The sequence below is a fragment of the Peromyscus maniculatus genome, chromosome 22 (genome assembly GCF_049852395.1).
Source record: "Peromyscus maniculatus bairdii isolate BWxNUB_F1_BW_parent chromosome 22, HU_Pman_BW_mat_3.1, whole genome shotgun sequence".
NCBI classification, from domain to species: Eukaryota; Metazoa; Chordata; class Mammalia; order Rodentia; family Cricetidae; genus Peromyscus; species Peromyscus maniculatus.
This window is the reverse complement of record NC_134873.1, coordinates 19361628-19769870: the sequence shown is the minus strand read 5'-3', so window position 1 is coordinate 19769870 and position 408243 is coordinate 19361628. Positions and strand designations below refer to the sequence as shown.

The 408243-nt window shown below is 44.9% G+C and overlaps 6 protein-coding genes and 1 long non-coding RNA gene across 21 annotated transcripts; 3 read left to right on the top strand and 4 right to left on the bottom strand.

The window, feature by feature from the left end:
- Positions 1-36206: 36206 nt before the first annotated feature.
- LOC143270062 (uncharacterized) lies at positions 36207-39604 on the bottom strand. 3 transcript variants are annotated; one of them, XR_013046942.1, is made up of 3 exons: positions 38942-39604; positions 37704-38131; positions 36207-37413 (listed from the first exon to the last, which is right to left on the bottom strand). XR_013046942.1 is itself a non-coding variant. In XM_076558669.1 (2 exons), exons 1-2 carry the CDS (start codon positions 39570-39572, stop codon positions 37385-37387), a joined length of 660 nt encoding a protein of 219 aa, XP_076414784.1. In that variant the 5' UTR covers positions 39573-39604; the 3' UTR covers positions 36207-37384. The 3 variants fall into 3 exon arrangements, 1 of the variants encoding a protein (XP_076414784.1); XR_013046941.1 differs by having other exon boundaries at positions 37759-38131; XM_076558669.1 differs by lacking the exon at positions 37704-38131.
- Positions 39605-45266: 5662 nt separating this feature from the next.
- Positions 45267-246958, top strand: Ncoa1 (nuclear receptor coactivator 1). 5 transcript variants are annotated; one of them, XM_076559108.1, is made up of 24 exons: positions 45267-45405; positions 105983-106117; positions 133733-133818; positions 158244-158401; positions 162953-163058; positions 168620-168786; positions 170173-170270; positions 175474-175651; positions 182692-182871; positions 184288-184383; positions 189630-189770; positions 198522-198669; positions 199914-201246; positions 204746-204926; positions 214517-214634; positions 216885-217053; positions 217263-217577; positions 221398-221499; positions 225064-225466; positions 231878-232052; positions 236259-236442; positions 241018-241107; positions 244472-244528; positions 244616-246958. In XM_076559108.1, the coding sequence occupies exons 5-23, from the start codon at positions 162970-162972 to the stop codon at positions 244514-244516; spliced, it is 4212 nt and encodes a 1403-aa protein (XP_076415223.1). In that variant the 5' UTR covers positions 45267-45405; positions 105983-106117; positions 133733-133818; positions 158244-158401; positions 162953-162969; the 3' UTR covers positions 244517-244528; positions 244616-246958. The 5 variants fall into 5 exon arrangements, with proteins under 5 accessions (XP_076415223.1, XP_076415220.1, XP_076415221.1 ...); XM_076559105.1 differs by lacking the exon at positions 244472-244528 and having other exon boundaries at positions 244613-246958; XM_076559106.1 differs by lacking the exons at positions 133733-133818; positions 244472-244528 and having other exon boundaries at positions 244613-246958.
- Positions 204934-206499, top strand: LOC143270174 (uncharacterized). Its single transcript, XR_013047165.1, has 2 exons — positions 204934-205648; positions 205771-206499. It is a non-coding gene; the product is annotated as an uncharacterized LOC143270174 (long non-coding RNA).
- Positions 246959-262011: 15053 nt separating the features above from the next.
- Ptrhd1 (peptidyl-tRNA hydrolase domain containing 1) lies at positions 262012-264372 on the bottom strand. The gene is made up of 2 exons (XM_006981419.4): positions 264121-264372; positions 262012-262346 (listed from the first exon to the last, which is right to left on the bottom strand). The coding sequence occupies exons 1-2, from the start codon at positions 264370-264372 to the stop codon at positions 262176-262178; spliced, it is 423 nt and encodes a 140-aa protein (XP_006981481.3). The 3' UTR covers positions 262012-262175.
- A 65-nt stretch (positions 264373-264437) lies between these two features.
- Cenpo (centromere protein O) lies at positions 264438-280917 on the top strand. 2 transcript variants are annotated; one of them, XM_015999972.3, is made up of 7 exons: positions 264438-264621; positions 264736-264863; positions 267056-267222; positions 271720-271837; positions 272838-273097; positions 274625-274796; positions 275613-280917. In XM_015999972.3, exons 2-7 carry the CDS (start codon positions 264818-264820, stop codon positions 275747-275749), a joined length of 900 nt encoding a protein of 299 aa, XP_015855458.1. In that variant the 5' UTR covers positions 264438-264621; positions 264736-264817; the 3' UTR covers positions 275750-280917. The 2 variants fall into 2 exon arrangements, with proteins under 2 accessions (XP_015855458.1, XP_042122683.1); XM_042266749.2 differs by having other exon boundaries at positions 264438-264616; positions 275613-276228.
- Positions 276727-357222, bottom strand: Adcy3 (adenylate cyclase 3). 6 transcript variants are annotated; one of them, XM_015999969.3, is made up of 22 exons: positions 357127-357222; positions 355328-356179; positions 317027-317176; positions 296607-296737; positions 295980-296091; positions 295696-295823; positions 293755-293913; positions 292196-292370; positions 290297-290425; positions 288555-288697; positions 288209-288370; positions 285776-285863; positions 284964-285080; positions 283567-283826; positions 283225-283290; positions 281757-281841; positions 280973-281131; positions 280045-280191; positions 279456-279575; positions 278708-278831; positions 278177-278301; positions 276727-277716 (listed from the first exon to the last, which is right to left on the bottom strand). In XM_015999969.3, exons 2-22 carry the CDS (start codon positions 356000-356002, stop codon positions 277534-277536), a joined length of 3438 nt encoding a protein of 1145 aa, XP_015855455.1. In that variant the 5' UTR covers positions 356003-356179; positions 357127-357222; the 3' UTR covers positions 276727-277533. The 6 variants fall into 6 exon arrangements, with proteins under 6 accessions (XP_015855455.1, XP_076415217.1, XP_015855454.1 ...); XM_076559102.1 differs by having other exon boundaries at positions 281757-281838; positions 357127-357220; XM_015999968.3 differs by lacking the exon at positions 357127-357222 and adding an exon at positions 356612-356730.
- Positions 357223-367388: 10166 nt separating this feature from the next.
- Dnajc27 (DnaJ heat shock protein family (Hsp40) member C27) lies at positions 367389-407655 on the bottom strand. Of its 3 annotated transcripts, XR_013047164.1 has the most exons (12): positions 404667-407655; positions 401337-401419; positions 398464-398533; positions 396405-396569; positions 395617-395739; positions 388795-388955; positions 385806-385984; positions 374887-374994; positions 373711-373781; positions 370851-372739; positions 370105-370527; positions 367389-367601 (listed from the first exon to the last, which is right to left on the bottom strand). XR_013047164.1 is itself a non-coding variant. In XM_042266750.2 (8 exons), exons 1-7 carry the CDS (start codon positions 404754-404756, stop codon positions 385852-385854), a joined length of 825 nt encoding a protein of 274 aa, XP_042122684.1. In that variant the 5' UTR covers positions 404757-407655; the 3' UTR covers positions 382320-382368; positions 385806-385851. The 3 variants fall into 3 exon arrangements, 2 of the variants coding, with proteins under 2 accessions (XP_042122684.1, XP_006981477.1); XM_042266750.2 differs by lacking the exons at positions 367389-367601; positions 370105-370527; positions 370851-372739; positions 373711-373781; positions 374887-374994 and adding an exon at positions 382320-382368; XM_006981415.4 differs by lacking the exons at positions 367389-367601; positions 370105-370527; positions 370851-372739; positions 373711-373781; positions 374887-374994 and having other exon boundaries at positions 385290-385984.
- Between the last annotated feature and the right edge of the window lie 588 nt (positions 407656-408243).

Genomic DNA, 408243 nt, shown 5'->3' with positions numbered 1-408243 from the left:
ACTCACAGAGATCCGCCTGCCTCTGCCTCCCGAGTGCTGGGATTAAAGGCGAGTGCCACCACCGCCCGGCAACCCTCTCTTTGGAGTCAACTCCGCACAACTGGATTTCACTGCCTTCCTTTGAGCTCACTCTTTTCTTTTGGCTTTTGGGATCTCCCTTCTCCCCCTCCCCGGCCCTTTTCTTTTCTTCTCTAATCTGTCATCAAATTTCATTTAGCATTTGTGGTCCATGTTAATTCACTTTAGCACAGTATCTCATGTTGTCAGAACCAAAACACTCTGTGTAAGTATTTAATATTGTGGGAGATTATGGAGACTCAGAGAGTAAAATATATATATATGTAAATAAAATAAAAACCTGAAAGAAGAGATAAGGTCAGTAGTGGTTCTCAACCTGTGGGTCGCGACCCCTTTGGGGGTGGGGGTCAAACAACCTTTCCGCAGGGGTCACCTAAGACCATCGGAAAACACATATACTGACATTACGATTCGCAACAGTAGCAAAATCGCAGTTATGAAGTAGCGATGAAATAATTTTATGGTGGGGGGGTCACCACGGTATGAGGAACGGTATGAGAGGGTCGCAGCATCAGGAAGGTTGAGAACCACTAGGGTAAACAATGATAATACAAATCACTAAGGTCTGCCGGGGAAGGCCCCCCCAACCCCCCACCCCCCGGTTAAAGCATGGGTTTGGATGGAAAGCACCAGGTCTTTCCGGATCTTTCTGATGGCGTCTTTCCCTCTGCTCCCATTCATCCAAGTCGGGTATAAGAAGCCCGAGTCCCCGAGGTGTGCCGACTGCAGGAGCTTTAGCTTTCCCTGAATATGCTTCATATCTTCCATCCTGGGCTGTCATCTTAGACCCTTCCTCCTGACCCCACAGGCCTTGTGCTCTCCTGACTGCTTCCCAGGCCTGCCTCCGGGCCCATGAACCAGGTTTCTCTCAACGACGCCATGGCTAACTTTCATATCCGTAGTGCCCGAATTCTGCGCTTTTCTTAGTCAACACGAATCCTCGCGCCACAAAGCTTGCCGGTCTCTTTATGGGTAGAGTTTTGATAAGCAGAAGGAAAACCAGGTCCCGCACCGGAGGGAATGTGAGTGGAAGCAGATAGGCAAGGCCTCACACTAGGAAGCCAACATTTCTGGTGCGTGCGTGCGTGCGTGCGTGCGTGTGTGTGCATACGTGCATGGGAGGTCATGAGACAACTCACAGGGGTCGGTTCTCTTCTTCAACCATATGGAGTCTAGAGATAGAACTCAGGTGACCGGGCTTACCTGTTGGCCGGTATCCAGCTGGCCCAAGTCTACACATATTTCTATTCTATTTTGTGTAAACAGTGGCGCTTCTGATTGAAACTATCCAAAGGACTCCTTTATTCATTTAGGGTAAAATTTAAACTTCTTCTAGAGGCCAATGAGTACCAATCTAGTCTGTGGTTAGTCTTCCAGTTTAGCTCTTTATCTTCCTTTCAATATGAAGTCGTAGGATACCCTTTATTTCTAGACCATCTTCTGAGTTATTATAACGAACAAGTATAAATACGTGTGTGGTATAAACACGTGTGTGTGTGTGTGTGTGCACGCGCGCGCACTTTAATCCTCACAACTGTGTGATGGAGGTGACAGTATTACTTCCCACTTAATCGTTGGCCTTGAACTACACAGCCAATATAAAAAGAACAAGAAAAGAACAATATTTATAAAATCCAGCCTCTGAGGTAGAAATCTTTTTTTTTTTTTTTTTTTTTTTTTTTTTTTTTTTTTTTTTTTTTTTTTTTTTGCTTCTTAATAAATAAGGTTTCTCTGTGCAGCCCTGACTGTCCTAGAAGTCACTCTGTAGACCGGGTTGGCCTTGAATTCAGAGATCCGCCTGCCTCTGCCTCCCGAATGCTGGGACTAAAGGCGTGCGCCGTCCCCGCTTGGCTCTCTTGATTTGTTGTAGTGCTGGATTCCAACCCAGAGCCTTGCATGGGCAAGGCAAGACTCTGCCCCTGAGCTACATCCCCGCTCTTATCTTTATACTGCTGAGTGTGGTAGGATGGTTGCGAATCCCTCGAATTCATATATTGCAGCCCAATACTCAATGCATTTGGACTTAGACTTTGTGGAGTTATTAGGTTACTCCAGAGCCCTTGAAGGCAAGAACAGTAACCCTATAAAAAAAAAAAAAGGCCACTGTGAGATTACTTGTCCCTTCCCTTGGGAAGTTACAGTGAGAAGACAGCTTCCTAAGAGAGAAGCATGGATTCTCTTCACACCTTGGGTTTCCCTCACAGCCTCCAGAACCGTGAGAACTAAGTTTCTGTTGTTTTAAAGCCACCCAGTGTGATCCTTGGTTGTAGCAGCTGGCACAAGGATGCTACCAGCTTTCTCCTGGTAGACGTTCAGACCGTCGTCCCGTGCTCCCTGGGATTCAGAACAAACGTCTACTGCAGCACCCGTTGCTTCAGTTACAGCTTTTAGTTCGTTCACCTTCCCAGATCAAGGGCTCTAGATTCAGATTCACCTGGTGAGGATTCTCAGCCCCCCTCCCAACCCCCTACCTCCCGCCACTTGCTAGCCTTGCGACCTCAAACAAATGGCCTAGCCTATAAGCTTTTCTCCTTTCATCTGTCAGATGAAGAGAAAAGTATCTTGCTAGAAATGCTAACCTATATAATCCTACACACAGAAATGTCAGCTGCCATGTCGGTCATCTTTCTGTCTACCTACTGCATTATGGTGGCAATGTGAAACCCAAAAACAGTTCTCACCTCATAGGGACTAAAAGACAGATCTTTCTGGAGCCAAAAATGAGTGACTATGGCATGAGAACGTGGGTTCATCATCCCAACTACCATGTTCTTACCTGGCGACAGTTAGTTCCATGAAGATTTCTAGATACAGAACAAAGAGGTTTATAAGTGGAGACACTTTCAAAATACATTGCAGGGTGGGAGAGCGGGCTCAGCAGTTAAGAAGAGCGCTTGTTGCTCTTGCCGAGGACCCCAGTTCAGTTCCCAGAATCCACACAGTGGCTCATAACTACCTCCCAGCTGGAGGGTTCCAGTTCCTTCCGGCCTTCATGGGCACCTGGCATGCATGTTGTGCACAGACATACATGCAGGCAAGACACTCATACACAATAAATTAATACTTATTGAAAAAGGGATGGAAATTATTAAACAAACTATGACATGTTCTTGCTACAGAGTATCAAATAATGGAGAAAATGAATTCACTAGAATCACATTACTGATGAATTGCAACATACTGCTAAACCAAAGGAACAATTCAAATAGTATGGTATGGGGCTAGAGAGATGGCTCAGAGGTTAAGAGCACTGGCTTCTCTTCCAGAGATCCTGAGTTCAATTCCCAGCAACCACATGGTGGCTCACAAATAGTATGGTATGTTCAGAAGCAAAGCTACCACATTGTTTGGCCCCTGACTAGTAGAACCAGATGAAGAACAAGGGTATGAGAAAAATCAGAATTTAAGGGTGGTTATCACCGATGCTGATTGGTGAGTGGCACAGGGAGACCCAAATGGGCCAACGCAGGTTATGGAGAACTTTTAGCTCTTGAGAGGTCCAGTCTCTGAATGGTTTATCATATCGTTATAAGCGTGACTCAAGTAGACGAGGTTTTATGGAAGCATCAAATGACCGCTCCACCCCGTTGATTCACAGCACACTATTAATAGCAATCAGGACTCGGATGAGTCCGCTTTTGTCCTTCCGAAGCTCACGGAGCAACCACGCCGCTCGTGGAGCTGCCTGTTATACAGACCTGGTCTTGCTTTCTACAAAGCAGGCAACAAGGATGGGTGTGTTTCTATTTGTATACCCAACCGCTTCCCTAACCAGATTTTAAAAATAAACTTTTAATTTTAGAAGAGGTGTAGATTTATAGAATAGTTGCAAAGCTGCTCTGGAGAGTCGCAAGGCGTCTTCCTGTTTCCTGTACCTACCTTTGGCTTTTTTTTTTTTTTTTTTTTTTTGAGACAGGGTCTTTCTATGTAGCCCAGGCTGTCCTGGAACTCACTATCTAGGCCAGACTGGTCTTGAACTCACAGAGATCTGCCTGCCTCTGCCTCCCTCTACCCACTCTTACTACTTTGTATCGCCCAATGCCTTTGTTCCTAAGGATGGGCTGATACTTTATTGACGTGAGTGGGATTGGAGGCTCCCACAGTGCACAGCTTTGAACCACTCCCCTGTACCTACTCAGTGCTCCAAATGTGTTTGAACTACTTAGGAAAATAAACTTTCCAAATGACTACATTTTCTGCAAAAATGAGAACACTCATCATTTTCTCTAAGCAGCTTTGGTTGCTTTGAGCGAGAATCCTGAGCTAAGTTGAGTTTAACGTTCTTGAAAGTCATTGTTTCTGAATTATTTACCAGTGTTCTCATTAGAGCAAGCACAGGAAGCCAAGTGCTGAACTGTTTTTTTTTTTTTTTCCCCTTCCTTCCCTGGGTTTCTTTTCTAAATCAGGTCACAGAAAATGGATGCTATTTCTTTAAATAATATAACCAAGCTGATCCCTGGATTACAATTAGGTTACGTCACTTGCTTATGAGCTGCTTTTCATTAAGACTTGCAGTGGGCAATGGCGCTTTACCTCTCCGAGCAAAGCTACAGAGAACAGCCCCGCTCAAAGCCAGAACACATGGGGCGGCCGCGGCAGGGACCGCAATAATTTCGGCAGGGACTGAGTTCAGTGTAGGAGGCTCCTTTTCTCTTTGAATCCTCTAAGCAGCCTCTGTCCTGCCAAACCCTCTGGTTCTAAATACATTGGAAACACACACACGCTGAGGGCCCACACTGAGAGGGAAGATTGGGGTGGCCAGTTCGCAGGAAGCTGAGCAACAAGAAGCTCCCCAGGGAGGACACTATCAAGTTTCTGCAGAACTATGGCTCCGCTTCTTTCCCTGCAGAACACAAATTACTAGGAAACATTTAAAAGTTGTGGCCAAGGGAGGTAACAAGAATCCTAGCTGCTCAGCGTAGCTCGGTCTCCGTAAATAAGCATCTTTGTAGCTATACAAGCAAAGCGTCGACGACTATCAGGTCAAGTACAAAACAAGGAGTTTCAGCACATGAAATCTAAAGATTCTCGATCCCGATTCATCACAACACACAGACATGTGTTCTTAAAAAACGGAGACAGGGGCTGGGCAGTGGTGGTGCCCGGAAGCAGAGGCAGGCAGATCTCTTGAGTTCTAGGCCAGCCTGGTCTACAAAGTGACTTCCAGGATAGCCAGGGCTACACAGAGAAAGCCTGTCTAAACAAGGGGGGGGGGGCAGGGAGCTGAGGGAGATGCTCTGTGTATTCAACGCTTTCTGCTCAAGCGTGAGGAGCTGAGTTGGGTCCCTATCGCCCGTAGAAAAATCCTGGCAAACTTCAGGTGTAGTGCTGGGAGCTTGCTGAGTGTGGGAGTCTAGCGGAGACTGCCAGCTCCAGGCTCAGCGAGAGACCCTGTCTCAGAACAAAGCAAAAACTCTGGACAGTTATGGAGGAAGACAGTGGATATCCACTTATCCGGTACAAACACACACACACGCGTACATCACCCATACATGCACGTAAAACAAAAACAGAGAGAAAACCCATGTCCCCATGTTGTCCATGGCTACTGGGCAGAATATTCACTCTAGGATTAGGCCATTTTCCTTAAAACCACCTCAGGCCAGAGGTGAATGACACACGTCTGTCACCCCGGCCCTTGAGAGGGTAAGGCAGGAGGATTGCTGTGAGTTTGATGCTAGACTAGGTTACACATCGGAAACCCTTCTTCAAACAAACACAAAACAAACGAAACGCCACGCAAACACATACAAAATAAATAATAAATAAACAAATAAAAAAATAACACCTCATAGAAAATTTTAAGGACCAGATATTGAAGGTGTCTCAGAGCGTGATCCAGCTGGCCAGAAGAAGGACAGGGTAGGCTCCACTCACAGTAAACAGTGGAGGAAGGCTCATGAGCCAACAGTGAGAAGCAACATTCTACCAGACGCAAAAGGCTTCCTTGAAATGGGATTGCTATATTGTGTGGCACTTAAAATGGGAGTCGGGAGCAGTTAAATGAACTTGGGCCATTTACCGTCCTTGAAGGAACATCTAGAATTTATTAGGAGAACAGCTACAAGAATTATTCCTCTAAGTAGCAAAATTCATTGCCTGTTTTTTTTTTAATTTTTGACAAATGCAAAATTTTAAAAATCCTAAAGCAGAGATGGATATTGTTGTATACAGTTACATAAAATGTTGGTGAAAGTAACACCATGGCTAAGTTTAAAACTTACACCCATCATTTAACTCCCCAATAAGCTTCTTAATTTAAGAAACAGACTTTAACCATCGGTACAACCGATGTAAATGTGAACTGAATGCCTGAATGCAAAGTAGTTCATTAATTCTAATGGTGTTTGCACATTAATCTTGGCCTCAACACTCCAAAACTTGCCTAAGCCCTGTTGGTTGCTGGGGAGTCTTTGATTCTTGTGTGTGTGTCCAATTTACTAATGAATCTTGGTGTCGTTTTGGGGCTGAACCAAGTACATCTGAACGGGTCTGGGCAGCTGGGGAAGGGCACCCACAGTATGCTGATTGGGGTTGGAAGGACACCAGCACTGAGGTGAGTCAGAGGAGCTCAAAGTGTGTAGAAAGTCAGAACAAATGTCCCCCACCCTACCCCAGCAGCAGGACAGAAAGGGAAGGAGTGGGGGGAATTTTCAAAGGGAAGGCGTTAACTTACCACAAACCCCCTCCTTGGGGCCCCTGGGGCCATGAGTGCTGTGGTCAAAACCTGTTCCTAAAGAGGCCCAGTCCGGAGGCCACGGTCTAATTGAGGGCCAGAGGAAAATCCAGAGAAAGTTAGCACCAGTTCTAACTTTAACATGAAAATCAAGAAAATGAGGGGCCAGAACTTGACGCTGTTGTGTGTAATCACCCCCAACGCAGGGGGATCTTGGGAGCTCCAGGATGCATTGTGGAAAGAGCATGGGGGGGGGGGTGTCTAACATCCCAGTAACTTGAATTTAAATTTAAACCCTTCCTCTGTCCCTTGAGTGAGTGCTATCACGGTAAGGATGCTGAAGCATCCTTCCTTTATGTGGAGGGAAGAATGCCCTCCATAGTCAGTGGTGGTTTAGGCAGTTGGGGTGGGTGGGTGGCGTAGTGAAGGCTGCTAAACCAGATTTCACGGTACACAGTAGCACAGTAGTCCCTCTTTTTTTTTTTTTTTTTTTTTTTTTTTTTTTTTTTTTGGTTTTTCGAGACAGGGTTTCTCTGTGTAGCTTTGCGCCTTTCCTGGAGCTCACTTGGTAGCCCAGGCTGGCCTCGAACTCACAGAGATCCACCTGGCTCTGCCTCCCGAGTGCTGGGATTAAAGGCACAGTAGTCCCTCTTTATCGGCAGCTCTACTGTCTGTGGTTTCAGGTACCTAAGGTCAACCCCAGACCAAAAATATTAAGTAGAAAATTCCAGAAATCAATTCATAAGTTTTAAGTTGCACGCCGTTCTGGGTAGCATGGTGAAATTAGTACTGTGCCATTCTGTTGCACGTGGATGTGAATTAGTCCTTTGTCAAGTTGTATCCACATTGTACATGTTACCTGCCTGTTGACTGGTCAATAGCTTAGCTACTCCTGTGATCAGATTGACCGTGGCAGTGTCAAGAAATTGCTTATATTCAAGAAACCCTTATTTAACTTAATAATGAATGAAGAGCAAACAGGAGATGCTAGCATTTGAATAGGCCAGGAGAAGCTGTAAAGTGCTTCCTTTAAGGAAAGGTTCAAGGGTTGGGGATTTAGCTCAGTGGTAGAGCGCTTGCCTAGCAAGCACAAGGCCCTGGGTTTGGTCCTCAGCTCTTAAAAAAAAAAAAAAAAAAAAAAGGAAAGGGTCAATGTTCTCAACCTTATTGTATGAGAGAGAGAGAGAGACATAGAGAGAGAAAGAGAGAGAGATTACCATCTGGGGTTTCAGATATTCACTGGGGGTCTTGGGACATACTTATTACTAATAATAGGGCACCACTGTGCTTGTCCACTCAACAGTGGACCTGATATCAAATTGGTAATTAATAATAAAAAAAAAGCTGGGTAAATATGAATGACAATCCCACTAGACCATCCAGCAGGGGTTTCTCTGGGGGCCTGGTTGACATGTTTTCCAGGCACACTTTCTTTAGACCCCTCCCCATCTTCCAGTGATCAAGAGAGTCTGTTTCTTAATCTGGGAAGGTTTTATATCCAATGAAGAGAGTTTATGACAGCTCACACTGGTAATTCCAGCATTTGGGAGGATAAGCAGAAAAATCTGGAATTCAAAGCCAGGCCCAGCTATATAGTGAATTTGAGGTTGTCCTGGGCTACATAAAAACCCTATAAAATAAAATAAAACCGCCAAAGGAGATCAGACCTAGTGTCACACATCTTTAATCCCAGCACTCATGTGGCTGAGGCAGGAAGATCTCTCTGAGTTTGAGGCCAGCCTGATCACACAGAGCGAGTTCCAGGCCAGTCACGATTACAGAGTGAAATCATGTCCCCAGAGGGGGGGAGAAACATCAAAGGAGGAAGAGGAACAACAAGAGCAGAAATATCTAAGCGTTCAAAGGTCTGTTCAAGGGCAGGGATGTGGCTCAGTGGTAGCGGGCTTAGCTAGCACAGACCGAATCCCAGGTTCAATCCTTAGTACCGCCAACAAGCTCACTCCAATACATACAACCTTCCCAAAACTGCCTCTCCCAGCCAACACTCCACCACTGAAGATTAATATCTTGGTGACGAGAGTGCCTAAGGCCTCTGAGTTCTATTTTTGTATGAGTTCCTTTTTTATGGAGAGAGGAAAAAAAAAAAAACCCACTCAGCATTCTTTTGACCAGCTTCTGCTGAAAACCCATCTTCGGCAACGTTTTATTCTGGCTGACTCACTAGGAAGACGATACAGATAAGACCCAGATGCCCGTCTCAAGCCTACAATCACGTAGAAGGAAATGACTACAGGCAATGGTGGCCAGTAGGAAGAAAATTGAGACGACAGTGTCACGAGGCCATCTCGCTCATTTTTGCAATTCTCACAGGGCCTATTGTTCTGTCACGCAAGAATAATGATAATAATAACGATAATGATGGCGATGATAATGTAATTGCAACATCCTGAGTGCTCACGGTGTCCCCAGCACTGTGGCTAAAGAGCTTCGTGCATTCATACACTGCTTCATTTAACTTTTACAACAGCTCTGTCTGGTAGCTTCTTTTATGAAACTAGATTGCAGACAGGGGAATGGAGGTGGAATTTTTCTCGGGTAGAGACTGAAAGCCCTTATTTGCTTGACTGTCTGAACCTCAGCATCATATAAAAATTGGAGCAACCAAAACAGAAGGAGGGCTGGAGAGATGGCTCAGCCGTTAAAGGCTAGGCTCCCAATCAAAAAACAGAAGGAAAAGTTTTGGTCCCAGATGTTGCTAGCCCCAGTTCAAATGGGAAGGACAGGAAGACTTGGGTATCTGACACACGCCGAACACCTTAGCAAACAGAATCTCGTTTGATCTCTTATCATTTCCCAGGTGAAGAGAGGCAAGACTGGAGAGCTCCCACAACTGGGTCTCAAATAGGCCTAACTCTAAAGTCTTCCCATCCCACCGAGGCAGTACTGGCTCGGCTACCCAAATCATTTACAAACTTCAGGGTTCCTGACAGTAAAAAAAAAGGGACTGAGATGCCACTTTGGCCTCGGAGTCATTGAGAAATCATGGGAAATAACTGAGGTGGTCTGCAGAAATGAAACAGGCATGTTAAAGCAATGAATCCAATTCAGTTCTAGGCAGCGACAGTTCAAAATCTTGGTTGTCATTACATCTGTTTGAGCAAAATGCTGGGGGCGGGGGGCGCAGAAAAAAGTTCGGTTATTGCCTGGTGATCCGTGGAAGAGTCTGTAGAGAAAATAACATTTCAGCTAACTCTTTAGAACAAAGAGGATTGCGTTAGGCTAAGAAAAAAAGGAGAGAGGAGTACTAGGGAGGAGGGAGTTTTCGTGAGAAGAAAGAGTAGAGGCTAAAGCTCAGAGACATGAAGCCTTATGATAAATTAGTCCAAGGTAATAGAAGGAGAAAAGGACCAGAGACCCATAGGCCCTGGGACTGGAGACCACAAGTCTCCCCGGGGTTACTGGTCCAGACTGAGAAGGATCTTGAATGCGGTGCTAAGTCCTTTGGACTCAATTCTGTGGGCACTTGGTAGCCACCAAGGGTTTCGACCCTAAGAATCCATAAGGACAAAGAGTCTGAAAAGGGCCCTTTGCCATTCTGTTCTTGTGATGATCACAAAGTCCCATGTTCAGAACATCACAGTCTGTTGCCATGGCAATAGTAATGGGCCTCACTATGGGAATAAATTAGCCTCATCATTATACCTTTCTTCCAAGGAGCTCAGAGTGTTTGGTATATGTGTTTTCTTTTTCTCCTTCTTTTTCTTCTTCTTCTTTTTTTTAATAGAAGCACCAGATGGTGGTAAAGGGAAAAAAAGAAAGCCTAAAGACTCTCGATTAAAGGAGATTTCAGAGGAATGGAAGGAAAAACACAAGTTGAATTTTGAAAGGTTTAATCAAAACAGATGGCAGAATATCTCAGCCTGAGGGAAGGGGAAAAGTGTCTCAGAATCCATCTGATTCAGGAGCTTCCTTGTCCTGGCTTCCTGAGTCCCTGGCTGCTCCTCTCTGCAGGCTGAGTGACACTCAGGCTGATTAATGAGGAAGGAAAAGCTGTGTGTGTGTGTGTGTGTGTGTGTGTGTGTGTGTGTGTGTGTGTGTGTGAGATATATGTTTATATATATATATATGTGCCAGACATAAGAATTAACACTGTTGAAATACCTTTTAAATTAAAATTGCTGTAAATATTGATTTGTTATGCATATTATTTTTACTTTCAAATTAACTTTAATTAAGAGTAATCAGGGGCTGGAGAAGTGGCTCAGCAGTTAAGGGCACTGCCTATCTTTACAGAGGATCCTGGTTCTATTCCCAGCACCCACATGGTGGCCAACAACCGTTTGTAACTCTAGTTCCGGGAGTTCTGATACCCTCTCCTGGCCCCCAGGCATACTGCATCATGTGATGCAGAGACATACATGCAGACAGAACACCCATCCTCATAAAAATAAATTTTGAAAATCTCTGTAAAAATTAAGAAAGAAAAATAACCAATAGAAAGTTTTATCATTGTCATGTAATTATCTCAGCTGTGTCCACGCAGGGGGATAGGAAACTATTATGTTTATCTACTGTGTGTGTATATATATATATATATATATATATTTCCTTTGCCAAAATATTGCCGTTCAGTCCTAGAATAGAATAACCCTGTAAGGAAGTCATCATTATTCATTGTTACAGAGGAAGATGAGGTCTGCAGAGATCTCATACATTGTCCAAGTGATGTGCACGTGGCAGAGCCCTGACTGAACTCTGGCTCACTCAGCATCTTTCTAAAACTCCTGAAGACTTCTCACTCTACCATTGCAAAACAGAGAGAAGCCGGGTGAATAGCTCTGCCTCCCTAGGCCCCATAGGTTGGGAAAAAGCAGCATCTTCTCTATTCGTTGTCCTTCCAAAGCGTGGGCATGTGTGGGAAAGGAATACGACGACTAATGATAAGCTCTCTGCAGGGCTAACATTCCACGTGTCTTATTCGAGGCCCCAGTCTTGCCAGACTATCTGTATTATTTTGAGGGGCCAAAGACAAAACGAGCTGGCTCATAAGAAAACGATCATAAAATATAAAATGCAGGGAGAAGTTAGGGCACTGAGATGCCAGTGTGATCACATTTATATAACAAAGATTTAATGAGCAGCTCCTAAGTGCTATGCACCGTACCAAGTGGTAGAGACCTCAACATAAACAAAACAGGGCTCGGCTATTCCATAGACGATGTATAGTCAGGCAAGGATTTCTGTCTGGAAGTGACATCTGAAATGAGGTTTTAGCTGTCATCCTCCTTGAAGCCTGCTTCCTAATTTTACATCTTATTTTTTGCTTTGAAGAAGTTAGGACATTATATTGCTTTTAACCTGCTCCGACAAATATATCTTAAGCATCTGTCCCTATTCTCAAGTCTCCTCCCTGCAGACTGTCCTTTCCATATCCTGCCTCTCAGCTTCCTGAAGATTTCTGAGGTTCAGCTATGAACCCCAAAGTAGATTGCTCGGGGTGGGAGGGGGCAGGGAGAAAAAAAACTGCTTGAGTTTGAATCTTTTATCATTCTGCTTTTTATGGGCTGCACTACTTCATGGAAACGCGCTGTTGGCTGATAACCCAACTGTCTGCTGCAGATGGTGGTGCCACTGTGAGTGGGAAGGGAGAGGGAGAGGGCGAGCGAGGCAGCTGCGAAGCAAGAGAGGAGCAGGAGAAGCCGCTGCAGAGAGCCCAGCTCCCCGGCTGTCTCTGTACCTTCGGGATGCTGAATTCTTCCAACCTGTCTCCGCATAAAAGGTCATTTTTCCTCCATACAAAATCTGTACCCTTAGATTTATATGCACACACACACACACACACACACACACACACACACACACACACACACAGAGAGAGAGAGAGAGAGAGAGAGAGAGAGAGAGAGAGAGAGAGAGAGAGAGAGAGAGAGAGAGAGATTCTCTCTCTTAAAATACTGATTTAATTGGCTCACTGATTTGCCTTCCGAAGTTCTGGGCAAAACTAAATTCTACTAAAGCATAAGTGACTCAGAAATCTGTTAGCCAGGGTCCTCGGGTGAGGGGCTTGGGAGGATGGAAGCTAAAAATGAACTGGAGAGACACATCCCCCCATAGGGGATAAGGTCAGGGGGTTATAAAACTGGATAAAAATAAAGACGGACCCGTAATCAAACAGGGCCGTGAAAACCTGGACAAAGCCAGGAGGAGTTGAGGGCAGGGAAGAAGACGGTGGCCAGACAGGAGAGACGGAGATGGCTTCTGGAGTTTTAGGGAGAGCCTAGATTTATTCCAAGGTGCGGCTAGAACTTAAGAAAGGTTAGCAGGGGCAATGGAAAGAACGTATTCGGATCTGATGTTGGGTATTGCCGGAGATTTGTTCGCTCTGTCCCCGGAAACTGTCAATAAACTGAACCTTGATTCAGAGGATGGAGTCCACGCTCAGCTGACCAGAATAAACCATGGAGTTTTTTGGCGGACTCAGATGGGGAGAGAGGGACGCAGGGAGATAGGAGGTAGGGTTTAGGAGTTTCGGCAGCCTTTTTGGATCTTGGAAAAGCAGAGAGGAGGGTCAGCTTGGCTGTTCTTTGTCGCTTTTTGCGTCTAACAGGTTTGTACCATACTATCTGACTTCTGAGATTTTTAATAGTAATAGAATAATTTAGATAAAAGTTACAGTTGGGGGGGAGGGAGTCGAGGAAAAGGCAGGACCCAGAATGCCAATGTATTCAGTAGATGTGATGCTCAGACAAGGCCAGAGTCAAGTGGAACTAAAGAATTTCATTTTGCCTTTGTTAGGTTTGACTGCAGAAGTCTGAAAGTCAGAGGAGAGGTTTGGATGGAGTGATGAACTAGGGAGCTAGCAAACCTTTTCTTTTCTTTATTTTTTTTAAGGTCTGTTTTTTGTTGTTGTTTTGTTTTTTCCAGAGACAGGGTTTCTCTGTGTAGTTTTGGAGCCTGTCCTGGAACTCACTCTTGGACCAGGCTGGCCTCGAACTCGCAGAGATCCGCCTGCCTCTGCCTCCTGAGTGCTGGGATTAAAGGCGTGCGCCGCCGCTGCCTGGCCTGTTTTGGTTTGAAATTGTGTGTGTGTGTGTGTGTGTGTGTGTGTTAGGATCATGCTGTGTAGGCCAGGCTGGTCTCAAACTTCAGATCCTTTGGGCTCAGCCCTGCAGAATGCTGAGGTTACAGTGGTATTACCTATACGCCTAGCTGCTATCATTATTCGTTCTTGTTACGGTTGTTGCTATTACTTCTTGCTGAAGTTACAGGCTTGCTTCCATCCATTTATACTTGATCCAAGGAGTGATTGCTCCATTCATTTATGTAAAACCAGCTTAGCATCCTAAACAGCCTCATAAAAATCCCCTGTGATGATACTCCAGGGCCCTGGGAAAGCCCAGGGCACCACCTCCCACCTGTTGCTGGAAACGGCTCGATCTGTCCTAGAAGCTCCAGTTCCTGTTTCTTTGCCCAGCACCTGCCTATTTCTGCTCTCTGCCCAGATCCTCTGGCCCCATTCTTCCGTGGGACTCTCTGTTTGTCACACTCCCAGCTTTGCTCATGGATGCTGTCTTTCCCTTGGCTCTATCAATTACACCCACAGGCCAATCTTGCCTCATCTCTGAGATTAGTTTTGGCTCCCGGATCTCTAAAACAAGTATGAGTCCCGGGATACTCGCCTGTCTAAGAGCAGAGTTCCTGTCCATGTATGTATGTATGTATGTATGTATGTATGTATATGTATGTATGTGTATGTGTATATGTATATGTATATGTATATGTATGTATGTATACCTCTTTGCATTAAGTATCCTTTTGTCCCCTCTCCTTCTTCCACACTTGGGCTGACCCAAATACTACAGGATTTTCATTCCACTGACTTGTAGCCGCTACGCTTTCCTTTTGGCTCTCTCTTCGAACTTTTCCTGTAGACTTCAATGCTAAAGAGACAGTTCGGTGGTTAAGAGCGCTGGCCGCTCTTCCCCGGAGGACCTGGGCTTGGTTTCCAGCACCCACATGGTGGTTCACAACTGTCCCTCCAGTCCCAGGAAATCTGAAGACACACATGCAGACCAAACGCCCTCACATACAAAAGTAATCATGTTAAAACCCCACATTATCTCTTTCCTGTTTGTGGCTGTCCCTTTCCTCAAAGACTCTTGGCATTTACTTCTAGGTATTTATTGCCTTCTCCCACACCTTATCTAAATTATTCCTAGTTTCAATGTTAAAAAAAAAAAAAGTTTAAGCCTCACCATTATCTTTTGACATTGAGGCGTCTTCTCAAAATTCATAAATTCCAGGTGTGACATGTCTCCTCAAATCTCGCAAATATTGCGGGCAGGAATCCTTCTGTCCCTCTCTGGTCAGGAACACGTGACCTTCAGAAGGAAGGCACCTATTGGGTGCATTTTGTTTGCTTGCTTCTTTTTGTGTTTTGTTTTGCTTTTAGACTTTCTGTAGCCCTGGTTGGTTTGAAATCCCCCTATGAGTCTAGTATGTCCTCAAACTAGGACGCCTCCTGCCTCAGTTTTCCAGTTGCTGGGATTACAGAGTTCACCACCACACCCAGTTACCTACTGGTTGTGGGTGGTCAACCTTCATTCATAGTCCCCAGTAACCATGCTGACCAGATAGTTAATATTTTAAGAAACCTTCACTCTGGCTAAAATATTAACATTTTTTTGGGGTGGGTGGGTTTGAGACAGGGTTTCTCTGTGTAGTTTTGGTGCCTGTCCTGGAACTCACTCTGTAGCCCAGGCTGGCCTTGAACTCACAGAGATCCACCTGCCTCTGCCTCCCAAGTGCTGGGACTAAAGGCGTGTGCCACCACCGCCCAACGGGCCTAAATATTGACAATTTTATAGCAGAACCACATTGAGAATGACTTTTTTTATTAAGAAAAATTTTTATTCATTTTTACATACCAATCAAAGATCCCCCTCTTCCCTCCTCCCACCCCTCCAGCCTCCCCCTCTCAACCTACCCCCCCCCATTCCCTCCTACAAGAAGGTAAGGCCTCCCATGGGGAGGTACATTTAGTAAAGGCAAGTCCAAGCCCCTCCCCCTGCCTCAAGGCTGTGTGAGGTGTCCTATCTTAGGTAGTAGGCTCCAAAAAGCCTGCTCATGCACCAGGGATGGATGTTAACTCCAGTAACCTGCCTGAAAATTCGTAGACACTAAACATTGGTGTCTAAGACTGTCGGTGGCCCACTGATCCCTATAGTCCACCTAGAAACAGTGAAATGAAGGCTGGGCGGTGGTGGCGCACGCCTTTAATCCCAGCACTCCGGAGGCAGAGCCAGGCGGATCTCTGTGAGTTCCAGGCCAGCCTGGGCTACCAAGTGAGTTCCAGGAAAGGCGCAAAGCTACACAGAGAAACCCTGTCTCGAAAAACAAAAAACAAAAAACAAAACAAAACAAACAAACAAACAAAAAAAAGAAACAGTGAAATGAGATTTAGATCATCGGTGTGTGTGTGTGTGTGTGTGTGTGTGTGTGTGTGTGTGTGTGTGTAGGGAATCCCAAACAGTATCCAGATGGGTCTTCCTTGTTGAAGAGTTATGTACCTTCTAACCGTTCAGGAGCTGGAGTTCTCTGTAACTATGACCAGTGATTTTTTTTTCAGCCAGGAAAACCTTGGACCTTGGCCAAAATAAGACTCAGGGTCAGGGGAATGGGCACTTTGAAAAAACGCATTCACTACTAGAATATATTTGAAAAATAATGAGGCTTTTTGTCTTCACGGTGTGAAATACAGAAAGTAAAACTGGCCAGGTGCAGAAAATAAGCTCCAGAAGAGAAAAACTCCCAAGAAGAGGGACATAGTTTCAGTTAAAGGGGGGGAGGGCAGGGTGGCGCACGCCTTTAATCCCAGCACTAGAGAGGCAGAGGCAGGTAGATCTCTGTGAGTTCGAGGCCAGCCTGGGCTACAGAGCGAGATCCAGGACCGGCTCCAAAGCTACACAGAGAAACCCTGTCTCGAAACAACAACAACAACAAAAAAAACAAAACCCAAAAACAAACAAACAAAAAATACAGTTTTCCTTCAGCATACATGTATGCATGGCTATAATTAAGACAACAGCCTAACCTAGGAAGTAATCTTATTTTTAAAAATGTTTTATCACCGTTTAAACTTATTTGATTGGAAGCATTTCCCTGAGGTAATGCCTGATAATGTTAGGGAGTTAAGTTTATCAAAAAACAAAAAACAGCCGGGCGGTGGTGGCACATGCCTTTAATCGCAGCACTTGGGAGGCAGAGCCAGGTGGATTTCTGTGAGTTCGAGGCCAGCCTGGGCTACCAAGTGAGTCCCAGGAAAGGCACAAAGCTACACAGAGAAACCCTGTCTTGAAAAACCAAAAAAAAAAAAAAAAAACCCTTTCTAAAAAACAAACAAACAAACAAACAAACAAACTGTTGGTCGTGTCTTTGAGATTGAGATCCACGGCTCTCTAAGGACCCCACCACTTTGTTTCTTGTATTTTAGTTTGCAGTTAGCTGTATTTAGTTGCATGAGGAAACGTGTGCCACCATTTACTGTCGTGTGTGGGGACATTAGCTTATGGACTACCCACAGCAAATGGGAGGGGCATGGTTCCAGCGCTGGGCTTCTCTTATTTATTTACTTATCTGGTTTTAGTCAATTGTCTATTCGTTTGTTTTAGTTATCAGCTAGTCTAGACACCCTGTTGCTCACCTGACTCAAAGAGAAGCTCAGTCTGATTTCCCCACCATTGGGACCTCACCCTCCGGATTCAGGATGGGTCACATTCCAGTCGGCCTTTGGAAATTCCAAGTTGCTGCTCTGGACCCTCCGCCCATCAGCATCCCCTGCAGCTGTCCTCTCTGGCTGGCCTTCTTCTTAACCTCCTTTTAAAGTAAACTCCCTTCGAAGAGCACCTTTCTGATCTTTTCTTCTATGTCCATATCCCACCGTTCCTTTATTCTTCTGGTCCTTTTCTTCCTAGGAGGGAAGGAGCCCTGGCCAGGCAAGTCCGCTAAATCCATTAAACAATTATACAAGTCAAATTTTAATCTGATACGTGACTCCCACCCCACTCCGGTACAAACCAATAAGATTCATTTTGATGTTTCAAACTGTTGGGCCGAAGCAAGGTGTATCTTCTGGCCTCTGGGCACAGTTGCTCAGACTGTATATTCTAATTATTGGGGAAGGAAAGACAGAACGATAGTGTTCAGAACATGGATTGCTTGTGACCTTGAGCCAGCTCCTACCTCGTTAGGTCTTAGATTCTCAACAGCCAATAACGCTGGCTTCACAGACACGGTGCGAATAAAAAAAAAGAAATAGTGCAGGTAGTAGACAACATGGATCACAGGAAGTGCTTAGTAAGTAGTCGCCATTGCTGGATACCATACCTCTGGGGAAGATGTGCATCATGATAAGTATGACCACACACTGAAGCTGAAATTGGAAGGCTGTCTCCTTGGCACCAAAACGCACTTTTTTTTTTTTTTTTTGGTTTTTTGAGACAGAGTTTCTCTGTGTAGCTTTAGAGCCTGTCCTGAAACTCACTCTGTAGACCAGGCTGGCCTCGAACTCACAGAGATCTGCCTGGCTCTGCAGAAAAAACATCAAGTCCAACTTGTGCTGCTCAAATATTATTAGATACACGGCCTTACACCCGAGTGTGGCCCACTTACCGAGGGCTGTAACCTTAGAGAAAACTGACCTCCCTCTTCCAGCAGCTCTCAATAGCTCCTCAGCTAAGGGTGGGACTTCATGCCCACCTCTGTTACAGTTCCTAGCCACGCCCCCATGACTGCACATGAGCTGGCAACGGTAAGATGCTTAGTCATCCCAGGGCCTCACGTCCTACATAACCCGTGTGTTGCATGATCACATAACTTGAGCGCATCATGATCACATAAGCTATGTGTACACGTGGCGTAGCTACGTAAGCCTATACGCGCATGTGTGGAGGAATCTATAAAAGGGGGTTCCACATATCCTTCCTCCTCTTCCTGCACAATCTTTCCATAAGCCTAAGCACCCCCTTCTATTCCCACCCATTAATAAACTCTTATAGTGGGCTTTGTTGTACCTCGTGGCTTTTCTCACACGGTGAACAGAGCCACTTAATGAATAACAACCTTCCCTCTCCATGCTGGAATTTGGTCTGGGTTGAGTTTGCACTGGTCTTGTGCATCCACATTGCTTCTTAATTTCCCTTTTTATTCTTGTTTTTTGAGACACGGTTTTTCTGTGTAGCCCTGGCTGCCCCGGAACTCACTCTGTAGACCAGGCTGGCCTTGAACTCAGAGATCGACCCGCCTCTGCTGGGATTAAAGGCGTGCGCCACAACCTCCTGGCCGCTTTATCTTTTTCTATTGTTGCCCATGCCATTATTACCATCAATTCAGTCTCCCTTCCTTGGGCTGTTTTATGGGTGTGTCGCACCACCAAACACACAAAGATCTAGATGTGTGAGACCCTAGCTGGACCTAGGTTTTCCTTGCATAGAAATGTCCCTAACACGGTTCCTCCAGTGTCTTTGAATACTTACTCTACCCTGCATGTGTGTGTAAGCTTTGGTTCCTGTGGAGCCACATCCCAGATCATTATCAAGAAACTGATGACCTGGCTCCTTAAAAATGTTTTCTTTAGCCGGGCGGTTGTGGTGCACACCTTTAATCCCAGCACTAAGGAGACAGAGGCAGGTTGGATCTCCGAGAGTTTGAGGCTAACCTGGTCTACACAGTGGGTTCCAGGACAGGCTCCAAAGAAATCCTGTCTCAGAAAGAAGTTTTCTTTCTTTCTTTTCTTTTTCTTTTTTGTTTTTTTTGAGACAGGGTTTCTCTGTGTAGCTTTGCGTCTTTCCTGGAATTCACTCTGTAGCCCAGGCTGGCCTCGAACTTACAGAGATCTGCCTGCCTCTGCCTCCCGAGTGCTGGGATTAAGCGCGTGCGCCGCCACTGCCCGGCAAAAAGTTTTCTTTATATATATCATGGCTCTGACTCCTCCAGTCCTTGTTTCCTTCCCCAACAGGTCTGTTATCTTGACACTCTCTGTTATCTCCACATGCTGGTAGGCCAGCTCGGTGTATTTACCATTGATTTTCCTGGATTCCTGTGCAAATTGAATTCCATCCTCAGATTCCTTACTGACACTGATGGCCCTCATGAGATGCACTGTACTTTTTTGCACAGCATCTTTCTTATGTGTGCTTGATGAGCACACTAAGGAGTTAAGTTGCGGTACTTTACAAAAGAGGAGACTGTATCAGAGGACAAATGACTTATCGTGATGGGGACTGGCTTTCTTGCTGTGGGATGATCCTTCTGTATGCTGTGAATGTGTGTTGCTCTCATTGGTGGATAACAAAGCTGTTTTGGCCTATGGCAAAGCAGGATAAGGTTCCGCAGTACCATCAAGCTAGGAACCGAGATGAAGAAGGGTGGAGTCAGGGGGTGGAGGATGGGAGCCAGCCGCCCTAGAAGCAAGCCGCTAAAGGGCTGGTAAGCCACAGGCCACAGGCGATGAATAGAAATGGGTTAGTTTAAATATAAGAGCCATCGTCCAAGCGTACCTAATTAATATAAGCCTCTGTGTGGTAATTTGGAAAGTGGCTGATGGGTATTCGAGAACAGGCTGGCAGGAGAAAAGCCTCTGCTTATACCTTCTAAACCCTAATTCCGGTGCTTTAAACTGGAGATCGGAGATCAGGACCCTGGATCTCAAGTTTAGAACATCACGGCTGTTTCTGTCTCCTTTCTCCATCGTGTTCCGTATCTCACCCATCCAAAGGTTCTCCAGAGTTTTCTTCTACCAGATCTCACATTTGCCATTATCAAAGCAGCTACAGAATGACCTTCCTGGTCCAGCTCCTCATTTTCTCATTCGTAGTCACTTGAGTTCCTTCTGTTTCCCATGTTTCTGTTCTGTTCTGCTATAATTCATTCAGGAGGCATGTGTTGCTGTGTTTTGTCTATTTTTCTCTTTTATGCTTCCTTCCCTCTTCCCCACGTACATTTTGAGGTATGACATTACCTTCCTATCAGGACACCCCTGGGGCTCATACAGCTCTAGGGACAGCTGGTACTGCCAGCTTCCCAGTGAATAGTAAATATCAAGAATAATTGGAGAAATGATGTGTAAATATGTTTCTTTTGTGATATCACTCCTTGGTGGCCTATATCAGCTTCCTTTTGTGAAAAATTCTAGTTCCCCAGGTCCTGTATCCAAGACTGTCTATTAACTGAAAATGTTGACACTGCCCTACTTATCAAGGTAGTCCAGCATGTAAGCTGCCCCCAAGGCTGCAGAATGCAGGGGTGTATGTAGCCAGGGCACTCTTTTGAGGAGAATAGATGATGTATCGACCAGCTTGGGTAACGGCAGAAGTAGCCCAGAAGTGTGAAAGGAACAAACACTTACTGGACACCTTAATGCCACCAACAATTCTGGCATTTTTGGCAAAGCACAGAAGAGTAGACATGGGATTCAGGCAATCTTGGCAATCTTGATTTATCTCAGGGTTCTGAAAGATCTAGAAGACTCGGAGAGAATCTCTTTGCTAGAAGAATCAAACACCCCCTGGAAAGAACTCATTCTAAGAACAATGGGGCAAACTTGTGTAAAAGTGGCAAGGCTGTGATGGATACTGGGAGCTGCATATCACTACAGTGTTCCTACATTTCTTCTTTAGTTTGGGGAGATTAAACAAAGAGCATATACAGACATAAACAAAGCTAGTGAAGAAAGTAATATGACCTGAGACACCCTTGTTGGGGTAGCTTATGTGGCTGAGAGTAGCCTGGGGAGCCCTGGAGGGTCCATGAAAATAGAAAGCACTCAGTGATCCCAAAGCACAAAGCAGTCTCAGCTTAGTCCTTGACCATCGGGCTGCAGACTTCACCCCAGGGTGCCAAAGCCAAAAAACAGGGAAATGGCAGATCCCAGCTGCTAGAGTCTGGCAGCTACTTGGATGAGTGTAGTTATGTAGGAATTTATAAAGTTTTTAAGGTGCCAAGGCTCAAACCCAGGACCTCACACAGGATAAGCAAATGCTCTATATCACTCAGCTGCAGCATTCAGTGTCAAGAAAACAATATAAAAACACCAGAGAGAGAGAGAGAGAGAAAGAGAGAGAGAGAGAGAGACAGAGAGACAGAGAGACAGAGAGACAGAGAGATGGAAGAGAACACAAACCGCTGTTTTCCAGGTTGCTAGAACCCATTCTCAGAGACGTTTGGGAAGAGACCAAAGAGATGCATTTCACAAACACAGCAGAAGAGAGAAACAGGACCAGAGAAACGATAACTGTTGTTATTTTGGTTGGTACATTTTCAGCTGTTACCCATCCTTGAATTCGGCACGGCCAGGGAAGCAGCTCACAACCATTTTCATCTTCTGTATATGCTGAGCGACAGGCTCCAGAAATATCAAGTAACTTGTCTAAATGTATGCAATTAATAAATGGTAGGGCTGTAATTAAGATTTAGTTATGGTAGTGCATTCAACAAGTGTGTGTGTGTGTGTGTGTGTGTGTGTGTGTGTGTGTGTGCATGTGTGTGCATGTGTGTGCATGTGTGTGCATGCATGTGGAAGCCAGAGGTTGACAGCAGTGTTTTCCTCAGTTGCTCTCCACCGTCTTTTTTGAGGCAGGGTCTCTCACTGAACACAAAACTCATTTGACTAGACAAGATGGCCAACTAGCTCCATGCCTATTTCTCAGTCCCCAGTATTAGGATTACAGACACATGCTGCTATACTTCGAATTTTGTATGGGTGCCAGACATCCAAACTCAGGTCTTCTTCACTTTCCTGACTTATGGTGATATTTTATTTGTGCAACCCAATGAAGTTTATCTGATGATCGGAGGAAAAAGTCAGTCACTATAGTAAACATAGAAGTCAGGCTATGGTAGCACACACCTTTAATCCTATCACTCAGGAGGCAGAGATCTGTCTGGATCTCTGTGAGTTCAAGATCACACTGTGAACAGAGCCAGGCGTGGAGGCACATGTCTTAAATTCCAACGCTAGTTAACCATAAAGGTTTGGAGGTCTGTACAGACAGACAGGAAGTGGCAGAGCTGGACAGGAAAAGGAAGTGATGTAGCTGGACAGAGAGAGCAAATGAGATAGCAGAACAGGAAGGCATATAGGCGTGGGTATACAGGAAGGAGGTCTCTTTGGAAGCTGAAGTGTCAGTGAGGTGAGGTTGGCTTGTGGCTTTTCCTATTCCTCTGATCTTTCAGGTTTTCACCCCGATCTCTGGCTCTGGGTTTTTTATTTAATAAGACCATTTAGCAACTCCTCTACATTGACTGAGCCACCTTCCCAGCCCCAACAAACATCTTTGGAGTTCCTGCTACATGTCTAGTGTAAGAGGCAGGATGAATAGAAAAAGTCCCTCCCCAAATGAACTTACCCCCATGGTAACTGTTCACCAAAATTCACTGTCTCCTAGACTACATTTCCCAGCTTCCCTTGCAGTTCTATCCCCAGTCTGGAAATGATGACTGTGTGATGAGATTACCAATACAACCTTGGAAGCCACATGTGGAAACAGCGGGGTTGCTTCCTCTGATGAGAAGCACATGGGTCTGGCTGTTCCATGATCAAGAATCACACGAAATTGTGTTTGAGAATTTTCACATTCAGGCATTTATGTTTTTTTTTTTTTTTTTTTTTTTTGTTTTTTGTTTTTGCACAGCTAACGAGAGCTTCAAAGTTTGTACCATGTGAATGCCCACCTGGCATAATTTTGTTCTAACCAAAAGAATTAAAGGTAAAGTTTGCTTCTGTTTAAACTGCTTTTTGGTTAATGATAAAAGCTGAGTAGCTTTGGATGAAGAGCAGTCCTCTGCTGGCCTGAATGGGCTCCTGCTGACTGAACGGAATGGGCCACGAAAGCAGCTTTGCCACTTGGCAAAAATTGTCTACACCAGGGGTCATTCTACCCAAATCCAATTCCATGTTAACCGTCCCATTTCGCAAAGGCTTGATTCACTAACAGAGGCTCTAGCAATTATTGTGAGGTAACATTTTAAACTTTCTCCATCACTTTTTTTTTAATTTTTAATTTTTTCAGACATTTCAGAAGGTAGTTGCTAGTCACTGGGCTGACCTCAGAGACCTCAAAAGTTATTGTGACTCTTGGGCAGCTAATATGTGCTTTTTCTTTTTGGTTTTTCAAGACAGGGTTTCTCTGTGTAGCTTTGTGCCTTTCCTGGATCTCACTCTGTAGACCAGGCTGGCCTCAAACTCACAGAGATCCGCCTGCCTCTGCCTCCCGAGTGCTGGGATTAAAGGCATGCACCGCCGCCGCCGCCGCAGCCGCCGCCCGGCAATATGTGCTTTTTCATGGGCTTTTCAATAACAAAATTCTACTGTCCACCTCCAACGTAAAGGTTGACATTTGTTCATGTATTGGGTGGCCAATAACATTTACAACTCAATATGCCTATGGAGCTGTAAAGAACAGATACAAAACATGAAGGCAGGGCCAAAGAGTTTACATGTTGCTATGACTACGATCCTTGAAGTCACTTGGGTGCTGGCCCACAGAAGCTAAACGATCCACCAGATCTTCTTATTCTCTCATCCACTCTGTGTCCTTCCAATGAGTTATGTATGCATGTGCATATTCATGTGAGTGGGCATACAAGCATGTGCAGCCATGCATGTGCACATATGTGTATACACGTGTCGATCAGAGGATATCATTCCTCAAGTGCCTTCTAGCCCTTGTTGGAGGTGGGGTCTCTCACTGGCCTGGAGCTTCACCAAGCAGGCTAGGCTAGCTGGCCAGCAAGCTTCCGGGAACTGCATATCTCCACCTCCCATCTTGCCATCTGGGGATTTCATGTGCATACCACTGTGTCTGGCTTTTTATGTAGGTTTTGGGGATCTGAACTCAGATCTTCACACTTTCTAGGCAAATAATTAACAACGAAGCCATCTCCCCAGCCTTTATTTGTTTGTTTGTTTTTAGGCCGGGTTTCACCATGTATCCCAGGCTGGCTTTGAACTTATGTAGCTAAGGATGACTTCGAATGCCTGATCCTCCTGCTGCCAACATGTCTGGGTTGTATGTAAGACTAGGGGCATATCTCAGGACTTTGTACATGCTAGGCAAGCACTCCTCGAACTGACCTACAGCTCAGTAATCCCCCTGCCTTAGTCCTCCTAATGCTGGGATTTCAGGTGTGTGCTACCATGCCTAGACAATAAATTAATTTTTTAATTTCATTAACAAATCTGTTTTTATTGGTTTTCACCAAAGAATTCCACAACAGATCTTATGCTTTCAAGATCAAGAAATCCCGTTCTGTTAGTTCATCGGGCACCACTGGGCTGTGTAAACATGACCTGCATTGCATGGGCCATACTCAGAGGAATTTGATATATGAACCATGATATTCATTTGTTCCTTTATTCCAGGAGACAGTTGAAGGACAAAAGCACTTGTTTTTCAGAGGACACTTGCTTCATCCTTACCATTTATTGAATAAACACACTGCTTGTTAGACATTATTGTGAACAAAGATAAATCAAAGTGGCTATTTTCAAAACCATCTTTCTGATTTCCAGACCATGTCTCGATAGGCGAGTCCTATGGTGCCACTTAATTCACTTTTCCAAAAGACCGTTTTGTTGGCCTGCGGTCAACAACCTTCACAGTGACCCTTCACTATCAATGCATTATCCAAAACGCTTTCTTTCTCCCATGCCATCCTCCTTGTCCCTAGCCAAGACATTTATGGAGGCTTTGTGCTATATTCTGGGGGGCCAGGAGTGGCTCCGTGTGTGGTCGAGTGTCAGTAAGGTGGTCCCCACTTTCCTGTTCCGTACCAGAGCCTCTGGGTCTGCCTGGTTGCCCCATCTCTACTTCTGCCCCTGGTTCCTTTTCCCTGATCCCAGCCTTGCCCCAGTTAGCTCTCTCTGTTATCCTCTACCCTCCATTTTGCAAATCCACAAGGCTTTTCTTACCTCTCACGCTGTCTCAGCTGCCAGGTCCAGCTGGATAAATTAGCCAAGGTTCCCTAGCTGTAGGGAGAAGTAAAGCCTTTCCTGTATAACACGGAGCCTTTTCACCCCCAAATTTCTTCTCGTTACAGAGACTTCCAGTAGATCGAAAAGGGGTTTATGCTTAGGGCAATCATCCTTTTAGAGGTCTATTTATCAGACTGTAGTCACATGCTCACATGCTGGAAGCTAGGGCTTCCATATGTCAATCTGGGGGAGGGACTCATTTCCTTCTCTAATGGTATGGAATGCTGGTCAGCTGTAGTCCAACAGGATAGGCCCACATTCTTTGTGAGTCAAGATGGTTCCAGAATTACCCGTGAATTTCTGAGAAACCCATTTCTGGATTTTCACAGGCCTACCTTAGAGATACTTTAAGTTTTTATAATACAAAATATAATGGAGGGCCCAGAGAGGTTCTTAATCTCACAAGCCATTAACAGAAATGTATTCTCTTTGTAGTTGGTTTCAGTCTTTCAAAAATAGAAATGGGGTCTCTTTATATGACCCACAGAAAACTCAAGAGATTATACTCTTAGCTCCTAATGTTACTGTCAGTGTGCCATTTCTTTTTTATTTCAAAAAATTGGCCGGGCGGTGGTGGCACACGCCTTTAATCCCAGCGCTCGGGAGGCAGAGCCCGGTGGATCTCTCTGTGAGTTCGAGGCCAGCCTGGTCTACAGAGCAAGATCCAGGAAAGGCACAAAGCTACACAGAGAAACCCTATCTCAAAAAAAAAAAATGTTTGGGTTTATGTGTATGAGTGTTTGGCTTGCACGGATGTGTGTGCAGCATGTGCATGTCTGGTGCCCTTGGAGGTCAGAAGACAGTGTTGGATCCCCTGGAACTGGAATTAGGGATGGTTGTGAACCACCATGTAGGTGTTGGGAACTGAACCAGGACCTCTGCGAGAGCAACAGGTGCTTTTAACCTCCGAGTCGTCTCTCCAGCCCCAGTCCATTGTTTCTTAAAGCTTAGTTTTCCCTCCAGTGTTCCTCCACGCCATGAGTGTTTCTGACCTATGGTTAAGTCTTGCTAAGAACCTGGTCCTTTAGGTACTTGTTTGGCCGATTGTGAGAATACTTGCAGGCTAGTGAAAATAACTGGCATTAATGAAGGTCAGACCTCATATGGGTGCTGCTGGCTTATGAGCCAGATGAGTCAAGGAAGACAGAGATTGGGCAAGTGGCCAGTTTGGGGGGCTGCCAGTGCCTGGAGGACAAAGTCGAAGGAACAGTGAGTCTCTTCTCTAATAGATAGGGAAGCATTGGGCTAAGATTTTGTGGGGAAGAAGTTCCTCAGAAGGCATGCAAGGTTGTTTTAGACATTCTCTCTTTCTCTGTTAAAAACAAAACAAAACATGTACTGGGTTTGCTGAGATAGATAATGTTGGATGACATTAGTTTGATCACCAGAACCTACCTGAGAAAAGCTGTACATGGTGGAGCATATTTGTAATCCTAATCCTGGGGAGATGGAGATGCTGAAGCTGATGGAGAAGGAGATGGGAAGGTTCCTGGGTTTGCTGGCCAGCCAGCCAACTTAGTCTAGTTCCAGGCCAGTGAGAGACCCTGTCTCAAAATAAAACCCAAGGTTGTCCTCTGGCTTCTACAAGCACATGTGCAGGCACACACACACACACACACACACACACACACACACACACACACACACACACACACACAAGCACGCGTGACAAGCCTTCACGTAAGTCCCTGAGCCTTAGCGTAAGTAGCAGCCATGGCCTGACACCTTGGGCAGATGAAGCACCTACACTGGTCACTTCAGAGCTGCTTTGCTGCCAGGGTTCTGGATCGCATTAGTTATTAAATAATTTGAATATCATCCCTGTATCAAACACACACACACACACACACACACACACACACACACACACACACACACAAATTCAGGGGGGGGGTGGGCAACCTTTCCATCAAGGGCACCAGCTACTGTTATACACATAAAGATTTGCCTGATAAATTTCACTTCGCATTTAGAACTCAGGATGATGGATAGCATTATGCTGTAATGTACAGTTCCAATTAACATCAGCACTGATGTCACCAGAACTGTCAGTTTCTCTGTATGGCAGCCACCACTGACAATTTGTCTTGGTTTCCTGGATGCCGTCCAGGACATTGGCCAAGGAGGCCAAAGTAGGCATCTGTGCCATAGCTCAGTCTCCTTTTCCTCTCGCCCCTTCCTCTGCCTCTCCTTTAATTTGGGTCTAAATTTTTGCTCCTGAGTGCATACATATACCACTGGAAAATTCCTTTATTATGTCTTCAGTTATTTATTCATCCAAGAAATAGGACAGAGTTCCTACTGTGTGTCGGGGACCAAATGCCGTGTCAGGCAGACCCTGAAATGGTCCTTATCCTTAGGGAGTTTTTAGTCAAAGGCATTGCTCATGGTAGTACGATCTAAGAGGTCATGTTCCCACTTACAGCTTCTGTCTTATCTTTTTCCATTTCCTGAAACTTTTCCTCCGTGAATTCTCTCTCTTGCCATTTGAGTCTTTTTGAGAAAAGAAATCTTTCCACTGCCCTCCAACCTGCTTCTGTTTTACGTGTACTACATGATAATCCTCTTACCTCTATTTAACTTTTGAAAGGATTTATTTTATTTTATGTAATGAGTGTTTTTGCCTGCATGTATGTATGTATACCACATGTGTCCTGGGGCCTGCAGGGGTCAGAAGAGGGCATTAGATTCCCTGGAAGTGGAGTTTGTCTTTTTTTTTTTTTCAAGACAGGGTTTCTCTGTGTAGCTTTGCGCCTTTCCTGGATCTCGCTCTGTAGACCAGGCTGGCCTCGAACTCATAGAGATCCGCCTGTCTCTGCCTCCTGAGTGCTGGGATTAAAGGTGTGCGCCACCGCTGCCCAGCTTGCAGATTCACTTTTTTCACTTGAAATCTTGCTTCCATGCCTCTATCTCTGGTTGGCTGGTGATATTTTGAGTGCATACACGTTTGTGTTGATCTCAGGTATTTTCCGCAGTCACTCTCCACCTTAGGCTTTGAGACAGGCTCTCTCACTAAACCTGAAGCTTGCTGCTTTGCCTTGGCTGGCTGGTGAACAAACTCCAGGGATTTGCCTGTCTCAGTCTCCCCATTCCCAGGGTTACAGGCGTGCACCACGGTGCTTGGCTGTTAACATGGATGCTGGGGATCCAAACTCAGGTCTCTACGCTTATGTTGCCATCGCTTAGCCTCTGGCCTGGTGATTTTATTGCACTTGGACTTGCCTTTATTTAGTTAACCGAAGGTTCTGGCTTTGCATTTTGGTAGGGAGCAGCAGGTAAGCCTGAAACATTGTCCTTGAAAGCCTTTCCCTAGAGTCACCTTTAGGGCTGTTTCTATAGGGCTCCTGTAGAAAACAGCTAGCTAGCCCGGTGGTGGTGGCGGCGGCGGCGGCGGCGGCGGCGGCGGCGGCGGCGGCGGCAGCGGCGGCGGCACACACCTTTAATCCTAGCACTTGGGACGCAGAGCCAGGCGGATCTCTGTGAGTTCGAGGCCAGTCTGGTCTACAGAGCAAGCTCCAGGACAGGCTCCAAAACTACACAGAGAAACCCTGTCTTGGCAAAACAAAACAAAACAAAAAGGAAAAGAAAAGAAAAGAAAACAGCTGACTAACTATCCATTTGACACTGGATAACTTACTTCAGTCCTCTTAACATGAGTGAGTAACACTCATGTAAGTTTTAACAGGAGGTCCTTCCAGGCTTAAGCTTAGGCATTTTTGTGAATGTAGGAAGTCCAATCCAATCAGATGAGGAGAGAACTAAGGAAGCATGTGCCCCAGTACCTTGAGATTCTGGAAATAGTAGAAAAGCAAGCAGCTGGAAAACTGGCTTAACTCACAGAGAAATGATAACCAGGGGAGAAGAGGCAGAGAGAACCAGAATAGGCAGCGTGAAAGGGCAGGAGGGCGAAACTAACTCTTCTTGGAATCATCGCTACACCTCCTCATCGGATGAGAAGTCCGACGCAGGCTCTGGGATGGTGAACCCAGGACACACTGAGCTTGAGGCCGTATCCTTGACAGGTGCCTTGACGGAAACACAGACATCGTTCTCCTCCCTTCTTACAAGCAGTTTAGTGATTATTAACATCACAGAATGGCTAGGGCATCTGTCCATAGCAACACCACTTGGCATTAAAAATATGACTCACTTACGTTTAATTAATATACAGTGTCAGGAGCTGTGCATCAGTACAAATAAGATGAGGGCAGAGAGAAGGGGGGGAGGGGAGGTAACAACAGCCTCATCACCTAAGTGTCTGGAGCGGAGAACCCCAAATATTAGAAGCAAGGTAAGGCTGGAGGAGGCAGGCTGGGTCAGGGGACAGTAAGCGGTGAGGCTCTCTCCTCAAAGAGCTAAGTATTCCCAACCTGCTTCTCAGGCTGTATTTTTATTCAACTGTGGCTCAGACTTCCAGATATGGATTAGCCTGAGTGGCTGCAATATGAGCACTTGGAATTCCCTCGCCCTGCTGCCATCCCCAGCACCGAGGACGGTGAACAGGAGTGCTTATAACGTGAGAAGTCGAGGTGATGGGCAATGGGTGTCCCTGGAGAGAATACAAAGACAAAACACCGTGTACATGGTACAGCCACCGACCATTTGGTTAGTTGGCCATATCTAGCTTCCTCACTTAGAGAAGAGTGCCCCTAGGGCAGACAGCCTCTCTTTTCAGTCTCCTCATTTTTTTTTTTTTTTTCAACTTTTGTTTTTATTTTATGTGTATGAGTGTTTTGCCTGCCTGGCGTGTGTGCAGTGCCTGCAGAGGCCAGAAGAGGGCATCATAACGTCTGGGATTGGATTACAGAAGGCTGTGAGCATTCATGTGGGTGCTAGGAATCGAGCCCAGGTCCTCTGGAAGAGCGGCCAGGACTCGTAACCACGATGCTATCTCTCCCGCCCTCTCTTTTCACTTTTTAATCACAGGACTCAGGCATTTAGTCTTGTGAAGACGAACTCAATAATATTCTTAGATCTTATTCAGCTTGGGACTGGTGGGGAGTTCTCAGAGCAGTTAACACATTGAATTTCATTAGCACTAATGGTTTGTGCTTTACACATCCTAGTTTTTTTAAATGAATGTTCCTTGTGTATTTACTTTTTTTTTTTTGTTTGTTTACCTGTTTCTCCTGCAGTATAAATTATTAAGGACAGAGATCTCGTCTATTGCATTTAACACTAATTACTTGGAGTAATTTTAAGATTACGTTTGAATAATGTTGTTTGAATGGTCACGTGACAGCATCTCTGGGTGAACTACCTACTTACAGTTCTTAGGTTTCAAGACTTGGTGCCAGCCGGTGCCTTAGGGATTGAGGAATTAAAGCTGGCACAGCCAAGCTTCTCCGGTGTCTCATGCCTTGCCTTTCCCTAAGCAGCACAGTTTGGGGAGCTCTGGTATCGGGGAGAGAAAAGTATGCCTTCTGGTCTGTCACATAGCCACCCACAGGGCCCCACTGCTGCCTGCTTGAATCTCAGGAGAAGTGTGGCCAGCCCCACGTGAGCCGTCTTCGGGCTCTGGTAACAAGCACTAACACGGGGTACTCTTGGGCATCGCTACTAGATCTCACACGTTCCAGCAGCTGTAAGGTAGGCCCATCTTGTTGGAAAGCTCACAGTCATCACCGATATGCAGAAACGCAAGAGCATATTCGCTTATCAGCACCGCTTCGTAGCTCAAGTGTGGCTTCTACGAAGAGCCACGTCTCAAGGGGCCGTTGTCCGCTTTATGTTGGACACAGCATGCCCTGCCCTCTAAAAATCTGCAGGCTGTGGTGGAAGGGGATTGTCAGCCACCACACCTGTTGTTCTCAGGCAGGCTGGCTGACCTTCCCTGGTGGCCTCTGCATTTGTCTTGCGACATAATCACCTTCAGCTATCCCCACCTCCACGAATTGGGAAGAAAACCATCCGCTTGATTAAATCCATGAGGAACGTAAGGCGGATAATTTGCTTCACCTTGCTCAGATGAGTGATCATTATCTGTCCTTTGACTTCACAACTTCTTTGAGGAACAAGTCCCAAGAGAAGAATTCAGAAGCAAGAAGGGAGGAGAAAATATCTAAAAATCAGCAAACGGAGACGTTTGAGGCACATGTATATAATATGTGTGTGAAATGATAACTGAAAAAGGAAGGTAGATCATAAAATAGTCAATGCACGGACTACACGTTTGATCACGGACTTGTAAAATATATGCATATTTGTGTACTGATAAAGGGTTCTGTAGTTCTAATCAGTGTTTATCTCAAGAACACCACTTTTGTGTAATAGGTACTTTAGTAATCTTTGCTGAACAAAAGAAGGAGCTGGAAGTAAATTTAGAAAAACGCTTGGAATTTGCACTCATCAGATTTCTTTCACCATAGATCTGTTAAAATGCATAACAAATAACTTTCATAGAAAAGATTAACTTCTTGATTTCAGGTTGAGGAAAGAGAAAACCAAAAACATTAGCATAGTGGTGTTTTGAGCCGTACAGGTATTTTTCACCTATCAACTTAATGAATTAAGTTGTTCCCAATTTTCTGTAGTATCCAGGGAGGAACGATTTGTCTCAAAGATTACCCCAAGATAGCAGGTTACAAACCTAAGGGAATGAATCTTGTTGTTGTAATCCCAGGCACTATGGTAAGCTGGGGGCTGGGGGAGGATATGCCTGGCATTTCCCAAAGCCCACAACACAGGCTGCTGCCAATCCTCCCCTCCCGCTTGTACAACTGACTTTGGCATCCAGACTTCACATTTGAGCTGGAGCCACTACGGCAAGTCTGATTGAAGGCTACATATGTTAAGGAGGCATGCTTGTGTTTCACATCATTAATACCCCGAAACACATGATTTTATCATCTCAGTCGAGTGCAAGGAAACCATTCATTGAAGTGTGCTTTGAGCAATTAAAAATAAAAAATAAATAACCAAAATGTCTACCACACAGAGAGAAGAAGATAATCTCCACAAACCACATGGAAAACCCCAAAGACGTTGGGGTGGTAGGGCATGCCTGTGATGTTAAGGCAAGAACGTGGCCAGGTCAAAGCCAACCTGTGCTACATAGAGAAAGATCTGTCTCATAATACCAGCGAGGCATGGTGGTACATGCTTGAAATCCCAGCATTCAAGAGGTGGAGGCGGGAGGATGGCCGCAGGTTTGTAGCTTGGTTACACAGGAAGAGCCTGTCTCAAAAAACTAAAAAGGAACAAACCCAAAACAAACAAATAACAGCAAGCCAAGAGCTGAGGACTTGGCTCAGTGGCAGGGCACACACCTATCAAAGCCTGAACAGCAGCGATGACAACCCCCAATGAATTCGATGGTCTCACAGTCTTCTAAATTAAGATTTGTACACATGGATAATGCCCATCTTAGGAGAAACAAGGCAGTTATTTAGACTGGAGAGGTGAAGAAGCCATTCAGTCGGCAAAGGAAGACTGTCATTTAGATGTGTTTCTGCCTACACTGGCACTATGTTCAAGATATTTGGGGCCGGTCGGTGGTGGCACACACCTTAATTCCAGCACTCTGTGAGTTCGAGGCCAGCCTGGGCTACAGAGTGAGATCCAGGACAGGCACCAAAGCTACACAGAGAAACCCTGTCTCAAAAAACCAAACCAAAACAAACTAAAACAAAAGATATTTGAGAGCTGCACATCCTGGGGGAGAATTCACTACACAGAGCAAGATAATGTTGCTAATCACATACCCCAGGAAGTGAATGGACTACCACAGAATCCAAGAACATTAAAAAACAAACAAACAAAAACCTACAGGATAACATACAGAAGTTGTAATAACTAATCATCAAGATTGGTGGGGCGGTCAGTGATTCCAGTTTTTGATAATAAGCATTGACAGAGCCAGCTGTTTATCTGTCTTTAAAAAAAAATTCAGCCTTGTGGGCAAATAACTTTACTGAATATGATTAAGGTCATTCTAGAACTGAGAGAAACTTTAGGAAATTTAATACAAAATCAGTTTCGTGTGAGGACTAACCCATTTGATTTACTAATAGTTAACAAGTCGTCCATTCAAGTGGTTAAGCCTTCATAAGGCTCCAAATGAAACGCTACACAAACGTACTATCTAATTCTACTTAACAACATTAGATATATAGCCCTTGGCAAAGTTTAGAAGCAGCCTAAATAAAGCCGAATATTGACAGGCTTAAAGTTAAGCATAGCAGTTTGTAAAAGGGTCAAACTGTCCCGTCCCTGCCCGCCCCTCCCCCATTTGACTGCAAAGTGGATTCAGGGTCCTGTTGTTTGGAAATAATAAAGTTAAGATAGATGTATCTCAACATCCTATTTCTAAAGTGCTGCACCTGGGCTGTACATTGAGGCTTTATCCTTGTCCGGGGGATACTGCTATAATTACAAACACCACGGTTTTTGATATCTATGATTTTCGAGAACAATGTTTTTGAGTGAATAGGAAAGCAGCCGCCACTCGGAGAAGGGAGTGATTATGACATATACAGCTGCAGGATGTCCTCAGAAGACACCACATCCTGCTAACTCCGCAGCTGGCTCTATCTGCGCCCATTATCCCAGCCTGATGAGTAGCTGGGTAGATTTGCACCTTCTCAGTTGGAGCTAAATTTTCCTTTCCCATGGCAATCCTAAATGCCAAACGCTGTATGAAGTATCTGGCAGGCATTTTATTTAATCTTCGCCACAACCCTTTGAAGCGAGAGCTGGCCTCCTATTTTACAGGTAGGGACAACGAGGCTGGGAGATGTTGAAATGGTTAGCCCAAGGTCACAAACTAGTGACCGCCAGAGCCCTCTCCAAGCTGGGTCTGTCTAAGTTTAACCAGAGTCAGTGTCCTCCCTTCTTCCTCCTGCTTCTCCTCCTACTCTTTAAAACTTTTCCCCCTTCTTTCTGTTTTTATTTCAGACAGGGCCTTACCTTGTAGCTTAGGCTGGCCTAAACTTTGCTATGTAGCCCAGGCTGACCTCAAACTTGGGATAGTCCTCCTGTGTCAGCACCTCAAGTGATGGATTTACAGGTATTAGCTACCACACTTACCTCTAAACCCATTCTTCTTAACATCTATACTTCAATCCAAGGTAGAAATTACAGTCCATTTGATATAAAATAGATAAAATCCAGAGCAGGTTGCCTATAGGGAAGTAGAAGGCTCTTGTACTGTAGAATCATAGTTTCGGATAATTTTTGTGGAAGTCAGTTTGGCAAATAATGCACATTTTAACTTAGCAATTTACCTATGAATTTAAGAAAATAATTTCCAAACTGTATAGAGGCATATAATTATAGAATTATTAAAACAATAAGCACACAAAACCCTGAAACATTGTAAACAAACTTTTGTAACACTGTGTAAATGCATCCAACCATTAATGATGAAATTATATTGTACAGCAAAAGATACCAGAGTACCAATAAACATTTACAGTGTGATTTTATTTTTGTACATAAAATCGAATAATAAGAGCTGGGATCTAGCTCAGTTGGTAGATTGCTTGTCTTAGATGCATGAGGCTCTGGCTCCATTCCCAGCATGGGGAGGGGGAGCAGGGCATGCAAAATCACTACAACAAAATTGAATATATACACTGTATTTATTTCTGCAAATACACATATATATACAATGTGTGGAAATGTATTCACTATAATTTTATCTGGATCACCAGTATTTTTTTTCTTTATTTCATTTATTTACTTTTGTGTGTGGTGTATGCATGGATATAAGTATGCAGGCATGCCTGTGCATGCAATGTGGAGGCCAGAACAAGAGTCAGGTAATTTCATATATAACTGTCTTATTGCCTTGAGAGAGGGTCTCTCATTGAACCAGACACTCACCCTTTTGGCTAGACTGATTAGTCAGCAAGCTTCTGGGATCTGCTGGTCTCTGTCCCCCAGTGCTGAAGCTACAGGCACACTTGTGGTTTTTTGTTTGTTTGTTTTTGGGTTTTTTTGGGGGTTGTTTTTTTGGAATGGGGATTAGGGATTCACTCAGGTTCTTACTTAGCAAAGCAAATGCTCTTACCTATTAGACCATCTCTCCAGTCCTCTCTGTTTCTTTAAAAACTTTCCTTATTGTTTACACACAAGTCGGTATCATTATTAGAAAACAAAGTCTACTTGAAAAAGAGAACAGTCAAGTCAGTTCTTGTCTTAACAACTAGACTGCTTTCATGTATGCTAGCCATGTGTTTTCTGGAACTGGAAATGATTAGGTTTTGAAGAAATCCAATAGGTAATGTTACAAATCCTACTCACAGAGCTAGTTTATATATATATGTACCACCAAATGATTATTACTAATGTGTGGGGTCGGTAGTGCCTGGACTAACATCACACCTATCTGGGCCATAAAAGTTAAACGCTGTGTTAGATTTTACTTTCCAATCTCCCCTTAATTCCTTTGAAAGACCCCCGGCTGAGATCTTTCTCCGGGAGAGACCCCAACCCCAAGGAACACACCGAAACCACAGATCAGATGCAAAAGCAAGAGGGTTTATTTAGACCAGGTACCTGGGGCGAAGTCTCTTGGAGGACTTGCGCGCTTCCCTAGGGCAAGGGGGACTTTTTTTATGGGATCCCAGGGGCAGAGGCGCGGTTACAGAAGCGAGAAGCATAGTTACAGGGTCCCTATTGGTTGTTTCAAAGAAGGCCAGGGTGAACTTGGGGTCGTATGTGTGTGGCTGATTTGGCCTTGTCCAGGCCAGCTGCTTATTTCTCAAGGCCAGGGGCCCGCCATAAAATATCAACTGTCTTACTCCCAAGGCTGCTGACCACAGTTATCTCTCTCAAGGCTGGCCATAGCTATCTTTGTCAAGGCCGGGTAGCTGGCTATGGCTGTGAACTCCTGTTTTTCTGATTCCTGCAGAATGGCGTTTCTAAGGCCAAGTTATTGGGGGGGCATAACATCGGCCCAACGCCCCATATCCTCATAATGGAGCGGGGGTCTTTCATTCCCCCATTTTCTTTTGTACCAAATGAAATCTTTCATTTTAGGATGGAGAATAAGGGGTTAGCTCTATCTCTGACTGTCTGAGCCTCTGATATTGTTTGGTTAGGATCAAAGCCTGGGCAACAGAAACCTTATCCTTGATGAATTGCACCAATCTGTTGAGGATGTATGACCCAAACAATAAAATGAGCAGGAGGACGATTAGGGGGCCCATAATGGTGGAGACAAGGGTCGTAAACCATGGTGACCTTTGGAATTATCCTTTAAATCATTTTTGTTGAGCATGGCTACTTGGAGCTGTCTGAATTGGCCGGTCTCTATAAGGGCTGCAGTCCTGTATCTACCCAGCAGCTATTTTGTTTATGGTAATTTTTCCCAGTAACAGGGCCAGCGTCAGGGAAACAGGCTCTCTGGTGATGTCCCTCCTTATGTCAGGAGGACTATTAGGGGGATCAAGGGGACCCCCGGGTGAGTCTTATTTTTAGTGGGTTTGGAGAGCGTTGAACTAGATGTCTCGGTGCCCTCAGCTTCGTCGGGTTCCTTGGCAGTCTTTACATGTGACGTGTGGACCCAAGCCGCTGTCCCGTCAACCTCGGCTCTAGGTTCCTGGATTGATGGCGTCGGACCCAGACAGAGTCCCCAATCTTGAATGGGTGAGGCACCACCGGGCGATTCAGTTGCTCCCGGCAGGCAGGGGTTTTTACACCGTCTTTTGCATCAGTTGGAGGGCTAGTGGCAAAAGAGGAGATATCAGAGTAAAGGAAATTTACAATTGGTGGGGGAGCCCCATACATGATCTCGAACGGGGTTAGGCCATGAGGCCCAGGAGTGTTCCGGGCTCGGTAAAGGGCTAGGGGGAGTAGGAGCACCCAATCTCTAGTGCCAGTTGCAAGCGTTAATTTGGTTAAAGTCTCCTTAATGGTTTTATTTGCACGTTCTACCTGTCCTGAGCTCTGGGGGCGGTATGCACAATGAAGTTTCCAATCAATCCCCAGTAGCCTGGCCACCTCCTGACTTACCTGGGAGACAAAGGTGGGCCCATTGTCTGACCCCAATATCTGGGGCATTCCATACCTGGGAAAAATTTCTTGGTTACCACGTTAGCGGTCTTTTTCTTGGTAGGCAAGGCCTCTGTCCATCTATGATGTAAGCTTGTCGCTCGGGGCTCCATTCCGCCCCCATTTTCTTTTGTTAGTTCCTGGTCCTCCGGGCTTCCGCCATCCGGAGGGCCTGGGTCAGCGCGATCAGCTCTGCCTTTTGGGCCGATGTTCCAGGTGGCAGTGGTGAGGTCCAAACTATCTCCGATTCGGTGGTGACGGCTGCTCCAGTCCTCCGTTCTCTTTCTTGGAGGAAGCTGTTCCCATCCATGAACCAGGCAGCAGGGTTGCGGGGTGGAGGGAGACAACTGGTCTGCACACCATTCGATCTGGGGGCTGCTGGACCAGAGCTTTTACCGCATGGGAGGATAACACAGTTAATGGCTGTCCCAAAGTCAGTTTCCCTGCATCCTTGAGCAAAACAGCAATGGCTACCACACGCAGACAGGGGGGCGGGCCATCCTGCAGCTACCGGGCTTTTATGGCCCCAGTCTCTGTACCAACATTTCTTTTGCAAAGCCTGAGTTCTCGTCCACGAACAGTTTAAAGGGCTAGGACTTGTAGGGGGGTCCCTTTGGGTCCTGTCCAGATGTCAGCTGAACCTTTTTCTCGGTGGTCCTTCGATATCTCCTGTTACCTGTGGCCCCCTGGACCAAAGCTGTGCGGTCATTGAGAGGGCCTCCGGTATGGGTCAGGACTGAATGTTGAGCCCCGGTGTCCATTAGGAAGGTCACTGGCTGCCCCCCCATCTTGAGAGTTATCCTAGGTCGGGGGGAGGGGGTCTCCTGGCCTTGACCTCCCCAATCTTCCAGATTGAGGACCCTTGGTTTAGGTCTCTGTGACCCTTGAGGCTTTTTTTTGATCAGTCACGAGCCCAATGTCCTCTCTGTTTACAGTAAGCACTTTGTCTTTGTCAAGCAGTGTCCTTTTTTTGATCTCTCGTCCTAACTTTTTAACTCCCTCTCTGACCTGTCCCTGAGACATTACAGCGGCCAGGACTTTTTTGTTTGTTTTTTCTCTCCCTCTGTGTCTCTCTAAGTTTTTTTTTTAAAAACGCGCTGCCGGCGTCTCTTTCTGGTAACCTGAGCCCAATCGGTAGGGGGTTAGAGCCCCTGGAGACCCGCTAAGAGCAACTGGCCAGAGATGTAGGTGTTCCCTACCTTCGCTGCTTTGTCCCGCCTTCCTCGTAGGCGACCGGCAATTGGGGAGGAAGCAGGAACTCATCCTCCGCTGTTTGGGGGCCGCTGCAGGAGCCGCCGGTCCCTCCGGCGCTGTCGGGGGGGTTGTAACACTTGGGGCGGGGTGACTCGGCGTCCATGGGTGACGCCGCCCCCTAGCCACCTTCCCCATATTGGGCCGGAGCCGGTCGTGGCACATCGCTGCGGGTCGCCGGCCAGGGGGCGGTCCCTCGCCGACCCCATCCCCGGCCCCGCCTGCGTGCCCCTGCCACATCCCGTGTCTGCCTGCGCCGCCGCAGGCTCCCCGCCACCCGGGTCCGGCTGGTCGCCGGCCCCGCCCCTGGCCCCGCCTGTGCCGCCGCGGGCCTCCGCCGCCCGGGTCCCGGCCAGCCGCGCCGGGGGCCGCCGCGCGCGCCGCCGGAGGGAGGGGAGCCCCCCCAGCGCCGCCCCGGACCCCCGCGACCGCACCGCGGCCGCGCGGACGGGAGGAGGCGCGGGGAGCTCCGGCACCCGCCGCCGCCACCGCCATCACCGCTGACGGCCTGCGGGGACTGGGCAGGGGGCGTCCCGGCGCCCTAGCTTCCCGGCGGCCCCGCCTGCGCGTCGGCGCCATAACCTGCTGCCACCTGCGCACCCGCCTGCGAGTTCTCTTTTCCCGCCCCCGCCTGCAAGCCTGCCCGCGCGCCCGCCTGTGCGTTCTCTTTTCCCGCCCCCGCCTGCAAGCCTGCCCGCGCGCCCGCCTGCGCGTTCTCTTTTCCCGCCCCCGCCTGCAAGCCTGCCCGCGCGCCCGCCTGCGCCGGAGCAGCGGCCCGCGGGGAGAGGAAAAGACTTGCTGGTGTGGGGTTAGGGAGGAACAGGGAGTGGGAGGGATCCGCCGATCTGGCTTCCTCGGCTCCGGGATTCGGCGAGCGCTGCTGCCGCCGGGGGGCTGAGGGGAAGAGAAACGGCTTAACCCATGGGGGAGGTTCTGTTGTCAGGAGTCTCCTCATGGCAATGTATGGGACCTGGTCCGGGTGGCCATGGGGACTGGAAGCAAAAACTTTTTTCTCCACCTGTGAAATAAGACTGAGGTTAAAGGTTCCCTGATGAGGCCATCTTATATCCATTTTAACCCAATCGGCCTCGCAAAGAGTGATCTATTTTTTTTTTTTTTTGATTACGACTCCTTTGTTGTTGGCTCGTGTCTTTCTTTACGTCTGACCAGTGTTTAAGCATGAGGCTCAAGGGGGTGATGACAGTCTGTCCTATGGCTGTTTTTAAGAGGAGAACGGTTAAACAGAAAACAAAAAAAAACGACAGACCAATATAAATAAGACTAACACTCGCTGCGCGGCTTCGGTTCCAAACCGAAAGCAAAACCAGAAAAACCGTGCCCCCAGAGGGGTCTTCAGACCGTGCCACAGAGGGCACTTCAGATGAACCGTGGAACGTCTTCCAGGTTCCCAGATTCCCCTAGGACGTCTCCCAGGGTTCAGCGGCGAAGTCCAGACCCGTCGGTCCCCCCTTTCAGATCCACTGACACAGACAGATTATCAGACGCAGGCGCGGAGACAAACAAACAACATTTAACACTCAGACAAACAGACAACCCTCAGACTGGACAGGGATGACATAAATCAAGGCCGGCCGGCTTACCTCCTGATGGTGGGTCGGTGGTTTCAGGGAGGGGTCTCAATCCCCGTACGGGCCACCAAATGAAAGACCCCCGGCTGAGATCTTTCTCCGGGAGAGACCCCAACCCCAAGGAACACACCGAAACCACAGATCAGATGCAAAAGCAAGAGGGTTTATTTAGACCAGGTACCTGGGGCGAAGTCTCTTGGAGGACTTGCGCGCTTCCCTAGGGCAAGGGGGACTTTTTTTATGGGATCCCAGGGGCAGAGGCGCGGTTACAGAAGCGAGAAGCATAGTTACAGGGTCCCTATTGGTTGTTTCAAAGAAGGCCAGGGTGAACTTGGGGTCGTATGTGTGTGGCTGATTTGGCCTTGTCCAGGCCAGCTGCTTATTTCTCAAGGCCAGGGGCCCGCCATAAAATATCAACTGTCTTACTCCCAAGGCTGCTGACCACAGTTATCTCTCTCAAGGCTGGCCATAGCTATCTTTGTCAAGGCCGGGTAGCTGGCTATGGCTGTGAACTCCTGTTTTTCTGATTCCTGCAGAATGGCGTTTCTAAGGCCAAGTTATTGGGGGGGCATAACATCGGCCCAACGCCCCATATCCTCATAATGGAGCGGGGGTCTTTCACCTTCATTTAATAGGTTAAGTTCTGCTTGCTAATCGGCACTGAAATTTATAAGTAAAGAAATTTTCTCGTAGCTGGCTAAAGTAACTAGAGTTTAGAGAGGCTAGTGTGAGGTTCAAGAAGTAATTCTAACTAATGAATCTTTGGCTCTCGAGTTTGGGATTCTGGGGGAGGGCAGGGTTAGTGGGTCTTAAGGAAGTAGGCTCGCTTGGTGAGAGCAGATGGAGCCAGAGAGAAGCTGACTCGGACAAGAGAAAAGTCAGACATTCACAAAAGATGAGAGAGTGACTGCTCTAGCAAGTGATTATGAAGGGGGAAGTCAGAGGATTTACTTAGTAATCTCACTCCAGAGAAAGAGTTTTCTTTAGCATCTGTGTATAGCTACAGCAATATCAAGATTACTTAAGTTACATTAATAATTCAGCAAATCCTCAGCACTTGTGTTTACAGAACTTGGGAGGTAGAGGCCAGAGGAGCCAGACTTTGAGACCAGTCTGTACTATGTAGCAAGGTACTGTCTAAATAAATGAACAAGTAAATAACTGTAAAACAAAACAAAACAAAATCTCAGTACTGAGTAGCCTGAGAATGTTTTAAAGATAGATAGATATAGATATACAGATATATATTTTAAAATTTTTAATTTGCTTTATGTGTATGGGTGTTTTGCCTGCATCTGTGCCTGTGTACCACATTTGAGTCTGGTGCCCAAAGAGGCCAGAAGAGGGTGTCAGATACCCAGGGAATGGTGTTATAGACTGCTGTGAGCCATCATGGGGGTGCTGGGAATTGAATCTGGGTCCTGCTGTGGAACAATCTTTTTGTACACTGTGAATATGTATTACTCTCATTGGTTAATAAAGAGGTGACTGGTCAATAGCTAGGTAGGAAAAGGTTAGGTGGGACTTTCAGACAAAAAGAGAGCAGAGGTAGAAGAGGGCAGAGTCACCAGCCAGATCAAGAGAGAAGCAAGATGAACATGCCATGTTGAAAAAAGGTACCGCCATGTGGTAGAGCATAGATAAGTAATATGGGTTAATTTAAGTTGTAAGAGCCAGTTAGTAACAAGCCTAAGCTATTGGCCGAGCATTTATAATTAATATTAAACCTCTGTGTGGTTGTTTGGGAGCTGGCTGGTGGTCCCCCCAAAAAACTCCACCTCTAGGGTCCTTTGGAAGAGCAACCAGTGTTCTTAACCACTGATTCATCTCTCCAGCCTGAGACACAAACCAAATCAACTTATATGAGAGAAGAGGAAGGAAAAACAATTAAAAAAGTTGAAGACAACAAGATTTATAATACTTTATGCCCTTGTAAAAAAGGAACAGCTACCTAGGCGTGGTGGCACACACCTTTAATCCCAGCACCTGGGAGGCAGCGGCAGATGGATCTCTGTGAGTTCGAGGCCAGCCTGGTTTACAGATTGAGTTCCAGGACAGCCAGGGCTACACAGAGAAACCCTGTCTGGAAAAAGGGAGGGGGGGGGGAGGAATAGCTAGGGGTTGGGAAGATGGATGAAAATACCTAACACATAAGCATGACAAGGACCCGAGTTCCAATCTCCAGGACCCATCTAAAAGCTGGTTTCAATCTGTAAGCCTGCCGCTGTCAGGACTGAAGATTGAAGGCACAAACTGGTGGATTTGGGGAGCCAGCCTAGCCAATTGGTGAGCTCCAGGTCCAGTGAAAAACATCCTCAAAAATTAAGGTGGACCCACAAGAGGGATCAGTGAGAAAGAGAGCTTACTGCCAAGAAAGCCTGATGGATCTCAGTTTGACCCCTGGGGCCAACATGATAGAAGGGAGAGAATCGACTCCAGCAAGTTGTCCTCTGATCTCCACAGGCACAAGTGTGAGCATGCATTTTCACCCTCGAGAGCATGGGCTGCATGCGCATGCGCTAAATAAATGTAATTTAAAATAAAAAAAACCCACTAAGGTGAAGCACTATAGAGAAACAACCCAGAAAGTTGACACACAGGTGCACACACCAGCACGAACAATACATAACCCATTCCCCACCCCCCACCTCCACAGGAGGAAACAAGAAAAGTGCTAGTGAATCAAAGTTCAGAGGACGTGTAGAAAGAAGAACGATGCACAAGACAGGAGGAGCGGAGCAGAGGGTAAAGGAGGGGCTAGAAGCATCCCGTAGACTAACACAAGAAGGCTGGTGTATTCACGACATCTGTCAGCCAGCAGTTACCGAAGGACAGTGGAGATCGGGGTATCGCACACAGTTGGCTCATTTGTAAGCATCAGAGGCTGGGACCAGGCACTTTGCACAGTCCGGGTTGGTACTAAACCAGGAACCAGGCCCCACAGAAGTAGACTAAACTGACAGAGACCTTCAGGCATTTCAGCAACTATTGAGAATCTAGATCGTGCAGGTGGCTAGAGGTCACGTTAGGAGGGCGAGGGCAAGGCGCTCATCAAATGCACTAGGGCACCGTCTTTGATAAAGAATCAACGGAATGAATTCATGGAAGGACGACTGTGTAAATGAAGGCGGAGAGTGATCTAGTGTCTGTTTGATGAGCATGACCACGACAGGAAGATGAAAGCAGCATATGGCACCGAACAGTAGTCGGATGGCGGCACCTGCTTTACGTAAGAAGTCACAGGCTGTCTCGGGTGCCAGGGAGGTAGGTGTGTTTAAAATGCTGTCAGGTTTGAGCCAGGAGAAGGGACGTGGAGGACTTAAGGATTTACAACGGGCTGCTTTGGGGTGTCAGATGCAGGATGAGGAACAGCCGAAGACAGTAGCTTAGGAGGTCAAGACAGCCAAAGGAGGACAAGAACTCTGGAAAGAAGAGCGCACCTTTCACACCGCACTTCCGCTGCCCGCCCAGGAGAGAGGTGTTACCCTGCCAGTCTTGGGGTAAGGGCTGCTTTCCCTATAAAGCGATCCAGGCGCAAGGAGCTGGCTGTTCTGTGGCTGCTTGATTCCCCTGGTGACAAGGCACATTACTTTTGAAAGTAGCACTTCCACCATAGAATAAGATAGGGAGGCAGAAAAGAAGAAAGATGTGGGGCCCCCTCGAGGGGAAAGATCTGTGAATGACAGGCATTTTAGTCAATTCATGGAATTGCAGAGCCAGACATTGTCAGTCAGATCTTTTCATCTGAAAGAGGAAAAAAAAAAAAGAGGGTAGATGATCTTTCTTTCCCCTTGTCTAATAGTCTGTGAAATCATCCCAGCAAACCACCTCTCAATTTTACAGAAAAGGGGGGGGGGGGTGCCCGAGGGCTATCTCTCACTCAAAGTAATAGAACCCACGAGTGGAGACAGGCCCAGGTCAGACTCCTCCCGGATCCACAGGGCCTCAGATCGCCCCGGTAAACGATAAAGAACAGCGGGGCGGCTGCAGGTCCCGCGGCCCGCCCGGGGTGAGCACTCTGGGGTTCGAGGCTTCCTGGCAGCGGGGCAGAGGACCGCCCCGAGGGGAGGGTCCGTGCGGGAAGAGTTCGGGGCCTCCTTTCTCACACTTCCTTCAGGACACCGGCCCCCGGTGCGCCTGTGGCCGGCAGAGGGCGCGGGGCGGCTCCACGCTGAGCGGGGGGCCAGCGGGGTCGCGCTGCCCCCCGGGGGCGCGCCGTCGGAGCTGGAGGGCAGCGGGGCTCCGGGGCCGGACTCGCGGAGGGGGGGCAGGGGCGAGGGGCGGGGCCGCGAGTGGTGGGTGGGGCGGGGCCGCGAGGGCGGGGCGCTGAGGGCGGGGCCCAGGGGGCGGGGCCGGGAGCGGGGGGCGGTGGCGGCGGCGGCGGCAGCGGCGGCGGCGGCGGCGGCCGTGGAGGAGGAGAACATGGCGGCCGCGGAGAGCGGCTGAAATGCCTGTTCTGCAGGCCGGGCGGGCGGGAGACTGACGCGATTCACCTCGTCCCGTCGTCCGTCGGTTGGAGCGCGGCCTCAAGCGCCTCGGCTGCAGTCGGCTGCCGTCAGCCTGCGCCGCCGGGGTGGTTCTGCATCTCCCCCACCACCGCCACCGCCGCCACCACCACCTCCCTGAAGTGGGGGAGACTCCTGCTCCGGAGGAGGGGGCCCGAGAGCCCGCGGCGGCGGCGGCGGGCGGGCGGGCGGGCCGCCTGCCTGGGCCCCGGGGAAGGGCGCCCGGCCGGAGGAGCGGCGGAGTCCACGGCGGCGGCGCCACAGTCGCGAGCGAGCGCGGCGCCAGGGAGCGCGGCCCTGAGGCGGCGGCAGAGGCAGGTGAGTGGCAGCGGCGGCGGCGGCGGTGGTGGCGGCGGCGGCGGGAGCCTCGCGGTGGGTGCAGCTGTCACGAGCCGCGCGGCCGCCGCGGCCCTAGGGGGCGGGGAGCAGCTGGCGCCCTCCGCCCGGGCTCTCCTTTCTCTGGGACCCGGCTCCCGCGGCCACTTTTTTTTTTCCACCCCCCCCCCACCCCGAGTTCCCTGGCCGGCCCTGGCGCGGCTGCAGGGGGGCGGAGGTCGCAGCTGTCACGGCACCAGCTGGGGGTGGTGGTGGTGGTGGTGGTGGTGGTGGTGGTGGGGGTTTGCTCCGGGGCGAGCGCCGCGCTGCAGAGCGCCGTCCCTGCGGCGCACTCCAGTTGCCCTAGTTAGCGGAGTGCGAGCATCCGCGGAGGGCGCGCGGCCGCGGGCCGGGTGGGGAGCGGGCGCCCCGAGCCGCTGCCGAAAGGGGGAGCCGGAAGTAGGCGCGGGCGCCCCTCGGCCCCGACGAGCAAGCACGGTGACCTTGGCCAGCCCGTCAGCCTCTCTTGAGTCCTGTTTCGCCGGGACAGCGAAAATGGGGGCGACCTAGGCATGGTTTTCTGGGCGTGCAGCTTTCGACGGCCCCTTTGCCTAGCCCGGCTGCACTTGCCTTTTCTCTCCCCGGGACTAGGGCTTCGGAGGTAGGCATGGGCGGATAAAGGAGATTTTCCTCTGGCGGCTGGGGTTTGGTCCCCTGGCAGGGTTCTGCTGAAAAGACCTAGGAGGGGAAGCAACACACGGTGGCCAAACGATTGGGAGGCAGATCTGGTTAGTGGCCAGTGATGGAACTCTCCATAGTCGCTTGGAAGAGAAACTGGACACCGGGGTCCTCAGTCCTTACCACTCCTCTGCGGCGGCTGGTTTTTATTTTATTTTTATAGGCACTCTTTTTCTTTTCTTTCTTTCTTTTTTTTTTTAAGCAGTCACTCCCATGGGCCAGACACCCTCACGATGTTAGAGGGAGACAGAGGGACTGGCAATACATCCTGTGTGTGACAAGGGGAAGCAGAGGTGCTGTGGCCGAAGAGTTGGATGGGGATGAAAACTTTAAGCTGGGGAGTATCTGTTAACCCCTCTGGCTCGGCTGTGGTCGTTCTCGTAGTGACACTCTAGAGGCCAGGCAGGTGTCCTTGCGGAAAAGGTGACTTTTTTTTTTTTTTGTCTTTGGAAACATTAAGTTTTTTTTTTTTTTTTTTTTGGTTTTTCGAGACAGGGTTTCTCTGTGTAGCTTTGCGCCTTTCCTAGAGCTCACTTGGTAGCCCAGGCTGGCCTCGAACTCACAGAGATCCGCCTGGCTCTGCCTCCCGAGTGCTGGGATTAAAGGCGTGCGCCACCACCGCCCGGCTGGAAACATTAAGTTTTTAATGTGAAATACGATGTTGGCCAGTAAGGAGTTCGTGGGCGAATCACAGCCCCAGCCCCCTGTGTGATTGACAAGAGGAATCTCGGGTGATGATTTGTGAGGCATGATGCTTTCACTTCAGCCATGAAGAAATCTTTTTCAGTGTCTGTGCAAGACCGGACTGCAGTGAAGCCTGGATTAGCTTGTAGATTCCTGGGAGTGGATATCAAGGGTTAAATTTGTTTGAGGTTTGCTTCCTCTTCTGGAATTGGTTGGAGGTTAGTCTTGAAAAAAAAAAAAAAAAGTTGGCCAAAGGGGCCTCTCGTGGAGCGCCACAGAAGCTGTGATGTAGTAGGAAGGGGTCGGATTTCTTCATGTTGGGAATAAGGTGAAAAGAAAGGATTTGCGTATTTGCTTAGGTCTTTGGCTCTCAAGCTAGAACTAGTTTTGGGTTAAAGGTAGCTGTGGGATTTGATTCGGTTTCATAAATGGGCATTCCTCGAGTAATTTGTCATAAAGTAGGTAAAATGGAAGTGTTTCTGCTTAATCTCCTGTACTTTGTGGAAAGGTCCCAAGTTGGTTCTGTGACCTAAAGTCCGCAGTGTTTTCTCTCCATTTCTTACTCAGACTTCAGGAGCTTGGAGAGAAAAGAGAGGCCTGTGGCTTGTCAGAGTCGGTATTTGGTTTGATTTTTGCAGGCATTTTACGTTAATCTATTACACGTATTTAATCCACACTGAACTTTGGTTTATAGATGCAAAGCTTGAATTTTACATAATTTACAGTTAATCTCTTCCTTATTTCTGAGAAAATTTATAGGGTTGTGCCTATAAGATTGCTTTTGTGTGTGTGGTTTAAGCCAAGGGAATGTTTTTAGATCTACAATTTTGGGTAAGCGGTTTTATTGAAAGAAAAAAAAAAGCACTATGGAACTAATGATTGTTCACTTAAACTGGGATTATATAGACAATGCATTTTTTCTCCTTTCTGCCAACATGTTTGCTTTTTTTTTTTTTTTTTTAATTTCTCCCTCAATTCCAGGATTTCATTTCTAGAAATCTGGGCTGGAAACACAGAAGCAGCAGTTTGTATAATCCCAAGAACTTGCTTATGCCAGGAAGCTGTAAGGGCAACATGAAGTGGGTGTGATATAAAGACACTGCTGCTACTGAAGACATTTAATTGACTGCTTCAGGAGTGTAGGGCTGCTCTGTATTTTTGCTGAATTCCCCGTTTTCTTCGTATGTGTTGATCTCTTGGTGGGCAGAGGATTAGGTTGCTATGGTGCTGACTGGTGTATACTGTGCAAATGTTGGCAAGGTTGCGTGCTTCCAACTCTATAGTGAGGGGGTAGTAAACAGGTCTAAATAACTTAAATATGTTGTTCCCAGGATGGAATGTTCTCTGCATGTCCTCTTGATCCTGCTAATCCAGTGAGGCGATCTTCACCAGGACTAAATGTTGAGTAAGTGATGAGGGTGGTGGAGAGGTGCTGAAAGGTGGAGTGAGAGAGAGAAGAGATCAGACATCCCTGGAAAACTCTTTTTTCTCCAATCAGACTGTACACCGGGTTGGTCTTCTGATAGCGTCTCAAGGACATTTGGCTCCTCTTGTTCAGCTGTCCTCAGGCTCACACGCCTTCTCTTGGGGCAACGCTGCCTCTGTTTCTTGTTTCAATTTGCTCCAGTTTTTAAGGAGTCCAAGTTGTTGGATGTTGTGTGGCATGTTTTACAGAGCTGGTTGGCCCTAAGCTATGGCCGGTCTTAGGTTTCATTTTAGGGTGAATATGGAAGGTCAGTCTGAGCACAGAAGACTCAGTAGAATTTCTAAGTTGTGGATAGAGGAGACCCCTAGGATGCTTATTATTATTGTCTTGGCATTGATAACCACAGTAATTCTCAGGGGGCCAGCTATTACTTTTCTGGCAGAGGTCCACAATCATCGTGGTGGGTGCTTTTCTACATTACCTGCAAACACTAGCTGCTAAGATGGCCGTGCGATTGAATAAAATACTTGAGTTTCAGGAGTCGACCGACAGAACCCTGTATCTGGTCTGGGTTACAGAACAGTACAGAATTGCCTTCACTTTCATAACTCTCCTCATTCGTATAGACTAGACCATAGGAATGGATTTTATTATTGCTTCTTCACATTAGCCCATCGTTCACCTTTTGTCATTGGCCATTGAGGATAGGTCTTGTGGTCTCGTGATTTTTTTTTTCCCTTACCATTGGAAGTGATGTTTAGGCATTTTAAACTTTCTCTTTATTTTAGTTAGACTGTGTGCCCATTCCTTATTATATGGTGTTGGGTCATAAAATGGCCTGGTGGCAGCTGGGTACTATTCTTAGTTACTTCATTTAAGGATATGCACCCCCCCCCCCATAACTTAGTATAGTTTTGGAAACAGTTTGTGAGTGGTATTTGAGTTACTACAGAGCATAGAAATTATTATTTTATATTTTCTCTGGACATATAGCTTAATATAGGAAGCCGTTATCAAACACTGATGTCAGTGTGTAAGTCTTGCTCCACTAGTAGAGAGTAAAGGAGGTGGCATCTCCATTTCCTCCCTGAACCCACCCATAGCTGAGTGTTTTTATCTACTTTGTTATTTGTTTTGTGATAGGGAGTGGTGAGCCCAGGCCTTTCCGAACGCCCGGCAAGCCAGCCCCCACTCAGCTGAGCCCCCAATTCTTTCTCACCTCAACTTTGAGGCATTTGTGCTGAGTTGCCCAGGCCGGTCTCAAACTTGGAATCCTCCTGCCTCAGCCTCCTAGTATCTGGGATTATAGAGGTGTATCACTGTGCTCAGCTCACAGGATAGTACTTTTGAGATGCTTTGAAGTGACAGGCTTTCTTAGTGTGGTCATTGTAGTTAATGGTAAGTAGCTTATACCAAAATAGATGCTGTCGTTCTTTAAAGTGTTTGGAAAGAAGACTTGAAATGAATCCATCTAGTTATGCTCACCTTAGATGTATTTTGTTCTCTTACCCCGCACATGTCGTATTTCAGTGAGGAGGGGAGGGGAGGAGTATTGATATTATTGAGTGGCCCCGAGTCCTACTGCTAGGAACAGAGATCAAACTGATAAAAACAGGTGCAAGAATAGGAGCTGTAATCCCACCAGCAGAGTCAGAATCCTATTAACAGCAGATTATCCAATGTTCCACAGTGATGCCTTAAAAAACATTTATTTATTTGCCTATGTGTGTGTGTGTGTGTGTGTGTGTGTGTGTGTCACACTCATGCCGTGGCACACGTGTCTAAGTCAGAGAACAATTGTTGGGAGTCAGGTCTCTCCTACCATGTGAGTTTTGGAGATTGGACACAGGTCACCAGGGTTTTCAGCAAGCACCTTTACCGACCAAAAGGGTCTCACCCACATCCCAGCTGCTCTATTTTTATCCCTTTCATTTGTAGCTTTTTACCCATTGGTTTGTAACTTTGAGGCAATTTTAAAGGTTGTTTTAGAAGTCGAACTTACACTTTAGTCAGAGGCGGGCTTGGGTCATGGCTCTTCCAGATTCTTAGTTCATGTAACCTTAGGTATTTAACTAAACTAAACCTTAGGTTTTCCTATCTAAAGTTAGAATGATGCACTTACTCATGTCATTGTGCTTTTAAAAGTTAAGCTAAGTAACATTGTTTAGCTGTGGTCTGGCATGTAGTAAAGCATTAACACCAGCTAGCAAATGGACATTCCACTCCGAACCCATCACCATGTCTCTGATTCTTTTCTTTGTACTTTCTTGGCTATTCTCCTTTTTTTTCTTGTTGAATAATCTGGTCCCTGGTCATTTGAGTGTGGCATCATAGGAGTCACCGTGAGAGTCTGAGTTTCTTTGCCGTCAGGTAAACTGTTGGTCAGATTTCACTCTTCTTTTTGTGCTGCGGTCCTAATTTGTAGATTTAGAGCTTTTTGCCTGCATGCATTTGCCTCTCTAATTTATTCTACACATACCCACTGAAAAAGAATCCTTCCAAAATGTCATTTGATCTTTTTAGTGAAGATTCTACAAATTTATCAAACCCTAAGCCATTTAAATGGAGTCTCTTGTTCCCCATTCCAGAAAATTTGCTGTAGATGACATTCAGAATTGCTTTATAGGGGCTGGAGAGATGGCTCAGAGGATAAGAGCACTGATTGCTCTTCCAGAGGTCCTGAGTTCAATTCCCAGCAACCACATGGTGGCTCACAACCATCTGTAATGAGATCTGGTGCCATCTTTTGACATGCAGGCATACATGCTTTATACATAATAAATAAGTCTTAAAAAAAAAAGCACCACATAAGTGAAGAAAGTATTATAATCTCCCAGAGTCTGGTCCAGGGTTATAGTAAGACCCTGTCTTTAAAATTAGTCACCCATTTTCTTTACCTAAATTGTATTTCCTTTTCTTTTATGTTCTCTCTCTCTCTCTCTCTCTCTCTCTCTCTCTCTCTCTCTCTCTCTCTCTCTCTCTCTCTCTCTCTCTTGTGGAGCTGAGGATCGAACCCAGGGCTTTGTGCTTGCTAGGCAAGCACTCTACTACTGAGCTAAATCCCCAACCCTGTTCTCTTGATCTTCAAAGCTGGTGTGTTCTACAGTTCATTCCCACTCCCTTAGTTAGCATCAGTGACTGCTCTGTATAACCCAGCCTTCTTTCTTTCCCTCCCTCTCCACCTCTTCACTCCCTCCTGAACTGGTCTGGAAAATCCTTGAGTTGAATGAACCCCAGCATTCAGAGGAGAAGAGCTTTAAGGGTACTTTAGAATAACCTCCTTGATATTATAGAGGAGATGACTAAGTCCAGGCCAGAGCTTTTGGCTACTGAGATTTAAAATTTTAGGAAATCTAGTAAACTTGGAAGTAATCGATGAGCTAAGGAAGGAAGGAATATAGTTTGCCCACTGTTATTCTTGGACCAACCAGCCATTATAGAGACTATCCAAAAGGGCTGGTGATGTAGCCCAGTGGCAGAGTGCTGGCCTAGCTTACATGGGGCCTATGTCCAGTCCCCATTACTGGTGGGGATGAAGAGAGAAAATACTGAAAAAGATTATTTCTGTATTGATTGTGTGCAGAGTTTTTCTTATCCAAGTCTTGATATTGTGTTAGGTTCTATAAGTAATCCAGTCGTGCTTTGAAGAGGACAGGGTTAAGAACAGAGGTGACATGGTGGTATTATGACATTTTATGTATGGCACTTGAACACCCATAGATTTTGGTATCTCCACAGGTTTCTGGAATCAGTCTCACAAATACTGAGAGTCAAATTCATTTTAACCAGGAAGTAATTAAGACCATTTCCCCTCAAAAATTTCAAGAACAAAATATTTGGTGAGGAATATCTGCTTTTCTTGTATTGCTCTCATTCAGAATCAGCAAATATTTATTGAGTATTGTCTCTAAGCCAGGTATTTTGCTAGCTCTACAAACTTCATTTTATAAACGAGGAAATAAGGTTCAGGGAAGTTAAGTGGCTGGTGTAAGATCACACAGCTTATAGGTGTTAGGAATGGCGTTTGGGCCTAGGACAGCCAACTGGAAGTCACAGTCATACCTTTCAACTGGCGTCTGACCAAAAGTATTTGCCACACTTGGCTACATTATATCCCTCTTTCTGGACTTTCTTTGGGTTCCGAACAGATGCTGTGGAGGCTTCTGCCACTTTCTTTCTCTCTGGTAACCATGCATACACCAGGCACTTAGCGAAAGTGTCGCTTTATTCTCGAGCCTTCTGCTTTCACCTTTGGACTTCAGTGATGTTGGTTCTTTTGTGCTTCTGTCCAGGGAAGCTTATCTTTGAATGGCTGGTTTTGGAGTCTTAGCAATAAAATTCTGCCTCTTAAGTTTTGATAGTGTTTAAATAAAGCTCAAGGTATTTTCTTTCATTTGGAACAAATTGTTTGATCATTCTCTGTTTGCATTGTGTTTTGAATGGTCACTCTTACTCTGACTGCTTTAATGTATTGTTTCTTAAAATTTTGGTTTGCCTATATAGTTGAAATATTTATATATTTCTATTATCAATCATAGATTTCGTTGTTTGTGTATTTATATTTAAATATATCACACTGTATTTATCAGATAGTTGAAGGATCAAATGCCCTTGATTTTTGTAATGTATAATACTGGCTTTACTTTGGCAAGTTTGATTGGAGGAAATCAGGGAAAAGGTATTTGTTCTACAAATTTCCAGTTATACCTCCCTTTCTACTTTAGATGGTACAGGAAGTCTGTAATTGATTCTAAGTAGCTACTTGGCTGTCCACTGAAGCTATAGTTACATGAGTACATTGTTCAAGGTGCTGTGCTGTTAAAAGATAAGGAAGGGAGACGATAAGATAGAGATTCTATTCTTAAGGCGATTATGACCTAAGAGAAGTGATAAGACAAAACAAATACCTGTAATATTAATTAAATGTGATGAGTGCTGGGAGAAGTCTGTTGGGATGGTAGTGTACTTGAGGATCCAGGAAGAGAGAGTGGTTACCTCATTAGAGAGGGAGGGAGATCAAGGCAGGTTTCATGGTGGGCTTGGTGGTACGTGATCACTGAAACCCGGGCGTGATTCTGGAAGGGTGGGATGAGAAGAGCAGGGTGCCCAGAAAGATTGAATGAACTAGAAGCAAGGGCAGGAAAGCGTGGGTCTCTTAGGATGTAACGAATGGGACTGTGTGAAGACAAGGAGAGTGTCAGCCTAAGTGGGAGCGGGAAGTAGACATTCAGGTCATGTGATGCTGAAGGGCTTCTAATGGGAGGAGACAGTGGGAAGAGTATGTAGTAAGTATGTAAGATCTGGATGAGAATGAGAAATGTCAACTTCCAAATTTATGTGGATCTTTTCCTGGCAGGTTTCTATAACCCAAATTTTAGATTTTCATAATTTTTGAAATGTTTCCATATGTAAGGCTTACCACACTGGGAACTTACTCACTAATTTTTATGTATATTTAAAAAAATCATGTGGTTTTGGAGTAGAAGTTAGTATAAAATCTTTTTCACTGCCTTATGCTGTTTACTTTTTAAAGCAGCAGCTATTCTTTCAGACAGTGCATTATCATTTGACATTTTAAAAAGTATTATTCTTTAATTTTTTGTGTACAGCCTGAATGTATGCCTGTGTGTAGTCACTCACCACATGCATGCCTGGTGCACTCAGAGGCCAGAAGGGGCTTGAAACTGGAGTCACAGTTAGTTTTTACCTGTCATGTAGGTGCTGGGAATTGAACCAGGGTCCCTCTTAGCCTCTCCAGCTCTTAGTTTACTCGTGTGTGTGTGTGTGTGTGTGTGTGTGTGTGTGTGTGTGTGTGTGTGTGTGTGTGTTTTGAGACAGGGTCTCAGTGTGTAGCCCTGGCCAGCCTGGAACTCGCTTTGTAGACCAGGCTGGCTTGAACTCAAGAGATTCTGATGTTCCTGCCTCCTGAGAACTAGGACTAAAGGCATGTGCTGCTATGCCCCGGCTTCATTTGACATTTTTAAACTGATGCAGCAGAGGTGTGTTTTTTTTTAATGCAAAAACGTCCTCTTCTTGTATAAATACACCTGACTGTATAAGTGAGATTGGTCATACAAGTTGCATTCCCCGGCTCTCAGTATTTCATGATTTATTTATGCCCTACTGTGTTCCAAAAATGATTTAAGGGTTAGGGTATATCATTTTCAGAGGCCATCTTGGGCAGTTGAGATAGTTCATTTTGGTTCAATTTAGTTCAGTTTGCTTGCTGTCAAACCTAACAACCTGAGTTCATTCCCTGGGACCCACACAGGAGAAGAAGAGAACTATTCCCCCAAATTATCTTCTGACCTTCACTTGATCCTGTGACATGGACACATACACACATACATAAGTACATGTCCTTTGAAATAAAAGAGTCTTGGACCTTGTTACAGCTCTATGTATTCAGTTGATGCCCTTAGCCAGGTGTACGTCGAGAGAATGGGTTAAGACAGCTGTGCTCACAGAATGCGCTGTGGTCTGTGTCTTTTGCCAAATTGGCAGTATTTTGGTTATGGTAATAATATAGTTGGAGTACCTTTAAAGGCAGCTGTACAAGGGTATTCGGTTGTAAGGCACTGATGTGGGACAGTGTCTCTAAAGTCAGATCTCCAACATACTGTTCGGGAAATGCAAGAACTATTAGAGGTCTTTCACTTTCAGTCTTTTGTGATGTTGTGCAGTTTCGGGAGGCTTGGGGAAAGAGACTCTTAGATTTATTATTTTACATGGTGGGTAGACTCCTGACACCACTTTGTACTGCAGTAGAGAGTCATCATGCAGCTCTCTGTTTCATAGAGATTGGCTGGTTATCTTACGGCAAAAGGTTTAAGAATTGTCTAGCTTGAGGATGACTTTGTCCCCAAGAAGACAGCTATGATTTGCTGACATTTTGTATGATACATGGTTGTGCGTGGTATGCAGTCCATCAAATAAGCACACTTGATCTACTCCTTTTTGATAATGGCACTTTCTTAACACTGACTCAACAACTAATTACCTTTTGGAAGAAAACAGAGTTCAGTGCTGTGGAGAGAGGATTTTGAAAATGCTGTTTGGAAGCATTTCCGTTCTATTGGATTTAATTGCTGGTAATGATGAGTGTTAATTTGAAGAATTTTTTTACATGAACACTTGAATTCATGAACGAAGTTTTCTAACCTGTATAAAAACCTTGTAAAAGAGACATTTTAGTGGTTTTGAGCCCATCTGCTGGAAATATAAAAAGGTAATTTCATCTGATTAGCTTGTAAGAACAACTGATTGCCATCAGGAAATATGGAAATGCAGTAGCTGATTTTTAGCAAAAAGCCTTTGCATAAATGGTGAGTGGAATTGCAATTGAATATCATGTTTTATTCAGTGCAGCCAGTAATGGAGTTCTTCTTTGGGTGTTATTCATCTTAGCAAAGTATGTTTTTCAGCTGTGCTAACTATTAAAACCAAGCAAAATAGTTATTTATTATAAAAAATGAGCTGAATTTAGGGCTAGAGCTTCAAGCTGTAGTATTAAAGAAAGTATGAAAGCAAGATTAAAAACAGAAAAAAAGCATGTTTAGTTGTACACTGTCAAAAGAGTAGTGCAATTGATAGTAGCATTTATTAGAAATGGCACGTAGCTTTTATGAATCAATGAGTAAAATAATTGTTAAAAATTGTTAGTTTGTTGTACTTTAAGATTCTTAAATTTATATTTCGTATATGTTTTATAAAGCACTTAATTTATCAGTTTGGTGTACAATGTGTATATATCATAAATAGACGTGTGATTTACTATTAAAAACTTTAAAGCCGTGGGATATATGATAAAAATAGTTACTACTATTCCACACCAAAGGTTCTTAACTTGGAGTTCATGGGCTAATACCTCTGGGTTGGCTTTAGTCTGTAAACACTTTATATGTAAAATTTTGTGAGTCTACAGTTTCTCTGGGAGAGGGTCAACAGATTTCACCACGTTCCAGAAAGGATCCGTCATCTCCTCTTTTGTTGAGGACAGGGACCTCAGTAACACCATTCATCCAGTTTTACCCTCTTGCCAAGTTTAATGGATATATCTGATGTCATTATTCAAGCCCGCAGTATGACTGGTTTTGCAGTTTTTCCATTTTGCAATAGATGTGATTGCAAATGCCTTTGGCCTTTACAGGTGTTTGAGCTCTGTTTGTTACACAACTGCCTGGCTCTACATTATTTGGTTTCTTTTATATATAATTTCTCCCTCAAGTCCTCCTTCTCCAATTTTACAAAAGCATGGAATGAGGATATGAGGGTGTGTATGTATCTAGGAGGTTATGCTGAATGGGTTGGGATTCAGAATTGCTTGCTTAAACACCCATTAACATCTGAATCTCAGCCATATTAGAATTCTTAGACTCTGATTTGACATACTAAAAGCTTTCTGAGTTCTGTGGGCTCCTTATCTGATTCCTTCTTTCCCACTATAATTTTACTTCAGGCTTAATTACTAAAGTAGTATTAAAGTGGTCCTGTAATCCATAGTGAGTTCCTTCTTTGATTGTTTATTTTATTTTCAGAATATTTATTTAGGTGCAGAGAGATGCTCAGCAGTTAAGAGCACTGGCTGCACTTACAGAGGATCCGGGTTTGGTTCCCAGCACTTTCATGGTAGTTCACATGTGTAGCTGCTGTTCAGGAGAATCGGTGCCTTTTCCTGGCCTCCATCATGCACCAAGCATGCACACAGTACACTTTCATAGAGGCAAAACACTCATACACAGAAAATGAAGCTAAATCTTAAATAAAAAATTATTGATGTATGTTGTGTGCCATATGTGTACATATGACACAGGTGGCCCATGTGTGCCTGTGCTTACATGTGGTGGTCAGAGGACCACATCCAGGAGTTGGTTTTCTCTTTCCACCATGTGGGTCCCAGGAATGGAACTCAGGTCGTCAGACTCGGCAACAAGTGCTTTTACCTGACGGGCCATCTTGTAGTCCCCTCCTTTAGTTTTTGCTTAATTTTATTGTAAAATCATCATCCTGATATTTTGGGGGAGTATGCATAGTGTTCCTGTATGTGAGTGCATGTATGTATGTACACATGCATCTGTGTATGTGTGTGAGTGCAGGGTGTGCATGTAGAGGCCAGAAGCCAGAAGTTGATGTCTGGTGCTTTCCCTGATCAGTCTCCACCTCCTTATAAACCGAGACAGGGTTTCTCAGAGCTCTTGGCCAGCCTCGCTTTCTTCCACAGGCCTCCGTGCCAACCTGGTGTTTACATGGGTGCTGAGGGTTTTGGCGTGGATGCTTGTGCTTTTCCCCGTTGAGCTACCTCCCTAACCCCTATCCTGCTAATTTTTGCTTGTGTTTTCTTTGCTAAAAAGCCTTCCATGGTCCTTATTACTATCAAAATAAAGTTGTTCCACAGCCTAGCATTTAAAGCTTTCCAGTGTGTGGCACCAATCTGTTCTCTGGCTTAGCCTTCCTCAGTAGATTGTACGAAACGAAATTGTTGGCTTATTATCCCCTAAATATCCTATTTCTTTTTTTTTTGTAATATTCTCCCTTATTCTAATGTGTACTCCTGGAATTACACCTGTTCTTTAAAACTTCACCCAGATCTCTCACTTCTTGTTAATTTAAAACATAAAGGTAGCATATTCCTTCTGTGAACTCTTTTTACTCTTCTTACTCATTTGATTGTGTGTGTGTGTGTGTGTGTGTGTGTGTGTGTGTGTGTATGTGTGTGTGTATGTGTGTTTTTCAGGAATACTTATAGATAATATATTCTATGGATTCTTTTTATTGGTTTCAAGATATTTAGTAAATTGAAAATTGAATGTTATATGGAGAACATATTTACAGCATAAGACATAGAGTATAAAGGTGATGCTGAAATGTTTGGAATATCTGTGTGTGGTAATACATGCTGCTGTTTAGGAGGCTGAGACAGGAGGATTGTAAGTTTGAGGCTAGCCTGGGCAACTATGCAAAGCCTTGTTTCAGTAGTTTGTAAAAGGTGCAGCGGCTAGGGAGACAGCTCATTGGCAGAGTGCCTGCCTAAGCATGTACTGGGCCTTGGGTTCAGTTGCTGGAACTGCTGCTCAGAACTTGAAAACCAGAGAAAAAGAAATCTGAGCTAGCCTGGTAAGCTAATATCCTTAGTACAGAGCTCCCCTGTTACGGACGGAACAAACAAACCCATGTTCCCTTCTGCCTCTGTCCTTAGAGGTGTGGGAGTAAGAGGTCCTAAGATCTTGGTCCTTACTGCTTTTCAGTTTGTTTGTTTTTAAAAACATATTCCCTACATAGAAGGTATTTTCTCAGTGAATAACCATTGTTTGAGTGGTAATGTGAGGCACCGTGAAGTTCTTCTTCAAGTTCTTGTCCATCAAGAAGGCACGGCCTGTGGCTGAGAGTGCTAGTTTCTCTTCCAGATGACTTGGATTCAGTGTCCAGCACCCATGTGGTGGATCACAACCATCTGTGACTCCAGTTCCAGTGGCTCTAATGTCCTTTTCGGGCCACCATGGGCACCAGGCACACTCATGGTACACAGACATAGATGCAGATAAAACACCCATATGCATAAAATAAAAATAAATAAATCTTTAAAAATAAAAAGATTATAATCTGTATAAGGCAGTCTCTTTTAAGTTTTACGTAAATTGAAAATAATATAAAACATTACAAAAGTGTCACATGGGAGAATATATTTCAGCTTGCATTTTTACCACTTGCTTGAAGGTGATTATTGTTGGCTTGTTTCTGTTTTTACCTGTTTCCTTTCCTTCTAACCCAATTGTAAATTACACAGGGAAGAGATGGTTATTACACTAGTTTGTACTTAGTGCTTTCATAGTTCTCTACTCAAAGGTATGTTTATAAAGCTGGTACTGATGGTGCTTAGAGCCCAGCATGGTTTGGGTAGACTTCCTGGAGGAAGTGGATTTGAGTTAGAATATGTAGCATCTGGAATGATGCTTATGGCATAGTTCCATGGTATGTGAAAAAGGGGGTTGGGAGTTAAGCAGATAATGGAGGTTTGATGTATTTTCTGGAACATGAAATAGCTTCTTTGGTTATTGTGGCTTTCCCCAAAGTGACACGTGCTACTTCCCAAAGTAGTCATAGAGACTGCATAAGGGGCTAGAAAATAAGGACAGAACATGGCTTTGCCTCACCATAGGAAAACTAAGTTTCTTTATTGAGGCGAATATCAAAATGGGGAGGCTCTGTCTGAGAGTTTATTGAACAGTAAACCCTTTATATCTGGCTAAATAGAACTTCAAAAGAAGATTTATTTAATTTCATGTGTATGAGTGTTTTGCATGTATGTATATGTGTGTACCATGTTTATATACTTTAATTTCATGTGTATGAGTATTTTGCATGTATGTATGTGTGTGTACCATGTGATTGCCTGGTGCCTGCAGAGGCTAGGAGAGGGCATTGGATCCCCTGAAACTGGAGTTCTTGATAGTTGTGAGCCATAATGTGGGTGCTGGGAATGCAGTCTGAGTACTTTGTTATCCTCTGATCTCTTTCTACAGCTTCTAAACACAATTTTTTATTGTTAAATTAATCTGTAAAAGGAACTTGTAAGTGCTGAATGATAACCTTCCGGTCAATTAAAGGACAAATTTACTGTCTCTACTATAGTGGTATATAAAATAATAAGCTTTAGTTTGGTATTGTAGAGTGAATATTTGAAACTTGCAGAAAGTGAATATTTGCTTTGGTATAAACGTTTCAGAACTTTCCTACTTACAGGACTTGGTTAGTAAGGCTATAGGATGAAAAAAGAAAGAGAAAGGACTTTGGGATGCTAGACAAGACTTTCTGATGTCTGAAAAGTTTTTTGTAGTATCTTTTGAGGCCTTTACTTACCTCTTATCAGCATTGGTAATTAATTTAAGGCTGTGTTTCTTGTTATTTGCCTCTCTAATGATTGCTTTGATAAGGAATATTGGGGAGTTATTAAAATTCAGCCCAGTTTTGCAGAACTAGGTCACTATATCAGTTACTGTTCCATTGCTGTGAAGAAACATTATGACCAAGACAAGTTATAAAAGAAAACATCTGTTGGGGCCCACAGTTCCAGAGGGTTAGTCCATGACCATCATGGGGGGAGTATGGTGGCAGGCAGGCAGGTGGGGCACTGGAGCAGTAGCTGAGAGCTACATCTTTTCCCAAAGTTGGAGGCAGAGAGAAAGCTAACTATAATGGTATGGGCTTTTGAAACCTCAAAGCCCACCCTCAGTGATTGATACACTTCCTCTAACAAGACCACACCTCCTAATCCTTGTCAAACAGTTCCACCAACTGGGGACCAAGTATTCAAGCATGAATGTATGGGGGCCATCCTCATTCAAACCACCACAGACACGTGGATCTTTATTGTAGGTGAGGAAACTATAAATATATTTTTCATCACTTGGATTTATAAAGTTATCAGTCCTGCACTTTTTGGAACTTGGGCTTTATTTTTTTTTTTGACCACATTATAATATTTTTCCCTTTTGAATTAAAAAGTAAATCATATGTATGACACCTGACTGCATTCTAATAATAAATTCAAATAAGTGAAGTATATAGAGGTAAGTATAGCTGGAACATTTCCTGTGTCCCGCCCGGCCCTGAGGTCCCATAGCCACTTATAAAATAGTCATTCAGAGGCTTATATTAATTACCAACTGTGTGGCCTGTGGCAGGATTTTTGCTACTAGCTGTTATACCTTAACTCAAACCATTTCTGTTAATCTGTATCTTGCCACGTAGCCATGGCGTTACTGGTCTGCAGACATCTTGTTGCTCCTTGGGTGATAGGTTGGCATCTCCCCAACTCCGCCTTTCTCCTCCCTGTATCTGTTTGCATTTTCCCTGCCTGCCTCTAAGCTGCTTTGCCATAGGCTAAAGCAGCTTATTTATTAGCCAATGGGAGCAACACGTATTCACAACATACAGAAAGACATCCCACAGCAGTTAAGAAGTGAAATTCTAGTAGAATTACATAGCATGTGTTAATTTAGTCTATCTGATAGTACCTGCTCTCTATTTTTTTATTGTAGGTGATAGCATGATTTTTCAGAATGCCCCATACCCTTGGACATATTGATTGTTGCAAAATGGATGCTGTATGACCAAAGCACCGTGAAATTCAAAAACACATAGGATGAGGGAGCCAGGTGCATCCTGTTCGAGGTGCTGGATTGAATGAAGATAAAAGAGTACCACGAGTCGTACATCTGCTGTGCAAAAGAACGAGGCTGTTAGTTTTCCATCACTTTGACAAAATATGGGAGGATATCACCTCAAAGGAGGAAATATTTAGTTTGGCTTGTGGTGTTAGACCTCAGTCTCTTGTCTGTTCTTTCTGTGAGGCAGAAGGTCGTGACAGGGGTCATATAGTAGAGCAAAGCTGGACATTGAATGGCACCTAGAAAGCAGAAAAGGAGGAATGGTCATGGAACAAAGGCGTGCCTCCTAGTGACCTGTCTCTTCCAACTAGGTTCTGCCTGACATTTCTACCGTCTCTCAATAGCACCACTCTCTGGGAGTGCCAAGCCTTTAACACACGAATCTTTGGAGGAACATTCCAGATATGTACACTACAAGAGATCAGAACACAGACTGACTGAGCCAGAGACTCCCTCATACATATTCACCCTTTCACATACTCGTATGTGCATGAGCACAGAGAATCTTTGGAGCTTTTGGAGCCTGTTGACACTGAAGTAAGACCTACCCATCATTTCTCAGTTAAAGGAGCTAGTCAGATGCTTAACTTGCATGTGCTCTTGTGAATTGGTTTCTGGCTTTTGGAAGGGAAAGGTTTTTGACTGCTTTAGATCCCTCTTGTTACATCTGTTGCTCACATATTCACAAACACAGGAATTCACTCAGACACAAAGAGAAGATACCTTATAAGTTATTATTTGCCTTATTTTTTTTATACTCATGAGTATTTTTGAATGCTAGAATATGGAGGAGCCATTTTATCTTTTCAATGGCTTCCTAACTTGACAATTGAATGTATATTATGTCATTTATGTGACATTTAAAGTGCCCTTTTGGTGAACAGTAAGATAAAGTTTTGGTTTGGACACCTGCTTTTAAGATTTATTTGTGTGCATTTGTTTATATGTGTGTGTGGGCACACATGTGTGCTGGCATGCTTATGGAAGTCAGAGGACAGCTTGTGGGAGTCAGTTCTCTCCTTGTCAGACTCCATGGGATCTCAGGTCCTCAGTCTTGGCAACAGTCACCTTTACCAGCTCAGCCATGTTGCTAGCCCAAGATAAACAAGTTTTCTGTTGCAAAATATGTTTTGGTAAATATCTTGTATTTCTTTCATATGTATGAGAATGTGCCCATAGGATTATTGGATATACACATATAAAACCTGATGTTCATTCAGTTGTCACTTTAAAGGCTACATAATTTATATTTCCACTTCCAGTCTATAATAGCAGCTGCTTTCCTCACCTTTGTTAGCTCTGTGGATTATCAGTCAGCTCTAGTTGGACGTATCTGTTGGTTGAAAATGATAACTTTATAGTTTGTAGTGCCTTGACTATTAGGAAAGCTGATAATCTTATCAAATATTTATTGTATTTTGTATTTCCCATACTAAAAGTCTACTATTCGTATTTGTTCACCATCCTCTTTACCTGTTTACCCTTTTTTATTAATTACTTCTTTCACAGCCTTAATATACCAATGTTGTAGCTGTGTTTACACCTACTAGGGATGGCTTTGGAAGACTGCTAATTAGTTCTTTCAGAGGTATATGAAATCTCCAGAGCTCTTGAATTTTTACATACATCTCTGGATATTTAGTTACCATGTAGCCAAGCATGGTAGTCCTAGAATTTAGGAGGCTAAAACAGGGGAGTTGCCAGTTGGAGGCTAGCCTGAGCTATACCGTGAGTTCAAGGCCAGTCTACATAACTAGTGAGAGTCTGTCTTAAACATAAACCAAGGGTTAAGGATATAGCCTAGTGGTAGAACACTTGTCTAGTATGGACAAGATCCTGTGTTCAGTTCCTAGCGCGCGCGCGCATGCGCGCGCGCGCACACACACACACACACACACACACACACACACACACACACACACACACACACACACACGAGTTATGACCACATTGTGTTGTTGAATGTTGTGAATGAACTGACTGCTAGTTAATTGGTAACTACTCAGAACTATTTTGAGAGACAAGTTGTTGCCCTTTACCTTCTTGGCTAGCAGCCATGAAAAGGTGGGTTGGCTGCCTACTTTGATATTATTGATTCCTTAATTTTTTAAGAAAATATTATTCTGAATTTGACTAGGAAATATGCATATATATACATATGCACATGTTATCAGTTAGCTTTACTCAGCAAGTGTGTATATACTTTCAGTGCTGTTGCTTAATTTTTTAAAATACACCTAGTAATCAGAATTATCATTTCCTGGAGAGTTACTGAAAACGTAGCCAATACATTGCTTTAAAGCCAATCAGTTTTTACCTGGGTCAAATTAGAATATCTGAGAACTGTGCATGCTGCCTACATTGTTTTAGAGGGGGTAAAATTGCTCTCACAGAACCTTTCTTTAGTATAGTGCAATCGACATTTATTGAGAGTCATTAAAACAAGCAGCATTGGGGAATTTACTGCCCTCTTACTGTGGCGTTCTGGTTGAGGCATTATCTATCTCCTTTATCACAGTGCCCCTGTCAGTGTCACTACTGCTACTACGGGAACTATTAACAGCTGATCTGGAAGACTGATGTTCAACCCAAGGGAGCTAATATTTGGTAGACAAATCCTATTTTTAGCTGAAGGCAGAAACTTATGTCCTCGCCTTATTGGTGAGGATGATGATTGAAGGGTTAGGTGGTGGGCTCTGGACCTGGAGTTCCTGAACGTGACTTCTGGCTCTGCTGATTCCTGGTTACATGTAGCTTCACCTGCTGGTGCTTTAGCTTTTCATCTATAAAATGGTAATAGTAATTGTAACTGCTTCCGCAAAGATGAGAGCATTTCCTGAGTTTCCATAGGAAAAGGCCTAACACATGCCTGACCTGGGGGCGGGGTGGTGGTGGTGGTGGTGGTGTCCAGTGAAGACGAGCTGTTATTATTTCCTTTCCCTCTTCTGTTTCTCAGCATTGCCATCGGGAGAGCCCTTGTAGTAAACTGCCCCTGGTCTTGGTGTCAGTCACCAAAAGCTGTCTTTCCTTTCACCAGCTTGTACATGTTACATAGTCATCACACCTCTAGAAACCGACGGAGCCCAGGGGCTAACAGTGGTGTAGGAATTTGGATAAATATGGTTTATATGGTAAATTTACTTTGTATTTAATCTTAACATTCTTCCTTCATTTTCTTCCTCTTTCCTCAGTTTATTTTCTCTCTTTTTGTTTATTAGTTACCTTTGTGTAGATGTGACCAAATATCTGACAGAAGCAATTTCGATAAAAAAAGATTTATTCTGGCTTGTGATTTTGTAGGCCCCATCCATGGTTGTTTGGCCATTGTGGCAATGGGTGTATGTGGCAGAGGAGAGTTACTTATCTCATGGCAGACAGGCAGCAGAGAGAGGAGAAAGCCTGGGGACCCAATGTAACTTTCAAGTCACACCCCAGTAACCTGCTCCCTCCATCTGTATCCACCCACAAAGTTTCCACAGCCTCACAAAGCAGTACCACCAGCTGAAGACCAGTCATTTCCAACACGAGTCTGGCACACACTTCATATTGAAACCATCACAGATTGTAATGCACCCTGTGAGCTGTCTCAAGTACCTGGGGCGATAGTATGGAAGTGAGTCATTTTTATTATAATGCATGCCCATATTGAAACATCACATTAATTTTCATTAAATTCTCCTTAAGATGACTACTTCTGGATAAGTGGATACTAAAATTTCTGTCTCCCATCACAGTAAATAGGCTGCTTCTAGATGAGTTCTTGTTAGAGCTAACCCTGTTGAAGGTGTGGAGTTTCTTAAGCTTCAGTTACGTACTTGTTCCTTTGTGGCTTCTCTTGTATTTTATTGTTTTATCCTTTGATCTTTGTTTTGGCCATCTCTTATGGATTTGGGGGTGGGACTCATTTTAAAAATTTGGAAATCAACAGGTAGCGGTGGCCCTTAATCCCCAGCTCTCGGGAGGCAGAGGCAGGCAGATATCTCTGAGTTCGAGGCCAGCCTGGTCTACAGAGTGAGTTCCAGGACAGCCAGAGCTACATAGAGAAACACTGTCTTGAAAAAACAAAAACAAACAGACAAACAAAAACAAAAACAACTTGTAAATCTGCGGTCTTTGGAAGTACTCTCTAGTATAAGACTTTTGTATTAGGTCACAGCATAAGGCAGTATGAAGGTTACATGCTGTTACTCTATTTCTTTTTTTTCTAATCTGTTTTTAAAAATGCCAATTTATTGATTTACAAAGGAATGTTCCAAAGTCTAAATATTCCTAAATGTTCTGGTTATGTTGCTAGTGTATTTGTTTTCTTAGAAGATGCACGTGAGGTTGCACTACTGCCCTGTTTTGTGGGAGAATTGAGAAAGTGAAATCCCCGGCCCCCTCCCTGCCCCCCTCCCTACCCCTCTCTCAGTCCCCCTCCCCCTTTGTAATTTTATCTTTTGAAGAACTTGGGTGGTTTGCCCTAAAGAGTTTTCTGCGGTCTGGATTTTGATTTAGTTTGCCATGCCGCCATGCCCCCTGAGTATCTGATTAGTTGTTATTATTTTTATTTATTTATTTTTTTTGAGACAGGGTTTCTCTGTGTAGCTTTGGAGCCTATCCTGAAACTCGCTTTGTAAACCAGGCTGGCCTCGAACTCACAGGCCTGCCTCTGCCTCCCGAGTGCTGGGATTAAAGGTGTGTGCCATCACTGCCTGGCTTGTTTTAATTCTTAATTAAAAAATTAGATTTATTTATTTTATTTTATATGTATGAGTTCTTGCCTGCATGCATGTATGTGCATCATGTGGATGCTTAGTGCCTACAGAGGCCAGTAGAGGGCATTGGATCACCTGGAATTGGAGTTACAAATGGTGTGAGCCACCATGTAGGTGCTAGGAATTGAATCCCTGTCTTCTGCTAGAGCAGCAAGTGCTCTAAACTGCTGAACCAGCCTTCTAGCCCATTTTCTGTGTTTTGTTTGGTTGTTTGTTGAGATAGGGTCTGACTTTGTAGCTCTGATTGGCAGGAGATATACCTGCCTCTAAGTGCTTGAACTAACCATGTGCTCCACCAAGCTTGGCTCCTCTTTATTTTTGTTGAGATATAATTCATATACTGTAAGTCACTCTTTGAAAGTCTATACTTTGGTGGCCATTGGTGTTTTCTCAGCATCGTACAATTATTACCACTACCTAATAATACTAGATTATTTCATTATCTCAGAAGTTCTATGCCTAGGAGCGATCACTCCTTGTTCCCCATTTCTGAGTCCTTGGTAGCCACTAATATACCTCATATCCCTGTGGATTTCCCTATGGGGATGTTTTATATAGTTGGCACTGTACAGTGCATGACCTTTTCTGTCAGTTTCTTTTGACTTCATACTTTCAGGGTTCATCCATATTAAAGCAGGCATCTGTTCTTTGTTTTATGGCCAAATGATATTTTATTACATTCCAGTTAAAAATATTTAAAATTTTTATCTGTTTTATGTATAAAAATGTTTCATCTGTATGTATGTCTGTGTATAGTATGCATAGCTGGTGCCCATGGAGGCCAGAAAAGGGTGTGGCTCCCAGGAACTACAGTTACAGATGCTGGTGAGCCTCCACGGCACCCTCTCCACTATTGCTAGTAGTCTCATCTGGGGTTGGCCTTGTGGATTCCTGGGAATCTCTCTAGCACCAGGTTTCTCCCTCTAGTAAGATATCTCTTTCATTGCTCTTCCACTCTGTCCCTCCCTGAGCTCAACCATCCCATTCCCTCATGTTCTCATCCCCTCTCCTCTAATTGCCCCCCTCCTTGTCCCCACTTTACTCATGGAGATCTCATTTATTTTGGTGAATACCCTAACTGTCATCATAGAGTCTTTATCCAGTAACTGATGGAAGCAGATGCAGAGATCCACAGCCAAGCACCAGGCTGAGCTCCAGGAACCCAGACAAAGAGAGGGAAGAGGGATTATATGAGCAAGGGGGTTCAAGATCATGATAGGGAAATCTACAGAGACAACTGAACCAAGCTCAAAGGAACTCGCGGACTTTAGACTGACAGCTGTGGAACCTGCATTGGACCAGACTAGGCCCTCTGCACATGGGAGACAGTTGTGTAGCTTGGTATGTTTGAGGGGCCTCTGACAGTGAGATCAGGATCTATCCCTGGTGCATGAGCTGGCTTTCTGGAGCCCATTACCTATGGTCGGACACCTTGCTCACCCTTGAGGCAGGGAGGAGGGGCTTGGTCCTGCCTCAGCTGAATGTACCAGGCTTTGCTGTCCCCCATGGGAAACCTTACCCTTTAGGAGGAGGGGAGGAGGGGAATGGGGGGGGGCAAAGGCTGGGGGGTGGAGTGGGAGGAGGGATGAGAGGGGGATCTGTGGTTGGTATGTAAAATGAATATTTTTTTTTAAATAAAAAGTGAAATGTGAAAAAAAATGGTCCAGATAATGGTAACACAGTAGTCCCTGTCAGGACGTGGCCTGGCTGATGATTGTCTCAGTTCTGCTTCCTCAGCGTGGTCCATAGAAGTACTAGAGCTGTCTTGTTCGTGAGGACTAGTCTGGGTCCCACAAGATCATTTCTAACCCATGGTACAGCCTTGCCTTTGTGGATAATTCACCTGCTTTTAGAGACAGAGAGAGACAGAGAGAGAAAGGATACTCAAGTCTACTAAGAGGTTGTCCTGTTTCTAGAATCTTAAGGTGGCCCAAAAGAAAGGGTTAAGGACAATGACTGATCTCTGAGTCTTCAGCCCAAGTAAGGAAAGTGACCACACTTTCATTTGCTTTTAGTTTCCTTCTGGGCCCAAGTGGGAGCCAGTGCTTCTCAGTGAAAGCAGCTGCTACATGGCCGTTCGATTATGAATAATGCTTCTGTGATATTCTTGTACAAGCTTTTACACGGGCATTTGACTTTGCTTTTATTGACTGTACCAGAACTAGAATTACAGATCATATGGAAACACTATGCTGAACGTTTTTGAGAACTGTGAAGGTGTTTTCTAAAATGGCTAAAACATCTTACACCCCACTAGGGCTTCTGATTCCCCATATACTCAGAAGTTCATATTTGACTTTTTGGTTGCATTCATCTTGGTGACATGGTAGTGTAAGTCTGATTTTGACTTCTGAATTGAAGTTGAACAGCTTTTCAGATGCCTCTTAACCACTTGTACATCTTTCATGTACAGTTCAGATTTTTTTTGCCTATTTTTTTTAAGTTGAGCTGTCCTTTTATTACTGAATTATATATATTCTTCATGTATTCTGGTTGCACGTCTCACATCAGATACACGATTTTCAAATATCTTCTCTCTTCTGTGTGTTTTGAAATTTTTCTTAGTTGTATCCCTTGCTGTACAAAAGATTTAAGTTTTGATAAAATCAAATTGATTTTATTTCTTCTTGGGTTTTGCATGTCATGTCTAAGAAACCATTGCCTAGAGTCAGTGTTTACATTTATGTCTTTGTGTGAGCTCAAGTTATTTTTGCTATGCAGTATGAGATAGATCTCAATTATTTTTGTAGTAAAATAAAACCCATTTTCCAAATATACATATCAACAGCACTTTGTGAATCACCTTGCTTGGCAACATTTTAATTGCTTTATGATTCTGCCACTTCATTAGTTTCTCCTCTGATTCCCTCCTAATGAGTATCTTGGTGTTCTTAAGTGGAGTTTTTTTTTTTTTTAAACCAAGACCATATTAACCTTTGCACTTACAGAATGTGGGAATTATGAGTAAGTATTGATGATGTAGCCTGTCATCAAAGTAGACCCCTTCCATGTCTAATAGATGATGGCCTTTAAGCTTCTTAGACACTTGCTCATGAATATGTATGGTACTATATGCAATACTGAGGCTAAGAGACCTCACCTATTCAAATATTATTTTATTAATAGTTTTTCAGAAAGAACAGAGGGTTAGGAGTTCATGTGTCCATAGTTGCAATCAGTTACTTTTTCCTCTATAGCATTTTAAATGAAAAGGAGTTGATGAGTGCATCATAACTCACAGTGTCTTAAATTTAAAAAGAACCATATATTGGTCAGTATAGTAGGAGAAATTGAATTCTTAAAGCAGTTGGGTTTAATTCTAAGAATTCAAACAGTTGGAACATTCCTTCTCTTTTTCAGCTGGAATCTGCCCTTGATCCCGAGTACTCACTTCAGCCCCAGATTAAACTCCGAACTCCCCTTAGGCCAGAGTAGCACAAAGTACTGCCAGCTAATATCGCCTTTGTTTTCCTTTTTATAGAACTTGGATTAAGCTGTTTTGAGGAGCCATTGTTTGGGGGCTTTTTGGAGTTTTTTTAAATCAGTGAAATCCTTTTCTAAACTAAGAATTTACATGCTCTGTTCATTTGAAATACCAGAGTTATTGTGAAAGTTGCTCTGTATGTGTTTTCTGGACCTTCTCTGTTACTAACTGGCTACAGCTAGTTATAGCCCACACCCCCCCACAAACCCCTCCGACCCCAGCCCTGCTGAGTTTGGTACCTCTGTTTTTCAGAGCTGTTGGGTGATTAAATGAGGTGATTTGTATCTATGTGCGTATCTTTAGCACAAACAAATGGGATTAAGACTGGCCACAGGTGGTTCTTGCTGGCTTTACTTATTCTTGGTCAGGCCTTAACTGTTTATTAGATAGCACCCACCCACTTCATATATTTTAAACATGTAGCAAAAACCAAGGGATAGTATATTGATTATCCCATGTGCCTTTCACCCAATTTATGTGAATCCTGAACACTTTGCCCTAATTTGGGGAACTGTGGGGGAGGTATCAGTCCCATTTCTTGGAGAAAAACAGTATCATGAATGTCTTTGTCTCCATGAGTAGTATAATTGTTTTGCATGTTTTAAGCTTTAGATATATACTGTAATATACTGTTGTAATGTTTTTCCTCATCATTTCCCCCCTGTGATTTGTTTCATGGTTATACCACAATTTACTTATCTATTCTCTGATTATATTTTGTAGGTAGTCTTCAATGTTGTTTTATTGGACAGAGGTACAGAGAACATTCAGTTGGAGACATTTTCAGTTAAATATGCATTCCTTTCTTAAGAGAGTATGTGAGAGAGAGCAAGAGAGAGGGAATGAGTGAGAGAAATTGAGTGTATTTGTAAAGATTAGGAATCACTGAGCCAGGTGGTGGTGGCACACACCTTTAATCCCAGTACTCGAGAGGTAGAGGCAGGCAGATCTGGTCTACAGAGTGAGTGCCAGGACAGCCAGGGCTACACAGAGAAACCCTGTCTAGAAAAAAAAAAAAATCATTGTCTGACGGGAAAAAATATAGTAGATACCTCTTAAGCTTTAGGAAGTAATTTGACATTATTTTAATGTTTTAGGTTTTTATTATTTTTAATTATATGTACGGGATTGTGTCTGAGGATATGTTTATCCACAAAGTTCAGAAGAAGGCCTCAGATCCCTTGGAGCTGGAATTATAAGCAGTTGTGAGCTACCCATTGTGGGTTTTAGGAATGAATTTGTGTCCTCTGCAACAACAGTACATGCTGTTAGCCACTGAGCCATCTCTCCAGCCCCTCATTATTTTAATAAAGTATACCAACTCACACTGCTAGTGTGAATTTTTCTCTCCTCACATTTTCACCACAAATTTACATTAAAAAATAAGATTCTAGATGATAGTAAGTTTTTAGGTTCAGCAGTTTCTTTGGCTAGCTCTAGAAGAACTTGGTATAGTGAGGAAATCTTCATACTAACAAATGCACAGGCTTCTGGAGCTGTGTTGCTCATGGCCTATGACTGATGCATTCGGGTATGAGGCCAATTGTATTTATTTAACTAGTTTAGCTGAAAGTAACACATTTTTATTTCTTGACAACAGTCCAGTCTTCTACATATTGCTAATAGTTTACATTGCTTGCAATTTATTTGATTAAGCTTTATGTAGCGCAAACAAGAGAACAAGATTCTAGCCCCTGGCAGATATGTCTTCAAATGAGTATTACTCATATCATTAAATATGATACTTGGTAATAAAATTTATATATATGTAAATAGAATGTTAAGTTTATATGGCTTCAGTTTTAAACATTGAAAGATACTTAAGGTGATTTCTTGACAATTAAATATGGTTAAATGTAGTAGTATGAGTGTCGAGTAGATCTGCAGAATTATTACAATTAAGAATTGTAATCTGTAAGAATTATTACAAAAAAAATGATAGTTACCATCTGTAATTTAAAGATAGGGATGTTCATAGGGTCCTGACAGATTTAGAAGCATGTCTTTGAATGGAAGCAAGGGTGCTTAGCACATTTTGACCTTTGAACTCCTGGCAAAAGATGAAAGCAAAAGGAGTGAATTAGAAATGGTTCAAGTCTTAACACTCTCAAAGCCACCTCCACTGACACCTCCTCCAACAAGGACATACCTCCCAAGCATTCCAAACAGTGCCACCAACTGGGGACCAAGCATTCAACTATCTGAGCCTGTGGGGTCCATTCTCATTCCAGTGACCACTCTAAGTTGGTGACTTCATTCATAGTACTTTCCCTAGACTAAAGCTGTTAATTTGGTGACTTTCTAAAAGTTTCAGTGTAGCAAACTCTCCCCCTTTTTTTTTTTTGATTTTTTGAGACAGGGTTTCTCTATGTAGCTTTGTGCCTTTCCTGGAACTCACTTGGTAACCCAGGCTGACCTCAAACTCACAAAGATCCGCCTGTCTCTGCCTCCGGAGTGCTGGGATTAAAGGCGTGTGCCACCACCGCCCAGCCAAACTCTCCCTCTTTAAAGGCAAAGTCTCATATGTTCCAGGCTGGGCTTGAGTTATGTAGTTGAGGATGACCTTGAACTTCTGATCCACCTGCCTCTATTCCCAGTGCTAGGATATCAAACATGCTTCACCGAAACTGGTTTATGTGGTTCTAGGGATCAAAACCTTGTGTATGCTAGGGAAACATTCTACTGTCTGGATTCCATTCCCAGCCCTTTTTTTTTTTTTTGCTTTCTTTTCTTTCTTTTTTTTCTACAGTACATTGGATCAATTTTTTAAAAACAAAACCAAAACCCAGAAACTCTTGGTGAAGCTTTTACAAGAAAGAAGATGCTAGAAATTGATCATGTACTTCTGCCTCTGCCCTTTTCTCAAGGGAGTCATAGCTGCTCAGATGGTAGCCCACCACTTGGTGCTATTTGAGTGTGATGCTTATCCTGCTGGGTAGGGGTGTGGCAGGCTTTCTTTTGGGCCATCAGCCACCTCCCAAATCATGACACAGAGAATTATTATTAGTTATGAATGCTTGACCTTATCTTATGCTTGCCCTGCTAGCTCTTATAACTTAATTTAACCTGTTTCTCTTCATCTATGTTTTGCCTTGGGGCTTTTTTTTTTTAACCTTTCTTTCATTCTGTATGTCCTACTTTTCCTGCTCCCTCACTTTCTCCCTTGTTCTTTCTCCTCTCTCAAACCTAGATTCCTCCTCCTCCTTATTCTCTCTGCTCACCAGCCCCACCTATCCCTCTACTGCCTAACTATTGGCCATTCAGCTTTTTATTAGACCAATCGGATGCCTTAGGCAGGCAAAGCAACACATCTTTACATCGTTAAACAAAAGCAGCATAAACAAACGTAATCCATCTTTACATAGTTAAAGTAATATTCCACAACATAGGGGCAGTATGCTGAGCCTTGATTTGAGTGTTGTAAAGATTCTGGACCCTGGTCCAGAACATTAAGATGTGACTTTTTTTCTCTCATTATTACTAGTGGGTTGTTGTTGTTTTAACTGAGAAAAGGAACAGAGACAAAAGATCATTAAATTGTCACTGCTGTTAACTAATGCAAACAAATGCCTACCCTTATGAAGAGTTATTAGATATGTACATTTTAAAATCTTGTCTTGACTCACTTCAATTCTCATTCAAATACTTGGCCTTTTTTTTTCTTTCCTACTTGTTAGTGTCACTTTTCTACCTTTTTTTCTTCCTAACTCCAATTTACTCATTGCTCTAAAATTGCTTCTCTAATTGTATCTCATTGTAATATCCTCTTCCTGTCCAGATGCCTTTTTTCATTTAAAAAAGTGTGTGTGTGTGTGTGTGTGTATGCACTACTGTTTTTTCCTACACACCTCTCTTAACCATATATGTGTCACACACCTCACACACACCATTTTGTTGGTTATACAGTGCTTTAGCATCTGCTGAATTTGAATGATGTAAGTCTAGTGTGTACTCTGTTCATTTGATACAGGCCCTGTGCTTTCCCATTGGCTTAAACTCATGTCATTTACATATTAAATTTTTTGCTGTTGTTGTTGTTTTCTTTTTACTTAGATTTTTGTAAGAATTTCCGTTTGTGAACTTCAGCGATTCAGGGTCTCTCCTCTGTGCTATGCTGTGGGATCCCTTCTGCGTATCACTCTTGTCTTTGCTCACTCCCCACCATCTTCTAGACCTAGTGTGTACCAGTTTTCCCCGAGCCTGTGCATTCATTTTGTATTCAAAGCTACACTTTGCATCTTTTCTTAGCCAGGTTCTCCTTGGACTTCCTTCATTTGGAGCTCAGGTCTTTCTCATATCTGTGAGATATGTTGAGAAACTGGTGATAATACTCAGAGATCAAAGATGGACCCAAGTAAATACAGGAAGAATTTTGTGTTTATGCATCAGAATACTAACTATTGGTGAAATGTCACTACTCCATAGACTGTTCTATATGCAAATATGTGTAGGGTAATCCCAATCATATTCAAAATGTTTTATGATTGGTAAGCTAACTAAATTCGGATAGAAATGCAAAGGAACTAGACTAGTCAAAACTGTTTCGAACAGGAAGGAAAAGCTGTAGGCCTTATGCTATCTATTCCCATCAAGCTTTTCCAACAGTTGGTATTGGGAATCTACATGCAAATACTGAACCTTGAACCATACCATATACCATGTTAAAAACAACAACAAAAGCCCAAAGCTCTAAATGAATCATAGAACTAAATATATTCCTTAAAACTATAGCATTTATAGAAAAAATACCATAAAATCTTTGTTTTTTACTTTGTGATTAGGTAAAGATTTTTTACATCAAAGGCATAGTCTGTAAAGGAAGACACTGAAGCACTGTCAGTTAAGGACCTCTGCCGTGGAAGGTGCTAGGAAGATATCCAGATTCAGAAGAATGAAGCTAGATCACTCTCTCACTCTGTCAAATATATCTTAAATACCTTAATGTAAGAACCAAGACTCTGAAACTATTAGAGAAAAAAGTAGAAAAAATATTTGGAGATATAAAGATTTTCTGATCAGGATTCTGGTCACTCAGGAAAATGGGATCTCATGAAACTCAAAAAGCTCTGTACAGCAAAGGTAAACAGTTAATTGAGCAAAGATAGCCTACAGTGTGTGTGTGTGTGGGCTCTGTTTACTTATGTAACAAGTCTACAAGAAAACAAATAGCACTGCTGATGAAGATGTGACAGGAGCCCTCCTGCACTGCTGGCAGCCCCCTATGTATGTAACATAGCTAGCTACTGTGTAACTCCGCCATGGAATTTTCTCAAAAAGCTATGACAGGTGGACCAGATGACCCAGCTACACCATTTGAAGATACTAACCCAAAGGACAGTAATTAGCATATCAATGTTTATTGTAGCTATGAAACCAACCTGGGTGTTGGACAGCAGGGCCTAGGTTAAAAAAAAAAATGTGCCTAGGCAGTGGTGGCACGTGCCTTTAATCCCAGCATTGGGGGTGGGTGGGGGAGGGGGGAGGTGAGCCAGACGCATCTCTATGAGTTTTTAGACCAACCTGGGCTACCAAGTGAGTTCCAGGAAAGGTGCAAAGCTACACAGAGAAACCCTGTCTCAAAAAACAAAAACAAACAAACAAACAAAAAAAATGTAATATGCACAGTGGAAAATTTTTCAGCCATAAGAAAGAAGTTATCTTGTTTGTAGGACAATAGATGCAGCTGGGGATAATCATATTAAGCGAATGAAGCCAGTCTCAGACAAATATGCTCTCTCTCATTCGTGGTTCCTAGGTTGTACAATCATATATGTGTACATGGCATGAAAGGAGAAGCGAAACTGTGAAAGAGAACAAAGAGGACTAATGAGATGGAGGGACCGAGGAGGAGGGGATGGGATCAGTGTATAGTATATACTTGGGTGGAAATGTCCTTATGTATCACAGTACTGGACTAATGAGATGGAGGGACCGAGGAGGAGGAGGGGATGGGGTCAGTGTATAGTATATACTTGGGTGGAAATGTCCGTATGTATCACAGTACTGGACTAATGAGATGGAGGGACCGAGGAGGAGGAGGGGATGGGGTCAGTGTATAGTATATACTTGGGTGGAAATGTCCTTATGTATCACAGTACTGGACTAATGAGATGGAGGGACCGAGGAGGAGGAGGGGATGGGATCAGTGTATAGTATATACTTGGGTGGAAATGTCCGTATGTATCACAGTACTGGACTAATGAGATGGAGGGACCGAGGAGGAGGAGGGGATGGGGTCAGTGTATAGTATATACTTGGGTGGAAATGTCCTTATGTATCACAGTACTGGACTAATGAGATGGAGGGACCGAGGAGGAGGAGGGGATGGGGTCAGTGTATAGTATATACTTGGGTGGAAATGTCCTTATGTATCACAGTACTGGACTAATGAGATGGAGGGACCGAGGAGGAGGAGGAGGAGGAGGAGGAGGAGGAGGAGGAGGAGGAGGGGAATGGGATCAGTGTATAGTATATACTTGGGTGGAAATGTCCTTTTGTATCACAGTACTGGACTAAAGAGATGGAGGGACCGAGGAGGAGGAGGGGATGGGGTCAGTGTATAGTATATACTTGGGTGGAAATGTCCTTTTGTATCACAGTACTGGACTAAAGAGATGGAGGGACCGAGGAGGAGGAGGGGATGGGGTCAGTGTATAGTATATACTTGGGTGGAAATGTCCTTTTGTATCACAGTACTGGACTAAAGAGATGGAGGGACTGAGGAGGAGGAGGGGATGGGGTCAGTGTATAGTATATACTTGGGTGGAAATGTCCGTATGTATCACAGTACTGGACTAATGAGATGGAGGGACTGAGGAGGAGGAGGAGGGGAATGGGATCAGTGTATAGTATATACTTGGATGGAAATGTCCGTATGTATCACAGTACCATGTAAATGAATATACACAATGAAAACTGCTCTTTAACATTTGAGTAGTCTAGTCAAGGTTCTTATCAAATGCAGTATAATCACCTGTACCGGGACCATTGGAAGCCATTTTCTGCAGGTGTACTTACCTTTGGAGACTCTCTACCCCATACCCAAGACTGCCAGTGTTAGAAACCAGACTTCTCAAAGGATTTGAAATCTCAGTATTAGAGGGAGGAGAAAAGTTTATAAAACAGTTGATTTCTGAGAACTGATTCCACACAGCTTAAGCTTAAGGTAGACTTTCATAAAAATATTTTCACTCAGTGGTGATTTAAAATTTTTACTTTATGTTGCCTGAAATTCAGTACATTAAGCATTATCTTGGAAATGCCTCTGAGGGGCTATCATTAGAGTGCTTGTTTAACATGTATGAAATCCTAGATTTTATTCCCAGTAATACACCTCCTCCCATCCACACACAGTAAACATATGTTCCTTTAGTTAGGCTGTTTATAATTTTTTAATTGTTCAAATTCTCCTATTTTACTTAAAAGTGTGTGTGTGTGTGTGTGTGTGTGTGTGTGTGTGTGTGTGTTGTCAACATGTATGTCTGTTCACCATATGCATGTAGTGCCCTCAGAAGTCAGAAGAAGGGGTTGGACCCTCTGGGTCTGGAGTTAGAAACAGTTGTGAGCCACCATATGGGTGCTGGGAATTGAACCTGGGTCCTTTGGAAGCGCAGCCAGTGCTCTTAACCATTGAGCCATCTCTCCAGTCCCCCTCCCTTCTTTTTTTAAGTTTCACAGTGTAGCTGTAATTAGAAGTGAGAAATGTCATTTTGGAAATTTACCACAGAATACAGGGCAGATTGGCAGCAAGAGTAAGGTTAGAGTTAGTCCTGTGGTCAAGGTTAGAGTTAGTCCTGAGGTTAAGGTTAGAGTTTAGTCCTGTGGTCAAGGTTAGATTTAGTCCTGTGGTCAAGGTTAGATTTAGTCCTGTGGTCAAGGTTAGAGTTAGTCCTGTGGTCAAGGTTAGAGTTAGTCCTGTGGTCAAGGTTAGAGTTAGTCCTGTGGTCAAGGTTGGAGTTAGTCCTGTGGTCAAGGTTAGAGTTTAGTCCTGTGGTTAAGGTTAGATTTAGTCTGTGGTCAAGGTTAGAGTTAGTCCTGAGGTTAAGGTTAGAGTTTAGTCCTGAGGGTAAGGTTAGAGTTTAGTCCTGAGGTTAAGGTTAGAGTTTAGTCCTGTGGTCAAGGTTAGATTTAGTCCTGTGGTCAAGGTTAGAGTTAGTCCTGAGGTTAAGGTTAGAGTTTAGTCCTGAGGTATAGGGAGCCCCGGTTTTCTGGGGAAGTGGGGAGTGGGAATGCTGTCCACAGGAGTGGAATAGGAAAGGCCTGCTGTTTTATAAGAAAAAAAATGACTAGGATTGTACTTTGGGGAGCAACAATTTAGGGGAAGAAAAGACTTTTTTTTTTTGGTTTTTCGAGACAGGGTTTCTCTGCGTAGCTTTGCACCTTTCCTGGAGCTCACTTGGTAGCCCAGGCTGGCCTCGAACTCACAGAGATCCTCCTGGCTCTGCCTCCCGAGTGCTAGGATTAAAGGCGTGCGCCACCACCGCCCGGCAAGACTTTTTTTTTTTTTTTTTATCAAGTCCTTGTTTAATGATTCTTTCTCATTTGCTCAGACCTCAGGTTTCTTGAGTGTAATCTCTCTCTCTCTCTCTCTCTCTCTCTCTCTCTCTCTCTCTCTCTCTCTCTCTCTCTCTCTCTGTCTTTCTCTCAACTTTGGGAGACCAGTTGTAAGAATGAAGATTAGGCTGAATCTGAAAAAGATAAAAGCAAATAAAACAGACTCAGATTAATGTTGTAGTAAACTTTGTAAAGAAAGCTTTTGTGGACTTGCCTGCCAAGTGAACTATGACGTATGACATTTGTTTTATGGGTAGATGCTCATAAAATGCTAATAAATGACTAAGATGCAGTTAAAATAGGATATAATTTGTCCTGGAGGACAGGGATTTCAGAGTAAGGATAGGAATTAAGGGAACAGTCTGAGATGTGGAAGATACTTTGTTGTTTAATTTATCTCACTTTGGTTTGATTAGCTCTAGTCAGATGAAAATAGCTGCCTCAAGGTGTGGTCTTCCTGGTCTTAGAAAATTCTGATAACCACCCATGCCTCACGTTCTCATCTGCTCACAGGTCTGAGGCTGTGTGGGGAAAGTCTGGGTACATTTATGTAGGTCAAGACTTGGCTGCTTGATGATGACTTTGAGGTCATTTTTGAAGAGAGCTATTCTGTTTCCTCTGATACTTCTTGTACGCAGCTGCATTTCACTAGGCTAATTGCTTTTCCTGTATCATTGTTTTCAGATGCCTGGAAACCCTTTTGAATATTCTCTAATTTGTAACTCTTTTAAATTGTGTTATTTAAAACCTTACAAAATGGTTCAGATCAAATCTGATAGTTCGTATTAGAATAATTATTTAATCAGTGTGATTAAAATTGTCTAAATTTGTAATTCATTTTTTCCCTAATGGCTCTGCTCCTTGTTTTGTTTGCATTAATCAACTCTTTGATCATATAAATACCTGTAGATAAATCAATCAGCCAATTAACCTACCTACCTGCTCTCATAATCGGCTACTAAGTTAGGTAGTTAGTTCTTCCTGTCTTCATTTTGAAGCAAGAATAGAAGACAAGTGGCTGTCCTCAATGAGCCTTGGGGTTTGGGGGCAGCAGGATTGGGGCTCTGCCTCTTATCAATAGAGTATCCTTGGGCTAGTGACTGTTTAAGACTCTTCATCCCTCATTGCTGATATTGTGAGTCTTCCATGAAAAAATCATTAGAAAAAACTTTACATTGTGCTTTATTGATAGTAATGTTGTATTGACCTTTAATCTTTTGACCTCTATTTCCTCATCCATAACCAGATTTTATTCTTTCTCTCTGTATATTTGGCTTTCTAAAATTATAAATGAAGTTATACAGTATTTTTTTTTCTATGTTTGGCTTATTTCACTTAGTACAATGCCCTTTGGGTTTTTCCATGTGTGGCAAATGGTAAAAATGTCTACCCTTTTGAAGACTGAATCATGTTTCACCATACAGAGGTATAGATTATCTATTGTCTGTTGATGGATACTTAGATTGTTTCCATATCTTGTCTACTATGTTAATGTTGTAGTGAGCATTGAGAATGCAGATATCTTCTGAGATAATTTCATTTCCTCTGGGTATTTACACAGAGGAAGAGGGATTACTGAATCATGTACAGTAGTACCCACTTGTTTTCAGTGTATATTGTCTGTGGCACCCTCACCCATGGATACCTGAAGCCTTCATATACTGTTTCACTTTTCTTATACATGGAGATGTAATGAGAAAACAATTTGTGATGTGCACACACAGTAAGAGACTATGAGTTGAAACTAATAATAAAATAGAAAATTATATTAGAAGCACAAATATAGTTTGTCTCTTTTGAAAGAGTCAAGACAAATGCCTGTATTTCTGGATTCTAGTTTCTATATGTAACTGAAACTATGGTAAGTAAAATGAATAGGGGAGACTGCCATAGTTCTGTTCTGGATGTCCTTCCTTAGGCATCTCTGCACTGTTTTCCTTAATGGTTGTACCAGTTCTACCCAGCAGAGTACAAGGGTTCCCTTTTCTTTATACCCTCAAAAGCATTTATCTCTGGGGTTTCAATAATTCTTACCTCTTGTTTTGGGATGCTGTCTCAAGGAGTACACAGTCATGATATCTCCATGGTTTTTATTTGCATTTTCTGATGGGTACTGATGTTCGACATCTTTTCAAAAATTCAGGTCCTTTGCCCATTTTAAAAATTGAATTACATTTTTTTGCCTTTGAGTTATGTGAATTTATAAAACCATATTATTATGCTTTTAAAGAAAGTTCCATGCATTTATGCAATGTATACTGATTTTATACAGCATGAGGACTTCCCTCCAATTCCCCCTATTGCTTCTCCCAGTAAGCTTCATGTCTTCTTTTTCTGTTAATAATAACCCCGTGAGTCCAGTCAGTTTGACCATATGCACATGAGTGTTTGGCCATCCGCTGGCACGTGAGGAACCTATCAGCAGCCACTCATAGCAACTGTGCTTACCTGTAGAAGACCTGCACAAGTTACCAGACTGTTTTTAATGCCGGCTCCTTGTGTATCCAGATGCATGGTTTGAGAAGAGTCTCAGTGCGTCGATAGGTTAGCTCTTCATTGTGTTGACAGCTTCTTTGCTTTTGTAGCCTGAGTGTTGGTGTGATAATCAAAGTCATTTCCAAAGCCAAAGATTTTCTCTCCATGTTTTAATCGCAGAGTTTTATGGTTTCAGGTCTTATGTTTCTTTAGTCCTTTAATCCATTTTGAGTTGATTTTTGTGTATAATTTAACATTTGAATTAAATTCCTTTTACAGGTGATAATTCTAAATTTATTTGTTTGTTTATTTATTTTTAAATATTTATTTATTTATTATGTGTACAACATTCTGCCTCCATGTAAACTTGCACGCCAGAAGAGGACACCAGATCTCATTATAAATGCCTGTGAGCCTCCATGTGGGTGCCGGGAATTGAACTCAGGACCTCTGGAAGAGCAGTCAGTGCTCTTAACTGCTGAGCCATCTCTCCAGCCCTAAATTTATTTATTTATTATCATTATTTTAGGGTAGGATCTTACTACGTAACCTGTGCTGGCCTCCAACTCTCACCTCTTCTGTCTCTGTTTACAAGTACTGAGATATAGGCCCATGCCATCATGTCAGCTAAAAGGGTTGCTACAAATGAACATTAACTAGATATAATTAACTAGAGAAACTACAGCAACCTTATGTACTGTTCTTAATTTTGATCTAACTTGTTTTTAACCCAGTGACCTACCTTTCAATGATTTGCCATATATCATCTGACTTACTTAGCTTTGTGTTGTCAACGGGTATAGTGAATAAGTTTTTACAGTATTACAGTAAGTCACTGAAAGACACTTCACAATGTAGCCTGGGATGGAGCTGGAGCAGAGCATATGGTCCTTCCTGTTCACTGGTTGGTTCTGAGTCTCCATCTAGGACTTCTTGGGGCACAGTTTTCTAATCTTTAGGGTCTATCCTACTGTACCTCCATATAAAGACCTCTGAAGGGTGGATGTCAGATGTGTATTCTCTTTGGTATTTTTTGATTATTCTTTTTACAGATATTACAGATTTACAGATATTAATTTACAGATATTAGTCTTATGAAAAACCACCCAGATTTAGCATAATGAACCTGAACTCAGATATTTTTTCTAGTGGCAAAGTATAGACACGTTTTAATTTTAGTGTATTTAAGATTTTAAAAATGATTTTAAATTCCTCATAGACATTATTTTTAGTTCTCTGTGCAACACACCATGAATTATTCTTTCTTAGAAAATAATTTTATTAACTGAGAGCCATTTATTATAAAATACATCAGGTACAACCCAGTATTTCCAGTTTTAGAATTAACAACAGCTCCCACTCTGGCTTATTTCTAAATCTTTCAGCTATAAAACAGCAGAATATCTGAGTGACTGTTGGGCAGTTGACTTAAATTTTAAAAAAATTTCATCAGTTTGCTTATCATTAAGACCTAGAGGTGAATCACTGAAAAATAATTGTATTCTTTCTTATTTATTTATTTATTTATTTATTTATTTATTTATTTACTTACTTACTTACTTACTTACTTACTTAGGGATGTACTAGTGAGATACCTCTGTTGGGACCAATCCTATGAACTTTTTAGCTAATTCAAAGGTGTTTCTTTTGGGACATGAAGGTGTGTATCTTGTATTCCATCCTTTCACATACCTGGGTACCTGTTTCAGGTTTATGACTTTTGCCCCTCTTGCCTCATGCGTTGTTTATAGGTTACTTTATCCTGTGGAGTGCCATTATTTTAAGTCTAGTTTGGGGTTTGTTTATTTCTTCATTCTGTGGTCTAGGAATTGAACCCAGGGCCTCTGGGAGGGTTTACTAGGTGAGTATTCCTTTGAGCCACATCCATAGTCCTTTCTTGTTTTTCACAGCCAACTCTCTACCACTTCATCGACGTGCAGATTAAATGCAGTACTCTGTGGTGACATTCCAGTCACTGTCACAAGCTCAGGCTTCAGCTTCTACTTCCTTAAAGATGGCAAAGTCCAGGGTCCATGTTTATTTGGACTTAGGTGTGTAGCACCTTTAAAAAACTCTCCAGAGTGGCTAGGAAGGGGGAAGACTGAGTGAGATATGTGATTTCAGTGGGAATAGTAAAGAGAACAAGTGCTTATGATTATTTAATAGATTGGAGAGGTTTCAGGTTCAAGGGGGACTCCTTTTTGGGTAAGGAGTTTATTTAGAAGAGATATTAATGTCATAGACATCATGCTGTGAGCTCTAAGGACCGTTCAGGATCTTGTGGACATTTCAGCTTTATTGATTCTTTTGGCTTGTGAACTTGGGGTGTCTATCTTGAGTGCACATGTGTCCTCTCCAGTTTCTTATCAGTGCTTTTTACTTTTCTTTGTAGAGGTTATTTACTTCCGTGGTTAAGTGTTTTTGTTTTGTTGTTGTTGTTTTCGAGACAGCTTCTCTGTGTAGCCCTGGCTGTCCTGGAACTCTCTCTGTACACCAGGCTAGCCTCAAACTCACAGAGATCCACCCGCCTTTGCCTTCCAAGTGCTGGGATTAAAGGTGTGCGCTACCATGCCTGACTGGTTAAGTGTTTTTTTTGTATGTATGTCATTTTACTTTATGTTTCTATGGCTATTGTGAATAGTATTGCTTTCTTTATTTTTATTTTCTATTTATTGTTTTGTGTAAGTGGTGTATGCATGTCTACACAGTGATGTTTGTCTGTGCCTGTGTTTGTGGAGGCCAGAGGTCAGTGTTGAGTGGTTTTTTTTCCATTGCTCTCCACCTTATTTTTTGAGACAGAATCTCACGGACCTTGGAACTTGCTATTTAGGTGGACTGGCTGGCAGACGGCCAGGGATCTGGCTGTCTCTGTGCTGCATCCCCACACCTTCCCCAGAGTTGGGGTTACAGACAGACATCACACACCTGCCTTTCCCATGCTTGCTGTGGATCCCAATTCTCGTTCTCATACCTGCACAATAAGCACTTTACCTTTTGAACCATCTCCTCAGCCCCAAGATTGCTTGCTTGACTTATTTCTCAGCAATTTTGTTATTGCTGTATTTTTAAAAACTACAGGCCAGACGGTTGTGCGCTTGCCTTTAATCCCAGCACTCAGGAGGCAAAAGCAAGTGGATCTCTGTGAGTTCGAGGCCAGTCTGGTCTGCAGAGTGAGATCCAGGACAGGCTCCAAAACTACACAGAGAAACTCTGTCTTGGATCCCCCCAACCCTACGCAAAAAAATTACAAAACTACAGATACTTTAGGTTGATTTTGTATCTTGCAGTTTTACTGAATTTGTTTGTTAGATTTTGGTGGCATTTTTAGAATTTTAAAATATAAAACTATGTCATCTGAAAATGGCTAATATGTCTTCCTTCTTTCCCCTTTGATACCACTGATTTCCTGTTTTCCTGCTCGGGCTAGCATCTCCAGCCTTGCACTGAATACAAATGTGGAACAGTATAGTATTAAATAGTAATGGTGGACAGCATCCTTTTCTTGTTAGCATCAGACTGGAAAGGCTTCCGGTTTCCACTCACTTGAATGTTGGCTGTGGGGTCATCGTCTCCAGCCTTTATCATGTTGTAGCACCTTCCTTCTGCACCCTTTTTTCTTCTTATTTTTTTGTAATGCTAAGATAGTGGATTTTCCTGTTGTTTTTTTACGTATGTTGAGCCGGTCATGTGGTTTTGTCTCTCTGTTGATGTGATGCATTACTGTATTTACTGACTTGCACATGTTGACTCAACCCAGTTGACCTTGATGCATAATCTTTTTTTTTGTGCTGTTGATTTAGTTATGTTCATCAAGCGCATTAGCCTGTAGTTTCCTTTTTGTTGTGCTCGTACCTGGTTTAGGTATCAGGAGAATGCTGGCCTTGTAGGGTGAGTTTTGAAGAGTTTCCTCCCATTTAATTTTTTTGTTAGTTTGTTTTTTGAGACAGGGTTTCTCTGTGTAGCCCTGTCTGCCCTGGAACTTGCTTTGTAGACCAGGCTGTCTTCGAACTCACAGAGATCCGCCTGCCTCTGCTTCCTGAGTGCTGAGATTATAAGCGTACACCACCTCTGCCTGGCCTCCTATTTAATTTTTGTGACATAGTTATAGCATTGTTGTTTATTTAAAAATTTGTTGAAAACATACCTGTGTTTTTCTTTCCAAATACTTACAAATAATACAAATATTATTGATTTGGTCTCATTACTCAATTCATCAAGTTTTCTATGTCCATATCATTCAGTTTTGTTAAGTTATCTGTCTAGAAACTTTTCAGATTTTCTATTTGTTGTCATATACTTGTTTATAGTACTTTCTAATGTCTTTCGTGTTTCTGTGGTAGAGGTCAGAATGTCTCCTTTTTAGTTCTGATTTTATTTATGTGCCTCCCTTTTCTCTTAGTGAGTGTAGCTAAAGATTCACCAATTTAATCTTTTCAAAAGTCTAATTCTTAGCTAGGTGGTGGTGGTGCACGCTTTTAACCCCAGCACTTGAGAGGCAGAGCCAGGCGGATCTCTGTGAGTTTGAGGCCAGCCTGGTCTACAGGGAGAGATCCAGGACAGGCACCAAAACTACACAGAGAAACCTTGTCTCGTAAAAAACAAACAAATAAACAAACAAGTCTAATTTTTGAATTTTTCCAACTTGTTCTGTCTTCTGTATTATTTTAAGCTGCATTTGTTTCTTTCTGATCTTTGTTGTTCCTTTTCTCTATAATTCCAGGTTTGTTTTGTGCTTGCTTTCTAGTCCTTCAGTTGTGTCATCTGATAGTTTATGTGAGATTTTTTTTTAATGTAGGTACTTACTGTTACAAACTTCCATTAAAAAAAACTGAAAAATTTCAATTATGTGTGTGTATATGTGCTTCTTTATGTGAGTATATACATGTGAGTACAGGTACCTATAGAGGCCAGAGGCCACAGATCCTCCTGGAGATGGGTCACAGGTGGTCGTCAGCTGCCTTGCATGGGTCCTGGGAACTGAAATTGTATCCCCTGCATAGCAGCAGTGCATGCTCTTAACCGCCGAACCATATCTGCAACCTCATAATGTGCAATGTAATAGTGATTTCGCTGTATCTTGTTAGTTTTGGTTTCTATTTTCATTTCTTTCAAGAACATTTTCATTTCCCTTTTGGTTTCTTTATTGACTCAATGGTTAGTAAAGAATATGTTGTCTAATTCCCATGTTTTTATACACTTCTAAAGTTCCCTTTGTTTTTCAGTTGGAGTCCACTGTGGTCTGAGACAAGACATGTAATGGTTTCTGAGTTTTGTTGTTGTTATTTTGTTTTTGTCTATTGTGACTTGTTTTGTGGCTTAACACATGTTCCCTCTAGGGCATATGCCATGTGCTGGTGAGAAGAATGCTTATGCTGCAGCCGTGGGGTGAAATGTCCTGTTAGTGTCTGTTACATCAGTTTGTTCCACAGCATAGTCTAAAGTGTTTCATTGTTGACTTTTCTTTTTGACTTTGTTGAATTCTTGAATGATCTCTGTCTCTTGGTGAGAGTGGAGTGCCACTACTCTTTTGTAGTCGACCCCTTTATGTCTCATAGGTTTGCTGTACATAATTGGGGGTTCAAGCATTGGATGTATATGTATGTATAGTTATTACTTCATGTTGTCGAAGTTCTTGCTGGAGGACAGTGTCTTCTACTTGAAATCTGGTTTATCTGATAGAAGTATAACTTTATTTTTACATTTGATTTCTGTTTGCATGGACTATTCCCCCCAGTCATTCACTTTAAATCTCTTAGGTGTCTTGACTGGTGAAGCCTCTTAAGGTGGAAATCACATCACTGGGTCTAGGTGCTTTTGTGTATTCAGCTAGTCTAAATATTTTAGTAAGTTTAACCTGTCCAGATTCAGGGTTATTGCTACAGTAAGAGAGTACTGCTACAATTTAGATTTTTTTTCCATATTTGTTTTATCTGCCATTGTTCCTTCTCTTGCTGTCCATTTTTGTGCTTTGGTGGTTTTCTGGGTTGATGTGGTTTGTTTTCCCTTTGTCTTCTCTGTGCCTGTTCTACTGGTGGGTTACACATATTTTTGTGTTTTCATGATGGTAGTTCCAATCCTTTGGCTTCTGAGTTTAGGATTGCCTCAGTTGTCTGTTGTAAACCGGTGTGGTAGTGATGCCCTTCCACACTTGCTGGAAAGTGTTCATTCATTGCTGGAGGATGACTTTTCTGAATATAGTTTCCTTTGTTTTCAGTTTTTTCTTTCCAGATTATTTCAGCTCCTTTTCCCTGGCCTACAAGGTTTCTCTTGAGATGTTCATCTAATGGATGCTCTCTTATATTTGAAGTGTTATTTATTTTAGACTTCCTGGTACTGTACTTTTTATAGTTTGAATACAATAAGTCATCGAGGGGATCTTTCTTGGCCATGTCCAATTGAAGATCTCTGAGCATCTTCTATCTGGATGTCTGTATTTTCGTCAAGATTTGGAACATTTGTGTTGTTATCTCATTAAAATTTTTTTTCATGTCTTTACCTTATCTTCTCCTTTGAAGTATCCATAGTTCGAATACTCGTCTACATAATTATAGTTTATAAGTCTCATAGGATATAGTATTTTTTTCTTCCTTGAAAAAAACAAAAAAAGTAACTCTGGACCGGTCCTCTGAATCTTACAGAGGACCTGGATTAAATTCCAAGTACCTACAGCTCACAACCGCCTATACCTCTAGCTCCAGGGGATCCAGTACCTCTGGCTTCTGTGGGTACTTGCACTCACACACATACATACCCACACACTGACACATAATTAAATACAAAATAAATCTTTAAAAGAAATATGAATCTGACTGGATCTTTAGAAAAGTCTAAATTCAAGCTCATAAATCTGCTTTCTGCTTTATCTGGACTGTTGTTGAGATTTGTACATGAGCACACATGTTTATGCATGCATGTGGGGACACACACACACACACACACACACACACACACACAATTGTTATTGCTCATATCACTTCTCCTCCTAACCTTTCTGTCTTTCTCTTCACTCTGCTCCTCATCCCATGTTGTACTTCAAATAGTCTCTGCTTTTATGTCAAAATCTAGATTCCATTTATAAGAGAAACTATCTGATGTTTTAGTCCTGCCCCTATTACCTCTTTATCGCCAAGATTTTTGTTTGGTTCCTTTTCATGACCTGTTGGATCCTGTTTATGAATCTTTGTCTCTGCCGAGGTTTTCTGTTCTCACCGAATTATCTGTAATCTCTTTATATCTTGTTGAATTGTTGAAACTATTATTTTAAATTCTTTTTCAGGTGCTCTGCGTCTTTTCGTTGAGAGGCTGCTGCTGGAGTTAGGACGTTCTTTTGGAGCCGTTTTTTACCTTCCTTTTGCATTCTTCTTGTGTCCCCACACTTGTGTCCCCACAACTGCACATCAGGTGGGTCTGTTGCATCACCTTGCCCACTTTTATCAAGTGGCTTTTGTAGTTCTGGCCTGGCTCCTGGCTGTTAGTCTTGGTTGTCTTTCAGTAGGTGCTGTGTGTGTGTGTGTGTGTGTGTGTGTGTGTGTGTGTGTGTGTGTGTGTTTGTTTTCAGGTGAATACAGTGGTGCAATCTCCTCATAGTTCTTCAACTGTAATCACATTGGGGATCCTATTGGGTGTGGCAGTATGGGTCAGTGGCCTAGGCTGCAGAGTATGTGGGATTGTTCTGTCAGTTGTCATGCGGCTCTTTAGGTGGGAGTGTTTGTTAGCCATTTTGATATGGTACGACTGTAGTGTTTGTGGGGGTACCTTTTCAATTTCTGAGGGGGCCAGGCCATTCTGGCAGGCCTAGATTGGCCTGGTGGTCCCCAGAGTGGCTGTGGGGAATTATTGATGTCTGAGGAGTACAAAGGAACTGTAACACTGGTGGACTTAGATGTGGTGCATACCAGTGTCCACAACATCTAACTGCCTTTGCAGGCTTCAGCCAGTGATTGCTCAGAGTGGGTCACACAGCTGCTTCTAGGCTACCAGTGGGTGGGCTAGACCACTTTGCTGGGTTTTAGGAGTGATGTTTCTAACCTCATAATAACAAATGATCTCAGAGCATCCTGATAATAGTACAAGACTAGTTAAAGTAGCTGGGGTGTGATTCTCAGTTGAAAACTATCATGCTGTAAGTTCTATTTTAATTGAAATTCTGTATCTTTGCTAGTTTGTTTCTAAGAGGGGAAAGATGGTAATCTATTACTAAAAACAAATAGGCCAAAATGGATTTTCCTTTTTTGCAAGCTAACAATATGCAAGTTTAGGAACTTCATATTGCTTTTATTGTTAGGAGATGCCTTCTTATGCTTGTTTTTACATTGTGTTTTTTAGACAGGGCCCCACTATATATCCCTGGCTGTCCTGGAACTCACTATGTAGACCAGGCTGGCCTTAAATTTACAGAGATCCACTCACCTATACCTCCCAAGCACTGAGATTAAAGGTGTATGCAATGATACCTGGCTCTTTAAAGATACCTAATGAAATTGTAGAATTTATCCATAAAACTAGTAGGCCATATCTTTGTATGTTATTTGGGTTTTGGTGAAATCAGTAGCCATTGAAGAGTGTCTGGGAAAGGTAAGATTCATTCTGGCCGATTTTAAAAGACAGTTGGAACTCTCAGCACCCCCCCCCCCTTTTTTTCTCTTCTTTACCAAGCCTATAGAAATAATACAACAACAACAAAACACAACACAACCAAAAAAAAAAAACCCACCCATGTTTAGCTATATTGGTCCAAGAAGGGGAACTTTTGGTAATTCAGAACCTGGTGCCTTTCTGAAAATAGGCTATTCTGTGGGTGATACTCAAGTCCAGAGAGGTGGGATATGAGTGGGAGAAGAAAAGTTTCCAGATAATCAATAGGGTGATAACTTTAGCATTGCTGCAACACTGACAATCCAGCAGCTCTGACCACTGTACATTTTAACAACCATTAGATCCAAACAGATGGTCTGCTCCATGGGCAAGATGTGTGCAGCAGCCTGGGTCTGCCCTTCTGGGAAGCACCCAGGGTGACTAACTGTGCTTATGAGGCCAGACAATAACCCTGCCTCATGGCATGCTGTGTTCCTCCTCCTTCCTACTGTAACCAGTACAGCTGAGTGTTAACTTCCAGAGTAAGTGCTATCGTATGCAGCAGAATGTAACAGGATCCTGAGTACAGAAACAAGCGTTTCCAAATGTTTCACTAACGCCAGTACCATAAAGGAGAGCCCACAAACAGGGACCTTAGGGTAAAGTAATAAGTTACAGCAGAATTCTAAAGAAAATGTAGCTAGTCATTTGATGTTTATAAAATTCCTGATAGCCTTTAAGGAGACAAGAGTTTCAAAACAAGAGTAGGCTTTTCTTAAAAAGAGGCAATTAGAGATCTGGGGAATGAAAACAGTTGTTGAAATAGACCGCTTTATTGGTGGCAGGGATCTTTTTGGGATCCAGTGATGTAATAAGATCCTGAACTAAGGTATTAATAGTAGGGATAGAGATAGGGGAACCAAATAATAGAGATGTTCAAAATTAAGTTATGAAGATTGAATGTGGGATTGCGAAAGAGAACGGAGAATCCTGAAACATTCCTTAGTCCCTTCATTTTGGTTGTGTGGAGGGATTATGTTATGTGTAGCCTGGTGTTAGAGCAAATTCAAGGTTCTAAGCAATTTCCGAGGCAAGAATGGAAGATACTATTATAGTCCTTTGGATTTATCGAGATTGAGGTGCTTGTTAGCTGGCCGTGCAGAAAGCAGGGTCTGCTCAAATGGCAAGTGTGTGGATTTGAACGCAAGTGTTTGGACTTAGTTGAGATTGAGAAGTCACATGAATGGTAGTGGTGGTTTGATCTCCTGTTCATGAGTGGTAAAGCTCAGGAAGTATGGACAGACTGTGGAACAGCATGGCTGCCTCCATGTGGGGGATTTGTGGGAAAACAGCTGCTAGCACAGGCAGGAGAGGGAAGAAAAGCTGTAGCAGTGAGAGGTGCACCGGGGGTGGTTTCGTGGAAACCAGAGAAGGTAAGGAGTGGTCAGTAGTGCCTGATTACCAGCGGGTGAATATGCATTCACCAGTGCGTTTGGCGTTGAGAGGTGACCAAACAGGAATAGCTTCATGGAGTGGTGAGGAGTGGTGTACCTCTAAAAGCGGGTTGATTACAGGGCATCGGGCAGGTGGACGTTCAGATGGAGGTGACTGTGAGCACATGCTGAGGCACGCAGTGTCTGTGAGAGTTGGGGTAGCAGCAGTGGGATGCAGAGCTGAAGGGAGACTGAACTAGTATCGGTCAGTCCCCTAGTGGTGGTTTGATCTCCTGTTCATGAGCCTTTCTCTGCTAGCTTCTCTTTTTACTCGATGTTTTACCTGCTCCTGTTTCAATCAAATATGTGGCTTGGACAAAAGCTACATTTTTAGTATCTTATACACCTGTTATGTGCTCCAGGTCTGTCATGGCCCAGGAGAGTCAGTCCCCTTTCTGTCTTCCAATTAACCACAGTGTCAAAAGGTAATCAATTAAGAGTCCTTGAGTCCTTGAGGCCAGGCATAGTGGCACACATCTGTAACCAGTACTAAAGCTCTCAGGAAGTTTAAGGCAGGAAGATTGTGAGTTTGAATCTAGACTGCCTTGAAAACAAAAAACAAAAAACAAACAAACAAAAAAAAAAACAAGCCAGCATAGTGGCACACATCGCAAATCCCAGCAATCAGTGGCAGAGGCAGGTGGATTTCTGTGATTTCAAGGCCAGTCTGCTCTACATAGCTAATTCCAGGCCAACAAGGGCCACATAGACCTTGCCTTGCCTTAAAAAAAAAAAAAAAGTTTTTAAAACCAATTATGCAAACAAAGTATGAAGGAATTCTGTTTTGTCAGAGTATTTGGGAAAAAACTGTATTTTAAAGAGGTAGTAGTTTGATTTGACTTAAGGGAACATTTAGGCAGCCTTAAATGCATGTGGTTCTGTCCTAGTAACAGGAAAAATGAACTGCCTGAGGGAGAGCTTGCATTCCATCTGTTTGGTTTTAATGTGTACTATCATAATTAAGGAGCACTGAAAAACTTGAACCTTGTTTGAGATGGGAAACAATGATGGGTGGAGCCTGCTGGTTACCTACCTAATGTCTATTCTCTTTTTCTTTCTTAGCAACATAGCTGCCATATTGTGGGCACATTACTGAGCGCAGCTATAAAATGACACTTCCTGGTGCCTGTAAACAGAAGTCTTTGGACAGGGCCTCTAGGAAAGTTCTTTAAGGGGAATGGATTCATCTAGAAAACCTCAGAGGAGTTCTTATCATTTCTTCTTATCTTCTGCTAGGACATGGATGTACTTACTGCAGCTTTGGTGATAGTTGTTGTTTGTTTATTGTTTTGTTTGCCTTAAGATGATGTGGAACAGTGCATACCATGGAGCAAGGCTAGGAGGAAGAAAAAGTAGAACAACCCAGGGTTCTGCTATTGAGCTGCCGGACTATCCCAAATGACATTTTTCCAGACCTCCTATCAGAGAAAAATAAACCTCTCTTCCAACCACAGGTATCGGTTCATGTGCAACTGGAGCTAATCCTGCATGACTCAGGGTGTCTGTAGTGACTGCAGCAAGGCTGCTTACCAGGGCCAGCCTCGGCAGCCTCTCGCAGGTGTTGTGGGAGGCCAGCCTCAGTCCCATCTTCCATGCAAATGGAGAGGAAGTTGTAGAACCAGCTGATTTGGTACAAATGAACAATTAAAAAGAAGTTTAAACGTATGTCCAACTAATCCTTGAGAGAGCCTTCACAGCTTCCAGTTCTGAAAGAATGTAAGCCATCCCCTGTGTAGATGTGAGCAGACAGGAAACTAATAGGAGGGGAGATGACTCAGTAGCTCAAAAGGACTGATTTGAGTTTTCATAGCAGATGGCTACCTGCTAAATAGTTATAGCACTGTAACATGTTAAAAAAAATCAAAAACCCAGTTCGTAGATTTAAAGGGAATGTGTTATGATGAGGAGTATTTTGAATGCAGGTAAAAGCTTTTGGAAAACGACACCATTAATTCTGAACTAAAATTATAGTGAAAAGAAGCTTGGACACTCCAGAAAATGATTCTAGTGGACTAGGATATTAGTTCAAATGATTTTCAGCATTATGGTAAGAGTCTGAGACTCTGACAAAAAGGATGGCATACACAGTAGGCAGACCCAGGGGATCTGCTATATATAAATTGGTGTTTCTTGACAGGAATAATGTATTAGTAATAAGCAAAATGCTCAAGGAAAGCAATGAAAATGTTGCTAAACTGGAGTCTCTCCTTTAAAAGAACTCACCAAGTAAACAAGATTAGGAATATGTTAGTCATACTGCTATTATTTAAAGATAAGAGAAAATTCTACAGTTATTGGTGGGGGTAAAGAGTTGGGGAATGATTTTCAAAAGATAATCAGATTGGTTGGAATCAAATCTTTAATGAAAAAGTGCTACACCTTTGGATTCAAGGACTAGCAAGATTCTAGTTGAAAATTTCAGCTTCATGTGGTGGTACATGACTGTGATCGTAATCAGGAGGCTAGAGTAGGAGGAAATTGAGATTTTTAGATTCTTACTTGCAAAGGTATGAAGTGAAAGACCTGGGTGATCGTGCAGAGGTAATCAGGGTGGGTGTCATGCAGAACCTGGAAAGCAATGTCAGGTTAGTTGGGCTTTATCTTAATGGGAAAGGAGAGCATTCAAAGGATTTTTAATGATGCAGAAGTGATATTGATAGGATCTAGTGTATTTTTATAAAAGATTTAAGCTAGAGTGTGAATGTATTAGAGGTAGGTGAAATTGGAGGCAGGGAGATTAACTAATTCTTACTAATTCTTTTGTTCTGGTACTAAATATTTTTAGGTCTGAGGTGATCATAGACTGGCTATAGTAGGATCAGAGGGATGGAGATCATAAGTAGGTGTAGGTTTTGGTGGTTGGGTGTTAGATTGATGCAGACTTTTGCAGGTAAATAGATGATGATGATGTCATTTAGTAGGTGAGCCCTGGAGAAGACAGGGAAGGATGAGAAATTTAGTAAGAGTTGCTAATCAGGGTACCTGAGTTGAGATCTAGTGGATAGTTATTCAGATTTAAAGTTTAGAAGAGAAACTCAGGATGGAAAACAATTTGGAAAGTGTCATACTTTTCTATTGTGATGCTGAAACATTATGACCAAGGCAATGTATAAAAGAAAGCTTTTATGGCTTATTGATTCAGAGGTGAGAGTTCATGGTGGCAGAGTGAAGGAACAGCTGAGAGCTCACATCTTGATCCACATCCACGAGGGAGAGAGAGCTAACTGGGAATCACATGAGTCCTGTAAAACTTCAGAGCCCAACCTCAGTGACACATCTTCTCCGATGAGGCCATACTTTCCAATCCTTCCCTAACAGTTCCCTCAACTGGGTACCAATTATTCAAATTGATGAGCCTATGGAGGCCAAACTCATCCAAGCCATCACAGTGTCTGAAGTTATGTTTGTGAAAAAAATCAACCTGGGAGAGTATACAGACAATTTCTAGGTCATATCATTGGATAGTACATCTAAAATGAGGATTCTGTTAGTTCAGCAAAGTGTGGCTATTAGAAATATGAAAAAAAAAAAACTGGCAAGTGGTGGAAGAAAGGTGTCTTACTTAGGGAGTGAAGTTTGAAGTGAGAAGAAGACTAGAATGTACATCTAGTCATGCACATGAGCAGGAGTGTTTATTTAATATAGTTAACAGCTACAGGAGTGATTGTGGATATACATGAACAGATGGCTCGTCACCCTCATTCTTTTCTAGCTCGCTCAGGAGGGCCTGGAGACAGTGACACCAAGTAGCACACACACACCGCATGCAGACTTTGGGGGTTAGAACCATTCTTTAATAGAATGAATAAGGGTCTTTGGAGAATGGCTGATTTTAGGCTAGGGCTTGGCAGAAGAATGGGGAAGCTGACCTGAAGAAAAGTACCCAGTGACCAAGGCTGCAACAATTTGAGCAACAAACAAACCGAACCCATAATATTATATTATAACTCAATCAAAAACGAAATATTTTTGAATTCATAGGATAAAAATTAACGATTAAATAAATGATCCAATTTACTTATCTTACAATGAAGAATCCCTCTTTCCCCCAAGGGGCTGGAGTTTAAGTTGGTGCTGCACTTTGTGACTGAGGAGGACTGACTCTTTGAGCAGATGCTATTGAACATTAAATATGCCAAAATCAAGGTCCTTCCATGGAATATGTTAAAGAAAATAAGATGTTCATCATGGGGGCAATTCAAGAAGAGATCCAGGGGAGACTTTGGGGCCCTAAATGTAAACGCCTTTAACTTTAACCAATATTGCAGAATATTTATTATAAATAAATTTAATCAGAAACTGGCAGTCATTTTGTGTCTATCAAAAGCCCCCTTAAGCCAGGCCATGGTGGTGCACGCCTTTATCCCAGCACTCGGAAGGCAGAGGCAGGCGGATCTCTGTGAGGATCTCTGTGAGTTCGAGGCCAGCCTGGTCTCCAAAGCGAGTTCCAGGAAAGGCACAAAGCTACACAGAGAAACCCTGTCTTGAAAAACCAAAAAAAAAAAAAAAAAAAAAAAAAAAAAAAAAAAAAAAGAAAGAAAGAAAGAAAAAAAAAAGAAAGAAAGAAAGAAAAGAAAAAGAAAAAAGAAAGCCCCCTTAAAACATCAGCTATGCAGAAGACAGTCTAGCGACTCTCTTAATTATGCATTCATCCAGTTTCTTGTATTAAGCCTTCAGAGAACAAAACTATCAAGATCATGTCATCTTGGTCTCCCATGACATGCAGATGTCTGTGTGCTCAGTTCTGATTTAATATGTCATCTGTCTGTACAGAACCTCTCTGCAAGAAACATCATTTAAATAATGTGCATTTTCTAAAATTACCTTTGAAACTTAAGTCCACTAGGTTCATTGTTACTTGAGTAACTTCAGATAGTTCAGATAGAAATTTCACATTTTCTTCTTGTCAACAAATGTAAACTTAGAGCCTGGAATAGATAGATTGAATTTTGACACTTAATATTTGCAATTTGCTGCTACTATAAGCATGATAGTATCTGTTTCAGTTGCTTAATGGCACACAACAAAAATTACCCCAAACTTGATATCTTAAATAGCTTTTTTTGTTTTTTTGAACAGTTATATGGGATCAGAGTATGTGGACAGCATTTAGCTGGAGGTTCTGCTCTTATGTGCCTCAGCTGGGATCACACTCCCTCAGTTGCTTGTTCCTCTGGACTGGTCTGTCTGTAACTTAACTCATATGACTGACACTTCCAGTATCTATGCGTGGTTTCTCCACAGCATTGTGATGTTAGATGTTCAGACTGGTTACATTGTCTTCTGGCTTCCAAGAAGCAGAAAGGGGAAGCTGCTGGTCCTGTCCATTTCTGGAGTTTAAGAACAGCATTTCCATCATATCCCCTGGTCAGAGTAAGATGCAGGGACAGCCAGGTTCAAGGGGCTGGGAAGTGAAGTCTCATCTTTGGATAGGTCATCTGATGTGCACTTGAAGGAATCCATGACAGTCATCTTTGGAGGAGATCATGTGGCCATATCATTTATCATATTATCTAATCTTTTAATTGTATTTACAGGGTTTTGATTGATCTTATGCTTTAATTTGTAATCCTGTTAAAAATTGGATGTTATAAATGTTAAATAAAAATTTTTTTAATGTAAAGGATTTTAAAATCGGGGGAAGCCCTGCTACAAGTTTTTTAGCCTGGTGTGGTAGCTTGCACCTGTAATCTCTGTGTGTGGGAAATGAAGACTTTAAGATTGCAAGTTTAATGCCAGCCTGGGCGACATGGCCAGTTCTAGGCCAGACTAGGCTATAGAATGAGACTTTGTTTCAAAAAACCAAATGAAATAAAAAAAAAAATAAAGAACTCTTATTGTTTTGACTCTGTACAAATTTATCCTGGATTAGAACTCTATAGCACCTTCACTTAGTAATTGGAGGTGCACTATCAGAATTTATCCTGGTGTGGAAAGTTTGTGACACATTCTCTAACTTTCTAAAGCCCCAGTAAACTTTGTGAAACACAGCTTATCAAAAATGACCATAATTAAGCTGGGTGTGGTGGCTCATGCCTTTAGTCCTAGCTTTTGGAAGGTGGAGGCAGGAGGATTTCTGTGAGTTCAAAGTCAGCCTGGTCTATATAGTGAGCTCTAGGGCAGCCAAGTCTATGTAGAGAAACCCTGTCTCAGAAAACAAAACAAAACAAAAAAATTATCATAATTAAAAATGTGGATACTTTAGCCAAGTAATTTTGCTTCCTGAGTAACATAGCATGATATTAGTGTCAAAATATTGGAAGCAGTGTCAGTGAGAGACTAATTAAATTGCATATATAGTATATTTTGAAATTGTTTAAAGGGATATATATATATATATATATATATATATATATATATATATGGAGATTATATAAAAATGACATGAGATGAGCTGTAATACACAGGAAAAGTCTGAGAATGTGCTTTCATGGTAAAGGGCTTGCCTCGTGTTCCCAAGGCTCTGGTTGGATCCCCAGCATGAAGGTGGAATAGAAGACTAAAACATGTCTTATTCTACTGTGAGAATATGGTACGTGCCCTTCTTGTAATGATATGAGATGTTATAGTGCCTATGTGATCAGCTGAAGTAGGGTGAATGACATGGGCAGTGTGACATAACCCCAGGCTACTGTTGGTGTTCTGAGAACACCTCAAGAAAAGTATCTGTCGTCTGCATTCCAGAATGGGATAGCACAGAATTTGCTGTATTACTCGGAGTACCATACAGTTTAAAATTATCAATTACTTTTTGGAATTTTCTGTTTAATATTTTGGACTACCATTGACCACAACAGGTAATTCAGGCTGGAAAACCAAACCACAGCTAAGGAGAGAGTACTACATTTCATTATGGATATTTCTTTGTTTGAGGCAGAATACTGAATGTTCCATTTAGACAGCAGTGGGCAAAGGAGGAGGCAAGAATTAGTGGGAAAGATTAAACACATGGATCGGAGACCTAGGTTGTGTGTTGAGAGTTGTCTTTGCACTGTTCAGATAGTTCCCTATTATTTTATGGGTATTTGTTTTCTTGCTGTATTAAACAATTCATTATATTCTAGAAACAGGTTCTTTATCAGATAGTTTATGGCTTAACATTATGTTTTCTATGTTTGAGTTAATTTGAGCACATGAATCTTTCATTTATTTTGTTTTAATCTAAGTATTTCTTTGTCTTTTTTTTTTTGCATGCATGTATGTGTGTGGTATGCATGTGTGTCTGTAGGCTTTGTTAAAAGTTCTTTGTGTGTGTAGGGTTATGTTGGGAGAATATTTGTTTCTGGTGAGATCTATTACTCCCAGATTTTAAAAGATGTATATCTTAGCCACCTTTCATCTCAGCACTCAGGAGGCAGGAGCTGGTGGATCTCTGAGAGTTTGAATTAGTTCCAGAACAGCCAAAACTATATACTAAGACCCTGTCTCAAAAACAAAACAAAACAAATTTAAAAAGATACATGTCTTCAACATTTCACATCTTGCTTAAAATAATGTCACTCCATATGTCATATGATAGACTTATGGCAAGTTGTTCTCATTTTTAATCTTCCATTTTATGCTATAGTACATTTGTAAAATTTCTGTATGTGTTTTGTATCCTATAGTATATTATACTATTCTTTGTCTAATCAGTAAATAACCTCAAGTGAACAAAAATAAGAGGAGAGCTGAAAAGATGGCTTAGTGGTTAGTTACTTGCTCTACAAGTGTTAGGACCAGAAGTCTAATCTCCAGAACCCATGTAAATCTTGGCTGTTCATGGCAGCTGCCTGGGGCTTCAGCTTTGGAAGGTGAAGACCCGGGAGATCCTCAGAGCAGGCTGGCTAACAAGTCTAGCTGTATTGGTAAGCTCTGGGTTTGATTGAGGTGCCTACCTCATTGAATAAGATGGAAGATTGATGAAGAGTGTTTCCCAACATCAGCCTCAGGCCTCCAAATGCATGACTAACAATGTACTTACACACACATGCCTACATACATGTAAACATGTACACATACATGCCCATCACACAGAAATACAAAAATGGAAAACAAAAAAATAAGAGGAAAACATTTTTATATTTATTTTCCTTTTCCAGCACTACTCATTTGTGGGTTTTTTTGGTTTTGGTTTTTTTTTTTTTTGTAGATACAGGTTTTCACCTGGCCTTATGCTCTTGCCTGGAGAACTTCCTTTAATGTTTCTCATACTTGCTGGTCCACTTTTAAAAAAAAAAAAAAAAAAAAAAAAAAAAAAAACTAGATTGTCTAATATTATGGTTACAGTAAAGTTTTCTATGGTTTCAACACTTATCATTTCTGATTCTGTTGGTCATTTTATCTCTTAGTAGAAGGTTTTCTTTTATTATTATTTAATGTGTGTGCGCCTGTGTGTGTGTGTGTGTGTGTGTGTGTGTGTGTGTGTGTACACGCATGTATACGGCTGCCCATGGAGGCCAGAAAAGGGTTTTGGATCCCTTGAGCTAGAGTTGTAGGTTGAGAGCAGCCTAATGTGGATGCTAGCACTGCATATTGGACTTCTGCAAGAGCGACAAGCACTTTGAACCGCTGAGCCATGTCTCCTTCGTGACCTTCTGTTTTCTTGCTGCTGTGCCTGCTTCCTAAGTGTTTACTTATGTTGGGTCCTTGCAGAGGGACAGAGGTGACTCAGGTGACCTCTTCTGCAGCTCTCTCTGGCCCTCTGTGCTGCAGCTTGAGTCCGAGTCAGGAACTGAGCTGGGTTTGGGTTTGCAGTCATTATGTATAGTTTACACCTGGCTTCAAACTTCCTAAGCGCTCAGCCCCTGCTCACTGTGTAGAGCACTGCACATGGCGTCATGTGCTGTCTTCCTCCTGTGGGCTGCACTGCTCACCTTCCAGCAGCCCACAGGAGGTCTGTGTGTGCCACAGAGGATTCTGCCTTGTGTGGCGGTCCCTCTCCTGACGATCGATTCTCTTCTCCTTCGTTCTGATCTAGACTGAGGCAACCAGGCATTGAGGTTGGGGCTTGGTCAGCGTGTTGCTCTCGCTCCCTTATGGAAGTCATATTCTACTATTTATTTGTGGTCAGTCCTGGGCAGGAATCCCCTTCCCTTCCCCTGGGTGGATTAGATGTCTCCTTGTGATTGGTGCAGCATCCCTTGCCCATTACCTTCTCCTGTTCCTCAACCCTAGCAACAATGTTCTTTGTTTCTCACACTGAGTGTTTTCCAAACCACATCGCCTCCCCAGAGACTGAAGCATTTTGATTTTACTCTCTCTTTAAGCAATGGATTTTGCCTGGACACGGAAGTGAAAGGGTTTTCTATTGTTTCTCTAGGTTTTAGGCTTTTTTTCCCCTCCTGGTGGAGAACAAGTGAGCTTTTAGACCCATTCCTAGATCTCTCCTGCATACTGTTGTGATAATTGAGGGCCCCTCTGGCCTCCTGTCCTACTGTACCTGTGGGGTGGGGGTGGGGTGGGTCTGTGCACTTGTGTATATATATACATATTTATGTATATATATATACATATAAATACATACACACACACACCCGTGTGCACATGCACATGGAAGTCAGAGATTGACGTGGCTTATCTGTCAGGATTGTTCTCCACTTTCAATTTTTGAGACAGGTTTCACTAGACCCGAAGCTCATTGGTCTTGCTAGACTTGCTCTACAATGAGCTTCAGGTATGTGCCAGTCTCCCCAACCCCCAGTGTGAGATTATAGACACATGCCACCATGAAAATTACCTGCTTGTTTCCTAAGTTCTGGGGACCAGAGCTCAGCCTTGATTTTGTGTGCCGTGGGTACCTTACTGATTGAAGGCAGCCTTTCCCATAATATTTCTAATCTTTCTCAGGATGCCTGTTTGAGGCATGTGGATTGTCTTCCAGTCAAGTCTTTGTGTCTGGGGATCCTCAGCTAGTCCAAAATGACATGCTGATTTATACTAGATTTTGAAGAATTGATTAAAATTTCAGCTTGGTTCTTATTAAACTGTTGTATATTGGCCACTTCTTTTTCTGTGATTTACCAAACAGTTTGCAGTCTTTTCTTGGAGGAAAAAATATTACTAGGAATTTTACTAGACTTACTTGGTAAGTAATAAGTTTGCTTGGTTGCTCTATTCTGCAGCATTCTTTGTTAGAATAAGAGAAGGTGTGTGTGTGTGTGTGTGTGTGTGTGTGTGTGTGTGTGTGTGTGTGTGTCTGTGTCTATCTGTATCCTTGTGTCCGTGTGATTCCCCCCATCCCCAATCAGGGGTGGCATGTTTTTGTGGCTTTCTGCATCTATGTAAAAGTGGGATAGAGTGTGCATTGGCCACTTTTCTGCTGTTGTGATAGAACACACTGACAAAAGCACCTTGTGGAGGAAGTGGTTTATTTTAACGGATGGTTCCAGAGAGATAGAGTCCGTCATCCTCGGGGAAGCATGGCATGGTGGCAGGAGCAAGAGAATGGCTGGTCATGTTTTTGTCCACACACAGGAAGCAGAAAGAACAGACTCATGGCCAACTCCTAATGCAAAATACATTTAGTCTAACGTCTTCAAAATCCTCCCTAATCATGTATTGGTCTTCACACTGTTCAAAAGGCCAAAAAGTTTGAAGTGTCTTCTGAGACACAAGGCAATCTCTTAACTGTGACCCCTATAAATTAAAAGAAAAAACAAAAAAATCACATAGTTCCAACACATGATGACACAGATACACATTAGTATTCAGAAAGGAATAGAGGACACAGTGAGAGAAAAGGGACCAAAGCCAGACTGAAACCCAGCAGGGCAGACACTAAATCCTGTCTTATGTCTACGTCTTAAGTTCTAAAGGGCTGGTTACTCTGCCCCTCCAGCTTTGCTGTCTGATAATTTTTATTTATTTATTTTTATTTGCCCTTCTGGGCTGGATCAACTTCCAGTATGCTGTTCACCTTGGTGGATTTCTCACAGTTCTGGTATCTTCAACATCTTAGTGTCTACATGTAATCTAGGCTTCACATTAACTGCTTTACCAATGGCCTTTTAAGGCCTCCTCACAGGGACTCCAATCCTGCCACACCTTGTCTAGTCTCAGTGGCTCTCAGAAACTGTGGGGAAAGAATCCATGATTCCTTCAATCTTGTTTCTTTCTTGTCTCTAAAACCATACCACATAGATGAGACTACCATGCTCAGCTGCCAGCTTAGGATGTCTCCTGGCCCCCTTGAACCACAGCTACAGCAGCTTCTGAAACCGATGAAAACTTCATTAGGCAGGTGCTTGCTAGGAGCAAGTCGCCCCCTGGGTTCTCTTCACAAGTTAGAGGCTTAACTGGTGGGTCTGGCCCTGAGGGCACCGTTCCTGTTTTTCCAGTGTAGAGCAGTAGGCTCTCTCTAGTGATTAATCTCTTTAACCATCACTGCCTCTTTTCAACACACGACTTAACTACCACCTTTAGCTTCCTCACCAAACTGTACATCTTTCATTTCTTTCCTTCCCATTTGTTGCTGCATAAGAGTAATCAGTGATAACCATACCACAGAGTCAATAGTATGCTGTCTTGAAGTTTTCTCAGCCAAAGAAATTAGCTTTCTATGTTTTAATTTAGCTGATGCAAATTCTTGGGACATGGGCATAATACAGCCAGATTCTTTGCCAAGGTGTCATATGAAAGGCTTCTAGCCCAGTTGCTGATAGAGTCCTTTTTCACCTCAGAAAGCTCATGAGCCGGGCCTCCACAGTCTTCACTACCTTCAGCAGTACTGTCTTCAAGGCTTCCATTAGAATGGCCCACTAAGCTGTTTACAACATTCAATGTCTTCTCTAGTCCAGAGTTCCAAAGTCTTTCACATTCCTATGAAAACCAACACAGGCAAGTTCTTCACAGCAACAAACCCAGCTTCCTGGTACCAGTTTACGTAGTAGTGACTTTGCTGCTGCTGTGATAAAACACACTGACCAAAGCAGCTTAAGTGAAGAGAGGGTTTACTTTAGCGCATGGTTCCCGAGGGATGAAGTCCATCATGGTAGAAAAAGCATGGCAGGGTGGCAGAGGCAGGGCGTTGGCTGATCACATTTCATCTACACACAGGAAGCAGAGGGAGAAAACAGGATTAGGGTATAAATCCTCAAAGCCCAGCTCTGGTGATGTGCTTCCTCCCGCAAGGCTCCACCTCCTAAAGGTTCCATAGCCTTCCCAATCAGTACCACCGCCTGGGAGCTAAGTGTTCAAACACATGAGCCTGTTGGGGACTGTTCTCACTTAAACCAGCAGAGTGCTTGACAAGGCATATGCCGTTCCAAATGTTGTTCTTGTTGATCCTCTATAATGGTTTTCATTTTCCTTTATTTGCCTCATTTATGGAAATTCAGCCAGGGACTACTTCTTTAGTATTGCTCTCTCCAAGTAGAGTAGAACATCCCTTGGCCTTTATCTCTGGTACAGCATGTTTCCTTTTTCTCTAACCCATTAAAACCACCCCTTAGTGAGTGTTGGCTGATTGTAGATTCTGAGGCCCATCACTTTAAGGATTATCCCTCTATTTTTCAGCATTTATAACAGTTAATAAGTTTCAGATAGGATCAGGGAGTCAACTTGAAAGAAAAAACAGTATAGAAGAGAAATCATCAATAGAATAAACATTTTAAGATTTTAACATTTACATGTGTTTGGTGTATATGTGCATGTACTTCTGTGTATGTACCCATATGTGAACACACATACAAATGTGTGTGTGCATGTGGAGGCCAGAGGTCAATGCTGGGTATTTTTCACATGATTGTTTTTCTGAGACATGGTCTTTTCACCAACCCTGGAGCTAATCAGTTCAGTTGGATGGGCTAGCCTATCAGCTCTGGAGAACTCTAGCATCAGCCCTGGTCATTCGGGTTGCAGATGCTCACCACCACACCCGGGCTTTTACATGGGTGCCGGGGATCCGAACTCAGGTCCCCAGTGCTTGTGCAACTGTGTTGCCTACCGACCCACTCCCCTAAACCCAATTTAAAATTATTATACATGTATTTTTAAATGTATACATTAACCATACAATCGTATTATTATTATTAATATTGTTTTTTTTCAAGACAGTGTTTGTGTAGCTTTGACACTTTTCCTGGATCTCACTCTGTAGCCCAGGCTGGCCTCGAACTCACAGAGATCCACCTGCCTCTGCCTCCCGAGTGCTGGGATTAAAGGTGTATGCCACTACCACCAAGCTTTGGGGTAGAATTTTTAAATATATCTTTTTAACTGATGTATGAAAACATAAAAATTGTACTTATTTGTTGGATATCATGTGATTCCCCCCCCCCCGTGCGTGCGTGCGTGCGTGCGTGCGTGCGTGCGTGTGTGTGTGTGTGTGTGTGTGTGTGTGTGTGTATGCACATGTACATGTGTGCATATGCATGTGAAGCTCAGAGTACAATCTCACTATTGATCCTCAGGTACCATCCACCTTGTTTTTTGAGATAGGATCTCTCATTGGCCTGAAACTTGCCAGGTAACATAGGCTGTCCAGCCAGGAAACTTCAGGAATCCACTTGCCTTTACCACCCTAGCATGTGATGGTGTTGATACATGTATATGTTCATTATGTAATGTTTTTATCAAGTTAAACATTTGTTTCTCCAAACATCATTTCTTTTTGGTAAAAACACTATTTCTTTCTCCTAGCTTTTTGAAGTATATACTACAATGCTGTACAATAATACACTGTACAATAGACCGCCAGAATTTCTCATTTCTATCTAGGTTAGTACCTATTGCTCAGCCTCTTCCCATCCCTCCCTGCTCCTAATCTCCACAGCCTCTGGTAATGACCATTTTATTCTTAACATCTACAAGACCAACTTTTCTAGTCCACATGTGAGTGACATTATGCAGTACTCATCCTTTAGTTACAGGCTTATTTCAATTAATGTAATTATCTTCAGTTCCATCCATTTTGTCACAAATGACAGGATTTCAATCTGTTTTATGGCTGAATATATTCCATCGGGTATGTATACCACATTATCTTCATCCATTCATCAGTTGATGGGCACTTCAGTTGTTCTCATTTCTTGGCTATTATGAATAGTGCTGCAATGAACATTGGAGTGCAGATGTCTCTTTGATGTACTGATTTCATTTCCTTTGGATATATATCCAGAAATGGAATTTCTGGATAATATGGTAGTTCTATTTTTAATTTTTGAGGAATCTCCATACCGTTTTCCATAATGGAGGTAGTAATTTGCATTCCCAACCACAGTGTACAAGGGTTCCCTTTCTTCCACATCCTCATCAGCACTTGCCATCTTTTGTCTTTTGATAGTGCCCATTCTTAGTGAAGTGAGATGATATCTCATTGTGGTTTTGATTTGCATTTCCCTGTTTATTAGTGATGCTGAACACTTTTTTCATACACTTGGCCGTTTGTGTGGAATAAAAGACAGCAGTTGTGGAATAAATGGGGTGGGTGAAAAAGCAGAGAACACTGTGGGCATGAAAATAGGAGAGAAGGTAGTTGTCAAGATGTTAGTGTTTGAATACAGCTAGTTGAACATCAGTCCCGGGAACCGCAGAAGGAATTAAGTACCCCAAGGTTCCAAATTGACCTGATAGAGTGATCATCTCTGGAGCTTGGTTATCTGTTTTGTGATTTAGAGGGATGTGAATGAAGAGTTAGTTCTTAGGGCTGGGATACAGCTCAGTTAGTTGGTAGGGTTAGTTTCCTAGCATGGTTAGTTTAACCTGACTGGTTAAACTAAAGCCATTAGGACTCATACTTCTTAAGAAGGCCCTCCCTGTAAAGTTCCTACTGTTTGGTAATTCTGAGGTGGAGAAGGGGCAGTCAGCCTCACCAGTGGCCCAGATATGAACACTGGCCATGATACTGTGTTCAAAAAGCCCAGACTTTTTTTTTTTTAGTCTGGAACTCCTGTTTCTTCTCATTGTTTGGTTTTCCCTGGGGCAGGGTGTAGGGGATGCTGCTGGGACGACTTCAGCAGCTCTGTGTGAGCGTCGTCTGAGGCCCTTTGCATCTTCGGGGCATCGGAGCTAACTCAGTTTGCTGCAGAGGACCACAAGGGACTGCAGTCAACTTCTCACCCATTATATATATTTCTCTGTTATACCTTTAATCCTTGATTTAATTTCTTTTCCACCTGCAGCAGTGACACAATGAGAAGTGGCATTTCTTACCCAATTAGAGCATCTAAGAACCTTGGTGTGCTTACAGGGAAACAGTGAATCCATCATGATTTCTGTGGCCTAAATGTGCCTTCTTTCTTCTGCTTTAGATCTGTCCATACTAATGGAAATGTAACTGGAACTCATCTGATGCTAAAACCGAGGACCATTAGACAAGATCACATAGGAGGAAACCTTGCTTCCTAATGAAGACCCCAACATTCAGAATTTTGGCCTATTCAAAGGTATTTGAGGCACAATTTTACTTAGCTTGATTTGCTGGTAGTGATTTCATAATGTTATTCTGTATGTAAGTTTTATAAATGTTCTGAGATGTTAGAGGGTGTAGCTTTTAAAGAACAGTCCACTGCTCCCCATGTCCTGCCTTATTCCACTGTCCACGAAAATCAGCAGGGAAAAAAAAAATCTAGATTTTAGAAGATATGTTTCTTCTAATTAACAAAGTGTGTCAATGATAAGAAATAGATTAAAGATTAATACAGTAAATCATACTAATATTGGAGTAGATGTTACTGAGAGTCCTATGCACACCTGCTTTCCCAGCCCTTAGGAGGCTGGGAGAGGGAATCATCATGAATTTGAGGTCATCTTGGCCACACAGTGAGACCCTGTTTCCACAAAACAAAACTAAAAAGAAAAGCCAATTTACTGGTTATTTGATTATGTCATGATTCTTGACATTAACTGCCAAATCCAGTGTCCTAACAGCATACTCATTCATAGTGAGACCTTCAGTAATGGTCGGTCCATGGTTCAGTTAGAAACTTTTTCCTTTTCTCTTAAACTAACTGTTCAGGATTTTCTATCCATCAGAAGTGTCACTGTTATTCCTGTGGGAGCTTTGGATCTGGTGGACTAGTTTCTCTTAGAGGAGAAAGGCAAGATATATAATTAGAGAGCCAAGTGACTTCCACAACAGGAGGTGGATCTCCACTTTAGAGAATACATAAGACAACTAAAATAAAAAGGAAATGTAATATCAAAGGAAACAAACACAGCAGTAGTTATCTAGTTTTTTAGAACACACACAAATTTAAACAGGAGAGAGTTGTGTTTTTTGTTTAAAAGATAAATTTTTTTCTTTACTTTTTTTCATAGATGGAAAGAATGTATGTTGGCGTAGGCAAAGTTGATTTCTAGGCCTTTTTTAAAACAGAAATTAAAAAATAGTATTTTGTTGGAATGTAAAGGTAAAAAACTGAGAATAATGCTTCACCTATTAGTAGGATTAAGTCCGTATTTTCCCGTTTTGCTAGGAAAATATGGAAAGCAGTATATTAAAAAGAATACAAATTCATGCTGTGGTAATCCAAAGTTTGCCTCAGTTGTAAAAGAATTCCCTCCCAGAAGAGAATAGTGCAATTGATCATTCTGCTAAGGAAAAGCTAGCTCATGTCAGGTAGAAGTGTGTTGTTGTCTTAGTAACAAGTTTAAAAATGTACTGACATCTAGTAGATAGGTGCATTAACTTTCCAAGGGTATTTGTGTGTGTCTTTTTGAATCAAAAGCAAGCATATGATTTGTCTTATCATTAGAACCATTGGACTTAATTTTTTTTCAGATAATGTTTCATCTTTATTTAATATCATTTGAATGCCTAAGCTTTACAAAACAAACAAACAAACAAAAACCAACACCACAAATGGTTTTTAGATTTGTAGAAAGATGTAAATTACTCTAGAACTTGATTATAAATGATATTGAAGACATAGGTTAGTCAGCTTTTTGTTTACTCTGGGGCCAGCAAGACTAAATACAACATCTGAAACTAATTTTATGTAGAATCATAAAATCATAATTTAGATTCCCTTTCTAAATAATAGTTAAATTCTATTTTGGGACCTTATCAGTAGAAAAGATTTGGGTGTAGGAAATTACGATCAGTTGAATTTGCTTGCTAATTGGTTGTGGATGCTATGATTTAAAAAGTTCTCTGTAGTTTAAAATAAGTTGCTTAAATTCTTGTTCAAAAGTTTGAATTAACCAGTTTCACATATCTCTCTAGTATTGCAAGGTGCTGAGGGTAATGTCCCTATTCATATTTATTTTCCCCTTGGAAAACAAAGAGAATTGAAAGTTTCACAATACCTTTGAACTGTATGTACACCTTAACAAGTTTTTAGAGAAGTTTAGATTGTGAGATTGTGTTGCATGGTGGGTTCCAGTAACGTGAAATCAGTAAAACATGATAGAATGAGTTAGGGCCCTAGAAAATTATCCAGATTATATGTTCTTTATTACAGTTTACACAACTACAATTTTACTCTTTAAAATGATTTTGTCTGGACTGAGTAGAGAATTGGAAACGAGTTTTAGTCAAGTAGGAAAGGGAAGGTCTAGGCCTGTGCTGGGCTGCTGGGCTCTACAGCGAAGGGCACCCTGGGAAACTGAATTCATGTTTCTTTAGTTTCTTTATAATAATTAGTGTTTAGACTTGTGATAAAAAATAAAATATGTGTATAAAACAATATAAATGGGTTTCAGAGTGATATTAATGAATGTTATTATTAAAACCAGAATGCCCTACTACTAAAGTATCTAGAAATTTCTTTTTCATAGCACAAAACATCTCAGAACACAGTATGACTGAGAAGCTTGTAAAACCAGTTTCAAAGTTAATGATAAATATTATCCTTGGAGAGAAAGTAGAATGAGCTTTCGGCAAAAAATGTCTTATCAAAGGCATCGCATCTGGAAAAGCCATTACTGCCTTACGCATGCTAGCGGGTATTTTTTTTTTTTTTTTTTTTTTTTTGTAGAAGGAAAGCTCTGATATTCAGAGAACATACCAACACTCCACTTAGGTGTTACTGGTTAGCACTGCAGATACAAACAGGAGCTTTTTTATTTTAATCTCGTTTGGGACAGTTGATTGGTTGATTTATTTTAAAGCCACTTGTAGCCTGGAGAAGTTGCCTTTGTACCTTCAGTTCAAAGCATAAGCAACTACAAAAAGCTACAAGAAAGGGTGTCTTGGATTTTTGAGTAAGAGATTGCACCAAGGTATCAATTCATATCCTGCTTTTTTTCCAGGGGAAGGAATTAGTGTTCAGTAATGTATTTCCTATCTTGATTTAATATTGAACAGAGTAAAAATTGTAAGCACTGTCTGGCCACTAAACCCATATCTTTTCAGAAATTGTAAAGAAATAAGTGGTCAGCAGCTATAGCATTGCGTTTGCCACAGTATTGTCTGCTCTCCACACAGGTGAAAGTGCTTATGTGTTTGTGAACTTGTGTTTTGGTAAAATTGGGTAAATATTTATTTACAAGTGATAATTTTATTTTTCTTATTTCAAAGGGCTTGATTTAGTATTTCAAATAGTTGCAATTTATAGCTTTATTAATATCACAAGTCTTGATGTTAAAGAAGAGACAGCTGGACTTTGTAAAAATCTGATTTATACCACAGAATAACTCAACCTCTAAGAGTTTAACTATTTCCCTGTATTTGATTATTTTACTAAGTTATCAAAACAAATGAGGGAGTTAAAAATTTTCTAGAGTCAAGTAACAGTAGGAAAGTCCACTTATCTGAACCTTTGGCGTATAGCTAAGGCATTTCTAGAAGGGGAGTTCTAGCCGGTTATATAGCCGGTTATATTTAGCTGGCAACGGGAGGATCCCTGAGGCTTGCTCACCAGTCAGCCTACAAAAGTCTAGTTCAGTGAGACTCTGTCTTGTATCCCCAAGTTTACTGTCCAGCCGGCCTAGCTGAAGCTCAGAAATCCAAACTTGAAGTTCAGTGGGAAGCCCGTCTCAAGGCTGCAGATCAGAGAGTGATAGAGGGAGACTTGGTGCCTTGCTTTGGCCTCCACATTCATGTACATGAGCATGTACACCTACACACTCATGTGCATGCACATAAAAAAGAGAGCCTATCTTAAAAAATATGGTGCAGAGATTGAGTAAGATCCTCGCCTTTAACTTTTGACCTCTGTGCATACAAACATGCATATATCCACACAGATATAAGTAAAAACTCTAAAAAAGAAGTCAGAACTCAAATAGCTTAATGATTGTACCACAAGACCTTAAAAAAAGAACAAGGCAAAATCCAAATTAGTAGACAAACAAAAATAAAAACCATGCTGAAACTAATGAATGTAGACTAACAGAACAATATGAGAATCAATAACAAAGTATTCGAAAAATAATGATTAACAAATCTGTAGTCAAAATAAGCAGAGAGAAGACCCAAATTTATAAAATTAGAGATGAAATGGGGCTGTTGGAACATATTCTACTGAAATTCAGAGGTCAACTAGAGACCTCTTTGAAAGCCTGTATTCCTAAAAACCAGAAAATCTAGACACATATGACTTACTAAAATTAACTCAAGAGGACATATACATACACCTTGTAATCATATCCATAGCAAGCAGCAAAATTGAAGCAGTAATAAAGGAATCTCTCAACAAAGAAAAGCACAGGCCCAGGTGTATTCACTATGGCAGTCTATCAAGCCTTTAAAGCACTAACAGCAGTTGTCTTCACATGCCTATCGGAGAGACAGTAGCAAACCTACTGTGTGAAGCCAGAGTCATCTGGACCCGGAAGCGGGACAGAGAAACCAGCAACAAAAAGAGAGTCTTGTGGAGCAGTTTTACTAATGAGTGTGAGTGCAAAAGCTCTCAATAAAATACTTACAAACTGAATTCAGGAACACATCAAGAAGATCAACACCATAACCAAGTTGTCTTTACTTAAGAGATGCAAGAATAAATGGTTCAACATATACAAATCAGCAAGTATAACAACAAGAAGAAGAACAACAAAACCAAATAAAACATAAATAAATTTAAGGACAGAAGTCACAAGATGTTCTCAGTAGACGGAGGAAAGGCATTTAACAAAATTTAACATCCCTCATGATAAAAGTCCTGATGAAACTAGGAGTAGAAGGACTATATCTCAACTTGATAAAGGTTCTATATGGCAAACCTTATACTAAATGTGGAGAACACAGGAAGCATTTCCTTTAAAGTGGGCAATGAGACAAGGGTACCCAACTCTCTATGTCCTTATTTACTACAAGGTACTCACAGTCTTTGCAAGAGCACTAAGTCAAGCCAAAGAAATGAAAGAGATACAAATAGAAAAGAGAAAAGTCAGATTATCCCCATTTGTAAATACTATAATGCTATACATAAAAGACTGTAACAACACTACCATAGAACTCTTAGATCTGATAAACACTGTCAGTTAAGTGTCAGGATACATTGACAAAGGGAAATCAGCAGCTTTTCTCTATACCAGTAACAGGCAGGCCAAGAAAGAAGACAGAACAGTGCTGATCACAGAAAACTGGGGATGAGGGAACAGGAGGAAAGGGAGAAATTGAAGAAGATACCAGGAGATCCAAAGAAAGACTTCCCAACTTCTTGGATTAGCAGAAATAATATTGTGGAAATGGCTATATTATTTAAAATGATATAAGATTCAGTACAATCAAAATCCCAATGACATTCTTCCCAGTAGAAAAAAACTATCTTAAGATTCATATAGCAGCACAAAAGAGCATTAATAGCTAAAGCAGGCCTTTGCTGAAAGAGCCGTTCTGGGTGTATCACAATACCTAATCTCAAATTATACTACAGAGCCATCATAGCAAAACCAGCATGGTAATGGCACAAAACCAGACATGTAGACCAGTGTACTAAAACAAAAACCCCAGGAATAGACCCACACAGCTACAACCACAAGGGTTCCCAGACCATCCATTGGAGAAAGATAGCTTCTTTAGCTTCTTTAACACACTGTGCTGGAAGATCTGGTAGATCTGCAGGTGAAAGAATGGAGCCATATTCCCATCTTTGGCCCTGTATACCAGTCAACTCAACATGGATCTAGGCTTTTGTTTAAAACTTAAGACTGAACTTGATAAGGAAAAATAGTTGTAGACATAGGTGCAGACAATGACTTTCCGATTAGGACAATCAGAGAGTTCACAACATTGTAGCAAGAATGGACAAATGAGATTACATCAGAACACCACCAAAACATGCTGCTGCACTGCAGAGGAAAGAGCCATCGTGAAGACTCGGCCACAGAACGGGGGAGAAAAGTTCCATCTGTACATCTGATAAGAGATTAGTATCTAGAAAGCCTAAAGAATTAAAAAATTAAAGGAAATAATCTAACTAATAAATGGTTGACTTAACTGAACAGAAAGTTCCCAAAAGAAGTACAAATGGCCAAATAAATATATAAGGGGATGTTCACCATAGTGAACCACCAAGAGAATGCAAATCAAAATGATATAGAGATTCGATCTTCCAATAAGAATGACTGTCATCAAGAAAACAAACAACTATTGATGAGGATGTGGGAGCAGGGGTTGTGGAGGGAAACTGCTGGTGGGAATGTAAATTATTAGTGTAGCCACCATGGAAATCAATAGGGAAGTTCCTCAAAAATTTAAATTAGAAGTACATCCAGCTATACCACTCCTGGGTGTATACAAAAGGGAATCCAGTAAGCAGACAGCAAAGAGACTTGCATATCTGTGTTTGCTATGGCTCTGTTCACAGTAGCCTCATGATGGAGTCAGCCTACATGCTCATCAACAGGTGAATGACATGATGTCATTAGCAGGAAAGTAGATGGCTGTGGAGATCATCATAGGAAGTGAAATAAGCCAGGGTCGAAATGACAAATGGCATGTGTTTCCTGATATGCAGAATCTAGGTTAAAGTGTGTGCACGTAAGGCAGAGAAGCAGAAGGGAGACCATTTAAGAAGAGGAGAAGGACCATGGGAGCATGAGGAGGAAGTGAGCAAAGAGCATGATGTTCAGGGATGAAAATGTCATAATGCGCCCCACATTTTTATACACTGAATATACTCAAAAGAAAAACAGTAAACTTTTTTTTTGCATGAAGAAGTACTTCCTATAATCAAAGGCAAACAGAAGAGTAGGAATTTTTTTCTTCCAGTCACTCAGATTAAAACATTTAATTTTCAGCTTTGATATAATATGCTTTTTTAAAAAATAAAAAATTCAACAGAATACAGGAAGTAGATATAAGTAAAAAACCTTGCTTAATGACTCATTTTACGTTCCATCACAATAGCTAATCTATTGACACAGGTGATTTTTAATTAGAAGTTTTTACTTTGGTAAAAATAAAGAATAAAAAAGAAACAGGCTAAATAAGATTGGTTTGCATCTCAAACTGATTCTAAATCTGTGGTCATAAATATTTTGCAATGAGACTATGAAAAACAAAACAAAAAAAAAAACAATTAGAGCTTTGGCAAAACCATCCAGATGCAGTCAATGGGCTCTGGTTGGTCAAAGATGAGACTCTTTGTGATCGCTGGTGAGCGTAACAGCAATAGAATGAATCACATCGGATAGGTTTACAAGTGAGTCCTAAGACGCTGACAAACTGCCATGCCTAGTTTTGTTGGAAGCATACTTAGGAACCAGCTGTAGTTCAGGGTAGCCAAATAGTTAGTGGCTAAGAGGAAGTTTCTTTTCTCAGGAGCATTCCAGTTAATAACAGAAGAAAGGGTGACAGAGCAGAACCTCCCCATTTTGAACAAATTCCTGATCTAAGCATAGGTCACCAGTGGCTACTAGCATCCCAGGAAGCGTTAGTGGGTGTTTACAGTGCAACCTACCTGTGAAGTAATCCTGCCCCCAAATTAAATTTAAACCCAAATCTGATCAAATCTATATTTCTAACTGCTAGTTTATGGGAATAGTATAACATATGAAATGATACACTGGATATTGTCAGCAAAACACAAGCAGTGGGGAAATCCTTGGGACATAGGCTTTTCCCCCCAACCAATAAAGTATGAGTAAAAGGAGGACTAGAAGAGAAAACTTGAGGTTGCGCACAATGTTTGAACTTTCGGATGGTTCAAATTTTGTCCATAAGTGTCTATGACACAATTATGGAAATTTGAATACTGATTGGATATTTGATATTCAAGAATTATCCTTAGCTCTAAATATGATAATATTGTACCGTTATGTTTTCACAGTCCTGATATTTGGGGGACACATTGTAATATTCATGAGTACAAGGTATGCCTTGAATCTGATTCATTATTTCCCAGAGTACAGGGGAGTCTGTCGTGGAGAGAAATGAAGTTTGCTGTAAGACGGTTTAAGTTAGGTGCTGGTGACTGGGACAGTGTACTGATGGAAGGCAGGAAGGGTATGAGAAAGAGGTCCAAACACTGCTCTTTGTTCAGTTCTGTTCATTTAGTAATACGCTGAATTCTTAATTCAAATAATTTCTTGAGTATTCAGCAAAAAAGATATTTCTCACAAAGGACAGATTGACTGTGTAGTATTTATTATTTAAGGCTCTATTCTAAGCACTTTATGCATATTAACTCACTAGACTCTCACGAGTACTCTGATGAAGAGATGCTAACTGCCAAAAGTTAATTAACTGCTGTATGTGGGGCCGGGTTTACTTCCAGGGCTTCCAGCCTTGCAGTCTGGTGCTTCTCTAGTCTTACGACTTTCTTTGGAACTTTTAATTCTGATCACTTATTTTTAATTATTACATTTAATTATTTTTATATTTGGTGTTTCAGTATGCTAGTTGATAAGTCCAATTTTAAAAGACCAGTTCTCATTTGTAATTTTGATTTTGGAATTTATCTTAATATTTAGAGTATACAGAAATCTGTTGACCTTCTTCTTTTATTAATACAAGGAGTTTATTAAGAGACTAAAGATTAGTTTAGTATGTAGCAGAAAATCAAAGAGTCAAGTGTGCTGTAACAGCATCTATAGTTACAAAAATATGTATTTCTATTGATCTGTAAGCAGCTTATTTGTGGTGCATTTTTTTCAATTACTTGTTGGTTTTATTGGTCCTGCTTGGTGAATTTCTTTGTGACTCTATATAACATTACACCTCCTCCCCATAACTCCCACACCTATTACATAATTGCATCCTACTTGACTTTTTTATAAGCTACTTGAGATAAAATAAGGCAATCTACTTACTACACTGTTTAGCACATACAGTATGCATTTAGTAAATATATCTTTCCATTTGAGAAACAGCTACTTCATACCACTGTTTAAAAATTGTTCTTTATCCTTTAATATTTAAAATTGTAAGAGAAAAATATGTCTTGGTGAGTTAGGAAGTCCTAGGCCTGGGGAAACTATGGAGATGTGTAATCGTGATTTTAACGCATAAATCTGTGTTCTTTATAAAGAACTTGAAAAAATCATCTGAGTTTGAGAAAGGTTAACTAATAATACTAATAAAATGGGATGTCTGTTAGGTAGTTGGGTGGGATCACTTCAGGAGAAAATCTAACTTTTCCAAGCCCAGTTACAAAAGCAACCAACATGAGATGGTGATGTGATAGCTAAGCTCTATGACTAGAGACTGAGAAAGAAGAATTTTGATTTCACCCCCAAGACAAAGAGATGGGTCACAGTTATAGATAGCCCTTTCCTGAAGTTTCTGGAAAGTGACTCTTTGATGACCTGGCATAGCTAAGTAAAAGTTGTGTTGTTTTTCTGTGAACTATCACCCTCCTCCCTGCAACTCAACTGCACCTGTTTGTTCTTTTATAGTTACAAATCAAAGAGATTGTGAATGTATCTTTAATGGTATTTTTGAGAAATGACATTAAGCACCTGAAAACTGCAAATTGTAAAGGAGAGTTTCTTTCATATTCCAAAGCATACAATTATAATTCTTGAGTGGAAGAGACTTTGCTCCCAGAGGCCATAGGCTATTGGTAAGATAAAACATGGTTGTGAAGGACAAAACTAATGTTTATGACAGGAGCTTATTCTCTCTCTTCTTTTTAACAAAAATGTTTAGAGAAAAGATGAAAAGCTCTCTGACAGAGTCTGAACTCTATGAAGCCAAAGCCTAATATACGAGAATAGGCATATTTAGGAGGTGTTTAGCTTACCTTCTGTTAGCTGTTAGTTAATGAAGATATTGAAACAGTTATTAACTTCGAAGATGACCCTAAGTGAAGAAATGCGGTTGTGTGATATAGAGTGTGGGCTGGAGTGAACGCAACAGGAAAGAAAGCCATTATGAGTGAAACTGAAATATGAGAGCTGATAATAATTGCTATATGTCAAGCATTGTGGTAAGATACTTGGTTTTGATATGGAGTTTCTGTATACCACCCAGGCTGACTCAGAACTCTTGGGCTTAAGTGATGCTCCTGTCTCAGCCTTCTGAATGGTTGGGACCACAGACATGCTCCATGCCACCATGCTTGACAGACATGTTTTAAGATACTGTCCCAATTCCCTTATGAGGTGTAAGTTCTGTCTCTGTTTTATGTAAGAGGAAACAACCGCACAAAGGCTGACTTAGAAATTAAACATCTCAGAGTAGACCAGGATATAGCCATCTCTGCCTTTGGATGAAACAGGGTGTAAAATGAGGATTTGATTCTCTATCAGAATGTTAAATATTAGTGATTTTTTAAGTAAACAGACTACAAATAATTTATATTTTAAAAAACAAAGGACTTGGTTCACTGGTTCAATTTAAGGTCATTACATAGTAGGGCTGCTAGAAAATTATTACAGTCACAAATACATTAGTTGTATGGTATCTTATGCAAGAAAGGTCATATTTTTAGCATGCTACTCGCTAGTCAAACTACACCTTTCAGCTTTAAAAACATTTTATAAATTATATTAATTGGACAGAATAATTTTGACATTTCATACATTAATATAATTATCCTCTGGTTAAAAGAAGGATGCTTTATTGGTTTGCCAAAACTGGTCTTATTTCTTTTGTTATTTGTGCATTTGTGTGTCTGGTACTGTGGATCAAACCCAAGGCCTTTTATGTGGAGTTAAGTTCTATACCACTGAACTACACACCGCTAGCCCATAGGATTTGATATGGGATGACTTTGTTGTTTTTCTCGAGACAGGGTTTCTCTGTGTAGCTTTGCACCTTTCCTGGATCTCACTTGGTAGCCCAGGCTGGCCCTGAACTCACAGAGATCCACCTGCCTCTGCCTCCTGGGTGCTGGGATTAAAGGCGTATGCCACCCCTGCCTGGCTACATTTATTTATTTTTGAGGCAAGGTCTCTCACTGAACTCAGAGCTTTTTGATTTGCTTACACTGGCTAGCGAGCAAGCTCTAGTGGTCAACAGGTTTCCCCTCAGCTTTTCTCCGGGACTGGGGTTACAGCTTCTCTTACAGATGTGAAAGCAAGTGCCACTGCTTTTACAGAGTGCTGAGGATCCAAATTCAGGTCTCCATAGTAGTGCAGCAGACACTTCACTGATCGAGTGAGCCGTCTTTGCCAGCCTTGGTTGCTTAATTGCTTGATGATTGATTTGAAATCAGAGCTTTCTTCTATTAAGAAATACTTTTTTGCCCATTGCACATCTAATGAAGTAGACATAAAAATTTGGTACAAAATTGAGAATTGCTTTTCTTACTCTTCATACTAAATAGATTTTGTAAAGATGTATTTTTTTTATTTGTGTGTATGTGTATGTGCATGCCTGCATGTGTTTATGTGTTCCATGTGAATTCAGATCCCTTGGAGGCCAGAAGAGGGCGTCAGATCCCCTGGAACTGGGGTTAAAGGCACTTGTCCGTTGCCTGCTGTGGAGGCTGGGACCAAACCCCCAGGCCTCTGCAAGAGCAGTGAGTGCTTCAGTTGCTGAGCTGTCTCTGCAGCCCTTTAGAGGTGGGTTTAGTACTGGGAAGAACCATGAGAGCCTTACTGAGTAGAACTGATCGAGGAGTTTTCATTGCGTAGGAAGTTTCCATTTTAATTGGAGATTAGAGATGCTTTCCACTTGACTGTGGAACAGAAAACAAACAAACAAGCAAGGACAACTAAGTAAATTCTAGAAAATGAACAAAACTGAAAATACATATTCCTTTTGTAACAACAAAAGTTAAAAAGCGTTTACTCTAACAATTTGGAAAAATCAATTTTTTTAAAAAAAAATAACTACTTAATAGTAGATAAATTGTTATTTAGTGAGCTGGAATAGAACTCTTGTTAAGACCAATACTATGCTTAAAATCAAATTCATAATCCCAATTGAATTTGCTGTTGGTAAAGAAGAAAGTAATATGCTCAACATTCAGTTATAGAATTCAGTAAAACAAACAAAACTCAACAAAATACAGAAATCTGAGTGAAAAAGATGCTGATAACAAGGCAAACTGAGACAAAGGAGTGGCAATACAGAAGCCACAGAAGTAAGTAGGATTTGAGGTAAAAAAGAAAAATAGACAAATATATCACAGATAATACCAGGGGAAATATTGAAAAATTAAAGAGATTATAAAAATAAAGATTTTTATAAGAAATTGTGAGACGGAAAACTATTAATGTTGTGTCAATTTATGTGAAGTCTCCTTAAAGTTATTAGGAAATACTCAAATTGATTAAAAGAAAGAAAGAGAGAGAGAGAAAGAAAGGAAGGAAGGAAGGAAGGAAGGAAGGAAGGAAGGAAGGAAGGAAGGAAGGAAGGAAGAAAGAAAGAGAAAGAAAGAAAGAGAAAGAAAGAAAGAAAGAAAGAAAGAAAGAAAGAAAGAAAGAAAGAAAGAAAGAAAGAAAGAAAGAAGATCTGGGAAAACTAAAATCATGGTAGGAAGTTTAAAGGGATTTTCTTCATAAGTTGATTCTAGGGCTAGATTGTTTTGCTGGTGAATTCTTTTACACTTTCAAGTACTATATAATGTCTATGGTGAGAAATATATTACTGATTATAAAAAGCTGAAAATATACCCAATTAATGCTATAAAATTCTGAAAAGTCCAGAGAAGGGTTGTTTTTATTTCATTTTTGTTTGTTTTTTTTTTTTAGACAGGACCTCATGTAGCACAGGCCGTCCTTCAATTGACTGTGTAGCAGAGGCTGGCCTTAAATTTCTGATTTTCCTGCCTCCCCCTCCCAAGCTCTTCGATTGTAGGTGTGCTCCAGTATACCTGGCTCAGCAAGTGATTTTCTTTTTCTAGGGAGCTATGTTTTTCCTGTTAGTTCATTCAAGAAGTCAAGGAAAGTCAGCTCTGTATCATGCTGGTATACCAACATCACAGGGACAGAGAAGCTTCTGGTGGATCTGATAAGGAATAACAGACAAGCAAATAAACAAGTTTAGTAATTCTGGAAAGTGCTCTGAAGACAGTGTGGTATGGCATGGTTTTTGAGATAAAATGCCAAGGCAAAAAACCTGTAATGAGAGAGGAAAAGAAAAGGAAGTAGGACTATTCTCTCCTACAAAGGCCCTAATGGCATGTGAGATGTTGGCTAATGTACATGAGGGATTTTCTTTGTGTGTGTATATGTATGTGTGCAACATATGCTCAAGTGTGTGTATAGGTCAGAAGTTGTCAGATATCGTCCTCAGTAGCTCTCTACCTTATTTTTTTGAGACAGTGCCTCTCAATGAACCTCTAGTTTACCAATTCTGCTAGACTAGAGAACCAACAAGACCCAGAGACCCTCTTGTCTCTGCCTCTCCAGCATTGGGATTACAGACGTACACTGCCACAGCTGGGCATTTGTGTGAGTTTGGGGATCTGAATTCAGTTCCTCATGCTTGCTTGGCAAGCACCTTACTGGGCAGGCCATCTGCTAGCCTCCTTGATGAGTATTAATAAGTGAGAGTTGAAAGGATGATAAACGGCACTGGTTGTGACACGCGGCTCTGGTTACCACGTGGAAAGGTCAAAGTCAAGACAGAACCCAGTGTTAGTTTTCAGAGCTTTATTAGGAGGAAAAAGGGAGGGAGAGGGAAAAGAGGAGAGCCAGGCCTGGAGAGAGATAGATGGTGGGGGGAGGGTAGGAGGGAGCAGGGCAGAGCAGAGAGAGAGAGAGAGAGAGAGAGAGAGAGAGAGAGAGAGAGAGAGAGAGAGAGAGAGAGAGAGAGAGAGAGAGAGCAGAGAGCAGAGATAAAGGGTAGGGACTGTGTCCGGCTTTTAAGGCGCATACGTAGTCACCAATACACACTGATGATGTAAGACGCCAGACCCTGAACTGGAGTGAGGGCAGAATCCTAACAAGAGTGACTTATCTGGTCTACATAGTGAGTTCCAGGGCAGTTGGAGCTACATAGAGAGAGCCTGCCTCAAAACAACAGCAGCAGCAACAGCAATACCAATAACAGCAACAGCCAGACAAAAACCAAATGTTGTTCATTTGTCTTACTCAGTTTTCTGGTGGTCTAATCTGAGAAGATACATTGGGTCCCTGTCACTCCATCATGGCAGTTTGTGGAAATTCATGATCATCTTTTCCAGTTTCTTCTACTGTGGGCTAAGATGTGGACCTAATCAAGAAGCAGAAAATAAGTGACCAGTGGACACCCAGCCTCGAGCAAGTCAATTATACTACCCCCTCTAAGTCTCAGGGATCACTGTGTTATAGAATAGGAAGTATGTAAGAACCAGAATATGGGGTGAAAGACTACAAAATGCCACAGACTCAACACAGCTACTGTAATCATTAGCTCCCATCATCTAGAGTTACTGTACTGGGCCCATGGAAGACCAGCTGTATCAACAGTCAGTCAAGGAAGCAGGAGGGGCTTGTAGGCCCTACCTACCCTCCGAACTATTGGTTAGTTGATAGATTCTGGGACAGGAGGAGTCACCGTCTTTAGTTGTCTGCTCTCTGCAGATCCCACCATGGTTCATAGCTCCAAACTCAGTCACTGGGCCTGGTTGATCTTGGTAGGTCATAAGATCAAATAAATAGGCGTGAGTGCTCTAGAGAGACTGGCAAAGAGAGACTGGTGGACAAGGGTGCTAAGGAGGTAAGAAGAGAGAATGGTCAGTATACAAAGCATACATATGTAAAATTGTAATAAAAAATTAAAATATAAAAATATGTGGACCTAAGAAAGAGAAGTCAGAAGAGCAGTTGGCAAGTTCTCAGTACTTCCGGTATTGACTTACCTGTAACTGAGTAATAGAAATCCCTGGTTTCCTGTGCCTCAGGCCTTGGAATCTTAATGAACAAAGGATCCAGGACTGGGGCAGGGTGTAACTCAGTGATAAGCTTTTGATTAACTTGTGCAATACTCTGGTTCAGTCCCCAGAATGGACACATATGCAAACACACAAATAGGACATTTTGACCTTGGTCAAGTACTACATGATGTTTGAAAGTTCTTATTACTTTTATTTTTTGGTGAATTAAGACCCTTATTTATTAGCTTTTTTCTCAGATGTTTTTTATTCAATGTTATGAGATTTTTCTTGACTGTGTTTTTTTGCTACTTAGTTACTTCACTGGTGGTCAGTAATTTTTCAGTTGGGTTGAATTTTCTTCACTCCTCATGTATTTTATTTTATTTTATTTTATTTTATTTTATTTTATTTTATTTTATTTTATTTTATTTATTTATTTATTTATTTTGGAATCACAACAATTTGTTTTGTTTTGTTTTTAGTTTTCGAGACAGGGTTTCTCTGTGTAGCTTTGTGCCTTTCCTGGAGCTCACTCTGTAGACCAGGCTGGCCTCGAATTCACAGAGATCCGCCTGGCTCTGCCTCCCAAGTGCTGGGATTAAAGACACCTGGCAAACAATTTGATCTTTATGCATTGTGTCTTACATTTTGTGAGCTGCTTCTTTGGTCATGGTATTCTCAAACCAGAAATGAATGGACAAACGAGTAACTGAATAATGTAGATTCATATAGTCATAAATGCAAGTCAGTTTTCAATCCCACTGGTCATCATAGATGACACAGATTTGAAATTGTGGCAATTAGTGCTAACTGTCAACTCGACAGAATCTGTAACCGCCTGGGAGACCGACCTCTGAGCATGCTTGTTAGTGGGTGTCTTGATTTTGTTAAGTGATGTTGGAAAACTCATCTAAATTGTGGGTGGAACATTCCCTGGACAGGGGATTCTAGACTGTATAAAATGGAGAAAACTAGCTGAGCACACATTTGCATTTCCTCCTCTGTTTCCTGATAATGGATGCAGTGTGACCAGCTGCCTCAGGCTCCTGCGGCCTTACCTTTTCTACCATAACTGTACATGGATCTGTGAGCTACAAGAACCCCTTTCTTCCTGAAGCTGTTTGGGTCAGAGTATTTTCTCACAGCAACAGGAAAGGAAACTGGTTCTAAGTGAGGCAGGGTTGTGATAAACCTGGTGATGTGCTTCTTAGGCCTTGGAAACTGGTTTGAGAGGCATGTGAAGGAGTTTGGAACTCTGGGTTAGAAAAGTCATTGGATGCTGTAATCAGTTTGCTCGCACATTCTGATGAGAGCTTGGAAGATAAGAATGCCGAGGCAAACACAGACAGCAGAGGCCTGCCTCTTGAGGTTTTGGAGGAGAACAAGGACTCTATCAGGAACCAGGGTCACATGCATGATAGTTTGGCCAAGAATCTGGTTTCTATGAGCACCGCAGGAGGAAGGGTAAGATTTTAGCTCTGAGCTCTGACCTCTTGGCTTTCTCTTTAAAAAAAAGAATCTGGTTTCATTCTGCCCATGTCCTGAGAACATGAGTAAAATTGAACTTAATAGATTGTGCCCTAAAATTTGACAGGAAATTTCAGGACAGATAAGCATTCAGGTTGATTCTGAGAGAGCAGCTGTAACATCTAAACTCATGTGAAGGAAGAAAGCCCAAACTGAAGGGGTCCCCGCTTCCCAACAGCAGCTGCCTAGATGGCAGGGTGAGCACTCAGAAGCTGTGGCACATCCCACCCCTCCAAGTCCAACGCCTGGGGCTTGTGACAGAAGAGCCCCAGTTCTGCCTCCTGCAGTAGCACACGGAGTCTCTCTCACACACTCTGTCTTCAGCTCTTCTTGGTGGAGAGCTCATGGTTCTGACATCTCTACCATCCTGGAGTCTCTACTGCAACTTGGTCCACACATCTAGCTGGTTGCAGAACTAAGCGTTGTTGGTGTGGCGCTGTTTTGTGAGGCACGAATGGTACAAGATCCTAAGGGTCATGGAGTCTTGCTTGTGCCATGGTTTCAGAAAGCAGCTGAGGCCAGGTGATAAGTAGCAGGACCGGAGTCCCTTCAGAAACGGTCTTTGAGAGAGCATTGTGAACGTGAAGTCCAAGTTGCAGTAGAGACTCCAGGATGGTAGAGATGTCAGAACCATGAGCTCTCCACCAGGAAGAGCCGAAGACAGAGTGTGTAAGAGAGACTCCGTGTGCTACTGCAGGAGGCTCTTCTGGGGCTCTTCTGTCACAAGCCCCAGGTGTTGGACTTGGAGGGGTGGGATGTGCTGCCTGCCTGCCTGCTGTATTTTGGACTCGCTTTCTGATCATTCTGTGTTGTGCTCTGGTCTCTTCCTGGCTGCTTCAAACTCCTGCTGCCGTGACGGACCACACCTGGGATCATCTGCCACGACGACTCCTTTCTCCTTTGAATTGCTTTGTCAGAGTAGTGTGTCACACTAGCGGGAAAAGAGACTAAGATGCCTATGTATTTTTTTCTTAATTTTTAAAATTCATTTTACATACCAACCACAGATCCCCCTCTCATCCCTCCTCCCACTCCCCCCCTCCCCATCCCCTCCTCCAACAGGGTAAGTTCTCCCCTGGGGGGACAGCTGAGCCTGGTACATTCAGTTGATTTTTTTTACAGGCTTAAAAACTGTTCAAAAGCTTTGCTGACAGCAGTGTATGCTCATCCATAGCCATCTTCTCTGGAACCCTAAGACTGAGTTCAGTTCTTTTCCACATTCTGACAAACTGCCTTCCCTCACCTGTGTTTGCTTTACTAATCTCTTCACACATTATAATTTTCTGGATAAATCTCAGCAATTCGGGAAATTCTTGGAATTTAACTGCTTTTCTTTTTTGGCTAAAATCACAGTTTCAGTTTTCTATAGAGAAACCATGAATTAAATAGCTTCCTTTTTCAGTCAGCTGGAGACTTCTAACAGATTGATATCCAGCACTTGGGTGATAGTATTTGATAAAATGCAGATTGGTGACATCAATATCGCGCAGCACTGATAATTCTGTGGTCTATTTTGAGAGACTGCACAATTTCTAGTGCCTTTAATTGCCCTTGCTTGGCTTGCAACAGACAACTTTTGCATCACAATAGCTTTTTATTTTAGTGCTCTATCATGATTCAGTCTTTCTGAAAACTATTTCAAATAAATCAGGCTTTCAAATTAAGTTAAAATCCAACTGCATGTGAGTTTACCTAAGCTCTCGGCATCCATGGTCCTAGATGGATGTAACAAAGGGTAGGGAGTCCCATCGGCTTACACACAGGAGACAGTGGCATTTTTACAGTGTCCTCTTTCACCTTTTTAATTTGATTATCCTTTCTGAGATTCAGCATCTTCCTATGTTAAGAAAAGTAATTCTCTTTAAAACTGAGGAAATGTCATTTAGGGGCTTAATAACAATAATCATAAAATCTGTCAGTGGTGTAATTGCTTGTATTTTAGAATAATCAAATAGCAGTTAGAAAATGTAGTGTTGAGCCTGTCCAGATACAGATGTTATGGTTAACTTTTTAAAATTGAAAAGCTAGTATAACCATATAAAAAATAGGCATCTAAAATAAGAAAACTGTAAAGCAGTGATTGTATACAGTGAAGCACATTTTTAATAAAGAAATTTGTATAATTAAAACTTTTTAAAAGTCTTTCCAAATGTGACCTTAAATGGTTACTGTTGTATAAAAAGATTTTAGCAAGTATAGGACATTCCCATTGGAATATAGACAACATAGAATAAATAGACATAAGGAAAAGAGTTGAACCTCATTGGAAATTAAAACAATAATAATTTTTTCTTATTGAACAACAATAAGAGGTCTATGGGGAACCAAATAGGCACACATTACTTTTTGAATTGGGACAACTCATTTGAAGCAATATGGTTGTACATGTCATAAAAGCCATACACATATCCAAGGCTATTGATTTGATGATAGTACTTTTGGGAACTGGCTCTAAGTAAACAATCCCAGGGAGAACAAAGCTGTGTTATAACTATATTCACAATAGTATTACTATAATAGTAAAAGCTAAAGATGACCTAATTGGTTAGCAGTGGGAAATTTGATGCCTAATAGTTCATTTTGCTTACATGGAAGTGTAAGCACTGTTGCAGTAGAGATGATATCATTTTTGTTCTGTGCTGTAAACCAATGCCAAGAGTAGCATGGATTTTATAGTGGTTACTCAACAGTTACTTAGTATTGATTTTTAAGATGAACAAATCCATGGAATAATATGTTTTTAAAAACTAAAACATATATGATGAAGCTTTCTTTGCTTGTTTTGTTTTTAAAACAAGGTCTCATGTAGCCCAGGCTGGCTTCAAACTCAATATGTAGCCAAGGATAGCCTGAACTCCTGATTTTCCTTCCTCCATCTTTCAAGTGCTGGAATTGTAGGCATGTACTACCTACCACACCTGGTCAGAACCTCTATTCAGGAAACTTGCCAAGAGAGACAGGGAACAAACATGTAGTTTGGAGTTTTTTGGTTTTTTTTTTTTTTTTTTTTTTTTAGGAATTTTCAGTAGGACTTAAAAGTTTAGAAGGATCTGGATTCTCTTGTGAGCCTGGAGGTAGGGAAGACATTCTGGGGAGACCAGGGCCAGCCTGCCAGCAGGGACTGACTGGAGGACAGGTAGGAGTAGACAGGGAAGGGCAGGCTTCTGAGTGTGTTGGCAATGCAGTCTGCTCAGTAGGACTTCATTCTTCAGCATAGGGAGCCACTGATGGGTTTGTTTTCCAAAACAGTATTAAGAGCTGTATAATTCCGAAGGTTCCTCTGGCTTTGACAGGGACACCAGACTCACAGACTAAGTGTTGTGTGTTAGGAATAGACTACTGCTTCATGTGAGCTGTTTCGGTGGCTGTAAAGCTGGGGTCCTTGTTTGAAACTGTGAATAGAATTCTGGCCATCTATGTTTTTGAACAAATACTATCTTTCTTAATTCTGAAAGATGCATTTTGTTGTGGGAAAAGATAGTGCTATTACAGTAAATTAAAAAATGATAGCGGAATTTTACTGATAATATACAGAATGTTTAATGATAAAATAGAACTGTTTTTAGAAGTGTCTGTTGACTTTAACCAACCAGTGTGAGTCTTTTCATTTGCTTCTTACAATCTTCTCTCTCTCCACTGAGGACAGAAGAACACTAGCAACTGTCATTGTTTTGTCAAATAAATTGCTTAGATATGTTTATAAAATTATAACACTCTAGTAAGGAATTCAGTTTGAAATGTTTTTTTACATTATAAATTGAAGATCAGGTTTTCTCTTTAGGGCTTTTGAAAAAGTAGGCTTGTTTCCCTAGCATTTAACACGTTAGCAGCAGTTGGGGAGTGAAAGTTGACATTTATGAAGCAGGCTGTTGTGCTGGATTAGGATCCTGAAATCTATTTGAAAAGAACTAAGAAGAAATTTTAAAGAAAAACCAACTTGTTTCCAATTATTGTGTAAAACTAATTCTTCATTGTTTATGCAGTGGAAAACCATCACAAATTTATCTTTAGATAAACATATGCAGACTTTTAAAAATGGCATTCTAATAAGCAGTTACCCAGTGTTTCTAGCACCCTTGTTAAAATTCAGTATTTTAAAAATTAAATAAAAGCTTTGTACTTTCTACCAAATGGTGACTTTTTAATTGAATTGACTATTCAGTTAAATTGTTTGAAGAGTAGTTTACAAGAATATGCCCAAATGCCTAACAAAACTATTTTATTTCAGAGTTAGGTGCTGAGCTGTGGTGTTCAGGGTAGGCTGTGTCTTACCAGAGTCATGAGATTGAGTGATTTCCTCATCTAGCATGACTGTTTGCTGTGCATGCCAGATACTGGGTTTGCACAAATGTGTAGGGTTGTCTGCTCGTCCTTATGGACTCACGATTGTTTATAAACTGTGCAACAGATCTTGAGATGAAAGTGGTTGTAATATGTCATGGGACCACAGGGATCATTTGGAGGGGACAAGGGCAGAGAAGAGTCGGAGCTGTGCAGAGATGCTGGAGCCAGAACTTGAGTAATGAACAGGAACACACTCCCTGGACTGGGGAGATGGCTCTGGTAGCAAAGCGCCTGTCTGCCACAGGGGCACCGTGGCACACATCTGTAACCGCTCAGCACTGGGGGCGCCAGTGAAGGAGACAGGAGAATGCTTGGAGCTAGCTCATTGGCCAGCCACCCTAAGCAAATATCCAGTGTTGAGGCAAAGACAATGCTGAAGGCATCCAATATTGACTTCTGGCCTGAATGCGTATGCACACACGGGGCATGTGCACTGCCCCCCAACACATACACATGCACACTCACGTACACACACACACACACACACACACACACACACACACACACACACACACACACACACACACAAGAACACACTCCCTGGAGAAGAGGGAAGAAAGATGTTGGCATTTAGAGTGTGTCAGGAAGACATAGAGAAAGATGTTCTTTCTTCTGTCTCACTAAACCCAACTACATATGTATTTTGATTTAATTGGTACATATAGAATAAAACTTCTGCTATCAGCCAAACTACTTCTCACTGAAGTCATTTAGGAGCTTTTCTATATTGAAGCTGAAATTACCTGGATTGTAAAGCATCGTGAAGTCTCATTTTGGTGAGATGATAGGAATGTTTATGGTAGTGATTACACTGGTGCTTATTTTGATTAAAACTCTTTGTTCTATATATTTAAGTCTGGCATATTTTATTGTGTATTAACTTTATCTCGATAATATTAAAATAGTGTATGAAATCACACTTGTTTCAAATTAGCATTTTAAGAACTGAGTTCCCAAGGAAGTTTTCAGTTATCCATCACCAAATACAAAATTAAGCATAAGTTATTTTTTAATTATTATTATTTTTGGTTATTTTTCAAGACATGTTTCTCTGTGTAGTTTTGGTGTCTATCCTAGCTCTTGCTCTGTAGACCAGGCTGGCCTTGAACTCACAGAGATCTGCCTGGCTCTGCCTCCTGAGTGCTGGAATTAAAGGCATGCACCACCACTGCCCGGCTAAGCATAAATTGTGTATCAGAGACCAGAATATGTAAGTCCAGGCTTTCATGGAACTGACACTTTAGTGGAGGAGACAGATATTAAAGAGAAAAATATTTAACTTCAGGTAAATAAATGTTACAAAAAATGAAATAGATTATTGTGACACCTAGCCATTTGTAGAAGGGAAGAATTGTCATTTTAGTTAAGGAAACCAATTAAAGCCTCAGTGGGTCAACATTGGTTATGTTCCTTTAATCTGATGGACACTGAACTCACTGTGGCTAGAAGTTTGAAGAGCTGTGGAACTTGCATTCATGGTTATTACACAGGATATAATGCTGGAAATGAAGAGAATGAAACCACAGAGTGGAGTGTGGGAGGTGAGAATATAGCTCAGTTCTGTAAAGGGATCAGTCAGTAAATGCAGTCCAGTCCTTCTCTCCTTTCAGAACTTTGAAGACAAAAATGTTACATTTTCTCAGATTGTTCCTCATTTCCCTAAGGCTCCAGTGATGATTTTATATTCAGATTTGATTGTTTCTATTGATCTGTCTTCAAGTGCACTCTTCATTCTTCATATATCCTCATTTGCTTTTAACTTAATCCTGTGAGTTTAATTTTGGATATTGTATTTTTACTTCTAACATATCCATTTGTTAATATATTCTTTTTCTTTGCTGAAACTTTGTGTTTTTCCATCTGTTTCAGTTGTTTTCAGAATTGTGTTTGGAACATTTTACTGATGCTGCTCTAAAGTCCTTGCCAGATAATTCCGATATCTGCATCATCTTAGTATTGGTATCTGTTAATTTTCTCACTTAAGTGGAGATTTTCCAGAAATGGTTTCATTTGTCATAATGAGAATATTATAAAGACAAATTAGGAAAATATGACTAAAGAAGAAAATAAAACCCATCGAGCTGTTTAAGCTCAATGTTTTTCTCTATAAAGCAGAAATAATACCTACTTTTTAGACTTATTGTAACGATTTTTACATAAGAACATATCCGAAAACATTCACTTTGCTTTTCTTTTTTCTCATCATAGTATTTTGAAATCATTACCTTAACAACATAGCACTTCACACACACCCCAGTTCTCTAAGTCCTGTTTTTAATATAGAGATGAGTCTGTTCCTTGACACAGGCTTGGCTTTTCCAGGGGATAAGCCCCTCTGTTCTTAAACCTAGCGTGCCTTCCCTGTCACAGACCTAGGGAGCCCTCCACCTTCTTCTGTCCTTCAGCAACCCCCCCCATGCTAATGCTCATCTATGAGAGAAGGCGGATGAGGTGTGGAGGTATCTTTCCCTTCCACCCTGAGGATATAGCACATGGGGAAGGTAGAAGATGGGAGAGGAAGGAAACCAGAGGGAGTGAGGACAAGTTAGCATGGCAAAGTGACAAACTTAGGAAGTCTTTACAGCTCCTAAAATCCTCTGGAGCCATGGGGTCTTCCCGATTGGTCATTAGAAGCCCCCACCCCCACATTCCCTTATGAGGTGTAAGTTTTGCCTCTGTTTTAGACAACTAAACAACTGCACAAAGGCTGGCTTAGAAATTAAACATCGCAGAGTAGACCAGGTTATAGCCTGTATAGTTGTAATTTTTAAACTATATGCACACATTTATATTCATGGACGTATACTCAAAAAGTGGTTTACTGCATGATCACTTACAAAAGACTGTTTAGAAGTAGAGCTAAAGTGAGAAAATTTGAAATAACTGAAACAGACTAGCAAAAATGATATGAGGTAAAACTAAAAAGAGAGGAACTCTGTCTTGTAAGATTTGTGGATTTTAAGAGTTTGGAGGAGTTATTGAATGGTCTGAAATAGGTGAATGACCTTCTTAGGTCAAATCTTTTAAAAATAAGGTCTGTATTCATTAATTCAGAAAAGGAATTAGTGAGGGGAAGTTAAAGCTATATTAAAAGGATAAGCTTATAAGGTATTTATTTCTTGGGTCTTTCAGAAATTTTGGGAGAAATCATGGTCCTAAAGTCTTTTTTAGTATTATGACCATTGTGATGACAAATAAAATTATTATTATAGACAGTTCTGTTTCTTGTGTGCGTGTGTGTGTGTGTGTGTGTGTGTGTGTGTGTGTGTGTGTGTGTGTGTGTGTGTAGGCAGGCCAGAGTAACCTCAGGAGTTGTTCCTTAGTAGTCATCCACCTCTGAAAAAAATTCATTAGCAGGTGTGTGGACACATGTGCAAGTGTGTGTGCATGATGAGGGGTGCATGCCTCAGTGTGAAGGTCAGGACAACTTTGTGAAGTTAGTTTTCTCTTTCCCCTTGTGGATTTCAGGACCGAACTCAGGGCTGTGGCAACAAGTGCCTCTATCCATTGAACCATCTCGGCAGCCCCTGTTTTCCTGTTTTTGACTTTAAAAATCACAACCTATTCTTTCTTGTTTGTTTATTATTTATTTATTTTTCTTAGTTTAAAAGTGTGTGTTACCAGGCCGTGGTGGTGCATGCCTTTAATCCCAGCACTCAGGAGGCCGAGGCAGGAGGATCTCTGTGAGTTCAAGGCCAGCCTGGTCTACGGAGCAAGTTCCAGGTTAGCCAGAGCTACACAGAGAAACTTTGTCTCAAAACAACAACAATAAAGTTTATGTGTATGATATTTTGTAAGTGTACTGTGTGCATGCCTGGTACCCAAGGAGGCCAGTAGAGTATGCCGGAGCCTGTGGGGCTGGAGTTACAGGTGGTTGAAAGCAGCCTTGTGGGTGAAGGAACTGAACATCTCCCCACGTGCTGCTGAGCCCTCTCCTCAGCCCTAGATTACCTGCTGTCTTTTAAGATACTGTGGCCCAGGCTGCCCTTGAACTCATAATACTCATCTGCTTTCTAATGCCAGGAATACAGATGTGTGTTATCACTCCTCCATTTTTCTGTATTGTATGCTCCACTTATTATTTTTAAATAAATAAATGGGGTTTAGTAACCAGTCTTCTATCTGGAGTGTCTAGTGAATATTTTGGTTTCAACAGTATTGCCATCCTTGGGGTGTGTATGTGTGAGTCTTTTTAAGCACTACCACACTGTGCTGGCTTGTTTTTGGAAGCAGGCTCTATGTAGCCCAGACTAGCTGAATATGACCCTGAACTTATCATTCTCTTGCCTCCACCTCCCACATTCTGGGGTTGTCAGCATGTATCAGGATGCCTGGTTTTATGTGGTGCTGGTGTTTACCTGGGCTTGGTAAGCATTCTACCAACTGAGCTGCATTCTCATCCCCTGGCTTGGCAACTTTTAAAAATATCTATGCAGTTCTTGAAATGTTATTACACTGGCCCTGATTTTGAAAATAGCCAAAAATAGAATAATGAACTCTTGCCCGTCTTAAACAATTAACGAATACTCAGAGTTAAAAATAATAAAAGTAAATTTTAAAAAACTCCTGGTTTGTGATATAAGTCATTTTCATTGGACATTGAACATTGTGGGTACTATGTTCTGAGATTTTGTAATCTAGTTAAACGTCCTGATTTAGCTGGGTATGGCGGCAAAATCCCTGTACTCCCAGCACTTGGAAGGCTGAAGTAGGGAGATTTTGAGCTTGAGACTAGACTGTGCTATGTAAAGTACCCTGCCTCAAAAAACAAAACTTGGCGCCGGGCGTTGGTGGCGCACGCCTTTAATCCCAGCACTCGGGAGGCGGAGGCAGGCGGATCTCTGTGAGTTCGAGGCCAGCCTGGGCTACCAAGTGAGCTCCAGGAAAGGCGCAAAGCTACACAGAGAAACCCTGTCTTGAAAAACCAAAAAAAAAAAAAAAAAAAAAAAAACAAAACTTGACTAACCCCTCATTTAGCTAGCCTCTGCTATTGCTGCTCCAGCATGGGAAGGTGGCAGTTACCTCATTATTAACCCATGGGTAGGATTTCAAGTCCCCACTTTGCCTCTCTTAGTACTCAAGTTGGGGGTTACTTCTCCATATTCTCTGTTTGAGAGAGGTAAGAGTACCTCATTGCCTCATTAATATTAATATTCCCCATGTGACCTCTACAGAGGCATGTTCCCTGTAGTGTGTATTGGTAAAAGGCCTAACTCAATGCTAGCTTGCCTCTGGCAGAGAGGGTAATGTCAAGTGAGTTTCCAAGCATTCTGCATGGCTTTTATTGACAGCATAGAGAAAGGCCTTGTTATCAGCTAGGAGGCACTGATTAACTGCTGGTCTCTGATACTACTTTGGCAGGGAGAACTCGGCTTCCTGTTGTAGCCTGAGGAGTGTCACTCAGACAGGCTTCCCTTTGACCTGTGCTGGTAATGGTGGAATGGGGACTATGGAGCCCCAACTCCTACCCCACCCCCACCCAGTGTTTTTGTGTTTGGCTAAGTAAAATAGCCTTCATCTGCGTTGTCTTGTTCCTGATTGTTTGGCAAGGGCAAGCGGAATTTTGTTTAGGTTGGTTACTTGGTTGGTTGATGTTTTTAGGGAGGTCTTGGCTTCTGGGTGTTTCCAGGCTGCCAAGTTCCTTGGGTCCAATTCTATCATATACAAGGTACAAAAGAAAACTCATAAATGTTTCACATGATTTTTCTTGGGTTCTGAGATCCATACATGGTCTGTTTTCTCTCTATCTTCAGATTTCATATGTATGTGATAAATATGTCCAGGGCTTTTAGTTTTACTTAGAGGGAGAAATAGGGAATGGTCCCTCCTTCCCAGAGGTGGAATTCAGCAAGTACTTTTAAGTTTTTTCTTTCTTTTTGTATCTGTGGTGTGTGTGTGTGTGTGTGTGTCTGTCTGTCTGTCTGTCTGTGACTGTGTTGTGTGGTGATGGGGAGCAAACCTAGGACATCATAGAGGCTAGGCAAGTATTTTACTACAGAACTCTACTGCCAAGTATTTTAAATTTTCAATTGCTTTGTTTTCATTTTAATTATAACTAAAAATCCTTTTTCTCTCTGCATGTTGCTTGATTGGGTAGAATTTTGTTTCTGTGGCTCACTTTTAGGACTTTACTTTTTAAAATGAAAATGTAGCTCATTATCTCAAAATTTAAGTTTTCAAATTAATCTTTTACTCTTAAGAATTGTTTTGAAATGAACAATCAGACCACAACCCATAGAACCATAGAGGCTATATATATAGCATGGAGGTCCCTAGGACGACTGTGGCATATAATAAATTTCAGTTTTACTCAATTATTGAAAAAAAAAATAGCCAAATGAATGGAAACACATGAACTATGAACCAAAGACTGAGGGGCTCCCAGCTGGATCAGGCCCTCTGAATAGGTGAGACAGTTGATTGGCTTGATCAGTTTGGGAGGCATCTAGGCAGTGGGACCAAGTCCTGTGCTCATTCCATGAGTTGGCTGTTTGAAACCAGGAACTTATGCAGGGACACTTGGCTCAGTCTGGGAGGAAGGGACTGGACCTCCCTGGACTGAGTCTACCAAGTCGATCACAGTCCTCGGGGGAGGACTTGTCCTGGAGGAGATGGGAATGGAGGGTGGGCTGGGGGTAAGGGGAGGGCGTGGGAGGGGGGAGAATAGGGGAACCCATGGCTGATATGTAGAACTGAATGGTATTGTAAAATAAAAAATATATATCACAAAAAAAAAAAGAATAAAAGTTAAAAAAAAAAAAGAATTGTTTTGAATTAAGAATGATAATTTCTTTATTCCATTTCATTAAAATATATACATAAGTTCTCTAGTTTTGTTTGCTTCAAAAATAATGTAACTTATATGTTAGTTACACTTTTTTTGTATGATGCTGGGAGGTCCAACCAGTTACAAATACCTTATCAAATCAAGAATGACACTTTATATTATGCTTACTTACTATTTTCTTTATTTCCTAAATTAGATTGCATTAATTTTACATGACTGATCCAAGAAGATCCAACTGACTATCATTGTTTTCCTAATTTCAGGTTCCCTTTATGGCTGTGTCAGAGAACTAATTAACCTCCTAGAAAAATCACTGTATACTTCCATAACAGATTTAGAAATAAACAGGGTAAGTATAATGTCATCTCAAATAGTACCTGGATTTTAGCCTGTACTTGACTATGTGACAAGGTAGACACCAAGAGGAGTTCTTCTGCTGTTACTTTTCTGGCTGACTGCAGTAGTTTTCAATTTTCTGTCTGACCAGGGACCTCTTTGATGGTATTCTTAAAGCTGTAGATCTTTTTACAAGTATTCACATATGCCCAGTCAGATTTGGACCTTCTCAGCACACACATACATGCATGCACGCACACACAGACAACCGTCAATATTAAGTAAAAAGTAAATCTATTTTAAAAATAGTATGCAACTTATTTAGTTATGAAATGTGAGAATAAAATTAAAGATTTTCCTAAATTGTAAAAATTCCCCTAAAGACATCAACATTTCTTGAGGTTCTCACCACTTAATGTAAAATTGTTCCCTAATATGAAAAGTTGCAGCTTTTTCTCACTGTTGGCAGGTGACCAGTCCCGTTTCACCACACTATCCCATCGAATGCCCTGCCACCACGGGCACTCAAATATCAAGTGATTGAATTATTTAATAACTCAAAAGGAGTCTTAATGTTGGAAAAGAGGAAACTTTGATAGAACTCTTTTTCAAAACACTGAACAAGAATGACATAAGTTAGGTGTGGTGGTGCATGCAGTGCTAGCACTGAGGGGCAGAGGCAGGGCATCTCTGAGTGCAGGGCCCTGGTCTACTTAGCAAGTTCCAGCCAACCCCAGGGTTACATAGTGAGACCCAGGACATGGTCAACTTAAAAAAATAATACTTTGATCATGTTTTTTCTCTTTCCTAACTCCTCCCTGATCCTTCCCTACACACCCAACTTTATGTTCTTCCTCTCTTTGAAAACAAAAACAAAACAAAAAAGCAAAGAAACAAAAAAGCCCACAAAAAATAAAAAAATCAAAGCAAACAGGTAAAAGACCATTATAATTTTTAAAAAAGGCCCAAACAAAGCAGAATGATGAAAATTTCACAAAGATATGTAACATGAATTGCTAAATGGTCTTATTAATAAAAAACCTGGAGCCAGACATTGGGGTGAAAGCTGAAAGAACAGAGCAGAACAAGCCAGCCACAAGCCCTTACCTCTAGGAAATCCTCAGTCTCAAGACAGCGAGTTTCTGTTTTCTCACATCTTCTATACCTTTTTCTGCCCTGCCATCTTACTTCCTGGAATTAAAGGCGTGTATGCTTCCCAAGCAAAAGGATGAGATCTCAGCTGTTGGGATTAAAGGTGTGTGCCACCACTGCCTGCCTGGCTCTGTTCCCAGTGTAGCCTTGAACTCACAGAGATCCAGACAGGATCTCTGTCTCTCGAGTGATAGGATTAACAGTGTGTGCCACCACTGTCTGGCCTCTATGTCTAATCAAGCTGGCTCTGTCCTCTGATCCCCAGATAAGTTTTATTGGGGTACACAATGTATCACCACAAAGATACACTTGAGTTCATTTTGTGTTGGCCAACTACTACTAGGCATGGGGCCTGCCTTGAAGTGTGATTGATACACCCAGTGACACTCATTGGAAAAAGCTGATTTTCCCTTTGTTGATGAGTATTACCTGTAGGGTAGCTTCTTGGTTAGGGGTAGGAGTCCGGGTCTCCTTACCTGCTCAGCACTGAGACCCCATCTGGCTCACCCTGAGGTATTGTGTGTTCAGGCAACTTCCTTCTAATCCTATAGGTCCCATCTCAGACCATGGCTCATGGAGCTCTTAGGAAGCAGCCTTGTGCTCTTAGTTTCTTTTTACCAGTAAGCTTCTCTGTTACAAATAAAAATCAGCAGTTCCCTCATGGGGTTATTAGTTGGATTCCTAAGGTGTTGTCCACTGTCAGAGAATGCATCACCACTGGAGGATTACCCACCACTGGAGGATTACTCCTTGCTGAGGCACATGCACTAAGACTGTGGGCTCAGAGATGAAGAACTCGGATGGCTCCTCTGAAAATCACATCTTTCTGTCTTGTTACTATTAGCTTCATTTTCTGAAATTTCAAGAAACCTCTTCTCAAATTTCTGTTCCCTCCTACTTTGTAATTTTATATTGTTTTGAAGTGGTAACCATAGTTACCAACTAGCAGAGGCTCATCAGGAACTTCAGTAACAGTCAGTTTCATAGCTGGGAGCAGTGCGATCGAGATAAGAGTATAAGAATAAAGCTAACCCATAACTTAGTTCTTCACAAGTGAGCGTCTCACATCAAGTAAAATGTCCTCTGTTCTAACTAAAGTTTTCACTGAAATTAAGTCTTTTCTCAAGGGGGGTACCTGCTACCTGCTCTTTATCTAAGCCTGCTCTGTCTCTAGCCTTCCTTCCCCTCCCCTCCCCTCTCTTCTTTGTTGATATTCCTTGCCATCTTTTTCTAAGTAAGTGATAGAAATACTTGGCATTTGGGGCTCAGGATAGGAGGCCATGCCTTTGGATTAGTGGGAAAGAAAAGAATGAAGTAGCCTTGAAAGCTTGATACAGGGTATCTGTTTGCCAAGATCAAAAGTCAAGGACTTGAGCTCTTAGCAGAAGGCCAGAGTAAGTGATTTCTAGAAAGCTTGGCAGTCAGCATTGCCTTAACGGATGGCCCTGTTGACAAAGGAAAGGAAGCCTATTTGTCCTAAGCACATAATATAAGTTGAAATCCTATCTGAACTTAAGGCTCTAACACATTCCTATTTATATTAGACTTTTATTTCTCACAATTCTGAGAACTTTAAGGAAACCAATCCTCTTTTAAATTTTTTTAAAACTCTTTTAAAAAGAGTTTTCTATTTTGAAACTATGCCTCCTTAGTAGATAACTGATTTTTTACACATCTTGTTTTGCTTTATATGATCTAGAGCAGTAGTTGGCAAACTAGTTTATGGAACAAAACCGGCTTTTGCAGCCTGTGTCTTATAAGAAAAGTTTTATTGGCACAGAGCCACAGTGCCATTCCTTTGTATACAGACTGTAGCTGCTTTCACATTTGGATGGCAGAGCTGAGCTGTTGTACTCTGTAACCTATAACACTTAAAGTATTTCCTGATTGGCTCTACAGAAGAGATCGGCATCTGCTCTCTATGGACTAGACTGGGGATAGTGACATTGAAGAAAGCGTAGCATCTGCTCTACATGGACTAGATCAGGGATAGTACACTGAGGATGCATAGCCTTAGTGTGACAGCTGCTTTGAATTGCTGTGACAATTGCCTGGGGAAAAGAACTGTGATGGAGGCATTATTTACTTGCTTCACTGTTTCACAAGATTCAATCCATGGTTGCTTGGGCAGAACCTCATGGCAAACAGTAGACAGGAAGGACCAAGGGCATGATCTTCCCTTCAGAGACAGGTCCCCAGTGCCCCCTTCTTCCAACAAGGCCTACCTTCCACAGTTTCTACCACCTCCCAGGAGTCTGTTTCCCTGTGTCCGAGCCTTCACGATTTAGTGGTCTCTGGAAACCTCCTTGCAGACACACCCAGAACTGTGCTTTATCTCCTAGGCTTTTCTCACTTCAATCATGTTGACAATCAAGGTTAGCTATCACACTTAGATTATAGTCCTGTGAGCATTAGAATAGTAGAATTACAAAAGGAGAGTACTGAGAAGTTGACTGAGACAATAGGTCTTCTTGGTCTGTCTTTATCCTGTCTAAACTCAGATTGTGAAAAGAAACTCTTAAGTGCAAACTTTGCATGTTTTAAAACACTGTCATTTTCTATTTCTACACGTGTTTAAGTTCATGTTCTCGTATGGACTTACTCTAACCCTGTTACTCGCTCATCTACTAACATAAATAAGGCTTGCGTGAGTGTTTTATTTGGAAGTGAGCTTGGAGTTAGTTGTGCTGCAACAGCCTCATTTTATAGATGGCAAAAATTGAGTCCCTAAAAACTGCCATGTACCTGGTGTCACAGAAGCAGGCTAGTGGCAATTCCTGGGAGTAAAGTGCTGGGCTTATTTGGTTGTTTTCTTGTTTTAAATTTTTCTCCTGCGATGCATACAAGCATTTACATATGAAGTTGTGCCCAGTCTATCTTTAGCTCTAAGTACTACTTAGAAAAGGAAGGAAACAGCTGAAGAGAAGAAAAGCAGTGAATCTAGACTGTACTGGAGCTCCGCTGCTAATACCGCTGCAAGGGGTAGGAAGCGCAAACAGGAGTGCGATGAAAATACACACTTATAAGGTTCCTTAACCTAAGATCTGGAGATACGTTTTTCCTTCCCTGAGCCCTTCACACGGTGTACTTCACGTGAAGGAAATGTACTGTTGTTCAGAGAAACAAAGCACTGTCTTCATGGAGCACTGTCTTCATGGAGTACTGTCTTCTTGGAGCACTGTCTTCATGCCTCCTAAGTAATAACTGCTTTCCTCTTGTGAATAGAACGAAATGTAATTTGTATTTTATAACAAAAAGTAATTGATTTCTGATTTCATAACTTAATAAAACTCCACTAGGAAAATTTTAACTAAAAAAGAAAAAAGATATATACCAGAAATTAGAGCCCGTTTCCTCTTATGTTCCTGGCAAAGTTATTGCTATCACAATTGGGGGAAAAGCTGGGTTTTTTTCCCCCTCAAAATTTAGTATTAGAAAGGCCTCTCTTTTTATTGCATCAGAAAATAATTACAGAATTTCTCCTTGCCGCTTCCCTGGGGACCCGTTTTAGACAAGAGAAATCCTAAGAGAAGCTTGCGCAAAAGATGCGCACTGGAACGAGACTGCACAAGCAGATATTGGTACCTTTCGGGCCTGTTCTACACGGAATCAGAACAACCTCAGCACCGGTGGTTTTGTTTTTAATTAGCCTCTAAAGAATTGTGTAATTAATCCTTCTTTCCCTCTGCAGTAACTCAGATTGCTTGATTTTCTTTCCTTGTATATTTGAAAAGTATCTTAATTTTTCATAGACCTATAATGAAAATTCACATTCTAGCTCAACATACTTAACTAATCTTAATTATCAATTAGGATGCAATAAGACTATTCTAATTTTAATGTGCATGGTTGGTATTTAATCTTTCAGAAGTGTAAACCATTGCCATAATTTAATTATTCTGGTTAGTTTTGTGTTTTTATTCAGGTTCTGTCTCCAAATAGATTGTCCACATGAAAATAATAGAATTGATCTAATGTTTGCTTAAATGTAGAATTCTAAAATGTTTTCACCATTATTGGCTGATTAGAGTAGAAAATTACATTATCTAATCATAATGACTTGGTTATCACCCATCTGCACCTTTGATTTACTAGCATAGTTTAACTAGCTAAGTTGCAAGTTGATTAAATCTCTGTTCTGAAATGCTCAAGACAAGAAATATTAGAAGCTGGGCGGTGGTGGTGCACGCCTGTAATCCCAGCACTCGGGAGGCAGAGGCAGGTGGATCTCTGTGAGTTCAAGGCCAGCCTGGTCTACAGAGCTAGTCCAGGACAGGCTCCAAAGCTACAGCGAAACCCTGTCTCGTAAAACCAAAAAAATATATATATACATATACATATACATATACATATACATATACATATACATATACATATACATATATATATTAGAAATTTAGACTTTCCAGGCTAATATTTAAATATATACAGTAAGATGTGAATATATACACTATGAATTAAAACACAAAATTCATTTATATTTCATATATTACCTTACCCTAAAGTCTGAAGATAATGTTGTACAATAATCTTTAGAGCACCTGCATTTGACTAAGACTTATCATGGGGCCAAGTGTAGAATTTCCTACTTGTGGTGTTCTATGATTGCTCAGAGCCTGAGGTTTGAAGCATTATATTTCAGATTTATGAGTTAGAGATACTCAACTTATAACATGTTTTAGTTCTTGTAAATCACGATTTTCTTCCATGCTTGTAAAAAAAAAAAAATCTAACTTTCCAGTAGTATATGGTGCCACATGCCTGCAAATCCTAACTTTGGAGGTGGAAGCAGGAGGATCGTTGCAAGTTTGTGTCCAGCCTGGGTAATTTAGGGAGTCCTTGTATCAAAATAACAGTTTTTAAAAGGGGAGGGTACAGCTTAGTGTTGGGGAGCTTTTCTTGCATGCATAAGGCAGTGGGTTCGGTCCCTAGTGCTGCTTTGTTTCAAGACTTATTAATACACTTCCAACTTGCTGAAGTCTATTAAATGTACAGATCACAAATCCTTAGATTCTGGGACCCACTTCAGATAATCATCAAACCCTCTGGTGATTTTCACAAGAAGTTTGTCCCTATGGGAATTATTTTTGAGGTAAAATGTCTTTATTGGAGTTTCATAGATAATCATCGCTAAAGTTAAAAGCTGTTTTTATGGACCTCTGAAGCATCATATCCTTTCAGAAAGAATATACAGAATAAATTTGTTTTCTTTTCTAAAATCATGTAATCCTAGAATTTAGTGTGATCAACCTCCGTTTTTACAGATGAGGAGATAGAAACTCCTATAAGTTAAAGATATTGAGACAATCATTGCTAAATTATTAATTAGTAGTGAACCCACTGGCAACAGTAATCTGTGACATACTGGTTGATTATATTAGTGTCTTTTTAGCCTTCCAGACTGTGCAGAGAGATTATTGGACTTGTAACATCATAAGAAGTTGTTGATATTTGAATACAGAGTTTTGATGGGCACAGTAGAGATCTCTAATCTTGCCCCAATTATTTTAAAGTGACAACATGATATGATGTATCTTAGAGACAGCATGTATGGAGGCCCCTGTGTGGTGCAGAGGGCAATCTTAATCTTTGAGTTTTTAAAGAATGTTTTGGCAGTATCCATGTTGAAGCAAGTTTTTATGGACAAGATTATGAGATTTCATTCAGACTTAAGGAATTCAGACGTGTGAGCATTTAATTTATTCTCTTAAAAATTTATTATGTGCATACAATTACTATGCCTATTTCACTGACTGATAAGACTTGTGGTCCTGGGGATGTAGCTTAATAGTGGAGCATGTGCACAGTACATTCTGCCTCCTGTGTTTGTTCTCAGAACAGTGCACACTGTGCTCTCATACACAAGGAATACTTGTAGAAATGTGTATTTATTTATTTTTTTACTCTTTAGGAGCCCACCACCTAGCTTCCGAAATAAATACATGGAGATTTATTCTAACTTTTAATTGCCTGGCCTTAGCTTGGCTTATTTCTAGCTAGCTTTTCCAACTTAAATTATCCCATTTCTTTTTAACTACATTTTGCCTCTGGACTTTTTACCCTTCTTTATTCTATATATCTTTCTTTCCTTCTTACTCCATGGTTGGCTGGGTGGCTGTGTGGCTGGCCCCTGGCATCCTCCTCTCCTCTTTTTCTCACTTCTCACCTGCTTCCCTAGAATTCTCCTCTTATTTATTCTCTCTGCATGCCAGCCCTGCCTATCCTTTCTCCTGCCTTGCTATTGGCCATTCAGCTCTTTATTAGACCATCAGTGTTTTAGACAGGCACAGTAACACAGCTTCACGGAGTTAAACAAATGCAACATTAAGAGAATGTAACACATCTTTGCACTGTTAAAACAAATATTCCACAGCATAAATGAATGTAACATATCTTAAATTAATATGCCACAACAGAAATGGTAAAAGAACTCTGTAATTTCTATAGCAATTTTTATAAAATAGTCCTCGTGGAGTTATAAATACTGTAAACTCACAGACTGTCAGGAGTCAAGAATCTTTAATGAAATACAAGGCCAGTGTCTCCTAAATGTTCTGTTTTTGTTGCCATTGACTACTTTCTGATTGAGGCTTAACTCTTTGGTTTAACCCAGTAGTCTTTTAATGTTTCAATTTAGAGATTGTATTTTATATTGTGATTATATTACCTCCTGGATTTTTTTACATTTGGTGATATATGAGAATATAGTTGTAAGTATAAAAGTATAGTAAATTAACTCAAAGTAATCTTAAATGAACTTGAATTTTAATCATTTTTCATACTTAGAATGATTTCAAAATAAGAATTTTATGTTGAATGTGATATTTCACAGAACTAAATGCTGTTGCCATTTTACAATCTTCAGTTCTCATGGCATGCTAGAAACGTTAGCTGAGAGATTGTGTGTATTTTCCAATCTCAGTTAATCTGTTAGTTTTTCTAGCTGGAACAAGATTCTTTAATCCTAAGTCCTACTTCATGATTCTTTAGCCAACACGACTCATGCAAAGAAATAACCCAAAAGGAATATTCACAATATGATACTTATAGTTTTTACATCCTTTGCTTTCATTTGTTTTTTGCTTTAAACATTCAGGGTATACAGGTTGTTTCCAAGGGCCAGTATATGATGAACAATGTTTCAGAAAGAACTATGAGAAATTGGATGCCACTGGTGTGAATTCTCAATTGTATGTCTCTGTTCCATGAATAGAATCCTAAGTAGTTATCTCTGCTTTCCCAAGTCCTTAAAGAATAGTAATGTTGAAATCAAATTGAATCCTCAAATATTTTTTAAAGAGCAAGCCAGTTGAAGTCTAAAAGACTTTAAACTTGGCAGTACTATAGAAAATGAAAATCAGCTTCTCTCTCTCTCTCTCTCTCTCTCTCTCTCTCTCTCTCTCTCTCTCTCTCTCTCTCTCTCTCTCTCTTCCTCTCTCTCTCCCTTCCTCCCTCCCTCCCTCCCTCCCTCCCTCCCTCCCTCTTCCCCCCCATAGGCCACTGTGGGCAGTGCCACCCCTGGGCAGGTGGTCCTGGGAAGTATAAGGAAGGTAACTGATAAGTATGAGCCATGGCCTCTGCTTCAGTTCCTGCCTCCAGTTTAGTTCCCGCCTTGCCTTCTCCCAATGGTGTCTAACCTGTAAGCTAAAATAAATCATTAGTTTGGGTCAGGGTTTTAATAGCAACCGAAAGCAAACTAAAGCAGGTAGCACATATGAGAAGTATGCATTAGTCCTAGCTATTAGTATTGCTAATACTAGTACTTAAAACTTGATTCTAAGTTCTTCATGTACATTTCTTACAGCAACTCTATAGCTCTACTACTCCCACTTTATAAACTAGCACACAGGAAATGAATTATCCAAGATTACCTAGCTAGTAGGTAGCAACGCTGTATTTGAACAGTCTCCAGAGCAAGTAGTCTTACCTCTTATCTCTGTGTGTCTAGATATTTCACAAATTCATTTTATTGCTTTCTAACATTGTAAAATGGAGCGAAGAAAAGAAACCCGAGTCCTTACGTACATGTTCATGTGGATTCAGTATGGATAATGGGTAAGCAGAATAACAATGGAGAGATGGTGTCAACTCCTAGGTTGGTTTAGGTATAAATTTGTCTTTTCTGAACAGATCCTCTCATTAGTAAAGGAATTGTTTTTACTTATAGGGTTTTGAAGAAATGAAATTAAATAGAGCCTAAATACATGGCTGGGTATAGAGTAGATAGTATCTTGACTTCCATGTACACAGTGTAATGTTTGCGGAGCAGTAACAATGCTGGAGTGGCCATCACGGGGCTGGCTGGCATGTCGCTGGAAGCAGATACTGGTACTTCTGAGAATCTGCTTCGTGCCAAGCACTGTTCTGAGCTTCAGCCATGAGACAGCAAAGGCTTATCCGTAATCTTAAGAAGGAAGCATTTGAGATGCTCCCCCCCCCCCATGGGACTTTATAATGCTATCCCACAAACCTACCATGCTAGACAGGATAGACTGGAGTCTTTATGGCATGGTTGAGGAGGGTGGCAGGAACATTAACGTGACAGCGTATTGTAGTGGCTCTGGGGGGCACTGACTTCCAGGTACCTTTTAGTATAAACATTCAGACCTAATTGTGGTTTTAAATGTTGTGATTGTTTGGGCAGGCCCCAAAAAATAGTTTTTGAGCCTGCAAATCATGATGTGTCCCATTTTTTATGTCCACCGGTTTTCTTTTTACCTTTTACTCCTATCCTGTCTTTTCACTTCTTCTTCCAGTGTTCATCGCCCCTCCTCCACAGGGCTGCGGTGTTTCTAGAGGATGGGAAGTGCATCCTCCTTTCTCTACATTCCCCCTTGGTCATCTCATGTGCCACACTACAGCGTCAATGCTAGTGATCCCAAGAGCTGTAAATCCCCGTCCTTATAAGTCAGCGGCACATATCCACTTAGATGTCCTGTTGCCACCTCATAATTAATGTGTACATAATTGAATTTATTAGCCTTCCCTCAGACATCTGTTATCTACCATATGCCCAGGCTTGGCTAACTGACATTAATGAGCCTCCCATGCCAGGATCCTTGGTATTTCCAGGAGTGTAAACAAAGTTTCAGCCAGGAGATAGATGCCTCATTGCAATTTTGTTGTTGGTTTGCTTAAAAAATAAAAAGGATTGATTTTTTTTGTGTGTGGATGAGTGTTTTGCCTGGAAGGATGTGCACCACTTGTATGCTGGTGCCTGCAGAGGTCAGAAGAGGGTGTCGGATCCCCTGGCACTGGAGTTATGGATGTTTGTGCGCCACCAGATGGCTTTTGGAAGATGAAATGTGGGTCCTCTGAGAGAATAACAAGTGCTCTTAACTGCCGAGCCAACTCTCTATCTTGTTCCATAATGTTGTTTTTAATAGGAAAAAATGGAACAAATCTAAGTCCTATACATAATTTCATTAATATGTGCATCATGGTTTTATAGTCATTAAAATTAAAGTATGTATTTGTCTATATTTGTAAACAGTGCATATACAGGTAGTTGATTCTAGGTTGTACAGTTATAGATGATTTGTTCATTCTCTCCATTTACCTGTATGCTCTGAAGTTATACAGCAAAAGTAAATAACTCTCATGATTCGCACTCGCTGATAGACAGCTTGTCTTTGTCACTCCCAGCCCTTGCTGTCCAATGTCTTGTTTACCCAACTGTTGCTGCTCATTCAGCTGGGTGATTTTGCGATCACAGCTCTCCCTTGCTCAGCTGCCAGTGCCATGTTTAAGAATTGTGGCTGGTAGAGTTCTTCCTTTGCTTAACCTTTATACTTAAGTTACTTCATATTTAATCACCAAAGCCATCAAGAGGAAACATAATGTTTGTCCTTGCTGTCCAGACTTTCAGCCAGATGGACTTTAGCCAACTCAAGAGTTCATGTATGCCAGTCTTAACAAATTGGTTTTCTCTTCTGTGGTACTTGTATTGGCATCTTACTTAAAGCATCACACGTGGTCGGCAAGTGTGATATGATTGAGCTGCACCCCCAGTCCTGAAGTCAGTGTTTACTGGAACACAGAATCAGGCCAGATGTGGGGAGGGGTGGAAGACAGCGAGCAAAGGGAGAGAGAGGGAGGAAATAGGCCTCAGACCCGGCCTTTGCATTTCCGTTCTGCTCTGCAGTGGGCCGTAACTGTGCCCTTAGTGGCTGTTTGTGGGGATGTTTGTTTGCTTGCTCTTCTATTCCGTGGATAATTTCTTGGTTTTAAGAGTTTGGTGAGAACAAATAGCCAAGTAATGAAAGTCCATTTTCGTGTCCGTTCTTTTATCAGTAGATCTTGTCAAGAGTCTATTTATTGAAGCATGCTAGTAGTCCCAGAATATAATTATACTTGCAATTTTTTTTTTCTTTCAGGGAGTTTGTGGCATATTCCAGATGGTCAGATAGGAAAACATATATGTTTTGCACTGTCTTCTCATTTATGACTAAGAATTTGATATTACTTGCCTCTTACATTCCCTTTATTGTTTTAGTGAATTTAAACCTGAGAAGAATTTAAACATGTGATTAAACCCTTCTATGGTCAGCATTTAACAAGGGTCTTTCATAAATTCTTTGCCCCTGTTAATTGCTTAATTGTGTCAACTTAAGCATCATTCCAATAAGCCAATTGCATCCTAAGTGGCAGTCCTTTATGAACGGTGGTCTAAATTTATTCTTGCATTCATTTGAATGCGTTTTTAGACTTAAAATTAGATGGTAAACCTTCTTGAAAAACACGTATGTGAAATTGAAAAAGAATGATTTTCCAAACTGTTGAAAGTTCTTTGACTTTTTCAAGTACTAAAATGGCCTTAGACTCAAAGTCAGTGAAATAGTGTGCTTTCAAATTTAATACTAGTGGTGATGACTTTTCATTGATCCATGCACACTGTCTTTACTACCTATCTCATCTTCTACCTGCTCGCATCTGAAAAGTCACTTTACCCAGATCTAGCCCATGAACTCAGCACAATGAATCCCAGAGGCCCAGATCCAGAACTCATGGCTCCCTAAACCATTATGTGCTTTTTAGAATTTTTTTAAAATTTATTTTTATTATTTTAAACTGTGTATTGTGTACACACACCTGAGTGAAGGTGTTGGATTCCCTAGAAGCTAGAGTTATAAATGGTTGTCAGCTACCTGGTGTGGGTGCTAGGATCCCAACTTGGGTCCTCTGGAAGCGCAGTACATGCTCTTAACTGCTGAGCCATCTCTCCAGGCCTCCTTGCCTTTCCTAGTAGGTTGTTTTACAGTGATTCAACTTCACCACTGTATGCATCTGTGCCTGTGTTTGTGTATGTGTGTGTATGTATAGCAAATTTGATATAATTAAGTTTAACTCATACAACAAGTAACCACATTCAAGGTTTTAATAAGGAATGTGTTTGAGAATATCAAAAACCACTATGGACAAATTTAGTTCTTGTCTTAATTGTGTGTTTTTATTTTTATTTTTTAAAGTTTTTAAATATTTATTTTGATTTTTTTTTGTGTATGGATGTTTGCCTGAATTTATGTGCACCATGTGCATGTGGAAGCCAGAAGAGGGTGTTAGGATCCTTTGGACCTGGAAATGCAGATGACTTTGAGCCACCAGGTGGGTGTGAGGTTTGCACCCGAGGCCTCTGCAGGAGCAGCAAGTGCTTTTGACTGCTGGACCACCTCTCCAGCACTTGTGTATATGAGAGGCTTCTGTTCACTTACTTGTCTTGCATAATGAAATTTGGTTTTTATACAAAAGGTAAGCTAAGACGGGCTTCATTTTAAAATAATCATTATACGAGGATCCCACTGAAGGAAATGTCTTTAATACATTTACAGGATGACATTTGGAGAAAAGAGAATAAGATTTGATATATAAACGTTCAGATATTAAAAAAAAAGTTTCAGGTATCATTATGTATGACTTTTCTACTCCAGTCTGTTAAGAGGTATCTGTATGCAATGAAACTTAGTGGGAAGTGTCCCTATGGTTTGTAGGAAGAAATAATTACATGATACTTAAGAAGAAATGCTAGTTTTGACACACAATATCTTTCTTCTGGCTAACTAAACTATACTTTGTAGCGCCCCAGTTCCTACCTACCCAACCTAAATAATGAATTGGAAAGAATTATTAACCATGGTGTAAGAAAGTCTGCTTGTCCAGCTGGAATACTGCATTGAACCCCAGATTTTGATACATTTATAAAATTGTTCTTTACAGGAGAGGAGATGGTGTCCTTAGCTTTCACCCACTCAGTCATCTAAACTCTTGGTATTTTGTTGATGAATGATAGGTTCCTTTTTTTAGGAAATGTACTGCTAAACGAAGGAAATACACACACACACACACACACACACAGAGAGAGAGAGAGAGAGAGAGAGAGAGAGAGAGAGAGAGAGAGAGAGAGAGAGAGAGAGAGAGAGGAGAGAGAGAGAGAAAATACTTAACTCTCTACAGATCAACATTAGAAGATTTTGTTTAAGGTATTTTCCAGGAAGTAGAGGGATACCGCTGAGGTTTTGGACTGACTCTTAGATTGGATATATAATTGACGGAGTGAAAGAGGAGCAGGAAGACTATGTATAGAGCAGGGGTCAGCGAACTTTGTCTATCAGTGACCAGATGGTAAAGATGTAGACATTGCTGACCATGCAGCAACTACTCAGCCCAGCTGGTGGAGTACAAAATTAGCCAGGGAGTGTAGCAGATGAACACGGCTGTACCCAGCAAACTCAGCTCACCGCAGTAAAACAGCTTTATTTATTTATTGATTTATTTATTTATTTATTGTGCCGTGAAACACTGATCTTTATTTCTCTAGCCATTTAAAAAAAAAAACGTAAAAGACATCAACGAGCCCTGCTTAGCCCAGGAACAGTAGCGCAGTTGTTTGCTGAGCCCTGGTTTAGACTAGGGACCCGACAGTGGAGGATGGACAGCGTTAGTGTCTGCCTGCCCTGCTCATTTCAGGCATGCCAAAGGAAAAGTTGCCCACGCTAACTGCAGATAGTAAGTCTTGTTAATCTTTTTAACCACTGCTGCGCTAAAATCTGTTGTTTTATTCTTTTGATTGATTTCTCATTTGAGTTGATCCTTTCATCTTTTTTGCTTTTGTTTTTTAGCTTTTTAAGAGCAAAACTCAAAAATTAAGGCAATAGCATCCTCTCTGTTAATTTTTAACATGTGTTACTGTTTGTATTTTTCATTATTATTTTTCATTATCTGTTTTAATTTTCCAAATTCTGTTTTTGTTAATTATTTAGAATGTATTAATGTTAAATATTTGGAGCTTTGGAATTTTTCTAAATGTTATGTATTGCTTTTTAATTTATTTCAGTTATATTTACCATATTCCAGTGAGTTTAATACTTTTAAAAACAAAAACAAAAACTGTCAGGTGTAAGTGGTATGTAATATGGGTCAGACTTCCTGAGTTGTTACTGTTTTTGTTTCTGAGGCATCTCTCCTCCTATCAATTGCTGAGAGAAAAGCTTGAAATTCTCCAGTTACAGACGGCAAGATGCCTCAGCAGGTCGAGTTCTTGTGAGCACAAGCCTGCATACCTGAGTTCAGTCCCCTGTCTCATACAGGGGCAGGAGAGAACCAACTCCCAAAAGTGATTCTCTGATCTCCACATGTGCACTTTGACAAAGCAAGCACCTGTGCTCGCTCACACACACACACACACACACACACACACACACACACACACACACACATTATTATACTTCTTTTTCTTCATTTATTTAGTTTACTTTTTGTCATATTTTTGAGTCCTGTCATTATAGGCTATGTTAATGAGAAGGCTTAAATTATAGTTATGTGAATGCAGGATGTGAATTCTTTGTGGATGACTGCTAAAGGTGTGGATGACTGCTAAAACTGTGATTAATTAGTGATTAGGAATATAACATTGTGAGGCAGACTAAGGACAGGGGTCAGACCTATTGTTGAAGTGCTCAGAGTTGGATTGCTAACAATGTGGAATGTAATTAACATGATGTTGGTCTGATATACACCGGACAGAAATAGTCAGTAGGAGTCATGTATGTTGGCACCTGCCCATAACCTCCACATTCAAGTGGATGAGGCAGAAAGATAGCCTTAAGTTCAAGGCTAGAGATACAGGGAAATAGTAAGGGTGTAATAATGACTTTGAGCAATAGATATGAGGATTTTTTTGGTCCAATAAACATTTATTTATTCTAAAGTTTTTGAGACAGGGTTTTTGAGACTAGGCTAGCCTCAGTTCATTAAGTAGCTGAGGTTGACCTTGAACTTCTTGGGAAGCTGCCTCTACCTCCCAACTGTTAGAGTTCCAAGCACGTGCTACCACAGTCAGTGTTGGCTGTGCTGAGGGTGAAGCCCGGGACTTCCTGCACGTGCAGAAGCTCGAACTGAGCTACACCCCGGGCCCCATGGCACATCAAACTTTGAATGTTACCTGGATGTCCAAATGGTGGCATATATAAATAATAAGTTCAAGATTGGTGGAAGAGGATTAGAACCACTGAAATAATTTTGGAGTTAAGATTTTTGTATAGGATCAGGAGAGCACGCGCCCAGTGTGTATGATGACATGGGTCTGATCCCCAATACAGAAGAGGAAAAACACAGCTTTTATATGTGGTCTTGACTGAGATGTCACTTTTACTTATAAACTCTGTTTATTCACCCAATCTAAAGTTACAGGACATTGCCTCTCTTGTTCACTGCTGTATTCCAGTGTTTGATACAGTGCCTTCCACATACTGAGTTCTTACATATTATTTTATGATTGAAATACTATTACCAAAAAATGAAGTATACTTAGTAAATTAAATATATAATTTGTTTTAAAAATACCTCACTAATGTTTACCACACATTTCTTAAAGCCCCTGTTTAGCACTCCTCCTCCTACCCACAAGGGACTGTGCATGTTAGTGTGGAGAACAGACAGTTAAGTGTGACCATATGTTTACACACCTTGTTATGTGACTGGAACTTTTCATTCCATAAAGAATAGAGTTAATTACTAAAGCCTCTATGTTTGTATGGTGATCATGCCTTTTGTTCATGTATGTATGTGAACAGGCCATTTGTAATTTAGCTGTATGAGAAAATGAAATACAAATACCTACATACAAATAATTTTATGTTTAATTTTAATGAGTATTATCTGCTCCCTTTAAAGGTAAAAAGAGCTTTGCATATAAGACTAGATCTGTTAATTAACAATATGGTAGAATAGATTCAAGCTTCATAACAAAAATAATCAACAATATAAGCACACATCTGATAAATATATGCTGATTTTAACTGTTAGCTAAGGTGATTTAATCTTGGGTTTTTTTTTAAGCATTTAATAAAATTACTTCTAATAAATATCAAACCTATATTGATAATTGAGATACTTGAACAATGTTTTGGGTGTTTTCATTTTTGTTTGAAATTGGGTCTCATTATGTAGTCTTGTGTAGCTTGTAACTTACTGTGTACACCAAGGTGACCTCAAAGTCATAGAGATCCACCTGCCTCTGTTTCCCCAGTGCTAGGATTAAAGGCGAGCACCACCAGGGCTAGCCCTGTGATAGTGTTCTAGAAAACGAGAATATCTTGATCTGGGTGGTCCTTGCCAGATGCTTTCTAATTTGGCAAAGCTATTCTTTAGCCAAGAACTAAATCTTTGCAGTTTAGGTGTTAGGTTTAGTGTTCAGCTAATTGAATATGGACTGTTAACACCAGGTGTTTCTCTTCCCCTGCCAGAAAAGGAGGGGCGTGGAGAGGAGGAGGGAGTTTGCGCTGCACAGTGAAGCCGCAGAAGTGGGCTTTTCCTAAGCTGTCGAGACCCACCAGCAGCTTCACCAACTTCTTAGTGTCCCTTCTTCTCTGTGTTCTCAGATTTAAAATATCCACACGGGAGTGTTGGTTTAGTGGGGGAGACAACAGTAAATACAGTCACACAGCGAATATGTAAATTAAAAATGTGGTAAATTAAAAAAAGTCTGAGGGAACATTCACAGCAGAGACTATGTTGGAATGGAGGCCTCGCAGTGGGGAAGAAAAGCTGGGGAGGACCAAGTGGCTAATGCGGAGGATGCTTTGAGAACATGGACTGGGGTGAGTTTAGGATTTTATAGGAAGGCAGAAAAACCACATGGGAGAGAATGAGCAGAAGTGGGTATCAGATCTTATGTGTGCATTTGTGGTTTCTTTTTTGACAAACTACACGATTTGTTTAAATGGATGTGGTCTGAGAACGGAAGATAATTCAAGGGTAATATTGTGTGCAGTTTGGTTTCAACAGTTCCAGGGGTGTAAGGATCCTTTCTGTGAAGGGATGGAGGGAGAAAGGTCCTACGAAAAGGAGAATGGAAGGGTTTAATGGAAAGCTAGTTTTGAAATAAGTTTTAAACTTAATAATAACAAAAAGCCAGAGAGGGTGGGGAGATGGCTTAGCAGGTAGAGGGCATGCCTCTGAGCCGGACAACTTGAGTTTTATCCCTGGGCTCCACATGGTAGGAGAGGGTCTCTAGCTGTGAGCTGGGGAATGCGTGCATGGTTGTATGCACATAAACACACAAAATAAATGTAAAAAATTAAGGCAGAGGGGTGCAGATGTGGAGTTAAAATGGAGCAAAAAATAGTTAAGAGTAGTTTTTTGAGAATAATCTCCAAGGATAAATGTACTTATGTCCAGATTAATAATGCTAGAATTTACTAGTCTGAGATTTTTCTGTATTTTGTTCCCACATAAATGTTATAGTAGCTGAATTAGTCATTAATCTTTTAGCCTTAGTAGTTGATATGCAGACTGTTGAATACACAATTTTGACTGTAAATTTATAATCTGTCTTCTTAAAGAGGAAATGAGAAATGAAATTCAAGATAAAAAAAGTACTCTGGATTGGCTTCTTAATATACATTTTTTAAAACTTATCTTTAAAACTTAGAGTTTAAGCACCGGTATCTCTCTTGAAGCAGAATGAGAGTGAAAAACAAAATACAAAGGCATGTAGGTCTTCTGAAACAGGAAATATGTGGGCAATTAAAGTGATGTACAAGTCAGGGGAGAACTATGGGAGGAAGTGAGGAGATGGCTTAGTGGGTGGGAGCGCCAAAGCAAGTGAGGATCTGGGTTTGAATCTCTGGGACCTATGTCGAAAGAAAGGGAGGGGAGGGGAGGGGAGGGGAGGGGAGGGGAGGGGAGGAAGGAGAAGGAAAGGAAAAAGGGGAGGAAAGGAAAGGAAAGGAAGCCAGCTGGCATGCTGCCAGTATCTGTGACCTCTAGCATTGGGGGGACAGAGATAGGTGGATCCTAAGAACTCACCGACTACACTAAGAAAAGCTTCTGGTTCGGTACAGTTATCAAGCTCAAGCAATAAAGTAGGAAGTACCTGACGTACTCTGGTCCCCTGTGCACACAGCCTTGCATTCATTTGCATAGGCCAGACACATAAACAACATAGAGCGCGTGCGTGCGTGCGTGCGTGCGTGCGTGTGCTTACACACACACACACACACACACACACACACACACACACACACACAGTCTTCTTGGAAATACGATGCTTTACATTATTTATTGGAAAGGTGTCTGTCGAGTAGGAGGGTTAAATGTAGTTGGTTAAGGTCTACAAAACTGTTCTAAGTCATTTAAAAATACTGTGTTTTCTCAGCTAACAAGCTTGGCTTAGAACAAGTATTACCCAAAACTAAAAGTATGAAGTGGGAAAATATATAGCAGTTGGACCCCAGAATCCATATTTTTAATCATATTCCTATACACCCTCAGTCATAAGAAAGGAGTTTGGGTGCCCACAGGCAGATGTTAAGAGTTGAGATTCTATTCATTTATATTACAGTTGTGAGGTTTTATTGTAACAGTATTCCAAATTAACTAATCTTTTTTTATTGCTGGTGGACATTTGGGCTATTCCCATTTTTCCCATTATAAAAATTTCTGAATGAAAATTCTTCACTATTCTTATTTTTTTTTTTTTTTTTTTGGCTTTTCAAGACAGAGTTTCTCTGTATAACCCTGGCTGTCCTGGAGCTCTCTTTGTTAGACCAAGGTTGGCCTTGAACTCACAGAGATCTGCCTGCCTCTGCCTTCCAAGTGCTGGGAGTAAAGGCGTGCGCCATCGCTGCCCAGCATGCCAGAGACTTTCATTGCTGGCTCACTATAGAGGTCATACAACTTCCTGAGCATGCTTAGATCAAGTTTTCAACAAGATTCCCCTTGGAACTTTTTCTTTGGCCACAAAACAGCAGTTTGCATAAATTCAAACACAATCCAATTGTATTTTTCTAAAAGTCCCCTTAGGTTTACTTAGATCTTTAAAAGCTACTTGAAAATATGTATGAAGCCATAAGTCATTTTTCTGGAAAAAGATGGCAATATTTTTATAAATGAATTTTGTAATCATAAAATTAAATGAGCCTTTAAAATAAGTAAAAAAGAAAAATAAGAAAATGTTACTATTCTATTATAAAAAAAACTTTACTTTTAAAATCTTCATTTTTACCAAGTTTCTTCTCTACAGTGGTACCAATAAGGCAAGTGAATACATACTATAGCAAAATCAAACTTGACTTACTTCTGAATTGTAAATTTTAATATTAATATGAATGGCTTTAATTCCATTTTATTTATATCATTTTCAACTTAAATTTAGGGAACACAACCCTTGTGTCATTATTAGAAGAAAAATTGGTAGCATCATGTCTCATGAATTTTACAGTCTCTTCCAAGAAAAATCTTTCTTTACACTATTTTCATGCATTAAAATTTATTTGGTATAAAATTAATAAGAATCATTCTACAATTATGAAAAATGTTACAATTGTCACAGAGTGTTAATGGCTTGTTTGTGACAGCTCACTAATGGACGTCAGCATTGTTCATCTGGCTATTAATTTTACTCACTGGGAGTTTTTACTTGCTTTATTCATTTCTACCCTGTGTTAGTTTTCTGTGGCTGTGGTAAAATACTGTGACAAAAAGCAACTTTAGAAGAGAAAGGGTTTCTTTTGGTGTATGGCCCAGAGTGATAGAGTCCAACCTAGCTGGAAAGGCGTGGTACATGGGAGGCAACGCGTGGAGGACTGCAGGAGCAGGAAGCTGACTGGTCACATTGTATTCAAGGCACAGGAAGCAGAAAGAAAGAACAACAAATGGGATCAGGCTGTAGATCCTCAAAGCCCGGCCCAGTGCCATACTTCCTGTAGCAGGGCTCCACCTGCCTGAGGTTCCATAACCTTCCCCAGTGAGGACCTGAAGGAGGCGTATCTTATTCAAGCCGTAACATACTGTATCAGAAAGCATATCCTAAGGAAGATGAAAATCGTCTTACAACAAAGTTAGCCATGAATCTGCACTAATCTTAAAATAATGTGAAAGAGAACATATTTTAAATGTTATTAGTAACAAATGACTTCTGGAGTGTCCAACAGTTAATATACCTAGAGAAGAGACTCCACTGTTCTTAGAGACTGGAGTTTCTTTTAATTCCTTACAGAAAGAACATTAGGCTATGATTCCTTTTGATAACCCTCTGATAAATCAGCTGTTGCTGATGGAAAAGAGTCATTTCTGCTGCTCTCTCTAAAAGTCACAATTCCTAGTGCTACCTGTATGTACAGAGAGCATTGCTTTGATCTGTGTCACTTGCTTTCCAGTGAAACTACTGCCCAGACTTTGCTGCACATCATAGCTATTTAAAAATTTCATTTAGCCAATAATTTCACTTATTGGTTGTTTTTTAAAGACTGTCAAAATGGTGGGGTTTTTTTGCAAAGCTAAAATGTTTAAGAACATATGAAATAAGGTTGTTTGGGTTTGGTTTGGTTTGGTTTTTTGAGACAGGGTTTCTCTGCGTAGCTTTGGAGCCTGTCCTGGATCTCACTCTGTAGCCCAGGCTGGGCTCGAACTCAGAGATCTGCTTGCCTCTGCCTCCCAAGTCCTGGCGCCGCTGCCACCACCACCACCCGGCTTATGAAATAAGGTTTTAAATGTTACAAAATAAAATAACAGTAATACTAAAAAAATAAATAAATAAAGGTACAAATAGCATTGAATATTTAATCCAGGTAGACATGATAGTTTGAGCAGGCATTGAGTTTTGGTCCCTCTCCAAACCACAGTTAAGACAACAGAAGTAAAAGTAAAATCAGTGAGGAGTTTTTAAAGTCATGAATTAGAGAAAGAGGAAAATGGGAGCAACTATCAATGAAAATTTTAAGATAGGAAACAGTCTGAATACTAATAACTGTCATATTAAACCTGAGAATGCCCAGTATTATGTGGAAAAGGCTAAGAACCAGTTAAACCTGTACTGGTTATTCTTCAGAGCACTCAGTATAGGAATTTTATTCCTCTGGGGGCTGGACAAAGGACTCAGTGGTCAAGAGGACTGGCTAATCTTCCCAGCACCCACATGGCTGCTCACAACCATCTGTAGCACCAGTCCTTGGGGAGCTAATGCCCTCTCCTGGCCTCTATGGGCATTGCATGCAAGTGGTGCACATATGTACAAACAAAAATATCCATTCACATAAAATAAAAATAAATTCAAAAACCTAAAGACTTGTGTTCCTCTGAAAGTGAAAGCAAACGAAAAGAGGGTGCGGTAGCAATTGATGGCCAGGAGTCCTTCACTCTGCCACTGTGCTAACCCTTCTCTTGCCCAGTTCTCTAGTCCTGGTTTCCTAAACTGTTTCCACTGGGGGCTCCTTTTTGTCTGAGAAAATTTTACATGATCTCAGGAATAAAATAGATAAACAAATCAAACATTTATTGATAATAAGTCATATTTTTTCTAAGACAATTTTCTGTATAATCAATGACATACCACTTGTCAAAGACCAAAGTAGTTTTATTTATATATGTATATATATAAATATATATAGTTTTATATATATATGTATGTATTTATATATGTATTTATTTTTTGTGAAGAACTAAATTTTGGGCTGGAGGAATGGCTTAGTAGTTAAGAACAAAGAACAGAGAACTGGGTTCTGCTGTGGGATGGTCTGTATGTCAAATGCTCTGATTGGTCAAAAAATAAAACACTGATTGGCCAGTGGCCAGGCAGGAAGTATAGGCGGGACTAACAGAGAGGAGAACTGAGAGAACAGGAAGGTGGGAAGAGACACTGCCAGCCACCGCCATGACAAGCAGCATGTGAAGACACCAGTAAGCCACGAGCCACGTGGCAAGGTATAGATTTATAGAAATGGATTAATTTAAGCTATAAGAACAGTTAGCAAGAAGCCTGCCACGGCCATACAGTTTGTAAGCAATATTAGTCTCTGTGTTTACTTGGTTGGGTCTGAGCGGCTGTGGGACTTGCGGGTGACAAAGATTTGTCCTGACTGTGGGCAAGGCAGGAAAACTCCAGCTACAGGGTTCAATTCCCAGCACCCATATGGCAGCTTATAATTGTCTGTAACTCCAGTTCCAGGTGATCCAAAACCCTCTTCTAACCTCCACAGGCACCAGGCAACATGTATTGTACATATATACTTACAAGCAAAACACACACATAAAATAAATCAATCTTTAAGAAAAGATTAAATAAAGAATGAAATCCTGGTTGAAAGTTTGGTACTACAGGATGCAGAGCATCTTTGGCGTTTTTCAGAATTGATCAATATTTTGATTTTTTTTTAAGTTGTCAGTGCTGAGAAAGTTGCTCCACATAAATATGTAGTACAAAATGGCAAAAGCACATTTAGGACCATTTCAGAAATTACCGGAAATTTTAACCCAGTCCCAAGCCATATTCATTTAATTATCTTTTAAAACATAAAAGGAGCTAGAAAGGGGAGTCAGCAGTCCAGAGCATATGCTGCTCTCTCAGAAGACTCCAGTTTGGTTGTCAGTACCCACAGCAAGTGGTTCACAAATGCCTGTAACTCCAGATTGGACACTGTCTTCTGGCCTCTCTGGGTACACACAGACACAGAGACAGAAGGGGGGGGGGATAAAATAAAAAATCTAAAAAATCTCAAGCCACAAACAGCCATTTTCAAATCAATTTTTAATACTAGTAATTTGATTTTAATAATAGTAATTTTAATAATAGTAATTTGAGACTTAAATGCTGAAGAATGACAGTCAGAAAATACTGTCTTCATTTTTCATAATTAAACAATTATATTCTCTCAGGGTAGAAAAGTTTGTGTGGTCAGTCCAACACCATGATTCATGGCATGTGATGGTCTGACATCTGAGCTGAGGTGTTTCAGACATCACTGTTAGCATTTTGTGGTGAGCAAGCTCATGTAGTGCAGTGTGCATATTGTGTGTTTAGAACCAAAGCTACAGAGATGTCCTGAGATACAACATGAATGAGCACTGCCAGAAACATTTCAGACATGATATATGTTTAATTTCAAATTAATTTTTGGTCCTTGAATATACAGAAACCTTTTACTGTTGCCAAAATTTCTGTGGTTCCCACATTCAGTTATATGAGCCCAGATGGAGTTGCTAGCTGAAGTTTAAGAATTTGGAGGGTAGATAATTGTGTCAACCAATTTCAAGTTTTCTGTTAGCTCTGATCTGCATCCACTACTGCCTAACACCTATTAGATGTGATTTTTCATCTTTAGGTTCAGCCTCCAAGCACTTCAGGGAAGTCTTGAAAATGTTCCCTACAGAGAAAGTCTTCCAAGCATGTGTTCCACCCAGTGTGGCTCCCTTCTTTGAACAACAGTCAGATCTACAATTTGAGTCTGTTTTGATCACTTTCCAATGTCTTCAAACAGTTATTTTTCTATTTTGTCCACAGTTTATAATTCTTATCTGTGAGCAGAATAGTAGAGTACAAGAGGATCCATTATTGCTGGAACCAGAGCTCAACTAACTTTAAATATAAAAGCATATAAACTTTTCCAATAAAAATTTTGAAAGTTAAATGTCATAATTTTAATACATAGCAAGAATATTATTTATATAAATTGAAAGAATGAAATGACTGAAAATGCGAAAAATCATAATTTATGGGTAATGAAAAGGATAAGCATGTAAATGCTGCCAGAAATGATTTTTTAAAGGCTTCTCAGTGGGTCTGTCAGAAGTTGAGCAGAATGTAATTATGCATTACCTTAGTGGCAAGCTGTCTCAAATAACATTACCAGGAAGGTCTTTGCCTGTAAATTCAGATCATCCATTGTGTTTTGGAAATATTTTTCCATTTGACTTGAGAGTTTGCATTTCTCTCATATTGCTGACCTTTGTTATTTCTTATAGAATAAAAGGGCGATCTAACCTCCCATTTGCTCTTTTCTTCTCTTATTTTAGTTGTTTGTGTAACTGACCTTCCGTGAGGCGAGAACAAACGGACTGGAGCCATCTCTGGACAACATTGTACTACTCCATTCCCCTGAAGCTGCCCGCTGGAGCACTTGATTTGACCATATCTGCTTTGAGGATTCATTATGAACAAAGAAGTCTCCCAGGTAGGGAAGATTTTAAGAACTTCGTCACTATAAACGTGTGGAGAGAAAACAATTACTTACCGAGCATTATTTTTTTATGGAAGTATATTCTTGGTCTGGGAAGCTTCAAGGTTATTGTAAAGTAAGTGCTAATATTCCTAAGTGGAAGTGTTGGCAGTGTGTTTAGAATAAACAATTAATTTACAAGATAAAGGTAAGACTATCAACTGAGCAAACAAGTCTAAAGATCTTCTATAGCAAGCAATATAGTTAACAGCAGCATATTGTACTTAGGACTTGAGGTGATAACTGCTCTTGGAGCAGTGAAAGTAATGTTTATGTGAGATTATGGGTGTTAATCTGCTTCACAGCAGTAACCAGTTCACCATATGTTTGTTTCTGATAACATCATGACTTATATGTACACAGTAAATATTTAAATTCAGTAAAATTTACTATCAAAAAGTAAATAAAGGCTCTGAATGAGCTATGTTTCCAATGAAGATATAAGGAGACCAGGAATTATGTGAGAAGATGCTCAGAATCATTAGCAATTAAGGAAACATAGATCAAAGCCGTAATGAGAAGCCATTTTTCTACCCACTGTGATGGATTTTTACAGAGGAGAACTGCTTTTGACAAGAATATAGAATTGGAATCCTCATGTATTTTCACCTTAAACTTAGGGTTTTCCAAGAAAGTTAGAGTTACTATATGACATAGCAATTCCATTCCCAGTTTTACACTCAAGATAATTAAAACTTAAATACACAAAAGTTTATGCATAAGCATTCATAAAAATGTTATTGAAAATACCCCAAAGTGGAAATGGCTTAAATGTTCACCAACTGATGAATAGATAAGAAGAATACAGTATCTCCAAACAATGGGATTTCATTCAGCCATGAAAGGGCAGTGAATAGTCTAAGTCCCTGTCCTTTGTTGCCACATGAGAAGTGTTTCAGTGGTTGTGGAGAATGCGAGGTGTCTGAGGACTCTAGTTTGGGAAACATTTCTTTATAGAAGCTGGCCAGTGTAGGAGTGAGTTCCCTATCATGATGGTTCTTCATATGGAGGAGGATCAGGTTGGGGACCTTGGGCTCTTGGCCTGTCGCCCAATTCTTGTGTGTTCTTTCTATGCTCCTTGTCTGCTGGGCACTCTAAAGCATGTTCCTGGAGTTGTTAGCTAATTGGTACGAGTTTTTAAAATGATCAGCTCTATGCTCAATCTGAGAGACAATTGACAGATGTCTCGTGTAGAAAGATTTAAGAGTATGGTCCTCTTTCCTGTGCCTTCGCCTATTTAGTTTAGTTGGGCACATTTGACCAGAGATACATGCAGTTTCTAGTTATGGAAATGACTCTCTAGAAATTGCATGAGGCTAGGTATAATTCAGCAACTCTTAAAAAGAACAGAGTACTTTTACTTAGACATGCTGTCTTCTTAAAAATGATATGCAAGTTGGCTTTGTTAACTAGTTATATTCCCTAACAACCAGTATAAAGTCAGTCCACACACAACAGCTCTGACAGCTTGTCCCCATTGGAGGTTTCGTATTGCACTGTGTGTTGTGTTTTATAAAAGTTAATATAGGAATCATACCATTAACAAATTATTGGAGAGTCTCCTGTGACTCTTTGAATACTGGTTCTTATTTTTGTAGGGCATCTATTTGGATGCTGCTGAATTGTCTACCACCCCCACTCCAGAATTTCAGAACAGTTCAGCAAATATTTAACTTGGGAATCTTGTCTTAGGCCCATTTTAATAAATACATTTATTTGCTGGGCGGTGGTGGTGCATGCCTTTAATCCCAGCACTCAGGAGGCAGAGCCAGGCAGATCTCTGTGAGTTTGAGGCCAGCATGGTCTACAGAGGGAGATCCAGGACAGGCACCAAAACTACACAGAGAAACCCTATCTTGAAAAACAAAAAACAACAACAACTATATATATATAGTTCTTGTTCTTGTGTGAAAACGAAGTGACATCTTTACTTCTGTGATACTGGGTTAACCTTACTTATGCTTCTTTGAATCTCCATGGTAAAAAAAAAATTTTTTTAAGGTTATTGTTTTATTAGTTATGATAACACCTGTCTGAGCTGATAATCTCCATCTAAGTACCAGCTAGGCCCAACCCTTGGTTAGCTTCTGATAGCCTATGAGATGGGGCATGTTGAGGGTGGTGTGGCTGTCCACATAACAGGTACTCTTATTTGGGGATTCAGTTACAGAAGCACGTTAAGGCTCTTGTAGGAGGCCTTCCCTGGTTTTGCCTCCTGGTGTCCTCTGACTTCATACCCCATTCTTCCATCCCCAGTCCCAGCCCCAGTTCATTACTGTTGTATTCTGCCTTGTCTTTTCTGTTTGTCATTGGCATGCTTCCCCCACTGCCCTCCAGCTCACCTTCACACCCACAGGGTCAAACCTCGATTTTTGCCTCATTTTTCTCTCAGAGCACTTACTAGCTTCTTAAACATGCCATGTAAATTACTTTTAAAATTTATCATTTACATCCCCCTAAATGAAAAGAAACTGTCAAAATAATGGATATCCAGGGCCCAAAAGAGAGGCTATTGTATGCACAGAGCTAAGTGAACATTAGATGCTCACTTAAATCGTGCTGTTCCCTACACTAAGGTCAATTTAAAATTTTTTGCCTAAAGTTACCTTTGCTAGGAACATAGCATGTGGCCAAGAACTTAATTTTGATTTTTATTGAGGCTAAAACTAAAATTAACATCTATAATGCATTTTTGCATATGCAGATTGTATTTATGGCTTAATTTGTTTCTATGTAGACTTTATCTTGTCTTAGGGTTCTTATTGCTGTGAAGAGACACCATGATCACATCAACTCTTATAAAGAAAACATTTAATTGGAGTGGCTCGCTTACAGTTTCAGAGGTTCAGTCTATTATCATCATGATGGGGAGCATAGCAGCGTGCAGGCAGGCATGGTGCTGGAGAAATAGCTGAGAGTCTTACATCTTGCACTAAACAGGAAGTTGACTGAGACACTGGCCAGTATCCTGAGCATAGGAAACCTCAAATCCCGCCCCCACAGAGACACACTTCCTCCTACATTAATCTAGAATCTTTGAGATATTTGGTTCCAAGCTAGGATCATCATTATTTCTGAGACTGAAGAAGGGGACAGTATAAAATCTCTTAATTAAGAATTGGCAGGAAATGGACAGCAATTATAACTGACAAATAAACAAGAAAAAAAGAATTAAAAGTAATTGCAAGATTGTAATCCTAGCCCGGTGTGGTGAGGCACACCTGTCGTCCCAGCACTTTAGATGGGGAGGTAGGATGGTTGGGACTTTGAGGCAAGTCTGGGCTGCATCATTAATCCCAGGCCATCCTGGACTGCATCATAACAAAACCCTATCTAAAGAACAAAGAATACTTGGAGTGTTGGATAATTTTAAAAACTAGACTTCTAATATGGAGAAATTAGAAATGTTCCCTTTTGTCTTCATGAAGTAATCTCACGATTGAGATTTTAGGGGTTGTTTATATAGTGGGAAGATGGCAACCGTCTTTGGTCTTTAGAAGAGAGCGAGAAAGAGTGAGTTTTAGAATTAGGAAAGGGTTAAGTCTGGGAGAGGTTGCCAGGGTTTTCACCAGCTCTTGAAGTGTTCCCAGCTTGACTGCTGTTGCTCAGTGCTCTGGTGTTTAATGACTTCAACTTAAGGAAGAGTTCCAAGTTTTCCCATTTCAGGAGCTTCCCCTCCTTTTTTGAGGGTCAGTGGAGTAAAAGATAAGAGGAGTATTTGGCACTCTGAAATCCAAAAGGAAGTGATGAGTCTAAGGTCAAGGATAGGGTTCTGAGTGGCCTGAGGGATTCTGCCGAGCAGTGATGGATGCTGCGGACCGATCGGTAACTGGCACTTGGGAAAACCTGGCTGACACTCGAGGGGAATGACTCTGTGTTCTCTGGCGTCCATACCAAGATCCTAACATAGACTAAACACTTGATCTTGCTTTCTGAGAGGATGATATAAACACAAGGTTAGGAGTATGGAATTCAGAGTGGAAAAGTGCAGTTCAAAATCCAAATGGAGCTTATCACTTTAGCTCTAATCATAGGTATAGTGTTTGGTTTTCTACCAGTAAAATCTCCAGCTTCATGAGGAAAGTTGGTTTTAAGCCTTTTTGCAAAGTAAGGTCTGAATAATAATTCTGAATCTGAACAATAATAATAAATATTTTTCAGAGTCTAGTTTTTTTTTTACAATTACACATGGAAGTGATTTTTTTCTCTTGGTAAAAAGATATTTCTACTTAATTATCCTCGGAAAATGTTCATCTTGATCGATTCCAACAGTTTCATAGGCGTTGTGAATTTTCTCTCATGGATTTAGAAAAGTAAGTATAGCAACGAGTGGCTAGAGTCAGTCCCCGGTGATGTTAGCTGCTGGTGCTTGTGGTGGCTGTCATCACCTAGTCCCTGCCAGGTCTGTGCTCTGGTTCTTTTGTTTAGAAGTCACAGGGGCTTCCCCTGCCCATATTTGGTTAGAGAGGTCATGAGAGGTTTATTTTTCTTACCCTTCTTATTTAGGTGTGAAGTTTGTCAACATGAGTGGCCTCGGGGACAGTTCATCCGACCCTGCGAACCCAGACTCACATAAGAGAAAAGGATCGCCATGTGACACACTGGCATCAAGGTAGGCGTGCACTTGTGTCTCTGGCAGAGCTTTTGTGCCCTTGTTCCCCCAACACTTGGGAGCTTTGTCCCGTCCACTCCACATTGAGTGGCCGCCCGCCTTCTGCTAACGGAGACATTCTGTGCCCTCCCCCGTCTTAAATGTGCTTCTCCCATCCCACTGTGTCCTCTTTATTTCCACGGATAATCTGTAGGTATATTGCAGATGCTGTGTTACTCTTTACTTCCTTAAAGGGAGGCTGCTCTTCCTCCCACAACTACTAGATCGACGCCCCCCAACACACAAACTTTATTGTTAGGTTGGTTGATTTTGTGTGCCCTCCTCCCAGGGTTTCTCTGTAGAGCCCTGATTGTCCTGGAACTTGCTCTGTAGACCAGGCTGGCCTTGAACTCAGAGATCCGCCTGCCTCTGCCTCCTGAGTGCTGGGATTAAAGGTGTGCGGCACCACCGCCTGGCTCCCCTTTTCATATATCTGTTTTGTACCTTTTTATGGCTTTGATTCATAACTACAGGCTGTTGCTAGAGTGTGTGCTCATTGCATGAATTCTTAGTCTCTTTGTTAGACTGTAGGTCATATAGCATATGGTAAGAGATATTATTTGTTCATTCACCATTGTATCCCTAGTTCACAGTGCAATATGTCGCATGTCGCTTTTAACTAGTAAGGACAATAAATCCTGTCAAATGAATAAATAAGTCTATTGAACATCTTTAAGTGCTATATTAGGAGCTAAGAAGTACATTGTTACAATGTTTATTGTAAAAATAATTATTTGTGGCATTAACTACTTGCTGTGTTTTTTAAAATGTGACTACATTAATGAGGCAAAAAGAAAATTAGTGCTAAGGGAGCCCTAACAAGTGCCAGGTGAAGATGGAACTTCACTCTGAGTAAAAGCATTTTCTCAGCTGACAAGAGAAAAGTGCAGATTTTACTCCATTTGACTTCTTGGAGCTAGAGTAAGTTTTTTTCTACACTACTGGCATTTTGAACCAGAAAGTCTTTTGCTGTGGAGGCTTCCCTGTGTGTTGTAGGCTGGTTAGCACTGTTACCTAAATGCCAATGGTGTCCTAGTTGTAACAGAGATTGTCTGTAAACATTCCCGGATATTTCCCCAGGGGCAAGGAAAGCAGAATCACCCCAACTGATGGCACTCTCTCAGAGGAGAGCTGCAGCAGCTCTTCAGCTACTCTTTCCTGGGCGGGGGCGGGGATTGCAATCGGGATGTAAAATAAATGAATGCATTTAATTAATAAATAAAAAAGAATGCTAGGGCTAGAGGCTGGAAAAAGAAAAGTGGCCATTCCTCACAGGAGAACAATCACTTTAATTACTCAAGCACACATGTCCAGATGCTAGGATAAAAGTCCATGCCAAGATATGAAGCAGATGTGTGTTCTCAAAGTTAGTGCATTGTTTATTTCTACATATAAACTCAGTCTTTCTTAAAGGAAAACTTAAGAATAAATAAAACTGCCGTTTTTTATGTTTGCTTTCTCATTCGAGGAAAATTTGAATATATAAGAACAGAGACTAAAAAGCTACATATAATAACCATATAAGATTGATACTATGTTCCTATATGAATATTTTCTTAGTTATATTTGTATTTTTTTCCTTTTTTGTAATTTCTTTTTTGTTGTTTTATACAGGGTTTCATTCTATAGTCCATACTAGCCTGGAACTTGTACCTGTCCTCCTACATCAACTTAGGGGAGCTGGGGTCCTAAGCATGCACCATCATGCCTGTGTTGTATTTTCCAATTGATAGTTATTAATGTAAATGAGTTCTAACAGGTGTGGGCATCAATAACATTTCTGCCTATTGTGCTGAACAATCTTCTTTTTTGTCATAGTTTATCTATAAATTACCTTTTTTTTGTATGTGTATGTGTGTCTGTACATGATAACATTATTACAAATACCAAAATTTTTATTTATTCTTTTTCTCCTCTTTGGATGTTTTGAGATAATTATCTTGATGTTTGCTTGAAAGATATTTGAAAGCACTTATTCCTTCAGGTTTATATGTATGGGCTTCAGTTTTAATAAAGCAGTATCCTTGATATGGAAAATCAGAAATGTATTAGTTTGAAACTGCTTGTGTATTAATGCCACCTTACAATGCTTCCTTTGGTCTCATTATTATATGCTGTCTCCCCAAACAGACTGCAAACTCATTAATCATAAAGAGCATCTGTTAGGCCTCACAAGGTACTGCCAGCCCCGTGGCAGAGCCAAATATTACTGTCTAAAGAGCCCTAGGCAGAGCAACTTCTCGGTTACAGTTTCCTGTGGGGAGGTAGCCTGTATCTCTCCAATCCCTCGTTTGTTCTAAGAAAATGCAGATTAAAAGGCTAATTTTAAATGGTGGTTAGCTATGCTTTATCCTTCTTTAGCACTTCCAGCTTAACTCAACAAGTGCTTATTTAATGCTAACTGTTCAGTCAGCACCATCTGTGTGCTGTTGTAAGGATATAAATGAAGTGAGAGACAGGTCTCCTATCTTCAAGGAGCTTTCAGATCTGCCCATGCCATTAATTCTTCTTAAATCCTTTTGGGTTCCCTATTTTCTAAAAAAAATAAATCATTGTAATTAAAGGCATACTAGATGCCATTTATTGAGCTGATAGGACATGCCAAGAACTTAGCAACACATTTTACATGCCTTATTTTTTAATCCTCACAAACCCTAGACGTTCATTCATGTCATTATTCCAGTGGTCAGATGAGGAGATTGAAGCAGGGAGGTTTAACTGTTGTTCCCGTGTCTGGGCTTGATAGCTGGTCAGTGACTGGCAGTGGCAGGCTGTGCTCCTGAGCAGTCTCCCACACTGCACCAGGACAGGTGACATCGCTGTCATCTGGCCCACACTTCCTCCCGGCCATACACTTCTGTGCTTCGGGCCGCACTCACCTACTGCGTACAGGTTTTGAACTTCATATTTACACTCTCACTTTACACAGTTGAGAAAGCCAAGTTAGCTTTCTAGAAAATAAGCTCTCTCTACCTAATTTGTGCTGTTCGTTCTCTGGGTTTCGATACCATCACTGTGTGTTTCTCTAGTATTGTGGTTTTTGTCACAAAATGTAACAAAGGCCTGTTTCCTTTTTACTTCCTTTCAAGTGGGGGCTACATCTGATTTACTCCAGGGTACTTAGGAAATATCACATGATTATCTGTCATATGATAAATTTAGGAATGTTTATTGAGTTTGCTAATACATTAATTGAGGAAAGATATAGCAGTCCTTCCATATCCATAGGAACAAAAGTATTCTGGGGGAAAAAATGGCATGCATACCAAACGTGTTGGTATTTTGCATGGTGTTATTGCCTAAATATAGGATGTGACAACTACTTATGTAGTGTTTGCATGGTATTAGGTATTGTAAGTATACAAAGATAATTTTAAGCATGGGGAACAATTTCCATAGGGTATGCAACTAATACGCCATTTTATAAAGGGTTTCCAAGTGCTCAGCTTCTGGTATCCACTGGGATCCTGGAACTGGTACCATATAAGATCGTGAGACCAACTGTATTCAAGAGAATTTAGCTCAGCATAGCACTAACTAGTATGTCTGCCACATACAAGGTAATAAAGGGTTTCACAAATGAAGAAAGTTGCTCGAAAGCAGTAAGGGAAGCCTTTTCCCTTTAAGATGGAGGTGTTGTACTCTCTGTTCCTTCAGTTTTGATTGTGAGCATGTCTGCTGTCTTTTTTTCCCATGTAGTTATTGACTGCTTCATTTAAAGGTGGTTTCTATTACCCTACTCTAAAACTTGTCATCTTAATGACATCTGCTGCTCATCACTATGTATAGCTTCTTGTTCCATCTCCTCTCTGTACTGGGACACTTTTCTTTTACTCTGTAATGGTTTCAGGCATTTCAATATTACTCAGAACTTAATGGCAAAAACATGTTTCGTGGCTGAGTATGGAAGCACACACCTGTAATCCCAGCATTCTCAAGGTAGATGGAGGTTGATTGCCAGTTCAAGAATAGCTTGGACTATAGGGTGAGACTTTTTCTCAGAACAAACAAACAAACAAAAAAATATTTAGGGGCTCCTATCGAAGTAAATCTAAATTGATTACTCCTCTTGAAATTTAGACCTGTAAGTTTAAACAGCTCCTGCTCCATACTGAATCTACTAAATGTGTCTGTCATCTGCGGCGAGGTTCCCTAAGGTAAAATCATATGTCCTCAAATACTATCGTGTTTCAGATAAACCCTCGTGAATATGAAAATATGTTCCTCATTTTATTCATGCTTTGCTTCAGTGCCTCAGTGAAGTTTGTCAGGATGCCTTGCTGTGTTCTGTTTAACTTATTAAGATAGAGTTTTACTAAGCAAAGTGGAAATAATTCCTCAGTAATGAGAGATTTAACAGATAAAGACAGAATGTGTGGTTGTTAGAGTTTCACATTGGATTATGTTTGGGGATATGTACCATTTGTAGTGCTTTGTTTAGAGCAAATGTAGGAAGTTAGCTGCCTGGGTTCTTCCAGCTCACTGTTGAGTAAGTGCTTTTGTTTTTAAAGTCGTTCAAATCCTTAAGAAAAGTAAAGGATGTTTGACTGTTGTTTATCGTAAGGTTTTTAGCAACTGACTTCTCTCTCTTCTCACCTTTTTTCTACCACTTTCATGTGCAGCCAAATGATTTTAACTGCTGTTTGGGAAACAAAGCTTGTCATGAGCAGGCTTTCCTATTTTATTTGGCTAATGGAAAGTTTCAGAGTAACATTTTACCATCTTTGAATGCATTACAGAAAGCAAGTTGCTGCTGATGGTGAAATAAACAAGGGGTAAAGACTGAAAAGCAAAAATGAACAGTTATCTTTCCATGCATTCCGCGGACTAGTTTTAAAGTGCTGTCGTCTGACATCACCCCTGTTCTCTCGGTTTGTTTTAAGGGGGTCATGTTTGATGTTGTTAAAAGGTGACAAGAACTACGTGTAGCTTTTGTTTGCTGTTAGATCTGGAAGAAGCTATGTACCATTGTTCTCTGCTGTTTGCTTTTTAGACTGTACTCTTGACCAGCTTCCTTTGCATAAGGAGCAGCTAGTGTTCGTACGAGAGTAGGAACAAAGCACTGTCACGCTCCTCCTTACAATTCATCTGAGCTGGAGTCATTAGTGCTACTTAAACTGAAGTAGCGAAATTACTTGAAAAGTCAGATTTTATTTCAAACATACAGTAGTCCCAATGTAAGAAGTAGAATTGCTGTCTGTCTGGTTCCTTTAATATCCGGTAGCCGTTTCTTATTTGAAAATATTTGAGGTATATACAAAATTGACAAAACCCATCTGTCGTAAGTCCTTCTCTTTATATATTTTAGCCAGAGTTATTTTGTGTACTTGAGTATTTTGTAGTGTCTGAGTTTTAGATGCGATTTTAATTTGATTTTTAAATCTGGTTTTATATTTTAAGTAAAAATAAGATTTCCTTCAAATGTGTAAACAATAATATGTTTGGTCAGGGAAAATAACATGTTATAAACATGGACTAACCAAATTGTTGTTGGTGTTTTTTTTCTGTGTGTGTGATAATAGTACTGAGAAGAGGCGCAGGGAGCAAGAAAATAAGTATTTAGAAGAACTAGCCGAATTACTGTCTGCCAACATTAGTGACATCGACAGCCTGAGTGTGAAGCCAGATAAATGCAAGATTTTGAAGAAAACAGTAGATCAGATACAGCTAATGAAGAGAATGGAGCAAGGTAAAAATAAAGGCTATGTTCTCAGTTGTTATGGTATTCATGACTTATCATCCTACTCTTCCATTAGTAAGAGTCTTCATTGGTTCCTGATTTTATTAAAGAAATGTTTTTGTTTAGATAGTTTTTATTTTATTGAGTCAAAGAGCCTTTCTTGGTATTATAAAGTGGCTTCCTAAATTAACTTGAAAACTAGTGGAGTAGTTAGCCCACGTAGTTTTGGAGCCCAGTGTCCTAGGGCCTTGAAGCAGGAGACTCAAGTTGTGGGGTGGGACCTGAGGCCCTGGCATAGAGCTGAGGTATGGTAATTCCTTGATGAAAATCTCTGTGGCCTGTCAGAGGAAGCTTGCCTCTGCCTGAACTCACAATGGGGAAAATAATCCTCTGAGGAGGGTGGGTAGGGAATCCTATTATATTTTTTGAGGTTCATATTTATAGCACCCATACTTACTGGGAACCCTACACCACTAATCCCCTGGGCTGCCTACCAGAAACAAAGGTAAACACTTCTCCTCATGGAGTGCTATAGAGTTTTCAGATGAGTGTGCTGACACTTCACATTGTGTATGAAGAAATCATCTGGGGTGAGTCGGAGCACAAACCTCTGTTAGAACAGGCTGACTTCAAACTCATAGAGATCTGCCTGCCACTGTCTTCCCAGTGCTAGGACCAAAGGTGTATGCCATTATGCCTGGCCAGAGAAGATTTTAAGCTCAGGAGGAGTGTTTATGAATGAGTTAAATGGCATGAAAACTTGAAACTATACACAAAATATAATATATAAGAATATACAATAAAATAGACAATATGCAAAACATAACATACACCTGGGTTTACTTATAAAATATATTTGTAACCATTGTTATGGAGATATTAGATGTTGACTGATATAAGAATGTAAATACATATACTGAGAGGATTACAGGAAGCATAGATGTAATGACTTGAACAAAATCCAATGGCTTGAACAGGATAATCTACTCCCCCTGTGGATTTGGCTGCCACTCCTAGGCCATTTTCATCACAACGTGTGACAAATATGGCCAACCTGTCTGCATCCCAGATTAGGGTAAAGGAAGGCAGACAGGCATACCTCTTCCCTCTATAGACAGGACCCAGAACTGCCTATCACTTCTGTTCCCATTCCTTGGGCCGTCACCTGACACATAATTTTTCCTACCTTAAGTTTTCCTTAAAAGTTTAAATGCTTTGCTTTCACATACAGTAATATAATCTATATGAACTTAATGAGTCTTTAAATTTTTTATAATTTGCTTAAAAAATAAAAAATCTTCCTTGTATCAGTGGTATAAATCTATGTCTTCATAAACTGCTGTAATAAAATGAGCTCTCCTTGGATGTATAGTTTTTCAAGTTTCATTGTTGCAGAGAAATCAACAACTGACGATGATGTGCAGAAGTCCGACATCTCATCAAGTAGCCAGGGGGTGATAGAAAAGGAGTCATTAGGACCTCTGCTTTTGGAGGTAAGTGTTCTCACTGGCCCCCAGATGCAAGTCTTTGTCCTTACCCACTTCATTTTTCCTCACCTTTATTTGATGTCATGTATCCAATTAATAAATTATGAAATAAAGTAGTTCTTTAAACTTTAAAATAGGATTTTATTATAAAGATTGCTAAAATTTTTTCATATAGGCATTCTAAGGAGTCTGATGCAAACCAAAACCTACACAAAGGCTTTGCCTTTTATTTCTGGAGTGATTAGAATTATTTGGAAAAAGAAAACAATTATTAAGCTAACTGATACAATGTATGTATACTATAGAATTCCATCTTTAAGTGAAAAAACTTCATTGGACTAAATATTGTCCAAAATATTTTCTGAATAAAAAGTTTGAAGTGGTTTTACACACATACTGTAAATGAGAATTACATCACTATCAAGCTTTATAAAGTGAAGAACATTGAATTACTTCGTAACTACTGTATTACTTCACCTCTGTGGCCTCTCTCCAGCTCCTGTTGCTGGATGTTGAATATAGACACTTTGTTTCCAAGCCAGTTCATCACCTTAAACATTTTCTCTCATGTATGTTAAAAAGCACTTATCTGTGTGTACATGCACATGCTTTTCTGTCTGGAAAACAGATTGTCTATTTATTTGCCAACTATACATGCAAACTAATTTTTCCTTGTCCTTTCTCAAGCCCTTCTTTCTGGAGAAAGCGGGTCTCCCTGACAGACTTGCACACACCTCTCTCTATTTCTGATTCTTGCATACTTTTATTCTATTATCATAGATTGCATGTTTTTTATATGAAACGTAGTCCCCTCTACCTGGTCAGGAGTGGTGCTGCCTTCTTAAAGAGACTTTACTCAAGAACTCTTTACCCCCACTGCAGGACTCTTACTGTGACTTTAACCTTTGTAAATTCTCCTGTCGTCTGTTCTGCTTGGGTACTGAAAAAATACTGGGAATTATGTGTTTTATTCTGAAACCTTTGTCCAGTGACCTTAAGTGGCAATCTCATTTAAAGCCAAGGCTCTACAAGAAATCTTGCCCAATATGAGCCCTGCTGTGAGACCAAGGTGATTCTCCTTAAAAGGTGACATCCTGGACAGATGGGAAAGCTCTCAGATTGATTGTGTTGTACCTAATGGACCAGCATTTGTTATCATCTCTGTATGCAGCACATCATAAGGCCAGCTGTCAGGAAGACTCCTCCCCAGGAGCACATGTGAGGAAAACTTGTAGAAGAATAATGATAGCAAATTGTCTTCATCAGGCACAGTTTAGAAAATAGGGATGTTTGTATATTCATATTCATAACACCAGTCCCAAAAGCATTCCCCAAATTATTATCATTTTTTAAGGTTGGGATTGTGGCACAGCTTTTACTACTGACCTTATTTTTATATTTTAAGATGTTTATAAGCATATATCTCATTTATAATAAAAAGCAAAAATTGGAAACATTAAATGGTATGCAACAGTGATTCCATTATTATCTAAGAATATCCCAAAAGAAATTTTAGATCTATTTTTAATGTATATTTTTAATTCTTATTTTTATATAAACTGCATGATAGATAAATATATACTAATTACCCACAATGAGATTTATAACTAACCTGACATCTTAAAAGTTAGTTGAATATGGGTATGCCTTTGTGTGCCCATCAAACTCAAGATAGTTTACAAAGTGTTTGTCCAGTTGTTGAGGTTTGCATAACATCACACCCTCTCTCCTTTGCATTTTAGATTAAGTAAGCAACAGCCATTGCAATCAGTTTAAATACAAATATCTTTCTCTTTTTTTACTAAATAAAATGTTACTGGAGTCACAGTGACTGAATGGTTAAGGTGTTATACTTGAAATGTTACAATAATTACTAAAAATGGATTGTGTTCTTTTTTAAGAGAAAAAAATCTTGGTTATAGGCTTTGTGGCAGAGTTATCTAAAAATGTAGTTCTAAATTAAATGTAATATTTTAAGCAGTAATTCCATCCCTTCATCCATTGATGGACACATAGGCTAGTGTATGTCTTGGCCATTTTGAGTAATTCTGCACTGATGGGGTGCTGATACCTCTTCAAGAGACAGATTTCGGTTTCTTTGGCTGTCTATACTCAGGTGTAAGATTGCTAGATTATCTGGTATTTCTTTTTTTTCCCCCTTTGAGGATCTTCCATGCTGCGCTCCATATTGACTCTACCAGTTTATATTATTACCCAAAGTCCAATTAGACAGCTGTTGTTACCACGATTATGTAAATGCCATTGTGCTTTTAAAGGTATCTTGACCATGCTGACTGTTGTGGTTCATAGCCATCCCAGCTGGGGAGGGCTACTGACTGCTTCCCTCCCTTAGGAGCTTACATAGGGCCTTTGGGAGGAGGCTTCTGGTTCAGATTCAGAAATCCTCTGAGGCCTGTGTTTGAAATGCATGGTGTCTTCAGCAATAGGTCTTTATCTTCAACTTCTAGGAGGCAACATCAGTAGCCTAGATTGTTAGGAGTCTCTTCAACTCCCCTGACCCAGAACTCGAAAAGAGTTTTTTCATGCCTAGTTTTTGTTAGATGGTTCTTGGGAGGAGGCATCTCCCAAGTGCCTTAACTTCATTTAAACTACATGCACATTCTCGGTCTCTGTCTCTATCTCTTGCTCTCTCTCTTTCTCTCTCTCCCCGTCTCCCTCTCCCTCTTTCCCTTTCTCTCTTTCTTTGACTCACTCATTCTTTCTTGCTCTCTCACACAAATATATATTATATGTAATTTTAAGTGAATATGAAATAATTCTCCCCCTCTCCTTCTTTGGTATAGTCCTCCTCTCCCCTCCCCATTTTCTCCCATTTTCTCCCTGTGTCCTGCTCCTCTCTAGAACTCCTTCCCCACTCCCACGGTCCCTCTCTGGGTTCTGTAATTACTCCAGATTATATGCTCATCTTCTGAAGATTTGGAGGTAGGATCCACAAATGAGAGAGAACACAAAGCTTTGCATTTCTAGGTCTACATTACCTCACTGAATATAATATTATCTAGTTCTTTCCATTTATATGCAAATTTCCATGATTTTGTCTTTATTTACTATTGGAGAAATTATTTTGGCCACTCCACGTAGTTAAAAGGATATTTATTAAATGGCGTAACTCACAAATTAAGTAATGGGTAGGTCGCAGGGTCTGGGGAAGGTGTAATGCAGTCTAGCGGTGTTCTCCGGAGCTCTGCACAGTCAATCTGCACCGGTCAGCGTTCTGGCACCGAGAGAGCGCCCAGAGCGAGCGCTGGCCCATCCAGCTCTCGGGTCCCCAGGCGCCTCCCCTCGCCCCGCCTCGTAGGCATGACAGTTGCCAGAGTCTCAATGGGGGTTGGAACTTCCAGAACCAAGCTGGAATGGCTACCCACTACAATTTACAGCTGAGTAGTATTCCACTGTATATATGGACCATACTCCATTATCAGTTCATCAGTTGAAGGACATTTAGATTGTTTCCATTTCTTGATTTTTTTTTTTTCAGAGCTGAGGACCGAACCCACTCTACCACTGAACTAAATCCCCAACCCCCAAAAATACATTTTTTAAAATTTGGTTTTTCGAGACAGGGTTTCTCTGTGTAGTTTTGGTGCCTGTCCTGGATCTCGCTCTGTAGCCCAGGCCGGCCTCGAACTCACAGAGATCCACCTGGCTCTTCCTCCCGAGTGCTGGGATTAAAGGCGTGCGCCACCGCTGCCCGGCTTCCCTTTCTTAACTATTGTGAATAGAGCAGCAGTGAACAGGCTGAGTCCTTTGGGCAGATGCCGAGGAGCAGTAGAGCTGGGTCATATGGTAGATCTGGTTTTAGCTTTTTGAGACTTTCCCACACTGGTTTCCACAGTGGCTGTACCACTTCGCAATCCCAGCAGGACTGTGCAGCCGTTTCCCTTCTCCCATGCCCTCGCCAGCATTTGTTGTCAATTCTTTCTTTACTCTTAGCCATTCTGATGGGGTAAGGTGAAACCTCCAAGTTGTTTTAATTTGCATTTCCCTAATTTTATTTCTTCTCTTGAGAACTCTGAATCTATAGCCCATTTTTAATTGGGTTGTTTGGTTTGTATATTCTGTAACAAATTAATTACATAATTTTTCAAATAGCTAGGAAGATTCCAAATAAGTGAGATGACACTTTTCAGATCTTCCCTAAAAATTTGGACCTGGCTGGACTTCATGAAGGACCATCGTGTTGTATGTTTATTAGGCGTGATTTCCACCATATGTTTTAGATTGTAATCTAAAGGGTCTAACAATTTCTCTGCCACTGGAAATATTTTGTGCCCCTAGGGGTACATATATCTCCTTTTGGAGAAGCCTGGCTCCATCTCTGCACATAGGAGGCTCCTGGAACCTGGCTCCTGTCCATTTCACTAACATCTTTGCTACCCACAGGCCTCACTGCATTGCGTACTCCTCAGCTCCACACTCCTTATGCCTTGTCATGTGCCATGAGCTTCTTTCTTCCTGCAGTGACTTTCCCAAGCTCTCTTCCCCTTTGCGTAGGGCTTTGTAAGGTGCTTCTCATCACCCCACCACTCTCAAATCAGGCCTCCTGGTCTGTGCTCAGTGTTTCATGTATGTGAAACACCACATTGATCACTAGTACTTTATTATCCATGTTCTCCCATTCTTCCACAAATTCCTCAAAGGCAAAGGCCAGGTAACGTAATGTAGAGATTTTCAAGACTGAATAAGTCACTTATTTCACATTTACTACTATAAAAATGATCTCTGGCACTGCAGGGACTGTTTAGTGCTTAGGAGCACATAACTGCTTTTACGAGAGACCCAGGTTTGATTCCCAGCACCCATGTCAGGCAGCTCACAACCACCCGTAACTTTAGCTCCCAGGGCAGCTGACATCTCCAGCCTCCAAGGGTATCTGCACTCATCTGCACAAACCCATACACATTATTAAAAATAATAAAAAGAGATATTTAAATGAAATTATTTCTAAGAAAGAAGGTTGATGTTATTTCATTCACACCTGCTGGAAACTTTAGTGTGAAGTCCATTTGAAAATCATGACCTCCCTCCACAGAGAAACAGTCCCCTTTTTAACTTGACATGTATTTATTTCTAATATCTCTTTAATAGAAAAAAATGAGTTACCTTTCATCTTTTAACCTCCCAATGATTTTTTAACAGTGTCTTCATGTCTTAATCTTTTTTTTTTCTTCTTTTTCTGGCTTTGCAGGCTTTAGATGGATTTTTCTTTGTTGTGAACTGTGAAGGAAGAATTGTATTTGTGTCAGAAAATGTGACCAGCTACTTGGGGTACAATCAGGAGGAATTAATGAATACCAGCGTCTACAGCATACTGCACGTAGGAGATCATGCAGAATTTGTCAAGAACCTGCTACCAAAATCACTAGGTACAAAGAAGTTAACTTTTTATTTGTAATACTTAGAGTATTATAACACATACAAGTTAATAGTGTAAAATAATATACTTAACATATTTTTAATGTGGCTACAGCTTCAGATACATCCATAGCTCACAAGAGCCTCCATCATCAATGTGCTGCCATGTCATGTGACTGCAAGAAGATTCTATTAAAGTTCCCTTTGTTTTCAGTTTTGGTTATATGCAGGAAAGGAGGGCCCTTCTCACTGCCCTACTCACAGAAAAAAGAACATTAGGGAGGAAGAGAAGGGCCAGGAGGGGTATGCTGCTGTATTTTATACTTCCGAAGTGTAACCATTTGGAGTGTAAGCGTTTTCAACTCCTTAGTCCAGCTGTGATTGGACGACTTGCCCACTGGGGAGACGCCCAGCTGTGAGGATGAACTGCGTCATCTCCAGCTGCTGCTCCACCCACTAAACTGTGTGCCTGATGGCCAGGCTGGAACCTTCTGCTGGTCCTAAGGGACGTGACTGGACTAACAGCTGCCCCTTTGGTCGTTCCTCCTGCTAGAGGAGGTTTTCAGGACTCCAGGTCCAATTGTTCCTACTGATTGCATTCCTAGTCTCTACAGTAGATATGTTTTGGGTGGTCAGTGTACATCATTTAGTAGAAAAATGGAAAGCTTTACATATTGAATTTCAGATTCCATCCATTTCAGATTTTTTTGTTCCTGTTTTTCCCATCATTTCTTTGTTCAACCAGCTCTGTGTGGTAAGACCAACTTACCACACAGATAAATTGATCAAGCACGAGTTTTTCTCAGAGGTACTGTGTGGCAGCAGTTCAGAGGGGCCTCACCAATATTTAGTGTGAGAACTGAGGCAGGAGCTCAGGGAAGAGACTGAGATCCCTTAGGGTCACTGCAGGTAACCCCCGAGTTTCTTTCTCTGGTCTTACACTCGGATTTCTTTTGTTCTGATGTTCTGCAGATCTTGCATCAGATTTAATCAAGCTATTTCATGTTGTTGTTGCCTTATAAAGTTCATATTCCCATCTGTATTAACAAAGTGTCTGTTGAGTTTAGCAGCTTGCCTGGTTGCGAAGAGAACTGAGGTCACAGAAAACAAAGCTGAGCTATCTTCTGCCCCCTGAAGAAGGCGCTTATTGTACAAAAGCCACAACATTACTCATCCCAACATGGTTACTGTAGATATGTTACTATTCAGTTTGTCCCATCACTGCCAGGAGATACATAAGACTGGAGTGTTATTCTGTATCTGATGTTGGTGGTACTGCTCCTGGCCCCTGTGGGTCCTTGACCGGCCTTTTCCAACTAGTCTCCACCACAGCTGGGAGAGAGATGACAGTTCTTCTTCTTCTGCAGCAGCAGCAGCAGCAGCAGCAGCATTTCCTCGTTCCCCCCAAAGATGGAAAGAACAGAGACACAGGAACAACATAGCCTAACGGCACTGCAGAGTACAATAGAGTAGACCCACAAACACAGGGCATGCTTGGTAGTCACAGATCACATCATCTAGTTCTACAGTGGCACCTGGTCACCTGTTAGAAACCACTGAGAAGAATAAAGCCCAACTGTACCAACTTAGAAAAGATGCTTTTCTAAGAAACATTGAATATATATTACAGCATCTATACTTAAAATCTCCATTATCAAAACTAGAAAATCTGAAAGGGAAACAAGGTAGAATTGTTGTGAATGTATATAAGTTTTAGACCGTGAAGAAATTTGAAGAGTTAAGATCATTATTTACAAATCTGAATATTTACATATATATTCACCTTACATACACATAAATCACTGACATGAATCAAAAACTATATTCTTGTTTTCATTTACATCAAGAAATTTCAAAGTCTAGCGTAAAAAGCTTGTTTCAAAATTGCTTTGCAATTTATTGATATAGAAGGTTTCAGTGTCTTAAATCTCTACTTGTAAGCATAATATTTTACTTAGAAAAGGTAAGATTACATTGGCACACTGAAAAGCTGATGTAACGAGAGGTTTTGTCCAAGAAGATGGACAAAGCTGGAGAGCGGCTCAGAAGGTAAAGTGCTTGCCACACAGACCTGAGTTCAGCCCTCCAGTGCCCATGTAAAGATATGGGCACTGTGGAGCATGTCTGTTAAACTAAGGCTGGAAAGGCAGAGGCAGAGAGATTCCTGGGACTTGCTGGTTAGCCAGTCTAGCCACATGGGGGAGGTCTACGTTTAATAAGAGACCCTGTGTCAAAAGAAAAAGACAAGGTGGGAGGCTAATTGAGGAAGACACCCATTGTGAACCTCTGGTTTCCACATGCACACACATGCATATACCCACACAGGTGTGCGTGCACCACACACACATACACATACCCAAAAGCCTATATTGTGAAAGTTTCAGATTTATTTGTGAAATTCTAATAAGCTGTAACTTGAAGTTTGAAAAAATGGGAATAAATTCTCACAAGTCATAGCATTTATGTCTCTGATGATGCAGACACTGTAGAAGGTCAGATCACTGACATCTTGATATCAAACAGACACAGGTAATGCATTCTTCCTCTACTGCCTACTAGCACTGTAACCTTGGGACACATTGAATCCCTCTTTAGGCCTCATCTTTCATGGGAAGTTTGGGAGGCATTCAAATGACACTCAGCCTATCACCTAGCTGAATTTCCTTTACATTTAGTTAATATTACTAGTCTTGACTTTATCTAAATATTTGGAATTTTTAATTTAATAAGAGATGGATCTATAATTTTGTATCATTCACAACTACTTGATATTTTACGTATCTTATCTTAGAAATTGATGTCATGGAATAGTCTTGTCCTTTCATAATATACTCCTTCATCTGCTCTCCACAAAGTTGAGGCAGATTATTTTTTTCCTTTTATTTTATTTTATTTTACTTTATTTTATTTTATTTTATTTTATTTTATTTTATTTTACAATACCATTCAGTTCTACATAACAGCCACAGATTCCCTTGTTCTCCCCCTTCCTGTCCCCCTCCCCTTACCCCCAGCCCACCCCCCATTCCCATCTCCTCCAGGACAAGTCCTCCCCCGAGGACTGAGATCGACCTGGTAGACTCAGTCCAGGCAGGTCCAGTCCCCTCCTCCCAGACTGAGCCAAGCGTCCCTGCATAAGCCCCAGGCTTCAAACAGCCAACTCATGCAATGAGCACAGGACCCGGTCCCACTGCCTGGATGCCTCCCAAACAGATCAAGCCAATCAACTGTCTCACCTATTCAGAGGGCCTGATCCAGTTGGGGGCCCCTCAGAGGCAGATTATTTTTACAGAACTTGTCAATAAGAAAGTTCAGTTTTCTTTAGCTCTTTTTAAAATTGAGCTTAGAAAAAAGAAAGAAATTTAAAATAAAATAAATAAAATTGAACTGAATATTTTTTCTTAAAAGGGGCTCTGAGCTGAGCATACAGCTCAGTGCTAGAGCACTTGCCTTGAATGCACCTAGCAAGCAAGTAGGCCCTGAGTTTAATTCCCAATACAGAAACAACAAAAAACTTTTGTTGTTTGTTCTGCACTGTTTCGATTGGGTTTTTGTTGGTAGCATTTTTAAACACTTGTCAAGAGTTATGGTGAGTAAAGAAAGAACAAGTAGTGCCAATTAGACAGCCCTCCCTCCCCACTCCAAACTAAACCCTGGGGTTCATCAGCGCTTTCTATCTCTAGTCTACACCTAGCCTTTCCATGTTCCGAGAACACAGAGCCTGTGTTTGTCTTTTTGTGGAAAGGCAGTCATTATAAGTAAAGACTTAGTGTTTAAAAGATTTGGGTTCAGAAAAAGCCTTGAGCTCTGTTGTAATAATTTAGATAAGCCAAAAGAAATCTAATGAATATTATGAAAATATAGAGGCTCTAGAAATACCATCTGAAATATCTACCTATATGTATTGGAAGAGTCAGTATCTTACTATTATTTATTTATTAAGAAGTTATGATAGCTAAAATGTAATTTGTTGCCAGAATTACTTCAGTGGCTTTATTTATTAGTTATCAATATTTTTTACTAACCAAAAAGTTTTTCTTAAAATCTTTCTGCCCCCTCTTCCTCTATGATCCCTGAGTCTAAGGAGGAGGGGATATGATACAGATGCCTCATTTAGGGCTGAGCACTCCAAGGTCTCTTATTTTCTGTATATTGCCAATTTGTGGTTCTATATGTTAATTGCCCTCTACTGCAAAAAGAGCTTTCTCTGATGAGAATTGAGAGATGCACTAATCTGTGGGTATAATGATTTAATACCATGTAGCAGAATAAATAGTAGATTTTCCTCTGGGACCTATGACCTACCTAACTAGATTCTTGGCTCCATTAACAGTGCCAGGAATTAGTTCTGTCAATGGAATGGGCCTTACATCTGATCAGAAAGTGCTTTGTTACTCCCATAACGTATTTGCCACTATTACACCAGTAGACATATCTTGCCAGGTTGGTTGATATTGTGTCTACAGGATTCATAGCTGAGAAAGACTGATGATTACTTTTCTTCCCTGGTAACATGCATAGTACCATCCAGCACCATGTAAGCTAAGCAATAGGGATGAAGCTTCCAGGTTGGTACCAACTTGATTAAAAACCAGAGGATTGCTACAGCAAAACAAGAAAGGGTGGTTGAGGAACATGAACTCACAATGGCTGTGACTGCACAAGCCACATACACAGACCTGCACAAGCCAAGCCAGAGAAATTCCCAGTTTGGAGATGGAGGTAGTTATAAAGTCTCACGGCTGGCTGAGGAGCTGATAGAAATTGATGGTTGCTGGGGAAGAGAGAGTCAGATTTCTTCAGAGATGTGGTCCCTGAGAGGGATACCTGTGCTTCAGGAGATGGCCATATGCCCATACACATACTGGCAACACCAAGTGGACTCAATGGAGTTTTATAACACAAACAAAAGGGGCTGGAGAGATGGTTCGGCGTTAAAAGCACTGTCTGCTCTTCTGCACATGGCAGCTCTCAGTTGTCTGTAACTCCATTTCCAGTGGCTCCAACACCCTCTTCAGATTCTGTATGCACTGCGCACAGGTGGTACACAGGCATCCATGTAAGCAAAACAGCCATATACATAAAATAATAAAACTACAAACACATACATAAAAGGTACATTCATGTTTATATATAAACAAAACCCAGGAAATCGGGAGGGAATAGTGGTGGGGAATAGAGGGAATGGGGGTGGGCTTGATCAAAACACATTATATGCATGTATGAAATTCTCAAACAATAAAAAAAAACTTGCTTAAACTTGAGGCATAACAAGTTATGAAATTAAACTTGAAGGAAGTCCCTTCGCCCCACTGCGGCCTCTTCTCCTTGTGGCCTTTTATGCCGTCCGATTCCAGCCCTTCCCTGCCTGTTTCTCTTTTTCCTCTCCTGTCTCTCATTATCGGAACTGAGTGAAGCATGTTGTTAGCTGAACCTCCTCTGGCAACACTCAGCAAGCAGGTTTCCTTTGCAAGAGCGTTCAGCATGCTAAGGTCATCCCTGAGAGTGACTTGATAAATATCATGCAAAACAGCTGGCCAACAAGACTTAAAGAAAAACTGTTTTTAATCCTAGGATCTTAATGACTCTAGCTGGAGAAGAAAGCTCTAGAATGAATAAGTGGGTAATAAGTAGGTTAATGTCTACATTAATTTTATTCTGTCTGCTTGATTCCACTGTTTAGCCTATATGTGTTTCAAAAGTAAGAAAAAGGCCATCACTGTAAATCCACAAGTACATTAGACATATGTATAAACTACTACCTGTGGTTCACTATTTCCTACATTGTTCCTCAATGGAATAGAAACCTTGTATCTTCTTTGAAGGGTGGTAACTGGGGCCTGAAATGATGGCCTCTATAAAATCTCTAGTTTGATGTTAGAATTAGAGTCTCAAGGTTTTGGGATGTTTTACTGTGGACTGTAGAGTACACCCATCTTTAGAGATTATCCAGTGGATCCCTTAATTGTAAGATGAAGCAACTGGAAATCAAATACTAAGTGACTGAAACCCAACAACTTATAAAGAACAGAACTTAGGAGCCGGGCGTGGTGGCGCACGCCTTTAATCCCAGCACTTGGGAGGCAGAGGCAGGCGGATCTTTGTGAGTTCGAGGCCAGCCTGGGCTACCAAGTGAGCTCCAGGAAAGGCGCAAAGCTACACAGAGAAACCCTGTCTCGAAAAAAAAACCAAAAAAAAAAAAAAAAAAAAAAGAACAGAACTTAGTGCAAGAGAAGTGAGTTTCCATACTTTCTCTTGTCCTTATAGAATGATGGGATGTAGAAAATGAAAGTGGGTCAACAGTGGGCGGGTGGATTTACAACCTCTCTGACCGCCTGGGAACCCATAATCTGTTAGGACATTGTGTGTAGAACTATGACTCACAACACAGTGATTTTGACTTGAAATATACAGGCTCTTTTCTAAAACTAAATTTAATCTTCTTATACTAAAGGAGATGATGTTTGTTTGCTAGCAATCTTTTGGTATTACTTACTGTTTACCCATCATATTCAAAGCATTGTAACATATAAACTATGCTAGTTAAGTTAATGCAGTACAGAGAATGGCTGTAAGACACCAGTATTTCTCATTTCTAGTCTAAGTCACAGACTCCTTGAACAGACTTTTAGTCTTCTGCCCCATACACAGAGCCTGCCCTTAGGATTGGCCTTTGATGAGTCCTGCTTAACACTGTAGCTGTAGCCTTAAATTTTCTCACCTTAAAATATATAGCTGCAAATAAAAAGAGTTAACTACAACACTAGTCATTTTGAATTTTGTCTTTATTTCTAAATGCTGTTAGTGAAGTGGTCTATTTGCTGTATGACTCATATATTTTCTTGGAAATGTTACAATTTCTAACTGGTAGATGTACCTTATTGACTTACTATATTAGATCTGAGGATGTGTGCCAGTCTTTTAATATGGATATCTAATTAGCCAGATGCTTTGAAGTATGATTTGTTTTTTGTTTTTGTTTTTTGTACCTTCAGAATTTATGCTTTTATCACTTTATTCACAAGCATATAAATCAATTTTGTCTCCCTAGTAAATGGAGTCCCTTGGCCTCAAGAGGCAACACGCCGAAATAGCCATACATTTAACTGCAGGATGCTAATTCACCCTCCAGACGAGCCAGGTACCGAGAACCAAGAAGCTTGCCAGCGCTATGAAGTAATGCAATGCTTCACAGTGTCACAGCCAAAATCAATCCAAGAAGATGGTGAAGGTAAAGGGCATCTTAAAGTGATTGTTTTATCTTTTGCTTGAAGGAACAGGGGAAATTGATTACACACTACCTTCTTGAGATAATGTTTTTGGTTACTCTATTATATGTCATAACCACAGTTCAATTTCCTACATTTTTTTTCTTGAGACAGGGTCTCACTGTGTAGCTCTGACTTGCTGTGTAGACAAGGTAGCCTCAAACTCACACAGAGATTCACCTGCTTCTTCCTCCCAAGTACTGGTATAAAAGTGTGTGCCACCAGGCACAACCCATTTGGCTTTTTGAGATAAAGTTTCACTGTGTTTCCTCAAATGGCCTTCAACTCACTACATAGCCTAAGCTAGACTCGAACTTAGAAACAGTCTCCTGCCTCAACTTTATGAGTGCCGGGATTGCAGGAGCATATCACCATGGCAAGAGCTGATGCCATGGAGGAGTGCTGCTTTTCTCTCGTATAGTACCCAGCGCCACCTGCCTAGGGTGGCCCCACCCACAATGACTGGGCCCTCCCTCAATAATCACTAATTAAAGATAGCTTGATCTTACTGAGGCATTTTCGCCATTGAGGCTCCCTCCTCTCCAGTGACCCTAGCTTGTATCAAGAAGACACAAAGCTTGCCAGTACAGGGGGCTCAAGAGATAGCTCAAAAGTTATGAGTACTGGCTACTCTTCTAGAGGACTCAGGTTCAATTCCCGGCACCACATGGCTCCTCACAACTGTCAGTCACTCCGGTTCCAGTGGCTCTGATGCCTCCTGGCCTCTGTAGGCACTGCATGCCCATAGTACACAGACATGCATACAGGCAAAGCACTCATACACATTTTTTTTTTATTTAAAAATAGTATTGGGAGCTAGTGGCAGAGCATGTGCTTAGCAAATCTGAGTCCCTTGAGCTTAGTTGATAGCATTGGAAACAACGGAAATAAAATTGCAAACTGGTGCTGCGTCACTCCAACCAGACAATTCCCCTGCTGTGAGTGTCTGTCTCTACAGTTTATGTGCAGTAGTAGATGGGAAGAGGCTTTCCCTGACAAACTTTCTTAGAGCTACTGGGTTCATGTTGCCAGGAATTTTAGTTCTTCTATGCTCTAAAGTTAGCAGTGGTTCTCAGCCCAGGAGTCTTAACCCCTTTGGCCAGCCTCAGTCTCCAAAAATATTACACCATGATTCATAACAGTAGCAAAATTACAGTTATGAAGTAGTAATGAAATAATTTTATGTTGGGAGTCACCACAACATGAGGGACAGTATTAAAGGGTCCCAGCATTAGGAAGGTTGAACTACTGTGTTAGAGTGATTCTAATATTATGGTAAATCCTGAAACATGCAATTTTAAAATCAAAGCTACTAAGTAATTGGTGTAAACATTTTCTCTATACTTTGTTCTTCAATTTTCTCTTCTTGTTTTGGGCAGATTTCCAGTCATGTTTGATTTGTATTGCTCGGCGATTACCTCGGCCTCCAGCTATTACAGGTGTAGAATCCTTTATGACCAAGCAAGATACTACAGGTATTCACAAAATTAAAAATGCTCCTGGATATTAATAATGTGGACTTAGCACTGACAATATCCAAATGTAACATCCTCTGTTTCCCAATCTCTTATAGAAAGCATTTTAAATAGTCATCCTGATATTGATCTTTAGATGCCGTAATTAATGTCGCGAGCATCATGCTGTAGAGACCAATTTTTATAAATATTCACATGCATGTATCCGTTTGATCATGAACCATTTTTATAATCAAGGAAGAAATTCAAACTTGTTGATATATGTATCTATACATTTACAAATGGATATAAATTGGTAGGTTTAATAATATGTTTAAAAGTATTTGGCTGGGCCATCCAGAGTGCTCAGTGGGTAAAGGCATTTGCTACAAGTCTAATGACCTGAATTTGATCCCTGAACCCACATGTAAGAAAAGGAGAACCAGCTCCTGTCATGGACAAAGCATACAACTCAAATAGCTATCAAATAGTGGAGAGAAATAAAATGTGGCTTATTCATACAATAGAATATTATTAAGACATAAAAATGAAGGAGAAACTGACAGATTAAATGACTTTGGTGAACCTTCATAATTTCATTTGTAGATCTTTCCATTTCTAATTTATAAATACATTTGGGGTTATAAATTATAAATGTACTGCCTCCTGTCAACATTGTATACTTCTATTTGATGATTTCTGTGTCAAACATTATATGGAAATGTTTCCAAGTATTTTCTGTATTAACTGTGAATGAATAGAACAAAATAAATTGCCTGTGATGGAAAAAAAAAAAAAAAAAAAAAAAAAGAAAAAAAAAAAAAGCATACACATGCATGTATGCATAGACACACAGATAAACACAGGTAAAATGTGTAATGTGTTTGGCAAGTGAAAACCAATGATGGGAGGTCAGCACACCGGTAGGTGCATTCCTGCAGTCCCAGCTCCCAGGTGGGCTGAAGCGATAACATCACTCGAGCCAACACGTTAGGACAAGCCTGAGCAGCATAGTGAGGCCTTCTTTGAAGCAAATAGAGAGTGAGTGCTGTAGTTCCATATCATGGCGGATCTTTGAGGATCATTTTTGAAATTCAGTGGTTGTTCTAAAAGGTCTTACTGAGGACTGAGCTAATATTGAGCCCGTGGACCACCAAGTATGAAGAAGTGCCACATGTCCAAAGTGTCAGTGTTGGAAATGGTCAGTGTGGAAGGGCCTTGTTTACAGGGAGTACTCCTGACTCAAGAAACAGATGGAGCAGCTCGAACATTAGTAGGACCAAGAAGCAGGCAGTAGGGCTGCATGGTGTAACAAGAGAGTGCCTGAAAATAATCCTTTCTTCGTAAAAGCCCCTAAGATCTGATTCCCGTCCAGAACAAATTGCAGCTGTTGTTTACAATTCCTCGAGGCTTTTTGCTAGTTAATTTATCTTCATACTGACATGCAGCTTTTCATGTTTTTACATACTCAGTTACACCTCCCAGTCACCTCCCTAATTTTAAAAAAGATAGATGATAGATAGATAGATAGATAGATAGATAGATAGATAGATAGATAGATAGATAGATAGATAGAAGGAATATTTTTTAGAAGAACTTTTAAATATGACTTCAACTGAATTTATTCTTTCTTTGTCCATTTTAATTGTACTTTTTTTTTTTTTACAATTCTTACTTTGTTTTTGAGACAGAGTTTCTCTGTGTAACCCTGGCCATCCTGGAATTCACTCTATAGACCAGAGATCCACCTGTGCCTCTGCCTCTGAGTGCTGGGATTAAGTTAGCAAGCCACCACGCCAGCTTCAGTCTTTAAAGATTCTATTTAGCTCTCAGAAATCTGGTATTCTTGTGTTATATGCTTTATTCTTTGTTTTTAAAGATAAAGTTCCAAGTGTTCTTCCTAAAAAGAAAGTGGGAAGTAAGTTAGCACAGATAGGAAAAAACAGTGGCGAGAGGCCTGGGAGTGGGCTGCCGTGGAGCATGTTCATATGAAGGGACTGTGCACCTCTTCAGCCCTTTCCCAGTCTAGCATGTATTGTATTCACCCCCATTTTTGTTCAGAGCAACACTGGAAAAATTCAATGAGCCCTTATTGAAAGCCAGAAATATTTTATATAGAAGAAAGTAGGTGTCATTGACAATGAACACTGGTCTTTTTTTCAGTAACTGATTAATATAAAAAGAAGCCAGATAAAGGCTTTATGAGACCCAGAATGAAACCTGTTGGGAAGGCTGTTTGTCAGGCTGTATAGTAAGTGTCAGCCATGAGAGGCTTAGTTAGTGCATGAGCCAGTAGTATGGCTCGGTGGGGTGTGGGACCTGGCCCAGCATAGCAGCCTGAGTTCCATGCCCAGATCCCACCTAAGGCGGAATGAGAGCACTGATTCCAGGGACTTGTCCCTGACCTTCATGTCCCAGGGCACATGAACCTACACACACAAACACGTGGACACACAGTGGTAATAAGAGAGTTCAAGAACAGTACTTTTCAACTTATTCTGTAAGTTCAATACTACATTAAATCGGAGAAGAACTTAAATTAAAATTTCAGCTGCATCTGACTATTATAAATAAATAAAAGTAATCATGACTATTCACAACAATTGTTCAACTAAAAGGGACCTCAAAAATAACAGATTCCAGGATCTAGAGAGATGGCTCAGCAATTAAGAATACTGGCTGATCTTGGAGAAGACCCACATAGCAACTTAAAACTGTCTGTAACTCCAGTCCCAGGAGATCTGATACCCTCTTATGGCCTCAGAGAACACCAGGCACACACATGGTACACTGTCATACATCTAGACAAAATGCACATACACATAAAATAAATCTTAAAGTAATTTAAAATAAGACTTATTTTTGAAAATAACTCATACCAGCTTACTTGTTTTATAAGTGGGAAATGATAACTGATTGCTGAGAATGAAAATATTTATCCCTAATGAAGTATTATTCTTTTATATTACATTACCTTCCACCACAGTACTGCACTTCACTTCTCATACCAAGTTACCAGAAAAATAGAAAGTAGACTTAAAATTTAAAGCTAGTATTTTATTATATCATAGAGTAGAATTCATAGAGTATGGTGAGATAAGGTAAATACTAAATACTTTTTTTTTGGTTTTTCGAGACAGGGTTTCTCTGTGTAGCTTTGCGCCTTTCCTGGATCTCGCCCTGTAGACCAGGCTGGCCTTGAACTCACAGAGATCTGCCTGCCTCTGCCTCCCGAGTGCTGGGATTAAAGGCATGCACCACCACCGCCTGGCTAAATACTTCATTTTAATGTTACTTTTAAACTATATGTGGAGTGATTTGTGTCTTTTTGTTTTGTTTTGGTTTTTGGTTTTTTGAGACAGGGTTTCTCTGTGTAGCCCTGGATGTCCTGGAACTTTATCTGTAGACCAGGCTGGCCTTGAACTCACAGAGATCTGCCTGCCTCTGCCTCCTGAGTTTTGGGATTAAAGGCATAGGCCACCACGCCCAGCTTTGTGCCCCCGCCCCCCCTGCTTTTTTTAAGTCCTCCATCAAGAAACATTGGATGGTGGGGCTTTTGTTGTCTGTTGTTTTCTGTTTGGTTAGTTAGTGGTTGGTTCAACTTCCATTTGGTCGGCAGAGATATTCTAAACCAAACTCTTTATGACTCTCTTCTAAGCAGAATCATTTAGTACCATTGCTGAAAACGTAACTGCTTTCTCTTCCACAGCTCCACAATCCCAAACTCACACACACCCTCCCTTATCCATTGCCTATGAGGAGCATTATTGTATATGAAGATTATGTAACAGTTGAGTTGCTCCTATAATAAACGTTTATGTATGACATAGTAAGAGACAAAAATTAAATTGTCAAAAATCCAAGATTGTTTATGCTTTCAATTTCATGTTCACCAGACTCTCTTCAAACTGTTCTAAGTAACAAAGTTCTCCTGTTTGATTTTCAACTGGTGTTCCAAGAGTTGAGTGATGAGATCCCCAAGTAGAGTGGGCTACCTTAGATCCCAGACCCTAACAGGTTAAAGAAAAGCTCATCAATATTTTAATACTAAGAAAACCAAATTGAGGGAGGAGAAGAGAATGTATAATTCTAGTTAAATGAAGAAGCATACACATTATGATAGGCTTGGCTTGATTATATCAAAAGGAGGAAATACAATCAGGCATTCATAGAAAAAGAAACATGAATAGTGAAGAAACATGAAAAGTACTCAGCCTTATTAGGAACTAAGGAAATTCAAATCTGGAAAGCAATGAGATACCAGTTTTCCACTAATGGACACCTGACAAGAACAGGTGGCAGAGAAGATGGTGGATTAGCAGTGCCTTTGGGGTAGGGAAGTGCTGGGGACTGAACTCAGGCTCTCGTGGGTGTATATAATAAAAACCGGGCCTGAAAACTCAGACTCTGTCAGTTGGCCCTATTAACAGAAAAATAACCTGCCATCATTCTCTCATAGCCAATTTGGCCAAATATAATAACTATAGCAAATTACTGCTGGATTTTATAAAGCATTATTTCAATAGTATGATGCCTCATAAATCTTAGGGTTTTGATTTGATGCTGTTTCTGAGTCCACTTTTGTTGCCTCCAGTCTTTGTTGTAAAATTGTCTATAAAAATTAACCAGAGATAAAAATGGAAAGCCAGCTTCTTACTCATATTCTCTTCACTTAGCCATTGGGAAATAGCTTCAACTAGAATACTATGTTTCATTTTTACTTCTGTTCTCTAATAAATAATGCAGTTAGTTGTAGAGAGGAGCAGTATACAGAGCGTGGAATCAAAGAACAGGCCTGAGGATTTTGAACTGATATGCCTCAGCAGCTTCAGATGATTTTGCTGATTTCGTATCTGGGGAGATCACAGGCTCTCACGTAGCCCAGGCTGACTCTGCCTCCCAAGTGCTCACAGACATGTGCCACCATGCCCTGTTTAGCAGTGCCAGGAATTGAATTCAGACCTGCATGCCTTGTAGACAAGCACTGGACCAACTGAGTTACACTCTTAGCCTTGATATGATTTTAATACCTGACTAGAACTGAATCTAACATGCTAATGCATAGCAATCCAAGACCAAACAATCCTTATCATGTCTCTAACATACTCCTTTACTATATGTAATAAGTATAAATGGCCCTCTTTAATGATTTTGTTAACAAATATTCAGAAAGAGAGAATATTAATTGGATGTAGTTGGTAATTTTGAAATATGGATGGTTTATATCAAGACTCTGTCATAAATGTCAACTTTCATTCTTTGCATAGGTAAAATCATCTCTATTGATACTAGTTCCCTGAGAGCTGCTGGCAGAACTGGCTGGGAAGATTTAGTAAGGAAATGCATTTATGCTTTTTTCCAACCTCAGGGCAGAGAGCCATCTTATGCCCGACAGCTATTTCAAGAAGGTAATAATACTCTTGTCTCAATTTTTTTTCGTTAACCTGTGTGTGTTACTATTGAGTAACTTTTCTTAGAACTCATAGCTTGATAAGTATTTTCTCCAAATTACAGCTTCTGTAATAAGTTTTAGGAAAGGAAGAAATGGGTAAGCAAAGTAATTCATGAGTGGATCCTGAAACCCAGGATGCACATCCTAAAGACTAGGATGTCATGTGGCAGTCACTCATTCATTCATTCATTCATTCAGCAGATGTGTCCAGTTCCTTACATGCATAGAACACTATGTATGTAAGGTGCCAGGGATACAGTGGTGGCTAGGAAGCAGGGGTTTGCTCAGAATATATTAGGAGAATGTAGAATAGTTCTAAAATCAATGTGACCCTGATGATAATAGAAGTGTAACTATTAAAAAAGTAAATTCAGATTTGATAGTAATTTGTGAGAGCATGGGATTTTGGGTTGTTGGGGTTTTTTTTTGTTTGTTTGTTTGTTTTTGTTTTTGATTTGTCTCTTAAAGATTTTCCCCAGGAAAACAAATGTGTAAGAGGGCATCTGGATGACAGATCTCCTACTATTCATTTAACTTCATGACTGTTGAAGTATGTGTCTTCTGACTTAGCTTAGAGTTCTGAGTTTAAAGCTCTGCCCTGTGACATTAACTGCCGAATATCTACCATATCTAGGAGGTCTGTGGGAACATAAACAAGTATGTCCCATGCCCTGGAGAAACCAAGAAATGTTATAGGATAAGTAGGGGACCTTGTCTGTGAATCAAGGTCTGGAAGTTCACAGAGATTCAGAATGAAGGGATTGCTTACGTACTTTAAAATCTTGTCATGGATGGTAGCCCAGGACTCCTTTTTCAATGTAAGCTTTATTTTGATAGCTTCTATCTATTGATAGATAGTCCTAAAATACAATGGAATTTTTTCATTATTCTCACACCCTTTTTAATTTTAACATTTTCCCCATAACATCATGTCCTCAGTTTTCTGATGGTGTATCATTCATTACATTATAGGTTAGTTGCTTCCTAATAGGAAAAATTTCTTTTTCCTGAAAGCCATCTGTATAAATCTCAAAGTTGTAGGTTTTCTGGAACAGAGTAGTAAGCAGTTCTTCAGAGGGCTCCTGACTAAACTCCATGCCACTCCTCAAGACTACTTGATTACAAAGAGCCAAAAATCTATGTTATTTGTAACTTTCCCAGGCAGTCCCAGTGTGCATCCTGACTTGGAAGCCATCATGGTAATGATGGATTCCCTCTACTAAGTGTGAACTTTTGACTTCCTCTACATAGCAGTGCCTGACTTTTGAACAGGTTTGGAACTTGCAGCACAGCCTCCACTCGTTACTTAATGTGTGAAGTAGTATATGGGTCTCCTTGATTTTTGTAATCATTTCCAAAGTGGGCTTTCCATAGCATAGCTGAAAAACTTAATTTTATTTACCCATTACTGGTATACATTTCCACTAAGGTGAAACAGGTATTTATTGTCCAAATGATTAAGCTCCACACAGACACAAAAGAGTCATATTTTATAAACCATCAGTAGTCTCTCTAAAGTACATTAACTAAAATCTAATAAATAGCTAATCTTTCAGCATACAAAATAAAGTTATTTAGAGGACAGTGTAAAGAAAAGGAATTGTAATCCAGCTCCTTTTCCTCATTAGGCATTTCTTAATATCATGCCTTCCACTTTTTTAGAAAAAAGAATTCCTTGATAGAAATGACTGATTTTTTTTTTCTCCTTGAAACTAAGATAGCCAAAGTTCATCTGAGTGGTTCTAGGGTTTTGGAGATTAAAGACAATTTATCAAACAGAATGCCATGGATAAAGTATACCTTCTAGTATTTTGTATTCAATAGATCCAGCCTGGTAAGAGAGATGTAGTCTTTGAAAACATGTGCAAATCACGTGTTAAAAATCCCTACTGAATTAAAATCTCAGATGAGGGACCAGATGTCTTAACAGGCCTTAAAGACAGTGCTTAAGTTTAAGAGCCATTCACCTATCAAGGGTGGAGAGAGTAATCATTTACATGTGCAGTTTCTCTGCTGCCTCTGTCACTTAAGGGCAGTGCAAAGCCAGCGAGACATGTTCATGTTAGAAGGACTGCATCACACAGATGAGTGTGTATGTACGTGGAATTGTAAATTAGTATAGCCATTATAAAGAAAAGAGTGTGATTCCTCAAAAAATATTAAAAACAGAACTGTCATTCAATTTAGGGATCCCACTTCTGGGTATATAACCAAAGGGAACAAAATCAGTATAATAGATACCTGTATTCCATTAGCCAAGATATGGGGTCAACTTACATGCTTATCAATGGGTATATGGAAATGAAGAAAATGTTCATACACACACACACACACACACACACACACACACACACACACACACACACAAAATGAAATGCTATTAAGCCATAAAAAGGTGGTGCTCCTGTGGCACATTTAGAGATCATTACAATAAGTGAGATAAGCTAGGCACAGAAATACAAGTACCATATGATCTTATACACATACAGCGTAGAAACAGTAGAATGGTGGCTATGAGAGGCTTAGGCAGTTTATAGGGATGGTAGGAGCTATTGAGATGATGTGTTCAAACCACTACAGTTAGATATGAGGGATAAGTCTTGACAGATCTATTGTGTGCATGATGATTACAGCTAATGACAATATATTACATTCTTGAGGAATGCAGGAAGGAGACTAGATATTAAGTCTTCTCGCCATAAAAGTGATGATTGTGATATAGCATATGTTAATTAGCTAGGTTAAACCACCCACAATGAATAAGTACTTCAAGGCATCATAATGCATAGGAAAAATGAATAGGATTTTATTTGTCCACCTAAATAAATTTAAATTTAGAAGAAAAAAGAGACAAATTTTGCTGCTTTATCCTTGATTTTGTGTAAATTTTTATAGTGCTTGATATTTAGACAAGAGAAAATTGTCTTCCATCTGTCATCTTTCCTCCCTTTTCAGTAATTTACTGTTTGAAGGTAGTAATTGCTATAAAATCCTACTATTCGGTAACATTTTTGTTCTTAGCTTAGTTTTTTGTTCCTTTTGTTTTTGGCTGCTTTCAGTCAAGACAATGTAAGAAATATTTGTTTTGTTTAGGGTTTTTTTTTGGGGGGGGGTATTTAGTGCTGGGAACTGAACCTAAAGCCTCATCCATTCTAGGCTAGTGCTTCAGCAATAAGACGTACCCCAGCCTTTTGTTGTTATTTTGGCAGCCTCACCTGTAGCCCAGGTTGGTCTCAAACCAGTTATGTGCCTGAGAAAGCCCTTGAATTCCTGATCTTCTTGCCTCTACCTCTCAAGTGCTGGGATTACAACAGTAGACTGCCACTCCCAGCTCATGAAATACTTTCAAAGGATGCTTACCACTTCATCTTCCAGGGTCACATTTGTAACCACAGTCCAGTCCAAGGACACAGGGGAGCACTGGCTTGAACCAGGCTGAAGCCATGGTTCTGCACTGAGACTGGAGGAAGTGGGTATCAAACCACTTGAGGAACTTTGAACTAGGAGAAGGGTGATGTGAGTAGAAAGAGTCTGGAGAAGATGCATAGGTTCTATTTAGTCCAGACCAGTACTCTAAAGGGAAGTTGAAGTGAAGATGTTTCCGGTATCCTGAACAAGATGGATGCAGGAGGCAGTTGTCAAGTCAGATGTCCTGGCCCTTACAGACTACTAAATGAGTCTGTAGCCTACAATGTTTTCTTACAGAGAAATTTGGAAAATATAATACTAGGTTTCACAATCTTTTAATATTTGTAACCAGGAAATGTGGTTTTGTTCTTAATTGAGTTTGATACAGACTTTATTCTCCCATTTTAGGAGATTCATGACATGTTTAGGGGACTTTGAGTTGTTTCATTACTCAGAGTACTTATTTTCCACAGAGTGTTTTTTCCATCAGCACATCCATCAGCAGGGCACCAATGATGGGAAGTGCTGAAGTATCTATGTGTGTATGTATGTATAGTCTACAGAGCAGTTTGTGAAAACTTTATCTACTTACAGTTCTATAATAGATCTTAATTTCTTACCTTTTAAATGTCCCTGATGTATTGTAACATGAAAAAATATTGACCAAGAAAACACAGTGTATATACTGTAATCTCGCTCTTATTTGTCTCTCCAATTCTATATTAATAAAATGTTAATTTTACCTCAGTGATAGAATTACAAATAACTTTATTTATTCCTTATTCATCATTTTGTTACCTTAACTTTATACTCATAAAGTACGAGGCATGCCAAATAATGCTTGTAATCCTAGCATATAAGAGACTAAGAAGAGAGGATTGTTACAAGTTTGAGGCCAACCTGGGCTACATAGTGAATTCCAGGCTTGCCTGGGCTACACAGTGACGTCCTGTCTCAAAAAAGAAAAAAAATCCCAACTGTGTGTGTGTGTGTGTAATAACACATCTACATACATATACCACAAGTGGAGTTGGTGGGGATTTAGAGAATCAAGAAGTTTGGAAGTATTGCCATAATACCCCATAATAATAATCCACATTAATGATTATCCAAAATGTTATTTGAGGTTTATATAGTTAATAACAAGGTTCAGATGACAAAAAATCTTTTTATTTCAAACTTTATTGAAAATATTTAAAATATTAGCTTACTTGCCTCCTGTAGAAATATTGATGAACCGAACAGATGTTATTCATTGGTAATTTTAGAATCTTAGAATATCCAGGAGGAGGAAAGAAAATGAACATCCATTTAGGACTAATTTTTTTTTCTTTACCTAATAGCAGTTTTTTTTAATTATCTTTCTGTCTAGGGAAACACTAAATAGGTCATGTGCTGCACACATTTCCTACCTGCTCAGTTAGTTGGTGTCGAGAAAGCAAGGCTGGTGCAGGTTGCTTCGGTGCCAAGTTAGGAAAGATCACGTTCTGAAATAGCTGCACTTCCGCAGCTGCTGTGGCCAGGGAAGTGTATGTCTATGTATTTCCTCCCCTGGTTGAGGCCTCTTCTAAGATGAAAGACAGGAAGAAAGCAAAGACAGTTGTCAAGTTGTCTGGGGGCCTTCCCCGACATTAGTGGTACCCTCCAGTTAGACCCCTTCTTGCAACTGTTCTAAAGGGTTAGAAATTAACAAAGTTAGAAATTTGGCTGGGTTTGCCTGTTTGCCTCACTCGGGAGGCTGAGACAGGAGGATAGTGAATTTGAAGCCAGCTTGAGCAAAGTAGTAAGATCCTGTCTCAGAACAAAATTTTTTTTAAAAAGGGAGGCAGAGATCAAAATGTTTGCAGAATAGCTGGCAAAACTGTGATCAGTAACAAGGCCAGGAGACCTGGGATAAAAATGGAATTCCAAACCTAACCTTGAAACCCACTTAAAGGGATGTTTTAGTATACAGAATAGATGTTTATGCAACCAAATCTGTAATGAGTTATGGCTACCTTACCCTTAATTCAAAGTATCAGTAGTGTAACATACACACTGGAAGATATTAGTGTAAACGTTGTTTAAGAATTGACTAAATGACAGCCGGGCGTGGTGGCGCACGCCTTTAATCCCAGCACTTGGGAGGCAGAGGCAGGCGGATCTCTGTGAGTTCGAGGCCAGCCTGGGCTACCAAGTGAGCTCCAGGAAAGGCGCAAAGCTACACAAGAGAAACCCTGTCTCGAAAAAACCAAAAAAAAAAAAAAAAAAAAAAAAGAATTGACTAAATGTCTGTGATTTGGACCATTTGTGCCCTGGAAACTGCTTGGTTTTCTTTGTTGGTTATGCAGGAATTAGCCGTTGAAACCCTATTATGTGCTAGCATCCATGCTAGATATTGCCACATAGTGTCACTGGCTCCATTCTAGTGGTGAATAAAGGAAAACGGGCTGTGGTTCATTTTCATTAAATTGTAGACTTGGAAGGAACAAAGTCAGAAGGTCATGTGGGAATCTGACGCCTAGTCTCCTTCCTCTCTTTGTCCATGGTGACTTCCTATTTACTGTCTGCGCATGGGAACAAGCAAGCATCAGAATTCCAGTTAACTAGAGAGTCAGAGTAAGTTTTAGTAAGTTCAAGTCTTAACAACTAGCCCACAACACACCTTTAATCCCAGCCCTCAGGAGGCAGAGGCAGGTGATCTCTGAGTTCAAGGCCAGCCTAGACTATAAATTGAGTTCCAGGATAGCCAAGGCTGTTACACAGAGAAATGTTGTCTTGAAAACAAACAGACAAACAAAAACTAAGGGTTTTAGTGCAAAGGTAGAGTGCTTGCCTAACATGTTTGAGGTCTGAACTGGATTCCTATAACTGGAGGGTAAAGAAAGAAAGTTTTGCTATATCAAAGAGTTACCTTTTCTTCTCATTTTAAAGAATAGTTCTCAATGAATTGTAATCTATACATTATCATCTATAATAATCTAACTTCAAAACTTTAAGTATGATACTTAAAATTATTTCCCAAATTTCAAATTTTTTACAAGTTTATATAGAATAATTAACCAAAGACTTTGTTTCTTTAATCCATATTAAACACCCTAAGGTTCCCATGTTATTCCAAGTGTCTGGCTGTTTCTCATTTACGATTGATAATCAATAAGGAATTTTCTCATAATCCATTTCCATTATAAAATTAAGTCTTTATTCCTATAAAAGTAAAGACATAAATTGAGATAGAAGTGTTTGAAAACATACCTAAGATTAAAAATCTGTTCTTTGGAAAGAGTTATGGCATCCAATCACATGCCAATGCCAGTCTAGTTACGTAAGCGTCAGACAGAAGGTCAGTCAGCTAGCACTTACCTGCTGGGTGACTCGATGGCAGAGCCTACTGTAAAGGGCAGTAGAGAGGTGAAAACAGGAGCGGGCTAGAGCATCAGCCCTTACACTAGCTAATGACAAATGGTTCGGAAAGGGCCCTTGGGAGAAACGTTCAGGAAGTAGGAAGAAATCACATTGAAAATGAAAGAAGTCAGTTTGGCAGCCACTAGCTCCGTGCGGACGTCAAGGACTAAAATCGTGGGCAGTGTGACTAAGGAAGTGAATTTTATGTTATATTTCATTTCAAATGGCCACATGTAGGCTCATGCTGCTGTGTTGAGCAGCTCTGTAAAGTAACCAGTGTTTCCCTATGTAATAAGGAGATCTGAAAAATGAATAAGATCAAGAAATGGATAAAATGGAGTAAGTGAAAAATATGGGATGTGTTATCTGTTTTCTCTGGCCCTTTAAAACCTTGTGTAAACAATTTATTGTATAATGCCACTTTTCTGCTGAAGTTGTGTTTTTCTAAATATATTAGTTAAAAGATATAAACAGTTGGGACTGTTAACATAATTTTAGGACTGACTGTAGCAAACATTTGCTTATACCCTTCCACAGAAATTGTCAGTGTCCGTGAGAGATTCTTCTCATCCTTTATTACCTTATTGATTACTGAGTTTCTCTATGCACTGTGTTTGGCAAGCAGGGCAGTGATGTGGCTGAAAGTGCACCAAGTTTACGTCCTCATTTCTGTACGTAGGCAGATGTAGCATACCGCTGATTTACAACAGACTCTCCCTCCTCAGTCAGTACCAGACACCGAGATAAAAGAGAATCTGTCTTCTCTTCTCTTGAGTCGTCTGTAGCGTGAAAAATATTAATTGATCATTTTAAATCTCTCCTATGTGATATTTAAAGTATAATTGAGCAGCCATACTGGCACAGGTTTTTAATCTTAGTACTTAGCAGGCTGAGGCAAGAAGAGAAGAAGTTTGAGGCCAACTTGGGCTATATGGAAAGTTCTGGGCTAGACTGGCCTATGTATACAGACTTTATCTCAAAAAGTAAAATATCTTCAAAACATTTCTTACAGGCTTAATTTTAACAGTCATTTGTGATAGTAGTTCTTGTATTTCAGTGGGTATTGCCTTTTTAATCTTTATATTGCCAAATCTATTAAGCATCAATAGATAGATAAGATAGAATTCTGTGGTGTTACTAAAACATCAGTGACGTTTCAGTCCTTCAGTCTTGGAGAGTCTCTACGTATTTCACAAGCACTTACCTCAGAGCTTAGATTCTTGCCTGCTGATAGGAAAGGCTTGAGACAGAACTTATGTGATATTGTGTATAAAGTAATTTAACTGACAACCGGGTCTTGTTCCTTACTAGTAATCATTGATTTTATCTTAATTTGCTTATTAAACTTCAAAAATTATAACATCAAAAATAATATAGATATGTGTTATAATTTGTCAGATGGGACCTGAAGGGCTTTCCTCAGTAAATAAAGAATTCTTCAAACATCTTAAAATAGAGGGAATGAACTTTATGATATATGAATTATATCTCAGCAGAGTTATAATTTAAACCATCAGCCAGCCAAAGATAATAAAAGAAAACTTGTTAAAGATCACACTGAAGGCAAAAGGCAAAGAAGCACCTCCCAGTGTTTGGAGTGGAGACTTAATAAATTCGAATAACTTTCCCATTGTAGAGAAAGATTTAAGATCTTACTAGGTTGGGGTTTGTCGCAGTCCTAATTTATGTCAGGAGGCAGCCATTCAAATTAGACTAACTTGTCGTCAAGTGGTATATTTTAACTGGGACGCCCCTACACACACCCAAATATCTGAACTCTTCTTTGAATCAGAGCAGGCAGCATTGGGAAGGCATTTTCAATGAGGTTGTTGGTAGAAATAAGACCTGGTAACTCTCCTTTGCCCAGCGTTCAAGTGTCAGAATTTTAACTAGGTTTTTCTTTTGTTTGAAACAGTGATGACTCGTGGCACTGCCTCCAGCCCATCCTATAGATTCATATTGAATGATGGGACAATGCTTAGCGCCCACACCAAGTGTAAACTTTGCTACCCTCAAAGTCCTGACATGCAACCTTTCATCATGGGAATTCATATCATCGACAGGTACTACTTATTTGGAGAGAAATTATAAGTTAGGCATAAGAATAGTACGATGAGTATATCCATAATTAATATTAATTATCTATTAGTATATCCACAATGGGTCTAAGGGTTTTGTTACCAAATAGCTTTGTTGTTCATAAAGGGAGAGAGGAAAGGTGGGACTGAAAAATCATTTTTTAAAGGGTCAAACAAAATGGTGCCTAAAAACTTACAGCATTCTACATAGGCACTTACAGTCTTAGAAGAGATCTCAGTGTTAATAACATTGTTATTTCATTTTCAAGGGTACTTTATTAGGACAACATTTATGGCTCTGGAGTTTAAGTTGACAGTTTGCCATAGGAACCTTACTCATTAATTAAACTCTCAACTTGAAGTCTTTCGATATTGCTTCTAATTTGTTCCCTCCCTCTAAGTGAAATTTATACTGATCCACATAGTAAGTTCATGGAATTATTCTTTTATGCTGTTATTTATTAAAAAGACCTAAATTGTAACTGCATAAAATTTAGCATTAAAAACAAAGACATTCCCCTCACTTCATCTTTTTTCCATCTGATGTTTTGCGTATTAGAACATGGTAATGCCAGTCACAAATCTGTTGTCATAGTTACACATTTGAGTAAAGAGCTCGGTAAAGCCTGAGGTCAGTATTCTGACTTTTTCTAGTTTTGGTTGAAAATTTTCTTGTGAGTGGAATTAGCACAGTTCTTTTTTCACATTGTGATTTCTCTTTCAAAACATCTGCTATGTCTGCATATCACCCTCTTTAATTTTTGCATCAGTGGCACAGTATTTTCCTTACCCAGTCTTCCTCTTTGGAGTTGAAATACTTAAAAGCTGTAACAGGGGACTCATAAAGAAAATACTTTCTAAATAAAGGCGTGGGAAGTTTCTCTTTCAAATGAAGTTATTATTACAATAATAATTGTTTATACTAATTTTAGAAAAGCTTATTAGTATATCTATTGCATATTTTCACAACACCAAGAAAGGTTTATTTTTCACACAACTGAATCTGTCAGTGATTTAAGTCCGTAGGTGCCGTTTCCTAGGAAATGATGCTGCCCTTCACAGTGGGAATGGCAGTTCCCTGGTTTTCCTTAATTTAGGGTGATACAGAAGCTCTCTACTTGATAGCTTGGAACATTAACGAGGCTAATGGCCTTTTTTATAAAGTCGTCATGAAAAAATAATAAAAACAAATTAAAACGATTGAATAATAATGTATCTTTCTTCCCTAGGGAGCACAGTGGGCTTTCTCCTCAAGATGACACTAATTCTGGAATGTCAATTCCCCGAATAAACCCCTCAGTCAATCCTGGTATCTCTCCAGCTCATGGTGTGACCCGTTCATCTACGTTGCCACCATCCAACAACAACATGGTCTCTGCCAGAGTAAACCGCCAACAGAGCTCAGACCTTACTAGCGGCAGCAGTCATAGTAACTCTAGTAACAGCCAAGGGAGTTTTGGATGTTCACCTGGAAATCAGATTGTAGCCAATGTTGCCTTAAACCAGGGACAGGCAGGTTCCCAGAGCAGTAATCCCTCTTTGAACCTCAATAATTCTCCTATGGAAGGTACAGGAATTTCCCTCTCGCAGTTCATGTCTCCGAGGAGACAGGCTAATTCTGGCTTGGCAACAAGGGCCAGGATGCCAAACAATTCATTTCCTCCAAATATTCCAACATTAAGCTCCCCAGTTGGCATTACTAGTGGTGCCTGTAATAATAATAATAACCGATCCTATTCAAATCTCCCAGTAACATCTTTACAAGGTATGAATGAAGGACCCAATAACTCTGTTGGCTTCTCTGCCGGTTCTCCAGGCCTTAGGCAGATGAGCTCACAGAGTTCACCTAGCAGATTAAGTATGCAACCAGCAAAAGCTGAGTCCAAAGATAACAAAGAGATTGCATCCATTTTAAATGAAATGATCCAATCTGACAACAGTGCTAATGAGAGCAAACCTCTGGACTCGGGACTTCTGCATAACAATGACAGACTCTCCGATGGAGACAGCAAATACTCTCAAACTAGTCACAAGCTAGTCCAGCTGTTGACAACAACTGCAGAACAGCAGCTCCGGCATGCCGACATAGACACGAGCTGCAAAGACGTGCTGTCCTGCACTGGCACTTCCGGCTCTGCCTCCACTAACCCTTCGGGAGGTACCTGCCCCTCTTCCCACAGCTCTCTGACGGAGCGGCATAAAATTCTGCACCGGCTTTTACAGGAGGGCAGCCCCTCAGACATCACCACTTTGTCTGTGGAACCCGAGAAAAAGGACAGCGCATCGACTTCTGCAGCTGGGCCAGTGCCGGGACAAGCCCCGGGGAACGCCAGCATAAAACTAGAACTGGATGCTTCAAAGAAAAAGGAGTCGAAAGACCATCAGCTCCTGCGCTACCTTCTAGACAAAGATGAGAAAGACTTAAGATCAACGCCGAACCTGAGCCTGGATGACGTGAAAGTCAAGGTGGAGAAGAAAGAACAGATGGATCCTTGTAACACAAACCCAACCCCGATGACCAAACCTGCTCCCGAGGAAGTTAAACTGGAGGCCCAGAGCCAGGTGGGTGACTCCTGCCTCCATAGAATGGGCAGCATTTCTTATTTCTTCTCTGTTTTGCCTTTTCTGTTCCCACTGTAGACCAGATCTGGATGGATTCTATTTTGTCTTCTCTTTTCAGCATTAAAGAGTTAGTTCAGAGGTTGAGACCATGGAGTACCCTCAGACATTCCTTCTAAAATTCTAGAGCAGTGGTGGTTCTCAACCTTCCTAATGCCGTGACCCTTTAATACAGTTCTTCATGTTGTGCTGACCCCCCAACCATAAAATTATTGTGTTGCTCCTTCATAACGGTAATTCTGTTGCCGTTATGAATTGTAATGTAAGTATCTGACATGCAGGGTGTCTGATATGTGACAGCAAAGGGGACTTGACCCACACGTTGAGAAGCGCTGCTCCAGAGGCTGTCATAGTCCTATAGTGTTTCTAAATGATGACCTTTTCCCTCCCTTCCTCTCTCTTTCTGCCATCTTTCTGTAGAATCAGAGTTCACGTCTTGGGACCGAAAGCTCTTAAGAGGGCAGGTTCATCTCTTCCTAAAATTCTTTCAGTTTATAAGCAACTACACAATAGATGAATCTACCTATTAATTTTCACACCCGCTCCACAACATCCTAAACACAGATGTTCCTAACACTTATGAACAGGCTTCTTTTCATTCTCTTCTGTCTCGGGACATGGTATTGTCAGTCTTTTAAATTAAGCCGTTCTAGGATATATGTGTAGTAGCTACAGGGTCTCACAGAGATCCCCCTACCTCGGCCTCCCAAGTGCTGGGGTTAAAGGCATGTGCCACCACACCTGGCATCTTAGGACATTTTTAAAATATACCATTCCTCATCCCTTCCTCCCAACCTCATATATTAAATCCCATTGTGGGACAGAATCTAGGACCGCATGCATTTTAAAAGAAGTTCTCCAAAGGACTCTAGGTAACAGCTAATTTGGGGAACCTCTGATATGTACGAAATAAGGGAGAAATATGAGGACATAGGTAAGGCGACCTGGTTAAGGCATTTTCTAAGGCTGCTTCCGCTGTGTTCTGCTTCTGAGCATCCTCAACAGAGGACAGGAACTTAGAGATTCTAGGTAGCGGGTCGCTGCCTTGACACAGCAAGTCCTGAGACAGAAGTGTATGAAAAGAAGCCTGTTCATAAGTGTCAGGAACATCTGTGTTTAGGATGTTGTGGAGCGGGTGTGAAATTTAATGGGCAGATTCATCTATTGTGTAGTTGCCTGTAAACTGAAAGAATTTCAGGAAAAGATGAACCTGCCCTCGTAAGAGCTTGCATGTTATGTAGAGGTAGCTAACCCTTCACAACTGAATGACGCTGCATTCACGGTGCAGTTTATTAAGACTCTCCACTGGGAGACAAGAATCACACTTAGTATGGCCAGGCCCTTGAGTTTCTGGAAGCAGCTTGGATTTCTGCCCTGTCTCTTAGAGACTTTCTCTTCCTCAACACATTCTACTCCTGTGAAGGTCCTTAAGTTCTCTGAGCTAAGCCATGTCCCTCTCCCTCTTTTGACTGTTTCTTTACATGTGTGCTCTTTGAAGATAAGGTCTCATGTTTTAGTTACAATAAAACTAATATTTTTTAAGCAGAAAAATAGCTTTAAATATTAAATTATATTATATTATATTAAATATCAGGCTTTAAAATTAAATTTAAAAATATCTTTACAAAATAATGTCACAGTCAGATAATGCTGGTACCCATTATCTGTCTTGGTGCCCATATGCCCACATCTCTGCTGAGTTTATGTATACAAGTGAAATTGCACATCCTAAATTATGCATAAACTCATTGTTAGTGGGTGTGTGGTTTTCCTAATGTACAAGAATTCCTTGTACTTGTTCTGTATCCTTGGTGATGGTTGGTATCGTCAGTCTTTTAAACTAAGCCATTCTGGGATATATGTGTAGTAGCTCAAGGTCGTACTTGACATTCTCTGATAAATGCCCCTTGATCGTTTGGATATTTTTCTTTTGTGAATTTCCTAGTCTAGTCATACCCGTTTGTAATGTGCTTTCCTCTGTCTGTGGACGTTTTTTCAGTGCCCCTCGTGTTTTTAAGGGTGGTCCTCCACTGGTTATGTATTTGCAGATGTCCTTTCCCTGCTGTGCCTTGTATTCTCATTAATGGGTTGGTGGGGCTTTTGTTACTATTATTTTGTTTTGTCTTGGTTTTTATGACGTAAAATCTTTATTTTAATATAGTTGAATTTGTCCATTTTTCCCTGATGGCTAATGTTTCTGGTACATGTATAATAAAAGACATGCTTAAAACTATTCATAAAGCATTACTTTTATTAGTCAAAAACTGGAAATAGCTCAAAACTCCATCCCAGAAGAGTGGAGAATTATATTGTGATGTGTTCATACAAAGGGATATTATTCAGCAGTACAAAATAAGGAATTACTGCTGCATGTGACAGCATGTGAAATACAAAGACTCAGGCTTTTAAAACACATACGTGTAATTCTGCTTATATAATCCAAGAGGAAAATTTAATTCAGTTAAGTAATGAAACTGAAACAGGGTAAACACTTTATGCTAATGAATTATCTCACAGTACTCATAGTATACTACTACTCTGAAATAAAGGCCAACTTTCTTTTAAATATATCCTCAGACAGAGACTCTCGATTCTGTTAAATTCTTGGGTTTTCTGAGATCTTTGAAGTTCACACACTTTTTAAATTTTTTTCTACAAACTTCTTGTTATATTTTAAAAAGATATAATTGTATAAATTTAAAGTATTACAGAATTTTGGAAACTTGGACAGAAAATCAAAACACTGCAGTGCCTCACAGCACAACCATCTTCCTCTCTTTCCAGCCCAGTTTTTCTCTAATAGTCACACTTTTACCAAGCTGTATTAAATAAACAATTTGTTACATTCTACATTCTGTTTATATTAATATTATTTCATAGTCTAAATTTTCCCCAGTAGAATAGATAGATCATGTGATTTCTTTTTATTATTGTGTTTTTTGGGGTTTTGTTTTGGTTTTTCTTTTTTTTTTTTTTTTTTGGTTTTTCGAGACAGGGTTTCAGGGTTTCTCTTGTGTAGCTTTGCGCCTTTCCTGGAACTCACTTGGTAGCCCAGGCTGGCCTCGAACTCACAGAGATCCGTCTGCCTCTGCCTCCCGAGTGCTGGTATTAAAGGCGTGCGCCACCACCGCCCGGCCTTGTTTTGTTTTGTTTTTCAAGACAGGGTTTCTCTGTGTAGTCCTGGCTGTCCTGGAACTCACTGTGTAGACCAGGCCGGCCTCAAACTCAGGGATCCACCTGCCTCTGCCTCTGGAGTGCTGGGATTGAAGGCATACTCCACCGCACCAGGCCAGATCATGTGGTTTCTATAAAGCTCCGTTCCTCTGTCTTCTTAGTTCAGTCTCTGTCACATTTGATTTCTAGGACTGAAGAAAACACCTTTTCTTTCCACCTATGGAGGAACACGAAACTCGTCCCCGGTAACCTTTGTTTCTCTTCTCAGTTTGCAGCTGACCTGGACCAGTTTGATCAGTTACTGCCCACGCTGGAGAAGGCCGCACAGTTGCCCAGCTTGTGTGAGACAGACGGGATGGATGGTGGGGTCACTGGTGTCAACATCAAGTCAGAGATGCTGCCAGCTTCCCTTCAGCCCACCACCGCCAGATCTGCTCCCAGGCTGAACAGTATGTGCCGGGGCGACAGCTCGTGTTAAGTGTTGGGTGGAACTGTGGGGTGGCGCCTGGTCCATGATTTCAGAACCCTTTGGTCTGTTAAGAATGAGGCGTCTTTCCCTTATGCCACTCTACACATTAACCACGTGAGGACTTAGCTCATCACTCATTTCCATTAGACTGGTTCTGATGTGTCCCAGAGTAGCCTCAAATTCACTTTGTAGGGGAGGATGACCTTGAACTCCTAACCCTCCTGCCCTATCTCCCAAGTACTAGGATTATAGCATGCACTGATCTTGTTTATTTCCAATGTAGTAAAACCCCTATCTTTTTGTAATTTATGTTATAATGATTAGTTGATGGTAAGGAGAGTGATTTTTATCTGGAGCATCCAATAATAATAATAATAATAATAATAATAATACTCAGAAATACAGGATGGGGTCAGATCATATTTTTCAAATATAAGTCTCTGTGTCATAATGTGGGGGCTGGTGGCCCAAAAAAACTGCTATCTACAGTTCCTGATGAAATTGTATTTGTCTATTAAAGTTTCCAGCTGGTCTTAAATTAGAGAAACCAATTCATATTTCTTTAACCATCATTTCCCAAATTTTCTAGATCACAGAAGAGCTTTTCTTAAGTAATACACTTTACCCCACAGAATGAGTTTTCCATGGACTCTTATGTAGGAGACCATGGTGTTAAAATGTGTCACTGCTGTTCTAACCCAGGTTAGCGTTCTCCTAGTTAAAATAGACCGGTTGATAGTCTGTCACTGCTGTTCTAACCCAGGTTAGCATTCTCCTAGTTAAAATAGACTGGTTGATAGTCTGTCACTGCTGTTCTAACCCAGGTTAGCATTCTCCTAGTTAAAATAGACTGGTTGATAGTCTAGTACTTGAACTTCATGACGTTGGGACAGTCAATCTTTTTTCATATATCAGATTTCAAAATTGGAAAAAATCATTGATGATAATTACACCATGACCTTGAAACTAAAGGACACTAATCAGTTAACTTGTTGACTGTGTCTGGGTTCCTACCTCAGTCCTGTCCATCTTCCAAGGGTCTCCAGTTTGGATCTTCATTTACTTTTTCTTACTGGAGCTTTTAGGGGTCAGGACCCAATTCCTGGAAATTGACCAAGATTCCAAGCAGCTGCCAAGAAGACTCTGAGTCGTCTCACTGACAGGTTTGGAAGCAAGATTTCAGTTGGCTAGAGCACTAGAGGAGGAGTCAGGAGCCTAGATTCAAGCTTCACATTCTCCATTTATTAACAAAGAAATGAATTTTCTGAGTCTTACACTCGTAATTTACAAAGTAGAATTGAGACTACCAAGCCAAGCCCTCTACTTCATGCCTCTAATTCTAGCAATTGGGGGTACAGATTAGGAATTCAAGGTCATCCTCACTTGCCTGGTTGGGTGGAGACCATCTTGGGTTATATGAGACCCTGATTCAAAAGAAAAAAAAATGATCAAAAGTTCCTTTTAATTGAAACAGAAAGCCTCCAGAGGCTGGCCCTTCTGGGATACAGTAAAATGAAGGACTGAAAGAAATAAAATAAAAATCTGTGTATTGATTGATTAGGGTTCCTGTCCCCTTCCCTATCAAGTGTGAGAGAATGGAGGGGTTTTCTCAGGAGACATGAATGCCCAGGAAGAAGACATAGGATATGGATATATAAAAGAAGACCCCTTTACCATCTGGCCAACGGCAGCGAAGGCTGCTAGAGCTGAGAGGCCTTGTGCTGAACCTGCCCAGTGAACAGGACAGGAGCACTTGGGGGGGGGGGCGGATCTCTGAGTTTGAGGCCAGCCTGGGCTACAGAGCAAGTTCCAAGACAGCCCGGGCTACACAGAGAAACCCTGTCTTGAAAAGTCGAAAGGAAAACAAAAGAGGAAGAGGAGGAGGAGGAAGCAAAGGAAGAAATCAGAAGAAACAAATGTGCACTAAAAGCGTACAATGAGTGTGCACCAGCGCATGAACTAGAGCAGCTGGGAAGATAAAGCTAACTCTCATGGGAAGGAGAAAAACGACAAGAAATGGCTCTCGGAAATGATATGTACAAATTAAAAACTTAGAAGGCAGAGGCAGGGAGAGCACCACCAGTTCAAGGCCAGCCTGGCATGTAGTGAGTCCAGGCCAGCAGGATGGCTATGGCACAGCTGGACTCTGCTGTGCATCCTCTTCGCCCCTGCTGCACAGAGTGCCCCTTCTTTGCACTGCTGGGACCCACCACTGGCCCCTGGTGCTTTGGGACCTGGTGAGATTCTCCCTGGCTCCAGAGCCTCCTTTGTCTACCCAGGAGAGTCACTGCCCAGGCCAGGGGTGTCTCTCCCAAGTGTGTCAGAAATTGGGGAAAACAAAGTACTGAGTCCACGCTGGAGGGGCCTGGGCACTCTGCCCACCAGCCTTGGCTCTTTCAGACCTCACTCAGAACAATAGGCTACCCTAAGGGATGGAGGAAGATGTGAGAACCCAGAGTCTGAATAAGGATCACTTATTGCAACTACGCCATGGTCCATCCTTTCCATCCTAGTGCTTTTTTTGTTTGTTTGTTTCTTTCTTTCAGTATTAGATGGGCTTGCTCTCACTTTGCTGCTATTGACTTGCCTGAGTAGTGAATGTTCACTGTCTCTCAGCACATACTGGAAGACTTGGAATTTGAACGTTCTGGTAGCTAGCATGTTTCTTGAGCTAAAGAAGCCTCTTTTCCTGGCAGGGAACATAGATTCTGATTGTAGAGGCCTCATTTCTCAGTTGCTAAGAGGGAAAGAGATCAGCAATCGGGAAACTCCTCGTGGCAGCCTTGGCACCCACTTTGGGAGACTCCCTGGGCTGAACTTGTACCATGAGTCACAGACTCGCCATTTTAATCCATGGGCACATTCCAAAGTCAGCTGCATCAGAGCAGAGGTCTGGTGCAGCTGTTCATTGTCCTTTAATTGTCCCAGCAATAGCCCATGGCCTGTTCCTGAGCTGTTCTAGTGCTCTTCTGAGAAAACCCATTTAGGAGAACCTTCCCCGGGTCTCACTTTAGCTGAGTTACAGCATCAGTTTGTTTCCATTTGCGATTTCGCCTTCAGACTTCAGAATTCTGCTGATACTACTTTCTTCCTTTTACTGTGGATTGCTTCCCTTTTCTTTTTCTTATTTCACTGATTTTGGTGGTGTTCTTTTGGTTGTCTCTTTGGGGCTTTTGCTGTTGTTGTTTTGAGATGGGTTCTTGCAAAGTAGTCCAGGTTGGCCTCATGCTCTCAGTCCTACGGTATCCTTTTGAACTGTTCCAGATCCTGTCTTTGAGAGTCAGTTGAATGTTTGATAATTTGTAAAGTTATTTTTAACCAAGCTCGTTGATCAAAGAAGTAATACCGAGGCTGAAGAGGTGGCTTAGTTGGGACTGTGTTTGCCATGCAAGTATAGGGACCAGGGTCAATCCCCAGCACCCACATAAAAATAAGAAGCTCGACATGACAGCACATGCCTACAGCCCTAGCCAGAGACAGGAGGTTCCCTGGAGCATGCTGGCCAAGTGCAGCAGGAGCCTCTGGGAGCCTCTGGGAGCCTCTGCGTTTTAGATCTCTGGTCATGAGGGAAGCTCCTCATCCTTTCTCCATCAGTTCATGGCCTTGTTGATGTGTCTGCTATAACCTGCGGCACAGCCTTCCTCCAGGTCAGAGTGAAATGAGTACCCAGAGTGGGTCACAGGGCATCTCAGCCAAAGGCACCCTTCCTGGGATGTGCCGTCCCCTTCGCTGAGCAGGCCTGTTTGAGTTCCCTTAGTCTAACTTGTATGGCGTCGGGGTTAATGAATACTCATTAGCTATTCTCATTGAAAGGTCAACTGCAGATAACCAGTAAAGTTAGATGTCACTGGCCACATCTCAGAAACACTTCGGCATTTAAAGAAGTTTTCATTTGTGATGAAAAGGAAAGAGGCAATGAACATGACTTTAAAAGCACAGTGGGACAAAAATGCTTGCTGTCATCTAAACTTGAATATGCAAGGGATCAGCTAGGGGTGGTACTGAGAGATAGTTTACCCCGGCTGGACCACGAACGTGCTCTTCCTTCCTGTGCAGTGTGGGAATTACACTTTCCACACTGGACGGTGCAGTGACCTTACAAATCCAGCCAGCTGGTGGGGGGTGTCACCCCCTCGGGAGTGGAACAAGCCTAGGAATGCCATGTTTGACTATTTTCAATAGGATCTTTTCAGAGAACAGCTTGCCATCCTGTCCATGGTCATTAATGCTTTCAGTAGGATCAGGGGTTTGCCCAGATCTTAAATTTGTAATTAAGTTTTGCAGTATTAAAATAAATGAGTAAATAGATGGAGAGTGCATGCAAGTAGTAGTAAATGGGGTGGAGCTCAGCTGGCAGAGTGCTTGTGTAGCGCTGGGTTCTGTCTCTACACCACATAAAACTGAGCATGGTGGTATCATGCTTGCAATCCCCAGGCATTCAGAGGCAGGAGGATCACAGGTACAAGGTAAAGACGGGTCGGCCTTGATCTTGATAGCAAGTGCCTTTTTCCTGCTGAGCCATACTGCTGTGCAATAACACTTGTTTTATTCAAAATTATAATCAAGTTTACCGATAAAGAGCCTTTTTTAAAGACTTGTAGACTAGTTAAATAGTTCCAAGGGAATTCCAGAAGTATCTGAGTGAACAAATGTGCTCCTCTTACAGATGCTTTTATATTTCCTCAATATATACATTCCTTGATGATTATTTTTAAATCCTATTAACTTGTAGATCATTAAAATATATAACTATAAAGTACTAAGTTCCACATGGAATAAGGTTTTAGTACTTAAGATTCATTTAACTTTCTTGTTTTGAAGGTTACATACAGTGTGGTTTTTAAATTTATTTTAGTAATTAAAATGTTCACATACTTATAAATGTAAAACAATACCAATATTAACTTTTTATTTTAGAAGTAATGTCATATCTTTAATATGTGACAGACTTTTCTTTATCTCCTATGTCTATACTCTTAAATGTATGTATGTACACACACACACACACACACACACACACACACACACACACACACACACACCAGGAGGATAACCAGTTAAAAGCCAGCCTGGGCTACATAAGCAAATTCAAGGCCAGCCTGAGCTACACATTGAGAAAAAGGAATCATACTGTGCACATTGACTGTTTTGTATTTTGATCTTTTCCTTGGATGGCATGCTTTTCATAACTCACACATTCTTGTATCTACATGAGGACTGGGATTACTTAGAGTTGATTGGTGACTGGTTTCTCCTACTGTTACAGAGAACTGTAATGAGCAACCTTTATAGAGGTGATCATCACTTACATGGGTATATCTGAAGTATAAAGTCTAAATATAAAGATCTGGATCAAAAGATAGATATATAGGTAGTACTAAATGGCCCTTCTCACAAATTATACCACCGATGTTCCTATTTCTGTGTATCTCTCTCAGTATTTTGAATTATGCATTTTCTTATCTTTGTAAATATTCTTTTTTTCCCACAATGTAATTTCAAACTGTATTTCTTTTACTCTGAGTTAAGTTGACCATTTTCAATGATCTTAGGCAATCTCCTCATAGTCTCTGACCATTTATCTACCTGGTTAGTGTGCTCTAACTTATGGACGTTTTTATTTACTGAAGAAATCGATCCTTTCTCTACTGACTGTTTAAAAGACAACAGTGAAACTCTAACTGCCGTGCACAGTTACTGCCAGATACAACACAGACAGCCAGAAGTTTCCTTTTCAACAGCTGAGGAAGATTAGCTGTGAATGTGAGAACGGGAAGTTGTTGGATCAACCATTGGAGGTTGTAACTTGGGCAAAACCAGCCTCCTAAAAGACGATGCCTTCTCCTTGCTGTGCAGAATTTTTTTTTAATTATTTAATAGCCTTTTTCTGGATTCATTGTAGCTAATGGGGATACAGAGTTTCTCTTTGCCTAGATTTAAGTTGATGTAATGTTGAGCTGTTTGCAGAGTCATGTCTGGATGTTTTGAGCCCAGGAGTCCCAGGACAATGTAGCAAACCTTCATCTGAAAGAATAACATTATATATGTGTATGTAAATGTTCTACTAGCAGTCTCTGGGGGTTCCATTTTTAAATTTCACTTTAGCTACCTCTCTCCAAAAACTGACCTTTTGTCATGTTTTACACAAACACACACACACACACACACACACACACACACACACTCATTCATGTTTGTGCTAAGAAAACAAACATAACTAAAATCAACCCCCCCATGAAACAAAAGAGAAAACTTATGTATTTCCTAGATTCTAACACATAACTCAGATTTTCTATAAAAGGTAGTTTCTGAAAGAAGTCTGAATATTGAAGTGGTCCTAAGATAAAACCAAGTTCCTTAAGCATAAAACCTATATAAACAAAACTTTTAAGTTAATCAAAGTGGTTTGTTGTAGGTTTTTTGTTGTTTTTGTTTACTAATGTTTGCCTGGACATCAAATTCAACACATGAATCTTACTCTCTTTTTTTGGAGGGGTGGTTAGTTTTGTCTTCTAATATGAGACAAGGCAGGCTGGCCTCCAACTCTAGAATTTCCTGCCTTAGCTTCTCAGTACTAAGATTATAGGTGTATGCCACCATGTCTGCTATGTTTTGAAGATATTTTAACTTATTCTCTTACCATTTTCCATCAAGACTACTAAAATAAGATGCTGTGTCCTGATATTAAGTTAACTATCTAACTGCAGTGTTTGGCATTGATAGTACACAGCTATGCACGTTTTCTCAAAACGAAACATAATTAACTTTTTCTAGGCTATATTTCTTAAGGGGTTAGTACTGAAGATCTCCTGTTAAAGTAGAGTAATGGGACAACTTTAGGAAACCTGTGGCCACCATCCTGATTTAGATAGTAATAGAAATCAAGTGATTGCTTTCCCATCATTGTTTTAGTTTTATTGTTTATTGTGTCTTTCAGAATCCTACAGAATTTGATTTTTATATCCTTTGTCACAGTTATACTTAGGTTTAATTAAAAGTTGTAGTTACATGCATTGACATGAAGGAAATGTCAGCTGGAGAGTTGGTTCAGCAGTTAAGAGCACTTGTTGCTCTTGCAGAGGACCCAGACTCAATTCCCAGCACCTACATATCAGCACAACCATGAGTAACTCTAGTTCCTGAAGATCTGGTGACCTTTTCTGACCTCCAAAGGCACCAAGCACATAGACAGTATATCTTAATTACTGTCCTATTGCTGTAAAGAGACATCATAACCAAGGCAAATCTGTTTTTTTTTTATTTCTTTATTGTGTATTATGTATACAGTGTTCTGCCTGCGTGCCAGATCTCATTACAGATGGTTATGAGCCACCATGTGGTTGCTGGGAATTGAACTCAGGACCTCTGGAAGAGCAGCCAGCGCCCTTAACCGCTGAGCCATCTCTCCAGCCAGCAAATCTTACAAAAGCATTTAATTGGGGGTTGCTTACAGTTTTAGAGGGTGAGTTCATGACCATCATGGCAGGAAGCAGACAGATATAGCACTGGAGCAATAGATGAGAGCTTTACATCCTGATATGCAGGCAGCAGGCAGAAAGAAAAGAAGGGAGTGGAGGCTGGGTCTGGTGTGAGCTTTTGAAACCTCAAAATCCACCCCATTGACACACCTCCTCTGACAAGGCCACACCTCCTAACCCTTCACAGACAGTTCCACTAATTGGGGACCAGACATTTAAACATATGAGCCTCTGTGGGCCATTCTCATTCAAACCACCACCCAGTGCACATACATATATGCAGACAACACTCATAAATATAAAAATAAATAAATCTTTTTTTAAAGTCCTCGTCAGACTGCTAAGGTGGTTCAGTAGATAAAGATCTTGCTGTGTAAACAAGATAACATGGTAATATGGTAGTGTACGTCTGTAACCCCAGAACTGGGGCCAGTGAGATGGTAAGAGAATCCCAGGAGGTTACGGGCTAGCCAGTCTAGCCAAAGTGATAAGATCCAGGTCCTGTGAGAAATACTATCTTTAAAAATATAAGGTGGTGACCAGGCAATGGTGGCGCATGCCTTTAATCCCAGCACTCGGGAGGCAGAGGCAGGTGAATCTGTGTGAGTTCAAGGCCAGCCTGATCAACAGAATGAGTTCTAGGAGAGCCAAGACTGTTTCACAGAGAAACCCTGTCTTGGGGGGAAGAATGTGGTTAAGAGCCACTGGCTGTTCCCAGAGTTTTGATTCTCAGCACCCACATGGCAGCTCATAGCTGTCCGTAACTCCCATCCCAGGGGATCTGGGATTTTAGAAAATCTCTTTCCTTCTCTGGGGAATGGCCACCTTTCCTCTGTGATGTCGATGCCCTGATCTTTGCTATGAAGACTTAGTTACATTGAATTAGGAGTCACAATAATGACCTGTTTGCCATGAATTACCTCTTCAAAGGTCCTGTCTCCAGATTGTCATGTTTTGAAGTCCTGAATGTTAGAATTTCCACATAATGAATTTTGGGGAGGGTAATACAATTTAGCTCATAACAATGGATTAGAGTGTATACATTTTAGAAATTATAAATAACTGTATAAAGAGGGAAAAAAATCTCACTCTCACTGCCTAAAGTAAACCAAAAAGATATACAAGGAGAGCCTCCTAGAACTTTCTATCAGTATTTATGACTTTATAAGGGAATCTAGGTGACTATAGCATCTCAGAACACACTTTTTTCTCTTTTACATTATCAGTATCTCTAGCTTAATTCATCGATCCCCGAGTTTCTGGAGTTTAGATTATTTTTAGTTTTCCCTAGTGTAAGTAATTCAGAGATAGCCATAAAACTTCCAGAAAGCTGTTACTTTCTGGGGGCAGAGAGATGAGATGGTTTAGTCATCAAGAGCACTGACTGCCCTTCAAGAGGACCTGAATTCAGTTCCCAGCACCCACATCGTGGCTCACACCATCTGTCACTCCAGTTCCAGAAGCTTTGATGTCCTCATCTGGCCTCCTTGGGCACTAAATGCATGTAGTGCATAGACACATATGCAGGCAAAGCATCCATACACATAAAATAACGTTTAAAAGCTGCTATAGATAGTTTTTCTAAAGTGCATGTATTATTTTCTTCAGCTACGGAGCATAATCCAGCCTGTTGTCATCAGTGTCAGAAGCATGAGCTTTGTTGCAGTTCTGCAGCGTCCTCTCAGAGCCCTGCCCTCTTGCTGAAGAGCCTCAAGCTGCAGGGTGTCTCCTCCCGCCTTTTGTGGATGGAGTTTGTCTTCCGATGGTTGCACTCATTCCGTGGTATAAGCTGAAAAAGCAGCTAACCAAAGTGATGTCATCTTTAAAGCAGTACCTACCCTCTGACATCCTGGATTTCCTATAGTGAAATTTCCTGTGTACAGAAAACACTAAATTTTGTTTTGATTCAGATACCGTTCTCATTTACTTTTTATTATATGTGGATACCCTGCAGTTTAAGTTTCTGAATACATCCTCTCTGGATCATCAGAATAATATTTTATGGGGAAATCCCACTCTCCTGCATAATGTGTTGTTTCTGAAATGTTGTCTTATCCCCCTTTGTGACAGTGAACTCTTTCTCTTCAATCAGGATTGCCTGAACTAGAATTAGAAGCAATCGATAACCAGTTTGGACAACCAGGAGCAGGCGATCAGATTCCATGGGCAAATAATACTGTGACGACAATAAATCAGAATAAACCAGACGAGTAAGTGAGACACTTCGTATTTCGTACACTAGCAGATATCAGCTTCTAAGCCAGGAACTACCCTCCCCAAACTGGAGTCCAGTCTGTGCTAGTATTTTTGAACTATAAATTGATATGACTGTTTAATTAAAGGGGGGTACCAGAGGACACAGTCAAGCAGATCAGGCAGATAGACTTTGTAATCACCACGAGATTGATATGGAGCGCAGGTCTCATGTACACTTCATCTCTCGCATTTCTTTGTTTTCCATGTATTTCTGGGGTCTGTGGATTAAACCGGCCTTAATATACCAATGATGCTGCCTTTAAACTTTTATCTGTCCATTATTTTGTTCATCCTTTGTCTTTGTTTGGAGCAATAATACATAAGGAAAGAAAATATATCTGTTCAGTGTTCTGTTCTCATTGGAGTTTAATTTCTCAGTTCACACAGGCATCTGTGTCTCTCAACATAGACTACATCACATACATGGCAATCAAAGGAAGAATAAATACATTTAGAACATTATCTGAAGTGTTTTCCCTTACATTTTCCTAAAATAATAATTCTTTGTCATATTGCTCATGTAATTATATTTCTATTATTTTCTATATATGCCTAAGTTTTATTCATCAATTAATGTCAGTTTGGACTAGACTGCAGGTTGTCTTCATGAGTCAATGAACAGTTCGGTTTTTGAGCTACTAGTGACTAGCTCATCTGAGCTACTAGCTTGTTAACAACTGTCAACTTAATTTCTTTTGTATATAATAGTTACTTAATAGTATCAAGATAATTTAGTCATCTTTGAAAGCACAAAATAAGTTCACTGTTTTGGCTATGATTCAGTCATAGTAATTAATGGTATCCACACCATAGAATAAGAATAAATCTGAAGGTTTAGCGAGATGGTTCCCTGCATAAAGTGCTGCCACACAAGCGTGAAAACCCAATGTGGATCCCAGAACCCACATTTTAAAAAAGAAAGGAGACAGTGGTTGGGGATTGAGCTCAGTGGAAGGCCCTGGGTTCGGTCCTCAGCACGGGTGTGTGTGTGTGTGTGTGTGTGTGTGTGTGTGTGTGTGTGTGTGTGTGTGTGTGTGTTATGAAGCAAGACAGAGAGAGGGGAAAAAGAAAGCTAGGAAGGAAGCAGTAATCCAAGCCTAGCTTTGCCTGTGATCCTAGCACAGGGAAGCCAAGATAGAAGGGTGGGCACCTCAGGCTTGCTGGCTGGCCAGGCTAGCCAGGCTTCAGGTTCAAAGAGAGAGCCTGTCTCAAAAAAATAAGATGAAGTGATGATTGAGGGAGATACCCAGTGTCAACCTGCGGCCTACACACACACACACACACACACACACACACACACACACACACACACACACACAAGAATATATCTGAAAACAAGTTAACTGATTTTTTTTTACTTTTATTAAGAACTCTTTGTGAGAGATAGTTCAGCAGTTAAGAGCACTGTCTGCTCTTTCAGAGAACCCAGGTTTGGTTCCCAGCACCAATATCAGGTGGCTTCCAACCACCTGTGACTCAATTCCTAATGACCCACCACCCTTTCCTGGCCTCTCCAGATATCTGCACAATCATGGTTCACATACATACTCATGCACAGACACATAAATAAATAAATAAATCTTTTAAAAAGTATTTCCCCTTTCTTAATTATATTTGATTGTTTTCCAGGATATTTCTTTAAGCTAACATGAAGAATATGGAAACTTTAAGTTCAGTAGTTGACAAAAGAATGGAAATTGCAGTCAAGCTATATACTAAATATTGTTTTGTGCCTAGAAAGATGACTCAGTGGATAAGACACTTTCTTATATAAGCGTGAGGATCTGAGTTCAGATTCCCAGAACCCATTAAAACCTGGGTGTGCTGGCACAGATCTATAATTCCACTCTGGGAGGCAGAGACAAGATGCACTCGGAGGTTTACTGGCCAGTTTAGCCAATTAGTGAGCTCCAGGTTCAGTGAGACCGTTTCTTAGAAACCAAAGTGAAGGGCAGTAGAGGAAGACCTCTAACATCAACCTCTGGCTTCCACATGTGCACATGTGGGGTTATCCACCCATACCCACACACTTGCACATATATCCAAGAACATGTTCTCTGAATTTCTGCACACTAATTAGAGAGTATTTCATTGCCAACATAACAAATCCTAAAACCAGATTAGTGCATGTATGTATGTGTATGTGTTTGCATTCTTAAAACTGAATCATTTTTTCTTGCCTTTATCATCTTCTGCTCCCATAGTCAATGCATTAGCTCACAATTAGATGAGCTTCTCTGTCCACCAACAACAGTAGAAGGAAGAAACGATGAGAAAGCCCTCCTGGAACAACTGGTATCCTTCCTCAGTGGCAAAGATGAAACCGAGCTGGCTGAGCTAGACAGAGCGCTGGGGATTGACAAGCTTGTCCAGGTATATGTTCAGACTTGGCCTGAGTGACCAGAGTGATCTTAAAGGGATGGTCCCCTTGGGTGATAAGCTTCCAAAGAGCATTAATTCAGAATGAACATGGTCTAAGACTCTCTAGAGATAACTTGCACCCAGATGCAAATTTATGTAGACATACATCCCATTCACTGCCAGACTTTGTTTATAAAATATTTTGGCTTCTTTTCCAACAGGGAGGTGGGTTAGATGTATTGTCCGAGAGATTTCCACCGCAGCAAGCAACGCCACCTCTGATGATGGAAGAGAGACCTGCCCTCTACCCTCAGCCATACTCATCTCCTTCTCCTACCACCAATCTCCCTGGCCCTTTCCAAGGCATGGTCAGGCAGAAGCCTTCCCTGGGGACTATGCCAGTTCAAGTAACACCTCCCCGAGGCACCTTTTCACCCAACATGGGCATGCAGCCCAGGCAGACTCTAAACAGACCTCCAGCTGCACCCAACCAGCTGCGGCTTCAGCTACAGCAGCGGTTACAGGGACAGCAACAGGTGAGTGCTGTCCTCTGCAGTTGATCCTTCCCCAAGTTCTATGCCAAAGCTCTGTGTGACAACCCAGTCGCTACAGTGAAAGAGCCCGGTCCACTCCCAGATGGTGGTGAAAGACTCAAAAAACCACCCTCGGACAGCTAGGATAGCAGTAAGAGACCTTTTATTAAAGAATGCTAATTGTAGCAAAGTACTTTGAAACCTACAGCTTAAAAGCAATATAATTTTTTAAGATAGAAACTAGTTTTAGATTAGATATCATATAATTACTAAATTAATAAAGAGAACTGTAGCTTAGTTTATAAGGTAGAATAAGAAATACCATTGGATTGCTGAGACAAAGTAAAATTTATGTTATTTAAAGTTAGTAAGATTGAAATCTAGTGATATTATGAATGAAAGAAAAGATACATTTGAGGGCCTGGGATTTGTGCATGATTTAAATGTCTTGTGTGACAGGAAATGAATTGATGCAGTGCTGTAAATATTAAAGATTGTATTAGCTGAGGCTGGAGAGATGGCTCAGAGGTTAAGAGCACTGGCTGTTCTTCCAGAGGTCCTGAGTTCAGTTCCCAGCAACCACATGGTGGCTCACAACCATCTGTAATGAGATCTGGCTCCCTCTTCTGGCCTGAAGGGATACATGCAAGCAGAACACTGTATACATAATAAAGAAATCTTTTTAAAAAAATTGTATTAGCAACAGGCAGGGAGGTCATCATCAAGGACCACAGAGGCAAATGGTATAAAATGCCATCTTTAAGAATCATGACTGAGCTTGTAGGTCGTTGCTGCTTGTTATTAATTTTTCAACCATACGTGTATATTTCCTTGAGTTTCTAGAAAAGTATTTGAAGACATTGCTTAGAGCTGTACTAACTCAGGAAGGAAAATAAATAATAAGCTATGTTGGAAAGCTAGGACATGGTAGAAGACCTTTCCAGCATACTCCAGGCCCTGTGTTCAACCCGTACATCCTAGTAAAAGGAAGGGCAGTGTGGCGTAGTGGCTACACGAGTAACCAGTTCTGAATGCAGAAACAGTCAGATAATTCCTTTGCCTCATAGAGAAACATATGGATCAAATAAGAGAGTGTGACGCTCTCAGCACAATGCCTGGCATATTGTAGCATTTAATGAGGACTAGCTTTGTACAGTTAAATTCAGCAAGTATAATAAACCATGTAAATGCATTTCTGTTCTATAAACAGAGGGAGATGATGAAAGAGAGGACAGGGAGAGATGAAATGGAAAAACTAAATGAAGTAATAAAAAAGAAAGGAATGTGTTTAAGATGCTAGGACAAAATAAAGCACTCAATGCTGAGTTAAGAAATGAGAGAAAGAGAAATAAAAGTCATATTCCTAAGGAACTAGTAAAGATAAAGGACTTCTTGTTGGACTTGCTGCTTCCTTGGGTCTTGTTGTGGATGTGGGGTTCTCTGTATTTTTGTAGCTTCTGTTTTGTTTTGTTAGCTTTCCAGACAAGGTCCGTATTGCCCAGGCTGTCCTCAAACTCAGAACATCAGATGGGAACATCATCACACCCAGATCTGTCGTTCACTTTCAGAAAAGGAAATAATCATAGAAATATTGGTCATCTTAACTAAACACACTTGGGGTGCCACTCTAAGCACCCTAAAAGATGCAAATAGTGAATCATACAAGGAACTTAAGTAGTCAAAACTGCCTATGTTTGTGTCTGCCAGAAACTTTGAATCACCTGGACGCAGTGTACGAAGGGCTAAGTCAGAAGAGTAGAGATATGCTTATGTTCTCAGTTTACAAGCTGAAGTTAAGAAAATAGGGTCTGAAGTTCAAGGTTCAGTAAGCAAGGCCCAGCGAGGAATGAGGTCAGGTTCCTGAATTAATGAAGCAAGTTTCATATTCAGTTCAGGGGAAAAGGCTGGGTTTGCGTCCATTTGTTCCAAAAGTGGCAGGTGGCTAATGAGCAGAGAACTGCAAAGAATATCCATGAGGTAAGGATGCAGCAGAGGAGAATGCCGGTGTTCTCCTCGAAAGCCTGTTCAAAGTGGCAAGTGTTTTCCAACTCAAAGAAACACAATTGCGCTTTCTGTATACTTAGAGCCATGGTCTCTTAAGTGTAGTAAGTGCACAGGTTGGGTACCAAGAGTCTTTTTGACTTCTTTTTAAAAGCATCTTTAATTTTAAACAATTGTGAATATTTTCTCTTATTCCTTAAGGCTTGAAATTTGTATTTTAACATTTGTATATTGTATTAACTATACCTCGAAGTTTTTTTTTTCCCCTGATCTAATGTGAGTCAGCAAATAAATGAATCCAGAATTAAGAGGTAAGCTGTTAGGCAATAAGAAACTTAATCACTGCTCATAGGGCTCTTTGGGTCTTTATTTATTTCTATTGTTTGTTCGTTTTTTTTTGTTTTTTGAGACAGGGTCTCTCTGTGTAACAGCCTTGACTGTCCTGGAACTAGCTCTGTAGATAAGGCTGGCCTTGAACTCACAGAGATCCACCTGCCTCTGCCTCCCAAGTGCTGGGATTAAAGGCATGCGTCACCACTGCCTGGCTGATTTTTTATTTGTATAAAACTCTAATAGGCTTTCTCCTTACATATAGTTTAGTAAAACATATCCATAATTATCCATTTATATAATTTACAAGTTATGAAGTATTAAGTAAACATCAAGTAACATATTGCTGAATTTCATGTCATATGCCTATCTTACCAGCTAGCTACTCAGTAAACCAATGCAAGAGGATCAGTGGGGCCCAGCAGTTTAAAACCACTCTGGGTAACAGTGAGAACTCAGGGTAGCTCAGAAGTAGAGTGCTTACATAGCATGTGCAAGGTTCAGTCCCCATCACTTCAACAACGATAATAAAATAACAGCATGATGTAGTAGTAATGTGATTCTTACCAGCCCTTCGAAGGGGTTATTCTTACCAAATTACATTGAGGAAGACAGTTTTAATCTATAGATTACTTACAATGAAATAGTCCAGATGTACGTTATTATTGCTGATAAAGTAAAGGGATGCCTAGACTTGTGACACCAGCCTGATCTAGACTGAACTTCCAAACCAGTGCCCTACAGATTATTCTGGGAGATAAATATTGATAGTTACAAATCAGGAAAAAAGGTTTGTGATGAACAAATTGCAGTCTACCCCATCTTGGAGATGCACAGTGTGCTTTGGCCAATTAAAGGCGCATTAAATTACTGCAGTAAATAAATCTGCTTCACCTTATGTAACCCTCATTTCCAATACGTCCTACAGCACAGTATGCTATTTTCCTGGCACATCTATTAATATCCTGCAGAACAATGTTCTTTAGAACACCAATTTGGGAAATGTGGGTCTAAAGTGATTACTTCTTCTAGTTAAATAAATAATCCATTTTCTCAGCGCATTTGTTTCTTATGTAATTCTCTCTGGCTAATGATATCGTGTTGGATTTTCCCCAAGTATATATAAAGATCCAAGTGGGGGCCTTGACTTTCCATTTATCTCCCAGACCTTCGCAGGGCTGTCCTAGCTTCATACCTGCTTTTCACTTACGATATGTGAAGATCTAAAGTGTTTCTTTTGGTCCTACTTCCCCGAAGTAACTATTCACACGCTTTCAGAAGCACACTAATGCTGCATGTGTGTATATGTATGTGTATGTCCTGCCTCTCAGTGTTCTGAAAGGAGCAGTTGTCTGATAGATGGTGGGAGTGACCGGTGTTTTGGCAAATAGAACGGGAGATGTTGCTAAAGCCACGCTTCTCACTGATCGGCAGGATTTGTGCCGTGTGTGCCTGTAGAGGTGTCATCCTCCCTTGTCTTCATTCTCCTCAGTTGGTGCACCAGAACCGGCAAGCCATCTTGAACCAGTTTGCAGCCACTGCCCCTGTTGGCATGAACATGCGGTCAGGCATGCAGCAGCAGATCACGCCTCAGGTAAACTTCTCCAGCTCAGGCTGTGCTGCTTGGCGTCGGCTCCAGTGCTGCTGCGGCCTGGGAGCGCAGCTTGACGTGATGCTTGTGCTGTGAACCGCTGCAGCAGGAATAGTAGCCTGCTTGTCCTGCTCTTTCTGGAACCTCTTCTAACGGCCAAGGCTCTGTGTTTCGTTTTACTGTGTTTGTTACTGTTTCGTGATACTGGATGGTCAGGTAGAACACTGCACCATGACCAGCCTCAACATCAGCATTTTCTAGGTTGATTTAGTTTAAAGGTCCTGGTTTATCGACCTAAAGTCATAAATTTTACATTTAAAAATAACTGGATGGTGGCCAGTGAGATGGCACAGTGGGCAAAGACACCTGCCTCATAGCCTGGCAACCCGAATTCTCCAGAAGGAAAGAGTCCACTCCACAGAGTTGTCTTCTGGCCACTACAAATGCACATGGCACACATGCACACACACATGAACAATAATACAGTGAACACTTTTAGAAGAACTGGGTAGATCCAGGTAGGGTAATCTCAGGCACTTAAGAAGCTGAAGCAAAAGGATCCCAAGTTTAAGACCAATCTGGGATAATTGTCAAAACCATACTATCCCTAGGGCTTCACTCTTAAAAAAAAAAAACCTGGATGGCCTTCTGAATGGGATCTAGTATTCACTTCCATATATGTTTTAATAGTTTTACTTCAGCGACTTAAGTTTTCTTAAGCCCAGGTGATGTAAATATTGAGAGACAAGAACTATAAAGAAGAATCATAATCAATCAAAACTCTTCATGGGCTGGAGAGAATCATGGCTCAGCAGATAAGAGCACTGGCTGTTCTTCCAGAGGACCCACGTTCAGTTCCCAGCATATAGGTCAGGTGTCTCAAAACATCTGTAACTCCAGTTCCAGGGGATCTGACATTTCTGGCCTCCAGGAGTACCTACACTCGTGCACATACCCATGTGCAGATATGCACACCTTTACATAATCAAAAGCAGTAAAAAAAAAAATGGGGCTGGAGAGATGACTTAATGGTTAAGAGTACTACCAGAAGTCCTGAGTTTAATTCCCAACAACCACATGGTGGCTCACACCTGTCTGATCTATAATGAGATCCAATGCCCTCTTATGTATGCAGGCATACATAAAGGCAAAGTACACCCATATACATAAAATAAATAAATAAATCTTTAAAACAAAACAAAAACAGTAAGGGGCTGGAGAAATAGCTTTGTAGGTAAGAGCACTGGCTGCTCTTCTAGCGGACCCAGGTTCAATTCCCAGTACCCACATGGCAGCTCACAACTGCCTGTAACTCCAGTTCCAGGGGAATCTGACACCCTCTTCTGGCCCATGGTACACAGACATACATGAAGGCGGAACACCCGTATACATAAAATTAAAAAAAAAATCTTAAAAATAAAATAAAACAATAAAAATAAATCTTTAAAATCTCATCATGAAATGGACCTTGATAAACTTGGGACAAATATAGGAAGTCTCCACTAATCAAAGGATGGTGCTAATGAGGCTGCTTCTAAAACAGATATGAGCATCTTTATGAGTCCAAATTCGAGTTTCTTGGTATTTTAAGTTGTAAACCTCAGTGTTGGATCCCATGTAAGAATAATTAGGTTGTAAGGAAACAAGACCCCACTTTAGCAATTCACATGATTTCTCTCTTTTCCGGTTTTTCCAAAGTGGACGACATCTAGTTGGCAGATTTCATTTTAAGGAAGGAAGATATATATGCTTCAGTCAGATCCTCAGTCTAAAATGACACCTTCTGAAGAAGGCTTTATTGATATGCTATGTTGCTTTTCATGTGAAAACTGAAAAGTGATTTCAGCCTAATTCACCACCTCTTTCCTCATCCATAATCATGTAGCTATTAAGCCACTTATGATAATGCCTAGAGTATTATTATGCTGCATAATGATATAAAATAGCTGTTTCCATTTACTTCTGCTGATGATCTTATTTCTAGTTAATTATTTTCTTTTTAAATGATAATTTGTTAGGCACTGAATCTCCCAATTTGTAGTTTTCCACATTTTAATGGCATTTATAAGTTTTCCTAACCATAAAGGTAATATCTATTTATTACAGATAATTTGAGAAACACAGAAAAGAATAATGAAGAAAATCAACATCACTTTCAATCATACTTTTTTCATTTAAACAGAGTGCAGCAGTAAAGACAATGAGGAAAGGGAAGACTGCATCTCTATAGAGAAACAGACAAGTGCATTAGAAATGGAAGTCTCACTACGTTAGGGTGTACCCATGGTCTCACTGCATTAGGGTGTACCCATGGTCTCACTGCATTAGGGTGAACCCATGGTCTCACTGCGTTAGGGTGAACTCATGGTCTCACTACGTTAGGGTGTACCCATGGTCTCACTGCATTAGGGTGTACCCATGGTCTCACTGCATTAGGGTGAACCCATGGTCTCACTGCATTAGGGTGAACTCATGGTCTCACTGCATTAGGGTGAACTCATGGTCTCACTGCATTAGGGTGAACTCATGGTCTCACTGCACCCATGGTCTCACTGCACTCATGGTCTCACTGCACTCATGGTCTCACTGCATTAGGGTGAACCCATGGTCTCACTGCACTCATGGTCTCACTGGTTAGGGTGAACTCATGGCTTGACAGTTTGTCTCACCTCCTTGAAGTGTTTATGAATCTCAGTGGTTTTCTTGTTCAGTATCCCAAAACTAGTTAACATTTACTTAGAGTTTTTGTATGTAGTTCCTTTTGATACTCATTTTTGAATTTGTGTTTAAACAGCTAATAGATATTATCTTAGTGTTTATTAGCTACTTGTGGCCTCTAAAATGTACTTAGGGGTTGGAGAGATGCTCAACACTTAAGGGAACTGGCTGCTCTTGCGGAGGATGCTGGTTTGGTTCCAGCACCCACATGGTAGCTCACAACCACCTGTAACTCCAGTTCAAGGGGCTCTGACACCCTCTTCTGACATCAGCAGGCTCCTGCATGCATGTGGTCATAAAATAACACATGTACACATAAAATAAATAAAATATTTTTTAAAATTAGAATATACTTGATTTAATTTTTCCTGTGATTTTACTTAACGAATCCTTTTCCATTTTAGTTCCCTTGAAGCCTAATGGTTGCTACATTTTATTTTGCTCCAAGCTATCAAGCTTTATCCTATAAGTCTTTTCAAATAGGTAGATGATTATAATAATTTTAGTAAGTAAGATATTTTTCCTTGATGTGAGAAAGACGGGGGAGCAGAATGGTACATGCACAGAACACTGCAGTTGATAGAGGAGCAGACCATTGCCCAGAGGGTTCGATGAGACGCTTTTGTTTAGTTTTCCTTTTTCCTTCCTTTTCTTTTCTAATTTTTAGTTTAGTTTAGTTTTTATTTACTTTGTGGGGGGAGGCTACAGGAGTGGAGGGCAGATATGAACAACTTTTAAATGAGTGGGATTGGAGTGCATGATGTGAAATACCCAAAGAGTCAATAAAAAATTGTTTTAAAAAACAAAAATAAATCAACATTTAAAAAAGGTATTTTTCCTTCTATGTAGCCACCTCTGAATGCTCAGATGTTGGCACAGCGTCAACGGGAATTGTACAGTCAGCAGCATCGACAGAGGCAGATTATACAGCAGCAAAGAGCCATGCTCATGAGGCACCAAAGTTTTGGGAACAACATCCCTCCTTCATCTGGACTGCCAGTTCAAATGGGGAACCCCCGTCTTCCTCAGGGTGCTCCACAGCAGTTCCCCTACCCACCAAACTATGGTACAAATCCAGGAACCCCACCTGCTTCGACCAGCCCTTTTTCTCAACTGGCAGCAAATCCTGAGGCGTCCTTGGCCACCCGCAGCGGCATGGTGAACAGAGGCATGGCAGGAAGCATGGGAGGGCAGTTTGGCGCTGGCATCAATCCTCAGATGCAGCAGAACGTCTTCCAGTATCCAGGGTCAGGTACGCCGCCGTGCTCAGGTCGCTTTCTAATTCCCCTGGAGATACTTGTGCTGCTCTGCACGTGCCCTGACTTTGGGACATGTGCTCCAGAGGAAGGGTTAAGTGGTCAAGTCAGGAGAGGCAGGCTCCAGGCTCAGTTACCACTGTATGGTTATGTGCTTTCAGACTTTTCTCAGTGTGGTTGCTGACATTCATAAATTTAGGGACTATAAAACTTCTAACATTTTATGTACAAAGCCAATTCACTTACTTTTCTCTCCTGGATCCTGTGAAATCTACTCAAAGTCCTTCTCAGCTGGCTGTTTTAGTGTATTAACTCAGAGTCATTGGATGATTTTGTTTTGATAGTTTATATAAGGATAGTCAATATTTAACAAGTATCTCAGACTTCTTATTGATGATACCACTTTTAGCTAAATAAAAAGTCACTTTTAGTTATGACTTCCTTCACAGTGAATATTCTGATTTATAGAAGTTTTTATTTTTTAATCTTTTGTTTTCATTGTTTTCCACTGTCTTTATCCTAGACAATGATCCTTTTTATTTTATTTTATTTTTTTTTTTTTTTTTTTTTTTTTTTTTTTTTTTGGTTTTTTCGAGACAGGGTTTCTCTGTGTAGCTTTGCGCCTTTCCTGGAGCTCACTTGGTAGCCCAGGCTGGCCTCGAACTCACAGAGATCCGCCTGCCTCTGCCTCCCAAGTGCTGGGATTAAAGGCGTGCGCCACCACACCCGGCTCCCTTTTTATTTTTTTTATTACTTGAGATTCTAAAAGGCAGTAGTGATGATGCATACTTGATTAATCTATCATGTTTTAACCATATTTGTGCAAAATTAATGACCAGTCCCTGAAAAAAGAAACCCCTTGGTTATCTAAATGAACTAAACATGAATTTTAAAGCTGCTTAGGAAAGTATCCCATGAAAAGGTAACCAGTGGACATGTGCAGGCAGCATGTGCCCCCAACATCTGAATCCAGACCAGCTTCTGTTAACAACAACAAAAAAACCTTTTACAAAAAGTAACTTTTCTTTGTAAAGTCAATATTCATAATATAAGCAAAACCCAGAAGATAGCTACAGCAAAGAGCGTAGCTTTATTTGCTTGCAAACTGAAATGAAATGGAAATGGCGATGAGCAGCTTCAAAAGAGTACTGTAAATGTGTTACTCTTCATTGAATAACAGTGCTTCAAGATGCAAGTGTTTCATCTCTCCTCTGGACTGTAGAAGTCCTCTGCATGACAGCAGTCAGCTCACCGGGCTCTGACAGCAGGTTTTAAGTTGGTGGAATCCAAGTTCCAGAAAAGCTCAACCTTTTTCAGATCCCTCAAGAAAAGAAAAATGGGAGGGAGGGATTGCAGGCCAGTACAGGAAAGGGCAGGAGGAGGGCAGGGAGAGAGGGCTGGGAGGGGAGGGGAGGAAGTTAGTTTATTGCGTCCCAAGGAAACACAGATGCAAGGACTTTCCAACTGTGTTTGTTTTATGCTTCTGTTTCTGTTGCCAGTAAATTTGACACAACTGAGACCAGAGCTTCAGCTCTCCCTCAGAGTCCTTGTTGGCCAAGTCTCCTTTCTCCTGGGCTCTGGATAGTAACAATGTCAGTGCAGGTTAGCAGCTGTAAGCAGTGGCCCAGGCTGGTAAGAGAAGTTGAGGGCTGGGAAGCTGTACATGTAGATGGCAGAGAGTGCAGGGCTTCTGTACCTCCCACTCAGTTTTGTTTTCCACTTACAAACTACTTTTAAAGGTCCCCTTTCAATGTTACTTTAAAACTGGGGGCGGGGGCCTAGAGAGATGGCTCAGTGGTTAAGAGCACTGGCTGCTCTTGCAGAGGGACCCGGGTTTGGTTCCCAGCACTACATGCTGGTTTATAAATACCTGTTACTCCAGTTCCAGGGGAGCCAGTGCCCTCTTCTGGATTCCACTGGCACCAGGAACACACATGGTACATATGCATACATGCAGGCAAACACTCATAAACATATAAGAAACTTGTTTAAAACATTTAGGTGATAAAATTAAAAGGTAAACACAAAAACAAAGGCAACCATTCTAACATACATGTTGTGTAGAACAGGAAGAAACGTCAAAAAGCGTGGCAATGGGGGCTGAGGATTTAGCACAGTTGGTAATAGTATACATGAGGCCCTAGTACTACGTAAACCAGCATGGTGGTATATACCTATAGTCCTAGCACGTGGGAGGTAGAAGCATGATCAGAAGGTCAAGGTCATCCTGAGCCACATGTCCCTTACAGTACCAGTCTGGGTTAAGACCCTGTCTTAAAAAAAAGTATTGCAGTGTGCTTGGATTCTCTAATTTGCTCATTTTAACTCTGTAGCATAATATCTAGAATATTGTATCTTTTCTCCTCTGGGATATGCCTTTTTTTTCTCAAAGAAATTGTTTCATCACATATATAATTAACAATACATCAAACACAAACATTTTAAGACTGCAAGCAAAGAAAATGTAAATGTAGAATTCATAAAAAAAACCCATCCACATAAAAGTGAAAATAATGTCAAATACAACAATGTACCCTAAAGAACCATAAATGAAAGGAACATTTCTCCACACAATCTAAGTCCAAGCTTTTTTCCAGCGTTTGCATTAAATGTAGATAAAGACTACATAGCTTTATTTATATCAGGTTTTTAAAAAATAGTTAAGCATTGAGTGAAAGAAAGTTTAGAGACTATACAAATGACAACTTTCACAGAAAATCTAAAGTATGTTTTAAGTTCCAGCCTGTGAAGAATATGAAGTGAGTAAATTAAGTATGTCTCTGGAGAGACTAACCACACAGGAAGACAGACGTCACAGTACAGAACACAGCAGACTCTTCTGTACCGTATTGGTGAAATTATTAAGGCCACTCCACGTAATTAAAAGGAGATTTATTTAATGGCATAACTTACAAATGAAGGAATAGGTAGGTTGAGGGTTCTGGGAAAGACTCAGCAGTAGTCCCGCCATGTTCTCTGGAGAACTCTCCTCGGTCCACCTCTAGTGTCCGGGCTCCCAGCAGCAAGAGCGGGCACGAGTTCAGGCCCTCCCTTGGCCCCGCCTTGTGGGCGTGATAGTTACCAAAACCTCAATGGGGGTTGGAACTTCCAGACCAAAGCTGGAATGGCTACCCACTACAGTACCGGGATCTGCAGTTATGTCTACAAGACTCAGAACCCAGCAGGATGCTCGTAGGGTAACGACAGGGCACGCAGCAGGCCAGCATCCTGTGTGAAGGGCTGGACATGTACCGCTCTTACAGAGGACCTGTGTTCAGTTCCCATTCCCCCACCACCACCACCACGGCAGCTCACACTGCCTGTGACTCCAGCTCCAGGGGTCTGACGCTCTCTTCTGCCCTCTGCAGGCACCAGGCATGCATATGGTGCCATATACATATGTCCAGACACTACTCACATAGACACATAAAAACGAACCTTTAAAAAAACACACTTGGGGTTCTTGAAAGAATTATACTAAATTATTATGAGCTGCTCATGGCATCCTCTTCTTGTAGGCTTTTATAACTTTGTCTTAAAAGCTTTCAGCTGTGAGATACATTTTCTTAGGGAAACAATTGTAAAAGCATAATAAAAACATGAAAATAAAACACTTCTTAAGGGGCTCCTACCTTAGCCTGAGGTAGAGTAACAGGGGCCATATTTATTCTTCCATGTGAAAGAAACAGCATCAGACAAAGAGCAGGAAAGAGCAGTTCTAGAGATTGACAGACTGTGCTGTAGAGCAGAGTCCAGCTCAGGAGGCCGGGAAGGCTGGGTCTGCACAGAGGGTTCCTACAGGCCTCAGCGTGCATGCATGCACACACACACACACACACACACACACACACACACACACACACACACCAACACACACACAAAGCAAGACCAGAGCAGCAAACCCGAAGATTAGAAGGACAGTATTTAAGCTCACACGGGGCCACTTTCTCTTCTGACTAGCCTGGAATCCTCATAATGCATGGGTATCAAGTACAGTATTGTTTTGCCTCAGTAGTGGGGCAAAGTAAGTCCTAGCCCAAGCCTTGTTCTTGATTTCTCTAAGTACAAGACCCTAAAAGAGCTGAGGTTTCCATATAACCTGACCATGGCCCAAATAGTGAGCTCAGGAACACTTAAATATTTGACTTTTAAAAAATCCAGCTCTTAAAAGGGTAAAATTCAGAGAATCTGAAGTTTGGCTTTTAAAACCATCAGACATGCAAAGAAGCAGGAAAACATAGCCTGTAATAATGAGAAAAAATAGCCCTCAAACGCAGCCCAAACTCTTTGAGAAGACAAGGGGACCAGAGGGAGAGGGATCAAGAGAGGACAATGACAGAGGTGAATATAATCAAAGTATATTATAGACATATGTAAAAATGTCACAGTGAGACCCACTATTGATACAACTCACACACTAATAACAAACTGTACAGATGATAGAATGATTAGGAACTTTAGTGTTCAAAAATAGGAACTTTAAGGACTATGAATGTGTTCTGTGTGTTCTTTAAGTTAGAAGGAAACTTGAGCATATTAAATAGATGTGTAGATAATATCAGTAAACTAGAAATCAAACTTACAGAGGGGGATAGGTGAGAAATACAGTAGGTGGGGTGAACAGCTGAATAAAACTTATGTAAGAAGAGAATTACAGCGGAAACTATTCAAGATGAAAGATGAGTAAATGTGCAGGGCACGGTGCCCACACCTTTAGCCCCAGCACTCGGGAGGCAGAGACAGGTGGATCTCAGTGATTTGGATCAGCCTGGTCTATTGGTGAATTCCAGCACAGCCAGGACTACACAGAGAGGCCTTGTCTCAAAAGTCCAATTGTGATACGGGATGGAGAGATAGCTCAGCAGTTAAGAGCACCTGGCTGTACTTCCAGAGGACCTGGGTTTGAATCCCAGCATGCACAACTGTCTGTAGCTCCAGTCCCTGGAGATCAGACACCCTCTTCTGGCCTCCATGGGCACTGCATGCATGTGGTGCATGGACACACATGCAGGCAAAACATCCATGCACATAAAAATAATAAATAAAGTGCTCAAAATTTTTAAGAAAAGCAGAGTAAAAAAAAATCCTTATAATTCATTTGAAATTGGTCCTATAATCCATTGTAATCAAAAAATTTAACATGATTTTTAACAAAATAGATAACTTATCCTATATTATACAGTCTAATGTATATAGAAACTTAGAGGAACTAGAGTAACCAAAACAGTTTTGTATAGGAAAGACAAAATGAGACAACTACATAATTTCAAAGTTGTTACACACACACACACACACACACACACAGATACATACCACTAGAACAGAGTAAGAAGCCTATACATAAACTCCTGTTTTTATGTCAATTGCTTTTTAAGATAGTCATATTGATGTCTGTTAATAAGCGTGTTTCTATGTTTAAAAAGGAGTGAACCCTGGGCTGACAAATGGTACCGAATGGTTGATTCCCAAAAGTACTGTGCTAAGTGAAAGAAGACAGACATGAAAGACCAGATATGACCTACATGATGATAGCCCTATGAAGTCTGCAGATTTAGCTCCATCAGAAGAATGCTGGTCTAGCTTGCACCAGCCCTGGGTTTCAGCTTTACATGGTTGCATACACACTTAAAATCTCTGAAATTCAGGAGGTAGAAACTAGAAGGCCAGAAGTCCAAGGTCATTCTTGACTCAATAACAAGTTCAAGGCCAGCCTGGAGTTCTTCAAACCCTGTCTCAAAAACAAACAAAAACCATTTTATATAGAGACACGATACAGAGAGTGTTTGCATGAGAAGGGGAATTAGCTATTACAAACAGGCCCAGGGAAATCAGGTCTGATGCAGATGCCTAAACTGCACTGTGTTAATAGCCGCACAACTCTGTGCATTCACTAAAGTCATTGAGTTTTATGGATCCCATGGGTGACATTCATGTTTATAAATAAAGCTTTTTTAAAGAGGAGAGTGGAGGCAGAACACATGAAGAAGCTTAGGAAGGAGTGGCCAGCAACTTTCTGATGATTTTGCATTTCACAAGTGGTTTTCCTTGCCTAATTATTTTCCTTTCTTAAGCTATTTTTATTAGACAAGTAATCTACTATGTATGTTCATTCTTTTTGCACTTGAAAATTTTTATTAGCAAAAAAAGAACAGAAAGGGATCAAATATAGTCCTGCTATACAAATCAATATCCAAGCAACTAAAAGCCCTTTTTCCAAATTTCATGCTTATTTATCTACTTGTTCTAGGATTTCCTGCCATATTTAAGAGACCACTTTTCCTTAATTTTTCCTCTGTTAAAGAAGTCATTTCTAAATAAATTATAGCAGGTGCTTTTGATTGTTATTATTTTATGATGTTGATACATTTATAGTGTCTTTCCATCCATTAATGTGTGTCAATTTTCAGGACTGGTTCCCCAAGGTGAGGCCAACTTTGCCCCATCTCTAAGCCCCGGGAGCTCCATGGTGCCGATGCCAATCCCTCCTCCTCAGAGCTCTCTGCTCCAACAAACGCCACCCGCCTCTGGGTACCAGTCACCAGACATGAAGGCCTGGCAGCAGGGGACAATGGCCAACAACAAGTAAGGGATAGTTTTTCTGTGTGCGCATCCCTGACACTCTGCAGCTCCTAAGAGAAGCCATACTTCCTTAAGTGACTGTCATTCACAATCCACCCGTGTGCCAGAAGGAACTGAGTTCTGTCATCAGCAAAGGAAAATGGGATTGTCAAATGTTGAAGTATCAACTCATCATTTAGGCCAGCTTGTGTACTTACAGTAGAAGAGTCTAAGCCGGGCAGTGGTGGCGCATGCCTTTAATCCCAGCACTGGGGAGGCAGAGGCAGGCGGATCTCTGTGAGTTCAAGGCCAGCCTGGGCTACCAAGTGAGTTCCAGGAAAGGTGCAAAGCTACACAGAGAAACCCTGTCTCGAAAAACCAAAAAAAAAAAAAAAAAAGAAGAAGAAGAGTCTGGTAGCCTCTGGCCTTTGTACCTAGTCCTCACACACCTGAGGGATGCAGTCCATGCTCATCAGTAACAGCTCTTCTAGGACAGATGTGCAAGTAGATATATTTTTTTTAAGAGAAAATATTTTATTATATCAGTAGGTACAGAAAAAAGATCAAACTTGATATCCACAATCAGTTCTCCATAAACTATGATTATAAGAAAATCTTTTTATTGAAAAAAAGTAGATAATCTCTTAAAGTCATACTAGTAACATGCTGGAGTTCATTTGAGCAGAGGGGATCCTTGCCTCGTTCTGCTCAGTGTGTCTGAAAGAACTCATACAACAACCAACACTCTCCAGGCTTCCTAAGTCACTCTGCCTCACTCCCTGTGCATGTCTGGATTTTTAGTGGCCTCATCTTACCCGTTTCGCTTATAAAATTACCTCACTGAAGTTTTTTTTTTTATTTTTTGAATTCTGAATGCTGAACTTTTCACACATCACTTGATTTTATAAGGATTTTAATTTGGTTGTGTCTTGGTTCTGATGACAGGGAAGCCATTTAGTCTGACAACATAATAAGTAAGGCAGTTAGAGCTGAAAACATAAAACCATGTTCTCTTAAAGTTCACTGAAAGGTGAGAGAGGAAATCTTTTGTAAGAGAACTGTGTGGCTCGCAGTAAGGACTGTGTGTAAATTGGATGGGAGTGGAGCCGTCTGAAATATGCAAGAAGAATTTAGTCTCCTGATGTGTGCTAATCCCAGCCTCCTAAACTCACTTGTGATGCCACTGTCCATCATTCTAATCGCTCCCTCCATGCACGCAGCTCCTTTGCCCAGCTCTCTCTCTCTGCTGCACTTAGACTCGGCAGCTCTCTAATGCCCCCGAGGATGGCTGCTCCACACCGGAGGCACCTGTGTATTTCATTTCAGCATGACGGCGGCTAGCAGTCCAGCTCAGCGGCGGGGTTCTTGTTTAGCACAGACCAGCCAGGAGGTAGATTCCCAAGAAGCAGGAGGAAAGGACAGAGAACGGGGAGGAAGTAAAGAAGAAAGAAAAGAGAAGAGAGGGAGGGATGGAATGGCAAAGAAGGCCTGGGGAAAGTCGTGCTGACAGGTTCTAACCTGCTTCTCTGTTCCCCCTTACAGTTTAATTCTCTAAGACTGCTCTGTTCACCTCTTCCCCTCCCACGCCCTGTCGAGCCAGTCAGGCGCATCTTTACCACCACCCCGAAAATGTTCCTGCCAAGGTGCTTAGTGTCCTCTGTACAGCCAGGTGCAATCCTTGTCAGCAGCGTCTTTTTTTGAAGTTCTTTTCTTCTTCTGTATTTTGGAAAGTCTCTCTTTCATGCTCTCTCGCTCGTGGTGACTTTCCTCCCACTCATTCCCTTTTGCTGGAGGCCATCATTTGCTAGGAGATCATCTCCTTGGCCTCCATGCAAGGCCAGGAACTCATCATAGGACCTCTTTCTTATAATTACCTGGTCCCTCGTTTGTAATATCCAATCTTAAGGCAGGCATTGTGGAAAATCTGTAATCTCAGCACTTGGGGAGAGGTAGGAGGATTGGAGTTCAGGGTTGTCTTTCATTACCTAGTGAGTACCAGGCCACCAACATGAGCTGCATGATACTCTGTCACCAAAAAAAAAAAAAAAAAAAAAAGTGAAGTCCTTACCTTGCAAACACAAGGACCCACGGTTGAACTCCAGAAACCTCATAAAAATGCCAGGCATGGGGGCTCATTCTTCTAATCCAAGACTGGAGGATCCCTGGAGCTCCCTGGCCATGCTAGTCTAATTGGTGAGCTTCAGGCCAATGAGAGATCCCACTCCAAAGGAAGTAGATGATAATCCTGAAGAGGACACCTAGCTGACCCCATCATGCACCTGTAACACATGCGTATTTGTTTTCTCATTCATCCCATCTCTCTCTCCTTCTAGACTTCCTGTGGCAAATGTCTATATGCTTATGCTTATTACAGTCATTTTAATCTCTAGCCTACACATCTCCCCTGAATACCATACTGTCTATCCAACTGCCTAATTGACTCTACACTTAGATGTCTAAAGACATCACAAACCTAACATGACAAAACTAAACCAATACTCTTCCTAAAATCTGCTCTTCTCTTACTTTTCTCTGTCTTAAGACACAACTCCATTCTTCTAGTTGTTCAGAAGAAAAACTTTTCTGTTTTCCCCACCTCACATCAAGCAAACCAACAAATGATGTCATTGCCCCACTTACCTATTGCATTTAACACACTGGAAGGCAAAATACCATCACTTTTGTCCTGGACTATCACAAATGCCTCCTGTCTCAGCTATCACCAGAGTTCCGAGGCAGGATGTCAGAACTCTTAATAGTTACAGCAAACCTGTGTCCTGGAACAGGGCTGTGTCTCTCTATACAAAGCTTTTCTGTGTGGAAAGTTCCAGTGCTCAGGACCATGTAAAAGCCACATCCAATTGTTGTTTCTTAGTCTTACTCAAACAAGGACCTCTTTAGTTGTTACTAACCTGTGGTGTCTATGGAAACCACTCAGGACCAGTGTCTTTATCTCTGTCTTTTTTTCCCTGTGTTTAGGAGTTGACAGATAAGGTAGTTCTCCTTAAGAAAACAGTGATCATTGCCATGAGGTAGATGGGAATACAAGGTGCATGAGAACTGGACTTAAGGTGCCAGTGAGCCTAGCTGGCCTAAAAACAGAGATTAAGGGCACAGAGGGTCCTATCTTCTTCTTTTGATGGAAGAAAGTAAAATGGAATTAAGAACACCTGAAGGAATGTAAGCTAAAATATAGTTCCAAGTATAAATCGAAAGAAAATTAAGCCCTAAGCTTTCTTCAATATGACGTCACTGCAGTGCTTCGAACTTCCGAGTGTGTGAACTTACAGAGCTCTGTTCCCCACAGAGATGATTTGTGTACCAATTGACAAATGAACACTGTCTAAGGCGAAATGTTCTCATTAGAAAGTGAACATAGATTAATAGATGTGTTTAGTACTTTTAGTTGTGGGAACACTGCCTAACAAGCATACGTACTGTATGGACATTAAAGGTCCATAGATGCATTATTGACCGATTCTGAGGCATATAATTCTCAGTGTTTTATAATTAACTGGGGGAGGAAATTGCTACTTTTCTTCAGACATGATGAATAGACTTTTTTTGGCTTGTTGATTTCAGTGTGATTACCTTAATGGACTGAAGCTATAAATGTCATGGTGTCCTACTTACCACTGGAGAGCTAAGGAATAAATAAGTAACAATGGGGGAAATTGTTTTGGGAATCAGTTTCACCAGAAATAACAACTGAGTAATAATCAAAATAGTTGGTATTTTCAGATCTTATAAAAGACAATTTTTACATTATTTTCTTTTAGAAGTATGTATTTGTGTCATTGAGAATTTTCTAATATAAAGTTCCAATTTGAATTTACTTGTAATTTATTCCGAATTATTTTAACTACTAAAACTTAGTTTACATTTGAAATCTTTGGAGTAGCAACAATCCAGAACCTGACCATGAAGCAGGGAGAAAGTCAGTAAAGCAAGCCCTTGGAAAACATAGCTACCCTGCTGTGCAGCTTCCTGAAAAGATGTGAAATTGATCTGTGTTCATCCCTGAGGAGAGAACTCGACATGAGCCCTTTTTATTATTAAGCCCATTGGACAGAATTCAGAATATGCCTGAATTACGGTCTGCTCTAATATACAAGATATAGCTTTACATGTATTTAAAAATACAAAATATTTTACTTGGAATTCTGTGTAATGAAAAAAATCCGTGTTCATGAACAGTGCATGTAATCTGGGTTGTTTTTGAGTTAACAGTGTGTTCAGTCAAGCTGTCCAGAACCAGCCCGCCCCCGCACAGCCCGGAGTGTACAACAACATGAGCATCACCGTGTCCATGGCAGGCGGAAACGCAAACGTTCAGAACATGAGTCCAATGATGGGCCAGATGCAGATGAGCTCTTTGCAGATGCCAGGGATGAATACTGTGTGCTCTGAGCAGGTAAGCAGCATGCCTGGCACACTTGTTACACACCACAACAGTTATTACCCCAGGACAGCATGCCTGGCACACTTGTTACACACACCACACCACAACAGTTATTACCCCCAGGAGAATCAGGTACGTTGGCTATTACCAGCAAGAACCATGCTTCTTTATTCCTTCTCACTATCTTCTGATCATTACTCATCCTTAATAGATAGAAAGGGGGCTCAGTGGTTAGAGCACTGGCTGCTCTGCCAGAGGACCAGGACTTGATTCCCAGCACCCACATGGTGGCTCAGAACCATCTGTAACTCCAGTCCTAAGGGATCCAGCACCCTCTTCTGGCCTCTGCATGATGTGGTGCACAGACATACATATATGCAGAACACCTATACACATTAAAATAAAAAAGATAGAATGCACAGAGGAGTGGCTCCGTGGGTAAAGATGTTTGCTAGCCAGGTCCGCTACCTGAGTTCAACCCCCGGGACCCTTAGGGCCCACGTAGGAGAAGGAGAGGACTAATCCCTGCAGGTTGTCCTCTGACCCCTCCCCCTCCACACACGCACAAACTTTGCTAAACTTTGTAAGTTAGCATTTAGTCTCACAAAATCCTAGTATTTTCACTTATTGCAAAGTGGTACACTTTGTATATTCTGAATACATTTTCTTTTTTCAATGCAACATTTGTATTAATTTCTTAAGAATTTCATATAATGTACTTTGATTATATTCACCCTCCGCCTCCCCACCTCTCTCAACTTTGTGACATCCGTCCCTTTCTTAAATAATTGACTAAGCCCAGTTTGTACTGACCACATACTCCTCCTAGATGCGGGGCCGTCTAGGGGAGTTTAGTCCACCTACCAGAGGTCACACCCCTGAAAAACTGTTTCTCCCTCCCTGTGGGGCATCAGCTGTCAACGGGTCTTCAGTTAGAGGTGGGGCTAATGGGCTGGAACGCTAGAATGCTGACTGCCTTCATCTTGTGAGGAGACCACAACTGCTGTGGCCTCCTGAGTACAGCAGCCACGTCCTGTCCAGAAGACACGGCTTCTTCCCAGCCCTCCCAGCTTCTGGCCCGTACAGTCTTTCCTCCTCTTCGGAGCCTCGAGGCCAAGGAGGTGACCTCCACTGGCCCTTCTCTGGACACCTTCTCTTTGTCAGACACAAAGATAGCTCCCTGGGACATACACATTGACTTGTTGAGCAGACACATGGGCAATGAATCCATCAAATCCTAGAACAGACAGCTGCATGAGAGGTGAACCTCCAGAGCTGAGTATGGTACAGGCCTTTAATCCCAGCGTTCATCAGACAGAGGTTGGTGGATCTCTGTGAGTTTAACACCAGCCTGGTCTACATAGCAAGTTCTTCAGAGCTCTGTCTCAGGAAAAAAATAAATAATAAACTCCTATAGGACAATAGTATATGTCACCTAATTATTAAGTATTTAAAATGAAAGGGGCCTGGCCTCGTCAGGAAAAAATGTTGTAGAGAAGTTGTCCTCAAAACAAAAACAAAAACAAGAAACTGAAGCTAGCCTGTTTCCATAAGGATACCCTGGTCAGCAGGGGAGAATGAATATGAACATTGAAAAGCCAGATGTGCTGACACACACCTGTAATCCCAGGACTCAGGAGACAGAGGCAGGAGGATTGCCATGAACTCAAGCCCAGCCTGGTCTACATAGCAAGTACCAGGCTACATAGCAAGCAAAAAAAAAAAAAAAAAAACCAACAATAAAAATCAAGAAAGAATAAGAATTGAAGGCTAGGGTAGAATATGTGCCTAACATATGAGGGCCTGGATTCAGTCCCCAGCAAAGCCAGATCAAAACAGAAAGAGGTAATGTGGACTGAAAAGAACATTCAGGATTGGTTAATAAAGTAAAGCCTAGGCAGAAACAAGAGGGTGAATGGCTAATGAGTGTCACTGGGATATTTTTATTATGGTTAGGGCAGGATTGATGTGATAGGCCTGCTGTGGGATAATGCATGCTAGCCACCGTTTGGAGTTTACCCTTGAGCCTCCTGCACGTTTTTAGGTGACAATGATTAAAATGAAAATGATTTTAAAAGACTATTAGAACAACTGCCTAAAGTGAGTACTTACATCATTCATATTAGCCACCACAACGTACATTATGAACTAGATTGTTGGCAGGTAGCCATGACTTACAGAAAGTTAGTATATGTATATGTTTATGTACTATCTTTTGTATAGATTTCCTTTTTTACATCCCTCTTTCCTAGGAATTACATAGTAAACCTAAGGAAACAGAATCCAATAACTTAATGATTTGTATCATTTTATCTGTTCATTTTGAGATAAGGTCTCAGGCTGGCCTACAACTGACTATGTGAATAAGGATGACTTTGAACTCCTGCTCTCCTGCCTGTACTCCCAAGTACTGGGTGCTTCCATGCCCATCTTGTGATCTGTATTTTGTAGCAAAATAAAGGCACAAAACTGAATTATTTTTATATTTGTTATTATTCAGTTATTAGGATTATTCACTATCTCTATTAGATTAAAACAAAATATAATGATTTTTTTTGATGTTTTCGTTTTTGTTATTTAAAACAGGGTTTGTCTGTGTAGTCCTGGCTGTCCTGCAACTCTCTCTGTAGACCAGGCCAGCCTTGAACTGACAGAAATCTGCCTGCCTCTGCTTTCTGAGTGCTGATATTAAAGGCAATGTCACCACTGCCCAACCAAAATATAATGAATTGGGTAAAAATATTATATTTAACAGGTGTTCCTTATATAGTTGGGTCTTGCCTTTTTGCTCAATTCAACAGTCCTTGCCTTTTAATAAGACTGGTTAGTCCATGTATATTTAATGTGGTTGTTGGTATGATTGGAATTTTTTTTTTTTTCAAGTCAGGGTTTCTCCATGTAGTTTTGGTGCCTGTCCTGGATCTCGCTCTGTAGACCAGGCTGGCCTCGAACTCACAGAGATCCTCCTGGCTCTGCCTCCCAAGTGCTGGGATTAAAGACATGCAATACCACTACCTGACCGATTACAGCTATTTTAAATCAGTCTATCTCCTAATCAATGAATCACCTGCCAGTCCTATCACCTGAACTGTTTGGGGATTGATTTCAGTTCATTGGTTTTTGTTTTCATTATGGCTCATAACTGTCTGTTCTACTGAACACAGAACTATGAAATTTACCATTTATATTCTTTTTAAGACCTACCTATTATTTATGCATACAGTGTTCTGCCTGCATGCCAGAAGAGGGCATCAGATCTCACTATAGATGGTTGTGAGCCACCGTGTGGTTGCTCGGAATTGAGCTCCGGACCTCTGGAAGAGCAGCCAGTGCTCTTACCTCTGAGCCACCTCTCCAGCCCCTACCATTTATATTCTTATAAGTATTTTTTATCTTTGCTATGAGAAATGATTTGGTTCCCTGGAAGTAATTTGATCCTTTCACGTCTTTTTTGATGGGACAAAAGCAGTATTCATTCTATCCAATTGTGCCTTCATACTTCATAGTAAGGATGTATTGTGTTTCCTGCTACCTCCTGAATCTGACATTTTTCCACTCTGGCTGTTGAGATGGAGACCTGGCCCCAGCCCTGTGTGCTTTTTTGGAATTATCCCATGTCATTTACTCAGGCAGCTCTTTCCTCTGCATTGGGAGCACAGGCTAGAGGACTTTGCATGTTTCCAGACCTGTCTCTTTGGACTCTTCTTCTTTGATATTCTGCCCTGTGGGTTCTAGCAGCCTCTTAACTCAAAGGATGCACTCAGCTGTAGACTAGGAAACTGCTACAGGAGTGAGTTCCCAGTGGTTTCCCAGATCTCAGGGATCAGTGCCCTGCATTGTCTTTGTCTGGTATCTTAACTGCCTTTGTTTCTTACTCTGTCTGCGTTTTTAGTGGATTCAGACAGTGGTGTAAATATGATCTTTGCTACTGATCCTTCCTTAAGATTTATTTTTTTAAGTGTGTATGTTTATTCATGTGCATGTGTGCCAATGCATGTCCCCCATATAAATGCAGTTGCCCGCAGAAGCCAGAGGCATTGGGTTCTCCTGAAGCTGCTGTTACAGTTGGGTTGAACCACCTGATATGGGTGCTAAGAACCAAAGTCAGATCCTCTGCAGGAGTAGCACATCATTTCTCCAGGCACTTGTTACTGATTCTCAGCTGAGGTGGTGAGTCAGCTTGAGTGTGTGCCTGTATGTAAGAGGAGAGAGAGAGAGAGAGAGAGAGAGAGAGAGAGAGAGAGAGAGAGAGAGAGAGAAGGGAATTAAGACAGACTGAGTCAAGGAGACAGAGAAAAGAATTTACTTTTTATTCACATGTCAAATATTAGAATATTCAGAAAAGTATACAACTCAGTGACAGGTTTCACAAGGTGGACACTCCAAGTAAGCAGCTAGGTCAGAACAGCAGCACCAGCATCCATCCTCATAATCTCCACCCACAAGGGCGCCTGTCTGACTGATGAATGACAGCCTGATAAACCGCTGTTAGGTTAGCAGTCCTCCAAATACTTCTCTGTCAGTCTTCTCGTGGTTTCCAGCTTAAACAACTAGCTTACGATTTGATCTTTTATTTACTTCTAATAGATGAATGATCCAGCACTGAGACACACAGGCCTCTACTGCAACCAGCTCTCCTCCGCTGACCTTCTCAAAACAGAAGCAGATGGAAACCAGGTCAGTAAGAAAGAAAGTCCTAGTGCAGAGCTGGCAGAGGCACTCTGGATACACGGAGGACATCACATAGCATGTGGGTGTGGTCCCTGTCTCTACCCTTGTCAGCTGCGTCACTGGGGGGATTTGACAGGCTCTCCTGAGCCTCTGTCTGACTACGGAACTACTGGGATGCTTGCTTACAGGGTGTTGAGAGGGTTAAATGAGATAAGTTTTCAAGGATTTAACCAGCTCTTTGGTCAGATAGTGGAGTCACATGTGACTAAACAGTGCTATAAAGTCTACACGTCAAAGCTCTAAAACGCTGTCACCAAAGATCTCAACGGATCCACTAAGTTGAGGCAGAGCAGCGTCTGCTGGGTACTGCACCTCCTTAGCAGGGCATTTCTGAGCAGCACAAATAACAAGATGGTTTCTTCTGTATTAGCAGAAATTGGGGGATGGGGTTAATTCACTTTGGCAACTGATTTAGTCTTCAGTCTCTTAATATCAACATAGGCATCATGGTACAGAGGCAGATGGAACTACGTGGTCTTCACTGTCACATTCATGGTTGCAGGGCACTGTGCTCCCACTGTGAGCTTTATCTCATTTAACCCTCCATGGTAACTCTGTGGAGGCTGCAGGCCTTTCCTTCACAGATGAAGAGACGGAACCTGAGGATCTTTCTCTGTGTGCGTTATTCACAAAGCTGGGGAGGTTCTGACCCAGATCTCCCCAGAACCAAAGTCCTCCTAGGGCCTGTTAAAAATGCAGCACACAGATACAGGCACATGAATTGTCATGCCACCAAAGAAGGCAGGCGACCAAGTACATGCTATAAATAACAGAAACCAAGCATGCACAGAAAGGAGAAACAGGGATGGCATACAGCTCAGTAGCGGGACCCTGTCTTCCTCATGGAAGGCTCTGGGCTCCATCCCAGTACTGAAAAAGATAGATGAGTAAAGCTGAGATGGTCAGAGAACATCCACACAGGAGATGGACTAAACCAGTTGAACAGTTCTCAGCCACGTGAAAGAGAAAAGAATGACAGTTGTTGGGAGCCAGAGACAGGGAAATAGTAGTATTTTCACATAGTTACAGGAAGCCAAATCTATTGGGAATTAAAAGGTTTATGATAAGAAATCACAGGAATCGAAAGAATTATAGTAGATAGCATCGAATCTCAAGATGGCTTGAATAGTGAGTGAAGGAATCAGGCTCCGTCCTGAAGACAACGTCTCCTGAAGACCACCGATAACACACTAGTCTGGCTGGAAGAGGTGAAGAAAGGCTTGCTGGGGGCTATGAATGGAAAAGGGGAGTCAGGAGGCTGTGTCCAGATGCTGAGCTATAGGAAGTACATCTGAGTGCTGTGGGATAAGGAATGGGCATTTTGTGACAGAGATATGGAAGACAGTCTTCATTCGATGGAAATTAAAAGTCACCTCGTGGAGACATGCCCCAGGAGGTATGACAAACTGCTTAACACAGACAGGCAAGTTGTAAGGTTTCGGAGTCATCAGACAATGCCTGAGTTAAAGTCAGACGTGTGCTGGGAACTCAGAGAGCCTGGTGCTGAGTTCTCCAGTCCTCTCCAGACACCCTCAGCTCCTCCTGGGTCGTGTGCCTGACCGTGCAGAGGCAGCAGTTCCAAAGTCCCTTGAGACCTGGTCTCAGGCATCCTCATTTTAGGTAGCAGTTCTAAGTGGCTAACATGAGTTTTGGAATCTGACTTAATCTTTATAGTTTTTTAAAATATTCTCTCTTAAAATATCCTTTTTAAAGAAGCAGACTTTTCTCTCTAGTTTGTTTTATAGTTCTTTTCTTTATCCAGATTGTTTTAAAATACTTAGGGAAGAAAAACCACCTTAGGTACTCTGACCCAACATTTCATACTTAGAAATGGGTAAACATAAAATTTTCTGTGTTGATTTTGAAATCTCAGTGCCTGAAAAGCATCATTGTTTGTACTCACGTGAAGGGCCAGTGATGTGATCTTCTTTCCATTGTGGTCCATCACGATGTCTTGTTATTCACCCCATTTCTGTGTTTGCCAGACAAAAACTGGAACGTGAGTTAGCTAGACCTGTAGAGACTGGTGTACAGGGAAGGAGGACAGCAATGGAGTCCCAGGGTCCAGCTGTGGAGGCCAGACAGGAAGGAGAAAAGGAACACAGAGTGAAGAAGCAGGAAGTGGGCCCCTGAGTCTTAAGAACAAGAATAGGATACTGTGAGAAGGACCTGGAACCAAAGATGGTGTGTGGTAGATTCAGAGAAAAACCTCAAACAAGGGCATTGGGAGGGCAGCAGAGCCGGGAGCAGTCCCTGAGGAGCTGGAGAAGGAGAAATGCTAGCCTAACTACCTCAGCAGACACTGGAGCCTCCAGGCTGTCTTCTTCCCAGAGAGGGGACTGAATGGGCATGCAAAGGGATTAAGAAGAGACCACAGGCTAGCCTGATACAGAAACTTGATGATCGGGACATTGGCCATTTGGCCAATGAAGGTAATAGAAAACAACTTGTATTCCATTGAGGATAGAAATTTTTTCAAAAAAGCTGAATGTAAATGGCATGCATTAGAGATAAATGACAAAAAAAAAAAGATATCACTAATTTAAAATCCTTTACAACCTGTTAAACATGAAGCACATTTGCCAAAAGTCTTAGTCACTGAGCTACTGTAGAAAGCATCTCTGTTCCTCATCTGGAGCATTCAGAAGTGTGCCTTCTAGTCAGTTCTATAGACAACTTTTAATAAGGCTGTGAGGAGGACTACGACCTGGCTTAGGTTTCCAGTAGGAGATGCCAGAACTATGCAGCTTTAGACCTTGTTAAGGAATGCATTTATTACTACTGAAGGTAAAGGGAAAATTCACACTGTTCTCGCTGATGTTTGTTGTTATTTTTAGCTCGTGTGTTTAGTTGTCTATGAGGGGAAAACCAAATACAAAATTTCTCTGCTAATGTTTGTTGTAAATCTGAAGTCAGTGTGTGCAGGAGCTGTATACACTTGGCTACACTGTCATCTGGATGTGAGTCTCAGGAGTCAGTGTTGGTGCACAGTGTGGTGGTTTTATTTTGCCAATATTAGGTTGAAGCCCTTGTTTCTCAGTGACATAAAAAAGACTTTTTTTTTTCCTACTAAAGTCATCCATAGAATGATTTTGAACTAGTTTTCCAATTTGCATGTTATTTTTAACGACCATCACTGTATCCCCAAACTCTGAAACTGGGCTTTCCCCAGCCTTAGTAATATTAGGGACACACACTGAGTGTAGATGGCAACTCTGTAGGAGGCGTGACCATTCCAGTTTTGGTTTTATTTAAGTGTGAACTTTCCAGAACCCTGAGCAAAATGAGTGCAGCGATTTTCTTTTTGTAGGACAAGAAGACAGAAGAGTTCTTCTCTGTGGTGGCTACAGACTAGAGGAATGCTCTAGTGAGTTTCCACTTCACGTAGTACCCACTCATAAGCCGGGGGGGCAGGCCCTTCTGTCTAAACACATCTTCATTTGTGTTCCAGCAGGTGCAACAGGTTCAGGTGTTTGCTGACGTCCAGTGTACAGTGAATCTGGTAGGCGGGGACCCTTACCTGAACCAGCCTGGTCCACTGGGAACTCAAAAACCCACATCAGGACCACAGACCCCCCAGGCCCAGCAGAAGAGCCTCCTTCAGCAGCTACTGACTGAATAACCACTTTTAAAGGAATGTGAAGTTTAAATAATAGACATGCAGAGTTATACAAATATATTATATATTTTTCTGAGATTTTTGATATCTCAATCTGCAGCCATTCTTCAGGTCGTAGCATTTGGAGCAAAAAAACAAAAAAACAAAAAAAAAAAAGAGTTCATTTTTGTTGGGAGATTGAGAGATGGTTTTGTTTCTTTCTCTGTAAAGGCCTTGGATATTGAAAAGAATAACAAGGCAGAACAGTTGGACAATCTCATTTCTTGAGCCAAAAGTTAATTATTCTTATTTTTATAATCAGTCATTGGCTTCTTTTCTGGATGAAGGCTTTTGAAGGGAAACCAAAATAAGAAGTTCCAAGGGAAGATGAAGCCCTGCCTCACCGGCTGGCTCAGCCCTGCCCCTGCCCTGGAAGAAGAGCCCATGGGGCTTTGCCTGTCTGTCCCCAGAGACCATCAAGTTCCTCCCACCAACAGCCACCCCTCCCCAACCCCAGGCAGCTCGTGTGCACAATCAGCTTCTCCAAGCAACTCCGTCTGTTGGCATCAAGAGAATATTTTGCTTCTACATATGCACCCCTTCTCCTTTTTATAACGATGGATTGAAACCAAGATGCCTCCAGGAAAGAGGATGAAATGAGTATATTCACTGAGGAATCCAAAAAATGCAGTTTGGGGGAAAATGCAATAATTTTTTGATGAAATGGGTGAAGGACAAGAACCGAGTTCTATCAATTATTGTAGATAAAATTTTCTGATTAAGTCTACGGGGGAAAGCAGCCTGTTCTTTCTGCTTTTACTATGTTAACAGCGAGGTAGCTAAAGTTATTTAAAATAAAATTAAATTTATGATCCGAGTAGCTTATTTTTTCCTTAAATCTCACTGTAAATATATTTTGATTTCTTGTAGAAATTGATTTTGTTCTGTTTAATTTTATGCTTTTATCATCCTCTTGGTTTTTCTAAACTTATGTGTGAAATATAATGTTGATTGAACTGCAATTACATTTGGCTAGTAATTTCATTATCCCAGTAACTGTGAAGCCATGTATGGATTTCCTTTGGGACTCATCAATGTGGTACTGCCAGGAAGAGCTTTTCTAGCTGAGCTAGGGCAGACCACCCCAGAGTGCCGCAGGCCGCTTGTAGAAAGGGAAATCAGTGCTCGCTCAGAGAAAATCTGCTTTTTCTGTCTCACGATGACTTTGGGAATTTGAATTTCCATCAGTGCAAATATAAGTTTCTCTGTTCTGCTCCGAGGCTAATTGGTACCATGTGTTCCGCTTGTCTTGTTACTCTGCCGCATCCCGTCTCATCCTGGCCCCAAGAAGGGAGCCAGTGTGAACTGACTCTAGTGCTAGAAGCCCTGCCACAGGCAGGAGAGCTTGAGCAAGGCATCGCGAGAGAGGCCAAGGGAGCCCTCCAATGCTAACCTTGATCTGCATCCCCCGGGCCTGCGGACAACACTGACCTTCTGCACCAGCTCCCTCTGCTCACACAGCAGAGAAAAGGCCATAAGAACCAATGCAGATGAGGAGCATGGACTCAAGACTTCAAGGAAGAAGCCATTTCCCCAGGTCCTTCCTTCTGCATCTCACCACCCCTACTGTCGGATGACTCCACTGAACAGCATCTATTCAGAAACTACAGCATTTTGAGAACAGCGGAAGGGCTCACGTGGTAGCAGCTATGACACAGAAATAGGACCCTCAGTTACAGACATTACCTTTTCTCGTTTTTTCAGAAAATGCATCCTTGATCTCAGTCATTTCCAGCTTGAAAAGCCCAGCCATATTACTCTAGTTCCTACCAAACTGCTCTAGGAGGTCGTTTCCATTCTGTTTGTGATAATAAGCGTGCAGACTTCAGGAAGTTCACCTTTCACCTCAGCATCATTCCAGATGAAGGCTCCTGACTCAGTGCTTTTGCATAAGGACCTAGAAGAGAAAAGCAGTAAGGAAAATCGGAGATACCAATGTCCGCCCCCATCCCCACTGCACCTTAAAGTATGCATGTCACCTTCGAGGTTCTATAATTGCACTGTTTGTTTTATGTATGTACAGATTAAAATTATTGCTACATTTGAGGAAAATAAAATTGCTTGCTTCTATGTAATTCCTGTCATTCCACAGGAAATTGACTTTTCCAGCTACTGAATAGAATTTGTTTAACAACCTCATGAGCCGCCTCTTCATTTACATGGGGGTGGAGACGGGTGGTTTGGGGGAGACGACTCTAGAAAAATTGCCAAAGCCCAGATGACTTCACATACTGAAGGTTAATAAAAAGCAAGGATCCCTATAGCCAAAAATCCTTAAAGTCACTCTGATGTGAACCTTTCCTGCAAAGCTGTGATTAGGGGCTTTGAGGAAATGCCAACTTAGCTGGACCAGGCTGGGGTCCTGTTCAGGCAACACTAAAGAACCACAGAGTGTCATGCACTGATGCAGGTGTGGAATTTTACCTGAGGATGCTGTTTCAGTGTGATAATGCATTTTATAAACTTCAGGTCCTGGCCAGTGAGATGGCTCAGCAGCCAAGCCTAACATCCTGAGTTCTGTTCCTAGAACCCATAGTGGAAGGAGAGGACTCCTGAAAGTTGTCCTCTGGCCTCCACAGCGGTGCAATACACACACACACACACACACACACACACACACACACACACACACCAACAATAATTTTTGTTTAAACTTAGACCTGAAGTAAAGACAATTCCAAAGGAATTGGGAGGAGCAGGAGCAGGGCCTGAATGTCACATACATTCCCACACATAACTACAGACTTGGAATCTGTTATTTAAAAATCATATTTTGCCCCATAGTTGGGATAAGAGAAACTCGATGCTTCTTTTAGATGAGGCTGCCCGCTGATGGAAAGTTATCCTGAGTAGCAGAAGAGAGAGAAGAGCAAATAAAAAGAAAGAATGAGGGAACTACCTCCTTTGTGGTCTTGTCTGGGGAAGAGTCCATTCATAAAATTCTTAGGTGCTGTCTCTTGGGCTGACCGGGTAAAAGAGGATAGTTGTCTGTTTACATAGCAGTTGTGCTGATCCTATGCTGACATTAAGTGCTCTTGCCAGAAAAGCACCTGCACTTGAAGACAGTAAACGACCCAGGACCATCCATCCCCCTGTCTCCAAATTTCACTGATTTAATTGAACCCATATGTTCCTTTTGTTGGAGGTTGAGCCTGGTCTGCCAGCAACGTTGGTTTTCTTTGCATATTTTATTTTCATTGCTCCCATAACTCTTAAGAACACCAAAAAAAAAAACTAAAAGTTCTGTCATCATTCACTTGCTCAACACGTTTTATTCCTTATCCAAGGCTCCAGGAATAAGAAAGGATGAAGACGGAAATGGACCCTGCCCTGTGTGACTTATATTCACAGGCCGGGGATGGAGAGCAGTTAGAAGCAGGATTGAGGGAAGTGGTACAGAGGAGTTCTGAGGGGCTGTGCCTGGAGGTCAGTGCAGGTTTCCCTGCAGAAGAGATGGCATTTGAGTGTGGTGAGGTGTTTGAACAGCAGGAGTCATGCTGTGAAGAGTGATGGGAAGGCGGAGGGGAAGAAACCCTAGATAGCTCGCTTCTGAGAAGGTTGGCCAGTGTGTGGAGCGACACTAAACAAGCCCGGAGAGTTCTGTCAGCTGGCAGGCCAGAAGGGAGCTGAAGGGGCCGACTCCAATAGGACCGTGTGCTAGGCTTGGGGGTCTCGTTTGAAAATTGTTAACAACTGATAGCTATGGTCCCTTCCACAACTGGCCCTACCCAGCCAGAAACATTGCCTTCTCTTCTTTCTGTCCACCCATCTGGAGCTGGTAATGATATTAAAGACACTCAGAGAAGGTCTGTGTGTGCTCTGACAAGTTCTAAAGTGCTGTTAGGTCAGTGATCATGGTCTCACCCTCTGCAGACCCTTGGGAGAGTTGTAAACAGGAAAGAAGCAGGCCCCACCAGGGTATGACACGAACAACTGTTTACCAGTGTGGACCCTTGAAATCCCAGCTTTAAAGATGTATTGTATGTGCGTGAGTGTGTTGTCTGTATGTATATATGTGTGCCATATGAGTGCCTGTTTGCTTGCAGAGGTCAGAAGGAGGTGTTGGATCTCCAGGGGAACTGGAGTTAAGAGATGGTTGTAAGCCACCAAGGGGATGCTGGGAACTGACCTCAGGTCCTCTGCAAAAGCAACAGGTGCTCTTAACCACTGAGGCTTCTCTCCAGCCCCCAAACCTCCATCTTTTAATTCCAGATTCTGGCGTACAGTTCTGAACTAAATGAAGAGTCTACAAGACTTTCATCTCATGTGTGGCCTTAAGCCTGGCTTTCTTCTGTGAAGTATGCTAAATCCAGCCTTGAAAAGAAGGGCAAGAGGTCAAAGGTAAAGAGAGAACCCGGCCCCCTTTCTGGAGACCCATGAGAATTTGTCCTTTGGGTCCTCAAGTAGATGGGGGGAGGGCCTATAGTTAGCAGAGTGTCCCAATGTAGTATGTCTCTGCACATCTAAACAGGAAGTGAAGGGTGGATTCCATGAAACAGTGTCAACACTTTAGCTTTAAACAATTTTAGAAGGTGAGGATTAGTTATAGGCAGCTATACTGGGACTGACAGCAGTTGAGATGCAGCTCAGTTGTAGAGCATTTGCCAAGCATGGATGAGACGCTGGTTAGGTCCCCAGCAGTGGGTGTGGCTATCAGGATCCTTTCTATAAAACAGAATATCTGTAGTCTGTAGTTCTAGGACAGTAGGTTTCTTGGGTCACAGTGGGAAGCACTTGCTCTTCTGGGCTCTTGATCTTTTAGATGGTGAAGGCTTTCCCAGAAGCTGCAGATTTGGCTGTAATCACTTGTGTGTGTTTCAACATTCTACATCCAGTGTAAACAAGTATCCATAGCAAGCGGAGACCAAAAGATTAAAATGTTCAAAGGGGCAACTTCTTTCTAATCAGATACTCCTCCCACCCCAGTGTCCAGAGGTCCTAAGATTTAAAGCAAAACCAAAAGAATTTAAACCCTGGGCCACAAAAATGACTTCTGTTTTTGATGAGCTGATGTGTGATAAGCATTGTGGACAGCACCAGAGATAACTGCCTGAGCTGCCCATTTCCCATGGTAGAGACTGACTTCACAACCCTTAGACCAGTGGTTCTCAACCTTCCTGCAGCTGTGGACCCTTAATACAGCTCCTCATGCTGTGGTGACCCCAACCACAAAGTTATTTTCGCTACTACTTCATAACTAATTTTGCTACCGTTAGGAATCTTAATATAAATATCTGATATGCAGTATATCTGATACACAGTCCCCGTGAAAGGGTCAGTCAACCCCAAAGGGTCACAACTCACAGACTGAGAACCATTGAATGTTTCTCTTTCCATTCTGCCAGGAAGTTTACTCTAGTGCCAATAAATATGCCAACCCTTTCGACCTGCATCTGATCTTTCAGGCCCCCCGTACTGCAATGTAGAGCAGGCCTGTTCACAGATGTTGGAATTGAAACCCCACTTTGTGGTGCGGGACCCGGAAATTCGGGCCTCAAAAGTTAGTTGTTGGGCTTTGGGATGAAACCCATTTGTACTACACAGAACCACCACTACAGATGAGGCCATCAGGCATTGACACCGAGGCTGGGAACCATTGCCACAGTTGTTTTAGACAAGGTCTCAATTTGTTATGTAGACCAGGCTGGCCTCAAATTCACAGAGATCTGTCTGGCTCGGTTTCTGTGCCAGTTTGGAGGTATGTACACCATACCTACTTAAGGCTGGTAATTTTTTTTTTTAAGATTTATTTTACTTTTACGTATGTGCCAGGGTGTGTGTGTGTGTGTGTGTGTGTGTGTGTGTGTGTGTGTGTGTGTGTGTGTAGGTTCACATGGAGGTCAGCAGAGGGCATCACAGGGCATCAGATTCCCTAAGGCTGGAGTTACAAGTGGCTGTGAGCCATCCATTGTGTGTGCAAGGAAAGGAACTCTGCTCTGGTCCTCTGAGAAAGCAGCAAGCATTTCTAACCCTTTAATGCTTACTCATTTCTCCAGCCCCAACACTGGGAATCCTAATGAATTCAAAACTATTCTTGAGAATTCAAGCATCATCAAGGCTTTTGAAGGTTTCCATTTTGAAAATAAAACAGTACTGGTGTTAAATATACATGTTTTTAATTTGTGTGAAATCAATATTTACAATGCATTCATCTTGAGTACACACAGCCAGGATATTTTGCAAGACCCACTCCTAAATTTACCACTGATGAACATGGACGCATGGAGTCCATGCCCCTACCATCTCAAAATTAAGCCTCAAACCAGGTGATTTACTTCCTGCCATATAGTTTTGTGTTGTTTATCTGAGCTAGTTGGCCAGTCATCCTTCTAGTGGTCATTGGTAGCAACTTCCTTTTTCCACCAGATTACAAGGAGTCGTGATTATAAATGCCTTACAGCCTCGCTTCTCCTTTCTATTCATCCCAGGCCAAACGGAAAGCATTTCTTTGTTCAGTAACCACCTTCTCCCTCTTGCACGCCCCTTCATACCATCACCAAAGAGACCTTTCCAAACAGCCTTTCAGAAGCTATTAGTGGGACTACTTGCCTAGAGCGAGTCTCAAGTCAGCCTACCTTTTGAGTGTGGCAACCTCTGCTCTCTAGAAAACAAATAAATGCTCCCAGCCACACACTACCCTGGTCTTCATTCTTTGCCGTGAAGGCGGGAGCTCAATACATAGACCTGGCTGACCTTGAACTTAAAATCATCCTGCTTCAGCCTCAAGTGCTGAATACAGGCCTGAGGCACCACACTCGGGTTACTAACAACTCTCATACTTGAATTAACTTTGTTCTTGCTGTCATTCCTGCCTTGTCTGGAATGCTTTCTTCTTTCTGGCTCTCATCCTCCAGGCCCTTTTCCAGACTCTCTCCCTGCTTACACCATCCCCTTTGCACTCACAGCAATGCTGGCCTCGTTAGCAACTGGCTGTCTGGTCACTGGTCTCTCTTCTCCACTAAGGTGTTAAGTCTCTTACAGAAGAGATATGCATCCTTTTCCCTCCTCACAATCTTCTCCACAGGAGGCTCTTAGATGCTGATTGGAGCAATAAGCCTGCAGGAGGCAGTGTTTCAACTGGCAAGGGACAGGTAAGCCCTAGTTGACCCCCTGGAGTCAGGATCATTGCATTCTAGAATGTTAAAAATCTATGCACAACTTGTACGGCTTGATTCTATTTCTATGATGGTTTCTATTTTCCCTTTTTCATGAGCTGTGAGGGAATGCATTTTCATTGCATTCTGGTCTTTGGAAGTCTTCAAGTGCAGGAGCTGAGCATTGAAACACTTCCAGGCTTCCTTCCCAAATGAGCAAAAAGGCCTGCCCTATCTCCTTCTGATCTGCAGTACCTCTGGAAAGCAATGCCCAGTGTTAAGATTAAGCAATAATGAGATCGCCTTTAAAGCCAGTGCCTTTGAAAGCTGTCCAGTCAGAATACAGGGCAGATGGATCGAGTCAGCCAGCAAACAGGGAGATGTCAGATGTCTTACCTGGGAATTCTGTCCTTAAAACAGTTCAGCCCTGCTTAGCTCTGTCTTGTTCTCAGATCTAAAATGACTGGCATATAACTGCCTGTCCCAAATCTTAGACTTCACACTGCCTGCTCATTTTCCATTTTAACCTGTAAATTTGTATAAACACAGACTTGTTTAAATTGGTTCTCACCTGAACATTCTTCTGACGTTAGTGATTACATTTGAAATGATAATTACTCAGTAAGTTAGAATTTAAAGTAGAAATTAAACTGGGAGAATGCTGCCTATTGAATGAACGTGCTCTAGTTAAAGACTCATGTACCTCTCTGCTTGGGCTTCAGATTGTCCTATCTGCTCCTGAAAGCTTTTTATTAAGGATGTATATATAAAAGTAGAGTTTATATGGAGTAGAGTATATATGAAAATAAAGTTTATATGGAGTAGAGTATATATGGAAGTACAGTATATATAAAAGTAGAGTATATATGGAGTGGAGTATAAATGGAGTAGAGTATATATAAAACTAGAGTAAATATGGAAGTAGAGTATATATGGAAGTAGAGTATATATAGAGTATATATAGAGTAGAGTATATATAGAAGTAGAGTATATATGGAGTAGAGTATATATGGAGGAGAGTATATAGAAGTAGAGTATATATGGAGTAGAGTATATATGGAGTAGAGTATATATGGAGTAGAGTATATATGGAGTAGAGTATATATGGAGTAGAGTATATATAGAGTAGAGTATATATGAGTAGAGTATATATGGAGTAGAGTATATATGGAGTAGAGTTTATATGGAGTAGAGTATGGAGTAGAGTATATATGGAGTAGAGTATATATGGAGTAGAGTTTATATGGAGTAGAGTATATATGGAGTAGAGTATATATGGAGTAGAGTATATATAGAAGTAGAGTATATGTGGAGTAGAGTATATATGGAGTAGAGTATATATAGAAGTAGAGTATATACGGAGTAGAGTATATATGGAGTAGAGTATATATAGAAGTAGAGTATATATGGAGTAGAGTATATATGGAGTAGAGTATATATGGAGTAGAGTATATATGGAGTAGAGTATATATGCAGTAGAGTATATATGCAGTAGAGTATATATGGAGTAGAGTTTATATGGAGTAGAGGATATATGGAGTAGAGTTTATATGGAGTAGAGGATATATGGAGTAGAGGATATATGGAGTAGAGTATATATGGAGTAGAGTATATATGGAGTAGAGTATATATAGAAGTAGAGTATATACGGAGTAGAGTATATACGGAGTAGAGTATATACGGAGTAGAGTATATAAGGAGTAGAGTATATACGGAGTAGAGTATATACGGAGTAGAGTATATACGGAGTAGAGTATATATGGAGGAGAGTATATATGGAGGAGAGTATATATGGAGTAGAGTTTATATGGAGTAGAGTATATATGGAGTAGAGGATATATGGAGTAGAGTTTATATGGAGTAGAGTTTATATGGAGTAGAGTATATATGGAGTAGAGTATATATGGAGTAGAGTATATATGGAGTAGAGTATATATAGAAGTAGAGTATATACGGAGTAGAGTATATACGGAGTAGAGTATATACGGAGTAGAGTATATACGGAGTAGAGTATATATGGAGTAGAGTATATAGAAGTAGAGTATATATGGAGGAGAGTATATATGGAGTAGAGTATATATGGAGCAGAGTATATATAGAGTTTATATGGAGTAGAGTTTATATGGAAGTAGAAGCGCTAATGTAAACAGCTAGTTCTCATTTGTGACTTTATGATCCTAGGTGCTCTGTCTTCTTGTGTGATCTTATGATTGATCCAAAGTGATCTATCTTGTGTGATCTTAATGATCCTAAGTGAAAGTAGCTAGTCTTGTTTTCCAAGTTTGACCTCAAAGAAGTTAGGATTCTATAAGGATTTGTCTTATAAAAACTACAATACCTATTTTAAGTAATGAATTTTTTTAATATTTTAATAGTTGGTCAGCAAGATGGCTCAGCAGGTAAAAACATTTGTCACACAAGCCTGACAATCAGTTTAGTCCCCAAAACCTGTATCAAAGTAGATGGAGGAAACTGACTCCGCAAAGTTGTCCTCTGCTGTGCAGGTGACATGCACACCCATACACAGACTGTGTGCACACTTCACAATAAATGATTGTGTAAAAGTGCCAGGAGATAGTACCTGCATACCCACTATTTACCTGCAAACTCTGGGCATTGGGATTACATAAAATTCTGGCCCTCCGGGAGCTTGTCAGATAAATTAGTAAAATACATGTATCAGATGGGAAGTGCTGGAGGGAAAGTTTAAGAGAGTGGGGAGAGGTAGGAGCACCAGAAGGGAGTGGCCACCATTAAAAACAGCAAATGGGGCTGGAGAGATGGCTCAGAGGTTAAGAGTGCTGGCTGCTCTTCCAGAGGTCCTGAGTTCAATTCCCAGCACCTACATGGTTCACAACAATCTATAGTGGTATCTGATGCCCTCTTCTGGCATAAAGTCAATAGAGCTCTCATATACATGAAATAACTAAATAAATCTTTTGAAAAATGGGTGAGAAGGAGAGGTGAAAAAGATAGAGAAGGAACAAGGCGTTTTTAGTTGTTGTTTTGTTCTTGTTTTTTGTTTGTTTGCTGCTTGTATGTTTTAATTTTCTTTGGGGGCACTGCAGGAGTGAGGCTAGGATATGGGGGGACTAGGAGGTGAGTGGAATTGGGGTACATGATGTGAAATTCCCAAAGAATCAATACAGAGATTGTGTGTGTGTGTGTGTGTGTGTGTGTGTGTGTGTGTGTGTGTGTGTGTGTGTTTTAATGGGTAAATCAGAACAGGCCTTTAGGAGAGGTGACCTTTGAGTGACAAGCTGGAGGAGATGAGACAGTGAGCACAGGGTTATGGAGAATACAGAGGGACAAAGTTTTGGCATGCTGGAGGAACAAGGGAAGAGGCGACAATGGGTCAGAGGGGTTCTGAGGACACAGGCACTGTGCTGTTTGGTTTTTATCAGTTGGACACAAACCTAGACAGATCTAGGAAGAAGGAAATTGAGCAAATGCCTCTGTAAGGAGCCTGTAGGCAAGTCTGTGGGGGTACTGCCTTGATTGGTGATTGATGGATATGGGAAGGCCCAGCTCTCTGCAGGTGGTGCTACCCCTGGGCAAGTGGTCCTGGGTTGTAGCTAGAGTTTTCCTGCCTTGCCCACAGTCAGGACAAATCTCTGTCACCCGCCAGTCCCACAGCCGCTCAGACCCAACCAAGTAAACACAGAGACTTATATTGCTTACAAACTGTATGGCCGTGACAGGCTTCTTGCTAACTGTTCTTATAGCTTAAATTAATCCATTTCCATAAGACTATACCTTGCCAAGTGACTGGTCTGCCTACAAAAACAGCTGCAAAGAGAGCAAATGCAGACTGGAGGAGACCTGCTGGGAGATGCTGCAGCAGCAGCAAGAGATGATAACCCGAACCAAGAGTGATCAGATTCTGGATACAGTCCTCAGATACAGTATCTGCTGGCATATCTAATGAGAAAAATCCACGGATGTCTGCGAAGAAGACTTATTTATTAAGGGATGAAATGGGGATCACACACTCATGAATACAAAATGAAGTGATGCCATTGTCTCCCAGGGAAAGATGGGGAAGACTCTAGACCAGGTCCCTGAACCATGTGCCAGGAAGCCTGCCACATCCAAGAGAGCTCGACCCTTTTAAAGAGGTCACATAGGCAGACAAGGAGCACTGCCTCTATTGGTCATTGGCTGAGTGATTACCCACTAAACATATCTGATGCAGCGTGTGAGAAAATGAATAAAGGTGATTCCCAGGTGTTAGGCCTGAGCAATTGGAAGGATGGAAGGGCCCTTCACAGAGGCGGGGTGGAGATGCATATTTGCTTCTTTTTCTGTCAATGTTTGAGATTCCCATCAGGCATCCAATGAACTCAGAGCAGCAGCTGTCCAGATCTGTATGGGTCTGAAACTTAGGGGAGAAGTTGGAGTTGAAGATACAGTCAGGAAATCATCAGTAGTCTTTAAAGGGACTGGAAGATGACTCCAAGCTAGGTTCAAAACTAAGCCATCTCCCTCTGGGGCAGATTATTCCAAGAATAAAGATGATTTGATATTTGAAGTTTAGCACTGTAATTCACCACAGCAACAGCAGAGAAAAGCCATATAGTTGCCTCCATAGATGCAAAAAAAAAAAGGTATTTAATTTTTAAAATGTTTATGTTGTTTTAATTTTGGAAAACATGGCCCTCCCCCCTTAATCTGATTCAGTAAAAATCTAAAAGCATTCCCATTAAGCTGCTAGTAAATTATGGGTTCCAGTTAGCACCACTGCTATTCTACGAGAGGTCCTAGCCAATGCAATGAGATAAGAAAACGAAGAAAAGTGAAGATGCATCAAAGAAATAAAGACTGAGATAGCTCAGGGCTAGTAGAGTCAGCACACATGTCCAGGCCAAGAAGACAGAGGGGCATAGAGAACCAGGTTGTGATATAGGCAATCAATGCTTAATTTGATCTCACAATTGTCCTGTCGGGAATTTGAGTCACAGTTGCACAGCCACTGCATCGCTGAGCCGAGCCTTTATTTCAAATCCTCTGGAGTTGTCAGCTGCCTTGATCTCTCCATTTATGCTGTGAAGAAGTAATGTCCTATTCCCTTTGGGTCAGTTTCCATTCCAGCTGCTGCGTCATTGTGGTCTGATGCCTTGATTATTTCAATCTTCCTACCAATGTCCCAGATTTCCTCCCATTCCCAGAGAGTATATCTTGTATACTTATCAATGTTATCAGATGGATCCGTTACCATGTGTACTTGTAGAGAACTTCCTGTAGCCAGGGTAAAGGAGAGGGTTGGTGGCTTCGTCCACACTCTTGGCAGTTCCCTTGCAAATGAAATGTAATTAACCCGACACCTCTAGCCTGATGCTCCTCTTGACTCTCCCTCACGGCATTGGAGGGATCATCTATCTGTGATGATCATTTTTGGTTCACTGGTTTGGATTTCTTAGTTGCAAGGAACCACTCTACCAAAGCTTGCTAGTTTGAAAGTAGGGATTTGGTCTCTTTATCACTTCAAATGATAGCAGAAAGCCACAACTTTAATATAGTACTGACTCTGTAGACTCATGTTGTCTTGGTTTGCATTTTTCTCTTGCCTCCCAAGAACCTAGGTTCTGAACTTGACATTTTTTTTTTAACACTGCGATCTCCACCCCTCCCCTCAAAGGCTGATTTCCACTGTAGGCCACTTTCAAAGCCCATCTGTGTAGATCTTAGAAAAGAGGCTGGAGCTGTTCTGAGCTTGACCTTAGAACACGGCTATAACCGGTGAAGTAATTGGCGCCCTATGCTTATTCCAAGATCCAGGAGGCAGGAAGAAGTAGATGTCCCAGGACAGCAAAATCTATGAGGACACCTCCCTATGCTTATGCCAAGACCTGGGAGGGAGGAGGAAGTAGATGTCCCAGGACATCTACTTGTTGGAAGTTTTGCTCCTTTGGGGGGGGGGGCCACCACCCAGCTCCCAATAAATCACACATGGAGACTTATCATTACTTACGAATGCCCAGCCTTAGCTTGGTTTAGTTTTTAGCCAGCTTTCCTTAACTTAACCCATCTATCTTTTGCTTTTCTCTTTCTCTTACTTCTGTAAATCTTTTTTTTTTCGTAGTATACACTTGTTTTTGTTTTTTTGTTTTTTTTTTTGTTTTTTTTTTTTAATTTATTATATATACAGTGTTCTGTCTGCATGTATGCCTCCAGGCCAGAAGAGGGCACCAAATCTCATTACAGATGGCTGTGAGCCACCATGTGGTTGCTGGGAATTGAACTCAGGACCTCTGGAAGAGCAGCCAGTGCTCTTAACCTCTGAGCCATCTCTCCAGCTCCTTCTGTAAATCTTACTTTTACTCCATGGCTTGCTGAATAGCTGGGTGGCTGGCCCCTGGAGTCATCCTCCTCCTCTGGCTGCTAGATTTTAGCTCCCTCCTCCCAATTTCTCCTTTTATTCATATTCTCTGCCTGCCAGCCCTGCCTATTTCTTTCCTGCCTTGATACTGGCCAGTTCTTTATTAGACCATCAGGTGTTTTACATAGGCACAGTAACACAGCTTCACAGAGTTAAACAAATGCGACGTAAACAAAAGAACATACCTTAAAATAGTCTACTACACAGAAACTCTATGAGGAAGTTGTACCAGACTTAAACGTAAAAGTTATTTCTGACATTCCCCACGAAGGGAGCCTTCTTCATTTCCAGTGCCACAAAGAGCTTTGATCCCCACTTTGCAGGTTCAGAAATTCAGTTCTGTCAACTCATCTGGTGGTAACTGAGCTCTAGGTACTAATTTATATGATCTTTGAGAGAGCCAGGCAAATATCATGACAGCCTGTCCTGTGACTCAATTAAGAACCAAGCCTTGGTCCCTGCTTCTTGGAACTGAGCAGGCAGTTTCTGAGGAAGCCACGAACAAAGATTAATCACTGGTGCCCCTGGCAACAGGGACAAGGAGAACTGCATGTACTAGGCCTGAGCTCCCCTCCAAAACAGCTTATTTGGTTATTGATAGCCAAATAAGGACAAAGCCTGGCACTTGTCCGGGCTTACCCTAAAATGGAAAAGCTGTAGCCTTAACCAGCCCCTGACTAGCCCTAACCAATTAGTGTACTAATATGATTGCCACTTGTGTAAGCCAATCATATCTGAGATGATCTAATTGTCCCTGAAACTCCCCTAGCTATACTTAAAAGGAGCCTGTGAGCTTCTCTCAAGGTTGTTGCCATTTTGCCTTTATGTAGGCTGGTTGGCCCCAGCATGCTGGAATAATAAACACTCTTGTTGATTGTATACATGGATGGTGGTCTTTTGCAGGACTTCTCCAGGACCTTAACAACCTTGAGAATGTGAATTAAATGTGAACGTGATTTAAACAATTTCCCAGGCAGCTACAACATTCCTGAGCTCAAATGACCTGTGGTCCCTTTCTAAACCACCTCTAACTGGTATCTAAATAGTAGAGACCAAATTAGTAGATGGCAATGAGAAATTACGAAAACAGAACTTACAAAAGACCTCTGCTTCAATCCCAGCTCCTGCCACAGGCTTTGGTCTTAAGCAAGTCAAATCTGTTGGGTCTGTGAGTTGCAGAATATTGAGCACAAGGCCACCAAAGTTAGATGAGCAGAGGCAACTTTATTCCATCACTGAGGGGTACCAGGACTTCTAACTAGTTAGGGCCACAGGCAGGTATCTGGCTCTGTGACCCCAAGAAGGGGCCATAAGGGACATAGGGGGCATATGGACTTTTATAGCAAAAGTCCTTACGCAGGATGAAGAGCGCATTCCTGGGGTCGGATTTACAGCCTCTGGGGAGTGTACCCCCAGAGTCAGGATTTACAGCCTGGGATTGCAGGGTATTAGTTCAAGATGTTTACACAGCCATTGGTCTATATCTGGGGAGAATGTAGGGCAAAGAGTCAGGTACTTTGTTTAAAGCGGCTTTCAGCTCCAATACCCTTAGAATATGCATATAGGCTATTTTTCATATTCCAACGTTCTTCAAAATCCTTTCTGTAAATGCTGGGGCAAGACTACCTGCACCACAGACTTGCCGGGATAAGCAGTTCTCTCTCTTTCCCTCTTTGTCTCTCTCTCCCCACCGGGCCACTCTGTACCCCCTTTCCCTCTCCCCCCCACTAATAAAACTCTCCACTTGAGTGCGGTCTGCATGACATGTCTCTCCCTCACCAGCCATGGGGCCCCTCAACTCCAGCCCACCAAGGTCTGTCTCCTTCCCACCATTTTAAAAAACAACACACTTAGTAATTTGAATTCCTCTTCTCCTTACCTTTCTCCACACCCATTGTGTTCTCTGACTTTTCCCCCTCTCTGGGGCTGGAGAGACGGCTCAGCAGTTACGATCACTGGCTGCTCTTCCAGAGGACCTGAGCTTGATTCCCAGCACCCACATGGTGGCTCACAACCATCTGTAATTCCAGGGGATCAAAAGCCCCTTTCTGTGGGCACAAGGCACACACATACATGCAGGCAATACCCATATACATAAAATAAATATATTAATTAAATTGAAAGTTTTTAAATTCATTTTACATGTGTGTTTGCCTGCATATATATTGATGCACCATGTGTGTGCTGTGTCCACGGAGGCCAGCAGGTGGCGTCAGAGACTCTGCCACTGGCCGTGAGCACTGTGTCCTTACCATTATCTTGCTCAGACATGTAAAACAGTTTCCCATATGGGACCCGGAATTTACCCTTCCAGCCTCCCATCAATCATTACTTCTCTCCTTCCTTTTGAATCTCCTGAAAGAGTCTCCAGGGCTTACCTCCCCTCCCCTCCTTGTCTCAATAAACTGTGGTCGGATTTCCACCCTTGTGCTCTGTAAACTGTTCTCACTGAGTGTGCAGTGCACTCCCAACCACGAAAGCCTTTTCCGCTATTGATGTTGCTCTGGGTGTCTTCTTACCCTGAGCTTCATTTGGCATCCTGGGCCCGGGGCTGCCCTCAGCACTCAACCAGTTAGTTCTTCCTGGCACTCTACCCACTCAGAGAAATATGCCCCAAAGGACACATGCTAAGTGCTTGCTCCCTAGAGTGCCCCTAATGGAAGGCAGAACAGCCTTTAGGAGACAGGGTCTAGCGGGAAGTCTTTAGGTAGCTGACAATACGTCCTTGAGGAATTTTGCGACACCAGCCTCTTTGTTTTCTTTCTGCTTTCTGGCTATGAGGGGAGAAGTAGTTTGCCACAGCCCACCTTTGCCCTCCAGAGTGGCCACCTAATGCCAGTCTGCCTGGTCTTCTCCTGGGACCTCCAAAACAGCCAGCCAAAGCAAGTCTTTTCTCTTTATAAGTTAATCACCACGTTTCATTATAGGGATAGGGCATTGACTAACTCACTCACCTTCATCTTTTCAGCTTTTGGAGACAGGGTCTTGCTCAGTAGCACAGCATGGCCTTGAACTCAAGACAATTCCCCTGCCCCAGCCTCCCAAGTGCAGGGATTATAGGCATGAGTCACCACTCATGGCTTTCATCTCTCATGTAAGAGCTTTCTACTGAACAAATCACTCCATAAACTTTGCTTCACGAGTGTTCACTCAATTTTGTTGTCATGCACGAATGTGTACAGAAGTATTTTGAACAGCGTACTGTCATGTTCACATGTTTAGAGAAGGGAACAATTTGGGGCTGGTAAGACTGTGAAGGTAGGCTGGGTGGTGGTGGCACACACCTTTGATCCCAGCACTCAGGAGGCAGAGCCAGGTGGATCTCTGTGAGTTCGAGGCCAGCCTGGTCTACAGGTGCGAGATGCAGGACAGGCACCAGAACGACACAGAGAAACCCTGTCTCGGAAAAGAACCAAAATTTTTTTTTTTAAAAGACTGTGAAGGCGTGTGTGTTTAACTGAATTTATGAGGCAGCAAAGAGGGGAAGAATAGGAACATTCTGTTACTGCACTAAAGACTGGCGGCCAGCGATTGGGAAGCAGGAGGGGATGGGATAGGTAACATGTTAAACCTGGGTGATTAGAAGAGGTCTATTATTCCAAATCATACATACCTACATATATATCTATCTTCTGTTTAAGCAATGCCCCACAGATAATATTGCTGCTTACCAGCTTCTCTTGCTTGACCTTGGTGGCAATAATTAAGATAATAGGAAGTACTTGTTAATGATGGCTTTAATCTGAATTTGGGCTAGCTCTTAAGAAACCATCATAACTGGAGGGGAAGAGCACATCAACATTGAAAGGAGTCCACAGCGCTTCAGGATAGGGAGCATTTGGCTCCCGGACCCAGCTGGCATCCAGTTCTACCGGAACAGTAGTCACTTGAACAATCGGAACTTCTTCAAGTACTGGCTCACTTCTTCCTTGGGGTACGGCCTGAGGGCGATGCATGTGGCAATGTTCTCTGGCTGCTCCAGCCACAGCATGTGGTCGATGTCCTTCTGCTGCAGGGTCTCGGCCAGCTCCTTCAAGGTGGTCTCATCAGCAGCCTACAAGTTGTAGAACACAAAACCCTGACTGAATGACCCAGTTAGGAAGTGTCAGAGGGTCGCAAAAGGGTGGAGGGTCTCTGAAACTAGAGATGTGGTTCCACTGAAGAATTATATAGCATCAGTTTCATCCCCTAGTTTGCTATCCCCACTCCTCTTTAGGATCCTGTTTTTTGTTTGCTTGCTTGCTTGCTTGTTTGTTTTTTGAGACAGGGTTTCTTTGTGTACTCTTGGCTGTCCTAGGACTAACTCTGTAAACCAGGCTGGCCTCGAACTCACAGAGATCCGCCTGGCTCTGCCTCCCGAGTGCTGAGATAAAGGTGTGCACCATCACCAGCCTGGTCTACAGAGAGAGATCCAGGAAAGGCACAAAGCTACACAGAGAAACCCTGTCTCAAAAAAACAAACAAACAAACAAATAAATAAATAATTAAAGGAAAGCTGGGTGGTGGTGGTGGTGGCGGCGGCGGCGGCGGCGGCGGCGGCGGCGCACGCCTTTGATCCCAGCACTCGGGAGGCAGAGCCAGGCAGATCTCTGTGAGTTCGAGGCCAGCCTGGTTTAGAGTTAGTCCTAGGACAGCCAAGCGTACACAAAGAAACCCTGTCTCAAAAAAAAAAAAAAAAAAAAAATTACACCTGCAAGGTCATTTGCTACTGTTTTTTCCCACTGGAATTAGAAAGTGGCCACTTTACCTTTTCTTCCCTACTTAAGGGCTCTCTCTGTGAAAACAGATGTTTGGGTGTAGTTTGTGCCTAATCCAGAGTAAGAAGTCTCCACTGTGTGGGGCTGGTTGGGGAGTGTGTGTGTGTGTGTGGGGGGGGTGGTCTCCTTGATCTAGCAGGAGGGTTTCTGGTAAATATACTCCTTAAGAGTTAGCCCAGGAGCTGAAGAGAAGGCTCAGTCTCCAGGGACTACTGCTCTAACAGAGGTCCAGAGTTTGCTCCTCAGTACCCACGATGGGTTGCTCTCCCAGCCTGTAACTACAGCTCCAGAAGATCCTACACCCTCTTCTGTCTTCCAAGCATACCTGCACTCATGTGCATATACCCACACACAGACACACACACAATTTTAATTATCTTTTTAATAATATTTCAAGTTGACCCAATAGGCGTGTAGGGCACCTGGATGGGAAAGCACCCCTCAGAAAGCTGAGTGCAGATCTACGCAGGCAGGTTGGCACAGTGGTCCCTTGGGCCATTGTTCCTCCATTCTCACGCCCCGACAAGTGTTTTCTTGCACACTTGTCTCTCTAGAGAAGCGGGTGCTATGTAAATGGCAGGGTCATAAGACGGGAGGCTCAGAGTTTCTGAAAAATAGAGGCCTCTTCCCAGCTCACTGAGCGTCTCTCTCCTTCTTAACAAGCGGCCTCTAATGCCCTGACCAACCATATTTATTAAGGCAGTGGTACTTTTAGGCGCAGCTTTAAAAGGCATGGCTGGTGCACAGGTTGAAGAAAGGACCGCGCTTGCCCAGCTCCGCCCTCGCAGGGAATCTAAGGGACGCGGGAACAACCCGTTTCTGGCGGAACCAGCAGTGCTGAGACGCCTGCGACGGCGGGGTTTATGTCCGCTCTTCGCGGTCACGCCCTTCCCGGGAAGGTTCACTGCGCAGCCGCTCAAGACGCAGACCATTCCCCAAACTCCTAAAGATCCCTCCAACCACTTTGCCGTACCTACTCCCGGAAGCCAAGGTTTGGGCCCCAGTAGACCTACTTCCGGCCTCTGCACGCCCCTCCCTTAACTTCCTTCCGGGTACGCGCCGCCGACTCACCTCGAGAACCACCTTGCGCATGCGCCCCAGCTCCCGGAGGTACGCTACCGTGTGCGGATGGTCTCGGTGAAGGTGCAAGGCCGCGGTGGCGGCGTGACAGGCCTGCGCCACCAGTGCGCCCGTGGGCCAGGAGAAAGGCGCCTGCGCTAGGTCCTTTCGTAACACTAAGTACTGCACAAGGATCTGCGGCTCCGCCCCGGAGCCTGCCATCCTCCCGACCATCTGAATGGCCGTGCTTACTCTGCGGTGCATGCTGGGACGTGGGTGGAGCCGTGGGCGCCGCCATGTCTTTGTACGGCGGAAAGCGCAAAGCATGCTGGGGTCGGTGGGGGGGGTGCGGTTTTTTTGAAGACGCCCGGGGCGGGAATCCTTAAACTGGATCCCGAAGGAGGATGCCCCGAAGAGAAAGCAAGACTCGGCGGTAGACGGAGTGGCCGTCCTGCACAGCGCCTTCGGTGTTCGGGGGAAGCCCGGCTGCATCGCAGTGGCCGCGGCGGTGAGGTCGGCGTGGATGGACGCATCTGACAAGGACCGGGCAAGGGAGGCGGGCGGGGACACCTTGTTGATCCCCGAGTGGCCATAGAGAGATGATCGTTTGTCCCTTCCTGTTTACAGGGAAGGGCGTCTGGGTCCAGGTTAAACTTGCCCTGCCCGGCCCGCTTCGTAGGAAACAAGCACTTGAGACGCGGAAGAGGAGATGGAGTCTGCGAATTCTGTGTGTCAAGGCGGAGAGGGCAAAGGAGGTATTGAGAGGGTTGGCCTTCCCTGTTCCGCAGTAAGATCTCTTTCCAGACCTTATTTCAGAGTTGTTGCCGCAGTGGGCCTTTACCTCTGTTGATTAGATGGTATGGGTTTGAGTCAGGGCTCTGCCTTTATAAATACTGTGATTTGGGCGCATTACTTAATAGTTCTGCTTCAGTTTCTTCCTCCCTCTTTCCCTCCTTTCTTTTATTTTTAAATTTTTAATGTGAGGTAATAAGCGACGCGTGGGTTGAAATTGTTACTTAGAAACTTGAAAGTGAGTTTGATGACATAATGTGTTAAAACTGTGCTGCGCACTCGGGAGGCAGAGGCAGGCGGATCTCTCTGAGTTCGAGGCCAGCCTGGTCTACAGAGCGAGATCCAGGAAAAGCGCAAAGCTACACCGAGAAACCCTGTCTCGGAAAAAAAAAAAAAAAAAAAAAAACCCTGCTGCGGTCGCATGGGATCCATACTCTGGATGATGGTTCTCAACCTGTGGGTCACGACTCCCTCAACAGACCTCCGTCTCCAAAATTATTTACATTCCGATTCATAACGGTAGCAAAATTACTTATGATGGGGGGGGGGGTCACCCCAACATGAGGAACTGTATTAAAAGGTCGAAGCACCAGGAGGGTTGAAAAGCACTGGTCTAGAACTAAATAACTGTATCCCAAGTTGGCCTGGAACGCTACAGTGATCCCTCCACCTCACTTCTGTCTACCTGTCTCAGACAAGTCACATGTGAGAAAGTCTGTGAACGCTGAGCAGACCCAGCCTGGTCAGCAGTTCTAACAGTCTGCTTGTCAACTCTGACATCCAAAAGATGGAAACATTTGGCTAGTGCCATGTGGCTTTTCTCCCTCTGCCTGGTCATTGCAGCTGTTGGTTGTATGAGCCTGGAGAGGAATGGGATACAGCAGAGAAAAGTGGAAATACCTGTGCTGAGTGAGGCGCCTGGGGAACTAAGACAGGAGTCAGTGAGTAACCATAAGAAAAGCAGGTGAAATGTGATGGTGCTGCACAGTGTGGGTCTTTTGAGCTTGTGCAAGTTTGTTTTTTTTAATGAGATAGACTAGTAATTGATGTCTAGCCTTGACTTAGCTCATAGGTGAATGACCTAAGTGTGGGCTGTCCCAAGGCAAGTGAACAGATGTCTGTGTCTGTATGTTCGTTCTTGTGAACCCTGCAAAGTGGATACTGGATCTGCTTTAGGAACCTAGTTACACGGTCTTAATGTCAGAAGCATAGGACGTCTGTAGGGAGATTTCGTGTGCCTGTGGTAACGCTGTGGAGGCTCGTCCTTTTCCACCCTGAACGTGTGCTTCTGTGATAAACAGGCTTGGAGGGAGTGCAGTTGCTGCCCACAAAGCAAGGAGCACCCAGACCAGAGTCTCCTGTTCTCCTTTAGTGTCCTGATTCGGGAGTGCTTTTCCACCAGTGTTCAACAGAGCGGTTGGTGGTCTCTGGTTTGCTTGTCTGGTCCTCTGGTTTTACAAATTTATGGCAGGTGGGTGGCCCACACCTTTAATCCCAGCACTCTGGTAGAGGCAGGTGGATCTCTGTGAGTTCAAGGCCAGCCATATAGGAGAGGTCCTGTCTCAATCAATTTCTTTATTTAACAATTTAGCTGGCTCTCAGAGCCTAGTTAAAGGAGACATCTATTGTGGTGACTGTTTATTGTTGTCAACTTGATACGCCTGTGAAGAGGGAACCTCAGCTGAGGGATTACCTCATCAGATTGGTCTGTGGGCATTTCTTTAGGACTTTTTTTTTTTTAATTGCTAATAGATGGAGGAGGGCCCACCCCACTGTAGGTGGAAGGGCCCCTGGGCAGGTGGTCCTGGGTGTGTGTCTGACGGCTAGCTGAGCAGGAGAAAGCGGGTCAGGAAGTGTGTTCCTCCACGGTCTCTGCTTTAGATCCCACCCTGAGTTCCTGTCTCCCCCGGGCAGATGGTTCTGGTGGTCAAAGAAAGCAAACTGTGTTTGCTCCAGCAGTTCCTGCCGTCGGTTTCTGTGACTCCTCCCCAGGATGGGTGTGACCTGTAAGATGAAGTAGTGCTTTCCTCCCGAAGTGGCTGGTTTGGAACAGTGTGTGGCCCAGCAGACCGTTACTTCTTGGTGTGTGCGCTTTGCCCGTTAAACCCTTGTCTAATGGTGAAGTTTTTTTTTTTTTTTCTTTTCATTTTCTTAGGTGTTTTAGCTCACTTGGAAAGACTAGAGGCTCAAATGAAGAGATCGGATAGAAAGTCTGAAGAGCCGGCAGCTCACACAAAGGAACGTTCTCTTAGAGCCAAGATTCAGGAGCTGCGGAGACAGCGAGATCAGCTGAGGGCTGAAGTGAAGCGACGGCAAACCAGAGTGAGTAGAAAGCCTCTCCAGGGGTGTGAGGATCAGCTACAATCTGGGAATCGGTAAACCGGGATCACGTGCTTTATTCGGGATCATGCCGGCATGAGTTCAAGTCTTTTATTCTCTTCAAGTAGTCAGACCTGCGGAGATACAGCCAGGCCTGTTGACTAATAATGGTCAGGTGGCGATGAAGAGGCAGGCGAGCTCTCTGTGACAATCCCCTCTGCCTTTTCTCACAGACACCTGACCTGGTGCCTCAGCCTCAGCAGATCTAAGTCATTTATCATTTTCCCGTGGGTGCCAATGTTCCGTCACCCGGTCTCAGAATTTCGCAGTGAACACCGGCCATCTCTTCTTTCTGGTGTCCACTCTAGCTGAGGTCCGGTCAGCAGATCTGTCCAGTGGTCCTTTCTGCTGTCTGTACTTCTCGGCCGTACATTAAATATTATCAACACACGTGGTAAACCACCTACCAGGCGGGTTGGATCCTAGGATAATTACAGTAGTTTGGGGGTCTCTTAATAGTTCCATTTTCCCACTAAATCCTGCAGGGCCAAGAAAATGTTACAAAATGTCACATTCGTCCCCTGCCCAAATCCGGGCAGCAACCACTCACTCGATGCCCATCCTTACCCAAGGCCAGCCTTCCCTCCGGTTCCCTCTCTTCTTCCCTTCCCACTCTTCCTCCTTTTCTTTAGTTTGCTTTTTATTGAATGTAATGTGGAGAGGCCAGTGAGCATCTTAAGGGAATCCAGCCAGCTCTCTGCCAGAAGTGAAAACTTAGGATAGTACCAGTACCCCAGAATTAGCCTCTTGCCTCCTGTTGTTAATCATGCCTTTTGGTGTAACCACCGATCCAGTTTCTGGTAAGAATGGTTTTACCAGGGGGCAGGAGAGATGGCTCAGAGGTGAAGAGCACTGGCTGCTCTTCCAGAGGTCCTGAGTTCAATTCTCAGCAACCACGTGTTGGCTCACAACCATCTGTAATGAGATCTGGTGCCCTCTTCTGGCATGCAGGAATGCATGCAAGGCAGAACACTGTATACATAATAAATATATAAACCTTTAAGAAAAGAAAGGTTTTACCTGATTTTGAACAGTGTTTTGGATCTTGCTACTTAACCAGGTTTGAATTCACTCTGACCCAGGCCACACTAGACCATGCAGTCTTCCTGGCTCAGGCTCACAGGGCCACTACACTTGAACTCCATACAGCTATAGACCATAAACTCTCCTGTCTTGCTTGTTTTGCTGAGCGGTACAGTCTTTGAGACTGGCTCAGACCATCACCGCTGTGAGGCAGTTTTGTTTCCTGACTGTTACGGTTTACCTGAAGAGGTTTAACAGAAGAGGGCGCCAGATCTCATTACACATGGTCATGAGCCACCTTGTGGTTGCTGGGAATTGAACCCAGGTCCTCTGGAAGAGCAGCCAGTGCTCTTAACCACTGAGCCATCTCTCCAGCCCTAAACCTAGTTTTTAAAAAGCACCCTGCTGGTCATGGTGGCACAGGCCTTGTAATGCCAACACTTGGGAGATCAAGAGAGAAAGATCCAGAGTTCAGGACCAGCCTGGCTATCATGACCCAAGCTGTTTGTAGTTTGGTAACCCCTGAAGTGTGTGGTTTTGTCTTTTAGATGTTTTCCTGAGTGTGTTGTTGTATACATTTGAAGGCCAGGTATGGCACACACCTTTAAACCCAGCACTCTTGAGGCAGAGGCAGGTGGATCTCTGTGAGTTTGAAGCCAGCCTGCTTTACATAGTGAGTTCCTGGACAACCAGAGCCACGTGATAGACCCTATCTCAAAAAAGAAAAAAAAAAAATACTTTTGACCTTATTTGGAGTCTAAATTAAGTTGGACATCATTTTTGTTCATGCTTTAAGGATGTCATCTATATCTCCAGGCCCACATTTTCAAGATTAAGCATTAATCTTATTAGGTGATATTCTTGTTTGTGTGTGGTTTCTTTTTCTTTTTTCTTTTCTTTTTTTTTTCTTTCAGCTTTATATTCTCTGTCTTTGGTGTTTGAGAGTTTTATGTCATAATGAGGTCAGGTATGATGTTCTTTATTTGGTTTGGTGATGCTTAAATTCATACTTGAAGTTTTTCATTTATTGAAAAATGTGACCATATTATCATTTCAAGTAATGCATCAGTGGCATTCTTTGCCATGTTTCTGGGATTCCCAGGGATTGTGGGGTTTTTGTTTTGTTTTAGTTTGTATGTTTTCCTGTAACAGATCTATACTGATTTTCTAATCTTATTTTTGCTTTCATGCTTGTTTTAATAAATATTTAAAAAATACCCGTTTCATTTAACCACCCTTTCTTTCTCTCTCTCTCTCTCTCTCTCTCTTTCTCTCTCTCTCTCTCTCTCTCTCTCTCTCTCTCTCTCTCTCTCTCTCTCTCTCTTTCTTTCTTTTTTTTCAAGACAGGATTTCTCTGTAGTTTTGGTGCCTGTCCTGGATCTCACTCTGTAGACAAGGCTGGCTTCGAACTCACAGAGATCCACCTAGCTCTGCCTCCCGAGTGCTGGGATTAAAAGTGTGCACCACCACTGCCAGACTTAATCACCTTTTCTTAATATTATTTCTTTTTTGGTGTTTTTTTCCAGCATCTGTTAATTACACATGATGGGCTTCATCTGACATTTTCATGTGTCTGTGTAGTACTCCCTTACCCTTTGTCCCCACCCCCACCCCCTTTTCCCAACCTGTCCCCTTCTACTTTCATGGTTTTTTGTTTTTTTGTTTTTCAAGGCAGTGACCCAGTGGCTTTCACTGGGTTGCTTCTAAGGGTATGGGTAAGGGTTTGTTTCCAAAAGTATGTGCACCGTACCGGTGGCTTTGTCACTGAAGAAAACGTCTCTCCATCCCCCATCAATCGCTGTGTATAATCCTTAGGAAGGTGTGGGAGCCCATGAGCCCTTTCCCTTCCGTTATAGCCGTGGCTCTCAACCTTCCCAAAGCTGCGACCCTTTCATACCGTTCCTCATGCTGTGCTGACTCCAACCATAAAACTATTTTGTTGCTGCTTCATAACTGTAATTTTGCTACTGTTGTGAATCATAATGAAAATATCTGTTTTCTGATGGTTTTAGGTGACCCCTGTGAGAGGGTCATTTGACCCCCAGCCCCACCCCCCTATCACAACCCACAGGTTGAGAACTGGTGCTCTAGACTGTCAAGTGGACAGAACCACCCATCAGTGTAGTGTGCTTGCTAATTTTTCCTATGATGAGTATGAGAAAAACATTAGAAGGGTTCTGAGTTAGGTTGCCCTCCTCCAGAGACTTGAGTTCTGGCTTCCCAGCAGGCGGCTAGCGCACGGCTGCTGAGGTGGTCTGGCTCTCCTTTGTCCTTAGTCCTAGGGTGCAGCCCTTCCCCAGTCACCAGTTTGAAAGTGTGCTGGGGACAGGTCTGTCTTCGGCTGCGCCTTATAACCATGAGCAGGTTCTCTTTGTGACGGTCCTTAGACCCCAGCCACACAGTGCCGGTCTGGACTTAGCAAGTGCCAGGACAGATGGTGTGTGCGGACGTGGGTTCCCTTCCCGGTGGGATCTTGGCTACCCCGGCAGCGTTGGTCTTCCGTGGTCCCCCACACAGTGAAAGTACACCTTGAAATGCAGACGGGCGCATGCTCTGAGTGAAGGGGGACTGCAGGAGAGCCAGCTTCTTCAAAAGCACTTGGTCGAGGTGGTTTATCTTCTCAATCCTGTTTGGGTTTCAATAATGCCTTCAGACCGTTTTCTGTTTGCTGGTGTAGCTCACCCGCTTGCACGCTTACCTCTGAGGAAAAGGTAGCTGCTCACCCGCTTGCACACTTACCTCTGAGGAAAAGGTAGCTGCTCACCCGCTTGCACACCTACCTCTCAGGAAAAGGTAGCTGCTCACCTGCTTGCACACTTACCTCTCAGGAAAAGGTAGCTGCTCACCCGCTTGCACACTTACCTCTGAGGAAAAGGTAGCTGCTCACCTGCTTGCACACTTACCTCTCAGGAAAAGGTAGCTGCTCACCTGCTTGCACACTTACCTCTCAGGAAAAGGTAGCTGCTCACCCGCTTGCACACCTACCTCTCAGGAAAAGGTAGCTGCTCACCTGCTTGCACACCTACCTCTCAGGAAAAGGTAGCGGCCAGTGCGAGTCTGCGTCCTGGCCCCGAAACCCTCCAGTCTGGCCCGGACCAGCTCTCCCAGCTTTGCCTTGCCGTCTGTCTGTCTGTCTTGTCCACCCATGCTCACCCTAGACGTCGTTCACACCCTTTTCTCGCTCCCCTGCGGTCCTCTCCACTGCCGTCAGAAGCCTGGTTCATTAGCTGGCAGTTTCCACTCCGATTCCTCCCATCCTGACCTCCATCCTCTCCCTCTGCTGTCGGTCACAGCACCATCTGAGCGGTCACAGATGCCTTACAGGATAGAGAAGCTGCCCTGTTTTCATACAGTCCAACGGTGGCCCAGACCTGTGGTACCCTGTGGTAACAGTCAGCTTTGCTGCATATCCCGCAGGTTAAAGCATCTTCAGCCAATGAAGACTTAAACCAAACCGTGGAGATCAGTGAGCAGGAGGTTCTGGAAAGGCAGTGGGGAAACGTGAAAGCCATCCTGCAGGCCTATCGGTTTACAGGTAGGCCTTTGTTCTGATCTGCTCATTAGGTTTTTTTTTTGAGACAGGGTTTCTCCGTGTTGTTTTGGTGCCTGTCCTGGAACTCGTTCTGTAGCCCAGGCTGGCCTCGAACTCACAGAGATCGGCCTGCCTCTGCCTCCCGAGTGCTGGGATTAAAGGCGTGTGCCACCGCCGCCCGGCTAGACTGTTTTTTGTTGGCTAGCTGTATGTATTATTAGGCCAGACTTGGTTCCTGAGAACTTACTGGCACACCCCGCCATGCACGCACAAGCTGGCCTGCTGCCTTGTGGGCCTGTCTACCTGAAGATCGGCCTCCTTAGACAGTACAAGATTGGTGGCCGCCGAAACTATTTCTTTTCTTGATACTCGTTTGTTAGACCTTCTCCTGCAGTAGTTGTCAACCTGTGAGGCGTGACCCCCTTTAGGGGGAGGGGTTGAACAACCCTTTCGCAGGGGTCGCATGTCCGATATTTACATTATGATGCAAAATCGCAGCTATGAAGTAGCAGTGAAAATAATGTCGTGGCAGGGGTGACCTCACATGAGGGTCCGTCCTAAAGGGCTGCAGCGTTAGGAAGGTTTCCCGCTTGCCCGTGTTAGGGGAGTGGTTTGAGCTTCAGATCTGTTACATCATCAATAGGAGTTTGTTCTTCATCTGTGCCACAGAGGACTGTGGGAAGAATAGAGTAAGGACTATCATAAACTAGAAGCCAGGGACTATAAAGAATACACCGAATAAAATCCTCTCATTTTTCCCTCAGTATTTGATATTAGGGTGTCTCCTCACTTCCCCATCTTTCCGTAATTTTAACCACTTGGGCTCATGTGAACACTCACGGCAGGGCGTGGGGTGGAGTGTCTGATACCTTTCATTTGGCTGGCACTGTGCACATTGTGTGTCGATATCCCAGGCCGTCTGCAGGCTGCTAGAGTGCCCAGACAGCAGCCTACGGCCTGTGATGGGCATCTGAGAGGTGGTGTTGTCTCACTGTCTGCCCAGGGCTCAGCGGGAAGCTGACCAGCCGCGGAGTCTGTGTGTGCATTAGCACTGCCTTCGAAGGGAACCTCCTGGAGTCCTACTTTGTCGACCTCGTCATAGGGAAGCCACTCCGGATACACCACCATTCCATCCCAGCCTTCATCCCTCTAGAAAAGATAGCCAGGGCATACCTACAGACTGATATCCAGCGCTTCCTGTTCAGTCTCTGCGAGCACCTGAATGCCTACGCAGGGAGGAAGTACCAGACAGACCAACTGGAGGTATTTGTGTCCGATTTTATTGTCCGTGACAGACTTCAAAGGAAGAAAGAATATGCTTTCTTTTTCTTTTTCTTTCTTTCTTTTTTTTCTTTTTTTTTTTTTTTTTTTTTTTTTTTTTTTTTTTTTTGGTTTTTTCGAGACAGGGTTTCTCTGTGTAGCTTTGCGCCTTTCCTGGAGCTCACTTGGTAGCCCAGGCTGGCCTCGAACTCACAAAGATCCGCCTGGCTCTGCCTCCCGAGTGCTGGGATTAAAGGCGTGCGCCACCACGCCCGGCTTTCTTTTTTTTCTTTTAAGACAGGTTTCTCTGTATAACAGCTCAGGCTGTCCTGGAGCTCACCTTGTAGACAGGCTGACCTGGAACTCAGAGATCCTCCGCCTCTGCCTCCTGATTACTGGGATTAAAGGCATGCGCCACCACTACTTGGCTAAGAGCGTGGCTTTTTGTTTTTTTGTTTTGTTTTTATTTATTTATTTATTTTTTTAAGAGCGTGCTTTCTTAAAGATTTATTTTTGAGACAAGAGATTTTTTCAATCCTAGCTGGTCTTGAACTTGGGCCAATATACTGGTCTCTGCCTCCTAAATGCTGGGATTACAAGTGTGTGCCAGCATAGCTGATTTTGTTTTTATTATTTATATATAAATTTATTTTTTGCAAGGCTGGAGGCCTTGTGCCTGATGGAAAGTACTCTGCCACTAAGCCACACCCCAGCCCTTACATTTCCTAACGCTGAGCCAGAAGTTTGTCCATTCCCTTTACTCTGTATTTGGTTGGTTGGTTGGTTTGAAATAGGGATTCACTGTGTAGTCCAGGCTGGTCTGGAACTTACTATGAAGGCCGGGCCACCCTCATACTCAAGAGCAATCCCCCCGCCTCAGCTTCAGTGTCGATTACAGGCATGTGCCACACCGGCTTGTGTACTGGCTTTCTTATACTTGTTTCTTCCCCTCAAACAAGTTCCCTCTTTATTTCACACCCTTTTGCAACTCTCAAAGATGTTGAAAGACAGGTCTGGTTACAGGATCCCATTCCTAATGGTGACCCTCACATGTTCATCACAAGATGGAGTTGCCATGCTGTTAATTCAGCAAGGATTTTGAGCTCTGATGTTCTGTGCTCAATGTTGTGCCGACCCTAAGTGCAGGTGTTCAGTACCATAGAGGACGGACTGCTGATTTTCTTCTCCTGAACGCTAGCCCGACTTCTAAGGGTGGGAACCAGAGGCAGGAAGGAAATACAAAAGAAGGAAGTGACCTCCGTAGCTGGCAGTTCCACCTCTGCCCAGGTATCAATTAAAGAAAATGTCTTTCCGTAGAAGAGAATCTCAGTGAAACTTGGCAGAAATAGCATCTCCTCCTCCCTCTGTTCCCTCATCATTTACTGAGGTGCTTCCCACCAGACTCTCGATAGCCCTTTTGTCCCTTTGAGACAAGATTTTGTGTCGTCGGGCTGGAGAGGCCGCCCCACACCACACGGTGCCTCTGGAGCACTCATGGTCACATCCTCCCTTTATGCCTTACCCCGCCAGGCTGACTTCAGCGCCTTCCTCACTGGACCTTTGCAGAGAAACGCCCTGTGCAACTTGCTGTCCTTTACCTATAAAGTGGATCAGGGGCGCGAGACCTCCTCCTTCAGTGCCAGATTGCTGTATGAGGACCTCACAGCAACTCTCCCCACAGACGTCGCCGTGACGTGTGCAGGTACGAGGAGAAACTGCGTCCTCCAGTTTAAGCAAATGGAGGGAACCGTGTAGAGTAACATCAAGTGGACCACTTACAGCCCCTTCTCCTCACATGCTAGGAATGTTCTAAGATACAAAGAGAATTTGTTCCACAGTTTTCCTTTGTAAATGCCAAGCATCATCATCTTAGTTTTCCACGTTCCTTGCCTTTCCCAGAGTAGCCAGAATTCTTGTTTTCATGGACGTGTGTCCCCCACCCCCCCAAGATAGACAACTCAGGCAGAGTCCTGGGGTTGTCTGTGATGAAGTCAGCAGACACTTAGCCCTCTAGCGTATATTCTGTAAGGGGTGGGTTTCAGGGTTAGCCAGTAGACTTGTTTTCACTCGTGTAGAGGTACCGTAATAATCTGACATGGGCAGTAACCTTTTTAGTTTGTTATTTTTTTGGTTTTTTGAGACAGGGTTTCTCTATGTAGCTTTGCGCCTTTCCTGGAACTCACTTGGTAGCCCAGGCTGGCCTCGAACTCACAGAGATCCGCCTGGCTCTGCCTCCAGAGTGCTGGGATTAAAGGCATGCGCCGCCACCACCTGGTTTAACTTTTTTTAAAAAGCAGTAATCTGATGATGCTACAAGTTTCACACCCACACGTTTTAGATTGTTCTAGTCTCTGTTTTTTCTAAGTTCCTGTTCTCAAAATGACCTTGGTCTGTCTGGTAAGGAGCAACCTCTCCAGAGCTAGACAAAACTAAAAAGTCACATGGGTCGGGAAGAGTGGTGACCTGGTTCTGATTCCTCTGGTTGGATTAATGAGCTTGAGAGAACCTTTTCCTTTAGCGGCAGAAGCTTCGTCCGCTCGTTGGGAAGAGCACAGGACATCCCATGAAATGCTCTTCCGAGCCAAGCCCCTGCACCAGGTGTTCGCTTCATTTTCCAAGCAAGTTGAAAGGCTGGATTTGAGCCTCGTCTCCTGAACAACTCGCTATTGGGGACAACACCCGAAGTGAATCCGTCCATGCTGTCTGCAGTCCAGGACCTGTCGGCAAAGCTGTGGAGAGAGTGAGTGCTTGCCTGGACACCACCCTTGCCGTGAGACTAGACCCCCACTTGGTCGTTTGTTGAGTTCCTGTCTGTGGACACTGGGCGATCTGGACGGTCTCCTTGATTGCCTGGTCACTCGGTACAGTACTCCAGAGCATCTCTTCCTCTCTAAGTACCGGTTGATTGGCTCATATGTGTATATTCTTGCTGAGAATCAGCTCAATGGGGGGTAACTGAAGACCTTTTGTGGGCATCTCTAGCTTCTATGATTGGGCATTTAGTTCAGAAGGGAAAGTGTTTAACCCCTGCTTTGGAGTAGCATGTTCTAGGTCACTGTTTGATGGGAGAAGTACTTTTGGTAATTAGGGGTTCTTTGTATTTAATATTGTTTCCTAAATTACCTTGGTCGAGAGCTGAAGGCCTGAAGTCACTTTGAGAAATCTGCACCTCAGTCAGTGGACCTCCCCTGTCGTCTCCTCCTGCACGCTCCAGGCCTGGCTGGCTGTCCCCTCCTCTTTCCGTTCCTAAATGCTCTTAACGCCCCTTTTCCTTCCAACCATGGCTGCCGCGTGTGCAGCATGCACTGTTCCTTGGTAGACCTTCTTAACATCTGTCTAGACCTATCTGCTGCTCACGCTCTCCTGTTACAATTCCTGTTTCTCCCCTGCTAGTCCCAAGTAAGACCTTGATCCTCCACGGGCCCAGCCTTTGGGTCTCCCGGGAACTAGCTGCTTCCTGGAAATCTCCATGTATGGGAGCTCCAGCAAACTCCAGGAAGACCATAGGAGGGGTGAGCCCGCATGGGTCGCCCTACCGAGGCTTAGAATATAAGGTTCAGTCCCGTTTCCGCCCTCTAGGCACGTGGTGGGGGAGGAGGTGTCGCGGGAACAGAATTGCCACACGGGTGCCATCAAGTTGAGTAAAGCTTTTAATAAAACAGTCCTGTTCTTGGTCAACACCTGCAGACTCTCTGTTGAAGCAGTGGCGAAGGCGGCTGTAGCAAGAGCTCAGAAGACAAGGCAATATCGGAAGGCTGTCTTTAAACAGGTTAAAAATATAAATGTAGAAGATCTGTTTATATATTTTTCTTTCAGAAATCGCCCCCCCCTCCCCCTCCCAGGTGACAGGAAATATTGCACTTTTCTGCTCTCGAGACTAAGGTGACATGGGTTCCAGAAGAACCATTCAAGATTATCAGGAACGTCGGGGTAAGGGCCACTGACCTAACCGGACCGGAGGAGGCAGCCCGCCCACCCGCCCGCCTGTGGAGCTCTCCTCATCCCATGAAAAGCCCTGCTGCAGATGCCAGCCGGGCAGGGAGCCTTCTCCACACTGAGCGCTCCTCAGCAGCGCCCACCGCCCAGGCGGCTTCATCTAGCCTCTGCCGCCGCCGTCCGTCTGTCCTCCTCACAGTGGCCATGGCCTCTCGGGCTGGAGGGCTGAGCTGGAACGAAGGCTGTCCCTACGTACTATGCCTAAGACCCCTACTCTGGGGAAGCTACAGGCACAGCGAGGAGGAGGAGGAGCGGCCACCCTCAGAGCTCACGTCCACCCAGGAAGGCAGGCCGAGGAAATCGGAAACCTAAAGTCTATGGGAATGTGCACTTCGACGGTTCGGGGACACCGGGACTCGGTCAGTGGCCCTCTCCCAGAAGCCTTTCTTCACTTGTGAGACAGATCTCCCTGCCGCTGTGGACCACGGTGGGGCCGGGGCCGCTCAGGGGTTGTCCACCACTTGGTGAGGCAGTGTAACGGAGGAGCCGTTGGGGAAGGCGGCCGGCCTGTCCCGGCCCTTCAGGAAGAAGGTCAGGAGCTCCCCTTTCCCTTTGACGAAGATGGGGCCTCGCCTCACAAAGCGGAAGCCGTACTCGCGAAGGATGACCTGCGTCTCTTCCACCACCTGCACGGGGAGAACAGACAAGTTTGGAGAAGACCGGGGGGTACAGTGGTTAGGGCTCACGGGTCCAGGTGGTCCCGCTGCCTCAGTAGTGTACAGAGACGGAGTGTAGAGCGCTACCCCAGCCCACATGGGTAGATGGGAGCCGTGGACCAGCCCCAAGACATTCAGACGTCAGACGACTCTTCAAGGTCAAAGGTGCTTCAGTTGCTGTTAGCACAGGATGTCAACTCTGTACCCAAGGGCAGGCTTTTATTCACTCACAACTACTCATCTTAAGTGTTGGAAATGGACCAAAGCCCATTCTCCCTTCTGTTCAGGCTCTAGAGGCCGCAGCACACTTAACGCTTGGTCCTGTGGCCCCCAGGCCAGGGCAGTAAGGTATGGCAAAGCACCCAGGCTTCCCCTTTTATTGTAGTACTTCCTGCATTCAGCGCATGCCCAGTCCTGGTGCAGAACATACCTGGATGTTGCCCATGACCCCTGTGGATTCCATCCTGCTGGCCACATTGACTGTGTTGCCCCAGATGTCATAGTGCGGTTTCCGGGCTCCGATGACTCCAGCCAGAACCCCTCCTTTGTTCATGCCTGGGGGAGAGAGTGGAGCGTGGCCACAAGCCAAGCTTGCGTTAGCCTCTCAGAAGCTACAATTGCTCTTTCGTAGGTGCTCACGTGACCCTCCCTGGGCTCCTGATCATATAACACCTCTCTACTTGTTAAAAGTTGCTAAGTCCTGCACAGCTGGCCGTTGTGACGTACTCAGGACTATAGTGGCCAGCTTCTCTGTCACCTCCCAAAAGCAGTAGAGCCGCTCCTAACAGCCTTCTGGCAATGCCTGACTGAGGGGAGGCTGGACTGCCCTTGCACACATAGGAATTTTCCTATAGAGTGCAGAAGTAAAGGTCATCTGGGTCCCCTCCAGTTCTGTTAGTGGGCCCTTCCCTACCCATCTGTCTTGGCCCGCTGAGTGCCCCAGCACCGACGGCGCCTTTACCTATCCGCAGCATGAAGTTGTTGAATGACTGGTTGTTGATGTTGGTGAGCGTATCCTTCATGGCTAATGCAAAGTCGGCCAGGTCGGCCAAGTGCTGCCAGCGCTCCTTGTCTGACTTCTCCTCCTGTGTGGAAAAGCGATGTGACTGAGAACCATCCCGGCCGTGACCGTAGCAGCTAGGCACAGCTGCTGACGCCCTTCTTCCTTTCCTTTCCCCGAAAGGAATCCACAGCTCCTTAGGGCCAGCGTGTCACCACTGCAGAATTCATGCATCTGTGTGAGGCAGAGGCTGGGCCGAGAAGGTGGGAAGGATGCCCCGTCTCGGTGGTTTCCTCTGTGCCGGGTGACGGACTGGTTACAAGGCAGAGCTCTGTCCCCTCTCGGTGCCTCAAGATCGGAAGCCCTTGCTGGGCCACCTTCCGCTGGCTTTACTCAGCTCGTTCAGGAAGTGGAGGTGGGAAGGAAAACCAGGTGATTTAGGAACAGTGCGTGGCCCCGAGTTCCCCGTAGTTCCTTTTCTGGCCTGGAGATGACGGCAGGCTCCGTAGATTACTGGAGCTTGGTAAAGGCCATTCATTCATTCACCGGCAGCCAGGAGGATACAGTTCTCACACAGTGTGGGGGCACTGTGGGAATGAGCCCTTTGCACAAGAGTGTTCACTAACTTCATTTTCCTCGTGTCCCATGGGCTAAGGCTGGCTGCCTCTCTCTCTCCTACGCGGCTGCGTCGCCGCCTTGCTGGACTCACCTTGCTGGAGCTCGTGAAGCCATTGGTGTTGACGTCGGGGGTGACGCCCGAAGCTGCCATGTAGGTGCTGCCGATGGTTTTGATCTTGGTGATGACCCGGAATTTGGGATTGTCCAGGAGCTGAGGACAGAGTTAGAACCAAGGGAAGATGAGCGAGTTCCTATCAACTCGCCTGTTTACGAGGACCAACTAAAATGACGAAAAGACGCTTTCCCATAATGACTTTAGTCATTCCATGATCCCTTGTCACGTGATGCTCAGCCCCATTTCCCTTAACACTGAGATGGTAATCTTAGTGTTCGTGGCTAGTCCCCTCAGGTGGTGGAGCAACTAAGGAAAGATACTCAGTCTGTGTTTAATATGGGTCTGAGAGTAGGAGGAATGGGAAGTCCTTAATCCCATGAACGTGCCAGGGCAGCCCCCGGATCCCACCTCAGACCCATCAGTTCTGGACGGCTGCACAAGTCCGCTCACTATAGAACTCTCACGGGAAATGAGGCCAGCCTAGCGTACCCTGCTGCTCTGGCTTGTGCAGAAGGTCATGGGGTGTGATATAAAAGGTGTTAGCTCCATGATGGAGGCCACTCACCGAGTCAAAATCAGAGATGATCTCATTGAGGAAGCGGAGACACTCGATGCCACCGTTATTGATGCTCTCCTCGGTATAGAAGTCCGCAAAGTTGGGCAGGGAGGCAAACATGACTCCAATCTCATCGTAAGACTGGCTGTACAGCTCCTAAAAAGAGGCAAGGCCAGGCTAGGGTAAGGCGCTTGCTGTACAACTGTGAGGAACCAGAGTTGGGGCAAGCGGGCAAATCAGGACAGTGAGCCTTGGTTCAGCAAGAGCCCCTCCGTCCATATGTAGAAGGCAAAACAGTAGAGGAAAACAGCCACTGCGGAGGCCTCCATCTGAACACATGCATACGTACCACACACACACAAATAAAGACAGGGCCTGCGCATGCACTCAACTTTTTGGATTGAAAAAGCTCATTCCCACTATGAATAAAAAGATTTCCTGCTGGGCGGTGGTGGCGCACGCCTTTAGTCCCAGCACTCGCAAGGCAGAGGCATGTGGGTCTCTGAGTCTGAGGCCAGCCTGGTCTACAGAGTGAGTTCCAGGAAAGGCTCCAAAGCTACAGAGAAACCCTGTCTTTAAAAAAAAAAAAAAAAAAAAAAATCCCAGCCTTTGTAACAGCCCAGTGTGCTGGCTAGTTTGATCTCAGCTTGAGTCACTTGAGAAACAGGAACGTCAATTGAAAAAAAAAAAAAAATGCCCCTCACCCGATTGGCCTGTGGGTCAATTAGGACGTCCCAGCTCCCTATGGACTGGGCCGCCCCCAGGTAGGTGGTCTTGGGGGCTATAAGAAAGCAGGCTGAGCAAGAGGATCACCCCTCCATGGCCTCCTCCATGGGCTGCTTGCCTGGAAGTGTAAGGTGAAATAAATCCTTTCCTCCCCAAGTTGCTTATGGTGTTTCATCCCAATAACAGAAACCTCCACACGGCACCCTCTTACCTCGTCTCTCTTCTTGGACCCCAGGAAGTGGCGCGCGACATGCTCAGGCAGCATGTTGGTGACCAAGGCCTCGTTCCATCGCCGCATCTCGTAGACACGTTCTTTCTGGTCATGGACCTCAATCTTCCACAAGAAGAGTGTCCGCGCCAGTTTCTCCACCTGCAGACACGGGTTAGGTGAAGTGGACTCGGGAGCCAGACATCCAACGTAAAGACTTAGAACAGGGGTTTGAGTGTTGCAGGTGGTCAAATGGGAAGAAGACAGCTATCTGAGAGGAGTCACCTCATCCAAATGGCACCCCACAGCTGCCGTGAGGACCAGGGCCTCTTGGTACAGTGGAGACCCAAGAGGCCTTCCATATGTGCAGGGTTCTCCTGAGACTAACTTAGTTGCAGAACTGGGGGAGGGTCAGGGAGGGCTCTCGCAGAACAAAAATTCCCTGCTCTAGCAGCTCTGTTTATGATGTGGCTTGGGGAAGCTGTAGTTCCCCCAGTAAACCACTGGGGGGCACCCAAGCTAACCATCTTTGTGCGGCTCCTTCATCTTTACTAAACAAAAGCTCATTAGCGCCTTTCCCTTTCTCTTCAGACCCCGAGGTTAGTGCATCAGTGACCCCCCCCTTGCCCAGGTGAGTGCAGAGGCCATGAGCCCCGCCTGGGGAACATCTCCCCATCCTGCGGGAGGGTGAGGAAGAAGCCGTGGTAGATGAAGGAACTGCTTCTGAGTCCTGGGACAGCTTGTTGGGAGGCCTTGAGCGCAGGGGCAGAGGGGGTGTGGCACTCACGTGACGCGAGAAATAGTAGAAGCTCAGCATCATGACGAACATCATCACAGTCATCGAGTACTTGGAAGGCACCAGGGGTGGCCTGCTGGACAGACAGGAACACGTGAAGAGGGCCTCGGCCAGCCTCCACCAGGCTTGTGCTGTCACTGTGGGCGTCAGAATCTTCCACCCCCACCTCAGCTCCTCTCAGTCCAGGACCCTCCCCAGCACGTGGTCGGGCTACTGGACTTGGGATCGGCAGCAGCCCCCGCTTGCCTGGCCACAGGCCGCTCCCATTAGGCTGTGTGTGTGTGTGTGTGTGTGTGTGTGTGTGTGTGTGTGTGTGTGTGTGTGTGTGTGTGTTTTTCTAGATGGATGTAGAAGTGGAGTTTCTGGGCCATAGGTTTTGGGGTGGTTTTGTTTGAGATAGGATCTCCTGTGTCCCAGGATGGCGCTGAACTCCTGATGTCCTGCCTTTACTAAGATTACAAGTCTTGGGGTTGGGGATTGAGCTCAGTGGTAGAGCGCTTGCCTAGCAAGCGCAAGGCCCTGGGTTCGGTCCTCAGCTCCAGAATAAATAACAACAAAAAAAAAAGATTACAAATCTGCACCACCACTTCCAATTTATGCAGAACCCAAGGCTCACAACCATCTGTAATGAGATCTGGCGCCCTCTTCTGGCCTGCAGGCAGAACACTATACATAATCTTTAAAAAAAAAAAAAATCTCACCTTAGGATCTATTCAACTCACTGAACCGTAAAAGCCTAAAACTTTAAGATGCATCTTCGGTGATTGGCTTGATCAGTTTGGGAGGCATCTAGGCAGTGGGACCAAGTCCTGTGCTCATTGCATGAGTTGGCTGTTTGAAACCTGGAGCTTATGCAGGGACACTTGGCTCAGTCTGGGAGGAAGGGACTGGACCTGCCTGGACTGAGTCTACCAGGTTGATCGCAGTCCTCGGGGGAGGATTTGCCCTGGAGGAGGTGGGAATGGGGGGGGTGGGCTGGGGGTAAAGGGAGGGGGTGGGAGGGGGGGTGGGCTGGGGGTAAAGGGAGGGGATGGGAGTGGGGAGAATAGGGGAACCCGTGGCTGATATGTAGAACTGAATGGTATTGTAAAATAAAATATAAAAAAATAAAAGATGCGTCTTCGGGAAAGTCCATGTTCTCAGAAGGTAAGGCAGACTCAGGAAAGCTGGTCTGCGCCTGACGTCTGAATTCCACCTGAGCCCTCTTTCCTCATCTCCCTGCCAGCCGCCAACCACTCCGCTGTCTTCCTCAGCTCCGCCCTCTGTGCCCTGCCCTGCATCCGCACGGCTCTGTTCTCCAGACCTGTCTCCCATGCAAGAGACCCCGATGGCCAACTCCCCTGACTACCCGAGACCACGTGCCTCCAGAAGAGTGGGGTGCTGGGGTGCCATCCTGTTCTGTCCGCTGTCTATTAAGGGGGGCCTCATGCAGACGAGGAGGAGAGGCAGGGAGCCTTACCTGTCAGTGCCATTGAGTCCCGGGGTGGACAATACCTGCATCTTCTCTAAGGCCACCACAGGAGAGCTGTTGAGCAGATGACAACATTCAGGCCACATCTGGATGTGGGAGGCCGATACCCCAGACACCTAGTGTCCCAAATCTGCTCACTGAGGTGGAAAGGACCACTCCCCACTCCCCGCACGTGTCTGTGAGGAGCCCTGAACCCCCGATGGAGCCGAGGCAGAAAAGCCACCTCAACACAGGCACGTGACCTCGAGCCGGGTGGGGCGGGGGCGGGGAGAGGGAGGAGACCGCGCAGACACGCCCCCCCCCCCCCCCCCCCGGGAGGCTCCATCTTACTCCTGTTCCCGAAAGCGCTTGCGGTCGTATTCATCGAAGACCGGACACCAGGCGTACAGGTTGATGGCGGTCACGGCGCCCGTGACGAGCAGCATGAGGGTGAGCTTCACCATGTGGCTGACCTGCACCAGCATGATGGTGGCGATGAGGGACAGCACAGCCACGTAGTTGTAGTACTTGGGGTTCTCCATGCAGCCGCCGTCCAGCTCCGTCCCGGCGGTCATGTTGTAAGGTCCCATGTAGTACTGGAGACAGCTAAGCTGGAGGCCAGGTGGGAGGGAAGGGCCGTGGCGAAGGGTCAGAGGGCTCCGCCATGGCAGTGCCGGAGAGTAAGCACGTACGTGTTAGTGACCGCTTCGAAGAGCCTCACCATGATCTCACCCGATGTGCAGGAAAACTCACCGTGTATTATGAGCGCTTGAACGCTGCACCTACCGTATAGAAATCCCTCGGACTATCAGCAAGGGGTGAAAGGACGAGGCCCCAGGAGCCAGCTCTCCAGGCTCCTGGCCCAGCCTGCTTTTCCCATCACGGCTGCTGCGAGAGGGGACTATGTGGCCATCGGAATCTCCCTGGTGACGGCTATTCCACCACAGGGTAGCCTGTTCACTCATTACCCGACTGGTCCACCATAGTCAAAAGAAAATGTTCCCACAAGCTAGCTTAGCCTCTGTGTAGGCTGCACCTCACTGGACTCTGGGTAAGGACCTGGCATGTAGTGCTTTGGAGGTGCAGGATCCCTGTGCACCCCTCCACGGGACCTCAGACCTGGAGGTCTATGTCATGTGTCTCCTCATAAGAGGGATCAGGGGCTTCATCCATGCAACCCAGAGACTTGCTGTCCTCGACCAGGTAGGTGTCTGGTGGCAGACCTCCAGCTTTTCACTTCTGTTACTTCCAGCGGAAGTCTCTGGGCCGACTTCACTCCCATGTGTTACTCCTGCTTACGTTGTTAAGTTATAGCAAGTACTATACAACGTTCTTAAGAACTTTCGAGAGTACATGTGGTATTACCCAGATGAGAGCAATCCATAACGACCGTGCAAACAGTGACAGCTGCTGGCCCCGTCCCTCACAAGGCATCTGGCTCCCCTCTCACAGGACCCTAGCTCTCCGCGAACTGAGGAGGACAGATGATCTGGTCTCCCCAGAGCCACATGGGCTCTGTGAGGCTGTGTTCCTGTCAGCCACCTCGAGGAATGTAAGAGGGCTGCCTGATGACGTCCGCTCACCTCCTCAGCCCAGTGGGTACCCAACGCTGGCTATACGTCAAGGAACACACCCCAGGAGTGTACCCCTCAATCCCTGTGGCGATGGAAGACATCTCCGGCCTCGTGTGTGTGTGTGCCCCTCTCCCCTGGGTTTAGGCCCCCTTCGACAAGGACGCAAAAGCTCACCATGTCCACAACATTGGCCATGACCAGGATGAAGATGGCTAGCATGGCCCAGGTGTTCCTGGCCCAGCGGGTCCGGTCGATCCAAGACGAGAAGGCCACGAGCTTCTTAGGAAAGGCCTAGAAGAAATGGGATTTCAAGGGCTTGAGCCTCCACCTGTATGTCCTGAAGACATGGCTGGCTGCTCCTCTGGCCCTAGTCCCAGAAACCTAAAAGGCCGTGCTTTGCTTGCGAGTCCCCAAAACTGAGAGGGAGAGAATTTAAGGGTGCAAATCCTTGAGGTATGTGTAGAGCCCTGGGCCTCCAACCCTAGGCTCCTGGCTAGGCAGACACAGCCAGAATGTGTGGGCTGCACCAGAGGCAAGGCCAGGGCAGGCGACAGCATGTCGGGCTAGCCACCTGCCTACCACCTCCCTCTTGCTTTTCCGGTTACCTGACAAGCAGCCCGTTAGACTGATTTTCCCACAACATTGCTTTCCCTTGTCATTCTGACCAAAAACTGCCTGACACCTGTGTGCCTGCAGAAGTCTCAGTCTCTTTAGCTGGATTTTAAGGTCCTTCATAGTTGAAGCCAACCCCGCTTCCGCCTGGGCTTCCCTTCACTGCTAATCATGGCCCACAAGATCCCAGGCTACAGAATGGGTGGTGGAGGTATTGGGGGGGGGTGTGGATTGATGAATGGATAAATGCCTGAATGACCCCCCACAAATCTGTCCGGATTGGACCAGAAGCCCAACTCCATCATTGACACAGAGCGCCACTCTATTAAAGCGACTAGAAGGTTCTGAACTCAACTGCAGAGCGCGTCTCTTACCCTGGGAAAGATGGCGGCCAGTGAGCAGATGGTCAGGATCAAAAGCAGAACCTCCCCAACCACGAAGGTCACGTAGTTTGTCATCAGCCTGGGGCAGAGAGAAGGTGACCGGGGAGGACAGGGGCCAGCTGAGTACACGCCTGGGCCTGGAAGCTTCTGTGTGGCACCAGGGAGTAACTAAACCAGCCACGAGAGGAGAAACCCTAGCAGAGAGGGAGGGCAGGGCCTGGGAACGTGCCACCCTTCCGCTGCTAACGGTCCACTGGGACTTTTCCGGAGGTGAGGAGGGTCATGGATGCCCCGGAAATAGCCCAGCAATAGCCTGGGAAGGGAGTCTTAGAAATGAGCATCGGCCCGGTAGCCGGGGTGAAAACAGTCAAGAATAGACCACAGGAGTGAGGCTGAGGCTGCCGACGTGACCTCTGACTGCACGGAGCCCAGAGAACGAGATCTTTCCACATCCATCCTCCCTCTCCTCGGGGAAATCTGCCCGCTCCAGAGCCTTCTCAGATCCATTCTCTTTTCGCTCCTCCATGGAGAACAAGAGCGCCCAGACACTCGGGTTGCTAATCCAGGATCCAACTCAGGGTCACCTCTTAGGTTTCCTCACTTGGTTTGGGGATCTCTTCAGTGCCTGTGATCTCTGTCCCTCCCCCTGGGCCCTGAACTGGCTTTTCCATGCCACTCACTCGTCTGTGTGCTCTGTGTGGGTAGCGCTCAGGTCTGAACCACCAGCTTCTCCCTGAGCCCCAGACTACGTAACCCAGCTGCCTGGTGGGCAGTACCACACAGGCAACTCAGACTCCAGGTCTCTGCTCCAGTGTTCCTCCTCCTCTAGTCTCAACCTGGATTAATGAAAACTGCATCCTGCCCATTGCTCAAATTTTAAAAAAGCCCTGGAGATGCCCTTCACTCTGCCCATTCATACTTCACAACCAATCTGCCAGCGACTCCAGAATCCAGCCATCCATCAATAAAATCCCTCATCCTCACCCTTCTCTAACCCCGCCTGGCCCAAGCCACCGTTGGTATCTCAGTCACCATTATCTCCTAGCCTGGTCTCAGGCTCCACTTTTGCAGGCTAGCCTGTTCTGACTCAGCCAGGAGGTCCCCTTCTTCTGGGCCCACGTGGATCTTTTCCACCAGCCTCTGCGTCCAAGAGTATGAACTGCGCCTAGCTCTCTACCCTAACCCCTAACTCCCATCACTGTCCTGCAGCGCCCCTGCTACCAGCACGGTGCCCTCATGGTGCCTGGAGAGCCCTGGCCCCACTTCTGCCTCTGCCTGCCTGAGTATCCCCAGATAGCACGAGGCTCACTACACAGCCCTTCAGGACGCCGCTGAAATACCACCTTGTCAGTGAGGTCTGCTGCGACCACCCTACAAAAGCCTACGAACCGCCGGGCGGCGGCGGCGCACACCTTTAATCCCAGCACTGGGGAGGCAGAGGCAGGTGGATCTCTATGAGTTCGAGGCCAGCCTGGGCTACAGAGCGAGATCCAGGACAGGCACCAAAGCTACACAGAGAAACCCTGTCTTGAAAAACCAGAGGGAAAAATAAAAGCCTACGAACCAAGCTCCCCACCAGACCCTATCTCCTTTCCTCGCTTTACTCACACTCATCACTACTGCACATGTAACTTTCACATTTAAGTGTTTATGCCGGTTCCCATCCACTCCCCGTGAGCCGTAAGCTTCCCAGGACCTCGTTCTTTCTCCTTCCCCAGGCACACATGGCATTTTCTAAACCGAATGGCTCTAACCCCACAACAGTCTCGCGAGCCGTTCAGGGTGGGTCTCCCCACTCGGCAGAGGAGCAAACGGGTGCTCGGCGGGCCTTCGGGGATCTGCCGCCGCCGTCCTGCCTACAGAACCCTGGATGTGGCAGCCAAGTCCCTAGGGCTTTGACAGCTCCTCACACTAATCCAGGCAGGGCCCCACCCACAGGCTGCTGCTGGAGGACTCGGTGCTGGAGGGAGCCGCTCACTTGTCCCCGGAGGCCAGGAAGGTGATAATGAACTTCAGGCCGGGCTTCCACAGCAGCGGAGGAGCTGACTTTGGAATACCCTGCCTCCCCCCAGAGGACCGGCCGCTGACGTCAGTTTGCGTCTAGAGCCTAAAATCTAGTTTTACGGAGATGAGCCCCGAAAGGAAAGTCAGTGTGGGCTGTGACTAACGTGGAGGTGACATCCACACTCTTGTCCCTAGAAACTCTCTAGTAGCCATCTAGCCATGTTCTCCATCCTCCTGGAGGGGCCTGTCACCAGCTTTCCTGGTCCTGCTGAGATCCCATCCTGGGGGTGGCTGCTGCTATAGGATCTGGGGGAGGGGGGTCACGGAAAGGGAGCAGACACAGGTAGCTGCCTCTTACAGGGCTCCCACCCCTTGCGCAGCCCCCTCTCCCGGCCCGTCAACCTCAGCCGGGGTCCTCACCACGGGTCAATGAGGATCTCCACCATGGCCGTGCAGAAAAGGACCACGCAGGAGCAGCTGAAGGCGGCCCCGCTCTGCTTCTCCTTCTCCACCGAGTAGCGCGTTTCCATCTCGGGGTCCATGAACCGCATGGTTAGGAGGAACGTGTTTCTCTTCTTCACCCTACAGGGCGGAAACAAGCCCTGTGACCCGCACGTCCCACCTGCCATGATTGCTCGGGTCCCGCCCCCCCCCCCCCCCCCCCGTTTCGGATGGCCCGTCCCCTGCACTGAGGAAGGGCCGGCGCGGGGGTGGGGTGGGGGGTGGGGGGTGGGGGGCAGTGGGCCCCTCAGCAGTGCCCACTTACACCTGGGCGGACTCCCGCTCCAGCAGGGCCTCGTTGAGCAGCTGGTTCAGTTCGTGCTCATCCTCGGAGGCATCCACCACGCGGTCGGCCAGGTCCTGGAGGCGCAGCCTGCGGCGGGGATTGGGGAACGAGGGGTTGTCGGCCTGAAAGCCAGGGAGGCAGAGTCAGTGGGACCGAAGGGGCACATCGGAGGAGGGTGTGAGAAAGAGGAGGGGCCACACTCCCGAGGACCAAACCCTCCCAGGTTCCACCCTGCCGTCGTCTCCTTGGGCCCCTGATAGAAGGTCTACAGTCGTGATCCGCTGATGGCCGTGACTCTGGGGCCAGCTCCGAATTTAAGGCAGGGCCTGGGCTGGGACATCTTGCTGTTGGACGGGGCTGTGTCTCCACAAGAATCCTTACCTATGGCCGAGTTTGGGGTCATGTATAACCCCAGCCCTAGGACTCTGGGGGTCAGTCACTAGTGATCTAATGAGGCAGCCACTGCCGCTTGACTGCCCCTCAGAAAGAGCGGGACACTTCCAAAACGGAAGCCAGGGTTGAGTCCCACAGCCACCAGCCTGAGTGGTCACTGCCCAGACCTCTCAGAGCTGGGAGAGACTGAAAATACATTTGGAGCCAGGGCCGAGACTCCTGGTTTGAAACTCAGCACTCCTCCGGCGGCTGCCTGGTCCAGGCCATTTTCCTGCCCTGTAAAATGCTGTGGGTGGCCTGCTCTGGCACCGAGAGTCTCTTTCCATGGAGCATAAGCTAGATATGAGTGACACCCACTAATGGTTAGGGCCTAAGAGTCACGGGCTTCTTAAGTCATGTCAGAGCCAAGCTACATAAAGTTTGAGTCTTCTTCCTATCAAGAAAATTGTTCATATATATATACACATATATATAATATATATATACATATAATATATATACATATTCATATATACATATTCATATATATTCATGCATATATAAATGAGCTTCTTTTTTTAAATATATAATTTATTTTTATTTTATGTGCACTGGTGTTTTGCCTGCATGTATGTCTGTGTGAGGGTGTCAGATCCCCTGGAACTGGAGTTACAGACAGGTGTGAGCTGCCATGTGGGCACTGGGAAGCGAACCCAGGGCCCCTGGAAGAGTAGCCAGTGCTCTTAACCACTGAGCCATCTCTCCAGCCCCAAGAAAGTTATCCTAAGGAGAAGCGGCAGGATGGATGCTTAAGGAAACGCCAGCTTGTCTGAAACTCTGTCTACCTTCTACAGCATCAGAAACCTTGGGGACAACTCCTGTCTCTTTTCACGGGGACACTGGCAGTGGGGCCACCAGCTTCCAGCCCCCAGACCTTGAAGGCAGAGATCACCTTCGTCAGTGGGCATGTCTGACAGGTTTCTCGGTAAGGAGAGATTTGGAGTTGTCTTCTCGTCCTTTGGAGCAACATGCCAGCCCATCCAGGGTTTCGGGACATAGAATTCCTGGGGTATGACTGACTGGGGGGGGGGGGCTGTCTAGATACAAACTCCCACTCCCAAACAGGCTCCCACTCTGCAGAATCTTCACAGACCCTAAATCTACAAGACAGCCACTCCAGCTAGACCGTACTTGGGGGGAGTGCCTTCCGGTCCATTATTCCCCCTTCTCTCTATTTACACCGCTGAGAAGGACCAGAACCTGGACTCGTGGCCAAGACCCTCCTCCCAGCACAGCCCCCCACTCCAGCAGCCTACTGCTCCCCACCCCTGCCCCGCCCCCACACCCACCTGGGCCTCCTGCTCTTCAGCCTCCTCGGACGTGGAGCCGCTGGCATGGGCGCTCCCGTTGGGTTCCTTGGTCTCAATGAGGGCAGGGGAGCTGGGTTTGGACGACGCCGGGGCTCCATTCGGCAGGGCCTGTCACAGAAAAGAGCGCTCATCGGGGCTGTGAAACACTGCCTGCTACCTACCCCTGCCCGTGGCTGTTCTATTATTGTTCCAGAAACTTCCTCCTACGTTTATAGAAGTCTTGCTGACCTAGAAATTTCACCACTGATTTCGTCCTGCACACCATTCATTTTTTTTAAAATGCTGTCACTTTCTAATATCCACGGCTATGAATAGTTTTCTAAACAAAGAAAAGACCCGATTGTTGCAACTCCTATTTCTAAGACACTAACTCCGTGGCAGCGCCCTCCGAGGTCTCTTGGTGGGGGCCACGTCAAGTCCAAATAACCTCCGCAAACTTTGGATGAGTGTTTGTCCTCGACAGAGTGAGTCAAACGCTGTACAGCGAGGGCAGAGTGCTCGCCCAATTAATAAGTATTTGTTGAGTCCTGACTTCTTGGAAGCCACATCCTCGGGAGGAAAAGCGGATAATAGCAAACTAGGTAAGAGAAATGAGCAGTCATAAGGAAATGGAAGCGAGCTGGGTGGAGGTGGCGCACGCCTTTAATCCCAGCACTCAGGAGGCAGAGGCAGGCGGATCTCTGTGAGTTCGAGGTCAGCCTGGTCTACAGAGCAAGATCCAGGACAGGCACCAAAACTACACGGAGAAACATTGTCTTGAAAAAAAAAAAAAAAAGGAAGGAAGGAAGGAAGGAAGGAAGGAAGGAAGGAAGGAAGGAAGGAAGGAAGGAAGGAAGGAAGGATGGATATGGAAGAGAGTATGAAAGAGGGAGTGGGATGTGGGGGTTGCAGGGAAGTCCAGCCATAAAGAGGGTCATGGGGAGGGGGTGTCACTATGAAGATGCCATTTCAGAATTGACCTAAAGGAACATCAAAAGAGTGGGGGGTGCCGGGCAGCAGTGGCACACGCCTTTAATCCCAGCACTCAGGAGGCAGAGCCAGGAGGATCTCTGTGAGTTCGAGGCCAGCATGGGCTACAGAGTGAGCTCCAGGACAGGCACCAAAACTATGCAGAGAAACCCTGTCTCAAAAAACAAAACAAAAGAGTCGGGGGAATTACAGGAAAACGGATGGCTAGCAGCAGGCTGTGCCCAAGGATGTGAGACAGCCAACCGGCCATCACTGCTGGAGCAGGGTAAGCAGAAGGGAGAATGCAGCAGACACCATGCTGGGACCAGACCCAGGACAGGCCCCCAAGGCCGGCTCCACTCTTTCTGTCCTGTGCCTTCTTCCTTTCCACTGGAACGGCTTCCCTGGCCTTGGTCCCCGCTTCCTTTGTGACCAGCCACACTCACTCTCCCCTGGTGCCCCCGTCCCTACTGTAGCTTTAACCATTTCCACACTTCCAGTGGCCTCTCCCTTCTGGACACTGTCATGGGACATACTACACGGGATGTATTCTTAACTCCAACTTGCCACACATGGCTTTTTCCCCTCAGAACGGGTTTCTGAAAGAAGCTACCACCAGGTCTAGTGACATGGGGCCCAGATTTCATGTCACTCTACCTCCTGCTATGGTCAACCACCAACCAACCTTTCTATAGCCACTGTTTTAATATCATTTTATTTTTGAGATGGGATCTTGCTATTCAGCCCGGGCTGGCCTTGAACTTATTTAGCCCAAGCAGGTCCTGAACTTGCTGTGTAGCCCAAGCTGGCTTTGAACTGCTGCCTCAGCATGTTGGGATTGCAGGTGCATGACACCATACCTGACTAATTGTTCTCTTCCAAATCTCTTTCTTTCTTACTCTCTGCTCTTAGGATGTGGCGGGGACTCACCGAGCCATTGAGGCCATTTTGAGCTGTTTTCTTCACCTCTGGCTTGGAGGCGATGATGAGGTAGGTTTCGATGCCCTTCTCATCTAGGTAGTCACAGCGACTGCCCCCATCACCAGGCTCTACATCAAACTCCCCCTTCAGGCAGTCCATGGTGCTCTGGGAGATGTGCACACGCCTGCAGTACAGTGAGAGAGACCCTGCGCATGCACCAATTGCCTGTCTCCCTCCCGCCCCCCCCCCCCACCCAGAGACAGACAGCAGACCATAGAGCACTGACTGGGACCAGTGACTCCCGGGTACATGTGCCAGGGACCAGGGAGCAGACCTGCTGCTAACCAGCTGTGTGGGCAGCATAGCGCCCACTGCTCTGAGCTTCCGTCCCAGAGGCGGCTGAATTCTTAGAACAGGAATGTAATTTTCTTTCCTGGTTGTTTAGAGTATCAGATAAGGGGCCAGAGAGATGGCTCTGCCGTTAAGAGCACTTTCTGCTCTTCCAGAGGACCCAACTTTGGTTCCCAGCACCTACATCAGGCAGATCACAACGGTCTCAAACTCCAGCTCCAGAGGATCCAATACCTCTGGTCTCTGCAGGTCTCTGCATATCATACATGCACACCCACAGACACATACACCTACATATAAATAAAAATGATAAAAATAAATCTTTTAAGTGTCAAATTATATACCAAATTTCTATACCAGCTCCGAACTCTAACTTCAAGAACTGGATTCTTGCCAGGCAGTGGTGACACACGCCTTTAATCCCAGCACTTGGGAGCCAGATGGATCTCTGTGAGTTCAAGGCCAGCCCGGTCTACAGAGCGAGATCCAGGACAGGCACCAAAACTACACAGAGAAGCCCTGTCTTGAAAAACCAAAAAAAAAAAAAAAAAAATTGGATTCTCTCTACCTTGCTCCCCTGCTGCCAAGGGGGCTAAAAGCCACATAGTCACTGAGGAAAGAACAGAAACTGCCTCCACTGAGGCCCCAAGGGCAGGCAGGTGGGCCAGGCCCTCCTGAAGCCTGCCCGGAGACAGGCACCTGAGGGTAGTGTCCCAGCCAGAGGAGCAGAGGCTGGCTGTGTGGTTAGATACTTTTGGTCAGCTTCACACAACCTAGAGTCACCTAGGGATTCCCTAGGTGATAGGGAATCTCAACTGAGGAGTTGCCCGGATCAGACTGACCTGTGACTATGTCTGAAAGAAATGCTCTTGCCTGATGACTGATGTGGAAGGGTCCAGCCCACTGCGGGCAGCACCATCCCTAGGCAGCTGAGAGCGAGGCAGAGATTGACTCCGTAAACTTCCCGGTTTCTGCTTCACTTCCTACTCAGATTTCCCTTAATGATAAACTGGAAGTATAAGCCAAGTAAATCCTTTCTTCCGCAGGTGGCTTTTGGGCAGAGAGTTTTGTCACCGGAACAGAAGGTACGAACACTACTCCTGGGAGGGAGGGGAGTTTGGGCCCCTTGTCCCTCACGAGGGCCACAGCCCTGGGAGTAGAGAGGATGGTTCCTCTCCCTTGGTCCTTACATCCACCCCCTTGAAAGGAACACTCACCCTGGGATGCCACCAGCCTCCATCTTGTTAGCCACAGTGACATCGGTCGACCACACATCATACTGCCAACGCTTCTGCCCGAGGACACCACCTAGCACGGTGCCCGTGTGCACCCCCACACGCATGTCCACACCAGTCTTGGTCTTCTCCCGCACATACCTGCCAGGCACAGAGAGGTGGCGCTGGGTAGGGCATAGCATCATGAGGTGCCCAGCAGCCTTTGCCCTGGCAGGCGATCGATCGTCTGGGCTGAGAGGACCTAGCATGTCCCCTCTGGCTTTCTGCCTGAGCTAAGTGGCCTGCACTGGGGTTAACACAGGCCAGAGCCCAGATTCAGTGATGACAGGCTGGAGGATACAGCGACTTCCCCCAGGGGACCTCCCATTATTTCTCTCTTCCATCCCTTATTTACTCATGCAGTTCGTGCTTCATTGAGTGCGTGTCTGGGGCATTCTGCACGCTGCCGAGGCAGAGATGAGTGGAAACTGAGGCTAGCTCCTTGCCCGAGAACTCCAGGAACAACAAACACAAAATTCAGATATCTGTTGTTTGTTGTCAGGACCAAAAGAAACTCGGGAAAAATGGCTAACTGTGGTGCGTATTAACATACCAAAGCACATGCTGGCTTGTGTGTTCTCTCAGCCCTGAGAATGTCTGTTACAGAGTCCGTGCTGGCATCCGAAACGCCTCCAGCTCACGGGCTTCCCTCCCCCAGTTTCTCATTCCTATAGACCCAGGCGTTTTGACCATGAGCTCTCTTGGCCCTTCTCTCCCTCCCTCCCTCCCCCCCATCTCCCCCCACCCATGGCTAAGTCCAGTCTGCTGGCCATGTACCATACACTTCTTTCTCCCCCTGCCCTGGACTCTTCCAGATGCCTCTGGCTGTTCTGTCCCTCATGTCTACAATACAAACCTTGTCCTCAACCATCCTTGGAGGAACCATGTCCTCACTTTGTATTTCCTTGCTGGATTGGGGTTGTCTAGGGAGGCTGAACTTTCTTATTTATTTATTTATTTATTTATTTATTTATTTATTTATTTATTTATTTATTTAGTATACAGAAGAGGGCACCAGATCTCATTACAGATGGTTGTGAGCCACCATGTGGTTGCTGGGAATTGAACTCAGGACCTCTGGAAGAGCAGCCAGTGCTCTTAACCTCTGAGCCATCTCTCCAGCCCGAGGCTGAACTTTCTAATCTTAGTCTACTGACCATTGAGGAAGGCAGGGGACACTGAGGGGCTCCCACCTGGGACACGGTAAGAATTCACAGCTGCCCAGAGACAGCATGCGTGGCTGTCCCAGGCTCCAACCCTGAGGGGAGAAGCCGCCGGATGCCTCCTTTCTTACCATGTGCTTGGTGGGTGCCCCCAACCACCACACATCCAAGTCTACCTGAGGGCTGCCCTTCCAGGCCTCTCTGGGACCATGTGGAGCAGCGACAAGGTACAGGAATGAGAGGGAAGAGCGGTCACCGGCTCCCAAGCCCACAGGTGGAAGCAGAGCCTGGGCTGGAGCAGAGGCTAGGTTCCCACAGCACCATAGCATGGGACCTCAGAAGTCCCTTAATTGCAACATGGAGGACAAACTCTGTGCTCATCTGTCTGGGGGTAGGTGTGGGGGGGTCATAAAGATAAAATGGAAGCAAAAAGATGGGAGACGAGCACCAGAGAAGGTTCTCCTCCAGCACTGGGGGAGGCGCCATGATGAATTTCCCAACTCCAGCTCCCAGCAGGGGGGGAAAAAAGCCAGAAGCAAAGGCTGAAGAAACATGTCTCAGAGGCTGTGCAGTCTGGCTGTTTCCCTCCGCTCTGAAGAAGGGAAGCCACAGCTGGAAAGCAGCAGGACCAGGACTCAGCCTTATTCCATATCTCAAGTAGATCCGCCGTGGTGCCGGACGTCTGGCCACCCCGCCCGCCCGCCCAGAGGCGCCCACTTACGAGATGGCCTCCACCATGGCGAGCCCCATGAGGATGGAGCACACAGCATGGTCCTCCCGGTAGTCAGGCAGGCCGCAGATGCAGTAGTAACAGTCCCCCAGGATCTTGATCCTCAGCTGGTGGTATTTCTGAAAGGACAGAGCAGGGCCTGGGCTCCGGGCCCCCGGCCATGGAGGAAAGGCCCAGCGGGTGGAGGATGGCCAGGTAAGGACGGGCTAGGGGCCGCGGGCAGGGCTGAGGGTTGAAGACCACGGTGATGGGGAGGGGCCACGGTGGGCACTTACGGCCGCCAGCTTGTCGAAGCGGGCAAAGAGCTCGTTGAGAAGCTTCACGAGCTCCTGGGCGCTGCAGGCGGAGGACAGCTGGGTAAAGCCTACAATATCTGCAAAGAGGATGCTGCAAAAAAAGGGAGGGGCAGGGGGCGGGGCGTAGGCGGTAAGGCTCCCGACAGTGACTGCACCACCCACTCCTGCCCGCTCAAGACCCTGGCACGGCTTGGACACCAAAGCTTAGCTTCTGCAAGGCCCCCTCCTGGGGCCGGCCTGGTGACCACCACCACACCTCCCTCCTGGCCCTGGCCGCAGATCTTTCTAGAATCAGAGGTCCTGGTTCTAGCCTCAGAGCTGGTCCTGGGTGGGTAGGTGACCGACCTCCCAGGAGCCCCTTTTCTGGGTGACGTTTACTCAGTGACAGGTTAGAGCAGGTGGGGCCAACGCGCATCTTTCCCTCCACTGTCCACTGGTAGGGCCCCTCCCATGGGGCTGAGTTTAGGGGAGCCAAGACGCACACTGTGGGTGTGGCCTTGCCGCTAGTCCTTGGGAAAACCAGACCCCATAGACCTCCGTCGAGCCCGCGAGGCGGTGCGGCTCCCTGGCCCATCCTGCCGTCGGGGGGACTCCACGCCACCCTACCTGACGTTCTCATGACGGTACATGTACATGGTGTTGAACTGCTGCTGGTCCTTCTGGCTCTCGCCCTTCTTCATGTCTTTCAACATCTCGTCGGCCACGTGCTTCGGCAGGATGGAAAGCATGAGGTTCTCCTGTCAGGAGAGGCACGGGGTTGGAAGGGAAGAACCCCGATGCTGGGGAGGGGGATGTCAGCCAGGAACTACACAGCCCTGCCCAGAGGCCCCGACGCCCATTCGGCGGCAGCCAAAGGCCAGGCTGGGCAGTTTCTGGCCCTGACGAGGCTCAGCATCATGACGGCCCTGCAGATCACTGAGAGGATGATCACAGGAAACGGCGCAGGGGAACTCCAGCTCATCGTGTTCCTCTTTCCATAAGAACGGGGACCGGCCGGGCGGTGGTGGCGCACGCCTTTAATCCCAGCACTCGGGAGGCAGAGGCAGGCGGATCTCTGTGAGTTCGAGGCCAGCCTAGTCTCCAAAGTGAGTTCCAGGAAAGGCGCAAAGCTACACAGAGAAACCATGTCTCAAAAAAAAAAAAAAAAAAAAAAAAAAGGAACGGGGACCGTTCCTGCGTCCGCCACTGCCCCAATCCCGCCCAGCTGAGTCCTCTCCATGTCACCGGCGGCACCGTCACAAAACGATCACCAACCTGACCGAAGACCTACGCCCCATCGGATACCGATGATCCCAGAGCCGGCGAGAATTCTGCCTGAGCCTGGGGTCTCCTGAGGACACAGGTCAGAACGTCCACCGCAATGCAGTGTGACACGTGTACGGCCCACCAGCTTGAGAATGGAGACAGTGGAGCCCCCTGAAGCAGGGAGCAGAGCACCCCGTGAGGAAGGGGTCAAAACCCACCAAGTGAGGCAGGGGTACCGAGGGGGCCTTCCCAGAACGGAGACAGAACTACGTGGGGGTAAACCAAGGCCTTCCTGAGAGAGAGTCACAAATCCAAAGCAGGCCCACAGGGGAAGTCCTCCAGGGCTCAAGGACCGGAAGGGGTACTTAAGTAACAGTAGAATCAGTACTGCTGCTCAAGTACTAGGTGGAGACAGGAGTCAGCACACTGGCCTGCGGGCCAAATGTGTTTGCTGTCTGCTTGCATAAAGTTTTATTGGCACCCAGCCAGGCTCACTTGTTTACACATTGTTCCTGACTGTTTTCACACTCCAACAAGGGTTGAGTAGTTGTGACAAAGACCATATGCCTGGCAAAGCTAGAAATATTTGCACTCTCTTTCCAGAAAGGGGAAAAAAAAAATCTGCGGCTTGGACTTCTGAGGGGATGGCGCCAGCGCTCAGAACACAGAACCATAGAGGAAAACCAGATGTCAGGGGAAAGTCAGGAGCATGGCCATACACGTGGTGTGGGGCTGAGGAGCCCCGAAAGGCCTCCACGAGGGAGCGCTCTGGAGGCGGAGCTGAGGAGAGGCCCAGGGGCCACACCAGAAGCTCTGGAAATCGCGGCCAGGGAATCGGCGGCGTGGCGAGACATGGGTCCGAAAAGAAGGAAAAGAGGAGGAGGAGGAGGAGGAGGAGGAGGACACAGTAGACAGAATGGGGCGGGGGAGGGGGTGGTCAGAGGAATGCAAACCAACCAACCACACTGTCCCATGGTCATCCCCGAGGGAAGAGGGGATGGCAGTGTCTGATGTCGGATGGTGGGGAAGAGCCACACGCCAGGATGGAGGCTGTGGAGGTCAAGGGCAAGAGAACCATGGAGGATGGAGAGGGGCCGAGGAGGAGGAGGAGGAGGAGGAGGAGGAGGAGGAGGAGGAGGAGGAGGAGGCGAAGTGGGCCAGGCCGGGCCGGGAGCAGTGGGGGCCACAGAAAAGGGCGGAGCTGTGACAGAGCTGCAGGACCCCAGTGACAGAGCAGATCCTGGGGGCGGGGCCAGGAGGACACCAGGAGCTCAGCTGCTCAAAGGCAGGAGGGTGGCTCAGGCCATGTCCCGTGCGCCACCTAGTTCCAGGATGGCCCGTGCCTGGCTCCAGCCTCAAGCGCTCACGGTGTTTTCCATTTCCACGGCAGCCGTTCCCAGTGTTGAGAACCCCGTGACGGCATCATTACTGTGCAGGAATGAGAAGCCAAAATAACCCCAGTGCGGCGCCCTGCCCTAAGCTCCCCCAGAGCCCGTGGAGCGGCAGAGTCCCCCAGGGCCCCTCGGCCCAGCCAGCAAGTAAGACTCAGGTGACCCTGGCACCTGGCAGCCCCAACCTCCTGCCGGTGGGGCGGAGTCAGAGGAAGTCTGATGCAAAGATGATGATGAGGGAGGGTGGCAACTGGTGGGACCTGGGGACCTGTCCCAGGACCTGTTCCACACCTAGAAAACAAGAGAAGCGCGTGGGGGTGGGGTGGGGAGGGGGTGGCGGCGCACGCCTTTAATCCCGGCACTGGGGAGGCAGAGGCAGGTGGATCTCTGTGAGTTCAAGGCCAGCCTGGTCTACAGAGTGAGTTCCAGGACCGGCTCCAAAAGCAGAGCCAGGGTCCTGGTAGCCACTAGGGGCAGCCCTGAGAAAGTCGCTGGAGTCCTGAGTGGCAGAAGCAGAATTGTGAAGTTGGTGGGTGGTAGGCAGCAGTGGGGGGGGGGGGGGGCCTGGGACTTTGGACGGGTCATCTCAAGGTCCCTGTCTACCCCAAGTGGGATATATGTGTACATTGCTTTCATAAACCAAAATCTGCAGGGGTGGGAGCAGGCAGGGCGAAGAACATGCCTCCATATTCCCAATGCGCTATCAGACATGTCACCATGTTGCCAAAACTCCCCGGAGCCCTGTTTCCTAGGTGGTGAACCGGGACTAGGTGGCTCATTAGCGCAAAGCACTTAGGACAATGCCTGGCCCCCAGGAAGTGCTCAGTGCATCCTAAGTCTGCAGAGTGTGCCCGAGGGAGACCTCAACAAGGTGTGCCCTGGTCTTCCCGTAGGCTTCCGGGGTGGCCACAGAGTTATACGCTGAGTTCCCCCGGACAGCCTACCCGTCAGCGGAACACCTTCAGGTCCCCCAGCCAGGCTGCAGGAGCTCTCTTGCGCAGGTGGGACATGAACAGAAGACTCCTATTCAAGTCACATCGCCCAGGACTCTCCTGACCCCCTCCCCCACCTCGCCCTGACATAAATGCTCACAGGGGGCCAAGTGAAGACGGTCCCGGGTCCTGACAGCCTGTCCACTGTGCAAGCAGGTACACAGAACCCAGCACCGAGGTAATCACGCTAGCCTGGTGCTGCAACCCCAGCTGCCTCAGTCCACTCACTTAAACCATCTGTCCTTCTCCGGCCACCTCCCAGCTCTGGGGACACAGCAAAAGCCCCCTTAGATTCCCACGGACGCCGGAGTCCAACCCAGCCCTGGGAAGAGCTGTATGTCCCTGATCACATCGTGACTCCCCCCCCCACACACACACACACTTTAAACACTGCCTCCTCCTAGCTGGGTCTGGACCCTCAGCGGTCAGCGGGACTATGGCAGCAGGGACACAAGACGACGGTGGCTCTGGAGACCAAAACACAAGAGCCTCAGAAGTCCCTTCTCAGTGGAGGCAGCTGGTTTCTTCTGGGATGGGATGGTTGGGGATGTTTGTTTGTCCTTTCTTTTCTTCCTTTTCCTTTTGTAGTGTGTATTTCTATAACAGTGTTGAAGAATGACAGAAGGTCCGAAGGCAGAAGGCCATAAATAAATACCCATCTTTTGTTTCTGGTTTTTGGAGACAGGGTTTCTCTGTGTAGCTCTGGCTGTCCTGGAACTCTGTAGACCAGGCTGGCCTCGAACTCACAGAGATCCACCTGCCTCTGCCTCCCGAGTGCTGAGATCAAAGGCGTGCACCACCACTGACCATCCTATGAATACCAATCTTAAAGGTAAGAAAAGGGCTGTGGCTGAAAATGAAGGCCATTAATTTACTGGTGTGTATGTGAAGATCTCAGCCTCAAAAGGCTTGCTGCCCCTGGCCTGCTCAGCCATGGGTCTTATACAGCCAGGCAGGGCCCATCTGCCCAGGACAGCACCACCCAGAGTGGGCTGGGCCCTCCCATGTCAATCAGCATTCAAGAATGCCCTGCGTACCCCACAGCTGGGCGTGGTACGGTACGCCTTTGAACCCAGAACTCAGGGACAGAGGCAGGCAGATCTCTGTGAGTTTGAGACCAGCTTGGTCTTCATAGTTAGTTCCAGAACAGCCAAGGCTATATAGAGAAGAGACCTGTCTTTAAAAAAAGAAGAGGGGGCTCGAGAGATGGCTCAGAGGTTAAGAGCACTGGCTGCTCTTCCAGAGGTCCTGAGTTCAATTCCCAGCAACCACATGGTGGCTCACAACCATCTGGAATGAGATCTGGTGCCCTCTTCTGGCCTGCAGGCATGCAGACAGAACACTGTATACATAAGAAATAAATAAATCTTTAATAACAACAACAACAAAAAATGCTACTTTAAAAGAAAAAGAAGAGGAGGAAGAAGAAGAAGAGGAAGAAGAGGAGGAGGAGGAGGAGAAAGAAAGGAATAAAGAGAAAAACAAAACAAAAAAACACGGACATGCCCACAAACCAATGTTGAAAGCAATTCCTCAATTGAGATCCCTCTTCTCGGGTATGACCAGGTTTGTATCGAGCTGAGAAAAACCATGACACAGAGTCTCTGTAATTGTGAACTGTGATTGTCAGGAACCCCCCGGGGGGAGGGGGAGACTCTGCAACAATTCACTGTTAGTTATTCCTTCGTTTCCACGAATCTCTTCATTTTCAAAATGGTTTCTTAATATGATCTTCAAGACTCCATAAAAATGATCCCCTCATTTCATTAAACTGGGTATTTTGAATTCTAATGCTATGAGTCACAACCACTGAACATCACCATTGACAGACACTGATCTTATACCCCGATTCATGAATTGGATCTATGCCGCAAACACATATCAACTGAATAATGGAATATAGAACTGAATAATAATCCTCGTCATTACATCAATTTTTATGAACAGCTTCAGACTCTGGGTCCCTTCTGTCTCTCCTCTCGAGGCACCTGTGGGCACTGAGCAGCCATACTTCCCGGGATGGCTTTCTCACACTCCCGTGTCCCGATGTGGCATATGGTATTTCAACTTTAGTTGGCCAGCAGAGAATGTCTCTGGAGGACAGGACTGAGGAAATGTTACTTCTTTAATAATTTATTTATTTCACGTGCACTTGTGTTTTGGCTGTATGTGTGGAGGTGTCAGGTCCCCTGGAACTGGAGTTACAGGCAGTGGTGAGCTGCCATGGGGGTGCTGGGAATTGAACCCTGGTCCCCTAGAAGAGCAGCCAGTGCGCTCTTAACCACTGAGCCGTCTCTCCAGCTCCCTGAAGCTACTTTTTAATCTGATGGTGTGAACCAGAGAAGCTGTGTCTGCTGGAGGCTGAGGAGAAAAGAGAACTGACTAGGGCATCTTTGCTGAAGAGAGGATGCATTTTAAAAACAAAAATAATCTTGCTTGGGCTGGGGAGATGGTTCCATAAAGTGCTGAGTTCAGTCCCTGCAGCTACATAAAAACGCTGAGTGCGGCGGCGGCGCACACTTGTAGGCCCAGCATGACAGAGGTCCCTGGCGGCCTACTCGGGAAGTGTCAGCTAATAAGGGACCCTGCATCGAAAGAGATGAAGAGAGAGAGACAGACAGACAGACAGACAGAGACAAAGAGACAGACAGACACACACACACACACACACACACACACACACACACACACACACACACACACAGATGATTCAAGAGGTCAGAGTTCCCTGACGAGGGGTTAGGCTGCCATGGCCTCTCGCCTCGGGCAGGCACCTCCTCTTAGCCTTCCATCTATACCCTGGGAGCCCTCTTAGGCTCTTTCCATTGTTCAAAGTATAAAACCTTCCAAAGGAAAACTTCCCAAAAGTCACAAAAGGCTTAGCTATGTCACCAGGACTGTGGTTGATACAGATTTTACAGGTCCAGCGTGGCCTGGCGAAAGGGACGGAGTGCCATTCAGACAGCATCAACGTCAGAAGGTCCATTTGGACCCCCAAACCAATTGTGGAGGAGCGAAAAAGGCGAGAGGCAGCACACTGATCTTGGAGGGGAAATGTCTGACGTCCACCATGCTGGCAGATTTGGGATGACTTTCCAGCATGGAGTGGCCACCAAAACATGCACCTTGGGCCTGGGCCTGCTCCCTAGCCCGCCCTCACTGCCCTTAGCCCACACGCCTCCCACAGCGGGAGGAAAGAGTCGGCATGCCAAGTTTCCAGCAGGAAGTGAACAGGAGTGGAAGGAGCTTGAGCTGGGGCTCAGGGGCTGCGATTCAGCCAGGAAGGGAGGGGGCTTTGCAGAATGGGGATCACAGAGCACCCCCTCTTCAAGTCAGAGCAAAGGTGCTGTGTGGAGAAGAGAGTTGCTTTGGGGTTGATAAAGAAACAGATGCTCTCTGAGAGGGGAAGGATGTTTTTGTCACAGTGCAAAAAAAAAATGGGCTGGCCCGCCAGGGGGTGAACTCTCAGTCCTGAAGTCTGGTGTCATGCTGGAGGTGGGAGGCTAGCCCCAAGGGACGGGGACTAACCAGCCCCTGTGAGTGAGGCCTGGGGCGCTGAGACTGCTCGGCACTGACAAGACAACAGGTCATTTGTTTTAACATTTCTCCTCAGCTCTGCCCTGAGGGTCATGTGTGAGGGGAAAAAAGTCAAGGGCCTGGCCATATCTGGGGGAAAGACCAAAGTGTGCAGAGAGAAAGACTTGGAAGTCTGGTAGGCCTTCGGGGCAGAACAGTAAAACCTCACAGATTTACAGGAGAGGTGCCCTCCCAGGCTCGGCCTGGGCAGTGAGCAAACACACTGGAGAGTAGAGGGCTGTCAAGGGTGGAGGAGGCGGCGAAGGGCCCTGGGTGAAAAGGCAGAGTCCTCACCTCCTGACACTGGCCAGGATTATTTCTGTAAGCAGGTGCCAGGCTACTCCTAGGGGATGTCTGTCTGTCAGGACGACCGACCTCCAGCAGGCTCCAAAGGAACCAGTCAGATCCTCCTCCTCGGCAGTGCGTCAGTGTGCTGGCTCAGGACTGAGATGGGGAAGGAGGCCAGCATTGTCCCGGGGGGCGAGGGCAAGTTGTTAGAGTTGACGCTCTGATGAGGCATTCAGGAGTTAATTACAGCAAGAGAGCCAGGAGGGATTTGGATAAATGAACTCTGGTGGTGAGAGGCTGGGTACCTTACAACAGCCTTGCAAGAGAAGAGAGACCGAGTAAGAAAAGAGAGCAAAGGTGGTGTGTGTGTGTGTGTGTGTGTGTGTGTGTGTGTGTGTGTGTGTGTGTGCATGTGGTACTGTATGTTGAGTATACAGTGTCTCTGTGAGATGGGTGAAGTCTACTTGTCTGAAGGATGGGTATGACCACACTTATGCCCATGTATCCCACCTACGTGCTCTGGACTTTTATACCGGCCTACCCACATACATTTCACTATAAGCAAGCCTGCAACTACTTAGCAAACATATCCTGGTCCTGTCTCCAACCCACCCAAATACCCAAATTCTTAGAGCTTCTGGGCTGTTCAGAAGCTAGGAGGACACTGATCCTCTATGTACCCATTCTGACCCGGCCCTCTGGGCAGAGGAGGCTGTGGAAGACAGGAAGTGAGGTCAGAGCACAGCTCCTCCCAAGAGGAGGTCCAAGGCCCATATCGAAAAATCTGGAAAAATCTGCCGGCCATTGTTCACTCCAAATGACGTGGTCCCAAACTCAGCCATTCAGTGACTCGTCACTGGTCATCCTTGGGCATGCAGGAAGGTGAGCATCACGCCCAGGGAGGACTGGTACCTCGGGGCAGGAATGTGTTCCTTTCTTCATGGTTGACCATGCAGGACTTGTGGTCACTAGCGTGAGCCCCTAACAGTCTCTAAGGACAAGGAAGCTGTACAGGCCAAGATGACTGCAGTCTCAGGAGACGGCCCATTGAGTCCAAAGATGGCCTCGTGTGTGGCATCTGGAGTCCTCACCGAGCCAAACTGGCACAGAGCAGGTGTTCCTCGGAGGTTTGATGAGTTAATGAGCCATATCAAGTAGGAGACATGGCCCAAGGGGCAATCTGTCACCCTCTAGAACATCTCTAACAGAACTCGCTGAGTCACAAAAGTGCTCTGAATCGGCGTATTCAGCCAATGTGGCAGCCACTAGCCATGTGCAGGTACTGAGCCCATGGACAATGAGCAATGAAACTGAGTAACTGGGGTAGGGGACATGGACAGTTGGCAGAGGGCTTGCCTAGCATGCATAAAACTCTGAGTTCAAGCCTGAGCACCACATAAGCGGGTATGGCAAGTCTGAGGTCTCTACATGAGACCCTGATGATTTTAAAAATCCAACTTGAGGGACTGACTTTTAGTTGAAATTAATAACAGTTTAAATAGCGACCCGCCGTGGCTAGTGGCTTCTGTACTAGACAGATAGCTTTAAAACACTATGGAAAACTGAGCCCAGCCTGGACCCTGTGGTGACAGGAATGTGGTGGCCGCATCTACGCGTGGTTGGGGAGAGTGCTGACCGAGTCTGACCTGGCAGGCTCACGTCACCTGCTCTGTCACGGTGTCACTGGCCTAAGAAGGCTAGCTCAACACCATGCTGGGAATGATGGCCCCAAGCAAATGACGCAGATATAATTCCACTTGGACAGGGTGACCCACGGCTTCACTCCCTCCCCGGGCCACCTCCTCAAGAAGGAGTTAACCTCACCGCGTGCCTTCCAAACGATTTCCTTTACGGAGAGTGAGCATCCACCCCTTCACCTCTGTGCCCAAGTTAGTTTCTGGCTGAACTGACACCAACATCTTTCACACTGAGAACAAAGAATATTCCTCCAATGAAGACTGTCCATCACAGCACAGTTCCCCATCACCCACCACCCATGCGTGCACCCGCACACACTCATGCGCGCGCACACACACACACACACACACACACACACACACACATGCATAGGCACATAAATACACATGGAAACAGAAACAAACACGCATATACATATACATTTGTGCACACACTCGGAGAGAAGCACATGTGTACCCACACCCGCACGTACACAGAGAAAACACATGCCCACATACACCACTGCTCTATGACCCAGATGGACTCCTTTCTGCCACACTTATTCACCAGCCTCTTGCTCCTTGAAAAGCTCCAGCAGAATCATGTTCTTTATAAATGTTTAATATGTATGCATGTCTTGCCTGTAGGTATGTGCACCACATGTGTGCAGTACCCATGCAGGCCAGAAGAGGGCACCAGAGCCCTTGTAACTATAGTGCTGGGATAGGTGCTGGGAAGGGAACCCAGCCCTTTTCCTAACTGCTGAGCCACCTCTCCAGCCCTAAGAATCGTGTTTAATGACCGATTTCGAACACTTCTGAGTGTTTCCCTAGTCACTTGCTGATTCCCTCATCTCTCCCACCCTTCCTGGACCCTCCACCTTTACCCTGAGCCACGCACCTCTTATTATTATTATTATTATTATTATTATTATTATTTTTGGTGTGTATCTGACCAAATCATAGGACCATGTTTATCCCGGGCGTGACCCCATCCTGATCTGAGTTCTTTATACCACAGGCCCTTTCATTAATTTGAATCCATCACAACATGTACCAAGCCAGGCAGGCCAGGACACAATGGGACCCCTGACTAGAATGGTAAGGCCACGGCTACATCCTTTTGGCTAGCTTCTGCTAAGCCCCAGGGACCCTGGGCCAGGGAGATGACTGGAGGCAGACCTAGAGCTCACATATGGTCCTTCTGAGGGGAAACTGTCTGTGCTAAGATCCTGGGAGAAGCAATGGAAGGCTTCCCAGGAGCTTCATGGTCAACAGCTTCCGCTGAACCCACTAGCACACTGGGAGACCGTGTCCTACCCTCTTAGCCCAGCAGGGCCCATGTGAACGTGGGTTCCGGCCCTCAGCCCTGCTGGTTGGGCGGTTAATTCACAGAGTGAGCTCTCCTCACCGAAGGTGCCTGTATGAGTTCTCCACTCCTCCATGATGATCGTCCAGAGGCCCCTCAAACTCAACCACAGCCTACCCCATCCCAGCATGCCCCTCTCTAGCCTCAATGCCGCCACACCCTCTGTTCCATCTAGCCATAAAGCCTGCTAGTTCTGCCTTCTACCCAGACTCCTCCTGGCACTCGGCACTCTACCTCAACCGCCATCCTGAGCTGGACCGCCATGTCTGGCTCATCTCCCAGCTTGCCCATCACCAGCCTCACTTACCTGTTTGAATTCCAAGACCCAGGGATGGCTAACCCTAGCTCCCTTCAGCACAAAGTCAAGGCCCTCAAGAGCACTGCAGGATCCAGGCTGTGGCTCACAGGACCCCTCTGCCTCTCTTCCCCTTCCTCTCTTCACAGTACTGTGTCCCTCAGGCCCCGTGGACACACCTCCAGGTCTTTCCCAGGCTGCCTCCCCTCCAGGGCTCGCTGCTCACCGCCCTTCGGGGCTCCACTCCAATCGACCTTGAGAAAGTGTTCCCTGGCCCCAGATATTGAATGCCAGCCTCCCTCTCCCCATGGCTCTCGGTCAGTTCCTTCCCCTGCTCTATTACATATACCCAGGTCTTTTCTGCCAGCCACCCCCACAGAATCTATTATGCTCAGGACCATCTCTTCATGGAAGGCGGCCCTGAATGCTTGTCATCTGAATGTACCCTTACTGACTTCTATTTTTAAGATAAATTTAATTTTTACTTTTAAGTGTGTGTGTGTGTGTGTGTTGGTGTGTGTGTGTGTATGTGTGTGTGTGTTGGTGTGTGTGTGTGTGTGTGTGTTGGTGTGTGTGTGTGTGTGTGTGTGTGTGTGTGTGTGTGTGTGTGTTGGTGTGTGTGTGGGTATGTGCATACAGGAGCCTGCAGAGACCAGAAGAGGGCCTTGGATCCCCTGGATCTGGAGTTATAGGCAGTTGTGGGCCACCTGACACGGGCACTGAGAACATGAACTCAGGTCTGCAACAGTAACACGTGCTCTTGGCCTTTCTCCAGCCTCTCTTACAGACATCACCATCCCCTTCTCTGCTCCCACTTGACAGACAAGCCGGGGCTCGGAGGGCGTGAGTACCTACCCAAGGCCAAGTGACAAGTGGTTCCGCTAGAATGGGAATGGAAGTCTCACTCTACAGCCCAGCACGGTGGCTCCTTCACACCTGTGATGCCAAGACTTGGAAGGCTGAGGGAGGAAGGCCTTGGCCATGAGTTCAAGGCCAGGCTGGCCGGCAGAGTGAGACTGTCTCAGAAACAAAAGCAATGTACAGAGACGCTGCAAGGCAGTTAAAAGCCCAGATTGCGGTAGAGGATGGGGACATTTCTTCAATAGTAAGTAGGCATTTAATAAACCACCTGTACTTCTAGCCACGGCTTCATTCCCTCAGCCAGAGAGGGGATGCTCCCCTCCCTGGCCGCAGGCCACAGATGCCCAGCGGCTGAGGAAGACTATGCTGCCAGCAGCGGTGGAGAAGGCTGGAGACCTGCAGAATCAGCAGAAGCTCGGAAGGTACTCAGTAGTCTGGGGGAAGGGGGGCGCGGGGGGGGGGGGGGGGCTGGGAGGTCTTGGGTTGGGGGAGGGGGGCTCAGCTCTGCTGACCTCACCACTGCTGCTTGGAGATCTCTCAACACAGCAGAGTCCCTACCCCGTCCCCAGAGGCCCCCTCGCCCGAAACGCCTGGAGTAGGGACGTGATTTGCTAAGTTCCGTAACACTGGCATGAAGAACGTTCTGCAAAGTCCAAATGGCGGAAACTGGAAGCAACAGGGAGACGGATATTTTACCTCACCACATAGGGAAGGCTCCTTCTGGCTTTGCTCACATTAACTGTCTTTCAAAGCGAAAACAAACACTAAGGATATTGGATGTACTCAAGAGTGTTTCTGTTTAGAAGCTGGAAGGGAAGGGCATTTTTAGATTAATGCTGGGGGAGGGGTGTCTGTGGTCCTATCCGGTGACGCACCCACTTTCCATACTGGGGACACCTAGAGGAAGAGGCCACGCCCCTGTGGAGAGGGGAGGTGCCCTGCTCTCTGCTGGCACCAACCTCTTCTTTCCCCAGTGAGTAGCTTCCCAAGGAAGCAGGTCCATCACCCACCCCCCACTGTTGCCAGGACAGCTTCAGGGATGGGCACTAGAAACCTGATTCTCCCCTCCCCCATGGCCCTCCAAGAGACCTGGACTCAAGGTCAAAGTGACTCACAGCCAAAGGACTTGGGACAAGCAGTAAAGCAGGTCTGAGGAGAGGTCAGAGGTCGGAGCACAAGGTGACATTCAGACACTGAGCTTATAAAACAGTGCCATTCACAGCTCCAGGAGAGAAACCCACTCACATGGCCGCCCCCACCCCCCCCAAAGGTAAAGGCCTCGCTCGGTAACAGTACACCTCAGAGGGAGGGCCATGACCCAGGCAGAGGCAGGAGAGGAAGCAGGTTACAAGCACCTATTCACCTGAATATAGTTCACCACAGATGTAGTGTCCCCTAAGCCATGCTTCCCAGGGTGCTGTGGAGTAATCCTCCTGTACACTGTGAAAATGTGTTGCTCTCATTGGTAATAAAATGCTGATTGGCTGATAGCTAGGCAGGATTTTGGGGGCAGAGAGAATGCTGGGAAGAAGAAAGGCGGAGTCTGAGGGGTTGTGAGCCAGACTTGGAAGAAGCAACGTGGAAGTTCATAGATGAGGTAAACGAGCCCCAGGGCAGCTCACAGATGACTAGAAATGGGTTAATGTAAGTTGTAAGAGCTGGCTGGAGACAAGCCTAAGCTAGTGGCCAAGCATTTATAATTAATAATAAGTCTCTGTGTGGTTATTTGGGAGTGACTGCCGGGACACAGAGAAACCCCACCTATACTAGGGCACACACATCAACATTGGTGACTCTCTTAACAGCCCTGTACACTTAGCATCCCCCATTGGGGCCTGGCTTCAGCTTCCTCAGTGGTGGAAGGTATGGCCTGAGGGAGTGCAAGCCTGTGTTGGCCACTTCCCCTGTCACCTCTCCATCCCCCTCACTCTTCCTTCACATCATCTCGCTGCCTGGGAAGTGCTTCTGGAGGGGGGGGGGTGACTCAGACACCTTGCAATTCTGAAGTTTGTACCTGGCAACAGGTGTGATGTTCTGGGTGCCCTCATGTTCTGGGTGCCTGCCGTTGCTAGGTGCCATTTGGGGTGCTTAGCAACTCTCAAGGTCCCAAACTAATCCCCAAAGCAAGGTCACACGGGACTCACAACAAGCAATCGGGCTCCACACTAACATGCCCATGGAGCTGTGGGGAGGCTGGATGAGGACCCAAGCTCACTCAGGTAGCTCTACTGGACCGCCTGTGTCCTGGAGGACAAGGATGCTAGGCCAGCAGTTCTCAACCTGTGGGTTTGTCTCCTTTTCATGCCAGGATTGAGCTCAGACACATCAATAAGGCTTTGGTGTCGGCCAGACACACTTGTGCTCTGCAAGGAGGCAGGGGATGGTGGGGCCGAACCCTTTCGTTCCTGACCCTCTTGAGCATACCTTCGGTCTCCACCCATCTGTCACCTAAGCCACGCCTCCCTTGAGAAAACGTGGGAGGGAATCTCTGTGTGGGGAAAGGACTGGGCTACCTCACCCCTTTCTGGGAGCCGGAACTCTCAGTCCCATCTTTATCCCAAGTAAGAAGCCAGTCACCTCCATGAAGACAGAAGCCAAGGGTCACGGGAACTAGAGAAGCCTGGGCAGGGTTCCCGTGGTGTCGAAGGAGGAAGATGAGGGCAAGAGGAGACCGGCTGAGGGGCCGAGCAACTTCAGCAGCAGGGCACATCGTCTGCCTCGAAAGCGGTTCAGAAAACACTTAACGCGTGCTGACGCCATAAAGCGAGGAGGCGCCGGGCCTGAGCGCTGCATTCTGGGAAGAGCCTCGCCTGGCTTCAGCACTGGTACTGCAAATGCTGGAGCATTTACCCAAGGACTGCACAGACCGTTTAGCGTGGCAGGGACTTCGAGTGGCACCTGAAAGGGGGACAGGCGTCCAGACCACGCTCTGTCTGCTCCCACGGGGGCTTCTGCAGCCCTCTGTCCCAAGGGTCCCTGTCCGTCCTCTCATTGCCATCCGTACCGGCTTTGACAGAGGAGAGCACACGGAGACCTGTGCGTCCCCACAGGCTGAGGCTCCTGTGTCCAGTCAGCCCTGAGGTCCAGGGAGGGAATGACCTCTGTCCTGACTGGAACAGAGGAGAGAAGGGTGTTCTCTCAACCAGCTGCCACCTTCCTCCTCAGCCTCCCTTCGGCCAGTGTGTCCCCAGGGGCTGAAGCCATGTCCTAGTAGCAAAGGCACCAAAGGACTTCATAGTTTGGAAGTTCAACTCTCCCTTCCGCCTGTGCGTACTTCCCAAACAATCCATGACAAGGATATATATATATTTTATTTAAGCCCAGTTTTTCAAAAGGCTAAACAAAGACAGCGAAACACATCCCCAATGTCACATAGGGGAGTGCCAGACCCTGCTGTGCCCGAGAAAGCTGGCGCAATACTGGATACAGATCTGACGTCACCAACACAGGGACAGGGGTGGGGCTGGTCCCCTGCGACACAGACTCTGCTGTCAGTCGCAGGAGGAGGTGACATGGGCATGGAGCGTGCAAGGACCTGGGTCTGCTGACCTCACGAGCAAGGACAGTCCCTAGGGCATCAGGGTTCCACGGGCAGAGAGGTATTTTCTAGATAAACAAGGGCATAAGTGCCTAAGTACACTCTCGTTCATCACGAAGGGGAGATAAATTGTTTGAGCCTGCATATGAGTCAATGTGGCAATATTTATCAACATTAGGAAGGCACAAGGCTGGTGCCTCCAAAAGCTAAACACAGTGGTACCTGGCAATTCCACTTCCGGGTGGGTATCCAAAAGGCGTGAAGCAAAGACTGGAATAGACACTCGGACCCCAGTGCTCATGGTGACATTATTCACCGCAGACAGAAAGAAAAGCCAGAGGATGCTCAACAGTATGCCAGTGAAGGTCCTGATGATTTATTTATTTTTTTTTTTCGAGACAGGGTTTCTCTGTGTAGCTTTGCACCTTTTCTAGAACTCACTCTGTAGCCCTGGCTGGCCTTGAACGCACAGAGATCTGCCTGCCTCTGCCTCTGCTAAGATTAAAGCGTGTGCCCCCATCACCGGGCAGGTCTTGAAGATTTAACTGTGGTCTACGGCAGCATCATGCTGCCCGGGAAAGAAGGAAGTTCTGCACATGCTACACAAAGCTGCTCCTTGAAGACTTTATGCTAATTCATGAAACAAGCCAAATGCAAGAAGACAGTTACTCCGTGATTCTACTTCTGCGATACCTACACTAGGCAGCTTCAGAGCCGCCAGAGGCTGGGAGGGGGGCGAGGATGAGGAGTCAGTGTTGACGGGCTGAGTTCCTTTCTGTTTGGGGGGATACAATTCGCAACAACGTCAATGGACTCGGTGCCACTGAACCGCACCCTTGAAAATGACCAGAAGTGGGGTGGGGCTGAAAAGACGGCTCACCTTGCCAGCATGATGGCCTGAGTTCTACCCACAAAGCCCACAGGAAAAAGCCACATATGGTGGGACATGCTTGTAAGCCCAACATGAGGAGGCTGAGACAGGCAGATCCCTGAGGCTTCCTGACCAACTGGCCTAACCTGGCCTAGCCTGGCCTAGTCCAGCCTAGCTCAGCCTGGCCAAATTTCAAGCTCTGGGCCAGTAAGAGACCCTGTTTTTAAAAAGTATGGGGAGAGGGCATGATGATGACAGACAATACTTGAGGTTTTTCTCCAACACACACACTGCACACACTGCATACATACACTGCACACACATAAATTCTAGCTCTCTAGAAGCAATAAGAAACACCGAAGTTGCAAAGACGTGAGGGACCAAAGCCTCAGAGGGAAGCGATACACATTTAGAGGAAGCTAGTACCCTCTGCCATCTTTCCCTTGAGGACAGGAACAGAGGGCAGTGGTGAGAACATCCCAAGGGTTGGAGATAACAAAGACCCTAGACAGAGCCAAGGGGCTGAGATGCTGGAGAGCGGAGAGCTAGAGCACAAGCCTGACTTCCGGTATTCTGTTCCGGAAGCGGGGGTTGGGGAGGAACCACAATGTCCAAACAGAAGCTGCTAGAAAAGAGGATACAGACAGAAGACCATGTCTGCAGCAGCAGTTTCTCCAGCTAGGGAGCTCAAGCCCCGCCCCCTAAGAGGAGGACCCGCCTCCTAAGAGCTATATGCACATGTACAGGTACCCATACATACATACATACATACATACATACAACACACACACACACACACACACATATTCACTAAAAGTCCAGCTCTTACACAAAATATCTTCATGAAAAATTTAGAGGTGGGGGGAAGCAAAGATACCAGGACCCGAGCAAAAAGACATGAGCACTTAACAAATTCCCAGCCGGATCCCAGATGACGTCAACGACGGGGTGAGGTTTCTGGGGACTGCCAGGAACTTAGCTAGTGTTAAGAGAGAGTGATACAGTGAAAAACGTCTTCAAGAAAGACCAGTACCAAAAGAGGATGACAGCGCACGCCTATAAAACCACCACTTGGGAGGCAAAGGCAGGAGGATCAGAAGTTCAAGGTCATCCTTGGCTACGTCACAAGTTCAAGGCTAGCCTGGGCTATGAGAGACTCTATCTCAAAAACCAAACACGTAATACTTCGAACCATTAAAATTGAGTCCTGAAAGCTGTATGTATTAAGAGATGTTTGTCTCAGGGGCCGCAGCGAGGCTGCTTTTATCTGTAAATGTTTAAGTTTGACTGTATAAATTATGTGGCTTCGGGGACCTAAGCTAGGCTGCAGAACTGGGTCACTGCCATCTAAGTTCACATCATCTACTTCCTCAGATGCTCACACTGAAGAGTCTGCATCTCTTCTTCTATTATTCTTTTAAGAATTAGAAAACCAAAAGAATTTGCACCTTAATGTCTCATGGAGTAATATTCCTTAGAGGAATTATAAATACCATTGCTTCTGGCATTTTCGGTGACACGCTACAAAATCATGTCTTCTAAATGAGTGCAAGGGTTGGTAGACTCTCTGGCAAATCAGAGAAGCAAAGATCTGAAAACAGTCATGAGGTCAGCACAAATACTCCGTCTGAAGCAAAGGGGGAAGGATGAGTTAGAGTCGGGGCAGGGGGGATGTCAGGAGGGACAGGTAGCACATCCCTATAATCCCAGTGTTGGGGGGGGGGGCAGAGGCAGGATTGTCACACTATGTAGCCTGAGCTACACAGTGAGGGTCTGTATTAAAAAAAGGAAAGACTCAGGGTGGAGGTGGCACACACCTTTAACCTCAGCACTCGGGAGGCAGAAGCAAGTGGATCACTGAGTTTGAGGCCAACCTGGTCTACATAGTGAATCCCAAAATATCCAGGTCTACATAGAGACTGTGTCTCAAACAAACAAACAAACATATTAAAAGTACATTTTAGCAAAACACGTCAAAGCTCATTCTTCTAGGCTATATACCTAGATGACAACAAGGACATAAAGTAAATCAAAGGAAAAGAAGAAAATTATAAAGGATTTTTGTTGGTGGTTTTTTGGTTTTTTGTTTGTTTGGTTGGTTAGTTGGTTTGCTTTGGTTTGGTTTCGTTTTTTCAAGACAGGGTTTCTCTGTATAGCCCTGGCTGTCCTGGAACTCACTCTGTAGCCCAGGCTAGTCTCAAACTCACAGAGATCCACCTGCCTCTGCCTTCCAAGTGCTGGGATTAAAGGTGTATGTCACCACTGCCCAGCAGATCAAGTTTTTAAAAAGCATAAATTAATGAATTATAGACAAGAAATGTGCAAAGAGCATAAAAAAAATATAAGGTGGCTCACTGCTCAGACTAAACCTGAGACTATTACCTCAGCAAGGTGAGTGAAGGGAAAAAGAAAAAGAAGGCACAAATTATCAATAATTTAAAAAAATCAGTATAAATCTCACAGATAATAAGCAGTCAAAAGAAATAGCATTGTGCCAACAATTGGAAAATTTAAGACAAAAATGAACAAGTTTCCAGAGGGGCCTCTTCAAAAGTTATCAAAAACAAAAACCAAACAAAGTCCAATTTAAATCCCGAACACCCGTTCTCTTGGGACAGAAGTTGATTCTTCTCACCTCCTAATGCGCAGAGCTCCCCTGGGGACCTCTGAACATCTAGGCACTGTGCATAGCACACACTGACTCTGCCAGGTGGCAGGGAGAGGGGACAACTTCTCCAGTTACTGCACGGCATGCAGATGACATCGATATGAAGTCAGATGGCGGCCCCACCCCGTTGTCCGCAGAGCTGCCGATCTCACCGGAACCCCCACAGGCGGCAGCATCCGGGCCTTCCTGTTGAAAGTACCCTCAGCCCTTCTGCAGGGTTCACCTCTAAAACAACCTCTCAAGGAGGGCTCTGCATAGAGAGAAACCGAGGCTTCAGGAAGCTCAGGAATGGAGCCGGAGAGGCGGCTCTGCCGTTAAGAGCATCAGCTGCTCCTGCAGAGGACCCAAGTTACTCCCAGCACCCACATGGGGGCTCACGACCATGGGTAACTCCAGTTCAAGGGAACCCAACACCCTCTTCTGGCCTCTGTGGGCGCTGCATGCCCGTGGTACACAGACATACAGGTAGACAAGACACCCAAGAACGTAAAATAAAAGAGGGATAAAAAGAGGCTAATGTCCATTCAGGATATAGCCAGGCTAAACTTATCCCACTTAACGGACACTCACAGATACATACCGTGTGCTCAGTGAATGTTGAGGACCCCTGCCCCTCCTGTCTGCCTCACTTGCAAGGGCTGAGGTCCCCCTTGCTGGCACAGGTAGGGGAGTGCCAGCTCACCAGCAGGCCAGCAGGCTGCTCTACAACGTCCCAGATTTCTGTGCCACCGAGAAGGCCCTTGCTGCTAGTTCCCAGGCTCTCGGCGCTGACCCTGCCCTGAGGTGACATGCAGACCTGGGAATAAGAACCTAAGGGTGCCATGGCCGGCCCCGAGTTCACAGGTAACAAAGCACTTCTCAACAAAGTGCTTCTCACCCAACCCTCGGGAAATCCTGCAAGGCGAACACTACACCCACGCTCTGAATACGAGGACAGTGGGTCTCTGAGAGATGAAAGAACTCCCGGGCGAGCTCAGTGGTAACTCTGGAAGGCCACCATGGCATAAGAGACCAGACACACAGCATCTTTATAAAGCCAGAAGGAGAAACTATAAAATACAGCCAGGCTGCAGCAGGTCCCCAAGAACCACCACGGGCCACAAATCATGGACCTTTGTCACCAGAGGCAAGGGGAATTGGCCCATCAGCCCTGCTTTCTGGAAAAGATGACTCCAGGGCCTAACCTGGAAGCTTCTAGATCTCACTGGTAAACAGGAGAGAGGAAATTAAGACTCATTGGCTAAGTGACTACCTGTGCCTTCAAATATCACTCTCTAGAGCAGTGGTTCTCAACCTTCCTAATACTGCGATCCTTTAATACAGTTCCTCATGTTGTGGTGACCCCCAACCACAAAATTATTTCCGTTGCTAATTCATAACTGTAATTTTGCTACTTTTTTAAAATTAATTTGTTTTTATTTTATGTGCACTGGTATTTTGCCTTCATGAATGTCTGTATGAGGGTGTCAGATCTTAGAGTAACTGACAGCTCTTAGCTGCCATGTGGGAGCTGGGAATTGAACCCGGGTCCTCTGGAAGAGCAGTCAGTGCTCTTAACTGCTGAGCCATCTCTCCAGCCCAATTTTGCTACTGTTATGAATGGCAATGTAAATATCGGATATGCGACCCCAAAGGGGTCCCGACCCGCCGGTCTAGAGAATGTGAGGAGGCTGAGAGCAGACGCTCACCTAGTAATCCCTAAAGCCAAAGGGCCATCAGCCTCAGTGGCAGAGTCTAGAAGCTTCTACGCCCCCCAACACCTAACCCCACCCCACCCCACCCGCACAAAATGACATGCTGTCCAGGGTGGAGAGCCGACCTCAGCTTTGAGGAAGGGAGATATAAACCTACAGGAAATCGGTGGGGTGTCATTTCTAGAGACCTCGAAGAACTGTTTGTGATGAATCCAGACCAAAACCCACTTAGAAGGCTGAGTCACATGGGAACGGGGAGGACCGTTCCGGGTGGATTAGGCTGGAGCTCGGCCAGTAAACAGAGAGCAGGGACAAGCAGGCCCTCCTCCAGATGGAGACAGATAAACAGGAGGGGCCCCAGGGACGGGGCTGCTGCTGCTTCGGCCTAAGTGACTGAGAAGGAGGTAGGGGGAGGAGCGAGCCGGGAGGTGGCATGGGCGGCATGAACTCTTGCCCTGTCCAAGCCCACAGCCCCAGCAGGCTCCTCGCCATCTCTTAGCACAAGCGCCAGGCCCGAGACCCTCCCCGCTCCCTCGGAGTCCCCCCAAGCCCCGAGTCACACCTGCTGCTGACTCTGCTCCTCCAGGTTCATCTTCACCTCCAGCGACTGGCGGGCCTCCAGGAAGGCCTTCCGGTGCTTGCGGTCGGCCATGTAGTAGGACATGATGCCCACGATGATGGCGCACAGGTAGAGGAAGACATTGGCCAGGATCTACATGCCAAGGAGGAGAAAGAACAGGGCTGGTGAATATATAGATCTTCAGGAAAACCGGGACAGGGAGGTGGGGCTGGCAGGGATCCATGTGAGAGGCCCCTGAGTGGACCCTACCCTATAAATCACAATCAGCAAGAGAACGGCTCCAGGCCAGGAACGTGTACAGGCCACGAGGCTTGGATGCAAGTTTACAAGGCCTGGTGAATGAAGACGGCTGTTCCTTTCCTACATCATACCACAATCAAGCTCCTCACCGAGAGGCGGAGCAACCCTTGGCTACTCAGGTTTTTTTGTTTGTTTGTTTTGTTTTGTTAAGATTTTATTTATTTATTATGTATACAGTGAGTGTTCAGCCTGCAGGCCAGAAGAGGGCACCAGATCTCATTACAGATGGTTGTGAGCCACCATGTGGTTGCTGGGAATTGAACTCAGGACCTCTGGAAGAACAGCCAGTGCTCTTAACCTCTGAGCCATCTCTCCAGCCCGGCTACTCAGTGGTTAAACCAGCAGGTATGGAGCCCAGCTTACTAGGTGCTATCAGTGCCAGCCCACTGTTCCGCAAGCCCAGCGCCAATGCAAGACCTTAGCTGGCAAGAGTCTGCTCTGTCTGGTACCCTGCAGTCTCTCCCAGGTGGCCTGGTTCCTTGTCATGCCTAAAAGCCTGCTGGATTGGCAGCGCCAGCAGTTTCCTGCTGGAGGGAGCCTTGGATACGGACCTGGACGTTCCCATCATACACGGCTCCTGGTGATGGCAGCTGCCAGCTCTGCGCTTTGGTCAGAAATGGTGGGGCCCGGTACTGGGCCAGGTGTTAATTCCCTGTTGGCCTGCAGTCCACTGGCCTGAGGGACCCTTCTCAGGCAACGCTGCTCCTGGCCCAGCTCAACCTGTTTCTCTGAAGCCGATGCCACACTTTAAGTTTGATTAAATTTTTTTTTTATATTATTTATGTGTATGAGTGTTTTGCCCATGTATATGTCTGCGCATCATGCGCATGCTTGGTGCCCAAGGATGCCAGGAGAGGGCATCGGATCCCCTGGAACTGGAGTTCCAGACAGTTGTGAGCCGCCTTGTGGATGCTGGGGATTGAACTTAGGTCCTCTTCAAGAACTCTTACCCGATGAGCTCCCTCTGGCCCCTCCCCACCCCACCCACCCACACCTTCATGAAACTGTCCTTTCCTCCCAGCCCTAGTTCCTGAGGTCCTGTAGGGAAGCGGGGGTGGGAGGTGGGGGGGTGGGTAGGGGGGGGATGGGACAGGACAGTCACCACCCACAGAGGTAGTTCAGCTATCCCTCACACAAGATTGGCGTTGAAAAGCAGGATGCAAAGGAAATTATTAGGAATAGGAATTAGGAATCCTACAGGAGGAGAAGACTGGCCCAATGGTGTGCATGTTAGAGTCTGGGGTCAGGGAAAACGATGCTGAAGTCAGCTAGGATTTTACATGGATGCTTCAGTAAACAGATAAGGGGATGATTCTGATTTATCTTCTGGGTTCTCCTGCTTATGCCACACCCTCTCTGAGCTGTTTTTCCTTTATCAGGACTGATCACCAACACCCTAAGGACTCACCACCGCCACACCCTACAGAGTGTTCCTGGGGGGCGGGGGGCACAGGTGGTTGGCAGTGTTGAGTCCATGGGAAGCTCCACCACAGGGCTGCTGAACAATGATTTAGGAGGCGGACTGTGTGTCTGGGCTAGCCAGAAGTCACTGTGGATAAATCCCTAAGCTCCTGGGCGGCTGGCTCTACCATCTAAGATCTGTGTTAATCTTGGGCCACAGCTGTCACCATCTGGGGTCAGTATCCTTTCGCAACATCCCTGTACTGTCTGCCTTCTTGATAGATCCTCCATCTAAGTGGCCAAGCTTGGTAGGACACCAGCCTGATCATCTGGAAATCTCTGGAGTTGGGTCCAGTGAATGCAGTCAATCATATGGACCCCGCTGGCCCTCAGAGTCAGTCTAGCATGATGCCCAAGAAACTTGACCCGCCCAAAGGCCATCCTCCTGCAGAACCAAATGCCCTTGGCATGTGCCCACATCTCCAAGCTCACAGAGCCACAACCTGACAAGACTGGATAACAGAGTCAGGTTGGCATCCTATGCTTCATTTGTGTGCCAGGCTTTCAAGAAAGACGCTGCACGTGGCAGCCACATCCACGTAGCTAGAGTTTTCCTGCCTTGCCCACAGTCAGGACAAATCTTTGTCATCCGCCAGTCCCACAGCCACTCAGACCCAACCAAGTAAACATAGAGACTTATATTGCTTACAAACTATATGGCCATGGCAGGCTTCTTGCTAACTGTTCTTATAGCTTAAATTAATCCATTTCCATAAATCTATACCTTGCCACGTGGCTCGTGGCTTACTGGCATCTTCACATTCTGCTTGTCCTGGCGGCGGCTGGCAGTGACCCCTTCTGCCATCCTGTTCTTTCTTTTCTCCTCTCTGTTAGTCCCGCCTATATTTCCTGCCTAGCCACTGGCCAATCAATGTTTTATTTATACAGAATGATATCCACAGCACATCCAACTGGGACTCATATGACTAGGTCACCACTGTGAACCTCAGTACTCCCAAAGAGAGAGTTCAACCAGGGAAGGATCTCCTATAGCCACAGAAAAGGTCTGACACTAGAGAAGGCATTTATACATCTGTCCCTGGCCAACTAGCCTGGACTGGAGCTAAAACTCGACATTATCCTGCTCCCCGCAATGGGTAGGCCCTGCCTCCCTGCCCGGCCATCTCATAGGGACAGAGGAAAAAGACACGGTTACCCCCTGGGGTGGTGGCCCAAGGAAAAAACACTATTACCACCACCAACTCAAGGAATGTAGATGCAGGCTTATGCCTGATGGGACTTTTTCAGGACAGTGCATCTCAATGCTCTGCATATATTCTAAAATAAAGGTATATATGGTAAGGACACAACCTCAGGACCACCCTGGGCTTACGTCCCACCCTCGCTAGCCTGGTGGCCTCCGAGGCTGTTTGCTCTGTCCTGAGCCCAGTCTTGATTGACACTGCCTGGTCTTCATGAGCCTCGCTTCCGAAGGCAGAAGTTAGGACCGGGCAAGGTTTGATCCATGGCGTCCAGCAAGGAGCAGAGAGCAGGAGAGGTGGGTGGTTCTCAGGCTGTCAGTCTCTGACTCCCCCCCCCCCTCAAATACTCCAGTCACAGCTGCCTCATCCTTTTCCCAATCGGTATTTGAAGCTCATCAGCTCCAAAAAGGCTCTCTGTAGGGAAGTGGGGATTGCAGGGCCTGGGGATGCCAGGAAATGCCACTCCCTACACCCCGTGAATTCACCTACTTCTAACAATTCTAGAGGCCGGGCTTCGAGTTCCTTAAAACTCCAGCCCTATTCGCTTGCCTAAACCCACCTGTTCTAGCCCACCCCGGTGACCTCCCTCGCTCCGGCTACAGGGCCTGACAGGAGCTTGGCAGCGGCCTCTGTCCTAAGTGTTGACTGCTGGGAAGCTCAGTCAGCCAAGGTCTCACACAGAGGCCAACTCAGCCCCCACATCCAGGGCGTGAATCCAGCAGGCCAACGCCGCCAAGCCAAGGAAACCCCAATAATCCAGGGAAGCAGAAGCTGGCCTTGGGGAAGGAAGGGTCAAGCGTGCACAGCCCTGAGGACAGTGAAGAAGGTTCCGGGACACCCCGACATGGTCCCTCCGAGGACCCAGGAGGCGTGCTGAGTGAGCAGGCCAGGGCAGCAGGGCCTCAGTTTTCCTCATCATGTCAACAGTACCTCTACTCCGAGACACTTTCCCGGCCTCCTCTCATTTCCAGGCACCGCTGAGGTGACCGGGACATCGCTCTAAATTTTAGGAGAAAGTGTTTATCCAAAGGAGATTCCCCAATTCCCCAAATTTCAAAAGGCAGTCCCTATCTCCAGAAAGGAGCTCACGCTGAACTACAGGATTTCTGGCAGGTAGATAAAAGCCAGCATTCCTCAGGAACGTGTGAAACTGCTTCCCGCCTGCCAGAGGGCATCATCTTGCTTCCGCCTCTGGCACCTATTAGCATATCGGAGCCCACGCCGGCCTCCAGGCCCATTCACTCCCTATTCACAAGTACCTGTTATGGATTCCAAAGTCCATGCTAGCCTCCTGGCCTGTCTCACCTCCTCCACTGCGCCAGCTCCCAGGCTGTTGTAGCTCACAAGTTTCTGCCCGGCCAGATAGCCTTCTGCTCCCTCTGTAGCAGCAAGGCTCTCCATGACACACACACACACACACACACACACACACACACACACACACACACACCCCGCCGCCGCCACTCTTCCATTATTCTCTCGTTATTTTTTGCTATTCTCGCTTCTCTTGCAGATACCCCTGGCCACGCCCTCTCTGCTTCTTTTTCTCTCTGCTCTGGACTCTTCTGGACGCCTCTGGATGTCCTCTCTCTTATCTACAATTACAACCTGCCCCCCTCAAAGCGTGGAGCAGCCATTTTGGTGGTTTCTGTACTGTGCCCTCACTTACGGACTGCATACGTTTAAGCCCAAAGACATCCATCTGAAGATGTCCCACAGTTCCAAACACAGCAGGAGTCCCTCTGTCTCCTAAGGTGTGAAACACCAAGGTTGCCTCTTTCATATCTACAATGGAACAGTGTCTTGCTTAGGGAAAATGGGTATGTCCCCCCAAAACACGCTTGGGGAAAAAGTAACGCTCATTCTGACAGTGAGTCAGCACTATGCTGGCCAGGAGGACAGGTGACCATCATGAGTCCCTGTCTCCCGGGACCACTGTCAGGTAGGAGGCGGCCAAGCAGGTGTGGCCCTACGCAAGGACATGATGGTGAGTAAGCAGACCCTACTCTGAAACACCTCTGTCAGCTCTGCCTCTAATTATACTTTGAGAACTAGAGGCACGCATGCACGTGCGTGTGTGTGCATACATGTGTGTGTGCGCGTGCGTGCGTGTGCGCGCGCGCGCGTGTGTGTGTGTGTGTGTGTGTGTGTGCGCGTGCATGCGTGTGTGCATACGTGTGCTTGTGTGCATACGTGTGCTTGTGTACATGTGTGTGCGCGCGCGCGTGTGTGTGCATACATGTGTGTGTGCATACGTGTGCTTGTGTGTGCATACGTGTGCTTATGTACGTGTGTGTGCGTGTGTGTGTGTGTGTGCGCGCGCGCGCGCGCGCGCGCGAGCGCATGTGTGCACGCACGCATGCACGTAGCCTTCAGGAAAAACTTGAACCCCAGTGGGGATCCAAATTGGATTGAGTCACTGTGACAAATGGCTTTCTCAAAATGACGCCTTGAGAGTCAGGAGTCTGGGAGCTTCCTTCTCAGAATTTGCTCTCCTCTCTCTAGAGCAGCCTGCATCCTGCATCCATCACTGTAGCAACCCACGGCCATCACTGCAGCAGCCTGCAGCCTGCAGCCAACACTGCAGCATCCTGAATCCCGCAGCCATCACTGCAGCAGCCTCCACCTCACCCTAGCCACATGTGGACCACCTAATCGGCTCCTTGTCTACCCAGAAAGCCCTGCTCAGGCCTCCGATCCACTCTGACACTTTCACTGCTCACAGAATCTTCCACAGAGCTGGAAGGCACTCTTGCCACTCTATGCTCTCCTCCGGTGGGGTAGATGGGAAGTCGGGCACTTCCTACCCTATTTCCCCCACCGCTGTGTCCCCAGGGCCCATCCAGCCCCATCCAGCCCCATCCAGCCCCATCCAGCCCCATCCAGCGCCCTCCAGCGCCCTCCAGCGCCCTCCAGCGCCCTCCAGCCCCCTCCAGCGCCCTCCAGCGCCCTCCAGCCCCATCCAGCCCCATCCAGCCCCATCCAGCCCCATCCAGCCCCATCCAGCCCCATCCAGCCCCATCCAGCCCCATCCAGCCCCATCCAGCCCCATCCAGCCCCATCCAGCCCATCCAGCCCCATCCAGCCCCAGGTGATCAGGAAGCCCAGAGCTGCTGAATAGGGACAGAGCAGTGACTCCATGCTGAGATTTACCACCCAGCCAGCAAACAGCACAGACATGATCCTAAACGTGCTTCCCTGAGACACGGCTTGCTCTCTGAGCCTCATTTAACATGGGAGGCTTCCCCAACCCACCCAGCCAACCCTGGAGGAGGCTAAGACAGAGGAGCAGGTGGTTGGTGAGCCACCCAGACCACTAGGCCACCAGGCCCAGACAACATGCAGGGAGGGACGGATCAAGGTCTGCATGGCTGGAGCATGTGCATGCATGAGGGCATCCCTGCATGGTGTGCAACTTCCACCAGGGAGGAGGTGATGACATTATCACAGAGGCGTGGACATTAAAGATGGGAACCAGACAGGTGACACAGTCCTACAATCCCAGCACTCAGGAGGCTGAGGCAGGAGGACTGTTTGAAGCCAGCTTGAGCTATGGAACAATTCCCCGCCCCCCCCCCAAAAAAAAAGAGGAAGAAAATGATGGAACACAGATGAGCACTGGTGTTGGCACAATAAAGCCTTCTCCATGCAAGTGAGGTCACAGAGACGAGACAATGCTCCACTAAGGCAGCCGGAGAGATGGCTCAGTGGTTAAGAGCACTGGCTGCTCTCCCTGAGGACCGGGGTTCAATCCCCAGCACCCACATGGCAGCTCACAATGGTCTGTAACTCCAGTTCCAGGGGATCTGACACACTCACATAGATATACATGCAGGGGGTGGGGACTTAGCTCAGTGGTAGAGCGCTTGCCTTGCAAGCACAAGGCCCCTGGGTTCGATCCTCAGTATATATATATATATATATATATATATATATATATATATATATATATATATATATATATATATATATATATACCCCTAAGAGCATCAGGTTGACACACTCAACTGCTGCTGAAATTTCTCACTGCAGGGGTCCCCTGTCGACTGTTCTGTGTAGTAAGAGGTCTCGGTGACATTGCTACCAGGTCCTTGGGGCTCTTTATATTACAAAGTTTGCTTGAGCTAGGATCTAACACAGGAGTAAAACACTTGCTTGGCACACGGCATCATGCACTGGCTTCCATCCCTAGCTAGCATAAGAGCACAAAGCCACACCCTACCCCACCCTCCGAACTCAAAAAAAAAAAAAAAAAAAAAAAGTTTTCTTGATTCTGAAGTTACTCTATGGAAATTTCTTCTTTAAAAGAAAAAAAGTCTAATGATTTGAAAAACAACGACTAGCCAGGGTGGTGGCACAACACGCCTTACAATTCTAGCACTTTGGAGGTGGAGCCAGCCTGGGCTACATGAGACCCTGTCTCAAAAAAAAAAAAAAAAAAAAAAAGCAAGCAAGCAAGCTGAGAGGCCAGCAAGGCGTCTCAGTCAGTGAAATCAACACATTTTTTTTAATTAAGCCAAAATAAAAACAATGAATGTGTGAACAAGTCTCCCAAGTGGGTAAGGGCCCAGAGCGGAGCTGCACCCAGCCCACGCAGCCTGAGGAAGTGTTTACAGCACAGGCCTGAGAGAAGTCCCTCGAGGAGCCGTTCCACTTAGAAGTCTATGCATCAAGATGTCTTAAACTTTTCTAAGAGCCCTCAGGGAAGCGGGCTGCTCTAAGAGGGCTTTAAAATAGAAGCTGCCCCCAGGAGGTGGGCTGCTAGTTCTCTAGCCTAGGCCAGTCCTGCCTTAGACGCTCACTGCAGCCTGAAGATTCCAGAACACGCTGGTGTTGGTGTGGGTCGCCCTGGAGACGGACGATGCTCTGTTGCTGGGGCTAGGCTGCTCTGGAGCCTCTCTTCGTTAAGACGTACTTGGATGTTATGGAAAAAAGTCTCTAAGCAGCTACAGGGCAGCAGGGAGCAGAGGAGATGGTACCCCACAAGGCAGCCAGTCTCCTCTAACCCAAGGAGTACCACCCAGACCTGTGGCTATGCCGTGTGCTGAAAGTGGGGTTCCCAGGTCTGGGGAAGCCTTGCCTCCGACCCTTGGAGAGACATTCATAGTGGCTTCTGTCAGCCAGGTTCCTACTTCAATGTCCCATCCTCCTCCTAGAGACCTTGCCCATCATACCGAGTGGCTCCGTGGGACATTTTCCTGTCCCCATGTACCACTCCCTCTTTTTCTATCTTTTTTATTATTTATTGTTTGCTGGTTTGATTTTTGAGACAGGGTTTCTCTGTGTATCCCTGGTTGTCCTAGAACTCACTCTGTAGACCAGGCTGGCCTCGAACTCACAGAGATCCACCTGCCTCTGCCTCCCAATGTTAGGGAATTAAGGCTATTCCACTACTGCCTCTTCTTTCATCCTTTCTCATTGGTCTGTTTCCTAAGACAGCTCCTCCAGGGCGGAGGTACTTTGGCTGTTTCTCTGACTTTTTCCCCAGAATGACTGGGAAGCCGCCCAAGGGCAGGGGACAGACAATGAGGCCTAGGAAGAGATGGCTTGCTCTTGAGCTGGCAGGCTAGGGAGCCTGGAGCAGAAAACTAGACCTCTCACACACCTGGCTCCTCATCCTCACCACGATCCTGAAGACCAGGCTAGAACATGTCAAGCTGGACATGGTGGCCCACACCTTTAATCCCAGCACTGGGGAGGCAAAGGCAGGCAGATCACTGAGTTCAGGGTCAGCCTGGTTTACAGAGTGCATTCCAGGACAGCCAGGCCTATACAGAGAAACCTTGTCTCAGATAGATAGATAGATAGATAGATAGATAGATAGATAGATAGATAGATAGATAGATAGATAGATAGATAGATAGACAGACAGACAGATAGATAAAAAAGGTTTCAGAGAGATTAACTCAACACCACCTCACACAGGGCTCAGTGTATGTTCTTATGACATTTTCCTTCTTTGCTTCCAGCAGAGAGCCGGTGGCAACATAGAGCTAATAACAAGGAAGGAATATTTCAGAACTCCCATGTGTCTCCTCTCCTCTTTTCTACAAGCCCTAACACCATGGGGCAGGAGCCCATTTGGTAGAAGATCTGATCTGAAACCAGAGAGATGGGGTTTCAGAAACCATGGTCTTGGCCATGTTGAAACTGCAACCTGGTCTTCCTCCCTGAGCCCGGGTCTCTTCCCTATATTTCAGTCTCCTCTGCTAACTAAGATGAGGAGGTCCCCCAGGCTGGGTGAGGACTAGAATTCCCCAGGAGCTCAGGAGAGGCATCCAAGGAGGTGGTAGGGAGAGGCATAAAGCCTGTAGACAGTGACTGACTATGTGTGGCCTTAGGCAAAGTCCCAGAACTGTGGTGCCAACAATGGCCTGGGGTCTTTCTTAAGCACTGCCATCCTGAACACAACACAGAGCTCAAGCATGCTTACTCTCCCATCTGGGTACCTCAAGTTTCTGCAAAGGGGACTTCCAGAAGCTTCCTGTATTGTTATGATCTTGAGCATGCCTCTAGAGAAAGACACTTAATGTCTTTTCAAAACTAAAAGGACTCCTAGATGGGAAAGCCATCCAACTTGACATTTGCTCAAGGTCTCTCGTGGCCTGCTGCATCGCCAGAGCAGCTACTACCCAACTCCCAGAGGCACCACTGTGAGGCTCTGACGTAATGACTTCCCCCAGAGACTCAAAACATGGAGGCCGTGACCTTCAGGCTCTTCTGTCTTTGGCCCGGCTAGTCCCACACGTTCCTCTACCCCAGCCACAATGGGTTGTGTCCCCCTACAAGTGGGTGTGGTGCACGCCTTTAATCCCAGCACTCAGGAGGCAGAGGCAGGAGGATCTCGGTGAGTCCGTGGCCAGCCTGGTCTAGAGAGTCAGTTCCAGGACAGCCAGGGCTACAAAAAAACCCTACCTCTAAAAACAAAGAAAAACAAAGAGGATAAAGACTGCAGGACTCTATGGCCCTAATAAGAACCCCACTTGCCCCAGCCCTCCTCCTGCCTGTCAGGGTCTACACAGGAGGACTCTAAATTTAGCTTTGTTAAGAGCTAGCACACTTCCCCTTTGCCCTGCAGAGAATGGAACTTGTTGGTATTATGTCAAGACCAAGACCAGCTCCAACATGCCTCCCTGTTCCCGAAAACAGACTTCATTCACTCATTCATTCATGCTCATGAACTCACAAAAGAATATTAGTGACACTTGCTTGAGTATGGAGATTAGTAGCTCGATAACTGCATTCACAAAGTAGGCCCCAGTCTTGAGGGTGAGCAAACCAGAGAAGGCCATCTGGTCTACCTCCTTGCTTTTCCTGCAGATATGAAGCATTGATGTTGAACATCTTACACTAACCCAGGGGTTGGTCATTCAAATATGGACTGGCAGGGTGGTGGTGGCAGTGGCGGCAGCGGCGGTGGTGGCGCACGCCTTTAGTCCCAGCACTTGGGAGGCAGAGGCAGGCTGATCTCTATGAGTTTGAGGCCAGCCTGGGCTACAGAGTGAGTTCCAGGACAGGCTCCGAAGCTACACAGAGAAACCCTGTCTTGAAAATAACAGACAAAAAAAAAAAAAAAAAAAAAAAAAAGTCAAATATGGACTAAGTTTTAGGGTAACTAGTGAGTCCCTAAAACTGGAGAGAAAGTTGCCATTGTGCAATTTTGCAGAGCACAAATCCATTGCTTTTATCAGATTCTCAAAAAGACCTATTACCCCAGATAGTTAAGAAGCACAAAACCAATGAAAAGCTGCCCTCTGTTCTTGTGGTTTCAGCAAAGAGACAGCCAACAGCTGGCCAGGGCGCTTCCTGTCCTTTCCTTGATAGAACCTCATTATTTAGTCACCTTGGTCTCTTTCTCCGAGCCAATAATTCCAAGCCCACTTGCAGAGTCTATTTTAGACTGCTCTAATCATGTTTGCCTTCAGGCCTTTCTTTTAAGAGCGGTCAATTTAAACCTATTGAGCTTTTCCAGTGGGGGGCAGGTCCCACGCAGGGGCCTAGAGATGAAAGACCTCAGGGGGGCTCTGATCTCCTGAGGGTAAAGTTGCCGCAGGAAACAGGAGAGATGGAGGCTGAGGAGAGGAGGAAAGTCAGCGAGGGGCCAGCAAGGGAGAGGCTGTGGCTAGACTCATAAAAAAAATGCTTTCTTACACACGGCGAAAACATGGTACTTCATACAATACATCCTCATATATGGATTCTGGGTGGTAAGGAATCCCACTTTATTCCTAACCAATAACCAATACTAAACAAAAGAAAGGCAGAGATAAACCATGTATGAGAGAAGTCTCAATAATAGGGTTCCACACTTCCCACTCTGGTTTCCTTCTCCTTCCTCTTCTTCTTTTTGGTTTTGTTGTTTTTTGTTTTGCTGTTTTGGTTTTTGAGAGACGGGGTTTCTCTGTATAGCCCTGGCTATCCTGAACTCACTCTGTAGATCAGGCTAGCCTCTCAAACTCAGAGACCCTCCTGCCTCTGCCTCCCAAGTACTAGGATAAAAAGTGTGCGCCCACCACCGCCTGGCTTCTAGTTTTCTACTAGGCAATGCCAACTGTATTTATAACACAGATCCCTCATCGCATTCTCGCTGACTCGGAAGGAACCTGGGAAGTGTTCCAGGCTTAGAGGGATATGAGCTGGGAAAATGCTTGACAAAAAGGCCTGAGGACCTAGGTTCAAACCAGAACTCAGGTAAAATGCCAGACATGGTGATGCTGCTTAGAATCCCAGCCCTGGGGAGGATACAGGTGGACAGGGCCTGGCTGGCCCACCAGGAGAGAGAGGAATGTAGTCTAGAGACAAAAGGAAATGTCTAAACTCCAAAAATACCATCCTCAGAAGAAGTCAGCCTGTCAAAATCTGAAGGGAGTGGCCCATGACTCCACAGACCTGGAAGCCTTCTCCCCTTGTAACTGAACCCCAACAGAGAAAGCTGTAGGGCTCTAAGGGGCGCTACCTCGGAGTTCAGAGGGACTCACGTCCTGGCTGTGACACATTCTGCCCGCTCAGCCACACAGAGCAGCAGCATCCACCCTCCTGAGCATCCTTTCTTCCTTGGGACCTGATTCATTCCTACTTCCTCCATTGGGGCTCGGTAGCCAGCCCTTCCCCCACAGCCTCTCACCGTGCTCCTGAGGACATCTGGGATTATGTTTTCCAGTGCCTGCTTCTGACTCAGTCCCGAGTCCACATTTTTCTTTGCCTTTTCTTTCCTTGGATCTTTTGACACGGACTCCCAGCCTGGCTTCAAACTCACTACGCAGCCTACCAGGATACCCCTTCCTCATCCTCCTGTCTCCACCTCCTGAGCATCCAGATTACAGGGGTGCACCAGCACACCCGCTTCTGTGAGACGCTGGAGAGCACCCCCAGAGCCTTGGGCACACGAGGCGAGCAACCTACCAACTGCTCTTTTTCTAGGTCAGTTTCTGGGGCAAACACATCAGCATCCTGAGGAAACCTGCTTAAGAACCTGGCTCCAAGCCAGGTGAGGCGTGGTGGCGCGCGCCTTTAATCCCAGCACTCGGGAGGCAGAGGCAAGAGGATCTCTGTGAGCTCCAGGACAGCCAGGGCTGTTACACAGAGAAACTCTGTCTCACAGAAACACACACACACACACACACACACACACACACACACACACACACACACGAACTCCAGGGCCAAGTGTGGTAGCATACACCTGTAACCCCAGTTACTAGGGAGCCTGGGGCAGCAGGATTGCAAGTTGAAGGCCAGGCTACATGGTGAGACCCCATCTTAAAACCTCAAGAAAGGGGGCTGGAGAGATGGCTCAGAGATTAAGAGCCCTGGCTCCTCTTCCAGAGGTCCTGGGTTCAATTCCCAGCAACCACATGGTGGCTCACAAGCACCTGTAATGAGATCTGGTGCCCTCTTCTGGTCTGCATTATCGCCTCTCTCTGGAACAAAGGCCTTGTACAACCTTGCTGGTACATTACACTAAAGCCTTGGAAGGGATGCTCTAGGCTGCCCCATATCCACTCATTAGCTGTCCTTTTCTAGCAATGACATGGTGGTACCTCCTACCACCGTTTCCTCTCTGCCCAGCTTCTTCACACATCCAAAGCTGTCCACTGAGATATCCATCGGTCCGTTGTCTCCTGTATGTAATTCAGTTCCCAGGTTTAAATCCAGATGTTACATCTCCTCGCTCAATCATGGACCAATCTTCTAAAGGCATTAGCTACCTCAGTCACACAACAAAGACACACATCACCTGTCCCGCCTTCCATCCTCCAGCCTCCACTGTCTTGAGTTAGGGCCACCTGCAGCAGATCCCAGCTTGGCTACGTCTTAGCACCATGTGGGGAAACACCTCCAAACAGTGAAATCAAAAAATCCAGATACTATATTGTTAAGACGCCGTCCAGAGACGCAAGGTGCATGGCACGGTAGAAAACACTCCTTAAAACCAATGTAAATACCCAAGTGTTCAGGGCCACAGCGTCCTCACCCAGTGCCAATCTGAGATCCCATTTCTGTCAACTGAAGAATGAAAACACAGCTCTAAGTGACCACCCCACCTCACTAGACACAGCACCGAATACAACCAAGCCTCAGTGAACTCTGCCTGAGCGCCTGGGCTGGTGTGGCTCGCTCCCCTGCCTCACTGAGGCTGCTTAATGCCCTTGCAGTGAGTGTGCCATTCTTACCACCTGGTCTTGCCCGGTCAGGGTCTCCAGGTCTCTGTTTCCCCTCCTGGCAACACGCATGCCAAACCTTTTCCTGCGGCAAGGCTTGGAAAAACATCGGTGTCTCTGGCTCCTCTCCAGTCCTGCTGGTCCATATCTGATTTCATACATATTACTCCTCCAAAATTACCTTTTCCCAAGTATCACCTGTGGTAGTTTGAATAAGAATGCTCCCTCCCCCCCCATAGACTCAGATATTTCAGTGGTTAGTCATCAGGGAGTCACACTACTTGAGAAGGATGAGGAGGGCTGGGCTTTGGTTAAGTGGGTGTGGCCGTGGAAGAAGTGTTTCACTGGGGGGTTGGCTTTAAGGTTTCAAACCCTAGGGAGGCTCTCTTCCTGTTGCCTGTGGATCTTCATGTAGAACTCTCGGCTACATCTCCATCATCATGTCCGCCTGCAGGCCACTATGTACCCCACCATGGTGACAATGAACTAAACCTCTGACACTGTAAGCCAGCCCCAGTGAAATGCTTTTCTTTATAAGAGTTGCTGGGGTCATGGTGTCTCTCCATAGTAATGGAACCCTGACTAAGGCACCACCCCCAGCTCAGAGCATCCCAATAGTTGCCCCACTAACCAAAAGTCCTAAGCCTTTGTCCTGACATGCAAGGTCCTACAGACTTTGGGCTCTATGATTTCTGCCTAAATATCTTAATTCCCCCATGTATACTGTCTGCCTGAGCTAAGCTTCACGTGCCCTGCTCCCTGCCAGAACCCTTAACATGTTAACATCCATACTCCAAGATCTCTCAAACTTTTCCACCAAGCTATCTGGGGAGGCCGCCTCTCATCTCACTTCATAACACACGTGGAGGCTGCGCTCTGTTCCATAAAACCCGTGTTTGCCTTCTGTCTGAACTGTCTATTCTTCTGTCATTCGAGTAGATTTCTCTCTCTTTTTTTTTTTTTTTTTTGTTTTTTTTGAGACAGGGTTTCTCTGTGTAGCTTTACACCTGTCCTGGAATTCACTCTGTAGACCAGGTATAGATCCACCTGGCTCTGCCTCCTGAGTGCTGGGATTAAAGGCGTGCACCACCACCACCCGCTTGAGTAGATATCTCATTGAAGTGTCTGTCCTTCACAGTTAGCTCACTAAGGCCGGGGACCTCTGCCCAGTTCTGTCTTCCCAGTGCTGGGCAAACATCTGACACAGCCAATGGGTGGATGGATGATTAATGGGAGCAGGAGTTAAAGAGAGAACGGTATGCTAGCCCCGTGATTATAAAATATCCTGCAAATATTAGGTCTCAAGAAATCCCTTCTCCCAAAGTCTGGCATTTAAACAAAAGCCACCGTTCCCATCGGGGACTTAAGATAGTTCCTACTTGCTAAAAGGAGTCATCCTCCTTATCTCTGGCAAAAGGGACACAGGGCTCCTCCACATGTCTTCCATTAGCCTATGCCTGTGGTGCCTATCTGCGTATCAAGGTCCTTGCTCACTTCTAGGCGACCTCAGTCCTTACTCACAAGTACCTGTTATGGAGTCATGCTGGCTGACATGCCCCTCCTCCTAGCCTAGACCTCTCCAGCCCCCCACCCCACCTCCAGCTCCCCTTCCCTTCCCCCAGCTTCTCTTTTCTCCTACCTATATAACCTCAGCCATTTTCCTACAAGCTCCCTTGGCCCCTGGTTCCTCTCTGGGCCTCTTGGTCCTCGGCTTCACTCTGAGCCCCCCCCCCAAGTCCCCCCTCTTCCATTTCTCTCTTCTTCTCAGGGCCTGGTTCAGTTGGGACCCTTCCAGATGCCTCTGGCTCTTTTCCCCCTCCTATCACCAAAAAACGTTCTTCAACTATACCAACAATCAGCCATGTCCTCATTTTCCACTCAGAGGACACACGTCTCACCCAACGTGAGACACACTTCACGGACATGTAGTTAGAGACCCTAGAATTGAGGGGAAAACTAAGGAAGTGCTACAGATCCTTGTGTGAAGACAGGTCAACATACATGTACAAGTTTTGATGTTTGGGTGGTTTTTAATAAAGATTGTTGTTGTAGGAATAAAAGTTATTAGTTTTTCTTATAAAGAGGCTGCTGGTGAGGTGGCCCAGTGAGTAAGCACACTTGCTACCAAGCCTGACCCCTGACCCCTAGAACACGCACGATGGGAGCAAAGAAGTGGCCCTCGCCAGTCCTCTGCGCATACGCTACGGCACACAGGCCCACACGTGTGTCTAAACAAAAATTATCAGACGATTCGTGGTTAAAAGCATGTGCTGCTCTTGTAGAGGACCCAAGTTTGTTTCTCAGCATCCATGTTGGGCGGCTCACAACCGCACACAACTCCAGCTCCAGGGGGATACCCAATGCCCCTGGTTTCCAAGGGCACCTGCACTCACATGTACATACAACATACCCACACTCAGGTACATATGTGCAGACACATAGTCTAGAAATATATATATATATATATATATATATATATATATATATATATATATATATATATATTAAAGAGGAGCAGACTTAGGTATATCCCCAAAGAATCATCATCATCATCATCATTCTGATGAGCCCTCCTCTAGGGCGGAAATGAGGGTGTGGCCAGCTGGCAAAGCAGCCGCCATTGATGCCTCCTGGTTCCCTGGGCTTGCTATACATGGCCTAGAGCATCAAGTCTCTGTCACCATCAGTATGACGATGATGGTCCCTCACCAACAGCGCTGTGTGGCTTAGTCTTTAACCACTTTTCTCCTCTCTGATTTTTTTTTCCACCTACCCATGAGCCTCCATTGTTCCTGCCCCGCCCACACCAACGACCGCACTGTAGGATTTTTCTCGGCTTGGGAATTCACACAGGGACCTTCTGAAGATTTCTAAAACCAGGCTTTTGAATCTCCCAGGGTTCCCGATATTCTAAAAATACGTTCTTTTGAGAAATGTCCAATGTGTGTACTTAGTGATGTGACCACATAGAAAATGTAACCATCATGCTCCAGAAGTGTTGGCTCCTGTCCGTAGGCAGGAGAAAAATTTAGCCACAGCAACAGCATCATCCCACAGCCAGAACTCCCGGAGGTACCACACGGCCCAGCATCCGTCCCTTCTGGAGCCCAGTTGGGACCATGTAACCCTACAATGAGGAGCTTGGCTCCAAACTCAGGCTGGGGGGAGAATCCCAGCCCCACCACCCACTGGCTGTGGCCCTCAGTCACCACCCTTTAAGCTTGCTCCCTCCTGTGCGAAACATGAATAACCACGGAACCCACTTCGGAGCAAGGCAATCAGAGCTCATCACCAGGCTGTGCCTACAGCACACAGCATAGGACTGTGCTGGACGCAAAGTCCAGTGGCCACCGGCCACCAGTATATTATATACCAATTCCCAAGATGATTACTGGGCCCACCTAGCATTTCCCAGTGTTCCTATTTCCTTGAGTCCGCCAGCGTCATCCCCTCTCCTAAAGCGGTTCCTGGCAATGGTTTCCAAACCAAAGGTGCTATGATCTAGCTCAGCAGCACACGAGACCTAAGCATCCTTGGACAGCTGTGCCTCCCGCCAGTCCCGCAGGGGAACCGCTGTACTCAAGTGTGGCCTTACTGAGGCCGCTACCTACTTATTCGTTTACTTATTTGTGTATTTATAATTTTACATACATCTATTAGTGTGTGTGCGTGCATGGGTGAAGAAATCAACCTACAGGAGTCTCTTCTTCCACTATGTGGGTCCCAGGGATCACCACCGAGCCATCTCATTGACCTTATTTATGTATGTCTGATTTTTTTTTCCTTTGGGTTGTTGTTTTGGGTTTTGTTTGTTTGTTTTTGGTTTTTCAAGACAGGGTTTCTCTGTGTAGCTTTGCGCCTTTCCTGGATCTCACTTTGTAGACCAGGCTGGCCTTGAACTCATGGAGATCCACCTGGCTCTGCCTCCCAAGTGCTGGGACTAAAGGCGTGTGCCACCACTGCCCGGCCATTGTTTTGGTTTTTGAGGGGGGGAATCTCATGTAGCCCAGGCTGGTCTTAAACTTCTGATCGTTCCCCTTCACCTCTCAAGAGCTGGGATTATAGGTACACACCTCCACGGCTCGTCTTGATTCATTTAAATGAGGTTCTGTGGCCTTAGCCTGGACTAATAAGACTGACTTGACTAATGCCTTGGGTTCTTCTCCCAAAGAGTCTCAACTGTTCTCTGGCCCCATCAGTCTCCCCTTATCGACAGCCTTGCGGGCACAATTAGAACTCTACAGGTACCCACTATTCACTGGCTGGGTGTCAAGACTTCCCCAACAGCTACAGTTCCCAACCCCAGACCTGGGAGCCTGCTTCTTGTCCCTGAGCCTATCTTATACCAGGAAGCCTCATCACAGGGCCATCAGCTACCGGAGCCACATGCCCATGTCACAGCACACCGTGGCTGCCTGATGGGTACAGACACGGATTAACCATCAGACCATTCCTCCCCAAGTCTTTCTCTTGCCGACAACAGGAGGCAGTGGGATGCCGAGGAATGAGTGAGAGGTGGTTTCTGAGCCAAACACCCCCCCACTCCCTAAAGTGCCCTCCAGCTCCTTTCAACCTCCTCACACGAAGAACAGGGAGGGAGGAGCTGGAGCCACAGATGTCTAGATGCCGACATCTTAACTTGGACACTAGGAATCACTCCAAGTTACTGTCTCTATTTGGGAGTGGAAAGGTGTTTTATTTTTTATATGGATACGGATTATTCTAACATGGTTTTTGAAGAAACTTCTCTTCCCCCATTGACTTACCATGCACTTTCACTGCAGATGAGCTGAGCATGTAAGTGTGGAGTGATTTCTGGACCTTCTCCAAAGTCCTTGATATAAGTGTTTATATTCAGGAAGTACTGTCTTCATTAATATAACTTTATATTAATCTTGAAAGGAAGAATCATATGTCCTTTAGAAAATATTTTGGCTTTTCTAATCCCTGTATCCATACACATCATAATCATCTTACTGATTTCTACAAAAATGTTTAATGGATTTGGACCGAATTCAATCTGCAACTTGGAAAAGTGATGTGTTGCCAATAGGAATTATTCTTCTGCGTCTTCTCACCATTACGTCCCCTTTCCTTCAGCAACATTTGAGCTTTTTATTTGTTTATTTTTTGTTTTGTTTTTGTTTTTGTTTTTTCTTTTTTTTTTTTTTTTTTTTTTTTGGTTTTTCGAGACAGGGTTTCTCTGTGTAGCTTTGCGCCTTTTCCTGGAACTCACTTGGTAGCCCAGGCTGGCCTCGAACTCACAGAGATCCGCCTGCCTCTGCCTCCCGAGTGCTGGGATTAAAGGCGTGCGCCACCACCGCCCGGCTTGTTTTTGTTTTTTCAAGACAAGGTTTCTCTGTATATCAGTCCTGGCTGTCCTGGAACTTGCTCTGTAGACCAGGCTGGCCTCGAACTCAGAGATCCACCTGCCTCTGCTTCCTGAATGCTGGGAATAAAGGCGTGCGTCACCCCCGCCTGACCAGATTTTTTTTTTTAACTGTTTCCTAGCTGTTTTTCCTAAGGGAAAGGGAGCTGCATTCACACTCTGCCCCTCTGTGGGCGCCAAAGTCCTGGGTAAACCATTTGACCTGGCTGAGCTTGCACCCCCCATCTTCACAATGAAGGGGAGAGGAACATGGGGCGTCTGAGTAACTGGCTGGACCAGCAGCCTCCAGAGCTACACCTGCCATTGCCAGTGCTGTGCTCTTGGCCAAGCTGCGTAAGTCTCTCCATCCTCAGATCCGTCTCTAAGCCCTGAGGTCGAACAGCGACGGCGCCTGCCCTAATGTGAGGATGACGACAGTGTCAGATCTCCAAGGGTATGGTGAAGACCATGTAATGCCAAGGAATAAAGGCTTCTTGTAAGCCAGACACCCTCACTCAAATGCCAGCATTATCATCGTGATCATTTTATGTTTATTTATAACTTGTGACTCTACATTTTTTTTTTCCAAGACAGGGTTTCTCTCTGTGTAGTTTTGGTGGCTGTCCTGGAACTCACTCTGTAGCCCAGGCTGGCCTCTAACTCACAGAGATCCACCTGCCTCTGCCTCCTGAGTGCTGGGATTAAAGGCGTGCACCCCGCCCCCCCCCCCCCCCCCCCCCCCCCCGGGCACAAATGTATTTCTACTGGAGGGAACTACGCTGCATTTTGTTTGAGAGGACTTACAGAGAGGAAAGACTGGGCTTCTCCAGCTGCCAAAGGGGATTGTGTGTCTATTGCTGCCACATCCTGGAGAACTGGCCTCAGAAGTGGGAGAACGGGGGTCTCTGCAACCCCCGCCGAGCTCTCTAGAGAGCTGAACCAGAGAAGGGACTTCCCCGAGGTCAGGCAGACAGTGTCAGAAGCCCCAGTATTCCCAACCTGATCCCTTCTATCCGTCCGGGAGCTGAAGACTACTGCAGGGTGCCAGCCTGTACGGTGGGGCAGGGGCCTGGAACAGGTTCAGGATTCGGAATGCTGTGCATGTGTCAGGGCCTGTTCATGAGAGTCCCGTGGCTCTCTCGTGGGGGAGCCATGGCGGAGACAGGAAGGGAGGGGCGTCCTTAGCCTGCAAGTCCTTACTGGGATGAAGAGTAAACTTTGCTCTTGTACACTTCGTACCATAAATTACGTCACTTCCCTGGGGAGGAGGCTCAGGTCGTAGCAGGCCAGGGTCCTTTCTCCAGAGAGTTGGGAGGGAAGGAGAAATTTTGTTTTTATTCTTTATACCCTTGCCTAGGTTGAATTAGTTTCTTACTACAAGTATGTGCATACTATAGAAGAAAATAAGCATTCCTATGACTAACGGGGAGTCCAATGCTCACAGTAGCTACCCTTGAAGGATAATATTATGGGTAATATTTTTCCATCTTGTATAGTATTCTCCAGGCTTTCCATATTTTCTCTATGCCAGACTGAATCACACAAAATAAGTCCGCAGCTTTGACAGATTGAAAGTGATTGGCTATTGATAGTTTCATTGTAAGCCAATCTAATACTCTGATATTTAACCAATTATTTAGAGAGTGATTTTACTGTACCAAGCCAGTCTTCAGACAACAACAAACTTCTCTTTTAGAGGCAAGGTCTCGTGGAGTCCAGGCTGGATTCCAGCTCACTATATCGCTGAGGATAGCCTTGAACTTCTGCCTCCACTTCCTGATTACAGGCATGCACTGCCACATCCAGTTTCTATGGTGCTGAGGATTGAACCGGTGGCCTCACGCTAGGCAAGCACTCTTCTAACTGAGCTGCATCCCCAGCCACAAGAAACTTTAAAGTCGTAATAGGACGCAGGGCCTCCCGTGCCGGCAGGGACTCAGCTCTCCATGTTGCCGGCAGCAAGAAGCTTGTGCGAGCCTATATCCAGAGGCACCCGGTTTTGACAGAAGGAAAAGATCCATGAGCAAACAGAAAAATCAATGCCCATCACAAGGCATACACATGAAATTACACGTTCTAAATTTAACACCAGCCACAGCGTCTAAGAGAAGAGGGGAGCTGAAAAGGGGATGTGTGAGGCACCAAATCATCCAATCTTTGTTGTCCCCACAGGAAGATGGGGACAGAGAAGCCACAGAACCTTCTCTGCAGATAATCGTCCCTCCGTGTGAGCCTGCCATCCAGGATTGGGAAGCATCCCTCACCTTAAATCTATCACTCTAGGATTGACAGAGGCAGGAAGAGACATTTAAATCAAGTGGGAAATGCAGGTGCTCCCAGGTCCTGAGACATCAGGGACCAGGCTAGGGGCAAAGCTCCCAGGCCACAACAGGCTTCCAAACGCCGGGTGGGCTGACTAGGAGACCAGGGCAGCGCAAGATGGCTGAATTCAGCGCTAGACAGAAAACAAGAGGCAGGCTCGTGCTACCTCCTGCGGGTCATCTACGACAGGAACCGGAGCTGTGAGGGAAGAGAAGAGGGTTTGGTAAAAAGGGGCAGGAACCCAGGCCGCTGCTGAAGGAGCAGTATGCCAGACAGATGGATCAAGATGGGCCACCCCCCACACGACCTCGTCATGAGTCCACAGGCGCCGCTCTAGAATGCACGCGTTGGCTTTTGCTCCGACTCTTCCAATGTTGCCTAAGAGTCAGTTCTGTTCAGTAGCAAATCTATACATGCAAGTTGTTGAGGGCATTATATTTTTATAATAAAATAGAACCTAAGCAGGCAAAATACAAAAGATGGTTGTTATTTCTTAGGATTTTAGAAACGTTCAATAACTATGGATAGCTGGAAGAAAATGCTAGTGAATTGGAGGTGAACAATAACCGTAAAAATTTACTATCACAAATATCTAAGGAGGTTTCTCTACCCTGATTATTTCCAAATGATTTAATTCTTTAAAAAACATTTTTAAACCAGGTGGTGGTGGCGCACAGCTTTAAACCCAGCACTTGGGAGGCAGAGGCAGGTGGATCTCTGTGAGTTTGAGACCAGCCTGATCTATATATCAAGTTCCAGGACAGCCAAGGATACACAGAGAGACCTTGTTCTAAAAAAAAAAATAAATTTTTTTTTAGATTTATCATTTTATGCGTATGAGTGTTTTGCCTGCATGTATGTCTGTGCATCCCATGCATGCCTAGTGCCCTGAAAGGCCAGAAGAGGGCATCAGATCTCCTGGGACTGCAGTCGCCCACTGTTGAGTGCTGTCATTGGGGTGCTGGTAATTGAACTCTGGTCCTCTGTAAGAACACATGTTTTTAAACAACTGAGCCAACTCTGCAGCCCTGAGTGACTTAATTGGACGGAAATTAGGAATTACAGGTAATCCATCCTAGATGCAAAAGACAGCCACACAACCAGCTACAGTAGAGGACTGAGCTGCTCTAGTCGAAAAATGTGAAATGCCCCAAACCTGAAACCTTTTGAGTCACCCACGATACCACGAAGAGAAAAATGTCACACCGTGTGACCTTTTTCTATGCAAAAACTAGTTAAAATATTGGACAAAATTAAAGCACCTTCCTGCTAGAGCTCACTCAGTGACTGAAGTGTTACAATCGGAGACGTAAATTCAGAGTCCGAGCACACATGGCCAGAACTCGGGGTGTGTGGGGCACAGCAGGACACGTGTGGTGATGGAAGAGTTCTCTGTATGTTTTTTTTTTTTTTTTTTTAAATTGGAAGATAGTCACTTAACATCTCACAGCTGCCAGCAGAGTGTACAGATACACCATACTCAGGGCTGGAAACAAGAGTCGGGGAAGCCAACCGTGGTGGCACAAGTCTGCAGCTGAGCCTGGCAGAGACAGGGATTATTGGAGACAAAAGTGGCTCACTGGCCGGTCACTCTGGCCAAATCGGTGAGTTCTGGCCACTCTGGCCAAATCGGTGAGTTCTGGGTTCAGTGAGAGACCCTATCCAAAAACTAACACACACAGTGATTGAAGAAGACATCTTGATGTCAACACCTCTGGCCTCCACACACACACTCGTGTGTGTGTGTGTGTGTGTGTGTGTGTGTGTGTGTGTGTGTACACAAATACTTTTTTTTTATGTCTCTTGGTTTTTACCGCCTTTTCATCAAAAGCACTGAGCCTTAGACTGCAGCCATTTTAAGTGTACACTCTGACAGATGTTGACAGCTGTGGGATGCCGTGGCACTATGTTCCCAATAAAAGCACACACCAAACTCTGCCGTGGCCATGAGAGTTCCACTGTGCCCCCACGCAGTCAGCTTCCCCAGCCCACGTTCCACAGAGGTACCACGGCTCCCGTCACACCACACTGACATCATCATCCATTGTCACCTACGTTTATCTTGGTTTTGCCTTTTTTAAAAATATGGTGCCACATGCTCCGACACAGAGCTATGTAACCACTACCTCAGCAATTCAAAATTTCACAGTCATCAAGTTACGCATCCTCGGGGAATTAGCCTTTCGGGATGCATTTTAATCTACAAAACTTGGCCTTGCCGGGCGTTGGTGGCGCACGCCTTTAATCCCAGCACTCGGGAGGCAGAGGCAGGCGGATCTCTGTGAGTTCGAGGCCAGCCTGGGCTACCAAGTGAGCTCCAGGAAAGGCGCAAAGCTACACAGAGAAACCCTGTCTTGAAAAACCAAAAAAAAAAAAAAAAAAAAAAAAAAACTTGGCCTTGAGGCCAGGCACACCTTGATTCGCTGTGAGCGTGGGCACAGTGTTCCCCGTCACTGTCCACCTCCACTTCCTTGGCTATAAAATGCCACGGACAAGGACAAGCGCCTCACAGAGGTAGGAGGAGGATGAATGGACACACTCTAGGGAGACCATACTTTAAAGGCTTATGTAAGTAGGAGTCCTAGCTGGGCACGGTGGCGCACACATTTAATCCCAGCGCTTGAGAGGCAGGGGCAGGTGGGATTCTCTGCGTCTGAGGCCAGCCTGGTTCACATGGTAACCGTGATTCCGGAGTGGTTTAGCATCTTCAGAGATGCAGGCTGTGAGGAAGGCCAGCGAGTCCCGAGACACACACACGAAGGAAAGACCAGTGATAAGCTTCCTGAGCGGTGCATTACAGTTCCCAGGGAGGCGGGAGGATGGTCGAGCACAGAGAACCGGAGCGAGGCCATGAGAACCCATGGGAATGTTCTCTGGCCTGCATGTTCAAGGATGCTCTCCGTATGCAGCCAGACCACTTTCATTTTACATCGACCCGAGACCTTCGCTAGGCCTCCTCCTTTTCCCCTGCTCTAAAGTAAGGTAAAGAGAGTGGGAGAACACTGCCATAATAAAGTGTGGAGGATGTGGGGGTCCTGCATCAGAAATCCCTTATCCTCCGTCCCCTAAGACAGCTCTGCCAGAAAGAGCCTCCTTGCTCTGGCAACCACAACAAAAATGGTGGCTGCCTCCAAAAGTGTCTCTCCTTGGCCTCCTGGGCCCCCCTCCTGTTTGCTGAGGGTTTCCCCTCCATGGTTAGAGGCAATCCTCAGAAGCCACGGCTAGCAAACAAAGCCGCGGTCACTCCAGCTAGAGTTTGGTTTTTTCTTAATCGGGCAATGTTCAATAATGGTGAAGCTGCCTCTTCTGAGGGTACTTTGTTATTGTCGTTGGTATCCTTTTGTTTTGTTTATACTTTTGTGTGAGTGGGGTGAATGCATATGGGGGCGTACACAGAGGCCAGAGGAGGATGCCAGGTGGCCTACTTTGTCACAAGCCACCTTATTCCCCTGAGGCGGAGTCTCTAACTGAACCTAGAGCTAGGCGGGAGGCCAGCAAACCCAGCATCCTTCCCGCCTTCCCCCTCCCCACAGAGCTGGTGTTACAGTCCTGGTCAAGACCATGTGCCTAGGGGCTGGAGAGATGGCTCAGAGGTTAAGAGCCCTGGCTGTTCTTCCAGAGGTCCTGAGTTCAGTTCCCAGCAACCACGTGGTGGCTCTCAACCATCTGCAATGAGATCTGGCGCCCTCTTCTGGCTTGAAGGGATACATGCAGGCAGAGCACTGTGTACATAATAAATAAATCTTAATAAATAAATAAATAATAAATAAAGACCATGCCTAGCCTGGTGTGTGTGCTGGGATTTGAACTCAGATCCTCTTGCTTGCACAGCAGATAGTCTTGCCTGCTGGCCAACTTCTCCAGTCCTGCTGTTCTTTGGTGTTTTGTTTTTGTTATTGTTTGTTTTGCATTTATTTGTATTTTATGTGCATTGGTGTTTTGCCTGCATGTATGTCTGTGGGAGGGTGTCAGATCCCCTGGAACAGGAGTTACAGACAGTTGTAAGCTGCCATGTGGGCGCTGGGAATTGAACCTGGATCCTCTGGAAGAGCAGCCGGTGCTCTTAACCGCTGAGCCATCTCTCCAGCCCGTTTATTTGTTTTTTAAAGACCATTCAGAATCAGGTATAAGCACTGAACATCTGTAATCTCAGCACTCAGGAAGTGGAAGAAGGATCACAAATTCAAGGTCAAGGTCATCCTTGGCTACATCCTTAAAGCCACTTCAAGGCCAGCCTGGGCTACAAGAGACCTGGTCTCAAAACAAAATAGACTGAGATAGCTGGAAAAGGTAAATGTGGATATTTACTAAACAGGGAATGAGGATCCAGTCCCACAGCTGGGGACTGAGACAGACTGGCAGGGAACAAGGCCCCCCAGGGAACAAGGCCCCCCAGGGAGGTATCGCCTCCACCCCACTGCCTTCCAAGAGGGTCCCCCTACCAGGACCAGGTTGGCAGTTGCTATAGTTTCCATATAGTTTCATTCCTTCAAATTCATGTTGAAACCTTAACTTCTGATTCCAAATATTATGGTGGAGACAGGTGCTGGGTGAGTAGGCTGGTTGGTTGGTTCTGTGTTTTTTTTGTTGTTGTTGTTTGTTTTTTTTGGTTTTTTGAGACAGGGTTTCTCTGTGTAGTTTTGCGCCTTTCCTGGAACTTGCTTTGTAGCCCAGGCTGGCCTCGAACTCACAGAGATCTGCCTGCCTCTGCCTCCCGAGTGCTGGGATTAAAGGCGTGCGTCACCACCGCCCGGCCGGTTCTGTTTTGTTTTGTTTTTTTGTTTGTTTGTTTGTTTGTTTTTGTCCACTTGACACAAGCCAGGGTCATCTGGGAAGAAAGAACAACAATGGAGGAAACGCTTCCATCAGATTGGCCTGTGGTCCAGTCTGGGGGGCATTTTTTTGATTAATGATGCGGGAGGGCCCAGCATACCAGTGAATGGTGCCACCCCCGGGGCAGGTGGCCCTGGGTTACAGCAGAAAACCAGCTGCACCCAGCAAGCCCTGGGGCCCAAGCCAGTGAGCAGCCTTCCCAGACAGCCTTCTCCTGCCTCCAAGTTCCTGCCCGGAATAAAATCTTTCCTTCCCAGATGGCTTTTAACCGTGGTGTTTACCACAGCAGTAGAAACCTAACTAGAATAGTATGGCTTTTAAAACGTAACCAGGTCCTTAAGAAGTCAACGCTTTCTTGTGGGATTCGGTTGGTTCTCTCAGGAGCAGATTATGATAAACTTGGGTTAGTTTTTTTTCCTCAGTGTCTGGCTTTCTGGCAAGAGTTGAAGCCACACAAGGGCCTCACCAGAAGTTGATCAGACACCATGTTCTTAAACTTCCCAGTCTCTAGACTCCCGAGCTATTAATACCTCTGTTTTTTCATAAATGACCAGAGCTTAGATGTTTTGTTATAGGAATGGAAAACAGACTCAGACAGTTACCAAGCCAATCTGCCAGTCGTTTAGGAACTTGGCCTGGCTCTCTTGGGTTAAAGTCAGGCCTCAAGGACAAGCCAGGGGCCCACCTAGAGCCAGTCACGAAGCTGCCAGCACTGGCTGCCACAGTCTGACTCAGCTGGCTCTGCACTGGGTATCTCAAGAACCAATCTTGCAGTGACATGTCAACAGCAAACCACAGACCCAGAGATCTTGACGTTCAAGTCCAATCTACTTCGCCCGGGGTTTTGAACAGAGGTAAAGGGGGGGTGAGATGGGCCCTTCTCAAATGTGCCCTTTCCGTCTCTAGTTTACAGGAAAGTGTTCTTCGGAAGGGGAAGGAGAGAAATGTTTCACTTCTAATTAACATGCCTTCCTTAGGAACCACGAGGAGAAAAGAAAAAGCTGAGAATGTGATCCAAAGGAGAAAAAGGTATCAAGACAGAAAATGGCCAGGAGGGAAAGGAAAGAGAAGCAACAGATGGCAGCTGGAATATATAAATCACAATCACGAGAAAAAAATAGGAATGATCAATAAAATTAATGAGGAAACACAGGCCCTATGGTCATATTCTGCTATATTACTCAGAAGTTTATAGATCAAAACATTTTTTAATAATTCTTCTGGAGGAGGAGAAGTGATTAGAAAAAGAAGGAATAAACTTGGCCTGATTCATTTATAGATCAAAGGTGAAGCATGGCTACCAGGACTAAATGGAACAGAGAAATGATTTAGCCAGGTGTGGTGGCACAAGCCTGTAACCTCAGCCCTCAAGTGTTTGAGGCAGGAGATTGATGGGATGGAGGCCAGCTTGGGCTAAGATCAAGGGAGGGAGGGAGGGAGGGAGGGAGGAAGAGGGGAGCAGGCATCTATATAATGCTCTGCAGTTTATAAGGTGTACTATGTCATCATCCCCTGCCTCCACCAGGCGACAGAGTATCCATCCTTGTTTGTCAAGGTACAGAATGCTAACAGACATGAATGGTTGTCACAGGCCACTGTGTGGGTTGGGACCCTTGTCACTGAGGACTCTACACAATGGCCGCTTCCCAGAACTTTTCTAAGCCCTCTTCTCTTCTGATCCTACCCTCTCTCACTTCTCGTCCCACTCCTTCGGGGCCCCTTCAATGTTTGGCGATTACAACTTGACGTCTGAAGGTCTCACCGCACGGTCTGCAGAAGGTATTCAGTAACTACCCACGGACTAATCTGATTAGATAATCCACAGAGGCACATCACACTAAGTTCATCGTGCTGGGAGGCCCCGCTGGCATCCTCCTTGGCTTGCTCCAACAGGCTCCTGGGCTGCCTTGAATTTCCTGGAGCCCACCAGCATGATCCATGTACATGCAAACCAGATCCTGCTGTGGGATGTTCTGTTTGTCCTGTGGGAGCCCTTCTTGGGTTCTTTGTGGCGTTACCCAGCAGGTCCATATAGAGGATGATTAGGACCATGGGCCTGAGTGCAGGTGTTTGAGATGATCTGCACTTGGCTGTGCTGGGGGATGGTCTGTATGTCAAGTTGCTCTGATTGGTTAATAAATAAAACCTGATCGGCCGTGGCTAGGCAGGAAAGATAGGCGGGACTAACAGAGAGGAGAAATAAAAGGACAGAAAGGCAGAAGGAGACGCTGCAGCCGCCGCCATGACCAGAGACACTGCAGCCGCCGCCATGACCAGCAGCATGTGAAGACGCCAGTAAGCCACCAGCCACATGGCAAGGTATAGATATATGGAAATGGACCAATTTAAGATAAAAGCACAGTTAGCAAGATAAGGACAGTTAGCAGGAAGCCTGCCACGGCCATGCAGTTTGTAAGCAAAATAAGTCTCTGTGTTTACTTGGTTGGGTCTGAGCGGCTGTGGGACTGGCGGGTGACAGAGATTTGTCCTGACTGTGGGCAAGGCGGAAAACTCAAGCTACAAGATCCCGTCCACCCCCCGCTTGAATTCCTTCAGTACCATTCCATCATCGGAAGAACAAAGCCCTTGCTTAGTGGGGTTGTCGCTCCCATGGACGAAGCCCCAGCACCATGTAAACCAGGCATGGTGGTGCATGCTGGGAATTTCAGCACTTGGGAGGCAGAGGCAGGAAGAGAAGCTTGGTTATCCTCAGTTACACAGAGAAGTCGAGGCTGGCGAGCCTGGGTTACGTGAGCACTTGTCTCCAAGCAAAAATTTTTAAAGTAAAAACAGGGTGGAGGCTCAGTGGTACAGGACCTCCCCAGAATGGGCAAGGCCCTGGACTCCTATCCCAGAACTAGAGAGACAGAGACAGAGAGAGACAGAGACTACAGTCCTTCCACTCCCTGGCTATGCTCCTCTCTCTCCAGTTCCCACCACCCAGTCATGTTCCTGGAACACGGTGATTGATCCTCATCAGCCCCAAGCAATTGTGAACCTCTTATGGCTGTTTCCAATGCTCCACCTGGAAAACTCCTATTGATCCTTCAGGACCCGACTCAAAAGTGGCTCAGACGCTTCTTCCTGGGTCTCCCTAGACAGGTCCCCTTCTGCAGACGGGATCTGTTCCACAGCCTCTGGGCTCTGTGAGCACAGGCCATGGGACCGCCCACTGTATACTCCCCGCCTCCGACATAACGTTTGGTAAGCAGCAAAAGGAATGGAAATTTTTCCCCCCCGGACAGGAAGAACAAGGGACCGAGATAGCCACTGTTCCAACTCTGCCCAGGGGATCTTCTGAGCGATCTTATGCAAGTCACTTGTGCCCGAAGACTGGATTAAAACTAGGCCAGGAGAATGTCCATGACTCATTTTCCAAACTCCTAAAATCATCGCCTTTGTTGCTGCTTTTTGCTTGGACCAGGAAAGATATTTGTCGCCAAGTGGCCGAGGAGGAATGCCAGCACTCTAAGGGTTAAAGAAACCTTGGGGGCTGAAGCGGTGACTCTCACTCTTGCAGAGGCAACAAAACACTCAGACACATACAATAAAAATAAATAGATCTTTAAAAGAGATAGTTAAATCTTGCTTTAAAAAAAATCACTCTCAAGCCACCAAGATCAACACCAGAACATTTCCTCAGCCTCAGTAAGAGATGAAGAGGAAGAAGAAAAAAAAGAACATTCAGCTGGGCAGTAGTGGCACACACCTTTAATCCCAGCACTCGGGAGGCAGAGGCAGGCGGATTTCTGTGAGTTCGAGGCCAGCGTGGACTACAGAGTGAGATCTAGGACAGGTGCAAAGCTACACAGAGAAACCCTGTCTTGAAAAACCAAACCAAACCAAAACAAAAAAAAAAAAAAAATTGGACAGACATCAACCAACAGATGCAACCAAGGCCCTGTGAGGGACGTTCAGGGGACTCCACAACAGGCCTTTCTCCTCCTTGAAGCATGTGGCAGCCTATCAGGAATGCTACACTGCACATGCCAAAAAGATGCACATAAGTAAACCCTGCCTCCCGGGGAAGAAACACGGATATCGGATCTGCTGTGTGCAGAGCAAGGCCAGACTGGCGCCAGGGTGTAGCTAGAGGGCATCTCTTGAGGTAGGGATGGCTTCCTGTGACCTGGCACAATGTCCTGGGCATAAGATCTAGCTCACGTTTGAAAAGGCAGGAAAGCTGGGCATGGTGGCATGCAACTGTAATCCCAGTGTCAGGAGGGAGGAAGCAGGAGAATCAAAAGTTCAAGGCCAGCCTCACCCTTGAAGCCAGGCTGGCCGAAGTGAGCTGTCTCAAAAACATTTTGGGGGGGGGGGCAGTGGGGAATCAGGAAAACAAATTCTTCCCATGCATGGAAGAGAAAACAGCCCAAGCAGAACAGTTCAAAAGCCATCTTCACGCTAAGTATAAAGTAGTTTTGGGTTTTTTTTGTTTGTTTGTTTGGGGTTTTTGTTTTTGTTTGTTTGTTTGTTTGTCTTGTTTTTCGAGACAGGGTTTCTCTGGGTAGCTTTGTGCCTTTCCTGGATCTCGCTCTGTAGACCAGGCTGGCCTCGAACTCACAGAGATCCGCCTGCCTCTGCCTCCCGAGTACTGGGATTAAAGGCGTGCGCCACCGCCGCCCGTTCAAGCAGTTTTATAAACTTTTTGAAAAACTGAGCAACTTCACAGAGGATCTAATGGAGGATCATAAGGGGAGGTGTTGGGACAGAGCCTTCAGTATGTAGCTCAGACTGACCTCCAAGGTCTCCAAGGTCCAGGATCACAAGCGTGTGCACCACCAGCCCCAGCTGAGAGCCAAAAGTGTAACGAAGGCCAACACGGCCCTGTTCTGGACCACACGTCCAACTTCTTAAGCATCCCACGGCCATGGAACATCCTGTATCCCATATGCAGACTGGCAGCTTCAAAACTGAGTCCCAGGCCAGTGAGATGGCCCAGCTCGGCAAGCAAAAGTGATTGCCGCACAAGCCAGGTGACCTGAGCTCCAGCCCCCGGATATACAGTACAGAGAACCCACTTACTTCCAAAGGTTGTCCTCTGACCATAGCATGTACACCTGGGACCACACTCACTCATATAAACACACCGTGCACATGCATACACGCAATGACATTAACAAAGTAAGAATTAAATTTAAAATGAAATGAAATGAAGCCCCTTCTCCCCAGGGTCATTTTTTGTGCCTCCTAGCTTGGGACAGTCTCGGATGATGGCTGTCACGACTCCATCCCTGTCTCATACTTTGTCACCCTCACATTAAGGAGTAAAATCAGTTTCCTCTTGCACTTGAGTCAACCTGATATTGCTTTGACCAATACTACTGAGACAACAGTCTTTAAAAACTGGGCACTGCCGTTTTCTCCCAGAGGTCGTGTGCTGTGAGGGAGCCGTAGGAGCTACATGGAGAGATGCTAGAGAGGTATCAAGGCTCCCGAAGCAGGGCAAGGCATTCTGAGAGCCCGCCAAGAGAGCTATCAGCCAAACACGGACTTCTGAATGAAACAGGCCCAGCAGCCAAAGACAGTGACCCCAGACAGTGCCACATAAATCATAAAACTACCATCAGAACAGAGCCAACCCAGAGGACTTCGAGAAACAACAGAATGCTGAATGGGCCATCCCATCTTAGTGAAGTTCTTCCACAGTCTCAAGTGAATTATTTGTCCAAACACGTTTGTCTCGGAGGTATCACACGTTTCCAGAATGTCTTTATATTACAGTAAAGGGAACGATACAGTCCGGTTACGGACATCCCTGTTATGGACATCAATGGCCAAGGGCTGAGTGTTGTTGGTATCCTGACAGTTTCGCACTGAGACCAGCATCGGTCATTGTAGCCACCTGGTCACCTTGCACACACAGGCAGGGTCTCATCCTGAGTGCTGTTAAGGCATGCATGTCTGGACTGTGACTAAGGATGCATCATCTGGTGAGGGGACAGGTGGGAAATGACAGAATGATTATTCTAGGCTGGACCACCTGAGCAAGATCTATGGTTACACACAAACTGGAAGGTCTACGGCCATACCACCTTGAACACCCAATCTCATTTCATCTCGGAAGCTAAGCAGGGTCTGGCCTGGTTCAGTACTTGGATGGGGGACTAAAGAACAAGAAACTTGGAATCCTAGCAATTCTCATGGAGAATTTACCAAGCCCTGGAGAGGGAGCAGGGTTCATGTGTGCTGGTGTGTGCACACATGTGTTCATACCAAACAGCTTCAGTCCCCACAGCTGGCTCAGCCCTGAGCTTGTTTCCCTTAAAAAAATAAATAAATAAATAAAAAATCCAGGCTGTCTATAAAACGCTGACCCAAAATATCCCAAACACGGAACACCAAAGCTAACCACAAAATGTCAATGAAATAATATGGGTGAAAGGTGGGCCCTACATTGCTTGTGAACCATCAAGACACACTAGGAAAGCTCTGTTTACACCGAGATAAGGATCAGGAAAGACCACAGAGAAATGTGACCAGGGAGAGGGGACTGAGAGGGGTTTCTGCAAAACATTTATGTGTTGGACGGATGTGTTCATTATCCTTCAATCACGAAGTTGGATTCCATGGCCCCAACGCTCCTCATTTTCATCTCCTCGGGATCCCGGTCCCTCCTGAGACGCCCAGCTGTACGCTGTTCAAAGAGGGGCAGCTGCCACCCTCACTCTGGGACAATGGCAGGGCCCAGGGCCCAAAGAGCAAAAATTGAGGTTGCGTAGGACTCCTCCTGGGTCTGTCTCCAGAACCTCTCCCACATGCGGCTTCCTCTTTGCTAAGGTGCCCAGGCTCAAGACCAGCCCCGCCACCCTCCTCTTCCTCCTCCTCCTCCCAGCCCTGGCTCCCCTCATCCTTCTCCACATCATCTCACATCCACCTGACCATGGCGTCACCAAGAACTTTCTGTTACAGGCTTCCACCCTCTCCGCACCCACTTCCCGGGAGTAGAGGGGAGGGCTTCCTAACACCTTCCGGGGCCTCCCATCTCTTGGGCACTGTGGACAAGGGCATTGGGGCAGCCATAGCAGGTGGCCCAGACGCCTCGTTCCAAAGCCCCTCCACACCGGCACCGCTTCCAGGTGACTCTCCAGCAATCCAGCCCTCCCTGCCTCCTTTGATCTTAACAAGCCTCAGTGCCCGCATCTGGGAAATGGACCTGACCTCCAGAATGCACGGGACAGTGTGTATGTATGACACCTTTGGCTCCTGCTGTGGGCAAGGCTGTCTTTGGACGCCTTATCCCCTCACCCACCCTCTTTGCTGAAACTCTCCAGGGCCCTCCCCCCTGCCCTCCCTGAAGTGAGTAACTTAGTGTCTCATTTGTAAGCATGAAAAGGTCCCGTCCACAGCCTCATCCTGTTTGACTTTGCAAATAAAGACCTCAGCAGGCTGCTCATTCCACTGGAGACCTTTGCTCCCAAATAGCCTTCCTGCTGGGGAGTCAGTCTACAGACTCTGTCAGGGATTCCTAGGCCCTCCTTTCTGAATGACACACAGCACAAGTTAACAGAAGCTTGTGAGTGTGTGCAAGGGTCTCCGAGGCAGTGACGGACCAGAGACGCGCTTCCCGCCATCTTGGCTGGGTCTTCTACCCTCCACCCTGCCGGGTTCCCTTCATTCCCAACCATCAGCTGCTCCTCACCTCATCTCAGGGGCGTGTGCTATAAGAGGCAGAGCTGTCAGAACCCAGATGAGGGAGCCTGTGGCTCCTCCTGACTCACCCTTCCTTGCCAGTCAGCCCTAGGCCTAGCCTGAGAATCCCACAGCTGACCATCCCATCCATGGCTGCCCCTCTCTGCCCCAGACCCAAAGGCCGCAAGGCTCTCTATTCTTCACTCTGTAATATCCTGTCATTCCCTCATCTCCGAGGCCCCAACACCACCCTAATCCCATCCGTCCACCTGCACACGGTCTCCTCACCGGAACCCCACCTGCTGGCCCCTTGAGAAGAATCCAGGACAAGATGGTCAGGTTGCCACACATCCCAAGTCTACCTCTAGTCCTTCCCCGACAGAGCCAAGTACAGACATGGGTGTGTGTCTGGGTGTGGGGGGGCTGCAGGCGACTCTAGCACCAACCTAGCACAGGAACCACTTCCTTGGTGCTACTCAGAGTCGTAACCAAAACCACGAGACCTGCCCAGAACCACAGGTGTCCTCTGTGAAATGGAGCCCACCTCCATGACCCAGGAGAACCTAGCCAGAGTCAACAAGCAAGGAGAAGAGGAGGAGGAACACATGGGCAGGAATTGAAGAAGAAAGTGAGCCCAGGTGGGGGGAGGGAATGTGGGGGAGTTTGCCGGATGGAGGACCTGAATGCTAGGCCCTATAACCCCTCCCCTGCTCATTCCCGAGGGAGTTTCGATCCCACAGGCCGGAGGAGTAAACACTAGGGCGAAAGAATGACGCTTTTCTCCACACCCAGGGGACATGGGTCCTAGGCATCAGTCCCCACGGCAACGCTGCGTGGACCTTGGTTTCCACAGTGCTCAGAGATGGGATGCAGGAAAGTTCTAAGTGAAGGAAGACTTTGCTGAGTGGGCCTGGGTAACGAGGCACCTTATGAAAAGTCACATCGTGGGACTGAAGAGATGGCTCAGTGGTTAAGAGCGCTGGCTGCTCTTCCAGAGGACCCGGGTTCAATTCCCAGCACCCACATGGCAGCTCACAACTGTCTGAAAACTCCAGTTCCAGGGGATCCAACACCCTCCCACAGACATGCATGCAGGCAAAACACCAATGCACATAAAATAAAAATAAACAAATCATTAAAAATCAAAAAAGAAAGTCACATTGGTCCCAAAGAACTCACTCAGAAACTTCTGGAACACATACTGTAAGCTGGGCCTCCAGCTTCTTATCTCAGGCTCCTAATTTAACCTTGGGAGGACTCCTTTTCTCCTTTCTATCCCCAAAGCCAAATTCCAGGCACTGTTCATGTCAAGATCATGTTCCCCTGGGATGCAAGATTCTTTTTTGTTTTTGTTGCTTTTTTTAAAGATTTATTTATTTATTATGTACACAGAAGAGGGCGCCAGATCTCATTGCAGATGGTTGTGAGCCACTATGTGGTTGCTGGGAATTGAACTCAGGACCTCTGGAAGAGCAGTCGGTGCTCTTAACCTCTGAGCCTCGCAAAATTCTTATTATACATTTTTTGTTTTATAAATATGCATTTGTATATTATTAGGGGGGGCTGGAGCTCCAATTCGGAGAGCCTCGAGCATGCTGGGCAAGCACTCCACCACTGAGCTATGGTCCTAGCCTCGAATATCTTTACTCTTGAGTTACTAATTTTACCTTTTTCCCCTGATCCCAACCGGATCTCGCTCTTCTTTTGCAGCCCTGGTCTCTTTTAAGACCAGTAATCCTGAGTTCAAAACTCATCTGCAGGGACCCAGGCTACAGCTGTGACCCTGGACCCGCCCTGTGACTACACTTTGTCTGGATCCAGGTAATGGTCCTCCTTTTCCGGGAGCCTCCAGGTTAAGTTTCTTGCTGACTGGAGAAGGCGAGGCCCAGAGTGACATGGGCCTGAAGTACCGACACAAAGCTCCGAGACAAGGGGCCTCAGACTAGCTAAGTCCAGGTTCAAAACTGAGATGACAATGTTTCCATCTACTTGATGAACAGAGACCCAGGGTCTCTACAAGCTGTGCCTTCTACAGAGATCTGGGTGACAAACAGGCAGAGTACTTGTCGCCAGTAGACAGGAGAAGCCAGGATCCTGCTCTCGGGCTAAGGGGACACATTCCCACCTCCATGTGGGAGCCCTGGCCAAGAGGTCAGCACCCCTGGGTTCGCCCCTCATTTCTGCTGCCAGTCAGCAGCAGCTGCTTATCTGTGATTCCTTCCCTGTGGTCTGGGGGCTCTGGCCTAGATGCTCTCCCAGACTCTCACCTGTGCTAACACCTTCTGACCATTTCTGGAACAAATCAGAATCTGCCTAAGTAGAGACTTTGGCAGGAGAGTGGAGTATCCAGGCACGGCTCAGTGCTGGCCAGTTTCCACAGGCTAGCTGCGGCTTCTGGCTGAATTTCAGGTACACCCTTTCCCTCCTGGCCCCCAGTCAGTCATCCCCCTAGACTGACCACCAGCCCCATCCTCTACCACACAGAGCTGATGCAGCAATCGGGTCCCCTCCACCAGCCAAAGGGCCCACAGGACAGTCTTCCTAGACCACACCCTGGGAACACAGCTCCCCCTTATAATCTGGTCAGTGGTTTGCTGGCCTCTTGGGAACACAGTATCTACAATCAGTCAAGTCTGCTCCCTGCTAAAACCTAGAATCTCTTGTCACGGCAGGGCCCCTGTGTGCCCAATCCCTAGGTTTAGGGTTGGACTGCTCAATTTCACTAGAAGACACTTTCTGGACCCCAAATGCCTCCAGCCAACAAGCAGGTCTAGGTGTGGTCAGAAGTGGGGGTGCTCTGTGCTCTTCTGACGTGTTCCCTCAATGAACAACACACTGGGGAGATATACCCAAGGCCCAGGGACCCTGGCAAGAGGAAAAAGGCAGAAACGCTTATTTATTGGAAGGTGATGGTTCAGAATATGTCCCCAAGCCCCAGAGGCTGCCAGACCGACCTGTCCTGACCAATCCCCAGCAGCAATGACTATGGGTATCCTCCCCCAACAGAACTGTCCACAAGCAGGGACACAAGCGGAAGCCACCAACCCAGAAAGCCACAACAGAAATGACAGGTGTTCACAAGAAAACACCCAATACCAGGCAGCAAACATACAAACAAAAACATGGTGGCATGCCCACAAATCCCCACAGGCTCTAGCCCAGAGCTGAGCCGTGGAGAAAACTTCCGTGAAATTAGCTGAGCATGGGAGCCCACATCTGTAATCCCAACACTTGGCAGTTAGAGGCAAAGAGGGTCAGGTGTTCAAAGTCATCCTCAGCTGCAACAAGGCCATTTGGGGCTACAAGAGACCCCGCCTCAAAATAAAAAAATAAAGATCTGTGAAATAGATTTCTACCTGACCTAGAATGGGAAAACAGAAAGAACATTGGACCAAGACCTAAAAAAAAAAAAGTTAAAACCCACTGGGCAGTGGTGGCACAGGCCTTTAATCCCAGCACTCAGGAAGCAGAGGTAGGTGGATCTCTGAATTTGAGACCAGCCTGGTCTACAGAGCGAGTTCCAGCTAAAGCTGTGACACAGTGAAACCCTGTCTCCAAAAAAAAAAAAGTTCAAACCCAGCAGAAGCCATGTTTTCCTCTAATCAGATGGGAGCCAATGGAACAGCCCCCCAAAAGTTCTCTCATCAACCACCAGATGTACCACTGGGTCACTGTAGTCGATGCCCCCAACCCCAAGCCCCAAGCAGACAATGCCAAGGCTTTGGTAAGACTAAAACGGTGAGGTGTGGGGAAAAGAACTCCGGAAGTGGGTAGACGATACCTGGTCACTTCCCAGCAGCTCTCTGGTCAAAATGTGGAAGGCATGCCATAGGACGGAATCCAGTGACTCACATCTCTGGGGAGCCCTTCAGGGGATGACCAGACAAACCCAGGCCTGAGTCCCAGCCCATCTTCTGCAGGCTTTGGATGTCTGTCTCTCTCAGCACTTGGTGGGGGCACAAATTAAAGACGAAGAAGCCACACGTTCCATCCCTCCCAGAAGAAACAGCATGCTAGGACCGGCATGCCCCACACCACGGTGGCTAAGACACAGCTGTGTCCCCACACCCTGACTTCTATGGGGAGACCACCCTTCCTTACAGCACCTATCTGCTGGGGACAGACACTCTGAGCTCTAGGGCAGAAGCAAGATCTCCGATAATCACGTCTCCGCTCCTTATAGCTCTTCACATTGCCCCAACAACAGGCTTGCACCCACGTTCCCTTGGATCTCGGTAACAGCCATTTCTGTGTATCCTGGGTCACTGACGGAATGGCAGGGCAAGCCTTTCTCCATACCAAGACTCCAAGGGACCGTCACCTACCCCGCTCAGCGCAGGTGGCTGAGTATAGCCCTGAGGCCCAACGTTCTACATCAGACGGCACGGGGAGGGGGGGGGGGGTTGTCCATCCCGGGGGGGTGTTGAAAGCAGTCCCACCTGGGTGAGACCCGGGTGGAAGGGGAAGGAAGGCAGGATGGACAGGGGAGGAGCGTGGCACTCACCTCCCTCAGCAGCTGTATCCCTTGCAGCTCCTCCTGCTGCTGCTGGGCCACCGTGACCCCCAAGACGAGCGTGTGCACCACGCAGGAGACCACGGAGATGATGACGATAGGGCTGAGGCTGAGGGGCAGCGTAATGAAGAAGGAGAAGACGAAGAAGGCCTGCCAACCCACCGTGTCGCTGGCTGCGTGGGCGCGCGAAAAGTTCAGGCCCAGGTAGGAGAAGATCTGGGCTGTGATGAGCAGCCACAGCAGGTAGGGTACCACTCTGCGGCTCACTCGGTCGGGGAGCAGCCCCTTCTTACAGAGCACGAAGAGGATGATGTCCAACACCAGCCCAACGGCAGCCACCATGAGGGGCGCCAGCTTGTCGCTGGAGAAGACCACCGCGCACATCACCACCACGTAGCAGTCAAAGAGAGCCGCGAAGACCACCAGCACCAGCAGGGTCTCGTGGCGCTGCCTCTTGAAGTAGGTCTGGTAGAGGTTCTCCAGGGACTCAGGCACGAAGGTCAGCCGCATGAAGCGAGGCAGGCACAGGCAGGAGCCCGAGTTCCGCACAGAAATTTCATGGGTCCGGCCGACCCCGCGGTCGGGGTCAGAGGGCAGGCTGACCGAGTACTCGGCTGAGTACTCGGCCGAGTACTCGGGATCCGAGAAGCCCTGGTTCCTCGGCATCTTGGCTGGTGGCGGCTTCGAAGGAACGAGGGAGGAGTCCCGGGGTCAGGCTGTTCACCAGGGCTTCCTAACCGGGGAAGGCGGGGAGGCTCCTCTTGGGTGTGGATGAAGGGAGATCACCTGGGGCAGGAAGGCGAAGGAGGTTCTCAGGACACAGGTGGCACCAATCATCTGCAACTTAAGAGGACATGGCTAAGTAGAAGCGCCTCTTTCCTCGCCACCCACCCCACCCCTCACGCAGATCCCTGGCTACACAAGCCTCCAACCCCAGTCTCCCAAGCACGCCCACACACACTCAGTCCGGTCCACACCAGACACCCGGTTTCCTGCCTCTGGCTTCTGGAGGGGCCTAGCCACCTCTCCATCCCTCGCCTGCCCGGCTCTATCCCTGACTTCCTCACCTAAAGTCCCTCCAGGCCCAATCCCAGCCAAGCTGAAAAATAAAACGTGCCTGCAAGGAGCAGGGGCGGTCCTGGGGATTCCCGCATCCTTCCTTCTGTTTACTTCCTCTCCCCCACCCCACCCTGGGAGACTCCCTCCAGCCCCTTCCCAACCTCGGGCTCCGCAGCCTCGCGGAAGCCCAGCCCTGGAGCCCGGCTTGGCGCTGACCTGGACGAGAACTCGGGAGCCGCGCGCTCCGGGGGCCGGGGCTGCGGGGCCGGGCCAGGCGGGCTTCAGCGAGCCGCAGGCTGCTCCCCGCCGCGCCGCCGCGCCAGTTGGTCCGCCCGGAGCCCGAGCGCGGCTCCCTTGGCCGTCAGGCCCCGGGTCGGGCCGGGAGAGGCGCGGGGCTGCGGCTCAGCATCGGCGGGCGCAGGGGACGGCGGTGGCGGCGGCGGCGGCGCACGCTGCGGATGGCGGGCCCAGGCCGGGGCAGCCGGCCAGCATCCTCTTCCCGCACGCAGGGCGAGCCAGCCGAGTCCGTGCGCCGCGCTCTGCACACTGATCCACGCGCGCCGCAGGCCCCGGGAGGCGGGCGGCCCCTCCCCGCCTTGTCGCCGCCTCCAAGGCGCGGGGTGGAGGGGCCCCTCGCTGTCCCCAGGGTCCCCCTCGTCCCAGCGCCCGGCGACAGCTGCGTGGAAACACCGGGTGGGTGGCAGAAAGGAAGGAACGAGGTGAATCCACACCTTGCCTCCGGCAGGCCTGTGTTACACGGAGGATCAAAGCCCGGGATGTGCACTCCCTGCAGGTGAGGCGTGCTCGGGGCACCCCCTTCTTCAACCCTGGCTTCCTTCCGGGGCCAAGAGAGGCCTGGGCTGAGGTTTGGGGGCCGCTCCCCGAGTGGGCGCGCCCCGTCTCGGTGTCCCCGCCCACCCTGGCAGCCCAGACATCAAGCGTGGGGCTTGATCTCTCGGAGAGGAAGATAGACAGCCTAACCTGGTGACAACAGCGGGCTGCAGTAGCTTCGGTTGGTACCTGGCACGTGGAGCTGGAAGTGGCCTTGCTTCACGAAGGTCTCCAGCGCACCTCCTACCACTTTGAGATGTGTTTGAATTCCTCCTTGAAGACGCAAATGCTCCTTTTGAATCTATCAGTCTTCTAAACCGCAGTCTCAGTTATTTTCCTTGAATTTGCCAGAACGCCTTGTTAGGAGAGAAAGTCGTTGTTTTGGAAGAAAATGTGCTGAGAGGACAGAGGACAGCCCTCAGCATTACGGGATCAGGTTGGGGGGTGGGGGTGGGTGCTGGCTAGGGGTGCCTGGTCATGTTTGGGTGGGTGCCTGTTTAGAACTTGAGGCATACATTCCCAGCACCCAGGGAACAGGTCCATGATCTGCCATTGCTGCTGTATGTATGGGTGTCCCTCATCTTGTCTGGAGACCCCACCCCACCCTGCCTCAGCCCACACTCCCCAGGGCTTTGATTAGAAAGGCAGGGCTCGATAACTTCGAATATAGAAGGAAGGTTGTCTGAATGAAGCGTCACCCAGAAATTTAACTTGTTTCTTGATGGTAAAGACATGTTTTTTGTTTTTTTGTTTTTTTACCTTTAACAAAGGAATGTGTTGAGGAAGAGGAGGAGGGGAAGAAAAGGGAGAGAGGAAGGAAGGGAGAAAGAAAAAAAATGCTGCAGGGCGGAGTCAGTTGACAGAGCGCCTGGCTAGCACGAACAAGGCCTGGGATTCAGTCCACAGATTGAATCCCCAACGCCGCAAAAGTAATTAATGCCCGGAATCCCAGCACGATCAGCAGTTCAAGGTCACCCTTAGCTGCATATCAAGCCTGAAGTCAGCTTACGCTATGTGAGACCGTCCTTGTCTCATAAAAGGAAAACATAAAGATGGGGTGTGCCTGAACTGCTGGGGATACCCCTCTGTGGTAGAGGACATGCCTAGTATGTCCTTGAACAAGGTCCTTGGTTCTGTCCCGTAACTACAGTAGTTAAGAGCACTTGCTGTTCCTGCAGAGGATCCAGGTTTGGTTTCCAGCCCTCGCATTGAGTGGTTTGCAACAATCTGTAACTTCCGTTCTGGGGGATCTGGCGCCCTCTCCTGGCTACTGATGGCACCAGGCACTCAAGAAGTATACAAACACACAAGCAAGCGAAAGACTCATACACATAAAATAAAAATAAAATAATTTTTAAAAAATCTAGGGGCTGGAGAGGTGGCTTGGTGGTTAAGTGCACTTCCTGTTCTTGCAGAGGACTGGGGTTCAGTCCCCAGCATCTACCTGGTGTCTCACAACTTTCAGTGACTCTGGTTCCATGGAATCTGGCGCCCTCTTCTGGCCACCATGGACATCAGGCACACACACAGAACACATATACATGCAGGGAAAAAAAACCACAAAAAAACAAAACAAAAAAACCTCATGCATATAAAAATTTTTTAATAAAAAAAATAACTTTAAATGCCCATAAATACATTGTGGTTTTTTTGTTTTGTTGTTTATTTTGTTAGTTTCTCTGTGTAGCCCTGGCTGTCGTGGAACTCTATTTGTAGATCAGGCTGACCTTGAACTCGGACATCCTCCTGGTGCTGCCTCCCAGGTGCTGGGATTAAAGGAATGCACCCCCGCACCTGGCAGGGTTTATTTTGACACAGGGACACTCACTCCATTACATCTCTATAAGTCCCCCCAATTCTTGAGGTCTCCAGTGCTCCCTCATGTGGCAAGGCCGTGCCATATGCCTGGGTCCTGCGCTGAGGTTCCTCTGCAGGGCTTCCACTACTACCTGTGTTCCAGACCCCCATCCCCTCTACACCCTGTTTCTTTTATTTTCTTTGTATGAGTATTCTGCCCCTGTGTGTATGTTCACTGTGTGCATGCCCAGTGCTCAAAGAAACCAGAAGAGGGCATCGGATCCCCTGGGACTGGAGTTAAGGACAGATGTGAGTCATCATGTGGGTGCTGGGACCCAAACCTGGGTCCTCTGCAAGAGCAGCTGGTGTTCTTAACCAGTGAGCCATCTCCTGCCTGTTGGGATTCGAACCTAGAGCTTCAAACATGCTGAGCAAGCGCTCTGCCCGCTTAGTTCAGTGAACTATATCCCCAGACCCGAGAGCGGTTAGTTTTAAATGTCCTTCGACCTGAATGTTGAAGTGAGACGTGAGAAGGCTCCCCTCAGAGACAGTCCTGACCTCGGCTTTGCTGCCCACTCAGTGTCCTTCCCTAATCCTCCCTGCTATGGAAACCTGTTTACTGGCATGTTCTCAGAGCCAGGGGTGCATGAAGGGCAGAAGACCCGGCCTCATCCTCTGCCTACTGCCGGTTCTGCCGGGCACCACATCTACCAACAAGGCAGCCGCTCAGGTAGACACAGTTCACAGTTGCTGATTACAATTGGACAGGAGCCTGTCAGGTTGGGAAGAGAGGATCTGATTGGGCCTGAAGGTGACACATTGGAGGTGCTCAGAGCCACCCTGACAATGCCTGGCAACAGGAAGTCTGCAGCATAGCCCCTAGCCTGCTCTGCATTCCCAGTCAGGGGTGTGCTCTTTCCTGTGGATGCTGAAAGACGTGCGTAGATCAGCTGAGGCCTCCCTGGCAGCTAGATACATGCAGTGAACACTTAAACTCAGAGGAGCTGCTCACCACCCCAGCCCACCCATGCAGGAACTCACCAGTGTGATTCACAAATGCCTCCCAGAGTCCCTGGCACTGGCATAATCGATACTTAAGCAGAATGAATGGATGACTCCTTAAAAGAGATGGTACTTTTTTTGTTAGTTGTTTTTTGAGACAGGGTTTCTCTGTGTAACAGCTCTGGCTGGCCTTGAACTCACAGAGATCTGCCTGCCTCTGCCTCCCAAGTGCTGGGATTAAAGGCATAGGCCACCACTACCCAGTTGAGATGGTACTGTATAAGGATGCTGGCTGCCCCTGAGGCAATCATTTGGCCTTCTCCCCTGGTACTGCCAACATTCAGGGCGAAGGACATTTAAAACTAACTGCTCTCGGGTCTGGGAATATAATTCACTGAATTAAGTGGGCAGATTGCTTTCTCAGAATGTATGAGGCTCTGTTCGAATCTCAACATTGCATAAACCAGAGAGAGGATGGCACACGCCTGTAATCCCAAGCACTCCGGAGGCAGAGGATCAGAAGCTCAATATTGTCCTCAGCTACAAATCAAGTTGGAGGCCAGCATGGACAACATGAGATGCTATCTCTATAACATAACTGCCCTTGAGGGCTGGGGATAGCCTGTGCTACAGCACTCACTTAACATGTGGCATGAGTGAGGCCCCACTACCAACAGGTCAAGAGAAGTGTGGGCTTGTGGGGTGATGTTTTTCAGCAGTCCATTGTGCCTGGTCAGGACCTGGACAACGTGTTTCAATTCCATCACCAAAAGCTGTAAATCTGACTTTAAAATGCCTGGGTGACTTGTCCTTCACACATATCCTTGAGGAAAACCAGAACTGTGGGTGTGGGCTGAAGCCAGGGGGGGTCCTGACCCCCACACCATCCTAGCCTAGGCCCTATGGGGTAGTCTTTGCTGAAGGTCTATGGGGTAGATTTTGTTGAAGGTCTATGGGGTAGATTTTGTTGAAGGTCTATGGGGTAGATTTTGTTGAAGGTCTATGGGGTAGATTTTGTTGAAGGTCTATGGGTTAGAGTTTATTGAAGATCTATGGGGTAGACTTTATTGATGGTCTATGGGGTAGTCTTTGCTGAAGGTCTATGGGTTAGAGTTTGTTCAAGGTCTATGGGGTAAAGTTTATTAAAGGTCTATGGAGTATTCTTTGTTGAGGGTCTATGGGGTAGACTTTGCTGAAGGTCTATGGGGTATTCTTTGTTGAGGGTCTATGGGGTAGACTTTGCTGAAGGTCTATGGGGTATTCTTTGTTGGGAGTCTATGGGGTAGACTTTGCTGAAAGTCTATGGGGTATTCTTTGTTGAAGGTCTATGGGGTTTTCTTTGTTGAAGGTCTATGGGTAGACTTTGTTGAAGGTCTATGGGGTAGACTTTGCTGAAGGTCTATGGGTTAGAGTTTACTGAAGATCTATGGGGTAGACTTTACTGAAGGTCTATGGGGTAGACTTCGTTGAAGGTCTCCCATTTTGTTTGCCTGGTTCAGGACTGGGATGATTGCTGAGAAGTAATTGTTATTGGATAAACAAGAGTGGTTTGCCCCGCCCCCCCAGGGGACATGGTGGCTCCTGAATGCTGCAAACAATAGGCCAGAGCAGAACTCTGTTGTCCCATGGGCAGGGGGTGGAGGGAGGAGAGAAGATCATGAGTCCCCCTGGGACCGGGCACCAGGAGGGCCCTGGAAGCAGAGCAGAGCCAGAGGCTGCCAGGTGGTTTAATTAGAGAAGTCATTCTAGGGGGGAGGGGGGAGGGCGCTAGGAAAGCAGTAATTTCTAGGGTTTGTAGGGCAGGAGAAAGTGAGGGGCTCCATCCTGCTGGAGACAGCTCAGACATCACTAGAGGGTAGTCCCCCGTCCACTGCCCTACCCTAGGAGCTACAGGGTGCTTGTGGGTGGGGGGAGAGTGTGAGGCAGTGGGGGGTGGGGGGTTGTCGTTCCTAGTTCTTCCAGGCTTGTGTGAGAAGCTGAGCAGTGGTGCCCAGGCAGAAACCAAAGGAGTCCAGTGCAGGTATGGGGCAGGTGCGTGTGCTGGGATGACCAGAGCGGAGCAGTGGGCAGAGAAGATGGGGTTGACCCTAGAGCTCTCTCTCCCTGCAAGGCTCAGAGCCCTGCCCGCCTGCCAGCAGCTCAGAGGTCCGGGTCCTGTTAGCTGGAGGGCAGAAGCACTGGCCTTTACACTGACTTTCAGGATATCTGGGGACTTGGGACCCCTCGGCCTCCTGGGCCTCGGTGTTCCTGCGGCGCAAGGCGTGCATCTTAGGGTTTCTCTTGCTGTGGTAAAACACCAAGACGTGGAGCAATGGAGGGAGAGTGGTTTAGATTACAACTCTCAGGTTGTCACAATCTGTTGCTGAAGGAAGTCAGGACAGGAACTCAGGGCAGGAACCTGGAGGCAGGGGATGATGCAGAGGCCATGGAGGAGTGCTGATCCCTGGCTTGCTCGGCATGCCTTCTTAGACCATCCAGGGCCACTTGCCCAGGGATCGCGCCACCCTCGGTGAGCCGGGCCCACCCACATCACTAATCAATCCAGAAAATGAACCACAGGCCAATTTGTGGGGGCATCACTGAGGTTCCCTCTTCCAAAATGACTCTGGTTTGTGTCAAGTTGGCATAAAACCCGCCGGCACCTCCAGAGCACTGATCCCCAGACATTGTAGAAGGGAAAATGGGAAACCAGATCACTGGCAAGCCATGCTTGGTAACTCATGCCCTCTGCTCACGGAAGTCAAGGCAGGAGAGCTTGAGCCCAGGAGATTGGGGCCATGGGCTCAAAACAAGGCCATGACAGAATATTGGGGGGGGGTGCGCAAAATGGTTGGCAAACCTGCACAGAACATGTCAGTGGGAGCCTGTCCGCCTCCTGGATGGTGAGCAGCTCTGGGGCCCATGGCGTGTGCCAGGCTGAGCTAAGCTGCCATCAGCCCGTGTCCTCTCCCTGGATCCTTTAGCTGTATCTCTTGGTTCCATGACAGTTTCTCTCTGGCCGCACTGGCCTGCTGTCCGTAAGTCCTCGCTTCTTTGTCTCTCTGTCCCCTTCTGTGTCTCGGTACTTCTGCTTCTGTGTTGATTCTGGAGCCACTATGGATACATGTGGGTGCAAGAACGTGGAGGAATTAGAGAAGAGGGAGTGTGGTGTGTGTGTGTGTGTGTGTGTGTGTGTGTGTGTGTGTGTGTGTTCATCTATGAATAGGTGAGTGTCTGAGTGTTTGTGTGAATGTCTAGGTGAGTGTGCATGTGTGAGCATGTGTAAGAGTCAGTGTATGTGAATAAGTGTATGTCTGATGTGTGTTAGAGGGCATGAGAAAGCATGTATGCAGGCACATGTGGGCATAAGTGAGAACGTGTGTGTGTGTGTGTGTGTGTGTGTGTGTGTGTGTGAGAGAGAGAGAGAGAGAGAGAGAGAGAGAAAGAGAGCAAGGGTAAAAGAATGTGTGTGTGAGCATGTGAGTATGTGGGCGAGACTATGAGTCACTGAGGGTGAGTTATATGTGAGTACGCACATAAGAAGGCATGTGTGTGTATGAGACCATATAAGAGGCATGAATGACTAAGTGTGAGAGAATGGATGTGAGAACGTGTAAGCATGTGTGAGAGAGAGCGTATGTGAGTAAACATGATGAGCATGCATGCATGAGTGAGCATAGGTAAGAGCATTTGTGTGAGAAAGCATGTGTGAGCCAGTGTGTGTGTGTGTGTATGTGTGTGTGTGACAGATAGACAAAGCATATGGTGGAACATGGTATGTATGAGCATGTGTGGGAGGACCTATCTGTGAACATTTTAAGTATGTGTGAGTCAGACTGTGTGAGTGTGGCTGAGCACGTATGTGAGCGGCCGTGTGTGTGTGTGTGTGTGTGTGTGTGTGTGTGTGTGTGTGTGTGTGCCGACTGGCATTTTCCTGGAAGTCTCTCCTGTTCCTCGTCCCACTCTGGCTTGTTTGATCCTTAACCACAGCCACAGCCTCCAGGCCCCTCACTGGGCAAGGCAAACGCAGTCGGTGTACAGCCAAGACATACATGTCCTGGTGATTCACAGTCAGCTTGTCTTAGCTCGCCGGGCCTGGGGTGGGGGCCGGAGTCTTCTGCCGTCAAGCTCAGGCTCTGAACGGCTGCTGTGGAAACCATCGGCGCTCACACTGGTCCGGTCCCCCGCGTGGCTCCAGCCTTCCAGGCACCTGTCTACGTGTTCTCTCACGTGGGACAGTACTGCTAAGGCCCCTGTTTCACAGGAAAGGAAACCCCGCGCAGAGACTGTCAATCACTTGCTCCGGACCCCACAGGGGAGCAGGGGCGCGGGCAAAGCCTCCCTGGTTACTTGCCCCTGTGTGACTGAGGTCTGAGACCCCGCTTCTCCCTGACAGCCGAAGCTGGAGACTCCCGGATGCAGGAGCCAAAAGAGACTCCAGACACCATTCTGCTGCGGTCCAGACCGGGACCAGAGAGGTGAAATTCAGAGGGAGGTAGATCGGCCCTGGAGCACAACCACGGTGAATGCTGAGTCATCCCAGGGCCTCCGTGGGAATGTCACGGGTTCCCAGAGGGCTCAAGCCAGGGCCCTTGGGAAGAGGCTCCGTAGGACTTCATGCTAACAAGCCTCGGCAGGCCTTCTGGGGGAAAGGGAGAGCAGAGGAAGAGCCCGGAACAGCAAGAAGCGGCTGGAAATGCCCTGGCTGGGAGCAGATGAAGGGTCACCCTAGGGGTCATCTGTGGGTAGAAAGTCACCTCCTCTCAAGAGCTGAGGCCGGTCAGACAAGGACCCTAGGAAAGGCTATCCCAAGCATCTCCTGAAAGTGACAAGAAGCTAAATATCCAGGCAAGATCCAGGCTCAGCAGTCAAAAACAACAACAAAAACAAAAAACAAAACAAAGACAAACCAAAAAAAAACCTGGCTGCTCTTCCAGAGGACCCAAGTTCGATTCCCAGCACCAACATGGCTACCCCCAACCATCTGTAGTTCCAGAAGATTCTACAACTTCCTCTGGCCTCTGTGGGCACCGGGCACACTAACAGAGCATACACACATACATAATATTTAAAAAAAAAAATCTACCACCCTAGCAGTTACACACACACACACACACACACACACACACACACACACATACACACACACACACACACACACACACACAGAGCCATCCTGCGTCATCTGAGGAACCAAGAACCATCCTTCACCCAGAACTTCATCTCCTTTCTCGGCCCATTCTCTACGGTCCAACAAAGATGATCCTTCCGAGTTTATGCCTGAGTGTGACACTATCTCATTTAAATATTGAGTAGGCTAGCCCCCCACATACACCTTGCTGGGTACTATAATCATCTTTTTAGATTTGTAATTCATTTTTTTTAAATTTTCTATGTGAACCCACACATAGGTTTATGTGTGTGGGTGCAGTGTGCACACAAGTATATGGAGGCTAGAACTCACTATGTAGAGCATGCTGGCCTTGAACTCATGAGATCTGCCCGCTTCTGTCTTCTGTGGGCTGGGCCCAACGTCACATGCTGCCATGGCAGGCTCTCCTTGTGTTTTTGCGGTAGGATTTCTCACCGGCCTGAGGTTCACCAGGTGGGCGAGCTGACTGGCCAGAAGCCCCAGGGATTACAAATGCATGCCGCCCTGCCGGGCTTTTTTTCCGTGTCTAGGGGCTGAATGTAGGGCTCCATGCTTGCAAGCTCTGTGACGGAGCCTTCTCCACCATCCGGGTTCTAAGGGTTACATGGAACACTCACACGTCACCTTCACCTGGCCGCTGGCCTCAAGTACCTTAGTCACTTTACGTTTTTATATTTTTAATCTTGTATGTGAATGCATGTACATGTTTGTGTGTGGAGGTGCAGTGTGAACACAGGTGTATGTATGTAGTGGTTTGAATGGTACCCGCCCCCAAATATTTCCACATCCAAACCCCAGGAACCTATTAGGGTTGAACTACTTTGAGGAAAGGGTCTTTGCAGGTGTAATTGAGTAAAGGATGTGGAAATCAGATCACCCTGGATGACTGGGGAAGGCCCCAAAGTCCTTACAAGGGAGGAGGTTGTGTGACAGAGGACAAGACTGGAGGGATGGAGCCCTAAGCCAGGGACTCGAGGAGCCACCAGACTCGGGAGTGGGGGGCAAGAAGGCTGTTTCCCCTCAAGCCCTCCCACGGGAAACGAGGTTTGGAGTGGCTAAGAATTAGACGACTCCCTGGGAGGCAGGCAGACAGGGAGAGGGAGGGGCCGTGGGTAGGTGATGAAGGGGGTGAACTTCCCGGATGGCCAGCTTCTTCCTGCTCTCCTGACCCAAGATAAAAGACCTTAACACAAAGGCCTTGCAGGCTTCCTCTCCCATCAGTAGACCCGCTGCAGATGGACTGGCTCAGCAAGTTTGAGGCCATGGCATCAGGACATGTTACCCATCAACCACCCATCCATCTTCAAACTCACCAACCCTGAATTAGGAGAGGAAAACTCTTCAGAGGCCTTAGAAACCCCAGCCCTCGAGAAGACACTGGTTTTTCCGGCTTCCCAGGTCCCCCTCTGCTTTACAGGGGTCTCTTCCCTGTGGATCTGCTGCGTGTATGTATTTCCTCACCCCCATAAAAGTCTTCCTTCAATCGCTGCTTCTGTCCGTGCCTGTTGGTGGTGTCTGAGATTTCTCTGCCGCTACCTGTTACCGTCAAGATTTTTCCTGCCTTTTAATTCTTTAACTGGCAGAGAAAACAAACTCACTTGAGAGCCTTAGATAGTAACAGTTCTGCTGGTACTCAGATTTCAGACTGCTAGCCGCCAGAGATGTGAAGGCAAGAAACATTCGAATGCCAACCTGTTTGCATTAACTTGTTATGACAGCCACGGAGATCCAGGCAGGGTCCTTGCACATTTTTCACACCTGTATTCACACATGCTGGAGTCTATTATAATTGTAATGGTTTTCACCCCACTCCAAGACGCTAAGCCCAGGAACAAGATTTTGATTTTCTTTTATACATGGAGTGACAACCATGATAAACACCCAACAATGCTTTGTTAAATAATTGTTTTGTTTTTTTTTTTAATCTTTAAGAGGCGAGGCTGGTAAAAACCTGCCTCAGGGGCATTGGGGACCTGAGTTCAGAGTTCCAGAACCCAAATAAAAAGCCAGGCATGGTGGTGAGAACTTGCAATCCCAGAGAGGGCGAGATGGTGCATCCCTGGAGCTCAATGGCGAGCTAGTCAAGCCTGCTCAGCAAAGTTCTCATAGCAAGATGGAAAGAGCCTGAGAATCAATACCAAGGTTGTCCTGAGATGTACACACACACACACACACACACACACACACACACACACACACACACACCACACACTCATATGAACACATCCATATACACAAAAGTATTCTTTTAATTAAGGGTTGGGAAGATAGCTGTATGCAAACATGGGAACCCGAGCTTGGATCTCCAGCCACCGCATGAAAGCCACTCATGGTAACGTGTGTCCACGACTCCAACACTGAGAGGAAGGTGAAGACAGGTGGATCCCGGGGCTTGTTGGCCAGACAGTCTAGCCAATCAAGGAGCTCCATGTTCAATGAGACACCCTGTCTCAAAAAATAAAATGGAGAGCAATGGAGAAAGACACTGGATGTTAACCTCTGGCCTCCATATACATAAGCACACACATTCACACACACACACACACACACACACACACACACACACACACACACACACGGAAAAAAAGGGTTAAACTTTGTCAGCTCTCTTTTCCAGTTCAGACTTATATACCCAGAGGGTATCCTGGGGCATGCAGGTGTGACCTGCCTTGTGGCTGCTGAGAACCAAACCTGGGTCCTCTGCAAGAGCAGCCAGTGCTCTTAATGGCTAAGCCGTCTTTCCAGCCTCAAATTACTGTTTTTATTCTGAAACCATCAAGGATTAAATGTGGAATAGAAGGCACAAACACATATCCACTTTTTAAAAATTCTGTGTACGTGTGTCTGTGTTAGTGTTTAAATAAGAGTGGACCTTATAGGCTCATATATTTGAATCTTTGGTTCCCAGTTAGTGGAACTGTTTAGGGAGGATTAGGAGGCGTAACCTTGTCGAAGGAGGTGTGTCACAGGGGGTGGCTTTGAGGCTGCAAAAGCTCCTATCAGACTCAGTCTTGATCTCTCTGCCTGCTGCCTGCAGATCAGGATACAAGCTCTCAGCTACTGCTTAGTTTCTGAGACAGGACCTCTCACTGAACCCGCAGCACACCCTTCTAGCTAGGCACACACATACAGCACACAGAGAGCGCAGGAGCCGCAGGGGCGCCTTGCCGTGCCCGGCTTCCCGTGTGAGTTCTGGGGACCTGAACTCGGGCCCCAGCTCCTGCATCAAGTATTCTGACTGAATCGATTCCCCCAGACCCTTCGTGTCCGTGTCTAAGGCACAAAACAAGACTCCAAGAAGAGAGACAGGAGGGAGCTTCCGGTGACCAGAACTCGGACCCCCCAGGAAGGGTCCTTCTCTTCAGAAAGCCTGGAGGTGCCCACCTCCTATCACTCCAAGGAGACACACACACACACACACACACACACACACACACACACACACACTGCCTCTCCGCATTCCCCGGCTCCACTGTCCTCACAGCTGTAGCTGGGAACACTGTACCCTCCTACCCCTAGGTCCCCTCAGCCTAGATTTCCCACCCACCCCCCTTTCGCCACCTGAAACAAACAAACAAAACCTTCCAGTATCCTAAAAACACGCCCTAGCTCACCAGCTCTGCGCCTCCCTGATCCCCAGGCAGCGTTGACCCCCAGCCAATGTGGCCCCTTAGGCACCCCATGTGAGGAAGAGTCCTCTCCTCTGCCTCCCACATGGGGTGAGTTCTCCAAGGTGGAAACGGGCACCTGGGAAGTGCATCCATTTTCCACAGCTGCCTCAACATGGCTGGCCTGGCAGCTGAACTGGGACTCTTCTTACCATTCCTGGAGGGCGGAGCCCGGACAGGCCTCCCCAGCCTTAAGGTGTCAGGGCTGCCTTCTTTTCAGGAGGCTCAGGGGGACACCCTTGCCTTCCCTAGCTTCTGGGGTCCTCCAATTCCTTCAGTAGTCTGGTCTCCCTTACACACAGCAAGAGAAGGTCTCCCGTTCTAAGGACTCATGTAAAACTGGGTTTGTCGTCACATGCCTGCAATTGCAGCTCTTTCAGGGTGGAGGCAGGAGAATCAGGAGTTCAAGGCCAACGTTGGCCATAGATAGATAGATGATAGATAGATAGATAGATAGATAGATAGATAGATAGATAGATAGATAGATAGATAGATAGACAGATAGATTGATAAAGGCCAGCCTGGGCTACATGAGACCTTGGCTCAAAAAAACAGGCAAACTGAAGGTTCCTGGTGATTACATTGGACCTGGCATTTTCCTAGGTACCTCAGGGTCCTTAACCCAGTCACACTGATGGAGTCCCTTTGCCATATAAGGTAGCAGTGTCTGGAGACGAGGGTGAGGACACTGGGGAGGTGGCATCATTCTGCCTAGTACAGTCAGCTCATAATAGGACACGTGATTAGTACTTACGAGAGACAAGACCCATCTTAGTTCCTCCCGTTAAAATCTTCCCTGGGGCCAGGAAATGACTCAGAAGGGAAAGATGTTTGCCACATGAACCTGGTGGCCTGAGTTCAATTCCCAGAACCCACATAAAGGTGGAAGGAGAGAAGAGACTCCCTGGTTGCCCTCCAACCTCCACATGCACGCCATGACACGTGTGTCCACACACATCAAGCACATACATACAATGATATAAAGCTTCCCCAAGTGTCTCAATTCTATGCTGTTAAGATATGGGTGCTCACTGTAGCGGCCCCCAGACCTTAGCACAACTGACTCCATGATGGACGTTCCATTCAGGCTGTAAAACTCAGCACGTAGGCAGCACCACCTGCCAAAACTAAAACAAAGGCCTAATCTATCCCAGTCTATAGTTCTGGGAAAGTCTCTAAATGTCCTAACCTTGCTTTTTAGCTTCTGTCGTTCTGCCTCTGGCTAACCGTTCTTGTTAAGTGTGTCAACCCAGAACATGTTTTTATTCTTAAACGCTCACCCTGGGGAAGGCTCGGGGCTACACTGGGATCCTGAGCACCCAGCGTGGTTGCTGGCTGGCGAATAAAGACCTTCTGTTGGCTTAGACCCGCATCCGAGCAGTCTTCTCTGGTGATCAGCCCACAACACTCCTATCTGGGCACAGAGAGGCATCTCCTGAGAGAGAAGCCCCATAAAGCATCAGGACAGGAGAAAAGCGGAAGGAACGCACCTGAGAGCTCTCCCCCACCCCCCCCTCTAGTGTCCTTAATCGGCATCCAGATGATGTATACTTTATTCCACAAAGGTTGCTTGGGAGCAAGAGGCTGCAGAAAGCCACCAGCTGAATGGATCCTGAGACTGTGAGACGCCTCTGTGATGGCAAACCTTGGTTGTCAACTTGACTGGATCCAGAAGCGACTAGAAGGCAAGCTGCGGGGCACTCCTGTGAGGAAGAATTTGCTCCATCAGATAAAGTGGGAAGAGTCGCCCTAATGTGGGTGGCAGCCCAGGTAAACAGACAGAAGTGAGCCTTGCTTTTTGCCTGCTAGCCTTAGTTTTCTTTCTTTTTTAAGAAAGATTCATTTTATGTGTATGAGTGCTTTGCCCACATGTATGCATGTGCACCACCTGTGAGCATGCCTGGTGGCCAGGGAAACCAGACCGTGTTGGATACCCTGGAACTGGAGTTGCAAATGGTTGTAAACCACCATGTGGGTGGTAGGGGCCAAAGCCCGGTCCCTTGCCGCCATCTCTCCAGCCCCTTACCTTCACCCTTGGTGGCACGTCCATCCATCTATCTATTCTGTTGCTGTGTTCCTTTGCTGGGCTCAGAACCCAGCCTCTCCAAGCTTCTGATGTTAACTGCACACTGGTGGCTCTCCAGGAATCCTGCAGGTCTCCAGGACCAGATTAGGGTGGGTGAGATGCCCAGCCTCATGGACTGGGCAGCCAGCAGGTTCTCAGCCCCTCTGGGGTGAGACAACCATTGTTGGACTACTTAGAATGTATTATATGATCTGATCTAATAAATCTTAATTTATATATGTAAGTGTGTGTGCTTGCGCGCTCATGTGCATGCACATTCCATCTGGTACATTCCTCCAAAGTTCCTTTTAGCTGCTATGAATTGTTTCCCTGAAGCATAGTTCAGGCTGATTCCCTCTCTCCAAAATGCTGAGTTTTCATACTGCCTACGGTTACGCTCTAAAGGCTTCAGTATCCAGACGGTTCCTTGGTTAGTTCCCGGTCTTCTTACCTCACATAATCTCCACAGCAATTCTAGGTGGTAAGTGCCCTGACCACGGCCACTTTCCAGATGGAAAAACTGAGGCTGGATTTTTCATTCATCCAAAGTCTTGCAGCCAGTAAAGGACAACACCAGAGTTTCACCCATGCATCTATTCCAAGGTCTGGCACTCAGACCGTTGACCTGCTCAGCATCATCAACCATTGCTGGAAGAATGAGGGACCCATACCATCCCATATGCTTGGGCAGGGACCAAGATGGTTCTGAACCTGGGGGTCATGGGAAAATCCAAGCAGAGGACTTGGGAGTAACGGCTAGGTGGCAGGGCCCTTACCTTAGCTGCCCTGTCTGCATAAATCCACTCATCCTTCCCACCCTGGAGCAGGGAAAGCAGCCCAGTCGGAAGGTGGAAACCTAGACAGCTGAGCCACAGCCGAGCAACACCCAAGCCTGGCCTGGAGGGCTCAAACCAGCCTGGTTTACATATTGCCGACCCAGTGGTATGTATGCACGTGTGTGTGAGAATGTGTGTGTGCCTGCATGTTACTGCTGAGATCTGGTCACAATTCAGTCTCTACTGCTGTCTCTAAACCATTGAGGAAGAGTGTCCGTGAACTGGAGAGGTAGGCATAACCCATCAGCTCTACACAGACTGAAGTGGAACTGGTAGGGGGTGGGGGGTGCAAACATGCACGGGCTTTGATAACTAACACTCGCTCTGAACATCAATTCTATCCCCAGCCACCAGCATGTGGGGTGGCCAGACACATGTCTGGGAGTGCAGTGCCTGCCTGGGAATATAGAATGGTAGGACGGAAAAAGTGGGAGTAGGAGTCTGAAAAGGGGAGGCAGAGACAGGCAGATCTCTGGGGCTCCCTGGGAGTCCAGTGAGAGTCCTTCTCTCAAAACAAGGCGGATGATGGTATCTGAGGAATAACACCCAAGACTGCCCTCCGGCCTCCACATGTACACATGTGCATGCACACCTGCACACATACATGCACCTGCACACACTCTCACACTCACACACAGAAGAATGCCGAGCAAAGAGCCACATCACAGAAGGTCTTGAATGCTGAGCTTAAATGTCTCAAGAATCTTCTTCCTGCAGCTGTCAAAGATTCTTTTGAGCAAATGACCTGTCCTGCTCACTACATCTTCTCAGAGGACCCACGAGGGACACAGGACGGTTTGGCCAGGGAAGAGACTCAGGAGAGGAAGCAAGGGTACCACCCACCAAGACAGGAGTCCAGAGGTAACGTGCCCTAGGATTCCCTCTCCAGAGTCCTCAGGCTTCCCACAGCAGATGACGGGCGGGCTTACACTCACATGAGGCACGTTCAGGGATTGGTTCGGCGTATCCCTGATTCTGCAGAGAGCAACTTCTGTAACTGTGAAATCACTCGCTCTGACGAAGAAAAAGACAGTGTGTGCTGCACGGCCACGGGGTGACGGGGAAGATGAGCGTGCTCCCTTTCTGCCACCTCTGTCCCCGTCCAGCTGTGCATGCAGGGATGCCCCAGCACGGCAGGCCGTTTCGGAAAGTGTTAAGACTCAATGAAATATGTGCTTAGCATTTGCAAAGCCAGACCTCAGAAAGGTGTGTGTGTGTGTGTGTGTGTGTGTGTGTGTGTGTGTGTGTGTGTATAAGAGAGAGAGAGCACTTTTATTTTCTTTTTAAGCACACTCTTTTTTTCTTATCCCACTCAATTTCATCCCAGTGCAGTGGACTAGAAGTGGACTGCAGGAATCTTGTCTCGCCAGTTCCTCTCTGAGCTATAAGCTGTGCAGGCAGCCAACTCCTGCCCACGGGGAGTGGGGTGCCCTGACTCACAGCCGGGCTGTGATCCAGCGCACAGTGCAGGGCTCCCTGGTCCACGCTTCCATTCATTCACAGCCTCCGCCCTGGACCCTACACTTCCCACCAGTGTTAGGTCCATTTGCAGAGGGAGGCTCTGCTAATTTTAGGGGTTGTTAGGTTCAGTCTGTCTTTCCACTGGCTGGACACCCTCTGCCTGCTCTTTCTCACCCGTTTTTCCAGTAGAAACAACTGGCTCCAATCCTCAGAGGGTCATTGGGCCACCCTATCCCATCCCTGACCAGGCTAGGGTCTGTATCCCCCTCTTTATCCTTACACAGGCCTGGGACCAGTTTCCAGGAGTCCCCAAGTGCATGTTTTTCTTTATAGAAAAGCCTCCCTCCCCAACATGCGGCTTGTTCACAGTTTCCCATTAAGGAAGTTTGAGAGGGAAATGTTACATTTTTTACAAGCTGTGTCTAAATTCAAACATGCCTTGAAACTGAAAATAATCACATTTAAATAACTTCCGAGAGTGGTATGAAGGAGAAGTTCAATGCTAGCTATAAATTCATACTCACACTTCCTTTTATTTTTTCCCATCCTTCCTCGGAGTTCAGCAGTGACTGGCACAGAAAAAGGACGGAGTAAGCTGAAGGAGGGAGGAAGACACAAATGCACTCTCAGTGTTAGTTTGGAGACTTACATAGTGGAGAAGAAAATGTAACCCGTACAAGAAGCCAGGAGGCTGAGGCTGGCTGTTCCCAGGGCTTTAAAACAGCTGCCTTTTTTTTTTTTTTTTTTTTAAGTAATGGTGATCAGCCCTTGCACGTGCTCCACTGCTGAGGCCCACCACAGCCCCCGAAAAACATCACAGGCTGGCAAAGTGGCTCAGCAGGCAAAGGTGCTCGCCATGAAAACCTGATGCCCTGAGCTTGATTCCTCGACTCCACGGTGGGAGAAGAGAACCAACTCCTGGAAGCCGTCCACTGATCTGACCTCCATGTGCACACCTGCACACACGCACTGGCATATATACACACCTGCACACCCACATCCCTGTGCACACACCTGTGTACATACACACCTGCACACACACGCACTGGCATATATACACACCTGCACACCCACACACCTGCACAATACACACCTGCATACCCACACACCTGCACACACACACCTGCACACCCACACACCTGCACAATACACACCTGCACACCCACACACCTGCACACATACACACCTGCACACCCACACACCTGCACAATACACACCTGCACACCCACACACCTGCACACCCACACCTGCACACCCACACACCTGCACACCCACACACCTGCACACCCACACACCTGCACACATACACACCTGCACACACATACCTGCATACACACCTGCACACACACACCTGTACACATACACCTGCACACCCACACGCCTGCTCACTCACACCTCCACATACACGCACCTGCACACACACACAATCACACATGCAGACAAAAAAATACAATTTAAAAGTGAGAAATAACTAAACAAATAAAATCCGAGTGCTTCGCATTTTCTACCCTGCCACCTTCAGACCCCTGGCCTCAGCAACTCGGGCTCTAACTCTTCATGGTTGTAAGATGGCTGCCAGAACATGAGTGTTATACAAAGGTAGGGCATTATTTGGCAGGAGAGGAGAAACACTTTCTGTGTCTCCTGTCCAGGAGTACAGAGTTCTTTTCTTGGAGCTGCCTGGGAGACTCCATTCATACCTTTTCTGCAGGGGCGGGGCCAGATGCCCATTCCCAAACCAACTCCTGACGACAGAACTGGAACCAACATGGATGGCTTCCACCCTTCATGATCGGCTCCTGGGCATCCTGGGAAGTGGGAGGAAGGGCTCTTGAACAAGCTGTTGACAGGGTGGCCTGGCACTCCTCATGGCTGGGCAGGACTCCAGCCGGTGGGAGACTTTATAAACTCAGAAAACACCAGGCAAACTTCATTGAGAACAGGACACTGCAGTCTGTCTGGCTAATGAGCACGGTATTTGAGTGCTAAGGGTAACCACACTTGTATTGCATCCGTCTCAGACTCCTTTTTAGGAACATTCGGTTGTATTCTCTAACTTCTCTCATCTTGGATTGGGAACTACGCTGTTGAGGGACCCAGAGTGCATCTCACAGCTCAGTGACAGGGTTGTTCAATTAATCATCAAGTACTCACTAGGCCTTCACCACACACTTTGGTCACAAAGAGGAAAAGATGAGACGATGCTCTGCCAAGAAGTTTCTGGAAGGAAAGCCCTGGCCCTGCTAAGAAGGAAGTCAGCTGTAGGTTCTCAGGCAGCAAAGCCAAGTCTAAGAAGTTTCATAGGGCGGAGTTGTCAAGCTATGCATAAAAAATACACTAAATTAGCCGGGCGGTGGTGGCGCACACCTTTAATCCCAGCACTCGGGAGGCAGAGGCAGGCGGATCTCTGTGAGTTCGAGGCCAGCCTGGGCTACCAAGTGAGTTCTAGGCCAGTCAGAGCTACACAGAGAAACCCTGGGTCAGAAAAACTAAAAAGGGGGGGGGGGGAATCCAGTAAAGCTGCCAAGTAAGAGAGAGGGAGGTGGCTATGGAGGACCAAGGCCATGAACAGCACGTGTGGGCAGGGACCACTAAGTTCACTGTGTTCAGAATATAGGGAAGATGAAAATGTCCAGGGCAAGGACAGAGAATGCAGGGCTCCTGCAGCCTCTGACAGCAAGGTGCCGTGGGGACCCCCAGACCCTGGAAGCCAGCTGCGGGCCGGGCCCCATCCCTCCAGAAGCTCCGGGGCCGTGCCTCTTTGCTGGATCACCTTGACAAATTATAGGCTGAACACAATCAGAAGAGCTAAGTTGAAATGCTGTAAAATGGGAAACTTGATGAGCATCATCATCAATACTCAATACACCTATAATCCCAATGCCGAGAAGGCGGAAACAGAAGGAACCCTGGGGTCTGCTGACCAGACAGCCAAATCAGTGAGCTCCAGGCTCAGTGAGAGACCCTGTCTCAAATGCTGACTCCTCACTCTCTCAGGATTGCTGGTACCCAGTGACTCCTAGGCCTGGCAGATGACGTATTTGGGCTTCTCGAGAGAACATGGGAGGTGCCACTCCAAAGAAATCCTGGCACAGACCTGATCTGATCTGGCCTAAGAGCACTAACAACTGGGGAGGACCAGGGGGCATGGCCTCAAAGACAGCAGGATTGCTATGGAGGGTCTAGGGCAGGGGACAAGGGACAGATTCTTCTCCAGGTCCCAACTCCTGCCTGCCTGAGGAAGGGCAAAGACGGGAAGATGGGCGGGGATCTTGTCCTGACTGCATCTTAATCCTCCATCCACCATGGTTAAAGCTGGAGCGACAAGCTGAACTCAGCAGATTTTCACTCTGCTGTGCTGGGGAAATCCTGAGCACAGGAGTCACAGTAACTCCTGAATTACAGAAACCCTGTCCTGACACCTCAGTCTGCTGCACTGGCTACCAGAAAGTCCAGCCTACTCATCACAGGCCTCTGTAAAACCAGATGTTAGAATCAGTTACATGTAGGGAGCTTAAGGGTTTTATTTAATGAAGACAAGGAACAGGGCATCAACAATGCCTGGTATTCCAAACTGCCAGAGAAGCCTAGTTCACTATTTTATTAAAATATTTTTTTTCTTGCCAGGTGGTGGTGGTGGTACACACCTTTAATCCCAGCACTGGGGTGGGGGTGGGGGCGGCAAAGGTGAGGCAGGCAGATCTCTGTGAGTTCGAGGCCAGCCTGGTCTAAAGAACTAGTTCCAAGACAGCCAGGGCTAGACAAAGAAACCTTATCTCAAAAATAAATAAATAAACAATGTTTTCTTTTCTATTATAATTTTTAGGGTTTTTTGATACAGGGTCTCACTGGGTGGACCAGGCTGGCCTCAAACTCACAGAGATCTGTCTGCCTCTGCCTCCTGAGTGCTGAGATTAAAGGGGTGCACCACATTTTTTTTTTTTTAAAGACAGGGTCTCACTAAATGGTCCAAGTAAGGCCTTGATCTTGAGATCCTCTTGACTTAGCCTCTGGAGTAGGGCACACGGGTCTGGCCTGCAGCACCAGACCCAGCATTACGAAGGACCTCCTCCAGTGTTATCCAACCAGACAGCCTGTCGGACAGAGGGCGCTCCCTCCAGCCTGCCCAGCACCACTATTAATTAGCAGGAGGGAAGACACCAAAGCGTCCATTCATTCTTCCTGCTTCTGCGTTACCTGAGAGTTGGTGGATTCTAATTGCCTTAAGTGGACTTGAAATTCCAGCCACAGGGCATTGATAGCTGTTAGGGTTTAAAAAGAAAAAAAAAATCTAAGTGGCTAAAAGCCTCTTCCTCTCTAGTCTGAAGTTTCCTCCTATGCAAAGATGCAAGATTTAATTACAGCCTGGAGCTGCCGCATGCCTCAGGTCCCACAGACAGCCATTAAAAAAAACAAACAAACTGGTGTTCTGTTTCGTTTTTGGTTTCTCCTAGCTTTTCAGAGGATTAAGGCACGCTCCTGAAGAAGGTTCAGGTTAGCGACATCGGCCACTCCTTCCTCATGTATGAAGTGCTAGCATGCCTAAGGTGGGGAGGGAAACCAGCCTTTTACAGAGCCTTAGGTTCCGACTGTGACAAAAGGACACACCGGGGACATGAGAGTCACCAAGAAGCAACGTCCTGAAGGCCATTTTCCCTGGGCCACCCTTTAGTTCGTGGAAGCCCCGCCCCTCAGTGGCTGACTCAGACAACCTGGAAGATGGGACTGAGTCATTTGGGGGAGCTTCTGAGGCCCTGCGGGCCTCTTCAAAATTTCATTCACAAAAAAAAAAAAAAAAAAAAGAGGGACAATGTTTTGCGGTCTGTATTTTTGGTTGGGAGCCTAGCCTTTAACGGCTGAGCCAGCTCTCCAGCCCTCGTGGTCTGCATGTTAACACAGTTCACTGAAGGCCATCACATGGACTCCATCTTGGCTCGGGTACACCACACACATTTTTGGTGTTTTTTTTGTTTTTTTTTTTTTCAAGCCGAAGGGAAACGTTTTATAAGGACTCCACTCAGTTCAGGCGCCTGACAAACCTCCCAAGATTTCCTCTGCTGCGTCACCTGTTTCCCCAGACTTAACCCGCGCCACCTCCTCTCAAGTCACCTGCTCTGGGTTAGCTATAGGTAACTGCTCCGCCCCAGGGTTACCATGGTAACAGCGGTTGCCCCAGCCATCTTCCCCCACACCTCAGTCTGTCACTACCCCTTTAACACAGAACTGGGGCAGGGGGCTGAGACGAGCTCTCCTGCCCCACAAGCCTGGAGGCTCCCGAATAAAAGCCACCGTTCTTCCATAACTGGTTTTGGTGATCGGCACGGCCCGCGATGTGGAAGCCGAAGAGCCTTCTTCAGTACCAGTTATTGTCATTGTCATTGTTCTGTGTCCATGAAGAATCTGAATTTAGACCATTACGGAAAAGAAAAAAACGAATGGTCTCAGTGCTGAATTAAAAAAAAAAAAAAAAAATTCCGGCTTCCTTCTACAGCAGTTTGTTACGTAGACAAGCAGAATGTTACTTACTGAGTCAGTCAGAATACACACAGTCCTCTGCTGAAGATGGTTTGTGATTCCACACACCCTGATGGTGCAAAAATTAGATACGTTCAATAGCAGTGAGGACTTCACGAAACTTTCCACTTTGGACCTGTCCTAGGCTGGAGCCACACTGCCCAATCCTCTCGTGACGCTAGGAGGCGGCTGGGAATACAGCCCATCACCAACCTGGGATCACAGGCAGACCAGTCCCGATTGTGGGATGTGGTCCACAAGTTAGGTGTGCTCGATTCAGGATATCTTGTGTGTGTGAAGATGCCTGTTCCTGGAGTGTGAGGGTGGGTACACCCATGATGCACGTGTGCAGGTCAGAGGACAGCCCCAGATGACAGGCCTCATTAGTCCTGAGGCAGGGTCTGTCTGCTGCTATCTGTCAGGCCACACACCCACAAACTTCTGGAGACTCTCTTGTCTCCACCTCCCATCTCACTGTAGGAGATCGTGGACTGGACACTTACTGTGGTGGTTTGAACAGGTGTGGCCCCCACAGACTCGGGTGTTTGAATGCTTGGCCCATAGGGAGCGGCACTATGATGAAGTGTGGCCTTGTTGGAGGAAGTGTGTCACCATGGAGGCGGGCCCTGAGGGCTCATACATGCTCAAGTCACGCCCAGTGTGGCATTTCACTCCATGCTGCCTGCAGATCAAGATGTAGGACTCTTTCTCCAGCACCATGTCTGCCTGTACACTGCCACGCTCCCTACCAGGATGCCAATGCACTAAACCTCTGAACTGTAAGCCAGCCCTGATTAAATGTTTTCCTTTATAAGAGTTGGCATGGCCGTGGGGTCTCTTCACAGTAGTAGAACATTTGCGCTACTGTATATCCAGCTTTAACTTGGTGTCTTAGCCAGTGTTCTACTCCATGACCACAGCCACTCTTACAAAGGAAAGCATTTAACTGGGGCTGGCTTGCCGTTCAGAGGTTGAGTCCACTGACATCGGGGAGGGTGGTGGCCCTGCAGGCAGACGCGGTGCTGGAGAAAGAGCTGAGAGATACCTCCTGATCCGAAGGCAGCGGGAAGAGTGGGATATTGGGCCTAGCTTGAATTTCTGAAACCTTGAAGCCCACCCCCATAGTGACGCACTTCCTCCAACAAGGCCACACTTCCTCCAACAAGGCCATACCTCCTGGTCCCTTTCAAGCAGTGTCACTCCCTGATGACCAAGCCAAGATATGCGCCTCTAGGGACTGACTATTCTTTTGTTGTTGTTTTTTGAGACAGGGTTCCTCTGTGTAGCCCTCTGTAGCCCAGGCTGGTCTCGAAATCACAGAGATCCGCCTGCCTCTGCCTCCCTAGTGCTGGGACTAAAGGCGTGTGTGCGCCGCCGCCACCACCACTGCCCGACAATGGAGGCTGTTCCTACTCAAACCACCACACGTGGGTTCTGGCAATTTGAACTCAGGGGTCTTCATGTTTACACACCAAACATTTTACCCATGAGCCCTCTCCCCAGCCAGCTTAAGATATTCTTAAAAATCAGAATATAGCCTCGTAAAAGTTGAGGAGTCTGTAGGTACAGATTTAGAGTGTGAATTCTGAAACCCAGCAGCCTTGGGTTTGAATGGCTTTTTGCATGGCCTTGGGAAAATCAACCTCTGAGTCAGTTTCTCTCATCTGTCAAGTGCAGGCCGTAGGGCTGAGGGAGTCAAGTGTCAGCTCATAAGAGCTGAGTTCAGGGGCTGGAGAGATGGCTCAGAGGTTAAGAGCACTGACTGCTCTTCCAGAGGTCCTGAGTTCAGTTCCCAGCAACCACATGGTGGCTCACAACCATCTGTAACAAGATCTGATGCCCTCTTCTGGCCTGCAGTCATACATGCTGTATATATAATAAATAAATAAATCTTAAAAAAAAAAAAAAAAAAGAGCTGAGTTCAATTCCCAGGACCCATATGGGGGCGGGGGCGGAGGTGGGGGGGCGGGGGAGCTAGGTGTGGTAGTACATGCCTGTAACCTAGTGCTGGGAGATGGGAGAATCCGCGCAGCTTGCTGGCTAGCCAGTGCAGCCCAATCTGTGAGCTCCAGGTTCAGTGACAGAGCCTGTCTCAAAAGATAAAGTGATAGAGACACCTGGCAATGACCTTCAGCCTCAGCATCCATGTACCCATCCACATGTGCACCACAGGCCCATAAACACACACACACACACACACACACACACACACACACACACACACACACACACACAAATGTAAATAACAACATAGCATGCTGACTGGCTGAGCTGGGAGTTACATTCCTGTCCCCCAGATTTATCTCTGTGACCAGGGAGGACAGATGGGTCCTAAAAGGAGTGAGGCACTTGGAACAAGTCTGCAAGATGTGCAGTTCTGAGAGTGAAAAGGGCCATTTTCTGGGGTCTTGGAATGCTTTGCAGCCTTCAGAGACAGGCCGCTTCTTGCAGATTGGTCCTCCAAGATTCTCCAACTGCAGTGATGCCATCCTTCAGCTTAAGGGTTTGGTTAACTGAATTCACTATTTGTGTGTGTGTGAGGGGTGTTGCTGGTCATCGAACCCAGGGCATCATTTACACTAAGCACAGACTTTTCCATGGAGCTGCACCTTTGGCTTGGTCTGTACTATTTCAAAATGAGTTAACAGTCTCATGTGGGCTACAAAGGCACACTAATTGAGTCAGATTGGCCTAAGGGTCCAACAAATACAATTTTCTGCATCTTTCTCATCGGAGTGCTAACTAAGAGGTCTTTCTCTGCTTTTCTTTGCTTTGTTTTTTGAGGTGGGGTCTCACTGTATAGCCTGGTTGTCCTGGAACTGGCTACACAGACCAGGATCTCCATGATCCCCTTGTCCTGAGTGCTGGGGTAGACTACAGGCACGTATCACTAGACCTTGCTGTGGGATGTTTTGTATGTCCTGTGGGAGCCCATTCTCGGGTTCCTCGTGGCTTTACCCAGCAGGTTTGCATAGAGGATGATTAGGACCATGGGCCTGAGTGCAGGTGTCTGAGATGGTCTGCACTTGGCTGTGCTGGGGGATGGTCTGTATGTCAAGTCGCTCTGATTGGTCAATAAATAAAACCTGATTGGCCATGGCTAGGCAGGAAGTATAGGCGGGACTAACAGAGAGGAGAAATAAAAGAATAGGAAGGCAGAAGGAGTCACTGCCTGCAGCAGCCTCCAGGACAAGGAAGGTATAAAGTACCAGTAAGCCACGAGCCACGTGGCAAGATACAGATTTATAGAAATGGACTAATTTAAGATATAAGAACAGTTAGCAAGAAGCCTGCCACAGCCATACAGTTTGTAAGCAATATAAGTCTCTGTGTTTACTTGGTTGGGTCTGAGCGGCTGTGGGACTGGCGGGTGAGAGAGATTTGTCCTGACTGTGGGCAAGGCAGGAAAACTCCAGCTACAATACCTGGCTCATGTTTTTGAGATTCTCTCTTTGTGATCAAGGTTGGCTTCAAACTCATGATCTTCCTGCCTCAGCCTCCTGAGTGCTGGGATTATGGTGAGCAGCACGTCTTGCTGATGAGGAACTGGATTCCTGTTTAGTCTAGTTTACACCGAAGATCAGCGTCTCAACAAATCAAGGCAGCCAGCAGACCAGGGTTTGCTATTTGACTTTATAAAAATACACAACTTAAATCCATATGACACTCTGTATACAAGACAGAAACAACGGGTAGTTGAACACTTTCAGTTATTTCAACAGAAAGCAAATATGTGAATTACTTTGTAGGAGCAGTCACAGTCAAGGGCAAGACTGTGCAGAGAGCAATCGGTGCAGGGAACTAACCCAGGCTGCCCATCTTTCCAGTCACAGTCCTTCCCCAAGAGCCTCTACCAGTCAGCTCGGCACCACACTGTGTGACAGACACAGCCACTGAACGCCCACACCACAAGTGAACACAGTCATCCTCCCCAGGGATGGTGAATGGCACAACCAATGTCCAGGGGCACTACCCGTGTCTAAAACTGTGCTCAGCACCAGGAGGAGGATGAGGATGAACAGCTCCTTGCTTGTGTGGCCTGCAGTGGAAATTGCTTAGCTTGATTTTACAACTAAATTCATTTTCAAAAGTTTTCCAGAAGTGCTGGGAGACTTAGCTCCATTGCCTGCAGTGTGAGGGAAGTGCCATTCCAGACCTAGAAGAGGGCACTGTCCCTGCCAAAGGCAATCCCCTCATCCTCCTGGTGACGGCTGCCACTCTAGTGGACTAGCCTCTTGTCCCTGATTCAGAGCTGGCAGGCACTCCTTGCTTTACTCTGATGAGCTTTCAGCCACCCAGCTGCCCGACCTATGGCTCGCTGACCACCCAGCTGCCCGACCTATGGCTCACTGACCATCTAGCTGCCTGACCTATGGCTCACTGAATTAAGAATTAGGTACTAGTTTGCAGGTATAAAGAAGTACTTATCACTTGAGATTTCAATCAGTGAGAACATACTAGAATAAGTTTCCTGAGGTAAATACAAGCCTTAAAGAATGGTGCAGAGTTTATAGGATGCCCGTGATTTTATCCTCAACATCTGGACTCTTAACAGGCTGGTAAAACCAAGGACACATTGAAATGGATATAAAGTGGCGGTGCTTAAGTAAGAGATACGGACAGTGGAGAACGGCCATTCCTAGGGAGGCACAAGGAGAGACGTCTCTGACACGAAAGGAGAGGATTTCTCAAGTGCTGGAGATGGATGGAGAAGTGACTCTGAGATGCACCAGGGATTTCCAACAAGGTGAGGAAGTCACCCTTGTTGATGACTCAGATGTAGAAGACATGGCTTTTCTCTAATAACAGTTGGTCAAATGTTTTATCCCTTTTGAGGGACACAAGGTCCTTTAAAGTTTTCAGCCACTGAAGTGGCTGAGTTGTGACTCCTGCTGATACTCTGAGATCTTAACTGGGTAAAGAGTTTTAAAGAGCACGAAGGAAAAAGCACACACCTGTACCAAGAACTGAAATGAACGCAGGGGTCTGTACCGGTTTCAAGAAGCTAAGGTTCATTTTGAGGCATGCTTCGATGGTTCTAAAGCCCTGCTGCTGGATTGTAGAAATCAGAAAACCCTGGGACCCTGAGGCTCAACCTTCTCATTTTATCGACATATATAAAGTAGAATACAGCCACCCTAAATGTTAATAAGGTCTTAGAAACAGAGTCTCAAGAGCTAAGAGGCAAGCCCAGGCTACATTTCAGCAAGTCACTCTGAGGGACCGGAAAGGGAACACTGAAGTGCCCTGCTGTGACTGTTCGTCTGCCCATGGTGTGGAACCATGCACAACCGTGCAGAAGACTGGGCCCCACGCTCGGGCTGACAGCCCCAAGCACGATCCCTCATCATGTGACCCCACCATCTGTCCAAGAGCAGGTGGGCAGTGGGGTGCATGAGGCATGAAGGAAGCCGCAAGCAGAGCTGGGGCCCACAAGAACCTCGAGTGGAGTTCTCGGACCAGAAGAAATCATAAAGCCACATCCCAGACCTCTTCATGGTTTTTTTTTTTTTTTTTTTTTTACACAGATCTGAATTCATGACGGACAACACTTTTAAGCTCAGTACAGCTGAGCACAGCCATACGAAGTGAGGCTACTATGGAGGAGGGAATAACCCAGTGGCCTGCAGTGGCTTGGCTTCTTAGGTGAGAAAGATGTTATCTGGCAACCATCATGGGACAGGTGTTTAAAGGTCACAGTCTAGTCACGGTTTTGTGTCCTTCAAAACTCCAGTTAGCGCAGGTGGCTGCAGCTAAAACTACGAGTGACAGAGTCAGGAATGAGGACCAGAGTCAAGCCACCAGCCAGCTCCCCTGCGCTGTGAGAAATGCAGCCCCAGGGCTCCATCCAGCCCCATCCTGAGGACCAGGCCCAGACAACGGCCTGAGGGATGCGTCTCTATGCGAAACGAGTTCGCAAACTCATAGTTTAACAGTCTCTTCAGAGACTTGGAGCCCAAGCAGAAACGGTAGAGATTCTGCCCTACCCAGGCCCAGGACGTCCCACTGTGCCCCCAACAGGTCATACTCATTTCAAGTCAGCTGAGCCTAGGGCAACACTAGGGATTCAAGGAGAGAGGTGATGGCGGATGTGGGGTATAACAATAGAGTTGGGCGAGAAGAGAAATGGATTAACACTGGTGCCCAAGAAAGAGACCTGCTTCTGGAAGAGTGCCTGCCTGCCTGCCTCTCTCACCACCTGGTGAGGAACGAGGAGAGGGACAAGTCTTTGGAGGGACCCTCTTGGTGCCCAACACACCCCAGCTCAGCTGGCCTTTCCCTGGGTGGTGTGGCTCAGTGCATACTCCCGAGTGATTCTGTCTTGGCCTCTGGTCCCTCGTCCCCAGGGGCACAGCACTCTGCTTGCTACTAGGGCAGAGCAAAGACCTAGGATCCAGGGTAGGCTTCAGGGTCCCCAGCTCCTGAGGACACCACCCTTCTCTCTTAGCGCGGGCTCGTCTCTCCCCCTGCTGGCTGAAGAGGGAACAGAGGGAATGTCCTAGAAGGGCAGGCAGAAGAGAACAGCGTCACCTCACTTTACATTCTCCTCAAGGGTGCTTGTTTTTCCTTTTTTTTTTTCTTTGAGAGATTCTCGCATATAATCCAGACTGGCCTCAAACTCTCAATCCTCCTGCCTCATCCTCCTGAGTGCTGGGATTCTAGGCACGTGCTACCATGCTTGACTATAGACAAGAAGCGGGGATGCTAAGCTCCCGGGGCGGGTGCCGTCCACTCACTCCTGTCCTTCTCCTTTCTGTTTTTATCCCCTCCTCTGTGATGGTACATGGATGGATGGGTCGGGGGGAGGAGAGGCAGGTGAGTCAAAGTGTCCTGATGCCCTCCCTGTCTCTAGAAGCCTCACGGACTTTCAGAAGCCAATGCCTAAGCGATGCTACAATTACGAACACGGAGTTATCTGGCCGTAAGAAATGAAACGCAGTGCCTAGGAGACGTGGGGCTCTCCCTCACACCAAAGCAGGTCATCTCGCTGCGAAAGGCCCACAACATGGTACAGGCACCCACACTATTAACTCACAAATGACAGCACATGAGGGAACCGAACGGTGAGCATCTGGGGAGGAAAAATCCACGCTGGTTATTTCACCTCAGGGGAGTCTGCACTTGAGGCTGCCCGTCGCTTCCTCTGCCGTCTACTTGACGTTTTTCAGGAGGGCTGTCCGGGCATTCACAACCGCTTTGAAGGCGTCTTCACTGCCGGGCGCTACACATTTGTCCGGGTGAAGCAGCACAGCCAGCTTCCGGTAGGCCTTATTGACTTCCTCCCTGCAAAAAGCAGCCGCGCTCTGTCAGTAACCAGGCTGGCCCCAAATCCCGCATCCCAGCTCTCTGGACACACTAGGCATCTCCCATGCCATCATTTCCTTTTCTCAAAGGTAGGATAAAAGACTAAAAAACAACAATAAACACAGGCCCTATACGAGCAGAAAAGCACAGTTGGGGGCTGGGGCTATAGCTCAGTGGTAGAGCGCTTGCCTAGCAAGCGCAAGGCCCTGGGTTCGGTCCTCAGCTCCAGGAGGGGAAAAAAAAAAGAAACAAAAGAAAAACACAGTTGTAAGTGAGTCTAGAAGTCAGTCCAAGAAGTGCCATCCGCTGCCAGGCAGCTCTGCACACTCAGGGGCAAGAGCAAGCCTTCACTCACTGAAGGGATGAGAGCCTTTCTCCCTGGGAAAATCCTCAGGAGAAGCTTTTGGAAAAAGAGGAGCCTGTGATTAGCACAGGGTGGAGGATTTGGAATGCCAGGGAGGAACTGGCAGAGAGGCTTGAAGCAGAGAGCAGATGTATGGCCTCCAAAGCAAAACACTGAGCTTGACTGACAATAACAATAGTAGGCATTCTGTGGCAACGGGCACTGAGAAAGCTGTTTCTCAAAGTTGAGAGACAGGCAGACTACCACAGAGCAAGTTGAAGGTGTCCGTGAGAACAGCCAAGGGAAGAGAGCGTACACCCCAGGAACACACGTCGGTGGGAGCAGCTGAAGATAAAGGAGGAGCTGCGGGACGGATGGGCTGGAGAGGGCTGGAGACGACAGGTTCCTTCGCCATCCCCACTCCTAGCCACGCTCAGGTGTCAGGCTCTGTCCCCACCACATGGCTTTCCTTCCCAAGCTTCTGTCATCAGAGGGCCCGCGATCCTGTCAGCATGGCATGGTGCTGTCAGGGGCCTTTACCCCCTGTTTCTGTTGGAAGGACTTCTCACAGCGCTCTCCCCGTTACAGAGATGCCCCTTGCTGGCTTGGAGATGGTACCGAGTCTGGTGTCCATCTGGAGAGACTAAGGTCTGGGGTCGCAGCAGTAAGTCCCTGTGTCTTAGGCACACATGCCAGAGCTCTACCTGCTGCTGGAGGAGTCCTTCCCAATTTCCTTGTTCTAGCTTTGCATGCTATAGTCTTTTTTTTTTCTTTTTCTTTTTTCTTTTTGGTTTTTCAAGACAGGGTTTCTCTGTGTAGCTTTGGAGCTTGTCCTGGAACTCACTTGGTAGCCCAGGCTGGCCTCGAACTCACAGAGATCCGCCTGCCTCTGCCTCCCGAGTGCTGGGATTAAAGGCGTGCGCCACCACCGCCCGGCTGCATCTTATATTCTACACATGCAATGTGGAGTCTTTTCTATGCAATGTGTTTGTGTGGTGTGTGCCTGTGTGCCTGTGTGCCTGTGTGCTTGTGTGTGTGTGTGTGTGTGTGTGTGTGTGTGTGTGAGAGAGAGAGAGAGAGAGAGAGAGAGAGAATACCTAGAGGCCAGAGGTCAATGCCAGCTGTCTTCTATCACTCCCCACCTTATTCTTTAAGTCGGGTCTGTTACGCCTCAACATGGCTGCTTTAGCTACACTGGTGGCTGGGGAGCTCCAGGGATTCACCTGTCTCTGGCCTCCCCAAACTAGGATCCCCTACACTGCCATGCTTGGCTTTCGTATGGGTGCTGGAGTGCAAACTCGGGTCCCTACTCTTACGTAGCCAACACTTTATCCACGGAGCCTTCTTCCCAGGCCTACATATGCAGTCTTGGTACTGCTCATCAACGGCACCCCCTTCGTGGAAGAAATTAGAACGGCCAGAGTTTGTATCTACCCAACGATCCTGTGTCCTTGAGGTGAGGACACATCCCCTCCTTCTCCAAGACGGAGTCTGGGGCAGAGCCAAGGGAGCCACTGATTTGGGGAGCATGTCTAGATGGGCTCAGTGTTACGCCTGGCCCCTGCACTGAGAGCCTGTCAAGATTTACAGGCACAGAAAAGGCTCTCAAGGGAAAGTTCTGGAGAAACAAGATTGGTGCGGGTGTGTGTGTCAACACTGTATCACCTACGGACAGTAGGTCAAGAACTGTAAGCACATTTGGCCCCAAGCAAGTACCAGAATTCGCTAGAACTTAACACTCAAGTTCAAGGATTTGTCCCAAATGTGCCAACGTCATTTGACAGACAGTTGTACAGATAAACTTGTGTTTATACGGGTTAAGGAAACAGAAATCGCAGAGGCTCTGGAATTTACCAGAGCTCTGGCAGAGTCGAGATAGCCAAAATCAATAAAGAGCCGACATTTTCTTCTTCTTCCACCATGCCCAGCTCTTCCTAAATCAATCTTGTGAATAAAACAGGCAACTACACATTACCCAGTCACAGTTGGGAATGAGCAGGGTTTATGAGGAAGGCAGCTGGGCCCACGGTGTTCCTGGGCTGAGAGGCACCACTGTCTGCTGGGGCCTCAGGGACCCCATTTCACTGGACACCAGTTTCCCCAGGCAATGAGAGCATGTTGACAAATCTTTCTTCTTCTAAAAGTCTGTGATTTACGAATTATTTTTTGTCAAGTTGTCTAAGGTTGTGGAAGATTCTTGCTCAACAGTCAAAGGTGGAGCAAGGCACTTCGTCAAGTGTTTACGCGAACACGGCCCAGCTCGCTCAGCGGGCACCGGGCTTCTGTTTTATTTCTGTGTTGTTGGTGGGGCAGAGTCCTCGTGAAACTCGTTTCCACACCACTTCGAGGGGCCAGCCACTTAGAAGGAGAAAGATGGCGTCGCACTTTAGACAACAGAGCCTCGGCTCTTACAGAACGCCGCACCAGGCCCCCCAGACCTGCTTACCTGGAGGCCCCGGGTCTGACTCCCAGCATGTCCCAGCTGTCCTTACTATTTCGGATTCTGCGAATGGTGTCTGCTTGTTCTTTGGTGAAACTAGCACTGTTATTGGCAGTAGGGCGCTTCCCGCCATTTTCACACAGGTCCACTATGGACACGTAAAAGGTCTGCAGGGAGAAAACACATCCCAGAGAAGCGATTCTGTGAACTAAGAGTTTCTCTCACACAGTCGGTAACTTTTCTGTTGTTGTTGTTCTTCGAGACAGGGTTTCTCTGTGAAAAAGCCCTGGCTGTCCTGGAACTTACTCTGTAGCCCAGGCTGGCCTCGAACTCACAGAGATCCGCCTGCCTCTGCCTCCCGAGTGCTGGGATTAAAGGCGTGTGCCACCACTGCCTGACCCACTTCAGTAACTCTTACAAGTCAGGAGTAATACACTTACTTGGAAGATATTTCTCACTTGATTCAACTATATTTATATCCTTGGCACTGAGGACGGACCCCAGGGCCTTAGTGCACTACCCAACACCCTAACTACATATTTTTAAAACAGAAAAGTGTGAGCTAACTTCAAATTTATGTTTAATTTAAACAATTAGAATGATTCATAATTCTACTCTCAGAGAAGCACATTTGGAGTTGGTAATAGATGAACACTGTTAAAAAATCCAACAGTAAATTCTCAAAACTTTCTCCCTGATATAGGCACATTAGCATATTTAGTATCCCTACAGAAACAGCACATGTCGTATGCAAACACACAAACTTTCACCTGTGGGTCTGGTGATGCATGCCTGTCAACCCGGCTACTTGGGAGGCTAAGGCAGGAGAAGCAGGAGGTCAAGGTCTACTGGATCAACAGAGAGGGTTCAAGACTAGCCTCAGTAACTTAATGAGACCCAGTCTCAAAACAAAAAGTGAAAAGGAGACTTGGGATCAGCTCAGTGGCAGAGTGACTGCTTAGCCTGAGCAAGGACCTGGGTTCAATCCCTAGATCTGCCTTGGAAACGTCCTACATTTTCAGACCCTCTTTGCGCTCTAGTGACTCCAGTATCCTATTATGTGGCTGTTTATTTAATTTATTTAATTCCCTATTCCCGGACTAGCCTGTTATGTTAAGTCTTTCAGTCACTGCAGACAGTATTGAATCGTTTTGTTTTTTGGTTTTGTTTTTGGAGACAGGCAGGCCCTGAACTAGCCACACACAGAGGGTGATACTGAACTCCTGATCCCTGTCTCTGCCTCTTAGTGCTGGGATGACGGGTGTGCATTACCAGTGCAGCTCTGCTGTGTGCCCCTGGGTGACCTCAACCTGAGTCTTCTGCAAGAACAACACGTGCTCTTAACTTCTGAGCCTCTTTCTGTAATTGTAAGTAGAGTGAGTCTCTCCCTCCCTTCTCCTTCCTCCCCTTCCCTCTCCTCTCCTCCCCTTCTCTCCCCTCCCCCTTTCTCTTCTCTCATCCCCTTCCCTCTCCTCCCCTCCCCTTCTCTCCCCTCCCCTCCTCTTCCCTCTCCTCCCCTCCTCTGCCCTCTCCTCCCCTCCTCTTCTCTCTCCTCTCCTCTCCTTCTCTCTCCTCTCCTTCTTCCTCCCTTCCTCCACTCCCCTCGTGCTAGGCAGGTACTGTGCACTCCCAGTGCCTAGAATTATTTTAATTGATGGATCTCCTCTTCCCTTGGTTTCTCTTGAAATATCTTCCTCTCTGATTTCAGATTCTTCAACAGCGCCCTTTGTCTCCTTTTGTAAATGTATCTTTGGGGCTGAGAACTCTGTAGTTAAGTGTGCACTGCTCTCCTGGAGGACCGGAGTTGGGCTCCCAGCACCCATGCTAGATGGCTCACAACTGCCTACGACTGATGCCTCCGGCCTCCTCACATCACATGCAAAAACACATACACATAATTAAAAGAAATCTTTTAAAAATGTATCTTTCCCACAAGCTCCTCTTTCTCATTTCCAGGAACTGCAAACGACTGGGAACCTAACAAGAAACTTGACATCTGGAAAGAAAGAGCATCATGGGAAAAGCCACCAGACCAGGACCACAGGGGTGCTGGTTCATGTGTGTGATCTTAGGATTACCTTTGCTAGCAGAGTCAGATCAGACAAAACCACCTTCCTGCCGGCACAAAGTCTCTGTTAAGCGGTAGGAAATCGAGACAATGTTTATCAAACCGAGTCACCAGGAGAGCACAGCTCCAGGCTTACCTACAGGACAGTGTTACTGTCTCTTCTTGTCAGCCTACCCACCATGCCTACCAAGAGCAGCCAGAAGGATAAAAGCACCAAGAAGGGTCACAGTTCACAAATGTCACTAGGGTTAGGGTTGACATTGCCTGGGATTAACTTGAAATAGAAATATGTAGATTCTGTGGGCACAGGTAGTTATTAATTAGCACTCGTGGTGACAGAAGACCAGCCGTAGTCTTCCGAGGAGGCGGTGGTCAAAGTGGTAACTCTCAGGTCTTAGCTCCATCCATCCCGTGCACAGTGCTAGACCAGACCTCCTGTCGACCATCCCACAGAACAAAGACATGGCAGCTATTTCCAGGCGGTGGACAGCAGAAGCATGAACTACTGAGAGGCGAGCAGGACTCTTCCTAGAGGCCGTATCTGGAGCGTGCAGACACAAAACCCCACTGAGAGAAGGGGGCAGAGGCAGAGACCAGAGTCTAAGGCTACAGGAGGGCAGGAATCAGCAGAGCGAGCTACTGGGCAGAAGGGAGCTGGGCAGAGCTGGGCCCACTCTAGGTGGGGCTTCCTTGTGGGTTTGGAGCTAAGAACTAGGTTACTCATGCGAAGACTGATGGCAAGACTTAAGGCCACCTGAAGCTTGCCAGACAGGAGCTGAGAATACAATCCTTATTTTCTAGGGGAAGAGCTAGCCCAAGACACCTGAGCTTGGCCTTCCCAGAAGACCTAATCAACACTCCTGATATCCCCCTGGGGCACCACAGAAAGGCTGTACCTTAAGAACTTCACCCACCCTAACTACACCCAAAGCCAAGAGGCAGAATTTGGAAGCTGAATCCTGCTAAATCAGAAGGTTTAAGAAACACTTTGGGCTTCCTTCAGATCTCTGACATTAAGCAAAACTGCAAGCTTACACGAGTTCATTTCAATCTGTCTCCTGCAACAAGAAGCGTCATTCTCCTGGAAAAGACAGAGAAATCTGCGGGGTCTCTACAATGCACTCTCCACAGATGTGGTACCCAGTCAATACATCACTACCACACAAAGAAACAAGAAAACATGACCGATGTCGGAGAAAGCAGTCAGCAGTAACTGACCCCACGCTGGTTCAAATACTGGACTTGGTAGACTTCACAACAGCTGGCTGTAAGAAATACTGTAAAGGAAATAAAGGAAAATACACCTAAAGAATTAAAGGAAAATATATTGATATATCTTTAAAAAAATATCTTCTTTGGGCACTGAAGAGATTGCTCTTGAGAGGACCTGGGTTCAGATCCCAGCACCCACATGGCAGCTCACAACTGCCTGCAACTCTAGCTCCAGAAGACCCAACACCCTCTGTCCTCTGTGGTACCAGGCAAACACACGTTGCACATAGAAAACAGGCAAACACTCATACGCATAAAGTAAAATAACTTTTTTAAAAAGAAAAAAAAAAAAACAGGCTGGGAATAGCCAGGCTGTGCTGGCACACGCCTTTAATCCCAGCACTCGGGAGGCAGAGTCAGGTGGATCTCTGTGAGTTCGAGGCCAGCCTGGGCTACAGAGGGAATCCAGGACAGTCAGGGCTACACAGAGAAACAGGTCTTGAAAATCCAAGAAAGAGGGGGTTGGGAGATGGCTTGGTTGGTAGGACTCGCTGCACAGCATAAGGCCCTCAGTCTGATCCCACTTTTAAAATGCTGCACACAGTAGTGTGTGTCTGTCACCCGGCACTGGGAGGCAGAGACCGGTGGATACTGGGACTTGCTGGCCAGCCAGCCTAGGGGAGCTGGGGAGCCCCAGGCCAGTGACAGACCCTGTCTCAAAAAACCAGGGGATGGCACCTGAGGAATGACACCCAAGATTGTCCTCTGGCCTCCATATGTGTGCGCACACACACACCAAAAAGAAACAAGGAAAAGATTCCCCATATTTGATGAAAAATACCTCCCCTTTATATAAAAGTGATTTCTTTAACATGGGGAGGGAGAGTAGTTAAGAGCATGTGCTGCTCTTGCAGAGGACTTGGGTTTGATTCCCAGCACCCACAGGGCAGCTCACAACAGCCTGTGTGACTCCAGCTCCAGAGGACCCAACACCCTCTTCTGACCTCTGTGGGTACCAGGCAATCTCAGAAATGAACAAATCCCAGGTAGGATACATATCAAGAGAGGCACACCTCAGCATAGCCCAGCTGCTGCAAACACACTCTCCAAAGCATCCAGAAACGGGAAAACGTGCAATATGGACAGAGACATTAGAGTGTGAACATGGCTTCCACCTTATGAGACACACAGAGGCCAGAGAATGGAATTTAATCTATGAAGGGTTTTTTGTTGTTGTTTTCAGTGAGTCAACGCAACGTTATTCCACAGTATAGGGGATATATAGGATTGGGTAGCTGGGGAATCACCTAATTAGACAGTGTGCATTAGACAGCACACTCCTATCATAAGGCTCCTAATACAAGTCTTAGTCATCATCTGTGGAAGCGCGGTCCTATCGTAAAGCTCCTAGCACAATGTCTCATTACCACATGGGAAGCAGGGCAAAGCTTCTGCAGGGAGCTGGGTCCAGGGTGACACTAGAGATAAGTCAGTCACCAGGTAGAGAACAGGCCACCTCTACTGGCGGCACGGAGTTGTCCATGTTGCTGCCAGGCCATGACAGACTGACCAGCAGTCAGTCTCTGACCAGCACGGTCTCCCAGCATGAAGATGCCAATTACCCTGATTTGCACAGTGAAGCATTGTATAGGTGTATCAAAGGATCACAAATAATGGGCCGTTGAAGTACTGAGTTAGAAGAAAAGAGAAGTGTAGTCTCTCCCAGTTACTGCACTCACTCCCTGAGATGCTCTCATATGTGAAACAAAAATAACACTGTCACACACTGTCACACATCCCAAATAAGGTGAGACGTGTAAATACCAGAACTGTCAGAGGTTACCTGAGTGGCTGTGCATCACAGATAAGGCACACGCGCACACGCACAGACCAACGTGCTCAAAGGAAGAGGAACCACAGCAAACCAGCAGCACCCTGCCAGTCAAGATGGCACTCGTCTTCCAGGAGGCGTGGCCTCTTGGGAGAAGGAAATCCAGAGACAGAATCAGTACAACCCCGCCCTGAAATTAAGACGACTCTGTGCAGGATAGCTACACTATCTGAAAGGCTGAAAATTCCTCAAATGCCAGACACAGTCATAAGAAGAAAAATAATTTATTCACACCACCATGTCCAAATGGATCTATAATCAAGCCCTGACTCTATTACTTGCTGTTTCAAATAGCCTACATCCCTTAAATTATACAAAATTAATGGCTTTAAAAAGTGACATCTGGAAGCCAGTGGTGGTGTACACTTTTGATCCTAGCACTCGGGAGGCAGGGGCAGGCGGATCTCTGTGAGTTCGAGGCCAGCCTGGTCTACAAAGCGAGTTCCAAAAGAAGTTCTAAAAGTGGGGCTAGGGATCCAGGAGCAGTGGCTGGTGCCCACAGCCCCAGCACTAGATGGAAAATAGACAAATACATCCTGGTGTCTGTGTGGCTGCCAATCTAGATAGTTGATGAGCTCCAGGTTCATGGAGACACACCGTCTCAAAAGGTGAACAGCAAGAGAGAAAGACACTTGACATCTACCTCTGCACACCTGACAGTACACCTATACATATATGTTCAAGTCCATGCACTTGCATGCGTGCACGAACACACACACACACACACACACACACACACACACACACACACACACACACACACACACACACACAAAGAAATGACCACCTTCTCTGGCTGCCATGTGAGCACATCCTTCTATATTGCCTTTTGGATTTCTATGCATGTCCCCTGGATTCTGCAATGATGGTCTCCTAAGCTAACTGTGACCTCCATGAGCTGCTCTGTGAGTACAGGGTTAGACATCTTTGTGCGCCAAGGCAATTTTGCTACAGCAAGGCTTCATATGAATGTCACACCATTATCCAAAGATGGTTTTGAAGAAAAATCTTCATCCCAGTGAAGTAGCACACTAACTTGCTCAAACCTGATGACCACCACAATCACCTGGAGTGTTTTTTCAAGGCACAAATTCCTGGGCTCTAATCAGGAGTGGTGGCACACGCCTTTGAGCCCAGCACTCAGGAGATAGAGGCAGGTGGACCTCTGTGAGTTTAAGGCTAGCCTAGTCTACAGAGTGAGTTCTAGGACAGCCAGGACTACATAGTGAGACCATGTCTCAAACAAAATAAAAGTAAAATATCCCTAGACGCCATGGCAACTTGAGATTTCCAGAGGTCTGAAGGAGACGTTGCGTGTTGAAGAATTACCCCAGGTTCATTCTGACTGTCTCCTTGCTGGGATCAGAATCACTGTGGAATGTTTGTGAGGGCTTTTCTAGACTGGGTTAATGGCCTGTACTCTTCAACTGGGACCTACAATAAACCCCTCATGTTCCTTAACTTGCTTTTGACAGGTTATTTGACGGCAGTAATGGGAACAGGAGCTAAGACATCAGGTGACCTACAATAGAGAGCAGACAGATCGATCATCTCTCTCGCCACCTCTCCCTCTCCACTTTGACAAAGTCCCATGACTGTTCTGCCCCTCGGGATCTTAACTATACACTGGCATGGCTAGATCAGGATGTCTGCTTACCTGGAACATCTCACTGATTCCCTCTCCAGTTTGTGCTGACGTCTCGAAGTACAGGAAGCCCTTGCTTTCAGCCCACAGACGCCCCTCACTTTCATCGACACAGCGGTGTTTGGTGCAGTCAATCTGAAAGACGAAGTCGGGAGGGGGCAGAGAGAAGATCCGCCCGTGTCCCACACACCAGGCCCAGTGACTCCCCACCACTGAGCCTCGGGCAGTGTATACAATCACCAGATTAAACAGGATCAAACCACGAACCCCACCGACTGGTTTTCTAATTTAGGCTGCATTTCCCACTCCTCCCATGGGAAAGCAGCTGCTATGGACTTCTGTGAAAGTGACTTCATGATCTGTCCTACCCAGGGGTCACCTTCTGTTGTCTGCCATAAGCAACCCACTCCCACCAAGTCAAGACATGAATATCAGGCTTTTCCTGATTGTCCCCAGTGTGCTTCCTCAAGGTGGACACCAAGGGAAAAAATGAATAAAAATCCAGTTAGACCAGGTTTTGTCTCAGAGACGTTTTCAAAGGCTACCAACTACTGATTTCCATGTTAAAAATAGCGCCTCCTCAGTGCGCATGTGCATCTCTGAAGACTGAACACGATGTCTCAGTACGCCACGCAGGCTGGCCTGAACTCTCTACATAGCTCAGGTTGGCCTCCAGTTCATAATCCTCCTGCCTACAGTTCCTGAGTCCTGGAATTACAGGCTAAGCTACACATCCAGCTCTTGCCTCTCCGTATCCTCAAACTCACAGTTGTGTTAGCAAACCAATTCAAAGCAGTTACCTTGTTGGCACATACAACAAAGACAATATTGTCCATGTTCCCGTGAGACCCAAGCTCCTGCTTCATTTCTGCCAGCCACGAATCCAGGGCATCAAACGAGTCTTTCTGTCCAACGTCATAGACCAGTATCACACCTTGCGTGTCCTTGTAAAATTCGTTTCGTACCTTCAGATGGAAGAACAGAGGCACAAGATGTTGGCTCTGTGATCTTTGTAAGAATGCACCTCACAGCCATTAACTTAACAAAGTGTGCCCTCTTTTATATTCAGAGTACTCATTATTATATCTCAGCATTTACTGGCTTTTATAGGACTTTATATAAAATGAAAATGAAACAAACGAATCTGTAGGTCAGGAGAATTTTTTAGCAAACACGGATCACAGCTCCTCAGAGGCAGCGCTCTCTAGCTGTTGGTAGACTCAGAAGACAGTCCTGTTAAGAACTTCTCAGGAAGGTAGGCAAAATGACACGATTATGAACCACACAAACATCACATCCCAGAGTTTACCCAGCATTCCAGGCAGAGCTTCCAGACTGTTCCAGGGCTATACACCAATGTTCAACCCCCGAACTCAGAGCCCAGTGAAACCAGATGGTCAGGAGCACAGCTGAGGTGGCAGGCAGCTCTGGGTTCACGTCCACTAGAAATCGTGTGACCTTGGCAATCCCACAACCTCTCTGTACTTCCTGTCTGTAAAAGGGGATCACAGTCCTAGGACTAGGTGAGGTCATGAAGGCATCACACTTAGCATGGCGCCTGGAAAAACCACACATACAAGCTCCTCTCCCTTCCTTCCTTGCATTCTGTCTGACTGTCCTGAGATAATTCATCAGAAATGGCAACTTGCCTCTGGGACATGGCTGCAGCTCTCAAAAGAGCTGACAAGAAGAAGAGGGTGAACTCAAGTGGTCGAGGCAGTGAGACGTTGGGTGGGCTAGAATTCTGGTAGGAACCTGGCAGAGAACATAGCTCTGTTCTTTTCACAGGATCCCCGAATGCACTCCGACTCACTCTAGCTAAGGAGTCAGAAGTCAGGAAGCAGGGGTGGTAGGAATGCCTGTTATAGCAGCGCTCAGGAGGCTGAGACAGTGATCGTGAGGTTAAGGCCAGCATAGGCTATGTAGTGAGTTTGGGCTAGTCTGAGCTATCTAACAAAACTAGGGGGAGGGGGGGAGGCATTTATCTTTCACACTGGGCATGGGCTCCTGAGCATTGACAGAAACTTTTGACCAAGAACATGAGGGTCTATGATTACCTTAGAGAAACCTAAGAAGCAGTCCACCACAGTAAGAAACATCAGCACAACCAGTCTCTGCCTCCAAAGAGAGGATGGCTGAAAATGTCTAAATGTGCTAAGGGCCTTAACTTACAGATTCAAGAAACCGTGAAAAGGTCCAACAGCAAGATCCAAAAAAGATGCACTGAACAGAGTGAAATAAAGTGCAAACATCATCTCAGTGTTGCGGACACGTGAGGCAGGCGATGCTGAGGGGGGATTCCGCAGCACTCACCACGTGAAAGAGCGAAACTGTAACTCGGGCTCTACCCTAAGAAATACAGCCAAGGCAAGCAGAAAGGGGAACTAACAAGATAAGGACTGAAGTGAAGAGGCCAAGCCAGCAAACAGGTCACCAGCAGGGAGTGCATGACTGTCTAGAGACTGCCACACAGATGACATAAACCAAGCAGGGCTGCTTTCCTTATTCCAGGGAAGCCGCAGGGCTGGGCGAGTGACAGGAAGGTCACACGAGGCCCTGCTGTGAAGGAGTGACCCTGCTGAGCTGTTCCATCCACACTGGACTGTGATTGTCAGCCACGCACACTCTGGGCTAAGGTCTTAAGGTGGAAATGTCGTATTCATTCAAACGTTTAAACATTAGCCACCAAACTTCCCATCTCGACTCCAGGAAAGTGTAAGCGATCGAGGAGTATCCACTAAATTGAAACTCAGAAGGCAAGTCACTAACGTGAGCTAAACTTTACCCATGATTTGAATCACCTCCCCACTGTCTCCAATGCCGAGACTGGATGTCAGTTCTCTAAGAAGGCTTTCTTACCTCATAGAAGAAGGGGTGTCCAGCCATGTCGAAGATGTTAACTTTGATTTCTCTGTCTCTGACTTGGACCCTGAAATATTCAAATGGAAACAGAGTCACATTTCCAGAGGCTTTCTTCACCCTCCTCCTAACTCCAGATAATCTTTACAACAGAAGCCGGCAAGCTGGCCCACAGGCCTGCCTCCCTGCTTCAGAACACTGAGCCCCGACTAAGGACCTAAGGACCCACCTTCCACCTCAGATACTTCAGCCCACAACCCTGAACCAACAAGCTGCCCCTGCCTGCCAAAGGATGATCCCAACTGAGCTTGTTGACTGTTTATGTCCCCTGGGGGTGGTCATAAGACCCTCACCAGAGTATCCAGCTTCTCCCTACCACCTGAGTAAGTAACTCTGCCTTAACCTGCAGACAGCCCTGGGGAAGGGGTAGAGTATACAGGCTGGGAAACACAGAGTGGGGGAGGTGCGCCAAGGGGTGCCATCTGTGCAGCTATGGGGAAGCCCTTATCTCAGCTGGTAAAGACTTGCCGGTGCAACCTTTTGGGAGAGGGGTACCCACACCACAGATAACCCCTCACCTACGCTCTGGAAGTCAAACAAACACATTGGTCCCCTAGGTGGAGTCTTGTCTTGCTTTGTCATTGAGACCTTGGGAGGAGGGGTAAACGTTACTTAGGTCTCCCCTGGGAAGGAATTTTAGCACTATTCATCACGGAATAATCATCTTTAAAAAAAAATAGTAACAACCAGTATTGAGTAACCCAATGCACCCTGTCTCAAAATAAACAAACAAACAAACAAACAAATAAATAAGTCACAATCCTATGGCATCATACAGCAATTTCCATTTTTTAGATAAACTAGGTACTGATATGGGATCTGAACGAAGGCGCCTTAAATAGGATGTCCCACCACATCAGTGATAAACTCCATGCTCTGAAATAGAAAAAGTAGAAAGAAATATGGATTTCAAATGAAGAGCTTCCTAACTTTCACAGTCAAGAGCGACAGACTCCATACTTTACTGAAAATGTATAAAAACCTTTGCTGCTCTCAGCTGGCAAATGGCCACAGAATTTACATGGAACTCTCGGGTCCTACTTTGCCACCGACCTGAACTACTTAAATACAGTCTGAAGGGACATACATAAACTTGACCTTGCCCTTCAGACAACTGACATTCTGCTATGGACACACCTCACCAATTTTATCGACCTCCTTGAATATTGCCTTCACATTCTGATACGGAAATTTTTCACCTTTAAGAGTAACTATCTAACAATATTTATCGAGCAGTCACCAGGGAGAAACACTGTACCAGGTACTTGGAGAAAACATACAAAAATCCCTTTTACAGCATTCACTTTGGATGAAGGACATTAAAAAAACAAAAAACAAACAAACAAAAAAAAACAATCAACCTGACTGACCAGGAAACTCCCTCCCTCCTGGCTAGCTTACAAAGTACCAGAAGATGCTCTGCAGGTTGCTGGGGAGAGAAGAGATCATGATCTCCCCCAGTGGTGGGCCCTCCAGGCTACAATACCCACCTGCCTGGCGTAACAGTGGCATGCAGTTCTGAGCGGGACCAACTGACCACTTTGATTAGTACGAGGCCTGTTCTACGGGAGAGCTTTCATGCCTGACGTGTAAACCTGGTCAAAAGCCATGGCCGGGAGATGACAGAGGGGGGGGGGGGGGGACGACACTGCTGTTTTGCTCAATGATCATGAGGTCAAACTGCCTTCTCAGTTTAGACCCACAGACTTGTGTTGTTCTCAGCTTTGGTCAGAGAAGCTTCTTGTGATGGGTCATACAGACATGCCTAACTGGTCACAGTGCCAAGTGTAAGTGGCTATGAACGCTTCCTTATGGATAAATTGTCTGCATCAGCCTCGACTGAGCCAGGTCAGGGAGCATCAGGCCAGAGGCGGCAGAAAGAATGTCAGAGCTGGCGGGTAGGGAACAAAGACGGGAAATGCTGACTGACAGATCAGCTCACAGACCCTGGGGTCACCTGGACACGACCAGATCAAGCCAGTCAAAATTCCGGCATGGATCGAGCACCTTTGGGTCCCACACCCTTGGCAGAAGAGCGACTGGCAGTTGGTGGCTGCTGAGGGAAGGGGAGTATCCTTTGAGAACGTGGCCACTGGTAGGTTGCCCGTGCTAGTGGATGGGCTCACACCCATGCACGTGCGGAGGTAATGGTGAATGATACGATCAAAATGCATTATACAAATGTATAAAACTTTCAGAGAATAAATACAAATACTAGCAAAAGAAGAACAGCCCTTTCTCAAAGTCAGAGATAGTAAACGTACAAATAACACACACACTCTAGTCAGCTGCAGTTCCACGGTTAAGAAATGTGCTCTTTACCCCAACTCTACTCTTCGGGGGCATTTCTCTTGTTGTTTTAATCCCCTCTCCAACCATTCTCGATTCACCTCCAAATAAATCCCCACTTACCCCCAACTTCATTATTCTCTGATCTGCTGGATTCCAACAAGCTACCGAGATCATAAACCAACAACAGACAAAACAGCCTTAAAACCCACTTGCTGGCAGGACCCGCGTACACGGAAATCTGTCCTACGAAGCCCCATCTGCCAGCGAGGCTTGCGCTTGCTCATCGCTGCCAAGCCCACGTCTGAAACCAGGTCTGGACTGGCAGGTTCCTAATACACTGGCTGGCTGAAAAGATGGCACCACGTACCTGAAGAAGTCCCTTAGCCCCGTCTTTTCCAATTTGTCTTCAAAGCCTCCCTTTCAGTGCATCCCACACACATGCTCTGATGTAGACACAGACTCTCTCAGGACACACGCTGAGGATCTGTGCCATGCACAGGCCAGAGGAACAACATACTCACTTGGTGACTCCATAGTCAATTCCGATTGTCGCCAGGTACTTGGACACAAACCTCTTCTCACAGTAGCGCTTTATAATGCAGCTCTAGAAAGACAAGAATTGCGTGCACTTAGTAATACACACTGGAAAGATGTGTGAGGTAACACATTCCTTCACTGGGCTTTCTTCAGTCACCTCACTGGAAATCAAAGTGTTTTCAAATGCTAGCTGACATGGCGGTGGGTGCCTGTAACTCCAGCACTTGAGAAAGAGAACTAGAACAATCAAGGGATCGAGGCCAGCCTCAACCATACGAGAGAGATCCTGTCTCAAAAATAAAACAAATCCCCCAAAGACAAAAGAAAAAAAAGCATCTGAAATAAGTATTTTTAAAAACGAGGGTTTTATTTGTAGTTTGTTTTGAAAAGGTCTCACTCCTGGCTGGCCTGGAACTCGCTATGAGGATCAGGCTGCCTCGCGCCTCTGCCTCCCTAGTGCTGGGATTAAAGGCACGAGCCACCAACCAGGCCACAAGTGAAGATTTTAAAGAAAAAAAAAATTGAATTCTTACCTTCAAACTAAATCTGGATGTTTTCAGCTTTATTCCCAACCACAGTGCTCTTTTCTTCTGCAGATCTTTTCCATCCTTCTACTTCCAACACCACGAAAACATCCACATCCAGCCTTGACTCCCTCCCGGGACCAGAGCCACACACCTAAGCATCTACTAGATGATTTCTGCTCAAATATCCTGCCATCATCTAATTCAGCATGTCTCCAAATGAGCCTGTCTTGCTGACATCTAGCTCTGTTAATCAGGCCTTCATTTTCCCAGTGACAAAGGACCAAATGATTAAAGTCGTATTTGAGTCAAGGCCCCAGTCTAAGTCTATATCATCATTATCCTTAGTGCCAATATCCAAAAACAAAAACAACCCAGATGGCTGAATACAATGTATGCCATCCATGTGATGGACTATACTTCTACGATATGAAGAACATACTGACAAACAGCACAACAAAGACTCACCTTACACGAGTTATACTAAGTAAAAAAGTCTGCAGCAAAAGAATACATGTGACTCCACCGATACGAAACAGCCAGAATAGGCAAACCCACGGAGGCAGGAAGTGGGTTAATGGTTAGGGGACACAGGGAGAGCCTGCTAATTGCTACATTGTTTGTTTTTTTTCAGGGGATGATGAAATTGTTCTATAATTGATCATAGTAATGGTTTCACAACTCTGTGAATGAACTGAAAATCAGTGAACTGTATGTTTCAAATAAGTGATTTCTTTGTGAATTATATCACATTTTGTTTTAAATTTAAATTTCATTTGTAATTATGCATGGATGTGGATGTCTGTGGATGCAGACACATGTAGGTGGCGACAGAATACAGATGAGGGAGTTAGATCCCCTTGAGCTGAGATACAGGCAGTGAGAGCCCCATCTGACATGGGCGCTGGGAACTGAATGCTGGTCTTCTGCAAGAGCAGCAAGTGCTTTTAACAGCCGAACTCTCTCTCTCTCCAGCCCACATTAAGGCTTTCTTCATTCAAGAATTTTTATGGTTTTTAATCATTGGGGAAGAAAAAGGTTATTTCCAATATTTTTTTCTCCCCCCCCCAATTTGTGTGTGTGTCTGTCTGTCTGTATTATATGTATGTGCCCCATGTCTGTCTGTCTGTGTATATTGTACGTATGTGCCCCATGTCGGAGGTCAACTTTTGGAATTTGGAAAAAAGGTTCTCTACTTCTACCATGAGTTCTGGGGACTGAATGAGGTCACCAGGCTTACGCAGTAAGGGCTTTAACACCAGCCCACCCCAAGCCCAAGGGCTTATTCCTTTCTATGTGGGAAACTTGAAATTTCTCAGTGTGCCCTTGTTTATATTCTATTCAACTTCTTGCATTGACAATGTACCCCAGAGCCCCATGCAAGTTTTCAAAGTGTCCTAAGATCTGAAATCACCTAACGTGCTCATTCATCACTGACCTCGTGTCTTTTAATATAGTATGTTAATTTTGACAGCATATTTTTAAAAATAGTAGTGAATAAAAATGACGGTTACATTTTTATTTAATCTATTAAGCACATTTTCCAAAACTGTCCAACTTTTATCTACACAGGAGGCCAAAATTTAGGCAGAAACGGGAGTTTTAATTAAGCGGATGGATGTCATTCTTCAGCGGCCATCCATCTTTATTCGGGACCTGGGGCTTGCTGATTAGGCTAGGCTAGTTGGTCGATGGCTGCCAGGGGTCCACGGGTCTCCGAGCCTGCGCCACTATCTCAGGTTTTTATTCTAGATAGTGTTTTTCACGATTGCACAGCACCAACTGAGCTATATTCCCAAATCTCTTTGCCTCTTAAAACACAGTTGGAACATGGTTAATAGTCAATAAGTGTTAAATTTCAACGAACACTTTGTTAACACACACACAACGATACCTAAGTAGTCGGGGGAAAAAGCTAAGGAGTAAGGCGCGACTCAATATTCACTGAACATCTAAGTGCAGCGCACTGGTTTAAATATTCCCATTAGCAGGTCTTCTGCATTTGCGGGAGTACAGACACCGCTTCTAACCCCCTCCCCGTCACTGATTTGTCGACCTTGGGATTCTTCACCAACAGCTTCCGCTCATTAAGGGAGAAAACTTGAGTAAGAATAGGCATCTCAATTCATTTGGGAAAAGCCCTAGGTCACCGCTGCCCATCTGAGAGGAAGTTTAATAGCTAATATGCAGCAGACAGAACACACAGAAAGACGGGGGGGGGGGGGGGGGAGGTTTCTCTGAGAAAACGGACGTGACAGTATGAGAAATTTAACGCAAAAACCACGTAGGATGCCGGGCAGCCAGTGCACGTCCCCTGAAAACACATTAAGTTGTTATGTTCTGGTGATGGGAACGTGGACTTGCGGGCTCTGCCTGGCGACATTTTTCTGAATCCACCACCTCACAGGCATCCCTTTAATCGCCACAACTAGGAGGCAACGACTCTCCCCACCTTCATGTCTTGGACTCCTCTCTGGGAAAGCAAATTTTGGTATCTAGGACTACCCATTTGGGACCGAGGCCTCTTTACTCCCTTCAAAATACAGTCAAAAGGTCAGAGGCCACCCCAGGCACCTTCTTATGGGCAGTGGCGTTAGTAAAGAGCGTGCAACCCAAAGGTCAAAAAGGTCAAGAGAGTTCTCCGGAGGCTGCAAACCCCGGGTGAGCGCAGGGATGCTCCGGGATGGAGGCGGGGCTTCGGGCCGTTGAGTGGCCACTCTCTCGGCCAATGGGCATGCCTCTCCCGGCGGCACGCGGAGGTCCCGCCCCCTCGCAGCCTGCGGTACTCACTTTCCCCACTTCGGCGTTGCCCATGGAGATGACTTTGATGCGGAGGGACTTGGCTGGCTCTTTGCGCTTCGGCGGCACGTTGGCCTCCATCGCCCTCGCCCTGCCGAGGCTGCCGCTTCCGGTGTCCCTGCTGCACCCCGCCGGGCAGCCCCGTCCCTCAGGCCTCCTTGCCCAATGGCGGAGCCGCTGCGCTCGTCACCGCCCCGGTCCCGCGGCTCGCCATCCCCAACCGCTGCCTGGCCGCGGACGGACGCGGGCGGTTGGGAAGCGGCGAGCCGCCGCGGAGGGCCAGGCGAGTCTCGCGATGACAGCGCGCAGTGACGTCACTGCGGGGCTCGGGAGGACCGGGGCTCGGCGTCGGCGTCCTGCAGGAGGTCGTGCTTCTTTGCTTGGTCTGCACTCCGTGGCAGAAATGTGGCTGTCACGGGGAGGTTCTGATGAAATTCGGTGTAAGGCCCAGCCACGCCAAAAATTCTAAGCGAACCATGCCTTTTTTTTTTTTTTCCCCCTCTGCAATCCTGGCCGATGGGTGCCTCTGCTGCCTCCCCCTCTCCATCCATACCGTGACCCCTCAGTTTCTGCAGGGGACTGATCCCAGGATCGCAGTGGATTCTGCGGATCTTCCAGTCACACAGAGATGGTGTCATTAGCAGGGTGTCACTCGGGAGGCAGAGGCAAGCAGATCTCTGCTATGTTCAAAGCCAGCAGGGCTATATAGTGCAATCCTGTTTCAGACAAACAAAAATATATAATTTTTAGGTAACCATACAATCCTTATGTAACGTCTGCACATCCTTAGCCTACTTTAAGTCACGTCTACATTACTTGTACTACTATCTTTGGGTTACTATTGCTGTGAAGAAACCATCGGGAGCTGATGCAGAGGTCATGGAAGAGTTCCGTTTACTGGCTTGCGCCTTCTGCCTTGCTCAGCCTGCTTTCTTATAGAACCCAGGACCACTAGCCCAGGGATGGCACCACCCACCATGAGCTGAGCCCTCCCCCATCAATCACTAACTAAGAAAATGCCCTACAATCTGATATCATGGAGGCATTTTCTTAATTGAGGTTCCCTCCTATCAGACGACTTAATTTTGTGTCAAGGTGACATAAAACTAGCCAGCCTAACTACCCAGTACAAGGTAAATGCTATTACAATATAAATGCCATTATTATGTAAATAGCTGCCATTCTATATTATTGCCCTTTAGGGAATAATCACACACACACACACACACACACACACACACACACACACACACACGAACCTACATGTTTAATACATAATCGTCAACTTCCACTACACTACCCTCCTGTTGCTGATTGTTTTCAGCAGACGGTTGCTTCACTCTGCAGACATCCCACAAGGGCAGAGGGCCACCTGTAAGATTTCTTTTGCTCACCTAAGAAGATGGTGTCAGGAGATGAGCAGGGAGACTCAGACCCTGGTTCTGGAAAAGGACCTTGGACAAGACTCTTGTTGAAAAACAGAGTTGCCCTTCGGAGCAAAGGCAGACGTTTTAGTTTGCTCCTCTCTAGCATAGATCTAGTGGCCCATCCTCCAGAGGAAAGCTCAGGCTGGATGCTTCTTACATTTTTGTTCAGCTCCGTGAAGGTGTAGGATTGTACCTGAAATCTCTTCGGGTTCCTCCTCTGACGGCCACTGACACCCACTCTTAACACAGCATCCCGTTCTCTTTCCCCTTAGCTGACAAGATAAGGTAGAATCATAAATTCTGTGATGATAACTTGTTATTATTCAAGCAACTGTTTGAATGAAAGTCAGTCTGACAGACACAATTTTTTTTAGTCAATGATTTCAGCTACAGATGTAAACAGAACTTGACGAATGAATGGTTATCCCGTGCCCTGGGGGAAAGATGGCTGCCAATTTCTCAGGAATCACAAAGGTGAGGGTGGCCTTGCTTCTGCCTCCACAGGCTGTGGACATCTTAAAACGTGTTCGGGAAGACACAGTGAAGCCAGAGTTGTCAGTACTTGTTTGATGTCAGTTTTCAAGCATGTTTAATTTAAAATATTAAATGCTTTTTAATCTGTGGTCATGGGAAGGTCCGTAGGAGATGGTGAATGAGTACAGGCATGACTTCAGGAACCAGGCTCAGGACCCCTGTGGGTGTGTAAATCTATAACTCTCCAGTGCCTTATGTAAATGGCACAGCACTTGCATATAGTATAGGCATGTTCTCTCGTACACTTTAAATTGTGTCTAGATTATTGATAAGAACTAATGCAATGTAAATGCTGTGTAAACAGTTGTTATACCATATCAACAAGAAAAGAGTCTGCGTTCAGTACAAATGCAATCTTTTTCCCCCTAAATATTTTCAACCTATAAATTGTTCAATGCATGGATACAATACCCACAGACACAGGAGGCTATTGTGTAAGGGGATTTCTCAACAAACAGTAGCTGTCTGCTTAAACGTACTTGTGTTTTATATAATAATGAAGAGTCTACTTTTTTTTTTTGAGATATAGTCTCATGTAACACAGGCCAGCCTCGAACTCATGCAGCTGAAGATGACCTTGACCTTCCTTCCTCCCCGCCTGAATCCTTAGGATGACAGATATTGCCACCACACCTGGTTTTATGTGGTGTCAGGGATCTGAACCCAGAACTTAGTGTGTGCTAGGCCAGCACTCTCCCAACTGAGCTTAAAGAGTAAATTTGAAATATTTGAGCCTATCTAAAGATATAAGAAATAATGAATTGGGCATAGTAGCTCACACCCTGAGGCAGGCAGATCCCCATGGGTTTGAGGCTGGCCTGGTCTCCATCAAGTTCCTAACCGGTCAGGGATATATAGTGAGGCCTTGTCTCCAAAAAGAATGAATGAGACCTGGTGTGCTGGCACACGCCTTTAATCCCAGCACTTGAAGCAGAGACAAATGGATCTCTGTGAGTTCAAGGCCAGCTTGGTCTACAGAGAGAGATCCAGGACAACCAGAGCTAAATGGTGAGACCCTGTCTGAGAAAAAAGGAAAGAAAAGAAAGAACGAAAGAAAGAAAGAAAAGGAAGGAAGGACAAAGTGAATACTTGCATGTCTGCTACCCAAACAAAGTAAAGCATCACTGTCACCGTGGGTGTGGCTTTCCCAGTCCTTACCTCCTCCTTTACAAACACTTGCAGCTGCCTGCATTAGTGCTTCCAATTTCCAGACCTTATAAATGTTTAAATGCACATTTTATGTAGCTTCAGATTGAGGGTTGCATTTCATCTTTGAAATTATTTTGAGTCAGGTGGTGGTGTTGGCACATGCCTTTAATCCCAGCACGTGGAGGCAGAAGCAGATGGGTCTCTGTGAGTTCGAGACCAGCCTGGTCTACAGAGCAAGTTCCAGGACAGCCAGGATTACACAGAGAAACCTTGTCTCAAAAATAAACAAACAAACAAACAAATAAATAAATAGAAATAAAAATTATTTTAAAATAATTTAATGAAGAAAATTTTTAGGAACAGCACAAAAACAAATCTTCTAGATCTTTCTAAAGCCACCAGTTGTTAAACATCTCAACCCATTTGCTGTATAGGTTGTGTTTTCTATTTGTACATAT

What these genes read in the sequence shown, in the direction of transcription:
- LOC143270062 (XM_076558669.1), bottom strand. Translation starts at nt 39,572, where the DNA reads ATGGCGCCGACGCGCAGGCGGGGCCGCCGGGAAGCTAGGGCGCCGGGA. An exon ending in GGCGGGACAAAGCAGCGAAG is followed by an intron (nt 37,414 to 38,941) that starts GTAGGGAACACC and finishes TTTTGCCACTAG; the next exon opens with CCCTCCAACTGATGCAAAAG.
- Ncoa1 (XM_076559106.1), top strand. Translation starts at nt 162,970, where the DNA reads ATGAGTGGCCTCGGGGACAGTTCATCCGACCCTGCGAACCCAGACTCA. An exon ending in AATGAAGAGAATGGAGCAAG is followed by an intron (nt 168,787 to 170,172) that starts GTAAAAATAAAG and finishes TCATTGTTGCAG; the next exon opens with AGAAATCAACAACTGACGAT. An exon ending in GACCAAGCAAGATACTACAG is followed by an intron (nt 184,384 to 189,629) that starts GTATTCACAAAA and finishes TTCTTTGCATAG; the next exon opens with GTAAAATCATCTCTATTGAT.
- Ptrhd1 (XM_006981419.4), bottom strand. Translation starts at nt 264,372, where the DNA reads ATGCACCGCAGAGTAAGCACGGCCATTCAGATGGTCGGGAGGATGGCA. An exon ending in TGCGCAAGGTGGTTCTCGAG is followed by an intron (nt 262,347 to 264,120) that starts GTGAGTCGGCGG and finishes TACAACTTGTAG; the next exon opens with GCTGCTGATGAGACCACCTT.
- Cenpo (XM_015999972.3), top strand. Translation starts at nt 264,818, where the DNA reads ATGGAGTCTGCGAATTCTGTGTGTCAAGGCGGAGAGGGCAAAGGAG. An exon ending in TGAAGCGACGGCAAACCAGA is followed by an intron (nt 267,223 to 271,719) that starts GTGAGTAGAAAG and finishes CATATCCCGCAG; the next exon opens with GTTAAAGCATCTTCAGCCAA. An exon ending in GCAGGCCTATCGGTTTACAG is followed by an intron (nt 271,838 to 272,837) that starts GTAGGCCTTTGT and finishes CTGTCTGCCCAG; the next exon opens with GGCTCAGCGGGAAGCTGACC.
- Adcy3 (XM_015999969.3), bottom strand. Translation starts at nt 356,002, where the DNA reads ATGCCGAGGAACCAGGGCTTCTCGGATCCCGAGTACTCGGCCGAGTAC. An exon ending in CAACTTCATGCTGCGGATAG is followed by an intron (nt 278,302 to 278,707) that starts GTAAAGGCGCCG and finishes TCTCTCCCCCAG; the next exon opens with GCATGAACAAAGGAGGGGTT. An exon ending in GGGTCATGGGCAACATCCAG is followed by an intron (nt 277,717 to 278,176) that starts GTATGTTCTGCA and finishes CTCCCCGTGCAG; the next exon opens with GTGGTGGAAGAGACGCAGGT.
- Dnajc27 (XM_042266750.2), bottom strand. Translation starts at nt 404,756, where the DNA reads ATGGAGGCCAACGTGCCGCCGAAGCGCAAAGAGCCAGCCAAGTCCCTC. An exon ending in ATTGACTATGGAGTCACCAA is followed by an intron (nt 398,534 to 401,336) that starts GTGAGTATGTTG and finishes TGAATATTTCAG; the next exon opens with GGTCCAAGTCAGAGACAGAG. An exon ending in GAATCAGTGAGATGTTCCAG is followed by an intron (nt 388,956 to 395,616) that starts GTAAGCAGACAT and finishes TTCTCCCTGCAG; the next exon opens with ACCTTTTACGTGTCCATAGT.